This window comes from Triturus cristatus, chromosome 3_1 (assembly GCF_964204655.1).
Source record: "Triturus cristatus chromosome 3_1, aTriCri1.1, whole genome shotgun sequence".
NCBI lineage: Eukaryota > Metazoa > Chordata > Amphibia > Caudata > Salamandridae > Triturus > Triturus cristatus.
This window is the reverse complement of record NC_140583.1, coordinates 1,007,604,162-1,008,180,877: the sequence shown is the minus strand read 5'-3', so window position 1 is coordinate 1,008,180,877 and position 576,716 is coordinate 1,007,604,162.

Genomic DNA, 576,716 nt, shown 5'->3' with positions numbered 1-576,716 from the left:
ACAAAAGATCTTAAAAAGGCTAACGAAGAACACTAGGGAAAATGTCACACAAGCTCTGATCACCAGCAGACTTGACAAAGGCAACACACTCTAAGCAGGAATTCCCAAGAAGCTCCTGAACAGACATTAAACCATCTAAAATGCCGTAGCAACTCAACCACAACCTACCTTGTTGCACATATATCACCACATACCTCAGAAAACATCACTGGATCCCCATACCCAAATGCCTCCAGTTTTTGATGCTTATGATTTGCATTCATTGTTGATTAAAAGCTGGAGTTAATTTTATGTCTGTTCCATTTTCAGCCATGTTTTCTTCTTTGGACCTATATAATTGCTACCTGTGCATGCTGGGATGATTATCTGTCAATGGGGATTGGGTTTTCAGAAATGCCTTTGCAAACTAATGTGAGTGCCTGTGAGATTCAGACACCATAAATAAATGTTACCACTTAAACTCCATAAATACCTTGAAAAAAGTAACAAATTGGAGGAGACAATATTTAAAAAAATGATTTCACAATGTATTGGAGGACAGTAAACACGGAGAGAGCAAGCTATAGAAAGAAAAGAACAGTCAGAACTTTATAGTATACTTCTTAATTTTACCACATGGGACTGGTCTGAAGAGTACAAGAGAGTGACTCTGAAAGTCTGACAAACTTAGAAGAGAATAATTCATGCCATACAGGAAGTTCACTGCTTAAGACTAACATGCATGTAAATTTCATAAACAAAACATATTTCCACAAAATTCTTTCAATACTGGTATAAAAACAGATGACAGACAGACAAAGGACATTATTTAGGGTTTGGTGCACTGGGGAATCTACCATAAACTGTTTTTTCGCTCACCACACCAAACTTTATATGGAAGGAACCACCAGGTTTCAGATAGAGTAGCCTCCGCTAAGTCTTCCGTTTAGAACTCTTGACTCAGTAGTCCACTGGTAACCGAGCCACTGAGACACCTTGTTGGATGCACCCCATGTTTAGAGTGTGGCACCAACCAATGAGAGGACCCCATATGAGGTGTGGTAACCCTGTGCAAAAAAAAAGAGAAAACCAATTGTGTCAAGCAAGGATACACTGCGTCAGGGACATTGTATTTCCTTTTTATTTTCACTTTTGAGATTTATTCTATTAAATGAAAAAATAATGCTGAGCTAGGTCAAAACCACGTAGTGGCCTGTGTCGCATTCAGCATTAGCGGCAAATGCAGTTTCAGCAGATATATTCACGGATGGCTGGCACAGCCCTCAATTAGAGTGGGTGTACCTTTGATGGGGATTAAGGTGTGACCATCGACATGTACAGCCAGCTGTGGGCCACTCACTAGTTTCTACATTTATTCCAAAGCTCCTTCCATCCACAAAATCAGCTAAGTCTCTGTTATAAAAAATCCATTATGGGGGGGAAAGCTTGACTGCCAACCAAGATTGCGGCCTGGTACAGGGAGCTCCATGCACAGTCAGAGTGACTTCATGTCACAGAACCTCCTAGCCTTTAATTTGTCCTCATGAATGACTAAAACTACACCTGAAACATAGGGTGAGCTGGAAACCCCTTCTGGCTTCCATTTCTGCACCTTTAGATATCACTCTAGATGACTGCCCATTCAAGGATATTTCCTTTCCTGTTCATATCTATGTACATTTTTCGACAACTCAGAATTTACTACAACTATATCTGACTCTGCTTTGAAAGTTTCCTTGCCCCCCATCATTTGATTTGGCCATTTTTTAGTCCCTCTAGATTGCTTTCAGTATGTATCTGCATTTCTGATATAAATTGTAATAGTTACTTCTTTTACATTGATAATCTGGTATTGTTATGCAAACTGTATTAGCAGACTCAGATGCCACAGTTCTCATTAAGGCGTACAACTGCCCTGCTACACGCATTGTACCCACAACTATACCTAAGATGTCCTCTTTATTCTCACCTCCTCTCAAGACCAGTAATGCTACCTCTACTCATAAGCGGATTAACAAGACGCACCTTCTCCTGTCAAACCAACTTCACCTATCTCACTAGAACTCTTGCTGGACAAAATAGGAGCCATACACTCATTTGTGTCTCACTAGGCTTGACCATATTTTTGTCAGTTAATTGCTTTCTCAAAATATTATTAATTCTACAGTTGAATCCATTGTTATTTCTGATAATGCCCCAGTTGTTACGGATCTAAAAAAAATGTACTTGCTATTAATCCTAACTGTGATCATCTTAATTTTCTCATCCTTAAAATGACATATCCCTCTCAGAAAAGCTTAAGGCACTTCAATATCTTAAAAAGGGCAAGACTCTAGGACCTGATGGTTTTATGGTAGAACTTTTCCTTCACTTTTCTACTACATTTCTTCCTAGATTATTGCACCTTTTCCATTTTTTCTCAAAGACTGGCTCTGCTGGGGGCACCTTATAGAGGAGCTACCATTTGTCCCATTCGTAAAGATGCTAGAGATCCCACACATTGTAAGAATTACAAACCAATCTGTCTGGTAAACGTAGAACATAAAATCTTTGCCAAACTATTGACCTTGAACCTTTCTTGCCCAAACCAATAGGTAAGGCGCAGTCTGGTTTTGTCAAGGGCGGACTAGCATCAGCTAATTCTAGACTAGTTTTTAATGTGTTGAATAAATCATCATCTTTGTTGTATTCCTTAGTGGCGGTGTCTATTGATGCAGAAAAAGCATCCGAACTGATTGATTGGAACTTCTTTCCCAAATCCTTGTCCTGGTATGGTTTTGGTCCCCATATAATCTCACTTATTTCTTTACGTTATAAACCTACCATGGGTCCGTTTTAATTAATGGCAACATTTCCCAATGCTTTCCACTAAAACGAGGAGTTTGACAGGGCTGTTCATTATCTCCCATCTTATTCGTCTTAGGTCTCAAACCCTTTCTGTCCCATACCCAGAACAAGACATCAATTTCTGGATCTCAATATGGAGATAAACATTTTAAACTTGCTGTTTATGCTAATGATAATCTTCTTTGTCTTTCTAACCTGGACCATTCTGTACCAGCCTTGCTTCAAGAAATCCCTAACTTCTCTTTGGTCTTGGGCTATAAGATTAATTCAGATAAAACTGAAATTCGTACTCTTGCCAAATTTTGTTTTAAGCATTCTTTTAATTCTACAGTTTTTCATTGGAACACATGTAGGATCAAATACTTGGGCATTTGGTTGACTAGTTCTCTAATGCTTTACATATGAAAGACAGCTTAAATAGGGTTGACAAACTTCTTTCTTCTCGGAATCCATTTTATCCTCCCTGGTGGTAGGGTCACCTTGACTCCATCAAAATGATGATTGTACACAGTATCTTATATATTTTATCCATGATCCCAGTATATATGCCTATCACATATTTGAAACAATTCGATTCTGTACTCGCTAAATTTCTTTGGAATAATAAAGATTCTGGAATTTCTTTGACACATCTTTGGAAGACTAAGCAGGAGGGTGGTGTTATTTTACAGAATTTTGTGAATAATATAAAGCCTTCAGCTTAGGACAACAATCCAGATTTCTCGTTTAAATTCTTCATTTACACCCCTATGGCTTCATATTGAATGTTCCTTACTTGCATTCTTATCTCCCAAGGAGGTTCTTTCCTTGTCTTCTAAGACTAACATCACATCTTCAACGCTCTTTAAACATACTTGCATCTTGTTAAAACCCAACTATCAGCCACAAACTATGACTCAAGACTTCCTACAGTCTCCTCTTTGGTGTAATGATCTCATTGCTATTAGCAAAACATTATGATTTAATAAATCTTGGAGGCAATAACTTACATTATTGATTAGCAATTTATTTTCAGAGTATGCGCCACAATCTTTTTTTCACTTTAAACAATTATTTAATTGACCCTGCTCATTCTTACCTAAATTTCTTCTTCTTATAAACATTATCTTGGATGTCCTTTATTCATTAACGATAGCTCTGTTTCCTTCTTCATTGCAGTCTTCTTTTGATACTATTTTAACCTATACTCCGAAAGCTACTCCTATATATAATAACCTTTCTCTCCAAATATGTCTAGAACTAAACTAAGGTGGAACTTAATTGGGAACCAGATTTGGGATGTACCCAGTCCATCTGCTTCAGGAGCAAAATATGGGATACAATCCATAAGGTCTAAATATAAATGTTGGTTATGTGATCATCCTAATGATGATCGTATGTCCCTTCTCTTTCACTGTCCAACTAAAGAAATCTTTTTGGAAAAGGGTTTGGTCTCGACTCACAACATTCACAACAATCTTTCACTCACATTGCTCATTTTCACCTTTGATACTTACCTTAGGTAGTTTATCTGAGGCCATTAATTCAGATATTTATAATAATAAGTTCTTAAATCTCATGTTGTTATCAGCTTTTCAACAAGTTACACTTAATTTGAACTGTTCTTATAATATATCATGGATTAGATACCGCTTTTGCTTCATTGTCTCTTCCATGTGTCAAAAGAGAGTTATATTAATTGCCACTAACTTCTTTTCTAAGTACTGTTGTTCACAAGCAAACTAATTTAATTTCCTCTGAAACCACCATAAGATGTTCAATTCTCTGCATATGCTCTTGTTCTTGATTTCCTTATTCACTTTATTTTTTCCAAAATTTGCATTTTATACTGCATGTTACTGTTATGACCTGGTCTTCAATTTTGATGTTTTTCTTTTTCCCTTTCCCCTTTTTCCCTCTTATCCCCCTAAAGAGAGAAAAAGTTACACAGCTTCTTTTCTTATTGACAGGTTTGGGATATAATTTGTTTTTTGTATACATTTCTTGTCATTGGCATTCTCTTTTACCATTTGTAATTCTCAATAAAGCTGATTTTACTTTAGAAAAATCCATGATAAAGAAAGAATTGAACTGAAAGCTTTTGGAAGCAGATTGCATTTTTAACTTAAATCTCCCTAACACCCACAGACACACAGGCATACACAAAAAATGACACAAAGATACAAGCAAACACCAGTCACACGTGTGCACATGCACACACATGCACAAGCACCAACACATACACATTAATACAAAGTCAAAAGTCACAAATAACGGCAGACTGAATCCCACAGAAAAACATGCACGTACAGTAGTCACCCAGGCTTAAAAACACACAAAGAGATGCATACACCCATGTTGAAACAAGTGCAAACAGACAAACACAGATGCACAACAACACACATATAAACAGAGAGAAACAACACATAAACAGAGAGAAACTTGCAATAGTGCACAGATGCACACACTCAAATTAACATAAAAACCTTAAGACTGAAAACACATACAGGCCTATGCACACACACACAGTTATGGAAATACGTCTCTTGAGGTGTAGATTTAAGACCTTCTGAATTGAGGGCATGTCAGAGAATGATGACCCTCAGACTCACTAAAACTCCCAAGGTGCAGAAGCATGCTGCAATTACCTTTATTCTATGGCATAGTAAGAGTGGCACCACAGGCCAGCATTCTCTCTGCCACCCAGGCACTTCTCTTAGGAAGCAAAGAGCACGGAACAACAGTGATGAGTTTTGGCTCCTGTATATCATCACAAAAAGCTTCAAGTTCTGTGGAGTGAAACCTGCATTATCTGTTTCTGTTAATTTCATCTGAAGCTGCAAGTTCTACTGGAGGAGAACAAAGAAGCTCACCTTGTGGCAAAAAGCAATAGATCAATATGATTTCATCAATACTGTAAATAAATGAGGTGGGTTGCCCCAGGGTGCCAGACATACACCCACCTCCTTCATTGATTGTGGACTCGGAGAGCACAATTACGCGAAATCTCAGGAAAATTACATGAAATTACTCAAAATGCAAAATTGGCATTTGGTGTAATATTTTAGTATGAAATTCATCCTTGCATCCATTTTGGGTGAGAGGATGATTTTTGTGCTTATAAATAGTAAACAAGACACAAGTGCCACAACCAGCAGCTGCTCACGTTTTTGTCAAACTTTTTTTCTATCCCAAGTGCTTGTGCTAAATAATTTGCCATGAACAGCACGTATTTACACAATATGACGCAAAAGCTTATTTTTGGGATTTTTTTTAATTACAAGCATAATGCAAAATTACCAAAATTAAGTGAGATTACACCAACATACTCAGACCTAATTTAGAGGAGGCCTGTACTTTACAGCGGAAGAGCAACGATCTGTTGACATGCATTTAACTCCAAAAAGAATGCAGGCTGAAGGGGAAAACTGGGAGAACACTGGCGTGACAGGACTCCAAAACATATACTATAATTTCTCATCACAACCAACCACGTGGGGGCAGATTTACGAGGAAGTGCCACAGCACGGCAATGCAAGCCCTGTGACTGCGCCACAATGCAGCACTTCCAAAGCACAGGAATGCGATATCAGTCAGTCAATAGCTTTATTTCGATATAAATATCATTAAAGCATCACAATACAAAAAAGTTTCAAGATAAAATCACATCATAATGGTTAGGGTATAACAATGCAATTTTCCCCGATGATTAGAAATTAAAGCTATTTGCTGCATATAAGAATTCATTTTGATCAATACAATTTAAAACAATAAAAGATGGCTAAAGTTAAAATATATAGAATTCATTATCGGCGACAAGGTATGGCGTTACAGATTTCAGATGACCTGTGTTCATAGTCTATAGTAATCTGTGTCAGTTTTGGGAAGTCCTTCGTATAGCCCTATGCCTGGTTAGCCAGGCTCAGCACAGAAACTTGGCAACTCCGCAAACATATAGGGTTCTCGAGTCAGTTCTTAGTATACATAGGGTAACCCGATGGTCTAGAGTGCCTAGTTGTTTGCAGATTGGCACAAGCCAGCAGGACCTTTTTTTAATGTTACAATTATTATTTATAATTTTTTACATTTTTGAATAATTATAACTATGTTTTTATCAATTATGTTCAGTATTTAATAAATGTTATATTACATTCAAGAAATTTTTAAAAAACGATATTTTATACAACGATACTTTAAACAACAATATTTTGGTTTCGATATTTTTGTACTTACCTTTGTCAAGATAGGATGTCGATATTCTGTCCATCGATATTCTAGACTCGATAATCTTGTACGTCGATATTCGGTCCTTCGATTTTCTTTAAGGGATCCAAAAAAAAACACACAATAAATCTCTGTTTATTCAATGCTTTTTCTTTGAAAAAATAAAATAAAATCTATTACCCACACTACTAAATACTGAGGAGTCCATTACGATGTCAGCCTGCCACCGTAACGGCAAACGGCACTGGCCGCAGGTGGTGCGGCGGTCCTGCAATGGCAATTAGGATGCCACCGCCAGGGTGATGGTGGCATCCCGCATATATTGCATTGCGGCGGGGATGCTGTAAGTAACACCTGCCACAATGCAATATATGCATGTTGTGCATTGGTATGCACAACGTGACAGGCACCGCGCGGTGCCTGCCACCTTGTCAATGCCTATGTTGGGGGGTACCACAGGTACCCCCAAGTGCAGACCCCCACCCCCCTGGGGGCCCGCAACGGGCCCCCGAAGCGAAAACCACATGCCTTTCCATGGCAGAGTCTCTGCCATGGAAAGGCATTGAAAATGTCACATGCTAATATGGATGGCGGTGCCTTACAGGCACCGCCACCAAATTTTGGGCCTTTTCCGCCCAGTAGCCAATCTGGACAATTGCCTACCGGTGGAAAAGCAGCGGACGGTCTTTCCGTCTGCCACGGTACCCCCCGCCAAGCTAATGAGGTGGGGGTAAAAGGCCGTCCGGTGGGGTGTGTTGGCGGGCGGATCGCCACCGCCGGTCGGGATCCGTCCACCATACTAATGGGCCCCATTATACATATATACAGTGGGTCAAGGAAAATATCTTTGGTGACATTCTAAAATCACATATGACCCCTGATGGTTCATTATGACCCCAAAAATTGCAATACCCCTACCTATACCAGATAGAACACTCAAACACAATGAGGTATAATTTTAAAGAAAGTAGGCCTTTGTCAGGGGTTCATCATCACAATAAAATATGAGGTAAGCATATTGGCTTTGTCAAGGAGCCACCACCTATTCATCTGTTTAAATGCATCCACTATCAAGAAGCATTGCATTGTTAAGCAACAGAATTGTCAATAAAGCATTTGTATTCAAAATAACAATAAAAATGCGTTAGGATCTTTCTTTTACTATTACAGGTCATATAAAGCAGCCCTAGGACAAACACTAGAGATCCCTGCACTCCCGAGCAGAAGACTACTAAATCACAGCTCATTGAATCCTTGAAATATGCTTAAAAGTCTCCACAGGCCATGCATTCTCTAACCTGGGAAATGTAGGGTTAATTTTTAAAGTTAATGAAGGGGTGGCTTCTGCCATGCTGAAGCCCCAGAAAAAGACTTTTTGATAAACTTTATTGTTGCCCCTGCTCCTCCTTGGGGCCCTGTGAGAGAGACAAATATGCCAATGAAAAGCCTTTGCGGGCATTATGTGGCACTCCAGCAGAAGCAGTGAATATTTTATTAGTGGGTCTCCTGCTGTGCACTAGGTCCTGGGTGTCCATGCACAATGGGCACCCAGTTACTGACAGTCGGGGGGGGAGACAGTTCAGGGAGCCCACCACCACTGGCCCACCTGCTCCATGCTCATGAGCGTACTGCTCATGGGCGTACCTCGAGTGCAGTGCACGAGAACCAGCATTATGATGTTTCGCCCACACAGGAGTAGCTTGTGTGGGTGGGCCTTCTCTGATTTCCAAGAAATTCAGGTCCTGTTTTTAAGGTCCCAGCGATGGGGACCCTGGAACCAGTATTACTGCGCCAGGCTCGGGGGGAGACGTAGTTTATGGAGGCAGCCTCATGCACACTCCTTCCTTGGGCAAAATAAATAAGTAAACCTGCATTAACCCTTGGGCACTGACCCACCCCAGGGGTAAGTGTCGAGTGTCTGGCTGACCGCCCATGTCCTCCATTTCTTGAACAGGGATCGAAAGTCAAACCCTTTAAAATTGCATAACTCGGGCCCAGATAGACGGATTTCAATGATCTATGGCTCATTTTACTTCAGGCAATGAGCGCTAGCCTCCAGGGGAATTTGCATCAAGTCTCCTGGCCTTGAAAGTGTTGCACAATTCAGGGAGCTGGTTTCACTGCCCCCCTGCATCAGCTTTCTTCTCTGCCCTTCACAGACCCTATTGCCACCTGGGCATCTTGCAAGGGGGGCTGAGCAGTCCAAATCGTCCCTCAACTGGTCCTCAGGGCCTCAAGGCCAACTCTCCTGCCTTGGAGAGACCCATCAGGTGTTTTGTTCTTGCAGCTGGCCATGATTCTGGTATTGTCGCTGTCCAGGGTCTCTCTCGGTCCCTTGTGCAGGTGTTTAGAACTGTGGGTAAAAGTTTTTAGAAATCAGGCGCCCCTGGCCAACCTAGAATGCCACGTCATCCCTCCAACTTTCTTCCAACCCACCTGCACAGCATTTTGGGGCAGTCCAATATGGCTGAACCCTTCCTCCCCTGGTGAGAGCACCTGTGCGCTTGTGCTCACTCCAAATGACTTCTGGGGAAGCCCCCACCCCAAACACACACACATTGTATTTGGAGCCATGTTAAATCAATCAATCAATCAATCAATCAATCAATCAATCAATCAAGTGACTTTTAAAGCACGACTACTCACCTCTAAGGGTCTCGAGGCTCTGGGAAGGGGGAGGGGATTAAGGGGGGGGGGGCTGCTGATTAGCTGAAGTCACTGTGGTTCAATCAAAGAGCAAGGTCTTGAGGTCCTTCTGGAATTGAGGCAGTGAAGGAAGAGGGCAGGCCTGGTTTCAGTTTCATCTGGTTGTCGAAGCGGTGGCTTCTTTGAAGTGGACCTACTCCTGGAGCCCATGCTGCAAGGGAAGGCCAGCAGCTGCCCACACCCAATCCCTTTTTCCTCTGTCTGGAAGCAAAACACATCGCACCACAGGGGAGCCATCCAGCTTCCAGTTGATGGTTTACTAGCGTTAGACATAAAACTTGTAACTTTAGAAACGTACCAGTTGCTTAAGAGTTACACAACATTCTATTTCACCATTAAATTCATTTTGAATAATTATTAAAATGAGTCCTTGGAATATTTCTCTATCTGCAATCAATCCGAATTTAGCATTTAACAATGCAGCCCATTGATTTCCTTTGGAGGCAGCCAGCTTTGCTACAGTGAAAATCATTTTATAGGAAATAAAACCCAATTAAAGGTTGCCTATTCATATTTAAAAGGAAGTTTAGGCCTGACAAACATATTATTATGACGAGGCAAATTTGCAATTTAAAACTGCCACAGGCATGTGACGTGTGCAGCTACCAAGCTGTGCGTGGCAGTAGTTTCCCACATTCAGACTACATACATGTGCACTCATGCTCATGTGTAACCACCCCAGTGCCCATTACCACAGCAGCCTCACAGCTGCTTCATCCTATAAAGCTGATACTGCAGGTAAACATGGGCAGTCTAACTACCATGCAATTTGTGGGATCTGGTTGTGGGCCTCACCCTCAAGAAATGTCTAAAAAATGAGTGATCAAAAGAAAACAAATCCTGACGGACTATATGGGTGGAACCCATTGGCAACACACTATACTATTATTTGTAGTCAAAATGACCCAATATACCGCATTTTCTACATTCCTTGCCAATGACAATTCTTAGATTCCAGACGATGGAAATTACTTTATCAACTTTGACACCCTTTTGGCCCACTTTTCATTTCACTACAAATTGCATTAATTACTGCTAAATTCACAGTATTTTACTTTTTATCTGCTACTTCTACTTCACTACCTTGAAGATTGCAATGGCATCCTTTAATGTGGAATTGCTTGTCACCAGGGTCAGATTGGTAACGCGGGCACTCGGGCAATGCCCAAGAGGCCAGTGTCCAGTTCAAGCTGTGGGCTGATTTTTTAACAGTCTGGGGGGCCGATTTTGGTGGTTTCTGCATTGTTCAATTACTGCCAGCAGCCCAGTGGGTGCCGGAGTGGCCATTCTGGAGGGAGATGGGCTTCCATTACCTCCCTTTTATCAACGGGCAGAGGTGTCACTCCCTTTCTATCGCTGGGCTGGCCCATTAATATATGCAAATTGAGCGGGGCAGGGGGCCAGAGCAGAAGTGGCCTCACTTGTTTTCAGGTGTGTTTCACCATGTTAATCTAATCCGTGCATTTTTTTTACCCCCTCCCCCCCTTTTTTTTATAAAATTTCGCCGACGCACTGTTTTGCGGACATACAATATGCAAATATGGGCCACTTTTTGTTTTAGTGTGCCCGGGCCGTTTTTTATCCCAATCCAACCCTGCTTGTCACCACAACACCTCGTGCATTTTTTTATTCACACATTATTCGCTTATTGCATGCTTAACTGGTCTTTTATTTATTCAACTGCCATTGCCCCAATCTGAAACGTGATTGCAAGCTCCCGTATCCACTCATTCGCTGTATCTCTGGAGTTGGGTTCAAAATTTGTGAAATGTCACTGTAATGTTTGCTGACTTCACAAATATCATTGCCAGTTGTTGTGATATACCTGCAGTCAAACATTTATAAAGGAAGAACGTTTTATTAGTAAACACGACCCTTTGGTGGTACACTGCAGGTCAACCAACTCTGCAGCTGACACTACAGACCCTCCACAAGGAAAATAAACACAGAGGGGCTTATTTACAAGCCAATTTGATGCACCGTTTTTTTCAATGGGCTTGCCCATATTTACAAGGCCATGTAAAGTCACCCTGCGGCCACCTTCACGCATTACTCTGAATGAAAGGGGCGTTATATGGGTGTTGCTGTGGGTGTTACCACGCAACATCCATGGAGCCTGACACATTCCAAAATGTACAACATTTTGTAAAACTGGGAATTTGTCTGAATCCTAAACCTCTCCGGAGAAGGCGTAGGAATGGCGCAACAAGGAGAAATACTTTTATTTCTCCTCATTTTTTCTTCTTTATATGCATTGTGCAGCACACATAGAAAGAGGAAAATGCAAATAATTATTGATTTTGTGCAGGAAAGTGTGCCTTCCTTCTCAAAAACAATCATCCCCGCAATGCAGGTACCCTTGCAAAATAACGCAAAGGTGCCTGCACTGGTGTATGGCAGCCAATTGTGCACCAGCACATGGGAAAGCACAGGAATGCTTTGTATTGTTGTTAATACGCCGCATCCCTGTGCTTTGAAAATGATGCAATAGGGCACAGCTAAATGGCTTGCAGCGCCGCGCGGCGTCATTTTCTTGTAGATGAGGCCCAGAGTTTGAAACGACTCAGAATTCCATATTTCTTTGAAGATACTTCACATGACACGTAGCCTCATGTACAGATTTCATAGCAGCACTTATCATCGAATGGCACAACGTTCTAAATCCCAATCTGGGATTCCCCTTTAGAAGACTTTTGCTATCTACACTGCACCTCATGGACAATATAAAGAGGTCGCCAGGGGTATCAGCTGCGACCCATGGCATTGCCTTTGGGACCCCTGACCCCAGAGTTGGCCAACCAAGAGCAGAAGGTAAACAATGCCCTGATGAGCACTGTTTACTTACGGATGCTCAGACTGAGATCCAGGGCCATCATATACAAAAGTACATTTGGAAAAATAATATTCACTCTTTTGAATGAACAACGTGAATGAATAATACTATAGTTAAACACTTTATCATGTTTTCTTATTCTGAATACATGAAAGATTAGCTGAACAAAACATTCACCTTTGTAGAATGACTGCACCCACCTGAAACGCACCTGCCGCCCAGACCCATCACCAGAGGAGGACATTGCCCACTACAGGCCCAAAAGGACAACCATCCCCTGCATCCTGACCCACATCCCCCACCTGCTGATGGTACCAGCCCAGCGAACAACCAGCATCCCTCCGCAGACAAAGCTGCTGGCTGCACAGCACATGCCAGCCTCTGGTACCATCCAACCCACAACTGGCAGAGTCGGAGGAGTCACACAGCCAGCCCCATCCAAGGTCATCACACCTGTCCTGGATGCCAACATCAGCCTGGTACCCCAGCACCCCCACGTCACCCACACTGCACAGGAGCAGTTGGAGACCAAGCAAGGCCCCTACGGCGTAGCTGGATTCCCTCACGTGTCAGGGACAATCAACTGCACAAATGTACCCCTCGTGCCCCCTGCCCACACTGCACACAACTACCACAACAGAAAGCACACGCATACCATGAATGTTTAGTCAATAGTGGACCGCCCGGGACTCCTCAACAATGTCGTGGCCAACTCCCCAGGCAGAGTGCATGAAACTCACATCTCCCGACAGTCCATCATCACCCAACGCTCCCAGGATGGCACACTTGGAAATACAGTGCCGGTTGATACCTCCAAAATAAACACACCACACACCTCCAGCCCACAATCATGCAACTCGCGACACTGCCAATGGGCACGCAGCACAACTACATTCAACATGCCAACCGACCAGACACAACAACACGACTCCATTGGGAATACGGCCTTACCATGCCCACAACCCAGCCACGGCATGGCACCACAGACACACAATTGCAGGATGTGAGGAGAGGCATGGAGCAGGCCTGTGCGAGAGCGGCAAGTGACTAAGGAATGTGAACCTTCCCAATGCCAGGTGTGGAGTGGAGGTGCCGGGCAGACCACAGAGTGCAAACCATGGAAATGGCCATGTGGAGATCAACTGCTGGTGCATGGAGTGTAGTTGCCAGTGGACGCTCCCATGTCGCATGTTACGTCTGCCCCTGCATTCGTCTGCATAGTGAGTTGGACCTGTGTATGCCAGGCCTGTGTAGGGATGTGAACAAAAAGCCCGTCGCACTTGTTGTGGTTCTCATTAGGAATGGACAACGCGTCTGCCAGGGCGTTGCCTTCTCAGCCCGCCCCGAGTCCTGCACCAAGCGCGGCGGGGCCTGCGTCCCTGTGCACCTGCTGCACCCCGGGCCGCTGGTCCCCAGACCCGTCATGCCTGCCCCAGTGCCCCAACGAGGATCCACTCACCTGCCTACACCAGCGTGTGTCAAAGAGGGCCCACCACATGCCGGTGCTAGCTCCAAGCACCAGTCCTACGACCTCTGCAGCCTCCGCAGACCACCGCTGGCCCCCCCGATGCTGGCACACATTACTCCATTCTCATTGACATACTCTACCGGCGACCCCTTCGGCCCAGTAGGTCCCACATGTGGAACTGTGTCCTGAGTCCTGAATGGCAGTGGCCCCAAGTCCGTGGCAGCAGCCACAGCACCAGACCCCCTTCGATCAGTGAGACATAATTCCATATCGCAGGCCGGCAACACGTGGTGCCACTTACCCTGTTCAACGCAAGTCGGTGACATGTGGTGCCACTAACCCTGTTCAACAAAATCCAGCAACTCGTGGTGCCACTAACCCTGTTCAATGCAAGCTGGTGACATGTGGATGAGGGCTCAGGCCTACCCTGCGGACCAGTAGGTCCCACATCCAGCACATAGTCACGAATCATGAATGGCAGAGACCACACCAGTGAACCCACAGAGAAGAGTAAGAGGAATATGCAGCTCAGTCCGGACGAAAGTCGGATCAGAGTCACGGAGGTGATCCGACACTATCAACAACTGACCTGGTCCCATCAACCCTGTTCACTGCAAGTCCGCGTCCCGTGGTGCCACTGAACCTGAACTACGCAGGCCGGTGGGGCCATCCAACCGAAGCCGGCGACACTCGGTGAATGGCCCGTGCTGACCGCTGCCGTGGCCTACACTGTGGTCCAGTAGGTCACACATGTGGAACTGTGTCTTGGGTAAGATGTGGAGGAGTCCACACCATTGGACACGCCTCATCACAGGCGGCATCCCCTAACAGCACTGGTGCCACTAACTCTGTGCGCAATGAGTCATGGGCACCATCTGGTTGGACCTTGGTGGCATCTGAGTCCATGGCCTGCTGGTTCTCTCTCTGCATCTTCATCTGGCTGACCCGGACTTGGTGTCCGACATGTGTCTGTTCCATTCATCTCCACCATAGTGACTGTGTCAGTGTGGTCCTGCCCTCTGCATGATGCCCTGGGGGTACACCTTCCACTGTCCACCGAGACACTCCGCGACAAGCCCCTTTGTCAACCTGCTCTGCACTCGTGACCCTGCCCCAGTGCCCCGCAAGCCAGTGGCCCGTGGCGGTAGGCCTATGCAAGATGCTGGGCATTCGGGGCCACTAACTCTGTGCAGCACAAATCATGGGGCCTTTATGGTTGAATGGTTGTGCCCTTTATGATGTACACTGTTGTCGATTTCTGACTGCACCAGGCAACCCTTGTTGGCTGGTGTGCACACACCCCATACACATCCAACACAGGTGTCACTCGGTATGTGTGCCTGCTAATAAATGTGGCCATGTGCACATGCTCGTAGCCATTCACACCATCTGAGCAAGTGTGTCCGTGTGGTCATTGTGTCAGCATGATGGGCACGGGCCCTGCAACATCACAGCGTGCTGTCTTCAGCGGGCGTTACCATGTCACCACAGTATTGGCAGTGACCCTGGACATGCAGCCCCGCATGCACCCCCATGCATGCACAAGAGGCGCGTGCTGGTCCGGCGTATGTCAGGTCAGCGCAGGGGTGTGCTGATTCAGCAGGGGGAGCAGGGCGTGGCTCGGACCTGTCCTTGGGCAGGAAGTGCGGTAAGTGTGTCTCTGTGTTGGAGTGTTGTCGCCACCAGGGCCACAGTAGTCGGTGTTGCAATGTAGCATGCACCAGGAGGGCAGGCCCACACGTACGGGGACATGGAAGAGGGAAAGACCGCTCGGGGTCTTGGCACATGCATGCCAAGTGTTATGTGTATCAGTCCTGCGGATGTAGGGCGATCACAGCCAGCCATGGGATGTACAACGGTGTCTGCCCTGTCCGGACCATTGGCCTACACTCGTGTGACCGCACACCTTCAAATGCCAGCATCACGGTGTTGTTGGCATGCCGCTAGACATGCACGGACAGGCATTACAATGGTGTGCTGTAGGAGTGCACGTGATGCTACCGCGCAGTGCACACAAGGGTGGGGGCTCGTGGGAGGGAGGAGCAGCTGTGTGGCAACGTGACACACAGTGAGGCCGCTCATGTGCCACATGCTGGGCATATCATCCATGATTCCCAGGTTCGCAGACATCCCACCACACCCACAACTTGCCTCTGTACATCTCCTGTATGCATGCAGATGGTAAAGTTACTGTATGGATGAAAGGTCCTTTGTCTGAATTATCAGGCGGTAGCACATCTGCAACTCCGAGCAGGAACTTGCTTGCGGCCAACACCCCTTAACAGATACAATAGCATTTGCTTGTGACTCTCACACTACGCACTGCCTGACGTGAGACCAACGTGTACACATCCCACATGCAGAGGTCCTTGGTCATAGTTGGCATGCATGAAATGGCCTTCACATGTATTCCCACTGCGTGCAACGGGCGCAGGCCTGCACCCATTGCACACAGACACTGCTCAGTGCACCGAGCTGTGCCATTTCATCCACAGGACTTCAAGCAGAGCCATCCCAGACACATGCTCAACTCCAGTCATGTGGAGCTGTACCGTGCATGTCTGCTGCATGTACTGCCGTTGGCAGTGCTGCGGATCAGTTACCGGCTGAGCTTCCACCTTGCGGACATCACCTGTATTCAGCCTGTGTTGCATTGTCGCTCCTGCATATTCGAGTGGTCCATGGATGTCTGCCTCTCCAGCGTAACGGTTGCTGACCTGGATTACGACATGTGTGTGCGTCCTCTGTTGGCCCACGACCAGGAGTGTCACCGTGATGCCCGTTTTTGGCATGCATGGATGTTTGGCATGCAGGCTGAATACTGGACCTGAGAGATTGCACGAGTCGTTGTGTGCAGTGAGCACATTGAACCACTACCCGATTGGACTTTGGTGCACATTGGGTCCAGTGGTTGGAGTCGGCACATCTGTCCAGGTCAGCTTATGGTTTACGTCAAGAACATGTTGGATGTGGTGGACAACGATCGCTCATTGGAGGTGTTGGCCTACGCTGCTGCACTCGTGTAAATGGACGAGTGACAAGGTACCTGCAGCCACAACTGTATGTGACCCATTGCACTTGTCCCGACGCCTGGTTGCATGTTGGAAATCTGGTCACATGTACCAAGATGACAGTGGACATGGCTGCATTGGCCTAGACTCATGATCCAGGCGCGGGCAACCAACGAGTGTTGGCACTGACTTGTGTTGGTCATTGACTCCCCCAAGGGGGACATGGGCGCTTTCCTACGTTCCTCAATCAGACATGCTGCTGCATTGGTCTGCATATAGTGGCACTTCTCTTGGCCGTACTGACACACACTTGTTGATAAAGTTTCCACACTTTCACTTGTCTCCGACTGTGTTGTGTCTTGATTGGTATGCCAATGTGTGTGTCACAGACTCTCTGGCTCCCCGCCATATGTGCATTGCTACCCCATCAGTACTGTGGGTTTGTACTTGTGCATTATCATGTCCCTGTTTCGTGCTTTGCCAGATGCATATGGCTGTTTACCGGCCACAGGTGGGTGCACTTGTGTCCTGTGTTTTGTTGTGCAAATGTTGGTGTTTGTACCACATTGTGTTCGATGTTGGGGTGCTCTGCATCCTATGTGTGTGTGCTGCATTGTGTGTGAGATGTCCCTTCAGCTCTGATTTGGCTCACCCTTCTCCCTTTCAGGCAGTGTGGTTTTCACTTCTGTGCTTGTTCAGTGGTGTGATATTACCGGCTTGTGTGACTTGTGCTCTTGGTTGGTGTTGTTACTCTTGGGCATGGTTTGTCTGCAGTTGTACTGTGCTTAATTGTGCAAGTGTGCCAATGTGCCCATCTCCCCCGCCCCCCCAGTCCCTGCTGGTTCCTCTCCCTGTTGCTTTTGTGTCTGTTGTTTTGGGCTGTTTCCGGTCCCCGAGTCCTGCCACCATCTGCACACTGATGTGGTGGACACCATTTCCTCCATCTCATCCAGCTCCTGGTGTGGGGCTGGACTCCCACCTCCGGTGTGCATTGCTGCCTTCTTGTTGTTGGCTTGTTTCTGCTGGTTTGTGCTTTTCGCATCATTCCGGATGTTCTGGTTTTCTTGCATTATCCTCCTCCGCTCTCAGGCTGCATTCACCTTGTCCAAGATGGCCTGCCATGTACAATGTTTTGTTGCCAATGGGGCTTGTGGGGTTGTATCCTGGCTCGGGTTGCCTTCATTGAGCTTGGCTGTTGTTTTCTGTTTGGTTTGTCTTTCTTTTTCAGGCTTTTGTTGTGTTTATTCCCGTCTGCCGTGTGTGTTGCGGGCCAGGCGGTGCTTATCCCTGTTTTCCTCATCGCGAATGGGCTCAACGCACGTTTTTTTGTGTTGTAGTTTGTGTTTTTATCTCCGTCGAGGTGGTTGTATCGCGGACATTGGCCGCAGTTTCGGGAGACTATCGCATGGTGCAGCCTTGTTGTGAATTCCACGATGACACAGGGTTATTTTCCCGCGATAGGCTGCGATGTGTAAAGTTGCGTTAGCACTACTTGGTGATGTTTAGCACACGTTCTTGAGAATATACCCCTGAGTCTTGAGGGCCATTCTGAATTCCGGAAGTGAGGTGATGGTCGGAAGGTGCGTGGGCAGGCTGTTCAAGGTCTTTGCTGCAATGTGAGAGAAATGCGTGATGCTGTGCAATGTTGAACGGCACCTGCAGGCCTTTTTAATTCTAAATAAATTGATGCAATTCTTTGCGTCGCTTCTGTGCCAAATGGGCACCTGCGCAAAACGATAGTAAATACCCCCTGTGATTTGATTACCTAAGGTGCAAAGAAGCTGATTGCAAGCACAATAACTATGAGAATGACAAACAGTAACCGGCAGAAAATCTGATATGGTATGAATGCCGGCCGCCATTGTAAGGAAGGCATGATGAAAGGCAAATTAACAAATGGGCCTACATTGCTGGCAAAAGCACACCTGGGGCTAGATAACGGAGAGCAAATAGTAACTGGGCCTGCCTACGCGACACAAATCATTAATTTTTAAAATAATGGAAACAGTATCTGATGTGAGCGCGATTCATACAATAAGTGGCATAAATAATGACAAAAGTGGTGATAGTACGCGCTTACCGGATGATAGCGATGTCATATTATTGCATGCCGTTGCGTTTGATATTTCTATAGAAATGTATGGCACTACATAGTGATTTCAGAAGGGTTGAGCGACTACAGCCATTTGAGGATAACTGTTTGCAATATATGATAATTGCCTAAATAAACATAATTGGAAAAAAGAACTGAAGAGGTAAATATACTAGAAAAGATAATGACATGGCATGATTTCTGGGCATAGTGGGTAATGGATACATGGCTCCTGGGAAGAATTGATAGGATGGACAGGAGGACTGGATATAAAAGTTGAAGAAGTGTTGCAATTGGAATAGAAAATTATGCCAGCGTTGGTTACGGGAAAGTTGCTGTTGTGGCACCATTACTGTTAATGATATGTGTTGGTGAATAATTACTAGAGGCATGCAAAATTATGCAAAAGTTAAAGAAGGTGCATACTCTCCCTCCGTCACAAAATTCACTTACATAAATCATTTTCTGAAAAAGTATACTTTTTTTTGTGAAATATCGGTAACGTTTGCAGACTGGAAATAACAGGCGATGAGAGACGGGGACAGCTACTGGAAACGGTAACTGTTGGGTGGCATATATTTAGTCACCCATCTGGGTGTTACTAGACTCGATATGCAATGCGGCATTGCTATTAGAAACATCAGTTGGGTTATTACCAGCATAAAATATACATGTTAGTACATGATTGCTGATACTCATTTCTGATACCATTCAAGAAGACGTGCACGAGAGGAGGCGTAATGACGTGTGAGGCATACGGTCTACTGTGTATAACTGAAAAAAGTGCCATCCGCCCAAAGATGTTTGGAAAAAAGGTAAAGAAAAAGAACATTCTATTTTTACACAATAAATTACATCGAGGATGCCAATTTTATGGAGCCGCTGGCCAGCGATTCACTTCGAGTGCCATGGGCGGCAGACATCTTTCATCACAAAGATGATTTTAATTGATTAGGTATGAGAGAGAGGGTAAGAAATCAAGAGAGCTCGTGTGTGTTAGTGAGAGAGAGAGAGCAAGAGAGATTCCACACTCCTCAGCAGATGGGTATTGATCCACAATGGTGCTGTTAGAGATAGATCTGAAATTGACCTGACACTCCAGGGCAGACAGAGCCTGTCATGGGTCTGATGGAGTCCGATGGGAGTGCCAGACCATTTACAGCCGTGTAAGGCTTCTCATGAAATGATTGAGAACTCCATTAAAGATTGCACAGCTCAAGCTCATTCAAAGGCCCTTCATCTGAGTCACTGGGGAGGAGGGATGCAATATCGCTCTGCTAAGTCTCAAGTGCACGTGTTACAGGCTATAAAGTAATAATTACTGGTCAGGAGTCAAGTGGCCTAGGGGGAAATCAAGAAGTAGCCAAAGAGGCTGATGGCTCGGAAAGTCCAATGGAGCTGTAGCAGAGTCGGTCACACGTCACACAGTGCCTATACCCACCATGTGAATGACTCTCCCTTTGTCCTGTTGTTCTTTTAGCTGCAGTTATCATTCGGGCGATCCTCTAATTGTTGGATGACTAACATCTGTTTTATACAAGCCAAAGTACATGCAATCAGACTAGCATATCTACTGAAAGCATTTTTTGTGATTATGAGTGTCTACAAATGTGTAGTATTCTTGGGGAACATCTGTTTGCCAATTACACGCAATCAATGATTTGGCGGTTACGAGAGGAATGGGATGTACTGATATGGCAGCATCACTGTTAGCTACTGGCTGCAGACAGCGTTTTCAATCAAAACAATGGTCAGATGCATTGGTTTTACCAATGCTTGTTCAACTATATGGTTTTGGTGCTTCTTTGCACACATGCATATGTGAACACATTGTCTCATGTTCTTAAAATTGTTGTGGGCTTTGGTATGTATGAGTAATGTCTTGTCTATTTCAGAAGCATAATAGTTGGACCTGGCCCTTTATGCAAGGTTATCCCCAAACATTTTGCCTTCCTCCTCCCCTTTTTTCTGACCTTATTTTTGTTGGCTTTAGGACTCCGGGCACTTTGCCAATGCTAACCAGTGCTAAAGTGCATGTGCACTCACCCCTAAACATGGTATAATTGGTTTACACCTGTTTGTCATATTTGATTTTACTTGCAAGTACCTTCCGAGGTTGTATACCATACACCCATGCCTGTACATATAATGCTACTAGTGGGCCTGAAGCACTGATTGTGCCACCCACACAAGTAGTCTTTCAAACCTGTGTCAGGCCTGCTACTGCAGGGCCCATGTGTGCAGTTTACTGCCACTTCGATTTGACATTTAAATATACTTGCCAAGCCTTAAACTTCCCTTTTTATTACACATAGGTCACCCCTAAGATAGGCCCTAGGTAGCCCTATGGGCATGGTACTGTGTAAGTAAAAGGAAGGGCATGTATTTTTATGTTTGGCATGTCCTAGTAGTGACAAACAGCCTAATTTGTTGTTCACTACTGAGGGGCCTACTCCTCTCATAGGCTAGAATGCGAAATTCTCTTGAATACTGAGCAGAAAGGAGTAGCGTTGCCATGTTTGACATGTTTAGAATAGTAATGATAAATCCTACTTAGTAGCGATGTTGGATTTCACATTGCTATTTTAGGAATGCCACTTTTAGAACTCTATGCTTACAACTCTTTGTGCCTGACAGCCTGCCTCCAATATATGCATGCGCTGGGTGACAGCTACACTTTGAGCATTCCCTCTAGACAGCCACAACACAGGAAGGGCTGTGTGACAGGGGTTATATCTGTATTCATATTCATACTGATAGTTTTCCTGGGTAGGGAATGGGAGAGTTGGTTAACAATTACATTTGAATAGGCTGTGTCCTGCCCACCACACACAAAGGGCTGATTTGTCTGGAGCCAGGACTGGGTAGAAAGCAATCTTTGTGCACTTCAGAGAGTTCCTTTGAAGCCAACCCCTACATCAAAGGCACTTTGGGGTATAAGTACTCGGGGTCGGATTCTATCCAAGCAGTCATTGCCTGGGACTTGTAACCAGACGCTGCTGGCTCTACATCTACATATTGCCAGGAGGACTGCTGTGCTGCCAGGAGGGACCTCCATTTTTGTTACATGTTTGCTTACTGCTTTGCTGTGTTGGCCTGCTGAAGGCTGAGCTGCAGAAGGGACTGCCCCTCTGCAACTTGCCTTGATGTACTGGCCTGCTACTTGCTATCTTCTTTTGTTCTCCACAAGTGTTCTCCAAGGTCTTGTTGCCTTGCCCCTTGTTGTTGTGGAATCTCAAGGCGATAAACAATTCCACCTGCCTGTCCTGCCATGAGTCCGACAGCAGTACTCTGATATGGACCTGTGATCGCCACTCCTCGCTTCAGCTCTCACAGAGGTCCACATGTGTGGAGCACTTGGTTTTGATGCCAAGCAGCATGTGTGTGGAGCCCTTGGGTTTCACCCAGATCAGCCAGGGTTGGGCGACCTGAACTTCGCCAGCGCATGTTGAGCAATTTGTGTTTTCCCCAACGCCGCACTCTCCAAGGTTAGAGAGTGCCCCCTCGTCTTGGGATGAGCCTGCCTTGTGATGCCTGACGGTGGTTCAGGAATGAGGAGAACTTTGCCGATGTAAGCCATGGGCAGGGCACATCCACCCAAGGGAAATCGCCTCTGCTGCGACTGACTTGCACAGCCCTTTGCCACACCACTCCCTTGTCTGGCAACTCCAGTGAAGAGGCCAGAGGTCTGAGGCCATCACCCCAGCGGCGCCTGAACAAAAAGGTACTCTTGAGCCCTGGCTGCACTGCGCTTTTGTGGGTAACTAGATTTGAGAGCTCACTGTAGTGAGGGACCGAGCATGGTCTCTTGTGTGCACCTTAAGCTTGTGCCCCTTATTGTTTGTACAGAATTTAGAGGCATTGTTTTTCCTCTGCATTGTGGGACAAAACCTCTGTGGAAAGCTCAGAAAAAGGAGTGGAACTGCCACTGGAGACTGAACTGCTTAAGGTGACAAAAGTCTCTTTGGGAGCTCACAGCAATTACGTAAAGCATGTACTAGGCAAACAGTTGCTCCTGTGCCTTATGTATTTGTAATGCAACTGCTACAATATTACTGCAATATATAAGATTTTCTCAAATACTGCACCATTTGCATGTGATTCGTATTGTTTAGGTCTTGTGTTATTCCTAATATAGCAACCTATTTTCTTTTTATCCTGTATGGAGTCTCTTTTTGAGGTGTACTCATTGTGTTACTGTGTGTGTTGCAAAATCTGGATAAGTCTTCCTGTTCTGCGCCAAACTATCAGGTTAACACAAGTTATCTTCTAAAACCTGGAACGAGCTCCCAGTCAACATCAGACACTCCCCTACTCTGCACACCTTCAGGAAGAGCCTCAAGACCTGGCTCTTCGGCTGACAGGAGCTGCACCTCCCCTCCCCCCAGCTCCTTGAGACCCTCACGGGTAAGTAGCACGCTTTGAACCCCCTGATTGATTGATTGATTGATCGATCTTTGGTGTTTTATCTGACTTACCCTGACTATAGTGATGGGGTCTGCCTGGCTTAGGTGCATACCTTAGCCAACCAGAAACCCCATCTCTAACAACTGTTTGACTTTGATACTACAAAAGAGAATGTACTATTTAAGATCTGCTGTTGACCATGTTTAGATTGATTGTGTGAGAAGGATAGTGTGCTGCATGAGCGTAATCACTTTTCCACTGGATAGTTTTAGTGTTCGTATGCGTGAGGGCACAGATGCGCAGTGTACTATATTATTTTATTTTGAGCATTTATTTATTTGATATTGAAATAGCTCATCAAGACTCTGAGCCCAGGGTGGAGGAGCACTTCACAGATAATGGCATAGAAATAAAACTGATCAAGCAAACAATAGGTCATTAAAAGATGAGTTTCAGTCTTCAAACAGCATTGATGTTTTTTTAGTGCAGGTTTGGGGAGACCAAATACAATAGATGATGTGGTGCAGATTGGGGTGTAAAAATTCTCCCTACTTCCACGGATACACGCACATACACTCATCATACGCTTGGGCCCATTTCACTAACATACACTCAGATTACTCTATTAGCACTGAACCTGTGGGAAGAAAACCTTCTAAACACCCTGCATCTACACTACGGTCGATAGGACCTAATTGACACTGTCTTGAGTCATGATTTAACCAATAATAATCTACAATAATCAAGATAGAGTACTCAATAATTGACAAGAAATAATAACCAACACTGTATTTTAAAATTATGATTCTTTATCTAAAATTAGTTCAAATAGAAATCAACTCAAAGCAAATTCATTATTCTCATAATTACCTATTCTAGCTTAAATGTCATAAACGTGTCATCAGGACAGGTCCCTCAATAGAAAGTCTCTTAGGTCACCGTCCTCGCAGCATCGATCCTCACCAACGCAAGTTCGGAAAGAAGTGGCTTCAGATTCCAAAATGCAACGAACGAACCCTCTCTAAGCTAACAATATTTATAATAATTTCAACAATAGAAGGCAACATAAAATGTTTTCGATATCCGCTGAACCGCTGAGCAAAGCGAGCAGGAAAGGATGTAGCATCGCTACATTTAGAAAATCTCCGCTCAGAAAAATCACAAAAATAAAAAAACAGAAAACGGAACTAAATCTTGAAATGTTTCTTTTCCATGTTCATATTTCCTCAGAACCAGCATGGTAATCACAATATTCATTGAGGCTCCTTTGTCCTCCAAGGTTACTCAGATGTACTTGGATGTTCGCCCAGAGCTGCTGTCCTCACGGAAGATTTTCTACCAGGCGAAGACTGTGGTCAGATGACTCTCGACCATGTTCAGCAAGGCCTTCTCATCACAAAATCATTCACTCGAGTACAGGCTTTAAACGGTAGCCATTTTCCACTAGGCCAAAATGTACCATCTTAATTAAAAGAGACAAAAACAACGTTACCACAGCATAGTGATTAAACAGTGTTAACCCCACTAATACCCTTATGTGTATGTAATTATCTAGCCTTTGCAACACAAGAAAAACATTAGTACATAACATTTAAAAAGCGTTTTCGTGCTTTAAAATAAACAGCACTCAGCAACATTTATTAATAAAACATGCACATTTATTAATAAGCAACGCAAAAGCATCCCCACGTATAATTTTCTCCTGTTAGTTTGTATTGATTAGTCAAAACATTTACACAAAACAAATAATTAATAATTATGAATTAATGATTTTTAATTATTTCGACAATAGACAAACCAGAGCTTTTAAAAACCCAATAGATTTTCAACAGAATACTCTGCTCCAGCAATCCCCCCTTTGGTGATATTATCACCATATAAACAACCCAAAAAAAAAAAAAAATTAGTAAAATTGTAATCCCAATTTTTAGGAGAAACTGGAAATGTCTTTTTCTTTTACACAACACCAGACACCAGACTTCCTTTCATCATCCCTCTTTGTCTCCAAATAAACACTCTCCCTCAATTCTTCTAATTCTATTTCTTGTGGATCTCTTTTTCTTTTATTTCTCCTTTCAATGTTTCTTTTAATCAATTTCTTTTTCCCTCCCCTGTTTTTACAACACAAACACACTAATCTTAGCATCAATAGAGCAACAATTATACAAGTTAAAGGAAACAATATCTTACCTATAATAGTACTACCTATTTTTGCAATAAAATTCTTAACAGCAACTACTTTATTAGCTATTTTAGTCCAAATACTCTCAGCTTCCAGTGGTACTAATTCTTCATGCAAATCAGTAATATTTTTGATATAGACCTTCAGGTCTTTGCTTTTGTCTGGAATGTAAGTGCAACAATGTTGAACTTTCAATATTCCACAAACTCCACCCTCTTTGGCCAATAGAATATCAAGGGCAAGTCAATTTTGCATAGACATGGCACGTACGGCAATCAATTCCGTATTCACCAAAACAAACCCTCCAGCGGTATTTGTCGATAAGCGATCCACCACTGTTGACAGTTTTCGAATTCCATATGCATTCAAAGAAATTCCCACTGCTGGAATTAAAGCTCCAAAAATGTCACCCACTATTTCTGACCAAGTTTCTCTCTTAAAACGTGTTAGTAAATTAATATGTTCTACATCTTCTATTCTATCTACATGAAAAATCTTTGGAAAAACCAGGCCCACATAACACGTGCCATACCAATGTTCAGGCAACTTGTAATAAGCCTTGTTCCCACAAACATAATACACTCCTGGAAAAACTGGATCCTCTCCTCCTCTAAAACCCCATCCTGTTGCAATGAAGTATGTATCTTGACACTCACTAGTCCCAACAAAGTATGTATCATATTGGGATTTCCTTCTTGTAATGCATAGCTTACCCTTCTGTGGTGCATCTAAAGCTAAAGTTGGACTAGCTCCATTTCTCAATTCTTTTCCCATCTCAATGTCCCAAATTGTCTCACTCACTTTGTATTTCCCTGGCTTTTCATGCATGCTCAATCTCCTTTCCTCCACCATGTTTAGGAAAGCTTTCTCCTCTTCTTTCAAACTACAAGTTAAATTATTCTTAAAAATGTAATCTAATGTTAATTCTTCTTTTTCAATAAAAATCTCACCAAAAATGTTAGCTTCTTTAGCTGGATTCAGCTTTTCATTCATAGGCAATTGCCCAAAAATACTATCTTTGTTAGACATCTTATAATCTATTTTCCCTAGCAAATAAAAAACACTACTTAACACACTACAAGAAATTCCATACGTAGCTGGTAAATGGTGATAAGTAACACCCTCTGAAACGGATGCAGGTAATTGCATACAAACATAGCAATCCCTCACTTCCATTGTCTTCACATATTCGTACAACAATTTTGAAAAAACATTACTAGAAAAATCATTAATTGACCTATCTTTATGCATGTAAGTATTACTAATTCTAGTTGGAACTACTTTTTGCGAATTCTTTTCTACATTAGTCTCATTCTCAGTATGTATTTCAAATGTACCTATTGTAACTTTAAATGTAACTAATAAAGCTAAAACACCCCATAGTAGCATTAATAATGCAGTACAGCAACAGCACATTCTACACCATCTTATCAAGAAGGCACATCTACTATGATTATTCTCTATGTTAGCCATTTTACTACTTTGACCTTGTCTTTTGACTTAGCCTCTACTACTCCACTACTGTATTACTCTTTATTTCTGGATTACTTCAAACAGCTGGATTTCAGACTTTCTCCTTTCCATTCACTTTTCTCCAAGTGATTTCTTCAGTTCACTCAATTTGGATATTCCTCACTTTTCACTCCTTCTTCTTCAGCAACATCAAATTGTATCAGACCATCAACAACATCCTGTGCATCCGACTCTTCTCCAATGTCAGTCAGGATAACTTTTAAGATTCCAACAGATTTTTCCTTTTCCTCAACCACTTTTCTCAAGATCCCCTCCGGATTGTCTCGATTCACTGTTTCTTCTTCTTCTCCTCCTTCAGACAGTGCCACATAAGACCATTCCGGTGATCTGTACTTTTGGTTGCGTTTTCTAATTCTCTTTATCTCCTCAGGTTCTCTCGACTCCTTTTGCTCCTTCCTTTTTACTTCGTTTTGACTCGACACCTCATTCACTTGTTCAGCTTTCGATGTATTTGCTCTTATCAGTCTGTATCTCAGCCTCTTTACTCTGTTGTTAGGCCAAAGATCTCCTCTTACAACCTTTTTCGGTCTTGTTTCTGTATTATTTCTTTCTCCAATCCAAGTTCTCTTTCTCAGAACTCGACCTTCTGATTTTCCATTCTCACTTTCATCCGATTCTGTTTCAAATGCCTCTTCTTCTTCAGCAGTTTTCTTTCGCTCCACAGTCTTTTTCACCACTGTTTGAGACTTCCCTACTTCTTTCCCTCCTCGGGTCTCCGACACGCAATCTTCTTGCTGTCTACTTGTCCCTTCACCTAGCTTATCAGAAGTGTTCCCTACACCTCCTCGGGGGTCTTCCGCAATCTGTCCCTCTCTATCTTCTTCTGACCCTACTTCTTCTTCAGGTATAATCTCAAGTGGTTCTTCAATCTCCTCATCTGATTCAGGAGTAGCCTCTGTGGAATTACTCTTTTCTCTTCTTTTTCCTCCACTGCTTTTTGGAACTTCAGGCTCTCTTACAGAATCTGATCTCCCTTCTGAGACTCTCAATTGTTCTCTTGAAGTCTTTTCTGCTTCTTTTCCTGAACTTTGATTTTTTTCTCACTGGTTCTGGGTCTTCATCATCACTGGAATCTGACTCTTCAAAATACTCCTTGCCAGTCCCATCCTTTGGGTTTGGAACTCTCAAAGTATGACTCGCATGTACCCAGTTTTTCACACCAGCACACTTCACTGCAGTTGTCGTAGTCAAAATAACTTGTCTTGGTCTTCCCCACCTTGGAACCAAGCAATTTCTTCTTCTGTGTACTTTAATCCTCACCCAGTCCCCTGGACTCAGATCATGAGCTTGCTTCTTCTCAAGTGTGGTAGCTTCTTCTCCAACCTGGTGAAACACAGAATGAACTGCGTCAGCCAGGCCTTTACAGTAATCCAAAATCATGTCATCAGTTATTGTCATCAACTTATTGACAGGCACATATGCATGTCGCATTGCGCGTCCCATTAGGATTTCATGCGGACTCAAACCAGTAGTTCTATCTGGAGTAGATCTAATAGTCATTAGCACTAGAGGCAAGACATCAGGCCATTTCATTCCAGTGGCTAAACACATCTTACCAATCCTGTTCTTAATTGTGCCATTAATCTGCTCAACCACACCAGAAGCCTCTGGCCTGTATGCACAATGTAGCTTTTGCTGTATGCCCAATGCTTCACAAATCAAACTCATGAGCTCATTATAGAAGTGTCCACCTCTATCAGACTCAATCGTTACTGGAAACCCGTACCTAGGAATCAACTCTCTTAACAGTAACTTTGCCACTGTTATTCCATCATTTCTCCTAGTCGGATAGGCCTCCACCCATCTTGAGAACAAACAGACTACCACTAGAACATACCTCAGTCTGTTCACTTGGGGCATTTCAATGAAATCTACCTGCATTCTCGTGAAAGGACCACCTTCTCTACCTATCGTTCCCAGACTCACCACTGTCTTTTTCCCAGTGTTAAATTGCTGGCAAATCAAACACCTCTGACAGATGCTCTCTGCAATTGTCCTGAACTTTGCATTGTACCAAGTTTGTTTAAAAGACCTGATCATCGCATCCCTTCCCAAATGTCCCTGGCCATGATACATCCTTGCCATTGTCGACAGCATGGAATTTGGCATGACTGGTCTGCCATCTCTATAGACCCAAACATGGTCTGTTTCTCTTGGGGCACAACCTGCCTTGATCCAGTCTTTCTTTTCTTCCTTTCCTGCCTCATCCTGCAACTGTTTCACTTGATCCCACGTTTCTAGGACATTAGTAAACATCACAGAACAAAAAGACATTTCACCTTCTCGTTCCCTATTAATTGAGTGATTGTTCTTAGCACAATATTGTGCAATTTCGTTAGCAAATCTATTGCCAACAGTCACAAAATCATCTCCTTGTCCATGAACAGCACATTTTACAACTGCTAGTTCTTTAGGCAGCTGTATCGCCTCAAGCAATTTCCCAATCACTTCAGCATTCTTTATTGGAGTCCCACTCGACGTCAAGAAACCTCTCTGTAGCCAAAGTTGGCCAAAATCATGCACAACTCCAAATCCATACTGACTATCAGTCATCACAGTCACTCTCAGATCTTTCCCAATTTCACAAGCTTTCGTCAATGCCACCAATTCAGCAACTTGTGCAGATTTCACTCCTTTCAATGGTGATGCTTCCATCACTTCTGAAACTTTGCACACTGCATATGCTGCACTCAGCACACCATCATCATTCCTCAGGCATGATCCATCCACAAACAGCACATGATCACTCTCAAATAAGGGAAGATCCCTTATGTCTGGTCTCGGTTGTGTACAGTAATCCAGCACATCCAAACAATTGTGATCATCTTCTGTCTTCACACCCACATTTTCAATATCCGGCAACAATGTCGCTGGATTCACATTCACACATCTCTCCAGAGTCACATTTGATGCTCCCAGAATGACTTTCTCATATTTAGTCAGCCGACTATGTGACATGTATTGAGTTCTGCTTCTTGTCAAAAGAATTGCCACATTATGAGGTACGAATACCCTTACAGGATATCCCATTATAATTCCCTCACTCTGTTCCAGACTTCTGCATGTTGCAGCCACAGATTTCAGACAGCCTGGTAAACCCACAGCTACAGGGTCAAGTGTCGATGAGAAGTACGCAATAGGCCTTCTCAGTAATCCATGCTTCTGAATTAACACTGAAAGTGCACATCCATTTCTCTCACTGCAGTACAATTCAAACTCTTTCTCATAATCTGGCATACCCAAAGCAGGGGCTTCACACATTCTGCTCTTCAGCTCCTCAAAGGCTGCCATTTGTTCTCCATCTAATTCCAATGGATCTGTCATCTCACTTTTTGTCAGCTTAATCAGTGGCTTTGCTATCAGCGAGAAATTAATTATCCACTGACGACAATAACCCACCATTCCCAGGAACATTCTCACTTCCCTCTGGGTCTTTGGGGCTTTCATTTCTCTGATAATTCTAATCCTGTCATCAGTCACTTTTCTCAGACCTTTTTCAATATTGTGTCCAAGATAATGCACCTCTTTCTTGCAAAATTGCAATTTAGCTGGAGATACCTTTAACCCTCCATCTGCCAGATGATTCAGTAAAGCTATGGTATCTACTTCACAAGCTTCACGTGTCTTTGATGCCACAAGTAAATCATCAATATATTGCACTAGTACTGAGTTTTCAGGCATGATCAAACTCTCCAATGACTTTTTCAATAACTGATTGAATATCGAAGGACTCTCTGTATACCCCTGTGGGATACGACACCATGCTAAAATACGCTGGCCAAACCTAAATGCAAAAATCGGCTGGCTGTCATGATGCAATGGAATTGAAAAGAAAGCATGACACAAATCAATCACTGTGTACCACTCTGCATCATGTGGAATCTGATACAAAATCACTGACGGATTTGGTACAATAGGACAACATGCCACCACAATTTGATTAACTTTTCTCAAATCCTGTACAATCCTGAACTTCCCATTAGGTTTCTTTAGCCCCATTATCGGTGAGTTACACGGGCTACTCAATAGTTCTCTTAAAACTCCTTGCTGAATCATTTTCTCAATTATAGGAGTTATTCCTTCAATTATTTCTGGTGTCATTTTGTACTGAGGAATGTTAGGATAAGTAATTCCCTCTTTTACTGCAATTTTCACAGGATCTACATTATTCATCAATCCCACATCTTCTCCAGTAAAATCCCAAACTGTCCTTTTCACTGTGTCTCTCAACTCTTGAGGCAAATCCTCCGGATCAAACACAGCATATGCACCAATTAACTCACTCTCTCTATTTTCTAGAGTCATTCGGTACAAAACATCCTCATCTGGTGTTTCAAAAGCTATTCCATCCGGTGTACAAAAAATTGTACAATTCATCTTACAAAGTAGATCCCTACCTAACAAATTCACTGGACTAGTGTCACAGACAATAAATCTGTGCATGTCTGAAAATTTCCCTATTTGTACTCTTACTGGCTCAGTAAGACGTGTCTTGATTTGTGTATTGGCTACACCAACTACTTGGATTGCTTCATCCGAGAGAGGAAGATTTCAAATATCTGTTGACCTGACAGTTGATCTTGTCGCACCTGTGTCTACTAAAAAAGTAACACTTTCTTCATTTATTTTTCCATCCACAAATGGTCCTGCCTGGTCTATTTCTAGAGTTGCACCAAGTATGCACTCTTCCTCCTCTCTTCGGCACCGTCAATAATCACCTTCAGACTCACTCCCTTCATTCTTTAACAAGTACTGCTGTACCTGGTTAGAACGCCTTGGTTTGTTTACCTGCTCATCATTGTAGAATCCCGAATCCGGATTATACTTTTGTGACCCTCTATTCTGCGGCAAGGGCGGTTTTGGCTCTTGACTCTGCTGTTTCACAACAGAAGATTGTTGCTGCTGTCGATTATTCCCTTCGTTCTGCACCTGTTGATTTAAGTTTTTACTCTCATTATTCGCTAATGGTGGATTGGTACATTCAGATCTCCAATGTCCAAGTTGGCCACAGTTGTGACACAGGAACTTCTTTTTGGCTTCCTCAAGATTCCCCTTTCCTTTCCCTGCATATCTAGGTCTATTCCCTGAATTATTCCCTGCATTATTCGCCTGTTCCACCAATTGTGCTTCCTGTCTTTCCGCAACTTTCACTTGTGCCCACATTGCTTTCTCTTTCAGCTTTCTCTGTTTTGCTTCAATTTCATCACTAAAGTATTTTGCATGTCTCAGAATCTCATCTATTTTCTTACTCTGCCAGTCCACTGTATGCTCACGAATTCTCTCACTAATCTCAGGTCTCAGGCCATATACAAATCTGTATACAAAATGACTCAAATCCTTGTCACCCAGGTGTTCATCCCCACTGAATTGTTTAAAAGCCAGTATCAGCCTCTCATAAAAAGCATGAACCGATTCTTTTGCTTCCTGGTGTGTTCGATCTATTTTAACCCAGTCTGTCTCTTTTGGAGGTACTTTATTTTTCAGGTATACGATCACCTGCTCATACTTTCTCATTACCTCTAGATCTGGTGCTCCTGTTCTCTGATCTCTTGGATATTCCTCAGTAGGCCAACTTACAACTATTTTACACTCAGCCCACAAGTCTGCTGGAACAATTATATCAAACAGACTATTCAGGTCAATCCACAGCACTTTTGACAATTTCACAAACCTGTCTACCTGCCTATACCACTCAACGGGCTTTTCACTCAGTCGAGGGAAATCATTCGTAAATGATAAAATATCCTGTCTGGTCCATGGAACATGTACATATCCTCCTCCCGGTATTTCTCTCATAGGATAAGCAACAGTGGATGCTTTTTCTTTTTCTCTCACAGGAAATGCTGAAAAAGTCCTATCCCCTGATTCTTCTCTCTTCTTGTACCACCTATCCTTCCACTTCTCAACATCACCCCATTTTTGCAATAAAGCGATCATCTTTTTAATCTGTCCTGTTCTACCAGCACCATTCAAATTTTCAATGTCTTTATCTGTGAAATCCATCCTGTAAGACTTCTGCAAAGCTTTCACTTTATCCATATCAACTCCTTGCTCATTCGCTATTGCTCTTAACCTGTCATGTGTATTTTTAGTTCTCCAGGTGATATTTTTACACATAAATAACAATTCACCATCATGATGATTTTTTTGAATTTCTGTAGGAACTGTCCCTGCAACAAGCTCTTCTAATTCTACACGTAACCTAGCCACATCAATTGCCTGTGAATCTTTATCCCTCTTTTGAAGAACTTTCATCCATTCATTCAAATCTTCAGCTGTTATTTCAGTAGATTTTCTCGCTGGAACCACTTTCTTCTGCGGTTCTAAAATTGGCATCCCCGAACAACTAGCTTCACCAGTATTCAATCCTGAATTAGACTGTATCTCTAATCCTTCACTACATGTCTCATGTCTGGATTGTCTCAGATCACTTCTTTCTGTCCTTTTTCCTGAATCTCCTGAAGGACCAGCCAAATTTGTCAATCTATTCCCAACACATGGAATCACCAAACCATTCTCACCTGTCCTCTGCTTATCAAAAACAGGCATAATCGGACCTATGGTTACAGGCACCGTAACAGCGTCTAGATTCTTTGTCAGCTCTTTGATCTTTTCAGTCAACTCCGATGTAGTTCTGGCTAATTCTCTCGTATTTTCGCCACTACTTCTATTCTCTCTTTCCGTGAAAGGATTACCACTTCTTAACTCAGGTGTCACATTTTCTGTTTCAATGATACGCAATGTATCTCTTATCGGAGAAACAACTGGTGTGCTCTCTTCTGGTTCTGGTCTATATGGAGGTGGTCTCTTGTAAATCATGTCATTCAAGACCTCATCCTCATACTCATTAACTCCATATCTTCTCACTTCTGCCTCAGGAACCCTTTCTGTACCCTTCTCTTCAATTGTTCTCATAGGGTATAATCCCTCTGTCATACTAGCATCTCGCCATCTCGTCATTCGATCATGATGAGTTTCACGACCATGTCTCCTCCCAAACATGTACCTGTAGTTTCCCCCAGACCTCTGCTTTTCTCGCTCATGTACTTCCTCTTCCCATTCCACTAAAGCCTCAAACTGTGTCGGCCTTGGTCTTGGGTCAAGACACAACATCTTTTCCCGCAAATTTTTCAACACGGCCAAATTAAATGAACCATGTTCTGGAAATGCTAGAACACCATCTTCCTTAGTATACCTAACCCAATTCTCCAACCCTATACAGGTATGATACCCATATCTTGCAGCCATGAAGGATGCAGGCGTTTTCGATGGAGGTAACAATTCACCCTCTCTCGTTTTAACATCTTTATCCTTGTCAAACCATCTCTTTATTTTTCCGAACAAAGATTTTTTCTTTTTCTCTTCTTGGTAATACATTTCTGCGTTTACCAAAACTTTCTAATCCCTTCCGTATATGCTATACGAATTTTCATACAATAACAGCGCGACTCACACTAACGCACCAATCCTGGAGCGTCTACGTCACTAGAGTACAGAGTAACTCTTTCCAATCCTTGCGCGGCTCACACCAACGCACCAATCTCAGCGCGAGCACTGTTCTGATCTAATATCCAATCAGAGCGCTGTCTGTTTGACGTCAGCAGTCGCTGCAGTCTCTTGCTCCTGTCTCCTGTCAGTCGTCTACCCCTCTTTTACAAAAATTTTCAGTAGACTTCGTGTCAGATTCTACAAAATCTATTAGTTACAACATATAAACATCTCCATTGTCTGCTTCGCTAACCATAGAATAGTAAAGAAATCTATTTCACAAAAATCCTCTTGTTGACACAGTAGCACATCCCTCTACTCTGCCCTTCTAACATGCATTCATTAACTGTTTCCTCTAGGACTGCTCCAAAGAGTATTACAATTAACTAAATATATGAGCATTCACGCACATTCATACAAGAAAATATATAGTACATACACACAGAATCCTGCTTTTCCCGAGAACAGTGAACAATCTGCTCCACTACAGAATTATAACATACATTAACCAAGCAGTGTTTACCTCTGCCCAGTCCTTCAAACAAGCTCAGAGAATACCTATTACTTCTCCCGCAATAAGCTTTAACGGTGAACCTTACGGATCCCTTGGATTTAAGACCAGAGTTTCACAGATAACCTTCGCTACCATACACACTCCTTTTATACCAGAAATATTTCTAATAGTAACACACAACAATGTCACTAATTCCGAACACAGACAATGTGACGCGCAACCTCAATTGTTACACGTTTTTCTTTTCCTGCATACATACAGGACCAACAATCCCGTCTTTCCCGAGAGCAGCATATACTTCCCTCTGCCCTACTACGGAACTGCTACCAGCTCCCAATTCCAGAAGCACTACATAAAACTCAACATGACGACTTCAACATATAGTATTAGTACATATACCAACATCAATCGATAATCAATAAATCAAAAGCTAATATACAAGCAATCTAATCAGATCAAGACAATCATCAAAACCATCAAATTCTGCTACCAGGAAATTGGTGCAGATTGGGGTGTACAAATTCTCCCTACTTCCACGGATAGAGTAAATTCATAGATACACGCACATACACTCATCATACGCTTGGGCCCATTTCACTAACATACACTCAGATTACTCTATTAGCACTGAACCTGTGGGAAGAAAACCTTCTAAACACCCTGCATCTACACTACGGTCGATAGGACCTAATTGACACTGTCTTGAGTCATGATTTAACCAATAATAATCTACAATAATCAAGATAGAGTACTCAATAATTGACAAGAAATAATAACCAACACTGTATTTTAAAATTATGATTCTTTATCTAAAATTAGTTCAAATAGAAATCAACTCAAAGCAAATTCATTATTCTCATAATTACCTATTCTAGCTTAAATGTCATAAACGGGTCATCAGGACAGGTCCCTCAATAGAAAGTCTCTTAGGTCACCGTCCTCGCAGCATCGATCCTCACCAACGCAAGTTTGGAAAGAAGTGGCTTCAGATTCCAAAATGCAACGAACGAACCCTCTCTAAGCTAACAATATTTATAATAATTTCAACAATAGAAGGCAACATAAAATGTTTTCGATATCCGCTGAACCGCTGAGCAAAGCGAGCAGGAAAGGATGTAGCATCGCTACATTTAGAAAATCTCCGCTCAGAAAAATCACAAAAATAAAAAAACAAAAAACGGAACTAAATCTTGAAATGTTTCTTTTCCATGTTCATATTTCCTCAGAACCAGCATGGTAATCACAATATTCATTGAGGCTCCTTTGTCCTCCAAGGTTACTCAGATGTACTTGGATGTTCGCCCAGAGCTGCTGTCCTCACGGAAGATTTTCTACCAGGCGAAGACTGTGGTCAGATGACTCTCGACCATGTTCAGCAAGGCCTTCTCATCACAAAATCATTCACTCGAGTACAGGCTTTAAACGGTAGCAATTTTCCACTAGGCCAAAATGTACCATCTTAATTAAAAGAGACAAAAACAACGTTACCACAGCATAGTGATTAAACAGTGTTAACCTCACTAATACCCTTATGTGTATGTAATTATCTAGCCTTTGCAACACAAGAAAAGCATTAGTACATAACATTTAAAAAGCGTTTTCGTGCTTTAAAATAAACAGCACTCAGCAACATTTATTAATAAAACATGCACATTTATTAATAAGCAACGCAAAAGCATCCCCACGTATAATTTTCTCCTGTTAGTTTGTATTGATTAGTCAAAACATTTACACAAAACAAATAATTAATAATTATGAATTAATGATTTTTAATTATTTCGACAATAGACAAACCAGAGCTTTTAAAAACCCAATAGATTTTCAACAGAAAACTCTGCTCTAGCAGATGAGGTTATAATAGTATTTTTGGACTTGCTATTTCAAGACATTTTCAAAAAATGAGAGTGATGCCAGATATGAGTTGGTATAAAGTTCAAGACTGTTTTGGAGCATTGCCAGCCTATGTCTGCTTTAGGGTGGGAGATTTTCTGAATCTTGACGTGTTCAGCTTAAGCTAAGCTTTTATTTCTTCAGAGAATAGGATTGCACTACAAAGAAGTTTGAGAAGAAATATGGCATTCTTGTAAATCATGATGGAGAACTAGTGCAAGGTTGGTACCAAGACATCTAACTTAAGGTAATCAATTTTGGTATGAGACCTATGTCCCTAAGTTTAGTATACCAATAACTTGAAATTTCCCTGCTTTGGGGGCAGTAGGAGGAAATTAGTTATTTTAAAAGTTTAACTATAGCTTAATATTTCTTATCTAGCTTTGAATGTGCAGAAAGGAGGAGGTATGGATTCTGTCGTGGCTGCTGCATTCAAGTTTAATATGTTAATAATTACCATCAGAATACTGTAAACAAGAAATGCTGGTTTAGTTAGCACATTGTCTAGTGGTTCCACATGGAGGTAGAGCGCAGTGGGGGAAGAATAGAGCAAAGAGAACTCCACAAGGAATGTTGATAGGAATGGACAAATGGTTTCCTATTTTGATGAGGTGCGTTCTGTATCAAAGACAGGACATGAACCCTTTTAACACTGTTTCTTCAATGTCCATGCCACTTTAGGATTTTGTGCTGAGTATGGTGATCATCATTTTCAAAGGCTGGTGACAGGTTAAGGGGAATAGGAAGGTTGTAATTTCCTTTATCAAAGAGATGTAGAGCATCACCCACAATTTTGAGGAGGGAAATTTCTCTGCTGTTGGCCTGCTCAGAGCCCAGATTTAAAGTCACTGGGGATATGATTGTTTGTAGTGTATTGTAGGTGGCAAAATGCATGTCTTTTAGTGATCTTTAAGATGAAGTGGATGCCTGTGATGGAATTATAGTTTTCAAGCCTATCCAAGTCAGTGTTTGAGTTCTTTGGCCCATGGAAAGACTATGGCATCTTAAAGGGATCTAAGAGATCTTAGAGAGGGCCCTGGCTCGAGAAAGAGTCAATACTTTATAGCCAAAGGGAGGGGAGAGGGTAACAGATTTATCTTTGGCTAGGGTATGAGATCTGAAACAAATTTTGATGGCTTTGTGCTTGTGATGGCAATTTTCAGTATATCCAGGGAAATGAGGGTGAAAGCATTCCACATGGCCACAGGACTTTTGTCACAGAAACATGGGTTGTAAGGGGGGTCAATGGGCTAAATTCTCCCTAGTTTTCATGATTTTATTGGGGAAACGGGAGGGAAGTGATATTGCATTTGTATCCTGCTGCAGGAGGCCAGTGTCCTCTGTACTTTGCTATTGTATTCTCTTGAGAGGTTTGTAGCACATGCATTTTTAGATATTACGAAGGGCAATTTAACATTGTATATGATCTATTTATAACATTATCTGGCCGTCATCACTGTTCTGTATTTGAGGTTAGCGTGGACTACTTGGTTATGACAGGGCCAATTTGTCAATGAAAGCTATCTCTGTGTCATATCCCACTACTAACTATGCTTGTAGTTTGCCAAGTAGATCTGGAAGACTGGGTCCTTTTTGTAAGTAAGAGAGATGAAATGTTGGAACATGCTACGTCATTTCCACAGTGGAGGTTGAAATGTGCCAGTGTAGTGTGTTAGCGGGTGTGAGGGCTCATATTTTGGGGATCATTAATCAAGGAGGTCAGGACCCACTAAGAAGAATCCTTCTGTTCACCTTTTTTTGGTTTTAGCCTGTCTGGGCTAAAAGAAGGGTTTATGGAAGGTTTGTTTAGACTGGAATCATATGGGCTACAAGGAGAGCTGTGAATTGGGGCACTAAGCTCAATCAGAGCCGGTCTGTCTGAGTGCAATGAGAGTTGAAAACAGTTGAGGGAGTCTGAGAACGGCCAGCAACCACAGTTGTATCTTTATCATTCAGGGCGTGGGGTCATTTTAGATTTTGACTCTGGATAGTTGGTTTAGCTTTGTGATGTCCAGTACCACACTCTGAGGATCTACTAGGAGACGAGGAAGATTTGAAAGGGTGTGTTGTGATGAGCTGGCAGTATTACTGTCAGCACTATCCATGACTGACCTATTGTTGGACTATGAGAGGTGACTAGGTGATGTTGGGGAGTTTGTACGAGGTGGTGAGATGGAACTATCATAGTCAGCACAGGCCATGATTGAATTAAGAGTGAGATGGTAAATATATGATGGTCTAGGCTTGTAGAGGTATGGGGCAGTGTCTTGACAGTACCAGGCAGGTATGCCATTTGTGAACTCAGAGATAATTATTGGTCAATAGAATTTTGGGGTTTGAAGTCAAGGCTCAGAGATTGTTATATTTCATTGTGTTTGTATTTTTCCATTGCATGTTTGGAAAAGCAAAGAAGTGGAAGAGGATATCTAACATGTTGTTACCTAAATTCTGATCTGATAAGACAATCTCTTAGTTTTGGGTTTACTCACAATGACAATTGTTTGGGAGACTGGAATTTCAGATAGAGAAGCAAAATAATATGGAGCAAAGATCACATGAAGGAACAAATCCCAATGGGGAAATCAAAAGGGAGAAAATCATATGAAGCAAATTTCATGAAGCAAATCACAGTGGAGGAAAACACACAAAACAGATTCCAATGCAACAAATCACATGAGGGAGTAAACCTCAATGGAGGACAACATATAGAGCAATCATAATGGAGTAAATTACTTGTTGAAAATCATATATGGGAGTAAATCACATGGAGGAGTAAAACATAATGAGCAGAATAACAATGAGCAAGTACAGTTGATCAAATTAAAATGTAACAAATCACAATGGAGCAAAGAATATCAAAAGATCACAATGGCACAAACCAAACTGGTCATTTCATGATGGAGCAAATCAAATCAGATTGAGGAACAATTCACAGTGGTGCAAATTAAATGGTGAAAAACATATGGACGGGCAAATAACAATGGAGAGGAACACACATAGAAACAAATAAAAATGGAGACAACACATGGTAAAATTACATGGATGTTTTTTAAATTACATATATTGCCTAGTTTAACAGGACATCAGTACTGCACTCTTCCATTTATGTGCCATCCCAATGTATGCAGTGAATATAGAGGAGGGTATAAAATGGATTGTGCAGGGTGATGTCCCATCAGCTCCATTGATCTGTGCAGGCCCACACAGATAGGTTGCCCTTAGACACCTAGAGAATTATACCCTGTGAATGGTTTTTGAATTGCAGAGAAACCATGTGGGAACTGAAGCCCAATCATTTTCTGAACCTCGATATGTTATGCACCCCATTTTCTTTCTTAGGCAGTTTAGCTCAGACATCTCCTGTTGATCTAGTGGCAAGAGACTAGCCTTCCCATCGATAACTCAATAATTTAGTAGAGTAGAATCCAGAATTGAAACTGGGACTTTTTAAAAAACAAAATAAAGTTTAAAAAGATTTATTACAGATTTGTTAATATGAAGGATGCAAAAAAATGCATTGCTTGCCATGAAGACTCAAATTCAGTACACTGACTACAAAATCATAATAAAATCCTTATATAGGCAACTATATCTGTTGAGATTCTAAGTGTCAAATTCATTAGGAGTACTGACAGCATCCTAAGTGAGGAAAAGAAAGTCTCAAAATAATTGGACAGAGTCTCAGAAGGGTAATGACTATAGCCCCTGAGTCTCTACAACCAGTGGGATTTATACACAATCTATGCATAGCAAATAACAAAACTTTAAATTCAACATTGTATGATTATGGTTAGATGGCATTGGCAAATCAAATACAAATTCACATTAGTTAAAATTACTTTGTACTGACCCATTTCGTAAGTTAAAATAAATCTTCCACTTGCTTCCTCAGCAACTACACTCTGGAGATGTACAACATAATATGAAACATTAAGCTCATAGAATTATGTTTTTCTGCACGCCTGCATCTGTACTTCCTGAGGAAACCTTTAAAAATGATGCATCATGTACATGATGGATAGTTTAATCCAAGTCAAATCAAGTCAAGATATGCTTTATTCGATTAAAATATATGTAATCATAAAAGCACAAAACATATCAAAAACGACAAACATACGACAATGTAAAACTTTAAAATGCAATAAAAGCCGATTTAAAGAGTACAAACTGATCTATTGGTATAGCATAGGTTAAAATGTTACTATCAGTACCATAATCTTACATCAATATAGAACCCTAGCATAAATAAACTAGTAATCAGTTAAAATCAAGTCGGGCCTTGCATTGTTTTCCTGGTTCTGACCACCCCTTTCAGATATTTTGCGATGTGATCAGTAACAATTTCATCATCCAGAAAGGACAACTTAAGGAAAGCAGGTCGATAGAGTCTCAAGCCTTGCAGTTTCAAATGAGGCAAAATCCACCTTTTCCTGATTGAGGTGTAAAATTTGCAGAAAAATATCATGTGGATTGGAGACTATGCTGCAGTGTCATCGCAGGAGCACGGGCAAAGAGAGCGTGACCAATCATTTGATTGGAGAAAGGTAACTAGATTATGAAAATTGCCTAGGTGTAAACACGTCAATAATAGCCTATCATAATTACTGTTGGACTTGGCCCTTTTTGCAGGGTCATCCCTAAACTTTTTGCCTTCCTCCTGTATTCCATCTGACCTGTTGTTGGCTGTTTTATGACTCTGGGCACCTTACCACTGCTGATCAGTGCTAAGGTGCATATGCTCTCCCTATGGTAAAATGTATACATTGATTGGTGTCCATGTTTGGCCTATTTGGTTTACTATCAGCCCCTAGTAAAGTGCACCAGTAGTGCCAGGGCTTGTAAATACAAATGCTGGTGGTGGGCTTGCAGCACTGGTTGTGCCACCCACAAAAGCGGCCTAGTAAAATGTGTCTAAGGTTCTGCCACTGCAGAACCTGCTCGCACTGTGGTACTGTCGCGCTGACTGCGCAAGTGCACCCACTTGCCAGTCCCTAAACCTTCCCTTAACTACATATTAGTCACCCCTCTGGTAGGCCCAAGGGCAGGGTGCATTGTAGGTATAAGGTAGGACATGCCCTGATGTGTGTGGCATGTCCTAATAGTGAATTACAGCCATTTTCGTTTTTCACTATTGAAGGCTACCTGCTCTCCATAGGCCAGAATGGGCTGCTGGAATTACTACACGCTGTAATCCCAGTGGACTCATAGAGCATGGTAGTAAGTCAAGTTTAGTATGCCTGAACTCAGAATAATAAATACTTATTTTCGTAAAGTTTATTTTAATATCCTGTGTTTGTAAATACTACTTTTAGAAAGTTAGTATTTACTGACCTGGTCATTTCAGTCCGCCTCTGCTGTGTGTGTGTGTGCTGCCTAGTTTCAGTGGGGAGCAGGGCTGGGGAATTCCAGGAGACAGGCTGGCTGCCAGGTGGTGGGTACAGAGATTACACCAGGATGGGTGGGAGGAGTACACCTTGACTCTGAATAGACCTGTGCTCTGCCACCACAATGCCGCCCCCGCCCCCGTGGAGCGGCTGATGTCTCTGCCCTGCTGCTGAAAGGAAAGAGCAGAGTCACCACAACAAAGTGCTCCAAAACCGGACTGAGCCAGGCCCAGGCCCCCTGGCGACAAAGAACAAAAGAATTGCTGTATAAAAGAAGGAGCCCTGCTCCCAAGAAATTAGATCAGATTCTGCTGAAACAAGAAGAACCTCTGCCAGAAGAGAAGGAACTGGGAAAGCTGTAGGAGGAGTAACTGTCCCTGACCTGGGGGATTGGCCTGCAGTGGTTGCCTTGCTGCTGAAGGAGAGGAGAAAAGACTACAAAGACTTTTATTTCAACGTTTGCTTAAAGATCTCCAAGGGCTTGAACTGAGCTTGCCCCCTGAACGAAGTCCCAGGAGCAGTGGACTTCATCCCCAGCTCCCCAAAGTCTTTTGGAAGTGCCTGCTGCTGTTGTTGGGCCTTCTGAGGGACTGCGTGTCGCAAGGAGCTGGAAGCACGACGCAAGGGAGAGAAGCGTGCCGCCGTCGGAGCTGTTGCCATCGCATCTCACAGAGAGTGTCGCCGCTGCAGCATCGCATCGAGCAGAAGCGTCTCGCATCATTCCGGAAGTGTCTCGCAACGCCGAAGAAGCGTGTCGCCATCGCAGCCATCGTAGCTGTCGCATTGCACCGCATCGAGAGGAGAGTCTTGCATCGAGGAGGAAGCGTGTCGCCATCGCAGCCATCGTAGTTGTCGCATTGCACCGCATCCAGAAAAGCGCCTCGCATCCACGGAGAAGCGTGCCGCCGTCGGAGCCGCTGCCGTCGCATCTCGCAGAAGGGGTGTCGCCGCTGTAGCATCGCATCGAGCGGAAGCGTCTTGCAACGTCGGAGAAGAGTGCCGCTGCCAAGGCCGCTGCCGTCGCATCTTGCCAAAGGAGACGCCGCTGTAGCTGACGCATCGAGTCGAGCCTTCTCGCAACATCAGAGAATCGTAACGCATCTGGAAGATCCCGTCTTTATTTCTTTTGCACCAAGAACTTCAATGCATCTGCATCGCTGCAACACTTTCGTTGCCCTGCGTGTCGCATCTAAGGTACATTGACTTAAAGTGTCGCATTTAAGAACTTAAGAGAAACTAAGCAATCTTCTACCAACTAAGCAACCGTATTGTGTATTTTTAATCGTTTAATGGTCTTGTGATAATCCTATATAAAGATTCCTTATTTTTAATATAACTACCTGTGTGGTGTCCATTTGTAGTGTGTCCCTTGGTTACTGTATGTGTTCTCAAATGCTTAACCTATAACGCTCTGAGATAAGCCTTGTCTGCTCGCGCCTAGCTACCTAGAGGGTGAGCAAGGGGTTGTTTTAGTAGTGTAACCCCTCATCCTGACTAGAGGAAAGCTTCCCTGCTTGTCACAAGTACTTACCTGTGCCAACCAGAGAACCCGGATTCTAACAATTGCCATGGATAAATAATAAATAGGGCTGTATCCCCGCCTTAGTCAAAAGCAATTGATTGGCCCGACCGATGATTTCATAATATTAGAGGATAGCCGGATAGACTCTAAATGATTTAAACATAATGCCTTCAGGTCCCTTCTCGTGAGACAGGACAGGGTCTCAGGATTATCAAAAAATGCAGATTGATCTAGAATCTGCATAAAATATTTGCTGTAGGCAAGCCAGGGAATGCATTTTGCCTGATGAAGGTTCAGGCAGTCCTTTATACATCCCGATTGAGACCTGTGGTCGCACCTGTTCAAACCCTATGCCACAACAAGATCAGGTGGATTTTAATAAGGTCGGACAGGTACGGCGGCCCCAACTCAGCATGGCGGGTATACGTAGCCATGCCCTTTGGCACAGCTAGGAGATACCTCAGGAACCCGTTCTCAACTTGCTGAATAGACTCCACATTAACATGTCCCCAGGTACCAGCTCCATACAGAGCGACTGAGACACATTTAGCTTTATAATTACCAACAGGTCATCAATAGGGCGCTTTCCCAGTTTCCTGGTGACATTTATTAAGGCACCGATTGTTTTTGCAAAAAGCAATTTTCTAGAATTAACAGCTTTAGACCAGGAACCCCTTTTATCGAATACAATTCCCAGGTATGAGAAGTGATCAGTGAAATTAAGTTTTTCACCATTTATAAAAAATTCACGACACTTTACACTGGGCTTGCTACATTTCATAATGAATGTTTTAGAAATGTTGACTTTTAGATCACGATTTGACATATAGGAAGCAAAGCATGTCACTATTCTTTGTAGGCCAGCATATCGCAACGTACCAATTGACCAATCCTGGGTAAATCCTGGCAGTCCCTGGATAGAGTGTCACCAAGACTGTTAATGTAGAGGGTAAAGAGAAGGGGGGCCAAGACACACTCCTGTCTTACTCCCTTGCCAACAGGAAAGCTGTCACTGAGCTCACCAGTTCTGCCATAACAAACTCTTTGCCGTGCCGCTAAATAAGACTGTTTTAGAAAATTATTTAGTTGAGTTCCCACCCCCATATCCTCTAGAATATGCCAAAGTTTCTGGTGGTTGACACAGTTTAATCCACAATGCATGCTTTCCAATACAATTGCTCTTTTGTGTCATAGCACATCATTCTCCACGGAAACTGTGGAGAGAGAAAGCTCACAGTGGGTGTCTGATTGAGAGGGGGGAGTAAGCATGAGCAAGATGAGTACAATACTAGAAACAACAACCATTTTAAATAAATGGTGTCTGTCGCAAAAATGTGGCATAACTATGCTACATTATTATTTGCACTTCTAAACAGAATAATCAAATCGTTTTACATACAATTTCCTTAGTGCATCGGCTAATGAAGTTATGCATAATTAAAATCACTCATTTGCACAAATAATTTGTCACCCAAAATTGAACATTAAAAAAAGTACTACAACCTAACGGGCGAGATTCTTTTCTGACTCCTGCAAGCAGGCAATTGTTTGGGATTTGTGTTGCATTGTTTAAGAGCACCAGCTTAATAATTATATGATTGTGCTACTGTGTTGTGTAGTAAGCATTTGAAATAGTATGACTTGTGTGTTGCTTAATTATGTGTCTTCTGATTCCAAGTGTCAAACTAATTAGGAGAACTGATAGCATACTAAGGGGTTCTGCGATGGATAATTGGACGAGAAGTTGGATGTGCTGATGGAGTAATACTGCCATTGTTGTAGATGAGGAATGTTTTGAACTGATAGGAAGCCTCACTTGCCAACCATAGGGTTTTGGTGCTATGTTGAGCAGGTGAGGGGCTGTTAAGATTTGGTATTGTAGGGCAAGGCATCTTGGCATTAAGACTAATGCTTCAGTTCATCACTTAGACAAAATACATGTCCTCTCTGGATCAGATAACCAAGCATTGGTGCATACATAAACCACCCAAGCAACTAATTCAATAGTTCTTGGAGATTTCTAAAATCCCACAGTTGCTTTACTGACACTGATGAAACGAACCTCAATACTCAAAGTTAATAGGAGAGCTAGAAGACATCAAAGTGTTCTTGTCACTGTGAGACAGAATAATGCCTACTCTCAACAGGAATTTATACAGACTTTCAAATGCCCTTTGTAAAGTTCCAAATCAAGCACATTTAGATATTGAATTAAATATTGGAAACAAAGATAGAACTGCAATTTCCTCCCTCATTTTCAAGTCAGACTATTTATTTTTGGAAATACTGTAGAAAAATCAACCTTATCAAGTACAGCGGTGTGTGAAATTTGCTGAAATTGCTTCTGCGTAATTATGCACTATTTCTGAAAAATTAAATTATGCATGTGTATGCAAACTACAAAGCCAGCATTTGTCATGCTACATTTTGACATGAAATGCATCATTGCATCGCTTTGGGATGGAAGGGTGCATTTTATGCTGAACAAAATGTCACAAACACATGCACCGCAAATCACAGTCACTTGCTTTCTGGTCGTTTGCTATGTTACCATCCACTCTCACAAGATTTTTGCCATGAATGTCACATAATTACACAACATGGTGTAACACAATAATTTCAGGAACTTCATTTCACAATGCAAAATTGCACAAATTACACAAGATTACACTGGCATAACAGAAATTTGCCCCAGTCCTAATTATGTGTCTTCCTTTTTTAACATTAATAAATACTTTTACTGGCACTGAGGTTTGGAATGATAACGCTACTCTCAACCACTACTACCAAAAACAAGATGATGCAAAGAAAAAGTCCCTAACTCTCAGACTCGAAGCAAGTTCCAACAACAGCAAAGAACTTTTCACCATCGTCAAGGAGTTCTCTAATCCTGCATCTGCCAACAATGACATCATCCCATCCCAAGCACTCTGCAATGACCTCTCAAACTTCTTGAAACAGAAGATAGCCAAGATTTAGAACACATTCGACACAGTATACCAATCCGAACTCCCCGGACCATCCAGACACCTCCTTCATCATCAAATAGCATATAAGCATCTGGAACCCCCTCTGGAACAAATCAATTATTGCTCTGATGAATACTATCCACTCAGGAGCCCCTTCAGACCCATGCCCTCACTTCATATACAACCTTGGAAGAACTATCTTCGCCCCCACGCTTACCACTAACATCAATGCCTCCATACCCACTGCCATTTTCCCATGTTGACTACAACATCCTCAGCAGCGACAGACCCATCTCTCTCCTGTCTTTTCCAGCTAAACCCATTGAGAAAGACATCAATACCCAACTTGAAAACCACCTAGAACTCCATCAACTCCTACACAGCTCTAAATCAGGCTTTTGCACCAACTACTGTAGAGAGACAGCCCTCATTGCGGCCACCGATGGCATCAGAAACATCTTTTACTAAGAGGAAACAGCAACACTCATACTCCTTGACCTCTCTGCAGCTTTCAATACTGGCTCCTACAAGTCACTCATCAGAAAGATTCAGCAACTGTGTACCTGTGGACCAGCCCCCAGGTGGATATCCTCCTTCCTCACAGGAAGAACTCAAGGAGTTAGACATTCTCCCTACACCTCAAAACCCAAGAAACTCATCTGGAGAGGCCCTCAATGATCATTGCTCAGTCAAACACTCCTCAACGTCTACATGACGCCCCTCGCAGATATTGTCAGAGCCCACAACATCAACATAGTATCCTACGCCAAAGACACACAGCTTATCCTCTCCCTTACTGACTCAACCAGCAAGGCCAAAACAAACTTTGCCAACTGCATGAGAAACGTTACTGTTTGGATGAAAAACAACTGCCTCAGCTCAACACAGACAAAACCATAGCCCTAATCTTATGCAACAACCACTCCCCCTGGCACATCTCTTGGTGGCCCTCAGAACTTGCCCCCCCCGCACGGATGCCTGCAGACCATGCCAAGAATCTCTGGATCTTTCTGGATACCAACCTCTTCATGAGCAGACAGATAAATGCCATCTCATTATGATGCTTCCACATTCTTTGAATGCTGCGCAAGATTTTCAAGTTGACCCCACTGAACACCAGATGAATGGTCACCCTGGCTCTTATCACAAGTAGACTTGATTACGTTAACTCCCTCTACATCGGAATCCCGGCCCATGTCCTATGCTGACTCAGAACCACCCAGAACGCTGCCGCCAGATTCATTCTGAGCATCCTGAGAAATAGCCACATCGCTCCACACCTCAACAATCTCCACAGGCTCACAGGCCAGGAAAGATGCAAGCTCAAGCTACTCCACAACTCCAGTCCAGCTTACCTCAACCACCTCCTCAACTTCTACCAACCCAACAGATACCTTTGATAGGCATCCCAGGCAAGAGAACACCTCCCTCACATCAAGACGACCAAAAGTGGAGGGAACTTCTCCTCATACTTTGCAGCCAACACCTGGACGTCCTCCCAAAACACCTCAGAATCTCCCCCTCCCACATGGACTTCTGAAGGAACATCGAGACATGGCTCTTCCACATAAAAGATACATGATCTTCTCCTCCCCCTCAGGCCTTCCCTACTCAGCGCCTGGATACCCTCACATGTGATTAGCCAGGATCTTCAAATTCACATAGCATAATATAAAATAACAATATGGTGATTGACCAACTTTAGATCCAGCACTGGGTGGAAGTCCCCCTTGTTCTTCAGGACTAAGAACATCAGAAAGTAGTAGACCTGACCCATACCCTCCTTTGGGACTGGGATTATGGCCCATTTTTAAAGCAGGTCAAACCTTTTGAAGACCTACCTTTTGAAGACCCTGAAGTTTTTGATGATTTCGAGGAGTCGAAGTTGAAACAAAGACTTCCTGTGTGAGAGACAATATCTTGATGAGATAGACATCTATTATTAACTGAAAAACCGTTAAAGATGTCATTTTCCCAGATAGAGAATCATTCTCCCAGTCGACCTCCCACTCTCAGATAGTCATGCTTTCATGGTGGAAGCAGATGTTGCTGTAATGGTAAGTTGGTGTTAGGAGTCCTAACTTTACTACTACTAAATGCCTTCTGTGAATACTAAAAGTAATACGTTTAGGATTTTATCTCTGAATAGTTCTGTGAATCGGCCCAGAGGAAGATGATAGACAGACACCTGAAGGAATAAATCAGGCAACAGAGAGGGGTGATAAAGAGACTGGAAGATGAGAAAGAGGAAATAGAAAAGCAAGGGGTGGGAGTGGTAAGAAAGGTATGAGAGTAGATGATGCATGGGCAGATTTGAACTATACGAATAAGACAGCATTAAGATATCTGAAGATAAAAGGATAAGCAAGTGAGAGAATGCAGAGGTGAGAAAGGCAGGTATGTGAGAAGGGAGCAAATGAGAGAAAAGGGGGAGGCAGCTAAGAGAGAGGGTCGAGAAATTGTGAGCAAGAGACACCAGAGGGAGATGTGAGACAAGTGAGGATGAGGTGAGAAAGCTGAGAGAAAGAGATGCAGAGACATGTGAGAGAGGTAACAGTGACAGATGACAGAGACTGCAGAGAAAGACTGGGGAAAAGGTAAGATATTGAGAATAATAATTACAGACAGACAGATCATGAAGGCAGCTGAGATAGAGATGTTGAGGGGGACACCTGAGAGAGAAGTGATATAGAACCAGAAGAGAAAGAGCAGCTAGAGCTGGAGAGGATTATGAGACAGAGGCAATAAAGAGATGGTTGTATGTGAAAAAGAGCTGGAAGGGGAAGCAAGGTGACACAGAGACAAGTGATATAAAAATGGTGAAGGAAAAGACAGTCATGTGGGGTAGAATTAAGCGCAAGAGAGAGGAATGAGATGAGAAAAAAAGCCAAGGTAGACAACATCAGGAGAGATGTGAGCTGCATCACAAGGGCGAAGGCCCCTCCCTTTGCGGCTTAGTGTAGGCTGGAGGTGGGGACAAGGATAGCACATTAGCATCCCTTGCTTGGGGTTCCTCGTTACCTTATGTGTGTACTTATATAGCGCACAGCTACCCCATTTCAGGGTTTCCTGGCGCTATACTCATACCGCTAGGGAACCCTTCCTGCCTTTTCCCTGTGAAATGTCCACTCCTGGGCATTCCCAGGGTGAAGCTAGGCATCCCAGTGCTGTTGGGGCTGTTTGTGGAGATTAAGCAAGCTATTGCCCAGAGTTGCAGCGTGGGACCCATGATTAGAATAGGCACCGAGGTGAGAAATCAGGTCAGAGGAATTATGAGCCCAAGACCAGCCCAGGCGGGAATTGAACCCTGGTCCCGGGCCAGATCTCTGCATGAGGGTCTGCTGCTCTAACCATTGATCCACACTTCTCCAACATTTTCTATAACCATAGAAACAAAGTCCTAATCACCTTGCTCTACAGTCGCATGGTTGCCAGTACTTCTGTCTCCTGGTACTTTAGTATCCATTACTGTTACTTACAGTCAGTCACTCTCAATTAATAACTTCACTTGTAAATTAATAGAGGTCTTCGCTTCATGCCGAATTCTTCAGAAAATGAACACTTGCTAGAATTAAGAATAAATACGAGCTGTTGGGTTTGTGCGGCCTCATAACAAAGCCCTTCAACAATAGGAAAACGACTTATTTTTTCAAACACCCCTTTTGCGCGCTTTTACCTTCTGGGAGGCTATCGACAAGAGCATCTTTTTTCCTGGGCGCCATAATCACAAAGGAACAGGTGTGAGCAGCAGTGACCCGCGGTGGTTTTCGGCCCAGGCGTCTCTCCGCGGAGATCCTATCACTCAAAAAAAAAAATAGCAATGGATGAACTTTGTGCCAAGGATCAATTGTGGATCTTTCCTTTTTTCCTTCCGGAAATGCCACGTAGATCAAATGTGGATCAAGGCACTGTAACGGAAAGGTCGGGAATGATAAAAACATCCCAGGGACTGAACACTTTGTGGGAGGGTTGGCAAAATGCGTAGGAATAAATGCATAATTTCTCAAATTTCATCTTTTACAGGTATTACGCGAATTACACTTGTCGGCCATAAGTGTGAAAAACGAGTGCGAGGTTTGCATACAAAAGACTTGAGAGATATCTGCTTCCAGTTGTTTTTTTTTATATAGTTTTTAAACTCGGGAGCTGAACATTGCTCTTTTGTTAGGAGTTACTCTGTCCAGCTTCGGTCTTGTTTGTCCACCTAGGAGAGTTTTGCTGGTTTGGAATTACCTTTTTAATAGCTGCTTTTATTGTTTTTGCTTACTTTGCTTTAACTTTAAAAATGGATGAACTGTTCTCACCTGAATTACTGGATGAAATGTAATTTACCTGTACTTTTCCAGCCAAAGGGGAGATGCTGTTCTACTGTTTTTATTGTTCATACGTTTAATTGGTTTAACTATTTCTTGTCAACTACGCATACGAATCTTACGCAAATCTCACCTCACACTTCCTTAACTTCTTTCTCCTGAAGTCTCTCGGCTCATTTTGTTGCCCCTTCCCCCATCTTCTGTTTTCTAGCTGACTTGAAAACTGCACTGTGCTATTCGGAGTTTTGTGCCTGACAGAAACTGCATATTTTGTAAGGGCCACTGCGTGGATCTTTAAACTGTTTGAACCCCCCCCACCCACAGCAGGTTTTACTAGTTTGGATAGAATCATTTTTTAATACCTGCAGTTACTGTCGATTCACAGAAGTAATCTGAGACAAAGTCCTAAACTTACTACTTTTGGTGTTCACAGAAGACATTTAGTAGTAGTAAAGTTAGGATTTTGTCTTAAATTTGACTTAAAACAGACGTAAGACAAATTTAAGACAAACTTAGGACAGACTTAAGACAGGCTTAAGACAGACTTAAGACAGACTTAAGACAGACTTAAGACAAAATCCCAACTTTACTACTACTAAATGCCTTCTGTGAATACCAAAAGTAGTAAGTTTAGGATTTTGTCTCAGATTACTTCTGTGAATCGGGCCCTACATCTTCAACCTTGAAAACCAAAGCATCGGTCAGGAACTCACCACTCTACTCAACACCTCTATCACCACCACAACAATTCCCAATGCCTGGAAACACACTGAAGTCAGACCATTACTCAAAAAACCCTCCGCCAACCCCAGTGAACTCAACAACTACTGGCCAATCTCCCTGCTCCCATTCTCAGCGAAGGTACTGGAAAAGATTATCAAAAATCAAATCATGACATACCCGTAGCAGAACCAGCTACTCAACGCTTCCCAATCCAGCTTCTGCAGCAATCATAGCACCAAAACCGTCCTGATGGCAGCCACCAATGATATCCGAACCCTCCCCGACCGAGGAGAAACAGCAGCTTTGATCCTACTCGACCTCTATGCAGCCTTTAACACTGTATTCCACCACACGATGATCGAAAAACTCCACCGCATTGGTATCCAAGAGGACGTGGGCAGATGGATCACCTCCTTCCTCACCAGAAGAACCCAGGTAACCCATCTCCCACCTTGTACCTCTGAACCCAAGGAGATCACATGCGGTGTCCCCCAGGGCTCATCCCTCAGCCCCATCCTCTTCAACGCAGATATGACCTCTCTGGCCAACATCGTCAGAGCCCATAGTCTCAACATAATTTCCTACACAGATGACACCCTACTCATCCTCTCACTCACTGACGACCCCACCACCACCAGAACTAACTTCCACATATGCATGACAAACGTTGCCAACTAGATGAAGAACAACTGCCTGCAGCTGCAAAAAGACAAGACGGAAGTACTGATCTTTGGCAAAAGCAGCAACACATGGAACAACTCCTGTTGGCCATCAAACATAGGACCAGCAGCCACTTCCTTCAATCACGCAAGAAACCTCTGGATCCTCATTGACAATAAGCTCACCATGAAATCACAGATCAACGCCATCTCCTCTGCCTGCTTTCTACTCTGCGCATGCCATGTAGGATCTTCAAGTGGCTACCCTTACACAGAGATGCACTATGACACAGTCCGCCATCACTAGCCGACTGGACTACGGCAATGCCCTCTATGTAGGAATAGCAGCACACCTCCCACAGAGACTACAGACCATACAGAACGCTACAGTCAGACTCATCCACTGCCTTCCCCGATGAACCTACATCACACCCCACCTCAGGCAACTCCACTGGCACCCTGTGCAGAAGAGATGCAAATTCCAGCTGCTTCCCCACACACACAATGCTATACACAACCAAGGACCATCATACATTAACCACCGCCTGAACTTCCACCAACCGTTAAGACGGCTACGCTACACCTCCCTTTCACTTGCCCATACTCCCCCCATCTACCGAAGCAGGAGTGGAGGACACTCCTTCTCTAACATTGCGGCGAAGACCTAGAACAGCCTCCCCACGCACCTCCGGACCATCACCTCACTTCCGGATTTCAAAATGGTGTTCAAGACCTGGCTGTTCGAATAAGCCTCTGAGACCTGCAAGTGCCTGGATACCCTATTGGGTGATTAGTCACGCCTTTTAATCCCTGATTGATTGATTCATTCATTGACACCCTACTTCTTCCATGGCACACTTTTTAAATCCTTTTCCCTTAAAGTCTTTCCTCTCCTTCTGCTGTTTCCTTGATCTTAATTTTCCTGGCTGACTTGAAGAGTGTGGTCTAGTCTTCAGAGCTAAGTGCTGTACTGAAACCACCTATGTAGGGATGGTTGCCGCATAATTGGATGGCGGGTTTACCAGTGATGTGCGAAAAGCAAGCTTGGGTATGCCATTCTGCAAAATAATTGCACAAATAGGTTTTATGTACGACTCTGTTATCCTACACAACTTAAAGTGTACCTCACCTTCCCCAACCTCTTTTAACTCTGGTTCAAGTCCAAGGCCAAACTTAAATTACCCAGTTACTTTGTTTTCTAAGCCTATCTCTCAGCCAGGCTAACAATGATTTGTCATACAAGCCTAATCAATTTCCTCCTCATTCACTTGGCAGGGCTGACATGGAGATGATTAAACCACTTCTGTGCAACCATTTAACATCATCTCTGACAGTCGTATCACTTAATGTTTTCTCACTTGCAAACTATTTGTGAGAAGTTCACTCCGTCCTCTCTTACAAAAGTTGAGGCCTGATCTTTCTCACCAAAACCTGGCTTGAATTGTACTATGGGGCTATCATTGCAAAAACAAGATGGTTATTCTAACCTTCATTGTAACAGAATAGCTAGGAAGGAAGGGCGAATTTCCATTGTCAATAGATCTTACCTGAAGCTTACTTTAAATGCTTTAGTAAATAAGCCTAGTTCATGTATTAGTTGCTTCATCTCCCACTCATTGTCTTAATTTTACTTACCCTATACTTCCCTCCACCTGCCGCTAGGGCCTTACTAGATCCTTTTAGGGAAAGTCAGTATTAAAGACATCAATGCCATTATCTTGGGTGGTTTTAATATCTGGATGGACGACTCCTAGGTCAGACGAAACAACTCGTTCTTGGAGTCCTTATACCAGGAAGATGTAGATTCTATGGATGAGGCAGAACAAGTCATTGACCATATGTTTTTGCCCTCAGAAATAATAAATAAATAATATTCTCCCTCTAATGTGGACTTACTGAACAAACTGGGCTGTGTCTTGGCCAGTCACTTTTATTTCCATCTATGGGGAGGGCGGTGGTGGCTTCTGAGAAGCTTGCTCTCAATTTTAACCAAAGAATGCTATAAACATTTCACTGAATCCTCCCTATGAAGTTGAAAAATCTGAAACTCTACAGGCCTACAAGCCATCTCTAAACTAAAAAAAGAGAGGCTAAAGTGGCCTCAGGAATAATGATCCTGGTGTAATTCAGACATCGCTCGTGTGTCCTTTTGCCATTAACTCAGGAACAATAAACAGTGCATCTTTAATGCAAAAGTTAACATTTTTGGCAATTCTATCACGCAAAGCACCCTTCTCAAACTGGTGCAGGAAAGTATCACAGTGTCAGTTTTCTCCTCCATTCTGTAAGGGGTCTCACTGGTTGTTCAGGGTGCACTGTTCACATGAGAACCAGGGAGAGTAAAGACTTGTATAAGAGAGTCCCCTGTCTGGAGTGGCACATTGGGCAAACAACAATGGTTCTGAATGCTACCCAGAGGGATTGCCAGAAGTTAGACTATTTGCAAGCATTCCTCCCATTGTTTTTTGTGTGTTTGATGTAACTCCCTAAGTTGCTAAGGGTATGAACAGAAATGGGTCCCTTACTCACTGTGGCACAGGAGCCACGTTATACCTCACGGTTGAGGCCTAGGAAGGCTAAAATTGGTGAGGGGTTGCTTATGTTCTTTTCTGGAGGGGTTTTGCCTGGTAGTTCAGGATGTTACCAGGCCTCTGTCTAGAGTGACACAGTGCGTGAAAAACAATAGGTTGGAATACTGCTCAGAGAGATTGTCAGCTATTTAAAGTATTTGCAAGTATTTTGGTAATCACTTTTGAGTGTTTTTTCTTCAGACATCACTCATGCCTCATTTCATTTGTATGTATGTGTATTTTATGGAATTACTATAGCATGAATCCAGCCCAAAGGCAGTAGAACACTGTACATGGTCACAGACAAGCTTAAAGCTGGCAATTACTAAGAAGCTGAGGTGTGGACCTTTAATGCATTGTGATGTAGTGTTCTTTAAAGGGGTGAGTCTTCAACTCTTTCCTAAATTGTAGCAGTGCTGGGCAGTCCTGATGGATTGGGATATTGTTCTGGATCCTGGGTGAATTGATGGAAAAGCCTTGTTGTCTTAGTTTCTTGACTTTTCATTTTTACAGTTCTTAGACTGTGGTCAAATTATTTCCTCGCTGCAGGTGTGCCTAGAACCACCATTATGGTGAGCTTATCTGCAAGATAAGCGGGTGTGCTGGTTGTGATGGCTTTGTAACTGACATAGTTGGTTTTGCAAATGGTGTTGGCTGACTAGGAGAACCAATAGAGTTCCATTTGGGTGGGGTGATGTGATTATATTTCATAAGGCCCTGGATGAGATGGGCTCCTGCATGTAGGATGCCCCTAAGGGGGGCCAGTAGGAGTCTGGGAGGTCAAGGAATAGGACATTCCCACAAAGGAGCACACAGGCTTGAACAGCCATTCTGAAGTCACTTTCTTGACCAAAGGATTTGAAGAAACACTTTTGTCACTGATTCAGGCATTATAAACAATGTCTCTTTTATGCCAGAGTTCAATTCTTTGGTAAATCTATCACTCAAGACACCAGTTCTTCAAGCGCCTTTTTCCAAATAGTGCTTGACAGCAGTCGTTTCTCCCTTTCAAGGTTTATATGACAGATTAGCCACTTTTTTAAAAGAGAAAATTCAGGTGACTCGGTGTAGTATAGTCCAGTTGTCTAGAAAGCCAAGCTCCTGAAACTACTGATGTTCCTCTTCTGGTTATTTCCTGGGCAGATTTTCCATGTATATCTGCGGAGGAGGTGGTAACCATACTTCATTCTTTAAAGTTAGGCTTATAGGATGCCATTTGTTCAGTAACGGTTCTTAAGTATTCATTCCCCATAGTTACTCCTGCACTTACTCCTACCATCAATGCCTATTTCTCTTCTGGCATTTTTCACAAAATTTAGAAAGAGTGTATTATGACCCCACCCCCAAAAGAAGCTCATGCTATATGCTTGTGTAGAAAGCAACCAACAGGCTGATATTGTTGCTAATGCCAAAACTGAAGACAAAGATGCCACTCATTTGCTCTCTATGTAACTAGAAGACCACTAGTTCTTGGACTTCAGTCAGATGTTTTTAAACCAGAATTAGGGACTGAAGTAGTATAAGTCTTAGGTGATTTCAGACAGGGATTAGATGAGGATGTTCCCTCTTGCCTCATCCTGCCTGGTCTATCCTCCACATTTGGCACAGCTGACCATTCTATTCTTAATCAGCATATTGAGGCAGTAGGTTTGCAGAGGACTTCCACTGCTTGGTTTTTCCCCTTTCTTTTGGATGGAAGTCATTACCTTGCTCCACTAGCTTGTTGTTCAGACTCTGCAGTTACATCGGGAGTCCCCTAGTGGTTCTTGTTTCCACCCGTTTTTTTCAATATCTACTTACAATGTCTTGCCAACATCATCAAGGCCCATAAGATGAATATACTTTCTTTCTCCAATTACACCTGGCTAATTCTGAGACTCAAGGAAATTTTAATGCTATCTGTATACACCATCTTACTCTGAATGAGTGCAGATGTTTGAAGCTCAATTTTCCAAAAACAGAAGTCCTACTTTAGGTCCAGACATCCTTATTGACCTCCTCTCTTGGGTCCACTGATGTTGAGAGTAGTTCCTACCCATGTCGATAATGGGAAACTGTATTTTCTTCTTTATCAATAAAGTTCTTAGTTTTTCCAAACAGATCAAGGCAGTAATGTCTTCCTGCTGCCATCAAATTGGGAACCACAGAGCCATTGTCGTAAATGACGTTATTATCCCCATACTTCATTAAGAAAATGTTTGCTTTTAGGATATTCCTGCCCAGTCTATTTAGAAGCTTCAGGGACCACAGAATATGGCTGTATGCCTTTTCCCCTCCTTTAGTAAATCTGATATGGTGTCTGTGGCCTACAGAAATCTTCACTGACTTCTTGTATGCAGCATATTCATTTAAAAGTGCTATGTTTTTACCATAAAGCTTTTTATCAAACAAGTTCTAACTTCTTTCTTTAAATTGACCAGATATCTCGAGGCACTGTGTCTGCACCTGTTCTTTTCTTTTATTTTCTGTCCCTCAATTCTGGAGAGCTGTGTTGAGGTTTTTCCTTTTCTCTTATCACACCCTCTCTCTGGAATAAACATCCGCTCCAGCTGTCCTCATTTGATAACTATAATGCATTTAGCAGGATCCCGATCACCCATCTGTTCTGCTGAGTTATCTTTTTGGCCCCAGCACAACATCAATTCTTAGCTCATGATCCTTCTAGGACAACAGTTTCACTCTATAAGCACTACATTCACTTATCCATTCATCATAGCTACTGCAGCAGCTGCAACACAAATCCAGTTTCACAGCTCCTGTGAAACATTTTCTGCTTGAATAAGTCTCTGCAAGGCAAAAATTTGAACAAAGAATAAACAAATGAAAGCCAAACATTATATGAACTGCAAGTACATCAATGACTGTAAATTACATGAGATTTGATGATGCAAAACAAAATTGTCAGACCTACTTGGCATGAGGCATGGCTTGCTAGAAGGGTGGGCATCTTAAGGCATTGAATAGTGATGAGAGGATGTGCTCAATGTACACACAACTGTTACAAACTGTTGTACTCTGCAGTTGGAATGCTGCATTGTACATGTATTGTGTTTCTGGTAAATATTTTCACAATATTAGGAGGGTAACCTAATTTCCTTGTTCACATTGAACTTTCCAATTCAAATTACATGTATTTGTAATCACTGTTTTGTTTTCAATTAATTTCCATATCTTGTTTTTAATTAATTTCCAGGTGGTGGTGTCTTTTTCCATAAAGTTCTTTTTATTAAGTATCCAATTCTATCACACTCAAAACAGACCCAGCCAATGTGTTTCATCCATTATAGGGACTTCATCATGGCCTAAACAATTACAAACAAACAGGTAATCCATAATTTTTACTTATTAAAATCAACAACCCTAGTTCTTATTTTTACATTAAAGTTTCAAAATGTTTTGATTTTTTGTGTGTAATTTTTAATCTAACCTAAAACCTCTTCCATTTCAAGGAGTGTATCAATAAAACTGTCTGTACCAACCTCGGTCAGGTATACAGACTAATATATACACACACCATTCCCTTAAATTACATTCATCTGTGCATTCCTTAAACCAAAAGACACCAACTTTTTAAAGAGTGATGAATGAATGAATATAAGTTTTGTAGAGCGCGAACTTAGCCCAGGGGCGTCAAGGCGCTGCGGAAAGGGATCAAAGTAGGAGATGTCTAAAGAATTCAGAGCTTTAAGGTTAAGGTAGGGAAAAGATTAGGACAGGTGAAGTGATTGCAGTTACCAAGTGTGTACTGCAAAACTAACATCTCTAATACTCCTCAAATATGCACACAAGAAGATTACTACTTTACTCACAATTTGATTTATCCTCCTTCTCAAACTTTTTCTTTTCCATTAATTTCCTGTTTAAATGTCTGGGCTCCTATTGTCAAGAGAACAATTTTATGTGTCAATACTCCTATAGCTTTTCCATCACTTCCTTTTGTTTATTAAGGTATGGGTTAGACCTGGCTTGTCCACTAGGTTTATCCCTAGATGGTTAGTTTTTTGGCCTTCTGTTTCTGGCCTGGTTTTGTTGGATTTATGACTTTGGGCACTTTACCACTGCTGATCAGTGCTAAAGTGCATATGCCCCTTCTAAATTGTTGTTATGGATTGGTTATTCCATGATTGGCATATTTGATTTACTATTCGGTCCCTAGAACAGTGCACTGTGTGTGCCCAGGGCCTGTAAATCAAATGCTGCTAGTGGGCCTGAAGCACTGATTGTACCACCCACATAAGCAGCCTGTAAATGTAGCTCAGGCCTGCCATTGCAGAGCCTGTGTGCAGCCTAATACTGCCAAGTCGACCTAGCAAGTGCACCCACTTGCCAGGCCCTAACCTTCCCTTTTCTTACATGTTAGTCACCCCTAAGGTAGGCCTAAGGTACTCCTGTGGGCAAGGTACAGTGTATGTGAAAGATATGACATGCCCTGATATGTGTGGCATGTCCTAATAGTGAAATACTGCCATTTTAGTTTTTCACTATTGTAAGGCTATCTGTTCCCATTGGATAGAATGAGGAGTTTGCTTATAACATCTTATAAGCATAACTGCCCCTGGGAACCAGATAGGAAAATAAAGTTTAGTATGGCTGAACTCAGAATGTTAAAATGCACCTTTTAGTGAGGGTGATTTTCACATTCTTGGTTTGAAAATACCAGTTGTAGAAAGTAGGTATTTTCTTGCTTAGCTATCCAGTGTGCCTCTGCTAGGAAGTGTATTGACTGTCTGGCTTTGGAGTGACAAGGGCTGGGGATGTACAGTGGCTTCAGAGAGTCTGGATGAATCAACGCGAGGCTGAATAGGCCTGGTCTGCATTTGGAGTGGTGGGAGGAGTAGGACCTGCACCTGAATAGGGCTGTGCCTGCCTTTCACAATGATGGCTCTGCCCCCCTATTGTGTGTCTGGAGCCAGGGCTCACACTTACAATGGAGATTGTTGTGCACTTGCAAAGTGCCCCCCAGAAATGGTTTGGACTGGGCTCAGAGCCCTGTGACAGGGGAGAACAAAGAGATTTACTAGATAAAAAGAGAGGCCCAGAACCCAGACTTTTAGATCACTGCTGAGCTAAGGAACCTGCCAGGAAGAAGGACCGGGAAAGCTGGAGGAGGAGTAGTGTCCCTGTGCTGTGTGCTGTTGGGGTTGGCCTGCAGTGGTTGCTTCTGTCTTTGGTAGGGAAAGGACTGGGCTGTGCTTTCATTAGCCTGCTGTTAGAGTTTTCTCCAAGGGTTTGAAGTAGAGCTTGCCTCCTGTTGAAAGTCTCATGGACAGAAAAGACTTCAAAGATCACTTCTGGGAAATCAAGAGGAACCTTTGCAAGCCAAGGAGAAGAGCTCGAGAAACTGAGGAGGAATACTGCCCCTGTGCTGCTTGCTGTCTGGGGTTGGCCTGCAGAGGCTACTTTCTGCCAAGGAAGGTAAAAAGGACTTTGCAGTTTGCTGTGTCCCCTGCTTGAGGAAGATCTCCAAGGGCCTGAAGAAGAGCTTGCCACCTGTTCTGAAGTCTCAGAGACACAAAGACTTCACCCCTAGCTCCCCTGAACTTCCATGCTGGGAGTTCCTACTTGCCAAGAGGGGCCAGTAGCTGTCCTGGGCCTCTGGAGGTTGTTCTGGCTGTTGGGAGCTGGAAAGTCAATGCAACAAGAAAAAGCATGACGCATCCGCAACTGTTTCCGATGCATCGCTAAAGAAACTGTTGCAGCACTTGCCCGCAGCTCAAGAAATCGCCGCATGCCGCATCGAGTGCACCGGTCTCTGAAATCCGAGATCTCGGCACCCATTCCAATGCAAGTCCTGCTGTGCGGCTGCAAGAAGCCATGCATCATCCCGGATCGTCACATCGCATTGAGGTGTTAGCTCTGTTGCATTGTTGGGAGACGTAGTAAGAAACCGACGCATCACCTCCCCACGCAGTAAGAAACCGACAAATCATCTCCTCTCCGGTAAGGAACCGATGCATCACCGCCCCTTTGCAGCAGTAAGGAACCGACGCATTACCTCCCCCGGAGCAAGGAACTGACTCATCACCTTCCCTGAGTATAAGGAACCGACGCAGCACCTTCCCTACGACCCTTTTTGTTTGTGTGCGCGACGCATCCAATATACTTTCTGTGAAAAGTGTTGCATCTGCAATTTGCTTTAAACTGAACTATTTCTACCATTTGAAAGTCATATTTGTATTAGTGTATGTGTTCACAAATGCTTTACACACTGCCTATGAAATAAGCCTGTATGCTCGTGCCAAGCTACCAAGGAGGTGAGATGGGGTTATTTTAGAAGTGTATCCCCTTACCCTGACCAGAAGCAAGGGTCCCTATTTGAACAAAGGTACCTACCTCTGCCAAATATTAATATTATGTTACTCCCTGTTTCTTTCTGACCTGCTTGACAGAGTGTTAGAGAGCCATCCCCTGATTACCTTCCAACCCCAACAACAGAGTAAACCTATATTCCGGACATAACTTGAATTCTCCTTCTATCATAGCCTGAATAATTTCTCCAACATATCATTACATTATACAAGCATCATCATATGCAGTCCCTTCAGACCCTATATTCCTCCTTCTGGTCTTTGTCCCTTTCCACCGGGTTATCTCACATATCTCTAAGGGTCTCTCACTTTTTGAACAGCCTTTCGGCGTGTCTGTCCTAATCCTATCCGGTCGATCCGTGTTAGGTGCACTTGTCCTGCCTCTTAAATATCTTGCTAATTTCGGTAACCTGTTTCAGCTGTGCCCTGTCCGAGTCTCGACTGCCAATCCATTATTCAATGGCAGCCATCTTGAAAGTTCTTCCAACTGTATTCATTCTCCATAATCACATTCAAATATCCGGATGCTCCACCTTATTGTTCCTTTCCTTTCATAAACTGAGCATTTATCTCAAGCCTCTACTGGGCGTTTATATATTTGCTGTAGTTTATAAATGCCAGAACCCCGCTTCCGATACATATATGTGGTCGCAATCTTGCAATGGCTATCTTGATGAACTAGAGTAGCCACCATCTTATAACAGTTTTTTTTGTTGTTAACCTAAGACTATCCTGAGTCTTGACTGCCAATCCATTATTCACTGGCAGCCATCTTAAAAGTTCTTCCTAGCATATTTGTCCTCCATAATCTCATACAAGTATCATGAAGTGCTACCCTATTGCTCCCTTCCTTTCATAAACCGAGCGTTTCCCTCAGTCCGGTTATAGGCGTTAATATATTCACTGTGATTTTCTAAATGCCGGACCGCCGCGTATGATACATATAAGTGGCTGCGATCATGTAATGGCCACCATCTTATAACGGGTTTCTTGTTGTTAGCCTGAGACTATCCCCTGTCCTAATCATATGAGATATACCTTTGACCTGTACCATGTCTGTTATATTTCTAATGTCTCTTTCCGTTGGCATAATCTTTGGCCTATATATCAAGCCTGTTCCCCACCTCATATCTTTATGCTAGCACGTAATGCCCTGTAGTATCTTCTCTATCACGTTTCATAATTCAATGTAAGTCATTTAGATCCTTACCCTCCTTTACAGTTAGTGTGCAGTGCTCTCTATACACAAAACAGCGTGCTGTACCATACTGTGCATTATTAAAGGAAGTACGGTAATGAAGTTCCTTTAACATGATGAATACTTGGATAAAAAATTGTGAGAACAAGGTAATGATGCCTAAAAAACAGATAGAAAAATTGGTTAAAAGAGCAAACAGAGAAAAGCTATGTCATTTTGAATGAATTCATTAAAACAAAGTAATTGAAAACAAAAGAGTGATTACTGCACTGCTTTTTTTGTCCTGTTTGGATAAAATGCGCTATTGGAGTTGCCATTTTATGCATTATACTGGTAAGCCAGGTTTTCTAGCTTTAGCATGACCGCACACTCAGCTTCACTGGGTAGTTTGTAATATCACATTTAGTAATCTTTAGAGTTTTAGTTTCAAATAAAATCTTCCAACCTGTGTTTAGGGAGCATGGTAGCGTCATATTAATGCTCCGCTCACGTGGGAATGAGCACTATTTTCGGGTTCTTTACTTCCCCTATCACTTTTTCATTTTCTTTTTGTTTATTCTTCTCACTCTATACACTCATTGTCCTTTTGGATTTTACTTTTGGACATATCCTATTCCTTTTTGATTTTCTGATATTATAAAATCATGCCTTTTCTTCACATGTCCCTGTTTTTTAAGTGTTTTTATGTTTTATGCTACTACAGCCCTGAAGAAGCCCATGTTGGGGCAAAACGCGTTGGCTGTTTACACCTTGTGAAGCACAACAGAGAATAAAAGACATCCTAAAATTCATTTATTTGTATTTGTTCATGTCTCACATATTTAAATGTGTTTAAATATTCGTTTTTCATATATTGCCTCTCATCCAACCAAATTAAGTCTAGTTATTTTCTGTGGTCTATAAGCAGCAGATCACTTGAGGTGGGCAATACGATACATTATAGTGACTGTTCTGGTGGTGCAGTCTTATATGACCCAGCTGCTTTCTATTCTTTCCTTTTAACATGTAGGTTAATGCTTGCCCATTTATTTAATCTTTCTGAATGTTAGTGCTCATTAAAGTAAACACCACCCCAGTGTTGCTTTGACCAGGGGGCCGCATGTAAATGTCAGGTGGGCCACAAGGCGCCCCCGGGCTGCACTATGAGTATCAAAGGTCCTGTCTGTGCTTATTCTTTTGAAAAAGGAAAAGAACATTTTATTACACATACTACTATATTCTACGCAGTAATTTACAAATCTACCTAAAGTTGATGAAAAAACCTTGTGATACCTTGTGAAGACATAATCACCTCTGGGCACCCAACAGGGTCCAAACCAACTAACTACATGTCAGAATAGCATCATTTTGGGAGAAAATGCAGTAATCACAAATAATCATGCATAAATGCACTTATTACTCTTAATAAAGTATCTACTCTTTGACTAATATTCACTGTCCAGGTTATTCTTTCAATGAAGCATTTAAAAAGAAATAATAAAGCACATATCTTTTGATCAGTAATTCTTGTCAACATCATTCTTTCAATAAAGCCTTTCAACCAATTTAAATATACATTTCTGTGTACTTTTTATATACTTGCGAAGCCGAAACTGCAATTATAGACCTAGCCCCTAGAGGGCATCTGCATTTGGATCACAACCATTTGTAATCATAAACTTCATCCCTAGAGAGTGCTGTATAACATCCACGCTTTTGTTAGCCACATTCAGGCCACAAAAATTGCAGCCATAGACTTTGCCCCTAGAGGGTGTTGTACTGCCAGCTGAAGAGCACATACTCCAACCTAGGGAGGTTTTGAAAAGGCATTTTGAATCCGAAGGAGTCATTCTTTTGGAGTCCAAAACAACTTAGGATGGGGAGTCCTCAAATCCTTTTTGGATGAGGTTGCTCCCCCAACACTTTCTACTCTTGCTGGTGGTGACCTCATCATCCTGGGTCCACCACAAAGGAAGAAATGAACAATTCAGGTCCAGCTGTTCAAGACATTATGGGGCGTTGGTTCAGGAGCACGTGCATATTAGATGAGTGGCTCTCCAGCTGCCTCGGGAGAGCTGCTTCCTTTGTACTGTGGCACGCTGCATCTCAACCTGCAGCCCTTTCTTTGTTTTAGGAGTGTCTGGTCCCAGCCTGGACATCCGCACTGTCTTTCTGTTGTGGGGCAGCCTAGGGAGCCCACCCCTGGCTTACCCCACCAACTACCCGCATGGGCAGCACTCCCTTGTCTTGCCACGGAAGCCGGCCTGTCTCTTCTGCCCTTCCCGCTCCTGTGGAGTGAGCGTAGCGACTTTTGGTGGGTTCCTGCTCCCCCTGTCACAGGCACAGGGATCAGGGGGGCCCTGCCAAATTTGGAGGGAGCACAGCAGCCTCCTCTTCTCAGAGTCCTGGGCCCCTTCCTGCATTTCTTGTTTGCAGGGATGCGCAACAGCTATTCCCCGCCTTTCACCATCATCGGGGGGTCTTGCGATGGGGTCCATGCCCCTTATCATGAATCTATCCTGGTGGCTGGGGGGTCTCCAGGCCCCTTGTGAAAGCTGCAGAGGGGCCCCATGCATGCCACCTCCGAGAAGGTTTCCTTCTTGCGTCAATCCAATGTCCTTGGCCCACCTCAGGGGGGGGGGGGGGGCAATACGGCTCCGGCAGTAGAGCTCCATGTGCTCCGGGCCTCGATGAGTGGTCATAAAACTAAATTCTTTGCAGGCTAATATCTCAGCCCTGTTGGACAGTTTTGCTTGGTTCTGGTCTTGTTTTGTTCTTGGTGGTGAGCCCTAGCCACCCGGCGCACTTTCTTTAGGCCTCCTGGCCTCAAAGGTGATACATGTTACAGGGAGCTTGTTTCACTGGCTCCCTGCACCAGCCTTTCTCCTTGATTTCCTCTAGGCCTTTCTCCTCCTTGGAGCAGAAGCCCAACCTTTCCCCAACTAGTTCTCAGGGAATGCAGGGGGACCTGCTTCCCTGGTCCTGTGGAGAGCCCCACTGGTCCTGGGGTCAATTAGAGTCAGAGTCCTTAGTCCAGATGGCCATCAGGGTGTTCTTTCTTCCAATTGTCCATGGCAGATACCTCTAGTCCCAGTGTCCAACAGAAAATTACAAACAAGAGAGAGCTCTCCCCCTGCTCAAGACCTTTTAATTGGGGGGGGGGGGGGGGAGGCTCCAGCAGGGGTGCACTCCTGGCCTATCCCAGGGTGCCACAGCACCTGTCTGCCCGCCCCGCCCTGAACCAACCTTCCTGCACAGTCCTCTTGGACATTTTAAAATGACATCACCCGGAGTCACTTGCCACATCTGCTCTGGGGGTCTCAGCTCCGGCCTCGCTGACATCACGGCCAGGTCCATTCCCAGCACATCTTCAAAGAGAGCCCCTCCTGGGTTGGTTCCAGAGAACTGGGCTCCTTCCTTTTTTTTTTGGGCTTGGGCAGACTCATCCCTGGCTGATTGATGCAGAGTTTTCCGCCCCTCCCCTTACTCCTCAGGAGTCGACTTAATCACTGTTAATTGCTCCCTTTTTGTGAGGGGTCCGTTGCCCCTGCTGCTGGAGAGAAATGCAACTGACTTAGCACAGCAGGGCGACCCCTAAGCTGCACAGATATTTTTGTGGAACTTGCAGAATTAATTTAGTCATAGAGGTTACGTCCTAAGTCGCTACCAGGCACATGCATCAACCAAAAAAACCTTGCAAAATGTGCAAATCGCAAGAAAAGGCTGTTTGCGAACGCAATCCAACCCTTTCCAATGCAGGAACCCATTCTGCGAAAAACAAACTCTTTCGCAAAAATAAGGAATCGCAAAGTTTGCGAGAAGCAATAATACGAATCCCTATTAGCGAGTACCAGAACAGCAAACGCAACTAGCGATTAGCTAATAAAGAATTGCAATTCAATGCATGTAAACTCACAATTAGCGATTCGCATGAAAATCGCTATTTTACAAGTGCAGAATAAGAGGAATCACAATCAGGTGGTAGAGTTTAAAAAAAAATATCACACAGGTGCCCCCACTCAGAAACCTATTTAAACTAACTCAGAAGGCCCCTGAAGCCATTCACAATGGCAGCACTCTACGTGATGGCGAGGAGGATGAGGATCCATGCAGCAGCCCAGCGCAGAATTAGAGAATACAGGAGTGGAATTTCAGAGTGCGCATCACATTGCTGGGACAAACAGAAGATGAAATCTACGATAAGTACAGGCTCAATGGTGCAATGATCATGCACCTAATAGCAGAATTGGAACCCCTAATACAGCACCAGTCCCGTAGGACCCATGCTATCCCCGCACATGTACAGGTCCTATGTTGCATGCACCTACTTGCCTCCGGCAGTTTCCAGGGAGTAGTAGCTGTAGCTGGAGGGGTATCACAAAGCTCCCTCTCACGTTTCTTCATAACCTTCCTTGATGCCATAATGACTATGATCCACACCCACATCACGTTCCCCACAACCCAACAGGATTTGAATAAGACAAAACTGGACTTCTACCAGGTAGCACAGTTCCCTCATGTGATCGGCTGCATAGATTGTACGCATGTCCCTATTTGTCCCCCAGCAGTGAATCTTCAGGAACAGGAAAACCTATCACTCAATTACTTTGCAAGTAGTGTGCAATGCAAAACATATCATAACCGACATTGTGGCGCAATTCCCTGGAAGCACCCATGACTCCTATATATTCCATCACAGTGGCTTCCACGCGCGTCTGCTCAGGGGTGAATTTGGCGAAGGACATCTACTTGGAATACATATATCCTTATTCCCTACATTAATCTAAAGAATGTCAATGCATAACTGTGGCTAACCCTTTGCTTTCCACCCTGTAGGTGACAGCGCATACGCCGTGCATAACTACATGTTGACGCCATATCTCAACCCAGCCACACCACATGAGCAGAGGTAACATGCAGCACACATCAGCACACGGAATGTGATTGAACGCGCATTTGGACTACTGAAAAGCCGCTTTCGCATTCTACACAAAACTGGTGGAGCGTTGCAGCACCGTCCAGAGACCTGCTGCCAGATCATGGCTGCATGTGCCATGTTGCACAACATTGTCACCAGGAGAGGTATACACATCGATGTGTCTGACAGTGAGTCTGAGGGGGACAACCAACCACCCGCAAAACTCTGACAAGCGCATGAGGCCAAATCAGCAGAAGGGCAAAGGAGATGTGCAGACATCACACAACATTATTTCTGAGGTAGGTAATAATGAGAAAAGAAAAATTTATGTCGACCAGAAAAGTATTTATTAACATGAGCCCATGTAGTAATGTGTAGGCACACATAGATAATTGCTAAATAGCACCGTGATTGCATAGAAGATAAACGTAAAATGAACAGTTTCACGCCCTGGATAGCAATCACTATGATGGTTTTTACCATGGTTAAGTCACCATGGCCAAACAAAGGAGGACATGTCTGGCTAGCACTTCCTGTCACGCACCCCCAAACGCCTTTCGCCTGCATCGGCTAATCACCCTGATGTGCAACAGATGGTGTTGTTCTGTGGGAACTGCGCCTCCTGGAAGTGGTCACTGGCACCGACAAGCTGCTAAGACTGGATGCCTCCTCACTCCCCTCCTCCCCTGTTAAGTTGCTGTCACCAACAGTACCGGCCTGGATCTGTTCCACGGCAGTGGTCACTTGTCCTAGGGCCCTGGCCACATCACCCCAATAATGGCCCAAATCTATTTGCATGGCCACGGAGCGCCGTGCCAGCAGTGCAGTGGTGTTGCAGAGCTTGTTGTTGGACCTTGTATAGGCTGCCATGTGCAACATGCTCTGGCAATGCCTTCTCCTCTTTGTGCTTTGGCCCGCAAGCATCGCCCTGGTGAGCTCCTGCATGCTTGAGTTGGTCTGTTTATTCCCCTCCACAACCGCTGTGGTTAGGTCACGCACACTGTCAGTCATGAGGCTGATGTTCTTTGACAATTTGGAAATTGTTGCTGGATTGAGCCCATGTGTCTTGCTTGCAGGCGCTGCACCCGCAACATCTAGGACTCGACACCATCAAACACATTTGGAGCCTGGTCTTCCTGAGCAGCAATGTGGGCCCTTGAAATACGCCTCTGTCCACGTTGGACCTGTGCCTGGGGTGTAGGTGTTGTGTGCATACGAGGCTGGCTGGTCACTGGAGTGAGTGCAGGAGCCAGCTCTGATTCCATGGGCTGCAGTGCAGGGACTTGGGCCCTGCGTTTGGTGGATGCGGGGGGGTGTGCTCGCTGGGGCAACTGGAGTCTCCACATCAGTCTCAGCAGGAGTCTCCGAGATGTGTAGGGTATCACTATCTTCTGAGTCTATCTCAGTTGCATCTGTGATGTAAAACAGTGCAATGTTAATTTGTGTTACTCTTAATATTGTGTTACATTATGCATAATTGGCTCACATTAAATCACTGACTGTAATCACTGACTGCCATGCAGTGTTGGTGTGTTTTACTTGCCATTGTTGTGTTTGACTGCCCACTTGACTGACATGCCTACAACTCCCATAATGCATTGGGTGTATGAGGGAAAACGTGGACTGGAGTGTGACCTGCACACTGGGGTTGGCCTGGGGGGGTATGTGCACAATTGAACAGTACTTAGAAGTGTATGGTTGCATGCATCTTACCTTGTGTGGTACTAGCCACGTAGGATGTGTCCAGCTGGGTCACTTCCACCACTGCCTTAGGCTGGATTGTCGCCTCCACAAGGTTCTCCAGAGCTGTGTTGTCGGGTACTGTGCTCCTTGCCTCCTTTAGCCTTTCAGCGATTCGCTCCTTGGCACGGCTCCGCAGGTCGTACCACCTCTTCTTGAGTTCTTCAATGCTGCGGTGTGTGACACCCACAGCATTTACCTTGCTCTTTATACGCAGCCATATCCTTTGTTTTTCTGCCTCTGGCACTTTTAGTGAAAGTTTTCCGAATAGCTAGTCATGGCTCTTGGACACCTCCTCAATGAGGTTTTCAAGCTCTCGTTCACTGAACTTCAATTTTTGCTTTCTGGGAGTGACACTCTCCCCTGATGTTGTCTGATCTATTCTGGTGTACAGGAAGTCACAGCAAACAGACTTGGGTGATGTATCAGCTCAGCTCCAGCACTCTGCTTCCTCCTCTCACTTCCTATGGGCACTGAATGAAGCATTGGCTGGATGACTTCCTGGTTGTGATGTCATCAGTCTGCTTCCAATGCGACACGCTTTTTGCGAACTCTCAATTTGCGATTTTGCTAAATGCAAAATCGCTAAATGTGAAATCGCAAAAGGTGTTTTTCTGATTTTTCGCGTCTCTTTTGGGGAATCGCTATTCACGTTTGCGATTATTACCGAATCGGTAATTTAGCGCGAACGGGTTCATGCATTGCGGATAGCAATTTCTAAATTGCGATTCCTTATATTTTGCTATTTAGGATTCGCTATTTCTGATTTTGATGCATGTACCTGAGAGGCTCTGGTGTCTGTAGGCCAAGGATACGCGAAGCTGCACTCTAAGGCAGCCCTCCCCTTAGGTGTGTAATGGAGTGTCACTGCAGACAAGACAGTAAACCACATTGACTTTCCCTATGAGTGTAAACTAAGATTATGAGGCCTACCCCCGGTCAATACCCAATCCTGCAGTGTCCCCTCTATGCCAGGCTATTCGTGTGCAGAAACCAGGCTGCGCAAAACAGGAGTATTCCACGTTTAGCACTTACATGTGTGCACACACATGTGCGCCAGTGTTCATATGTAACCTGTCAAGTGCCCCTTACGCTTGCGGCATCACAGCAATCTTATCTTGAAAGGTGGCCACAGGTGGTAAACATGCGTAATCCATTTACCTTGAGGCTACTGTGGGTAAGTCACAAGTTTTGAGGGTGAACCACTGTAAAAAGACACATACCAGTTGGTCAAAAAGCAAACAATTCTGGCAGATTTGATGGACTGAACCCATTTCCTTGCAGCTACCAATGTATTTTTGGCCTAACCTGCAGCACTACCTTTTATTACTCTACTAAGATCAATGTGCAGCTCCACAAATGTTTCTATCCAGATTGAGCAAATCTTTCAGGCTCAATACCATGATCAAGAAACACCTCTTGCAACTACACCTCAGTCATGTATTAGTCCCATGTTAGTCCTTTAGTAGTTCTCACAAAGGTGCAACAATGTACCTCTGTCCAGCCTCCCCATTATTCTAGAACTTGGACCTACACACATCCCCCTAATGCACCTGAGTCTAGATTGACAACACCCTCTACTATTCCATCATCAGAATCCACATTTCTTCACCAGTGCATTTCAATCCTGTGGTGCCCTATACTATACCACTGCTACTTTTTATATATATACCTCTACAAAGACACATCTGTTCTTACCTCTGGTACATCTATCTATTCAAGTACTGAGGTAAAAATGCCACTGGTCTTTCAGGACTAAGATAAACACAAATTCGCCAATACGCCTTAGGCGTGACTTGCCGTTACTTTGCTATTCCAGTATTACGATGAACACAGATTCACTAAGCACCTCAGTCCTGTCCTGCAGCAACCCCTGGTATTCCTGCATAACATATCACCCTTTGATTCTGAGAGGCAGAGTTATCACACTTTAAAATGAACACTTTTCACCAGTTCAGATTCACAAAAAGTGATGCAAACTGACGTAAAGTGTTAATATTTAGTTTCCAATCTACTTTACAAACTTTTTCGCATAAGAAGGTAGTCCTAAAAGTAATATAAATTGCACTTTGAGCTACTTTGTATTACTTTGCAATCAGAGGGTTACCCATTGGTCATACATATGTCTTCCTATGCTACCACCTATATTTTTTGGCACAAAGCTGTGTCCACTATCAGTAGTAGACAGAGCTTTGCACCAAAAAGTAGCGCTTCCTTCAGGCAGACAATAACAAGTAGAAATATTTTTTATGTTCCCTCATTTTTCACACATTGCCAGAGGGCTGCCCTGTGCAGCACACATAATGTGGGAATAGTTTTAAGTATGTCCAAGCATAGCATTTTGTATTGGAAGCATACCCTTTCAGTACCAAATCTAGACTATAATTCTCATACACAACTTATCACTAGGCCTGGGCGGGATTCGTTGAGGTCCGCAAAGTGACCAAAAAACTCCACCACGCTACGCGGAGTTCCACAAGCAGCAGAGTGCTTTTAGTTCGCATTGATTTTCAGCGCCGGGTGTTCATCTCGCGCTGGAAAATCAACGCGAATGGCATCATGTGCAGCGCAAGAGGGCGCTACTTCTTTTCTAGCGGTCGAGTACATTTTCTACTCAAGCGCAGCTTTCTCAATGCGAACAAAAGGTTTCTCAACGTAAGTGGTCACGACCACCCGGGACCACCTGCGTTGAGAAACGCAATTGGGAGGCAGATTTTCCTCGCTCGTGCTTGCCAACTTGATATTGGAGAGTGAGAGTGAGGAAAAAAACTCTGCTATGTTACACTGTAATTTTGATGTCTCTTCAATGCGTCTTGGGCCACCCCCACAAGTGATGTACAATTTTTAATGGGAGACCTGGGGGAACGCTGGGTGGTAAGAAATTTGAGTCCGCCCAGTTTTCCCACAACTTTCCCACACAGAAATTTGAGAAAAAAGGGTTTTTTTTTTTAGCACATTTTTAGGTTTGCAGGGGATTATGGCTAGACAAACATTGGGGGGTCCACGCAGGCCATACCTCCCTGGACTCTCCCGGGTGGCTAGTTTTCAGAAATGTGTGGGTTTGGTAGGTTTCCCTAGATGGCCGCTGAGCCCGGGGCCAAAAATCCAGGTTACCCAAATTGCAAAACCAAGTTGTTTTGTGATAGGTAATTTTGATGTCTCTACAATACATTTTGGGCTCTTGCCTGTCGCAGGTACTTGTCCCACCCATGCAAATGAGGTACTATTTTCATCGGGAGACCTGGGGGAACAATGGGTGGTTGGAAATTTGTGTCAGCACAGTGATCTCACAACTTTCCCACACAGAAAAGTGATGAAAATTTGACTTTTTTCAGCTAAATTAGAGGTTTGCTGGGAATTCTGGGTAGGAAAACATTGGGTCATCAACACAAGCCACGCCTCCCTGGACTTTCACGGGTGTCTGTTTTTATTAATTTTTCCCTGGATTTCTGCAAACCTGAGACAAAAAATACAGGTGCTTACCTATATATCACAAAACAACCTGGCTTTTCGGGGGGGGTCACCTGTGTTTTCGGTCCCAGGCTCAGTTGCCACCTAGGGAAACCTACCACACCCAGACATTTCTGAAAACTAGAGACCCTGGGGGTGGGGCGTATCCAGTGGGGTATAGCTTGTGTGGATCCTACCCAGAATCTGCTGCAAACCTCAAACTTAGCTGAAAAATATCACATTTTCCTCACTTTCTATGTGGGAAAGTTGTGGGATCACCGGGCTGACACAAATTTCCTATCACCCAGCATTTCCCCACGTCTCCCAATAAAACTGAACCTCACTTGTGTGGGTACACATAGTGGCCGCAACGGGAAATGCCCCAAATCGTACTGTGGAGACTTCAAAATTACCTATCATAAAACAACTTTGTTTTGCAGGGGGGCACCTGGGTTTTTGGCCCCGGGCTCGCAGTCATCTAGGGAAACCTACCAAACCCACACATTTCTGAAAACTTGACACCCTGGGGAGTCCAGTGAGGTATGGCTTGTTGTGGATCCCTCAATTTTTTCTTACCAGAATCCCAGGCAAACCGCAAATTTAGCTGAAAAAACATTAATTTCACACAAGTTTGTGTGGAATCACTGTGCCGGCAAAAATTTCCTTCCCCCTAGCATTCCCCTTGGTCTACCAAGTAAAATGATACCTCACTTGTGTGGCTGTCCAATGCAGAATCAGCTAAAAAGGTATTTATTTTGTTAATCTAGCACTTAGAATTCGCTGTGCCATACCCTTAATATCTATGCTTTTGGCCCTTCCTAATCGCATGCCCTTGGCCCACCCACACATGAGGTATCATGTTACTTGAGAGAACAAGGGGAATGCAGGGTGGTAGGACAATTGTGCCGGCATGGTGATCCCACACAATAAGTGTGGAAAAAGTCATTTTTTCAGCTAATTTTGAGGTTTGCAGGGGATTCTGGGTAATGAACCTTGGGGGATCCACGCAAGCCATACCTCCCTGGACCCCCAGGGTGATTAGTTTTCAGAAATGTGTGGGTTTGGTAGGTTTCCCTAGATGGCCGCCGAGCACAGGGCCAAAAACCCAGATGCCCGCCTCGCAAAACCAGGTTGTTTTGTGATAGATAAATGTGATGTCTCCACAATATGTTTTAGCCCCTTCCCTGCCGCGGGCACTTGGCCCGCCCACAGAAGGGAGGTACCATTTTTATCGGGAGACTTTGGAGAATGCGAGGTGCGTGGAATTTTGTGGATCCACGCTTATTTCAGAACTTTCCATCACAGAAATGTGATAAAACTGTGTTTTTTTTTTTTTACAAACTTTGAGGTTTGCAAGGGATTCTGGGTAACAGAACCTGGTGAGAGCCACACAATTCACCCCATCCTGGATTACCCCTGGGTGTCTAGTTTTCAAAAATGTATAGGCTTGCTAGGTTTCCCTAAGGGCTGGCAGAGCTAGCGTTCAAATCTGCAACTAGGCACTTTGAAAAAAAAGTTTCAGTTTTCACTGTTTTCAATGTAAAAATGTTGCGTTTTGGCCCGTTTCCTGTTGAAGGCACTAGGCCTACCCACACAAGTGGGGTACCATTTTTATCGGAAGACGTTGGAGGATGCAGGGTGGGGGGAATTTTGTGACACAACGCAGATTCCAGAACGTTCCATTACAGAAATGTGAGGAAAATGTGTTTTTGTTTTTACAAAGTTTGGAGTTTGCCAGGGATTCTGGGTAACAGAACCTGGGGAGAGGCACACAAGTCACCCCGTTCTGGATTCCCCTTGGAGTCTAGTTTTGAAAAATGTAGAGGTTTGCTAGGTTTCCCTAGGTGCTGGCTGTGCTAAGGTCCAAAATCCACAGGTAGGCACCTGGCAGCAAAACAGTCAGTGCCTAGTGGGCTTTCTGCCACCCTGGAGGGGGGGAGGAATAGGGGGGTGCCCCAATATGCCTCCAAGGGGGCTAAAAATACTGTGGCTATTTTTTGGGGGGTTGGGGCATTACTATGCCCATTCTGGGCAGCCCCCCCACATATAAAAAAACACCATATTCGCTGGTGCCTAGTGGGCTCTCTGCCAGCCCCGGGGAGCAGATCAGGGGCTACTTCCCCTATCTGCCTCCTGGAGCGGACAGGAATACTGTGACATTTGTTTGGGGTGTGGGGGATTTGGCATGCCCATTCTGGGCAGCCCCCAACCCTAAATTAAAAATCTAAAAAATCCCTGATGCCTAGTAGGCTTTCAGCACCCCTCCCCGAGTGGCAGATAAGGGACTATTGCCCCCATCTGCCTCCCCAGGCAGAAAGACTGTGGCACTTTTTTAGGGTGGGGGCATTAGCATTCCCATTCTGGGCAGCCCCCACCCCTACATATAAAAAAAAAAATCCCTGGTGCCTAGTGGGCTTTCTTCCCCCGGGGACCGGTCAGGGGCTACTGCCGCTGGGGTAGGACAGAAAGACTGTTGCATTTTTTTGGGGGGGGGGGGTGGGGGCACTGGCCTGCACATCTTGGGCAGCCCAATCCATAAATCAACTTTATAAAAAAGTCCCTGGCTTCTAGTGGGCTTACTGTCCCCCCGGGGGGCTGATTGGGGGATACTGTCTCATCTGGCCCCTGCGGAGGTAAAAAGACTGGAATTTTGCTGAGAGGGGCATGGGGGCATTGGCCTGCCCATCTTGGGCAGCCCCCACCCCTAAATATTTTTTTTTTAAATCCCTGGCTCCTAGTGGGCTTTCTGCCCCACCGGGGTTCAGATTGGGGGCAACTGCCCCGTCTGCCCCCGGGGGGGGGGGGGCAAAAAGACTGGAATTTCTCAGGGGGAGCATAGTCATGCCCATTTTGGCCAGCCCCAACCCCTACATCAATACAAATAAACTCCCTGGTTTCTAGTTTGCTTTCTGTCCCCTGGGTCGGGCAAAAAGACTGTATTGCCCAAAAATATTTGGGGGGAGCAAAGGTCCTTGCCCAAGGGGCCGCTCCCCCTCCCTGGTGTTTAGTGGGTGGATCTCTGCCTGGAGATCACCCTCCTGGGGCAATCCCCAAGCAGGGATCCACTAGGAAGGGGTACCATTGGAAAGGGGAGATTATCCCCTTCCCAATGATACCTCTCCCATCTTTCTACGTGCTCGGGGCTGAGATAGCCCCCTAAGCACATAGAAAGTGAAATTGAAATGAGCCTAAAGGCTCATTTCAGTTTGGGTTTCTTTGAAATGACATCAGCGCGACATGCACGCTGATCTTTATTTCACAGAAACCAGGGGAGCCTCGGGAGCTGGGGAAGCTCTTCCCCAGCTCCCGAGGCTGTTGGGGAGAAAAATAAATCCCTCTGGTGCCTGCACCATAGGGATTTTCGTGCCATGTGTGAGGACGGCCGGGAGCCGTTCTGGACACAAAATCACTGTGGCTCAGGACGGCTCTCGGCCGTCCTGAGCACCGAAGGCGTTAAACCTCACCCCTGCATGTCGCAATGCTTTACATTGAGAATTTCAGCCTGGGCAGTCCTGCGGCTCTGTGTTTCTTCTCCGGCTGCCTCCTAGTGTCGATTTCCTGGCAAAAGTAGAGGATTCTGCCATTTCATCAACAGTGAAGATAAGTCACTGCGCTCGCATGGCGCCACAAAGTGGTGATAAGGGGATTCCTTTAGCTCTTGGAAATTAACATGCATTTTGGGATTGTAATTCTGAGCTATTCAGTGGTTTGTTGCCTTCCGAACAAGGACGTTTAGTGTGGTGTCAACACTGAACTACTGAAAGTCATTAAAACCTCCTGAAACCTTATTGGTCTGATGCTTGTCGTGCTTAATACATTACTTTGATTTTGGTTTGTTATGTGTTTATTCATACAGGAGTTTATGTGTGCCTGTCACTGTAATCTAAACCTCAGATATTATATAGATATTTATGTATGCCTATCACTGTAGTCTAAATTTCAGCTATTGTGCAGATGTTTAGGCATGCCTGTCGCCCTTAGTTTCTTTCAGACATAGTGCAAAGAGACAGACTTGTGGCGGCTCATGCTGAATTTCTGTGTGAGTGGCGTGGTTCCTGTGTGAAAATGCCCATTTGCTGTTGCAAAGCTCTGAAAAGCATGAATTTAAGAGCTCAAGAGCCAAACCAAGGGCCCAAGGCCTGGGAGGGTTCAGGAACTCACTTAAGATGGGTTCAGGAGCTGTTTGGGAGTCTGTTATGTCTCTGAGGCTTAGAACAGGAGGCTAGCAGGGTAGTCCTTTGAGTCACTTTGGGTCCTAGGTTCAAAATTGAGTTGCAGATCCAGTTCTTCTTCCCCAGGCAAGAGGACAGCATGCAGCAGGTCGATATAAAAATTGCCTTTATCACTGAAACCTGGACGGATGACGCATCCGGTCCAGATATAGTCAAAGCCACCCCACCAGGTTATCTTTGCGAAGTCCTCAATCGACCGAACAAGAGGGGTGGAGGCTTGGCTATCATTTATCATAACACACTTTCGGGAGCTTTTAAAGCACTTTCCTTACCAGCCTGCGAAGCTCTCGCCTTTAATATCAGACTAACTAATCATTTCTCGTTTAAAGGTATTCTCATCTACAGACCCCCTGGGGCCAAACATTTGTTTTTTTTCACGCTAGGAACCCTTGTGGAAGATGCGCTTCAGGGGAATTCACACACCATACTAGGAGATTTTAATTTCTACCAAGAGCAGGGCGACGAGCCTGACACTGCTCGGCTTTTAAACTTCATGGAAACAGCTGAGCTGGTACAGCACGTAGTTGGCCCCTCGCATCTTGCTGGACACACGCTCGACGGGGTTTTTTCTAATACACCCTAGCTATCTTTTGCAGCTTTATTACCGCTGGCCTGGTCAGACCACGCGGGAGTCTGCTTTAACCTTAGGCCAACACCCCATATAGCCAATGGGCAGCACCACACTAATCTGAAAGAAGTCAGAGCGTGGAACAGGGTAAAATCGGAGATGCTTTCAAAGGCCCTCACCACCGCTTCCATACCCACTTCCACTAATACGGAGGAGGCTGCATTGACCTACACCAAATGGCTCACGCAGGTCTGTGCTGACCTCGATACGGTCCACCACGGACTGTTGATGGACCGACTGAGGAGAGGGGGTGTTCGGCAAAAAGCATGGGAACTGCTGAACTCCTTTCTTTCCGAAAGGAGTCAAACAGTAGACTTGAGAAATTGCTCATACCGTCATTCTCTGCCTTGTGGGGTCCCGCAGGGGTCCTCACTAAGTCCCACACTATTTAACATCTATGTAGCCTCTCTCGCTCCCATCATCAGGAGCCACGGCTTGAGTGTCACCTCGTATGCGGATGACACGCAGATCGTCGTGTCTTTATACCCCGGCCGTGAATTGGGAATGGATCATAATTTCCAGGCCTGCATGTCGGAAGTGGCCCGCTGGATGGCTAGCAACTGCCTTAGGCTAAATTCTAATAAAACCGAGGTAATGCTGTTTGGGAATAACCCCAGCTTCTGGACCCCATCATGGTGGCCGCAGGAATTGGGGGCCCTTCCCAGCCCGGTCAACAAAGTAAAAAATCTCGGGATGGTGCTGGACGACAAACTCACCATGGCACTACAGGTTAAGGCAGTGGCTTCCAAAACAGGCTTCATTTTAAGAATGTTGAGAAAGATCCTGTTTCTGCTTTCTTATGAAAGCCGACAAACGGTGGTCACGGCCCTTGTAACTTCCAGGCTTGATTACTGCAATAGTCTGTATTTGAATATACAGGAAAATGTGCTGCACAGACTGCAGCTGTTACAGAACGCGGCTGCTAGACTACTAACTGGCATCCCGAAATTTTCACCCATATCCAAGGCCATCCGCAACCTACATTGGTTGCCAATTCGAAGCAGAGTCCAGTTTAAATCTCTGTGCCTAGTATTCAAGGCCCTGAAGGGAGAAGGTGCTGAATACCTCACTAAGTGACTCACCAGGTAGGTTCCTGCTCGACGCCTTCTTTCAGCGGAAGACAGTCTTGTTACGGTTCCAGTCTTAAAAAAAGTACGTTGGGGAGGCCGCAGCTTCTCCTACGGGGCAGCCAGGCTCTGGAACGAATTACCAATCCACCTGAGATGCATGGAGAACCTATTGCATTTCAGGAAGGCACTAAAAACCTGGCTGTTTCAGTAATTAATTCTGGCTTAAGGATCATGGAGTTGTGGACAGCGCCAGGACACCTACTTGGTAATCGTGCGCTTTTATAAATCACCATAACATAACACAGTGGTCAGCTGTTCTGTGTAGAGCAGCAGTCCAGCAGAGTGGCAGTCCTTGCAGCAGCACAGCAGTTCTTCTTCCTGGCAGAGTATCCACAGGTCCAGAAGTGGTGGTGTCTGAGGTCCTTCTTTTATACACTGGTCTACTGGTTTTGGAAGGTGTGAGAAGCTTCTAGACAGAGTATTTGCAATGTATAGAATTCCTTGCTTAATCTGCCCTGGCTCCAAGATGGCTGAAGTAACAATGCAATGCAGAGTCATTAAGGCCTTTGTGTGGAGACAAGACACATCCTTTTCAAGTGTACATGAGGCTAGGCCCAGCTCCTCCTTCCCATCCTGCCAATGATGGCCCATCCAATCACACCAAAGCTCCCATTGTGTGGGGCTGTCTAGGAGGAATACACAAGTCCAACTGCCAACTACACCTAGTCACTTGACCAGAGACAGGCTGCAGGCACCAAATGGCTAAGACAGAAAAATACCAATTTTCTAAAACTGGCATTTTCTAAATTGTAATTTAAATCTGACTTCACAACTACTTAGGATTTTAAATTAGGATTTCAGAGAACCAGTTATCTCTTTCCATTTGGAAATTACACTTATAAAATGTAATAAGGCAACTCCAATGTTATCTGATGAGAGAGATGGTCCTGGCAGCAGTGAAAAACAAATGTAGGAATTTTACACTAACAGGGCATGTAAAACTTAAAAGTACATGTCCAACTTTTAAATACATTGCACCCCGCATGCTGGGCTGTGCAGGGCCTCCCCTATGGGTGACGTTGATGTATTGAAAAGGAAGGTTTGGGCCTGGTAAAAGGTATATTTTGCCAGGTCAAAATGGCAGTTTAAAAATGCACACACAAGCTCTGAAATGGCAGGCCTGTGACATGTTTAAAGGGCTACTTAAGGGGGTGGGACAATCAATGCAGCAGGCCTACTAGTAGCATTTAATTTACAGGCTCTGGGTACATGTAGTACCCCTTCACTTGGGACTTATTAGTAACCTAAATCAATTGGGAATAAGCCAATATTACAACGTTTTAAGGAGTGAGCACAAGCACTTTAGCACTGTTTAGCAGTAGAAAAGTGTGCAGAGTCCTAATGCCTGCAATAAGGAGATCCGAAAGAAATAGAGAAGGAAGGCAAAAGTTGGAGAAAAAAAGAGCCTAAGGCTGACAGGTCTAACACAGAAGGTTTTGCTACTATAGCTGTTGTTTCATGATTTCAAACATGTAGATGGATAAAGCGTTTTTCCCATCAGTTACAGACAGTGGCGGCTCCTCCCCTAAGGCGGAGGAGCGAGAGCAAAAATAAATAAATAATAACTGAACGTTAGTATCATTTTATGTTTCTGTTCCTAGGTGCGGGGAGGGACAGAGCTGGCCTGAGGCAGGGGCCAGGGAGAGGAGTGGTTTTCACTCCCTAAGTGCAGATGACTGTTTGGCCAAACCTCTTGGGCCGGCCAAACAGTCATGCACACTTTCCATCTTTCACACCAGGTTGTAACGCTCAGCCTTTAGAGGAACATGCACAAGCTCCCTGTCCCCATCTGAGCACCCAACTACAGTACTCAGACCAATCACAACACTGCAGTTGAGCGTTGTGATTGGCGTAGGGGAACCAATCACAATGCTGCATTACAGCATTGTGATTGGCGTAGGGGAGCCTGGGTGCTTCCTGCTATGGAGGTGAGATGGCAGCTGCGAAGCGACCGCAGGTAAGTTTTCTTTTTCTTTCTTTTTATTTCCTACACCCCTGCCCCCTTCTCCCGTTCCCTATCAGCCACCACTGGTTACAGATTTTTTCAAGATTACTTGGACAGGGTAGAGACCTCCACAATATAATTAAGGAGCATCAGACCTTTTGGGCACAAAATCTGATATGGCATAAGGTCATCTTCTGAGCGTCCTTTAAAATATATGGCCTCAAACAAGTTATTTCATAATTCTGAGGTAAGATGAACAATTTGTCCTCAATTTTCCAAAATATTCTTGTGGAGGAGGGACCCCTTAACCCTTAAAACAACTTAAGAAGTTTCGCCCTGACGGGCAATACTTGATTTTATTGGAATGTTTTGAGTGGCTCATAAAAATGTAGCTTGTGGCCACATTCTTTAAAAAAACGTGCATTCAAAGGTATTATTTGGACCTATCTAAGAAAAACGTCTTGAGGGAAATCCCATTCCCATAAAATATTCTCAAAAGTTTCCAGCTCAGTCTCTATATTTAGTTTCAAGTGGGTGTTTTTATTTTCCCTGGTTACGCCCCTGAAAGTGTTACAACAGAATGGGGTGCTTCAGTTAAAATGAAATAACACAGGACTGGGATGGGAGTGAGGGTCAATGACTGTAAAACTTGTTGAACTTGCTCAAATACCCAATGGTGCTGGCATTAACGTTAGAACAAAGTTAGGGGCATTTGTACAAGGGGCTAATACCGCCTTAGCGGCACTCTTCCGACGGTTTTGCGGCGATATTTGTATCTATATGTACAAGCTGTCACTAACCTCTGTTAGCAGCAGTTTTCCAGCGAAAATGTCCATTCTAAAGATCGCCACTTCTGTCAGGGAGGCGTTCCTGTGCAAAAACGGCCGCTAACCCCACTTTGCGATATTTAAGGGAATTCCTGAACTTTGGAGGACCAAAAAAAACTGCCTCTAACTGCAGTTGGAGGCAGTTTTTTAAGACAAGAAAATAGCTTGTCTTAAAAATAGAGATAACACTTGGGGCCTCTTCCCAGCAGGTTTTGGGTCTGGACAGCGCTGCAAGCACTGTTGCAGCGCTGCCCTGCGACAAAACTACAGGGCAGGAATGCGCACCATTAATAAGATAGTGCGCATTCCTGGGCCTCAGTCATGAAAAGTGTTGCAGCACTGCGACAAGACAGCGTTGCAACACTTTTCACTACTCCCTTCTTGCGACACCACGGATGCGCAGTATTCACTGGACAGAGCTCCATGACGCAAGTAATGACAGATACGTCTGGAATCCTGACGTATCTGTCTGCACTAAAGTTATGCATTGCTGCAGTCATGTCACAAGCATGATGCAACCCCAGCAATTCATGGGGCCAGCCTATCCCTGTAGCACTGTGTCACCCTTACGGCTGCCATCAGGCAGGCGTAAGGTACTGACACAGTGCGGTCCTACAATTGTCGCAGTGAAATCTGAGGGATATCACTGTGCCACTCCTATGAGATCTTCTCATGTGGGAACACACACCCTGGGTACATCATACCTGATGCAGGTATGATGTGGCACAGGGCTTCACAAGATCATGCATATGCCTACATGCGTCACTTTGCAAATACAGCGCAACGTGGTGCTAGTTTTGCTTGGACCATTCTTGAGGGGTACCAGGGTGTTGGCGCAGTTGGAGATCCATCGGTGGTGGTTGCACGCTGTGATGTCATCGTCTGTAAGCGTTGGAGGAGTGGCGGTGCTGACGGAGTTGACAAGACATTCTTCAGTGGCCTTGATCCTGCTGCGAGGGGGGGCAATGATGGGGATGGTGTACGGTGGGCATGGTGAAGATGTGATGTGTAGAATGATGGTCGGTCCAGGAGAATTCGGTGGTGTGGCTGTAGTTGAAGTTGCCGCTGGCGGAGGCAACATGTTCGATCGTGTGTCCTGCTATGTGGCTTGCTGTGGTGACTAGCTGCTTGAGTCTGATATTGGGGAGCTTCCCCAGGAGGCGCTGGTGTTCTGGTCACTGGGGTTGTCCAGGTGGAACTTGTGTTCACCTAGTAGGATGTCGTCTGTAGATGGGGGAGCCTGGTGTGCAATGAGGTCTACAATGGTATCGGAGAATGGGTGTCCATGTCCCGGGGGACCTGCAGAGGAGAGTGCTGCAGAGGATGAGGTTGGGGTTGGTCCGTATCTGGAACTTGAGGTTCTCCATGGTCACTGTTGGGTCATTAGAGTGCGTGGTCAGTCAGAGTGTGCTTCTGTAGGTGATGGTAATGCATCCTCCTAGACAGTTGGGGTGGTCCTTGCAGGTGATTTAGTAGCCGTCAGTGATGGCAATGGTGATGTCTGGTCCAGAGCAGATGTTGGTCCTTGCAGGTGATGTGGCGTCCAGGGTTGATGGCGAGGAGGGTGCAGGTGCTGTACTGGTGGAGTATCCGAGGATGTGTCCTTGGTTGCTGAACACGGTCCAGGGGCAGACGGACGCAGACGGGCCTACCTACTGCTTGCCTTTGGCATGGGAGACGTCCAATTAAACACAGGCATTACATTGTAATGCCTTTACAGCGCACCTCCAACAAAGCAGGTGCCTTTACATCGTATTTCATTACAGCGCATTGTCAGTATTGGTGAATTTTTAAGTTTTAGGGAGGGTATGGGTTTTGCGTGTCGGAGATTAAATTTAGGGTGTCTCTTGGGGTAAAATTTGAAATTTGGAGTGTGTTTTGGGGTCAATCATGAAAATATGGGTGAGCATTTGGGTCAAAAATGAAAATTGGGGTTCGCATTTGGGTCACATATGATTTTTAGGGTGTGTTTTGGGGGCTCAAAGATGAATTTTAGGGTTCAGGGTTTGCTTTGTGGTGCAAGGGTTAGTTTTAGGGTTGCACTCACTGCAATGGGAATAGTAATATTTATCCAGCACCTTCCCTACTGTTGCAATATGCCTTATATTAGTGTGTATTGTAATGGAATGCAATGTAATGGTATACGTCATAACTTTGTACATACCTTTGGCACACCAATGGTACGCCTGCTGTGCATGGCTGCACAGCGGCCGCCGTTGAGAAGTGCTGTGGGGGGGCGGAAATGGACAGCTGGGAGGTGGGAAACGCGGGAAAGGACACTGGCTGGGGCGTGGACGCTGATGTGTGTGTGTAAGAGGGTGTTCGTTGCTCCTGCTCTCCTGGGTCTGATTCTAGGAACAGGAAGTAGGCAGCCAGGCTCCCTCCCCATAGCCAATCACAACGCTGCAATGCGGCGTTGGGATTGGTCATTGGCCCCGGGACAAGGCGTTCAGGCAGGGGCTGGAGGGGTGGGCATGTTCTTCATGCAGCATGTAATGCAGCCTGCATTGCGAACAGGACAGTGCGCATGACTGTTTTGGGCGGCCTGAGTGGGCCGACCAAACAGTCATTATGCACCTGAGTGGGCATGCCACTCCGCCCCTGCCCTGCTCCATGAGTGGAGCAGCCCTACCCACCCTCCGGCCCGCAAAGGAAACATAGCACAATTACATCCTGAAGTTATCATCATGGGATGATTTTTCCTCTTTTTGCGCTGCTTGAAAGCAGTGGGGCGATGCTCTTCCACTGTAGCGGATGAGACGCCACTGGGGGTGGGTCATCTACAGGTGCAAGGCCTGTTCGACTCAACCCTCGGGCCTCCTCCGCTACGCAAACCACCTTTTCCTTACCTGGACATTAACACTGTGGATCAACCCGCTGCACTCTCTCCAGATCTGTGAATCAGCCAGCAGGAGCCTCAACCTGGTGAGATTTCACAAGCCTGGGTACAGCAGTCACCGACAAGTCTGCTGGTGAACCTCCCAATGCAGTTGATGCAACAGGGCCCCCTTAGGCGTGAAGTTGCAGCGCTCCAGCCACACAAGTTCGGCGCAGGTCAGGGGCCTCACCCTCCACAGCATCCGGCCGGTGCAACATCATCCGGCCTGTGATGCAGAGAGGTGCCGCCCACTGTTGATAATCCCCTCCATGCACCCTGGTGTAGTAGTGGATCGTAGTATGCGATGCAGACCTCCCTACGTTGGTGTGCAGGAGACCCTCTACCATTCACAGCTCCAAGCAGCTCAAGGTGGTCTTCTCACACAGGTCAGCAACCTGTCTCCATGCGACCTGCCAGACTTCACAACCAGATACGGGTAATGGCTGCACCTCCAATGTCTACCGCCACGGCTCATCAACTCCACAGCTCCTCTGTATCCCACTCCAGATGCAGGTCCAGCGAGGCATCCAGGCTCCAGGCGCTTGTCCAGCGAGGTATCCAGGCTCCAGACGCCGGTCCAGCAAGGTATCCAGGCTCCACACGCAAGTCCAGTGAGGCATCCAGGGTCCAGGTGCAGGCCCTGCGAGGCATCCAGGCTCTTATCCTGGTCATCCTGGATGTTGGGTGGCTTGAGGGGGTTGTTGATGTGTGCTGCACTTGGCCCTGGCTGCTCCATTCTTCATTTCATTTTATTTTTGTGTGCCTATTTTCTATTGAAGGTCGACTGATAGGCTATTGTGTTCAATAGAGGCAAATAAACTCACATTGGGCTGACTAACATGCGTTTTTTTTACCGCTAATGGGCCTTTCATTGGTTTTCGCCCGCTAACGCTGGAATTCCTATTGCCATCACGCTGTTAGCGGCAGTTTTTACCGCTGATCCCTGAAGCTATCGCCATGTAGCGACGTCTTGTACATACGTTGCTAACAAGGCAATAGTTTTCAGCGGTAAGCAATCTGCCGCTAACAAGCGTTAGTGGTAGTTTTCTCCAGTCCTTTTACATATGTCCCTTAATGTCTTGGTACTTTACATCTCTGAGGCAAACCGTATCATTTTTTAACAAACTGATAACTTCAGATGAGGAGAAAATTGAGATCTTTGTAGAAATTAAGGAGCTTATTTACGATAGAAGTGGCGGAGCATGGCGTTAGCCTCCTTGGCTTAACGCCGACCTCCACCACTTTCTGCAATGCAGCACTGCACTGTATTTACAAGAATACGGTCGGTGCAGCCCTGCGATTCCCCCTGAGCTGACACTAGTTTAGCTGCCTAGCGCCAACGCAGGCACCCTTGCACCATAGTGCAAGGGTGTCTGCAATGCAGGGCAATTATTGTGTATGTGCAGGAAGGGGCACCTTCTTGCACATAAACAATCAATGTCCTTTTGCTGTTTCTATGTGTGCTGCACAACACAGCACACATGGAAACAGCAAAAACGAGGAGGAATAAATCATTTCTCCTCGTTTTGCCTGTTTAAGACCTGTTTTTCCCTGGCCCTTAATTTGACACTGCCTCCTATTTACGCCACTCTTGTAAATAGGGGTCAGTGCCAAAATCACTAGGTGTTGTGGTGGAACGCCCACCACAACACCCATTGCGCTTTTCCTTTCACGCTAAGTGTAGCATGAAAGGGAACCCTATTTACAAGGCACCGTTAAGCCACGTTAAGTGACTTAACACTGACGTAAATAAGGCGAAGCCCCTGTCACCACCACAACATCTCAAAAAGGGACATTGTGGTGGCGATAGGGGCCTGTAAATATGCCCCTGAGTGGCATTAACTGAGCTAAAATAGCCAGCAAGTCTGAGAGAACAATTCAACATTACAGAGTGAGTCTGTCTTTGCTTTCCTATGTTAACCTCCCCAATCAGTTTATCTAAGTTGGAACTTCTGTTAAGGATGGAAGCCATTTCCAAAGAACATGATTTTAATTATTTACTGTTGAAGAACTCCACACACTGCGTGTTTCTTGGTTTAGTTATACACTTGGGGGCAGATTTACAAGCCCCTTGCGCCTCTTTTACGCCTCCGTTGCGTCACTTTTGTGATGCAGCGGCGGCGCAAAACCAGCACCATGCTGCGGGGTATTTACAACGTGACGCATCTGGGAGATGCGTCACATTGTAAAGCCCTGCACCAGAAGTAGGCGTTCCTGCGCAGGGGGGGGCATTCCGTCGCAGGAACGCCTCCTAAAAGTCTACAAGATTTCACTCAGTCACTTTTGAGCCCATGCTGCGTCAAAACCCTGCGCCTGCTTGAAGCAGGCATAAGGATTGACGCAGCATTGTAAAGCTAGTGCACCCCAGAGCCTTGCTGGAGCTGCGTCGTGCTTGCGACGCAACTCCAGCAATGCGCTGCCTTTACGGCACAGATGCATCACGCATCTGTCCGTTTTTGCCCCATGGTGCGCTGCATGGTAAATGCGGCGCATCCATGGTGGCGCAGCCGTGACGCACAATAACTGGCGCTTCCCTGCTGATATGCAGGAATGCGCCAGTTATTGTAAATCTGCCCCGAGTTCCTTATAAACCATCCTTGCTGAAAACAGAAATGACACAGGTCATTTTAAAATTAAGAATTTTGTTAAAATTCCTTTTGTGCACACCCGGAGATAGCTAAGCATTTACATGAATAAGTATGTTTGGGTCTAGAGGGGGGCATGTAAATGTGAAATAAATAGGAAATGCTCAAATTTACATATTTTATTACACTGTATTTTTATATGTGAGGAAAGAAGGAGATTTTTAAAGCTTGTTTTCTTCAAATATAGAGTCAATTCACGCTCTGTAGTCATAACGTTTTCATTCTCAAAACTGTTTTTAGACGTTATTTGTGCTGTGGGAAAAATTTTATTGGCTATAAAGGTATGTGGAGTTGTTTATTATTTATATTTTTATGTGCTGCGGATTAATAGTATATTGATATTTCATGTTATGCGTGGTATTGTAGGTAAGTGAGCTATGGTCCTAATAAACGTTTTATTCTAAATGAACCATAGCCATCGACTACTGAGATTTACTTGGCTTGGGTCCTCACAGAACCCCTCTGCTGACGGCAAGATTACATTTATTCCATGAAAGTGCCACATGCAATGTATACCTGTATTTACTCTTTGTGGTTTAATGAGGCTGCATGACCAACAGAAATTATCAAAGAACTATTAAACGTGTATGTTCGTAAAATAAATCTTTTTACCCTATTCACAACATTTTTGGAACGTTATTGTTCTCACCTTTTGCAAAGTTTGAATTTTTCGGCTTAACCTCAGCCCTGAAACGTTTTTATTCACATCACCAGATAATTCTCATTCTCAGCTACGATAGAAAATGTATGGAGAATTTTGCTTTGGCTCCAAGTTATAACCTTTGTAGAGTTTAATTCGCATAATGCGAAATGTATGCTGATTTGTTTTTACTGCAAGTTTACCTTTTGCCACATGATCTCATATTACGCCGCGGGATTTGTTGAAAAAATCACGATTTTCGTGCAAATGTGGGAAAGAGTAGGTCACAAGCTTTGCAAAGTTTTCAACAAAACCTTGCACGGATTGCAAAACACCTTGCAGCTTTGTACACACAGACGCACACAGTCACAATTTGGGATTTATGCGCCTTCAAGAGCTAACACAAAAACTGTAGCGTTCTAGGGAGATGTGTTATTGTGGATGCGGTAAAAGGTTTTCCTCTTTTCTTGAATTTCTATACAGAAAGGTTTTTATTGTAGTAAACGATTTCCAAAATAATCTAGAGCCAGGTATAAAAGTAAAATTGCTATTACTATTACTCCCACTACGGATAACAGAAACATTATTATTTGTGTATTGCTGCAACTACGACTTTTTCTTCAACCCACTAACAATTCGATAGCTGAGAGCAATTGCTCACCTTTACCACTATACATCACTCCTAATAATACTACTACTACTGCTACCACAGTTACAGCTTTTACTATATTTACTCCTACTAAATTCTACTCACAATAATGCTACGCCAGTTACTACTACTACTACAGCACCCACTGCAATCCACTGCCACTGTGATAGATGAGATCAATTGCTCACAGGTACCACTACTACTTCTACTGCCGCTGCTACTATTACTAGTTCTGCCACAGCTTTTGGTTTTACTGCATTCAATCCTACTAATTTGACTACAAAAACATTACAACCCACTACTACTATGACAACTAAGATCACCTACTCACCTCCACTGCTACAACATCACCACTACTACCACAGCTACTGCTTTCACTACTTATGCTCCTACTAAATTCTACTCATAATACCACTATCTCTACAACCATCAGTACAGCCCACTACTACTATGATAGCTGAGATCAAATGCTCCCCCGTACCTCTACTACTTCTACGGTTGTTACTTACACACCTGCCATACATAAGACCAACTGCTCCCCTATCTCACTGCTACTTCTTCCAACACCAGTAATACTACTCTTCTTACAGTAGCTAATGCTTTTAACACATTTACTGGTATGAAATCCAACTCACAATACCAGTACCACCACCACTACTAGTACTGGTAGTACTATGATAGCTGAGAGCAACTGCTCAAGTTCACCACTACTACTTTTACCATCAGCACTACTAATACCACTTTACCACTTGATAACAATAGTAATATTACTATCAGTAAACTACTACTCCCATCACTACAAATAATGCACTACTCATGAACAACTAATAAACAGTTTGTAGGCACATTCTACACCTGTATGCCCCTTCCTGAATTCAATAATGGTTGTGATTGATCGGTTCAAGAGTATTGATTTTATGTCTTCACTTGAGGCTGACAAGGCTCATGTTAGGTTTCCAACTCTGACTGAAAGGTTGCTTACACTGCAGTGACGCTCAACTATCTGTGTTAATATTGTGCATTAAAACAACACGTCTGAGCAGAAAACTTTCTAGGGACAAGCCCTAGAGAAGAACTTTGGATAGACCCCAGTAGGCATGGTCTTAGTATAGATGCTATGGCGATCCATGTGATTGACACTAACCTCATTTTAGAAAACTTGGATCCTGGTTTTTCTTCCTTGTCTTAGTTAGAGCTCCATGCACTGCTTATTACCTCACATATTACATCACTCTTGACATGTTCTATCACATCATTGGTAACATCAATGCGACATCGGAAATTATATCTTTGATAACAACACTGTGCATGGCTGGAGCGCAAGTTACAGGAGCAGCTATAGCAGGTAAGGGCGGTGGGGCGGGGTGGGGGGAGTCGATATACAAAAACAAGGGAAAATTAATAAATCATACATTTTCCCTCATCATCCTCTGTGAAGCCCACTCCCCCACCCCGCCTCACCACTCTTACCTGCATGAGCCGCTCCTGGCAAGTTATAGTTACTTCAGTTAACAATAAATGGTAGAATTTCTGTGTTTTTTCAAAATGAAAATATAACGTTAAATTCACATTTTCACCTAAGTATAAGGTCCCTTTAACCTTGGTTTTATTAAAATGTAATAGGCATGTCATGGTTAGGTGAAATTTTCACTGGTTTTGTAACTGTAACTGTATGTTTTAACTGATATTTTCATACATTATAACATCCCTTTAACATTTGTTCTTTTCAGTGAATATATATTCATATTTTCAATGAAAAAAGCAAAGGTCAATGGGAGATTATAGTTAGGTGAAAATGTCAATTAAAACATTCTGTTTTAAACAAACAAAATTACTGACATTTTCCAGTTATAGTTTTCCCAAGTGACTATGACTTTTTTTCCCTGATACTGGAGCCATTGGCAAATTGATTCCGAAGGGATGTACTGGGGAGAGAGTTGAAGTGGGCTGAGGGACAAGAAGATAGAATATCCCTCTATGCAGATGATATCTTACTCTACCTCGCCTCTCCCGCGAAGTCACTTCACAGAATCCTAAACATCTTCATGAACTATGGGAAATACTCGGGGTACCTGATCAATTGGTCTAAATCGGTGCTCTATCACCTACATGGGTCGACCCCAAGACTCCCACCGGGTTGTGAACTAGAGGTGGCAGTGGGAGGGTTTCGTTACCTGGGAATCCATGTCACCTCGGACCCTAGCATCTTCCACACTAACAATCTAGTAGCGCCATTGAACAGGCTGCGGAGCAATGTCAAACACTGGGGGGCACTGCCCCTCTCCCTACTGGGCCAAGCTGCCCTTTTCAAAATGCTTGCTCTCCCCCGGTTTTTATATATACTCCAGAACTGCTCATACAAAATCCCGGAGTCATACTTTAGAAATGTAGAGAGCGAGGTGAGATCCCCGTTGTGGTATGGGAGGGCACCCCACATCACCTTCAATAAACTTACCAGAAGCTGGTACGATGGAGGTATTGCTCTCCCAGATGTACGCCTTTATTACTGGGCATCTCAGCTAGTGGTAGAGAACCACTGGATGTATCCCCCCCTGACTGATCCGGTTTATATTTTGGATAAATATCAAATGGGGAGAAAAGGATATCTAGGGGCTCTGTACTCTAAGTCAGGAGAGGCTGATATATTGGCCCTACTGCTCAAACCATAGACAAATGGCGGCAAGCTAACAGAAAACTGGGCTGGCAGGATGCCCTAACTCAGGCTACCCCACTGTGGTCGACCCAAAAACTTGGGACACTATGTTATGCCCTGAACGCAGCGCTTGCTGAAGTTGGGGATATACCGGAGTCGTCCCCTCTCGAGGATCAACTACTATCTGAACCCCTGCTGAGTAAAGCGATCTCACTGACATACCATAAGTTAAGTAACAATCTACCGGACCCACTTCAGGCAGGTCGCTCCCCCATGCCGCACAGCTCCACCAGTGTGACTGTGGGCCTCTGCTGCTTGACACCGCCGCTGCTGTAGGTTCGAGGCCCCTCTGCCTCGGTAGTCCGGTACTGCTGTATTCATTGTATTGCCGCCTCTTGTGTATTTTTGTCTCCCACTGACCTAACTTTGCCTTTTTTTTCCTTTTGTTATCTCTGTGCCCCCCTTGTTTTTGCCTTCTGTGCCCGATGGTACCCTTTGCCTTAATTCACCTGTTTTCCCACCACTGCGTCCCCTGCGACCTGCCCCCTTGCATGCCCATTCGTCGCCCCACTCCTGCCGCCCAGCTGTTCCTCCCTCCCACCTCCCCTTATATGGCGGCCGCTGCGCGGTGAGGAGAGCGAACCTTGACCCTGTCTTCAGGCAGGTCGCTCTACCACGCCGCACAGCTCCACCAGTGTGACTGTGTGCCTCTGCTGCTTGACACCGCCACTGCCGCACATTCGACGCCCCTCTGCCTCGGTAGTCTGGTACTGCAGTATTCATTGTACTGCTGCTCTTGTGTATTTTTGTCTCCCACTGACCTAACTTTCCCTTTTTTCCTTTTGTTATCTCTGTGCCCCCCCTTGTTTTTGCCTTCTGTGCCCCCTGGTGCCCTTTGCCTTAATTCACCCGTTTTCCCGCCGCTGCGTCCCCGCCCCCCGCACGCCCATTCGTCGCCCCACTCCCGCTGCCCAGCTGCTCCCACCTCCCCTTATATGGTGGCCGCTGCACGGCGGCACGCAGCGGGCGTTCTGCTGCCGCACCAAAGGCACGCCTAAGGTAAGCCCGTCTGCGCCCATCCGCGCCTGGACTGCACCCAGCGCCAGACACCCTGGTCCCCGCGACCGCCATGACGACGACCAACACCACTATGACGCCAGCACCCTCCACGCTCTCAACACCGGACGATCCTACGCCTTGCTTCCAGGCCACTCCAAAGCGCACCCAGGGACCCTTCTCCTGATGGAGCTGCAACTTCACCAGCCTCTGAGTTACCAACCCGCCCACCGAGACAGGATGCAACCACCTCAGATGCTTACTACTCAACACCCGCTCCGCATGCAAACATGCCGTCGAACTCCGGGACCTGCTAGACTCATCCTCACCCGGATGTCGCCTTCCTGACAGAGACCTGGATAAACGCCTCCTCGGCGCCGGACATCGCCATAGCCATCCTGGACGGCTACAAGATCACCCACAGGGACCGCGCCAATGGAGTAGGAGGAGGTATCGCCATCGTCCACAGGAACACCCTCAGGGTCTTGACCAGCACAGACGACACCCTCAGCACCACCGAACACCTGCACTTCCATATCCACACTGACCCCAACACCACCCTCAGAGGGACGCTCGTCTACAGACCCCCCGGACCCCGGCCACAGTTCAGCAACTCCATCGCCGACTTCATCAGCACGCAAGCCCTCGCCTCCACAGACTACATATTCCTCGGAGACCTGAACTTCCACCTCGAGAACAACAACGACAGCAACTCCACCACCCTCATCGATAACCTCGCCAACCTCAGACTCAGACAGCTTGTCACAACGCCCACCCAATCCGCCGGCCACACGCTGGACCCCATCTTCTCCCCAAGCACCCACGTCACCTTCAGCCACACCACCGAACTCCACTGGCCCAACCATCCCTGCATCCACTTTACCTTCCGTAAACCCACCACGCACCACCACACTCAACAGATCTCCTGCCGCAGCTGGAGCAAAGTCACTGAAGACCAGCTAAACACCGCCCGAAGCCCGCCCGCCCGCCGACCCCACCAACACCGCCGACCGCAACCTCAGGCGATGGATCGATGTCTGTGCCAACATTCTCGCCCCGATCAAGAAACCCTCCAACAGACGCACTGACAGGAAAGCCAGCTGGTTCACCGCCGACCTCCAGGCCTCCAAGCAAAACTGCCAAAAACTCGAGAAGGAATGGCACCGCGAACAAACACCGGACAGCTATGCAGCCCACAAGAACACCATCCGTAGACACCATCACCTCATCCGATCTGCCAAAAGAGCCTCCTTCAAAGGCCGCCTAGACAACAACGCACACAACAGCAAAGAGCTCTTCAACATCGTGAAAGAACTCTCCAACCTGTGCAACTCCCTAGCCAACTTCTTCCACCGCAAGATCGCAAACAACCATGACAGCTTTAACAACGAGACCGCCCTGACAGCCACCGACACCTCAGACCCTCCGGCCAACATCCACATCGACCCCCTGCTCGCCTGGACCAACGTGAACGACGACAACACCATCAAAATCATGAGCACCATCCACTCTGCCTCCCCGTCAGACCCTTGCCCGCACCACATCTTCAACAAAGCCATCGCCACCATCGCACCACATCTCCGCAAAGTCATCACCACCTCCTTTGAGACCGCAACCTTCCCAGAGAGCTGGAAGCACGCCGAGATCAACGCCCTACTCAAGAAACCCAAGGCGGATCCAAAAGACCTCAAGAAATTCCAACCCATTTCCCTGCTCCCGTTCCCAGCGAAGGTCATAAAGAAGATTGTCAACGGACAACTGACCTGCCACCTCGAGGAGAACAACATCTTGGACTCAACCCAGTCTGGGTTCCGCAGCAACCACAGTACGGAAACTGCCCTCATTGCCGCCACCGATGACTTCAGGGCCCTGCTGGACAACGGTGAAACCACGGCCCTCATCCTCCTGGACCTCTCAGCCACCTTCGACACAGTTTGCCATTGCACCCTACGCACCCGCCGCCACAACGCAGGGATCCGAAATAAGGCTCTGGAATGGACCACCTCCTTCCTCTCCGACAGAACCCAGAGTGTCCGCCTCCTGCCTTTCCGATCCAAAGCCTCCGAGATCATCTGCGGCGTACCCCAAGAATCCTCCCTCAGCCCGACACTGTTCAATGTCTACATGGCACCTCTCACCCACATAGTCCGACTGCACAACCTCAACATCATCTCCTATGCCAACGACACCCAGCTGATCTTCTCCCTCACCAAGGACCCTGTCATGGCCAAAACCAACCTCCACGAAGGAATGAAGGCCATCGCTGAATGGATGAAGAACAGCCGACTGAAGCTGAACTCTGACAAGATGGAGGTCCTCATCCTTGGCTCCACCCCCTCAGTCAGGGATGACTTCTGGTGGCCGACCTCTCTGGGAGCAGCACCGACACCCACAGACCACGCACGCAACCTGGGGTTCATCCTCGACTCCACACTCTACTAACCAAGCAAGTCAACGGCGTCTCATCCTCTTGTTTCAAGACCCTCCTCTTGCTCCGCAAGATCTACAGATGTATCCCCTTCGAAACAAGAAGAACGGTTACCCAAGCCCTCGTCAGCAGCACACTGGACTACGGAAACACCCTCTATGCAGAAACCTCAGCTACACTCCTGAAACGACTACAACGCATACAGAACGCCTTTGCACGCCTGATCCTCGACATCCCTCGCTACAGCCACATCACACCTCACCTAAGAAACCTGCACTGGCTCCCTGTCAACAAGAGGATCACCTCCAGGCTCCTCATCTACGCATACAGAACACTCCACAACACCGGAACGGCATACCTCAACAGACGACTCACCTTCTACACCCCAAACTGCCAACTCAACTCTGCCAACCTCGCACTCGCAACCATCCCCCGCATCTGAAGAGCAACCACCGGCGGCAGATCGTTCTCCCACCTCACCTCGAAGACCTGGAACACCCTCCCCATCCACCTGTGGGTAGGCTACTCAAGACCTGACTGTTCGAGCAGTAGCAGCACCCTATCCCCCTCCCCCCAGCGCCTTGAGACCCTCACGGGTGAGTAGTGCGCTTTATAAATGCTCTGATTGATTGATTGATTGACCCACTTAAGATCCTTCGAGAACAATGGAAAGCGGAATTAGGTCCAATAGAGTAGGACGATTGGCAATCTGCTCTTATGTCTCCGCGGGAGCAGCCACTCCTCTTAAATTCCGACTCATTCAATTAAAGATATTCCATAGATCATATTTCACTGGGGCAGTACTTAGGAAGATCGGGCGAAGAGAAGATGCACTTTGCTTGCTACAATGTTCCAAAGAGGCAACTCTGTACCACACTTTATGGAAATGCTCGCTCATTCAGGCTCTATGGGAGGGGTCCACATGACATATGCACAATGCCGTAGGGGAAGATATACAATTGACACCAAGATTGGGGCTCCTTAATATATGGGAGGCATCGGATCTCACAGTTGTGGAACAACAATGGGTCACCATGGGTTATACACTGGTTAAAAGTTCTATCGCAATGCACTGGGGTGCACCAGAATTGCCGAGCAAAAGGGGTTGGGCTCAGGAGATGGATAAATGTATGATTGCGGAAAAGGAAGTATTTAAATCCAGAGTCTGCCCCAAGAAGTGGGATAAAAAATGGGACAAATGGAATATTTACTGGGGGGAGATATGTATCTCTCCCACTGTGGAGATGCAAAAACAACGATTGAACGGTCATTTGAAAACAACCCTGGGCAGACAACTACGCTACATTCGCAAAGTTTGCGTAGTTTGTGCTACTTTGCGCTACGCGAATTGCACGTAGCACAGTGCAAAATCGCGTAGCGTAGTTGGCATTTTTTTCCTCGCTCGCGGTCCTCAACGTCAACTTGGCGACCGCGAGCGAGCAAAATGACATCCCGGCGAGGCTTTTTCCTCGTTCGCGGTCAGCAACATCAAGTTGCTGATCGCCAGTGTGGAAAATAAACCTCCCAGCGAGATGATTCTCAAGGCGGGGAGGTCAGGTTTCGCATTGCAAATGGTCACGTATGCTCGAGACCGCTCGCGATGAGAAACTACCAGTCCGCGTTGAGAAAGCTGCCGCTCGAGTAAAAATCTACTCGAGCGGCAAAAAATGACAGCTCACACTGTGCAAGATGCCATTTTCAATGATTGCACAGTGCGGACAAGCATCCGGCACTGTGCAATCATCGCGAACAGCACACTACGCAGTTCGCGTAGTGCTACGCGTATCTCGTATAGTGCGAAGTGCACATCGCGTAGCTACGCGTAGCGCTACTACACAAACTATGCCCAGGGTTATTTGTAAACAGAATCATGGAACTATACAATTGTATAAAATTGCATTTGAATCATGTGTAACAATGACAATGCCACTACAATAATTGTATCAACGTGATGAAGTTAATAAAAATATTGTTTAAAAAAACTATGACTTGTGCCCTTATGTAACTAAAACTTATGCACTCACCATACACAGTGTTGTCATAAATGATGCCATTTTCGATGTTGCAATGATGTTATCAATGATGTCATAAAACATGTCATGAGTGAAATAATATGCAGGGTTATTGGCAGGCTACGGTGAGGGCGTGAGTTATATCTACCAAGTTTGGCAGAAAGTTAAAACAGTACATTTTAACTGACAGTTTCACCTAACTATAATGTCCCTTCAACCTCTATTTTTTTCAGTGAATTTCTAAGTTTCTTTTATTATGAAGTAAGATATTATTGCAATTTCAAACTATAACCTCACTTTAACCTTTGTTTTTTTGCATTGAATTTCTACTTTTTTTATGCAATGTCAAGTAAGATGCCAATCAACATATGTGGCATAGGGTTGAATGTCCAATCCCATGCCGCACACGGCCTTCGGTCGTGCATGGCATGGGTTTGGGCGCAGGGTAAGATAGCAATACTGCTAAAGTAGTGGGAAACATTTAAAAACAAATCATACACTTTGGCTCCTTCCATACAGAAAAAGCAACTGAATGGAATTCCACCAAGTTTGGCAGGAAGTTAGTACTTTACTCAGAAAGGGTGCTTTTATTTGGTGTAAATCCGTTCAGTAGTTTTTGAGAAATTAGGGTTTAGAAAAGTGCTTGTTGTGCGCATGAAGGGTTTAACGACCAGAAGAAAAATGTTGTGATATCCTGAACGTTATTTTCTAGATATGCTCTGATCTGGTCAATTTAACGAGGATTTGTCAATCTTGATTGGATGGCCAGAACATGAACAATATGTTGTGGCAGCTGTTACCGGACTTAGGTACATGGTCCCTGCCAGGGTCGGACTGGCCGTAGTGGGCATCAGGCATTTTTTTGGGAGGCTGGATGCGTGGGGGCCAGTTCTGCAGTGTTGGGGGCTGGATTTGTGCCTGGGGTCCAGTTTTGCAGAGTTGCTGCAATATCGGCCCCAGTAACAAAAGCAGCAGTGCTTCACACGTTCCCTCAGGGGGCTGGTCCGACAAAATTGCCAGGGTTGCTTTGGCTTCGTAGTTCGGCCCTGGTCCCTACATCCTGAAAATGAATTTAAAAACATATAAGTGGGCATATGGGGGTGAGTCCCAGAGTGACAACCCTGTTGATTGTCTGGCCACTGTGTGGTGCTCATTAACTTCAATTCTGGGCTGTAGTACATTTGAGCCTGCTTTATGGTGACAAGTAGGTAAATAATATATATTACATCTAATTCTGAATTAAAGGGTCTAGACCATGAATTTCTTTATCATACATTATGACTGATTGATGAGTCTTCTAATGTCAAGAAACGTAGCCAAAGACATTTAAATCTATGAAGGCAGACATCACCAAAAAGGACAGGACAAAAGAGGTCGGGCCGTGCGACAGGAATATATAAAGCCATATCAGGAAAAAATAAAAATAATACTGAACTTCCCAGTCCTTTATGGCATCCCTGATGGGGTGAGTTTGATAGAAAGCAGGAATAAGTAGGTATGTGCACACTTGACATTACAAATTTTAAAATATGGTGATTCACATAAGAAACTGTCTGTGGGTAGACATGATGCGGCATATTTACAAGGGCATTGCGCCACCGGAACATCACTTTTTCCGACATTCTGGTGGCGTAATGCCCTGTTCCATATTTACAAAGCAACATTAAGTCACTTTGCATGGCTTAAAGTTGCTTTGTAAATATCGTCCACTTTCATGCAGGTATCTGCATGAATGGGGCATGCAATGGGTGTTGATGTGGACGTTCCACTGCGACACCCATCGCTTTTTGACGCTTCCCATATTTACAAGGATCTGCAAATCTGAGACAGTGGCAAAAATTAATACCTCTGAATATCAGGCGTTAGATTGGCTCAACAAGGAGAAATACTTTTATTTCACCTCATTTTTGCTCTTTCCTTTAAAAATTGTTTCTGTGGAAGAAGGTGTCACTTCCTGCAACTAAACAATAATCCCTGCAACTCAGTCACCCTTGCACCATGGTGCATGGGTGTCTGCGATGGCGCTAGGCAGCGTTTCATAGTGCCCGCACAAGGGAGAAGACAGGGGTGTGCGGTATTCTTGTACATATGGCGCATCCCTTTGTTTTCGAAATAGCACAGCGCTGCTAAATTGTGTGCAGTCCCTCACTGTGCCATTTCCTTGCAAATATCCTCCCATGTATTAACATTGAGAAAAGTACTTGGGACACAATAAATCTGCCCACTTTATATTTTGATATTTAATTCACATAAGGTCATCGTTTTTCCCAAGTGGGAATAGGATATTTGATGTTTGAATAAGGAATATCACTTGGGAGCAAATTGTTTGGATGTGAATCTTAACTGTACATATAATAAAGGGGTTAACATCTAATATCCAGTCATAGCCATCTCCACTTGCAAATGACCATCTTGCAAAAGACTTGGGCTTCAAAGCAGAGTAACCTGATTTGTCAACTGCTAGTGCCTCACTGCTTACCACTACCTCTAGCTAAAATAACAGAGGTAACCAGTGTAATTACCCCTACTTTAACAAAGGCATCTAGAGTTGCAACCTAAAGTGCTTCTGCCATCAAGGCTGTGAGGCCTCCTGCACCCTCAGCACAGAAACCCTCTGTCTCCTGAAGCCTTCTGCAGGGGCGAAAGACACTCAACACAAGGACAACCACATCAATCACACTTGCAGCCTATACATCACTGACATCTGTAGCAGACACTGCTCCAGCACCTGCAAGAGACATTACGGTGGCACCTTTAGGAGATACCAGCCTGGCACCTGCGTGTGCAAACACAGATACTGAAATAACACCAAGGGGAACATCTGTGCAGAAACACCCCATGGATATGGTGGTGAAAAGGGAACTGCTTTCTCGACAGGAACCCGAAGAGCTCATCTTCCTTGAGTTAAATTGATGGGAATGAGATTAAATCAAGATTGGTAAAACTGAACATCACATGTCAGAATGGAGCACCCTCACCTCACTATACAGAAAGAAACCACTGAGCCTTCAGAGAGGAAGGTGCAAACATCTGTTAGGATCTAGAGGTTTTGATAACTTCAGACAATATAGTTTGCTAAGCAGGCCCATAAGCAAGCTCTCATTTAAAATACAGTGAAATCACGGCTGAGACAGTGTCTGTTCTTGTAATAAGAAATACAACATGAAAGCAATTAAACTGCCTGAAGAAGGATGCCTAGACAAAACACATTTTAGTGGAACAAAACAAGTCCTAGACCAATAACAACTACTGTGCCTTCAAAGGGCCAATAGGCTCCATCCTTACCATCAGTTAATAGAATGCTGGAGGACACAAGACAATAAGTACAGCCATGAACATCATAACTAAACTGGAGCAAGAGGAAGTGACGTTGTCTCGGATGTTGCACTTTGTATCACAATCTACCACCACCAACCCATTCCCCCTCCTGGGCCTCAGGGCTATCTCGTAGTAGCCATGAAGAAGCCAGGCAGTCAGGATTTATATATCTCCCCCCAAAAATCTTTTTTTCATATTTACATTATTACCCCCTTTTTAGGGGTTTATGGATCTTGGAATTAATTTGTGCTTAATAAAACATTTTTCACACATAATCTTGTGGTGTGCATTTTCTCTTACAAGAGTGAAAAAATTATACTGAGGGTTTCCAGTTTTCAGTGTGCTGTTTTTAACCGTAACACTAGGAGTGAGCAATTAAGATTTTTTTCATTCTTAGTAGTTAGTTTTAAGTTCACGTAACTCACAGTTTGAGATTCATTTCTCTGCACTGCGCCTATTACCCAACCTTGTGTGCCTCACATCATGAGGATTTTAGGATATTCTCCATAGATTAAGAATCTGAAAACATCCCTGAGCTCCTCCCTCACAGATGATGAAGCATGCCACCTCGGTGGGTGATGAGATTCGTCCTAATTAAAGGACTCCTCTACCAACAACAAGACATCTCTTCTGTAGTTCTCTTCTCAGTGCTCTTACAGCATTTCAGACCCGAGGATCTTTTGTGTTTTGCATTAATGTCTGGGGAATTTATCCTCGCTGGTCTTTACATTTCCCTTTGACCCCCCCCCCCCGCCTCTTTTGTTTTTCTGCCATCCACAAGAACCCTGGATCCCCAGGACCTACTTTCACATCTGTTTTGGGAGCATGCCTCACCTCATCTGGCATCATCTCACTGTATGTTACTTTATAATGGTCAGCAGGTTTGCAGACAGACTCTGAGCATTGTCTATGTCCAGGGCAAGTGAGACCTCAATGAAGCATTCCTCCTTTATTGACAGCCAGATGCAGCCTACTTTCTGAAATCTAAGGTATCAGGATTGTGGCAACAAAGATCACTGTGCATATGGATGCCTCCAGAATCACTATCCTCCCATAAAGTGGTGCACCCAACACTCCTCTTCTTAGATTCACACTGATAATATCTGAAAAGCACGTTCATGGGAGATGAATCTCTTCATACAGAAGGATCAGGAACCTTATCATGAACATCTTCAATGACCACACACAATGCAAAGAGAACCATCTTTTTCTTTTGGTGTAGCTGTGCTACTTTTAGTGTACATTGAAAAGTTTGAGATGTTGCCTAAGCTGTAGACAGTACAGCTTAAAAATATGAAGAGACAACCACGGCTCTGTGTTTCATAGTATGCAATACAACTAATAAGATTTCATCAAAAACAGGTACATAAACCCTTTCTGAGCCTGTGCTCTGACATAAATTCAGCCCGGCAATCACCAATTTCATTCTTACTGCCTCCCTTCCAAATGAAGCTTGAAACTTATGGTGTCTAATCACTGCTTGATATATGGCACCATCAGCTGTATAAAATTGAATCATATAGGTCTGTGCTTGTTTTTTTCCTAAAGATAAAAATGTACTATAACAGTGCACACGGCACAGAATACAAAGGTAAAATGCCTTGTGCAACTGTCACAAATGCCCAGCAGGAACACAATCCCCACTCTGCTTTAAAAAACGCACAAAGACCAACTCACATGCAGGATAAACATCAATGTTTAGAGTTCCCATTGCTGTTTGTCAAATAAACACAAAATCCCATAGACATTGCCCATCAATATAAAATAAACTTTATTTCCATTGTGGACTGTGCATGTGAATGCCAGAAGGCATTCTGCAGGTTATGAAGTTTCTCTACAATCTCAGCAGCTCTTTCACACAGAAGCAAACTATGCTGCCACCAAAGTCCCTACAGATAGCAGTATAGATGTCAATCCCTTAGCAGGCTTCTCCCCTAAGACCAGACAGTAAAGAAATCGGCCCATATCAGACATTGAAAATACATTTAACGGCCCAATTCTTTCTTGGTGACACCTGACAAAGAATAGAAGAGAGTACAGTGACTTGCAATAATAGGGCATCGAACACCCTGTAATAAACAATGTATGTCCTAAAAAGAAAGTCTTCAATCAACAAATATTTGCAATAAGTCTTAAGAAAAGAGGACCGTGTTAATTCCCACCATTAACCTTTTATCTGATACAATAAAACCTTAATAAAGTGCAAAACAATTCTCCATTCATGCACATCCTTGACATGGAGTTGGACTGAGACCTGGAAAGGGGGATTTTGGTATTGGTAAATTCGTCAGGCAGGGGGTAAGAAAAATAATGAAAACACACTGGAATAAGAAAATTAAATGTAAGGATACACAGAAGGGAGTTACGTGCAAAGAAAAAAGGAGGAATGATTGACAATAGGAGCAAATGACTGACAAGAGTCAAAACCAATTGCAGCATAAACACTCGAAAAACACCAGCCTGTTAATTTTGTAAGAAGCACAAAAAGATTATCTACCAATCCTCCAAATCTTCAGATATTTTTACATTTCGCCTTAATTCTATGATATCGAACATGGTTCTTAGAAATATGATGCAATACACATTCTCAGGCCATATTTCAATGGACCACCACTCCCATGCAGACATCTAAACCTCCCCTACAACAATGTGAATGTGTGCTTGCGGGTGTTCCATGTGTATATGTGGACCCTGTTGTACGACTGCTTCTGCACTATCAATGTGTCCTGTAGCACAATCATAAACCATGTCTTTAGGGGGTACTTGACTTCACTTACAGGGTTGTATATTTCAAGGCTGACATTAGGAGCAAGAACCAACATGCTTATTTTCAGGCATCAACATATCTAACATGCTTTAAATCAATTAACATTGTATTTAATAATGAAGTTGTGACAGCCATGAACATGACTCTCATTCAACTTCAGAACCCCCATCGCATCCTGTATGTTGGACATTATCAGTCATCTTTCTCTACATACTAACATCATTGTAAAGTCTTTCAGGTCCCACGTGATTTTCACCACTAAACCTGGACTACAACACCCAAAAGGCATTGCATTGACACATTCACAAATTGCACTGTGGAAACTGAACATACTGACATGTCTGATCCAGAATGATGCGTTGGTATATAGTTCATACATAGGTGTATCACTTAGCTCATTGGAACATATTTTCATCTGTCAATGTAAAATATGGAGATTTCAAGTACTCATCAAGAAGTTTAAGCCCCTGCGGTTGATGAATTTCCATGGGTGGAGATATACAGCTTCCACTCAGGGTCATTAAGGTGCGCGTCAAACTAAGATTTTTGGCACAACAAGTGTGTGAACAGGGTCGGACTGGCCTATAGGACAATCAGGCAGGTCTGGTTGGGCTGGTCTTAGAGATAGATCAGTGTCTGGGACAGTTTTTTATCAGTTTGTGGTCCTGTTTCATGGCCAGGTGGGCCAGTTCTTACTGTTGATTTCTCTGAAATTTAATAAAACGTTGCATGCAGTCTACCATACCTTCCAACATATTTATACAGGGTGTCTTTACAAGTTCAAAACTTGCTTGATTTTCCAATGTGGTCCACTTTTTAGAGTCAAGCCTGTGAGTGCATGCGCTAGTGCATGCGTCTTGCTTGCGGGCACTGTAGGTTAACAAAAAGAGCTTAGAGCCCCCTGTTGCTTACCATTTGTTGGCTTGCATTGAGCTCTTTTTTACAGCCTCGTAATTGGTCACTGCAAGCCTAACATAATTTCTATTCCTCTCTGTGGAGCAGTGACCAAGCACTGATTGATTCAACGTAATCAGTGCCTGTCCGCTGCTCCCAACATGGCTGAAGTACTATTTTGTTCTGTTTAATTTTTATTGCCATTCAAAACAGAAACCGTGTGACTGCCAAAAACATGCCCAGCAGGACAAAAAAAAAATATTTTCTTTTTTTTTAAAGTTCACTTTATTTTCTTTTGCTGAGTCTTCTTTTATCACTTTGCACTCCTGTTTTCTTTTGTTTGGCTAGTGGGTGCGCAAAAGGTGAGGATATCATTTGTCTAAATATTGCAAAGTGACACTGTTTTTTTCTCATGTGTAATTTCTGAAATGATGCTTTAACACCTAATCGTGCAGTACACACCGATCCACCCCACTCCAATCCGCCTGACTTCAATCCATGCCAATCCACCCCACCTCATACCACACCAGTCCATCCCACTAAATCCAATCCACCCCAGACTGATCCAATTTACCCCATTCCAATCCAAACCAGTCAACCCAATCCAATTCACTCACAACCCACCCAACTCCAATCTGCCCTACTCCAATCAGTCCCACTTCAATTCGCCCCACTCCAATCCAAAACAATCTGCCCCACTTCAATCCAAAACAATCTGGCCCACTCCAAAACAATCTGCCTCGCTCCAAAACAATCTGCCTTGCTCCAATCTGCCCCACTCTAATCAAAAACAATCTGCCCCACTCCAAAACAATCTGCCTCGCTCTAATCTGCCCCACTCTAATCAAAAACAATCTGCCCCACTCTAATCTGCCCACTCCAATACCCCACTCTACCCCAATCCACTCCACCCCTCCCTTCCCCTGTTTAGTCCACCCCACTCAATCCAATCCATCTAGCCCACCGCACTCCAATCAACCCCATTCCAATCCAATCAACCCCACTCCAGTTCAATCCACCCCACTGCAATCCAATCCACTCTACTCCAATCCAAACCACTCCTCTCCAGTCCGATCCAATCCACCCTCCACTCTTATTCACCCCCACTCCAAATCACCCCACTCAAATTCAATCCCCCACCCCAATCCAATCCATCCCACCTCAAACCAATCCAATCCACTCAAATCCAATCCACCTCACCCCATTTCAATCCACTCCATCCAGTCCACCCACTCCAGTCCACCTGACTTCACTCAATCTAGTCCACTGTACCCCAATCCAGTCCACCCCAATCTACTCCAATCCACCCCACTACCTCAATTCACTTCAACCCACTCCACCGTATTCCAATCCACTCTATGCCACTCCACTCTATTACACTGCACTCTATGACACTCTCTGCCACCGAACCACTGAACTCTACTCTACTCCCCTCTACTCAACTCTATGACACTCTCCTCCCCATAATCCACTCTACAACACTCTACTCCAGCAAATCCAGTCTGCAAGACTCTACTCCCCCACTCCACTCTAGGACACACCGCTCTACTATCTTTTAGCCATGCTGAACAGCAGCCATATTGGTGTTCAACGTGGCAAAAACACACTTCCAAAGACAATAGCTCTTGTATAGAGGAGACCTAGTCTATTTGCCTTTGTTAGTTTAGCTATCTGATTAGCTAACGTTGTTCACTTTGTTCTGGTACCCAGGACTATTTTGTATCCTAGTTCGACCCTGTGGGTGAAACAGAAATCCACATCACACACCATCTGCACATTAATGGAGTCCTCCATTTTTCGTTTTTAGTTCACTTGGTCCCGGGCCGAGGAGGCAAGTGCAACGGAGATGCAGTCAGTAGCCACAATCACATTAAAAGTCCTGCTACCGAATACAATGGGACTTTAATGGCCGCTGCTGTCTGTCAGCCCGGTGAGAAGATAATGTGGTGATGACATTGAGCGAGGCGTCCATGAGCTGTTTGAGGATTTTAAGGAGGATGGCCTGTGCACCAGGTACACTACGTGCATAATGGAGCCAGTGCCCACAAAATTACAGCTTGACACGCATTTTCCGTTGGTAGGTTAAACGGGGCTGTATGCACATCAGAGGCCATGCATTTTCTCTGTCCTTTCTGATGGAAGTTTCTGCCGCACATTTACCGTACACTGCCACGCCGTTAGAAGCTTCCAGCAGAGTGGATTGCTACAAACGAGACAGCCGCTCCCTCTGAATACCTGACATCTCCTTACAAGTGTTCCTTTCAAAGACTGTGTGCGGGTCTCCCTCCGAGAGATATCGGTGCCATTAAACTTTAATTGCAGCAACACTGTGATAAAGGCGCGCGCGACGGCGGGCGTGAGAAGCCGTCAGTAGTTCTGACAAAGAGAAGATGACAAAACTCGCACCTGCAGGCCATCGCCTACTCAAAGCTGGGCTTGCACCTCATCTCCATTTGAGAAATATATCACACCACCTGTTAGGTTGTATTTAAATATTAATCTTAAGAAATGACAGATTTTCCTGAATACACGTAAACAGATTTTTAAGCGGACAGCAGGGCTCAGAGACGAAATTAACAATTTGCATCTATCAAGTTCAGCTTCAGTTTCTAATGTGAAGGACACCCTATTGTTCTCTTCACTGTCTTTCAAATACGCTCCCTGCTTGAACCTGCATTATTTCTTACAGTGTTTGCTTTTCTCGGATGTCGTAGACTTTACACAAAGCAGCAGAGGCAGCTAGTGGCGCTGAAGGGACGAGGTGAAGGTACAGCTCCATTTTCTTGGCTGACAACCGAGATTTAGAGCTCTCCATCCTTTTGCCTGTGTAATTGTATTCTCGCTTAATTTTGTGTTACGCTTGTTTATGAGAAATGTTCAAAATTATCCCATTATCCTACCCGTTAGAAATGGGGTTTCTTGTTGGCTAGGGTGTGCACCTACGCCAGGTAGAACTCACCACTCTAGTCAGGGTAAGGGAGTTACACACCTAAGGAAACCCCTGCTCACCCCCTTGGTAGCTCGGCACATGAAAAGTCAGGGTTTATCCCAGAGGCAATGTATAAAGCATTTGTACACACACGCATGCTTTGATAGTAGGGTGGGTTATGAAACGTCCTGAGGCAAATATGACTATACTTTTAGGGGCAGATTTACAAGCCCCTTGCGACAACTTTACGCCGCCGTTACATCACTTCTGTGATGCAGCAGCGTCGTAAACAGTGCGCCATGTTGCGACACATTCACAATGTGACGCATCTAGGGAGATGCATCACGTTGTAAAGCCCTGCGTCACATTATACCTGCATCAGGTATAATGTATGCAGGGTGGGCGTTCCAACGTAAGAAAGTCTTGTGAAAGTGATGCAGTGAAATCAACAAGATTTCACTGACTCACTTTTACGACGTCACTGCGTCAAAACCTTGCGCCTGCTTGAAGCAGCCGTAAGGAGTGACGCAGCATGATAGGAATGGGCATTCCTGACCATTGCTGGAGTTGCGTTGTGCTTCCAACATGACTCCAGCAATGCACTGCCCTTACACCAAAAGATGCGTCACGCATCTATCTATCCTTGCGCCACGGTGCGCCTCATTATAAATGTGATGCATCCATGGTGGCGCAAGGTTTTTTTAACGTGTCGCAAATTAACCGGCGCATCTCTGCTAATATGCAGAGATGCGCCAGTCCTTGTAAATCTGCCCCTTAGTTTTTTGAGGCAATCGCTTGAAAGTACCTAATCACACTACGGGGACTGATCGTCCTAACGCACCGGTACTCACAAAGGTGGAGTTTGTCTGGTTCTGTCAGGGTCACCCACACTATGAGGACCAATCTGGTCCTCACAGAGTTGGTTATAGATGCACACACACACACACACACACACAGCGAAAAAGTTACTAAAGGGCTCCATTCTGAATCAAACAAGACCAAACAACACAAATCCAACATACACAAATCAAGATATCACTTTTTAAAGGTTAAATCAAGTATAGCTCTTAGAAATCAAAAGTAGCTCAAACCCGGGATATTTGGGTTGCGGTCCACATCGACGACTCCACAAAGTCAGTCCAAACTCGATGGAGTGAGGGCCAGTTACAGAGTGAGGCAGACCCAGTACAGTACCTTGGAAGTGTCCTGAAAAACACAAAGGAGGTGAGGTGTCGCGGAGGCTGGAGCTGTGTCTGTTCCTTACTGTTGCAGAGGAGGTGATGCGTCAGTTCCTTACTGCTGCAGGGTACGTAATGCGTCAGTTCCTTACTGCTGCAGGGTAGGTGATGCTGCGGTTGCCGGTGCGGTACCTCAGTTCCTTACTGTGGAGCAGCGTCGATGAGATGTCCAGAGTCAAGCAGCAAGGCTTCGGTTTCCACAGTGTTGATAGAGGACCAAGCCACACTTGTCAAAGTCGGAGGAGTGCGCCATGGATTTTGGTGGTGCAGTGCTCAAGACTCATGTAGTGGCAGAGCTTCGAAGGTGCTGCAGCATCGTCGGAACCTGCAATGCAAGTCGCAGGTGGTGAGTTTCAGTGGGACCGCAGAATCGTTGCAAGCAGTGGCATGGCATCAGAATTGCAGACGTGCGCCGGTTCTGAAATCGATCGTCATCAATGCCTTGGGTTCTTCTTAGTAGCACCCCCCAAACACACTTCTAAGGGCCCAGGAACTAGAATTGGCAGCACTTAGCAAGTAGGACTCATCAGCAGAGGGTCCCAGGAGTCGCAGTTGATGTCTTTGATGGCCCTGGGACTTAAACAGATTGCAAGCTCAACTCAAGCCCTTAGAGAACCTTGGATGCAGGTTGTAGAAAACAAGACCCAGTCCTTCCACTCCCAGGACAGAAGCAGCAAGTAGCAGGTCAAAACAGCAAAGCAAGCAGCAAAGTGTCAGTCCCTCAAGGCAGAATGTCCTCAACCTAGAAATGTTCTGGGTGAGTATAAGATGTCAAAGGTCCAGTACTTATACTCATTTCAGCCTTTGAAGTAGGGAAACTTCAAAGAAAATTATTTGCAGTGCACAAGAGCCTGCCCTTCCTTGCCCCGGCCTGACATACACTACAATGAGTGGAGACTTCTTTGTGTTTGGACAGGCACAGCCCTATTCAGGTGTCTGTTAAACTCCTCCCACCACTCTAGCTCAGGAAGGCCCATCAGCCAGGTGATGGGCCATCAGGATATGCAGGACACACCCCAGCTCCCTTTGTGTGACTGTCAACCTCACCCAGACATGTATTCAGCGATAGACAGAGGCACAAAAGGGTTAAAGTAACAAAATGCTAACTTTCTAAAAGTGGCCTTTTCATACCTGCAATTTGAAAATCAACTTCACTAAAGTATATATTTTCAAATTGTGAGTCTAGAAACACCAAACTCCAGTTTTCTATCAGCTCCCCATTGGCAGGAACACTTGTAAGATGTTACAGGGCAGCTCCAATGCTAACCTATCGGAGTTATAGGTATTGCTGTAGTGAAAATTGAATTAGCAGTATTACTTTCACTACGGAGACATGTAAAATACAACGGTACATGTCCTACCTTTTAAATACACTGCACCCTGCCCATGTGGCTCCCTTGGGAATACCTTAGGGGTGCCTTACATGTAATAAAAGGGAAGGATTGGGCCTGGCATGTGGGTGCACTTGCCAGGTCAACATGGCAGTTTAAAACCGCACAAACAGACACTACAAGAGCAGGTCTGAGGCATGTTTGCAAGACTACTCACATGGGTGGCACAATCAGTGCTGCAGGCCCACTAGTAGCATTTGATTTACAGGCCCTGGGCACACATGGTGCACTGTACTAGGGACTTACTCATAAATCAAATATGCTAGTCATTGAGAAACCATTTACCATTACATTTTAGGGAGAGAGCATATGCACTTTAGCACTGGTTAGCAGTTGTAAAGTTCCCAGAGTCCTAAAGCCATCAAAAAAGGTCAGGAAAAAAAGGAGGAAGAAGCCGAAAAGTTGGGGAAAACCATGCAAAAAGTGTCAGATCCAACACTACTTTACATATTTGCATGACGTTTGGGGTAAAATGTTTCTCCAAGAGTATAGTAACAAATGAAAAAATCCTAGGGTCTAATCAAATGTCAATAGTATATGTGAAACAATCGTACTCCTTGATTAAGGATGTATCAATAAACAACGATGGAAATGGAAAAGTGCTCATGGGGTCACCTAAGGGCAGATCCCTTTAAGGACGTAATCCCTCACTCACCAAAGGTGACATGCTTCATCATAGGGACTCTCCTCCCAAAGGAAACACCTAGCTCCTTTGAGGGCTACAACTCTCTCACTGTGAGGGAGGAGCTCAGGGATGTTTTAATGGAGTATGTGGGTGTCCTAAACCCTCTAATGAGGAGTCTAATGTGTGAGTGAGAACGCAGCGCGAAAAAAAAATCTACAAAGTGTGGGAAAGTGGATAAGTCTTAAAACTGGCTATTAGGCTTTAAAGAACAATTTTAATAAAGATATGCCTAATGTCAGGATTAAAATAGCAGTACACCAACGGTATGGATTTAAACCGCTGTGGTGTGATGACAAGTGGTCGACATGTTTCAGCCGTATTGATCCTTAGTTGGTACTACCGACGGACAGAGCGGTGCTCCCTTCCTGAGCGGTTGCCAGGCAAAGGTGAGGTCTCACACCCAGCTATTGCGGGTCTGGTGAAATCTTCTCACTGAAATACCAAAGACTGGTTTCTGTGCATAATATCCTTTTACAATTAATTAGTTGTCTTTCACGTTTTCTCACAGCAGCAGCATATGTTTAGGTCCTGATGAAAGCCTCATCCAACTAAGGATCAATACGGCTGAAACATGTCGACCACTTGTCATCACACCACAGCGGTTTAAATCCATACCGTTGGTGTACTGCTATTTTAATCCTGACATTAGGCATATCTTTATTAAAATTGTTCTTTAAAGCCTAATAGCCAGTTTTAAGACTTATCCACTTTCCCACACTTTGTAGATTTTTTTTTCACGCTGCGTTCTCACTCACACATTAGACTCATCATTAGAGGGTTTAGGACACCCACATACTCCATTAAAACATCCCTGAGCTCCTCCCTCACAGTGAGAGAGTTGTAGCCCTCAAAGGAGCTAGGTGTTTCCTTTGGGAGGAGAGTCCCTATGATGAAGCATGTCACCTTTGGTGAGTGAGGGATTACGTCCTTAAAGGGATCTGCCCTTAGGTGACCCCATGAGCACTTTTCCATTTCCATCGTTGTTTATTGATACATCCTTAATCAAGGAGTACGATTGTTTCACATATACTATTGACATGTGATTAGACCCTAGGATTTTTTGGTATGTATCGAGTTTGTTAGGGGATATAATTCGTAGTGGTCTTTAAAATTTGTCCCTTGAACCCCCCTCCCTTGAACTGTTGTAGTTTGTGAGTATAGTAACAAATGACCAGAACACGAGCTGCTGTTGTTCCCTGCACTTGGGTTTTTACACTATTTTTGTAGCGTGAAATGCACCCTCGTGTCCAAAATGGATGCGAGGATGCATTTCGCACTAAAGTATATTGCTGAACTCCAGGTGTGCATTTTGCTCATTTGTACATTTTTTCCAACATTACACAAATTTCACAAAATTACGCAAATTATTCAATTTGCGCACATCCCTAGCTCGAAAGCTGTTAGTCTTCTGGTTCTTCCAACATCAAATGATCACTTCGACCCTTAGAATTTTCCTTCCCTTTATTAGTATTTCTTCCCTGGTGATGCATTTTGGATATTGATTGCACATTGATATACAATCTCAAATCGAGATAGTTGTCAGTAAACAAATGTTAGTTGATTGAAGTTCATGAGCATCGACCGAGCACTGCCAGGACACTATGCGCGATAGATGCAGCCTCCCAAAGGGACATTCCTGGGTATTCCTCCATATGTGGGCAATAATGGGACCAGAAGTGCTTTATCAGTCAAGTCTACCTCTGAATGGAAAGGCCAGGGCAGGTGCATGCATTCATTTATTCAAAAAGTCTGTTGCAGAAATAGGGGTGCAACAGCACTGGCGTAACGAAACTCCCTGCAAGGCACCTGGAGGGGCCCCTCTGGGCTCAATCAGGAGCTTTGCCGCCAGAGTGCTGTGTTGAGGGGGTCCCTGGAGCTTGGGGCCCCCCTGCACTGCAGGGGCTGCGGGGGCCTGTGTTTCGCCCTTGTGCAACAGCGCTGAGTATTCAAGTCTAAAGATGGGGCCCTGAAGTACCTATGTCAAGAGCAGGTAAGAGTGGAACAGCCTGGGTGTTTTCCTAAGTAATCTTTATCTGACTTTAGAAAGCTGTTTATTGGTTTCTCAAATGAAGACTAATAAAATGAAGCAATATCATCAAGATGTAAGATTAAACAGATCTGGATACTAAGAACTTCTGCAAAAAATGTTATAATGCATAGGTTGCATGAATATGTCTTGAATACATCCTCTGTTGTGTGGTTACCAGGAAGTGTACACAATCTGGAGGGCGTGAATGGAGCTGTCAAGTTTTGCCTGAGGATATGTATGTTTGGAGAATTTGAGCTAGTTCTACAGTGCTACAGAACCTCTCCTCTCAGCACTTATGAGGGCACACATCAGAGGATGTTTCTAAGTTAGATATTAAGCTAAGCCTTGATACTGTCAACCCTCTACAACAGTGCTTCCCAAACGTTTTAGAACCATGGCTCAATATTTAGAATTTCAAACTTTTGCAATCCACATAGCATATATGAATATGAGGCACAATATTTTTGTATGTAACTAAATCATCATGTGGTGCACTGTAATTTGCAGATAGCACATTTTCCATTGAACTGGCCACTAAATATGCATAAACAAACAGTTTTACTGATAAAAGTATATTGCACACAAATGATAATGTGTGGAAATCGTGTTTCAGTTAATATTTATAATTTGTGCATTACCAAGTAAAGTGTCTTGATTTGTTTTGATCCTATAAAAATATTTGTTTACAACACTCTTCAGAATTACAAACAAATGTGGTTCATTTTTGCTTTCCTAACTACTGTATGTGTACATTCCATTTACAGGTATTTACATTTTGGTATGTGATAAAAAAAAATGACATTCTACGGTCTTTACTTTCACACTCCCTGTAAAGCAGCAAGATAGTCACATAATTCACTTTGATTTTCCTTGTCTGACTGCAAAAGGAGAGGTGTTTGTAAGCACCGATCTTCATGTTAAAAGCATAAGCAGCAATTTGTCAGAAGACATAGCCTGACATTTGACCCCTGCCTTTGAAATACAGAAAAAAATCAGAATTTAAAGGAATCCTAATTTATTGCTTGAGTTTTTGCGACTCACCAAAAATTGACACGCGACACATTGTTTGACGCTGCTCTAGAGCCTTTATACTCTGCTTATTGTGCGAGATGGGTATTTCTTAGGTATAGGTAGGAAATACTTTACCTCCTAATGCTCAGATTATGATAGTGTTGCTAATCAAACTTTAGGCGCCAACTCCTGTTTCCGCCTAAAACCAGACACGAAGATTAAATAGTGTGCATGTGCTGTTTGTGCACATTGGTGAGTGGAATACCACAGCTTCTGCCCAGTATTCCCCATTCAAGGTGCTAAACTTCGAGTGCACTGAAAATTGTGCACATGATAATTAGTTCATCACGGTCTACAGCAAATTAGTGGGTGAGTAATTTGCAGTCACATTTTGCTAGTTATCATAATCTTGTCTTAAAGGTGCAACCGGTGTTACTACCTTAAGACTTTGCAGGAACTGACATTCAAATTGAACACATAAACACCAGATTTGCCCATGAATAAGATGTATACCTGCACTTGGCTAAATTACCTGAAGAGCATAAGGATAGTGTGAGAAATCTGGGCCAGAGGGTCTCATGCCAATCAAAGATTCTGGGCCGAAGTTATTACAACTGGGGTCTTTCACTTCTGATGTTCAGAGGCTCCTGTACTGGGGATCCTCAAACTAGGAGAAACATATATCTCTTAGCACTTTATTCTCAGGGTGGAAAGGACGGCCAGTGCAAGGCTCACTCAAGAACATGCAATAAATCAATGTTCAGTCAGTGCTTTTGCTTTAAAAAGAAAAAGTACCTTGATACATGCAAAGGTAAATACTAAATTCAAAGTTACAAATATACACAAAATGATAGGTGGAAATCCCAGTGAGATCACAGTGTAAAAGGGCTCTCCAACTACATAGAGTCTGTACTAAAGGAAGGTTACAGAGGTCAAGGAGTTTAAGTCTGAGGCACTAATAGTTGTTTGTGTACCAGTAAAACCTAAACTATAATGCCTCAACCCCTCTCTACATGCACTTACCAAATCATGAGGTATGAAATTATTTATAAAATGTCAAGCCTACTAGCTTTGTCACAGTGAGTTTACCATGCAAACAAAACAAACTATGAAAACTTCAATGTTTCTGGACATTTCAAGCTGTTATTACATTACATATACAAACACAGTTTAACTCCAGCTATTGCAGAACCATAAATATTGGCTTTCACATACTTTCAACAGTAGCATTCAAAGAACAGTGCACATGTTATTGATAACCATATATCTACTCTAGAGCCAGGTTGCCTAGCAACTTCTAGACCAAAATGCCCATGCATTACCAAAGTACATTGAACGTTCAATCTCAAAATCACTTGAGAGCAACCTAAACCTCTCTTGGGGTCTCTAACTCAATCTAAAAAATCCAGAGGGACTCAGTCTGGACCTGTGCTGCTTATGGAGCCCCAACACACTGTATAATACTTAAGTAATGCCTATGTCCTCCTCAGCTCATCAAGGAAACCAATATGCAAATTTTGGAGCCCCACACAAGGGATTATAGGATGCTAATTCCCAACCTGTTGATCCCTTTGGCGTGGCACGGGGAACATTGCTTTTCCATTTCTGTTTTTGTTTTCTTAGCATTTTTGGATTCACCCACTGGCCGGCATGGTTGTTCCAGCGAGTGCCCCTGCATACTACTGGGCCACCCCGGCATACTATACTGGGACCACACAGCGGTCACTAGTCCGAGTGATCATCAGGGACTCTCCTGCACCAAACACTGCACAAGGTGTGCCGGGGAAAGGCCAATACTACTGCGCTCCCTGCAGTCTGCAGGCGTGAGGAGTGTGATGAGAGTGTGGAGGTGTTCATGAGGCTTGGGCAGGGCCACACAGCACAGACACAGGAGCTCCCAGGTCAAGAAGCAGGCCATTTTTAAACAGGAGTATATTTACATACACTGCGTGGGTGATCCAGGTCCCTCGAATCGTACCCGACTCTTTAGCACGAAAACAAGTCCTTATAGGGATTTCAGCATTGCTGGGGGTGCCAGTGTAACACCCAAGCGACTGTTAATTGTTTAGAAATCTCTGTCCCAATGGCCCGAATACTCGGGATTTCCTGTTTTGGGCTCCTGGTGGTGTGCTTCCACCACTAGGAGGGCACTTGTGGTGTCTCATGACCCGCCGGATTTCGGTGCAGCTCTCTGGTTACCTTTTCACAGCCTGTAGCTCTACAGCTTCCTCCTTCGTAGCAGCACTGATCTGTAAAAGCCTGGACGTGCCCTCCTGTCCTGCCCTTAATTATCTCCTGAACTGGAGCCTTCCAGCAGCAACACTCCACTGTTATAAAGTCAGTCCTCGCTTCTGTCTCCCCCCAGACACAGAAGGCCTTCCACTAATTGAAGTGTGTCTCTATGTCCTGCAGGAGCCTGGGGCACCCATTCCAAGGGCATTGACAGCCAGGACCAATCCCCACAGACCAAGAGGACGATCTATCTCCAGGATCCCCAGCAAGCCTACCTTCCACTGTCCATGGACTCCATGGGAGGGCAGGGTCTTCGTGCCATTAGCTCTGGAGATGAGTCCGACAGAAATCCCAGAAGTACAAGTCCAGAGGCTCCTTCCATTCTAGATAGGGGTGCATCCATTCTCTTAGTCCGTAACATTGTTTCTGTTGCTCATCTTCTTCTCAAATGTTCTTCCCTGTGCAGAGGTTAAAAAATGAAGGTGGAGAGTTCCAGAAGGGTAGAGTCGCAACCCGAGCCAGAGAAGTCATATCACCCTTCCATCCCTGGCTGGATCTTCCTGGGAGCAGCCGTCTGGCCATTCAACCCATCCGCACTGCATTCTGAAAAGAAATGGCAGCTTGGAAGATCATTACAGCACGCCACTCCTCAGAGTCAAGTTGTTCCCACCCACTTCTGGTTTCTGCTTGGCCCAACTGAAATTTCATTTAAACCTGCATTATCTGACATAGTTTCTTTTATTTTGCGTTTCGCTTGTTGCTGAAAATGATCTCAATTCGATTGGGTGAACATCTCATCAGGAGAGCATCAAGAAAATGTGACTTACTGTTGTTTGCGGCATTTTTTTTTTTAGTGCAATATACGTCCTTGTATCCAAAATGAATTTGAGGATGCATAACATGCTAAGGAATAGTGAAAAATACCAGACCAGCATTTTGCATAAGAATGTTGTTGGGTTGGAAAAGACCCCAGCATGCTAATGGATGTGCCCCCCTGCACTGAGTGTCCCAGCTTCAGTGAAATCTGGATTCATTCTACAATTATTGGCGACGTTTGAAGATTCGGAGGAACCCACCGACTTGCGTTTAATAATATGCATTACAAGGATTAATTGACGATTTCACCGTGCTAGAGGAATCTCGCACCACGAACAATATTATTATAAGGATCCTATAAGGATACGGATTATAAGGATTCGTCACTAAAGAGCGGACTGAAGACGCTGTTTCAAAGACTTTTATGGATGCCAGTGATTTGTAGCGAAACGGTGAAAAAAGCAGTATTTGGTTGTGAATACTTTTAAAACCACTAGCTGTACTGAGGTTGTGGCGCTGACACGTCGGCAAAGGCTGGTAATATAATTTTACATTGAAACAAGTACCTGTCCTTTTGAATCACAACAACCCGGTCCTGGTTTCCAGTTTCGCCGTTGGAAGAAGATGTCACCATTCTTCTATGTGCGCGCACTGAAGCAATTCCGGTGATTCAAATGCGCAGTGACTGTCATCACGCACATTCATCACTACGTTGGATCACGTAGTGTCGGCCATCTTGAAAGGATTGTTTTACTTGGAAATGCTTTGAAGTACAGTCCCGTGTTTATTTTTAACGGCGATCGTCTGTTCCTGGTGGATTTTCTTCGTGATCAAGTTTTGGTTTACCATTTCACTGCACAAAGAAGCTTTAAGAGTAGTATTTGAATTTATTTTCAAGGAAGTTCTTATTTATCTTGAACTGGATGTCTGTGAATGTTAAGATTGTGTAAATCTGGGTAACATATGTATGCAGATTGATCTCTTCAGGTGTAGTTTTGGGTTGTTGTTTATTTATTTATTTATTTATTTATTTCTTCAACCTTTTAATACCAAATACACTACTGTAATACAGTATGTCTAGCTCTTCTAACAATGTAATGCAACCTCCTCCTTTTCTGCCCAATCCAGGGAAACCACTTATGCCATGGCATAGATGGTTCAGGATTTTTGACAACTATTTAGAAGTGATTGATGCTACAAAATATTCTGCAGCCAGAAAAAAAGCACTTTTGTTCAATCACTTGGGCAATGCAGGGCAGGATGTGTTCGATAATTTACCTGTAGTGTCAGCTCCGTCAGGCGAAGAGGGGTGGAATGTATATAATGAGGCCTTAGCTAGATTGGGTAGACAGTATGTAGATGAACCTTCTGTGATGGTGGAACGCCATTTATTTTTTAAACGCAAACAAACTCAGGAAGAGTCCATTGAAGATTATTTAGCTGTGTTAAGAGTTCTAGCAGCCAAATGTCAATTTGCATCTCAATTAGATACATATTTGCGTGACCAGTTGGTGTTTAACTGTCATAATAAGAAAATACAAGAACGTATTCTTACTTGTAAAAATCCTTCTTTAGACGAGGTCATGGACATTGCTAGAAGCATTGAACGTTCTTCAGTCTCGTCCAAAATTTTAACGCATAATCCCACCAATAGTGTGGAGTCGAATGTAATGCAAGTAGATTCAAATTCTGCTAACGATGATACAAGTATTTGCGCTGTGGTTACAAGAGTCAAAAATAATAGTTTAACTGAAAAAAAGGGCTCATGTTATAGATGTGGGTCAAAGTATCATATGGGAAATTATGCTAATTGTCCTGCACAAGGAAAAAGATGTAATACATGTAAGAAGGTTGGGCATTTTTACACAGTTTGCAGATTTAGGAAAAACAAGGGTAAAATCAATTCGATTGATATTGAACAAGAAGAGTTATGCAATACCATGAGCAATATGTTGTCCACCATTGAGATAAATAATTTACGGGGTGACATGCGAAAATGTAAAGGGCCTTTATGCAATGTCGCAATTGGTCCCATTGATGTAAATGTCATGGCTGATTCCGGTTCTCCCATCACAATTCTAGATGAGAAAACTTTCTGTAAATATTGGTCCAAAACTCTTCTAAAGCACACAGATGTTAATCCTAAAGCCTTTGCGGGTTTTGATATTATAATGAGAGGATGTTTTTTGGATTCTATCACATTTAAAGGGAGAGTAATTCACACAAAAATCTATGTCGCTGTGAATGGTAGGGATATTTTAGGTTGGCAAGATCAAGCAGGTCTTGGTATCATGTTAAAACCTGGACATGATGAACCGGTAACCTTGGGTGACTTACCAATATCAACTATTGTATCTGATGTGGGAAAGGAAAAGCATGGTTTAGGTGATTTGACCAGTATATTATCAAAATATTCTAAGGTATTTTCAGATAACATTGGTTTAGTTAATAATTTCCAGCACACTATCAGACTTAAAATGGATGCGTTCCCAGTTGTCCAAAAATGTAGACCTGTTCCTTTGTCTGCCAGGGAGGATTTGAAGAAAACTTTAGATAACTTATGCACACAGGACATTATAACACCTGTTGAATCATCAGAATGGGTTTCGGCAGCTGTAGTAGCCCGCAAAAGTTCAGGTGAAATCCGCTTATGCGCGGACTTGAGAGTTCTTAATCGGAATATTGTTGTGGATTGCCATCCCCTTCCCAGAATTCAAGAGATGTTAGCAAATTTAGGTGGTAGCAAATTCTTTAGCACTATTGATTTGAAATCAGCATACCATCAGATCCCACTTGCTGAAGAATCTCAACCACTTACCACCTTTGTTACACCTTTTGGTGTTTTTATGTATAAGCGCATGCCTTTTGGTTTAGCTTCGGCTGCCAGTGTTTTCCAACGTTTAATGGATAAGATGATTGCTGGTATAGAAGGTATTCAAGCCTTCCAGGATGATATATTGATTCACACATCCACAATGGAGTCGCATTTTTCACTATTAGACAAAGTGTTACACAAACTTGAAGCTATAGGTATGACTATCAACAAAAGCAAGTGTAAATTTGTGACACAAGAAGTAGACTACTTGGGGCATAATATTTCGGTTGATGGTATCAAACCAAAATTATCTCTCATCAATGCTATCAAGGATGCTCCAAGACCACTTGATAAAGACGCATTGAGAGCTTTTTTGGGACTCAGCGAATATTATGCTCGTTTTGTGCAAAATTATGCTGTCACGGTACAACCTCTAAGAGACTTGCTTAAGAAAAATGCAAAATTCATATGGTCTGAAGAAACTCAATCATCTTTTGATACGGTCAAGAGACTAATTTTAGAGGCTCCAGCTATTAGAGCTTTTTCTCATGGTCACAGTTGCATTGTCACAGTGGATGCCAGTTCAAAAGGTTTAGGTGCTGTGTTAAGCCAATTGGTTGAGGGTAAGGAGTATACTATAGCATTTGCGTCAAGGACTTTAAATAAGGCAGAGTTGAATTACAGCACCATAGAACGTGAGGCTCTGGCGTGTTGTTGGGCTGTAGAAAAATTCAAAATGTATATTTGGGGTGAGCGATTTCAACTTTTTACAGATCATAAGCCATTAATATACATGTTGGGTGATAGCAACTCGAACAAGGCCTCCTCACGGTTAATTAGATTACTTGCTAGATTACAAGAATTTCACTTTGATATTAAATATATCCCAGGTGGAAAAAACATTAGGGCAGATTGTCTGTCTAGAATTCCGTTGGAAAAGGAGATTGCGGATTTTGATAACAATAGTGATTCAAGATGTGGTTTTTACTATTAATGATGTCACACAGATTAGTAAATTATCTGAGGAAGAGTGGATTGAGTGTGCACAGAAAGATCATTGTTTGGAGCGTGTTAAAACATTTTTGGTTCAAGGATGGCCATGCGACAGAAGTTTATCTATGCAAGATAAATGTTTTTCGCAAGTTGCGGCTGAACTTTCAATTGTCAATGACATTTTGTTGAGAGATGATAAAATAGTTCCACCTGAGTGTTTAAGGAATAAAATTATTAGTATGGCCCATGAGGGACATTTAGGGATTTCCAGTACGGTAAGGAAAATCAAGGATGTGTACTGGTGGCCAGGCATTGACGGTCAGGTCAAGGGGTTTGTGGATAAATGTCCGGAATGTTTATGTTCAGATAAACATTGGCGTACATCTACTTCTCCTTTGTGTCCTGTTGAGTGGCCCAAGGGTCCATGGCAAAAGCTAGGGTTGGATTTCTCTGGTCCTTTCAATATACTAGGTAATGATGGTAGATTTTTGATTGTGATAATTGATTACTTCTCAAAATGGTTATATTTTTCATTTGTTAAGAGTTCAGATTCAAGAGCTGCTATCTCCTTTTTGCAGCGTCTATTTTTGATTGAGGGTCTCCCTTCTGAAATTGTAACTGACAATGGCACTCACTTCACTTCAAATGAGTTCAAATGTTTTTTAGATGAGGTTTCAGTTAAACACATTTTGGTACCATTATATAGTCCTGCTTCTAATGGTTTGGTAGAAAGGGCAAACAAAATGTTGAAAGAAGGTGTACAAACTGCTGTGAATAATGGGTTGGAGGTACAAAAGTATATTTGTGATAAGGTGTGGAGTTACAATGTTACACCACATTCAACCACTAACATCTCTCCTTATATGTTATTGAGGGGTAGGAAACCTGTTTCAAGGTTCAGTCCATCCTGGTTGAAGGGAAAGGTTGAACAAGGTGATTATCAGGAAATTGATTTGCGTAAAGTTAGGGAATTTGTGAAACGAAAACAGCAAGTTTGTAAGGCCAATTATGATGCTAGGAAACATGTTAAAGTCACTTCATTAGTTCCGGGTGATTGGGTTCTTATTAAGAAACCTATTAGAGTTGTGAAAGGCCACTCGAAATTTTCTAAGCCAGCCAAAGTGTTAAGAGTTTCAGAAATGGCTGTCATGTTGCAAGATAGGGGATGGTGGAGTCGCAATGCCGTGATTAAACTCAACGAAGAGCAAGCAAAGATAATTTCTGATAAGATGAGATTTCAAAGTAAATATTCAGATCATTCAGATGGGTTTGATTTGTGTGATTTGAATAGTAAGAGTGACAAAGTAGTTGTTAATTCTGGCAATTCCATTCCTTTGCAAAATAGGGGAGAAGGTGATAATAACACCAGGTCTTCTCAGATACTGTGTCCTAGTGACAGGGTTGTTCCAGATGTTGGTAGGGGAAGTGAAGGTGCTGGTGATAATGCGGTGCTCAGGCACAGTTCTAGGATTAGAGTTTCATCGTTCAGAAGTGAAGATTTTGTGTACTATTAATTTATTGTCATTTGGCAAATTGTGTGTTTTGTGTTTTGTTGTCGTGTGGAGAATTGTGTGTTTTGTTTTGTTTGTTCGTGTATGAAAGGGGGATGTGTTACATGTAGTATTCACAAGATGTATTGTATTCACTTGTTTCTTTAAGGAAGAGAATATTCATGTCTCTGTTGTTCTAGAGTTTAGAATGCAGGTTTGTAAGTAAGCATTCAGACTGGGGATCTATGCTGGAAGAGTCGTGGGTTGTTAACCTCTGAATTAAAGCTTTTACCTGAATACCAATGAAGCCTGTTTGGAGTCCATCTTTATACATTTGATTGGGGCTTTCATTCTACAATTTGGTACCGATTTTTCATAATAGGTAAAATGGATCAGGCGTGTGGGTCATGACTTAAAGCCTCACGGATTGAAGTCTTGTTAGACCAGGTGGGACACACAAAGATTTACCTTAGTAGACGTAAAGAGCTATTGCCTTTACTCAGAGTTAAGTAGCACAAGCACGGTGGTGGCAGCCTACTGTTGATTTTTTGTGGCAATGATCAGTAAAGTGAACAGGCCTTTTTACCTCTGTCACTAGAGTGAGGCCTACTGGAGCACCCATATACAGTTCCCCTGCTGTGCACCTAACTATCCCTAAGACTACACCATGTTAGTGTGCCGGGCTCTACGGCTACTAGAACATTCCGCCCCAGAGGGCAGAACGTTCTAAGAGGCCTTTGTTCACAGCAGCAGCTGTGAAAGAAAATAACATTGGAATGTTACTCTCCAGGATTCTAACGGCCTGTAGAAGCCCGAAGCACTCCACTGTCTCTTAAAATTCCAATGTTCTACTAAGACGTGCTGGGAACCCTGACAATGCACACCTTGTACCATGAGCTGCTATCCCAGTACTGAGACATCCAGAGTGCTCTGCAGTTCACCTATAACAAGCATGCATTGTTCAGCAACACATAAAATATTAGCAAACTTCTGTTTTGATCTTCAGCAGGACCCGTTCTGTTACTCCAGGTCAATCGAGGCAGAAGGTCCAGGGCAACACAATGTCTACGAGGGACACTGAGTGGAACCTGCATGTCACATTTCCTGATATTTCAAGATAGTGAACATGTTTATTGAGTGTGGTGCAATGAGTTTGATTTATAGTTCTGCTTTTGACTACAGGCTATGTGCTCCAATCCCAGGCATAAGGGGCTAATATGCTGGAAACAAAGATTTAAGACCATGCCAAGCTGATATTTGGGGATTCAATGTGTTTATTCACAAATGTCTTTATTTACCTAAATATGCAAGCAGTGGAATTTGCATAAAACAAGCGCAACTACAAAACAATGCAAACTGATGTTTGAGTGGTATAATTCATGTTAATTTGCAGGAGACTTTTTGCTGATGCCATGTAATTATATCGACTTTGACCACTATTACCGGCTCATTTTGTCACTAATTTTCCTACAAAATAGACTGTCTTATATTCTATCTATTTTTGACCAATGTAGCTGTCCTCGCGTGCTTTAAAAATACTGTGAATCTGTATATTTTATTCAGGGACAACTGTGTACACCTATTCCAAAATGGCACTTTTTGTACTGATGAAAGATTTCAAATAAACATTCCAATATATTCTTAGCTATTGTTATTATTGTTATTCCTGCATATTTATTTTTCATGGCATCAATCCATGTCCACGATTATTTTCACATTGCAAAACCTTTTGGTTCAATATTTTTATAAAGCCATATGAAGTTCATATTCTCTGTATAGCCAGAATCCGTTATCTTTCTCCAGTATCTTTCTTACAAAGATTTTAATTAATCATGAAATAAATAAATACAAAAATACAATTTACCAATGTATGTATCCAGCATCTAAATTCCTATACCCAATGCATTTGGCGACTGTTGCGCTTCCTCAGGGGTAACTCTCCCCCAAATAGTCAGTATTAGCGTTTTACACTACTTTTCCAGGTTGTCCAGTTCAGATAACTTTCTCTGTATACAGTGGTGGTGGTGTAAACAGAAGCGAAAAGGGTTTACATCCATGTTGCACATTAATACAATTAAATGAAAACTGTACTACAGGGAGGTATCTAAGAATTGCACAGCAGAACACCTAATTAAAACAACTCATCAATAATGCCATCTTCCTACCGTGTTATGCCCCACAGTAATCATTACACCAATAGTGGAATGTCATATCAATTCAACTACAGTTTACTAAGACTACAGTACCCAGAATACACCACAAGCAAAAAAGAAAAACTGATCTTGAACACTCTGTCATTCATCTCATTGAGTCATCTATCCACCAAAACACCATGCCCACACTTTTGTGTACTATTACCTACTCACAAGCAGGTGTGCATGACCCAAAGAGTATACCAACATGTTCAACATCAACACCACAAATACACCATTCGTTTAATCTACAACACTATCAGTAATCCACAAATGACTAATACTTCTCATGCAACGGCCTAGTCCAAAACACACACTCACATTGCATCTCACACGTATACACCATGGGGCAGATTTACAAGCCCCTTGCACCACTTTTGCGTCACTTATAACATGGGAAAAGTGACGCAAAAGTGACGCAAGGGGCTTGTAAATCTGCCCCCATGTGTTTTACGCATTGTCTTATGTGCCCTCATTGCTGACTGATATGAGTGAGCATGGACAGTTGTGAAGCTGGGACTAGAGCAGCTCTGCAGTGTGTCTGGCATCCATGGCTGCCAATGGTCAGCATATCCTTTTTAATTGGATGTTTTTGATGTCAATGTGTAGCTACATCATAATTAGGGCTCCTGGATTCATGGTGTTTATTTTTGGGACATTTCCATCTGTATTTATCCATAATTATTTTTTGCTAATTTCATCTGTATTTATCCATATTTATTTTGGGTTGAAGCTGAAATGAATATATTTCCACAGTTTTTTAATCAATAAATATGCACTCATGCATGAGTGCCTGTCAGGTTTCAATGCTATGAACACCCGCAGAAGATAAATCAATGCACTTTTATGAAAATTTGAGAATTTCAGTATCAGCCTTGTGCATATCTACTGCTGTTAAAGCCTCTTTACTAAAAATACTTTCTTTTTTAACTCTCTTACGTATCAATTCACACATCTATTGGCCTGGCAGACAGTATTTAGAATTACTCAAAAAGCAACCCCATTCCCATTTTTATCCAAATTTAAGAAAAAATACAGAGAAGAAAGTAAATGTTTTCTGTCTGTATTTATCTGTAAAAATCAGTAAGAATGGATAACAGGAAGCCTTAATCATAATTCTCAGAATAATTCCAGCTGATAAATCTACATTGCAAGTGAACCGGTTCTACAAAAAATAAACAGAAATTGAAAAAAAACCTTACCAATTCGAGACTATCAATACCCTCGAACAATATGAATCCAGGATGTTTCATCCATGCAATAGCGGTGAACAGGCACATACTCGTTTCCAGATGTACTTAACCAAACGTGATCAATGAAAGAAATATCCAATATAGGCACGCCGCACAATTAGTTTGCCCTGAAATACACATCCTGTTACTGACAAGATGAATGACAACTCAATCGTTTTTTCTCTTAATAGTGTGTTGTCAGTGTAGCGGGGGACACAGCTGCCTTTACGTCTGTAGACCATGGACAACAGCCCTGCAATGGCTCCGCCCATTTCAGTACTTCAGCCTCAAGTCTGCAGCCCTCAGCAGCTAGTCCTCAGGCCACGTGACCACAATTAGTAAGAGTAAGTACAAGCACAGCAACACCAAGGGCCGTCTGTGCAAAACAGCTGTTCCCCAGTACCATCAGAGTAACACCAATGGCCAGATGTATGTAAAAGCAGGGCTCCAGTGAAGTCACCATTAGAACAATAGACCCGGAGGGAGATTTACTAAGATTTTATGCCGTGTTTGCATTACAGAGTGATGCAAATCGACGCAAAATCTTTTTTTGCAATTTACTTTCCAGTGCTCAACTTGTTTATCTGTCCTCAGTGCACTCTCAGAGTCGAAAAACCAGCAGCATCAGTCCAAAACTTTTGGGATGATCACACAAAAAGATGAATTTTCTTAAACCCTTCATTAGCTATCTGCTACTGGGGTGACTGGAGTTCATAGTAAATCTTTGGGATGGGGCCGGTGGGAGCTCTGTAAACTCATGTCTCCTTAATTCACCAGCTCGCTCCCCCTATTTAGACACCCAGCTAGAGACAAAACAATTCTCACAGACCTTATGGTGTGCTATTGGATTTTGTGCATGTGTCCATTCACCTGTTTCTGCCACCCCCAGTAGTCCCGTCTCATTAGTGTCAACAATTGGTATGTCGTTAATTTTAGTTGCAAAGAACGCTTTTAGTCTTAGTTTACGGAAGAAAGTGGCAAGTTCACAGTGTAGATTGAACTTATCTAGTTTAGGTGTCGGGACAAAGCCCAGTCCCTTTTGCAAAACTTGTTTTTCTGCCGATGTGAGCTCTTTTTTCGACAGGTTTGTGACTAGGCTCTGTTGCTGCTCGTCCCTGCCTGGGGTTCCTTGGTCCTGCTCTTGACTCCTTTTATTTTCTCACCTATGACTAGCCATTCACCGGCAGAAATCGACCTGTCGCTTTAAGAATTGTCTCCTCACTCCAGGCCACGCCCACTAGTCATGTGACGTATAACCAGGAAGTGAGGAGTATTTAGTTGAAGCCTTGCTGCCCATTCAGTAACATCCGGGCGCCTGGGGGAAGCACCGCAGGTTTGTGGCAGGCAGTCGGTGAGCTGAGGTAAGAGTATGTAGGGAAGAGCTGGTGGCTACGCACACGTGAGGCACTTAGAGTTAAGTGTTCTGACCATTGCCGCCCGTGTTTTGTGTTTTTTGTCCAACAGTAATGCAGCACCGTCTGTCTCCCTTATGAGCCCATGACACGATTCAAGTAAGAATCGCGAGTGAGTCTTGAGTCGTTTCCTTTTTTCCACCGTGTTCTGTTTTTAAATAATTTCCTTAGCGCACGCATGTCACAAATAGAGTATTTTTCACGTGCGTCTTTGTCCGCTCTATAGAATCACACATCAAGTATACTCACAATTGTTGTGTAGCCGTAAGACACCCACGATTTCCACAATGATTTAGTGGGTTGATGCTAATTTCGCATAATATGGAACGAATGCTCGGTTCCAACAACCAATGGTAATTACATGGGGCGCATATCTCAGAATGAGGTGATTATATGCGCAAAAATGAGAGTTCACACGGAAATGGGCACTGTTCATTCTAATTCTAAATAGATCATTTACTGATTGCCCAGAACTGTATGTGCTTTTTTCAGGTTCATCTGTACACAGAGGACTCCCTGAACCCTTTTTACCACCTTCGCAAGTATATGTAGGTGGCACACAGACGCTCCAGGGTTGGATGCACCTTAGTGCGTGTAGACCGCCCGGTGTGTCGATAGGTCCTGACAAAAACCTGTGATTACACTCAAAGGTTGAAACATGATTTGGATAATACTTTAGGCCAAATGAAACCTACATTAGTATTACACTTCACCACTTTTTTAATCGTGACCCTGCTGCTCCATATTAAATTTGTTAGGGAGTACAGTAGGATTACTTTTAACTTTATTTCACTCACTCACACACGTCACTTACACGTACTGATATAATAACAAACCTGCTCCGCTGTAATCAGGCGGTGAAGCACACCCGAGTGGTATTCGACTGCTCGGGTGGACCCCGATGATGAAGCATGTCACCAACTAGGTTGGTGAGTGAGGGGTTTCATAAAAAAGAAATAATTTCTCTTTTTACTTCTCTGAGAACTCTCTAACAGACAGAGGGTCTTTACCTTCTCTCATTTAAGGATACCCCCTTCTTTGTTTATTTTGTATACCTCAGGGGACTGGGAGTACCCCTTACAACTTAGTTGTGAAATCCCTTTCTCTCTCTTTTGTTATATTGCATAGGTAGAGTCATGCCTTCAGTTTCTGCAGATTCAATGACTGAGTAGGCAGCTCTGATGTGTAGTCGGAAATTGTTCCAGGCTTTAGCAGCAAGGTGGGAGAAAGTGCAACCTCCTGGTCTAGCTTAGCAGTTGCGGGGGATGTGAGCAAATAGGAGGCCAGCTGAGCCTAGGTTTCTGGTAGGGGTGTGGAAAATAATGTGGAAGTTTGAAGAGGGGACATTTATGAATGAGGATCCCGTGAAGGTCTTTGAGGTGTGATGTGATGTGTGTAAGGTGTGGCTGGCTGTCATGTTTTGTATGATCAGGAGTCTTTACATCAGTTGGGCACTTGAGGGTGTGGAAAATGGGTGAAAAAAGAAGCCATAAGCAGCGACAAATTGAGGCACAAATTGGAGAGAGAGAAACGGTCAAAGAAGTGCTCATCAGTGAGAGTGCGGAAAGCGTGAGAGAAAGCAGGAAAATTAGCACAAGAGCAGAGAAACAAAACCGCAGAAGAGTAGAGGAACAGTGAGAGTGCAGAGAGTGAGAGGGAAAACTAAGCATAAAAATAGAAGAGAGCAAAACACAGAAGGTACAGGAGCTGGGAGAGAATGAGTACCCAGCAGAGGGGAGAAGTTGGAGCAAGCAGGGTCTACCGGGGCAGGCCTGGTCGAAGGACTGTCCACAGGTAAATTAGGCAGGGCTAGGCAATGCCTACTCAATCCCACGCACAGGCCTACCCCTTCAGTATCTAGAGAGTGCAGCTATCAATATTTGCCCCTATTTAAAATGAAAGGAATAACCGACAAACACAGGCGAAAAAGTTATTGCACCCAAACATGATTTCAGGGCATCATTCTCATTCCCTACTTTGTGAGAATCAAATGTTTTTTTTAATCAATTATCTAATCCTGAAACCTAGTAATGTAGTACAGTTACAGAAAATGCGTGCCAATTTTTCACAATCAAAGCCACACAGTCTGCATTGAACAGTGGTCTCCAGCCTTAGCCTTTTAGCCACAGAATCCTCTTGACCCGCAGAGAAAGAAACTTTTCCAAGAAAGTTGAGTGCAGGGAATAAAATATTTTCTTCATAAATTAGCAGTGTTGAAACCTAATTGCGTGTTTGGACTTCACGCTGAATGCTCACCATTTTTCTGCATGAGGTAACTTTAGAGGAGGTTTAATTGGTGTCTTCTGACATGATTCTGTGCACAATATTCAGCACTCGGTGCCTAGTCGTTCTGCGGTACAAATCCCTGGTTATTGCGCACCCTTGCCTCAAGCAGCTGATTCAAATGGTGTTAAAGTTGTAGCTTGGCCTTCTCTTGCATTACTTCTATAACCACCGCTCAATCACACACGAGACGGTGTTTGCGACTCCAAAACCCCCACTGACTAACAGGAACCTCACCCTACAATACAACGCAACAGGGTGCATGTGAAAGGTATTTTTCAGCCGAGAGCCAAATAGAAGCAAAAGTCGAACTTCATCTAGAGATCAATATAAAGGGGCAGATTTACAAGCCCCTTGCGTCACTTTTAACATGGGAAAAGGGACGCAAAAGTGGCGCATGGGGTTTGTAAATCTGCCCCAAAGTATCGACGGTGTGTTTCAAACGAGGGGTTCAGGATATTTTAAAGTTCACCTTCGAAGTTGGCTAAACATCTTGTTGTATTTTAAACTTTCCTCCGGATGGTTACAGCTAAATGAGTTTATATTTTGAATATTAGACAACATTAAATGATGTCGCCATAGTGGTTAAGTGTTAACAAAATATTTGCTAGAAAATTCCTTTTACGATATTTTTTCCTGGATTTGTTGCTACGGCTCCTCAAAATTGCCATAAGTCGTTTGTTTCCCTTACCCATGTTCGAGCTTTCTTCCATCCTGTGTTTTAGGTATTCAAAATATGGATAATAACTGAATGGTGGTAGGTAATGTCAGGCTCTAAAGACATTAGGGGGCATATTATCAAGCCAGGCGATAAAATTATCGCCATTTTAGCGGCAGAAAACTGCCACTAAAACGGCGATAATGGGCTTCATAATATGCTCTATGGAATTCCATTTGAAGCCCATGTTAGATGTGAAGGACATCTAACCTGAGCTTCAATTACAGTTTCCTGCCGCTAAAGCGGCGATAATTGTATATCCTGTCTTGATAATATGACCCTAGGTGACTTGCAACAGAGATCAATCAGCAGAATGTCTTCCAAATTGCTGTATCTAGAAGGAATCCAGAACAGACTTTGTATCAGTAAGGTCTAAACCCAAATCTCAGTCATTAAAATGTTTCTTTGCTGAAATTACATGCATTTTCACCGATTTAATATGCAAGTCATCTGGGGGATTATTTACAAGCCTCTTGCGCCGCCGGTGTGTCACTATTTTATGATGCTCCGGTGGCGCAGAGTGCAGACCTCTACGAGGCCATTCCAAGCCACTTTGCTTGGCTTTTCATAGCCTCGTAGATATGGTGTCAGGGAGCATTCCATGGGCATTGCAGTAGATGTCCACGCAATACCCATGGGTTTTGACGCATTCCCAGATTCAAAAGATCTGTAAACCTGGGAATTCATCAAAACTGTATGCCTCCCCAGGGCAAGGGTAACAAGGAGATATACGTTTATTTATCCTCATTTTTTCACCTTGCTATGTGTGCTTCCTTCTGCAGCACACCTAGAAAGGGGAAAACACCCCTTGGATTGTTTTTTTGTGCAGGAAGGTGACCACCTCTTGCACCAGATTGCACCAAGGCTCCAGCCAACATTTCAGCAGTGCAGCAACATCCCTCTGCAGGACAAACTACTGGCTGTCCTGTACATGTTGGCATCAGGAACTTTCCAACCCTCCACAACCAGAGTGGGAGGAGTATCCTAGGCATCCTTCTCTAAATGAATCCGCTATATCCTGGATGCCATCATAAGCCTCACACCTTAGTACCTCTTCTTCTCCAACACAACGCTGAACAAGCAAGGCTTTTATGTCATTGCAGGATTTACACATGTGTTGGGGGCAATGGACTGTACCCATGTGCAACTTGTGCCTTCAGCGGCTACATCACACCTGTACTGCAATAGGAAGCTCATGCATTCCATGAACGTGCAGACAAACATGGACCATCTGGGCCTCTTCATCAATGTCCTTGCAAAGTACCCGGGCAGTGCTCATGATGCCTTCATCTTCCTCCATTCCACCATCAATGAGCGCTTCCAGAATTGGACATAAGGGAATGGCCTACTGGTTGGTAAGTACTTATGAAGCACATGACAAACCACATGACAGCCAAATATGTTGCAATACATTGACATATTAGTTTTGGATTAAATGAACCAATGCATATCTCTTTGGTGTGGGCCTAAATACTTGTGCCATACTACATGGCATATGCACAACACAATCTTTCAAGTCACACGTCTAGACTGCCTACGTCACTGTAGGCCACATGTACAAGTGAAATGTGCTGCTGGAGCATCACTGAACATGATGCTCTGGTGGAGCAGGTCTCCAACTCATATGAATGAGGCAATGCAAATTCTGTCTGCATGCCCTTGCATGACCTCATAGATATGCAGTAAGGCAAGACAGTGCAAAGTGCAGCATTGCTGCTCCCTATGTTAAGGATGTGTTCCATGGGCCTTGTGCTGGCCTTCCCCATGCAACATCAATGAAGATCTCACACATTTCCCCATATGCAAGGATCAGGGACCCTGGTATTGTTTGCAAATAGTGTGCCTCCCAAGGAGTTGAAATGAGGATACATAATATCTGTTTGTCATGTACAATTATTATGTGTCCTGCATGCCACAGGACACATAGAATGAGGAAATTCCATATTTTGTTTGATTTTTGTTGCTGGAATGTGTCCCTAAAACCATTAAGTAATTTGAGGACACAGCACTGGCACATGTGCACCATGGTGCAAGGGGGGGTGTTGGCGCTAGTTACTAATATGTGATGGTGTGTATGCGGATGAATCATGCATGTGCTGCATGTTAGGAATATAGCACATTCCAGCTCTTCACTTTGGATGCAGGTCAGCGCAGCCAGATGACATCCAATGCTGCCCTGTGGGAACAATTGCTACATGAGGCACGGTGTGTGCATTAATGTGTTTAAAAGAACCTCACTAATGCAACACTATGTGGACTGCTGTATCCAAACACTGTGTTGAAGTAAGGGATTCCCTTTCTCTAGTCTGTGTCTGTAAACCTAGGAATAGTGGTGATGTATCCCAGACCTGCGAATCTGAGAAATGTAGTCATATTTTGACCTCACAAAATCTGGTCTACCATGCTACATTACATTTCCTGCCAGCGCAGGCACCGAGCCCTGACACAGATTCATGTGGAAAATATGTCCTACACTGTCCTCAAGCAGTGTGGCAGTTTAGTGTGGTTAGTCTACCAGCTGCACTGTACACAGAAGACTCCCACATAAGTCAAACCCCTTGTGTACTATCAAGATAGTGGACGCAGTGCAATGCCACGTGTATATTATCATGTACCACATTGATATCCACTCATTACCTTCCCTATGGCAGTACATTATTAACAATATTGACTAAAACTGCCCAATATGTGTGACTGTAGTACGTCACATCACCAGCTCCATCTACAGGTTGTAAACTCAGACATGCATCAGTTCAGAAATGGCAATATTAGTAAAAAAAGATTCAATAGATGAGTGTGAGAGATTTGTCTACTCAATGGCTAACTGACTCTCCTTACAGGTGAAATATCATCACCTTCATGGCACTGGCAGTCACGAGTGTGACAGATAGTAAATGAATCATAGAGGACAGTTCACCTGTATGTGTAGTACAGTGCCAGTCATTTCCAATTCCTACTTGTGTGTATGCCACGCAATGTCATAGCACATCTCGTACAGTAGGCAAAGTGTATGAGTCATTTAGGGCACATAACAGAATGTACATGAATGTGGGGCCATCCCTTGTCATGACTCAACTAATTGTACCCCTCCTTTCTTTACATCTGACCAAGAATATGCTCTGCAGCTGTGGGTGATGACAACAGTGTTTATTTAGAAGGCCCTAACGGCACCAGTGCGTCCCTTTTCAAATGTTAAAAAAGTGAGGCCTCAGTGGCACAAGGGAATCGTAATTAGCCACTTGGTGTGCTTAGCATACACACACACACTTTTGACCTGTGATGCACACGTGTGTGCATTTTTGACACAATTGGTATTGTACTGGAAGGGACAGGTCTCAGCACAAAGAAATGCTAGGGCAGGGTACGTGTGCATTTGAATGCACATCAATTGTGCTTTTTGATTACCACCATCATTCAAAGTTGGTGAGGTGAAGGGTTTCAAGGACCCCCACATCACCAGTGAGTTCCTTCATCAAAGCTAATTGTGTAGTGCAAAGATTGAGTGTGATGTCAGATGCTGTGTGAATAGCCAGATTCAATGTGTATCCCTATCACAACTAAACTTTTGTATGATTATTAATTGGTCATGAAAAGTGTATTGTAATTGTTGCATGTATGTCAGCCTCTCACTAATGTCAAGGATAATAAATTGCCAATCTGGGATGGATAACATAATAGGGGCTTGACAGGGAAGCCATGATCACAGTGGCAGACTGTGTGAAAATATGTGGTACTGGATACACATCTGAACATGGCAGTGGATGTGAACAATTCAGAATGCATCGCACATGCTATAATATTGGGAGCATGTAATGAGCTGTGGCATGGTCCACCATGGGCTTACAACAGTTCAGATAGGATAGGTTTCATCTGTCTCTGTGTGATGTGAGATACTTATCCAGTGTCCATTGTTACATCTAATACCTGCCAAGATTTCAACATAGTTAGCAATGTGTACTGATATGAGTCCTTGACATAGTAGTTACACTACTTTGTGAGACAAAACATGTACTTTGCAGACTTTTTACATCTTACTGTGGCGAATGGCAATGGCATAAAGGCCATTGCAGGATGCAGAAGGAGCACTAATGTTCAGTAAAGATGACATGAGTACCATACCATGGGTACAAAACAGCAAATTTACTAAGCATGCTATGTACTGACATGGCCATAGCTAGGTGTGCCAAGGTGGCACAATTGCATTGTGCAACATTTTCCAAGTCTTTGTACTTTGGCCTTAGTAAATCTGCGATGATAGATAATAGGCTCACTCTAAGCTAAAAGATGAATTTAGGCTATAGGTGCTGTTACCTTTGATGTTGTCAAAATAATATTGTTTCCTGATGCTCTGACCTGTTCCTATTCACCATTCACTGACAGTTTTCCTGAGAAGGCACTGGGGAAATGGAAGTTCTTTCCTCAGGGACCACCAACTTGGACACTAAAAGCAAAGGAAAAGATGGTCGGGCAGGCCAAGGTACATTTAAGGCACCGCTACCCAGCACCTCCACCAGCATACCATCACAACCACCTGTCCTTGCACCTCAGGCCACAGGAGGGCCTAGCTCATTTGAGGTAGGAATAATGTTGAGGGTGGTGGTGCTTGAGCACAGGATGGACCAGGCAATCGCTCTGCTCCAAGAAGAGAAGCAGGCAGTGGCAAGAGCATGTTAGCCACAGGGAGCCGCCCTGTCCTTTCACCTGTACATAGTTTTAATGCTGGTCCTAATGGTTTTATAGCTTAGTTTAGGTTAGTTTGCGTAGTTATAGTATAGGGTAGTGGTTTTAGGGGCTTTGTAGGAGTGGGAACTGAACAAGTTTAGTGGGTAGAGGTACTTTGTGTCTTTTTTGGGGTGGGGGTTGATGTGTTTTATATGTGATATGGAACAAATACAAAATTTCAAAAAATAGCAAAAAAAAGTATGATTGTTTAGGATTCTATGTGTAGTTAGTTGATGATTTTGTGAAGTTTCTGTTGTTCTTGTGTGAAGATGTGTCTTAAGGGGTGTTCAGGGGTTGGATGTGTATCATGTTGTGCTAAATGAATAGAGTAAGCTAGCTTACATTAAGGAAGTTGTAGGATAAGGTAGTGTAGGTTAGGCTAGATTAATTAGTTAATGTAGGTTAGGTAGTTTCAGTTCCTGGTGATATTAATTGTCATTGTTTACTACATACAGGTCTACATCATGATTTACTGAGTGGGAGTTAGCAGGTGTAATCAGGTAATGTTATGTACATGCATTTGTCTTTGCTAGCAGCGTTTGGCAATATGTGTTAGGAAGTGTCGTACTTTTGGATAGGGATCTGTCAGATAGGCCATGGCTTTACATTATTTGTCTACAGACATTGTTAAGCACTGCATGTGGCAATCATGATGGCAATCGTACAGAGTGAAATACATGTATTACCATACAATTTCCTTGTGTGGGTATGTCATGTGACATGCTTTGGAGGGATGCTGTAGTGTAAACATTCGCCTAAATTGAAGGTTTTTGGAATTACACACTGATGGCTGACCGTACACACTCAGACTTGCAGCGTTTACTTGTCAGCCAAATGTTGTTTGCGTGCTAGTATCCATGGGTAGACCCAGCCCTTGGGGTGTTCATTCACCATTAACATTGACTGCATGACCTCTGTTGCACTTCATGTTTGAAACCATGAGTAACCGCTTGCAAGTCATCACACAGATAGGGTTAAACAAATATGTTTCACTCTCGCTGTCTAGCATTGTCCCTGACTCTGAACGACACATGTCTCTTTTGCAAGTAGTTGGTGTCTTTGCCACAGAGAATACACAATAGTCAACTTGGTGCAGACTCCAACAGACAGACAACACACAGATAGTACTAATTGCATTTATTTACATGTGCAAATCATGGTGCTGCTCACAGGTACATTTCATAGGACAACAACCCCAAAAGATGTTTTGAGCTAGTGGGTGCCCAGAAAGAGTCCATGGGGGTAACATGCCATGGGACATGTGGAGGAGAGAAGTGCTTCAGTGAGGAGGATGATCACAATGTCCTCACGGAGGATAAGCCACATTGACAGTCCACAAATGGTTAAGATGAACAGGGTGAAAGCAAAATGAGGACAATGGCAACTGATTTTCCTTGGCATGTTCATAAGCTCAGGGCAAAGGAGAAACTGGTTATGTGGCACCGGTGAATGCTACCGACACTTTGTCTGTTGGAAAGAGGTGCAGTCCACATCTTTCCCCTCTGATGTGTGCGGTGTCTCCCATGAGGGGAGTTTCGTAGGTGTGGCAACCGAGGGAGACACACACACATCAGGGGCAGATCCTGTGCCTGCAGCAGCATTCATCTGTAACAATACATGAGGCAGCACAGCAGTGAGGGGGATCTGCGGGTTTTGCAAAACACCAGCAATGTCAAGGTGATAGGCAGCCATGGAAGCAAAGTGGGAGTCCATGGACTCCAAGATGGTTCTTATTGTCCCAGCTGGTTGGCCACCTCCCTAGTGCCACTTTGGTAGGGCATTTGTTTAGGCCTCTGCCTCATGACACCAGCAATATCAGCCCGGGACTGCCAGAATCCACAGAGCAGAGAGTATGTGCCTCTGATGATAGCAGTGTTGTCCCTATTGCGACTGAGGCACCCACAAACTTCCTCCAGGGTGGCAGCCACAGTCTCCATCCCCACCCACATCTTTTCTACCATCTCCTGCTGAACTCCTACCACAGTACTTTGGAAAGTAATCTGTGGGTTCTAGGAGTTGAGGACTGTGGAGGTGGCAGGTGGTGCCGTTAGTTGGTAGGCAGGAGATGTGGAGACCCCATGTCGGAGATGGTGTTCCGATGGAGTCCAGGAGTTATTGGAGGGTGTCCTGGTCAATGGTGTGCAGGTTGTCATCCCCATCATCGCTGAAGTTCAGGACAGTGTGCTGGCCAAGTGGTGGGGGTTCATCCTCTACAATGAGATGGAGAAATGCTATTGCTGATCTCTCCTATAGGTTGACATGAGTAATCCAGTTGACAATCAAGGTTTAACAAATTTCACTTTCAGTTCCTCATTGATTACTGTTACGCAAGGGTATGGATTGCAAATTGAACTGTATTTCCCTTTCAGGTGACTGGATCTCAGTATTGTTTTCACTTCCACTATGTGCCTACTCTGAGTGGATGGGCCCTATCATACTAGTCAGATTACGACCACCGATGTTCAACCCATTTCATCATGACCACAGTTGTTTGCCTGCAGGGTGCCATGCATTGTTTTAATCAGACCCATGCAATTTTATGTGTACATGCCTCCTCTGGATGTTCCCAATTAGGTCCTGGCAGCCGACTTACTGCCACACAGTGATGGGACCAAGATCATACATTGACTCTCATGTCCGTAAGACACTTAAATTATGAGTGACCATATCTAATGGACTGTCATGGGAAGCTGTTATGGAGTGATATGGGTCAGGCAGCTCCCCACATGGTAGTAGTGTTGGGAATGGTTTCATGTACCTACCCACTTTTCTAAGACAACTGGGCCCTTCCACCTCAGCCTTTGACCTACCCGGACTCATGTCCTTTGTGGTGAATAAGTAGGTCTCCCTATCCCTTGACAGTTCCCTGTATGACATCCTCCAACTTGTATATGTAGAACATTTAGACAATTTTAGACCAGATTCGCTCCCAGCACGTACCGCTTCCTCACCCAGGTCCACATGACATGTAGAATGTAGTACCACAATTGGCTGTTGCCTGTCATCCCTAACCAGCTGCTACACAAGTGTGACCCAGTCAGACTCAGCAGCGCTGTGTATTTATGAGGGTACCTTGCGGTACACATGTCCCTTCTCACCTTGCAATGCAAAGTTTCTGCAGTCAGACATAGTGGCAGTTTGATATGAACAGCAAGCACCTACTACACTTCACTAGCAGGAGTCCACCAGGGCCACACACATGGGGGCATATTTCCAAGGGCATTTTGCCACCAAAGTATCACTTCTTACAGCGTTCCATTTGTGCAATGGCTTGCTTCATAAGTACAAGGCGGCAACACTTTACATGTCTTAACACCACCTTATAAATGTCATCCACTTTGACACAGTTTTCTGCATCAAAGGAGCATGCAATGTGTGTTGCTGTAGGCGTTCCAATGCAACACCCATTGCTGTTTGGCTCTGCACCATATTTACAAATAATCGTAAATCTGAGGCCGCACGAAAAACTGACACCTTTCAAAAGGTGGCTGTAGAGTGGGTCAACGAACAAAAATGCTTTTTATTCTCATCATTTTTTGTTCTTTCTATGTGTGCTTCATTCTGCAGCACACATAGAAGAAGAAACACACTATTATTGATTATTTATGTGCAGGAAGGGAGGCGCTGTATTTACAGGACTATCTGCCACCCCTGTGCTCACCACTGCGCCAGTGCAAATAGAACAGCCGTGAGCCAACGGTGGAGTGGACGGCGGTTCTTTTTGCATTGGGGCATGGATGAGCACAGGGGTGGCATGTATTCTGGTAAATCTGGCGCATCTATGAAGTTTTGAAATGATGCAGCTCGGCGCCGTTGAATTGTTTGCATTAAAGTGTTGCGCCATTTCATTATATATATGTCCCATGGTCTTCTGGTGTACCTCACTTGCATTCACCACCACATTAAGTCAGATTTAGTAGATGAGAGGAGTTCAGGGGGCCCTACCATGGCAGTTGAAACATATGTGCTGTGACCTAGCATGCCAGGACAGCTGCATGCAATGTACTTTAATCTAGGCTACTATGTCCAGGGCTCTTGAAATCTTCCTATGTGTAGATATCCCTCACCCCTCAGGTGTGTTGTATCTTCTCGGAGAAACCAATCCATGCTATGGATTTGCAGGCTATGTTATTGTGCATGAGCCCAGGTGTGAGAGAGGGGCATATTTCCCAAATATATGGTGCAGCGCAGCACCACAAACCATCTTGCTGCACCAAGCTGTGTCATTAGGAAAGTATAGGGATGTTCTGTGTTTGCAATAATACAATGCATCCCTGTGCTTTCCTCTGTGGTGGTCCATAATCGTCTGACTAGCGCCAACGTAGGTACCTTGCACCATGGTGCAGGGTTGCCTGCTTTGGTGGTCGGCTGCTGTTTGTGCGCCGCAACTGGCAGAAAGGACAGGAATCCACAATATCTTGTAGATACAGTGCATTCCTGCCCTTTTCTTTTGACGTAGGGCAGCACAGCTAGAATGCTTGTGGTGCTGCCCTACGGCAAAATATAGTCAAAATGCCCATGAGTCTTCCATTTATGTTATGTTTACCCATAGATGTACCAGCATACTACCCTTTGGCCTGCAGACAGTGGCACAGCACTGGACATAGCACAACATGACCTAGTTACCCACATTGCCCCTTGTTGCAGTTTACTCTGTTGCTGTTGTAGTTCGTCATAGCTAGCACAATGCTGTCCCGCAACTCCTACCACTGACTCCTGAGAGATGACCACTGACACCTGATCCTCCAAGGGATCCAGCTGCTCCAGGGGCACTGGACCACCACCTTTTTTGGCACACCGCTGCAGCAAAACAGCAATGAGTCAGTTCTTTTAAATATACCCCAAGGTTCATAATGACCAGGAGGGCTATGGTCTCCTTAGCTGGATGCTTACTCAGGCCTCCCTTCCCCAATACTAGATCATAGTCTAAAAAGCAGCCATCTTGAAGCATAGTAGGCCTCACCATGGACTACATTTGATTCATAAAAATGTGAAACTGCTTTTCGGAAAAATAATTATATTCACATTTCTTGACAGCTAAAAGCTGTGAATTCATCAATGCATTTAAATATAAACATAATTCATGTCGAAATTTCAAAGAGAAGTTAGTATCTTTGTCCCAGTCAACAAAGGGGAGTTGGAGTCTGCGTTTTTCTGGTTTAATATGCTCTATGAAAAATGGGATGAATAATTGGCTTTCTAGGTGAAATACAAATTTTTGAGCATTGTTTTAAGAACAAAATGCAGTTGGACAGGAATTTGCTATTTTAAGCAACAGGATAAAGCAAATGAAGAGATGCTGGAATAGAAGGGACAGCTCCCCTCTGTAGCTCCCGTCTCTTTTCCCAACCAACAGTCAAGACTGGTACCTAATTTTGCAGCTGATGTTCGCTTTCTTTTGATATCCACAAAAGGCATTTACGAGTCATATTGTTGGACCCGGCCTCGTGGTGTGGTCCCGAACCCCCCACCAGACCAAACGGGGGCAACCCCAACCCTTCGGGGTCCCCCTGGATTGTACCCCGCTACCCGCGCCAGCCTTCGCGACGCGACCCGCCCCCAGCCTCGGTCCCAGCGAAGCCCCGACATCAAGGCGCCAAGATCTGACCGGAGGGGGTCGAGTGGCCACTCCACAGATCCCGGAGGGGGAGAGTTTCAATGGGGCCTCCAGCCGTCCCCCGACGCCTGGTTTCGATCACCCTCCGGCCTCCCTGGGCGCCGGCTCCCCCCCCCGCTGGGTGTCTGGACTCTCTCATCCCGGCCCCTCCGACCCCCCCAGGCGCGAGGGTCCGGACATCAAAGGGCTCCAGACCTATACCTGGGGCAGCCCAAAACCAGGACAGCAGTTGTATCCTGGAGTCAAGAGCCCTGCTGATCGGATCGCGGCTGACCCTACGGAGAGAGACTCATTGCCTGGAACTTGGAAACTCGAGCCCTGCTGACTACGTCGCGGCTCCCCCTTGCTGAGGAGAAAGATCCTCTCGGAACATCGGAGCCCTGCTGACCTCGTCGCGGCTCGACCTCGCTGACGTAACCACCGGAGCCCTGCGGACGACGTCCCGGTTCCCGGAACCCCCCCCAGCTCGAGGATTGAGAGCTGGGCACAGGGTGTCCCCGTACCGGGCTGGTACTGACACTGTCCCGCTACCCCGTCCCTAAAAGACCCTGAGACTCTTTTGGATCCCTCGATCCGCCTGTAAATATTGCCACGGAGACCTGCCTTTAATACCGATAAAGACTTGTGAGAATTGATACCCTTGTTGTGTCCCTTTGTGGTGGTGGGGTTGCTTGGCTGTTACGATCATATGAGAAGGACCTCGCCCAGGAGGCTTCTCAGCGGCGCTCGGCTACTTTCCTACGGAACGGTGGCTCGCGGGGTGGTCAGTCCGACACCATCTGACTCCCCGGAGATCGCCCTTCTAACATTGGTGGCCAGCGGTGCGATCCGAGCCCGACGCAGATCGTACAGCGAGTAACTCACCCACTACCTACCCAGACACAGAGTAACCATGAGCATTGAAGAGACCACCCCAACCGCGGAGTTCCAACAAGAACGGTTGGAAGAATATACCCATAAGGAACGAAAACAGTTTTGTAAAGACAAAGGCATCGCGACCACCGGATTAAACACAAAAGAGGACCTGCAAAAAGCCCTAAGGGCCTGGGTAGAGTCCGAAGCGGCTTCCCCCCAAACCGAAGAAAACCCAGGGCCAAACGTGCACCGGCAACCAACCGCAGCCCCAGCAGATGGGAGAAGAACCAGCATGGAGACCGGCCTCTCCCCGGAAGAGATACGAGAACGGGAGAGGGTCCGGACCCACGAGTTAGAGCTCGCCCGACTCCGCCTGGACGGCGAACTCCTACTAGAGCAACTGCGGCTGCAAGAAGAAATAGAGGAGAAAAAGCGGCACCGAGAACTGGAAGAGAGGAGGCTAACCCTCGAGCATGAGCGGGGCCTTAAGGAACTTGAAATTAAGTCCAAAAATGGAGAGACCAGTAGGGGTGGGCGGAATTTGCGAAATTAACTTTCGCAAATTATAGCGAAAATGTTTAAAATTATCGCAAACAAGCAGACATATCGCGAAGATGCGGAAGTTTTTTTCTGGCATGTTTGCGAGATTTTCTGCATGGTTGCGGGTCGCCAACTTACCCAAGTGGTTGCTTGCGGGCGCGGCCATCTTGTTTTGAGTTGTCTCGCGGTGCATGATCGCGAGAAGAAAGACGTGATCGCGCAACGCATGACGTCACTGCGGGCGCGAACTGTCGCGAGACAGCGCAAATGGCTAAAAACAATACAACATCTCATGGAGAACGCGACCGGATCAAGAAAACTTGTCGGCGAACGCAGGGATTCAGGTAAGGCGATCGCGCGCGCGCGAGAATGTATTATTTTACAGCGCGAGCAAGAAACAAATGATCGCCAAGCTGCGGAAACCGGAATTTTGACATTTTCGCGCTCTCCGCGGAACGCGAAAATGTCAAATTATCGCAATTTCCCGCCTAGAGACCAGCACCCCCGGAAACAGGGACACCCCTCCGCCGGCCGAGGCGAAAGTACATATCCCCAAGGATGTCGTCAAAGAGTACTACAAGAACGACGACATCCAACAATGGTTCAAGGCCTACGAGGTAGCCATGACCGCCCATCAGGTACCCCGAAAAGATTGGGGTGCCGGCCTATGGGGACGGTTCCTCAGCGATGGCAGAGACACCCTGCTACAGCTCCCAGATGAGGTGATGACCTCTTATGACCATATGAAGGAGGCCCTGCTCACTCGCTATGGTCTCACCTCAGAGATGTACCGCCAGCGCTTCCGGGACTGCAAGAAGCTCCCCGGTACCACCTGGGTGGAATACGTAGACTTTTTCAGCAGAGCCCTGGAAGGGTGGATCAAGGGCAGCAAAGTCACCTCCTACGAACAGCTGTTCGACCTCATTGTATGGGAGCACCTCTCCAACAACTGCTTCATTGAGCTGAGACAGCACCTCCTCGACAGCAAGCTGACTGAGCCGCGGAAGCTCGCCGCCGAGGCCGATCGATGGGTGAACACCCGGGTCCCTCGGAACTCGATGGGGGAGTACCAACGGAACACCCCGGGGCCCCCCCGCCAGCGCGGCGGAGGAGGAGGATCGAACCGGAACAGAGACTTTCCAGCAGGGCTTCCCCGGAGTCCTCCCCGGGGACCACCCCCGAACACATATCTTAACATCTGCACTCAGGGCGGAATCTCCACCTCAAGTGTGGTGATTCCACTCTGGGTGCGTAGAGTACTCTCTGCACCTGGAGTAGAATCTCAGCACTTGGGCAGAGATTCCGGCCCGATTGCGGGGATTCAGTGTCGATTTCGGACGTAGAGATACTAACCCTAAAAGCCATTTGTGAATACTGAAAGTTGTAAACTGGTCTAAGTTTACCTTGTGAATACCTAAAAGTGGTAAACTAACAAAAAAGTGTAAGTTTACCTTTGTGAATTGGGTCCACTCATTATAATGCCTATCCCAGGTCAATATCTAATCCTACAGAATTCCCTCTGCCGCACCCTACCTGTGTGTAGTTTCCAGGCTGTGCACAACATTAGTCTCATGTTCATGTGTGTCAGGAACTGAGCTGGACTATGTGGGGAACTATGTGGGGAACACGTACACAGAAAGAGGAGTACAGCGCTGCCCAGGATCACACAGGAAGTCAGAGGAGGAAAAGGGATCCAAAGGGGAAGCCTGTACAAGTGAACAAGATGCCTAAGACTCAGAAAGGAATGTCCCTCACAAGGCAATTTAGCATTCAGACTAACTAAACCCAGGACGGACGTGCAAGACATATAATACTACATTAACAATAAAGGGGAGTGAGGGGTAAAGCACTCAGGAGCTCCACAAGGTTAGACTAAAGCTCAGTAAGTTTCTCACCCACAATTGCTGTTACAGATACTGACTGCAGATACCCACATATCGGATATGCATGCAAAGGCAGGGTCTGTGGAGCTTATACCTATGGTGATGTTATAAATGTAACTCAAAGACAATACTCACAGTGATCAAGAAACACAACTGTTTCCACGGATCCTGGTGATTAAACAGGAACATGCAAGGCAGTAACAGCAAGGGGGTAGAACTAAACACAAGCACAATAGACAAGGAGCTAGCAAGGAGGAGTGCTTAACAGGAAAGGAAGGAAATCACATGGCATACTTGGCAGAAAGGAGGTAACAAACATACAAGGCAACAGAAGCAAGACAGCAGAATAGAAAGACAGCAAACTACGAACTGGAACCAAGGAAACTGGAAGAAAGGCAGGTACTGCAAAAGGATATACAGAAGGGGAGGCTGCAAGAGTATACTAGAATAGTGCAGGTTAAGGAATCAAGAAAACAAAGTAGCATAGAAGGCAGTACTGGGACAGGAACAAGAATTGAGCTAAAGCTTCAGGAGTCAAGGTAGCACTGCAGGCAGTGCTGGTTCAGGAACAGAGAATTACTAAAGCTTCAGGAGTCAAGGTAACACTGCACACAGTACTGGTTCAAGGAAACAGGAAGTAGCTACAGCTCAGGAAACAAGGAGTCAAGAGAGCACTGCAAGCAGTGCAAATCAGGAACACAAAATAGCTGAAGCCCAGGAACAGGAACAAAGAATAACTATAGCTCAGGAACTCAGGAAGCAAGGTAGCACTGCAGGCAGTGCTAATTCAGGCACAAGGAATAGCTATAGCTCAGGAATCAAGGAACAAGGGTTAACTATAGCTCAGAAATCAAGAAATATCACAAGCTCAGGAAACAAGGCTCGGTCTCACCGGACAACAGCTACAATGACCAACGCTGGGCTGAAGGGAGCTGGGGTTTAAAAGAGCTCACATTACTCATATGCATCAGGTGTGAGCAGGCCAGCCACAGCCAGCCACAGGTGAGCTGAATTACTCCACTCTTTCTTGGCCTGCATGGGTGGAGACAAAGCAGTGAGCAGGGGATTATAGGTAATGGAGTTTCTAGCATGAGTAGACTGGCTTCCACAAAACCCGGCCTGGATTGGGAATATATATCAATTCCTAAATGGTGTCCAAATGCCTGGAAGTCAGGATATGCATGCAGTGGAGTGTCTGGAAGCATATTAGAACACTGGAAAGCCCCACAATGTGGCCCCCTGGTGGTGGGAAGGAGAGCACAGGGAGTGAATCGTGAAAATATGTAACTAGTGGGTGCCCATTACCCTTGCTGCGTTGCAGCTGCCTTATCTTAAAACACACACTGGTTGAAAACATGTGCAGTCCATTTGTCATGCAAAGAACATGGGTGAAACACATGTAGTGCGTGTCACCCACAGTAAAAATTCCAAAACCAGGTGATCCAAAAAAAGCAAAAAATCCCGGCATACTAAATGCGCGGAGCCCAATTGCAACAAAAGGGTGTCCCATTTGTGTGTTACTTTTTAGCACTTACTTTTAGCAATAATAAAGTGCCCTGCCCAATACTCAAAAAGAGGGTGCTAACACACAAATCAATACAATCAAAATCAGTGTCCATTGGCAAATGAGCTGCGCAAAGGTCTCTGGTAATTGGAGGTTCACTATTTTTTCTTTCCATTTTTATGTTTCAAGATTTTGCTGCCAGTCATCAATTATGCATTTTGCTACATCACAAGAACCAAAGACCGAGGAGCCTTGAATTAGTCTACTAGCTTACATATCTAACTTGATGTAGCACTTATCAGATGAATAATTATACTTCCTGCATAAGAATGGTTGTTTAGCTGCAGTAGTGCTGGTGGACTGCAATGTGTTTCAGTTTAACTTGGTTCTGAACAGGGTATATATTTCTTGATTCCTGAATGCAGGTCAACTTCATAAGGGTCTTTCTATCTGTACATGCGTACTTATTGTGCAGGATGAGATTATCAAAGCCAGAATATTGACGGATCACAATAAAGTGACCTGAATATAAAGGGACAAAATATTGGAAGGCAAGTTTGTTTAGATTTTCTATACCTAACTCCACAAATACACACATTGGTGATACATATCTCTGTGTATATATTTATATTTATATTATATACACACATTACCTACTAGCGGTAGCCAGTAGGTGGTTATAGTTAGGACCATGTTTCTATTCAAAAAGCGTTTTTTCTTTTGTCAATATCTTTGGCACCGTTTGACGAATCTTCGTGAAATTTTCAAAACTAATGGCCCGCTCTGGTCAGCTCCTGTTTTGAAAGTTTTGGGTTGATTCGTCAAGTGGGGGCTGAGAAAAAAGGGGGGCCCCAAAACGTATTTTCCCCATGTTACATTCCATAGGAAACTTTAGACACTGCTAGTGCGCGAACTGCTAAATGGAATTGCACCAAATTTGGCAAAAAGGTAGCTCTTGGTTCAGACAGAAACCCTTTTTTTTTTAAATGGTGTAAATCCGTTCAGTAGTTTCTAAGAAATTCAAAAATGAAAAAAATAGCGATATCTGGGCGGAGCCTAACCACACATCTCATTGTGAGATCTGATTGGCTGTCAGCACTTCATCCTGGAACTGCTGGCAGCCATCTTGGGACCAATATACATGATAGCACCCCATTGAAATGCATTGTAGTGAATAGATGATTTTGAGGGTCACCAAAATGAGAACTATTAAGGGGGATAACAGACTGTAGTTACATTAGAATTCATTTGTTGATGGTACCATACTAATTTTAGGAATTGTGGTGTGTTCTAAGATGACTTTACCCTGTGAAAAACCTTCTGGTGGAATATCATGAATCATGTTTGAGAGAAAACTATTTGGTCATGCTTGTCCCATAGAGTTTTGAAAGGTGCTCCAGAAGCTAAAATGAGAGCATATTTTCTGTAAATTCACATTATTTTTCTCAGTCATGTGAGAATGAAGTTTGACATTCTCAATAAAACATGTACATCCAACAAGGGCAGAGACTGTCAGTTTATTCCTTTGCGTTCTACTGTAGCTTCCCAGAGTGTTCTAAAGAACAACTAGATCGCTAACAGCCTTACTTCTGACGAAAGTATGGCACACATGAAGCCATCTTGATTGGAATAAACTGGTAACACTTAAAACATTTAATTTAGAAAGGAACAAAATGATGGGGTTCATTTTGTCATAGAAATTATGGTTAGTGCTGTAGAAAGAAAAATTAGGACATGCTCTAAGTGAGATCTCAAATATCTTCTTGTTATATTTCATCAGGAGCAGCCTGTCAGTTGATTCCTTTGTGGTCTACTGCAGCTTCCCAGAGTGTTCTAAAGAACAACTAGAGCGCTAACAGACTTACTAATGAACAAACTATGGCACACCTGAAGCCATCTTGATTAGAATAAACTGGTAACACTTAAAACATTTAATTTAAAAAGGGACAAAATGAAGGGGTTCATTTTGCCATAGAAATTATGGTTAGTGCTGCAGAAAGAAAAATTAGGGCATGTTTTAAGTGAGATCTCAAATCCTCTTCTATTTCATTAGAAAATTCTGACATGCAGACTGAAACAATCACTTTCAATACCAGCAGTGGACTTCCAGTTAACTCCCTGTTGAGCAGTAGCTTTACTACAGTGATCTAATGAGCAACTAGAGTGCTAACATTCTGAATTTATGGCAAATGTGTGACACATCTGAATGCCTTCTTGATGAAATCAAAGTAAAAAACTGAAAGAATTTCCTACTGAGGAGACTGCAGCAAATGAGGAAATTAGGAAACTTCATAACAAATAAATCTCCCAAGATGGCCGCCAGAAAAAAAAGAGCCCAAATGTAGCACAAATATCACCCAGATATAGCCCACAAATAGCCCAATGGCAGAAGCATGCAAAACACTTTTTATTCCTTGTTTTTTTGCAGTTTTATATAGTACAGACTGGTCAGGTTGCCTCTTACTTGGACCCCTTATTGCATTTTTTGCACGAAGTACATGAGATTGATCTTGCGAAACATTGAAGTTTACTATTTTGTTATCCTGAAGTTGCTCTGATTTGGGCTTTGTAACACCTGTTTTGACCTACTGGTTTTAATAAGTTCTCACTGTATTTTATTCATAAAGAGGATTTACTGTTTTTATGGACACTTTTATGATCTATGTTTCTAAATCAGATTGAATAAAGTTTAATGAATTTAATTGAAGTCTCCCAAGATGGCCACCAGAGAAAAAGGAGCCCAAATGTAGCACACAAATCACCCAGATGTAGCCCACGTATAGCCAAATGACAGAAGTGTGGAATACACTTTTTATCCTTTGTTTTTTTGCAGTTTTATATAGTGCAGGCTGGTCAGATATTGGAGTGTCTTACATGAGCATTGGCTACATCATACAAGGACAAACTCATTTTGGTTGTAGGCATGGGGAGATTAAGTGATTTGACCAGAATCACAGAATGTTGAGCTGAAGCAGAAACTCCTACTTGGTTCCCCAGTTACAAAGTCTACAGCTCTGGAAGTAACACCACATTCTCTCCCCTAAGCGTAACTTTTAAGCAGGTGGTCAACTGGATAAAAAAACATAAAGATAACAAATAATTTAAAAGTGCTTTGTCGCTATTTGAGAACTTAGAAAATATGTCCTCATTTTAGTTTTTTAGAGCACTAACGATAATTTGTACGCAAATAAGACCCTCTTATTTCTTTAATTTCTAAAGGAAATGCTTTAGGTATTACAGTTTTGATTACATCAAGATGACGTCAGGTGTGCCACACTTTTGTAATAAATATAGAATGTTCGCCATCTAGATGTCTCTTGTCTCTTTCTGCACTTCTCTTGCCACTTTCAGCACCTGTCTTGCCCCTTTCTGCAGCTCACTCTCTTCTTTCTGCACCTCTGACTTAGAGGAAGTTTTAATTCCCCTGCCCTATTATGTACTAGGGCCTTACAGAGGAGGTCATGCTAATCACAGGGGTTCCCCAACACATAGTGTTCCCTAGTGTATGTAGGTGTTTTCACTGTATTCTAAGTGTCTTTTACCATAGCACTGCCTCTAGGCCTGGTTAGTCAGAGTCAGTTACCACCAGTATCCATCAGCAAAACATTGGGGTAACAGGAGGACTTTCTGCTCCTCTGTTGGTTCTTTCTGCACATCTCTTGCTTCTTCCTGCACTTTTCTTCGTCTTTCTGCACTTCTGTTGCCTCTTTCTGCATTTGTCTTGCTTCTTTCTGTGCCTTTGTTCCTCTTTCTTCGTATGTCCTACCTCTGTAGGAATAGTTAGAAATTAACATTTAAAAAACCTTTGAAATTCCCTGAATAAACCATAGGTTTCAGGGATCTTATAGTTAGAAATTAGCATTTAAAAAACCTTTGAAATTCACTGAAAAAACCATAGCTTTCAGCCACGTTATAGTTAGAAATTAGCATTTAAAAAACCTTAGAAATTCACTGAAAAAACAGAGGTTTCAGGGACGCTATAGTTAGTTGGACATTTCACTCGTACAAAACCAGTGAAATTCAGCCGTTATAGTTAGTTCAGCTAACTATAACTCGCGTCCCCGCAATGCACTGCTGATGACGTCACATATTACATCATTCATGACATGGTCAGTGACATCACTGATGACATCACTGATGACATCATCCATGTGATAATCTGATGCACCTCCTCACACCCTCATACAACCTTTGATACACCCACTCTAAAATACAGAGTATCATTTTCGAAACCATAGACACACCAACCCCAGTTACTACATGCTCACTCACTGATTCCTAGGTCTACACACACATCCACTCATTCACCCGTACAGTCACTCATACATGCAGTCACTCATCAATACAGTACTATCATCTGCACTCATATACCTATACAGACACTCACACACTGCCACTCACCCATACAGTTACTTACACACTTAGTCAGTCAAGCAAAGAATCAATCACACTCCCATTTACTCACCTATACAGTTATACACACACCACCTCACCTATTCATACAGATACATATTTACTCTCTTATACAATCACTGACACAAGCACACACTCATCCATACAGCCACTCTCACTATCACTCACTCTCACATATAGTCATTTATAGACTCCAACACTCACATATACTGCCTTTCACATATGTAGTTACTCACACATATACTACTGAGACATCCATTCACTCACCAACACAGCCATACGCATGATTACTCACCCATACAGCCGTTCACAGACACACTCTTGAACCCATACACCCAGTGAATCACCCACTCACACATCAATGCACAGTCACCCCCATCCACCCACACAAACACTCAGACACCCATACAGATAGTCAGACAACCAATCAATAAGCCATATAGACACTCATGTAGCTACTCACCAACCCATGCAGCAGCTTACACAACAACAGACACACTGATACAGACATTCACACAGTTTAGTCACTAACCCATGCATTCAGTAAGACACATTTGATCACTCACTTATACAGTCACACACCTACTAAATCCTCCATCAGACACTTATACACCCACTCATTCTTCAATACACCTTGGCATATATTTAAAACATACTTAAACTTTTTAGAAACACAGTCACTGGATGATGTCATCAGTGTGTCATCAGTGATGTCATTTGAGCATGTAGTAACTGGTGTTGGTGTGTCTATGGTTTCGAAAATGATACTCTGTATTTTAGAGTGGGTGTATCAAAAGTTGTATGAGGGTGTGAGGAGGTGCATCAGATTATCACACGGATGATGTCATCAGTGAAATCATCAGTGTTGTCACTGACCATGTCATGAATGATGTAATATGTGACGTCATCAGCAGTGCATTGCGAGGGCACGAGTTATAGTTAGGTGAACTAACTATAGTAGTCGAATTTCACTGGTTTTGTACCAGTGAAATGTCCAACTAACTATAACATCCCTGAAACCTCTGGGTTTTTTTTGTGAATTTCTGAGGTTTTTTAAATGCTAATTTCTAACTATAACGTGCCTGAAACCTATTGGCTTTTCTTTGTATTTATAGAGTCTAGAATAGTAAGTTCATATGTCCCTCTGTGCACTTATCCCTTCTATATTTTGTACCTTGAAATGATGGTCACGATATTGTGACCCTTTTTACTTCTGGCTGTAATATTCACTACTAGAATCATATGTGTGAGCTTTGCTGTGCAGAATACAGTGGCGTCGCTGGGGGGGAGGGCAGTCCACCCGGGTGGCACTGTTTTTGGGGGTGGCGGGAGTTGTGTCTGTCCACTACCACCACCCTCACGCCCTCAAGAACAAGTCATCCGTCGGCTCTTCCCCCAGAACAAGTCATCCATCGGCTACCACCCCTGCATCTTACCTGCACCTGGGCAGCAAAATTAGGGGCCGCCACGGGTGGCAGTACGTCTAGCTACACCACTGGCAGAATTTAACAGTGCTAGCCATAGAAGCCTCATGTAATGTCACAATTGTAATGTTGTAAAGTGGTGATGAAGTTAAGGAGAATGTGAGTAAGCTTGAAAAGAAAGAGGTGAAGTGAGCACTGAGAGAGAAGATGTGAAGACCACAACCAGCATGCATGATGTCAGTGACCCTAAGATGTCCTCTAACTGGGACTGAGTGTTATTCGTGGCTTTTCTTTAGCCATCTTGGGAAAAGGTAGAGGTTTTCTGAAACCATAAAGTGTTTCATTGCACCTTCTTCCCTTCCACACTTTGTTCGCGGCAGGTTGAGAAATGGTCCTGAGGTACCTAGTGACGACATGGACCATTAGGAACCCATAGTGTGCAGAATTGAGGTAGCAAAGGTATTTAACTTTTTTGATTGTAATAGGTGACTGTCAGAGATGACTGAGTGAAAGTGATGGATGAGTGAACTCTGTGAAAGGAGGTTAAGCGTAGGCACAGAATAATTAACCCTTATTATAATGCGCGGATAAGATGGACAATGAATCTTAAACTTAAGGCTGGTTTCTGTAAAGAGATAGGACAATAACTACAAAGTATTCACTACCATCATATAAGAAAATAATTGAATGAATTGGAGGGAGAGGCAATTATTTTGAATCAATTAAATAAAGAGATGATGATAACTAATAAAGCATTACCAGTACACAACAAATTATGTCTATTTTCCAGAAGGACTGTTAATTTGGACGCCAACTCAGTTCTCATGAACTATCAGAAAATAATTCAGATTAAGACACAGTCAATTACCAGGCTTAGAGAGAATTTCCACAGAAATGGTTAAACAGAGGCTTCCATTGCTTTCATATACTTGTTTAGAAGATAAACAAAATGAAAGATTGTTTTGCAACCATATTGGTCGGTGTTTTATTAAAGAACAAAATATGTGAAGATATACATGGATGTATTTGCCCTAATTGCAGCAGAAAAACCTGAGGTATGTTTTTTAAATGGGCAAAGTTGAGGCACACATCTAAAGTAAGTTTACCCTGTATAAGGATATACACAGCTTTCAACTATAGGTAATACTTTGAACTTAAAAGTTCAGGACGTCTTAGCCTCTCGTAGCTAATAAAGTGAGACCTAATCTCCTATTTTCACATCATAACACCAATGGGAAAAAAATAGTCTCTTTGTTTCTTGTGGTTATGTCTCACATTAGCCAATACCTTTTGATTTTACTAAAATATATATAACATGCTTACATGTGGGCCCTTGCAACCAACTCTCTTCATCCACTGGGTTGTTCTTGTGTCATTCACATTTTACTTCTGCCCACTATAGCATATAGTATGGGCAGTGGATCAGCCTACCTAAGCTATTGGTTACCTTCACTTTGAGTCACTGCCTTTTGCTCTCTCAAAAAAAGAACACCCGCGCACCCGCTAGTTCACTTCAGTGCCAATGTTTTTGTTATTACTTTATAATTACTTTAGTGTTGCCTTTCTGTTTAGAGCCTGATGTGATAAAATGAGTTGTACATTCCTTATGAAGTGTTTTTCTTGTCGGACTGCTGTTATTTCACAGCATACAAGATGATGTTAATTTGAAACTGTTTGTATTGTTATCTTCTTTCTTACTTTTTTACTTTCTCTCCTTCTTTCTTTCTTTCCTCATTTCGCTCCTAATTTATTTCCTTCATTCTTTCTTCTCTTCTTTCTTTCTTTCTTTCTTTCTTTCCTTCCTTATTCCTTCTTTCTTCAGTTCATTTGTTCATTCTTTCTCTTTCCTTCTTTCTTTCTTTCTCTTTCCTTCTGTCATTCTTCTCCTTTTCATTTTTGCCTACTTTCATTCTGATTGCTTTCTTTCTTTCCTTCTCTCTTTTTCTCTTTCATCCTCTTTTTTCTTTCTTTCTCGCTTTCATTTTTCTTTCTTTCTTTCTTTCTTTTGCTTTCTTTCTTCTCTTGCCTATTTTCATTCTTCTTTCCTCTTACCTTCTTTTCTTCTCTCTTTCCTTCTCCCTTTCTTTTCTCTTCTCTTCTTTCTTTCTTTCGGTCCTTCTTTCCTCCTCTCTTTCTTTCCTGGTATTTTCCTTCTTTCTTTCTTTCTTTCTTTCTTTCTTTCTTTCTTTCTTTCTTTCTTTCTTTCTTTCTTTCTTTCTTTCTTTCTTTCTTTCACCTCTTTCTTTCCTTCTCTTTCTTTCTTTTTTCCTTCTCTCATCCCTTCTCCCTTCCTTCCTTTTTTCTTTCTTTCTTTCTTTCTTTTTCTATCTTTCATTCTTTCTTTCTTATCTTGCCTTCTTTCATTATCTCTTTTCTTCTTTCTTCTTTCCTTCTTTCCATCTATCTTTCCTTCTCTCTTTCCTTCTCTCTTTCCTTCTCCCTTTTTTCTCTTTCTTTCTTTCTTTCTTTCTTTCTTTCTTTCTTTCTTTCTTTCTTTCTTTCTTTCTTTCTTTCTTTCTTTCTTTCCCGGTGTTTTTCATTGTTCCCTTCTTCTCCCTCTTTCTTTCCTTCTCTTTCTTTCCCTCTCTCTTACTTTCTTCTCATTCTTTCTTATTTCCTTCTCTCTTTCCTTCACCCTTCTTTCTCCCTTCCTTTTTCTTTCTTTCTTTTTCTATGTTCTTATTTCCAGCCTCTCTTTCTTTCTTAGTCTCTTTCCTTCTCTCTTTCGTCCCCCCTCTTTTTTTCATTCTCTTTCTTGCCCTCTCTATTTCTTTCCTTCTCTTTCTTTTTTCCTTCACCTTTGTTTCGTTCTCTCTTTCTCCTTCTTTCTTGGTTTTTACTTGCTTTCTTTCTTTCTTTCTTTCTTTCTTTCTTTCTTTCTTTCTTTCTTTCTTTCTTTCTTTCTTTCTTTCTTTCTTTCTTTTCTCTCCCCCTCTCTCTCTCTCTCTCTCTCACTCTCCCCCTCTCTATCTCTTTAAAAGGCAAGAGGCTTGCTGCCAATACCAAATTGACAGACTTTTTAAGTTGTTCCCTTCAGTGGCAGGGAATACTATGGTAATGTGTGTGTTTTTTAGATAAAAAAAATGTTTGCCTGTAGAAAACTCTTTATTTTAGGTTGATGAGGGACTAGTATATTACTAAACAATACAGTTTTGCAAAAATCATGACAAAACAAAATAAGAAGTGCCAGAGGCTGGCGTTCAACGCTAGACATTGGCTTTGCCAGTGCTCGTTTTTTATCTGAATCACTGGTATTGCTTCAATCTAGCATTAAGTTAACCATATTAAACTATCGGCAAAAGCACCAGGCCCAAATGCTGCATAAAAGCTGCATGGGTTGGAAGAAGTGATCTCAAGAGATAGAGTATTCTCTATCAACAAAATCCACAAAATGAAAAGGAGTCCATAAAAAGATCAGGCACTGTGAGTCAATAGAAAAGAGAGCCACAAGAATTCCCAAGTGCTGCATTGTAGTCACTCCTTTACAGACAAGCCCTCTGAACAATAGCCGTGACCGCGGCAAACATGCAACTGTATGGCTGTAGCATATTCTATGTATTATGAATTTGCTGCACTCACATGATAATTTGTCTGCTACATAATTTGCATACTTTAACAAATTGAAAACATTTCTAACTCATATATATCAAAAGTTATTACAATTTGCTGCACGTTGGGAATAATCATTTGTCAGACACTTCACTAAAGTTAACTAGCCGCCTTAGGCTGCTGGTTGCTAAATCAGCCCTTTGAAGAAGTCAGAATGTAGCCGAGAATACCTAAACATCATTGGTTAATGCACTGGGGACAGCCTTTTGTCTGTATTCCTTCTTGTCACATTTTTTGCTTTATCTTCACTAATAACATAAGTTCATAGCCACATCTGACATTGTTATGAAAGTGCCTCCTATTGAGGCACAGACATCATGGATAGGAAATGTACTATACAGTTCTGCCTGGTTTTTATGGGAATGAGGTGCTGCCTTAGTGTGGCAATATATTCCTTTCATTGCGTTATAATTTAGCCAACCCTGCCACCCTATTTGGTCCTCCATTTGCACCTAATTCCACTAGCTCAGAAAATAAGCAACCACCAATCTAGTGTACACCACTAGGAGTCACAGACCTAAAAAACATATTTACTATTTCACAGTTTTATATGGAGGGCTGTTGCTCCCAACCCTTAACATAAAATGCTTGGTAGAACTGTTATACAATCACTTTGCAGCATGCTCATTATGGTCTGGCTTGACAGCGCAGCTGGCAACAGGCAATTATGTGAGCATCACTAGAGAGGGGATTTGGCTCCATCAGCACGTTGGGAGCCAAGAGGTCATGTTTTGTTTGGGCAGAGGTTGTGTGATTCCACAAAAAGGTGCTTGTTCTCCAAGCAGCTGTGATGATTCTGTTTATCTGGCTGCCTAAGCTTGACCTTTCAGGGGCACACACATGACATTGGAATGCTATTAAAGTGGCTTAGATAACTAGATAATTTATGGGGTTTTTTTTGGGCAGCAGCGCAGATAGGAGGAGGACAGTCATTAACCTACATGGATTTTTAGGTCTAGATTCACCTGACCATGTAACCTACACCAATATTATTCTAAGTTCTTAGCTTCCATACAATTACTACATATTCCCATGCTGTTTACTTGTAATGCTTCACATTACCATGCAACATTCCTTTAAAGCAAGACCTATTGGCATTGTGGTAGATCTGACAGCCTTAGGGTGGTCTTCCTCCCAACCGTTTGCCTTCTTCTGCCACTTTTTCTGAACCTCATTTTTTGACTCTGCACACTTTACCACTGCTAGCCAGTGCTAAAGTGGTTGTGTTCTCTCCTCTAAACATGGGAATAGTGGTTCATAAAAAAATGACATATTTAGTTTACTTATAAGTTCCATGTAAAGTGGTACTCCCGGTACACATGGCCTGTAAGTTAAATGCTACTATTGAGCCTGCAGCACTGATTGTGCCACCCATCTAAGTAACCCTTTAATCATGTCTCATTCCTGCTATTGCAGAGCCTGTGTGGGCAGTTTTACACTGCCATGTTCACGTGGCGAAATACACCTTTTGCCAGGCCCAAACCTTTGCTTTTTACACATATGCCACCCCTAAGTTAGGCTCTGGATATCCCATAGGGCTGGTTGCAATGCATTTAAAAGGCAGGATGTGTACTTTTACATTTTCCATGTCCTGTTTGTGAAGCATGCTTACATTTGTTTTCTCATTACAGCAAGGCTTATATCTCCCATAAGATAACATTGGGATTGCCATATTATATTTAATTAGTGATAACTTTTGTGTTGGAGCAGGTAGGCTTTTCATGTTTGGTGTCTGAAGAATTGTAATTTAAAACCCTTTTTAATGGTAAAGACTTTTAGAATGTTGGCATTTGCTTGTACTAGCTGTTTGGTGTGTGCAGGCTGTTCCTGGGTCACATGACTAGGTGAAGTTTGCAGTTGGCATTTGTGCATTCCTCCCAGACAGCATCACAATATGGAGTGTGAGTGTTGCCAGGATGGACCATCCTGGCTTAATGGAGGGATGAGCCATCACCTACCACACTTCCACTTCAAAAGCCCTGACCTAGTTCACACAGAAAGTACTTTACCCTAGCCTATTGTGCTCACAGACAGACTGGTACCAGGTCAGGTAGGCAGTATATTCCAGACACCTCTTTAGGGGAAAATACCAGTAGCTTCTCCTTCTTCAGACCCACTCTTCAGTACACTCCTGAACCTGAGGATACTACAGAAGAATGAATCCCCGCTGTCCTGCTGCTTGAGGCCTGCCTGCTTGCTGAGAAGGAAGACAAGACCTGCAACCTTCATCCTAGGCTGAAGTGAAATCAAGGGTTAGCTGACTGACCTCCTGTTCTGCACTACAGGGACTCAACAAGCTCCAGAGGCCTCTCTGCAACTATCCAGCTGATCCTGCTACACCGGACCTGCACTTGGACCTTGCTCGAGCCCTGCTGGCCTATGTTGGAGCACGTTTCTGATCCCCAAGCTGTACCTCTCAGTTCCAGGACCCTTGGTGTGGCATCAGTTCAGCTCCTACCTTGAACAAAAGCAGAAATCCTGATGTTTTGGGGGCTTCGCAACTTCAAACAGGCCAGTTCACTCCAGGATATTGCCAACCATGCCGACCGCCAACATGAAACTCCAGTGGCCCTGACTCTTTGTGCTACAGTGACCACCAGAGATGACCAGCAATGTGAGATCTGCACTTTGTGCTACAGCATCAAGAGCCAGTGATGACCACCGATGTGAAGCTCCAGCAACGACCATCCATGATGCCTGAGGGTTCGTTGTGCTACAAAGATGACCGTTCACGGTGTTCAGCCTGCTGGTCACTCTACTGCAGAGGTCTTCAAACTTTTGGATGCCGAGACCCCCCTGTCAACATTTTGAGGTGTAAGGACCCCCTCCTGACAAAAATGTCTAAACCTGTTGACTAAATTGTGTGGGATGAAAATATAAATGAGGTTATGTGATGCAGCGTACTTTGGGATAGCATTGCTTCATTATTTTGACATTTGTTACACACAGTAACACTGTGGGGAGATTTCACCCAATCAGTACCCATTTATAACCAAAATACAGCAATTATCATCAGAAAGATTTCTAGTCAACCTTTGAGAAGGGCCTTCCACTCTGCAGGAATACGTGCTGCCACATTAGAAGCTCACCTGGCCCTGGCCGAGAGAAGCAGGGGTCCCTTAAAACCCTGGCGGTTTTGTGCAGAGTTAAACAGTTTACCCATGCAGCTTTCCTCTCACCCTCTTCCTTCCATCCCTCTCTCCTCTCCTAACCCTGGATCCCTCTCTCACTTAGCAGGCTATTTTCTTTCATCCCTTTTTACAACTTCTGAATTCTCCCCATTCAACCTCTCACTTCACCTTTAATCACCTCTTGCCATTCTGTCATTTCACTGCCCTCATCTCTAACAGTCTCTCACTTTTATCTCATGGCCTCTCTGACCCCGTCACCTCCCGTGCCCCTCAGCACTTCTCATTCACCTCGTCTCTCCATTCAAATTTTTGTCTATTTGTATCTTACACCTCTCCAGTCCCCCCCTTCCTCTTTCACATCTCCCCTTTGTTCTAAAAGAAGCCCTCACCTTTGGCTCACACTCACTTCTTGCGTGTCCACACTTCTCCTTGGCACTTCACATTTCTCCTCATCCCTGACCTCTTCAATCAAATTCTCACTCCCTTGCTGTCCTCTCTCATCCTCTCATCACCAAGCATACGGGTCGGACCCGTGTGCTCCTCTCGGCATGTGCCACTCTGCTTATTGTTCCCTAATTCAAGAAGGCATGAGTTATCTGTCTCGCTGTTTTGATGCAGGCCGCGCAGTTATGGAACGTGCACCCTCCTTTGCTTCGCTCCACCAAGAATCTATTATCCTTTAGGAAGATATAAAAACCTTTCTCTATGCTCTGTAGGTTACCCCATTTGGCTGGTTCTCCTTCTGTGTGTTTCTCATTTGCCTTCAGGCCGTAGATGGGTATTAGCCCCAGGACATCTTTTGGTAACAGTAGTGCATTGCAGATGTAAATAATAATAGGCAGAAGCAGGGGAGCCACTAGACCAGAACTTCAGGGGGGCCTAACACTCCCAGTCAGGGCTAGTCCTAACACTGGTCGCACCACCCGGTGCAACAGTCTTTTTTGATGCCCCACCCCCGTTTCCTACTTCTCCATGAATTCCTTCACTGCCACTCACCAATAATGCACTACATCTCTCTATAGCACCTTTCAGGCAAACATTTCATTTTTTATAGCACTACTCCTCATAGTTTACTCACACTCATTTCTGTGATCGGCATGGTACATATTCTTTGTAGCAGGCACATTAACCCTCTGCACTGTGTGGGTGACAAGAGTGCCCATGTGGAATGGAATGGAATGGAAATGGTATTTATAAAGCGCGACTGTCGCTCCGGAAGAAGCATCCTGGCGCTGACTGGAAGGGGTATAGAAAGATGGAATGGAGCAGGGTTAGATGGTGTTCCGTACATACTCGTCAGAAAGGCTAAAGATCCATGTTTTCAGTTGTTTCCTAAATTGGCATTCCTTGGTGAGGGATCTCAGATGCTGGGGCATAGCGTTCCATGCCTTGGAGGCAAGGTGAGTAAGAGTTTTTCCCCCTTTGGTTTTTAGGTTGAAGTTGGCTAGTGTTATTAGGTTATTGTTGGAGGATCTCAGGGTCCTCTGGGGGTTGTAGTGGGGATAGCGTTTGATCAGGTACTTGGGGCCAGTGTGGTTAAATGCTCGGAAAGCCACGGTTAGGATCTTGAATAGGATCCTTTTGTGCAGGGGTAACCAGTGGAGGGTTCTTAGGGCGGAGGAGGCTGAAGATCTTCTGAGGAGTTTAAGCACCAATCTAGCAGCCGAATGCTGAACACTCTGCAATTTTTTGAGAGTGGCTTTTTTCACACCTGCCAGGAGACCATTACAATAGTCTAAGCGTGAGAGGATTAACGCCACAGTTACCGTCTTTCTGGCTTCAATTGGTAGGAAATCCAAAAATTTTTTGAGGGATTTAATGATTCCGAAGCAGCTTCCTGCCACTATTCTGGCATGCTGGTCGAAGGATAAGTTAGTATCGAAGGTGACTCCAAGGTTTCTTGCAGTTACGACGGTCTGAGGGGGGGCTGTGGAGTCCTCTGGCCACCATAGATGAGGACAGAAGTTGACGTTTTTCCCCATGGGAAGGATCTCTGTCTTCCCTGTGTTACACTTCAGATGGTTAGTTTCCATCCATAGGAAGACATCTTTCAGGCAGTTTGTTAGATTTTGTTCGGCAATCGTGGAGTTTTCCTCAAGCGGGACTATGAGTTGGGTATCGTCTGCGTAAGATGTCACAGTGATACCGTATGATTCGATCAGAGAGATAAGAGGTATGAGGTAGACATTAAAAAGGATAGGACTTAAGATGGAGCCCTGTGGGACTCCTGATCGAATCTTTTTCTCAACTGAGCTGAAAGGTCCTAGTTTGATGGACTGTGATCTTTCGGTAAGGAAAGATGTTATCCAATCTAAAGCTAGGTCAGAGATGCCGATGTCCCTAAGTCTATCTAGGAGTATGAGGTGGGAGATTGTGTCGAACGCTGCCGTGAGGTCCAACAAGATCAATACAGCGTTTTTCCTTTGATCTTGGAGAAGTTTTATGGAGTCAGTCAACTCAATCAAGGCTGTTTCCGTTGAGTGCTGTGAGCGGAATCCTGACTGTTGGGGGTGGAGGATATTATTCATTCCAGATGGGTTTTAAGTTCCCTGTAAACTATTTGTTCTGTGATTTTACCCAAGATAGGGAGGAGGGAGATAGGGCGGAGGTTGGTTAGGTCCGACGGGGATTTATTTGGTTTTTTCATTAAAGGTTTAACAATGCCATGTTTCCATGCCCTAGGGACAGTAGCAGTGCTGAGGGAGGTGTTCACTATTCCATTTATAATGGGGTTTACAATGTCAATCAGTTGATGCAGAATACTGGGAGGGCAGGAGTCAGAGGGGGCACCTGACTTGCATGCTAGGATGACGTCCTTGGTCTGTGCCAGGGTGACTTGTGAAAAGGTCTTTAGGTAGGCCGTGGTATTATCTTCTTGTTCCTGTCTGAAGGAGGACTGGGAACGTTGGTATAGGGGGAAATCTTTCTGAATAATATTAATTTTCTCTTCAAAGAAGTCTGCTATTCTGTCGCAGAGATCTTGGGAGGGGGGTATTTCGGACTGTAAGGCTTTAGGATGAGTGAAAGATTTCACTAATGAAAACAGGGTTTTTTGCTTTTGTTTGGCCTCATTAATGGTTCTGGTGTAGAATTCTTTTTTGGCGTTTTTTATAGTAGAATGGTAGCTTTTCCTTAGTAGGACATAGGAGTTTCTGTCCGCACTATCATATGTTTTTCGCCATTTGCGTTCTCCTTTTTTGCACAGCAGGTGAGCTTTGGCTACATCTGGTGTGAACCAGGGGGCGTTAGTTTTTGTTATTGTACCTGCTTTCCTAATGCGTTTGGGTGGAGCACGGATTTTAATTTCGTGTGATATCCAATTGTGGAAAGCTTGGGAGTCTTGTTCAGCATTTCCAGTCATGCTGGGGATCTGGGTCTCAAGGGTAGGTTTGAGTTTAAAAGCTTCTTCTACCTTTTTCCAGTTGACCTGGTTCTCTGTAGGTACACACGGTTTAAAGGCGTTTATATAATGGGGGGTTCTGATAGAGAATGGGATCAAGTTGTGGTCGGTCCAGATTTGTGGGACTGTGGAGTGGGTTTCTAGGTCAGGGAGGTTGGAACAGACCCCATCTAAAGTATGTCCCGCTAAGTGAGTGGGTTGCTTGATCATTTGTTGGAGGTTGAAAATCTCCAAGGTTTGGTGGAAGTTAAGAGTCTGTGCATCCGGGGGCGTGGCTTGGCGCCTGCGGGAGATGGCGGCGCATCGGTGAGGCTCCGCGGCGGCGTTGGAAGGCATGCCGGTGTCTGCCCAGTTCTCCGGATGACGAACGGCGGGTGAAGTGTGGGAACATGCCCTGACCCTACTCGCTGTTTTCAATTACATTTTGGAGGCTCCATGACGCTACAAAATGCTTCTGTAAGTCCTGTCAGGCTGCGGCCGCCATTTTGAATTTGTAGCGCAACACGCATTATGAGGCTACGGCGGTGATACCAGTTCAGCAATCTCCATGCTTAGAACTCCAAGCCCTTAACGACTCTCAGAATGCCTGTTTTCCTGTTTTCTTATCTTGTCATGAAGCGTCAGCATTACTGGACTGCCCACTTCTTTTAAGGACGACGTTCCTCCATGAAAGGCTCTTTTCTCAGTCATGAACTTTTCACTATCCCTCTCATCTGCTTTCATTTCCAGCAGCAAATTATTTCACTACATCGCACCTGGAGGCCCTTTGTTGTCGACGCTCTTTTTGCGCTGCGGAGTTTTGTGAAGTACGTGAGAGGACTTTTCTTTTCATCTTTCCGTTTTTCTGATTGAGTCCACTTTGAATTACGAAGTGAGTTGGTGCCACCTCTCCACTTTACATTGACGCATGGATGATATTTTGATCTTTCTCCGGACGGCTTCACTCACTTTTTTATGTGCGCTCAGATGAAGGTTTTCGTTGTGGTGCTTTGAAGCTAGCTGTACTCCTTTCTGGTGATATTCAGACGTCGTCGCTCCCCTGATGTGCTCTTTCTTGTGCTGTTTTCATTTTTGCCTCCTGTGATCTCCAATGAGTTAGCCATTCCACGGATTCGCCACATGGGCCGACTTAAATCAATGTCGCGCCTGCCTCGTTCTACTACGCCCCAAATTGTGAAGAATTCTAAGGTTTTCTCCGCTCTGTCGCAATTGGAAGACTCTCTCAACTCATCTGGTTCAGATACACCAATGGAGCCATCTAAGATCCCGCAGGATACCTCTAAATCTAACACAAAGAGACTCAAGTCAAACTCTCTTTCGCCTCCAAAACATTCGGGGCCTGTATCTATGGAACTGTTGTTAGAAGAGATAAGATCCCTGCGTCCTTTTATGGAAGAGACTAATGTTAAGCTCCAGGTCCTTACTGATAACTGGTCGCAAATGGAAACGAGAGTAACTTTAGTTGAAAAATCTGTTCAGTCGTTCCAAGAAACATCTTCTGTGGTCTCCAACTTAAAATCTCAAGTCTCTGATCTTCAACAACAAGTGGAACAGTTGGAAAACAGAAACAGGCGCAACAACCTTCGTATTTATGGCCTGGCCGAGGGACTTGAGGGATCTGACCCAATCACTTTCTTCAAGTCGTTCCTTCCTAAACTCTTGCATCTGACACAGGACAGGTCCCTCAACATTCAGCGAGCTCACAGGTTGGGTCGACCACCTCCCTCAACTTCTCCATCTCAGAGACCCAGAGGGGTCATCATCTACTTTTTGGAGTACACTGACCTTTTGATGGTTTTGGCGGCGGCCAAAGCCTCTCCGAATCTTACCTGGTCTGGATCTCCCCTGTTTTTTGCGCAAGACTATGCCAAGGCTACGGCTGCCCGGCGGAAGGCTTTTCTAAATCTGAGAGCGGATTTGCGGGCGATGGGGGCTCGATACGGCCTCTATCACCCATGTTTATTTAAAGTCACCCACAATAACAAGACTACAACTTATGAGGACCCAATACGCTTGCAAAGTTTCATTAATGCACATAAATCCTCTGCTATGGATGCCTCCAGACCGTCATCCTCTGCTTTCGGATGAGTACTGTTTTTATAATTCTTATATGGCTATGCATGTTATGCTTTGTTTCTTTAGTGTTTTTCATTGTTATAGCTCGCCTGAATTTCTCTGTTCCTTTATATGGCTCCGTTAATGTTTCTTTTATTGTTTAAACATTATGGCTGTTCCCTGTTTTCCGTGTTCAGTCATGGTTTCATCCTGACTTCCCAGCACATTTTAACCCTTTGTTTTTCTTTTTTCATCTTACAGGAGTTTGTCCTCGTGTTTTGATGATGTCTCCCGACCCTAGTCTCGCTGCTCCTCGATGTGCTGCCTCACCCTTGTGGTTCCTTCCTCCCTCCACCCTTTCTCGTATCTCCCCTCTGTAGGTATGTTTTCCCCCCATTTCCTTATTCATCTTCCTGGCTTATCCGTTGGTTTTTCTTCTTTCCCTTCCCTTTTATCTCTTCTCATGTTTGTGTTCTCGTCCGCATATTTTCACGTTGATTTATTATTATTGTTCGAAACTCCTTGCACCTTTGAGGATTGCATTCTTCTTTTTTCATGCTACACTCGCTTCTCAACCTCTTTCCCCTTTCTGGCTCCTTACTCCAATGTCTTTATTTTTCTCTTATATTCTCTGCCTCCTGCTACTGCTTTTGCACTTGTCTTTTGTAAGAAATGTATTTCCTCTCCTCCTGACTCCATGTCTCTCTCTACTTCTTCCTTACCTCTAGCTTTTTGGGTTATTTCCGACGCTGTTGCATTTTATTCTCCTTTTCTTCACACGGCTCATACTTATGACCACTTGTTTTCTTTCCTTTTCTTCAATATGTCTCCACTACTTCTTCTTTTTTACTTTTGTACTCTCTACTGTTTATGGGCTTTTCTCTCATTGGATCTGTCACCTACATTTTTTATGAATAAATTGCTATTATGTCGTTGAATGTATTATCATGGAATGTGAAGGGTATTAATTCCCCAATTAAGCGTCAACGGATTCTGTCACATCTTGCCAAATTGAATGTTGATATTGCATTCCTCCAAGAAACGCATTTAACTGAGGTTGAATCTGTTAAGCTTAAGCGTGGTTGGGTGGGCGAATTGTTTTTTTCACAAGGTGATGGCAAACGCAATGGTGTGGCAGTTCTTTGTCGCAAGTCTCTTCCCCTCCAGGTTATCTCCCATGAGTCGGATACCTCTGGTCGTTGGGTTTATGCTAAGTTGTCAATTAGAGGTGTTCCAGTTTCTCTTCTCAATGTATATGAGCCTACCACAGGCGAACCTTCTTTTTGGGCTGACTTTTCTTCACTTTTAACTAAATTTATGGACCACAATTTTATCCTGGCGGGGGATTGTAATCAACCTCTTGATCCCTTTATTGACAGGGTGTCCAAAGCCCCTTATGTCCCCAACAAACCCCACAAGCTGTTTAGTCATGCTATTTCACAGCATAAACTGATAGATTCCTGGCGCCTCTCCAATCCAAAGTTGCGGGAGTACACTTTTTACTCTCCCTGTCATCGATCCCAGTCACGACTTGACTACATCTTTCTTTCACACAACCTCGCTCAGTCACTCCTACACTCTGAGATAGGCCCGATACTGCTTTCTGACCATGCTCCTGTCCTTACATGTGTCGATGTACTCCCTAAAAATGATGGCCCTAGGAGATGGCGTTTTAATAATTCCCTTCTCACAGACCCCAAATTTACAGCCACCTTTACTTCCTTTTTTGATGAATTTTTTCTCCTTAACGATGACGCTACCCTCCCTGGCCACACTATTTGGGATGCTTTTAAGACAGCAGCACGTGACTTTATTATTAGTTATGTTGCGAACAAACGTAAGAACGCCCGAAGGTTTACTAAAAATCTCCTTTCTGACATTAAAACACTGGAACATGCGTATTTTACCTCGCATTCTGCTGATAGCCTGACAGCCCTCATTGCAGCAAAAATGAAGTTTAATGAGAAGTCTACAGAAGATGCCTCCTTGTACCTGCTAAAATCTACTGCTAAATTTTATGGGGGTAGGAATAAGGCTGGGAAGCTCCTAGCTAATTATTTGAAGATTAAGCACAATAAGTTAAATATTGAATCTATTTATGACTCTGATGATAATTTAAAGCATATGGATGTTGATATTCTTGCTGAATTTTCACGTTTCTATGAAACCCTGTATACCTCTGAAACCCAGTCTACCCCCAGCTCCCTTGCCCGTTTCTTTTCCACCATTAATACACCAGCTGACTTCCCTCCAGATCTTTCCTCCCTAGAATCAGAAATCACACAACAGGAACTATTGACTGCACTGCAACGTCTCAAACCCAACAAAGCCCCCGGTCCTGATGGCTTTACTGTCGAATTCTACCTTCACTTTTCTAAACTACTGATCCCACGACTTCACTCTCTACTTCATACTTTTATTTCTTGCGGTGCCTCCTCAGGGACTTTCTCCGATGCCCATATTTGCCTCATACCTAAACCCGGAAAGAATACACAATACTGCAAAAACTACAGGCCCATATCTCTAGTCAATATTGATTACAAACTTTTCGCTAAAACATTAGCGATTCGACTGGACCACCTTCTCCCCGATCTACTAGGCGAGGAGCAATCTGGGTTTGTTAAGGGCCGGTATATTACGGACAACACTAGACTCTTATTTAATATCCTGTCAAAGTCTTCACGCTTCCAACACTCACTTGCAGCGATTGCCCTTGACGCCGAAAAGGCTTTTGATCGTGTTGAATGGCGCTATCTCTTCCACACTCTTACTTGGTTTGGTTTTGGTCCTAGATTTATCTCTTTGGTCTCCCTATTATATTCCCATCCCAGAGCGGCAGTTTTTGCTAATGGTCAAATTTCCTCTTATTTTGACCTAGGTAGAGGCGTTCGTCAGGGTTGCCCCTTATCCCCTTTTCTTTTCAACCTTGCTTTGGAGCCCTTCCTCTCCAGGTTGCGTCAAAACCCTGCCATCCATGGTTTCCAGATTGCAGATTCGCATGTTAAATTCGCTGCATATGCAGATGACATATTACTTTTTCTCTCTAAACCTGCAGAATCCATCCCTGCTTTAATTACTGAAGTAAGGAATTTTTCCTCTATCTCTGGATATAAACTTAATCATGATAAATGTGAGATCCTTCCCCTAACCAAATTTACTTTCAAGCAAGAATTTATTGAATCTCGGTTTACTTGGAGTCCGTCCCACATTAAATATCTAGGTCTATATATCACCCCCTCAATTTCAGACACTATTTCTTTATGTATGTCCAAATGCTCGCAGAAGATTGCAGATCTCACGACAAGATGGCATCCTTTATACCTCTCTTGGTGGGGTCGTCTTGACACTATTAAAATGATGTTATCTCCTATTGTTCTATACACACTCTCCAATATTCCAGTCCCCATTCCAGTAAAATTCTTTACCAAGATTAACTCAACGTTATCCTCGTTTTTATGGAACTCCAAAAAACCCAGAATGTCTCGGGCTAGGCTCATACGTTCGGCTTCTGAAGGTGGTGTCAATTTTCCTGACTTCCCTGCATACCAGAAGGCCTTTTTATTACGTCAAGCCTCCCTCTGGTTACAAGATTCCACTTCCCCTTGCCCTTTATGGCTTAAGGTTGAGCGTACTTTACTCTCCCCATTCTCCTTTGCAGAATATCTCGCTTTTTCCCGTAAGCCATCATCGATTCCCACTCCTATTCATAAGTATACTCTTAAGCTCTTATTGTCAGTTGCTCCTGGCCCTCCTATGACTGTGGCTGATTTCATTTCTTCCACTATCTGGCATAATAAATATCTCCTAATTGGCAATAAGCCCTTTTACTGGAAATCATGGAGAACCCGTGGTTTGATTTGGATTTCGCAGCTCTTTTCCGGCTTCACCTTTGTTTCTTTTCCTGACCTGTGTTCCTCCTTTGGCCTACCTCAATCCTTTTTCTCCAAGTACCTTCTCCTCAAGGCTGCTGTTCTGGAGACTTATCTACGACTTTCGGCTTCTTCTCCTTCCCCTATTTCTACCACCCCTATTGTTCGACTTCATTCTCTTCTCCGCACTGCTCCCAAGGCATCTCTTCTTTATAAATACCTTCACGCACCCGAGTCACTTAGACCCAAATCCAAGGTTGAACTTCATTGGGAGGATGACCTTGGGACAGACTGGCCGATATCCTTATGGGATAAAGTTTGGACAAAACTACGCAAGACTTCCAGAGCGGCTTCGTTAACACAATCTCTATTTTTTATTTACAATAGGCTACTTCATACTCCTTCTACACTACATAAGCGATTTCCTACCACCCCAGACAACTGTTGGTCATGTGATGCTCCCAATGCTACCTTACCACACATGCAATTTCTTTGCAAACATGTACATGATTTTTGGTTACAGGTGTGGGCCCAAATCAATGTTATTTTTCACACTTGCATTCCTTTCTCTCTTACTCACCTCTTCCTGGGTAGTTTGTCCACTAGCTGGAATAACGTAGACATGTCTACTCGCATTGTTGATTTGCTATTGGCTGTTGCTTTTCAGCAGATTACTGTCAATTGGAAAAATGCGTCCAACATTTCTTTTAAAGCGTGGTGGTATAATGTCTGTTACAACCAAAGACTTGATAATGCATTTGTCTTTCCTGTTCAACTAGCAGCTAAACGTGCAGAATTGTGGCTCCCCATTACGCTATACTTAGATAATTGTGCTGCTCGCTCTTCCCTTCCATTGCCTGCTCAACAAGAAGTTCCCAAGCCCCCATGATACCCTTTTCACGTTCTGCATATTTTATTTTATCCTGCTGTTTTATTTTTATGCTCTTTGTAATTTATTGTTTAGTCAGGATTGATACAATTTCTTTATTTCATTTCAATGCCCATGTTCATCGCTTTTCTGTGCAATTTCTCTTATACGTTTCATTTGCAATCCCCTTCCTCTCCCCTTTTCCTACCCCCCTTTTATTTCTCCCTCTCTTTCCCAATTGATATTTTGTACTGCATTTACCGGTTCATTGTTCAATAAAACTCTTTTGAACTAAAAAAAAAAAAAAAAAAAAGAGTCTGTGCATCCTCTATAGAATCGAGGTGCATGTTAAAATCACCTAGCAGGGTGACATGAGGGTATCTGATTAAGAGTTGGCCGAGGGTGTCACTGAGGGAGTCTAAAAATTTGGTGGCGGTACCTGGTGGACGGTAGATAAGTCCTCCTGAGAATGAGGTGGATTCATTGAGTTTGATACAGAATCCAAGGGATTCGGCTCCTTTTAGTGAGTCGAGGGTAAAGGTGTGGCATTTAAAGGAGTTGCGTAGTAGCAAGGCAACTCCTCCGCCACGTCCCTTTAGTCTGTCTTGCCTGAATATGGAGTATCCATGTGGAAGAGCAGTGGCTAGGTCAGGGTTACTATTGTTCGTAAGCCAAGTCTCCGTTATGAAAAGGCAGTCAAGATTTGACTCCTGAATGAGGTCTTTAATGTCCTGGTTGTGGCAGGTCATGGATCTTGCGTTGATCAACCCTCCAATGAAGGATGGTTTTTTTTCCCTCGGGTTAACCTGGGGGGCTGAGGTGTTAGCCGGGGAGGAGGTCCATCTGCAGAGCCTGCAGCTAAAAGGCCCCTTGACGGTGTTAATGTCAACTTTACAAGTGCAGTGTACGCTGCTGCGTAAGTTCTTTAGCGAATTGGCTTGGTACATTAAAGTGGGGGGACCGGGGGCAGAGTTTCCTGCGCCTGTCGCGGACTTGGCGCGGACGGGCGCAGACGGGCTTGCCTTAGGCGCGCCTTCGGCGCGCAAACGGCGCTCCCGCTGCGCCCGTCCGCTGCGCTTGCGCTGGTGGCACATTTAGGGAGAGGGATTGTGGGCGTGTCCTGCCAGGGGGCATGGCCTCGTGTCTCGAGTGTTGGCGTGGTCAGAGTAGTGCACCTAACAGCGCTATATCCGCTCAGGTGAAGTGCTTGCCTGGCGGTATTGCCCAGAGTAAGCTTCAAATCAGGAACAAAGTTTTAAAAGATGTCAAAACAAGCAAATACAATTTTAAAACAGGCGAGTATGTCCTCCGGCTTCCGCCTCAGAGGGTGTTAGTTCCAGTAAAAATGAGTGCACGGTGAGTGATGCAACAGTGTGAGAGTAGGGTAAGAGGAGTGACTGCAGGGTGAGTGAGGTGACATATGAATTTGGGTGCGGATGCAAGTTCAGAATGGGACGAATGAATGTATGATTACTGATGGGCTTGTTTGAGTGAGTTGCATATTGAGTAGTGAGGGGGGACAGGTGAGTGAAGTGTCACATGAGTGCAGGGTAAGTAGTGTGCTTGTGTGACTGCAGGGTGAGGTATAGGGTGAACAACGCAAGTGCATTGCGAGTGCAAAGTGATCACTGTGAGTGCAGGGTGAGCAGGTGAATGGTGCGAGTGCATGGTGATCAGTGCGAGTGCATTGTGATCGCTGTGAGTGCAGGGTGAGCGTGAAAGTGAAGGGCGAGAATTAGGAATGAGTTGTTTGAATGCGGGTGCATTCCCAGACACTTGAAGTAAGTCAGCATGTTATTGACGGCGGTGTAGAGTTTAAGATCTAAGTTAAACTATTGCGGCATTAATTGGGGCTCGAGGGTGAAGGAAATAAATAATGTGCTGATCCTGCAACATACTTCCAGCCCTATGTTTAGGGTTGCCAGCAGATTATTTTGATGGCCCAGTCGGTACAAAAAAAGCAGTCACTTAAAGCGGTATTTTCAGTACTTATCTGTGCATACTTCGAACAGCAAATATAAATAGAAAGCACTTTTAATTGTGTTCTAGGGCTGCCTCAATGATCCATGACTGATAATTAAAGAGAACAAAGACAGAAAAGTCATATAACGAATGCATACATACTTTTTTATTTCTAAGTTTATTTAGTACCAAGAGGAGGTCTTTGCAGGCTCTTTAAACACATGGCAGGCATTTTTCTTTTGGCAAGCCTACTTTGTATTCCTTTCCATGAAATGCATTCTCACACTACAGCAGGAAATGTAAAAGACAAAGTAAGGAATAGGCTGAGTGGGGACCCAGGGGTTACTGGAACCAGGGATAAAACCTAAGCCTCTGTAACCAGTTTGCAAAGGCATGTAAACATGCAAATGGTCTTTAAAGACCTGTGAAAAACAGGGGGGTGCCGGAGATAAGACTCCAGACACTGCCCAGCTGAGCCCCCAGCAGCTCGAGTTTCACTGCAGCAGCCCGGACTGAGACACAGGAAGGGGAAAGACGGAGGGTGGGGGGGGGGCTGAAGCCCTTGGGCCTGGGCAGAAGTGTGACTGGGAAGGCGCGACCCCCTTTGCATCACTCCACGGCCCCCCTGGGGGTCGCGCCCCACAGTTTGAAGACCCCTGCTCTACTGTGATGACTGTCCATGACGCTGATCCCCTTCACCGCAAACTGTACTCTTCGCACTGGATTTTAGAAGGTCACATTTTCAGCTGGACTAACCTGGTCTCTGCATCTAGCACGTGCTCCATCGTGGTCGGCCTTAACTCTTTTCACCAGTCTCGCACAACCAGAAATCCTTGAGTGGCACTGTGTACTTTTAAGTGCTATACTTACCTTTAATATTTGAAATTGCTTCTCTCAGGTTCTGCTGACTCGATTTTTGTTGTTTTGGTCTCAAATAATGTATTAAATCTTACTCTATTTTTCTCAATTGGTGTGAGATTTTTCTTGTGATGTGTTTTAACTTGCTTATTATGTGAGTGCTGCATAAATACTGTTCACACTGCGGTTAACTTAAGGCTGATTGCGTTGTGCCAAGCTAAGAGCGGTTTGAGCACAGTTTAATTTAGTGACTATTTGTGGTTCACACTGACAAGGATTGTGGTTGTTGCTTGAGTGGGGTTAACAGCCCCCTCAACCAATAACCCAATTTCTCACATACTTGTCAATGACCTCGTTGTCCTCTACAAGGTTTTGTATGAGGGACTTTAGTGCTGAATCCATCATAACTGGCTCCTATGGAATATGCCTGTAGATAAGGAAGAGCAGTCAAACAGGTGAAAGACGATGGGGGTAGTGTAGGTGTAGTGAGGGGGGTGGAGGCAGAGGAACTGCTTAATAACAGTAACCAGGAGATGTGTATCTTATCAATAAATCTATCCTTGCTGAGCCTTTTCGGTGTGTGAGATACGTGTGCAATACCACTGCAAATTGTGCTCTGTAAACAGTTGGACACACTTCACATTTAACATAGAGTGGGCTGAGGTGTTGCACTGAATATCATATTTCATCTGCTATCTTTGAGATTAGACCCCAATCACCACTAACAAGCTCTGTTGGCAGTAGTTGCTATTAAATATTGTAACTGGTTATATGACTAGAGCCTAGGCAATTTGGATTCTTTTACTCAAGTAGGGCTCGACGAAAAAAAAGTATGACTAATGTTTTAGTTTCTCTTTTTATCTATGCTGTCATTGCCAGTAGTCTATTCACATTGTCTCTCTGACTATTTGGCCAGCTAATTTCGTATAGCCTTTGCTTTGTTGAAACATCCAGAGTAAAACATTACACAAAAGGTAATTAGACAAACCCCTTACCTAAGTGTTCCAAGAAAGCACAGAAAAGAGCATCAAGCGGGGGTGGGAGGCTGAGTCAAATTACGAAGTGCAGAACTGCTATTATGAGAACCATAACCCTCATCATGTAGTACATTATTAGGTGCATGCTTGCACATACAAATACATTTGGAAAGTAGAACGTGTGGCGTTTTATGGCATAGGTGTTATGGTGCACAGTATTAAAACATTTGATTGTGCATCTTTACCTGTCAAGTCCAAATTTTGGTCGATCAGCAACAGGGAGCACCTGTGTGGCGCTGTCTTCCTCCTGCTCTTGCCCTGTGAGCAGCTGGCAATTCAGTCTCTGCTGCCAGGGGGAGCGGTCTTTTGCTCGCCGGACAGGCGCTGAAAATCCGAAGGGAGCGGTGGAAAGAGAGCGGCTATAGCAGGGGCGAGAAATAAGAACGGAGCCAGAGGAGCCCACGAAAGAGGCGCGTGCATCACCTCAACCACGCCGGGGTCGTCTCCCATCCATCGGCGGATCTGTTCCTCCAGGCGCATTCTCTCCTCGGGGAAAGCAGGGGAGACAAGGAGCACATGGCAATGCTGGAAGCAGCTGCCCAGCACTAGATCCAGTAGCACGTCCAGCCCGCTACCCCGTGGTGGCCCGTCCAGGACTAGCACAGCTTGGGATTGTCCAGGGTCTCCCACCGGTCCGGTGAGCCCCCGTGCAGCAAGTGCACCCGCCCGCAGCAGAGTCCCCATGCCGCCGATGCTCCAGTGCAGCACTTGCAGTGTCCAGAACCACAAAGGAACCTCGAAAGCAGGGCAGCATGCGCTCCCATGCCTGGGCAGAGCTGAAGGGTGAGGACATTGCCAAGTGCACCGGGAGCAGCGACAATCAAAAGTCCAGGTGACAGCAAAAACACGACGTGTAAACTACAGTACGGTGCGGCACCATGACGTCACTGTCGCTGATTTGTCTCTTTGTACAAGACCAACTATCCTTAAAAGTGGCAAAAGTGAAAGCGCCGTGTTTAAAGTGCACCAGGGCCAGTGCGACCGCCATCTGTTTCCAATTACCGAGCTCGATAATTGGAAACAGATGGTGCGGATGCTCGCTTCCGAGCACCCTAGGCCAGAGAACAGAGAAGGCGGGACATGCAACCGCCTTGGGCCAATTGCGTGCTGTCTTTCTTAGGAAGACGCATGCAAAGCCCAATAGCAAGTGATAAAAAAAGGGCACGCGCACAAGCGTGTGTTTGGAGTTTAAAAGCCCCTACTAAATGCCTCACAGGGCAGCACATGCGCGCTGGCTCAGGCGAGACCTAAAAAGGTGGCATTTCTGTTCAGAATCAGAATACATGTATAGCCATGCCACTGCCTGAGACGTCTCACAGACGAGCCATTGAATACAGAGAAAGTGAATGGAAGAATAACAAGCATTGGCAAAGCCAATAGATCTTGCCTTTGGGGAGGTTTTTTCTCTATTGTACTGTAGTTATGTGTTAGTTATGTAGTTACTGTAGTAACTTTTGGAAAGCCTTCATATAAAACTGATGGGCCACACGTGCGCCTCAGTGTCAACTTTAATTGGGACTAGATTTCTCTAGACTTTGTGATGGCAGATTGCACTACTCTGCACCGTTTGTGGCATCTCAGAGGGTAGGCAAGCGAGCTAGCCTCTGTGCTGGCTCGCCACCGCTGTGAACAAAAGTGCCTTTATGAAGGGGCTTCACGATTTATAATATTCCAATCACACTGGCCGCCATTTTCAGTGACTTTTAGAATGATTTAATGCAGTCCTGAAACGTGAATATTTTATTTTCGCAGCATAAATCATAGCGGGATATCACCGCACTTCCGATATATTATTTTTAGGTCTCGCGTGGCGTTGCAGGGCCGAGCCCTGCTCCACCTCCGTGAGAGATTTTGTAAGAGAGGACTTTCAGAAGAGGGCTTTAAGCCCCGCCCTTCATTTCCATTGGCTGGCGTCACAGTTTATGCTAAACGGTGGCCTGCCTTTGGAAATGAGGGTTTTCTGTTCACGCCCTTTCTCTCCGAGCCGGACTGGCTCGTCTGGTTTGCGTCTGTCGTGAAGACATTTCTTATCACCTTGTTTATTTAACAAGCTGATAAGAAATGTCTTCAGGAGAGCCGTGAAGGAGCATGCACCAGGCGTCCTGCAACCACGCTGGCTTCATGCCTGGTGTATGCGCCAGTCAGCTCTCTCATTGGTCTGTCGGACACTTGTAATTAGTGCATTTATGGCGACCGGGGAAAAGATTAAGTGATTTGTCCATAATCAGCAGGATGTGCCGACACCGAGGCTCGAACATGGATCCCCTGCTCTCAAGTTGTCAGCTTTAACTGCTGCGCATAGACCGCTTCATTGCAGTGAGATGGAGTGATTTCCTACCCTCTACCTCCTGCTTACGGAGGGATCTACCCACGAGCAGATGACGTGCTCTCAGCCGCGGTCGGTAGTAGGAGTAACTGCAGGGCGGTGACGTGGGGAGGGGGAGGGGCAGGGTGGTGGGTAGTAAACTATGGATTACGGAGGTTTACAGGTAAGTTAACATATAAATTAATAAAACGAATTTCGTTGCGTGCACTGCATCCCCAAATGCGATGCTGTGCACGCAACGAAATTCGTTTTATTAACGTATATGTTAACTTACCTGTAAACCTCCGTAATCCATAGTTTACTACCCCCCACCCTGCCCATCCTACTACTGACCGCGGCTGGCTGTACTGCCTGTGCCCTCAGATGAGCATAGGCTTGAATGAGCTGCGTGGCCTGTGCACGATCTTCGAGGAGCCTCAGTGGCCTGGGCTATTCCTGCAGCACCGGCTTGAAGAAGCTGCGTGGTATTCGTCCACTAGGAAGCAAGAGCTTCAAGGAGCTTTAGCGGCGTGTTCTCCCTGCTTGGCGCTAGCCACAGCCGGCCTTTGCTTAGATAGGGAGGGCCGTGGATGAAAGAAATATGTCGATCTCATGACAGCTGGCGAATAAAACGAGGCAGAAGGCGGTTCATTGTGTGTTCACAGGTCAGTCACACATCTCGGCAGTGACTGGCCTCTAAGCACAAACATCTCGGCACCTCCCACAAATATCCGTATTGGTTCACAGCATAGGTCAGCCGCGGTCGGTAGCAAGAGTAACTGCAGGGCGGTGACGTGGGGAGGGGGAGGGGCAGGGTGGGGGGTAGTAAACTATGGATTACGGAGGTTTACAGGTAAGTTAACATATAAATGAATAAAGCAAATTTCGTTGCGTGCACTGCATTCCCAAATGCGATGCTGTGCACGCAACGAAATTTGTTTTATTAATGTATATGTTAACTTACCTGTAAACCTCCGTAATCCATAGTTTACTACCCCCCACCCTGCCCCTCCCCACGTAACCGCCCTGCAGTTACTCCAACTATCGACCGCGGCTGGCATAGGTCGCTCACACTAGGGCCAAGTTGGTGGTGTGACTGGCCGGTGCTGGTGTGTGTGGCCAGAGGGATGAAAAGGAGATGAGCGTGGTGGAAGGGAGGTAATCGGGTATAACACGGCACCTGCTGCAAGTAACAAGCATTTGCAATGCAATAGGTCTCGCATTTACCCGAGTTTAAGCTATTGGCATTGTAAATACCAATGCTATTTATTTATGTTTTAAAACAAAATAAAAGGCATTGTTATTTGCAATGTCAATAGCTGAACCTCGCGTAAATGCGATAGCTATTGCATTGCAAATGCTTGTTTTCCAAATACAATCGAACAAATATTGCCTTTTTTGCCCTTTTCCAGTGTAAAACCTGTCTGCAGAGTCGTGCAAAGCCAGTGAGTGAGAAACAAAGCAGGGCCTAGGCTTCTTAGGGTGTCACTTAGTTAGACCATGTATTCGCATTTTCTATACAAAAACACAAGAGTGTGCAGCTCTTAGTGATGAAAGGTGAGACAGCCAGGATTTATTCTATACTTTTTAGGACAAATGTACAGAAGAGAAAGAAAAATGCGCAACGACCTCCTAAGAAAGATAGCATTCTTGGAAACCGGACCGCTTCAATAGTTTGTTGAGCGCCTAATTTGGTTTCCAGACAAACAAGCATTGGCATAGCCAATAGGTCTCGCCTTTGGGACCTTATAAGTGTTTAGCCATGCAACAGTTGATGTTGTTGCACCCAGGATATTGTGCTGGATAACTAAACACTAAGAAGGTCCCAAAGGCGAGACCTATTGGCTATGCCAAAGCTTGTTTTTTAAGCTTACAGTTTCCACTTAAAAAATGTTTGCGTGTAAGTGGAAGGTATGAATAAAATAAACAGTGAGAATGCCTTATCTCGGTGTAACTACAACATTTTTTTTTTAAATATTCAAATAAATTACTTCAAAACGATAGGCTCACACTCGTGTTCAAAACAACAAAATCGATAGTCAGCGCGAATTAAAGCAAAAAACAAGGATTACAAAAATTACAAAGAACCAACATTTCCCCCCAAAAAATATATAAGCCCTGTAAAGGTGACCTCAGGGGTACTTCAAATGCATGTGAATACAGAGGGACAGAAAGACTCTGTTAGGTAAAGCCGGAAGATTCTGAAAGAGACAGGCTTCATAAACTAGAAATGATTTTAAAAAGGGTGACAACAGGGCTAGCGCGCAAACAAAAACAGATCAGCGGTTCACCCACGTGCGGCCTCTTCCCGAAACTTCAACAAGGAAGAAGAAAAAGTAAAATAAAACAGTAGATGGCAGTCACACAAAAGTAACTAGGATTTGGAACGTACAGGCATAGATTACATATATCCTAAAGCCGAATACATCTGTAAACTACCGTAGTCTCAGAGGCCCCTCGCCATATTCTGCAGCGGGACCCTGTGGTTACGCTTTTGCCATTGACTCAGCGGGTGAGCTGTGAGGCAGTGGCGTAGAGCCTGGGGAATAGGGAGCAAGGAAACGGAGAGAGAGCTAGAATGGAAGGCGGAGAGGCCTGGGGTGGGTGCTGTGGCTGGAGGAGTAGGGCTATGAGGTGCAGCCCCGGAGACTGTGGCTATGGTAGTGACTGTGAGAGGCAGGTAGAGAGATGAATAGGAAAGGGGTGTGGCCTGGGGCAAATGGTGCAGCTGACCGAGGGGGGAGCTGTGAGGTGGAGGCCTCCATCATAGAAAGAGATATTGAGAAGGGAGTGTAGAGTGAGTGGCGGGTGGGTTAAAGGCTCCTGGTGAGGGTGCTATGAGAGAGACAGATGGAGATAAAAATTACCAGCAGGGAGGTGTAAAGCGGGGATCCCGCTTAGATTCATGAGGGAGGGACCCCATTCACAATTGGCTGCATACAGTACCCTCACTTGCCACCAGTCATATTTACTTTCATAAAATAAACACTGACTTAAGCAACAGTCTGACAAGCCCCAAGAAACACAGACCCACTGCGTAGTTTCCACCCCCGCGCAGGAGGTTTCGTCCACAGTAGGGAACCCCAACACGTGCCAGTGACTTCAAAAAGCCCAGTATGCACGTGAACGCGAATGGGAGTTGTGTGCGTGCGCACGAAAGTAGAATGCGAAAGTGAAACTGATCGCTGTCCAGATTGCACCTCGGACGGTGAAAGCTGGAGGGTGCGAAAGTGAAAATGATCGCGATCAAACACGGCGAGCGATGCGCTTAATGAGCATGACGAGGAAAGCCATATGGCGCCTCTGCTCGTAAGCGCGCGCACGTGCACGCAAGCTGTAGGCCAGCCACGGTAGCATTTTTTGAAGCCCTTACTAAAAGTCTCGCCAGATCAGCGCATGCGCTGGGTCAGGTGAGACCTAAAAATTGAACCTTTTTATCCCATGCAGTGTAGATTCTCTACAGTGGACGGAAGTGTGAAGGCAGCGGGGAACCTCTGCCCGGGGAACTTGTTAGAGCATAAAGCTTAGCTTGAAAGTATTTACAGGACAATATAGACCAAAGGCAAACGCTGAAAAGCGCCCCCTTTGCTCCAAATGTGCGCATATTTCTGCTTTTACTCTCTGCTGTCTGTGAGCGCCTGTTCTTTATCTGGGAATGTGTGCTCATCTGTCAGTGGTGGTCGGTTGTTTGTGTCTGTACGTGTTTCACAATGAACTACATAAGTGGCATAAATGGCCCATCTTACTGAACGGGACCAATCTGGTTTTATCGTGATTTTTGATCTTATAAAAACGCCAAACAGAGCAATTGCACACAAACGCACACACATAGATGCACACATGCACAAGTGCACATATACACACTCATGTACACACAGGTGCATGCATGCACACACAAGTACACAAACACACATTCACACATGCACACACGCACACACACGTGCACACACACACACACAGGTACACACAGATGCATGCACACAAAGGTACACACACAAACACTCATGTACACACATGTACAAGTACACACATATGAACATACATACATGCACATACATGCACGTGCACACAACTATATGCACACACTCATACGCAAGCACACACAGTGTGAGTTAATTTGTAATAATTGGTACATCTGAAGGAGCCCTGGTAGTGCACTGCAGCCATGTGTGATGTGGCTGCTGTAATTGGCCGGTGTTGCATGACTGCAGCCACAAGGTAATGAACACTCTGGAGGAGAAGTCCGTGCCCTTGAAGGCTGGCAGAAGCCCTTACCACCAACCAGTTCCACCAAGGCCTGCTCACACTTAGAAAAAAATCTTGCACCTGTGGGGCACAGCGTGTACCACAGATCACGCCATGGCAGTAGGATGCTATGTTGCCAGTCATTCCAATTATCAAGTGTGTTGATCAGTTTGGTTCAAATGACGCAGCTGCACTCTCCAGCTCCCAGAATGCACACTGCTGTTGAATACAAGTCCAGAACTGGCAACCTGGCACACTCCCTGCAGAGCGTGATCTGCCATTACATAGCTTTGTATAACTTCTCTTCAGCATTACTAGATTTTAGCTTTCAGCAGTACCCTCAAGGCAGGAGCTGCTGGAATAGTGCTGAGACTCTGAATTACTAATGTAACCCTGTTTCATAATATTTGTGAAGATATAAATTATCTAAAAATATTCCAGGATGGGGAGTAAATAGGCCACCGTGAAGATACACTTTCGTAAATATTCTAATGTTGGATTTAGTCTAGCAAATATGCCTCCCAAGCATCCACAAACTCTCTGCTCTAAGACAGCAACTGAAAACAGCCCTATTTTGTCAGTCAACAGCACTAAGCATGCTGGGACTTGTAATTTCAATGTTCAGCAAGAACTGGCTCCCTAGTACTCTTGCCTGAAAAACTCAGGATCATCTAAAAGGGACTCTCATGGTTGGGGCAGGTGGGATCTGTGGCTAACCTATCAGCCGAGAAACGCAACCCAGGCCCTCACTTTGAGCCATTTCGCTATTGCAAAGACGTGATGTATTCCATGGCTTAAAGTCTGGCAAGATTAATCAGTGGGTTGATGCAATGTGCAGAAATCTTCATGGATCCTGCAAGTGACGTGTCTTGATAACTGCACAAGTAAATCAGCTTTTCTACTGCTCCAGATTGATGAACAGTGTATTATTGAATTGGTTAATAATAGCACTTGTTTATTTCAGATGTAGGAAGTGAGATCAGTGGTGTGCCCTATATCAAAGGCCAACAAAATTATATTAACGGCTTTAAAGTGCACTTGATTCGCCGCTTTGTACATTGAAAGCGCATATAAATAGAATTTCCTCTGATGAAAGTTTGTGGTACCCACATTGGCAGGCAGCTTGCCATTTTAAGAGTTGGGGAGATGCGGGGTAGCAGGCAGAGACAATTGGATGAAGGGAAGTGATAAGGCTCTCCTAAGGTATCCCCTCCTGAGACTAGTTACAACAAAGCTCGAGCATATCACCCTCGCTGACATCCTTGCTTGGCTTTTTCTTGGAGATGGGCAGTTAGGGACTCTGTAGTCTGTATTTCAGCTTCCCTAAAACTCAGTGTATATTCATTAACATTTAAAAGGGTCAACACTTTTACTGCCCGTAAATAGAGTGGGGACGTGCTGGAGATAATTTGCTCATGCATGAGCCAGTTTAAGAAAAGTTGTCATTTCAATTTCAACTCCAATGCCATTATCTATTGTTCAAACTTTCTGCTACGATCCATTACCGGGGTGGCACATGATGTGGAATTATAAGCCAGCAATTCCGTGCCCCTCAGCGCCAATGTTCTCATCAGCCAGCGCTCTCAGCTGAAGAGGAGACAAGAGCAGTCAGACATGGAGGCAACAAAGGAACAATTGGACGAGGAGGCAGCAGGACGTGTGTGTGCCTCAGAAGCCATGTAAACTGACACATCCCATAGAAAGCAAGAGGATTTTCATGGTTTCTGTAAACACTGGAAATGCCACTGCTAGCTTCTATTGCAGAACAGTAGCAGGTAATGGCACGGAGCCTCTATGTATTCCTGTTGGAATGCTGCATTAAAATGCAAGCAGCTACCCGTGCTAAAGCTGAACACAAGCAAACAGTAACACAAGCAGGAAACCAAGAAAAAAATGGTCCCCCAAATGACAGACTAACAAACAAAGTATAAAGATACAGAACTTGGTCCCTGCTCCGTGGTAGGAAATGGAAGGCAAAAGGGAGGGACAATGAGGAAAGATTCACAACTAGCAAGTAAGCATTTATGACTGACAATACATGTAACAAATTCAAAGCAATAGTTGGGATGAAAGCCCACAAACTGTATGCAACAGGTTTCAAAGGCTCAACCTAAAAATAGATATTTGGAAGCACAAAAAATAGGAGCACACATGGAGAGATGGGTTTTTGGGGAAGGGAAGCAGCCCATGTGGCAGAGAGCTAGAAAACACATGCACTCTAATTTTGTGCGGAAAGGAATAGAAAGAACGTAGTTCTCTAAATGTGAGCAGTGGTAGTATATAAGCAATCCAATCAGAATGATGGTAAACAGACTATACTCCAAGAGATGGACAACAAGAAGAAAGAGAATGCAAGTCATTAAATAAGAATCCAGCAAATGAGAGTAACAATAAAGCCAACCAATGGTAAGCTATGGATGGACTATAAGTCCATTGTAAACTTTTGGTAAGGCCACAAAAGGTTTTCAGTAACCAGATGACTTTAACTCTCTGGTTTGCAGGACCTAAAAATAACCTCTCACACACATTTGGAGCCATGGATTTACGGCCTGGGCAGAGAAAGCCTATGAACAATCTGTGGCACAGTTTTAGATAGTTGATGAGAAACAGGGAGATGAGGGAGCAATAAATTGAACATTAAAATGCAGACACTAATGGAAATCCATAGCAGTAATAAAAATTATGGAGTACAAAACAAGGGTCAGAGAGGACTACACACGCAGGAAAATCAACAACGGCTGTAATGCCTCAAACATACCATTTACCGCGTCCCCAGAGAACACAGGTGGTGAGTCCAGTGAAGAGCTGGGTAAGTAGGTGGTCACCGGGTCTAGTTTGTATTATCCTTGTAAAGTTATCCTAGACTTGTAGTTGTTATTATTAGTGATAGCAGTAATACCAGTAGTACTAGAAGTTGTCATTACAGTGGTAGTATTAGTCATGTCTAGTAGTAGTTTAGTATGTAGTAGTAGCATTATTAGGTAGTAGTAGAATTACTAGCAGTGACATAGAAGTAGTAATAGCAGTTGCTGTAGTGTAAACCGCAGTAGCAGTTATAGTAGTAGTAGTAATAGTAGTGGTAGGAGTAGTCAAATTAGCAGTAATATTACTCAAAAGAGTATTAATAGTGGTAGTGGTAGTAGTAGTGTTAGTAGTGGTACTGATGGTTGTGTTGGTAATAGTAGTAATAGTCGAAGAAGTAGTGTTCATGTCAATCATGGTACTAATAATAGAAGTAGTACAGGTAGTGCCAATAGTGGTAGTAGCAGTAGTGGTCGCGGTGGTAGTAGTAATCGTACCAGTGGTTTTAGCAGTATCGCTAAGTCTTGTCAACTGGGCAGTGTGTTTCTGAATCGAACCAGCAGGATTTCTGCTTTTACACATTGTCGTTACACTCACAGTGTCAAAGTTCTGAAGGAAACTGTGATTGCCACACACGGAAGGGGCAGATATGCATGCCCCTTGCGTCACTTTTACGCTGCTGTTACGTCACTTTTGTGATGCAATTGCGGCGTAAAAAATGCAGCAAATTTACAATGTGACGCATCTAGGGAGATGCGTCACATTGTAAAGCCCTGCGTGAAATTATACCTGCGTCAGGTATAATGTATGCAGGATAGGCGTTTCCACGCAGGAAAGCCTTCTAAAAGTGATGCAGTGAAATCTACAAGAATTCACTGCAGGACTTTTTGGACGCCACTGCGTTAAAACCTTACGCCTGCTTGAAGCATGAGGCACAGGGTCAGACTGATTTGCATATGGCCATGTCTGAACTGGGGTGGCAGAGTGGGCTAAAGAACGGTGATGGATCAAACCCAGATCTGTTGACTGGGTGTGAGTGTTTGATTGGTTCTGATGCTCCGTCCATCACCACCCCTTTTGTACCGCTTTGTTAGCCTAAAGTTGGCAGGGTATGCTCAGACGTGAGTCCCTAGCTCACTTTGCCACTGGATTCAAGCAAGCCTGGCTGAAGACGGCTGAACTGCCAGAAACCGGTCCTAGGAAGCTTGTTTACGGTCCAGGGAAGGCATGGCTTGGCAGTTCGGGCTGGACTGTTCCCATGAGGCACAGGGTCAGACTGATTTGTACATGGCCATGTCTGAACTGGGGTGGCAGAGTGGGCTAAAGAACGGTGATGGATCAAACCCAGATCTGTTGACTGGGTGTGAGTGTTTGATTGGTTCTGATGCTCCGTCCGTCACCACCCCCTTTTGTACCGCTTTGTTCGCCATAAGTTGGCAGGGTATGCTCAGACGTGAGTCCCTTGCTCACTTTGCCACTGGATTCAAGCAAGCCTGGCTGAAGACGGCTGAAATGCCAGAAACCGGTCCTAGGAAGCTTGTTTCCGGTCCAGGGAAGGCATGGCTTGGCAGTTCGGGCTGGACTGTTCCCATGAGGCACAGGGTCAGACTGATTTGCATATGGCCATGTCTGAACTGGGGTGGCAGAGTGGGCTAAAGAACGGTGATGGATCAAACCCAGATCTGTTGACTGGGTGTGAGTGTTTGATTGGTTCTGATGCTCCGTCCATCACCACCCCTTTTGTACCGCTTTGTTCGCCATAAGTTGGCAGGGTATGTTCAGACGTGGGTCCCTTGCTCACTTTGCGACTGGATTCAAGATAGCCTGGCTGATGAGGGTTATGAACCCGAAACCATTCCTAGGATGCTTGTTTCCGGTCCAGGGAAGGCATGGCTTGGCAGTTCGGGCTGGACTGTTCCCATGAGGCACAGGGCCAGACTGATTTGCATATGGCCATGTCTGAACTGGGGTGGCAGAGTGGGCTAAAGAACGGTGATGGATCAAACCCAGATCTGTTGACTGGGTGTGAGTGTTTGATTGGTTCTGATGCTCCGTCCATCACCACCCCCCTTTGTACCGCTTTGTTTGCCATAAGTTGGCAGGGTATGCTCAGACGTGAGTCCCTTGCTCACTTTGCCACTGGATTCAAGCAAGCCTGGCTGAAGACGGCTGAAATGCCAGAAACCGGTCCTAGGAAGCTTGTTTCCGGTCCAGGGAAGGCATGGCTTGGCAGTTCGGGCTGGACTGTTGCCATGAGGCACAGGGTCAGACTGATTTGCATATGGCCATGTCTGAACTGGGGTGGCAGAGTGGGCTAAAGAACGGTGATGGATCAAACCCAGATCTGTTGACTGGGTGTGAGTGTTTGATTGGTTCTAATGCTCCGTCCATCACCACCCCTTTTGTACCGCTTTGTTCGCCATAAGTTGGCAGGGTATACTCATACGTGGGTCCCTTGCTCACTTTGCGACTGGATTCAAGATAGCCTGGCTGATGAGGGATATGAACCCGAAACCGTTCCTAGGATGCTTGTTTCCGGTCCAGGGAATGCATGGCTTGGCAGTTCGGGCTGGACTGTTCCCATGAGGCACAGGGCCATACTGATTTGCATATGGCCATGTCTGAACTGGGGTGGCAGAGTGGGCTAAAGAACGGTGATGGATCAAACCCAGATCTGTTGACTGGGTGTGAGTGTTTGATTGGTTCTGATGCTCCGTCCATCACCACCCCCTTTTGTACCGCTTTGTTCGCCATAAGTTGGCAGGGTATGCTCAGACGTGAGTCCCTTGCTCACTTTGCCACTGGATTCAAGCAAGCCTGGCTGAAGACGGCTGAAATGCCAGAAACCGGTCCTAGGAAGCTTATTTCCGGTCCAGGGAAGGCATGGCTTGGCAGTTCGGGCTGGACTGTTCCCATGAGGCACAGGGTCAGACTGATTTGCATATGGCCATATCTGAACTGGGGTGGCAGAGTGGGCTAAAGAACTGTGATGGATCAAACCCAGATCTGTTGACTGAGTGTGAGTGTTTGATTGGTTCTGATGCTCCGTCCATCACCACCCCCTTTTGTACCGCTTTGTTCGCCATAAGTTGGCAGGGTATGCTCAGACGTGAGTCCCTTGCTCACTTTGCCACTGGATTCAAGCAAGCCTGGCTGAAGAGAGCTGAAATGCCAGAAACCGGTCCTAGGAAGCTTGTTTCCGGTCCAGGGAAGGCATGGCTTGGCAGTTCAGGCTGGACTGTTCCCATGAGGCACAGGGTCAGACTGATTTGCATATGGCCATGTCTGAACTGGGGTGGCAGAGTGGGCTAAAGAACGGTGATGGATCAAACCCCGATCTGTTGACTATGTGTGAGTGTGTGATTGGTTCTGATGCTCCGTCCATCACCACCCCCGTTTGTACCGTATTGTAAATACAGAGCATCTATGGTGGCGCAAGGGTTTTTCACTCAGGCGCAGGGAAACTGACGCATCTAAATAGATGCGTCAGTTTTTTGTAAATCTGCCTGCCCCGGAAGAGTACAATGGACACGCTTAGAGGGATGGATCAGCTATCGTGAAGTTGCGGAAGTGGCATAGGAGGGTTGTATTCTTGGTATAGTGTCTTGTACACAGTTCTTGTATTATCCCCAATGGAATGTGGATTACCTCTTTGAAATGTAGCTCATTCCATCATCCTCACAAGTGTAGTTGTCCTGTGGTCCGTGAAGTAATGCGTTTTAATGCAGTTGGACATTTTTCCAGATCAGAATAATAAAGCGAATTGAATAACAAAGCAGTGCAGTCCGTGGAGCTTCCCTCACTCCCGCAGGCTCCATGGACTGTGACAGAGCCTTATATTTCGGACCTTTTGTGATTCATGTGCATGTTTAGTAGTAGAGCCTCCCTCAGGGGCTTATTTATGGGCCCTTACGTCACTTTTGCACCGCTGGTGCGTTACTTTTTGTGACGCACAAGCGGTGTAAAAAGTGAGCCATGTTGCTCCATATTTACAAAGTGACGCATCCAGGTAGATTATACCTGCCCCAGTTATATTGTATGCAGGGGGGCGTTCCGACGCAGGAAAGGGTCGTAGCAGTGACGCAGTGAAATCTATGAGATTTTACTGCACCACTTCTAGGATGCAAATGCGTCAATATCTTACGCCTGCCTCATGGCAGGCGTAAGACTGACGCAGGCACATTTACCATGGGACTTGCCCATGTGTAAATGACCCATTGCTGGAGTTGCATCACTATTGTGACACACTCAATGCGTCATTTTTGCCCCTTCAGATACGTCAGAGACACTGACGTATCTGTAACTCCTTGCAACATGATATGTCATACTGTAAATATGACACATCATTGGTGTCGCATGGAGGACGCAATGAAAAGTGACGCATGTCTGTTTTCTCGCAGCGAGCGTCACTTTTCATAAATGAGGGCCTCAGTTTTCTATCACAGGCCTCATGTGCGTCAATAAACCCTCATATAATCGTATAGTGCTGGCCTCGAGAGAATCGATCCCTAACGCCTCACTCGTTTGTATATCACTTGCCTTGTGCGTGTCAACACTCCCTTCCACGTCATTGGTCGCGTTGTGTCAGTAGAGCCTGACTCATTTCTACTTCACTGGCCTCAAATGCATGTGCGGCGTCCCACTCTTTGGCTTAACACTGGCACCACTTGCGTGCATCCTTGGACTCCAAGTGGGACACAATCCCTCAAGCCCTTGTACCCCCTGTAGTTCAGGGGAGAATGCATCCTCAGGACTATTAAAATGTGTGACATATGGGAGTCCCTGGGCCCCTTAACACATCCTGTCGTGCGGGGGTGGGGGGCAGGTCATTTTGCGTACGCCTCTGCCTTGTGTCGATCGTTATTAAATGCAGTGCCCTCATGTACATTAATCTGAGCATCACTCACTTCTGTGGCACTGGCCTCGAGTGTGTCAGTAGAGTTTCACTCATTTGTAGTAATGCCAGTGGGTTTCCTCGGAGCTTAAATATGTCATCACTGTCTCAGGTGCATTAATTAGAGCTTCATTCGCTTCTACGTCACTGACCTGGTGTTTGTCAGTAGAGCCACACTCAGCGCTACGTCACTAGCCCCGTCGGTGACGTAACCCAAAATGATGTACCACTCCCTGCAGAATGTAAAGAGGGTCCCCTGGATCTAACATATCTCACAGGTATTCAATGACCTTGGCCTGTATGCCCCCCTCCCTCCCCGAAGGATTGCAGGGGCTGCAGGGGCTTGTGTGACGCCCCGAGCCCGTGATTGTCAACAGAGCCGCACTCACTGCTGTGCCATCGGCTCTTTTGTGTCAGTAGCCTCACTAATTTTGTCAGTGGTCTTCAACGAGTTCGCGCGCTGCACTGGAGTCTTTTCCGATCCTCGCATCACTGGTATATTCAGCAGCGTCAGTCACGCTTTGGAGCTGAAATGTCTGCCTGCTTGGAGATCTGGGAGGAGTGACACAGCAAGGAACCAAAGCAGTTTTATAGAATGCTAATACATATTAACCACACACTCTGATATTTAAAAGGCATTAAATTGCTGCTTGTGTCGCCACGGCTAGGCAGCAGGAAACCTGATGAGGTAATTCCAAGGAGGCAACGCTCGGTATTGACAAAACTTGTGGGCCGGAGACCCAGAGTGTGCAATGACATTGTTGCGGTACCAGCGTGCCCCTGATAATGGGATGGCAAACTGTGGGGTGCCGGTACCCACTGCTGAGTTTATCATGGCAAGCCATCAACAACGGTGGAGGCGGGGATGGGCGAGGGTTCTGTGAAATAGTCTCAATCACTCTGAAACTAAGCGGATGGCTCCTCTGCGGCCCCCCCGCGCAGACGAGGCAATGTTCCAGGTTGATTTTTAATCATTTTAACTTTGTTGCGTGTCTGTGTTTGACTGTGTATGTGTACGTGTGTTCACAGGTGTGTGCCTTTATGTATATGAACTTTTGTATCGATATACATTAGGCGTGTGCGTTTTTCTGCAGCAATGTGTATGTTTACGTTTATTGATATGTGCATGTTTTTGTATTGATGTGTGACTTTCTGATTTTGTCTATGAGCGTGTGGTTATTTGTGTATAGCAATATGTGTGTATGAGTGTGTGTTTGTGTGTGTGTGCGTGCGTGTGAGTACCATTGAGCTGGGTAACAATAAACATCTGTTATTCAGCACCGAGATACCCTTCTGGGTGACCGTGCGTTTTAAAAATTCACTTTTTTAAAACATTTCTTTATTGTCCAATATAACAAGTGCAATATACATGTTACAGCATTTATACATTGTATTTCAACATGTATCTATTCATATAATATTGAGAAGACTTATGTCTACAGTTTTCCTTTTGTTGTTTTTTTTGTTTTTTGTTTTGTCCTTAGTGATACCAGTTTTCGAATAGAATACAGTGTTTAATGAACTTAAGAACTCTTTTAACCGCCCCCCCCCCCTAATTAACCGGTGCCGCTAAATCTAAATCCCCAAATCTAACGCAATATGTTACGTGTCTATTACCTCTTTTTCTGACTATGACTAACTGTTGCAGTATGGTGTTCTTCCTCCCCCAGGACAGTTAGAGCCTGAGAAGTCGACTCTCCTAAATCTTCAATCTCATGTATCATTGCCCCCCACACTAGCAACACATCTGGGAGCTTAGGATCACTTCTGGTCTTTCTCATCTGATTTTCTTCAACCATTGCCCATTCTTTGAGATCTTTCTTCCATTTGTCCACCTGCGGGGCCTGTGGGGAGAACCAGTGGATCGCTATTCTTCTCTTGGCTATCGTAAGACCCAATACCAGGAATCGTCTAGTAGTTTTACATTTGGGATTTTTAGGGATCAAGCCAAGAAGGCATGTTTGTATCTCTGAGGCTATTGTCCAACCTGTGATTCTGTTCAATTGTTCCAGAATCTCGGCCCAAAATCTTTGTATTATGTGGCAATGCCTAACCACATGGATAAAATCGGCTTGGGTGTACTGCCAACGGGGGCATTTGGGGTCTCTGGATGGATTGATAGCGTGCAGCCTCTTGGGCGAAAGATAGGTCATATGTACTATATTGTATTGTATTTGTTTAAATCTATTACAGATCAAAACTTTGTGGACGTTTTCATGGATCTTCCCACAGTCTTTTGTCGATATCATGTGTTCACTGAGCTCTTGTTATTTTTCCTCGATTTTCAGGGGCTTAGACGTTTTATCTTCTCTAAGTGCCCCGTATAAGTGGGAAACACGTTTTCGCCCACCCTCCATCACAATTATAGTGACCAATGTTCGTGTAGGCTCAGGGGCATCCGGGAACATCCGCCAGAGGTGGCGAGTTGTAGCTGCTATTTTACCATATTGTAAAAATTGACCCGTCCCTAATTCAAACATGGTGGTAGGTAACAAACCTATTCCCTGGGTAAAGGTCAGAAAACATCAGACATCCCACCTCCTTCCACTTTTCAACAGACATATCATGCTCTATTTGAGAAAACTGAGGCATGACCCAGATATCCGCCTCTGGTGCATATGGTACCCTTGTGATTAGTCATTTGATTGTTCTATCCCAAATGGTGCCCATGAGTTTGTCCTAGCTGTCCAGAGTAGCACCCCCAGCTGTCCTCATCCACAGGAACCCTGTAATAGGACACCCTCCTAGGAGGGATCTGTATCCAACTATTCTATTGCATGCTGCAATTGGGATGCAAGATAATAAAGCTCTAGGTCTGGAATTTCAAGACCCCCTTTGCCCCATTGTCTTTTCATCACATCCAAACTTACCCTGCACCTCTTTCCATTCCATAACAGCTGCATGAGAAGCCTGTCGAAGTCCCAGAATACCCTATGTGGCATTTCATATAAAGATCCCTGCATTGTGTGCAAACCCCTGGGTAGCACCGCCATTTTAATCAAGGCAATTTCTCCCATCAGGGATAATTTAAGGTGTTCCAGAACTTTATACTCCCCTGGAGGCCCATTAATATCCTGCCCATATTGTGGTTATAAAAGGTATCTTTTTCTCTGGTCACTCGTATCCCAAGATATCTCACGGGATACAGTTCCCGTGGGAGTTGTAGCTCCAAGGACCGGGAATCTACCCCCGCCTGTCCTATCGGATACAGTTGCGATTTTTTTTATTAATACGTTAACCAGATGCCTCTCCAAACCTCCCTAATGTATTGAGCAGTAGTGGAACCGATCGGGACAGGCAGCGCAGATAGACCAAGGCGTCGGTTGCATACAGTGACACTATGTGTTCAGTTTGACCTATCCTGATGCAATGGTCCTGCAGTTCCATCCAGAGACAACATGCCAGTGGCCCCATTGCGAGAGCAAACAAAAGGGAGGACAGCGGACACCCTGTCTTGTGCCGCTATGGAGTGATATTGCCTCTGATACAAACCGTCCTGTTCGGACTCTTGCCTTGGGCTTCATATAGAGTAGTCTGACCCAGGCTACAAATTCCAATCCCAGACCCATTTTTAGGAGGACTTGCAAGTGGTATTCCCAGCAGACCGAATCCAATGCTTGTTCGATATCCAACAGCGCTAATGCGCTCTCGTCCGTGTTGTCAAATGGGATATTGCCGCTTTTATTTCCTTTTCCCTAATGGGGCATCCCAGTAGTTCCTGGGCCTCAGAGTCTAGGCTGGGCAGCTCTACTTCGGTTAGGAATGCTAATATGGTGTGAGTGGGGTTTTGGGTTTCAGTGTAGATTTTAGTTAGATGGACAGCAAACGTTTGGTTGATTTCATGTTGGGTATAGACCATTTGCTGCTAGTCAGTTCAGATTGCAAGGATCGATTGGGGTTGAGTTTCCATATTGATTAGCCGGGCCATTAATCGACCAGCTTTATCACACTCTGCATACCATCTACTCTTACTTCTATTTCTGTTGTATTTGTCTAGTGTGTCACATAGATCCCCTATATTCTGTCTTTGTGCTGACCATTTAGTAGGTCCCTCCAGATCAGTAGGGAGTGCATTTTCCAAGACAGCCCATTGCTGCTCCTGGTTTTGTAGATCCCGCTCCAGCACCTTTTTAACCCCGGTTTCAGTAGACATATATGCTCCCCCATAGGAACACTTTCATGGCATCCCATTCAATACCTTTAGTGCTAGCGGTGTTCCAATTGACTTCGAAATACCCCTGTAGCTCCCTCCCAATTGCGTCCTTATAAACTGGGTCAGTGAGTGCTTCGATATTTATTCTCCAAAGCAGGATGCTAGATCTTGGCCTACCCAAAGTGTACACTATAAGTAATGGGGAATGATCCGATAAGTATCGGGCCAGATATTGTGCCTTCTCAATTCTATTCGCTATTCCTACCTGTACGAAAAAATAGTCCAATTTGCTATAAGTATTCATCGCAGGTATGTGACAGGAGTATACTTTTTGGTAGGGATTGTGATGCCATCATATATCTACTAGGTTATAATTGATTAACATCTGACGCATAGCCTCTCTGGTTCTAGGTTTGGCCTCGGGTCTCGGGTGTTGCCTATACAGGGTAACCTCCGGGGCACAGTTGTAGTCCCCTGCTATAATCAGTTCTACGTCTGGAGCAAATCCATCAGGCCCAGAACCGACTCCAGGAACACGCCGTCATCACTATTTGCAGCATATACATTTACCAGACTGAACCTTTCGCCCATCTAGTGTCCCCTCCACCATCACATATCGACCTGATGGATCGAAGTTAGACTTCCCCACTATAAATGGGACTCCCGGCGCCACCCGTATCATCATGCCCCAGGCAAATCCTGAGTAGGACGTCGCGAAAAACTGACCCCTCCATCTCCGTTGGACATATTTAAGGCAGTCCCCCACAAATGTGTTTCTTGAAAGAAAGATATGTCCACTTTATATCACCTAAGGTATGCAGCGACCCAAATCCGTTTGATCATATTATTTAGTCCCCTAACATTCCATGTTATGAACTTATATTTCTGCCCATTGTCTGTCTTGGTTCAATCAATCAATCAATCAGTGCATTTGTAAAGCGCGCTACTCACCCGGGAGGGTCTCAAGGCGCTGGGGGAGAGGGTTACGTCACTGCTCGAACAGCCAGGTCTTGAGTTGCTTCCTGAAGGATAGGTGGTCCTGGGTCAGCCGAAGGTGGATGGGGAGGGAGTTCCAAGTTTTGGCTGCAAGGTAGGAGAAGGATCTTCCTCCAGCGGTGGCTCGGCGGATGCGCGGTAAGGAGGCGAGGGCGTGGCTGGTTGATCGTAGCTGGCGGGTGGGCGTGTAGAAGGTCAGGCGGTCGTTGAGGTACTTTGGGCCCAGGTCGTGGAGAGCCTTGTGTGCGTGGGCGTGGAGCCTGAACGTGATTCTCTTGCTGATGGGGAGCCAGTGCAGTTCTCTCAGGTGGCCAGAGATGTGGCTGTGTCGTGGGATGTCCAGGATGAGTCGTGCGGAGGCGTTCTGGATGCGTTGGAGTCTTTTTTGAAGGTTGGCTGTGGTTCCGGCGTAGAGGGAGTTCCCATAGTCCAGTCGGCTGGTGACGAGTGCCTGGGTGACGGTCTTCCTGGTTTCGGTGGGGATCCATCGGAAGATCTTGCGGAGCATGCGCAGGGTGTTGAAGCAAGATGAGGAGACGGCGTTGACTTGTCTGGTCATCGAGAGGGAGGAGTCCAGGATGAAGCCGAGGTTGCGTGCATGGTCCGTAGGTATGGGGGTGGTGCCCAGGGCAGGGGGCCACCAGGAGTCGTCCCAGGCGTAGGGCGATGATCCCAGGATTAGGATTTCCGTCTTGTCTGAGTTCAGTTTCAGGCGGCTGTTCTTCATCCACTCAGCGCCGTCTTTCATCCCCTCGTGTAGGCTAGCTATGGCGGTGGCGGGGTCGTGGTTACAGTAAGTAATAGTAGTTCATCCCCTCATCTCTGTGAGGGAGACCATTCTATATGCTCCGGCGAATGCCCCAGTTAAGCTGATAAGATTCGCGGGATACCCTCTCTGTGGACTTCCGGTTTTAAACTTTGTAACAAACCTGTGCAAACTCAGATTACCCCCCACCCCTTCCCCCAGGCAGTAGTAACGAATCCCCAAGTCGCAACCTTTTTCCAAGGAGACAGGACTCTGCCGCACATTTAATTCCCCCTCCACCCTACAGCCCATTCCCCAACTTTACAATCAACCAATACAATAAATGAGTTCAAAGAAAAATCGGTTGTCTGATGTTCGGCCAGACTGTCGGGCTACAGGCTGCCCCGTCCCACTCGAGGCGTAGCGAGGCATCTCCAGTGCACCACAGCTGGGACATTCAAAACTGGATTGCGGCTGCTCCGTACACCAACCCCGGTAGTGCAGTCTTTGTCTCATAGTCGAACAATAATATCCCCCCTATTTAGCCATTATCGGAGTCTACTCACTTATGCTACTAAATCCTATACTTACAACTTCAGAGTCCATTGCATTCCATATCAGCACCCCCTTTTTTCTTTTTTGCAAGTCTGTTAGTCCTCCAAGGTTTTTGTTGTGTTTTCCCAGTTCAGCTAGGATGTCCCTCCTCTTGTGATTGGGTCTCCTGTACCAGGCAGAGTGGGGAGAACGAGTTGTGTATTGATATGCCCTCCAAGTCTGTCTGCAGGGTGCCGTCCAGGCCCAACAGTATCCGTCTCATCTCAGGTGCCTTCTGGGGCGCGTGTGCTTGTTCTCCAATGTTACGGCATTGACTTTTCTGTTTTACAGATCTTCTTCATTGTTCTCGCCAGCGTCTATTTTGGTCTTGCCTGACCTATCGAGTCCATCCAGTCCATGGCCTCTTGTGGTGTGGAGTAGAAATGGACCCTGCCATCGTACTGCACACGAAGCTGGGCCAGAAACATCAGGCTGTATTTAATATTGAGGTCTCTGAGTCGCCGTTTGACCTCTAGGAAATCATTTCGACGGTCCTGTACCTTCTTAGTGTAATCAGGGTAAATCTGAACATCTCGATCCTCAAATCGGGGAGGGCCATGAGTGCGCACATAATGCAATATAACATCTCTGTCTCGAAAATTGAATAAACAAGCAATTATTGCTCTAGGCGGTGCTCCCGGTCTTGGAGGGGGTCCCAAGGATTGATGGACCCTTTCTATAGTGATCATTTTAAAGAGTCTGATGTTTGTGAGAGCCGACCCTATCCATTGTTCAAGGAACAGGTCCGCCGCCGGGACCTCCGCTTTTTCCGGGAAACCAAGAAAGTGGAGGTTATTTCTTCTCTTCTCCAGCTTCCCTCCGTGTCTTCGGCTCTCTCTTCCAGGTGGGTAGATTGCTCCTGGAGCGAGGCCACCATCGTGGGCAGCCTCTGGACCGCCTCTCGCATCGTGCCCAAATCCCCTTTCGTAGTTGTGACTCGATCCACTACTTTTCGCAGGTCTAGGCGCAGGTGGTTAATATCCATTGCCATAGTATCCATTTTTGCTTCAATTACTACTCGAGAGTCTCTAATGGCATCTAAGATGTCAGCTTTATCTTGCGCCATATTTCCATGATGCTGTGCCTGGCCAGGATCTCGTAGAGAGGGGTTGGATGCCGTCAGGCCCAGTACAGTATACTGCATTATCTTGTTGGCTTGGGATCCCCTCGTCGGTTTGTCTTAGCACATCGTCCGGCTGTATCTGACAGTCTAAAAACCGTCCAGTGCCACTCTCTCCTCTTGGGAGCCCGGGGACCAGAGTAAACATGACCCCTTAGTCTGGGAACCTCTACTACCGCATCGGAATGGTCCGTCTCACCAGGCTCGGAGTCTCCAGCAGATCTATAGCAGCCCTCTTAGGCCCAGTGCACACCCGGCCCATCCACCAGGCTCTCTAATAAGAGAGCAACTCTCCACGAGGTCACACCTCCTGCTGTCCAAATTCAGGCTGATGTGTCGCCTTTCTCTCTGTTGTTTTGGGGGACCTCTGTGCTACAGGGTCTTCCCCTGGCTTGAAGCCTCAAAGTGTTGCACAGATTTCAGGACAGCAGAAATATGCAGTCTCTATCAGGGGGCCCCCATTCACAGCTGTCTCCTACACTTTTAGCCAGCTCTGTAGATTCTGCCACACATAAGAGGAATCACACCCCATGCAGCCTCCACTCACAGTATCTCAAATCACAGGGCCCTCCCTTCACACCTGTAGGTCACTTGCTGCTGCGAATCCAGTAGGGCAGCTGGAACTCATGAGATGAAACCCCTTGCACTGCGACCATGACTAGAGCCGCGCTCGTGTTTCTCGAGGGAGACTATGCCAGCCGGGGCCCAGGATGTGCCGCCTGCAGCCCTACCAGGCGTGCAAGCTCAGTGGCACTCTGCGCGAGCGACAGGCACCGCCATATTGTTAATGTTAATGTTAATGTTAATGTTAATGTTAATGTTAAGGGAAATTTGTTGAGGGCACTGTCACCATAAGTTTCCTGGCGCTGATAGACCACCGCGATTGTGCAAGAGGGACTTAGCGGGGGTGTGAAGAGAGCAGAGTTTTCAAGGATTTCCTAAAGGACAGAAGAGAGGGCTCAGTCTTGAGGGAGAGTGGGAGAGAATTCCACAGCTTGGGAGCCAGGTGGATGAAGCTGCGGCCGCCTAGTCTGGAGAGTTTGAAACGAGGGATGACCAGAAGCTGGAGGTTAGTGGACCTCAGAGTACGGGAGGGACAGTAGGGGGTGACCAAGGACTTCACAAAAGCCGGGGAGGGGCCAGTCCGGGCTTTAAAGACCAGGCAGCAGACCTTGAAGGCTATTCTTTCACTGATGGGCAGCCAGTGTAATTGTTGGAGTAGGGGTCTGGCCGACTGCCATCTTGGAATTTTAAAGGCAAGTCTTGCGGCCTGGTTTTGAATGATCTGTAGCCTGGATAGCAGGGATTTTGGGAGGCCATGGTACAGGGAATTGGAGAAGTCCAAACGGGACATCACCAATGCTATTATGACCTGTAGCAAGGCTTCCGGGGTCAGAAGGTGGGCGACTTTCCGTATCCTGTAAAGCTGGAACATACAGGCGGATGTTACAGCGCTCACCTGGGCCTTGAGATTGAGCTCAGAGTCAATAATGACCCCGAGACTCTTTACACAACCAGCTGGGAGAGGCGGAGGGCTGAGCTCAGAGGGCAAATACTGGGGGCCCCAGTGGGAAGCGCTCCTCCCGGGAAGGAGGAGCTCAGTTTTCCCGGAATTGAGCTTCAGTTGGTTTTGATTCATCCAGTGCTGGATGTGTATCATGACCGCCTGGAAGTTGGTGATGGCTTCAGGGGAAGTGAGAGGAAAAATAATTTGTAGGTCATCCGCGTAGTTGAACACGGTGACGTCCCATCTACCCAAGGAATGAATAAGGGGTTGGAGATACAAATTAAAAAGAAGGGGGGACAAAGATGATCCTTGGGGGACGCCACAGAGCAACGGGGCGCTGGTAGCTCTGAAAGGGCCCAGGCTGACTGCTTGGGATCTTCCCTCGAGAAAAGACCTAACCCAGGTCAGAGTGAGCCTACGGATTCCGGCTGACTCGACACGGTGGAGTAAGATGGCATGATCCACCGTGTCGAATGCTGCCGACAAATCCAGTAGGACCAGTGCCTGGGAGAGTCCTCTGTCAGCATTGCTTCTGAGGTTGACCAGCACGGCAAGGATCACAGCCTCGGTGGAATGGGCTGGTCTAAAGCCGGCTTGATTTAGTTCTAAGAAGTTGGATTCCTCAATGAATTGCGAGAGGCAAGCAGTGACATGTGCCTCTAAGATTTTAGACAGGTAAGGTAGGAGGGAGATGGGCCGGTAATTGGCGAGGACCGCAGGGTCCGTGCCAGGCTTTTTCAGCAAAGGCACCAGGATGGCCTCCTTGAACGACCTGGGGACTGTTCCAGAGCTGAGAGAGGCGTTAAGTAGAGGTAGAACACTGTGCGGGAAAGTATGGCAGATCTCACGAAACACTGAAGGAGGGCAACAATCTTTGGGGGAGCCAGATTTCACTCGCGTAGCCAATTTGGCTAGGGAGTCAGAGTCAAGGGTCAGGAAGCAAGTCAAGGTAGAGGTGTTAATAGAAGGAGCTGCAGCAGTAGCCAGAGGGGGAAAATGAGGAATAGAATTTTTAATTACCGAAATCTTATCGATGAAGAAAGAGTTCAAGGCATTACATGACTCGGCGGAGGGGGCCTGGTTGGGGAGAGTCCTAGCGTCTGATGTTAATTCAGCAAGAACCTTAAATATCTCTTTGGATTTATTAGGGGCAGTTAGTATTCTCTTGGAGACAAAGGCGGCCTTAGTGGTGGTAATGGCTTTTTTGTATTCTTTGCGTGCAAGGACGTACGCCTCCCTGTCGGAGCTAAGGTAATTACGCCTCCACCTGCGCTCCACTTGGCGTAGCTCAAGATGTTGGGATTTCAAGGCTGAGTTAAACCATTTATGAGATTTGCTGTGTCGGGAGCGAGGGAACCGGGATAGGGGGGCGAATTGGTCGCTAGCCGTCGTGAGTCAATGGGTGATATTTGCATCCAAAGCATTAACGCCTGAGCTGTTGCTGGGTGGGGGTTGGGTCTCTGCGAGAAAAGAGAGGAAGGCAGGGAGATCAAGAGCATTCCATTTCCTAGCGGCCCCACCCTCCAAAGGCGGGAGTCTAACCAGGCCCTTCACAAAGATGGAGGACTCGATCAACGAGTGATCTGACCAGACGCATGGGGAAATGATCGGACAGGAGAGCGATACCCCATGCGTCCAGATGTGATCCAGGATGTGGCCCCCGGTATGAGTGGGGGTGGTGACGTGCTGAGTCAAATTTAAGCTGAGAAGTGCCTCGAACAATTCAGTAGCATGGGGGCCGGCATCAGCCTGATTGTAACAGTAATTAAAGTCGCCAAACATGGCGGTGCGAGCAGAGGCAGTCATCAGGGCGGCAAGCTGTTCGCTGAGAGCAGCGGGGAACAGAGGCATAGGAGTGGGAGAACGGTACAGGACAATGAGAGTCAGGGCTCCAGCTTCGGAAGCTAGGCTAATGACAAGGTTCTCAACCTCGTGGAGACAAAGCGAAGAAGACGCAATGAATTTGAGATCCTTGCGTATGATTGCTGCCACGCCTCCACCGCGACGGGCTGTAGGCCGATTGGCATTCAGCATATAGTAGTTGGGTGGCAAAGCTGCCAGGATATCAGGAAGGGAGAGGTCAGACAGCCAGGTCTCGGTGAGCAGCAAGACATCGGGGTTCTCGGCTGTCAGAAGAAGGAATATATCAGAGTGATGTTGAGGGAGGGAGCGTGTGTTAAGGTAAAGTATGCGGATACAGGACTCAGGCTGGGTCCGGGCAGACAGAGACTGATGTGAGAGTCGGGGTGAGGGTATATCAGCCGAGATGCCAAGAGACACTAGGCGATCCCAGATTGTAGACGAGAGAGCACAGGGAGGGTGCTGTAGTGCTCTAAGTGTGGCAGCTGAATGAGTGATAAAAGGAGCAGCATCCCAAGGCCCTGGGCCCGTCAGGCCGCGGACGGGCGCAGACGGGCTTAACCCAGGCGCAACTCCGGCGCGCCTGCGTCGCGCCCGCTGCGCTCGTCCGCTACGCTTCCGAGGGGGGGAGGCCATTTTGTAGGGCTGAGGGCGGGAGGGGCCGAGCGCTAGTCCGCTCGCCTCGGCTCCACTCCAAGCTCCTCACCGAAGATGGCGGCCAAAGTCGGGTCCCGGGAAGCGCTACGATCGCCTGCCAGGAGACAAATCAGGGGCAAATGCACAAATAAAGCCCAAGTAAGCAAATGCGATCAACCTACACCATTAAAAAGGGGGTAAGCAGACAAAGTGCGAGTGCAATATAAAATATACAGTTCCAATTTTTAAAATAGCTTTGTGGGCTCTAAAAGTAATCAAGGGGCCCGGTAGAGCCTCTGGCAACCGTGAGCGTCTATCCGTGAGCGATCAAGATAGTGGTTACACAGTTTAGGAAGTAAAACGTAAGTAAACAGCAATTTAAAACTGTCCTGACTTGTAACCATGCCCATATACCAACACGAAATATTCCACGAGATGTGGTTTGATGTGTCCCACCTGAAATTGAGAATAACGTGGCCCAGCCCAGTCTTTGTCTGTCTTGGACGGGCTCAGATGGGTCTGCCCTTGGCCCGCATGCAGCCCCCACTTCCTATGCCACGAGGGTCGAGGCAGAGCTCCACAGCACGATGGTCATGCCTCCCCCCCACAGCAGCTGCAGCGAACCCAGCGAAGTAATGCGCCCCGGGACACCGAGTCCAACCAGGACGATGAGGCTGCAGGATCCCGTCCACCAGCAACGCGGGAGGTCGGCGGCAACAAAGAACCGGTCCGTGACCCCCACAGGGACGATCCCGGCGACAGCAGGCGAGCAGAAAGCGAAAAAAAGTCTCCAGCGCGTCCCACGCCAGGGGGGTCGAGGCAGCGCCCTATAGCGCGATGGTCATGCCTCCCCCCTACAGCAACCGTGGCGAATCCAGCGAAGCGATGCACCCCGGGACACCGAGTCCAACCAGGACGACGAGGCCTCAGGACCCCGTCCACCAGCAATGCGGGAGGTCGGTGGCAACAAAGAACCAGTCCGTGACCCTCACAGGAATGATCCCGGCGATAGCAGGTGAGCAGAAAGTTGAAAAAAGTCTCCAGTCTCCAGTCTTAATAGGTGAGTAGGCACAATTATGGCACTTTTGTTCAGCAAACTTCACAAATTTGTTAGAAAAACTTTTGAAGCTTTGTAAACTTCTAATAATTTGCAACTGCAACAAAAATGTCTGGAACAAATCAGCAAATATATGTTATGCCTTCCGGAAACTCCGAACAAAAACCGAACTCCGAGCTCTAGACCAGTCCCTCGCCACAACTCTCCGTCTCCTTGCTCAACGTACAGCGTTGCGCAAGGAGCGGTGCCCCCTGCGGCTGGTGGTTTAAGTTCCCAAGGACCTTTACAGGTTTTTTTCTCTCTCTTCATCTACGGACTGCTCCTCGGTATTTCCAGTATCATGAACAGGCAGCGGGTATGGAAATTCCCGCGTGATCAAGCGCATGTGATACGCATGCGCCCGTGAGGTCAGTTAGGCTGCCTCACCGCAATACCCACATTCATGTTTCTGGCTTATTTCTGCACCGGGGCCCCCCGGCTCGGAGTCCGCCAGCTGGATCTCAGGGTCCTCCTCCCACAGCTCCACCGGGCTCCACAATGTTGGTAAATACTGAGTCGCTGACTTTCCGAGTGGGCTCCGGCATCTCCTCTGCCACTCTGTCAGTATGCAGCTTATGGGTCGAGGGATTAGGACCTCAATCAGAGGGGCTCCGCTTGTCACAATGTCCCTGGGTGCGGCTCCCCCACCATCGAATCTCTTGCAGGCTTGTCGTTACAGCATGGGAGGGCCAGGCACCGCCATTTTGAAGGTAGGCAGGCCGCCTCGCCATCATTTCTGCAGTCGTTTCTTCTATCCGCTCCGGCGCCAGTGGCCCCCGAGATTTACTCTGCTCACTCGGGGGACATTCTGCTGCCGTTATCGCCAAGAGTTGGTGTCCGGAACGCCAGGATGCAGGCAGGATTAATGCGTCTGGAGCAGGAGTTCCGAGGAAACACAACTAACCGGTCATGATGTTAGGCCACGCCCCCTACAAATACATATGCTATGTGTGTGTGGGCCTACCCATTGGCCCTAGGACATTCACAGATTAGGAAGGAAAGCAGATATGCTCCCACAATAGAGCCCTAGTCTGACCTTCATCTCCCCAGTTGCCCTACTGCCTGACTTTTCCCCACAAACCTCTTCACAGTCCCTGCACCTATTTACAACCTGGGGTGAATCCTCTGACTACCTCAACAAGATATGGTCTATATATGCTCAAAATGGTACCCCTTGGGGATATACCTTGCTGTGACCTGTCGGACTAGGATGACGGAACAAATGACCCTTATACGTAGGCCTGCTGTCCTGCTGTGATTCCAATAATCCTCATGCATAATGAATGAGGCTTAAGGTTTTCGGAGAAAACCCCATGTTATCTTTGGACATTACCGTGACTAGGTAAAATGTCAGTACTAAGAACCATTATGTAGTATAATGGTAGTGGAGAATATAGGTGAAAGGTTAGGTGACTACCTGAGCCTATATTGGGGTACCTATATCGAACATAACAGTATAAAATGTTGAGTTGTTTATAAATATTTATTAAAAATGTCTCACACCAAATCTCAGCATTCTGTACTGATAATGAGGAAAGTGAATCTTTCAGAAAAGTTTTAATTTTTTTAATTCAGTCATTAGTCAGGCAATCTGTAATTTCTACTATGAAGGATTTTTCTGAACATATTGAGTTTTCTATTAGTTCTATGCTGTGCACATGGTGTTCTTTGGCCCATCTTGAGGCAGAAATCAGGAAACACAAGCCAACACATGCCAGATCTAACACATATTCTCCTTCAAAGAATCTTTTGTTGAATTCTTTTGAAGATATGATGCTTAGGTCACGAAATGCAACTATTTCTAGCAGACTGCCTCAAAGAGGTTCTTATCCTTTCAAAGATGATAGACAGAGGTCTGAGATGTTGATTACTGAAGAAATACCTTCTTCTTTTGGACCGCTCAGGTTTAGCATACCACAGTGAAAGAGCATACACAATTTATGGTTGACCAATTATATGATACTGATGATGATTGTTGTTTGTTCAATTCAAATGATGACAAAAATGATCCAGATGTTTTGTTCCCGCCTCCTCCTAAAAAAAATAAATATTTCAGTGGTTTGATGATCAAGTTCACAAAAACAACCTGATAATTTTGGATGCTGCAGTATCTCCATGTTTCATCCCAAATCCATCTTTAACCTTTATTCACCCAAGTGGTTTCCTGCAGAATATGTAGAGCAATATCTTTCCATCTCTATAGTAATGCAACAGCAGCTGCATCCATCAACCCTAATATGCAGGTATTCCTTGGCAAATCTGGCAGGGATCCTTGAAAGGGACTAGATAGCGCATGATCAATGTTCAGAGGTTGGTTCTCTTATGAGAATATTGTATATTGCTAAAGAAACCAGGCAGTAGAACAAACAAGTGGGTCCAGAAGACTTGCCGAATTGGATTCAAAAGGCAAAATGTTTGTTAGGAAATGTCAAAGCTACAGTTTTTCATGAGAGACGTAAGGGTCTTTTGATGAAAACTGATCCCAAACAAGGAGCCATTACAAGTTCTGAGGCTGGTTCGCAGGCTTTAGGTTTATTTCTTGACACTTTTTTAAAGACCTCAGCAAATATGTCACCACCTTTGCATCAATGGACCAGGTGCAATCTTCTCGAACAAAAGTTTTTGGATAAAATGTTTTTGCCAGGCCTAATAGAAGCAGAAACCATTCTACTGGCCATTGCAATTCTAGATTCAATTCCTACAGCGGTTCCTACATCCCAGTTCAGGAATACGTTTTCAATTCTACTCTCATTGGAGCAGAGGCTTGAAGCGCTGCCAAAGCTAAAAGATCAGCTACTGTTACTGCTAAGTGTTCATTCTGGCCATCTTCTTTTGGATGGCCAAAGTAAAAAATTCTGAATGTATGGAAATACATAACAAAAACTCCATTGGCTTTATTGTCAGATTAAGGTTATGTCTTATAATTGTATGCTCTTGCATTTTAACCCTTCTCACCACAACCACTTCATGTCTCTCAAGACCTAAACCTCCTCCAGTCTCAGGAATTTAAAAACGTTATTTGCGAAGGAGCTATTGAAACAACAGTTCCAAATCCTACCGCTTCCTTAAGCAATTTGTTTTTAGTCCAAAAGAAAAACAAAAACAAGCATCCTGTAATAAACCTCTAACAGTTCAACCAATTTGTGGTTTACCATCATTTCATAATGAAAACAATGTTTTGTTTAAGAGATGCACTCCTTCTGGGAGACTATTTGCTTAGAATTACCAGATGCATGTCTGACAATTTCCATTTACAAAACCTACAGGAAATACCTACACTTTCAGTGGGAAGGTCAAACTTATTAGTTCACTTGTCTTTCCTTTTGGCTAACTTCAGCGCGTTGGTGCTTTATGAAGTAATTATAACTGGTGGCTACTCCAGGGTATCATGTTAATAATTTACTTAGACTACATTTTGATCATGGCTCAAAGCACAACTACGCCTCATTACCACCTTTAATGAACAATCTCCCTACATCAATCTCTAGGATTCATAACCAACTGGGAAAAGTCTTCTCTAATGCCATCCATGACTACAGAATTCTTAATGTTTCTAGTAGATTCTCCAAAACAATCTTATAACTGCCTCAGTTGAAGGTAAAAGCTATTCAGAGTGAAAGCAATTGGGTTCTGGAAAACCCTGAAATCTCTCTGAGAGTACTAGCATAGATAGAGGGCCTTCTGTAATCCTAAATTCATGCGATCTTTTCAGGTCCCCTCCATTATCAAGCCATACAAAGACTAAATATCTGACTCCCCAAAAAGGCCTATTCCAGACAAATGTAATTTCTTTGAATCAGAATTACATCTTTAATGAAATCTAGACTTTGCTTTACAACTGGCTAGGAAATTATGCATTTGATAAAAGCCTTGGCAGGCAAAGAACTGAGACTTAAAACACAACACCGCTTCCCCTGATCTCACACAAGACACCTCTCTTCCATCCCTTTTATGTATCTTTTAAAGATATCGATTTGTAAAAACATCACACTAGAACTGATTTATCTCTCAGGTGTGTGGGTCATCTCTCTACAAGCATATCTTCATCCACTTCCTCGTCTGAGTCCTTACTAATATGTGGTCTGTGCACATCCAGACATGCATCCGACTGCTCACCTAAAAGTAATAAACTATGTAGCATTCTAGGTGTAGTAGGTTGTGCCACACTGCTTGAGGCATTAGTGCTCACTCAATCATAATTCCTGTTTTGTATTTGTCTGAGACAGACTCCATGGTTATTGGGGTACTCATCATTTGTTTTCTACAGGTCTGCTACTCGATAAGGGCCTAGAGGATGGATTTGTAAGGCTCAGCAGGCTCTGCCTGGACAATAGGATGTGGCCCTAGATTGCTACTGTCTGGTATGATATACCTTATTGTAGATGTGGACTTCCTCCTGTTTTTTTAATCTCTTCATCGACATGGCTTGACCAGTGGATTGGTTGTGTCTGGACCCCAGTGCTAATCCTGCATGGGTTCTAAGGGTGGGTATGCTGATGCTGGGACTCGTCTGCCACTCATGTTACCTCTTATTTTTGGTCAATAACCAATTGGAGGCACAGAGCAGTGATGTACATCATGTTCATTTTGTGTGGCTAGCTCCCACTTTGGTTTGAACCGTGGCTTGAACGCTTGGCAAGGGGTTTGGTAACATCTCCTCTCTACTGTCCTTTTGATTATGTTTCCTTTACACATGTGGGCTAGCCCATTTCTTCAGTGTCGGTGTTCTCCAGGCTGTCTTGTCCTAGCCTTGAAGGCTTCCTTTCCAAGGGGTATAAGAGGGCTCTTATGTTTTCATCCCTGTCTGGTAATGTAAAGGCATGGGCTTCTGCTGAAAGGGTCCAGCTGCGAGCACACACTTGCTGACCCTTCTTCAAGATCAGGCTCCACGTCGTATCTTCTATCTTCATCCAAGTGGACTGGTGTAAAGACTCTTCTGGTGAGTGCTCATTGCTCACATTTGTTTGGTCATTAGCTCAACTCCCAGTATGGGCCTCAAAGACTTCTGCTCATCTCAAGTCTGTAAATTGAGGACTATACTTCGTGCACTAGCAACATCTACTGTTTTATTCAATTCTTCTGCGATTGGAATAGAAGGGAAATCATTGAATGCTCAAAATGCTGCGGCTGCTGAGGGGTATTTTCTGACATATGGAAGTCTCCCTTCATTCCTTTTTTGATTAAGAGGAAATTCTGGAGCACACCTCCTGGGGGTTTGCTGCATCCATACCAGCAAATACGGGTGGCTCTCTGCTGATCTTTGGTGTTGCTGATTATGCTTTTCTCTCTCCTTTTTCCCCATACTCCTGGCTGGAGGTGAGCCTTAGCATGGGAGGAAACTTGAATTCTCGTGTATTGTCATCCATGCTATTTTTGTGCCTCAGTTGTTCCACTTTTCCTTTACATTGTGTATACATTGGTTTCTCCGTGTGGTGTTTTTCTCTGGACAGCACATTAGTCTCTTTAGGTATCTCCCCATATTATTAACGACTGGGACAAGGAAGTGGATGAGGAACTAATGCTTCAATTACATAACAGTAATCCCATTACTTTGATTCCATTTTATAGCATAGGCTGCCAATCCTCCTGTGATGATTTTATGGCCATTTTGGGCTGTTCCTCTGGAATTATATAGAGGAACTATGACTGTAAAGTGGCTTGAGACTGCTTTCATACAGAAAAGAGAAGGAGAAAGTGGGGAACCCAATTGGCCCTTGGAGGCTTGAGAAAAGTATCTATTGATAGATAACTGTACCTGCAAGGGATTTCATTTAATAAACTAAGTAAAACAATTTAAAACATCTAACAATGTTAGTAAGTCCCATCCGGTGACTTACAATTGAACAATCAATACATCAATCCATTAATTTAAATCATGATGAATCTATCACAGATATTCTCAGAACTGGTGTGAGTTTTACAAAGTACAAACTTATTTAATGTGAACAAAAAAGGGGGTACAAAAGACTGTAACAAAACACAATGACCGAGGTTAATAAACGATATACAGAGATTGATGCCTCAGGGTCATTAGTGTGAGCATCTATTCCAAAATACATCAATGGAAAATGAATCTGATGAGTACAGAAAACAATTCCTTAAGAAGATAAATTACTGGGGAAATAGATGGGAGTGTTGATGTTTAGTTCTTTTTGGTGTATACATCCTTTAGACTGTCTTCAGGACGAAAAGTTGAGAGTGTTGTATGACCCTTATGTCTAATCAAAGTGGAAATTCCAATCCTGGCAAATTCAAGAATGGTTAAAAACTTCCTGGTCACAGACGCCAGATAGAAAGCTATTCAAAAGCTTAATATGTGTCCAAATCAAATGGGGCACTTTAACCAAAGCAATCCCCAAGGATTTACTTGTGGTGACGCTCGAATCCGTCAAGTGAAAAGTGGGGCAAGGCTCCTTCAGCGTACCGCTGTCTGGACCCACTTTGGTTCCCCTACGTTTTTAATTTCATAAATTTCTAGGTTCCCTACTTTGGGAACACACACAAGTGAGGTATCATTTTTTTCAGGAGACCGAGAGAAACACTGGGTGGTGGGGGATATGTGCCGGTGCTGTGATCCGGCAAAATTTCCACACCGAAATGTGAGGAAAGTGTAAATTGTTAGCTAAATTTGAGGTTTGCGGGGGATTCTTGGTAATAAAACGCTGAAGGATCCACACAAGCCACACCGCCAGCGAAGCACCCTCCATGCATACCTCCAGCCAAGCATGAGCCATGCATACCACCATACAAGCGCCATCCACGCACACCGTTAGCCAAGCACCATCCAAGCACATCGCCAACTAGCAACAGTCCACGCACACCGCCAGACATATTACATCCACGCAGACCACTAGCCAGTCCACGCACACTGCCTGCTAAGCACAAGCCCTCACACACCATCAGCAATTTGTAGGTTCACACACAGCCAGCCAAATGCCAGTAAACGGAGGGGCATATTCTCAAGAACATGTGATAATCATCGCAAAAGTTACTTAACGTAACCTACAACATCGCAGTCGATCGCGGGAATTTTACGCCGTGTTAACCAGGCATTCAAAACCCAGCTGTAGCATGCGATAGTCACCAGATAACGCGTCAACTGACCGCGATAAAATCAACGCCATGCCACAAAAATGTGAAACGCGAACGCAAAAAAAGCTGCGATGAGGCCAAGCGCGATACAAAAAGCTGTGCAAACCAGCAGCAGGCCTGCAAATCTCACGCGTACAGTGGGAAAATGCACTATAAAATCCGAACAAGAAAAACACACCAGAAACAAACCCAAGTGCGCAGCAACATGGATACATCCTGACCGAGCGCAGAGGCCAACGCGAACACCACAACCCCCACAGACCACCAGCTAGGTACAACGGGTCGGGGAAGGCCAGGGAGAAGAGGGAGATGAAGACGGGGTGCAGTCCACAGGAAAACTAGACAATCGGCACGGAAGTAACAGAACACTACCATCAACTGACCCACAATCAGACTACCTGGAATGCAGCTGGAGTGTCGAGGAGGCCGATGGAGGAGGGCAATAGGTGCTGGCATGACCTGAAAACCTAAACCAGGCACAAACCCGCTGCCAACAGGAAGGCAGCAACACCGACAGGAGGTGGGAGTCCTGCACCACAGGAGGAGCCTGAGGAAATTGAGGCCAGTCATCAGTGTGGAGACGTTGCAAGGAGGTGGGAGTACGGACACAGCTTGAGAGGACCCGGCACAACAACAGGGTGAGTAACGACCAGGGACTGTAGGGATGGGGGAGATGGGCACAATGGCACACATGCACAAGTAAGTAGAGCACACTGCACACCCACAATGACCCAGGATCATGTCCCTCATCCCTGTGGCACACTGCAGCACACACTCATAGCAAGAACAGCACATCCCATGACAATGTGGCACAAAGTGCAACACTAACAATGCAAAACAGGGGACACAACTGGGTCCGCACATGCGCAGAAACAGGCCACTCACATTGAACAGAGCAGGAAACCGTCACATAGCCCAAATGTCCACTGTCCGCCCTCAAATTGCCAGCACCGACCAAACAGTCACAATGTACATTGTCACACAGTCTGCATGTCAACAAGAACAATGGGTGAACATACATGTCAACATGCATCTCCCCTTCACATTCCAGTGGGACAAAAAACACCTCCAGCAGGTCAGACCAGACAACCCATCAGTGATGCCGGAGACCACCACCACAACTTCGACACCGATGCCCTACAGCAGCTCATGGACATCACAGGCAAACCACCCCTAGGAGCAGGGCAGCCAAGCTAAATAGAGAAGACCCCAGCCCCTGCACAGACCACACAGCTGGAAGCACCTGCCACTACGGCTGGCTCCCAACACTCAACCTAGGCACACATGGCATTCCAATACTAGGTGTCAGAATGCCAACAGGAGCTGGCCGAACAGGTGCAGGTGAGGTCAGAGCTCATGGAAGATGAACTGGACCACATATGTGGATGTCCAAGTCCCATCAGGGACCACCTACACCCCACAAAGGAGACCCACACTTCGACAGAGACAAATGCAGATGGACATTCCCAGTACAGAACCACGGCAAGGGGCACGCACATATCAGTCACGCACCCACATTGGCTCTGCTTACGACAGCCCAGGACACTCCCCTTATGAATTGAGTTGTGACAACAAAGCTACATGTCCAAGCTCTAACCCGCTGCCTGCCGTGACATGTCTGCATCCGCTCTACACAGCACAATGCAATGTCTTAGGGCCCAGGGCCCTCATTCATACAACAAGACCACAGTGACACACGCAGATATCATGTTGAACTGGCTACGGGCACGTGCGCCTGGCCCCTTTATTGGCAGGGCCACATGTACAGTGAGGCCTGTGCTGGATGGGTGTGGGGTGAGTTTAAGCCAGCCCTCACGGAATGCTTGTGCTGGCAACCACTTGAACATTAGACACCAGTGTAACGGAAACTGAAATCACCTGCATAACAGAGTCAAATGCTGAGCAACATGGAGGGAGCCAGAGCAAGTACAGAGGTCACCCAACATGCAAACAGAAGTGTCTGTGAGTTGCAGTGCACTGGGTTTGGGGCACTAGAGATGAGCGCGCTCATGTGAAGAAAAAGTCTCAGATTGTGTCACTTCTAGATATTCCTGATGCAGATGCAGTGGGGTGTGTTAGACCTGCATCATCTTCCTCATCAACGTCCCAGGTCTCCACACTGCTTGAGGTGACATTAACGCGCAACTTCTCCACAGCACAAAACGCAATCAGTAGCAGACGATGGCTTGCGGTGCGCTGAGTTAGTGGCACCTGAAGTGCTGAGCAGGGTATCAGGCTGATGATGACATCCACGACAGGTGTGAGCAACTCCGTAAGTCTTTCAGGACCACCGTTTCGACTGGCAGATGGCAGTTGGAGGTAGTCCTAGCGGTGGTGGTGTGTGCCTCCTGCGGTGATGCGACGTCCAGGCTGGTCAGGATTAGATTTGATGTGTGAGCCCTGGTGGGCCGCAGTTGAGTATGGAGGAAGCTGACAGCGCAGGGCCACAGACATATGGTGTTGATGACCCCAAGACCATCGCCTCAGAGGCAATCCAATATCCCAAAAGAAGGGGTCACGGACCTGACCAGCACAGAGTTAGTGGCCCCGGATGCACAGCGGACTGCACAGGCCCCCCACCACGGGATGGTGACTTGCGGTGCACTGAGGTAGGGCCTGGTGCAGTGAGCGGGTCCTCATCAATGTCGAAGGTGAATGTGACAGAGGCGGGGGACAGAGGAAGGTGTCCTCTGGGGCATGATGCGGAAGGTCTGATGTTATCCGGAGGCAGCAAATGATGGAGTGGAAAGCGACAGGATCGTTTTTACCACAAATTCGGTATCAGCTACATGAGGATGAAAACTACCTCCTAGTCCATAGGCTCAGACGCCAACAATGTATGACGAGAGAGTGTCCATGTCTGTCGGGGAACAGACTTAGTGGCACCAGGGCTGAGAGGGGATGCAGTCTGTGATGATGCCGGTACACTGATATGAACTCCGCCATTGCTAAATCAAGACTCTGTGACCTACTGGACCGCAGTGTAGGCCGGAGGCAGTGGTCAGCATTGGCCCACAGCCACATGTCATTGGCTCACGATACACAGAGTTACTGACACCAGGGCTGTTGTCGGTAGTGTTCGATCACCTCCGTAACGATTATACTTTTCGCTACGGACTGCAACGCGTCATCCTCTTACACCTCTCCTTGTGTGCAATGATATGTTTTCTGCCTTTGCATAATCGATGTTTAATTCCAAATCTGTGGCCTACTCGTGTGCCGCGTAGGCCGAGGGTAGTAGTCCGCGTGGGCTCACAGACACGTTTGGTTGTAATGCTATGCACTTGGCACCACATCGAAGGGAGTACACTGATATAAAATCTGCAATGAATGTATGTACTCTGCAATCGTGTAATCAAGACTCAGTTCCAAATGTGTGACCTACTTGACAGTAGCGTAGGCCGGAGGCAGCAGTAGAGTACGTCAATGAAAAAGGAGTAAAGCGGGCCTGTGTCGTGGAGACCGTGATGGTCTGAGGAGGCTGCCAAGGTCGCGGGCCTCAGGCTTGGAGATTGTGCCGGCACGTGGTGGGTCCTCCGTGACACACGCCAGTGTCGGCAGGTGATCAGTGTGGCCTGGCTGCGCAGGGGTGGGCCTGAAGGGTTTGGGGTCCAGCGGGCCGGGGTACGGCAGGCGCACAGGATCGCAGGCAACTCCACTCACGAGGGTGGCATCGGCCTCATGGCAGGGTGAGAGGCACCGCCCTGACAGAGACGTTTGGCATTCCGGAAGAGGACCAGGCCCAGGACTACGTGCTTTTTATTCACACCACTACGTTGGCCATCCCACTCCGCTCAAGCTTGCGGAAGGGACGTAACAGGCAACATTTCCGCAAACTCCCCTACTGGCTGGGGTGACATGGTTGCGTCCACTGTCCACTACACTCCATACGCCAGCTGTGTATGTCGCCATGGATATGGGTGTGTCATGCGTACTGGGCAGGGGCGGCTGGTGACATTTGAAAGTGGTGGGACGTAAAATGATTGGTATACTGCACCGTTACGAGCGAGCGTAGCGAGCGAGCCCGAAACACCATAAGGGGGTTGTTCATTGCGATTATCTTCCCGTGAACATTTTGAAAAAAGAGAAGAAAAATGGTGCATTTTCAAGCATATTTGAGAAAGCAGGAAGGTTAATAAAGCAATTGTGAAAGTGCCTCTGTGAACTGTCACTTTTCTCTTTACCTATCTCTCTCCCAGAATTCACCACCTTCACCTGTAAGTGGCTGCAAGCTGCTCTATCGGCGTCACTCTCTCCCACTCACTTTCCCATCATCTAAGTATCCCTTCCTACCTTATCTCTTTCGCTATCTCAGCATCTCCCCTCCTCTGTCACTGGCTGGGTGCTGCTGACACTGCCCGGTGACTGTCTCTTGCTGCCCCTTCCATTGTCTCACAACCCCCCATGCTCTCCTCTCTCCCTATCTTGCTTCCTCTTTCTATCTTGCTATCTCTTCCTATCTTGTTGCTGTCACATCCATCTTGCTTGCTATCCCTCCCTACATCTCAGTATCCCTTCCTCCCTCATCTCTTTCTCTGTCTTCGCACCTCCATTCCCCTGTCATAGCAAATGACAAGTAGTTACGACAGAGCACATCTCACACAAGAATCGGATGAACTATCTCTAGACTCTACTATAGCGCCTAATATGTACCGGTGATTGCAGGTGGTGGGCACTTAGCGCTGCCACTCTTAAGGTCCGGCGTCTGATCCGGGGCGCATTTCTCATCATCGGCCTTCACCCCCAGAGCAAGAGAGAAAAGTCAGTCAACCAGGGAATAGAAAGAGAAGGAAACAGTGACATAAGGGAACGAGGGTGCAGAAAGGAACGTGTGAGAGTAACAGAGCTGACCTAATGCCCATTGCTTTTATCATTACAAAACGAAAGCAGAATGGTTTCAAAAGACCACGTTTCTGAATACAGAGCCGCAGTATGCATTTTGTTTTCCAATGCACGCACCCAACAAGCAGGTATTTCAGTACCCCCAGGAATAGTGTGCTTTCCCACCCAGGGAAAACATGGTTGTTCAAAGAGCGAGGAGGCAACAAATGTAGGGCTTCACTGGCAAACACTGTAATGTGGCGCTAATGTGTTTAGGTGTGAATAAATCAATATGGCCACCTTGCTTTAGTTAGTTAGTTATTTTTCATATTTTGAATGTTTTATTTCTCTCCACCCTGAGGCTGCACTTAGAAATTGAAAAATGTCAGCAAAAGACTACGTTTCCACTCCAGAACGCCTGCCTCCTAAGTGGAAATCGTTGTGCTTACCTCCTTGGCCTTCCGGGGTTGCCGTCCTTGCTGCTGCCGATTGCCTCTCCCTCCCGCCGTCGCATTGGTGAATTCCGCGACCGCTGTGCGGAGGGAGCTGCAGACTACACATCCCAGGCTCCTCTGCTGCAGTCCGCCGGAAGTAGACACATTGCATTTCGCGCCTGAAGGCGCTTCAAAAACAACTCCACCACCGGCAGAGCGGGTGCTGCCAGAACGCCTGCGTCCTAAGTGGAAATCATTGTGCTTACCTCCTTGGCCTTCCGGGGTTGCCGTCCTTGCTGCTGCCGATTGCCTCTCCCTCCCGCCGTCGCATTGGTGAATTCCGCGACCGCTGTGCGGAGGGAGCTGCAGACTACACGTCCCAGGCTCCTCTGCTGCAGGCCGCCGGAAGTAGACACATTGCATTTCGCGCCTGAAGGCGCTTCAAAAACAACTCCACCCCCCGCGTCGCGGGACCGCGCGCGGGCCTCGCCGGGCTAAGCCCGGGCAAAGGGCGGGCCGTCTACGGCCGTCCAAGGCCGACTGAGGCTGGGCCGGGCCACCACCCTTGATTGCTGGCTGCTGAGAACTTGTAAGACCTCCGTGTTCCTCAGTTAATTGTTGATTGACTGTTTGCACTGCATTGCTTAGAGGGTTGATAGCGCTTAATTGTTTACTGCCATACCATGACTACCTGTTCCAGTAAAACCAGGAAATCCTTAGTGGGAGGCTCAGCCAGGGGGACATTAGACCATTTTATCACCAGGGCCGCCACTGTCCTAGAGCAGGAAATAGCCATAACAGAGCGCCGCCTATCTTTGGACCCTCTGTTTCACAAACGTTCGTCCTTAGGCCATATTGAGAATGCTCTTTCACCGACGATTCCCAATATCGACATGGACCCTGCTTCTGATGTGGATCCCACTCTGCAGCCTCATGACGTAACAGACACACCGGTTGCGCATAAGGCTATTGTTACGAATATCTCAAATACCCAACTTATAACGGATACCTCCTCTGAGGACCAGACTCCAATAAAAAATCCATGAAAAAATAAGAAAAAGGTTACCAGAAGTAAACCCCCTGCCCTTAAATCCTCAGTGAAGACCACATCGCAAAAAACAAAAGGGAGGAAAAATCTCCGTCCAGAGTCCCTCAAATCCACCCTTTCAACCCAGTTGATTCCAACACTTGCAGAACCTCCACAAGATTGTATTCAGATGCCCATGTCTTATCCTTCTAATTTACTACATGACATAGAGCATCTAGTAAAATCTTTACTTTCTCCCTTGGCGGAGAGGAATAAAAATATTGCTCTACAGTTATCGTCCCTGGAAACATCAATTGCATCACTTACTGTAACCAATAGGGATTTGAACACCTGTCTATCAAAGAATCCTATTGTTACTTCTAATATTGGCCCCCCCCCACTTGATCATAGAGCTAGTCAGTCAATTCCATCAACCAGAAAGCCGAATACACCCATTGTTATACCTATATTGGAGAAAAGTGCTCCCGGCGAAAAATATAGCAGACCAATGCAAACGCACAAACCTGTTGAATCTCACTGTGATAACGCAAACATGCAGCCACCCAAGAATAGCAGGGAGGGATCGACTTACCACATCGATCTGCCTCCAGAATCAGCCCCATATGTGGTGATACTTTCAGGCATCCCGGAGCTGGCTGTGGGTAAAGCAGAGGGCTACCAAGAACTTAAAAACAAGGTAGTTTACTGGTTGAGTAAAAATCGGCCACTTCCCAACGACATCAATGGGGAAATACTTCACGTAAGGAGACTAGGATGGGTGGGTTACAGACCAAAGGATATCCAGGGAGACGTGATCATCATAAACTTCAGAGATCGCAGGGTATTGCATCATATTGCAGATTGGTACATTCCGACTAGTGGCGCAGGCATTAAGACACACACCCTAAGCTATTTTTACCCCCGTTCTCTATTATTAAATCCACCGAAACTATATTCATTATCCGCGGCTAATACAGAAGCTCACTATTTTCCCCTTCCAACCTCAAATAGATATGCTATCCTTTCTGGCCTGGACGATTTAGATTGACTTTTAAACCCTGAGAATGAGACTGGTAATACTGTCATTGTGAGTCCTTTTCAAACCACCTCAGATCTTGATCCTTTTAACCATAAGATCAACTCTATGAACTCTGGTATGGTCGAGATAAAGTCAAAAAAATCTTTTGATTCCTACCCTTTAAACTTTGAGTTAACCCATTAAGTAAAAGTTTATAATATCCAATTCTCTTCCGACTCACCATTTGATGAGCGATACCCTACGCCCACCAATTCCTTGCAAGGTACAGGGAATTATTGAGATCCCAAACGGTGCTACGAACGGTAACACTGGCATTAATAACATCACACTGGGTGATGGTCTATTGTCTTGGAACGTGGCAGGTCTCCTCGACAAATTGACAAACCTCCTATGGGTCCAAATTGTTTCCACCTATAGCATCATTTGCTTGCAGGAAACTTGGACTATCAATGAACTTCATCTTGTGGGATATAAGACCTTACATACCCCAGCTCTTCCTAGCCAATTTGGCAGAAATAAGGGTGGTCTCGTGACTTATATATCCGTAGAATCTGGATTATTACACACAAATTGTATCGGGACTGAAAACTACCAGATTATCTCTTTGATAGGGGGCCGCTTTAAAAACATCACCCTGATTAACTTCTATAATAACATCTCTAGTTCCCGTTATGAACTGGTCCTTAATGGCTTAAAGGCCGACTTAATAAAAACTGAGACTCACCTTAAAACCGACATGTTGCTTATCTGGGTCGGGGACTTTAACTGTTCATTGTGCTCACTGAGTAATGGAGGTACCTGTGGTTTGGACTCTATTAGTAGCGACACCTCTCCCCATTTCTCGCACACCAAACTAGGAGACCTTTTAAACGGCTTAATATCCCATTTTAATTTATCTTACATGAATGAGCTGTGCTACCCACCGAAGTGCTTTAAACCTACTTATAATGGGAGAGGTTGCCACTCTATAATTGATTACACCTTGTTATCCTCCAGGTATTCAGAGATCATACTAAACTGGGAGACACTTGATTGCGTCATCAGCGATCACTATCCAATTCCGGTGATATTAAAATTAATCTCACCTTTCGACATTGATGTAAGGGCGAAACGGCTCCACACCCCGCCAATTAACCTGGGAACTAACACGGGGCTCTACTTAAAATGGGATAAAGTAGTCCCCCCAGTTTTTCTTAGTTCCTTGATCAATAATACATATGAGCACATTCAGATATGTCTGTCCATTACAGAAAGTCCTCAAGCCATTAGGCACTCTTTCTCCGTCATCTCATCGGAAATTAAAAAATTATTCTCAAGAGCTCCAAGGAAAATCTCACAAGGCAGCACAGGTTGGTTTAACAGGACTTGTTCTAAAGCCCTGAAACATTTAAAAATTACTTTAAAAACTAACCCAAGAAACCAGTCAGAAATACAGCAGGCCAGACAAAAATATCGTGCAGCCCGGCTAACCAGAAAAAATCAGCTGAAAGCAGAGGCCTGGCTAGCCTTACAGGAAGCTTCTAGTAACAGGGATAACACCGCTTTCTGGAAAGCAGTTAACGCACCTTTCCTGCAGTGTACCCAGTCACCAATAATTGATATGGCTATAACCGCTGAAACCTGGGTTAACCATTTTGGCACTTTATACGATCTATCGGATCCCACAGTGCAAGCGGGTACGCTGGATACTTATCATAACCCTCATAAAGAGCCAAACGTTTCTAGTCTTTTTCCTCTGGACCTTACTTTCGATTGTGCTGAGGTATTAGTGGCATTAACAGAAAGCCCTTCTGTGAAGGCCCCTGGTCCTGACTGTGTACCAATTGATGTTTTTAAATCACAGTTGGACTTATGGGCTCCCCTGCTTACTAATGTCTTAAACTCCTTGAATACTACAGGCTTTATCGATACATGGCCCGAGGCGGTTGTAGTGCCGATTTTTTAAAAAGGCGACAGGAACAACCCTTTTAGTTATCGCCCTATTTCTTTGTTGGACTCTCTAATGAAAGTTGCAGGGCGAATTATCCTAAATAGAATCCACGATTGGCTGGGTGAGCAAGATATAATTTCCAACTTACAATATGGCTTCAGACAGGGTAGAGGTACCATCGAGCAAGGCCTGAACCTGACCCTCATAATTGCCAAGTACATCCAGGCAAAAAAGGGGAAACTCTTTGTGACTTTCGTAGACCTTAGCTCCGCATTTGACTGCGTCGACCATGAGCTTCTCTGGGAATCCCTTGCTGAGATTGGTATTTAGCCCCCTATTCTTGCATTTATTAAAGAGCTTTATAGGGGAGCATCAGCACGCGTTAGATATGGTAGACGGGGAGAGTGCTCCGACAGGTTTTATATTAGGAGAGGTGTAAGGCAGGGTTGCATTTTAGCCCCTCTGCTTTTTACCCTTTATATAAACGCTGTCGACCACTACCTGAACAGAAACTATTATGATTATCCTACCATAAATGGGAAACCCATACCTATACTCCTGCATGCGGACGACGCAGCAATAATGTCACAGACTCGTATGGGCCTCCAAAGGGCAGTAAAAGAATTCACCGAGTTTATGTCACAAAGAGATTTAAAAATCAATGCCTCTAAAACCTTCACCATGTCTTGTGGGCTAGGAATTGGAAAGAAACAATGTTCCATTTTCATAAACGGTAGTAAGCTGGAAAATGTTGATAGGTTTCTTTACCTTGGCATCACCTTTGACAAGAAGGGCACTTGGCGGGCTGCCGTCCAAGCTAGAGGAGCTGCCTTCTCCAAAGCTTTAGGCGCATTAACTAACTTCTCAAATAAACTGGGGGGACGCCCGATTAATCCCTTATTACAGATCTATAGGGCCAAGTGCGTTTCGACTGGCACATATGGATCTGGGATTTGGGGAATCGAGCAGGCTGATTACATCCAGCGCTCTGAGATTCTATTTCTGCGCTATCTTTTGGCTACCCCACGTGGCACTTCAACATATGCAATGCACAATGAACTGGGCCTGACGTACATCATGGACATCATAAAATCTTCTCCTATCATTTTATGGCATAAAGTCTGGACAACCCATGAAACACACTTCAACAGGGAAATTATTAGCGATTGTCTCAGCCTGAATGAGGCTGACAATATTAAATGGTTGAACTACGTAAGAAACCTGTCACTTGATATAGGGCATCCAGAATTTTTTACTGATCCTTCTACTTTAATCAAAATATCTAGAGTTTCATTAAAACGATTAGTCGCTACCCACCTGGCCAATCGCCGCTGGTCCCTTGAAAAATCTAAGTGCACGGTTGTGGAGTATCAACATTCTACTATCGTTGAAGGGATGCAGCAGTATTTATCTTTAATTTCATCCCCTTTCATCCGCATGCTTGTGACTCGTTTCCGTACTGATACCTTTCTCAGATTGTTAACATTTCCCACTCAGAATTGTTGGTCCAGAAATCTGGAGAAATGTCCATGTGATGGCCTGTCATTGCAATCCAACATCCATTGCATTTTATTTTGTAAATTTTATCAATTGCCAAGGGTCACTTACCTGAAACCATTGCTTAAATCTTGGGGATTACGTTCCTGCAGGACAGCTTATCATAAATTGAAGACATTGGATAGTCCACTAGCCATAGCTGTGGTTTCTTTTTATTTGAAAGTGATTGTTAGATTAAGGGTTTCTATGCAACCTTAGATGATAAAATTTCCTATGTAAGTTATGTACTTTTCTCTCTGAAATGATTTTGACAAGGGCTGCTAAAATATTGAAATTACGCTTACTGCAATCTTTTATCTTAAAGTTTTATGCTATTTTATGACATTTTAATCATGATTTTTACTGTGCTTTTTATGATAATGTCTTTACTTATCGAATAAACTTGATTGATTGAAGTGTTTTTCTTTTTTGGATCCATTTCACAAGGAAGCAAATAAACGAAAGCAGGAAAGAGAAGGTAATACCTGTTTCTTGAAGTCTCCGACCGGTTTTTACTACATGAGGAGGAGCGAGACAGAGAGGGAAGAGGGGGAACAAAGGAGGGGGGAGGCAGCTGCCAACAGCGGGAGAACTGGACTCAAGCAGTGACTTACGACAGAGCACATCTCACAATCGGTTGGAACATCATGAACTATCTATATCGCCTAGTGAGACCCAATGCCCATTGCTTATATCATTAAAAACGAAAGCAGGATGGTTTAAAAAGACCACGTTTGTGAATACAGAGCCACGCGCGCAGTATGCATTTTATTTACCAATGCACGCAAAAACATTCTTCAAAGAGCAAGGAGGCAGTCGCGATGGGGGATGTGAGGGGGGGGGTCGCGCGGGGGTGGGGGCCGCCGGAAAATAAAATTAAAACGAAAACTTACCTGACCGCCTCTGCTCCTGGTCCGTGTTGGCGCCTCTGCCCTCTTCAAACAGGAACAGCACGTCAGCACTGGAGTGGCAACCCCTCAGCCAATCCTGGCGCTGCTGCAGCGCTAGGATTGGCTGAGGGCACAGCTTACGCTTCGCCCGCCACCTGCCCATTAGGAGACCGAGGGGTTCCTAATGGGCATGCGCAAGGCAGTGAAAACACAAGTGCGCATGACTGGGCACAGGCTAAACATTAGCTCACCTTGCCCACTCATGCGCACTTGTGCTGCAGTGCTGCCTGTCCCTGGCTTGTCTGACAATGCATGTCAGTCAACATGATGCCGGACCGCCCACGGTCCGATGTCATGCTGACTGAGAGGCATTGTCAGTTCTCCCCACCCTCGGTGTCTCTGAACTTAAGTAAACTAAGTTCAGAGACGCCGAGGGAGCTGCGGGCATGGGCGTGGGTGGCGGGGCAACGCCCCAATGCCCCCAATGGACGCACCGCCACTGATACTGGGGTCTGTTCAGCACATCGCCGCCACTCTTGGCATTGGGTACTTTGCCAATGATGGTTTACTTGCCTCCTTCACACATGCCTGGTTCTCAACTCCTCCCACAATCTGCTATTGTGTGGCTAAGGTGCCATGCCGTTGATGGCTCATGTCCAGGGCTTGCCCAGGTTTCCATTGTAAGTTGTTCAGTCGTGTCTGGTGGGTGGGCATGTGGTTTTGCATGTTGTATGTGATTTTGTGACATGTGCATTGCCAGAGTTGTGAGTTGCAAGGTTGTGGAGTTGAGGTGTGTGGGCTGTTCCTTTGGTACTTGACAACGGGCAGTGCATTCCCATTGGTGCCATCCTGGAAGCGCTGGCTGAGGATGGACTGTCAGAGGATGAAGGAATCATGCACACTGGCTGGGTATTTGGGGACAACGTTGGTGGAGATTCCACGGTGTTCAGATGTTGCCTGCACATTGATGTGAGACGTGTGCTGTCTGTTGTGTTGATTGTATGCTGTGTCACTAGGGGGCACAAGTAGTAATGTGAGCTGTGGATTGCCCCCAACACGTGCGTGCATCCAGCTATGGTGTATGGTCCTTGCTTGGTCTCCAGCGGAATCTGCGCATTGTGGTGGACGTATAGATACTGGGGTACCAGGCTGATTATGGCATCCAGGACAGGTGTGAGGGATTGGATGAGGCTGGCTGTGAGACTCCTCCGACTCTGGAGGGTGTTGGCTGGGGGGTACCAGAGGCCAACAGGTGCAGCACAGCCAGCAGCTTGGTGTGGGATGCTGGTTGTCTGCTGTGTTGGTGCTGTCGGCCTGTTGGGCGTTGATGGTCAGGATGCGTGGGAAGGTTGTCCTTTTGAGCCTGTGGTGGGCAATGACATTCCCAGGTGTTGGGTCTGTGAGGTTGGTGAGTTTTCAGCAGGTCGCTGTCTTTGTCTGGGCTGCCTTAGTGTTGGTGCGGGCAGGGGTCGAGGAGTTCCTGGGGGTGGTGTCAGTGGGTGTTGTTGCCCTATTGGGGCTCCGGGCTGCATGTTCAGTTGCCCAGGTGCATCTGTTGTTATTCATGTTTGGCTCGGGCTGTGATCCCTTGGCTGCTGCCGGTTGTCGTCGGACTTTACCCCAGGTCAGAGCAGGTGTTAGTTTCCTGTAACTAACGCGCCTTATCACATGTTACATGGTCTTTTCGCAGATCTGTCTGGTGGTTGAGAATGCTGAGGAGTGGTGTTGTCGCGGCTTTTTGCTCGGGGACGCCTACTCTGCATCTCATTAGCGATAGTTGCCGGGGTCATCTATGGCAATGTTTTTTGCGGATGCTATCGCTGAAAAAGTGGTGCTAGGGGCTATTAGCACCAGCTTGTGAATGGGGATATACATTTATCGCAAGCTTGGCTGCGCTAAAGTGCTGTTAACTTGGCGATAGCTCCTTGAGAATATGGCCTAGAGACTGTCAACCTAACTCCATTTCTCACACACTCACACAGAAACGTTCGCTAATGTCTAGTGGTTTTCTACCCTATATAGGAGCAGGTGTGCCTAAAAATATTTCTAATCTGCCCCGGAGGGGCAGAAAGACTGTGTTAATTTTTGGGAGGGGTGGAGGCATTATAATGTCCTTTTAGGGCAGGCCCCGCCCCTACATTTTCACAATAAAATAATCCCTGGGGTCTAGCATGCTTTCTAATACCCCTGGGGGGCAGAAAGACTATCCCTTTTGTGTTGGGGGTGGGAAATTGGCATGCCCATTGTGGGCAGCCCCACCCCTCTTTTAATAAAGAAAACAACCATCCCTGGAGACTAGTGGGCTTTCTGCTCACCCCGTGGGGGCAGATCTGAGGTATTGCCCCCATCTGCAACCTCGGGGAGCAGAAATACAGTGGCAATTGTTTTGGGGAGCTTGGGATTATAGTGTCCTTTTAGGGCAGTGCCACCCCTAAGTATAAAAAAAATAGTCCCTGGTGTCTAGTGGGCTTTCTGCCTCCCTGGGGGGAAGAAAGACTGTCCCTTTGGTGTTGTTTGGGCAGGCCCCACCCCTCTTTTATAAAAAAGTTTTTAAATGTTCTGGTGCCCTGTGGGCTTTCTGCTCCCCTGGGGAGCAGTTCGGGGGTGATCCCCAAGCAGGAATTCACTAGGAAGGGATACCATTGGAAAAGAGAGATTCTCCCCTTTCCAATGGTTCCTCTCATGTGTGTTTTGGTTCTCGTGGGATTTGATAGCCCCACGAGTACCAACACAATGAAACTGAAATGAGCCAGTCCCAGGATGCTTGTTTCCGCTCCAGGGAAGACATGGCTTGGCAGTTCGGGCGGGACTGTTTTCCGTGAGGCACAGGTTCAAGACTGATTTGCATATAGCTGTGTCTGTACTGGGGTGGCAAAGTGAGCTAAAGAACGATGATGGATTCAACCCCGATCTGTGACTGAGGGTGAGTGTCTGAAAAGTTTCAGAACTCCGTCCCTCATCTCCCTGTGTTTGCTTTGTTCACCATAAGTTGTCAGGGTATGCCCGGACGTGGGTCGCTTGCTCACTTTGCCACTGGATTTGAGCTAGCCTGGTTGATGTGTGCTGTTAGCCCGAAACCGGTCCCAGGATGCTTGTTTCTGGTCCAGGGAAGACATGGCTTGGTAGTTCGGGCTGGGCTGTTCCCATGAGGCACAGGGACAAGACTGATTTGCATATAGCTGTGTCTGAACTGGGATGGCGAAGTGGGCTAAAGAACGATGATGGATTCAACCCAGATCTGTGACTGGGGGTGAGTGTCTGAAAAGTTTCAGCACTCCGTCCATCATCTCCTTGTTTTTGCTTTGCTCGCCTAAGTTGGCAGGGTATGCCCAGACGTGGGTACCTTGCTCACTTTGCCACTGGATTCAAGCTAGCCTGGCTGATGAGGGCTGTAAGCCCGAAACCGATCCCAGGATGCTTGTTTCCAGTCCAGGGAAGACATGGCTTGGCAGTTCGGGCTGCATTGTTCCCATGAGGCACAGGGTCAAGACTGATTGACATATAGCTGTGTCTGAACTAGGGTGGCGAAGTGAGCTAAAGAACGATGTTGGATTCAACCCAGATCTGTGACTGGGTGTGAGTTTCTGAAAAATTTCAGCGCTCCGTCCATCATCTCCTTGTGTTTGCGTAAGTGAGTCTGGGCCCAGCTCCTCCCTCCAATCCTAGCAGTATTGTTCATCCAGTCACACCTAAGCTCCTATCGTGTGTGGCTGTCTAGAATACACAAATCCCATTGCTGTTTACACCAAGTCATGTCACCAGAGACTAGGCGGTTGTCCGTGGAGCCACTGCCTGCTCTCAAAAATATTTTTTAAAACCCTCACAAAGCGAAAGGGGTCCCTTGTGGGCCCCTCCCATTTGCGAATGGGTTACCACCAACCTGAAGTTGGTGGTAAATCGCAAATGTTTTACCCCTGCATTTCGTTTGCAAAACATTCAGACATGCCTTTGCTATTCATTATTAGAAGGGATGCCCTAAACACACCCCTTCCTAATATTGAAATGCAAACCCAAATTGCGAACTGGTAATAGGTTACCAAATCGAAATTGGGCCTTTGTACATTTAAAAATGCCTTTTTGCGTTTGCAAACGAAATAGGTTTGCACATCTGGCCCCAGGTGTTCTAGGCAGAGGCTTTGGGCACAATTAGAGCGTGGACCCAGCCCTCACCTACACCACAGGGAAGCAGGCCATGCCACCCTAACCAAGCTCAAGCATGTCATGGCAATGGATGCCCTGCTCAGAGCGGACAGCAAAAGTCACCGGAATATTCTATGTTCCCCAGAATCAGGAAAAATGTGTATTTTTATCAAGCTTTCCCAAGACTGCTTAGTTATTATACCTATTCAGGGAAATATAATATGTGATGGCATTCCCCACCTGAATTCAGCCAGCTCGTAATGTGCATCTAAGTGGCAATTGGTTATTTGTCAATCGAACGTAAAAAAAAAAGTGCTGCTTTTGGCTGTTGCTGTAACAATATTTGTCAAATATGTAAGGTAATTAAAGAGGACAACAGAACAATGCACAATAAAATAGCACTAAGGAACAAATACAAAACAAGGTGCAGAGAACAAAATAGTTGAGAAGACTGAAAGGGATGGGCGCAGAAATCTGGCCCTACTCTAGAATCACAATCTGATGGTTCTTTTTAGAAGCATATGAGCGTAGCGGGGAGAAAATTCATTATTATTGCCAAACCAGTTCAAGAGGAAATTCTTCAGACACATAGTAACCACAGAAAAATACGTAAGGTTAGTTAGTTTAATACAAAGCCAAAAATAACTGGACATAAAGAAGCCTGAAAGGTGAGAGTGTAAAAATACATCGGAATTAGCATGAAGTCAAACCTACGCATCAAGTTCGAGTTGATGCAACATAAACAAAACAATGAATTCAAGAAATAGAATGCAGAGGATCAGAATGCATGAGTCTAAATTTTCTTGCATCGAGGGATGATGAATATAAAGCATTAATCTGTCCCTACACTAACACTAAGATGAAATCCCTATGTAAACATCTTCAGGCAAAGGATGAAATGTGTCAGCATGTGGAGTCTTCCTAAGAAGTCTCTCCTCCATTGATGGGTCAGATGGATAAACCTATTGAGACAGAGCTTATTCTGAGGCTCTCTCTCTCCAAAGTCAGGGAGAGAAGTGGGCACTTTCTCTTCTCCCAACTATCCAATATCGAGGCGAAATTTCTAAGAATCCCTTTCAGATCACGCCATTCACTCTGGGTACCATCCTAAAGGTAGTTTTCCATGGGACAACAGTGTTCTTTTCCTCCAATACATTTGTCCTTGTTTCTCCAGCCTTCTCCAGTGAGAAACGCAACGTCCTTCCTTTATCGATTCAACCCGTACAATGTAACTTTTTCTCTCCTTACCGGACTAGTAAAACAAGGACATTATTCTACCTAACAAGAGCGCTTCTTTCACCTGCAACATAAAATGTGAGAATCAGATCCACGCAACACATGAAATTCAAACTGTTAGTTCTAAGGCAAGAGCTTCCAAGGAAAATGCATTTCGGGCCTAGAAATTCAGCTAACATAAGAAAATGACATGTGAGCTTTACGGAATTGCATACGGGAATAAGGCATGTTCAGTTAATATTTCTACCTACATGTAAACAACGTATTTAATTAACACATTTCTTCATTTTAATATTTTCTGCTAGTTGCAATCACTTTCTACATTAATTCTCCATGTTATTCTTCAATGGCCTAAACACATCAATCTTCATGTTACATTTCAAGATTCTAACACTTCACATTAATATAACTAAGGATTATATGTGGGTGCGCTCTACACGTGTGATTATAATGCACCCCTACAATTAAGATTCAATTTCCGCTACATCGAGGCTATAATAAGCATAGTACAATAACACCTAAATTCAGTAATGCGGCACAACCAAGCTACACAACACATCACCACCACAACAAAATCAAGCAATTAATATGTTCACATTTTATGGTCCCACGTTATCTCTTTTCGTGATATGGCGGTAAACGCTTTTCCATCAGGAACTGCCTTATTTAATACCAAGGACGTGTAATAGCGCCAGCCAAGAGTGTCTTGTGATCGGATTGCTGAAATCTGGTGTGTATTTAATAAAAAATGCGCACAGGGGAGCGACATGATAAATTGAGAGTAAAAACCCGCCACTGGCCATTTTACAGAACACTGCAATGACAACAGGCGAATTACAGCTTCAAGACAATCCGAGCACATTTCTGGCCTTTCACCTCTGAGCTTCTCCGGTGTTTACAGACTCCAAGGTCTGCGAACTAAGGAGGCCCTGTCTGCAGGATGAAGACAGATGTCTTGTTAAACACTGTGTAGCTTGTGGAAAAACAAGAGCTTCACTGTTTACCACAAGCTTCTTCAGCCGCAAGGTCAAGGCGGCAGAGAGGCGCGCGCTCATCTCAATGAAAACCTTCAGAGGATGCGCGCGCTGCATCCCAGGAGGCGTCTCAGAATAGAACTCGAAGCACGAGGCGAGACAGACACTCCCTGCTGGTGACGTGAAGAGGGATCCGGTGCACTCCATATAGTTGGCAACTCTTACTGTTACCCAGGGACTTTTAAGAGCTACAGGCCTTGTTGGGAAGAGCGTAGGCAGCTTCTTGGGCCCACTCTCTCAGTTCACGCTGCTGTAATTCCAGATGCGTATACTATTAGAAATTCAAGCATATGCAAAAGCTTTGAGACACCAAATAGTCAATAAGGATGAAGATGCCATCGCCTTTCTCTTGCATTAAATTATCTGTACCCTACATTTGTAATACTGACATGCTATCCTAACAGGGGGGGAAGCACCTTAAGTAAATCACACCCAATTTCAGCTGACAACCAAATGGCAGCCAGCCCCGAGGGTGGCCTGGAGAGTTTTCTTTCCTTGTTGCTATACTTGCCCCTTTGCCTGAACTGGGGTTCACCCACACATCTCCTCAGTCTTCCTTCTAGCTCACTGCAAGTAGCTAAAGCCATCGCACAAAAGCTAAAAGACCTGATCACTGGTATTTATAATTTAATGTTCCGGCTCCTCCATGGTCCAACACCTTCCGGACTAGTTGGTGCAACAAGGCGGCACCTTGGTATCGCCACTGCCAAGTAGACATAAATTGGGTACCGATTCCCCAGCTCTGAGGCACTTCATCCAGTAATCCTGCTCCCACGTCAGATGTTTTTGCACATAAACACACCATCCCGTCTCCTGGCAAGCTTTAATCACTAACTCACTAACTGCCTGTCCCTTTCCTGTCACTAATCTGACCCCACTACAGAGCATGTGGGCGAGGAGTGAGGCAGGTGTTACTTATTGTACACCTGGCCAAAAATTCCTCTCCCTCTGGGGGCTTGGGGAAAATGTTTCTGTGTGCGCCTTATTGCATCCTTATGCCCATCCTTCACGTCTGCTAATACCGGTTGCTGATACACTGAGAGCAAACTTGCCATTGACAAAAACGCATGACAACTAGTATATCCTAACCTCAAACCCATAAGCACCCGCAACCAGTGGTGGGCATGCTCACTTGTGATGCATTCCTTGGTAAACAGACATATTATCGAATAAAAAATATCGACAGGACAGAATATCGAGTTTTTAATATTGAATGGACAGAATATCGAATTGCCAAAATATAGTGGTGAAGAATATCGAAAATCAGGTAAGAAATGAGCGGCGCCACCCGCACCTAGGGGCGTGGCGCCCTTAGTGGCATCCCGAGCGGGAGCCAGCATAGATGTCCTCGAGGTAGAAAGGGGACATGGGGGTAGAAGGTGAGGCGTGCCCATGCGTGCACAACGTCATCAGAGAGGCAGGGCCGTCCTCCCCTCCTCCTGGGGTATAAAAGCTTTGGGAGCAGCAGAATTAATCCTCTTTGTCCTCTCCAAGCAGCTCTGGCGGCAGCGGACCAGCGATGAGTTACGAGAGAAGCTGGATCGCTGCACGTGGCAGCAAGGAGAGGGCCGCACAGCGTAGTCTCTGGAAATGCTTTGCTAAACAGTCACGGAGAGAAGTTCCTGATCCGCCACCACGCTCGGAGGGCGGCAGCTGAGCCCGGTAATGGCGAGAGAATCTCGGAAGATCGTCGCAGTGCCGGCTGTAATGGCGGAGGACTCATGGCTTGATTGGTACATAACGGCGAGTGGCCTTTCTGCCATAGGTTGAATACGGATCGCTACAGTTAAAATCACGTTGTGGTTTACAGGCAGGCTCTAAAGAGGCAGGTCCCCTTACTAGGAAGCCTGCATAGATTTAACTTAAGAAGATGCTTAGCCCCGTTTTTGGTCCAGACTCGGAATAGAGAGCGCATGAAGGCGCAGGAAGGAGGCATATTAGGCCCACTAAATGCTGATGTCTCTTGTGAGGGACTGGCCGGACGGGCAACACGATTTGGGAGGGAACTGGCTCAGGGGGTCGTCTTTGTCCCCTTGGACCTCCGGCAAGCAGCAGGGGCGCATCGTCGACAGGAGGATGGGAGATTCCTGAGAGCGCGCTCGCCTGGAAGCGAGATGCACAGCAGGTTGGGGGGGCTTTGGCGTAGTTAAGGGATATTAGTTGGGTTCGGAAGAATAATGGGAAAGGGGGTTCGAGGCGCGAGCACGAGTTAAATGGTTAGGGGTTAACGTTCCCGGTATTGAGTCTCCGCCGGGGTGTATGCTGGGCCGGCGGTAATGGCTGGTCTTGAAGCAAGTCTGTTGAACACTTTCATGGATGTTTTGCGGGTAACGGTGGCAGTAGGGGCTGTTAGCGGCACGAATATAGCTAGTTGAGGCATTATTTGCTGTGTGTGAGGGCGGTGGCTATTTACTCCGCTTGAAGCTCGAGCACAAGTTAAAGCGTATGTGCTAGGAGGCTGCATCAGAGCTATAGGTAGGCGGGGGCGGCGGCGATTTGCGTAGATACAGTTACGTGTGGTCCATATAATTAACAAGATCGACGTCACAGTGGCTTTGTTGTGAAGGTATTTGCGATGGTTTAGAGCAACATACATGTGGGGGGGCATCAAAGCGCAGGATGGGAGCAGTAGCCTGCTGCTCCACTGGAGGCGCGAGCGTGCGTTAAGTATATGGGTTAGGAGGCCGCACGGGATCTACGGGCGTAAAGCCCAGCATGCAGTGTGTTCCATATAGCTAACAAACTGGCCTTAGTGCGAAGGTAATTGCAATGGTATACGTGTTGGGATGCGTCTGAGCGCGAAGTGGGATCAGCAGCCTGCTGCTCCACTCGAGGCGCGAGCACGCGTTAGAAGTTTATTGGTTAGGAGGCCCCAGCGGACCTACGGGCATACCACCCAGCATGCGCCCGATCATTTCAGCTAAGCAGGGTCGGGCCTGGTTAGTACGTGGATGGGAGGCCTCCTCGGAAACCCAGGTGCTGTGAGCATTTTCCCGCTCGCGGGCATCTGGGGGTTCTAAATAAATAAAAAAATAAAATAAATAAATACATAAATAAATAAATACAATACTTGGTTTATCGCGCCGCGATTAGGTCACTCTTGTTTGTGGGGGAGTAACAAATGTAGGGGAGTCACGGATGTAGTGCTGATGATAGAGCAGGAATGGCGTTGCTGTCCACGGTAACAGTTATTGTTGCTTTTCCCTTTGTTTTCATGTGGTTCTCCCTGAGATGTCGTGGTATGATCCTGGGAAGTCGACCGGCGTTTCCGGAGGGGGGACGTTGAAGAGCCGGCAGCAGAAGACGCGGCAACGGCTACGAAGACCAAGCATCAAGTACACCAGCTCTAGTGTAAGGGTCCTGGGTCACCCCTGGTATCGGTTGGTATCAAGCTAGTACGTACACAGCGGGTTATACGCTGACTTTATATCCGTTTAGCTTGCAGTTACAAGTCCAGGCCAATCTACTGGTAATGGCAACATAGTAGTACACATCTCCGGTACAGGCCATAGCCCTACAAAGTAGCTGTAATTTGATGTTACGGTAGCAGTAGCAAGGAGTAGAGGGGGGAAGCAGGCAGACGACCCCACGGCAATATCCCGACGAACCCAGCTGAGAAACCCGTAGGCTTGAGGGTTCGAGGCGAAGGAGGAAAGTGATGTAGCTTAAGTGGTAGAGCGCATGCTTTCCATGTATGAGGCCTAGGGTCCAATCCCCGGCATCGCCGCATGCATCTTTGTGCAGGTTGCTAACACGGTCATTATGGCCAGGCGGTATGGTGAAGTGATCGGTGTGCGTAGCTCTGCGCCTGTTCCATGCTACCTTTTATAACAACACCGCTGTTGAAATCTCAGGTTAGCGGAGCAATCGGAGGAGGTGGCATAACGGCCCGAGCTGCTGACTTGAATGCTAGTGGTATTAATGTTCCAGTCGGGGCATCAATGCCTGGGGATTCATGGGGGGGGGGGGGGGGGGGCACGTGATCTCCCTGCCTTGGCTATTCGGCGACTTAAGTACCTCATGGACAATTTTGGCGCTATGCAAATCCTGGGTAATGTACTGTAATGGTATTCACGCTGGTATGTGGATTGTGGATGCAAAAGTGGGATGCCTAGCGGGCAGGCTCTGACTCATGAGGGGGACACAGGGCGGTAGTCCAGGGTACTGGACGGCAGCCCCAAGCCTACAGTGTAGGTCTACGTAGCCTTTGCTCTTTCCAACGCTGTATAAAAATCCTGCCAATTTAGTTGAGCAATAACCACAGTACTTGCAGGTGTGCTTAGAAAAACGAAGACTAGGGTACAGCACAGTCGCAAAGGAGGCATTGCAGTCATTAGGTAACTACAGCTCAAATAGAATTGTGGTAACTGTTACATCGCAAGGTTAAAGGGCGAGAGAATTGGTAGATTGCAGTTCTGTAGAAATTAATAAAATAGGGGGACGCTTCTTTCTTGTCGCAGTAGTACTGCCTGGTAACGTAAATGCTAAACTGGATGTGTTCCAAACACCCGACCCAATGGAAACAATAGTGTTAGGGGGGGAATAGTTTAACAAGGCGACACAATGAATTTTGCGCTTTACATGAGAACAATACGTTAATCAAGGGCTCCAAACGTGTGGGGAAGACAGCTCTTGTCCGAGTCTCAGCCTTCTTAAGGTCCAGCGAGATAGCGTGTTAAACCACATGTTCGGATGTTCTGGGTACATGGTCAGGTGCATTGGCGGTAATATCATGAGTGCGGCGGCACTTCGGTTCAGGACCAGTTGCATCCCGCCATCTCTAGTTTAAATGGTTGGTCACTTACCTCACAGTCTGGCATTTACTGCCTCTTACTCTGCGTATTAAGGGGCTGGATTCTGAGGTCGGGATCGACACTTCGGGCAGGGGCAACAGAGGTGCAACGAGCCAAATGATTTGGTTGCAAGCCTTGTGGCTCCGGTAAGAGGTTTAGTAATTTGTGTCATTGCCGCTATATTTTATTACCTTTTCTTGGTTGGCGATTGGCCGTGATTTATACATGGGCTTACACTATTGCGCCATGGGGGAACTTCCTCCATCACAATTATTATAATTGAGGACCGGCCATCATAAAGATACACCCTTAACTTCTCTGGCAAGGTTGCGCTGGTAGCTACCGGTTTCACTGGTGTGGCAGGAAGACAAACCCCCTCACTAGGGGGGGCGCTGTATGGGTAGCGTATAACTAGATAATTTCCCCAGGGTACCAAAGACTCCCGTGCGGTGCAATACCTCGGAGAGGTAGTAGGGGTGTTGCAGTATATGGCTATATGTTATGCTGCTCTGCTGGAGCACATTATTACCCAGGAAGGTGTTCTGGTGTGGCTGTAAGGAGCGTGCCTTCTTAAGGAACATCCATCTGGTGTAAGAGTCGGCTCTGCTTCTGTTAGCAGGCTCCATGTGTGCGGCGGCAGGCTTATCAATGGAATTAAAGAAATTTATTTGAAAGCTCATCACAATAACATGTAGATATTGATTAGTGATATGGTTCACAGGCAATGTTAATAAGTGATGATAATAAGCATGAGAAGACGGTTTAAAAATCATTCTCAAGGCATTTGTTGTAGGAGGATCCCTCCCAAACCCAAGTTTACCACCACTAGTTTGTGCCCATAGGGAACAGTATTTATTCCTTTCACATAGGGTTTTTTTAAGGGGGGCATAATAACCATCAGGGTATTAGTCCGTTTGGGGCTGAGCGGTGAGTATTGTTGCATGGGTTACCAGGTCTGGCTAGTTACCAGGCAATATTAAATCATCCAGCCTCGGTTTCCCTTGACCAAGAGTACGTCATCTTCGTAGTGTTGGCCATGCGGGGGTGGGAGAATGAATAAGCTTAAGAGATACATAGCAGGGGATACGGTGACTTGAGGCTCCCTGGTAAAGGTGGTGATGGAGTACAATTTACAAACTTCACCTCGGGTACGGGGTATCTACGGGGCACGCGTTATACTATCACGGTAAAACCAGCCATGTTTACCCCTGTGGCGGCCTATAACCACAGGTCTTAACAGTAAGGGGCAAAACAAAACCAGCCTTTTATACCCCTGTGGCGGCCTATATCGACAGGTCTTAACAGTAAGAAGTTAAGCTACACCTCTCACAGAGGGAGCAGCTTTTTTCAGTGGGCGGAGCAATAGCTCAGAGGGCGGTTGTGCAGGAGTTTATGTCAGTACAAGTCCTGCACAAGAGGGTCCTTTGATGGACACAAAATATGCAGCATAGCTGAGTGGTGTCTAGGCACAAGGAGGTGCCCGGTTGATAAGTTGACTATGGCTGATGTGTGAAGGTAAGGGTGGTGGGCAGCAGTTCTTCTTTGGGATTGGAGCTGCTGGGAGATGGATCACAACACAGGCATCCACACACGCTGTGTGTCATGAGTATTCCCAGAGGTTCTGGTCAAGCTGCCTATGGTGGTCATCAGCCTGGACTTAGCTTCTGGGGCATCTGGCTTGTGACAGAAGGGACTGACCTGCTGGTGGTCCCAGACGTCACCTGGCTGGAGATAGAGAGGTCGGACCTGCTGGTGGTTCCGGACTGCGGTGGGCCATAGGTGGGCGATCCGATACCAGAACAGAGGCATGATTGAGGGCACCGGTGGGGGGTCCAGTTGGAGGAGTCGAAGACCGACTGGCTGGGGGTCGTAGTCTTGGCAGCACTACCTGTGTTACCCTGGAGTTCCCTGGTAGGATGGAAGCTGTCTTGGGTTTGGCCACAGCATAAGCACCATGACGGACGGTGTGTTAAACGGCTCCTAGGATGCGCCGGTTGGGTGCCGAGTAGTCACCATCAGCCGGTAGGTAGCTGGTGGTTGGTAAGAGTGGAGGTTGACCCGCAGGCAGCATGGGTTTCTCGGTCATACCGGAACAGGTGAGTGCTGTAGAGGTGGCACCCAAGCAGTTAGGCACGATATAAGCTGGGGGAGGGCGAGGCCGCCTGTAAGCTCCTCGCCCTGTGGTGGGGGCCCAGGCAAAAAAAGGGTGTGGACTTCCTTTTTGGCATGGACTGGCTGACCCTGGACAGGGCAAGCATTCATTGTGGGGCTCTGGGCTGGCGGGAGAGGGGACTGACCTGATGGTGGTCCTGGACTCTCCTGCCCTACCCAGGATGCCGGTGTGTAAGTCTAAGAACATTGGAGGGGAGTATACCCCAGTACGGTGGGGCCAAGGCGGAAGCAGTGCCCCGGTGGTAGTGCCTCTCTCTGGGAGGAGGACTAGCACAGAAAGTCACAACTGAAACAGTGCAAGTTGGGGCCTGCTGGCACAACATGCACAGGGGGCCATGACGAAGAGGTATGGCCATGATTGGATGGTAAATAATATTGTGTATACCTTTGCCTTGCAGAAAATGGTCAAGTACCTTAATCAAAATGAATAAACGATTAATTACACTGCTTTAAGATTTAATAAAAGACTACGCAGTGAGCGACAACAACCTGCTTCATGTCTTTATGTGGCCACATGTTGTGGGGAGGGTAGGGGCGACTCGCTCAGTGTATGCACACTATATTGATTTAAATAATATCGAAGTAAGTAATATCAACAGTAATAATATAGTTGTTAAAAATATCGATTTTTTTTATAGTGTTTTAAGTGTTAGTATATGTGTTAAAAGTATGTATTATTTTTGGAATGTATGTTTGAATATTTTTAAAGCAATGAATGTTATGTTATTTAATTTTAGTGTAATTTAATTCCGTAGCGGATTGTGGGTTAATAGGGGAATAGGGTGGGAAGTAATTTAATTATAGTACATAAAATACAAATTTTTAGGAATTATTAATTAAATTAAATTAATTTGGTGTTTTACTTCTGTAGCGGGTTGTGGGTTTATAGGGGAATAGAGTGGGAAGTAATGTAATTATTATGAGGTAATTATGAATTGGTATAGAAAATTAATTGGTTGTTGATTAATTATTAATTGTTAATTAATTTGTATTAATTGGTAATTAATTTGTATTAATTGTTTAATTGATAATTATGTTAATTTCATAAATTTATTATTTGTAGTGGGTTGTGGGTTTATAGGGGAATATGGTGGGAAGTAATTTAATTGTAAATAATTAATTATATAAATAATTTTTGTTATATTGATAATTAATTTATTATTAATTAATTATTAATTGGTATTAATTGTATTTATTAATTTTTGGTATTGAAATTTAATTGGTTGTTAATTAATTATCAATAGGTAATTAATACAAAAAATATTTGTATTTATAGTAAATTAATTATTAAATATTGTGTAATTGGTAATTAATTTTAATACCTTTTTTGGTATTAATAATTAATTTATTATTAATAAAATATTAAATTATTATTTTCCCTACTATTGCACTCACTGGAGTGGGAATAGTAATTTTTACCCCTACGCTATCCAACGCTTTCCCTACTATTGCACTCACTGGAGTGGGAATAATCATTTTTAACCCTACGCTATCCAACGCTTTACCTACTGTTGCACTCTTTGGAGTGGGAATAGTCATTTTTACCCCTACGCCATCCAACGCTTTCCCTACTGTTGCACTCTTTGGAGTGGGAATAGTAATTTTTACCCCTACGATATCTAACGCTTTCCCTACTATTGCACTCACTGGAGTTGGAATAGTAAATTTAATTCCTCCGCTATCCAACACTTACCCTACTTTCGCACTTACTGGAGTGGGAATAGTTATTTTTACCCCTACGCTATCCAACGCTTTCCCTACTGTTGCGCTCTTTGGAGTGGGAATAGTAATTTTTACCCCTATGCTATCCAACGCTTTCCCTACAGTTGCACTCACGGGAGTGGGAATAGTAAATTTTACCCTCCTGCTATCCAACGCTTTCCCTACTGTTGCACTCTCTGGAGTGGGAATAGTAATTTTTAGCCCTACGCTATCCAACGCGTTCCCTACTGTTGCACTCTTTGGAGTGGGAATAGTAATTTTTACCCCTATGCTATCCAACGCTTTCCCTACTGTTTCACTCACTGGAGTGGGAATAGTAAATTTTACCCTCCTGCTATCCAATGCTTTCCCTACTGTTGCACTCTCAGGAGTGGGAATAGTAATTTTTACCCTTACGCTATCCAATGCTTTCCCTATTATTGCACTCTCTGGAGTGGAATTAGTAATTTTTACCCTCCCGCTATCCAACGCTTTCCCTACTGTTGCACTCTCTGGAATGGGAATAGTAATTTTTACCCTCCCGCTATCCAACGCTTTCCCTACTATTGCACTTACTGGAGTGATAATAGAAAATTTAACCCGCCCGCTATCCTACGCAAAAAATATTGAATATTTTTAATTAATATTACGTTAATATATCGATTAATTTTGTTTTTTTACTTACATTAATTATTTATTAATGTTAAAGTTATTTAAGTATTTTTAAGTATGTTTGAGTTAATTATATGTATTATTTCATTAATTTTACATTACTTTTAAGACATTTTAAAAATTCGATATTTTGACTAACTATATTTTTTACAACGATATTTTGGATTCGATATTTTTGTACTTACCTGTTTGGAGATAGGCATTCGATATTTTGGCATTCTATGTTTTTCCTTCTATATTTTGGTAGTTCGATATTCTCCTTCTCGATATTTTGTCAGTGATCCGCATTCCTTATCTGACACCCTCTCCTACAATTCTGGACCGCCTTTTTAGCTCATTTTTGTTTTTTTTGTGGCAGACATAGTGATTGAAACAGTTGATCCTCCAACGTCCCAGCTTATTGATGCTGTCCTCCAACAACCAAGCCAGTTCTGTCTCTGATGCTGCACTCCGGATTAATGGATACCTAAGCTCTTCTCAACAAAGTCACAATGCCCCTGCACTGCAACCCTTGAATTCTTTTCTGAATTAGTTCTAGGCCAAAGGCTTCCTATTCTCATGCATGTGGTGCTGCTGTCGAGGTAACATTGCCTAATTTTATGTCAATGCTGACAATAGACACACTCTCCGCTCTTTGTTTTCATCCAACATCACTCAGCCCCTCTGCCCAATTCGGTCAATCTTCCATACTGGCGTACTTCTCAACCTTTTGGAGCAGCTTGGCACAAGAGATTCAATTATAGTAGCAGACTGCAGTTTTAGATTTTTTTTTCTTCTTTTAAATGAATGACATTGATCCAGCATTTACTGGCCTACAATTTCATTTATCTCTTCTTCTCTCTCTAATTATTTTCTCTCGTAAGGCATTTAAAATAATCAGATTTGGTTATCCGATGGATCTTGCTCATCGCATTGAGGGGAGGGGAAACTAGGGTGTCGAATGTTGGCTATCCGATGAGGACCAGGAATTAGTAGCCAGCTTACAAATTAGTAATCAAGTTAAGATATGCAACCCTCAGGACCATGTTGTAAAGATATAGTTTAACAACGGGAAATCCATACCTCCTGAAGAAATTTAGGGGTCGATTCCGATCCTGGAGAAATATTCCCCATATGAATCGTATCCGGATTTTTTTACGTACGAATCGTACAAGTCCCGTACAAACTGGCAAGTACGATTCGTATGTAAAAAACACCATACGAATCGCATTGGGAATATACCCCGACACGTCCTCGGGTCGGAAAAAGTGTCCGACACATCCCTGGATGTTTTTACGTACGACTCGGCAAACCGACGTCCGAACGCGCAAGTACGATCCGTCCCGTCCATCCGAATCCACAACCGTATGGTAAAAACACCGTACGGAGCGGACCTCCACAGTAACCATGGAGATGTCCAAACATGTGCCCGCATATGCGCCGAACACCCCCCACCATGTCTGCGCCGCCCCCCCAGCCCCCCCGTATGTCCGCGACGTCCCCCCAACCCCCGTATGTCTGCGACGTCCCCCCAGCCCCCCGTATGTCCACGATGTCCCCCCAGCCCCCCGTATGTCCGCGACGTCCCCACAGCCCCCGTATGTCTGCGACGTCCCCCCAGCCCCCGTATGTCCGCGGCGTCCCCCTAGCCTCCCCCGTATGTCCGCGTCGTCCCCCCAGCCCCCCGTATGTCCGCAACATCCCCCCAGCCCCCCGTATGTCCGCGCCGTCCCCCCAGCACCCCCCATATGTACGGTGCGGACCCCCACCCCACCCCCGTATGTACGGTGCGAACCCCCAACCCCGTATGTATGGTGCGGACCCCCACCCCCGTATGTACGGTGCAGACCCCCACCCCAACCCCGTATGTACGGTGCAGACCCCCACCCCTGTATGTACGGTGCGGACCCCCACCCCCGTATGTATTGTGCGGACCCCCACCCCACCCCCGTATGTACTGTGCGGACCCCCACCCCACCCCCGTATGTACGGTGCGGACTCCCACCCCCGTATGTACGGGGATGGGGTGGGGGTCCGCACCGTACATACAGGGGGGCTGGGGGGGTGTCCGGCACGTACCGGGCCCCCTTTTCCTCACGCTTAGCGGCGTACTTAGCTTTACCGGCACTTTTTGTGTGCCGTAAAAATATAGCCGTCGTGCTGTCGGTACGAATCGTACTTGCTGGTACGTAAAAAGCTGCCTAACTCCGTCCGCATGTCGCGTACGCGCCGTCCCGGATCACATTTGTATGTGTTTTTGTGTCGGTCGGTGTTTTGTACGAATCGTACGGAAATGGTGTTTCCGTTCGAATCGTAGTTGCATGTTTGTATGGTGTTTTTACCGGGTACGAGTCGGACGGAGAAAACGCTCCGACCGACGGTTCGTACCCGGTTTCTCCAGGATCGGAATCGACCCCTTAGATGGGCCAGAATCACAAAGACCAATAACTCCCTCATTGCAATGCAGAACAACAGTATGAGAACCTGATGTTCTGTAAATACTTTATGACTATCTCTCTTATAAATCAAAAACCCAGGTATGGTATGAGCAGTCCCTGTAAAAAGAACATTCATCAAACTCAAGAGACCCAGACATTTAAGATTTTCAATTAGAGGTTATCAAATAAGTCAGATCTCAAATAAATCTGAAACAGGTGTACTATGAAACAACACATTAAACAGAAGCAAAGGATTAAAGATCTTAAAGTACATGGAGGGATGCTCATGGAAGGGCGGAGTCTATAAAGAAATTGGGCAAATAGGGGAATCTCAGCAGGGCATTGCCAAGCTACGGGTCAGCAAAGCAGTCCAAGGAAAATTCCACTAAGCAAGTGGTTCCTGCCATTCACATGGGCAGGGGAAAGGTCCGCAAAAGTCTCTCAGCATCCGCAAGTGTCTCTCTTTCTGAAATAATAGGGCAAAAGGGGGCTGCTTTCCCTCCAGGGGAAATCGATAATATAGTTCATCAATCTGGAAGTAACATATCCTGTGTCACCCTATCTTCGTTCAGTTCTTTGTGTGGTCATCATCCGCTCACAAGGTGCAAAAGTAGTAACATTAGCATTCTTTCCCACACCAATCATGGGAATCAATTGTCCGTTTCGGGCACACAGGTTAGTCCACAATATGCGTTTTCGTTACTAACGCTTCCCATGTGCCAATAGCAAAAGTCCAAGTCACACAGTAGTATCGATATACAGATTGCAATGTGTATCGACTCAATCCGGAATGTCATGGGAAAGTACAGAAATGTAACATGAGTGTGCTAAAGTGAAATTCCTTCTGCTAGAGAATGTACAGACTTAAAGAATAGAGGGGCATTTTATCAAGAAACTGCGTTAAAATTACCGCCGCTGTAGCGGCGAAAATGGGCTTGATAATATGCCCTTGAGAATTCCCATAGAAGCCCATGTTCTGGTGTCAACATGGGCTACTATTGGAATTCTCTGCGGCATATTATCAAGCCCATTATCGCCGCTTTAACGGCAGTATTCTGCCGCTAAAGCGGCGGTAATTTTAACGCCGTGCTTGATAATATGCTCCTGAGTGAAGTTTAGTTATGGCATTAAAGTCAGCATATCATAATTAATATTCAAGGTTCATAATTAGATTCAAACAGGAATAATTCAATTAAGGCATTAGTCATAGCAGTCAAGTTTAATAGATTGTTTGATGAAATTGTACATGAGTAGGTATGGTCTCCTACCACATTTGCAAAGTGTGTAAGTGTAACGTGAGAATATTTCATTTTATAATTTTCGTTTTAGGAAATCTAAGACTCTTCACATATAAAGATTCAGTATGAAAAGTTTCAGCTTTGTAACTAATTGCACACAGATTTTGCACCAACTTTTCAATGTCATTTGTGCATGACAATGAGACTAAAGGAAAATGGTTTCTCATACATTATACATTCATATTCAGCATATAAATTCGCACAGTAGTAAATGAACCTCATTAATGCATCTATATTCAGTTGCCATATATTAATTTCTAGTTAATTGCGTTATTGTTGAAAATGCATTTTGTGAGTTTTCTTCAACATGATTTAAAATCTTTATATGAAAATTTACTGTTAAGCAGGTAAGACACATAATATATGAGATTCTTTAATTTCTACAAATCTAAGCACTGTTTTACGGTGCTTGCCCTATATTTTTCTCATAATCATTTTCATTTTCTGCAACTTGTGCATGGTGCACATTCATCTTTATTTGTGGTTTCTTTCTCATGTTTGGTTTTTGTGTCATGTAAAGAAAAAACCGCTTCTAAGATGGATCAACATTATTTTACCCGTCAGCCTGCTATTTCAATCCACGTATTTTAAAGACACTGGATAAATAAAGATTTTATAAATTAGTGATTTTTAACGTGGGCTCTGTCGTGCTTGACCATTCTCCATGCTTTCATACCACGCTGGGCACACTGGAGAAAAAGCTCAATAGGTTCACTGAAAGGAATTCAAGCAGCAGACCATGAGTTCGAATCCTGGCATAGCACATTTAGCCTTCTGTTCTCCCGAAGGTAAATACACTGAGTACAATAAATAGGGAAATAGTGACATTTGTTATTTACAGAGATTGAGGTGCCAATTGCACACAACACTAAGGGCTCTATTACGATGGTGGGCGGACAAAGTCCCGCCATTCAAATTAGGATGCACCCGCCACACAAGCGGGCGCATCATGCATTTTTTACATTGCGGAGGGCGGTGCTGTAAGCAGCACCCGCCGCAATGTAAAAAATGCATTTATTGCTTTTGCATGCACAACGTGACAGGCACCTCGCAGTGCCTGCCATCTTCTGCATGAAAATGCAGGGGTACCTGTAACCCCATGTGCACCCCCACCCCACCAACATCCTGGGGACCCGCTACGGGCCCCCAACAGCGAAAACTGCATGCCTTTCCATGGTGGCAACGCCGTCATGGAAAGGCTGCTCTCCGCCGGCATCCTGATATATTGTGGTCCGCCGCGGACTCTCAGCCATCCTAATGTGGCGGGGGGGTCAATCATGGTAGGATAGCGGGCAGATCGCCCCCGCCGGGCCAGCGGTGGCCACCGACGGCCCGACGGGGGCGATCCGCCCGCCATCCTAATAGGCCCCTTAGGCGGGTGAGTGGCTGCAAGAACACCCAGAGCAGGGGTTATCTGCTAAAACTGGATGAGAGGAGTGGTATGCATTGGAATCCTGAAAGCAATCTTTCTCTCCTCTGTCCAACACTGAACTTCCCTCCCAGCTTCTGTGTCTCTGATCTCCATCTACCGCTCACGTATACAAGTTGTTCCATAAATAGTTATCAAGAACACACATCTGAACAGAAGGACATGCACTACACTTGCTGAACATAATCTGAATCAGCATTTCCATTGTCCATGGTTTCATTTTTGTCTCTGTCCAGGGTGACAATATCCTGAAAGCCTTCCTTTTAAAATGAGAAAGAGGATGAGCATTGTCATGCTTGTACTTTCCTACAAACTTTGTTGTGATCATAATATTCTTTCTTTAGCATGCAATGATCAAAACACAGTACCAAGAGGAGATTAGGGGGGCATCTAAATGAATGTTGTTGACTACTTGTACTATCGACCAGCAGTTGGACCACAATAAATGCTTTCATTCTCCCAAAACAACCACTGACACTCAACTGAGATTATCAAGAGGAATAGCTCTTGGAAGTTGATTTTCTTCTTTATATCTTTGTCTCTCCATTCCACTGTCCAGTGCACCATATGATGCCCAAAAAGGTGCCAAAGCTCAAACTGCCTGCCTGCCACCTCGAATTAAAGCTCCAAGTTATCATGGCAAACTATCTGACCTCCTCAGAACAACACCTAGTTAGAATTCTCCAGGAATTCATTACCCGACATCCAGGTTGTATTTTACACCCTTGACGAGCCTGGTGAAATAGTGTTGATGCTTAAGTCCCAAGCTAGCTCTGCCTAGCCATCTGGAAAACAGACACCCCGGGGTATAACCCGTATTGCAAAGTTGGCCCAGTAGGGATGACAGCTGCCATGGGATAACTTTGCAGCTCAGCAAACATCACTTGACCATGTCTTAAAAAGCTTCCACTTTCTACCTAGTTAACTGGCATTCTTGTCTCACTCTCTGCAGTGCATTCTCTGCGAAGGAGATATAGCGACACAGGCGCGTGTCCTTCTCTGTTGCTAGCATTACTTACTCCCAGCCTGTGTGTCAACTCATCATTATCAATTAATATCAATATAAACGTTATCAGCTTATGAAAAACAAAACATAAAAGTGCAGCAAATCATTATTTAAACATCAGTTAAAAAGCCATCAAATTGGTACAATAAATAAAAAAGAGAAAAAAAGAACAGTTTAAAAAACCACTGATACAGCTAAAGAAATAGTTCCTAAAAGGAGTCTTTACAGAAACAAGGATGAATCTATCCACCATTAGTCTGCCCCAGGCCTTCCTGCAAACAAGTAACCACCCAAGTAGTGGGTGACTCACTGCAAGGAACTTTCATGTTTGCATCTCTATTCAAAAGCAAGCTGAAGTGCTCAAAGTAGGGGCAAGAGATTGTGCACCCTATGAAATCATTTGTCAAAGAATTGACAATGTACCAAAAACCCAAAGAACTGGCAGCAATCTAAACACTGACTTAAAATTTGCCCAACAAAGCCATCATGCCCATCTCTCGCACTGTGCCCTCAGCATTGTTGAATGAAGCATATGAAACCCAGCATTCCTCTATGTCCAAATAGTGGTTCACTGATTTCCCCATGCCAACACAAAGATATTGTCTTTGGGGGTCCTCTTCCACCCCAGTCTCAATCATGACAATATATCCAATTCCTGCCAGTCCTGCAATGCCAGAATTCGTACTGCCAGTAAACCTTCCCTTTCCTTGTAAACTCCAATGCCTTCTTGTGCCAAGACCCTCCATCTGAGGAACCCGAATCAAACGACTGTTGAACAGCTCTATTCCTGACATCACTCTTAATATCAACGTTCACCTTGCCCCAGAGTTTTACAAGATTCTCCTCCTTATGCAATCCACATTTTTTGACCACCAGCTCCCCACTTTTTGCCTGTCATATAACTTCTGAATACCTTGATATCAGAATATACTGTCTGTTAAATACAGCATTTCTTCCGGCTAAACAGTTGCCATGATACCATGCCCTACCTGCCAATTCTCTAACAATGATAATAATAGTCATAAAAATAATAATATTAAAAATAATATTAAACAAGATTCTGCAAACCCTGTCTAAAAACCTGTCTCTTATTTCTTTATAATAGACTTGTGATGCACCAAGTAGCCTATTATAAGAAATATTACATCAAAACTCAGCTGTAATAGCTTATCACAGTGGAGTTCAGAAGTCAAAATGGCTGCTGACTGAACCAGCAGCTGAGAGGGAAGGCAGGGCAGTAGACAGAGCGTAAGCAAAGCAGCTGTTCAAGGAAAAACAAAATGTTGTTTTCCCTTCTTCTCTATGATGGTTTTCTAGCTTACAGTGCAGAAAGGAGATATTAATGGCAACATGTTTAGTTTTTGCACTCCTTAGGTGGCTATAGAAGAGTTTGAATCTTTCTGCATGTTTCTACACATTCCGAACTACTATGGATTTTGTTCCTAAAAAATTGACATATATTATACTGATTTTACCGACCTTTTTGCTACAAATTTCTAACAGCTTTTCTGATGTGTTTAAATTTGCCCTTGAGATTCTATTTTTATTCTTCATATTTGCAAAGACACTCTCTCCTTCGTGTGAAAACGCTGTGCAACACATATTTAAATGGTTTATGGAACAGGTGATGGTGTGACCATGCATTATATGGGCAAAAGTACCCCTTGCTGTGCATGATAAGGATATTGCTTGGAGTTCCATAATTTTATCAAGGAACTCAGGCTTCGGCCTCATTCCTCTATATGGCCAGGGAAATCTTTGGTGACTTGCAATATCCTTATAATCTATAGCAGGGTGTATTTTATCACATATATTATACTACTACTAATCATAATCATACTATTACTACTACTAATACTATTATTATTACTATTGTTATTATGTGTATTGTTCTTATTATTAGTAGTAGTAGTTGCATTAGTATTACTACTACTAATTTTAATAATCATGTATAATATTATTAGTAGTAGTTATACTAGCAGTAGTGCCAGTTGTATTAGTCATAGAAGTAGTATTGATGGTATTAGTATTATTAATTTTCTTATTCGTATTAGTCTCATAAGCATGACTATAATGTTAGTGCCATTAAAATATAGAACGATGGCAAGACATATACACTTTTAGTACTATTCACAATACCACTACTACCACTACTAATTAATACAGTTTTATTACATTTAATACTACCATATTCATAGTATTATTAGTAGTGGTAGAATTACTAGTAGTAGTTGGCATAGTAATAGTAGTAGTAGAAGTAGTAGTGATTGTAGTATCATAGTAATACAAAAATAATGACAATTAAAAAAAAACAGCAGTGACAAAAACGAAGAAAGAACATTATTATCATTACATTAATATGACAAAAAATGTTATCAACTTGTAATATTCATGGACAGCTAAATATAACACTAATTACAGCCACAGATGACATTCTGCACTGTACTGGATCTTGGAGAAACTGCTGCCCTCATCCTCCTCAACCTCTCCACAGTCTTCCGTACTGTTTACCACTACACCTTCCTGAGAAGACTGCACAACATAGGTGCTCCAGCGGAAAGGGCAAATTTACATATCCTCCCTGCGTCACGGACCCGTCATCACACTTTACTCATTTATACATGCATTCATTGGTGGGGCTCATAACATCAACACTCATTCGTCTCACTCAAATCTGCACACAGGAGGAATGAAGCGCTGGACATGTGGGGAACCTTGTTACCTATAGGAGGAAAATTCTTTACATTATATTCATTATATACATTAGTACCTATAGAATCCTAACTTTAACATCAAGGCACTCCACCACTTGGTCGATGGACCAATTAGTTGGACTGGTTGATGGTGATTTAGAACCAGCTAAAACACATTAAAGCTTCGGAACCTTTGACTAATCAAGACCTTATTAAAGAATCACAAACTCATTTTATTAATCAATGTTTAGTTTATCTAATTAATTCACTTTCATTGGCATATTCAGAATTTTAATCATCTCAGCATTTTCAATGAATATCTATGGCCCCAATTTAGATACAGTTATATTTACCTAAAATTTTGATACCGGTGACCATTTTCCAGAAACCCGTCAGCCCTGCATAAATCAAATCCCTTCTGGTGAAATCGTCCAATCAACCTCAGGCTAAGACCCAAATAAGTCAGAGAAAAGTTCTTTCGCTCGGCACGACACAGTCCCAAAGGTGTCCAAAGGACCAGGCAATCGTGCTAGCAAATCGACCCTCCTCGCCATCAGTCGCCGACGGTAATTTGAAACGCACTTCTACCCACCCTCTACTAAAGTTCCCCTTATATAGTAAATTCTAGGATAATATGCAACATTTTCTAGCAATAGAAGTGTCCTGATTGGCTAAGCTCCTAAATTTTGAAATATTGAACTCTGTTCCCAGGTTTTCTTGGTTCTCAGGGAATCGAACATGTCATCTATTAGTTTGTACAGTTCTCATGCGAAAAGTTCTGAAGTAACAACATGTAGACCTCTACATACAGGTCATCATTGTCTTTTCTGTCATTCACATTAGCTGAGTCCTGGCAATCCTCCATGTTCCTATCCTTGACAAGGAACACGTAGTTTAAGGTCGCCTGGAGATCTTCAGAGCCATCCAAGTCTGCCCAGTAGACATCGCGCTCACACGACGGTGGCCACTTCTGAACTCCATTTTGAATATCGCGGCCTAGTAGGCCCGAATGCAAAAACAAACATAAAAGTAATTACTATACGGAAATGAAGATTCTAATGTTTAAACCCACACTAATCCCAATATATATTAGTACTTTCCTAGCTTATAGCAACATTTAAAGCAATAATACTAACCATTCCGCAATACCAGGAGCACAAACCATTACAAAAGCAACATAAATCATGCAATTTCCATTACAACACCTCCTACGGTTAGTATGCGTATCACAATTAATCATTATAATTATTAGCCAGGCAATTAGCATTGTAGTCCCACATGTAATTTGTGTTTATTAAGGTGCATATATAGATTAATAGTAACACTCCAAACAAGTAATACAGGTTAATATTTAGAATAATTACGTAATTAGTATTTTGTCAAGCAAAATAGAGAAGGTATACACATTTTTGCTTTACCTGCTCCACTAATCCCCCCTTTGGTGATTTTTAACATCACCACTAATCCCACTAAATTTCATACATTTTTGTTTTATGGAAATTATTTTCAGTTCCCTTACATTTGGTTATGTCATATCATGGTTTCTCCAATCTCATCCTCTCTTGTTTTCTTATACATACTTTCTTTCCATTCTTCTAATTCTATATCTCCCCTTTCTCTTTCCCTCGTTTCTTTCTCTTTTCTCTTCACAACTTCTCTATTTTATTTTGTAATTTTCTTCTTTTTACACATACACATCCTAGTCTTAGAATCAATATTAGTATCACCACACAGGTCAATGGCATGAGAATCTTACCTACAAATGAACTACCTAATTTTGTTAATAAACTCTTTATAGTAGAAAACCCTTTATCAAGCCTTTCCCAAACACTTTCAACCTCCAGTGGAACAATTTCCTCATGCAAATCAGTCATATTCTTAATATATTTCTTAAAATGTTTACTCTCGTCAGGAATGTAAGTACAACAGTGTTGCACCTTCAGCATTCCACAGACTCCTCCCTCTTTTGCTAAAATAATATCAAGGGCAAGTCGATTTTGCATGATCATGGCCCTCATAGCAACCATTTCAGTATTTACCAGTAAGAACCCTCCAGCAGTGCTTGTCGATAAGCGATCCAATACTGTCGACAATTTTCTAATTTTATGTGCATTCAGAGATATTCCAACGGCTGGTATCAGTGCTCCAAAAATATCCCCTACAATTTCTGACCAACTTTCCCTCCTTCTACGTGTTAGTTGTCTACCTATTTCGTGCAAACCGTCCTCTCCCCTTCCCACATGAAATATTTTTGGGAAGACCAGGCCTAGGTAGCATGTCCCATACCAATGGTCTGGTAACCGATAATAAGCCCTGTTGCACAGATGAAATATAGTCCAGGGAATACCGGATCTTTTCCTCCTTTAAATCCCCATTCTCCCATGATTCTATATACATCATGGCATTCACTTGCACATGCAAAGTAATTATCATAAACAGTTTTATTTCTTCTAATACATAATTTCCCTCTCTGAGGCCAATCTAAAGCCATTGCTGGACTCATTTCTCCCTTTAAATGGTTTTCTTTTTCCACATCCCAAACTGCCGCCTCTCTTTGTCCCTCAGGTACCTACCTTTGCATCTTAATTCTTCTCTCTTCTACTATGTCCAAGAAGGTCTTCTCTTCCTTTCCCAAACTACAAGTAAGATTGTTTCTAAACAGAAATATTCACTTAAAATTTTACCAGGTTTTATCTTATTTAGTTCAGGAACTACAGGTACTTGTGAAAAAACATTGTCTACATCAGAGTAATGATATTCTAATTTCCCTGTCTTATAGAACAAACTTGCTAATACACTACATGTTATTCCATATGTCACAGGAAGGTGGTGATAGGTAACACCCTCTGACACTGATGCAGGTAACTGCATACAAACATAACAATCTCTAACATCCATAGTCTCTACATATTCATACAATAACTTTGAAAACACATTAGAAAAATCAGTTATGGACCTATCCTTATGTAGATTAGTTCCATCTACCAGTTTAGTCGAAACTTCTTCTCTATGAGTGTTATTCTCAAGATGATTTTCTACTCTTTCAAATGTTACTCTAAACGAAACTATTATAGCTAATATGGTACACAGAAACATTAGTAATCCTGTACAACAACAACACACCGTGCACCATCTTCGGAGAAACCCACAAGTAGGTTTGCTACCTTCTGTGTTTGCCATCTCAAAATGATCAGTGTCTTTTGACTTAGCCTCTTTTATTCACAACTAAACTTCTGTCTAAACCCAAGGCTCTAAGCGCCTACTTGGTTCTTTCGATTATGAGTGTCATCCGGTATTTCAATCTCTCTGTATTTTTCTTTGCCACTTCAGTCTGGCATTTGATCGTCTTTGTCTTTGTTTCCACAGTCTTGGTTCAGAACTTCCTGATCATCCGTCTCTTCTCTGATATCAGATAAGATAACCCTCAGGATTTCCGAATCTTCTTCTTCCTCAACCACTTCCGGTACAGTCACTCCTAGACTTTCTTGGCTGTCTGCTTCCTCTCGTGTATCAGGAAGTGCCACATACGTCCATTCCGGTGACTTATACTTCTGGTTGGGTTTCTTGATTCTTTTGTCCTTCTTTAAGTGTGTCTGATAAGTGTCTTCTGATTTCTCTTGACTAGACACTTCGTTCACTTGCTCCACTTTAGATGGTCTTACACTCGTCAATCGGTACCTTAATCTTTTTATCTTTTTCGGTCAAATTTCCTCTTTTGACGGTCGTTTCAACTTGTTTCCCTTCTCACCTCACTCGGTTCTCCAAGCTCTCTTCCTCAAAACTCATCCTTCTTGGAATTCTCCTTCACTTTCTTCTGATTCTGTATTGGTGTGACTTTTACCTTCTTTTGATTTTTCATTCACAACATCAGTTTCCCTATCTATAATAGTCCCTCCTCGTGTTTCATCCACGCAATCTTCCTGCTGACTAACTGTCCCTTCTTCTACCTGGATGTGTGTTTTCCCTAGGCCTCCTCGGGGATCTTCCGCAACAGTCTTACCCTCACTCTCTGTATCTAGTTCCTCACCTTCTACTTCTATGACCTCAGGTGGAATTTCTCTCGTACTTGCATGCGGGGCTTCTTTATCAAGAGATTCTTTGTCAGTTTCCTCAATCTTTTCTTTTACCTTTTCTTGTATTCCCACCTGTTCTGTATCCGATTCGGAGCTAGTATCGGAAATTTCCAGTCGTCTCCTTATTGGTAAATTCTCTGGCTCCGCAACTTGACTCGGCTCCAACTCTCCCCTCCTTGGAGTCTGTCTCGTTCTTGTTTCTACCGATTCTGACTCAGAGCTGGTATCAGACTCTCCCAAATATTCTTCCTCAGGTCTATTTACGGGACTGGGGATTTGGAGAGTATGACTCGCATGAATCCAATTCTTTACTCTGGCACATTTCATAGCCGTCGTCGTGGTCAGAATCACTTGACGTGGTTTTCCCCAACGTGGGACCAGCCAATTTCTCCTTCTATGCACCTTGATCCTTACCCAGTCTCCTGGACTCAAATCATGAGCTGGCTTCTTTTCAAGGGTGGTTGCATCCGATCCAACCTTATGAAACACAGAATGAACAGAATCAGCCAACCCCTTGCAATAATCCAACACAAAGTCATCAGATATAGGCAGTAGTTTGTTGACTGGAATGAAAACATGTCTCATCGCTCTACTCATAACAATTTCATGGGGACTCAATCCAGTATTCCTATCAGGAATCGATCTAATAGTCATGAGTACTAGAGGCAAGACATCAGGCCATTTTAAACCTGTGGCCAAACACATTTTTCCCACTCGGTTTTTAATGGTGCCATTCATCTGTTCCACTACTCCAGAAGCCTCTGGATGATAGGCACAATGTAGTTTCTGTTGTACATTCAATGCTTCACAAATTAATTTTATGATTTCGTTCTGAAAATGCTTTCCTCTATCTGATTCAATCGTCACTGGAAAACCAAACATAGGAATGAATTCTCTCAATAGGAGTTTCGCTACTGTAACCCCATCACTCCTTCTGGTTGGGTATGCTTCCACCCAGTATGAAAGCAGACAAACAACTACTAGAACATATCTCAGCCGATTACATGGGGGCATTTCAATGAAATCAAACTCACTACTGTTTTTCTACCTCGATTGTATTGCTGACAAATAAGGCATCTTTGGCAAAGGCTCTCAGCCACAAGCCGAAACTTGGCATTATACCAGGTCTGTTTGAAAAGTCTGATCATAGCGTCCCTGCCTATGTGTGCCTGTCCATGGTACATCCGTGCCATGGTAGAGATCATGCTATCAGGCATTACTGGTCTTCCATCACGATAAACCCAAACTCTGTCTGCCTCTCATGGTGCACATCCTGATTTTATCCATTGTTTCTTTTCCTCTTCTACTGCCTCTTCCTGTAACTGCCTCACCTCTTCCCAAGTATTCACAGTGTTAGTAAAAAGTAAGGGACATGAGTTCATTTCCTTTTCCCGGTTCCGATTTACTGAATTTTGGTTTCGCGCACAGTACTGCTCCATGTCATTCGCAAACTCATTCCCAGCCGACACATAGTCAGTACCCTTTGAGTGGGTTGCGCATTTTACGACAGCAATCTGCTTAGGCAGCTGTATTGCCTCAAGCAATTTGCCAACCACTTCCGCATTCCTTATAGGAGTTCCACTCGATGTCAAGAACCCTCTTTGGGACCAGATTTGCCCAAAGTCATGCAGCACTCCAAATCCATACTGACTATCAGTAATCACAGTTACTCTCAGATTCTTTTCCAAATTGCACGCTCTGGTCAATGCAAACAATTCAGCAACCTGGGCTGATATCACTCCTTTCAGACAAGAGGCTTCCAATACAGCCTCTACAGTACATACTGCGTACCCTGCACTCAAAATTCCTTCTTCAGTTCTTAGACATGACCTATCCACAAACATCACATAGTCACTTTCTTTCAGGGGCACATCTTTTATGTCCGGACGTGGTTTGGTGCAAAAATCAAGCACTTCCAAACAATCATGGTCCACGTCATCCCTCACTTCCACATTTTTGGCATCAGGTAATAATGTTGAGGAGTTTACATTGAGACATCTCACCAGGCTCACATTCATAACACCCAGAATGACTTTCTCATATTTAGTTAGACGACTATGCGTCATGAACTGAGTGCGGCTCCTTGTCAAAAGGATCGCAACGTCATGGGGTACAAACACTCTTACACGGTATCCCATCACAATTCCTTCACTCTCTTCCAAACTCTTACAGGTAGCAGCCACTGCTTTCAAATACCAAGGTAAGGCTACAGCTACAGGATCCAATACAGCTGAAAAATATGCAATTGGTCGTCTCAGTTTTCCATGCTTCTGTACTAACACAGAAACTGCACACCCATCTCTCTCACTGCAATAGAGCTCAAACTCTTTCTCATAGTCAGGCATTCCAAGAGCCGGGACTTCACACAAACTGTCTCTTAATTGTTTAAAAGCCTTCATTTCCTCTTTGTTCAATTCAAGGGGGTCTTTCACATCACTCTTCGTCAAGCGTACCATAGGTTTTGCAATCAGTGAAAAGTTGCTGATCCACTGACGACAGTATCCAACCATTCCAAGAAACATTCTCACCTCTCTTTGAGTCATTGGTGCTCTCATTCCCTTTATTATTCTGATCCTGTCTGCAGTCACCTTTCTCAGACCTTTCTCAATTTTATGACCTAAATATTGTACTTCCTTTTTGCAAAATTGTAATTTCAATGGGGACACTTTAAGTTCTCCATCCGCCAAATGATTAAGTAAAGCAACTGTATCTACCACACAGGCTTCTTGTGTTCTCGATGCCACCAATTGGTCATCGATGTACTGCACTAGTACTGAACTTTCGGGCATTTTTAAATCTTCCAGGGATTTCTTTGGAATCTGATTAAATATTGATGGACTTTCTGTATACCTCTGTGGGATTCGGCACCACGCCAAAGTACGTTCGTCGAACCAGAATGCAAAAATCTGTTGGCTGTCAGGGTGCAACGGGATAGAAAAGAAAGCGTGACACAAGTCAATGACCGTGTACCATTCTGCATCATGGAGAATCTGATATAAGATCACTGAAGGATTTGGTACAATGGGACAGCAAGGTACAACAATTTTATTCACTTTTCTCAAATCTTGCACTATCCTAAAAGTTCCGTTAGGCTTCTTCAAGCCCATGATTGATGAATTTCATGGACTACTCATTATCTCTCTCAGAATTCCTTGTTCAATCATTTTGTCTATTACAGGAGTCACTCCTGCAAATATTTACGGTGTCAATTTATACTGGGGGATATTTGTGTAACTTATTCCCTCTTTTACAGTTATCTTCACAGGGTCTACTTTTTTCATCAATCCCATATCTTCTCCCGTGAAATCCCATACCACGGGTTTCACTGTTTTCTTCAACTCCTGAGGCAATTCCTCTGGGCCAAATACAACAAATGCCTCAGTAATTTCGGGTTCCAGATTGGCCATTGTCATTCTCTACAGTACATCCTCATCTGGAGTTTCAAAAGCTATGCCATCCGGCGTACAGAAAATTGTGCAGTTCATTTTACACAACAAATCCCTCCCTAACAAATTTACAGGGCTAGTATCACACACGACAAATCGATGCATGTCGGTAAATTTCCCTATTTTAACTTTAACAGGTTCAGTAAGATAAGTTTTTATCTGTCTATTTGAAACTCCAACCACTTGGATTTTTGACGTCAGCTGATCTAACAGTTGAACGAGTAGCACCAGTATCTACTAGGAAAGTAATATTTTCGTCATTTACCTTTCCATCCACAAAGGGTCCTGTCTGGTCTACCTCTAGAGTTGTGCCAAGTACGCACTCCTCCTCCTCTCCTCGGCACCATCAATAACTCTCTTCTGACTCACTCTCATCGCGCTGCAGCCAATACTGCGAAACAGCACTAGTGTGCAATATCTTTGTTACCTATTCCTCCATGTAGAATCCTGTCTCATTACTGTATCTCTGAAAGTTTACGCTCTGTGGAAAAGGTTGCTTTGGCACCTGACACTGTTGGGCAACAACCTTCTGCTGTCGCAGCAGTTGACAACTCACCTCATTCTTCATCTGTGGATTTAATGATGCATTATCGCCATTAGCACCCGGAGGCAATTTACACTCGGATTTCCAATGCCCTAACTTTCCGCAATTATGACATGACCATTTCTTTTTTGCTTCGTCTAAGCTAATTTGTCCTTTTCCCTTTCCAATATTAGGTTTTGATCTCACTTGGCCCATGCCATTTGCTTGTTCAATCAGCTGAGCTTCTTGTCTCTCTGCCACTTTAACCTGTGCCCACATGGCCTTCTCTTTCAGCCTGCGTTGTTTTGCTTCGATTTCATCGCTAAAATATTTTGCGTGTCTCAACACTTCATCTATCTTTTTATTTTGCCAATCCACTGTATGCTGTTTAATCATTTCGCTTACTTCGGGTCTCAAACCATAAACAAATCAATATACAAAATGGCTTAAATCCTTTTCACTCAATTTCTCATCTCCACTGTATTGCTTAAAAGCTAACAGCAACCTTTCATGATAGGCATGCACAGATTCTTTAACTTCCTGGTGAGTTCTATGAATTTTTACCCAATCAGTCTCTTTTGGCGGCACGTTATTCTTCAAAAAAGTAATTACCTGTTCATACTTTCTCATTACCTCTGGATAAGGGGCACCCATCTTAGGATCCCTAGGGTACTCTTCAGTGGGCCAACCTACTGTAATTTTAAATTCTGCCCATAGATCTGCCGGCACAATTATATCGAACAGACCATTCAAATCTATCCACAGCCCCTTTGATAATTTAACAAACCTTTCCACCTGCCGATACCACTCTAGAGGCTTATCTCTGAGCATGGGGAAATCATTTGTAAATGATAAAATACCCTGTCTAGTCCAGGGACGATGGACATAACCCCCTCCTGGGATCTCCCTCATGGGACACTCTGTTACCACCGTCTCCTTTTCTCTTACCGGGAACGCTGAAAAGGTCTTATCTGTCGTATCATCTCTCTTTCGAAACCACCTGCTTTTCCATCTATCCACATCACCCCATTTCCTCAGCAAGGCAATCAGTTCTTTAATTTGAGTTAATCTCCCTGCAGTATTAAAATTTTCAATATCTTTTTCAGAGAAATCTCCTCTATATGGCTTCTGTAACAATCTTATTTTCTCAAAATTAATGCCCATTTCGCTCGCTGTTTCCTCAAGTTTCTCATGCAAACTCCTTGCTCTCCAAGTTATACTTTTACAAAGAAACATTAACTCTTCATCCTGATATGCTTTTAATTTTTCAGTTGGGATAGTCCCTACTATTAATTCCTCCAATGTTATTTTTAATTTTGCCTCATCTAACGGTTGAGGTTCTGTATCTTTTCGCTGTAAACTCCTTAGCCAATCGCTTAATTCATCAGAAGTAGGACCTACAGGGATTGTTTCATCTCTTATTCGCTCCATACTTCTTTCTGGGGTCTCTGATGCCGATTCTGTGGTCATCAGCGTCTTACTTGCTGGACTTTGATTCATCGTCAGATTTTTAGGAGTACTTAATCCTGATGTTCCTACCATTTTTCCCCATGGATTTCCTCCCGAAACACTTTTCCCCATCTCAAATGGTTTATTACTATGGTAAGGAACTGTTAAACAATCATCACTCTCTTTTTGTTTATCAAAAACAGGCATCACCGGCCCTATAGTTACAGGTACGGTTATAGCTTCCATGTTTTTTGTTAATTCCCTAATTTTCTCAGTTAATTCCAGAGTAGTTCTGGACAGTTCAGCGGAGCTTTCATTTCCAGTCCTGACAGGTTGTGCTATTTCAGAGTCTCTAAATAGATTACTTCTCCCTAAATCAGGTGGCGTTTGTTCAATAATTTTGTTTCGCATTGTTTCCTTTACTGGTGCACTCGGTGTCAGCACCGTAGAGTTTGGCAGATACGGGGGAGGATTTTTATAAAACATGTCCTCTAGCACATCATCCTCCAATTCATTCACACCATACGTATAACCCTCTGACCCTGTATTGTTTCTCTTTTCTGTACACTTTCTGCCACTTGTTTCTTCAGTGTTTCTTAATGGAAACATCCCATCAGTCATATTTGCACTCCGCCATCTTCTCATTCTGTCATCATGACTTTCCTGCCCACACGGTCTACCAAACATGTAATTATACCTTCTTCTTCTCCGATGCAGTTCCCTTTCATACATTCCTTCTTCCCATTCCGTTAAGGCTTCAAACTGAGTAGGTCTAGGTATCGGTTCTAACCTCATCATTCTTTCTCTTAATTTCCTTAATACAGCTAAACTGAACGAACCACTTTCTGGAAATGCTAAAACTCCATCTTCTTTAGTATATTTTGCCCAATTATCCAGCCAAATACATGTATGGTACCCATATTTCGCTACCATAAAAGATGCAGGCGATTTTAGTGGAGGAAGTATCTGTCCTTCCCTAGTCACAATTGCCTTATCCTTCTTAAATAGGCTTTTGATTTTCCCAAAGCATGATTTTTTCTCCTTCTCAGGTGGATCGTAATACATCATTTTCCTTATGATTATTTCCAACTCACTAGTTTTAGCAAGTCACTTCTCTTACGACTATTCCGTTTGCTGTCCAATCCCAGCGCGACTCACAATAACGCACCAATCCCGTGCATCTACGTTACTCCTGAAGTCCTCCAATCCCAGCGCGACTCACACTAAAGCACCAATCCTGTGCGTCTACGTCACACTGGCAATTCTCCACTCCTAGCGCGTCTCACACTAACGCACCAATCCGTGAAAACTTTGTCTCTCTAAAGCTGGCCAATCCCAGCGCGGTCTCTCTGACGTCAGCTTGTCTCGCTACTCCTGCTTCTGCTGACCCCTCCTTACAAAATTTTATCGGCAAACTTTTCTTACGTTTTCCTTAATCAAAATCTGTTAGTAACAACATAAAAACACCACCAATGCCTGTTTCACTAAACCAAAGAGATAGTTTTATTCATTTACACAAGAATTCTGTATTTCTAGTAGGCAGCGCTTACCTCTACCCTACCACAGAATTATTCAGTTTCGCCGATAAAGCAGCACTTCCCTCTACCTTACCCTTCTAACAAGCAAAAAGGCTAACCGTTTCTCTGGGGATAAAACACATGTGGAGACTACACTGCTCCTGAGAATTAAGGCCAGAGTTTCACAAGAGAACCTGTTGCTATTACTCTCACGCACTTTCACACAGAAATGTCCCTAACAATAACACACGACGATGTTACCAACTCGAAACCAGACAATGCGTTGTGCGACTTCACTTGCCACATGTTTTTCCCGTGTACCTACAGGGCAACCAGACAATACACCATGCGACTTCACTTACCACACGTTTTCCCCGTGTAACTACAGGGCATCCAACTTCGTACGTCCCGGAAGTCTTCAAAAACAACATAAAACGCGACACGACTCAACGTAGAATGTTAGTACATAAATCAAAAAATCAATAATCAATAATCAAAATCAATAATCAATAATCACCAAACCAATGCAATAAAACCATCAATCTTCTACCAGAAAAACTGGTCCAGCGGAAAGGGCAAATTTACATATCCTCCCTGCGTCACAGACCCGTCATCACACTTTACTCATTTATACATGCATTCATTGGTGGGGCCCATAACACCAACACTCATTTGTCTCACTCAAATCTGCACACAGGAGCAATGAAGCGCTGGACATGTGGGGTACCTTGTTACCTATAGGAGGAAAATTCTTTACATTATATTAATTATATACATTAGTACCTATAGAATCCTAACTTTAACATCAAGGCACTCCACCACTTGGTCGATGGACCAATTAGTTGGACTGGTTGATGGTGATTTAGAACCAGCTAAAACACATTAAAGCTTCGGAACCTTTGATTAATCAAGACCTTATTAAAGAATCACAAACTCATTTTATTAATCAATGTTTAGTTTATCTAATTAATTCACTTTCATTGGCATATTCAGAATTTTAATCAACTCAGCATTTTCAATGAATATCTTTGACCCCAATTTAGATACAGTTATATTTACCTAAAATTTCCGGTGACCATTTCCAGAAACCCGTCAGCCCTGCATAAATCAAATCCCTTCTGGTGAAATCGTCCAATCAACTTCAGGCTAAGACCCAAATAAGTCCGAGAAAAGTTCCTTCACTCGGCACAAAACAGTCCCAAAGGTGTCCAAAGGACCAGGCAATCGCGCTAGCAAATCGACCCTCCTCACCATCAGTCGCCGACGGAAATTTGGAACGCACTTCTACCCACCCTCTACTAAAGTTCCCCTTATATAGTACATTCTAGGATAATATGCAACATTTTCTAGCAATAGAAGTGTCCTGATTGGCTAAGCTCCTACATTTTGAAATATTGAACTCTGTTGCCAGGTTTTCTTGGCTCTCAGGGAATTGAACATGTCATCTTTTAGTTTGTACAGTTCTCATGAAAAACGTTCCGAAGTAACAACATGTAGACCTCTGCATACAGGTCACCATTGTCTTTTCTGTCATTCACACTAGCTGAGTCCTGGCAATCCTCCATGTTCCTATCCTTGACAAGGAACACGTAGTCCGATTTAAAGGTCGCCTGGAGATCTTTAGAGCCATCCGAGACTGCGCAGTAGACATCGTGCTCACACGACGGTGGCCACTTCCGAACTCCATTTTGAATATCGTGGCCTAGTAGGCCCACATGCCAACTTAAGCAAAAACAAACATAAAAGTAATTTCTATACGGAAATGAAGATTTTAATGTTTAAACCTACACTAATCCCAATATATATTAGTACTTTCCTAGCTTATAGCAAAATTTAAAGCAATAATACTCACCATTCTGCAATACCAGGAGCACAAACCATTACAAAACCAACATAAATCATGCAATTTCTCTTACAACACCTCCTACGGTTAGTATGCGTATCACAGTTAATTATTAGGATTATTAGCCATGCAATTAGCATTTTAGTCCCACGTGTAATTTGTGTTTATTAAGGTGCATATATTGATTAATAGTAACACTCCAAACAATTAATACAGGTTAATATTTAGAATAGTTACGTAATTAGTATTTTGTCATGCAAAATAGAGAAGGTATACACATTTTTGCTTTACCTGCTCCACCATAGGCATCCAAGAACCAGCCCCCAACTGGATAGGCTCCTTCCTTGCAGGCAGAACACGGCAAGTCAGACTACCAGCCTACACATCAGAATCTAAGAATCTGATCTACAAAGACATAGGTATCCAAGAACCGGCCCTCAACTGGATAGACTCCTTCCTCACAGGAAGAACACAGCGAGTGAGACTACCACCCTACGCATTGAAATTTAAGAATCTGATCATTGAATTACCTTATGGTTCTTCTCTCAGTACCACCCTGGTCAACATTTACATGACTTCGTTAGACAACATCATCACATCCCAAGGCATCACTAAAATAAACTACAGCGATGATGACCAACTCCTCCTTTTTCTGGTTGACAAGTCCATCACCACCAGAACCAACTTCTCCAGGTGCATGATCAACATTGAAAACTGAATGAGATAAAATTGCCTGAAACTCAACTTCGGCAAGACGGAATTGCTGATCTTCATGAACAAGAACTCTCCTTGGGACTCCACCTGGTAGCCATCAGACCTTGGACCGCCTACCATTTCAGTAACCTAGGAATCATCCTGTAGGGCAAACTTAACATGACTGCGCCAGTCAATATATTCAGCATTTTCTGCTACCATATTCTTTGCATGCTCCACAAGATACTCAAATGACTCCCATGAACACCAGACACACCATCACCGAAGCCCTCATCACAAGCAGACTAGATTACAACAACACACTCTACATCGGGATCACCAACCATCTCCTATATCGACTCCAGATCATCCAGAACGCTTTAGCAAGACTCACCCATAACCACCCACATCTCACTGCATCTCAGAGAGCTCCACTGGCTCCTCACCCAGAAACACATCCAAATTAAACTCTTCACGCACGCTTACAAGGCACTGCACAACATCGGACAAACATACCTGAACAACACCTAGAGTTTACCAATCCTCAAGACACCTTTGCTCAGCCACACTATCACTCGGACACACCTACACCATCCACAAGAGCAGAACGGGCACTTGAGCACTCTCCTACATTGCATCCAAGACTTGGAATGACTTCCCTCAGCACATCAGGGCCTTCAACTCACTTCTTGAATTATGCAATTAATTAAAGTAAAGTAAAGTAACTAAAGACCTGGCTCTTCAAATAATTCTGCAGGGTCTGATGTCCAACATCCTTTATCTTACACCTACAGGCCTGATCCAGCTCCTGGATACCCTCACAGGTGACTAGTTGTGCCATACACATCTCCATAACATAATATAACAACATAACATAAAGAAAATGATACGCATTTCATTAATCCCAAAATTAGTAATAATATTAATTGTGGGAATGAACTTTGTAATAATATTATCTACTGGCGGTCGCCAGTAGATAGTTATAGTTAGGACCTATTTTCCATAGGAAATCCGCAACATTCTATTGGGAATTTCTTTGGCGCTGATTGACGAATTTTCGCGAAATTCTCAAAACTTTTGGCTAGCTCCGCTCCGCTCCTACCCTGAAAGTTTCGTGGTGATTCGTCAAGCGGGGGCCGAGAAAAAAGGGGGGTCCCAAAACGCGTTTTCCCCATGCAATTTCCCATAGGATCTGTTGTCGCAGCTACAGCCCGAACCGCTGAACGGAATGACACCAAATTTGGCAAAGAGGTAGTCCTCAGGTTGGACTCATGCCTTTTGCATATTTGGTGTGAATCTGTTCAGTAGTTCCTGAGAAAATTAGTGATATCTATGGCCGCGGAGGATCAGCGAACCGTACCCGCACCGTACGCGAACCCACCCCGAACCGAGCGCGCACCCTCCCGATCGCGCGCTGAATGCTAATTGGCTGTCGAGCGTCTCTCTACATTAGAAACCAGGAACTGTTGGCGGCCATTTTCTGCCTCGGGAGAAGCGAGGCTAAAGAAGCAAGGGGAATAAGTGTGTAAAACATATAAAGGGGGCAGAGTGGGAATACTCTGACCCTCTAGAGGTGCTTAGGGGGTCCCAGAAGGACCCCTTGGGCCCCCCTTTTAAAAAAAAAAAGCGGTAAAATGCGCGCATGGTGCGCACATCCTATCGCGTTGGATGCACAGATTCTCTCGCGGCGGGTGCGCGGATCCACGGCAACGTTTTTGGAAAAACGACAAGAAATCATTGGTTGTATAACAACTTTCTACACTGAAAGGTAGGGTGTATATTTTTGTTTTTTAAAGGTATGATTGTTATTGGTTAACAAAAACAGATTGTAAGGAACATTATATATGATAAGCTGATATGTTGAAAAGTCAAGCACACTTCCTGTCTTGTGTAGGAACATTGTGTGCTGAACGTGTGACCTGTGAGCTCAGTGCAGTGTTCAATGACCTGTTTCTATGGTAACAGGCAGAAGGCAGATTGGGGGAAGGGTTGAAATGTATTTCAGTTGGAAAGGGTTGAAATGTTTAACCAATAGAAATGTGTTTTTGCTTTTAAGTTTATGTGCGAAGGATTGTGATTTGATGTTTACATGTATATGTGTGGAAAATGAAAGGGAAACTTTTCCATTCTTTGCTTTTGCGGAGAGGTGCACAGTGCAGAGATTCTGTAAAAGAAAATATGGTGAGTGATTGATATACTCCTTAATCTACAAAAGAACTTGAAAGATGAGTTATTTAATTGTGAGGGGATGTATGTGGACTATTTTGATTTTAATCAGACTAATGTATTTTTCCTGCTAAAGTGTAGGGAGTACTTTTTTTCTCTACAATGTGTGTGCATGTAGAAACCATTCTGTGATTGGCATTTGTGTTTTTCATGTGTTTGTAGAGAGATAACTGTGCAGTTTTTATATTTTGGTAGAATTAGAAAACAGTCATTGTTTATGAATTTGTGAAATGAGTTATGTTATGTTTCTATACTAAAATGTAGTACTACTTCTAGATGAAGAAATGTGTATTCATATAGTGCAAGGGATAGTGTTGTTTGTCTAGAATCACACAGTGAGTCTGTGTGCATTTGGGAACCACTGTGAGAGAAGCGTTTGGTAATATTGTGTATTTGCTGACAGACAAGTGTTTTAAAACCAGTCAGGTTGTCAAGTTTTAGTAGCATTAGAAGCCAGTCTTTGCTTATGTGTTGATTAAATGAGTCAGGCATTGACACTAAAGTGCAGTCGTGAAATATGTAGATTGTGTGCAGTTCCCTTATCACTTCCAGTGTAGTGAATGAGTTTTGGTAAACTCCTAGGAATACTGGTGCTTGTCTAGAATCACACTGTGAGTCTTTGTGCATTTGGGAACCACTGCGAAAGAAGCGTTTGGTAACATTATGTATTTGCTGACAGAAAACTGTTTTAAAACTTGTCATGTTGTCAAGTTTTAGTAGCATTAGAAGCCAGTCATTGCTTATGCGTTGATTATGTGTTGATTAAATGAGTCAGGCATTGACACTAAAGTGCAGTCGTGAAATATGTAGATTGTGCGCAGTTCCCTTATCACTTCCAGTGTAGTGAATGAGTTTTGGTAAACTCCTAGGAATACTGGTGCTTGTCTAGAATCAAAATGTGAGTCTTTGTGCATTTGGGAACCACTGTGAGAGTAGCTTTTGGTAACATTGTGTATTTGCTGAGAGAAAACTGTTTTAAAACCTGTCATGTTGTCAAGTTTTAGTAGCATTAAAGCCAGTCTTTGCTTATGTGTTGATTAAATGAGTCAGGCATTGACACTAAAGAGCAGCCGTGAAATATGTAGATTGTGTGCAGTTCCCTTATCACTTCCAGTGTTGTGAATGAGTTTTGGTAAACTCCTAGGTATACTGGTGCTAGTCTAGAATCACACTGTGAGTCTTTGTGCATTTGGGAACCACTGTGAAAGAAGCGTTTGGTAGCATTGTGTATTTGCTGACAGAAAACTGTTTTAAAACTTGTCATGTTGTCAAGTTTTAGTAGCATTAGAAGCCAGTCATTGCTTATGCGTTGATTAAATGAGTCAGGCATTGACACTAAAGTGCAGTCGTGAAATATGTAGATTGTGTGCAGTTCCCTTACCACTTCCACTGTAGTGAATGAGTTTTGGTAAGCTGCTAGGGATAGTGTTGTTTGTCTAGAATCCCACTGTGAGTCTGTGTGTATTTGGGAACCACTGTGAGAGAAGTGTTTGGTAACATTGTGTATTTGCTGACAGATAAGTGTTGTAAAACATGTCATGTTGGCAAGTTTTAGTAGCATTAGAAGACAGTTATGGCTTATGCTTTCATTATATGAGTCAGGCATTGACAGTAAATTGCAGTTGTGAAATATGTAGATTGTGTGCAGTTCCCTTACCACTTGCACTGTAGTGAATGAGTTTTGGTAAGCTCATAGGGATAGTGGTGCTTGTCTAGAATCATACTGTGAGTTAGTGTGTATTTGGGATCACTGTGAGAGAATCATTTGGTAACATCATGTATTTGCTGACAGATAACTGTTTTAAAATCTGTCATGTTGAGAAGTTTTAGTAGCATTATAATCCAGTCTTTGCTTATATGTTGATTAAATGAGTCATGCTTTGACACTGATGTGCTGTACTTAAATATGTAGATTGTGTGCAGTACCATTAACTCTTCTAGACTAGTGAATGAGTTTTGGTAAACTCCTAGGATAGTGTTGCTTGTCTAAAATCACACTTTGAGTCTGTGTGCATTTGGGTAAGGATTGTGAGAGAAGCATTTGGTAACATCGTGTATTTGCTGACAGATCACTGTTTTAAAATCTGTCATGTTGTCAAGTTTTAATAGCATTAAAAGACAGTTATGGCTTATGCTTTCATTATATGAGTCAGGCACTGACACAAAAGTGCAGTCATGAAATATGAAGATTGTGTGCAGTTCGCTTACCACTTCCACAGTAGTGAATGATTTTTGTTAAACTCCTAGGTATAGTGGTTGTTGTCTAGAATTACACTGTGAGTCTGTGTGCATTTGAGAACCACTGTGAGAGAAGCATTTGGTAACATCATGTATTTGCTGACAGATAACTAATTTAAAACCTCTAATTTTGTCAACTTTTAGTAGCATTAGAAGCTAGTCTTTGCTTATGCATTGATAACATGAGTCAGGGGTTGACACTAAGGTCCAGTACCATGTACTATTCTGTTCACTGTGGCATAACTGAAAATGTAAAAGTTTTACCTAAGCACTGTCCTAGAAGTAGTCTGATTATTTAGTCAGTTTCTAAGTACCAAATAGTTTGCTTCAAATAAAAGTGTTCTGATATACTATACACTTGTCTTTTACACCTTCAATTCCCTAGTCAGTATCCATACACTTCCAGGAAACATCCTGTCACTTCCTTTGCAGTCCTCTAGAGACCCATTCAACAGCATGTACTAATCCATTGACTGTGCCAAATCTCAAACACTTCTAAATTCACCTAGACACTCTCTTTCCAGTACTCTAATGATTCAGTCACTGCCTAAGTGTTCATGCACTGAGCCAGTTCTTAGCACATGGACTACGTCAAACCCATATCCACTATGCATGCAGTCCTCTAACCACCTACACACTTGTCTTTCACACCTTCAATTCCCCAGTCAGTATCCGTTCACTTCCAGCAAACACCCTGTCACTGCCGTTGCACTCCTCTAGTGACCCATTCAGCATCATGTACTAATCCATTCACAGCGCCAAATCCTAATAAATTCACCCATGCACTCTCCTTGCAGTACTCTAATCATTCAGGCAGTACCCAAGTACTCATCCAGTGACCCAGGCCTTAGTATATGGACTGCTTCAAACCCTTATCCTCTATGTATGCAGTCCTCTAACCACCTACACAATTGTCTTTCACACCTTCAATTCCCTAGTCAGTATCCATACACTTCCAGGAAATACCCTGTGACCCTCTTTGCAGTCCTCTAGTGACCCATTCAGCACCATGTACTAATCCATGCACTGTGCTAAAACCCAAACACGTATAAATTCACCAAGATACTATCTTTGCAGTACTCTAATCATTCAGTCAGTGCCTAAGTATTCATACACTGAGCCAGGCCTTAGCACCTGGACTGCTTCAAACCCCTATGCACTATGCATGCAGTCTTCTAACCACCTAGACACTTGTCTTTCAGACTTTCAATTTCCTAGTCAGTATCCATACAGTCCAGCACTTGTCACTGCCTTTGCACTCCTCTAGTGACCCATTCAGTACCAAGTACTAATCTATTCCCTGTGCGAAAATCCTAGCACTTATAAATTCACCTAGGCACTCTCCTTGCTGTACGATAATCATTCAGTCAGTACCCAAGTAGTCATGCAGTGAGCCAGGCCTTAGCACATGGACTGCTTTAAATGCCTATGCAGTATGGATGCAGTCCTCTAATCACCTACACAGTTGTGTTTCACACTTTCTATTCCCTAGTTAGTATTCATACTCTTCTAGCAAACACCCTGGGAGTCACCCAGTGTGTCTCCTTATAGTACTGTAATCATTTAGTCAGTTAGCATGTAGTGTTTTAGTGAGGTAGGCTTTAGGGCATGAACTGCTTCAAAGTAGTATGCACTATGCATGTAGTGTTTTAATGATCGTCACACTTGTGGTTCAGGGCTATAGTTTCATAGTCAGTTTTTATACAAAATGTGTTTGTACAGTAATGGAATAGTATAAATTTGAAAGTTATTAATATACATTTATTTGTGATTCTTTTTTACAGATACAGAACAGGAGTGTTTCTCATCTGTTTGCACTCTTCTCGTGCAAGATTGTTTGGATGAAGAGTCCTTAGGTGTTTCATCATACTTGCTGTGCCGCGCGAGTATTTTTTGTTAGGATCTCCTCGTAACAGAACTCTTTGGCAAATCTTGTGAGTGACGAAAGTGGCATTGGTCTTTGTTTGCTCCTTGGAAAAAGTAAAAAATGTCCTCACCACTGAAGAAAAACGTTGTTTGTGTGGTGCCTTCTGCAAAACATTTTCTTCAGAGTCGGTAAATATTTTAAAGCGGCAACATTTACAGTTTTTGTAAGTTAAACTTATAAAACGTTGTTAGCTGTATGCATTTTATATATCTGTGATTTGTTTCTTGTGGTATTTTGTTGAGAATACCATGTTGTTGTTTTTTTAACAATCTTTCCTATTTTCCAGGTCTGTCGTCGACATCCATTGTCCCCACAGTAGTATTCCGCCTTGTGGTTTTTTATTATTGTTGTTACATTTTGTTTATTAGTTTATTGTTCATATATATGTTAATAAAAAAATAAAGTTTGAAAATAGTTTTTCGTTTATATATTTATTATTATAAAAATAAAGTTTGAAAAAAAATTAATAACGTTTTTGGTTGTTCTCTTAACTGCTGTGTGACTCTTTCTTGTTCTTATTACTGTTATTTGATGGAGTCCACCATGGTGTTAAATTTTGGGGGACTTATCGCTGGAATACTGGTGATATCTGCAGTTTGCACTAACTTCTGAATAGTGTGTTAGATTTATCTCAACTTTACTTCCGTTAAAGTGCTGATAATGAAATGGAGAGTAGTCGTTCCCGTGCAAAAAGACACGAGGTGCACCTTTCCGATTTATTCTAAATACTAAAATCCTGTATTGAATTGCACTGAGGTATTGGCTGCAGTTACAGTGTACACACAAAATCTATTAAGAAATCTCATTGTATTTATATTGATTGGGAATTGTGCGTCAGGTGCTGGATCTTGATGAGATACACTGCTCAGTTCGTATATTGTTCTGCACACGAAAAAAATCACATCACAACTTTCACACCAATTGCAATGCGAAACAAATTCCGGCGATAAGACACGTTAGCACCAGGGATTTTACACCTGCTTTCTGCTGGTGTTAAGCAGGACAACTACCTGCACCATGAAAGGGAACACAGTCAAGAGCCACACCAGAACACCCACAGGTACCATAAAGTCAATGAGCATGATACAGGGATACCCATGAGGGACAGAAGACTCATCTCAACAACTCCAGGACCGCCAATGCCCCCCAAACCCACATCTTAGTAAGTGTGTCCCTGTGGTCATTGTCTTAGCATGATAGCCACGAGCCCTGCAACATCACAGTGTGCTGTCACCTCAGCATCGGTAGTGAGCCTGGATGTGTAGCTACGCACGCATCGTCCTGCATGCACAACTGGCGTGTGCTGGTCTGGGGTTCACAGGTCAGTGCAGGGGTGTGCCTGTCCGGCAAGGGGAACGGGTGTCTTAGACATGTCCGTGTACAGGAAGTGCGGTAAGTAAGTGTGTCTCTGTGTTCTGGTGTGGCCTGCTACAAGAGCCGCAGCAGTTGATGTTGTAAACTGGCATGCACCACCTCCAAACGGCACTGTGATGTTGTAGTTGGAATGTAGCAGGACATGCGCAAATAGGCATTACAATGGTGTGCTGTACGAGTGCACGAGATACAACAGCGCACTGTACAAAAGTGTGGGGGCCCGTGGGAGGGAGGTGCAGCCGTTTGGCAACATAACACACAGTGAACTCGACCATGTGCCACATGCTGGGCATCTCATCCATGATGACCACGGTCACAGACATCCCACAACACCAACGACTGGCCTTTGTACACATCCTGTATGAGTGCAGCGTGGTTTTCACTTCTATGCTCGTTCAGTGGTGTGATGTTGGCGGGTTGTGTGATTTGTGCTGCTTGTTGGTGTGTTTCATTTTGGCCATTGTTAGTCTATATGTGTGTTGTACTTAATTGAGCATGTGTGCCATTCTGCCCATCTCCCCCCTCCCCCCACTCCCTGCTTCTTCCTCTTCCTACTGCTGTTGTGTCTATAATTTTGTTGCTGCACACATAAATCCATGTAAAGTATAAATTAGAATAGTTCCTTGATTCTTTTAGGTTTCAAAACTTCTCTATTGGTTTCTTTTTAATTTTCCATATGAACCGTTTTTTAAATATTCAACAACACATAGAAGTCAGAAGTGCAACGTATTCTATCAGCACACTTTCTAGAACATTCTACAACACGTGCAGGTTAAAAGTTCATCAATTTTTTAAAACTTAACGATATTTTTTTGTAACATTTTCTTGAATATTTAACGACACGTGCAGGTTAAAAGTTGACGATTGTTTCAAGTTCGAACAGTGCCTTCCAAATGCAAGTAGCAGGTGTGGTTGATCTGAGCAAATTTTATCCTTTGATATGTACTCCACGTTGAAACAGCCTTTTCTTAACCAATCAAAAGATGCTTTTCCATAAAACTAATGTGCACCCTACTTTTAAAAAAGAATGCTTTTCATGATATCTTCAGAGATACATTATAGATAGGAATTAGCATTTAAAAAACCTTTGAAATTCACAGAAAAAACCATAGGTTTCAGGGGCGTTATAGTTAGGAATTGGCATTTAAAAAACCTTAGAAATTCACTGAAAAAAACCAAAGGTTTCAGGGGCGTTATAGTTAGCTGGACATTTCCCTCATACAAAACCCTAGAAATTCACCTGTTATAGTTAGTTCAGCTAACTATAACTCGCGCCCCCGCAATGCACTGCTGATGACGACACATATTACATCACTCATGACATGGTCAGTGACATCACTGATGACATCTCAAATGACATCACTCATGACATCACTGATGACATCATCCATGTGATAAATTAGTGCATCTTCTCACACCCTAATATAACCTTTGATACACCGACTCAAAATTTCAGACAGCCATTTTGAAAATCATAGATACTCCAATACCAATAACTACATACGCACTCATTAACTCTTAGGTCTACATACACCTCCACTCACTCACCTGTACAGTCACTCATACTTACAGTCACTCCGTACAAGACTATCATATGCATTTATACACCTATATAGACACTCACACACCGCCAATCATCCATTGAGGTACTGACACACCTAGTCGTTCGTGCAAGTAATTAAACACAGTCCAATTTACTCACCTATACAGTTAAACACACTCAAGTTCACTTACTCATAAAAATAGTACCACATTCTTACGCTCTAATAGAATCATTGATACAAGCACACACTCATCCATACAGCCACTCTCACAATCACACACTCTCACATATACCCACTTATATACTCTTACACACATATATACTGCCTTTCACATATGTAGTTAGTCACACATGTACCACTGAGATATACATTCAATCCCTAACACACCCATACATACACTCACCCAACCATACAGTCCATCACAGATGCACTCTTAAAACCATGCACCCATAGAATCACCCACTCACACATCTATGCATAGAGTCACACACACCGTACCCACACAAACACTCAGGCACCCATACAGATACTCAGACAACCAATCAATAACCCATATAGACACTCATATAGCTATTCACAAAACCATGCAGCCACTTATACACCTACACACAGACACATACAGACATTCACACAGTTTAGTCACTAGTCTGCAGTAAGATACATTTAATGACTCACTTAAAGAGTCAGTTACGCACCTACAAAATCATCCATTCACACTTGTACACCCACTCATTCTTCAACAGACCTTTCCCTATATATATTAAACATTTTAAAACTGTACAGAAACACATACCTACTGGATGATGTCATCAGTGATGTCATGAGTGATGTCATTTGAGATGTCATCAGTGATGTCATCAGTGATGTCACTGACCTTGTCATGAGTGATGTAATATGTGACGTCATCAGCAGTGCATTGCGGGGGCGCGAGTTATAGTGAGCTGAACTAACTATAACAGGAGAATTTCTAGGGTTTTGTATGTGGGAATTGTCCAGCTATCTATAACGCCCCTGAAACCTTTGTTTTTTTCAGTGAATTTCTAAGGTTTTTTAAATGCCAATTCCTAACTATAACGCCCCTGAAACCTATGTTTTTTTCAGTGAATTATGTAATAATATTAATAACAATACTAACGTGGTGCAAACTATGAATAATTTTAATATTTGTAACATATAGTCATACTATTGCCTTTTGGTGCTTAATCTTTGACTTTTACTGTTAATCAATGGTTCTCGTTTAAGGGATTAAAAAAAGAAAGCACAAGTAAATTCAAATCTATACACTAGAGACATGACCCCAAGCAGGGCATTAAGTCAAAGAGTTGTCTTGAATTAACTGCTCTCGCCACATTAGCCTTCTCCTCCAAGAAGAGTTAAACATTCCTGGAATATTACTGAAACTTCCATTTAGTCCCGCCCACTGATCGTTTGCTAGGGGTGGGTGGAATAGTGAGTAGTTTGTTTCATAGAATGGCAGGAAAATTTTGCAAGCTTCAATGAAATTTGGCAAAATGCACTTGCCTGTATCTGGAGTGAAAAATGAACATAAGGGAATATCTCATGATATGCTATCAAGAGACTGATTTACTAAGTAAATGTCTGTCGCATCCGGTTTTACTGTTCTCGCAAGACATTTTTTGTTTAATCCTGTCTCCTGTGGATGAAAATTTCATGAGATTTTGTTTCTCTGAAATCTCACAAAATTTCTTGAAATTCATGTTATGAAAACATTTTCAAATGTAATAAATCCTACCTAGGTAAAAAAAACTATATATACCCTGTCCTAGCCATGGCCCAGCACTTGATTCTGGTCTGAGGAGGATTTCTACTGAAACGAAATTAGCATATTTTTTGTAAGATGCCCCTTTCCTGCTCAGCACAGAGAACACCCTTGTCCAGGTTTGGCTACAATCCAATGACAGCTAACTTTCACACCTCAAACATGGTTGCTGTAGTTTTCATTGTGTTCCTGCTTGATCATGAATAATCTCCAGAGAACAAGTGAGTTGTGTGAGTGATTGAAATTCTCACGCTCTGAAACATGTCAAAGATCACCTAAGGCGCCAAGCTGCAGAAAGACATCCATCCCTCAGAGAGGCAGGTGTCTGTAATTGAGGTGGGCAAGCAGAAGTGTCAGCAGCAATTGTGAATAGATGAAAAGGTCTATTTATGACCTCTATTCAACCCTCCTTTGATTGATTATAACCCCCATTTTCATTTTTCTGAATGCAAAGATATACTGCAAAAAAGGTGAAATCGTGCATTGTTCAGGCAGAGTCAGCATTGAAAGAAAACCCCCTTCACCAGCAAGAATCCGAGGGAGCTTGTGATAGAATCACACTTTGAATTTTTCAGGAAGGCGAGAGGACAGTTTTCAAAGGGAACGGGTCGATCCATGGGCTACTTTTTAATAGCAGAAATATGATTAAACATTTTGTCTGACTAAAGGGTCACTGAATTGAGACCTCTATTGTTAATGGTCTATATGTCACTGCTGCTTGTCATGTGGTGCCTCTAATGCCTATGTAGGAAACTTGTGCTGCTCCTGGCCATGTTGTAACCAATTCCTATGTGTGAAGAAAGCGTGGACTAAGGCTATCTGCGCTATATATGTGCTTTGTATCTTAGAGAAGCTTGCACCGTGATTTCTTTAACTGTAAAAAATTTCTTTGTGCAAGAAAAGCCTGCCCTGATGTTGCCAGTGTTTTCCATACTTTCATTACAGTGGTAAATATTGCAAGTGCACTGCTGCTCGTTTTCTGTAGATGCTCTGTGTCTTATTGAAGCTTCCCCTTCTGAAGATGTCCCTGTTGTAAACATTTTCTGTGCATAAAGATTGCAGTTATGTTGCCTGTGCTGAATTCTGTGATGTGCATGTTTAGGAACCTTATCAGTGGGGGGACCCCCCTGTAAAGTGCATGAAGTGGGCCCCCATGTTCCAGACCCAGCCAGGAACTCTCAGCCACCACCTATGCACAGTGCCTGGACCTCCCCCTCCCCCGCCACGCGAGGGCTCCGGAGGCTGCTGTTATGATACTGAAACATACCAAACTATTGGTCATGATGTAGGTTGCACAATTTTTGCTCATGATGTACCCATTCTCTGTACATTAGAGAATGTTATGCGCTAACTCCTGCCTGTGCTGCTCCTTTTCTGTGTGTGGTGCAATCCCTTGCTGCTGCTCAAGCTGTACCTGTTCTATGTGAATAAAGTTTAAGTAAGAAATTGGGTTATTGGCTGTGCAGGATGTGAGTTCTGAAAAAGTGAAAGGTCCACAATGATCTCCTTTACCGGCAGCCAAGTATCCCATTGTAGCACTTGAATGTCTCAGGGTAGTGAAGCAGATCTGTCTAAAGCCAACTCAGGGGAGGTGGTGTGGGCAAGTAATCTCTATTCGCTGGCACGCAACAACAACACTCAATAAATGATTGTCCAGTCAGTGATTTTTCTTAGAAAAAGAAAAAGTATATCCATTACACACACACTACTAAATACTACATATTAAATTACAAATATGTAGATCAGGTAGGAGGAAATACCTTAGGTGACTTTCTGAAATCACATTTGATTCCTCGTGGGTCATGACCCTCATAATCATAACATCCTCACCTACACCAGCTACAGCATCATAATATAAGGGAGTGTCATTTTAATTAAAGCAGGCCTACTGGCTTTTGCAAGGGGTCACTACATCAAAATACAAGGCATGCAACAAAACAGTTAATGGCATATTATATAAAACTTTTTTTAAATATATCAGATTGCTTCTTATACAACATCAGACACATACAATACAGTCACAGAACTAGCCACTAGAGGCCCCTGCACTCTCTCGCTATAAAGCATCAAGTTCAAGAGTAATTTAAATTGTTGTAAAATCTCACAAGGTCATGCATTATGTGACCTGGAAGACATAGGGATCCATTTGGTAAATCTATCCTGAGGACACTGCTGCCTTCCCTGCAGCCCCCAAAAGCACTTAAAATTTTCTAGGGACTGCCTAGGGGCGATACAAACATGAAAACCCTTTCCAAATGAAACACCACATCATGGCGTTATAGGGCTCTCCAGGCCGAGAAGTGTGAATATTTTATTTGCGGGTCTCTCACTCTTTATTGTGGAAGTGCCACTGTATTTTCCTTTTTCCTTTCTTCATTGTGGATTTCCTGCCCCCATTCAGGACACTCACATTCTGTAGAGCATTAGTGGGGGCTTGCAGAGGGAGACTAAGGCCCCTGTGGCCCCACCAGCTGCCTGCACATGCCACACTCCTGTGTTGCATATTGGAGAGGGTATCCAGCTACTGGGCTCCTCCTTCAAGTTGGGAGCATTTGTTTTTCTCTGTTTCCAGATGGGGGACCAGTTCTCCACTGGTATTCCTGCCCATTTCGGACTCTTGCAGACAGGGAGAGTATGATATTTTAAAATGTTTTCTGGGAACCAGTGATGAAGTCTCTGGATCCATTGTTGCTCCGCTGAGCATGGAGGATGGGGTCTCCGGGCCAAGGATAAGTCTGGGTAGGGTGCCCAGCACATATACGCCCCCTCCCTGGACAGATTAATAGATAAATGTCCAAAGCTTTGCATCATTCCCAGTGGGTTTGGCCCACATCTGGAGAAATTGAAGGAATCTTCGCTGGGTGCCATATCTTCTAGTGGCCTGCTTAAATAGGCATCTTCAAAGTTGAATAACTCGGGCCCCTTGAGCTTTTGTTCTTGATCTTGGACGCATTTGCTCCTGGTGGCATCCCTTAGCCACCTGGAGCATTTTAATAGGCCTCCTTTCCTCTCAAAGGCGGACTTTGTGTGGAGCTGGTTGTGCTGTGCTAGTCTTCTCCTCTCCTAGTGCTCCACTCGTGCTGGTGGGAAAGTTTTGTGCAGCTACTCCAATATCAGCCATCAGAGATCCCCCCTGTGTGGGCACTCCCAAGTCTCAGAGCCTCCTGGCTGTCCTTCAGATCACTAAGGGTGGCAGTGCAGTACAGCTCCTACCCCAAGTGGTCTTAAGTGGGCACAAGTCTTCCAGCGAAACTGGCCCAGCCAGAGACCCATCTAGTCCTAGGGGTCAGCTGCAGATAGAATCCTTAGTTCATCAGGGGCATTAGATGGCTTGTTCAGTTTCTTGCTCTCTAATTTGTTCATTGGTTTGCAAGTATGGGTGGAAAATTCTATAGGCCAGGAACCCCTGGCCAACCTCAGGATGCCACATCATCCCTTCACTCATGTATCAACCCTCCTGTGCATCATTCTTGGACAATCCAATGTAGCATTGTCAAGTTTTATATATGAAGAGCTCCTCTGAAGGCTTTAGCTCCACCCCAGATGACACCCCCGCCAGATACCTTCCCAACAAAACTTTAAAAGGTAGTCCCTCCTATCTGGGCTTCCTCCTTTGCTCAGTGGGCCTGGGCTGTCCCAACTCAGATGCAGAGTGACAGCTAATTATCAGATGCAGATTTTCCTCACCATCCCTTCCTGCTCAGGAACTGCGTTCAACATTGATAATTGCTTCTTTTGTAGGGAGTGGTCCTTGTTCCCTCTCTTGGGAGCAGAATCATTAAATTGACCCAGCAGGGGGACCAACATCTTGGAATTTGATTATAAGCTGAGCCAGACAAATATGACAATTCATAATGAACAATGTGATGGACACTTACGTTATTGGAAGCTGTATGTTCAAACTTGGTGTGAATTTTTCACTCAACGCTGGACTGTGCAGGCCTAAGTGGAGCAAAACTGCCTTTTAAGGCAGATTACACCTGCGTGTATAGTACAGTGACATTACAGATTTTCCAGCAAATTCTACTGACCTATCAATGAATGCCCACTAATAATATATGGCCTACCTCAAGGTCTGCACCTACCTTAGCTGGGTCCCTTCTGCACCAGAATACCTGAGCACAATTACCAGGCTGTACACGACGGCAGTCTCACATTTCACAGCCCACACACGTGCACACACGCTTGTGAACATAGGTTTACAAGTAACAGGCCCAATTCCCTTTACCCTAGGTGCACTGCAGGGCCTTATCTTGAAATGGACACTGCTGGTGAACATGCTCAGTCCAATTACCAGGGAATTGCTGTGGGTGAGTCAGGTAGGGAGACTCTCCAATAGTAAAGGCCCAAAAAACAGGTGATCCAAGCTAATCTTCTGGGTGGACTAAAATGGGTGGATCCGATTTTGCCACAGTTTAGAGCTTGCTACTCTTGAATGCTCTTGTTTATTGCTATTCTTTGACTGTGAAAGAAGACCGCGGGCCGCTACTGTCCTGTCCTTTTTCTGGGTGAGACAGGACATTGCACTCTTTTGCATGCAGTGTATCAGTTAGTGATACAAGAAAAATTTGAACTTTCCTGCATGTTCAGTTCCTGTGTATGTACGGGAAAAACATACCTGCTGTACACGTTTGCATTTTTCGTGAAGCCTTGCATGGGAGTTTATGGCCCATAGACCGCTTTCTTCTGTTTCATAGACCACTGCATGAGAAGGTGGCATATGTAACCTTTTGTGTATACTACAACGGGATTTAAGGCCTAGAATGTGCATGTAAAAAAAGCAGAGTAGAACAAGCACATACTTACTCATACCCAACGCTGAGCATGGGTTGCGCACTTCATGGCAGGCTAGTTTTCAGACTAATCTCGTTACTATTTAGTAAACATACTGTTTACTTCAAACATAGTAAATAGATTGCCCAACTTACTTGCAGCGAGTGGAGCACAAGGGCTGATCATGACAGCTGCAACACAGCCTATTGCCCATCTCCAATCCACTCCAAATAACATTGAAAACAAAAACGAAAATCGCCTGTCCGCCTCCCAATCATTAGACACTTACTTAAAAAAAATATTTCTCCCTTCCGGAACAATGCATCCAACAGGAAACAGATACTTGAGTTCATGGTGAAGCATTTTTAGAGAGGTTGAATAGTTGCTGAGGTTATACGTTTCTGAAGACAAGCATGGAATGCAGTAGATGAAGCCACCAAGCAGTGCAATCTGTGAAAGTGCCCCGCCCCTTTGTAATTTACTACCTCCTCAAGCAGCTAATATACACAACTTTGTGCTCCACTGCCAAACTGCTGCAGGCATGGCACATTCATCCACATCTCATTGCCCCCATGAGGTGGGGGTGATATGCTCATCTAGATTCTACGTTTGCAGGTGTGGCATACTCCTCCAAATACTACCACCCAACCCCCCTGTGGAAGGTGTAGCACATTCCTTCCTGTTGCACTGTCACCTAGCAGCAGGCATACTGCACTCCTCTATTCCTGTATCACATATGACCACCCTGTATTTCTGTATTTACCTTGGCCAACCCATGGTAGGCATACTGTACTAATATCTATACTCCAGTGACCCTTTGTCAAGCATGCTATGCATCGAGCATGGACTCTTTCTTCCTGGCCCCTATCCGCGGTCTGTGCAGGTAACTTCAGTGGGGCGGTGGGGCCGTCTAAGGAGGGATTCCGAGGGACGGTGCAGATGGAAAATTATTTATTTATTTAATTTTCCCTCTGGATCGTCCCTCAGAATTCCCCCTTACATGGCCCCACCACAGTTACCTGCATTGACCGCGGCTGCTGGCACCCCTGCAATGGAAAGTTCTAAGTGCCTGAGGAATAAAAGGAGTCAATATCTACTACAAGTTATTAATTACAGTGTAACCTATTTGGTCACACAGTAAAGCTCAGAGTCAATTAAGTATGGATTTAGTATGGATTAAGTGTGGCTTTATTGCAAATTCAATGCCAAGCTGATATAAATCAGTCACAGAAATATAGTATAAAAATACAGAATCAATAAAGGATAGCCAACATGGCCTATACAATTAATACTCAATAACAGAATGCAAATGAGGAATTCGGCAGTGGCTATACAACAAATACGAAATAAAGCCTGATGATTATATTGAAAGTTTAGATCCTCTTGCCTGTACATAAGATTGTCTAAAAAGATCTACTAAACCCTATTCTATCTGAAATTCTGGAAAACCCTAATAGTTCAGGAAACAGAGAAAGGTTTCAGCATAGCAGAACTTCTGTAGCAGTTCGCAAAGTAAAGGATATTATATAGCATGAAGCCACACAACAGAGGTCTGTACCTCCAGAGTCTAAAGGGGAATCTGAATAAAACTAAAGTGCAATGCCCAATTATACATACCAAAAGAACCTTGGAGAATCCCATGACACATATCCAATTATTTCTCTTCTTCAAACGATCAAACTTGGTAGCTACACTCAAGAATTTCTTTTCTTTGGTATACACATTAGAATGCTTTCTCCTGTCTCTTTATTCCGCTTTGACAGTAGTCCTCCCCTCCACGTAAAATCTTCTCATCCTTGCCAAAAGATTCTCCTTTCAAGTCTCACTATCTCTCTCATACAATGTGCCTTTCTTTAACCATGAGCTAATGCATCTGCACCTGCAGAGGGGAAAAAAACATTGCATCCAAAGCAAGCATTCACGTTAAAATGAAACATTGTGAAATCCAAAAGCTTGAGGCATTTGCTCAACTTTAGTTCAACACTCATTTCAATACTCGTTTAAATGTATGATTACAGATAATATTGAAATAGATACAATTTCAGTTATAAAATAAGTAGAGGGTATGATTTAAAGAAATGCGTGATCATATAAGAAATACAATGTCATTTTAAACACACAAATGCAAATGTAAGCAAGTTGTTACTGTAAAGAAAACATTAATATACACACTCGTATGAATGTCAAGATTACACAGTAGGTGCACTTTCTGTAACTGTTCAAGTGCGCTACGGATGTATGATATTACAACACAGGTTTTTACCACGCGTGCAGTTACATCGCATGCGTTACAACGCATGCGATGTTACTTACAATGCTATGCCATTAGAACGCAAGTCTTTACATCGACTTGCGCTAGATGGCGTGCTGACATTAAAAAAGTGTAATTTACTATTCCAACTCCAGTCCACTTAACAGTAAGAAAGGTGTTGGGATAGTAAACTACACTATTTGTAATGTTAGCACGCCATCTAGCGCAAGTCGATGTACAGACTTGCGTTCTAATGGCATAGCGTTGTAACATCGCATGCGTTGTAACGCATGCGATGTAACTGCACAGCGTGGTAATAACCGCGTTGTAATGGCTGTTCCCCATACTATACTCCTATATTTACCTCAGCCACCCTGTGTCAAGCAGCCTGTGCTCCTGTATTTACCTCAGTCAACCTGCGACAGTCATACTGTAGCCAGCGGCACTCATGTATTTGCCTCAGTCACCCTGCAGCAGGTATACTGTACTCCTATATTTACCTCAGCCACCCTATCCCTAAGTAAAGCATGCTGCACTCCTGTATTTACCTCTGTCACCCTGTGTGAAGCATGCTGTACTCCTGTATTTGCCTCTGTCACCCTGCGGCAGGCATACTGTACTCCTGTGTTTACCTCAGCCACCCTGTGTCAAGCATGCTGTACTTTTTTCTTTACCTGCGCACAGGGGAAACGAGAAAGGTCCCTCCGATACTGCGCGTCGGTCCCAAAGCACCCGCTGTCCCGTAATGGATGTCTGCCAAGATGTGCAGACGACAAATGGCAGCCGTGGCAGGAGCAGGAGCGAGAATGCTCACAGCTTCAGATTAATGGAAACCAATGCTCTGTGAGAAGCTTTTACCCAGCTGGAAGTGCATTTAACCCGGAGAGTTAATGGCTTGAATGCTAGGAAAGCGCATTGTTAGTTAGGATTCATTTGTTCTACGATCCCTACCCGTCATGACAGTGCCAGGCTCTGATGAGGGCATTAAAAGTCCCCCAATGAGCCACACACGTCTACGGAGAATGGCATCAGAAGGTAGCTGAGTCAGTGGCAGGCTAATCAGGCAGATAATGAGGAGATTTTGAAATTATCCTTGCTTGCTAAAAGCCGATGGAGTTGGGAAGATATCAGTGGCATGCCATGAATGCCCTGAAAGGCTGTAAGGACTGTACACAACCAGTGACTTGTATAGCTTCTAATATTTGCATTACTGTTCTTATTATTGTTATGAGTAGTAGTGTCGGTAGGGATATTAGTAGTCGTAGTTCAACAAAAATAACAATAGATGTAAATTGTTTTATTTATTTATTTATTTACTTCACTCCGTACCTCTGTAGGCCGGAGTTTACTACCCTCCCACCCTGCCCCCTCCCTCGCCCCGCCTCACCACCCTGCAGCACTCCCTCGGCGAGCCGCCACTGATCCTTGGTGTACTCCTGATAAGAAGAGAGATCTGGGGTCACCCACAGGCGATGTTTGTTGACTATGTGTTGAGCCGTGCTCTTGACCAAGGTTAAAGGCAAACATATGGGCCTCATCAAATAGAGGCAAACCACAGAGTCAGTCTTAGTGAGAGTTATGATAGATAGAAAATTCTTGTCATGGAGCACACACATATATGTAATTTGAAAACAAGTGAGCAAGGCCTAATTTTTGTAAATAAAAGATTTGTGATTTCATCCATTTGTGTAATAGGTCAGCTGACTTGGTTTTCATGTCAAACAGCAAAAGCGCACTACATCATGTGATTGTGCATTAGTCAAAGATGACGAGAATAAGGTGCTCCTCTCTATACCTCTTTAAGGAAGTGAGAAGTAAGGTTAGATGGTGAACATGGGCTCTCTCACGCATAACTTTCTAAGAAAAAAAGAAAGTGGATGGCCTGCTAGGGCCGTGTTCAGAGCTGTTTTTTTGTTGCCATATGATGACAATGTGGTGTACGTTGATATTAACACAGATTCGTATCTGCAAGTCAACTGCAAGATTGTCGCCCCTGCCTAAGAGGTTCTGATATTGGTGTTCAACAAGGTGCAAAAGTATCTGTTATTGAGTCACCACCTAACCCATGGATTGGCCCAATGGTTCTATTCTGAAACAGGAAATAAAAGATTGCTGCTTGTATGTTGATTATAGAGAAGTCAGTGCAGCTACTTAGATGATGCACCACTTTGAGGTAACTCATTTTAGCAGCCTCTGGCTGACCAGGGGGTACCACCTCAATGGATTTATGTATAGTGCAAAGAGATAGCAAGGTCAAATAAATATGTTGTCAGAGCACAGCAGGGCATATTGGGATACATCAGTATAAAAGTGTTGCTGATGTGAGCATTAAATATCGTAGTACCAATATGGCTTCCAGCAAGGAATTTCAACCATAGATCGGGGTTTAAATCTTTTTACAGTCACTAGCAAATATACTATTGCCCATTACGAAGCAGAACACCTGGCCTCATGGACCTTATGGCCACATTCGATAGGGTTAATTGTTGCAAACTGTGGAAACGCCATCTAAGTTTAAGTTTGGACCCTGCTCTAGTTTACTTTTTACAGGACCTTCATGATGAAACCACCTCCTCAGTAAGATTCTCAAATGATTTAGCATGTACGGATAGCTTTAACATAAGCTGTGGTGTGTGACAGGGGTGTATTCTCACCCCTTATCTTGTTCTCTCTGTACGTAAATGGGTTGGAACAGGCCTTAGTTGCTGCCAAAGTGGTATGTCCATCAATTGGCTCGCATCTGTTACTAGTGTCACTTTACGCAGACAGAGCAGTTTTGATGGCACGAAGGGCCAACCGTCTTCCAACCCTGAATGCCTTTGATTGATTTATGAGAGACGTAGACCTGTCTGTTAACCTTTCAGATTCTTATGTTATGGTGGTGGGAACATGTCAAGAAGAACTAAGACTTTTACTCTGAATCAGCATACTCTGGTACAGGTTGCGAGTTTTCCCTAATTGGGGATTTTGTTTGATTCAAAATTAAGCTGGAAACCCCTGGTTGAGGCCAAGAAGCAGGAGCATAAGAAGTGTGCAGGAACTGTTTTTAGCTTCACATCAAGGATGAGGAGTGGACCTCTTAGAGCCTTAGTTAAAATCTATGAGTCTAATTGTAGATCAATAGTACTGTATGTGGGTGATATTTTGTGGTACCTCCCAGCAAACGAGCTCCAGATAGAGAAAACAAATTTTGTAAGTGACTACTCTGTGTTCCTCAGAGCACATCAACTTATTATGTGCAAGAGGAGTTAGGGGTTTGTTACCTAGGTGACCAGATATCCTCACGCACACGACAGATTTGGATTCGGAAATGGACATGGGAGGAATTGGGTTTGAATCGTTTAGTCATGGAAGATTGCGTGTCGCTTGATTAAGCTTTAAAAAAAACTGTCTAAGTTATATAAAGGACTGCTTGGTTAATCTTGGAAGGAAATACATATTTTTCAAACCAGAAGGTATTTACAGAAGAAACCACAAATGGGTTAAAGAAAGAATTAGGGAAAGGGTGGTCATACTCAGGGAAGACTCTGAGTTAACATAAAACACAGTCCAAACATATGTTTTGACGACTACCACTCTGGAGATGGAGCCCTATCTAACTCTGGTGAAGTGCAATAGAGATAGATGCCTGTTAACATGATTTAGATTCAACTTGTTACATTTGATTTTAGCCTCGCTATGTAGTTGTTATGAATTCACAGGCCTGGGCCCCTGTGCTGTGATAATAAATCTCTGCAGGAGTCCTTGCATTTTAACATACTCTGTGAATACTGCAAGGAACCTAGGAGATCCTTTATAGTTCCTCTATTTAAAGGAAGAGGTTTTAAACAAGTTCACCCTGCCCTAGTGTTAGGTTGAGCCTAGAGCCAGCGTGCATGAGCTGCTCTGCGAGAGTTGTTGTAGTGGAGTAGGGAATAGAAGTGCCGCCCACTCTCCGCCCATATTTGCCATTGGCTTGTGTCATTGCCGTCATAAATTCTTGCTTCTGATTCGTAAATAGGCTTGTTAGTCTCTCCTTAGTACCGCCTCCTCTTCATTTGTCACCTCCCATGGTGATTGGCCCTTTTACTTTGGTTGTTACAGGGTACATGTTATTTAGGGCCAGATGTACTAACGTTTTTTGCAGGTGCAAATTGGTTTTATACCCGTTTGCGTCTTCAAAGAACGTGTTGTCCATGTACTAATCCTATTTTGCGACTCGCAAAATAGGATTAGCAACTTGCTAATAGGAAGGGGCGCTCCAAGAGCGTCCCTTCCTAATAGCGACTCCTGAAGCTATGTATGACTGTTTTGCGACCGCAATTGCGGTTGCAAAACAGTCACAGTTTACAACCCTTCACAAAAGGGTGGTAAACCACCCGCAAACAGGAAGGAGTCCCCAGGAGACCCTTTCCCCTTTGTGAGTGGCTTTAAAAATATTTTTTAAGGGCAGGCAGTGGTCCCAGGGAACACTGCCTGCCCTAAAAAATGAAACTGAAAAGTTAAATTTTTATTTTTTGAATGCATCCCGTTTTCCTTCAAGTGCCAGTCATTCCCACTGGGGTCACAAATTGCGACAGCCTCATTATTATGCATGAGGCATGCAATTTGCGACCCCATTGGAAATCGCAAACTGTCTCAGACACTGTTCTCAATCCCAATATGCGTGTCGCAAATTGCCAGTCGCAAATGCAATGCAATTTGCGACTCGCAAATTGGTGGGTCGTACATCTACCCCATGTCTTTAAGCACTATTTTCTTTATCCAGTTTCTCTTACTGCAGGCACAACATGCTTTTGTGCCTTCTTTACAAGCCCTCCCTCCCTCCTGTTGTCTGTGCCTTCTTTACCCCCACCCGCCCTCCCTCCTGTTGCTGTGCCTTCTTTACCCCCCCACTCTCCCTCCTGTTGTCTGTGCCTCCCCTCTGCCCACATACCCCATCTCGTTGTCCGTGATGCCTACCATTTGCAATGCAGTAGGTCTCACATTTACGAGAGTTTGAGCTATTGGCATTGTAAATGGCAATGCCTTTTATTTATCTTTTAGGTATTAAAACATAAATAAAACCCATTGTCATTTACAATGTCAATAGCTTAAACTTGCGTAAATGCGAGACCTATTGCATTGCAAATGCTTGTTTTTACAGATACTGTCAAATAAATTTGTGGTTCCGAATCTTATTTGTTTTATAAATGCTGCTGTTTTCATACGGTGTATTCAGGATGATTAATTATGCTTGTCCAGATTTGAGTCACTTGTTTTTACATGTATCGTAGTTTTTAGTATGGTTTGTACGGTGCATTTATACTGCTGTTGTCTTTTATGGTTTTAATATATAAACCAAATAAAGAAAAAATGGATGGATTTAAATAACCTGGTACCAGCACAGCAATGTGCTGCTTTGGATGCTGTCTGGTACCAAGGAGGTGTTTTAGGTCTTGATGTACCTCTCTCCTCCTGTTTGACAAGTAAAGAGATCTAAATGAAATTATGTTTTAGTGTTTTCTTTATGCAAAGTTTCGAAGCTTGACTGCTGCAGAAGGAGCACAAACTGGACCTACAGTCCATGGATATGTATCTAGTCTCCCATGACAATATTGCAGCTTAATTCCAAGGGGCCTACCTCATTTAGGTTTGCAATGCTGTACCTCTCAGTGAGCACTGTGTGAGTTCATCACAGCAGGTGTTCTGTCCCTATGCGGGGCCCATGGGGTGCATGGCTTTAGCCGGTCTTCCCCCTGGGCAACTTCGCGCAAATGGAACAGGCCGCAGGATAAGTAGGCTGATCCACAGAAGCGGGACTTAGCAGTAGTTTTTGAAAGGGGGCTCTTTGGGCGGGAAAATCACTTGTGATGCAGTGCGGAGGGCAGTTAGCAGAGAAGGGAAAATGTTGCTGTAGCCAATTTCTGTCAGGTAAGGGACATTTCCTAAGTCTGGTGTCTGGTCTGGCATTACATGTTCAGATTATTTAGGTCATGGGGGATAGTGAAGAATTTCGGAAGGCGGTAAGAATTTTGTGCAAAGCTGGCAGGGCAGACCTTTTGAAACCGGGCATGCCTGGGGAGGCTTGGGTCTGTTTGGAGAGGCTAAAAAGAAGGGCGGCGCGCAGAGTAGCAGCGGCCGTGGCTGCTTGTTTGCCAGCTTGGAATAAGTTGAAATGAAAAGCAGAGTGTGAGCCTTTGCTTACAACCTCACCTCAGACCTCAGGCATTTCAGGGGCTTCAGGCTCAGTTCAAACGGTTGTGCAGGAGGAGTTTAGGTCGCAAATGGAAACTAAGGCTGCATTGAGAGCTAAGCGAGTGAGATGTGCGCCGACTTCACAGTTGGTTAAGCGGTCCGTGGGGGGAGTGTCTAAGCAAAAGGAAGGAGTGGACAGGGTGATGGAGGTGACATTTGAGGTTATGTAGCTGGCTGAGCAAGATCTGGGCGTGTCGCTTAAGGGAACTAGTGTGCTCCCCTCTGGACCACACAGATATTTGATCTCAGCCCCTGCTTTGCCTGTCTTAGTGGGAGTTGGCGGTCATCATATGGTTTCTAATGCGGCCCTAATGACTGATAGCGATGAGCCTCACATTAAGATCAGAAGGCTATCATCTAAAGAGAAGGTCCAATGCGATGATTATGTGCAAGAAAGTCCCAGAGTGCTACGGAGGGAGCCGGTATTCATTGTAAATCCTTCAGGAAGGGTGCTTGGAAAGGTGAATGTTTGTCAAGATAATTTAGCAGCGGCCAGTCCTCCACTCACACAACTAAGCGCTAATACCCCAGTTTCAGGGTCAATTTAACGCTCGCTATGGGTGGAGGAGGATGAGGATAATTTGGCAAGTCCTCCGAATACAAAGTTTGTCGATTCCCCAAAAATTATGACAAGAAAAGATTTTGGTTTTGACCAGCATTGGAGGAAGGTGGATTCAGAAGATTATTCAGAGGTAGTGGGTAAGGGGAAAGGCTTTAGCACCAGTAACATCATTTATTTGGATGACCTAGGTCAGGATTATTCACAAGTTGTATGTGAAGGCAACAGGGCTAGGTCAGAACAGTGGATGTGGATGGAGCATCCTGGTAAGGTTAAGTTATGAAGTAACCAAGGTACCCCCTTTAAGGAAGCCGGTACTGTGGAAGTTGCAGGTTAGCGCGGCCTGGTGAATTTCACGCGGAGGCTGCCGTCTAGTCGAATCTTCATCAGCGAAAAGGCCAATGGAGCAGGTTGCGGATCTATCACGTTGGCCTGAAGATCAAGGACGATCAATAGCGGATTTTTCTTTGACAGCGGACCAACATAAACCTTCTTTGTCATCTCAATGGAGTTTGTATGATGGTGGGGTTGGGGAGAAACCGGGTGTCAGCAGTATAATTTGTCTGAGCAAGGGTGAGGAGGTTTTGGATTATGATGAGGAGAGTGAGGAACTGGAAGAGGGTGAATTGTGAGTTGGTGAATGTGGTGAACGTTTGAAGGAGATGTCTGATAATGTAATTGCTCAGGGGGGGTATTCCGTGTCAACCAAGTGTTTTTAGTGCATTGCAGAAGTCTGGAGCAGACAACGCAATCAATCAGCAGGGAAAGAAATGAAATCTAAAGTCATGTGAAGTGAATGAAGTTCACAAGAAGGTGTCTCAGTTTCTAAAAGGTAGAGTATCATGGTGGTCTGCTTGGGATAACATAGGTAATGTTGCTTTAGATCACAAAAGTTCAATCAGGGGTGGGGAGAGAACACTGGTTAAGAATTGTGATACTGATACACACAAGGCAGAATCTATTTCGGATAAAAAGCAACAGAAGGTAAATGACAAGAATTCAGAAAAGTTAATGTGTGATAAACAGATACAAAGTGATAAAGAGGACAAAAAGGAAAATAATGATAATCAAGATTAGATTAATCAAGAAAATACAAAGATACATAAAGATTACCTTACATGGGTATTGCTATGCCGTCTGAGAAATCAAAAAACAAAATCTGGAACCACGAGTTCATTGATGTTCTTAAATTGTTACATAGGGTCTTACAAGCAAAGGAAGGTTCAAAAGAGGAAGAGTGGGAGTTAGCTAGGAGACCAAGAGTCCCAAAATCAATTGATAATTGGACATCTGCATTGTTAATCTATACAAGTGTTTATTGTGAGAAAGAGCGGTGTAAATTTCAGCTCAAATGCATTTTGGTGGATATGCTTGGCTAAATTATGATGAGGAGTTTCGGGCCAGGGTCAGTTTAAATAATGACACACCATTGGGGGACATAGATTCTGAATTATGGCTTCAGTGGATGTCATCTACACATCCCCCAGTTACCACACATATGGTCAATGGTTTGCCGATTACTTACTGGTCTTTTCAGTACCATCCCATCCAAGCTGGGGCGGGGTGGTATGGGAGTGGCAGGCAGTGGTTTCACCCTCATGTTGGAACTTTAAGGAATTTGCAGCAGACAATGTTGCCGCTATAAACACGAATGTTCACAATGTAGAGAAAAGAGTCTCATCACACAATGTTTCTCAGCATTTAAACTTGGGGATCAAAATAAATTCCATAGGAGAAGGGGTCAGCAATTCCAGTCTTTTCAAAAGGGCTCACACTCCTATTAGAATTGAAATTTTATCTGCATGGTTAAAAAATTTATCCAGATGGAGAAGCGGCTTCCAGACTATTTTGGGGATTTACACATGGTTTCAGAATTGGTTATCAAGGGCAGAGACAGAAAAGATGGTCTGACAATCTAAGGTCCACTAAGGAGCTGCCTAATATAGTGCAGGAAAAATTGAACTCAGAGTTAAAGGCAGGCAGAATTGCAGGACCATTCCTTCAGTGCCCCTTACCGAATTTGATAATCTCACCCTTGGGAGAAGTGCCAAAAATGACCATGGGTGAAAATAGGCTGATCCATCATCTATCCTGGCCAGAAGGTCAATTAGTGAATGATTTTATTTCTCCAAAAGACTCTAGTGTTTTTTACTCGTCAGTTGATGGTGCTCTTAAATTGGTACGTGCAGCAGGTAGGGCTGCCAAACTTGCTAAAAGCGGCATAGAATCAGCATTCTATTACCTATTCACCAGGATGATTTTGAGCTGCTGGGTATGCATTTTGGGGGTTTCATTTATATTGATAAAGTTCTCCCTATGGGTTTTTCGATCTCTCCTGCATTGTTCTAACTATATAGCACATTTCTACAGTGGCTCTTCATGAAGAGGAGTGGTCATAAGCTGGTTTGTCATTACTTGGATGACTTTATGTTCATCAGTCCCAAAAATTCAGGAGAGTTTTTGAAGGCTTTGCAGGAGCTTCAAGCTTTGGTTGATGAGCTTTGCTTACCTTTGGCTCCTGAGAAAACTGAAGGTCCCACTACAAGACTGACATTCTTAGGAATTGAAATTGATACTTTGGAAATGACAGCCAGTCTTCCCGCTGTAAAGGTGCAAGCGATAAGGTTATTTTTGATGTCAGTGATTGGGAAAGAGAAGATAGAGCTGAAGAAGGTGCAAACGTTACTGGGTTACCTAAACTTTGCGTGTAGAGTGGTTAGAGCTGGCAAGACATTTTGCAGATGTTTAGGCTTGGCTATGTCCAGGACTTTTCTACCTCATCATTGGATAAGAATCACCAAGGCCATTAGGGAGGACCTAGCTATATTGTTAAAGTTCCTTGAAGATTTCAATGGTGTTTCACTATACTTCATAGAAGAAGACATGATATGGCAAATTCACATTTTCTCTGATGCTTCAGGATCAAAGGGCCTCAGCATATTTTGGGACTGCCATTTGTGTGCTCAGAGTTGGCCGCAGCAGTGGTTGTTGCAGGGTCGCAGTATAGCCATTTTAGAACAATTTCCGTTAGTAGTGGCTGTATACATTTGGGGCGAAGAATTCAAGAACAGATCAGTTTTATTCAATGTTGACAATATGGCTATAGTTGAACTTGGGAACAAGTAAAAATCAAATGTTTTGAGCCTGTTGAGAGCATTTATGCTGAAATCTCTGCAACTCAATATTATTTTCAAGGCAAGGCATGTACCAGGTGTCACCAATAATATAGCAGATCCTGCAGAGCGTTTGGGCCTGGGGGAGATTGAGGATAGTGGAGCTGGTAGAAAAATAATTAGCCCCATCCACTCGAAAAAATTTACCAGAATGCCTGGACCGATTTCATAGTTTATGGTAACACTATTTTTCCGTTTGGAAACAAGGAGCCTAATAAGGAGCAAGTTATTTGGGTTTTGTTTTGGATTTGATTAAAAAAGGTTTATCGCATTTAACCATTTCGAGGAAATTAGCAGGTATTTAATTTTATGGACAATTCTGGTGGGATCATGACCCTGTACAAAGTGTATTAGCTAAAAAAAAGTCCTGAAAGGTTGGAGTAAAGAAAAGCAGAACAAGAAGTCACTTAGGGCCAGATGTACGACCATTGGATTTAGCGCCTCGCAATTTGCGACAAATTGCGATTCGGAAATTGTGAGGAGCTAAAACCAATGTACAACAGTGTGTTTAACGCTGTTTGCGATTCCCAATAGGGACGCATATTGTGAGGTTCATGAATATTAATGAGCCTCTCACAATTTGGGAGCCCATTGGGAATGACAGGGATGGTGGCCTGCTGGGCTCAGCAGACCACCATGTCTGGGACTGCTTTTAAATAAACCAGTTTTTTTTTATTGCAACACGTTTTCCTTAAAGGGAAATGGGACGCATTTAAAAAAAAAAACTTGAAATGTTTTCGTTACATTTTTTAAGGGTAGGTAGTGGTCCCTGGGACCACTGCCTGCCCTTAAAAAATATTTTCAGAGCCTGTCACAAAGGGGAAGGGGTCCCTTTGGGACCTCTTCCCCTTTGCGACTCCATTACCACCCTCTTGAAGAGGGTGGTAATTTGTGACTGTTTTGCAACCGCATTTGCGGTCACAAAACATTCGTACATGGGTTAGAGAGTCGCTATTTGAAAGGGAACATCCCTTCCAAAGAGCGAGTCTCTAATCACTTTTTGAATTACAACTCGCAAAATTGTGTTAGTACATGGCCATTCCAATTTTAGCATGTGGAAACGGGTCGCTATCTCATTTGCGCATGCTAAAATTGGTCATACATCTGGCCCCTGGAGAACCTTTAACTTTTGAATTATTGTAACAATTACTATTGCATCTCAATTTCTGCTGCTATGAAAAGATTGAGGAGCTATTGTTTAGGCTATGTATGTTATGGTTATTTTTTGGAATGTTTAGAGCATCTGAGTTACTGGGTTTGAGAAGACAGGAAGGGTTAAAAAGTGACGAGATATTTTTAGAAAAGGATAGACTACGGATTTGGTTGACGGCATCGAAAACTGATCAATTGGGCAGAGGTAAGTGGCTTTTTTTTAACAGGAGTGGGGTGTCTGGTTGCAGATGGTAGCAGAGTGACTATTTCAAATCCACTGGCCGTATTAAGGAAAACATTAATCCTTTTAGGGAAAGATCCTCTGCTTTATGGCACTCATTCTTTTCGAATTGGGGCTGCAACTGAGGCCACAAGACTGGGCTGGTCATGGCACAAAATTAAAAGAATACGTAGATGGAAATCTAACTGTTGTGAAAGATAAATATCAATGGCATTTTGGTTGCTAGACATTGTTTCTTTCAATCTTAGGTTGCGTTCATGGTCCTCTATCTTTAAAAATGATTACTTGGATAGTGGGACATTCCTTCATAAAGTGGACAGCATTATACGCTGAACAACAAATTTATGGCCATTCTCTTGGACTTCCAAGTACCAGACACGAGGTGATATGGAGGGGTAAAAGCGGTATGAGATGGGGAAGTTTGTTACAAGTTTTAACTGAACTCTGCTATTCGAGAGGATTCCCTGACATGTTATTAATCCATTTATGTTAAAATGACTTAGTTAATCTATCTGGTTTAACGTTAATAAAACAAATGAAATTGGATTTATCTGTAATAAAATATAACTGGAGAGGCACTTGTTTAATTTTGACTGAATTATTTTCCAGAAAATTTTGGAGAGATGCAAAAAGTCATACACTAACCGATAAAGCAAGAAGGAAGCTGAATAGGGCAATGAAAGTATTTTGTGAAAATGCCGGTATTCAATGATGAGTGATGCTGCAAATCTTTGTTCTGACGGGGTAAATTTCGCTTGGATGGGAAAAGCTTATTATTTGCTGGAAATGAGCGAATTGCTTTCAAAATTGTGGAAGGAAACTCTCTGGTGCTCGGCTCCATCTCTTTGAAAAAGTTCACTTGCAGCAATACACTAGTGCGGCAGGTCAACTCTTTGGTTTTCCTGGGTGGCGGTTTTTGGGGGCATTGGACAGTCTGGAGCGGGCTTATCCATCCCTGGGGCGGGAGGGGGAGAGATCAAAGGGGAGCTGAAGAGGAAGCAATGGGCACATCGCTTGGGGATGCTTGATGGAGGGGAGATCATGAGATTGGGGTATGCAGGGCAAGGTGGTGCTTATTGGGGAATTAAAGGGCTGAGGAAAGTTCAGATTTTGTATGTTTTAATTAAATGGAATTCAATTGTATTGTTTGGTATTCTTTATTATTATGCTAAATACCTGCCCTAATAAAGTGGCCTTTTTTGCTAATCAAGCAATAGTGGTATGTGATTTCTTGTGCAATGCACGTTCCAGTGGCATAGCTAGAGCTTTTGCCGCCCAGGGCGATCCCTGAGTTTGGTGCACTGTGATGGCGTGCAGATAAGGGTGGGTAGTAAGTGACAACAGTGACGAGCGGGGGGGGGGTTACAGATGACTACAAGGGAGAGAAAACTTACCTTGCACTCGCCGCCGTCCCCCCAAAAATGTATGCTGCTCGGAGAGGACTGCCCCCCCTGCTTCCCACCCCCCCAGCTACACCACTGCCACATTCCTATTTGCATTAATCACTTTATGGTTTTCCTTTCTCTCAATTAGAGGTTTTTACTACGGTCACTTCAATGGTGGAAAAGGCATAAAAAGCTTGATTTAAAGTTCGGTGGACGGCTTCCTCCATCACGAACGTGACGGATATCCTCTCCGCCAACTCTAAATCAGGCCCTAAATTTGTATTGTGTGAGGAGTCCCTTATAAACACATTTTGCACTTGTAAAGATTTGTCACCATCGAGAAGACAACTTTTAAAAGCAGCATTTCTATATCTAAGCACAAGAAAATATAGGGAAGGGGTAGTAGCTTTGTTAAGTGGTATTGGTCCCCAAGAAACTGGTCGTTTTTAAAAATGTTGGATATTGTTTTTTAAGAAGATTAGGCTTAACAAAGTCTGAACTTAAACTTTGGTCTGACCTTAGGTATAACAAATTACAATGATTTTAATTAATTGTTCTATGAAATATACATAAACATCCCCTTTTCAATTACGACTCAGTGCGTCAGATTTAAACTGTGCTCCAAATCCCTTTTCCCATCTCAAATGCAAATTATTTTCATACTATCTATGTAAAAGAAGTAGCTTTTCCTGACAAGGTGCTTATTTATTAGGCATCAGCTGCATAATCAATTTAAATGAAATCTGTAAATTAATCGGAGAGTTTTCATTTGTAACTAAGATGGAAAGAAAAAAAACCTAGGCTTGTAGAGTTTATGTCTAATTAACTGTTCTCCACAGCTTATTTAACAAAGAGAATAGAGGCATTAAACTTGTAGAGTCTAATATTAAAGTATTAGGGCAGCTCGGTAGTTTATATTTTACACCTGCAGTTTCTGAATAAGCTTATGCAAATGTAGAGGTATTATTATTTGCACATTTTTATGCCGAAACTTCGGTCGAGAGCATCAGAACAGTCTCCCAGAGAATCAGATGTGCAGTTAGCTCTTATCTCCTTCTTATGATGAGGGCCACTGGAATTCTGTGGCAGAGGAGGAACAAATTATGTGGCAGGGCTGATTAAAATATACAGCAGGAAAAGGGAAATTGTGCGGTGAAATGCAGCACATTGTATGCTAGTATTACCTCATTATTTTGAAATTTTACACCTTAGCACTATCTGAACAAAGGTTTCACCTCATTAGTACCAGTGTTTGACACTAAAAAGCAGAAATAAGCAACATATTGACCAGTCAACCTTTGTAAAGGGCCTTGCAGTGTTGGCAACTTGTGTCACTGTGTTTTTAGTAAATAGAACTAGAAATATTGGGACATGTTGATCAAGGTTTTGCATCACCCTAACGCCACGCAAGAGGGTGCAAGGGGGACGCAATTCCTAAGTGACATTTATCAAGCAAGGAATAGAGTAACGCGGGGCAGTGCAAATCGCTGCCTTGCATTACTTTGTGACATGGAGGTGTTCCATGGGTGGTGCATGGGTGTTCCCATCTATCCACTCATGGATTTTGCTGCATTCCCAAATTTACCATTAGTAGGAGATCTGGAAATGCGTCAAAATGCTATGCTTCCCCAGGTGAGGCGTAAGGAGGATAAACATATTTATTTCTCCTTGTTTTGTGCTATTTCTATGTGTGCACATACAAAGAGAAAAAAGCCTCAAAGGACTGTTTTTGTGCAGGAAGGTGTCCCTTGACACATGACGGAAGGGTGCCTGCACTGATGCTAAGCAACCAAAAATGCGCCAGTGCTAGGAAAGGACAGAATTGTGCAGTATAATGCTAAATACGGTTCATTCCTTCCTTTCACGCAGCACAGCAAGGTAGCTTGCTACATTGCACTGCATTAAAGATTTATAAAAGTTCCCCATTCTTTTTTGTTAAAATATGCAGTTGTTCCACTTATATAGCGGGAGGTCACCAGGAGAGAAATATCAGTCACAGCGGTTCCACCGGGCCTTCGGTCATGCATGGTGGAACACTGATCAGCAATGTGGATATTGGAAATGTGTTACATATGTGGGTAGTACACACATGAGAAGTATCCCTGACATGTTACAGATCATCCTGTTTTACATACTGGACTGTCATTGAAGAGGTACCACTGAAAGTGATGGTGAACCGGCAACCCTTATCGGCCATCAGTGGACCCTCCGCCACAGAGATGGCATTCTCAATGCCAGAGATGCCAACAGTTCCTGCATCAGAAAGGCAGATTCCCCTACCCTCTATAATACACAGTGATGCAAGTGGACAGACTTCCTTTGTATTATTGGTGCTGTAAATATCTAAATCATGCCATAATTCCGAATATTAATTTGAGACTGCTACTTTTATTAGTTAACAGGCGTCTTAGAACAGCGAAGCTCCACTTACTTACAAAGATAAACAACCACACCAGCCCACTAGTGAGTAGACCAATATTGTCAGGCACTGATAAATTAACAGAGAACACTGATTTTTTTAATCCTTTGCTTAGAACCAGACATCATTAGTGCAAGACACTAAGGGGTCTATTAGGATGGCGGGCGATCTGCCCTCCATTTCCATCCGCCCGCCTGACATTTCCCCCGCCAAATTACGATGGAGGTCAGGACCCAGGCGGACGGAAAGACCGTCTGCCAGTTTTCCGCCAGTGGGCAATCCGCCCGATTGCCTACCGGGCGGAAAAGACCTGCAATATGGTGGCGGTGACTTCCAGGCACCGCCATCCATATTACGATGATGGCAGTCTCATGCCTTTCCCTGGCATGTGGAGAATGCCTTTGGGGGCCCGTTGCTGGCCCCCAGGAGGTTGGGGGTGTGGGTGGCTGCACTTGGGGGGTACCCCCCCGACATTTGCATGCACAAAGTGACAGGAACCACACGGTGCCTGTCACGTTCTGTATGCAAATGCACAACATACCCTTTTAACATTGTGGCGGGTGCTGAATACAGCACCGCCAGCCACAAAGTTAAATATACAGTATGCGACCGCCATGGTGGTGGTCACATCCTAATTGGCACAGCGGGACCACCGCACCACTGGCAGCTGGTCTCAGCACCACTAGGGTGGCGGGCGGACTGGAGTCCGCCCGCCATCCTAATAGACCCCTAAGGGTGTTCATAAACATTTACAGGATATCAATTGTGATGTCAGCATGTAGTTAGTTACTCTAGAAGTTATTTGTAAACAGACCTGAATTATTTATTTTGTCAGACAGAAATCTGCACTTTCTTCAGTACATGACACAATACATTGGCTAATTTTGTGGAATTTGTTTTTCTTATATGTTCTTCACATTTTACTGGGTCTTGTTGCACTAAAAACATAGGGAATGGCGATAGGATGCACATTTCTACCATCCTATGCCAAATTATGCATGGTCTGTTGGGAGGAAGAAGTGGCTCTTATCATCTGTAGAAAACACACAGCTGTTTATTCAATACTGCATGATGACTCCTACCATCGACCCCAATTAAAGAGGACCATCCCTTTTGGAGAACTAATATGGGTTTACCGAAATTGTAGTACAGACGTTTTATTTGACCAAGTTAGTAGGAAAGCTATTGCACTAAGGGCCATATCATCAACAACCGGCGATAATTATCGCTAAGCGCACTTAGCGCTAGGATAATTATCGCTTGTTTTTATCGCAGAGATAGCGCGCTATCAGCGACGCTTATCTCCAGAGCGATAAAAATATCCGAGTTAGCTGCCAAATGTGCAATTATAACTGGGATTCCAGCGATAATCGCACAACGTTTGGCGCTACGTTGTTGATAGGGCAGGGCATACTTAACCATGACATCTACCTTCCTTTGGATATCATGGCTAAGTCAAACTAAAAGCAGGCGTAAGGAAAGTAGCGATAACCGCGGTTAGCTCTACTTTTCTTATCGCTATGCTTGTTAGCGTGCCCATTGATAATTGGAGATATGTCGGTTAGCGACATTTCTCCAGTTATTTTGGGAAGGAACGCCCACTTTGCATCTCATTAGAGATGCAAAGGCAGGCGGAGGGAAAAAGGGTGCTAACATGCGATTATGCATGTTAGCACTCTCTTGTTAATAGGGCGTAAACATTATCTCTGCTTTTCTGGCTGTTAAAGTAAAAAAAGCGGAGATAAGGCCCTTGATGTTATGCTCCGTGGTTACTCAAAAACACACTTAACCAAGTACATAGGATGAACAGGTTTCAGTTAATAAATACTCTAATTCTTTGTATAAAGTAGAAGGTAACTTCAATCAGGGCTCTACTAGCTGTTATTTTATCATGAAATACTATAATCACCATCAATAGGTTTATGAGGTAGTCAATAAATGTTAGTGCATGATTACTTATGATCTGGATTCACACTTAAATGGATCACTTTCACACAACCAGACAACATAGGCAATATTGTTTGCCGAATTTGCTTCCACCACATAAAAGTATCCAACAATTTGCTTCCCCTATTGTCCCTTTTAACCCTGTAGGCTCTGTAAGACATGCATCTTTGTGAAAAATTAAATCAAGGTGTTTGATAAAGAGGGACTACTGATAATAATATTTAGCATTTCTGCTTTTTTATTGCTTATCGTCTTACGCTATGTTATTAAATGCTGTTGTCCCAAAATCTATGTTGATAGCACTATTTATGCTTTAAATGTTAGAATTTTAGAACACATTCTTAAAGTCATTATGCAAAAATATCTGAAATATATTAATTTAATGAAGAACATCAACAGAGCACAGAAAGCTTTTTTTTTTTTTTAAGCTGATCAGATTCCCAAATATTATCGTAGTGGGGGTGAGCACTTCTGGGTGGATCTTAATCTTTTCATCCTTTTATTCAATAGGTCTTAATTCAGATCCTGAACTTGCCTAATTTTTCGAAATAGACCTTGTTGGAGCTAGAGCCTGTTCCGTTTGAATTTGTCTATTTGAGACTGTGAGGTAAATTCTATGTCAGGACCAGAGTCTCCCATTATGCTTCTCTTTTCTTTACTGTAAACTCAACAGCCAATCACTTTTAAATAAACCTAAAACTACATTACCCATGTAAACATATAGGCAACATACCACATGCCCCACTCACTATAGAGTCACACATTTAAGTACAGTCAACTCCATTTTGTGTCCTCTTTCTTTGCTGCTTTCCGCCAGTTAATATGTTTATATGGGTCGTTGATGTCAAAAATGTGCGCTAATGTGATTGACTGTTATATGCTTGCTATTGCTGAACGTTGTGTTGCTCCAGCTCTTTGTAGCTGCTTGTAATCTTCACGTTATTTTGGCATCACTGTGTTGTACACTGTATCTTTTTATATTGTACCTTATTATTTGTCATAATTAGGTGCACAGCTGCGCGGTCCTTGAATAAGCGCCGGCTGTTTCCGACACTGGCTTTAGCCTCCATGGACTGGAAGAGGACTATGTCTGTCTATGTGACGGGCATAGTCCTCTTTCCATTGCCGTACTCAGTGCTGCAACACACATGTGCAGGTTTCCCCAAGACTCTGTAAAAAGCATAAAAGAGCGTTTGCATATGTTCTGCATGCAGCGTTATCCCTTCTGGTTGTGTGGTGGCCCAACATTGCTCCCCTTATGCCTTGTTGGCTGAAAATAGTGCAGGGTTGTTAACAATTGATGCAAGCTTGGCTTAGAGTGTTTACAGACTGCTCCCTCTACATTTTAATTGAGCAATGTCATTGCCTGGCTGGGGTCCACACTACCCCTCTCTCTCTTGAAATACTATTGGACTAAAGAAGATATCAAGAGAATGGCACAACGGGAGCCTTATGACCGTTAGATGGATGTTTTCCATGATGAGAATAATGGCCAGTTAGAGCTGGATTTGGAGGATGCACTGGACTGCAATGTACTGCAATCAGTTCATAAGGCCCTAGTCCAGGCTTTAGTTCCCTTTACTCACCATTTACTTTATATTTTATTATGCGTGTCAACAAGGCTGACATCCCTTGATTCCCTGCAGCTGTAAGCGATGCTGCCCATTCAAAAAAGCAAGAACATGGGAGATAGTCAGGTTGAGGTACATGCTGAAGCATTTGAGAAAGCGTGAAGCAAAAGGGACAATGAGCATGACTATAGTGCCTCCCCTCAGGGAGAGATCTCACATTCACGAATCTCTTCTTTCACCAAACCCCATGAGTCAGACTCTGAAATCCTCTCGTTTTGAGGACAGCGAAGAGGAAGATAGAACTCAACCTAGCAAGAAAAAATGCTCTTCTTCCTCCAAGATCCCTTGAGTACTTACCTATGAGCCTACATAGACTATGCATTCCAGAGCTTCGAATTGGGCTCCTCCTCAAGAGGTTACAGAATATGTGCAATTGCACCTACGACAGGGCTCCAATAAAGAAGTCCATTCTCACTTTAGAGCAAAATGTCCAAATGCAGACCTGGTAGGCAAGGTAGCAGATACCCCCGAGGTGGACTCTGCCATGGTCACCTTTATGAGAAAGTACGCAAAGGACCCCAAAAAGGGACTAGACCAGGCATGGAATTATTGCCAGGACAACCTACTGGACATGTCTGGCCCATTGACAAAGATATTAGAGTTAGCCAATGTATTGCCCTGCCTTACAGATAATACAGAATCTCCCACACGGTGGCTCAAACACGGCGAAGCAAAATATAAAACACAACAATACCTAGAAAAGGGGTTTATTTTACAAAATGCAAAGACGCTCTTTTTAGAATAAGGCTTGGGGTTTTATTTATGCAATGCTCTCTAACAGAAAGGCTATCCCAGATGTCAAATGAATCACATTCAAATATATCTAGAGATATATATTTATATGTAAGCAATAATAACACACTTGGTAAATGCAACAGTTAAGTGCATGAATACAAAATACAAGCAGCAAATAATATGAGATAAAACTCTAGCAAATATACTGGAAGTCCTGCAAGAGATCATAAAGATATATACACTAAATACATCAAATGATTACTTTGGATGTGCACCTCTCTCATTCACACATCACAAAGAAAACACCTCAAATGACCACAGCCACTGGAACTACACATCACAATGGCACTAGTCAGAAATAAATCACCTCACCTGATCATTCACTCAACATCCTTGCCAACTCAAGCTGGGGGAGCCTGTTACAGCCAGACAATGGACTCTCGATCAGGACTTAAAACACACTAGAAGGTTAGAGAGTCTTCCCCTCTGCACCAAGGAAACTTACTGGAACTAGCCAGCTTCCAGGCAAGCATTGCACGGCAGGAAGGAGTTCCCACGTTTGCTCTACATTCTCACATGTTCCAGCCTTTATCTTGACAAAGCTTACGAAAGCCTTCCAGGGTACATTAAACAATCTCTCACAAAACAATCCTTGAATGTGATTAACCCAAACCCTGAGTTATGATGGAAACCTATAGTAATCAACTGCAAATGTACAAGTTTTTCATGCTCGCCTAAAGGTCGGGTACCAAATAGGCCTGGGCGAAGCACTACGCCACGCTCGCGTAGTTTGCGAAGTTTGCGCTACTTCGCACTACGCGAACTGCACGTAGCACAGTGCGAACACGCGTAGCGTAGTGTTGCGTAGTGCTGCGGTCATTTTTTGCTTGCTCGCGGTCCTCAACGTCAAGTTGGCGACCGCGAGCAAGCAAAATGACATCCTGGCAAGACTTTTTCCTTGTTCGCGATCGCGAGCATGGAAAATAAACCTCCCGGCGAGATTCACAACGCGAGAAGGTCAGGTTTCTCATTGCGAGGGGTCGCGTATGCTCGCGACCGCTCGCGATGAGAAACTACCAGTTCGCGTTGAGAAAGCTGCAGCTCGAGGAAAAATCTACTCGAGCAGCAGAAAACTACAGCTCGCACTGTGCAAGATGCCATTTTCAATGATTGCACAGTGCCGGTTGCTTGTCCGCACTGTGCAATCATTGAAAACAACATCTTGCACAGTGCGAACATGTTACTTCGCAGTTCGTGAAGTGCTACGCGTAGCTCGCGTAGTGCGAACTTCACTTTGCGTAGCTTCGCGAAGTGCTACTTCGCGAACTACGCCCACCCTTAGTACCAAATAGTAATTTTAACATATGTGATATTTTAAATTGAGAATATTTGTATGGGTTTTAGACCGATTTTAGCTTTAGCGACGGTTGCAATATGAATTTAATCTTAGTCTTAAAAATTTTAGATAATTTATATTTTTTCTGTGTTATGATTGTAATGTGCTTTTATGACTCAACTGTCGAATAAAGCTTTATTGATTGATTGATTAACCCAAACAGCTTGCAAGCCTGTCTGTGCATGCAGAAAAGCCCAAGCAAGGCAGAGTCAGAATTTAGGATGACATGAGGCAATGTCAAAGCCATTAGTAAGAAATTCATAATACTTGCCAATGTCAACACAATGCACATTTGTGCACCACTGTCTATAGCATCACATACTTCATCTCTCAATGTACAACACAGTGCACATTTGTGCACTACTGCTCATAACACTGCACTTCAAGACCAAAAAGTACATTCCACACCTCTCTCTCTCTCTCATGCTTTCAAATGCACATCCCACATGTTCTGTTCTTGGCAAGCTGGTCTACTGTGACAGCTTCCACTGTAAGACTGCAAGATTACAAGAAGTAAACATTTAAGAGAAACAAGGCATACATCGTACTTTCAGGCAAGGATAAAATAACACACCAAAGTCAATTAAAATGATGGCAGTCAAAGGTCATCACGTGGTGTCAGACCACAAGAGTGCCTATAGCACTAGAGTATCCCATGCCGAAGAATTTGACTCCTCAGTAGATTCAAACATCCTAGCCTATTGGGTGCAGAGAGCCATTTGTCAGCTAGGAAACACCAACTGCCCTATTCCCGCAGAACGACTGGGATCTATTCTCATGGAAATAAAACCGAAGCTTAATAATTTAGCCTCCTCTGAAGCTGGCCCAGTGGCTGCAGGACTGTTGTTTGGGGGTCCATTTGATAAAGAGCTCACCAGTGTTTTCTCTACGTGTTCCACAATGGTTAAAGTTCAAATGTCACTTAAAAAAGTGGATAGGAGAAGCCTTTTTGGCTGGGCAAGGCACTTTGGGTTGCGTGCGTCAGGCAGCGGATCCTTTCTAGACTCTCAACAAGGATACTATTCTCAAGGCAGAAGTGGTTGGAATGGGAAACCAGCTGAGCCCACCTTCTACCGCACACACTCACGTGAAGGACGTCCCCGCTACCACTGATTCAATCACAGAGGAGCACAAGGAGTGATTCAAGGCACTGTATCTAATGAAGAGACTTCTCCCTCTTTCCAAAGGTACCTTGGGGGGAAGAGTGGGATGGTTACCAGACAATTGGAGGTAGATTACCCAGGAACTGTGGGTCCTAGAGACCATTCTATCTTCAACCTATAGTTTTACGACATGCCTGCCCAAACATGTCCTCCAAAACAATTTCTTTTCCAGAAAAAAAAGTATTTTATAGACCGAGAGATTCAACTGTTGTTGGACAAAGGCACAATATATTTTTCAGTACCTCATCCAAAGGATTTCATAGGTCCAATTTTCCTGCTCGAAAAGAGGGAAGGTGGCTACTGTTTGGTTCTAAATCTGAAAGATTTCAATGACTGGATATTATGCAGACATTTCAAAATAAAGGGCATTCATTTGTTAAGAGATGTTCTTCAGGAAGGTGACCTGAAGGATGCCTGCCTTCTGATTCCCATATACCCAGCTCACAGGTGATTTCTACGATTCTGGTGGCAAGGGAACTGGACTGGAATTCAAGTCCCTTCCTTTTCATTTGGTGGAGTCATTGAGAGCTCAGGGATTCCATCTAATAGTGTATCTAGATGACTTTCTCTTTATGGTACAGGATCCTCAGATGCACTGGACCCATCTTTCATGGAGCATTCAGCTTCTGCAGAGTTTATGCTTCATAATCAAAGCACAGAAGTCAGTGTGGTGTCCTGCACAGCAGATATAATTTTTGGGTTTCCAGATAGATTCAGTTCGGACCCAACTGATCCTTCCCTCCCAGAAGATTTGAAACATTAAGAAAGAATTGAGATTGGCATTCTGCAGGCAGACTGTATGTATGAGGGTGATTGCCAGGTTTGTGGCCTCTATCCAAAGCCATCTTTACGGGTGCTCTCCATTATAGAGCCCTTCAATGATTGAAAATTTGCCATTTGGGGAAGGGTCTCTCTTATTCAGAGCAGGGCCCCCTATTGGATGAAGCTGGGACAGAGATGATATGGTGATTGGAACACATGGAATCCTGGAATAATAGAGCCATTTTGGGCACCTCCCCAGAAGTGGTGATAGAGTCGGGTGCCAGTTGTTGGGGCTGGGGAGTGAGGAGCAGATCCCTGTCATCAGGGTGGTCGTTGGTCAAAAGCGGAACTGAGTCTCCATATAAAATGTCTGAAACTCCTGGTGGGATCATTCGCCATCAGGAGTCTTCCCCCCTTCAAATAGACTGTTCTATCTTCTTGAGGGTGGATAACATCTCAGCCATTTGATATGCCAACAAACTTGGGGGGATTTAAGTCCTGTCTTCTAGCAGAGATTGCCAAGGATTTTTTGCATTTCTGCCTCAGTCATCGAATTTCGATCACAGTGGAGTACCCAGGCAAGAGAAGCACATAGCCAAATGGAATTCCTATCACCTAAGGAATTTCTGTGACTGGAAGCTGCATCCCACTATGTTTCAGGGCCTCCACAACCTGCGGGGTCCATGCAGAGGAGACTTGTTTGCCTTTTGGATCAAACGTCAGCATTGAAGTTCTTCAGCTGGTGCCCAGATTTGGAAGCACAGGCTACGGATGTGTTTCTCCAGGACTGGTCACAGTTTTGGGATTATGCTTTTCCTTATTCCCTTGTGATAACCATAGTACGGGCGCAAATCGTACATCAGAAGTCATGACTTCTTCTGGAGGGCTAAATCTTGGTTCCCAGTAGCCCAAGCATTAGCGAGTGCTCCTCCGTTCAACCCCCGTCCTGTCCGGATCTGTCATTAGATCCAGAGGGTTATCCTCATCCCTTAGTCTTGTCCGGGCAAACTCAGGTTGATGGCTTGAATAGTTTCAGGGAAAGATTGTATACCCCAGGCATTTCGCAAGAAGCTACTGTGTTCATCAGGTAGGCGTGGGCAGATAGCTCTCACAAACAATATGCCTCCACTTGTAGGAAATGGTGTGCTTGGTGCAATGAGTGTCTTGTTGATCCAGTGAGGACAGAGTGTTGCATGGTAGTAAGTTTCCTTTCTGACCTAGCATCTTCTGGTTTGGCTTACAGAACAGTTAATAATTTCTGGTCTGCTATTTCCATAGGACATCTTCCTTTCGAAGGTAAAGCAGCGGTGGGTGAACATCCCTTTATTTTTATGTTTTTTGTATTTCGATAGTGCAACATCCTAGATGATATCACAGCGCTAAGTACTTTTCTATTTAGACTTCTGAGATATCATACATAGCAACAGATATAGTAGCCACCACTAGCCCGGAAACAGCCAGGTTTTCAGTTCCTTCCTAAACCTGGTGTGGTTGTCGATGAGACAATTATTCAAAGGAAGGGAATTCCATTGAGTCACAGCTAAATAGGAGAAGGCTAGGCCCGCTCTAACTTTCCTTATCTTTTTAACTTTAGCGAAGGCCTAGTTACAAAATCTCAGCTCTTGTGTGGGTTTATAAAATTCCACTCTAGTTTGCAGGAGCTGTGGACCCTCTTTATGTAATGCTTTATGAGCATATCACAAAAGTTTAAAATTGGCTTGTTTACGCATAGGCAGTCAGTGTAGAATAACTAGACAGGCAGATGCAGATCCAAACCTATCTATATTACAAATTAGCTTGATCACTGCATTTTCAATTATCTGCAATCTATTTTAAAGGTAATCAGCCACACCTGCATATAGTACATATTCTTGTGCCAAGCAATAGGGATCCATGTAAACATTCTTATTAGTTTTAGAATGCCAAAACATTTACAGACGTGGTCTTAACATGCTTCTTCATGGAAAGTTGATCATCGATGATGACCCCTAGGTGTTTACCTACTTTCTTCGGAATGGGCATCTCTCCCAATGTTTCTGACCACCAAGAGCCATCCCAAATTAGATGCGCTCCTCCAAACAATAGAATCTCTGTCTTCTCTGCATTGAGCTTCAAGCAATGCTTTGTCATCCATCCTGCAACTTCAGTGAGGCAACCACGTAAGTTACTTTGTATCTTATTATGATCCTCCCCCAGAGATATCTTCACCTAAGTATTTTCTGTGTAAAACGCAATCTGGACTCCCCAATTTATGATGATTTTTGCCAGTGAGGTTGCATAAATCTTAAAAAGAATGGGGTTCAACAAAGAGCCTTGTGGTACCTCGTATTTGGATGTAAAAAAGCTGGAGTTGTACGATCCGAATTATTGACCTAATATCATATAATGCTGCTAGCAGCGTGGACTCCGTGCTTTTATTAGCTCAGAAAAAGCCCATCCGGGAGGAATCCAGAAAATCATTAGTCTCCAGAAAATCAGTCAATTGTTTGTTCACACATTTTTTAGGATTTTAGACATAAAGGGCCACATGTATGAAACAATTTTGTGTTCACAAATGCAAAAAAAGCTTTTCCTGTGTATCAAATCATATTTTGTGAATCCGCAACCTATTCTCAAAATGGGTTTGTGATTCGGCATTTAGAAGGGGCGTGATACCGAATCACAGTGGTATGTATGAATGTTTATTGACCTTGAATTTATTTGCAAAACATTCACATTTTACCACCAACTTCAAATTGGTGGTAACCCATTTGCATACCTGTACCCTTTGAGAATGGTGGCAAAAACGTTTTTTAAGAGCAGATGACCCCATACCTGCTCTTACAAAATGAAAGGAAAACTTTTCATTTTTTTCTTTTAAACGCAAACCATTTTCCTTAAAAAAAAAAGCTGCATTTAATACAAAATCTTTGCAATATTGAAAAGCAAACAAGGACATGGTGGTCTGCTGATCCCAGCAGGCCACCATCCCCGTGATTTTAGCAATTCCTAGGACGTTACAAATTGTGAGCTACCTCATTAATATTAATGAGGTAGGTCGATTAGTGACCCCCGAGGAATCGCTAAATGAAACTCTTGGAGTGTCACATATTAGGAATAGCTATTACCTAATTGCGATTTGCAGAATATCGCAATCAGGTAATCGCTCTTCCTAATGTTGACACATGTAGCCCAAATGGTAGAACGGATTTTGGTCGGTAATTGGAAAGGATTGACACATCCATGCACACTTTTTTTTCCCAAAGGTAATACTTTCCCTTCTTTACAGATCTCATGGATCATCCATCCAGCCAAAGATAGATTAAAAGCTTGAATAAAATATGGACCTAGGATCATAGCTAGTTGCAAATAAATAAAATGGGTCAGGGATCGAACGGCGAACCAAATTTCACCTCCCTCATCCTCTGTATTACCTGTGTTTCAGGGTGTGCTTCAAAAACTCCCATGTTCGCCTTAGCATTTGGGTGAGGATCCAAGAGAATCTGAACCATATCAATAAAAGAGGATTTCTTCTCAAAGGACATATCAATCTTTGCCATTTTGTCCAAGAAACAATTACCAATTTCCGAGCAAAAGGCTTCAGTGTGGGGAATCGACGGGGACAAGCATGTAGGCTGAGCAAGCTCCTTCGTGATTTTAAATAATTCTTTTGAAGAGCTTCTATTTTCCTCCATGTGCTGTATAAAATCGTCCTTCGTTGCTCTTTTCAAGGCCTTACAGTATAATATTTGCTCCTTTTTAAATTTTATTTGATCTTTTTTATCTTTGGAGGGCCTCTTTTTTTGTTCAAAGTTTTTACATTTCTTTTCATTTCTCTCAGTTCCCTTTAGTACCAATTTTCTGATGCGGAGTTCCTAGTTACAGTATTGGCCTTCAGCGGTGTGGACATATCCAAAGATTTAATAATAGTAGCACTGAGTATTTCAATCTGATTTGAAAGGGGCAATATATTGTCTTTGAATGAAAAAAGTGAAATGCCCGGCAAAGGTTTGCTCTGTGAAGGTCCTCCAAGATCTCTTGATTCTTAGAGGACTGTCAATCAACTCTGTATTACCGTCAGGGTGCAAAACCGAAAACATGCTCAAATAATGATCTGTCCCTTGATTTGCAAGCTAATGAGTGGCATCCATAAGTCCAACCCTCCAGTGCCCATGTTTCTCATTTTTATGGGATGAGAACCTGTTCTCAGGTTCCTGGAGCGATGGCCGTCAAACAGATATTTGTTGCGAAAGTAGCTTTCACCTAAGCTAATTAGGCTGTTATGTCTAATTTCATGTCAAAGGGTCTCTGATGTTTGGGCATTAGTTTTGGCAGTCAGGGATTATTTTTCCCAGAGAGAGTTACGTTCAAAACCACTCATCACATTAAAACAAATTCCAGGTTGGTATCCTATCCGGCCTTTCTGGATAATTCTCACTTGTGTTTTGTCCAATGTTTGAAGGAGTACAAGGCTTCCACTAGTGTAGTGAGGCAGGAATCTAGTGGCCAACTACTCATTGTTTTATAAAAAACCTTTTAGACCGGTGACCTCGGTTGCGTTAGCCAGGTGGATGAGATGGTTGTTGGCAGAAGCAGGGATTGACATCTCCACTTTTGGAACACCTTCTTCTATGGGAACTGTGGCATAAAAGTCAAATGCTATAGGTTCCGGCATATAGTACGTTATGTGGGCAGCAGATTGGTCTACCGAGTCTACTTTTCCAACATTTTATTATAAACCCTTTGTGGATGTTGCGTCTGTAGTTGTAACACAGCTTTGAACAAGCATAATCGCAGCTCAGGTCCTGACATAGAATGAAAAATGTTCTAGCTTACATGTCAAGAATTTTCAATTCTATTAAGGACACTGGGGTGAGGATTATCCCATGCACTTCATGTTTTCATATGTATTTTCATACCAAAGTTTAATGTAAAAAATGTGGCTATTTCTTCCCCCACCCTGTTACATTTGAAGTATTTTGGATTGAAGTTATCCACATACAGGTTTTACAGTTACTATTTTGCATTCCAGGAAATGAACAGAAGAATTGTGGTGAATGTGATTCTGGCTTTGATCGCTGTTCACGCATGAGAAGGGGGGTAGAGTATTGCTTCTTACCTTCTACGCTCCTGGGGGTCCAATTTGAAAGTTTTCATCTGGCCCAGTTTCGGTTCTTTGAAGTCCCTGTTGAATCACCCGGAACCTGTTGGATCCAATTTTGGTTTGATTTGGACTGTTGGTGAGTAATATTATGTTTCCCGTTGGAGTATTCAGTATTTATGATGTTATCCTACAAAGAAAGAGGACAAAAAATGGAGTCGTCTTTACTTATATGGGCTACTCTATAGTGATTGAGGCATGCGCTATGTGATGTGTATAGTCATAGGGGTGATATAGTTGTTTTTTTATTTAAAAATGATTGACTGCTGAAATTATACAGTAAAGAAAAGAGAAGCATAATCCTTGCCTCTGTGTCCTTAATAGAATTGAAAATTCTTGACGAGTAAGCTAAAAACATTTTCACTCTGCAACTAAAGGAAATAGGGTTGGTTACAGGGGAGGTTTCTCTTTTAGGGTGCAAGCATTCACCCTCTGCCTCCAAGTTAGTTGCCACATCAGATTAAACTTGGCTACTGTGCCCGCAGCGTGCTCTCCGTTGTGCCGGGATGGGTGGCATAAAGGGTGTGGCCCATCCCGTTTATTGGCAGGGCTGTGAGAGTAATACACTACTTGGTCCTTCTCAAGTGTAGTGCGCATGTCATGTTGGACAGGTGTCTTGTTTTGTCCAGCCTAAAGTGCCACTTGAAGCCTCTTGAACTCATGCTTAATTAGGGAGCTGGGGCAACACAGGCACAGCCTCCCAGTCTCCCGTGGAGCATTAGATTCACCTGTCGGCTACAATCCTGGTGCTGCTGTTATGCTCTTTATTGTCATAAACAGTATGAGAGAGTTGCTTGGATTGGTTCTGCGCGTTGGCACATGAGGAAGCGAAGGTGCAGGATAATTACAGAGCATGGCCATTTTACTGTGCCTCTTTATTTTGAAGCTACACAGTTATTTATTGGCCATGCGTCTTTGACTGTCTGGCAGTATGCTCTTTGCTTCCCTGCAGCAAACCTGATGACACTGTGTGGGGAGGTCTAAAGGTGAACTTACTGTGTAAAAGAGCATGGCTTGGAGGCAGGAGGGTGACTGATTGCACACAACTGCTAAAGGCCGAGTGAGGAAATTGTCATGACGGGATGTTTCACAACGTCCCACTCCTTAAAGGCAGCTCAGCAAAAACAGGCACTGGAATGCACAGAGCTAGGTGAGCGATGGAAGCCCAGTGGCATAGCTAGATTAGCGCTGCCCGTGGCGATCACTGCGTTTGCCGCCTGGCGGCCGCATGTACATCTGCCTGCTGGCGATTTCTGTGACGGCCGCCCAGCAGGTAAGAGCAGGGGGGAGGCCACCGCCCCCAAAACTCGTGCTTACCGGAGCGGATAGCAACCCCCCCCCCCCTACCCCCTGCCGATACCCCCTCTCGCTTCACCACTGTGGTAGCCTTATCTGCCTTGTGCCGGAGAGTGCATGTAGTCAGTGCTTCGATGCTTGCTAGATTAGGTCTGGAAGATTATGCTTTGTTTTTCAAAAATGTAATGGAGCACCATGCTCCTGGAAAGAATTGGGAATCGCTCACTCCTCTCTCTCAAAGAGGTTCTTGATGGTTGCTTCTGCCTCACCACCACCTTAAAATGTCACCAGCCTCCACTGCGTTAGTGCAAGACTTCATGTGTACATTCAGCACCGTGGAACATATGCTGCTATTTGTGTTTTGATCCTGCATAGGTTTTACTACATGTCCTAATTCGGAAGAGATCAGAGAGGGTTATCTGGCTTTGCCTTTCTTCATTCTCCTACTCTGTTGTGTTGCTCTCCTCCTCTACACCCCTTCTCCCCCGGCTAGTCTTCGTATTGGCACTGGTTGGTGTGGAAGTGGTCTTCAAGAATCTGTGCTGTGTCCAGGTTCAGAGGTGCATCCCGTTCTGCCTCAACCTGCTGCCCTTTTTCTCAACTCTCTCTTCTCTGATGGCGCCAGCTCGTCTTGTCTGTCACACTTGTTCCCTTTTCATTGGCTTGCCCCATTCTGACTTACCTCATCTTCAGGTCTCTCTCCCTTTTAGTCCTCCTTCCCTATACTGTATTCTCTATCTCTCATTCATTCAGTTCACCTCACCCCTCCTCTCTCTCTCTTTACTCCGCTCTCTCTTTCCTTCTCTCTTGCTTTTCATCTCTCACTTTCTCTGCCCCGCCACCCCTGGCTGCTCTGATCGGCCCTGCGTAATCTTACTGTATATATATGCTGTACCCGCCCCCAAACAGCCTAGGTACAAGGTTTTGTGCTCTACATATCTCCTAAATTAGTACAGAGGCTAGTTCTCAATGGTTGTTTATCATCTTTACCGGGACTTATTTAGTCTCCATCGGCCCACAAAGGGTTTTATAATGCCAAGATCTAGCCATATCTGAATAGCGTTGTAATCTGATACATTATTGGGTTTCTGCTTGTTGGGTGAACAGAGTGATTGAGAACTTGGTTCAAATACAGGCAAGCAAATCTGCCTTTATCAAGATGGATGGATGGATGGATGGGTACATGGTGAGATGGATGGGAGTTTGTCTGGGAATGCTGGATGCTCTGGTGATTCCCCAGGGGTGAAGGATACATATATGAATGGGTAGGCGGAAGAGTTACAGGAGAGTGTGTCCAGAAGGATGAGTGGATGTCTTCACAAATAAATGGATGAATGATTCATATGATGGCAAGTGAATGGATGATTTTCTAGTGAATGTAAGCATGGATGGATGGGTGGGTGGATGAGTGAAAGGGAGAGTCTCTAGATGGATGGATGGATGGATGCATGGACAGATGAATGCAGTGGATAATGGAAACATGGATGAATTAATGAGGGATGATTGGGTGAATGATGCATGGGCTGAACACCCTTATGTTGGCAGGGCTCACTCGCTACGTAAATTTCATTCACAACATGTATGACTCGCCACTTTGAAATGTCACCAGCTGCCACTGTGGGGTGGTCCGGGCTTTCAGATGTCTGAGATGTTTTCAGACATCTAAAGGATTCCTAAAGAAATTTGCCTTTTGGCAAGTTGCTTTCACCTTTGGAGACCACTTGGAAAAGTAACTGGTCTCCAATTAAACGGTGTTTGGCGTCTCCTCCTCAAAAAAACTACTGGATTTCATGTGGCACCATTACATACGCACTTTCAGAACAGTTCTTTGGCAGACTAATCTATGGATGAGAATCCTATTTCACAGTTGGATGCTGGATTTTGGATTGTTGAAAATATGCTGTGCTATTTTATTCTTGAGCAAATTCATAGATATCAGTTCGCAAAAAAGCCAATTTATTTTTATTCTCCCTGACACTCATGTCTGCTGAAAAACTAAGAGAAAAGGAAGACATTTATCAAATTTAATATATTGTATTGTATATTGTAATATTAGTAACCCTACATCCTCTTCCAGTTGGTAGGGACTTTGTGCAGCGCTTCTTTTGAACTGGAGCATGCAGGTGGGGCCCACGGGCACTCTTTTTAGGGACTTATTTTTAATCATCTGACTTTGACACAGAGCATGAGAGAGAAAAGCAGCAAAGAGGGAAAGATAGAGGAAGACAAAAATGAAAAGACACTGATAAAAGCCGAACGCAACAAGAGGGTTGTACGGTCACTGAGAGTATTTTGGTGGATGAAAGAGGTATGAGGTAAAATAGAGACTAGACATCATTGACATTTGACAACTCTATCATTCAGCAGTGGTGCCAGCTGACATTCTAAGAAAAATTTGGACATGACACTTATACTTTTGCAAATATACCGGGCTGTAAGCAAAGCAGTAGAAAGAAAACTGAGACCTAAATATTTCTGAGGACTGAGGATGGGTAACCGTTCGCCGTAAGCTCTTTGAAGTTGCTTAGGTGTCCTAGTTTGGCCTCAGATCAAAGTTGGGCCCTCATTTATGAGGCCGCTTGCGACACTTTTGAACTGCCGAAGCGTCACTTTTTTGACGTTCCGGTGGTGCAATGTGACGCAGCATATTTACAAGGCCACATAAAGCCACTTTATGTGGCTTTTCATGGCGTTGTAAATATGTGCCCACTACATTAAAGGGGTGTTCCAAGGGTGTTGCTGTGGGTGCTCCCATGGAACGTGAAGTATTCCCAGATTTGCGAGAAATCGTAAACCTGGGAATGCGTCAGGATCTAATGCCACCCCAGGGGTGGCGTTAAGGAGGTGCAACGAGGAGAAATTGTTCATTTATCCTTTTTTCCCCCTTTTTTAGGTCTCGCCTAGCGTTGCAGCGCATCCGCTGCTCGCTCTACAAGATCTATTGTTGTGGAGTTGATTTCGGAAGTGGAGTGAAAGCTCCGCCCATCCTTTCTATTGGCCAGCGTCATCCTTTATGGTAAACGCTGGCCTCCGATTCAAAGTGAGGCTTTTTGGTGACGCCCTGTCTCCTTTAGGCCCCACCCACCCGGACTGGATCTTTTGCTTGTGGCGTGATGCCGTCTCCGTCAATTACTCTGTGAGCACTTTTTTACCCTCATTTGCGCAATGGCGACAGCTTGTCCTACAATGGCTCTCTGCACTGCTGGGACTTAAAACCACACATATTTCTCCCGGCCTGCTTAGCGAAGTTAAAATATCGGTTTTGATGGGGGAGCTTAGAAGGTGGGGGGAAAGGGCGCTATTGTAAAAACGAGTCACCAGATGAAAGGAGAGGAGTCAGAGGGTATCTACCCAGTCAACGTACTGGACTCTATGGACGTTCTCTACCGGGCTCGGGCCTTAGTGCCCCACCTAACCCCTGCTCGTTAACTTGAAAATTTAACACGTGCTTCATCTCTAGCCCTCGGGCCGTGCGTCGGGCGCTTCTAGAGGCCAAGAATCCCCGGAACTGCCAGTGTCTATGGCAGGGCAGCGCTGTGAGCCATACATGAGAGGCGTGGCCAGGGTCTTCCTGCGCTCACCGCCCCGCTCCACTTCCCGCACTCACTCACTTTCGGTCTATGGCAAGCCTCGCAGGATACGCCACGGCGAGTAGGCAGACACAGTTGGGTCATGTTACGGCAGGAGCACAAGACTCACCGGCTGGGACTCGTTCTGCCTTATGCTGGAAGTCAACTGACCGGACGTTCCCTGGCCCTTGCATCAGTGGTGGACATTTTAAGAAGATAGATAACTAATGTATGGCACTTGAAATAAATACTAAAGGAAAGTACAAAAAACTTTTATTTAATTACAAACTGAAGGTTGGCAATTTCCCAGGTAATCTTGTTTACCCATATTAATTTCAGAAATGTTTTTTTCACAACAACATAGTATTAGTTAACATATGCTATTTTTTTGTTAATTTGTCTCAGAATCTTTCATTTGGTGGCTTAGTCCTGCAAGCTTCTTATTCATTTCATCACACAAGGATGATGACTTCACAATCATGGCCCTTTGTCTCCGAGGAACCCAAATCGAGGCTGTAGAAAACCTCTCGTTCCGGGCAGATGAAGGTCTCCAGGAGTGTTTCCGGCCATCGACGAATGACGTTTTTTCACTCAAGTGCGAACGGCTCTCTACAGAAGCCTCTCGAACAATTTAGAGCAAACGCTATTTGTTTCAATAAAAGTAAATTCAGAAGGCTTGTGCATTTATTCAAGCTTATCGTCTAGCATCATTTTTCATGCTTATATGTTATCCATCTTTTTATGTCATTTTTAAATAGTAAAACATAGCTGTTACCAGTGCTTTGCAGGAAAATTCGCTTCCTTTTGTACGTGAAAATAATATTTAACTTTTTTCCACCAGAACCTTGTTTGTTCTCAAACTGGTGATGCGTATCTGCTCCATTCTAATTTGGCTGCCGCCTTTTGCCGGGCGAGGGGGATTTACTCCAATGTATTGCACCTTTTTTAGGTCTCACATTGTCATTTACAACGCATTTACATAGTGAATAGCTCTGAATTAAGCAATTGCGAGACCTATTGGGGCATATTATCAAGCCAGGCGATAAAATTATCGCCGCTTTAGCGGAAGAAAACTGCCGCTAAAACGGCGATAATGGGCTTGATAATATGCTCTATGGAATTCCAATTGAAGCTCAGGTTAGATGTCCTTCACATCTAACATGGGCTTCAATTGGAATTCCATAGAGCATATTATCAAGCCCATTATCGCCGTTTTAGTGGCAGTTTTCTGCCGCTAAAGCGGCGATAATTGTATCGCCTGGCTTGATAATATGCCCATTGTATTTCCAATGCTTTTCTATATGTGCTGCAGAATGCAGCATACATAGAAAGAGGAAATTGCCTAAATTGATTCATTTTGTGCAGGAAGGCATCCCTTCCTGCACAAAATCAATCAGCCCTGCAACGCAGGCACCCTTGCACCGTCGTGCAAGGGTGCCTGCCTTGGCGCATGGCAGCCCATTGTGCACAGGGGAAAAGGACAGGAATGCTCCGCATCTGATAGATACAGCACATTCATGCCCTTTTGTGTTGACATGGGGCAGCGCAGCAAGATTGCTTGCGGCATTGCCCTGCGGGAAAACCTCATAAATGACCCTAAACTTTTATGGTTTGTCTGATTATTCACAATATCAACTGCTCTATATTTAATTTTGAAAACGGAGACATCCCAAATTTCAAGAGGCAGCAAACTCTCAACCAAACGTTTTTTTTCTGGGAGTTTGCCACAGGTTTGGAATTTTCTTCCGCCACATGAGCATTCAAAGAAACTGACAACAATACATAGTGCATGTCATGTGGTTGCACTTTATTTGTAGCGGGTCACTATGTTAACATACTCCATGATCTACCTTCTGACTCAGGCCAAACCTCCACGAATGCATACTTTTAAGTTAATGTTATCTTCCCCCCTTATCCTGCTGCCTACTCCATTTCCAAAGGCTTGAGAATGCTAATTGTTTAACTGAAAATGTGAGGTATTGTCGCCTCTATTTATACACACTCCCTTACTAATCCCCGTTTTATACTGACCCTCTGACACCACGCACTCCACCACATTAATTGTGTCTCTCGGAGGCTCCCTAGCATTCCCTTCAGTCAACCTCGATGCATTCTTCACAGACTAGCTCGGGTCATTACCCATTAAGGCATGTTTGAGCACATTGTTCCAACCTTGATCGAATGGTCTTGGAGCCATCTCCCTACCAGAATCCACTCCAGAGTCTCTTGTGTGTGACCTTTAACACAGCTCATCAGGGGAATAGCTTCAGGGGGGTGTTTTGGGTGTTACACCCCCCCCCAATAAATGTATGTTCTGACAAATAGTTGGGTATTGGTACTTTCAGTCGGGTATCAAGAGGTGTCTGTCGGATTTCACCAGGAATATTTCATCCACAAAGATAAAAATGCACAATACACCCTTTCTCTGCCTCAACATATTGAAAGTACTGCAGGTGCTAGATAGATATCCAGACAATGGTACTAGGACACTCTCCCGATCTAATAGCAACCTCCCTGCAAAAAAAGCATATATATATATATATATATATATATCACTTAAAAAACCATAGGTTTCACACATGTTATAGTTAGCTGTACATTTCACTCATAAAAAAACAATGAAATTCCACGTTATAGTTAGATCAGGTAACTATAACTTGCGCGCCCACAATAAACTGCTGATGACGTCACATATTACATCACTCATGACATGGTCAGTGACATCACTCTTCACATCAATGATGACATCTGAAATGACACATTGTGGATTGCGGTCGCGCAAGTTATAGTTACCTGATCTAACTATAACGTGGAATTTCATTGGTTTTTTACGAGTGAAATGTACAGCTAACTATAACATGTGTGAAACCTATGGTTTTTTAAGTGAATATGCAAGGTTTTTTAAATGCTAATTCCTAACTATAACGTGTGTGAAACCTATGGTTTTTTCAGTGAATTTGTACGGTTTTTTAAATGCTAAGTTATGTATTTATTTTTTAATTTTTTTTCTGGTTTTTCACCGTGCGCACACCCTGCGCTCACGGTGCGCTTCTCGCACCGTGCGCGCGCTGTGGGCGCTCGGTGAGCTTCGCGCACCGAGCGCCCACGTTGCGCAGTTCATACCGTGCGTGCCTCGCCTTTTTTTACACAGTAACAATTTTTTTTTCTCCCTTGCGGGTACTTCTATTTATTTAATAAATGTGATTGTTATTTCGTTTTTTTTTTTATTATTTTTTTTTGCCGTGCGCGTACGGTAAGCTTACCGTATGCGCACTCAGCGATTTTTAAAAAAAATTATTAAATGTATTTTTCGTACTTTTTGGTCCTTCGTGGACCCCCTGACAAAGGCTAGGGGGTCTGCAACTCTCTTCGTTGCCCCCTTTTCACGTTATCCACCTTTGTTTTTCAGTGCGAGAGACATAAAATGGCGGCCGACACTTTCTGATTTCAACCGATTCGAATGTTTACAGTCATGTAACCACCAATCAGAATTGAGCTCGCGCACGGCACCGTACGCGTACGGTAAGCTTACCGTAAGCGCACGGAGCGCGCTTACAGATATTTATATTGATTTAAATGCTATTTTCTCAGGACCTACTGAACAGATTTACACCAGACCTGCAAAAGGCACATCTCTGACCTGAGGACTACCTCTCTGCCAAATTTCAAGTAATTCTGTTCAGCCGTTCGGGCTGTAGCTCGGACTAAAGGTCCTATGGGAAAATGCATGGGGAAAACGCGTTTTGGGACCCCCCTATTTTCTCAGCCCCCGCTTGACGAATTCCCCCGAGACTTTCAGGGTAGGAGCGGAGCGGAGCGCCCCACCTATTTTGAAAATTTCGCGAGGATTCGTCAACCGGCGCCAAAGTTATTCCAAATAGAATGTTGCGGATTTCCTATGGAAACACGGTCCTAACTATAACTATCTACTAGCGACCGCCAGTAGATTATATATATATATATATATCACCAGATTCCGTAGAACTGCCTCGAAGCAAATATGGACACGGACAGTGGGGCGGGAACACTACTTGAAACCATCTGTTATAAATCAGCAAAGCTGCTCCTTTCCCCCGTATACGCCAGCCAGTGAACAAGGAACATATCCGAAACGCGTATGGCAGACATGGTGTTACTCGATGCTGTGAGGATGTGTCTTAGCCTGCTGCTGCCTCCCAGACAATAAAAGGTGAAAGCCAACGTTGTGTGTGGTGTCTTCAACTGGGAGCAGTTTCATATGGAATATTTGTGGTCCGCTCTGACCACGAGGACACCCCACTGTGTGCAAAGCAGGTCCGTGTGCTCACAGCACAGACAACGGAACAACGTACCTGTTTGGAGTAGGCGTCACTAAAGCAGCGAGCGGGATGCTTCCGCACAACGACCCAACGGGATCATATTTGGGGAGGTGAAGGTAAAGCGACAGCCACTATGGACAGCACAATGCCAAGGACTACGTCACCCAGAGTGCCTAGCAAGCACACGCCCAGTGGGGCGGGAACACTACTTGAAACCATCTGTTATAAATCAGCAAAGCTGCTCCTTTCCCCCGTATACGCCAGCCAGTGAACAAGGAACATATCCGAAACGCGTATGGCAGACATGGTGTTACTCAATGCTGTGAGGATGTGTCTTAGCCTGCTGCTGCCTCCCAGACAATAAAAGGTGAAAGCCAACGTTGTGTGTGGTGTCTTCAACTGGGAGCAGTTTCATATGGAATATTTGTGGTCCGCTCTGACCACGAGGACACCCCACTGTGTGCAAAGCAGGTCCGTGTGCTCACAGCACAGACAACGGAACAACGTACCTGTTTGGAGTAGGCGTCACTAAAGCAGCGAGCGGGATGCTTCCGCACAACGACCCAACGGGATCATATTTGGGGAGGTGAAGGTAAAGCGACAGCCACTATGGACAGCACAATGCCAAGGACTACGTCACCCAGAGTGCCTAGCAAGCACACGCCCAGTGGGGCGGGAACACTACTTGAAACCATCTGTTATAAATCAGCAAAGCTGCTCCTTTCCCCCGTATACGCCAGCCAGTGAACAAGGAACATATCCGAAACGCGTATGGCAGACATGGTGTTACTCGATGCTGTGAGGATGTGTCTTAGCCTGCTGCTGCCTCCCAGACAATAAAAGGTGAAAGCCAACGTTGTGTGTGTTTTCTTCAACTGGGAGCAGTTTCATATGGAATATTTGTGGTCCGCTCTGACCACGAGGACACCCCACTGTGTGCAAAGCAGGTCCGTGTGCTCACAGCACAGACAACGGAACAACGTACCTGTTTGGAGTAGGCGTCACTAAAGCAGCGAGCGGGATGCTTCCGCACAACGACCCAACGGGATCATATTTGGGGAGGTGAAGGTAAAGCGACAGCCACTATGGACAGCACAATGCCAAGGACTACGTCACCCAGAATGCCTAGCAAGCACACGCCCAGTGGGGCGGGAACACTACTTGAAACCATCTGTTATAAATCAGCAAAGCTGCTCCTTTCCCCCGTATACGCCAGCCAGTGAACAAGGAACATATCCGAAACGCGTATGGCAGACATGGTGTTACTCGATGCTGTGAGGATGTGTCTTAGCCTGCTGCTGCCTCCCAGACAATAAAAGGTGAAAGCCAACGTTGTGTGTGGTGTCTTCAACTGGGAGCAGTTTCATATGGAATATATATATATATATATATATATATATATATATATATATATATATATATATATATATATATATCACCAGATTCCGTAGAACTGCCTCGAAGCAAATACGGACACGGACCAGGTAATTCGTGCAGAAATTTATTCGGTGCAGTATGTCGCCATAACGTTTCGGCTCGTCCGAGCCTTGATCACATGACAATGTGACTGAGCTAGACCACATTATTTAAAGTGACAGTGCTGATTAGTAAGAGTTCAAAGTTCAAGCATGTGATAGGTTTATGGGAATAGAGGTAGAAGAAACACACAATCATATGATAGTATGTAAACAGTGCATTCACAAATGTTTCACATTATATCTTAAAAACGGAAATGACTTGCATACAATGGTTATAATACAATTGTTTAAAAATCAAACTATTTTAAATAATTAAAAAACAATTGCGCAAATTAGCAAATAGGGCAAATTTGGATACCGGTTAAATAGCACAAAATATTAATTGTGAAAAGCGGTCAAATGCCACCTATTATAATAATGACTGCTTAAGTATGTATTTATTGGTTAAATCCAATTATAAATCATGTCTATTCCGTTCAATGTGCGTTTATGGGTTAAATCCCAAGTCGATATTGTGTCTCAGTACACCTCGTTTACATACTAATTGTCCTCACACGTGCAAATAAAATGTTAGATGCACTAATTTGTATCATCCATTTAATATTAAATGGCATATCTACTCCCTACGGCTATTTATTGGGTATTTTATTACCATGACAAAGATGGCATTTCTCTTATATTTTATGTTTGCTTGTAAATAAATAGAACCCTTGTATTACGTGAAAAAATTGTCTAAAAGTTTCGTGAGATCTTTTTCTCTTTAGTGGATAGGGGGACTGACTAACCCAGCAATACTGAGATAGTTCTACATCAACAATAGTCTATACAGATAGATACTTGAAAATATATAAAAAACAGTGTTATTCAAAATGTGTTCATAAATAAACACAGACCCAATAAATCATTGTCAGAGTAGAAGATAATTGTCAAGCGGGATGCTTTGACAAAAGTGTTGTATACATGTTAAAAAATAGATATATGGTCCAATCCTGGACTCAATATAAATAATGATATAGGTGGTAAAAAGAAGCGTATGTCGAAGGAATGGACAAACGCAAACGTGTATAGTTAGTAAAAACACATAAAAAATATTTTCTATAGATATACTCAATAAGATTTATTGAATATAAATAAAACAATAAATATTTAAGAAAGTTAAAAGATCCCCGAAGGGATCCACTATCAAAATTGAAAAAACCACCACTGAGTTAAAGTAAACATGTATGTAAATCCTCTGTGATATTAAGGCCTCCTGGGTGCTTGGAGTCCAGTTGTAATATGTATCTGGTTTCTAATTTACGTAACTTGGACTCACGGTCACCCCCTCTTCTGCTGGCATTCACCGCATCTATGACATAATACTTGAGACTCTGATTGTCACTGTTATGATATTCTTTAAAATGCCTAGCGACGGGGTATGTTTTATCCGGATTTGCTATTGCCCGGAGATGTTGCAATATGCGCTTATGTACTGCATGTTTCGTGCTTCCCACATAATGTAGCCCACAGGGACATTGTAAAACGTATATCGCAAATTCAGTCTTACAAGTAAGAACCTTGCTGATTTGATGCTTTTTATCACTAAAAGCATCCCTATATTCCTTCATGTTAATACCATGAGTACAGGATTTGCACGTTTTACATTTGAAAAAACCCCAATTGGTTTGTAACCATGTGGTCTTTTCAATAATCTCCGGGTTGGTATCGACTAGTCTGTCTCTCATCGATGGGGCCTTACTAAAAGTTAGAGATGCTTTACGAGGTAGACTAGGGCCAATCAATGGATCGCTCAGGACAATGGGCCAGTTGCTATTAATGATTTTGTATAACTCACTATGCTGTTTACTGTATCCAGTGATTATTCTAAATGAGTTTTCAGGGGACTTGGTTGAATCTAGATTTGTCGATTCAATGGCTTTGTTTGAAGGGTCGGCCTGTTTATAGGCATTGAGAAATTCCTGTCTGTTTGCTTTCATGGACCTGCTTATTGATGAATCAATAGTGTGCTCAGAGTATCCCCGTTCTAAAAATCTGTTTTTGCTGGCCTGTTGGGCAATCCTTAATTCGTATTCATTGCTACATACCAGTCTAATGCGCAGCATTTCCCCATAGGGGATACTGGCTATGAGATGCGCTGGGTGAGCACTGCCTGCATGGAGGATAGTATTCCCTGCAGTGCTCTTCCTGAATAATCACGATTCAATCATATATATATTGGTTCTGGTGGCCCTGTCGCTGATTCTTCAAAGGTAGAGGCCGAAGGCATCCCAACTTTTCCACAGCTCCTCAGTAAACTAGATAGGATTAAGGAGTGTGAAAGAAAATATGTTCTAAAATCGGGCTCCTATAGGACGTTTAGGACGTTATGGGAGAATACAAGTTAAAACACCATAAGTGGCTGCTACGTTCCTAGATTAGATAAATATATTTAAATAATATTCATGATTGTAAATCAGATTGGACGACTGCTGCTCTGGAATGGTGTACTATACAAATCTCGTTGATTTTACTGTATGCGGTTTTAATATTTGCTTAATCATATGGATAAGTAGGATGTTGTATTCATTTATTAGTGTATTATTGTGTTAAGCATTGACAAACTATCTCTAAAGAATTTTTTTTTTTAAATACACACTTTCTCTCCCTGTTTTGAAATTCCTCGAAAATGTTGGTTATTTTACTAACTATTGTGTTTTCTCTAACTTAGTACTCTTATCAATCTGTATTCCTCTCCCTTTCTACTGCCTCTTAGGTGCCTGGCGTGCACCATGCTTCCTATAATGTACAATAACATTATATGCCAGGGTGATTGTTCGGAACATTTGAAGCTCACACTCCCCAATCTTACTCACCAAGGTACGCTCCTGCAGCTCACAGGAGCAAACCCAACAACTTTGCTTCTAAACTCAATTTGTCTGCAGGTGCTGCACTACTCCAAATGTTCCCACGAATGCACCTGTCGATGGAGTTCTCTCATATAAATAGAGATGCTGGAACAGCCTCCTTTTACACTAGAGACTTTCTCCTTTACCGGTAGGATTCAAACAAGGTCCCAAGTGCCACCTCTTCACTTTCTTTTCATCCAAGTGTGTATCCCGGATGCCCTGCCTGACCCACTGCACTGTACTGTTTTTATTGCCATTTTCATATTTCACACATTGTACATCATACAACGCTTTTGAATAGTTATGTCAGATCGTACAGCCAATGGTGTTACATATAATCTTTATACACTGGTGATACGTCAACGGGGAGCATAAACAACGTATGGATATATCGTGATGTGTATACCCTGTTGTCTCAGATACCTGATCTGGCACATGAACTGGGGTGTAACGCAGGTATAAACTAGGGGATGGGCATGGGAGATCATATCATAGCTTACGCTAGCGAGTGCATGAAACGTCGTATGGGAAAGGCACCTCTATGACTCATGATTGCCTATCCTCTTAGGTTCAACCTAAAACTGCGATAGCATACACGGTGCTGGGGCCTGTTATGAGATCATGTGGTCGGGATTTCGAGAGAATGATTAGGCAGGGTCCGTGCCTGCGTGTGCAGGGCTGACAATGTGGGTGGGCCGTCTGTTGGATCTGCTCCCGGGGTTAGCTGCTTGAACTGACATTGGCTACATATGGTGTTGCTGTGTACAGTGTACCTACAACCAGTGTTTGCAATAGGTTAACACTTAGGAAATTCTTCACATAAATAGAAAACTGACCCTTTAGTTTTATTTTATCTTGTCACCTTCTCTCTGAATGTATTTAAGGATTAGTTGCTTGTTCTGACTCAGTTATATGCCTGATAAGTTAACTGCTAACATGCACTTGGTTTACTTCTCTCGCACACTTTTTTACCCCTCAGGCTGATGACATGCTTGCCAGCTCAATGCCATCTCCACCCGCAGCAAAAGATACTTCCTGGCTTAGAGATATGCTCATGGAAAAGGCTTACTTGGACAGAATAAGATACCCTCCGGGTAACTCCACCTCTTATGGCCCTTTAAAAAATGTATTTCTTAATTAGTAGCTTATTTCTAAGTTGCCTCCCCCTGATCCATTCCCGCCTTCAACTACTGTGCTTTAACTAGTAACTTGAGATGACTGGTATCTACTGGGGTTTGGATTCTACTCTCAGCTGTCCCTTCCCTGCGCCTTGACGTTATGATGCTCTTCAGTACCTCAATTAGCCAACCCAGAAGCAGGGCAGGACAGTTTATTAGGGCATTGGGCCATCCCTGAGGCCTCTGTCACTCTCCCCAGCTCCCCAAGGTTAATTGCGGCAGCAAGAGAGAGAGAGGGAGAGAGGGGGAGTGAAGGAGAAGGTTGAGAGAAAGCGACCAGAGAGGGAGAAAAGAGAGAGAAGAGAGTGAGGCTGAATGGATGGAACGAGAGAGATTGCATGAGGGAGCGGGGCTAGTTTAAGCATGTTTGCCAAGACTGCTTTTGGTTACCCAGTCCAGCCCTGCCCAGAAGTCAGCCCCGAATGAGCTGCTTGTTGATGATTCAACTGCTGGTATATCAACCTCCCTCACATGAATTGAATGCATGCCACAGTCAGGAGCTGTGCATGACTCTCTCTCTCTATTTTTTAAATACCATTTATGTATTGGGTTTCAATGAAAAACAGTGCCACATTATTACATCCATGGATACTGTTCACAACAAAAAGACCTTATGCATATTATTTACATAATAACAGTCTAAGAAGCTGACATGAAATGAAATCCCTCCATCCCCTCCTTACTCACGTGAAGAAACTCTGCGGTCCTCCAACCCTCTATTCCTCCACTCCCTCCCCCACCGCGCATACCTCAAGGGGACAGAAGGCCACCCCACGTCTCCCGGAATTTTTGCATATTATCGCTAAGTCTGTTATTATCTTGCTGGACAGACACTGGGAGGATTCTTATGTAGAATTGCTTGTAAATTGGAACTGTTTTACTGTGTGTCGTGAACTGCAAAACTGCAAATAAAGAAATTTATAAAAAAATAAAAAATAAAGTCTGTTATTATCTATTCATACTGCGCCTGTTCATACGTCTTCGGACCATTTCCTATAGGATGTCATCTTTACACTCTTCCAAAGTCTCAGTATTCCTAATTTTGCCAACGCCGTCGATGACCAACCCTTCACGTGAGAGGTCAGGGAAGGCAACACCGAAAGATCATGCAGAAGAGTCATCTACGCATGAAATGGCAGAGGCCCTCCAAGTTCTGCCTTGAGATGCATGACTCACAGACACATAGAACAGACTCAGTACAGGCAGCAGCAGTGGTTAATTTTAGCCAATGGGGCCTATTGACATTCATTGTAGGCAACTTGTACGCTTTTGATCCTTCCCAGGGGCGGAAGTCCAGAGGAAAAATGTCCTCTGCTGCCAGAAGTGCTGGACATAGTGATCTGCTGCTGGACATGTATTAGTGTTCCAGCATATGCCCTGTGCAACCAACCTCCCAGAGGGCTGGACTCTACACTCAGCCCATACCCATCCATCATAGGTGTCACCTGTCAGATGACCTTGCCAATAAAAGGGGCCAGGTGCACCTGCCCTGGGCCAGATCCAGCACTATAATCTTAGGGGCATATGTACAAAGGAAGTGGCGGAGAGAGGCGTAAGCCTTCCTGGCTTAACGCCTCTCTCCGCCACTTTGGGCTGCAGGGCTGCACCCTATTTATAAGAATAGGGTGCAGCCCTTCATTTCCCCCTGCGCTGGCGCTACCCTTAGCAGCCTAGCACCAACCCAGGCACTCTTTCACTATAGTGCAAGTGTGTCTGCGTGCAGGGGAAGATTGTCTATGTTCAAGAAGGTCCCCCTTCCTGCACATAAACAATCTTTAAATGCCGTTTTGTAACTTCTGTGTATGGCTTAATGCAGCACACACCGAAGTTGCAAAACAGCTTTTAAAAAAAAATATTGTTTATGTGCAGAAAGGGATACCTTCCTGTACATAAACAATCATTGGCCTTGTGCTGTATTCATGTGTGCTGCACAACGCAGCACACATGAAAACAGCAAAAACGAGGCGGAATGTTTCTACTCGTTGCGCCAGGGTAAGGCCAGGTTATCCGTGGTCTTAATTCTGGCGCTGCCTCCTATTCACGCCACCTTTGTAAATAGGAAGCAGTGTCAGATTCAATGGGTGTTGCGGTGGAACGCCCACAGCAACACCTATTGCCCTCCCCTTGAACGCTAAGCATAGTGTGAAAGGGTGTCTTATTTACAATGCAGCGTTAAGCCACATTAAGTGGCTTAACACTGCCTTATAAATAGGTTGAAGCCTCAATCGCCAAAAGAATGTTGCAAAATGTAACGTTCTCGTGGTGACAGGAGCTTGTACATATGCCCATTAGTGTCTGTGTGGTCATTCGTCCTGCATGAGGGCCTAGGGCCATAACACCTACACTGCTGTCTTAATGGGCCGCCCAGTTTTTCATGGTGGGCATGCAAGACTCTCCCTGTTCTTGTCTCACAGGCTGCAACTGAGCTGCACATTCTAAAGGACCTATCGCCGAGTCAACAGCACTTTAGCGCAGCCAAAGTCGTGATAAATTTATCGCCCCATTCACAAGCTGGTGCAAACAGCCGATAACACCAGTTTACCTGCGATAGCAGCCACAAAGGACACCACCACAGATGACCCTGGCAACTAAAGCTAATGAGATGCAGAGTAGGCGTTCCCATGGAAAAAGCCACGACAACACCACGTCAAATCATTCTCAACGACTAGCCAGATCTGCGAAAAGATCACAAAACATGCAATAAGGCGCATTAACAGCAGGAAATTTACACCTGCTCTGACCAGGTGCAAAGTCAGACGACAACCTGTAGCATAAAGGGAGCCCAGCCCACAGTCACACTTGAAGAACAACATATGCCATGGAGCTACTCAACATGCAGATCGGGGCCCCAACAGGGCGACAACACCCACAGCCAACCCCCCCCCCCAGGACCACCACCCCCCTGGTCTTAACCCCCGCCCCCCAAACCCCCGGACCACCACAGAGGCAGCACAGACAAGGACAGCGGACCTTCAGGAAACGCACCAGCCTCACAGACTTAACACCAGAGCATGTCATCGCCACCAACAGGCTCAAAAGGACAACCATCCTCCGCATCCTAACCATCATTGCCCACAGGCTAATGGTACCAACACAGCAGATTACCAACATCCCTCCACAGACAAAGCTGCTGGCTGTGTTGCACCTGTTGGCCTCTGGGACATTCCAACCAACAACCGCCAGAGTCGGAGGAGTCTCACAGCCAGCCCTATCCAAGTTCCTCAAACCTGTCCTGGATGCCATCATCAGATTGGTACCCCAGTACCTATACTTCACACACACTGCGCAGAAACAGCTGAGACCAAGGAAGACTTCTACGCCATAGCTGGCTTTCCGCACGTGTTGGGGGCAATTGACTGCACACATGTCCTATTTGTGCCCCCTGCCGACACTGCACACAATTACCGCAACAGAAAGCACACGCATTCCATCAATGTGCAGGCAATACCCCCACCGGGGACTTTTCACCAATGTCGTCGCCAACTACCCAGGCAGTGTGCATGATTCAGACATCTTCCGACAGTCCATCATCAACCGTCGCTTCCAGGATGGCACCTACGGAAATGCAGTGCTCGTTGGTAAGTACCAAATGAACACACCACACACCTCCAATCCACAATCATGCAACTCACAACTCTGGCAATGCACACATTACAAACCCACATACAACATGCCAAACAACATGCCCACCCACCAGACATGACAGCACAACTTACTGTGGCAACCTGGGCTATCCATGTACATGAGCCACCAATATCATGGCACATCAGCCACACACCAGCGGCATGTGGAGCTAGGTTGCAACCAGGCATGTGGAAAGGGGGTAAGTGACCCATCAATGAGAATGCACACATTGCCAAGTGTGGCGTGGATGTGCTGGACAGACCGCAGTATGCAGACCACAGACATATCCAAGTCGACATATGATGCTGGTGTTGGTAGTGTTGTGGACAGTGGACGCAACCATGTCACCCCAGCCAGTGGGGAAGATCACGGAAATGTAGCTTGTTACACCCCCTGTAAGCGTGTGCAGAGTGGACTTACCCGGCGTATGCAAGGCTCGCGTAAAGATGTGAATAAAAAGCACGTAGCCCTGGGCATGGTTCTCTTCCGAAATCGTCACAAGGCCGACGACGTGTGAGGCGGTGCCTGGGATCTTGTCCGCTTGTCGCAGCCCAGGCCGCTGCTCCCCGAGCCAGTCTCGTCCGCTCCTGTGTATCCAGGCCTTACTGCTCATCTACCGACACCGGCGTGTCTCCAAGAGTGCCCAGCACGTACCTGTGCTAGCTCCAAGACAGAGGCCCGCGACCTTGGCAGCCTCCTCAGGTCATGGCGGCCTCAGCGAGCAGGGCCCATAGTACTCCTTTCCCGTTGCTGCACTCCACCGGCATACACAGGGGACAAGTAGGTTACACATTTGGAACTGAGTATTGATTACAAGATGACGGAGTACATATTCATGGCATCGTTTGAATAGCATAGCATAGCAATCTGACCACACATGTCTGTGGGCTGTTGCAGACTTCTGCCTTAGGCCTACACATCGGTCCAGCAGGCCTCAGATATATCCAATCCAGTCCATCCCCGGCAGGACACGGCATAGTCGCAGGGTGCACCCCTGTTCAGCTCTGGTGCCTCCACCTCCGTCAACCAGAAATCTTCTCCACATGCCATTTCAACGCCGTGTGTTAGAGATCCAGGAGGAGATGGCTGCACAGTGGGTGCCCCACGCTGACCGCTGCCTCCGGCACACGCTGCGGTCGAGTAGGACACACAATTGGAACTGGGTATTGATTTGTCCATTGCAGAGTTCATATCATTGTACAGGCTCATCGCGGACTGCATCCCCTCCAGCTCTGGTGCCACTGACTCTGTGCCACGGGAGTCATGGGCACTCTCCCGTTGAACTTTGTTGGCATCTGGGGCTATGGCCTGGGGGTTGTAGCTGATACTGACATGATGAGAAAAAAGGGACTGTAGCATTCAACTCCTCCATAATGCCTGTTTCTGCTTGCGTCTGCCCTCTGCATCATACTCTGGATGGACACCTTCCACTGTTCCCTGTAACACTCCGCAACATTCTCCTTGGCCATGAACTAGGACCCGCTCAGCTCTCGTGGCCCTATCTCAGTGCACCACAGCTCACCGTCCCTTGCGGGTGTGCCTGTGCCCGCCGCTGTGCATCCGGGGCCACTAACTCTGTGCAACTCAAGTCATGGACCCTTGCTCTTTGTACTTTGAACTTCTGATTATCTGATCACTGTTGTAGTTGTTGCCAGCACCAACCAACCTCTAAGGGGTTGCTTACACCACCCAACACCCATCCAGCACAGGTGTCACAGGACGTGTGACCCTGGCAATAAAAGGTGCCAGTCACACGTGCCCGTATCCAGTTCCACAAATCATCTCAGTGTGTCCGTGTGATCATTATATATGCATGAGTGCCCTGGGCCATACCACATCACATTGTGCTGTGTGCAGCGTGCGCAAACTTGTCACCTCAGCCAGTGGAGTAGACCTGGGACATGTGGCTGTGTCGGATCCCCTGTGAGCATAAGTGACTGGATCGGCGTACAGCAGTATGGCGTAGGGGTGTGGCAATTTGATATGTGGCTCTGAGCGTTGTTGAGATTAGGCCTTGACAAAGAGGTAACTGATGCGTGTGTCTCTGGTGTGGTGTCTGCACCACCCGTCACTCAATATGCAATGTTGCTATGTGTCTGCGCCACCCGTCATGCAATATGCAATGTTGCTATGTAGCATGCCCACGGAGTGCGGCCAAGGCCGAGAGGTACATGTGGGTGAGCAAGCCCGCCCGGGGTCTGGGATCAGACATGCCAATTGTTGTGTGTGTCGCTATCTCTGCAGCATAAGCCAAAGGTCTACCCTCAACCGCAGGGCAAGTTCAGCCAGGCAGGAACTCTACATCTGTGTCAGCCTTGTCCTTACAATAGGCCTACACACACGTGGCCGCACACCTTCAGCGCACAACATCACTGTGTCGTAGTCAGGCTTGTGGACATGCGCTGACGGGCATGACAATGGTGTGCCGTTGGTGGGCAAGTAATGCAACCGCGCTGCGCACACTAGTGAATCGGCTTGGGGGGAGGGAGGAACAGCAGTGAGGCTACGTAATACACATTGATGCCGCTCATTTGCAACAAGCAGTACATGCCATACAGAAATCACAGAGTCACACATATCACACATCAATGAACCAGTGAGCCTGGCAACACATCATGCAGAACCAACTCTTGACGCATGTCTCTCTGCACTGTCTCAGGTGACCAGGGATATGCACTCTGCGCTTGGATGATGACACCCCTCCGAGCCCCGAACACAGCCCCAGAGGCAGTACAATGCGGCCCACAAACGCACCAGGGGAATTGTGGAATGCACATTTGGCATGTTGAAGTCACGTTTCAGGTGCCTGGGCGTCACAGGTGGAAGGCTCCTGTACAGCCCAGATATCGTGTGCAAGATGATCGTTGCATGTTGTGTGTTGCACAACATATGTGTATGCAGCAAGGCACCATGGATACCAGTTCCAGAGGCATCGGACGATGATGATGTAGATGAGGCAGGTGGACCACACCCCACTGCAGCCGCAGCAGAAATAACCCGGAGGGACATCATCATTGCAAATTTCTTCAGATGAGCATGTCACATTGTGACAGTCCTTGGCAATCATAGGACAGTACAGCGTAACTACAGGCACAGCATGTGCAAATAAATAGAATCCAAAATTACATTCCCTAAGTGCATGTCACTCATCTGTACAGGCACATCACTCAGACAAGTGTGAGTGCGACATGTGTTGATTACGATTTTATGATGTGTTCATGGATGGTGGGTGTGTCACCTCTGTGCTGAGAGGCTGTTTGGGGTGTCACATATTCAGACTGCCAGTTCTGTGTGTCACAGTTAGTAGGGTATCCCACTCTTCGGCGATTCATATGTGTCCAGGATCATTCCATTTTAGATGCCATTTGTGACCCACAGGTGACAACAGGGCTCCTTTTGGGGTCAGTTAACATTGGCAACATGTACGTAAGCGGGAGTCACTGCCCCTACATTCGTCCATGCTGTCATAATTTATTGATCATGGCCATGACATGTCTGTGTGCAGGAGGGGTTGCTTGTCCCTCTGCGATGTGAAGGGGAGTTGCGGTTTCACTGTGAGTTCCATGCATGTGTCTGCATTGGCGCAGTTTACATGCAGACTGGATGTCAATGTACATTGTGTCTGTGAGGAGATGCCTATGTAATGCGTGACAATGGTCATTGGTTCTACGTCACGGATGTGGGGTTGTGCTCATACATTGTAATCTCGCTGTTTTTGTACTCTGCTTTTATAGTGCATTTTCCCACATGACTCGTAGGAATTGCAGGCTTGTCGCTGTTTTTTGCATCGCTGTTGACCTCATCGCAGCTTTTTTTGCATTCGTGTTTCGCATTTTTGCGGCGTCTCGTTGCCTTTATCACGGTCATTTGACACGTTATCGTGAGCCTATCGCACGGTACCGCCGGCTTGAGAATGCCACGTTACCACTGAGTTATTTTCCAGCAATAGACTACGATGTGTAAAGTTTCATTAAGCTAATTTTGCAACGATTATCACAGAATCAACAGAATATCCCCCTGAGTGCACAGAGCTGAAGGTGTATTCTACCAACAGAAGAAATTGAGTCCAGCATTTCTACACACGCCCTCCCTGCTGCCCCCTTCCAGGATCAGACCGTGGTCATGTGCTTCTACATTTACGTGGGATTGCACTGATGTGAGGTCAAATGCTTCTTTTTATGATGCCTTTTCCATTTAATGATGTCAGTCCTATTGATCCAGGAAGGGCTGCTGTAAGCGAACGTCCTCGCAGTATTCAGAGACTTAAGCACCAGCATTTTAAACATACGACAGTCAAGTTGCTGCTCATGATTTCAAATCTTGACAAGGCTGACTTCGCCTTCCATCTTTCTGAAGGTTGCCAATTGATTTTCATTAAATTAGGTAGTACACTACAGACTTGCTGTACCTAAGATATAACTCAGGCATGAGCACAACTTGCCTTGATGGAATATTTGGTGAAACAGGGTTTTGCAGAGCTGATGAAAGGGTTCAGCGCTGCAGAGTGTTTGTGATTTGCAGTTACAGCAGTGACTCCCAGGAGATAGTTTTTGTGAGTGGTTTGGATAAAGGGGGGCAGATTTACAAGCCCCTTGCACCTCCTTGCACTGCCATCCCGTCACTTTTTTTGACACAACTTCGGCGCAAACAATGCGGCCAATTTGCAACATGACACATTTAGGGAGATGCAACATGTTGTAAAGCCCTTCCGTCACATTATACCTGCACTAGGTATAATGTATGCAGGGTGGACGTTCCCATGTAAAAAGCCAAGTAGGACTGACGCAGTGAAATTTACAACATTTCACTGCATCCCTCTACGCCTTCACTGTGTCAAAATACCTATGCCTGCTCAGACCAGGCGTAAGGAATGACGCAGGGCTTTTTGTATGGGACTCAGCTATCTGTTGTGGCACATTGCTGGAGTTGCGTCACTTTCATGAGCAACTCCAGCAATGCGTATCTTTTGTGCCATGGAGCACTGGATTGTAAATACAGCGTATCCATGGTGGCACAAAGACATTTCGGCACTGGTGCAAGGAAACTGACGCATCTATGCAGATGCGTCAGTTCCTTGTAAATCTGTCCCATGGTGTTTATTGGCCAGCTTACAGAAAGTTTACACCAACATTCGCATCAACTGATCAAAGCAAAGACATTACTCCGATTAACGTACACAGAAAAACAATTTTGCAGTTTTCATTTGGTATAAATTTTGTCTTCGCGTTGTCAATGCAAATTTTGGAGTAAAATAAATTAAAGTGGCCCTATGGTTCTCTATAAGGGTGGGCGTAGTGGGGCTACGTGAAGCAGCACGTAGTGTGCCCAAATCTACGCACACTACGTGCTTCGCGTAGCCCCACTACGTGCCACCCACCTCCCGCCCGCCCTCCTTTTAAATAATATCAGCAATGTAAAATAAATTAAAGTAAAGCGACTTACCGTAAGCGCGGCGTCTCCGGGGCTCCCTCTTCTTCGTTTCTAATTTCTTCTGACAAATGCGCATGCGCGGACGCCCGCGCATGCGCATTTCTCGCAAGAAATGCGCATGCGCGGGTGTCCGCGCATGCGCATTTGCCAGAAGAAATTAGAAACGAGAAAGAGGGAGCCCCGGAGACGCCGCGCTTACGGTAAGTCGCTTTACTTTAATTTATTTTTCATTGCTGATATTATTAAAAGGAGGGCAGGCGGGAGGTGGGTGGCGGGTGGCAAGCAGCTACGCTTCGCCCTCGGCGTGTGCGTAGCGCTGCCCTGCTTCGCCTACTTCGGAAAGTGCGAAGCAGGCAGCGCTACGTACACTACGTGGGCGAAGCGTAGTGCTACGCCCGGGGTTAGTTCTCTACCACCATAAAATACGCAGGTTCTAAGAGCAGATGCATACCTGAGACACAGAATCAGTGAAAGTGAGAGAGGAGAGAGTAGGAGTGGAGACAAAGTACAGCAAAAGAGAGACCAAAGAGAGTAAAGTGAAAGGGAGGGAGAAGATGTTAGAAAAGGGGGTCTCTAGTTGGCAGAGGTAGGTACCTATATCCAAATAGGGACCCTTGCTTCTAGTCAGGGTAATGGTGATACACTCCTAAAATAACCCCTGCTCACCTCCTTGGAAGCTTGGCACGAGCAGACAGGCTTATGTCAGAGGCAGTGTGTTAAGCATTGGTGAACACATACAGTAATACAGTGAAAACACTTCACATGGACACCACACCAGTTTCGAAAAATAGTAAATCTTTATTTTAAACCAACAAGACCAAATACGACAAAAGATCCAACATACAATACTGTTGAAAAATATTACTTGTACAAAATAACCTATAAATTACAGGAAAATCAATGAAACACAGTTCTTCCGACTAGGTACCTCCTCCTGGGGCTACCGCGATATTAAAGAGTCTAACAATCCCAGCCGACACGATACGGACCAGCTAAAGCGTTGACATACTCAAACACAGTACCTTTCTTGTTGTGACCAACATGTCGGTGCGAGTCGGTCAGGGCAAACGTCGCGGTGAAGCAGAGTATTGCGGCGGACGATGTCCTCACGATGCAGTGCAGGCAGCGGCTCGTTGACAGAGACAGTGAGACCAGGGCTTGTGTTGGTGGGTGAGACGGTGCTCGCTTCAGGGCTGGCAGGTCACAGTGCGGCAACAGAACCGGTCAATGTTCCGGTCGAGCAGCGACAGAGTCGGTGGGACCAGGGTTGCGTTGCGAAGCAAGTTGTTGATCTCGGCGGTGCTTTCAAGACACGGAATACTGCTACGGACTCGATGACAGAGTCGGTTACCCTTTTCTTCTGCGGCGACGATCAGAGATGGTGCACACAGACATGCTGAGGTCTTTGCTGTTCCTGAGACCTCTAGAACAGGGGGCAAGCTCATTTCAAGCCCTTGGAGAACTTCTTCTTCAAGCAGGGGACAAAGCAAGCAGCAAAGTCCTTTTCTCCTTTCCCTGGCAGCAAGTAACCACTGCAGGCCAACCCCAGACAGCAAACAGCACAGGGGCAGTTTTCCTCCTCAGCTTCTCCTGCTCTTCTCCTTGGCAAAGGTTCCTCTTGATTTCGCAGAAGTGATCTAAATGTATGGGGTCCGGGCCCCTCTTTTTATACACAAAAAAATCCTTTGTTCTCTGAAGGCAGAGAGTGTCTGTACCCACCTAAAACCAGTTCTGTCCTCACTGGTACAGCTTCCTGGCAGGAGGTGGAGACAGCATTGTTGAAGGCAGACCAGGCCCATTCAGGTGAAAAGGAAACCTCCTCCCCCTACTCTAAATGCAGCCCAGGTATATTCAGCCCAGCCCTGACTCATAAGACTTCTAGAGCCACTGTCCCTCGTCAGATCCTGTCATCCAAAAGCCAGACATGCAATACACAAACCTAGCAGAGGCACACTGGATGGTTAGGCTACAAAATACCTACTTTCTAAACGTTGTATTTACAAACCCAGAATGTAAAAGTCACCCCACTAAAAGATGCATTTTAACATTCTGAGTTCAGGAATACTAAACCTTATTTTTCTACCTCATTCCCAGGGCAGAGTTATGTTTATAAGATGTTATAAACAAACACCCCATTCTCTCCTATTGGAACAGGTAGCCTTGCAATAGTGAAAAACGAAATTGGCAGTATTTTACTATCAGGACATGCCACACACATCAGGGCATGTCCTACCTTTCACATACAATGCACCCTGCCCACAGCGGTACCTTGGGCCTACCTTAGGGGTGGTTAATTTGTAGAAAAGGAAGGCTTAGGGACTTGCAAGTGTGTGCACTTGCCAAGTCGACATGGCAGCCCCAGACTGCACACAGGCTCTGCAATGGCAGGCCAGAGTTACATTTTACAGGCTGCTTCTGTGGGTAGCACAATCAGTGCTGCAGCCCACTAGCAGCATTTGATTTGCAGGCCCTGGACATACACAGTGCACTATACGAGGGTCTGACAAGTAAATCAAATATGCCAATCATGGAATCACTAATCCATAACAACAATTTAAAAAGGGAGCACTTGCACTTTGGCACTGTACAGCAGTGGCAAACTGTCCAAAGCATCTAGGCCAGCACAACAAAGTCCCACACACAGCAAAAACACAGGAGGCAACAGAAAAAAATGGAAGGGAGACCCATGCCAATGGTGCCAGGTCTAACAGTAGAAAAAAATGGGGACAAAGGGCAGAGAAGACAGGGATGTAGAGAAAACAGTTGTAGTCTGGAATATCGAGTAGGGACTGTGGTTATACCTTAATAGCATAGCCAAAATATCAACAAAATAAAATATTGAAAGATAAGTGTATATGGAGGAAGCATAGTTTTACTATTCCTAACACCATATCTACGTACCTTACGGGTATCTGTATAAATATCATTAAGGTACATTACTTTAGGTATAGAAACTCTATACAGAGCTGCCGAAAAAGTTGTCCTTGTTATCTTGGCTACATCATTAAGGTATAAGAATATTAAATACTCAGAGGCTTATTTATGAGAGCCCTGCATCACTTTTACACCACCTAAAGTGGTACATGCATAACGCAGGACTCGCATAAAGATTTACGAAGCCACTCAAAGCCACCCTGCATAACTTTGAATAGTCTCATGCATCATGAGTAAGGTGATGGAGCACAAATCGATGCGTCGCCTTACTATGCTCCTGGGATACGTTCCATCGGCATTGCAATGTGTTTTCCCACGCAGCACACATGCAATTTGACGCTGCCCCAGATTTACAAAAACATGTAAACATGGGGAAGCAAAAAATCTGTACGCCTCCTGATAACTTTATTTCTTCTCATTTTTCCTCTTTCCATGTGTGCAGCACACAGAGAAGGAGGCAAACACCACCTAGAATTATTTTTGTGCAGGAAGGTGCCCCTTCCTGTATAAAAACAATCCTTCCTACAACTGAGGCTTGGCACACAGAAATGTACCCAAAGAGCCTTGGACTAGACAGTAAACAAAAAATTGAGCAAGCAAGGGTCAAGCTCAAGACCATACACTATCAGTGTCTACTCTATACTTAAAGCCTGAAATTAAATCTGCTAATGCACTGCAACTTTGAGCTTATACTGAGCTCTCCCTAAACTAGCTCCATGGTCCTTCAAAGGTTGGCCAATGCCCCCCTCTCCTGTGCACGGCAGAGCTCACTCAAATTAGTTCCTTCCAAACATGGGCAATGCTCTGTAAATGGAGTTTCATCCTGTTTCCTGTACAATTCCGGCAATGCAACTCCAACCCGAGCTCTTCAGAACTCTGTCCATCCACCTCTGATCCGAGCCCCTGTAGAGTTCAACCAGTGGACATGTCTCTCTAGCCACTGCATAGCGCTCCCAGTGTAATTCCATCCACAGCTATCCCTGCCTTTGTCCATCTATCCCCACTCTGGGCTCCTTTGGAGCTCAGCCAATACAAGTCTATCTTGAGCCACCAAAATGCTCTGCACTGTAACTGTCTTGATTCCTGCAGAGCTTTGCCTATCCACCCACACTCTGAACTCCTTCAGAGTTCATCCAATGCATATCCATCCTAAGCACCAGCAGAGGTCTGGCAACACACTTCCACTCTAAGAAGTTAACAAGTTTGCCCATCCACCTCTACTCAGCCATGGTGATCAACTAATGCACACCATTGTCTTCAAAAAGGTCCGAGCTCCTGCTGTGCTGGAAGGGGAGGGAAGATATCAGAGGACAGAACATGCCTGCTCTTCCCCCACCTCAACTGCCACTACCTAGGTGGTCGCCATCAGTGAGGCCTCCTCAACTCCTGCTGCCTTGCTATTCCTCTGCTTGGCCTCCACAACAACACTTCCTCCCCAACACACAGCAGGAGGAGGAGTCCCATTGGTCTTTGCTTGAGTAGGTGGGGAGCAGGAAAGAATTAGTGCTGTTGCCGCCTTGAGTCTGTGTGTGCCTGCAAGGTGGCAGGTGATTATGAGTGTTGTGACTGAATGAGTACAGTGTGAGAGGTGAACATGTATGAGTGCAGGGTCAGTTATGAAAGTCCACTGGGTGAATGATAAGACTGGGAGAGCAGGCTGAAGAGTGTGTCTGTGTGAGTGTTGCCAATGATCTACCTGTGTGAGCGCACAGTGAGTTGTATGACTGTAGGAGTACATTGGTTTAGCAGCATGCCTTCATGAGTGTGGAACAAGTGTGAATGTGCTGGTTGAGGAGTGTGCCCTGGTGAGTGCATCTGTGAGTAGTGCAGAGTGAGCAAGCAAAGTGTCAGTGCAGCTTGAGTGATGTGTATTATGCGTGCAAGGAAAGTGGTGAGTCTTTGGGACATATTATCCAAAAATCTTTTGCCGCTTTATCAGCACATACCGCTGAAAAAGCGGCAATTTTTTTATCGCACTATCAACAAGAACACGCTAACATGCTTTAGCGCTTGTTTTCTTGAGATAGGTGCGGTTTTTTTTTTTGCTTTGCATGTCAGCGATATTTATCGCTAATGACATGCAAAGTAGGCGTTCCTCACCAATACTACATGAAAGCAGTCTCAAACACAACTTTGCACTATTAACAATGCGGCACCGGACCCGCCAAGCGACTAAAAAAGCCTGAGTTAACCGCAGTTATCGCATGAATTTGACACCTGTTTAAAAGTTGACTTAACAATCTTTTGTATTGGAGGTGGATTGTGTGGTTAAGTTCACACTTGCTATTAGAAAACTTTTCATTAGGGCTTACTATTCATCACTTGATTTCTCACGCTATTGGTGCTTATCGCCGTCTATCGCTGGATTTGACATCGCCTCTGATCAAAGCATTGCTAATTCGCCGCTAATACGGCGATGTCAACCAGCGATAGACGGCGATAAAAGAAAATTATCGCATTCCGTTGATAATATGCCTCTTTGTTAGCCAATGTGCACCCATTTTCTCACACATTTCCTTGCGGGTTGGAATCCCTTGACCCTGCTCCATCCTATTACTTGACTAAATCGTGTTTGCGCTTCATATTGAACTCAACGCTTTGTGCTTCACTCCTTTAAAAGGCACCAGCCGCCACTGCTGTCATACACTTCTTTCCAGTACTTTGTGTCAAGGGGGTGTACCATAGATGATGCATGGGCATTCCCATGCAGCCACCCATGGTTTTTTACATCAATTCCTATCTACGAACAATGTTAGACAGTGATTTGACCCAAAAACCTACACCTCCTCAAGAAAGGAATAAGGGAGGAGAAATGTTTTAATTTTTACATTATTTTCAAGCTTTGCACATGTGCTGCAGTGTACAACATGAATACAAAGTATGATAAATATCAAAGCATAGCTTCTGCACCGGAAAGGATCCCTTCTAGAACAAAAACTATGCTTGACAGAACACACACCTCCTTGCTCTATTGTGCAAGAATGTGTGTGTTAGTGCATGGCAGCCTAAAGTGTGCCAGCTCTGGGGCAGAAAAAACAGCACCATATCTTAATAAATATGATGCTGTCTTTCACTCTCCCATTGAAGCAACGTAGCACAACACATTTAGAGCTTTTCTGCTTTTGACGCTTTAATAAACACATTTGAAACACAGAGTGGTGTATGGTGTAAATTTGTTTTTGCAGACTTCACCTCACATACTTCATGTTTCAAGACATTTATACATTCAGGAAGTGGCATATGGTGTCCTCCATCAGAAGAGCGTCTTGACCAAAAAATAATTAGAGACCGCCTTTCACATTCAGTCCTCCTTCAGTCCACTTGCAAGTGTAGTGCATAGCCAGTCTGCTCTATTTGCCCAGATGTTATCAATTTGTATGAAGAAAGCTTGCTTAGTGTCTGCCCATATGCAGATTTAGCACTGCCTGCGAGGGTTGTTGTCCGTAATGTATCTCCTCTATGTGTGAGTGAGGGATTGCCTGTTTTGTGTGGAGGATGCTTGACCTCTTGGTGTATCTGCGTTTGTGAGGAACGATTGCTTGCACTATGCCTCTTATGTTTGTCCAGGAAGATTACAAAGCTGTTGCCTTAGTGTTTCTCCATGGTAAAAGAGATTATATCCAGTATTCCTCTAACGCTAAACCTCTGATGGGCAGATGTACATACCACTTCGCTGCATTGCCTGAATGGGAGACAGCATAACTGCTCCATATCTACGAAGAAGTGGTGACCATCTGCTTGCTCCCTGGAATGGAGCACACTTGGCAGCCACGCGCCAATGCAGGCACTCTTGCAAGGATGTCTGCTTTGTGGTCAGCATAGATTTTATGCAGGAAGGAGTCCCTTCCTGTACTAAATCTATTGCATTAGGCTGTTCCCTCTTTGTCTGTATGCTGTAGAATGTAGCAGAAGTTGTGACAATCTGCTCGCTCCCTGCAATGGAGCAAACTTGGCAGCCATGCGCCAATGCATGCACTCTTGCATAATTAGTGCAGGGATGTCTGCATTGTGGTCAGCATAGTTTTTGTGCAGGAAGGGGTCCCTTCCTGTACTAAAACTATTGCATTAGGCTGTTCCCTCTTTGTATATATGTTGTAGAATGTAGCACACAGACAAAGAGTATAAAAAGGAGGAGAAATGAAAACATTTCTCCTCGTTGCATCGGCCGTGGGGAGGTGACAGATATTGTTGCAAATCCCTGTCTACAACTATTTGTAGATATAGATTTGCCTCGAAACCCATGGGTGGTTGCATGAGAATGCCCACTCACCTCCCCTGGATGCAAGTTGATGCAAAATAACCCAAGGCCTTGCGTTGCCCTGCGCTATGGTTATTTGGGTTACAATCCAACACATATCACAATTTCTAATTTATAAATCCCAGCAGTAGGCTTTGCTTTGGGTTTTCATTGATGGAAAGTCTTTGTAAATGCCTGAAGTCTGAGCGAATATGTGACGTTACAACGCGATGATTTACATCGCTGTACGTTACATCGCAGTTATTACAACACAAGTCCTTACAACCCCTTGCGCTGGAGGGCACTCGACTTAGGAGTAGTATGATTTACTATTCCAACTCCAGCCTATGTAACAGTAGGGAAGGTGTTGGAATAGTAAATCATACCATTTGTTAGTGTATAGCACCATCCAGCGCAAGTCGTTGTAACTGATGCAGCAGAGTTTACCAGCTCTACACATTCATACACACAACACTCATTTGGGCCCATATACATTCATACACACAATGAGCTGGCAAATATCCACTGGTCATCAATTTTATTTTACCCTAGGAAACCTTTACACCAGTATTCTTATCATTCCTGTCTCCTGAGTAAATGGACATTCGATAAGATCTAGTAATAGATTAGAATAGGGAGGAAAGACAATAATGCAATTAACTTTATTTTAAAGAACCACATACTCAGAGGGAGTTTTAAAAGTTTATCTGAATTAATAGTTTTGTGTGTCAAATCAAAATACATAAGAATACACCAGAAATCTCCATCAGGAAAATAGTACAATTAGCTTATAATCAGTTTGCCTTAATAAATTCTTGCAATGACAGCACCTGAGGAGAGAACGAACAGAGAGCAAGAACGGAGCATTTACCCTACAGATCTATTTACCTAGAAGAGTGCGAGGACTCCAACATCATAGATTCAAGGACTCAGGACAGGTTCGGGACAGGGAAAGGTGGCCAGCGTTACACCCCTCTCTGGTGCTACTCTGTCCGGCTCAGAAAAGTCCGGACCTCTTCCTAGATGTGCCTCCTCGGTTGTTCGGCAAATTTTCCCTAGTGTTGGATTCTTCAGTCAGATTGCAGCAAAATCGGGCAGCATCTCAGCATCAAGTGTGTCTAACTATCTAGAACTTGCCTCTGTTATACCAATTCAAATGTATGATCCACCCCCAAATGTTTTAATTCCATGTTCACCCGCAATTTTGATTGGGCCAAACAGTGGGGTGAGGACATCACACCATACCAAGTGCAATATTTTTCTTTAGTCTATTGTCTAATTCCCCGCCCCTTAATTTTAATACCCACAAGCTTTATTCCCACAGATATTTCATATGTGGAATGGTAAGTCTAATTAACAATGTTGCATCTCTTTCCTCTTGTAGGGTCAAAAAGTTGGGTTCCCATGTCCTTGCTGGGCTTGAGTTTGGCAGTCATTCAATTCAGTTCACATGTTCAGAGCAAGTAGGTATTCTGCGCATGTGTAGAAGTCACATGTAAGCAGAGATGCGATCCCCCTCTAAGGCCCAAATGGGAACTACTAATAAAGTCAAAGAACAACACGTTAGAATACAAACTTAAATGAATTCACTGTATACCACTTACTTCTACTCTAACCCCATTTACTTATTACATCTTTTGCATTAATAGCTTAGTAGAACTTGCATGGGTTAGTTTCGGCTCGGCATCTGCGTTGGTGCATTATTTTAAAGCTGCCATTTTAGAAGCTATTGCGCAGCTGCAAAGTTTTCCCCCCAAGCGACAGAAAACGTCATACTACGTAGATGTGGAAGCATGCGCAGAAGAATTCCCACGTTTTCGGTGGCCATTTTGGGACACTCGGTTTACTTATTAAGACAGCGCATAGAAAAGCTTCCCCTAGATACGATTATGTAAAATGTGGTGCAAAATTAGTATTTACGGACAGGTTGATTATAGTATTACAGGTTATTCGAGAGGATTGAATACGAGCAAGTCTCTTTTATACGAAACCTTGCTCCATCGTAACGACTTGCATTGTAATTTCAACGATGTAAATGTATCGCGGTGTAATGACCGCATTGTAACGACCGCGTTGTAGAGGTCGTTCGCCGTCTGAGCATGTAACATTTCTATAATATGTGTTAAATGATAGAGCCTGTAAGATCTAGGTATTCTGAGGGACAAATTATAATTTTGCTTTTAGGTGCATTAGTACTCGACATTTCCTGAGAGTGCCACTGCTGTTAGAGGGTTGAGTGTAAGTAAGATCTGTGTAATTTGAGGAAAGCTGACCGTCAGATATCTAAACTTGAAAGATAGTTGCATCCTAAAGGATTGAATTGATGTTGAAGCGCGAGCGTGGTAGATCCGTGTAACATATGTAGTAAGTTTGCTGTTTGAGGTCTGATTTGTAAAAAAGAGAGTTTCTCTTGGGTGTATCGGACCACCTAAACTACAACCATATCAAGTTCACTCCAACCAATTCTGACCAACTACGCTAGAGGTCTAAAATACACACATTCATAGCCGCATATATCTCAAAGACAACAAACCAAATGAAGTAAAAATTAATATTGTGATTTATTAATAACACTTTGTTCACATATCAATGATTGTGCACTTAAATTCATACAAATAATCAAGAAAGCATATAAACATTAGAGAGCAAAAATACAGTGTGAACTCTATTCATTCATCACAGAATGGTATAATTCCAGCTTACAATCATATATACATGTATATGTATCACAGGTCTATTTTTGATATAGTAGATCCAAATGTGAAACAATTTCTGGATTTTAGACCAATTCTGGGTAATGTAGGCGTCGACGCGTTTCGGTGGTGAGTTCTAATTAATATCCACCTTCTTCAGGACAAAACAATATAAAAGCTCTCCAATATTTTTGAGCAATTTAAAAACCCCTATTTCGGGTGCAATCCGATCTGAAGGACAGATATAGATATCATCTGTACCATGAAAAGATGTATTTCTTAAAGAGTCCCAATATGTTCGAATAATGGATCTCGATAATTTAAAGTTACTGCGGAAAATGGTATTTTTTCACTAGAATCCAATTGGTGCGTGCATCAAAAATACTGCATCAATATAGCACGTATTCCACTATCAAACATAGGCTCCTGATTGGGGCGTTAGTTCCATTTGTGCACCTTCGTGAATAAGTGGTGTCTGCGCGTCGTGGCGGCGTCCTTCGGTTCTATTTAGATATCCTGCCGTCTTCACGTGTTGTTCCTCCCCTGGTCAGAAACCGGAGACGTACCCTCCCATGTTTTTCATACACGATTGAGGTCTGATTTGGCAAAACTTTGTTGTAACCAGAGGGATGGCTGAGAGGCTTGAGTTTAGAAGATCTTTGCAAACTGAATTATTACCAAGGCCTTCGAAGAATATGAAAACTTGCAGAATGTAGTCTTGTACAACACCTGAGCCTGTATTAAGATCTGTATTAAGATCTGTGTAACTGGAGATATTGTTTTTCTTACAAAAACTAGAATGATTATGATCTTTGTTATATAAACCAAGCTCAGTTTCCTAAATTCAGAATCTGTGAGATCTGTGCTGACCCCTACTAGGAACATCCTAAAATGTTGTAGAATATTTGGAAGTTTAAAAAACATGTGCAGTTAGCGTGAAATGTATCTGGAATACTGCAGTGCACCCCACATCCATCTTAAACAAATCTTTCAAAATATCCTTAACACCTTTCTTGTTTTCAAGTTCAGAGATTTTTACGTCTGTCTCCTATGCTTCATGAACTGTAATTGTAGTTCCTGTGAGTCAATGACTTTTGCAAATCGTAGTCCTCCTTCCTTAACCAGGAATCAGTGTGAGGAAGTGCATCTTGGAAATTTGTAATTTTTGCCCCATACTAATTGTAAATTGTTGAACTAAGGATCCCAAATTATGTTTTGCCCAGGGCCCCAATAATTCTTAAGATGAAACTGTCTGTGAACTATCATAAGAGGGCGTGAGTGAGATGAAAATGATGATAATTTTAAACTTCTTCTAAACAGAGTCTCACAAAAATATGTGTGGACCAGGGCCGCCAAAATTCCTAAAATGTACCTGGCCTGAGTGCTATATGAGAGGCAGGAAGAAAGCATAATGGTTCAAGTAAGAGCTGTAGGGCAGGTATGGCTCAGCCATGGGGGGGAGCCGACAGATGACGATAAGGGAAAATGACATTTAAAAAAACGAAAACTACTTAACTTGCGCTCATCAATGCGGCAAGCTCAAGGTAAGTGGTTTTCTTTTTTCAAATTTATTTTTCCCTCGTCGTCATCTGTTGACTCCCACCCACCCTACCGCTCTTACTTGCAGGGGCTGCTCTTGCCAGAAAGAGAGTGAAAAGATGATATGCCAGAGGTTACAAAGAAATTAGAAACAGGGGAGTGAAATTAGGATAGGATAGAACAGGGACAGATAACTGAGGTGAAGTGGCACCTATGGCGGAGGTGGAGGCTAGGTTCTTGTAAAAAAAAAATGGGCACCAGCTCCTATTTTATTTACAAATTAACTGCTGGGTAGCTGTGGTGCAAGCTCTTGATCAGCCACAGAAAAGGAGCAATGCAGACACCAACAGTGCAAGCAACCTCCAAATACAGATCATGCCAAGTAATGATAGAAGGAACATCTACTTCCCTCTCACTCCTCCATCGTATGAGATGTTGGAGTCTTTATTCCTCAGATAAAAATCACCAACTGAACCGATGGCTGCCTAATTTTTTAAGATTTAGCGGTATTGTAATTTAAAACTCCTTTACCGCAATATACACCTTATCAGAATGTGTTGATGTTCTGTCACCTTCAAATCTTGCGTGTGGAGTATGCTGACGTAACAGGCTTTAATTTGCATACAGATAATGACGTTAATGCCATCTAAAATAATTATGACCTCTGTTCAATCCTTCCAGATACAGGCAATTCCCTTAGTCTAGAGGAAAGGTCAGATTCCAAAATAAAGGCTGAGGAAATAATATCCTACCTCCGAGACAAATAAATCTAGGGCCTCATTTACAAGAGCATTACGCCGCCGGTGCTTCACTTATTTTAATGCACCGGCGGTGCAATGGGATTGCCCTTATTTACAAAGCCACATAAGTCACCCTGCGTGACTTTTCATGGCCTTTTTCAAATATGGTCCCCTTTCATGAATTACTCTGTATGTGAGGGGCGTTCCATGGGTGTTGCTGTGGGTGTTCCCACGCAACATCCATGGAACCTGACACATTCCCAGATTTATAACGTTTTGTAAAGCTAGGAATGCATCAGAATCCTGGTGCAACGAGGAGAAACACTTTTTTTTCTCCAAATCTTTTCCTCTTTTTATGCGTGCTGTATTCTGCTGCATGAATAGAAAGAGAAAAATGTCATTAATGTTTGTTTTTGTGCTGGAAGGTGTCCCTTCCTGCACCAAAACAATCATCCCTGCAAAGCAGGCATCTTCGCAACATGATGTAAGGGTACCTGCACTGGCGCATGGCAGCCAACTGTGCGCTAGAACTGGGGAAAGCACGTGGATGCATCGTATTGTTGTTTAAAATGAAGTACCTCAGCACAGCAAAATGGCTTGTGGCGCCGTGCTGCGTCATTTTGTAGTGAATGACACCCCAAGTTTTTCTTGAGAGGGGTTCAGAGCCCTTGTCCTATGAGGAGATAAATTCAGCCATTTGCAACTAAATTACCAATGAAATTCCATTCTTTCCTACATTCTCAAAATTGCTAGAGAAAAATTCTCCTACCTAGCATTATAACAATATAATTTTGCATATGTCTCAAATAATCTAATTTTGAGAGAATGCGTATTCCCATTTTATATGCCAAACCTTTTGTTGTATTAAGGCCCAGGATGTCAGCCACGTTAATGTTATGGTGAGCAACATTGCCTATGTCACAAACATTTTGACATTATAAACTGGCAACATCGAAACACACACTGGACAGTCTTAATCAAGAAATATTTTAAAGATAAAAATAATAGAAATGGATATTACTGTTAAGGTGTGTTTTAGGATAGACATATCATGATTACAAGGAATGTAGTATAGATACTGTGGGCCTCATTCCGAGTGTTGAGTTACTAAGAATGCTAATACCAAAGCCTCCAAATTCAGATATCACTGGGTGAGATATGTACTGGATGCAATATTTACTTCCCATTTCAAGTTCCGAACCTCAACATGGGCAATAAAGTGTAAAGGAATATATTTTTGTTCTCGTCATGCAAAGTAGCGTACAATCGTACCTTGCCTTATTTTAGGGCTAATTTCTTGCACTAGAAAGTAAAGCCATATTAAACACTTTGCATCAGTTTGTGCCACTGTTGGGCAGCAAAACTGGGATAAAGTGTCAGAAAATATGAGGTGGACGGGACACACGTCTGAGCATACCCTTCCCATTTAGTTCAGACCGGGGACTGTGGAGAATGTTTGATTTTGTTCATCATTCTGTACACCATTTCTTGTTTTTGCTTTTGTCGCCCTAAGTGGGAACGGTATGCTGAGACGTGGGTCCCATGCTCACTGCGCCACAGGATTCAAGCTGATGTCACTGACCTTGATATGAATGATGTAGTACGTGAGGTCATAAGCAGTGCATTGCAGGGGCATAAGTTATAGTTTGCTCAGGTAACTATAACTGCCGCCCGAATTTCACTAGTTTTGTACGAGTGAAATCTGACCCTAACTATTACGTCCCTGTAACCTTTGTCTTTTTCATTGAAAAAAAATATATATACATATATATATATATATATATATATATATATATATATATATATATATATATATATATATATATATATATATATATATCAAACAAGTCCTGAACTCCCAATCCAAGCTGGGGAGTCTAGAAAACAGGTACGGACCTCGAACCATACACGTTGCTGTTGTCCAAAGAAAATATACCAAGCGGTTTAAAGTTTCATTTCCGACTTTATTCCATTTAGTCAGACAAGTGTCCGCCTCAGACGCGTTTCGATCGCCTTCGCGATCTTGATCACATGACGCGCTGAGACCGGACCTTCCTTTAAAAAGATAGTAACACCCAATCAATTCTCTTGTGCTCAATAAACATAAACAAAATACTAGAGAACTGAGAAATCACCATGAAACTTTCGTGAATTCATTTCAAAGAATTCAACACTCCAACAAATCACAAAGAATAGTACAAATCATAATACTGAGCATACATTAGCTGTACAAAAAATGTCTGCAAGTGCCCCAGAATTAATTGAATGCAGTAATAAATCTCAATCAAGATTAAAATGTACTAAATCACAAGATCCATGGTTCATTGATTAATAATAACATAGTTTCATGCTCATATTCTCTGAATAAAAAATTAAGCAAACAATAATTTCTTTGAATCAAAAAATATAAAGATTTTAAAGAGTAAAAGAGAGTCAAAGTAATAAAAAGCGGTGAAAAGAAAGGAAAAAAGAAAATGAGGTAAAGCAAAAGACAGAAAAGAAAAATATTCCTGAAAAATAGAATTGATATTAAGACTGCCAGAGAAGCATAAAACAACTAGATGTGTAAGTGACTAATCAAAAAGTTTTTTTTGCACATCAGCATAGAAAAACATCCAAAGGATCAGATACAGATTTTATAAAGTATTTACAAAAAGTTATGCAGGTCCTCACTCGTATTCATCCCATTTGGCATTTTAGTGTCAAGTAATAGGATGAAGGAGGATTCTAGCTGACGAAGTTGTTTCTCTCTGTTACCCCCACGGATTGAAGGGGGCACTGCCCCAATGACAAAATATTTCAAGTCACTGATTTTGTTGGAATGGATGGCTTTAACATGTCGGGCAACAGGATATGTGGAATCCGAGTTAACAATCCCACGAAGATGTTGCAAAATGCGATTGAAAACCGGTAATTTGGTACTGCCCACATACTTAAGATGACAGGTGCATTCAAGCACATAAACTGCATAGTCCGTACGACAAGTGTAATGATGTTTTATTTGTACTGGAATGTTACTGAACGCTGTGGTGTATTCAGAAACATTTGTTCCAAATTTACAGGCACGGCATGAAGTGCATTTGAAAAAGCCAGAACGTGATAACCAAGTGACTGTTTCCGTGACTTCAGGGTTAGATTTAACTAAGGCATCCCTCATAGAGGGTGCTCTCTTGAATGTGATATTAGGTAAATCAGGCAACAAAAATTTGAGGGTCATGTCAGTCAGAACAATGGGCCAATGATATATATACATTACCTACTGGCCATAGACAATGGCAATGAAGGGCTGTAGAACAGTAAGCCCTGCGTTAGCGTCACAGTTCAGAAAGTTGAATTACTGCTTAGCTTCCATCTTCTGCTTCAGAGCGAGGCAGGGCAGGCAGCCTGGGACTGACAGCCCAGACTTAAATACATAGATTTGTTTAGAGATACAATTGTATCGCTAAGGAAATCGATCTATTTCATATTTGTACAGGAATGTGTAGGAATTTTCAGGGGGGCGCAGCCCCAGAGCACTATTGGATATTGTTTTGACTGTGCTAAATTCAACTGAGTATTCTTCAGGTGCAAATAAACTATGGCTGAGGTGTTCAGTGCTAACGCAAGTTCCTCCAACCTTAAGGCTGTAACGTACTAGTGATGTAGGCTGTATTTTAATGGCTGATCCTGTTAAATTTGAGTCAATGGAAAATCACTCAGATATACCTCAAAATCTATTGGCTGTGAGTGATCCGTGCATCACTGCTGCTGTTCAAAAAATAGGTTTGGATTACCGCTGTTCGCATTAGCAGTATGCTCATTTTGTCCATCAAAATCCTGTTAGAGAAATGTACCATTTTGTGTGAGATGTAAATAGCTTTTAATGCTGTTCTGTTGTTGAACCCTGCTACTATTCGGTCAATTGTTGTTGATATATCAATCAATCAAACTGCATTTGTAAAGTACAACACTGTCTGGGCGCTGTGTCTCTGTTGAAGAGCCTGCTCTTGAGTCTCTTTCTGAAGTCTGCCAGCGATGATCTGTGCAGAGCTGGAGGGGGAGGTAGTATGTTCTGTTTATTTTTTCGCTATTCCTGTACACTCAGAAAGTCAGCTTCTTTTCGTGTGCTCTCTTGGTAGGTGTGGGTCCAAAATAATGCAGAAGGAGTAGTGAATGGTCACAGTATCATGACTAGAATATAAAGGACTAAAATATAAACAGGTAAGTATGTATAGGTTTTGTATACCTAATTCCTCATCTATGTACCTTGAAGATATATATTTCTTCAAGGTACATAGAAGTGGAGTTAAGAATAGCACATCTATATCTCCCTCTGTGCACTTGTCTCCTTGATAGTTTGGTTTTTAATATTTTGGTCACAATACTGTGATCACTCAATGTTTCTTCTCTGATATTCCAGTCTACAACATTTTGGTAGCTTTCAAACCATGTGTACTCAGTTTCCATGTGACATGCTGAGCCACCTTCTATTTTTTCACAAGCACTTCCTAATGATTTAGACCCTTTTGGATTTCCACATGTTTCTACCTTGGTTCAGTATGTTGGTGATTTGTTGGTCTCCCATTTTATAGACCAACACAAAAGGGATTATCTCTATGTGCTTTTCGCCCTAACTAAGCAAGGAGGTGCAGCCTCTGGAGAAAGACTCAACTTTGTTTATCCAGTGTTTAATATCTCGGTCACAGCATCTCCTCCGGGGAGAGGCACCCATCTGCTGATCACATCCAAGCTATCCTTAATTTACCTCATCCAGCTATTTTGTCTTTAATATACACGCTTAAGAATGGAATATTACGGTTCACAATGTATTTTAGGTTATCCTAAACTAATATATTGTCTGTGGGATGTAGCAATCAAAGACATCCCTTAACCTTTTCCCTGGTAGAGCTTTGGGGGATATTTACAATGAAATGGTGCAGCACAGCAAACAATTTTGCTGAACAAGCTGCGTCATTTAATTAAATGCAGGGATGAGCAGCATTTACAGGAATACGGCGCACCCCTGTGCTCACCCCCTGTGCCAGCACTAAAACAGCAGCCTTGCGCCATAGCAGGGCACCCTTACACCATGATGCAAGGGTGCCTGTGTTGCAGGGAAGATTGTGTTTGTGCAGGAAGGGGCACCCTCCTGAACAAAAACAATCACTAATGGTGTTTTGCTCCTTCATTGTGTGCTGCAAAATGCAGCACACATAAAAAGAGCAAAAAATAAGGGCAAATATAAAAGTATTCCTCCTCGTTGCACTACTTTAACACCTCCCCTTGAAAGGCATTAGTTTTTATCGCTGCCTCAGATTTACCAATCCTTCTAAATCTGGGACAGTGTCAAAAAGCCATGGGTGTTGCGTGGGAACACCCACAGCAACACCCATGATACGCCCCTTTAACACAGAATCCTACATGAAAGAAGGTCATATCTACAAGGCCTTGTAAAGCAACACAAAGTGGCTTTGCGTGGCCTTGTAAACATGGGCCAGCACACAGCGCCACCGGATCGTCAAACAAAGTGGTGCTCCGGTGGTGCCAGGGGCTTGCAAATATGCCCCTAAGTTTCAGATTCTACTTTTGGTTTGCGTAATTACACAAAACCTTTTACGTGTACTGTCATGAGCGAGAGAACTTTTCCTTCGAGTCCTGACCCAGGGCAATGGTGACTCAATGAACCCAATTGCTTATTAGTTCTTTGTTCTTAATGGTGTGCTGGTAGGGTTGCCTATATGCTTGTTCACTGTAGCATTGGTTGCCAATCTTGTTACAGTTTCTGAAAATAATGCATTGGGTTCGCCCTCACCATTACTGTCTCTCATGCTGTAGTTTCACTATTACTCACAACCTAAATGTAACTTCTGTAACCTTACAGACTGTTGGGATAAAAACTATTTTTGGTTTCTGCCCACTTCATTGATTAGATGTGGTGTGCTAAACCAGATCTCATTGTTTTCCAAATCCTCTTAGTGGAATCTTCATGAGTGTAAACTCTCCTGTCGCCACAATGCCTCACAGAAAAATTGCATATTAAGTTGATGGTTCTTGCCTTAGAAATTACGAAGGCAAAGTCATTGTTTAAAATGTTATTTGAATTTCAGACATTTCCAGCCTCCTATTTTGCTAAGGGTTTTTTTCACTTCTGCAGGTACTCCTGTGAGATATGTTTCTCATGAGAAGGGGTGACTTGTTGTTCTTCGACTCTCAAGGGAGCTAGTGATTGTTATGTCTTGTCCACTAATGTATTCGAGGTAAAGTGTCTATGGGGAATGCTATTGCTGCTAGTGCTGCTGGAAGACGGCCATATCTCCAAGTCTGGTGACCCTCCATGTGTTCCATTCTCCTGAACCCCTCATGGCCACACTAATGGATCATTCAGACTTACAGAAGCAGATCTGGCGAGGGTACACGTGTCTCATTCAGATGGATTGCCATGTGACAGTAAAGTTAAAATGATGTTACCTATGAGAGATCATTTATATTGTGGTATTGCATATGTTAGTTCAGATGGTTTGAGCCCAATGGTTTGAAAAAAATGTTGGGGCACATGCATCAAGGTAGGCTTTTGCGATTCCTTAATTGCGATAAATAAGGAATCGCAAAAGCCTATGCATGTAGAAATCGCAAAAAAATAGCGATTTCTAAACATTCCTTAATTGCAACTCGCAAATTGTGAGTCGCAATTAAGGAATGCCTTCCCATTCATTCCTATTGGCTGAGAGGTCCATAGGAATGAATGGGAATTGCATTAGCAATTTGCGAGTACCTAATAGGTACTCGCAAATTGCGAATGCAATTTCAAAGGTGCAAGGGTTCCAAAAGGATATCCTGTTGCACCCCTGAAATCTGTATATGAGTACGTGTTGCACACACACATGCCTCAAGGCCATGTGTGTGTAAAATGGAACTTTGAAAAATGCACTTTAGTGCATTTTTCAAAGTTTTGGCAAATTACCATCCAGTACAAATTGATGGTAATTTGCGACTCCTATTAGCGAAATCGCTACATTTTTTACTTTAATGCATTGCATTTAAGGAATCTCAATTTGCGATTCCTTCAATGCAATCGCAATTTAAGTAATCACAATTAAGAGATTCCTTAACTAGCGATTTTTGCATTTGGGATGATGCATCCCAAATGTAACAGTACCGGTCGCAAAGGGGCAGATTCTGAGAATCTGCCCGTTTGCGACCGCTTTTTCTTTTGATGCATGTGGCCCTTAGCACCCAAACCTCATTATCCTTTTATTTCTTTTAATTGCGTGTTGTGTAGGGTTCAGATGTCACCTTGTGGGAATGATTAGCACATATTATTAAGCTCGTTAAGGAATTAGATGTTTTCTGTTTTCCATAAGTTATTACTAAACAATGTCAGACCTTTGTTTCCCTAGTCTTGAACCAGACATACTGAGAATCTGAGTTTCGCTGGGCTGATCTAGGGCGGTACACGCCTGCCTCATGTCCTAGCCATGAAAGACGAAGAATACCCAGGAACACCCACGTCCAGCATGGAGATTGGCTGCAGACAAGTATGGGCCCTACTGGTTGAGAGTAGCTTGAGGATGTGTGTCTTTTGATTGCCAAAACTTGAGCCTAAGATCATGTGCAGCTTTAGAATTCTACTGAAGAGCCTAATTTGGTGCTACATCGTGGAGATATTCACCTCAGGTTGAGTTAAGCACCTATGGACATATTTAAATGGCACAGACCTATTTGCAATCATTTTATTCTCATGCAGTTTCTCTGTAGCTTTACAAAAAGGCAGGAGTAAGACCTCAAGGTCACAGAGAGACTTGTAATTTGTGTGCTGACACACTTCTTAGTTATACTGTTGTTTGCTGGGCCCACCAGGTGTGGACTGCTGCAAGTGAGTGACTGTGTAAATGAGTGTGTAAGTGAGTGAGTGAGTATTGAGCAATTACTGACATGGGTTTGTGGTGAATAGGATCATGACAATAGTGCCAAACCATAGAAGTAGGGTGAGTGATTGAGTGAGTGTGTAATCTGCTTCTGCGCGCAGACATGAGAGAAGTGAGGTTTGCAAAATTGCACGTAATTTCACATACATTTTGCTACAGTTTATGAAAAAAATCACTATTTCAGATACACTATATATGTCCCTTATAATGTGAGAATTCATCACAAACAATTCAACCCAGACACAACTATCGGCATCTCCTATAAGAAGACACATTTTAGATGAATAAATCTAATTTGAATAAGGTTTACTTTGTAGGTGCTTGCAACCTCATGAATCATGAACAATGTGCACCCATGCAAAAAGTGGCTAACAGAATTCAGTTTTCACAACTTCACCAGTGTTTCTGTGATCTGGGCATCTTATAATCAGTTTTCACACACCCTCTGGTGAGATTAGTCCCGCTGGTCATATGTCTTTTAAAAAAAAATAGTGCACGTCATGATGCTATTCATAACTAGAAATGTGGCAAAAAATAACATATCTTGTCTTTTTTACCACATTTTCTGTTAGGAACAACTTTCTAATGTGCACTTACTGATGACAAAGTCTACACATTGCCTTATTTGCAGCAGAGGGCAGGCAATTAGGTGAATAAATCGCACTAGTGTAGAAGCCTACTCAAGAAATACCAGCCTGTCAGCACATATGATAAAATAGAGAATTTATTATAAGACAAGATACAAAACAATAGCACGTGCAGCACAGAGACAGACAGCAAAGTGGCTGAATGTCCAACGAGGAGAAGTCTTCAAAAGCCTTTTCTTGGTACCAACCACAAAGGAAAAATGTCATTATTCATGCAATATATGTTCAGAAGAATTACAGGATAAAGTAATTTCTTCAGATTTTGAGCAAGGGGGCGGCTTCTGTCCATCAGTAGCCTCAACAAGTTACACAATTAAAGTGCACTGGGCCAATCAGAAGAGGCTAACACCGGTGATATCTGCATGGTCTGAGGTGGTGTGGCTGTTGCTACCCACGTGTTCTCTGCTTGTGAACTTTTCGGACTTTCCAAGCTAATGCAATGTTCTAGTAATGGAAATTTCTAAAGAAATGATTTGCAACACCAGTTCCAGTGAAGGACACGTAGGGCACGATTCATGGAAGTAATCTGAGACAAAATTCTAAACTTACTACTTTTGGTATTCACAGAAGGCATTTAGTAGTAGTAAAGTTAGGATTTTGTCTTACGTCTGTCTTAAGTCTGTCCTAAGTCTGTCCTAAGTTTGTCTTAAGTCTGTCTTAAGTCTGTGTCAAGTCTGTCTTAAATCAAACTTAGGTCAAAGTTAAGACAAAATCCTAACTTTACAACTACTAAATGCCTTCTGTGAATACCAAAAGTAGTACGTTTAGGATTTCGTTTCAGATTAGTTCTGTGAATCGGCCCCGTAGACTGTGCCACTTCTAAATATGGTGTGCCCAAGCGCCTGTGGTTAAGCTAGGATCATGTACTGTCTGAATGTGGCTCTTGAGCAAGCCTTCCATTATGAGAGCAGCTTATTTTTAGCAACTGCAGCTAGCATCTGTTTAATTATTTTGTGTCAATGTTCTACAGGCCTTTTCAGTAGATATTTGGTATCAAAAAGTGGGTAGCCTAATTCGGTCAGAAATATAATTATAAAACCAGCTTCCACACTTGCACCTATTAAAACAGAGGAGTGCTAACCAATTTTTGCACTGCCACACATTCTTCTTGATACTGTCTGAGGACCTGTTGTATCTTAATACATTCTCCCAAGCGTGAGGGGCATATGCTTATCCAAAGGTTCCATCTTTCCTAAGGGGTTAAGGTTGTCGGGGAATTTGTTGAGCCCGGTGGGTAGATATCACCTTTTAGATGTGGGATGATGGGTAGTTTAGCTTCCCATATGTAGTAGAGGGTAGGTGAAACCCTTGGGGCCAGATGTACGACCCCCCAATTTGCAACTCGCAAATTGCGTCACAATTGCAAATCGCAAATATGGAGTACAACAGTATCAGAGACACTATTAGCGATTCCCAATGGGGTCGCCAAATGCGAGGCTCATGAATATTAATGAGCCACTCACAATTTGCGACCCCATTGGGAATGGCAGGCCCTCCCAGGTATTGTGGCCTGCTGAACTCAGCAGACCACCATGTCTGGGACTACTGTTAAATAAAGTAGTTTTTTTTTTTAATGCAGCCAGGTTTCCCGAAAGGAAACCGGGAAGCATTTAAAAAAAAAAAATTAATTGGATTTTTTTTTAATTGTATCCAATGTCATGGGACGGTTTCATCATTTACCATCTTACTTCCTATCATATTTTCTATAGTAATGTTTATTGTTTATATATAAAGATGGGAGATGTGTTGTACCTTAATACCTCCTCCCCAGTGTCCCAGGTCCCTACTGCTCAGCCAGTGTGTGAGGTCTTCTAGAATATAGAGAATGTTAGTGGGATTGGAGTGTCAGTTGGAGATATGGGCTGAGTATCAGGATGCTGCTCCTGGTAACAGTAGCAGCCGGCATGACTCGTGCATGGGGGGGGTAGGTACGGGATCACGTGGGGTCAATAATGAATCTTTCCACCACGCCTGTATCGTGTCTTCACAGCTCCCGCTCTCCTGCCTCCGACAGGGACAGGAAGCAGGCAGTCTCCCTCCCTTCCCCTAAGCCAATCACAATGCACCAGTGGGGCTGTAGGAGATGGCATGTTCTCCATGTAGGCTGCAATGCAGCGTGCATAGAGAAGTGCAGAGTGCGCATGACTGGGCGGCCCAAGAGGGCAGACCAAATAGTCTTTGCGCACACAGGAGTGGGCAAACCACTCCAGCCCTGCCCGGGCAGCTCCGCCCACCCGCCCGCAATGCGCAAAGAAACATAAAATGGTAATAACCAAAAGATATTACCATTTTATGTTTTGGCATTCTCGCACTGTGAGAAGGCAGTGGGGCGACGCTCCTCCGCCCTAATGGAGGAGCCACCCCTGCCTGGTAGGGCTTGGCTTAGCTTTCTACTTGTCCACTTGAAACTAAGTTCTAGTAAACCTACTTATGAATCTACACCACAGCTTCTGAACTTTGATTACAACAGGACCCTATTATATAAGTGCCAAAATGGTGCAGCAGTGTGGATTCCTCAAGCATAGACCAGGGTGTGGAGACACATTATTGAAACATAATACATTGGATTCTGAAATCCCTGTATAAAAGCCCATCCCTAATTTCTTCATAATCGTCAACTTGTGGTGCACCTAGGCGCCGATTATATGATGTCACAATGCCTGCTGTCAGAGACAACAGCCAAGGGGAAAGGAGGGTCAGGTCAGGCAGAAGCTGTTTAAAGCAACAAAAACTGAAACACTGGTCAGTTACTGCAGCTTATTTTTTTATAAACTGGTTCATATTGAACTGATTTTAAAATGTTTTTCACAACAAATATCTAACAGGTTTTTGATGTGTTCAATTTTGCACTAGAGATTCTATTTGTATTCTTCATGGTAGCAAGCATGCTCTCTCGTTTATATGAAACCGCTACTCAACAAGGATTTAAGTGGTTTGTGGGAAACCATGTATAGGATATTGTAGGTCACCTCCAAGTTCTATAATCTTATAAATGGACTCAGCCTTCGGCCTTGTCCCCTATGTGGTTATGAAACTCCTCTGTGACTTGCAATATATCTTATAATGTAGGGTAGGGGGAACTTTAGCTCTTATATGTCCCTGGAACTTTCTCAAATACCTTTGTGGAATGTGGGATTAAGTCATTAACTTTACCACCTATGTGACAAATCCATCTCATTCGCTGTCCAGCCTTGGCTGCTTTTGTGTACATCTCTTTTGCCGGGTATTCAGACAAGTCATGTCAAGGTAAAAATATCAAGTTACAGAAAAATTGAGTTTCTATCATTTGGAAAAATATTGTTGACAAAACTATTGTTTTTTGAGTTAGGAAATATAACTTTATAAGTTTATGTGTTTAAACAATATTTTAATTCTATATATTTTATATTGTTTGTGTAATTTTTGTTAATGTTTTTAAATATAGTTTGTGATTTTAAGTGATCTATATTATTAATGTAATTGTTAAATAGCAATTTATAGTGTCATAGCGTGTTTTGAGTTTTGCAGATTCATAATTTTTATATTTATACTATTAAATATTTATTTGACTATTAAGTATGTAAATTGTTTAAAGCAATATCTTTTTGATGTAAATTTTAGGTGCAGGTTGTTGGGTTTGTAGGGGTATAGAGGGGGGAAGCTAATTAAATAATAAGTGATCAATTATTGATACATTATATATTGATTGCTCATTATTATGTACCTGGTGTAATTATTATAATTTTTTATTTAAATTTTGGGTGTGGGTTGTTGGGTTTGTAGGTGTATAGGGTGGGAAGTTAATTAATTAATAATAGAATAATTATAAATTATGTATTTATTATTATTTGATTAATTATTAATCAATTATTTTTCAAATTATTATAATATATTATTTAGATATATGTTAAATGTGTGTTGCTAGGTATGTATGAAAATAGTGTGAGAATTTAATGAAATAATTACTAAAAGAAATTCTTCTTAATTTGCTTATTTAAAAATGTAATTGTTTGATGTTATTTTAATGTATATATTTAATTTTGAGTTAATAGTTTTATAATTTTATGTAATTAATACTTGTATTAAAATAAGGTATGTGTTTGAAGTCAAGAACTTTCCCTACAGTTGCACAGACTGGAGTGGCAATAGTACATTTTACCAATCCTGAGTACAATGCTTTCTCTACTGTTGCACCGACTGGAGTAGTAATAGTAAACTTTACCCCTTCATGAGTCCAATGCTTTCCCTACTGTTGCACTGAGTGGAGTGGGAATAGTAAACTTTACCCCTCCTGAGTCCAACGCTTTCCCTAGTGTTGCATCGACTGGAGTGGGATTAGTAAATGTTACCCCTCCTGATTCCAACACTTACCCTACTGTTGCACCACCTGGAGGGGAAAATAGTAAATGTTACCCCTCCTGGCTCCAACGCTTTCCCTACTGTTGCACAGACTGGAGGAAGAATAGTACATTTTACCTCTAGTGAGTCCAACACTTTGCCTACAGTTGCACTGATGTGAGTGGGAATAGTAAATTGTACCCCTCCTGAGTCCAAGACTTTCCCTACTGTTGCACAGACTGGAGTAGGAATGATAAATGTTACCACTCCTGAGTCTAATGCTTTCTCTACTATTGCACTGACTGGAGTGGGAATAGTAAATGTTACCCTTCCTGATTCCAACTCTTTTCCTACTGTTGCACAGACTAGAGTGGGAATAAAACATTTAACTCTCCTGAATTCAACTCTTTCCCTACTGTTGCACTTACTGGAGTGGTAACAGTAAACTTCACCCCTTCCTGAGTCCAACACTTTCCCTACTGTTGCACCAACTGGATTGGCAATAGTAAATTATACCCCACCTGAGTCCAACTCTTTCCCTAATATTGCACAGCCTGGAGTGAGATTAGTGAATTTTACCCCTCCTGATTCCAACACTTTCCCTAATTTTGCACTGACTCGAATGAAAATTGTAAATGTTACCCTTCCTGGGTCCAACGCTTTCCCTACTGTTGCACAGACTGGAGTGGGAATAGTAAATTTTACCTCTCCGGAGTCCAACATTTTGCCTACTTTGCACCGACTGGAGTGGGAATAGTAAATTGTACCACTTCTGAGACAAACCCTTTCCCTACTGTTCCACGGACAGGAGTGGGAATAGTAAATTTAATCCCTCATGAGTCCAACGCTTTCCCTACTGTTACACAAACTTGACAGGGAATAGTAAATTTTACCACTCCTGAGTCCAATGATTTCTCTACTGTTGCACCGACTGGAGTGGTAATAGTAAAGTTTACCCCTTCCTGAGTCCAATGCTTTCCCTACTGTTGCACTGAGTGGAGTGGGAATAGTAAATTTTACCCCTCCTGAGTCCAACGCTTTCCCTAGTGTTGCATCGACTGCAGTGGGAATAGTACATTTAACCCCTCCTGGGTCCAACGCTTTCCTTAGTAGTGCAGTGTTGCACCACCAACTGGCCTGGGGATAATAAATTTTACCCCTTCTGAGTCAAACGCTTTCCCTACTGTTGCACCAACTGTTGTGGGAATAGTGCATTTTACCCTTCCTGAGTCCAACGCTTTCCCTAGTGTTGCACAGACTGGAGTGGAAATATAAAATTTTACCCCTTCTGAATCCAAAACTTTCCCTACTGTTGCACAGACGACTGGGGTGGGAATAGTAAATTTTACCTCTCCTGAGTCCAATGCTGTCGCCAGTAAGTAGTTAGAGTAAAGACCTAGTTTCCATAAGAAAAACAGTTTTGACTTGTCTATTTCTTTGGCACTATTTGACAAATCTTCACGAAATGTTCCCAAAAAAGTGCCCAGTCATTCTTCTTGTGCATGTAAAGGTTTGGGGTGATCAGTCATGTGGGAGCCAAGAAACAGAGGGGATCAAAAAAAGTGTGTTTCTGATCTTAATTCCCATAGGGATTTTAGATACAACTACTGCTTGATCCACTGAACGGAATTGCACAAAATTTGGTAAAACGATAGATCTTGGTCCACAAAGCAACCTTTTGTGATTTGGTGTAATTCTGTTAAGTAGTTTTTGAGATATTAACTAAAATTCAAATTTGCATACATAGGGATTTTGACTCTCTGTGAATCCTTCTTGGATTCATGAATCCATGCAACAAAAACAATGCTTTGATGGGTTGGGTGCAACCTGAGAGGAAAGTTGCAACCACCATTTTGTTAATCGAGACTCGGTTCCCAGCGGGTGGATTCTGGTAGATTCTGGTGGAACCGCAGCTACAGACCCCAATTTAAAATCCACACACTCACACACCCACTTATACAGCCACACAACCACTCACATACCCACTCACAGACCCTCAGAAACACTTACATACCCACTTACAGACCCACACAGCTTTTACACACCCACTCACACACCCACTTGCACACATACACAACCACTGACACACCTATATAGCCACTTACACACCCAAACACCCACTCCCACACCCACTCAATGACCCACATAACCAGTCACACATGCACTCACACACCCACTACACACTCACACACCCGCTTAAACACCCACACAACAACTTATACACCCATGTTGCAGGCACATTATAGTTAGGAAATAGCATTAAAAAACCTTAGAAATTCACTGAAAAAAGCAAAGGTTACAGGGATGTTATAGTTAGGAAATAGAATTAAAGAAAACCTTATAGCTTCACTGAACAAAATCATAGGCTACAGGGATGTTATATTTAGGTTCAGATTTTACACACACAGAACCATACACCTTCTGTTATTGTTCTCTCTAGTAACTATAACACATGCCCTAGGGTACCTACAACTCATGCCCTCACCTTGCACTGCTAATTACCCCACATATTGCATCACTACTGGCACCATTTATGACATCATTGGTAATATCACTGCAACATTTTCAGTGAAGTTATTGATGAGAAAACTGTGCATGGTGAAGGCAGGAGTTTTATTTACCTTAAGGCACAAGTCATAGTTACTTGAGATTCCCATAACTATAATTGCTGAATTTCGATGGTTTTGTGCGTGTAAAATCCCTGTACCCTTTGGTTCTACACAGCCTACTCAAGGTATTTAAAGGACAATGCATTATTTGTGAAAGAACACTCGACCTTACTGAAAGGGAATATTTAATTTGCACCACATCGGACCACAAGTCCCAGCAAACCATGTCTGACGATGCACTCAGCACACGCCCACAGGGGGGCTTGTTTTAATAAAAGGTTGAAATGTTAATGGTGCAACATCGAGTGTCTTTTTACAGCAGCCCATGAGGAAGGGGGTAGTTCCCTGAAACGCGTCAGGCGTTTTAATGTTTTGTGATGTGGAAAGGCATGCTGACCTGGAAGCCCGGAGGGCAGAGATCTGTTGAGTGCTTCTCAAATGCTTCGGGCACTTTTGTTTATTTAGATTGCTACACGGCGGCCCGGCTGTGGAGAAGGCACAATCGCCTGCTGATATGAGGATGTCTTTATCAGCAGCACGAGGCTTTAAGTTCCAAACAGTTTGGGACTTTTGGAGCACAGGACTCTATATCAAATACAGCGTGCCTGCCTGCTACACAGCCTACTCAAGGTATTTAAAGGACAATGCATTATTTGTGAAAGAACACTCGACCTTACTGAAAGGGAATATTTAATTTGCACCAAATCGAACCACAAGTCCCAGCAAACCATGTCTGACGATGCACTCAGCACACGCCCACAGGGGGGCTTGTTTTAATAAAACGTTGAAATGTTAATGGTGCAACATCGAGTGTCTTTTTACAGCAGCCCATGAGGAAGGGGGTGGTTCCCTGAAACGCGTCGGGCGTTTTAATGTTTTGTGATGTGGAAAGGCATGCTGACCTGGAAGACCAGAGGGCAGAGGTCTGTTGAGTGCTTCTCAAATGCTTCGGGCACTTTTGTTTATGCAGATTGCTACACGGCAGCCCGGCCATGGAGAAGGCACCATCGCCTGCTGATATGAGGATGTCTTTATCAGCAGCACGAGGCTTTAAGTTCCAAACAGTTTGGGACTATTGGAGCACAGGACTCTAGATCAAATACAGCGTGCCTTCCTGCTACACAGCCTATTCAAGGTATTTAAAGGACAATGCATTATTTGTGAAAGAACACTCGACCTTACTGAAAGGGAATATTTAATTTGCACCACATCAGACCACAAGTCCCAGCAAACCATGTCTGACGATGCACTCAGCACACGCCCACAGGGGGGCTTGTTTTAATAAAAGGTCGAAATGTTAACGGTGCAACATCGAGTGTCTTTTTACAGAAGCCCATGAGGAAGGGGGTGGTTCCCTGAAACGCGTCGGGCGTTTTAATGTTTTGTGATGTGGAAAGGCATGCTGACCTGGAAGCCCGGAGGGCAGAGATCTATTGAGTGCTTCTCAAATGCTTCGGGCACTTTTGTTTATTCATATATGCATACATATATAAACATATATATAATCTTCATATCTATATAAATACAAATATAAATGCATGCATACATATATATATATATACATAGATGCATGCATATGCATGTTATGTACATGAAAGTTTGAAAAACACTAATAAAAGCAAAGCTAAAAATCCACCTAATTACAAACAGAATTGCTTTAACTTAAACGAGGGCAAGACCTATTGCATTTTCAATGCTTGTTTGCTTTGGTTCCATCAAGAAGGCATTCAGATGTTTCACACATTTGCCATAAATTCTGAATGGTAGCGCTCTAGTTGCTCATTAGATCACTGTAGTAAAGGTACTGCTCACCAGGGAAGTCTGCTGCTGATATTGAAAGTGCATGTTTCAGTCTGCATGTCAGAATTTGTTAATGAAATAGAAGAGGTTTGAGAAGTCAAAATGTGCCCTAATTTTTCTTTCTGCAGAACTAATCAAAATTTCTATGGCAATATGAACCCCCTCATTTTGTTCCTTTGCACATTAAATGTTTTAAGTGTTACCACTTTATTCTAATCAAGATGACTTCAGGTGTGCCATACTTTTGTCATAAGTAAGACTGTTGGCGCTCTAGTTGTTCTCTAGAACACTCTGGGACATTCTGTCATTGGGCTATACTTGGGCTACATCTGGGTGATATTTGTGCTACATTTGGGCTCTTTTGTCTCTGGTGGCCATCTTGGGAGACTTCTTTGTTATGAAGTTTCCTAATTTCCTCATTTACTACAGTCTCCTCAGTAGGAATACTTTCAGTTTTTTACTTTGATTCCATCAAGAAGGCATTCAGATGTGTCACACATTTGCCATAAATTCAGAATGTTAGCACTCTAGTTGCTTATTAGATCAGTGTAGTAAAGCTACTGCTCACCAAGGAAGTCTGCTGCTGGTATTGAAAGGGCATGTTTCAGTCTGCATGTCAGAATTTTTTAATGAAATAGAAGAGGATTTGAGAAGTCACTCAAAATGTGCCCTCATTTTTCTTTCTGCAACACTAATCATACTTTCTGTGGCAAAATGAACCCCCTCATTTTGTTCCTTTTTAAATTAAATATTTTAAGAGTTACCACTTTCTTCCAATCAAGATGGCTTCAGGTGTGCCATACATTTGTCATAAGTAGGACTGTTAGCGTTCTAGTTGTTATTTGGAACACTCTGGGAAGCTGCAGTAGAACACAAAGGAATCAACTGACAGTCTCTGACCTTGTTGGATGTACATGTTTTACTGAGAATGTCAGACTTCATTCTCATACGACTGAGAAAGATAATGTGAATTTACAGAAAATATGGTCTTAGTTTAGCTTATAGATCACCTTCCAAACCTCTGTGTGAAAAGCATGAGAAAATAGTTTTCTCTCAAACATGATTCATGATATCCCAGCAGAAGGCTTTTTCACATGGTAAAATCACCTTAGAACATACCACAATTCCTAAAATGAGTATGGTACCATCAACAAATGATTTATAATGTAACTAAAGTCTTAAAACCTTCTATTAACTGCAATGCTTTTTAATGAGGTGCTATCATGTATATTGGTCCCAAGATGGCTGCCAACACTTCTTGGATGAAGTGCTGACAGCCAATCAGATCTCACGATGAGATGTGTGGTTAGGCTCCGCCCAGATACATATGTGATTTTACGTTTGATTTTCTCAGGAACTACTGAACGGATTTACACCATTTAAGCAAAAGACATGACTCTGAGCCAAGGTCTACCTTTCTGCCAAATTTGGTGTAATTCCGTTCAGCAGTTCGGGCTGTAGCAGTGACTAAAGGTCCCTATGGAAAATTGCCAGGGGAGAACATGTTTTAGGACGCCCCTTTTTTCTCGGCCCCCGCTTGACGAATCACCCCAAGACTTTCAGGATAGGAGCGGACTGGAGCGGACCACGAGTTTTGAAAATTTCGCAAAGATTCATCAACCGGCGCCAAAGGTATTCTAAATATAATGTTTCGGATTTCCTATGGATAATAGGTCCTAACTATAACTACCTACTGGCGACCGCCAGTAGGTAATATATATATATTTACAATATATATATATATATAGATTCACTGAAAAAACCATAGGTTTCAGGCCTGATATAGTTAGGAATTAGGATTTAAAAAACCTTTGAAATTCACTGAAAAAACCATAGGTTTCAGGCCTGATATAGTTAGGAATTTGCATTTAAAAAACATTAGAAGTTCACTGAAAAAACAATAGGTTTTAGGGGTGTTATAGCTAGCTGGACATTTCACTAGAACAAAACCATTGAAATTCCTCTGATATAGTTAGTTGTACTAACTACATCTTGCGCGCCCGCAATCCACTGCTGATGATGTCACATATTACATCATGCATGACATGGTCAGTGACATCACTGATGACATCTCAAATCGACATCACTGATAAGTAGTGTTATTGTTACTTTTTCTTACTCAGTGGTGGATACTGAATCCAGCACTGGCCAATCTCCTGTAAACAGTTGAAAGAATGGGTTTAAGTCATACAGACGATTTTTTAGGAATATTTTTAGTTTGTGAAAATAGACACTTAGAAACTTTTCTGGTGAAAACCACACAATGGATTCCTATGGAAGGAAATACAAGTTACTGATAAGTACGCTTAGAATTACTTTTCAGGGTCAGTGCTGGTCTAAAAGATGCAGCACTGGGTTCTCTCCTGATAACAGGTGAGTAAATTGAAATTAGTAGTTCAGCTGATTTTAGAGGAATATTTGTACGTTTCAAAAATGGACACTTAGAAACTTTTCTGGTGAAAACCACACAATGGATTCCTATGGAAGGAAATACAAGTTACTGGTAAGTACGCTTAGAATGACTTTTTAGAGTCAGTGCTGGGCTAAAAGATGCAGCCCTGGGTTCTCTCGTGATAACAGGTGAGTAAATCGGAATTCGTAGTTCGGCTGATTTTAGAGGAATATTTGTACAATGGTGAAGGAAGGGGGCGGGGCCTGAGGTGACGTGTGCAAACACGCCCTGCGGCGCGTTTTAAGTTGGGGAATTAATTCCTCTTCAATCCAGAGGTCCCCTGGGGGCCAACTATCCCACCAGGTACCTCCAGTATGCGCCAGGGAGCTGCGTTGCTGAGAGGTGTTCAGAGGCCATGCCCCTTTTTACAACACTCTGCAAAGCAGCTCCGTGGCGCTTACTGGAGGTACCTGGTGGGCTAGTTGCCCCTAGTGGACCTCTGGATTGAAGCGGGATGAATTCCCCAACTTAAAATGCGCCACAGGGCGTGTTTGCACAGTATCACCTCAGGCCCCACCCCCTACATTCACCACTGTGCAAACGCGCCCCGTGGCGCGTTTTAAGTTGGGGGATTAAGTCCCCTTGAATCCTGAGGTCCCCTGGCGGCCAACTAGGCCACCAGGTACCTCCAGTAAGCGCCACGGAGCGGCGTTGCAGAGAGGTGTGAAAAGAGGCGTGGCCTCATTACACCTCTCTGCAACGCAGCACCCTGGTGCATACTGGAGGTTCCTGGTGGGCTAGTTGGCCCCCAGGGACCCCCAGTATTCAAGGGGAATTAGTTCCCCCTCTGCAAACGCACCAGGGGGCGCGTTTGCAGAGTGGTGTAAGGAGGGGGCGTGGCCTCCGGCCCGATCCCGGTCTTTTTTTTTTTCTTCTTTTTTTTTAGAATTTCTTTTTCCATTTTTTTGGCCCTGGGGACCCCTTCCCCCAGGGCCTACCCCCAATTTTTGTTTATAAAAAAAAAGAAATCGGGAAGGGGGCTGTGTGGCCCCCCTCCCGTGGCCATAATTTGCACCGGGGACCCCATCCCCCGGGGCATGGCCCTTTTTTTTTATGGAGGGGGGCTGCATAGCCCCCCTCCTCTGGCCACTTTAAGGCCCCGGGGACCACTGTTCCCGTTAAGGTGCGTGCACGCGCACCTCTATTAACGTGAGCGCACACTGCGCGATGTGCAGCGCGCACACACCCACGACATCCCGGGAGTGAATGACACTGCTCGCTTTTTTAAAGCAGCGGCGCGATTCGGGAGTGAAGGTAAGGCGGACTTTGGGGTTTGGGGGCTTGCGGCTGTCGGCACCTGCGAGGCAGATTGTGGGCTTTTAAGTATTCATGTTAATCACAGCCCCTTCACGAGCTGTGATTACCATAAATACTTAAACAAAAGCCCACACTCTTCCCCACCAGGCACGGTTCCAGCCAAACAGGAGCCTTGGCCCTCGCAGTGAGGGCTTGAAGGCATGCGCGCAACACCATGGGGCTCAAAGTGCTGCAACCCCCCCTTGTGTGTGTCAGCCCGGGACGAGACAGCTTCCCGGGCGCACACAGACAGTTTTAGAGATTATTGTAGCCGCACCCGAGTACTTCACAGGTCTTTAAAAGACCATTTACAAGGTAACAAGGCTTTGTTTATTTTTTCACCCCTTCATCTCCACACGGCGAAAGGCGATAAATCCTTTCTTTGGCACTGGTAACCTTTGCCTACTGTTCTGCTGCGTGGATTTTTCTTTTTCTATGCAGCTCATGAGAGAAGAAGCTTATTTATTCCTATTTACCTTTCCTGACCCCTGCAGCGGCTTATCACATCAGGCTGTGACACAAAGTTTGACTAATGGAGTAGGTACGAGAAGGTGTTACTACATTTTGTTTCTTTTTAAAATCTGCACAGTGTGTACTTCATTTAAACAGTTTTTATCATTATCATGGCCGATGCAGGACAACAATAAGACAGTACAAAATGCCAAGATAACACTGGTGATCCCGCTGGAGAGCAATCATTTGTCTGTCAGATGAACTGTATTTTATATGGATAGCTCAGTGGGTTACTGCGTTTGTCACGGAGATCCTTGTGTTACTTGCAGTTCAGAAGTTACAATCCTAACATAGGACAGTGACCAATGAACTGTCATCAAAGAGCTGCAGACAAACATGAATGGTATACTTAGAACTTGGCTTTTTTTTGTGTTGTGATATAGCTAGAACTTCCCCAGTCTTTCATTATTCTAATGTTGCTAAAATGTGTATGTTTGGGCAGATATACATTTTTATCAGTAAAGCTGACCCCCATGGAATTCTCTTGAAATCCTAAGGTTGTGTTTCCCCAGACCAAACCCTCTTAAAATATACTACCCACCAGTATGGATGACATGTGATTCCTACACCTTGTAATCCTCATTGGCTTATGTGACATTCCATATAGACTGATTTACATACTTGTATGATTCATTGTCTCTGTATAATGTGTGCGTGGTGTAAATTACTGACACACACTACACTGATATGAGTAGCGCTATATAACAAATGAAATGCATATGAGAGAGGGGCTACGTAAAGATGAGGGGCACTGTTGGATAGTGGCAGTGAGGGAATCTGAGGAAGAGGTCATAGGATTCTAGCTAGTCACTTTGTGGTTTGAGACGTATAGAGGTTGGCTGTTAATTAGGCATCTATTTTAGTATTTGAGGAAATCCCTTGAATCGGCTGCCCTACTGTGCCTTGTTCTGTGTTTTGTTTAAACTTATCTGAAAGTAAAACATGATTGAAGGTTGTTCCTCTTGATGCCGATTTTTAAATGTCAGGCTGAATTTTTCTATTTACTGTTCAAAAACACCCTTTCGTTCTTACAATCAAAAGCTATATTACTCTTCCGCTCGGGTGGTCTGTCGCAGGTTTTCTGCCATTGCAATGAATGGAAATGCAGCTCTTCGATAGTTAATAGCTTACTGTTCTATATTAGGATTTAAACTTATAAACTGAAAGTAACAAAAGGGGCAACATTTCCCCACCCAATGAACAGTGCTCCAGTTAAGAATCTTTAGTAAAATCTTATGATGGTACCACCGTTGAGGGCATATTATCAAGAATGACGTTAAAATTATCGCCGCTTTAGCAGCAGGAAACTGCCGCTAAAGCGGCGATAATGGGCTTGATATTATGCCCTTGAGCAATAGAAGCCCATGTTCTGGTGTGAACCTGGGCTTCTATTGGAATTCTCAAGGGCATATTATCAAGCCCATTATCGCCGCTTTAGCGGCAGTTTCCTGCCGCTAAAGGGGCAATAATTTTAATGGCGTTCTTGATAATATGCCCCTTGGAGTCTTGTGCTTTTCTAAACCTGAAGTGTACTTGCCTGTGTAAACAATTCATGTCATGGAGTGTTTATCCAATTTGCAAACCGACCTTAAGACCCTGGCGCTGTATGTGTAACAATGCACCATCTTTTCACTTTTTTAAAGTAAACGTTTGGAGTGACATTTGGCGCTGCACACGCATGCGGTCTGGTTCCTGGCGCACATAGCCATGGTTGCAGCGCACAGAGACCATCCACTGCCGCACACAGAGGAAAAAAATTAGAGGGAACATTGCCGGGGACCCCATCCCCCGGGCCGGCCATGTTTTATTTTTTTTTATCTGGAGGGGGGCCTGGCCCCCCTCCTAGGCCACTTATGGCCCCGGGGACCCCATCCCCCGGGGCCTGGCCTCTGTTGGGGGCTGTGAGGGGGTCAAAAATCCCCCCACGGTCCCAGCCGGCTCCCCACATCCTGCGGGAGCCAGCATTGCTTTTCCACATGGGGTACAGCTAACATGCTGCTCCCCATGTGGGAACGCAATCAGCTTTGCTTCATTGAAGCGAGAGCAGGTTTCCCTGCTCTCCCTTCAATGAAGCAAAGCAGTTTGCAATGACAGGGCGGGAGCCACGAGGCTCCTGCCCTGTCATTGCAAACTACAGTGTCCCGGGGGTGGGCACCCCGGGACACTGCAGGAGGGGTGGCGGTCCCCAGGGCCTATTCAAGGCTCCAGGAGGGGGGGCCGCATGGCCCCCCTCCCACATTGACAAGTTGCCCCAGGGGTGGTGGTCCCCGGGGCTGGGGGGCCTGAGAGCCCCCCATCCCAAATTACTTCCAGCCCCGGGGGGTGGCGGTCCCCGGGGCTGGGGGTGCTGCAAGCCCCTGACCCATTTTCAAGAAGCCCCGGGGGCAGGCGGTCCCCGGGGCTGCGGGAGGGCTGTGAGCCCCCCCGCATATACTATCTTTGAGCCCCGGGTGGTGGCGGTCCCCAGGGCAGTGTGGGTGGATTGGGACCCCCCCACACTTATTTTAATTCTGCCCCGGGATTTGGCTCCCCGGGGCCCAATTACCATAGAAGCGCGGGAGCCCCACGCTTCTTTTTTTTTATTTTTAGCCGAAATTCGCGCTGGGTGCGTGAATCTCACCGTTTTTTTTAAATGCTTTTTTGGGCCCTGGGGGTCCTTGTGGGACCCCCTGAGCAGGCCTAGGGGGGTCAGGGTGTTTCTACCCTGCCCCCTTTTTGCATTTTTCGCGTTTGTTTTATAGGTTTCTTGTGCCTCAGTTCTACCGAGGCACAAGATGGCTGCCATCACTTCCTGATCTGGAGTGTTGACAGCCAATTAGAATACAGCTCGTGCACGGCAGGGTGCGCGCTGGGTGTGGGGAGAGTGCGCGGATCCTCATGGGCCATAGATATATCTATGATTTAACTTTTGATTTTCTCAGGAACTACTAAACAGATTTACATCATTTAAGCAAAAGGCACGAGTCTGAACTGAGGACTACCTCTTTGCCAAATTTGGTGTAATTCCGTTCAGCAGTTCGGGCTGTAGCTGCGTCAAAAGGTCCTACGGGAAAATGCATGGGAAAAACGTGTTTTGGGACCCCCTTTTTTCTCGGCCCCCGCTTGACGAATCACCGTGAAATATTCAGGATAGGAGCGGACCGGAGCTGGCCAAAAGTTTGGAAAATTTCGCGAAGATTCATCATTCGGCGCCAACGTTATTCCAAATAGAATGTTGCAAATTTCCTATGGAAAATAGGTCCTAACTATATCTACCTACTGGCGACCGCCAGTAGGTAATATGTGTGTGTGTGTGTATATATATATATATATTCACTGAAAAAACCATAGGTTTCAGACATGTTATAGTTAGCAGAAATTTTACTGATAAAAAACCAATGAAATTCCCCTGTTATAGTTAGTGCAGGCAACTATAACTCACGCGACCGCAATCCTCTGCTGATGCTAATACTGTATTTAGACACTTATTTGCCCATGTCTTCTTCCATAAATTTTTAGCTATACATATATTACAAATATTTTTTTTTCATAAAGACACATATGTCATCAGCAGAAGATTGCGGTCCCGTGAGTTATAGTTGCCTGCACTAACTATAACGGGGGAATTTCATTGGTTTTTTATCAGTAAAATTTCCGCTAACTATAACATGTCTGAAACCTATGGTTTTTTCAGTGAATTTGCAAGGTTTTTTAAATGCTAATTCCTAACTATAACGTGTGTGAAACCTATGGTTTTTTCAGTGAATTTGTACGGTTTTTTAAATGCTAAGTTACTTTACGCCATTCGTGGCGTGCACGCCCACTTAACGCAGTTCGTTTCGTGCGCGCACGGTGCGCTTCGCGCACCGTGCGCGCACAGTGAGCACGCGGTGCGCTTCGCGCACCGCGCACCCACTTTACGCAGTTAGTGCCATACACGCAAGGTGGGCACGCAGTGCACTACGCGCACCGTGTGCCCACGTTATGCACCGTGCGCACATGGAGGACATATTATGCGCTTCCTTGCACAGAGAGTGTTTTTTTTTTTTTATTAAAATTTTTAGCGTAAGCGCACCGTACGCGTACGGTAAGCGTAATCGGCGAAATTTTCAAAAAATAAAAATTTACCGTTTTTGGCCTTGGGGGATCTTTGAGGACTCAACTAACATGGCTATGTGCATGGGCGCTGTCTAAACAGCCCCTTTATATGTTTTTTGCCTTTGTTTACAGCCCCCCCCCTCAGAGTGCGAGAGAGAAAATGGCGGCCGCCGCTTCCTGGTTTCGACCGATTCGAATGTTTACTTAGATGTAACAGCCCATCAGAATCGCGCTCGCGCACGCCACCGTACGCGTACGGTAAGCTTACGGTAAGCGTACCGTAAGCTGGCTCAGATATATATATTGATTTAAAGGCTATTTTCTCAGAATCTACTGAACAGATTTACACCAAACCTACAAAAGGCACTTCCTTGACCTGAGGACCACCTCTCTGCCAAATTTCTAGTAATTCTGTTCAGCCGTTCGGGCTGTAGCCCTGTCTAAAGGTCCTATGGAAAAATGCATGGGAAAAACGCGTTTTGGGACCCCCCTTTTATCTCAGCCCCCGCTTGACGAATCCCCCCGAGACTTTCAGGGTAGGAGCGGAGCGGAGCGCCCCACCTATTTTGAGAAATTCGCGAGGATTCGTCGACCGGCGCCAAAGTTATTCAAAATAGAATGTTGCGGATTTCCTATGGAAACAGGGTCCTAACTATAACTACCTACTGGCGACCGCCAGTAGGTAATATACATATACGCGCTCACTTCCAATCCCTTAAAGACCTTGGAAAAGCACTCAGCGGGAGACTCCTGCAATCGTTAAATCCTTTATTGCATAGCGAGTATGGATAACATGACGCGTTTCGGCTATGCCTTAATCGAATGTTTCTCATTGATCGTGCCAAAAAGCAGCATATTTCAAAAGTGCGTTACGTGAATCACATGACCAGGTAAGGCATGGAAATCAAAAGAGGACAATCCTCTTGCAATACATGGCGCCATATTGGAATGATGTTTTGAAATGCATAAATGCGAATTCCGAGTCGTTAACCATATCGCCGTGTATCGGCTTTCAAGGTACCACAATATTGACCATTATAATGCCGTAAATCAGCTACCATCTCCACATGATATATGTCATGACAACAGACTGTTGATCCAATTGTACCTACAATATCAAGGCAGCATATCAATGAACGATTCCATATAACATTTATACCAATTATCTCATGTCAGACAATTATCGAAATGTTGCCGTATATCGGCTTTCTTAATGCTGCGTTGAATTTACTATCATTACACCGTATATCGGCTTCAACTGTGTTATCGTTGGTATTGTTACAACAGTCTGGTGATCCACAAAAAACTCAACCAAAATAAAACTATATGGAATGATCAAAAATAAAGCACATAACTGACATCACTTATTACTAAAAATTATTATCATCAACACAATTTGCATCGGCATATTCCTCCTTCACAACTACAAAGTATATATCACATTTAATCCCCGAGATGAACTGCCAATTCCTCCCCTACATTCATACCGAAGGGATTCTTAGTTCCCAGATCTATAATATATCGTGACTCTAGCCTACGAAGTTGTTTAATTCTGTCACCCCCTCTGAAGCTTACTGGGACATAATCCAACCCATAGTAGCGTAGCAGTTCCCTGTTACTGTTATCCTTCTCAGAATAGTGTCTCGCAACAGGATAAGTGATGTCCCTCTTCGCTATTGCACGCATATGCTCCAAAATGCGTATCTTAACGCAGTGGATGGTGCTACCAATGTAGCGTAAGCCACAGGGGCACTCCAAACAGTATACCACATAGTTGGTGTTACATGTGATGAACTTTTTAATAGGCCAAGGTTTCTTTAGGCCAGTTACCAAATAGGTGGATGTCCTCTTACTGCCCACACAGGCTTTACATTTTCCACAAGGGAAAAAGCCCCTAAGATCCCTTAGGGTTCCAGCCGCCTTAGGTCTAGTAGGTAAGTGACTCTGTACCAGACTATCCCTTAACGATCTGGCTTTTCTAAAAGTTCCCAAGGGGACAGAGGGAATGTCTGTGCCAATAATCTGATCCGTTTTTAAAATGTGCCAGTTCTTTCTCAAAATTTTCTTCAATTGTTTGGCATCATTGGAGAAAGTAGTAACCATCCTGAATTTATTTTCACCTGACTCATTTATCTTATTTTTCTTCCTTCCCTCTTTCTTTTTGTTTTTATTTTCATTTATGTTTTGGTCATTTTTTAATAGAGTAGCCCTGGGTATGTTCCTGACTCTTTGTAGGGTTGTCTCAAGATATTCTTTGTTATACCCTCTCACTACAAATCTACTGATACTCTCTTCAGCCGCATTTTCAAAATCATCTACCCTGGTGCTATTGCGCTTCAAACGCAGAAATTCACCATAAGGGATATTTCTTACTAGCCCAGGGAGATGATTACTAGCGGCGTGCAAGGTCGAGTTGCCAGCCGTCGGTTTCCGGTATAAGGAAACAGACAATTGATTATTCTCCACTCTGATTTTCAAATCAAGGAAATTAACAGTTTCAGAACTAACTTCCCCACTGAATTCCAAATTCACAGCATTCCTGTTCAGGTTATTAATAAAAACAGATGCCGATTCAAAAGACCCATTCCAGATTATACAGAGGTCATCGATATATCTATACCAACTAATCACCTTAGTCATGTCAATTTCACCGGGCATTCTGGACACCTGCTCCTTCCACCAGCCCACGAACAAGTTTGCGTAACTGGGGGCGAAGCAGGTGCCCATCGCAGTGCCTGACCTCTGGTGATAAAAATCCTCACCGAAGACAAAAATTTTGTTATTTAAACAAAACTCAGTGAATTGGACACTCAGTGCATCGTGTTCAGTAAATTTCAATGGCTTTTTTTTTCAAAAAATGAGCTACAGCTTCCAAACCATGTTCATGCCTTATCCTGGTATATAGACTAGTGATGTCTAACACAATAAGTTTATATCCAGGATCCCATTGTTGGTTCTCAATATGCATCAAAAATCCTGTGAGTCCTTGATATACGCAGGTAAGGTCTTCACTAATGGAAAGAGAAAAGAATCAATAAAAATGGATAAATGTTCTGTTAAACGACCCTGGGAAGAAACAATAGGTCTACCCGGAGGGTGATCCTTGTTCTTGTGCACCTTGGGGATATGATAAAATGTAGGAGCCACAGGATTCAGGCATCGAAGGAACAGATACTCCTCCATGCTCAGCATGGATTTGTCAAGCCACGATTTGATCATGTCATGGTATCTCCTAAAACTATCCAAATGCATTTCTTTAGAGATTTTTCGATAGTTCTCATCATCCGACAATTGTCTGATAGCTTCTATCTCATAATTCTCCCTAGTTTGAAGGACCACGTTTCCTCCTTTATCCGATGGTTTACAAATTACCGTGTAGTCATTCCCCAAACTTGCAATCGCTGCACGTTACTCTTTGGTTACATTCTGCTTGATATTGGAGTGTTTGAGTTTCTCTCTTAGGGCTAAAAGATCTTTATTTACAGCCTCAGCAAACACATCAAATGCATCCATGGGTAATTGCGGTAGGAACTGTGAAGTTGGTTTAAAGACGCTCACATCTCTCACTTGGTCAAATCCCAATCGCGTTGCTCTTTGTATTTGGTCGCCTTTCAGGGTGCTCTCGTCCTGACCTTGCATTTGATTGTCCGTCCAAAGTGATTCCATTGTTTCAAGAGCAGCCAGATCTTCACCTGTTAAGGTGTCAGTCGCTGCAGATTGATTTAAAAGTCTCTTAGATTTTGAGGCATTAGGCTTCATTTTGAAATATTTATGAAGCTTGAATTTCCGTGTTAATTTAAAGAGATCGAAACGTGTCTGTGTGTATTCCATTTTGTTAGAAGGGCAAAAAGTTAGACCCAATCTCAATACTTGCTGTTCAACTGGTGTGAGAAATTTGGGTGTTAAATTGATGATGGTGAGATTGTCTAGTTCCATTTCTTCCCCTTCCTGTTGCGTGAAGCTCTGGTAGGGGCTTTTGATCCTCCGTTTCCAGCCGCCCCGCCTTGTTTTTCTTTTTCTTTTTCCCCCTCGGGCGGTCTGCTTTTGCCACCTCTCAGCCACGTTTGTCTCATTATACGGAACTCCTCCTGAAAAGGAGTCTGGATAGATCTTAACTGGCCTGTCGTGTCATCTGAAGATTCACCACCAGTGAGATTCGATTCTGAGGTCTCAATTCTGATTGTATCAGGCTCGTTTTGCCTTGCCCTTAATTCCTTACGTGGACCCTCAAATCTCTTAGCAAACGTTAAAACTCTGCCCAAGGCATAATCACGCTCGTCGCGTTCGAACTTTTCTTGTTTCCTCAATTTGATTTTTGCCTCGTACTTCACAAGTCTTTTTTTCATTTGTTCCTTCAGTTCTTCTATTTTCTTTTTATCCTCCTCTTTATCAATCTCTGCCTCCATTTTCTCTATCTCAAGCAAGGCCTTATCCCTGTCACTCCAGGCAAATTTTACTAATATGGTTAGCATACCCTTACTTGACTCAGCTGTATGCGCATATTGTATTCATCCAACAATTTAGGGTCCGGATTTTCATAGGCCGGGATGGTGTAATACGTAGACCCCTTGGAATGCGGTCCACGTCGATATAACTCTGCAGAGAGGTGGCTTCCCACCACTTCCGTTGCTCATGTTCGTATAATCTTTCCAATGCAGTAAATTTCGTTGTCAAATTAGTAGTTGCAGGAAGCGATTTGTTGCCTCGTTGCGTGGTATCAGTTAATGTGCTTCTTTTAAACATATCCTGAGCCGCTTCACGGCTAGGATATGTATTTGGCGGGGTGTAAGGGTATTAGAACATTCCGTCACCGGAGGGCAGAATGTTCTAACTTGTAAAACAAAGGCCTACCGGAGCCTGAGGGGGTTCAAATCCACTCGGGCCCTGTGAGGCCTTTGTTCATGGAAACAGCTGTTAACAAACATTGGAATGTTGATGCTCCAGGCTTCTACCAGCCATTAGAAGCCCGGTGCACTCCATTGTCTTCAATGCCGTGCTCAGCATTCCAATGTTCTAATTCTGGTTGATGCACACTGGATGATGAAACAAAGGGGCAAAGGAATTGATTGCAGTCTGTCCTTAGATGAAGGTGACTATTTCATCTTAAATCAACTACATGAACAACACAGAATTGATTTGGTGATGATTTCAGCTTCCCATCCGTCTCTGGGACAGCCCCCTAGCAGGAAGCACAGTCAGTCCTTCAGGAATAGAATATATGATCTAAGATAGCTCCAGGATTAGAAAATATGCAGCTACTTGAATCTGTGCACAGATCCAAGGAAAGGGAGCTAGCAGATGAAAAAAATGTTTAATGAACGTGATGATTTATTTAGTCTTCTGTCCACGTGGCTTCTTACAATGAAGTAAGGATGAAAAATTCATTAAGGATTCAAGCACAACATATAGGCAAGCTATGAATCAGGCCTGTAAATTCTACATTAATCATACTCCAGTAAATTGGGTGCTTGAGAACAGGGTGTGCGGACCTGTCAGATACGAAGCAGAAACATAACGTGCTAAGTTATAAACAAAAAGCGCCTTTGCAAGAACTGTTCTGCACACCTCCATTTACAAATATGCTATGGTTCACTGGCAAAATATCAAAATCCTAAATATCATGGTAAAAGATATTGTGTCAAAAATATCTAGCATAAAAATATTGTTTTCCTATACCTTTAATGTAATTTACAATAGTATCGGAAAAAAATAGTCTTACACGAATATTGAAAAAATATATAAAAAAATATCATTTTTTAACATATATACTATTAAACATAGTAACCATTACATTTATTATAATATATAATATATTAACTAATAAAAAAAGTATACAAATATATACTTATACACACACACATATATATGTATGCTTGTATGTTTATTTACACATTTAAAATGTAAAACTATTGTTGAAAATAGTTTTAATTTATATTAGAATGTAAAAAATGTTTTTTAAATGTATTTATATAAGAAGTATATATATATATATATCTCTATATATATTATCTACTGGCGGTCGCCAGTAGATAGTTATAGTTAGGACCGTGTTTCCATAGGAAATCCGCAACATTCTATTTGGAATAACTTTGGCGCCGGTTGACGAATCCTCGCGAATTTTTCAAAACGAATGGGGCGCTACACTCCGCTCCTACCCTGAAAGTCTCGGGGGGATTCGTCAAGCGGGGGCTGAGAAAAAAGGGGGGTCCCAAAACGCGTTTTCCCCATGCATTTTCCCATAGGACCTTTAGTCCGAGCTACAGCCCGAACGGCTGAACAGAATTACTTGAAATTGGGCAGAGAGGTAGTCCTCAGGTCAGGGATGTGCCTTTTGCAGGTCTGGTGTAAATCTGTTCAGTAGGTCCTGAGAAAAAAACATTTAAATCAATATATATATCTATAGGCGCGCTCCGTGCGCTTACGGTAAGCTTACCGTACGCGTACGGTGCCGTGCGCGAGCTCAATTCTGATTGGTGGTTACATGACTGTAAACATTCGAATCGGTCGAAATCAGAAAGTATCGGCCGCCATTTTCTGTCTCTCGCACTGAAAAACAAAGGTTGATAACATGAAAGGAGGGCAACGAAGAGAGTTGCAGACCCCCTAGCGTTCGTCAGGGGGTTCACGAAGGACCAAAATGTATGAAAAATAAATTTAATAATTTTTAAAAAAAATCGTGGAGTGCGCGTACGGTAAGCTTACCGTACGCGTACGGTAAAAAAAAAAAAAAAAAAAAAAAGAATTAACAGTCACATTTAATATATAAATCTAAGGACCCCCAAGGGAGAAAAAAACAATTGATATTTTGTAAAAAACTGCGAGGTGTGCACGGTACGAAATGCGCAACGTGGGCGCTCATAACTACATAACTTAGCATTTAAAAAACCGTACAAATTCACTGAAAAAACCATAGGTTTCACACACGTTATAGTTAGGAATTAGCATTTAAAAAACCTTGCAAATTCACTTAAAAAACCATAGGTTTCACACAAGTTATAGTTAGCTGTACATTTCACTCGTAAAAAACCAATGAAATTCCACGTTATAGTTAGATCAGGTAACTATAACTTGCGCGACCGCAATGCACAATGTGTAATTTCAGATGTCATCATTGATGTCATCAGTGATGTCACTGACCATGTCATAAGTGATGTAATATGTGACGTCATCAGCAGTTTATTGTGGGCGCGCAAGTTATAGTTACCTGATCTAACTATAACGTGGAATTTCATTGGTTTTTTACGAGTGAAATGTACAGCTAACTATAACTTGTGTGAAACCTATGGTTTTTTAAGTGAATATATATATATATATATACATATATATGTATTCATATGTATAGTTATACATACATATACATATGTCCAAAAAAGCTCGTTGTGAGCAGCCACTCACCCTCCTATCGACGTTGGTGCCAGAAGCGGTCACAACTCCGTTAAATGTATTTTCCAAGAGGAAGCGCCATCCGGGACCTCCCCAGTAACTTTCAGCGGCACACCAAAGGACGAGCACAATACGGATTTTATTGTGTCATAAAACAGAACAACGCGTTTCGGTGTAGCCTTTGTCAAGTTAGTGACCTGTGCCCAACTGCCCGTAGAAATACAGGTCAGCGCTAGTAAACAGTGACAAACATTACAACTTAGATTACATTGGAAAGAATTGTGTGAACACATATGATAGCACAAATACTTTGCAGTGTTAGAATACATTTCCTATTGAATCCAACTCATAATCAACATGATAATTGATTTAAAATAGGGCACATGATCTACGAGTGATCTCTGACTTGAGAGTACGTCGGATACGGCATGTTCAGTAATAAGAGTCAGTCAAAGCACAGCATATGTCGGTAATGTATCTAATGTAATGTACCTAATTAATGTACATTAGATGGATTTCATCAATGGCATGGATACTGTGCAGCGTTATTTTGCATTTTATATTCAAACCAACTCATTTTATTTTAAAATAATGATTCATGTAAAACATATACGAGATCTACCAATGATCCCTGACTGAGAGTAGTTTTGTCAAAGAGCAAAAAATCATGACAGAAAGATTCAGACAACGAGGCTACAAGCATATGGTCATTTCAGCTGCCGGTAAGAAAGCCAAAGACATCACACGAAATGAAGCACTCTTTTCAGCCAGAAAGAAAATTAAAAGTGACACTGAGGCACCAAGATTAATTACAACTTTCAACACAAGGTCGAATAAACTTAAATGCATTTATGAGCCGACATTGGGGGCTTCTGGAATCTGACTCTTTAATTGGGTCATGTGTAGGGAAAACACCGTCCATAACCTACAGAAAATCAAAGTAATTAAAAGATCATTAAGTTCATAGATATCATAATACGCCCACTACGACTACGTTATTAGGAACTGCCAAGGGATTCAGGAAATGTAATTCCTGTAAAGCTTGTAGATACAGCAGCAGTCGTGATAGTTACTTTGTAGGACAGAATAAAAAGAGGAAAAAGGAGATCAACAAATTTATAACATGTACAAGTGACTTTACTATCTATGTTTTGGAATGTCCATGAGGGTTAAACTATGTGGGCAGCACAAAGTTACAGCTAAAAACTCCAATATTGCAACATACGAGAGCAGTGACTAATGCAGACCACAACTATCCAGTTGCCAGACATTATCAAGAAAAGCATCAGAGCAATGCAAATTTGATCACATTTTTTGGCATTGACAGAATCTTGCCGCATCCGAGGGGAGGAGATCGAGAAAAACGTCTACGATTCACAGAATCCAAATATATCATTGAGCTTAATACGAAAATCCCGAATGGGATGAATTATGGTGAGGAGCTGGCCACTCACATAGGTTATAAATGATATGGCTGATAAATATCATACCTCTGAGTCTCCAAAACTATTGTTGTTCAGCATAGCTGTTTTAAATTATTCACTTTTTATTAGATGGTGGGGTAAGGTGTCTGACATTGCCATCTAGGTATGGTCCTGGGAAGTGGGAGTATTTAAACAGTATATTTGCACTTGCAATCTGCTCATGCTCCCTCCATACTGCTAGGCTTAGCGTATTGCATAAGATACTCCCAGACAGGGTATCAATATTATATAACTGACCCACCCCCACCCTTTTCTGTATCTCTTTTTCTTTATTCACTATATTCATTAGAATCACAAACAGCCAGGGACCTGTATCAATTTTTGGGATTGATTTAGGAAGAACATTCAGTTTAACCCCTTCTGTGGCCATGACGTGCTGGACTCGTCATGGAGCACAGTCGCGCTGTGCCCATGACGAGTCCATTATGTCATGAGGCATTCCCTGGGGAATCCCTCTGGTGCGGGCACCAGAGGGATTCCCTTTAATTAAAAATAGCCTCGGGAGCTGGGGAAGAGCTTCCCCAGCTCCCGAGGCCCCCCCCCCCTTTCAGTGTAATGACGATCGGCGCGCACGTCGCGCCAACGTCATTACACTGAAAGGGGGATCGCTGGGTGGTAGGAAATTTGTGTCAGCCTGGTGATGCCACAACTTTCCCACACAAAAATGTGTGAAACAGGTGATTTTTTTCAGCTAAAATTGAGGTTTGCAGGGCAATCTGGGTAAGGAAACGTTGGGGGATCCACGCAAGCCATACCTCCCTGGAATCCCCAGTGTGTCTAGTTTTCATAAATGTGTGGGTTTAGTAGGTTTCCCTACGTGCCGGCAGAGCTAGGTTCCAAAAGCTACAGCTAGGCACTTTGCCAAAAAACATTCATTTTTCACTGCGAAATTGAGGTGTGTCCACGATGCGTTTTGCGCCGTGACCTGTCGCGGGCACTAGGCCGACCCACACAAGTGAGGTACCATTTTTCTCGGAAGACTTTGGGGAACACTTGGTGGGTGGAAATTTGGGGATCCAAGTAGATTCCAGAACTTTCCACCACAGAAATATGGGGAAAATGTGTTTTTTTTGGCAATTTTTGAGGTTTGCAAGGGATTCTGGGTAACAGAACCTGGTGGGACACAATCAAGTCACCCCATCCTGGATTCCCCTGGGTGTCTAGGTTTCAAAAATGTATAGGCTTGCTAGGTTTCCTAAAGTGCCGGTAGAGCTATGGTTCAAAAACTACAGCTAGGCACTTTGCCAAAAAAGGGTAATTTTTCACAGCGAAATTGAGGTGTGTCCAGGTTGCGTTTTGCGCCGTTTCCTGTCGCGGGCACTAGGCCGACCCACACAAGTAAGGTACCATTTGTCTCGGAAGACTTTGGGGAATGCAGGGGGGGTTGGAAATTTGTGGATCCACGCAGATTCCAGAACTTTCCACCAGAGAAATGTGGGGAAAATGTGTTTTTTTGGGCAATTTTTTAGCTTTGCAAGGGATTCTGGGTAACAGAACCTGGTGGGACGCAGTCAAGTCACCCCATCCTGGATTCCCCTGGGTGTCTAGTTTTAAAAAATGTATAGGTTTGCTAGGTTTCCCTAGGTGCCGGAGGGGCTATGGTTCAAAAACTACAGCTAGGCACTTTGCCAAAAAAGGGTCATTTTTCACAGCGAAATTGAGGAGTGTCCACGTTGCGTTTTGCGCCGTTTCCTGTCGCGGGCACTAGGCCGACCCACACAAGTGAGGTACCATTTTTCTCGGAAGACTTTGGGGAACACTGGGTGGGTGGAAATTTGGGGATCCTAGTAGATTCCAGAACTTTCCACCACAGCAATATGGGGAAAATGTGTTTTTTTGGCAATGTTTGAGGTTTGCAAGGGATTCTGGGTAACAGAACCTGGTGGGACGCAGTCAAGTCACCCCATCCTGGATTTCCCTGGGTATCTAGTTTTCAAAAATGTATAGATTTTCTAGGTTTCCCTAGGTGCCGGCAGAGCTATGGTTAAAAAACTACAGCTAGACACTTTGCCAAAAAAGGGTCATTTTTCGCTACGAAATTGAGGTGTGTCCAAGTTACGTTTTGCACCGTTTCCTGTTGCGGGCACTAGGCTGACCCACACAAGTGAGGTACCATTTTTCTCGGAAGACTTTGGGGAATGCAGGGTGGGTGGAAATTTGTGGATCCACGCAGATTCCAGAACTTTCCACCAGATAAATGTGGGGAAAAAGTGTTTTTTTGGCAATTTTTTAGGTTTGCAAGGGATTCTGGGTAACAGAACCTGGTGGGAGGCAGTCAAGTCACCCCATCCTGGATTTCCCTGGGTGTCTAGTTTTCAAAAATGTATAGGTTTGTTAGGTTTCCCTAGGTGCCGGCAGAGCTAGGGTTAAAAAACTACAGCTAGGCACTTTGCTAAAAAAGGGTAATTTTGCATTGTGAAAATGTGGTGTGTTCACATTGGGTTTTGAACCATTTCCTGTCGTGGGCACTATGCCTACCCCTACAAGTGAGGTACCATTTTTATCGGTAGACTTAGGGTAATTCAGATTTGTAAAGGAACTGTTATTACCTATTGACTTTCGATGCATGTCTGCCTTCCAAATGAAAGACATTGTGTAAAAAAGAAGTCATTCTAAAAAATGACTGATAATTCTCATGCTAGTATGAGTATTCCCAAATTCGGAAATGTGCAAATATCTACTGTTTCTAAACTCTATATTTTGTTCCCATTTCAGAAATACATAGGTGTCTTTCATACCGATTTTTCCATGTACACATTTTTACAGAACAATTACTATATACCCGGTACATCATAAAAAACCATTGCAAGTTGCTGCTCAGTTTTTGGCTCTGGGTTCATCGGGTTCTTGGTGAACCTACAAGTCCTATATATCCCCACAACCAGTAATGTCCAGCGGATGTAATGGTATATTGCTTTCAAAGAGCTGTCATAATTAGAAGAAGTTACAGGTGAAAACGTTGCCACAAAAGGCGCTTTTTTCAACAAATTTTCAATTTATCCTATATTTAACTGTTAGTTTCTATAAAGAAACCTTGATGGATCTACACAAATGACCCCTTGCTGAATTCAGAATTTTGTCTACTTTTCTAAAATGTATAGCTTTCCAGGATCCATTATTGCTTTCGTACCCATTTCTACCATTAACTGGAAGGAGGTCGAAAGCACAAAAAATAGCAAAAATAGGCTATGTCCCAGAAAAATGCCAAAACTGTGTAAAAAATGTTGGGTTTCTGACAAAAGTCTGGTATCCCCTAAAAGCTGGGAAAATTGTGATTTCAGCCCCAAAAACCCTTTTTTGATAACACTTGCAGGGAAAACCCAGATGCTTTCATTTGCAGCCCGTTTTTCCCATTTTCCCCCCAAAAAACCAAATTTTGCTGTATTTTGGCTCATTTCTGTGACCCCTCCAGGGGAATCCACAACCCTGAGTACCTTCAGAATCCCCATGATGTTGGAAGAAAAGGACGCAAATACCTTATGTGGTCAAAAAGTTACAGGGGCCTCAGCTCGCACTACCCCAAATAGCCAAAAAAGGTCGTGGCACAGGAGGGGGAAAAGGCCTGGCAGCGAAGGGGTTAAGTGAATTACATGATAGTTAGCATACGTAGTAACACATGAAATTGTTTACACTTTATGTGATGTTGAACCAGATGTGTGACAGACAGTTCTTTTAGAGTGTATTGTGCCTATAGTACAGTTATAGAATTAGCCATGAAATAGACAGATATTGGATCAAAAATGATATCGTATTTTTGATTGGGCATTTGCCGTGATTGATCAAGATCATGTGCTGATCAATGGGGAACATCACATGGGGTACATTACCCACCATTTTTCAAGTAGTGCCAGCATGTACACTGTATTGACTAGGCACACGTTATTCTCATACTCTACGCTTCCAAAGGTTCCATTATTGAATATTGTTTCAATCCGACTTTAATTTGAGTCAGGGATGATTGGCAGATCTTGTATATGTTTTGCATGAATCATTATTTTAAAATAAAATGAGTTGGTTTGAATATAAAATGCAAAATAACGCTGCACAGTATACATGCCATTGAGGAAATCAATCTAATGTACATTAATTAGGTACATTACCTTAGATACATTACCGACATATGCTGTGCTATGACTGACTCTTATTACCGAACATGCCGTATCCGACGTACTCTCGAGTCAGAGATCACTCATAGATCATGTTCCCGATTTTAAATCAATTATCATGTTGATTATGAGTTGGATTCAATAGGAAATGTATTCTAACACTACAAAGTATTTGTGCTTTCGTATGTGTTCACACAACTCTTTCCAATGTAATCTAAGTTGTAATGTTTCTTCACTGTTTACTAACGCTGACCTGTATTTCTACGGCAGTTGGGCACAGGTCACTAACTTGACAAAGGCTAGGCCAAAACATGTTGTTCTGTTTTGTGACACAATAAAATCCTTATTGTGCTCGTCCTTTGGTGTGCCGCTGGAAGTTACTTGGGAGGTCCCGGATGGCGCTTCCTCTTGAAAAATACATTTAGCAGAGTTGTGTCCAATGCTGGCACCGGCGTCGATAGGAGGGTGAATATATATATATATACTTCTTATATAATTACATTTAAAAAATATTTTTACATTCTAATATAAATTAAAACTATTATTTTAATAATAGTTTTACATTTTAAATGTGCAAATAAACATACTAGCATATATATATATATGTGTGTGTGTATAAGTATATATTTGTATACTTTTTTATTATTTCATTTATTATATATTATGATATATTTAATGGTTACTATATTTAACAGTATATCTTAAAAAAATATATTTTTGTATATATTTTTTCAATATTCGTGTAAGACTATTTTTTTTCGATACTATTGTAATTTACATTACAGGTTTAGGAAAACAATATTTTTATGCTAGATATTTTTGACACAATATCTCTTACCATGATATTTAGGATTTTGATATTTTGCCAGTGAACCTTAGCATATTTGTAAATGGAGGTGTGCAGAACAGTTCTTGCAAAGGCGCTTTTTGTTTATAATTTAGCACGTTATTTTTCTGACTCGTATCTGACAGATCCTCGCACCCTGTTCTCAAGCACCCAATTTACTGGAGTATGATTAATGTAGATTTCCAGGCCTGATTCATAGCTTGCCTATATGTTGTGCTTGAATCCTTAATGAATTTTTCATCCTTACTTCATTGTAAGAAGCAACGTGGAAGGAAGACTACATAAATCATGAAGTTCATTAAACATTTGTGTCATCTGCTAGCTCCCTTTCTTTAGATCTGTGCACAGATTCAATTAGCTGAATATTTTCTAGCCCTGGAGCTATCTTAGATCATATATTCTATTCCTGAAGGACTGACTGTGCTTCCTGCTGCGGGGCTGTCCCAGAGACTGATGGGAAGCTGAAATCATCACCAAATCAATTCTGTGTTCTTCATGTAGTTGATTTAAGATGAAATAGTCACCTTCATCTAAGGACAGACTGCAATCAATTCCTCTGCCTCTTTGTTTCATCATCCAGTGTGCATCAACCAGTATTAGAACATTGGAATGCTGAGCGTGGCATTGAAGACAATGGAGTGCACAGGGCTTCTAATGGCTGGTAGAAGCCTGGAGCATCAACATTCCAATGTTTGTTCACAGCTGTTTCCGTGAACAAAGGCCTCAGAGGGCCCGAGTGGATTTCAACCCCCTCAGATACCGTTAGGCCTTTGTTTTACAAGTTAGAACATTCTTCCCTCTGGTGGCGGAATGTTCTAATAGCCTTAGACCCTGCCATAGTGAGTCTACCGGCCATTAACGGCCCTCCACTCGTTAAAGGCTAGAGCGGGCCTTTAATGACCGGTAGTGCCTGCTATGGCAGGCTCTAAGGATATAATAAAGTAATAAGGAGCATGAGCAACTGGGAAGTCATTGGTAACAAAGCAAGAGCTTACAACAACTTATTAACGTCTTTGTCAGTGGCAAACCATGTATAGAGCATTGGCTTTTCCAGAATTATTGGTTATAACTGAGAAGCAAGATGGCTCAGTGAATAAATGTGTCTAGCACAGAAATTCATGTTTAATCACGTGTCACTGCATGAAATCCGACCAGGAAGCCACCTATCTTCCTTCTGTGCATCAGTACAGTGAGTACCATTGACATAAGGCGAAAGGTTTTGGTGATGAGGAAATGCAAGAGCTGTTGGTTCATTGTTTTGTCTCATCAAATCCGAGATTTTAGCAACATTGGAAGCTCCTGCATCGCCATTACAAACAAGAGAACAGTGACCGAAGCCCCTAGGTTATGGCCAAGTAGAAAGTGAGGAGGAATAAGGATATAGCAAGGGTTAGCACGCAAAAGAGCCAAGGGAGCCGCAGGAGCTTAGGTAAAGGGCCAGAGGGCACCACAGGGAGAGACAATGGATGAAGAGGAAATTGAAAACACCGGGAAGGCAGACGGGAGCTGACAGTAAATGGCCAAGAGAACACACAGTACACGGCGAATGATCTACACAAGGAAATGCGAAGGAAAAACACAGGAAAAGACCAGGAAGTGCACAAGGAAGAATGGAGGGAGCTTAAGATGACACCATTTTGTCAGTGATAAGGACCACTGCCATGAACCCGAATGGTACATTCCACCTCGAATTCCCACTGAAAGTGAGGAAGCTCACAATATTGTGGAGGACTTGAGTACCCATGGCTGTCTGTCCAGTTTTATTTAATTTTGGAGGAAACATCTTGAGGAAATATGTGTTGGAGAAATGTCCTCCGAGGGCACGTTTTCTCAACCTTTTTCCACATGAATAGAATTCCTAATATGTCACGTTTATGCTGGTGAATGATTTTCATGTCTATGAAATTTATTGCCAAGTACCTCGAGTTGATTCAGTTATCAGTGCACTGTGTCATTAAACTTGCTGCTTTGTTACTCGTTTCTGTATAATAATCCTAGAGCAGAAATCATCCACGCGAACATACCACAGCAACAATACCCGAAAGGTACAACGTCAGAAATTATGGGAAAACCTGACTATGTGATACACTGGGGTCAGTATAAATTATCAGGAATGGAAAATATCAGACTTAAAACTCCCGACTTTCTTACTTAATCATAGTGTACGAAGCTGATATAAATCACTTCATCTCTCTGTGACTTAGATCTTTTATCTGCCAAAATGTGCATCCCTTGGAAGCAGAAAAATGCAGTTTTGTAATTGTATATTTGAATTTGCATCACCCTGTCTGTTCCGCGGATGCCTCCCAAGCCATTTGTAGGGTACAAGCTCCATCCTGCATACAGTCAGTGGCAGGAAACTGAAAAAGTAAATTGAGGCCAGAATTAAGTGGAATTATGCGAGGCCAGTGGCTGCAGGAGGTTCCTGGGCCACATGCCAGATTAATTCAAATCAGAAACAGTTTCCTAATATATTTATGCTTTTTGCTGTATTGGAGATTAATGTTACTTTACCTCATGTGTTGTTTAGTGCTGTTGTAATAATTTGAACAAACCGGATCAATTTCTTATGCTGTGCATCCTAGAACTGACAGCACCAAGGGACATATCAGCAAGCAGGCGATAAAAACTTATCGCCGATTTTGCGTCCGTTTTCGAAAAGCAGCGATAATTTTATTGCCTGATCAGCAAGGTCACGCTATCGCGTGAAACCTTGCCTGATCGCCATTTCCCTTAACGCCCATCTTTGCATCTCTAATGAGATGCAAAGTGGGCGTTCCTCCCCAGGATAACGGGAGAAATGTCGCTAAGCGACATTTCTCCTATTATCAAGCCTCACGCAAAGTAGCATAGCGACAAGAATAGTAGTGATAACCTCTGTTATCGCTACTTTCCTTACGCATGCTTTGAAACTGACTTAGCCATGATATCCTATGGAAGGTGGATATCATGGCTAATTATGTGAGGCCCTATCAGCAAGCTATCGCTAAAAGTTGTGTGATTATCGCTGGATTTCCAGCAATAATCGCAGATTTGGCAGCTTGCACTCTGAATTTTATCGCTTTGGAGATAAGCGTTGCTAATAGCACGCTATCTCCGCGATAAAATTCAGAGTTGGCCGGCGATAATTATCCTCACGCTAAGAGCGCTGAGCGATAATTATCGCTGGCCCTTGCTGATATGCCCCTAAGAACCTTCAGCGTATATGGCAAATGAGGGCCAGTGAGTGCAGTGCTGGCTCCACAGCCCCGAGAATGGTTGTGAGGCCCTTCAGTGGATCAGAAACGTGGACAAGAAGGGGCATAAAGCAGGCCCCAGTCTGGATGCGGGGTCCCCAATTCTTTAAGGGACCTTATTACATCAGGGGCTCCCATTCATTCCAAGGCCAATGAATATCTGTGAGATATGGGATACTCAGGGACCGTTGTCACATTCTGCAAGTGGGCCCCATCCTTTGCGTTGTACCACTGGCACTAGGGATTAGGAGAAGGTTGCAGGTTGCAAATGGAGCTCACAGAGAAAGATAATAGCAGAGAAGAAGAGGAAAAGGCTGCTAAATAGGGTAACGGTACAGTTGCGCTTCGCGCTGCGGTGATTGCTGTGTATTTTAACTCTCCCGTTTGTATTTATTTTCATTTCATTTCATTACCCCTGGTTTTATTGTGGGATTAGGTTGGGGCTCCCCTCCCTCTTACCGCACATAATTTGTAGAAAGCACCGCCGTTTGGTGGGTCCTGGGTCACGGGTGGGTTCATAGCTCGGTTTGGGCGCCATCTTTGGTTGGACTGGTTTCTTTCTCCCCCGGCGGGCGCCATTTGGAGCGCTATTGCACCTGGACAGCCTCGTGGGACACCTATTTAAGGTGGTCCTCTTTTCACCGGTAACCACGACAAGGTAACGGTACAGTTGCGCTTCGCGCTGCGGTGATTGCTGTGTATTTTAACTCTCCCGTTTGTATTTATTTTCATTTCATTTCATTACCCCTGTTTTTATTGTGGGATTAGGTTGGGGCTCCCCTCCCTCTTACTGCACATAATTTGTAGAAAGCACCGCCGTTTGGTGGGTCCTGGGTCACGGGTGGGTTCATAGCTCGGTTTGGGCGCCATCTTTGGTTGGGCTGGTTTCTTTCTCCCCCGGCGGGCGCCATTTGGAGCGCTATTGCACCTGGACAGCCTTGTGGGACACCTATTTAAGGTGGTCCTCTTTTCACCGGTAACCTCGACAAGGTAACGGTACAGTTGCGTTTCGCGCTGCGGTGATTGCTGTGTATTTTAACTTTCCCGTTTGTATTTATTTTCATTACATTTCATTACCCCTGGTTTTATTGTGGGATTAGGTTGGGGCTCCCCTCCCTCTTACCGCACATAATTTGTAGAAAGCACCGCCGTTTGGTGGGTCCTGGGTCACGGGTGGGTTCATAGCTCGGTTTGGGCGCCATCTTTGGTTGGGCTGGTTTCTTTCTCCCCCGGCGGGCGCCATTTGGAGCGCTATTGCACCTGGACAGCCTCGTGGGACACCTATTTAAGGTGGTCCTCTTTTCACCGGTAACCTCGACAAGGTAACGGTACAGTTGCGCTTGCGCTGCGGTGATTGCTGTGTATTTTAACTCTCCCGTTTGTATTTATTTTCATTTCATTTCATTACCCCTGGTTTTATTGTGGGATTAGGTTGGGGCTCCCCTCCCTCTTACCGCACATAATTTGTAGAAAGCACCGCCGTTTGGTGGGTCCTGGGTCACGGGTGGGTTCATAGCTCGGTTTGGGCGCCATCTTTGGTTGGGCTGGTTTCTTTCTCCCCTGGCGGGCGCCATTTGGAGCGCTATTGCACCTGGACAACCTCGTGGGACACCTATTTAAAGACGTCCCTCCCCGCGCAGCGGGGTCGCGCAGTAGGACGCCGTCGCTTAGCCGGAGTCGTGCCAGAGTCGTGCCAGAGTCGTGCCCGTCTGCGCCCGTCTGCGCCCGTCTGCGCCCGTCTGCGCCCGTCTGCGCCCGTCTGCGCCCGTCTGCGCCCGTCCGCGCTGAGGACGCACTGGGCGCAACGGGTTGGTCTGGGGTACTTGTGTGTTAAGTGCCGGAATGATTACCTATTCAAATCTCACCCTGCGATCTATTGGCCACTCTATTCCGAAGTGTGATCAGTCTCAGATTTATCCGCTAAGTGGCCCCTATCGATGTGCCTGCAGAAGATGGGCACTTGGCTCCCCTGTGGGCATCCGTAAGGGAACTTTTGCTACTGCTTCTCGAGGTGAGGGCGTATTGCCTTCACTTCGTATATTTAGTTTAAATGTTAGGTCTCTAGTCCAACATCACATAGCCGTTTTTGACCTCATACAGGAGGAATCTCCTGATATATTTGCGATCACGGAAACGTGGCTGCAGGAACACGATGCAGCCATTATCAACTTGGCTTTCCCCCCGGAGTATTCCATCTTTACATTAAATCGATCAACTAGAGGCGGGGGTATCGCCTTGGCTGTCAAATCTAGTTTTTCCTGCAGCTGGAAGGTCTTAAACATTGCTGGTTGTGAAAGTGCCTTTTTTAAGATCTCGATCAGCCCCCAGTTTACGATCTCGGGGATGGTGGTTTATCGACCTCCAGGCAGTGATGTTGCTTTTAGAGAAGCCTTTCCTGATGCTGTTAGCTCTTTGGCAATTGGCTGTGCCAATTTTTCAATTTTGGGAGACCTTAATCTCCACTTTGATAATAAGAGCATATCGGCAGTTAACAATATCTTAGCTGACCTTGAGGCCCTCCAATTGGATCAAAAGGTAGCTCAACCCACCCATGTAGGAGGCCATACGCTAGATCCCTTTTTTACTAATCTTTCAGAAGCTTCAATCTCTTCCATAACACCTCTGGGGTGGACGGACCATTTTTTAGTGGCCATTCGAGCTCCTTTGCCTGAGACTCCCCCTATCCTTCCTTCTAGATTAGTTTTTAGAAGGCACTGGAATAAACTTAGATTAGAGGATTTACACAAGGTCTTGGCTGTAAATCCGTTGGGACATCTGGAGAATGCCGATCTGGGTTATGACCAGTTTGTTCAGTGGATCACTAGGGCGCTTGATTCACTGATTCCTATGACGGCCTGCAAATCTCGATAGAGATTTGAGCCCTTGGTATGATGACACCCTACGCGCTTTGAAGGGTACTTGTAGGCGGGCTGAGAGAGAGTGGCGGAGGCACTATGATGCGGCCAAGAAAGTGCTGTATCTGACCTCCGTCAAGGTTTACCATCGTGCCATATGTAGAGGTCGCGCGACATTCTACTCGGAAGAATTCCGCAACAGCCCCAATCCATCTAAATCCATATTTAAGGCCCTTGAAGATCTTTTGGCTAAAAGAATCTCTTCTCCTGTATTGGCTTCTACCTCTCACTGTTTGGAGAAAGTGCAAACTATTTACCGGGCGTTCTCTTCTACGGGGCCACCTTCGAAGACTTTGGTGGCTGCTCCGGGTCTCCTCACATTGGAGTCTTTTCCTCTGCTTTTACCGGAGGAATTCGACGGTCTAGCCCTAAAGATCAAGTCTGGATCACCTCTGGATCCATTAAGGCCTGTCTCCTTTAGAGATCAGTTCTTTGTGGGACGCCCGATAGTGCATTCTCTCATTAACAGCTCGCTGGTGACGGGCAGGGTCCCAGCTAAATGGAAACAGGCCGTGGTTTCCCCTATTTTGAAGAAGCCTTCATTGGACCCTTCGAAACCGGAGAATTACCGGCCAATTTCGCTACTCCCCTGGCCGGCAAAAGTCATGGAGGCTCATGTTAACCAGGTTCTTTCCGACCAGCTTATTCGAGCTAACATCCTGGATGACACTCAGCACGGGTTTCGTGCTGGGCATAGTACGGAGACTGCCCTTCTCGCCATGGTGGAACATCTGCGTAGGGTGTTGGATGAGGGTCAGACGGCGGCGCTAATATTATTAGATCTGAGTGCCGCCTTCGACACCGTCTCGCACCACATCCTTCTGCGTCGCCTGGAGGTGATTGGCATTGGTGGCTCCGCCTTACAGTGGTTCCGCTCCTTTCTTGATGACCGTTCCTTCTGCGTTGCCATACCGCCTTACCAGTCCAAATTCCATCCTCTGGGCCTGGGGGTGCCGCAAGGATCCTCGCTGAGTCCTACACTCTTCAATCTTTATGTGAGACCGCTGGCTGATGTCGTCAAGAAGTGGGGCATGACGATGGTCTCTTATGCCGACGACACTCAGCTAGCGGTCACTATCAGCGGGGATACTAAGCTTGATGCCCTCAGGTTCAAGAGTGGACTGAGGGCGGTGGTGAGTTGGATGAATGTAAACTGTCTCCAGCTCAACGCTAAAAAGACCGAGGTTATGGTCGTCGGGAAGGGGCAGGAACTGTGGGGAGACAGTTGGTGGCCACCGGAGCTTGGGCCGGTCCCAACTCCGGTTGCGGAGTTGAGAAATTTGGGAGTATGGCTGGAGCCTGCCCTCAGTTTCGTGGGGCATTCTAAGAAAATTGCGGCCTGCTGCTATGGGGTTCTTCGCGGTTTGAGATCCGTCCTGAAGTTTTTTGACCCTCCAACGAGGCAGCTGGTGGTTCAGGCGACTGTAATCTCACGCTTGGACTATGCCAGCTCCCTCCTGATAGGTGCTAATCAGGCGGAAATCAGCCGCCTCCAACACGTTCAGAACGCAGCAGCCAGAGCCATAGTTTGCTTGCCCAGGTCTTGCTCTGTTGCCAGGACTCTCCGCTCCTTGCATTGGCTGCCGGTGAAAACTAGAAATAATTTTAAAGTTTTATGCCTGGCTTTTAAGATCCTGAAGGGCTCAGCCCCCCGGATTCTTCATAATCTCTTGTCGTTTTATGTACCAACCCGCTCTCTGAGATCAGTGGGCCAAGCACTCGTGGTGGTCCTGAGGTTTAAGCTTTGTCATATGGGAGGTTGGTCCTTTCGGGTGAAAGCAGCAGTGCTGTGGAATTCTCTCCCGTTGGAGATTCGCCTGATGGACGACCTTCTGGCATTTCGTAGAGCTTTAAAAACCGCATTATTTTAACTTTTCCTTCAGTGTTCCCCGTTTTTTCCCTCTGCTGTGTGTTAGGTGTGGCTATGATTACCTTGTCATGCGCCAGGACGCCCCTTAGCTGGGGCAGCTGTGCGCAATATAAATGCCCCTAACATAACATAACATAACATAACATAACATGTAAACAGGGGAGACCAGATGACAGACAGTGGCACTTGTGACTAACTGCAGTACGGGGGTTTGAGAACACTGACTGGGGAAGGAAAGGCTGCAGGAAGCCAAAAGTGATACCATTGTGGAGACCCCGCACTGTGAGGGACCTGATCCTAGAATACACACCTAAACAATGTCTATTTAGTATAATCTCTGAGCCAAAAATATATGAAATAAGATATACATTTGTGATATTCGGGGTAGTGTTAGCAAACCTCTGCATACCATGCATCAGCCTAACTATAAGTGTCCACCAGAGAGAGTGTGGGAAAGTGGTATGATTGAGTGGACTGCGATTGATGAACTACGCATTAAAGGGATTATTTACGAGGCCTGTGCTGCTGGAGCATCATTTTCTATGACGCTCCAGTGGCGCAGAGTGCAGACCTATATCTACGAGGCTATGCAAAGCCACTTTGCGTGGATTTCCATGGCCTCATAGAAATGGTGTATGGCAACCCAGCGCAAGTCGCTGCATTCCCTTACACCGTGTCAGGGAGGCGATGTGGTGGAGATTACCATGCAACATCCAGGGGTTTTGACACATTCCCAGATTTACAAGGATCTGTAAGCCTGGGAAAGCATCAAAACAGCATGTCGTCCCAGGACAGGTGTAACGAGGAGAAATATGTTTATTTCTCCTCCTTTTTTTCTCTATTTGTGCTGCATTCTCCATTCATAGAAGGAGGAAAACGCTCCATGGATTGTTTTTGTGAGGGAAGGAGCACCTTTCTGCACAAAAACAACCCTGCCAACAACTCAGACACATTTGCACTATGGTGCAAGGGTGTCTGCTTTGGTACTAGGCATTAAATTGTGCACCGGCGCTGGCTGAAAGAACAGGAATGTATCATATCTTGAAAATATGATGCATTCCTGGCCTTTCGAACTGGCACAGGGCAGCACAGCAAAAAGACTTGCGGCGCTGACCTACACCAACTCATTGTAAATGGGGCCCTAAAGTTCCAACAGAGAAAGTGTGGGAAAGTGGTATGATTGAGTGGGCTTCCGCTGATGAACTACTCATTAAGGGGCTCATTTACAAGAAGCCTGCGCCGCCGCAGAATTACATTTTTTGAACACTCCAGTGGTGCAGGTCTCTCAATCATATCTATGAGGCCATGCAATGCCACCCTGCATGGCTGGCTTTTGCATGGCCTCATGGATATGGAGTAAGTAGAGGCAGCGCAAAGTACTGTGTTGCCTTACTCTGTGTCAAGGAGGCATTGAGGTAGGTGTTCCCACACAACACCCATGGATTTTAACACTTCGCCAGATTTACCAAATCAAGTAATCCTGGGGCAGGTCAAAACCTTACGCTTTCCCAGAGCAGGCGTAACGAGGAGAAATGTTTTCATTTCTCCTGGTTTTTCACTCTCTCCATGTGTGCTGCATTCTTCAGCACACATAGAATGAGGAACACGCTGCTCTGGATTGGTTTTGTGCAGGAAGGTGCCACTTTCTGGGCAAAGACAATCCTGCCAACAACACATACACCCAGGCACCATGATGCAAGGGTGACTGCGTTGGCACTAGGCATGAAATTGTGCGGCGGCTGAAAGGACAGGAACACTCCATATCTCGAAAATATGGTGCATCACAGTCCCTTCAAATTGACGTAGGGCAGCGCCGCAGAAAGCTTTGCAGTGATGCCGTACGCCAGTTTTTTGTCATTGAGGCCCTAAACCTGATGAAAGGACATAAAAGCACCAGAAGCTATAAGTGTCTGGCGCAATATGAAAGACGAGTTGGTAATAAATCCAGAAAATGAACCATCACAGAAATTAAGATACTTAGACCTCGATGATAATACAACACACAGAAAATATGCACTGTGTAAAGCATTTGCCTAGCCCAGTCACTCACAAGAAATACGTGATTATTTGATATGATGACCTGCTTAAAATATGATCGTAACATGGTTTAGTGATAGCAAAATTCATGTGATGCTGGATTCATGTCTCGATTTCTAAATTTGTTTTGTTTATTAACAAATTACAAATACAAAAGTTGAGAAAAAATAGCCACAAATTGCAAATAAAGATGCTAAGAATTAGCCCAGTAACATGACTTGCACCTTCTCCCAGTCTTGGGTTTCCTCCTATAGGTGCACTGCATTCTGGGTCTTGTAGTTTTGTATTGCGACATCATTTTAATTTTTTATATGTAAACATCATGTCATTTCTTGTGATATGATTTTGCAAGTTTGTGTGTTTAAAACCTGATAAATTCACACCTGCCAAACTGTAAAAAATGTTTTTTACTATATGCGAAGTGGGGGAGGGTGGGGCATCTTAGTGTCAAGCCCTCCTACCGTACCCAACCGAACTCCGGGACATATTATCAAGGACGGCGTTAAAATTATCGCCGGTTTAGTGGCAGAAAACTGCCACGAAAGCGGCGATAATGGGTTTGATAATATGCCCTTGTGAATTCCCATGGAAGCCCATGTTCACACCAGAACATGGGCTTCTATGGGAATTCACAAGGGCATATTATCAAGCCCATTATCGCCGCTTTAGCAGCAGGTTGCTCAGCCGCAGTCGGTAGTAGGAGTAACTGCAGGGCGGTGACGTGGGGAGGGGGAGGTGCAGGTTGGGGGGTAGTAAACTATGGATTACGGAGGTTTACAGGTAAATTAACATATAAATTAATAAAACGAATTTCGTTGCGTGCACTGCATCGCATTTGGGGATGCAGTGCACGCAACGAAAATGGTTTTATTAATTTATATGTTAACTTACCTGAAAACCTCCGTCATCCATAGTTTACTACCCCCCTCCCCCTCCCCACGTCACCGCCCTGAAGTTACTCCTACTACCGACCGCGGCTGAGGTTGCTGCTGCTAAAGCATCGATAATTTTAAAGCTGATCTTGATAATATGGCCCACAATCTTGCAAGGCTGCCACCGGCGTCCAGGGGATGTTTCACAACCTGCAATGGACATCGGCTATGCAGGACCCCAAAAGAAAACCCAAGATGCAAGTCCACTCTGTAAAGGGGATTCCGGCTCATCATTTGTTCCACCGTTTGGTAGCGACTCTTCATCAGGAGACCGTGGGGCTTATTTACAAGCCCCTTGCGCCAGCCACCCTTAAGTTCCTTTTTCCATGTTAAAAATGACGCAAACGTGGCGCAATTACCTTGCAAATAAGCCCCTACCTGTTTTAAGTAATGAATCGTTTTCAAGTATGCCTAACCTTGCCTGGGTCAGCAATGTTCCCATCGCACACTCTCCATGGGCAGGCATAACAGCCACGGTCCTTCAACCTACATTGCCCAAATACACAGGCCTGAGCGCGCACCAAGCAGACATGAGGCATAGACCTCGACCTGGGCTGTGAGAGGCTTTCATCCAGCTCATGCTGGTCAGAGTCAATGCGCTAGGACCATGACTTGCACCAGTCAATCGTTTTCGGCACTCCTGAAAATGTAATTGCAAACTCTTGGCCGGTGATGATCATCCCAATATAAAAAATGTAAACTGCATTGAGATTAATACATTTAGTTGTGCACCTGTGCCCTCTGCTGGCCGACAACATACAGCATCTACCTTCTATTTATTACCACAGAGAAATTTCACACCGATGTTAAAGCTGAACGGGTCCTGACACTTCTCGGATGCTTCCCTAATTAAAATCTAACTTTGAAACGGGTCCCCTCCCAGCAGGTCCTATATTCTCGGCCTTCACTTTACAAACAAAATCACTGGTGGATTCCTTAACAATATATGTAATAATCCTTAAAGTAGTCTGTGTCAACGATGCAGTTCATGTCTAGAGTTCACATCTTTTACCTGTTCTTCCATTCCATAAGAGTACTCGCCTTCTCCAAATGTCCTTCTGTATTTTTTCGTGTAACTGATGGCTCTGTTTTTCATAATATGTAATGTGAACTGAGCCACCTCTTGGTGTCTGGATGAGTTCAGGTTGTTGTAGGGTGTTTTTAATGGGCATTTAATGGGTTCAGTAAGCACAAGCAAAATTTCATTTGTGGCAACAAAAGTACTTTCTGGCATTTCATGTTATGCATGTCACACAAAATGCCAGAGATTACACAATTATGTCACGTTGGAAAACTGAAATGTCCTTCTGGTAAAAAGGTTCTTGAAGTAGCATGGAAACAATAAGAAGAAAATAATGTAAAAGGCTGTTCAGCTCATGTATGAATTTGCACTACATTTTTGCACATACTGCATCCGCACGTTAAAAATGGGTGCGCGGAAGTATTTTGTGTTAAAAAACTAGTGCAAGGATGTATTTTGTGCTAAAAAAAGAGTATTGTCCTACATGCCAGAGTGACACATCGCATAAGATTGCACATTTTTGGAGGCATTTTGTAAACTTTCCACAAATTAAATTATGTATGGCAGGAATTTTGGCTAATGACAGTGTAAGGTTCTCACAGAACCCTTTTGTGGACCATACAGTTGTACAGACTACGTGCATATCAAACCCTTGGCTTTTCTGCAGAGAGCACTAAGCACTAGTCACATATCTGGCAATTGTAATTACCTTTTTATGTGAAAGTGTCTGAACAGTGGCGGCTCCTCCACTAAGGCGGAGGAGAACCACCTCACTGCTAATTCAGCTGTGCACAGAAGAAATATAAAATGATAATAACACAACGTTATTATCATTTTCATTTTCTTTGCGGAGCTCGGAGCCAGGTGGGGGCGGGGCTTGGCTCTGTGACGCCAAACAGAGTGAGGAGTGGTTTGCACTCCTTTAAGTGCACATTACAGTTTTGCTGTCCCTTTTGGGGCCAGCCAAACCATCATGCACACTTGGCATTTTCACTATTGGGCTGTGTTGCACAGCCCTGTGGAGTACATGCCCAGCCTCCCAGCAGAGCCACAGCATCCAAACAGAATACTCGTACCATCAAGACGTTGCTCCTGCAGTGTTGTGATTGTCTGGGAGAGCCGGGAATCCTGGGTGATTCTGGTAGATAATGAGGAAGAGGACGGAGGGGAGACGTGCGGCAGCATGGCAGCAAAGAAAAAGGTAAGCTGTGTTTATTATTATTATTTGTTTATTGCTATACCCCCCGCCCACCACCCTCGTTCCAAGGTGGCTGCCACTGTGAGTGAAGGAGGCTCACAGCTTCCTAAATATTGACAGAGAGAAGAGAAAAGAAAATGCTGGGGCATATTTACAAGCCCTTTGCGCTGCATCACCTTTTCTGAAGCATCGGTGGCGCAGTGAGGTGCTCCATATTTACAAGGAAACGTGAAGCCACCCTGTGTGGCTTTTTCATGTCCTTGTAAATACGTCCCATTTTCAAGTAGCATGTTACATGATAGGGGCATTCCATGGGTGTTGCTGTGGGTGATCCCACACAAAACCCATGGTTCTGCTGCATTAACGGATTTTGCAAAAAATTGCAAACCTGGGAATGTGTCAGAATCCTACTTCTACCCAGGGGAGGCATAAGGAGGTGCAACGAGGAGAAATACTTTTATTTCTCCTCGTTTTTCCTCTTTCAATGCATGCTGCATTCTGCAGCACACATAGAAAGAGGAAACAGCTCTTGTGACGGTGGCCCTTCCTGCACAAAAACAACCATCCTGCAATGCAGGCTCCCCTGCACCATGCAGGGGTGCCTGTGTTGGCGCATGGCAACCACTGGTGCGCCAGCGCAGGGGAGAGCTCAGGGATACATCATATTGTTGCAAATATGGTGCATCCGTTTGCTTAGAAAGTAACGTAGCATGGCACAGTCAAATGGCTTGAGGCACCATGCTGCACTACTTCCTTGTAAATATGGCTCACCGCATTCACAGGTGAGGAAAGAGAATGTGTTTCTGTGTGTGAGAGTGAAAATGAGGGCATGGAAATGGGGAGAAGACACCAGTAAGGTTAAGTTGAAGGAAAGAGTGAAAAGAGATTGAAGAAGTGGAAGGAGATGAAGTGAGATATGCAGATAAAGGATTTCAGATACATATGGGGAGAAGAGGGAGCAAGTATCTAACGTAGGGGCATATTATCAAGCCAGGCGATAAAATTATCGCCGCTTTAGCGGCAGAAAACTGCCGCTAAAACGGCGATAATGGGCTTGATAATATGCCGCAGAAAATTCCAGTTGAAGCCCATGGTAGACGTCCTTCACATTTAACACGGGCTTCAATTGGAATTCCATAGAGCATATTATCAAGCCCATTATCGCCGTTTTAGCGGCAGTTTTCTGCCGCTAAAGCAGCGATAATTTTATCGCCTGACTTGATAATATGCCCCAAAGTGAGAGATTGCAGAAGAAAGTGCTGTGAGGGTGAGAATGGGAGTGACTGAGGCACTGCAAAGATCGCTCACTACCCCTTCCGCAGACCTTCGTCATGTTCAATTCACAATCTCATGTTGCCAGAACTGAAACATTTTCAACTCGAAATATTCACACAAAAATCATTGTTGCTGCAAATGTTTTGTTGATACAGCTAACAAGCTTTGGCAAAGCCAACAGTTCTGATTTGTTTGGACATATTTGTTGTTGGGTGATGTGTCTGGATGGAATAGTTAACATGCATCTTCACTCAGCCCCCTTTTAGAGACACCCTTCTTCATCCCTCTTAAATTGCTGCTTCATAAAGTTGATTTTTGTTGCCTCACTTGGTGCAACCGAGAAATTCCTTTTTGACAGAGCAGGAAAGGCGACCCTAGACAGATCTGTACTGGAGCACACCTCCTGGAAGACATTTGTTGACTTTTCGCCAATACTTCTGAATAGATGCACTTTATTTTCTTTGAAGTCTCCTGTTATAAGCAAACCCAAAACAACTTCTTATGTGGGCAGGACCTGTGTAAAGCTGCTGCCAGATCTCTCAATGGTGCTGAACGGTAGACTTTCCTTTTGTTTCTTCTTTAACTTGTTTGTTCTTGAGGTTCCTTGTTGCACTCTACAGGGTCCAGTTTTAAGCCAATTTGTCACCAGAGTTAAATCAGGTAACATCCACACAGAAGTTGTTGTGTGAGATTGATTTATTCAGTGAGTTTCAGATTGATTGCGGAAAGGAATTCCAATGAAGCACCCACTAGTCGTTGTTGTTCCTGTATCACCCCTTTATCATCTGAAGCTCCTGCAATCTCCAGCAGCAGAAGTCCCAAACAGAAGCATTCCAGCTTGCATCACACATTAAGGAGATGGACAAGAAGAATAAAGAACATTACGCAGGGCCACAGAAAGCAAAATATAGTAGGAATCGATCACTTCTAACCCTGGTGGGATATAGAGGAAGGGATTTCTCCATGTTGGAAAATGAAGTAAAAGACAGAAGACAAAATAATGTGCATTACTCTGGGCCACATCCCAATCCATCATTATTTTACTCACCACATCACCTCAGATTAGAACCAGTTAAATGTAAATCCGCCTTGGTCCTGCTCCAATAAGTACAGTCCAGCCATAACTGACAGGCCCTAGCTGAACTCAAACAGAAGCAACCCAAGACCAGTTGATAGCCTTAGTGTGACGGGTATGGTCAAAAGTGACTCCCATACTCACTGTACCATGGGACTCAAGCTACATGCTACTGAAGAGCCTCAGGTAAGGCAAAACAGGACTGGGCTTGATTGTGTCCCTTCTGAAGGGGGCCTTGCCTAGCAGTTTGGAACAGACTGTTCCCATGTGGATCAGGGTCAGCTCAGATTTGCATAAGGTGGGCCTTTGTCTAAAATGGCCTGGTGGCAGAAAACTATAGCCTGGAATACGGCCTGAGCAATTGCAGTAGTTCAGATTAATTCACGTTTTCCATCTTTTATCTTGTTGTTATTGCATATGCTTTGATTAGTTCAATGGGCACGCCCAGACTTGGGTACTAGGCTCCCTGATGTTCAGACAAAATGTCATTTTTTTTTAGATAAGTCATATATTTTGAAATATTATTGATATTTTTAATATCATTTTCAATAATATACTGGTGAAAAGTATTGTTATTTAATTATTTGAATGAGTTTTAGTTGAACTAGTATAGTATGTATAGTATGTGTAACTATTGTTTAAATAAAGGTTATGTTTTTGTAAAATATAGCTTGTAATTCTAGGTGGTTTAGATTTTTTTATTTATTTTTTATAGTAATGTTCAGTGTCATAGCAGGTTGCTGGGTTTATAGGGGGATTGGGTGGGAAGTTAATTCATCAATAATCATTATGAATTATTTAATACATTTTACTTCATTATATGATTGATATTTAATATGTTAATATGTAATATTAGTATAAGGGCATAGGGTAGGAAGTAGATTAAGTAATAATAAAGGAACAATTTATTCTTCGATTTTAATGTATTATTTATTTGGTTTTAATAATGTAATTTATGGAATCATTATTTATTTTATTTATATTTTAGTTGCTGGATGCTAGATTTGTAGGGGTCTGAGGTGGAAAGTTAAATAATTGTATTCATTATTTATTTAATTTCTAATTATTTAAAATATAGAATACTGACTCATTGTACTGATAATTAAGTTGGCGGATGCTAGGATTGTAGGGATATATGATGGGATGTTTTTGATGAATAATCAATTTATTATTAATTATTATTTACAAATTAATTACCTAATTACATTTTAAAAATCTAACTTATGTAATAATTAATTATTTTAATTATATTATGGTTGCGAGCTGCAAGGTTAGTAGAGGTCTAGGCTGGGAAGTTAATTATGAATAATGAATGAACAATTAATTATTAATTGCTAATTAATTATTTAATTGTAAATTACGGAATAACTATTTTTAAGTTCGATTCTAGGTGCGGGCTCCTAGGTTTGTAGTGGGGATAGGGTGGGAAGTTAATTAATTAATAATTACATAACAAATATTTACTGATTGATAATTATTTATTTTAATAAATAATAATTATGTACATTTCTAATTTTGTATTACATATGTGTGTGTGTGTATGGATATATATATATGTTTATTTTTAACTGAAGAAAACTAAAGGTTACAGGCACGGTATAGTTAGGCCCAGAATTCACTCGTACAAAACCATTGAAATTCACCAATTATAGTTACATGAGCTAACTATAACTTACAACCTCGCAATGCGCTGCTTAGGACCTCAAACATTACATAACTCATGACTTGGTCAGTGACATCACTGATGATATCAGTGATGACATCTCAAATTACATTACTGTTCACATCATCAAGTGAGTGTAAGTGATTTTAAGAGTTTATGGGAACCTACCATATATATTAACCTACTACAAAAGTTAGATTAGTATACTAGTTGTACTACTAATTATTGATACTGTGTCTAACATCTGTGATCTGAGTAGGTGTGTGACTGTCTGTATCAGTGTGTGAGTGGGTGTGTGAGTAGCTGTACCGTTGTGTGAGTGCATGCATGCATGACTGGGTGAGTGAGTGGATGTCTGACTAGGTGTGTAGGTTTGTGAGTGGTTAGGTCAGTGGTTGTATGGTTGTGTGAGTGGGTATCTGAGTTGTTGAATGGGTTTGTGAGTGAGTGCGTGAGGGGTTTTGCTGGTGTGTGAGTGGCTGTATGGTATATGAGTGGCTGTATGGGTGTATAAGAAAGGATATGAATAGCTGTGTAAGTGAGTGGGTGAATATGTTGGTGAGTGAGTGGGTGTGTCAGTGTCTGTATGGGTGAGTGTTCGGCTGTGTGAGTGAGTGTTTGGTTAAGTGAGTTGGTGTGCGAAGGGTTGTATTGGAGGGTGAGTGCCTTTGTGAATAACTGTATGGGTAAGTGAGCCGATAGGGGAGTGCTTGGATGGATGTGTGAATGGGTATGTATGTGTGGCTGTGTGAGTGAGTGTGTGAATGCTTGTAGGGGTGAGTGAGTGGCTGTGTTGAGATGCTGTATTGGTGTGTGAGTGGGTTTAGGAGTGGCTGTATAGGTGAATAAGTCTGTGTGTGAGTAGCAGCATGTATGAGTGTATGGCTGTGTGAGTAACTGTGTGGGTAAGTGACTTGTATGAGTGGCCATATGGGAGAGTGAATGGGTCTGTGAGTGGCTGCATGAGTGAGTGAGTGGGTGTGTGAGTTAGTAGCTCTCCGGAGGAGTGAGTAGGAGTGTGATTACTGGTATGGGTGAGGGAATGGTTATGTGAGTTGTTGTGTGGGTGTGTGAGTGGGCATATGAGAGGTAGTATAAGGGTGTGGGTGGGTGTATGAGTGGTTCTGTGGATGATGTCATTTGAGGTGACATCAGTGATGCCATCATTGATTTCGCTACCATGTCATGAGTGATGTACTATGTAAGGTCATTAGCAGTGCATTGTGGGGGTGTAAGTTATAGATAGCTCAGGTAACTACAACAGCTGAATTTAAATGCTTTTGTGTGAGTGAAATATGAGCCTAACTATAACTATCCCTATAACCTTTGTTTTTTTCAGTGAATTTCTATGGTTTTTATAATTCTATTTCCCAACGATAACGTCCCTGAAACCTTTGTTTTTTTCAGTGAATTTTGATGGTTTTTGAAATCTATTCCCTAACTATAATGTCCCTGTAACCTTTGGGTTCTTTCTATGTTTTTTTAACTGCTAGGCACATTTGCAGAGTGGTGGAGAAAGGGAACAGGGCCTCCAACCTGTTTTCATCAATCCTCCTGTGTAGGAATTACTTCTGGTAACAGGTGGGCTACTTGGCCCCCAAGGACCCGCAGCATCAAAAGGAACTTCATCCCTCAACAAGTAGTGTGCCAGGAAGCACATTTCCAGAGTGGTGGAGAAAGGGTACAGGCCTCCAACGATCTCTCAGCAATCCCACTGTATGGGACTTAAAGGAGGTAACAAGAGAGGTTGTTTGCCCCAAAAGACTCTCAGCATCTAGGTAGACTTTATCTCCCAACCAGTAGTGCTCCAGGAGGCGCATTTGCAGAGTGGTGGAGAAAGGGGGTGGGCCTCAGATGACCTCTCAGCAATCCTACTGTGTGGGACTTACTGGAGGGTTGTTGGCCCCCAAGGACCCTCAGAAGCCAAGGGGACTTCATCCCCCATCCAGTAGTGCACCAGGAGGCACGCTTGCAGAGTGGTGGAAAAGGGGGACGGGCCTCCCACCAGCTCTAAGCAATTCCACTGTGTGGGACTTACTGGAGGTAACAGGAGGGGCTGTTGGCCCCCAAGGACCCTCACCACCCAAGGGGACTTAATCCCCTAACAAATTGTTCACCAGGAGGCCCCTTTGCAGATTGGGTAAGAAAGGAGGCGGGCCTCTGGCACCTTCCCTTGGGGTCGGCCTTTAAAAAAAGAATTATATGGGGAAGGGGCCGCATGCCCCCCCTCCATGGGCCGATTTCAACCCCTGGGACCCCATCTCCCAGGGCCTAGCCTTTTTTAATACATTTGTTGTAATGGGGAGGGGGACTCCGTGGTCCACCTCGCACGGCCAATTTCAGCCCGGGGACCCCATTCCCAAGGCCCAGTCTATTTGCAATAGGGTAGGGAGGCTGCACAGCCACCCTCTTCAGGACAATTTTGACCCAGGAATCCCATCCACCGGGACCTGGCTCTTAGCTGTGGGTTCCCCCAGGGCACCCTGTTTGCATTGGGTCCAAGGGGGACCCTTGCTCCCTGCCAGTTCCCTCCCTTCTGGGGGATCCGGCATTGCTTTCAGACACAGGGAGCTGCTAAACATGTAGTTTGCAGTGTCTGAAAGTAATTAATCTGTTTCCCTGCTCTCTTGAAAGTGGGCAGGGAAGCAGACGAATGCTCCACTTCCAGCAAGTGAGAGCATTTTGACTGCTCTCGCATGCCGGAAGAGGAGTATTTGCTGTGGCTTGGAGGGTGCGATAAAAGCTCCCACCAAGCCACAGCAATCATCTTTGTCCAAGGGGTGGTCAACCCGGGACATAGCAGGAGCTGTCACTGGGGGGGTTGGTCCCCAGGGCCATATGCCCCCTCCTTTCATTTAGTAGTGCCTGCCCCAGGGAGGTGGTGGTTCCACACAGCCCTCCATTGCGTTTAATTTTGCCCCAGTGAAGTTGGGCTCCCCGGGGCTGAGGAGGTTACTTTGGCCCCGTAATTAATTTTTGCTATTTGGCCTCAAGGAGGTGGTGGTCCCCGGGGCCTGGGGGTTCTGAGCATCCCATCTTCATTTTCACATAAGTCCAGGTGAGGTGGTTGTCCCTGTGGCATTTATAAGCCCCAGGAGGGGGATCCCTTGCGCCCCCCTCTTTTAAGTCCCACATGCCCCCGGTACCCGGTCTACCCAGTGGCCTACTATAAAAGTAGTGTGGGAGCCATCGCTCTCACGCGTCATGGTTCCAGCGTGGCTTCTGTCATGCTTTTTTTGCCCTGGGACCCCACCCTCAAGAGGCCTAGAAGGTCAGGGTATTCCTACCCTGCCCCCTTCTCTTTATTTTTATATTTTTTTGTGGGGCTCAGCTCAAGGTTAGTCACAAGATGGCTGCCAACACTTCCTGGTTTGAAGTGTTGGCAGCCAATAAGATCTCAGCATTAGATCGGGATAGTTCACAAAGTCTTCACGTCCCTATATATAAAAATTTGATATTCATTTAATAACTCCGCAACTACTGAATGGGTTTAAAGTAACCAAATCAGAAAAGTCATTTCCCTGGACCAATATCTACCTTTTTTTCAAATTTGGTGTAATTCCATTCAGCAGTTTGGGCAGTGGCTGTGTCTAAAGTTCCTATGGGAATTAACATGAGGAAAACGCATTTTGGGGCCCCCTATTTTCTCAGCTGCTGCTTGATGGATCACCACGAAACATTCAAGGCAGCAGCTGAAGTGCTATATATATGAATATCACCTAATGGCAGTTGCCAATAGGCAGTTATAGCTAGGACTTAGTTTCCATAAAAAAAGCTTTTTTTGACTTACCTATATCTTTGGTGCCATTTGATAAATCTTCACAAATGTTTCCCAAAAAGTGTCAATATCTGTCTAGTTGTGCATGGTAAGTTTTGATCTGTCAAGCGGGAGTTTAGAAAAAGGGGGAGGGGAAAGTGCAGTTCCCATGGGGGACTTTAGGCACAACTACAGCCTGAACTGCAGGACGGAATGCCATTAAATTTTGTAGAAAGGTAGAGAGGTAGCCACAAAGGGACCCCTCTAGGGCAAAAAAGCATTTTTTTTACATTTTTGCTGTGAAAATTGTGACTGACTTGTGAATTCGTAGTAAAATATTTTTTTAAAACCCAATTGTGGGCTCCCGCACTTGTTTTAAAAAATCCTTGGATTGGGCCAGGTCCCGGGGGCATGCACATACATTTACAAAATTTAGGAGTGGTGCACGGCCCCCCCTTCTGATCACTATCTCCCCGGGGCTTCAATTAAAATAAAGGAGGGGGCCAAGTGGAACCCCCTCCTGGTGCTTACATATGCCCCAGGGGGTACCACATTCCCGGGGATAAATAAATAGTAATGGGGTCCACATGGAACCCCTGGGCTGTGGGCAACCACCCCTCTGAGGCCAAATCCATAATAAAGAAGGAGGGGGGACGCACGGCTCCACTCCCAGGCCACATACGGCCCCTGGGGCACCACTTCACTGGGGCAGGTCTATGCCAATTAAAGGAGAGGGGCATGCAGCTCACTTTGTGCAATGACTAACGGCCCTGGCGTCCACCACTCCCCAGTGCTGGCTCCTGCTATGTCCCAAGGTTCCCAACCTCAAAGCAGTTTGCTTTGGCTTGGCGGGAGCAAGCCAGAGATGACATAATTTTGTTTTCAGCAAGCTGGAGCTGTCAAACTGCTACCGCTTGCTGAAAGCGGCGTTTTCATCTGTTTTCCTGCCCGCTGCCATGCAGGCAGGGAAACAGATGAAATGACTGCCCCTGCCTTGCACTCGGGGAGCTACATTTTCAGCAGCTTCCTGCATGTGGGAGCAATGCCAGCTACCACAGCAACTTTTTCTTTCATTCTCTCTGTATTTTTCTCTCCTTCTCTTCCTCTCCTCTCTTTATTTATTTCTCTCTGTGTGTCACTCTCTCTTTAGCTATCTTTATTTCTCTGTCAGTTTCTCTCTCATACATGACAAAGCTGGCGTTCTCTCTATTCGACACTTGGGATGGCATACGAGTTCTCAACAGTAGGTGCAGACATTACATAGTAATAGTTCTCTATTACTGGCCTTAAAATAAAATAAAAGACAAGCTGCATGTGTCATAGTTAGGCACCCACTATTATCGCAGGCGTGACCAAAGTCAAATGTAATGAGAAGGTTGTGAAGTGTGTATTTAGCATCAAAAGCTCCAATAACTTAATTAGAGCCCCCTTGGCACTAGATGGCCTGTCACAGCAGTGGTGAGAAGTGGAAAGCACGCCTCAGCCACTGCTCCACGGAAGAGAGGGCTCTCCATCTGAACTCTGCTAATTATCTGCAATTAATTGAATGTGCCAATGTTAGCTTAGCAGCTCAAGTCTGGGTCCCTTGTGCCCGATGTAATCTTAATTGATGCAAGATTTCTAGAGAAATATAAGCAGGATGTCACCTGGGAGACAGGACATGTAATCAGCGCCTCAGGCTAACATGTCTCTGAAAGCAACATTGGTGTATGTCTAATGCAACCGCACAAACAGCTTACAGCAAACAAAGCAGGGATTAAGTGTAGGAGATGCAGGTGTGACAGGAGGAGATTTCAGACTGCGGCGGACGTTTTAACCCCGAAGAAAAATACATCAGCCGTTTTCAACAAAATACTAAACAGTTGTTTGTAAATAAAGTTAATTCGATGTGTGGTGAAAGCAAAAAGCCTTTTATTCTTGGGACAGTAATAACTTATAAATGGCATTTGTCCTTTGCAAATCTAGTGCAGCTGAAACTCACATACCTCTAAAAATGTCCCTGGTAAATCTAGGGGCCCCATTTGTGGCATTTTGGCGTAGGGCAGCGCAGCAAAACAGCTTGCTGTACTGCCCTACCCCAAAGTGAAAGGGCAGGATTGCACCATGTTTAAGTAATACAGTGCATTCCTGTCCTTTCTCTCTTTCGTGGGCCATTTTGGCAGCCTAGCACCAACGTAGGCACCCTTGCTCCCTGGTGCAAGGGTGCCTCTATTGCAGGCAGGATTGTTTTTGTGAAGGAAGGAGCACCTTCTTGCAGCAAAAAACAATCCTACATGGGGTTTTTCTCTCTGCCACCATTACAGCCTTTCTGCCTCCCAGGGGGCAGAAAGCCCACATGACGCCAGGGATTTTTTTATTGGCATATGTAATTAGGGTGGGGGCTGCCCAAAATTGGCACGCCAATGCCCCCATCCCCTGCCACAATTACAGTCTTTCTGCGCCCCCCGGAAGGGCAGATGGGGCAGTAGCCCCCAATCTGCCCCTCCAGGGGGGCAGAAAGCCCACTTGACGCCAGGGATTTTTTGTTCCCATATGTAATTAGGGTGAGGGCTGCCCAAAACGGGCATGCCAATGCCCCCACCCTGCCACCATTCCAGCCTTTCTGCCCCCCTGGGAGGCAGATGGGGGCAGTAGCCCCCAATCTGCCCCCCCCGGGGCAGAAAGCCCGCTTGATGCCTGGGATTTTTTTATTGGCATATGTAATTAGGGTGGGGGCTGACCAAAACGGGCACCCCAATGCCCCCACCCCCTGCCAAAATTACAGCCTTTTGGGGCAGTAGCCTCAATCTGCCTCCCCGGGGGGGGAGAAAGCCCACTTGACGCCAGGGATTTTTTTGTTGCCATATGTAATTAGGGTGGGGGCTGTCCAAAACAGGCATGCCAATGCCCCCACCCCTGCCACAATTGCAGCCTTTCTGCCCCCCCCAGGGGGCATATGGGGTAGTAGCCCTCAATCTGCCCCCCCCAGGGGGCAGAAAGCCCACTAGACGGCAGGGATTTTTTTGGGGCAATTTTTCTTAGGGTAGGGGCTGCCCAAAATGGCCATGACAATGCCCCCACCCCCGGCCAAATAACATGGGGCAGTAGCCCTCAATCTGCCCCCCGGGGGGGGCAAAAAGCCCACAAGATGCCCAGGTTTTTTCTTTGGGCAAATTGAATTAGGATGGGGGCTGCCCAAAATGAGCAAGCCAGTGCCCCCACCCCCCCACAAAAATGACAGTCTTTCTGCCCCCCTGGGAGGCAGATGGGAGCTGTAGCCCCCAATCTGCCCCACGGGGGCAGAAAGCCAACTAGAAACCAGGTATTTTCTTTTTTTATTCGTGTAGGGGTAGGGGCTACCCGAAAGGGCCATGACAATAACGCCACCCCCAGTGAAATTCCAGTCTTTTCACCCCCCTGGAAGGCAGATGGGGCAGTGGCCCCTGATCTACCCCCCATGGGGGGCGGAAAGCCCACTAGGTGCCGGCGATTCCGCTGTCTTTTTTTATGCATGGGGGCTGCCCAAAATGTGCACACAAATGCCCCCACCCCCACAAAAAATAGCCACAGTCTATCTGCCCCCCTTGGGGGCATTTTGGGATGAACCCCCCTCGCCCGATTCACCCCAGGGTGGCAGGAAGTCCATTAGGCACCGATTGCTTTTTAGCAATGTGCCTACCTGTGGATTTTGGGCTCTAGCACAGCTGGCACATAGGGAAATCTAGCAAACCTGTACATTTTTTTAAACTAGACACCAAGGGGAATCCAGGATGGGGGGACTGGTCTGGTTATCACCAGGTTCTGTTACCCAGAATCCCTTGCAAACCTGACACTTCCCATTTTTCTCACAATTCTGTTGTGGGAAAGTTCTGGAATCTGCGTGGATCCACAAATTTCCTTCTACACAGCATTCCCCCAGGTCTCACGATAAAAATGGTACCTCACTCATGTTGGTGGGTCAAGTACCCGCGCCAGGCAAGGCCTAAAACCTAGTGAGGCGACATCAAAATACCCTATCACAAACCAACCTGGTTTTGCAAGGGGGGTGACCTGGGTTTTTGGCCCGTGTTCGGCGGCCAGCTAGGGAAACCTACCAAACCCACACATTCCTGAAAACTAGACACCCGGGGGATTATAGGGAGGTATGGCTTGCGTGGATCCTCCCGGGGATTCTGGGTAAGAAAACGTTGGGGGATCCATGCAAGCCATACCTCCCCGGAATCCCCGGGTGTCTAGTTTTCAGAAATGTGTGTGTTTGGTAGGTTTCCCTAGCTGGCCACCGAGCACGGGGCCAAAAACCCAAGTGAACCCACTTGCAAAACCAGGTCGTATTGTGATAGGCAACTTTGAAGTCGCCTCAATACGTTTTGGGCCCTTGCCTGTTGCGGGTACCTGGGCCTCCCACACGAGTGAGGCGCCATTGTAATCGAGAGACCTGGGGTAACGCTGGGTGGTAGGAAATTTGTGTCAGCCCGGTAATGCCACAACTTTCCCACACAAAAATGTGTGGAAAAAGTGATTTTTCAACTAAATTTGAGGTTTGCAGGGTATTCTGGGTAAGAAAACGTTGAGGGATCCTCGTAAGCCATACCTCCCTGGAATCCCCAGGGTGTCTAGTTTTCAGAAATGTGTGGGTTTGGTAGGTTTCCCTAGCTGGCGGCTGAGCACGGGGCCAAAAACCCAGGTGACCCCTCTTGCAAAACCAGGGCGTTTTGTAATAGGCAACTTCGAAGTCGCCTCAATACGTTTTGGGCCCTTGCCTGTCGTGGGTACTTGGGCCTCCCACACGAGTGAGGTACCATTTTTATCGGGAGACCTGGGGAACGCTGGGTGGTAGGAAATTTGTGTCAGCCCGCCAATACCACAACTTTACCACACAAAAATGTGTGAAAAAAGTGATTTTTTCAACTAAATTTGAGGTTTGCAGGGGATTCTGGGTAAGAAAACGTTGGGAGATCCACTCAAACCATACCTCCCTGAAATCCCTCGGCTGCCTAGATTTAAAAAATGTATAGGTTTGCTTGGTTTCCCTAGATGCCGGCAGAGCTAGGGTTCAAAATCTACAGCTATGCACTTTGCAAAAAAAGGGTCAGTTTTCACTGTGAAAATGTGGTGTGTCCACGTTGCGTTTTGCGCCGTTTCCTGTCTTGGGCACCAGACCTACCCACACAAGTGAGGTATCATTTTTCTCAAAAGACTTTGGGGAACTTGGGGTGTGTGGAATTTTGTGGATGCACGCAGATTCCAGAACTTTTCACCACAGAAATGTGAGGAAAATATGTTGTTTTTTTGCAACAAATGTAGAGGTTTTCAAGGGGTCTGGGTAACAGAACCTGGTGAGAGCCAGTCAAGTCACCCCATCATGGACTTCCCTGGGTGTCTAGTTTTCCAAAATGTATAGGTTTGCTAGGTTTCCCTAGGTGCCGGCAGTGCTAGCGTTCAAAATCTACGGCTAGGCACTTTGCAAAAAAAGGGTCAGTTTTCACTATGAAAATGTGGTGTGTCTACGTTGCATTTTGGGCTGTTTACTGTCGCGGGCACTAGGCCTACTTACACAAGTGAGGTACCATTTTCCTCGAAAGACTGTGGGTAATGCGGGGTTGGTGGAATTTTGTGGATCCACGCAGATTCCTGAACTTTCCACCACAGAAATATGTGAAAAATTTGTTTTTTTGGACAAATATTTAGGTTTGCAAGGGATTCTGGGTAACAGAACCTGGTGACAGCCAGTCAAGTAACCCCATCCTGGGTTCTTCTGGGTGTCTAGTTTTCTAAAATATATAGGTTTGCTATGTTTCCTTAGTTGCTGGCAGAGTTAGGGTTCAAAATCTAGAGCTAGGCACTTTGCAAAAAAAGGGTCAGTTTTCCCTGTGAAAATGTGGTGTGTCCACGTTGCGTTTTGGGCCGTTTCCTGTCACGGGCCCTAGGCCTACCCACACAAGTGAGGTACCATTTTTCTCTGAAGACTTTGGGGAACGCAGTGTGGGTAGAATTTTGTGGATCCTCACAGATTCCAGAGCTTGCCACCACAAAAATGTGAGGAAAATGTGGGGTTTTTGACAAATTCTGAGGTTTGCAAGGGATTCTGGGTAACAGAACCTGGTGAGAGCCACATATTTCACCCCATCCTGGATTCCCCTGGGAGTCTAGTTTTCAAAAATATATAGGTATGCTGGGGTTCAAAATCTACAGCTAGGCAAAAATAGGGTCAGTTTTCATTGTAAAAGTAAAGTGTTTCCACATTGCGTTTTGCACCGTTTCCTGTCGTGGGCGCTAGGCCTACCCACACAAGTGAGGTACCATTTGTATCGGGAGACTCAGGGTAACACAGAATTGTAGAGCAACTGGTATTACCTATTGACTTTCGATGCATTTCTGCCTTCCAAATGAAAGACAATGTGTAAAAAAGAAGTCATTTTGAAAAATGACCTATAAGTCTCATGCTAGTATGGGCACTCACAATTTTGGAAATGTGTAAATATCTAATGTTTCTAAACTCTATATTTAGTTTTGATGAAGCTGCATCAGGAAAAACAGATGCTGAAGGTCGATTTATGGATTTTCTTTCTTCTTTGCATTAAAGCCACCTCCAAGGCCCTAAACTGGAATTGCTCCCTGCCCTTGGCAGGTCAGAACACCCTGCAGAGGAGTTCCAGGCTGCAGATGAAGTCTTTGATGGCCTGAGACTTCGTAACAGCAGGCAAGCACACAGAAGCCCTTGGGGCACCTTGACAAGCAGGATGCAAAAAGCAAAGTCCATTCGTTTTACTGTCCAACACTGAAGCAGCAAGGAGCAGGCCAGCACAACACAGCAACCAGCAGAGTAGCACTTCCTATCCTACAGCTTCTCCTGCTCTTCTTCTTGGCAAAATCTCCTCTTGTTCCAAAAGTGTTATAAAAATGTGGGGTCACAGCTACTTTACTTATACCAGTTTCTGCCTTTGAAGTAGACAAACTTCAAAAGATTGCCTTTGTAGTGCACAAGATTTTGCCTTGCCCTGACCTGGCTCCAGACACACAACAGGAGGGTGGAGACAGCTTTGGATGATAACAGGCACATCCCTATTCAGGTGTCAGTGACAACTCCTTCCACCACTCTAGCTCAGGAAGACCCATCAGTCTAGTTATGTGCCATCAGGATATGCAGGGCACACCTCAGCTCCCTTTGTGTGACTGTCTAGAGTGAATGAAAAAACAGCAAACTGTCAGCCTAAACCAGAAATCGATTTCTCAGGCAGGCAGAGACACGGAATGGCAAAGCAAGAAAATGACCACTTTCTAAACAAAAACCTGAAAGATGTATTTTTAAATTCTGAGTTCAGGGAAACTAAACTCCAAATCCTTATCTCTTCCCAATGTAAAGTTACACTTGTGATGAATATAGGCCCCAGCTAGGCCCGCAGGACACAAGGGTTCGCTCTCCTGCAAATGGAATCTACAAGGAAGTTGGCACGGAAACTGTAAAGTACAAAGACAAAGTTTATTAACCCTTAAGGGTGGTCCTACAATCCATACAACACTCTTCAGTATTGCATAGAGTAGCACACCGAACTTGCATACACGGTCCCCTTTTATACACAACAGAGGGGTTCATAAGTGGGTGGATACAACATGAGGCAAAGAATATTACCTTTTATGGTCATTTTCGATACAGAATCAATATATGGGCGGAGCTAACACACTCCTTGAGCCCGCGAAAACATGGTCAAGCAAGGACTAACTGATAACAGATGTGGTCAAGTCTGGGCATGCGCCAGACGGACAAAGGAGCTATTTATAGACTGTTACTAGGCAGATTACAAACGCAACTAACACGAAGATAGGACTCTTCTCGTGCTACGCACGTGGAGGCATGACAATACAAAATGGAGTCCAGACTTTAGTCAACACAACGGAAGAAACTCGGTCTTAAAGGAGAATTCATGTCTTTAGTGAATGCTTACTCACATCGTTATTTCAATTTTCAACAGACGACCCTTTCAGCATTTACTGAAGACATCCGGTTTATTAGAATAATCATCGTATATATCAATTTTCATCATTTCTTCTATTTCTTTAGTCAGATGTTTCTGGTAAGTGACATTGGCAATAGCTTTCTTATCAGGAATGCAGAGTGACACACATAGGGAACAGAGTAAAGGACCACATTGGATACAAATGCAACAGGAAAACAGAATTGCTACAATGATACAGAGACCAGTTAGAACCTTCCATCCCCATGCGGTGATCAATGCCCAAAACCATCCAGAAAAGGTCCAAGCGCCATTTTCTGTATGGATTTGAGCTGCAATTTTATGTAATCTATTAATGGCATTATAAAGTGATGGCGTGTGGTCAGGAATAAACACACAACAACTACTTCCGATAATTTTACAAGCTCCACCTCGGTCAGCTAACATAACATCTAACACCATACGATTCTGCAATGCAACAATTCTAGTAATTTGCAATTCTTCCGTAAGATTCCCAAGAGCAGCAGCGGTTTGGTTTGTCACAGCCTCTACAACTCTTGTTAACCTTCGAACTTTCCTACTATTTAGGGCAGCTCCAACAAAGAAGAACAATCCTAAATTAAAATCAATATACTGCTGCAGGCTAGTATCGGTTTGGTCCACGTCATTCAATCGATAGAGTACGTTTATACTTATTTACAGTCACATTATTCAACAACTTCAAATCTTTATGATAAGATGCAGGTGCCAAAAATACAGGAGGTAATAAAAATGCTACATAACATACTCCAGACCAACCGGCTGGCAAGCGGTAATAACCTTTATTTCCACATACGAAGTATGTATTATGGGATGCTAAGAAGGTACTATTGTTCAACCCATCAATGTTTAGGATAGTGATGCAATCACTAACACCAACAGGAATATAACCCACACTCTGGACACACAGGTCCGCTTGAGCTTGTGCCACTTGAATCACGAATCGGTCTTTCCCCACAGTGTCTCTGGTGTTCGTGAAAATATAGGGAATCGATTCATTGTCCGGTCGATACTCTTCCCATTCCCAAATTGTCCCATTCGCTTGCGGATATCCATCTTTATCTTGATGACATTCCCTATTAAGTCTGAAGAGTAACCGTCCCACTGTAGGTTTCCGGGTGGCAAAAAGCAAAGTGTACCATGCTCTACAGGACCCATTGTCAGAAAAAGGAAGGGGTATAAACGGAGTTCCTCCCTTCTTCTGGTGAGCTGGCATCATGCCACATATCCAACAATTCGTAGCATTGGTGGCAACATGAGTATGATGCAACATCTGGATGAAAGTGTTATTCAAATAAGACTGGCGATGCTTCAACTCTTGATACGGTAGTGTATAAAAGTAGTGCTCCTCAGGCACTGGAGTAGTCAAAACAAGCAACTTTCGAGCAGGAGTCACATCCTCCACAAACCATGTGGTTATCCCAACAATAGCTACTGTAAACATAAAACCTGTTGCACAAAGGATTTTCTTTTTCTCCATGTCAAAAATAAAAAATCAATATCTTCCTGAAACTAAAAGGTTGTCAGAACTCTTCCCCTTAGGCAGTGGTTGATTTCTTCACCAGCGGGCCAAGACGGGTGTCGCTACACTAATGCAGGGCTGATCCCCCCCCCCTTGCCTCATTGGCTCTCCGTTTCACTAACCCAAGGGCCGTTCTGACAACGTGTCCTGATACTGAAGAATTCACTTCCTTGATCTGAGATGATATCGCCTTCCTCCAGGAATCACGTGGTCCGGAAAGAGCTCCTCAGCGTCGTTCGGTTCCACAGCACGGCCTTTCTCGGCAGTCAGAATCTCTCGATGATCGGTCAATACAGCAGGCTCCACCAATCCGGGCGGCACTTTGCGACAGTGCAGGGAATGGATCCAATTCTTTCGGTTGGAAACCCGCACAGCCGTCCTCGTTGCAAGTAGGACTTGCTCAGGACCAACCCATCTCAGCTCCAAGCTGTTCGTCCTTTCAAAAATCTTCACCATAACATAGTCTCCAGGTCGGAGACTGTGACCTTCGCCGGTGGACCGATCAGGGAGCGCCTCCCGGACCTGTTGATGAATAGAAACCAAGTTATCCGTTAACTGTACCAGATAATCATTCATCATTACACAAGGTACATCATACACAGCCTTAGGCCGTGGTGGACCCCAAATATTCATTGGGCGTCCAAAAACAATCTCGTACGGCGTAAGACCGGTTCGAGAATGCGGTATCGATCTAATTGACAATAATGCCAGCGGTAAAGCATCTGGCCAAGTCAAAGAAGTCGAAGCTTGGATCTTTGCGATCTTGAGCTTCAGTGTACCATTATACTTCTCGACCAGTCCTGCAGACTGAGGGTGAAACACTGCGTGGAACTTCTGGGTGATGCCCAGACCCTTCAGAACATACTTTATAACATCCGCTATAAAGTGGGGTCCGTTATCACTCCACAGCAGTCTACAAACGCCATATCGAGGGAAGAACTCCTTCAATAGCATTTTGGCTGTAGTCATTGCAGTATTATCTTTCGTAGGATATGCCTCAACCCATTTACTAAAGGCACACACCACTACTAGAACATACTTCAAATTGTTACAGCGCTCAAGCTGAATGTAATCCATCTGTAAAACCTCAAAGGGAGCAGTAGGTGTCGCAAATCCTCCTACTGGAGTTCGAGTACCCTTTCCTGGGTTGTACCTCAGGCAAATCATGCAGGTTTGCACTACCCTCTTTGCCGTGCTAGCAATCTCTGGATGCTCCCAGACTTGAGTAAGCAATTTTACAATTGCGGAAGCTCCAACATGTGCTAGCCCATGTGCCATCTGAACCATAGGTTGTACAAAAGCTGTGGGTAACTTCCATCTATCCATCTGCTTATTTCTCCAACAACTAGGGGTGGGCGGAATTTGCGGAATTAACCTTCGCAAATTATCGCGAGAATGTTTAAAATTATCGCAAACAAGCAGAAATATCGCGAAGATGCGGAAGTTTTTTTCCGGCACGTTCGCGAGATTTTCTGCATGGTTGCGGGTCGCCAACTTACCCATGTGGTTGCTTGCGGGCGCGGCCATCTTGTTTTGAGTTGTTCTCGCGGTGCATGATCGCGAGAAGAAAGACGTGATCGCGCGACGCATGACGTCACTGCGGGCGCGAACTGTCGCGAGACAGCGCAAATGGCTAAAAACAATACAACATCTCATGGAGAACGCGACCGGATCAAGAAAACTTGTCAGCGAACGCAGGGATTCAGGTAAGGCGATCGCGCGCGCGCGAGAATGTATCATTTTACAGCGCGAGCAAGAAACAAATTATCGCCAAGCTGCGGAAACCGGAATTTTTGACATTTTCGCGCTCTCCGCGGAACGCAAAAATGTCAAATTATCGCAATTTCCGCGAACGGAACGAAATTTTTGCCCAGGCCTACCAACAACCCTCATCATCCAATTCTCCATCACTGGACCATTGCTCCCGTTCTTTATCAGAAGCGGTCCTCTGTATTTCCAGCACTTCTCTTTTCGCATCGTGCCATCTTTCTACCTGCGACTTCACCACATACATGGCAGTGGCACCGGGCTGCATTGCAGTCTCCCGTGCCACCCGGTCTGCCAACGCATTCCCTTCTCCGACTTTATCAACCACTTTCTTATGGGCACTACATTTAATGATAGCAATTTTCCTCGGATATGTCAATGCGGTCAAAAGGTTGTGAACTAACTCTCCATGCATTATCTGTACTCCATGCGACGTTAGAAACCCTCTCTCCTTCCAGAGTAGGCCGAAATCGTGCGCTACTCCGAAGGCATAACGGCTATCTGTATAAACATTCACACACAATCCTGTACTGAGCTCACATGCTCGTGTTAATGCTATCAGTTCCGCTGCTTGAGCTGATTTCTGTGGTATGCGTGCTGTCTCCACTATTGTTTGCAGTGTGGTAATTGCATACGCTGCTGAAGTCGTACCATCTGGTAGCTTCAGGCATGATCCATCCACCCACAATTCTCCATCTACATCTGGAAAGGGCGTATCTTGGAGATCAATACGACCCTTTGTCTGTTCCTCAGTCACAAGAATGCAATCATGTGCTTTCCGTGCCTCAGACTGAGCTTCCGGGAACGGCAACAATGTAGCCGGATTTAACGTTACACACCTCTTTAACGTAATATGAGGAGCCAAAAGCGTCAGCTCATATCCCGTTAAACGGGCACTGGTCAAATGCTGCGTCTTTGTCTGATTAAGCAGGGCATCAACAGCATGGGGGACTAATACCAACAGCTTATGAGATAACACAATTCCCTCGCTTTGGCGTATTGACACAGCTGTCGCCGCAACCGAGCGAAAACAACCAGGCAATGCTCGGGCAACAGGATCAAGTACAGCCGAAAAATATGCACAAGGGCGCTGCTTGTTGCCATGCATCTGCACTAAAACTGATAATGCACATCCATCTTTCTCATGCACATACAGCGAACAGGGTTTTGTATAATCAGGGGTCCCTAACACTGGTGCTGAACAAAGGGCCTGTCGCAATTGCTGGAAGGCAGTGTCACACTCATTTGACCAAGGAAGCGGAATAGGTGTGTCTTTTGTCAAAAGGGCTAATAATGGCTTGGCTATGTGCGAAAACCCTAATATCCATTGCCTACAAAAAGAAACAAGACCCAAAAATGCACGCACGTCCTTCTGCGTGGAAGGCACTGGCGTGTCCAAAATTACTTGAATACGATCTGGTGTGAGTGCACGCCCCTCCTTAGACAAAAGGTGACCCAGATAAGTCACCTTTGGTCTACAGAACTGCAATTTCTTCCTCGACACTTTGTGATTGTGAGATGCCAAAAAGGAAAGCAAGGATAACGTACTTTTCTCACACAGCTCCGGGGTGTCAGCCGCCAACAAGATGTCATCGACATATTGTATGAGGGCGACACCCTCGGGCAGAACAAAGGAGTCCAATTGTCTTTTCAAAGCTTGACTGTAAATGCTAGGGCTTTCTGTGTAGCCCTGAGGAACTCTACAAAATCGATAAGACCTGTTATTCAGAGTGAAACCAAAAAGGTATCGGCTATCGGGATGAATAGGAATCGAAAAGAAAGCATTTTTCAAATCAATAACCGAAAACGTGGTCGCCGTTGGCGGGACCAAAGTGAGCAACGTCGTGATATCAGAAACCACTGGAAACTGAGGTATCACGATCTTGTTCACCTCCCTCAAATCAATTATAAACCGATAAACTTTGGCATCCGTATCCTTCTTCAAGATGGGTAAAATTGGACTGTTACAGACGTTGTAGGGAACTTCCTCCACTACTCCCACCTTAATCAAATCCTGCACAATCTGTATAAGAGCCTCCTCTCCTTCCTGGGAAATACGATACTGCGGGAGGCGTGGTAACACCGCCCCCTCCTGGACACTAATATGGACAGGCTGAATCACCATCTGTCCCACATCGGTATCCGAAATGGCCCACAAAGTACGAGGGAGAGTCGCTAACACAGCATCCTCTGCAACCACACACATCCGTTCAGACAGAGGGTGATTATCATTTAATATCACACGCACTCCAGCAGGGGAGCAGCGGATCGTAGCTCTGAAGTGCTTGAGCATATCAAGACCCATAATGTTGTCCGGCGTGTTCGGGGCAAGCAAAAACGGACAGGGTGCAGAAAAGGAATCAACCTGGAATGTAAGGGGTCGAGAAAGAGGGCTTCGGGAGAGTGTATCGTCAAACCCTACCGATGTAACCATTAAGCCAGATGGGGGAGCCCTCGGAACCAATTGTTTAGACAGCGCTCTACGAGTCGCTCCTGTATCCACTAGGAACTGATCAGTAGAACCCAAAACCTTCGCTGATACATAAGGACCCGTCTGATCAACCGGCACCTCAACTGATTCTAACCCCCATCCAACGCATTCCTATGCATGCTGTGAATCATGGTACCCAGAGCGGTCAGTCCCTGACACTTGATACTGGTTTTGTCGATCAAAGACATTAGGTCTATCTCGTTGCTGCCCGGTAGGTTCAAAACGAGCGTGATCATTAGAATTCCCTCTAAAATTCGAGGAACCCCCTCTACCTCTCGGTCCACCCTGATTATGCCCCTGACGCGATGCATACAACGCCGGGCAATCTCTGGCCCAGTGTCCCGATTGTTTACAATACGCACATTGATTCCTATTCAAATCAGATCGGCCCGAAGGAGGACCATAGAATCCTCCCCTACCTCTATTGACACCCCGACGGGGCGGACCATACACTTGCGCTAACATCACCTCCGTTTTTAAATCTTTCGATTTCTTCTCCTCCTGCCCCTTCGCTTCTTGCTCCTGATGCTCATAATACTGAGCTATAGTCAGGAGGGCTGTCGGGGACGCGGTGGACCAAGAACTTTCACTCGCTTTTAGGCGGGCTGCTATTGCCGGTAATAAATTCGCCACATATTTATCAGCAAAGAGGTGTCGACCCGTATCATCCGTAAGTGACTGACCACTAAAATCATGAAATGTTTCCTCAAAGCGCGTAAAGAAATCTGCAACTGATTCATCAACTTTCTGTTTACACGAAGCTAACATATTCCAATCAATCTTTTTAGGGGGAATGATTGTTTTTAACTTGGTCAAAATAGCAGCGGGGAGATCTAAGATAATCTGAGATGGTTTCTGCGCGGGCTTCCTCTCCCTATCCTCATCCTCAAGCTCAGACCACCGAGCCTTAAAAGCGGCTTGATCATCCACCTTCCGTACGGATCGCCACATATCCGGTGGTAAAATAAGCCCAAAGAACAGATCTATATCTGCTAAGGTCATAGTACAAGAATTCAAGGCCCCCTTGACTTCTTCGTAAAAGGCCGCTGGATTCTTGCGGGGATCAGGCAATGCATTCTTTAATGCCATAACATCAGCCCTATGCCAGGGAGTATAAACCCAATTGTACACAAAATATCCCTTAGCATCGGCGGAGGTAATATCCGCACTAGTTCCCGCTCCTTTAGGAGGAACATACAAAGGTGCCGCCTCTCGCATTGGTTTAGCATGCACTAGTTCGCTCTTATCTGAGTGGTAGGTAGATGATTGGTCGCCGCCGAGACGTGAATCCGACTGCTCCTCCTCCCCTGTCTTTAGGCGCGCTCTCTCTTTAAGTTCAAACGCCGCGTCCCGTAATGCAAACAGCCGTCGAGCCGCATCAGGCGCCTTAGAGGGAGAAAATACACCGTTACGCAATGCTTTAGCATCTAATACTACATCATCAGGCTCAAAAACTTCCGAATATTTCCGAAAGGCAGAAATCACTTCATCAGAAAAGTGTCCCAAAAAATACAACTTCTCTCTATCCTGCCACTTTTCCCAAGAGTCCAACAATTCAGCGAGGGATAACTTGCCCTTAAGTGCACGAAAAGAAACTTTCCGAAGCTCACCCATTCGGTCAACCGATAACATGGACCGCGTGTCTACCTTATCCGAAGCCGATCCAGAATCCTGTGACCTCGGGGCAGACGCGCCAACATAAGGGGGCGGAGAGCGATCTAATAAATTAAAATCACCGTCAAGATTAGTAAGAACAGGATAAAGTGGCTGACGAACAGCATATTGACCCGAGACTTGCAACCTATGCTCTTTCTCTTGTCTCTCCGTCTGTTCTCTTTCCTCCCGACGCTTCGCTTCCTGTGCTCGCACATGATCATTCTTCCGTTGCTCTTTTTCAAACAGCGCTTTCTCACGTTTCTCTCGCTCACGCACTTCCTTCACCCATAACCGGACACACTCAAACATATCTTGACGAGCACGCCGTTTGCACATACACTGTTCCACATACTCAATCTTACGCATATCAAACGATCCATACAAAGGCCATCGTAACTCAGGATCCTTTTTGGTGTATTTCCTCCATACCGTGCTGTACATTATGGAAGAAAGACCATGCTTCACATACATATCCCTATTAGGCTTCCCCTCTGGGGGGGCTGGAGCAGAATCCTCGAGGTCTAACCGGTTTCCAAAGCAGCAGCACCACTTACGGAGTGCGCTAAAAGCAGGCATGCTCAAAAATATTGCAAAATATGCAGTATTATCAAAAATGGCACTTAAACGTTGTGCCGTTCAAATTTACACAGCTCCGGAGAAATATCTCCACATTACCTGCCTATATGTGTTGCAACGCATATATTCTCACAGTAATCAATACAAGATATGACCGGTCATCACAAATCAAACTCAAATAGCCAACCCAGGCTTCAAAAACTCGGAGCAAGTACCGTACAACGGTTCTTACTAATCAAGAGTGTCCAGATTCCAACTGCCAAGCTCCAAAATTCGCCCAAACGGCTGTCACGGCAGGACCGACAGAAGAGGTCTCAGTCGAGGACCGGCGCCACCCAGATGGTCAGCTCGGAAGGGAAGGAAGAAAACCTCGGGATGCCAGGACTAAAGTGCCTCTGGCAGTGATCACATCCCCGGCCAAATTCCTCACCTTCGTCACGACCAGTCCTTCGAGCATCCGAGTCGCCGATGAGCCCCACGTGACGGGCGCCAATTGATGAATATAGGCCCCAGCTAGGCCCGCAGGACACAAGGGTTCGCTCTCCTGCAAATGGAATCTACAAGGAAGTTGGCACGGAAACTGTAAAGTACAAAGACAAAGTTTATTAACCCTTAAGGGTGGTCCTACAATCCATACAACACTCTTCAGTATTGCATAGAGTAGCACACCGAACTTGCATACACGGTCCCCTTTTATACACAACAGAGGGGTTCATAAGTGGGTGGATACAACATGAGGCAAAGAATATTACCTTTTATGGTCATTTTTGATACAGAATCAATATATGGGCGGAGCTAACACACTCCTTGAGCCCGCGAAAACATGGTCAAGCAAGGACTAACTGATAACAGATGTGGTCAAGTCTGGGCATGCGCCAGACGGACAAAGGAGCTATTTATAGACTGTTACTAGGCAGATTACAAACGCAACTAACACGAAGATAGGACTCTTCTCGTGCTACGCACGTGGAGGCATGACAATACAAAATGGAGTCCAGACTTTAGTCAACACAACGGAAGAAACTCGGTCTTAAAGGAGAATTAATGTCTTTAGTGAATGCTTACTCACATCGTTATTTCAATTTTCAACACTTGTAAGATGTTATAAGGCAGCTCCAATGATAATCTATGAGAGAGATAGTCCTTGCAATAGTGAAAAACCAAATTGCCATTATTTCACTTTTCAGGACATGTAAAACACACCAGTACATGTCCTACCTTTCACGTACACTGCACTCTGCCCATGGGGCTACCTTAGGCCTACCCTAGGGATGGCCTACATGTAGAAAAAGAGAATGTTTAGGTCTGGAAAGTGGGTGAACTTGCCACTTTGATATGGCAGTTTACAACTGCACACACAGACACTGCCAGCGGCAGGTCTGAGACATGGTTACAGGGCTATCCATGTGGGTGGCACAATCAGTTCTGCAGGCCCAGTAGTAGCATTGGATTTACACAGGCCCTGGGCACACCCAGTGCACTTTACTAGGGACTTACCAGTAGATCAAATATGCCAACCATGGATAACCAATCACAATCTCAATTTACACATGAAGTATTTGTACTTTAGCACTAATTAGCAGTGGTAAAGTGCCCATAGTTTCAACACCAGCAAAAATGAAAATGCAGCACAGTCAAAAACAGGAGGTCAGAAGCAAAAAAGACAGGTGAAAAACTCGCCAAAGATGCCAGGTCTAACATGAGTGCATTCAGTCTCAGAACCCTTGAAACCTGTTTACCTGTGTTGCAGTGAGTGTAGGGGCAAATTAATTGCACAGATGTTAAAATACAGGAAGACACTAAAAATTAGTAAATTCAGAAATTAGACTAATGTTTGTTGAGAGCTCGATGTGTAACAGTGGAGCCATGAGGCATGGATGCCTTGGAATTATTGTATTTGCTTGTTTCTACAGAAACATAAAAATGGTTTTCGACTGCATTAATTAGGCATGTGCGGAATTTGTATAAAATGCTTTTTAATAATTGTGTACCACTTTGCTAAAATAATATAGAATTGAGTGAAATGGAAATCCAGTATTTGACGCTATATTTTAGTGTGACATGCATCCTTGCGTCCATTTTGGACACAAGGTCACATTTTGCGCTAAAAAATAGCATTAATTTAAAAGAACAGCGAACAACAGTAGCTCGTATTCTGGTAGTTCACATGGACTTGAGCAAAAAAATTCCAGAAATCATGTGAGATTTTGCCAGTGTAATCTAGGCCTACTTGCTATACTTTTTTTTTTCATGATATTGGATTATTTTTTATTGGCTGTTTTCTTAAGAATTTAGGGTCAGATGTATCAAGCCTTTTTAAGCTCGCAAATGGGCCTATTCGCAGAATCTGCCCGCTTACGACCGGAAAAAGGCCTTTCCTTTCCTTTGCATTCGCAATTTAGGTAATCACAATTTTTTGCGATTACCTAAATTACTAATGCAAATAGGGAATCGCAATTTGCGAATCCCTAATGCACATGTAAGGAGCCTTTCCTAAATACAAACTATGCATTTAGGAAACGCTAATTACCATCTACTTCAAGTTGATGGTAACCATGTGTGAATGCTGAAAATGCAAAAAAAAAAATATTTTTCAAATTGTCATGTTGCGCACACATTCCAGTAGGACACTTTCAATGAGCACTATTTAAATTTTGGGGTGCTTCAGGGGAGCCTTATGCCACTGGGCACCCTCGGCTTTGCATTAGCTAATTTGCAATTATCAATTTGGTAGTCGCAAATTAGCAAATGCAATACCATTCACTCCAATTGGCCTGTAGGCCCATTGGATTGAATGGAGTCACATTACATATATATTACCTAATAGCGATTCGCTATTTACAGAATTGCTATTAAGTAGTATTAAGCAATCACAAAATATTTTGCGATTCCTACATACCTAACATTTTGAGATTCCAAAATAGCGATTCGGTGAAAATTGATATTTCAAAAACGCAATTTGCTACGTGCATACATCTGGCCCTTAGCTCACGAATGTCCTAACAATGCCTGTCAAGTAACACAAAGTTCTAGCACAATGGTTCAAACTTCTTAATATGCCATTTTCAAAAGAGGTACCGCCCAAAAAGAAAAAGAGAAGAGATGCAGAGCGGCCCTAATATGTAATAACAATTATATCACAGTGGCAATATATACGAATGAAGAAAGCGAAAAGGGGGAGCACTTTTGCCCATGAAATTTAAAATGAAAATGCCAACAATAGAACATACGAAAGAGAACAAAGGGCTATTTTTAAAACTTAAGTCACTACTGAATCCAATAACTGCAAGAATAAAACTGTATACAATTTCTAGAATGGCAATCGTACCTAGACGAGTGCGCAAGTAAGATCAGATCATACGCTATAACGGAGGCATTATTAATAGACCATAATGCAAGAAATCTAGGGAAATGATGCTACTGTGTGTTTGCTCAGAAGGAAGGCATTGGTGGCTCTTTACGATCGTAAGTTGGTTGATCTATTGAGCCATTTTGCGAGGGGCCCTTTTTGTCATTTCCTTTTTTCATTTTTATCTATATATTTTTTTATTTTCATTTACAATTTTTATGTTTATTCTTATGTTCAATGTACACAAGATACATTGTAATTGCTTTATATTATCCGTGCAGGTATCGAGCAGTGACTTATATTAATCGTAAACCATATTATATTAATCGCAAGCCATGTAATAACTTTACCAACATCTTACCAGGATGGATTACTATTTTTGGGACGGACCCTTAATTTCTAGATACGCAATATATGAATGCACTTGCATGATATTACTTTAAGGTGGGATATTTATGTAATATATGAGACTATTTATAGTAGGGAAATATATATGATCATTAAAATAATGCTTCGGTGCTCGAATAAGATATAAGAAATTTATTAGGACGCATTTGGACGTTTACTAAGAATCTACAGTAAATAGGGTATAAACCTTTTTTATGTATTAAGATCTACTCATCATGTGTTTATTTGATTTATGTTGTATTCTAGTCCTGCATTTCCCCTCTCCCCTTTTCCCCCCTCCTTGTCCTCGCCTTATGGGCTGTCCCACCTTTAGAATGTTGGAGCGGAGCTCCTCTTAGAATGTTGGCATTCTCGTGTGAGAGGCCGTAGGATCTACAGGAATAAACAGTCACCTCTACTTTTGCTGTTTCCTGAGCGTTATTTACTACAGATATTTTGGCGACGAGTCACCTTACCGTGCTGGGGACGGTTGGATCCTACCCCCAGTGTTTTCTGCCTCTCATCTATCCTTCCTGGCGGTGGATCATTCAAGGAAGATTGGTTCCTGCACAGCTACTGACTTTACACGACCCGTCTAGCATCCTTGGCTGCTGAAGAGTGGTTCCTGTCATTTTCGCTGGGACTCTCTTTGGTGATTATTCCTGCGGGGCTTGCCAACCTTGATGACCGGCGGTTCCTGCTGTCGTGAAGCTGTTACGCGACCTGTGCCATTTCCCAAACGGAGCGTGGTGAGTTCTAGAGTGATGGGATAAGAGCGTATGAAGAGATCGGCGTTGTGCAAGCTGTGGCGGAGCCGAAGGCATTGCCAGTTGCTCCGGTGGCAGTAGCGTTAATCCCGCTTGGATTCACTTGGTCAGCGTTGTGGATGAGTGTAGCGCCGTGCTGCCTGTCATTTTAGACTCTGTTCCCGGCCGCTCGCTCCCACAGGACTTCCCATCTGCCTCAGGAGTCTTGAGCGTCGTCACAGGCTTGCCCGCTGTGCATCATTTCCTCGATGGTATGCCGGTTCAGAAGGTGTGCGTCTAAGGGAACGTTGTGCTGCTTCTCACGAGGGTGGTTCCTGAGAGAAAAGTTTTCGTTTCCTGTCAGAGCTGGGACGACGTAGTTCCTCATCAAGGACTGCCGGTTTCCGGGCGTTCCCGTGGTCCCGCTGACTGAACTCCAGTGAGGCTACTCAGTAGACAGACACTGCTCTCTGGCTTCCTTAACACTGCTCCCCCTGCAGGAAAATTTTATAGCACACATTAATTTTTGTAATCCTCACAGTTCATTCTGCCTGTGGGGAAGCTTTCGCTGACAGGCTTTGCTCACGAAATTGGGTTACCTTCATTCTGTACCTTGCCACCTGCTGTTCATTACGTCATTACGCTGGGTTAAGGTCATTTCATGTTGTGCAGCCATAATTACTTCAAGTTTATTTTCCAGCTTTTAGTATGCCTTTGGTGAAGTTTCGCTGACAAGCTCAGCTCATGAAATTTTCAGTACTTTCATTCTGTACTCTGCCTCCTGCCTGTTTCATTGCGTAGGTGGTTCCACGGGGTGCGGCCACATATTCTTCTATTTGATTCTCCATCCTTAGCTCTCCCACTCGTTTCTTTTCTTCCCTAAATTCATCCTACGTCTTTTTATTTTCTTTTCTGTTGTTTTCTTCTCTACGTTTTCCTTCCTTATCTCCGCTATGTCTGCATTCGCAATGTCTCAACCCCCTCCATTTCTGGATGAGAGTGGAGATCCTGTGATCCCATGGAAAAAATGGGTAAATCTGTTTGAATCGTACCTAATTGCAATTGGGGGTGACAGGTTTTCTGCTATGCGTAAACAACATGTCCTTTTGCATAACCTAGGGAAGCAAGGGAGAGATATTTTTGATGACCTGCCTGATTCAATTGTTGAAGGTGCAAATGTAGGTGCTGGGGGTGAGGGGGAGGCTCAATTTGACGTGTATCAGTTAACATTGTTGAAACTAGAAGCCCAATTTGGTGATAAAATCAATATTGTATTAGAACGCCACAAGTTCTTTTTGCGCATTCAAGGGAAAAATGAGAAAGTGATAAATTACATTGCCATTCTGAGAGGTTTAGCCTCGACGTGTGAGTTTGGAGTGTTGACCGAGTCACTAATTAGGGATCAGCTGGTAAGATGTACCTGCAACAAGAAGATCCAAGAAAGACTTCTCGCAGAAGCCCCTGACTTAAAACATGCCATTGACATTGCCAAGAGCATAGAACACACAGCGTACTGTATGAACGAAATGAAAGAAGCCGTGGAGGTGAAACAAGTAATGGAAAACAACATACACAAGATATCCAGTAGAGATTACAAACATAAACCTTCGCCTTCCAGTCCTGAAGTACAGACCGCATCAGGAAATAAGCCAAAATGCTACAGGTGCGGAAATCCCAATCATCTGGCCAACAACGCAAGCTGTCCAGCAAAGGGAGTTTTATGCAGCAAGTGCAAGAAAAGAGGCCATTTTTCAAAATTCTGCCACAGTGCAAAAAACAGTGTCACCCACATGATAAGCAGTGAGTTGGACCATCAACAACCAAGCGAGGATATAGTTTTTCAGGTATCCAATTATTCAGAATGCAGCAACACTGCCTACCCCAAGTGCGAGATATTTTTGGACAACGTTAAGTATGAGGTATACGCTGACTCTTGTTCTCCATATACCCTCGTCAATGAAGCCACATTCCTGGCCAATTCAGGAACTAGTGCGTCCAGCCTCTTACCTCCAGACATCAAACCTGGGGGTTATAATCAGGATCCTATACCACTAGTAGGAATGAGACTCATGAACATTAACTTCAAAGACAGATCAACCGTGGGAAAGGTCTACATCACAAGGAATGGGTCCAACCTTCTAGGGTGGAAACACCAAAAGGATCTGGGAATCAAACTGGACCCCAATGCACCGGAACCCGTGTACTTGATCGACAGGGTCAATGTCGGAATGGAAATCTGCAGTCGTTTCCCAGAGGTGTTTACAGACAAACTCGGACTCCTAAAAGGCTTTCTCCACAAAATCAAACTGAAGGCCAATGCCAGACCGATCATCCACAGGCCCAGGTCTATCCCCCTGCTGACGAGGGAACCGCTTAAGAGGGAACTGGACAGATTGGAAGAGTGCAAGATCATTGAGAGGATCGAGAGTTCTGAATGGTTGGCGCCCATTGTAGTAGCTGCAAAAGGGGGTAACAAAGGGATTCGTCTGTGTGTGGACCTCAGGGACTTGAACTCTAACATTTGGGTCGACCGACATCCCCTCCCCAACATCAACGAAATGCTATCAGCCATCCATGGGGCCAAAGTCTTCACGGTCCTAGACTTATCCTCGGCGTACCACCAAGTCGCTCTCCACCCAGATTCTAAGCCCCTCACCTCCTTCATAACCCCGCACGGAGCTTATCAGTTTTCAAGATTGCCTTTTGGCCTGGCATCTGCGGCAGCAGTGTTTCAACGCGTCATGCAACACATACTACAAGGCCTACAAAACGTTCTTTGCTTCCAGGACGACATCCTGATTCATGGTTCATCAGCGGAGGAGCACAATAGAATTCTGGAAGCAGTGTTGACCAGACTGAGTAAGGCAGGTTTCACCACTCAGAAAGACAAATGTAAAATAGGGGTGGAATCAGTAGTCTATCTAGGCCACACCATCTCAAGCGAGGGAATCAAACCTAAATCCAGTTTGGTGGACTCCGTCAAACTAGCCCCTGCACCCACAAACAAGGATGAACTCAAATCATTCCTGGGGTTGGCGGAGTACATGTCTAAGTTCATCAAAAACTTTGCGGACCATGTGCATCCCCTCAGAGAGTTGCTGAAGAAGGGGTCGGAATTTGTTTGGAAACAAGATCACCAATCAGCTTTCCAACTCATTAAAGAAGCCATCGTTGATGCACCAATTCTGACGGCTTTCAACCCCAATGCTAAAACTACTCTCACCACAGATGCCAGCGCGAAGGGCTTGGGAGCTTCCCTGACGCAGAGAACTAATGGCCAAGAATCGGTGATCGCCTTTGCTTCTAGAACTCTGAGAGATGCCGAACTGAACTACTCGACAATAGAAAAAGAAGCTTTGGCATGCTACTGGGCCATAAACCATTTCAAGTATTTCCTATGGGGCATTCCGTTTGTACTGAGGACGGACCACAAACCCTTACTACCGTTATTCTCCACTAAACGTTTGGAAAATACCACTCCTCGTATATCTAAATGGGTACTGAGTCTACAAGGGTTCAACTACACCATGGTATATGTCCCTGGAAGTGAAAATAGAGTAGCGGACTGTCTCTCCAGATTACCAAGGACCAATGGGGACCTGATACAAAACCCACCAGACGAGACTATCCTTTTAGTCGAAATTCCAGCCATCAATCGAGAGGAGTGGGAGAAAGCCATGAGAGATGACATCGATTTCGCAACTCTGAGGAATCTGATAAGCAAGGGTTGGCCTGTTAACAAGCAGGAGGTGCCAGTGCCCATGCGCCATTTTTGGACGGTGCGGGATGAATTATCCATGTTTGAGAACCAAATTTGCAGAGGAAATAAAATCATCCCTCCAAAAGACATGTATGAAAGGGTAATACAGATTGCCCATGAAGGCCACCCAGGGAGGAGCATGACGAAGAGCAAAATTAGGCAACACTATTGGTTCCCCGGGATGGATTCGCTGGTGGAGGATCAAGTAAAGAATTGCACAGCCTGTAGTAGTTGTGACAAAACCAAGAGTGTCCGCAAAGCACCTTTGTTTCCCGTGGAAGTACCCTCCGTACCGTGGGAAAAACTAGGATTGGACATAATTGGGCCTTTGAATCTATTGCACCAAGCCCATAGATTCATGTTTGTTCTCATAGATTACCACTCTCATTGGATTGTAACAAGACTGGTATCGTCTATCACTACTGCGTCGCTGTTGAACTTCCTAAGAGACGCCTTTTCTAAGGAGGGTATACCAGGTGTCATAATTACAGACAATGGAGTTCAATTCGCTTCAGAGGAAATGAAGCAGTTCATGTCCACACTGTCCATTTCACACATCAAGACCCCGCTCTACTGTCCCAAAGCCAATGGACTTGTGGAAAGGGCAAACAGAATGTTAAAGGATACCATCCAGCTTGCCTTGAGCTCCCAGATTCCGGTAGAGGAAGCCATCAGGAAAATGCTGTGGTCATATCATACATCACCCAATGCAGTCTCGGGAGTGTCACCGTTTATATCTCTCAAAGGGAGAAACCCGGGTTCCAAACTCACTCCCAACTGGCTAAATGGAGGAACTCCCGTGTGGGTGGACAGAGACGCTGTGTCGGAAGATACTCACAAGCATCAACAAAAGTACAAGCACAGGTACGACCAGCGTTGGGGAGTGTCACAAAAAAAATGGAGTGAAGGCCAGTGGGTGGTCGTTAAGAAGCCATCCCTGTCTAAGGCCAAGATCTCCTCATATTCTAAACCACTGAGGATAACGCGGGTCAACAACAATTCGGTGGTGCTGGAAGATGGAGGCACGTGGAGTATGGACAACATAGCGAAGTGTCCTAGCACTACTGGATCCAAACCTACCTGTGAAAAAGGTCACAGTCCTGAAACGCCTATGGGGGGGAAACTCAGAGAGGCTAGGGAATGTAAACCTCCGAGTTGGCATTCTGACTACGAAATGGGACCATAGCCTTTTTGGGTCTCCCTCGCTCTCCCTTTCATTAAGGTTTGTTTGGCCTCCAGGTATGGGCATTGAGCTGTGGGGGGATTGCGATGATGCATTTTTTCTTCTGACTATGTTTGGAAAGTTCAGCACTGTTGCGCTTTCCTCCTGTTTGGCCAGTGACATTTCAAACTGTACAATTTTGAGTCTTGTGAAAATTTCTGCCTCGCAGGGAGATGTGTTGTATTCTAGTCCTGCATTTCCCCTCTCCCCTTTTCCCCCCTCCTTGTCCTCGCCTTATGGGCTGTCCCACCTTTAGAATGTTGGAGCGGAGCTCCTCTTAGAATGTTGGCATTCTCGTGTGAGAGGCCGTAGGATCTACAGGAATAAACAGTCACCTCTACTTTTGCTGTTTCCTGAGCGTTATTTACTACAATTTAACTCACGCTGAATGTCTTCCTTGCCCCACGTGTTCTGTTATCTTTGGTAATTATATTGTGTGTTTTTTCTTTTATTTATAGATTAATTTTTATGATCAATGGGCGATGACACTTAAGGGCAGTGTTGCCTTATATGCTATGATGTAGGGATTGTTTCATATTTTATGATTCATGTCAAATGTGCATTCTGAGAAATATTGTGTGTCTTATGTCAGGTCATGTGTTTATTTACTCATATTATCTAATGTTCATTCTACATATATCAATGTGACATGTATTAGTGTTTCTTGTTTGAATTGTATTTTTATATGTCTGTATATAACTTTCAGCCAGAAGAATCACAATAAAGAGCATATTTGGAATACATATATTAAAAATGTATTGGACTTCTACTATTTGCTGGTGCATCTTCTATGTGCTATATACTCGATGGGTGGGTTCCTAGTGACCATTTTATTGTATTCCAGTATTTCCTCCATTCCTTGTCTGATAGGCCCATACTAATCGTTTGCTCCCACTTGAGTTTCAAAGGTTCCAGGGACTTTAGAAAGGAGGGGGCAAGGGCTCAGTGCATACATGTCACCACCTTTCATTGTATCCCATGGGTCAATATTACAGACAGCAATTCTGATTGTGGTGGTTCCCCCAATCATCCCCTCAAATGTCTCAAAGTGTTTTACGCAGTACTGCGTAGGACAGAGACTGCCCTCTATGTAAGCCAAAGTTGTTAAACAATTCTTCAAATGGGAGCAGGATACCATCTGTATAAACATCATCCAATGTGTTTTGATACCCGCCAGTGTCCCCAACTGTACCACGTGGTGACCTAGCATTGCCAAAAATTTCAGCACCTCCTCCATTGGTATATGGAGGGAGTAAGGCGAGGTCCCTCCCATTCTTCTAATGTACTTGTCCCCGCAGGATCTAATGGCCCATATTGTTCTCAGGTAGGCGTGTTGTGGCTTAGTCTGTTCACAGAGTGAATGTAAGAGCTTTAGGTTCGAGTGCGTTAGGGTCACCAGGCCTGATGCTTTGAGTCGGTGTCTGAAGCTAACCACCTTGACATCCATACTAGTTGAGTTGTGATAAAGTAGACTTTTGGATTTGGGGCTCCCATTCACTCACCATTCAAAGTATGCATGGCCTTGCCAACCTTCTACTTTTTGTCCCTATATCAGTTCTGAGAAGAAGGATCTCAACTTCCAGAGGAAAACTTGTGCTAAGGTTAGGGGTATGGCTATAAAGAATTATAGTAGATTGGGTGTACTGTCATTTTATCATTCCCCACTGGGTAAAGTAGGAGCCAGTGTCAGAACTGGAGGGTGCGTTAGTGGAGAGCAAGTCCATGTATAGTCCCTTCTATGCAAGCCTGCCAATCAAGAGTGAGGTTTCAGAGGAGAGGCTAGTCTCTCTATTCACACACTAGTACACATTCTTGTCATCTTGTTGAAGGGTGTTAGCAGAGAGGCCAGTTCCTCTGCATACTGTACTACGCCCATCTGATGCACTGGGGATAGGTATCAGCAGAGAGGGTAGTACCTCTAAACATCCTACTGTACATCCTACTGTACACCATTATCCAAGGGAGAGGTCTCAGCAGAGAGCCCAGTCTCTTGCAACACCCTGCTTCACACACTTTTCATCCAACAGAAAAGTTTCAGCAGAGAGGTCATTACCTCCCTATACCCAGTATGCATACCCTTATGCAAGAGAGAGGTCTCATCTATGAGGCTAGTCCCTCCTAAACCCTACTATGCACACCCATCATTTAAGATAGGGGTGTCAGCAGAGATGCCTGTCCCTCACTACACCATGCTATACACAACTATCATCTAGGAGAGAGCTCTTAGTGGAGAGGCCAGCCCTCAACCACACTGTATTATGCACACTTGTAAACCAAGAGAGAGGCCTCAGCACAGAGGTCACTTTCTTCCACACCCTGTTACATAAGCTTGACGTTAAAGTGACAGTTCTCAGCAAAGAAGTTAGTCATTCTTCACACACATGTTTGTTGCCCTGTGGTGGTGCATTAGCAGAGAGCAGTCCATCTGTACTGGCTTCTATGCAAGCCTGGTAATGAAAAGAGAGGTCTCAGAGGAGAGGCTAGTCCCTCCCAAAACCTACTATGCTTATCTGTCCTATGCCCTTTTATGAATACATGTAACCCAAGAGAAAGGACTCAATAGACTACAACCCACCGTGCACACTTGTCACTATGGAGAGAGGTGTGAATGTAGAGGACAGTGTCTCCCCACTCCCTGTTTTGCACATTTGTTTTCCTGGGCGAGAGCTTAGTAAAGAGCTCACTCCCTCCTCACACCCTAGTTTGAACACTTGTTGTTCTGAGGACTCATGTTAGAAGACAACCTAGTCTTCCTTCACAGCACTACTCATAGACGTCGCCCAGAGGAGAGGTCTTGGTGGAGAGATCAGTTTCTTCATACACCTTAATATACATGCCTGTCTTCCTGGGGATAGGTGCCAGTGGAGAGGCTACATTCTATGACAGACACCTGTTATCCAAGAGTGGGGTGTCAATGGAGATGCGAGTGCCTGCCCTCACTCCAGTGTGTATGTATTGGAATTGGGTAGAGGTATCAGAAGAGAGGCTCCTCTTTTCACTTATCCTAGTACACAAGGCAGCCTCATTGTTTGGAGGTCTGAGTGGAGAATCTTGTGTCTTCAGTTTGTAGCCTTTTTTATATATTAGGTTTATTAGTTAGCGGGACTCTTGCTTGAAGTGAACAAATATATGGGTGCAAGCTGCTGTTTTGGTGCTCCCATTCTCTTGTGAGTCTAGTGAGAGACAATATCCCCCAAAAAAGGGAATTATAACATGAAAGAATTATTGGCTAAAGAGTGTGAGTTTTGTAAATGGTTAGGATACTGGATGAGTTTAAAATTCTGTTGCAATACTGCGAGGGTCTCGCAAGAATACTACGCAAACTTCAGCAAGTGAAGGTTACCCTGTGAGGCTCTTTGATCAAGCGAAACTCTCACGAGATCCTCATGTAAAGAGTGACCCTGCCATTAGGTGTTTTATGATCTCGTATGAGTCTTGCGAGATCGTTTAGGTAGAAGTAGAAAAAAAGGACTCAGGTTATATTAAGGTCAATTGTGGGTCAAAAAATGATGTGATATGTTTGACTGCATAACCACAGATCTCTGAGATTGTGCTTGGTGGTTTGGAGGTGAAGGGAGAGTAATATCTTTGACTTGTGCTCAGCAGGTGTGATTTTATTTGGAACTAAAAGATAGTGGTGTGTTCAGCTGCTTTTAGGAAACAGTTCTATTTTCACTTAATAAAAAATATATTTGAATTAATTTATGTTATGTTATGTGTGATTAGAGAGTTTAATAATGTTCTATTTTTAAATACATAATAAAATCGTACTTTTTAGGGATTGGTGATTATGTGTCATATTTAAATTGTGACTACTGAAGAAACCAGTAACGAAGAATTTGAAAATATTATAGATCCTACTGTTTCTCTGTGATCTTGAACACAGCCCTTTACTCTGTTCAGACATGTCAGTAGACAGCCCATTGTTTATAAACCTATTCATACACCATGTTCACTGAGAGAAAAGGTGTTTTTAGCGGGGTAGATTCTCCCTGAAGCCTTTTACATCTAAAAATTACAATGTATAGAGATGTCAGCCGGGATGGCATGTTGTGTCATAAAAGCAAGTGCGGGGGTGTGGCTTTACGCGCAGCAAGATGGCTGTAATATCGTGGGCCTTGAAGGGGGGGGCCTACATGCACATACAAAGCACACGGGACACTCGGTATAGTGCTAGGGTGATCCTGCAGTGAATCCCCGCCCAGAGCCCTGGGCACTTTATTTGATACATCACGTGGTCTCCGCAGGGGCGAGACCATTCGGCCTATCCCCCGTGACGGGGGTCTCGGTTATTAAACACTCCCCTGTTTACAGCGATAGGTGTGGGCTAGCCCACGTCCTATCGCGACATTACATTCCTCCCCAACCCAATAACAACAAAACGCATAACTGAATAACTTTTCCCAACAGTCACTTCTAGTCCTCCGTGACCAGCCCTCTCGGCAGTCTCTCATGGCCCGGGTCACTAGCTCCAAACCCCATGTTCAATAAACTGAAACAGTCTTACTTGTTCTGCGGCTCCTGGCCACCCGTCCGGGCTGCGACTCGACCTCCAGTCGCCGACTAGCCACTGGTGACGTAGTCTCTGTACTTCTGGGATGGCTGGGGGCACGGGCGGAGATGGTACCTGCTCTGGCTGCCCCTTGGCTCTTGGGTCGGTGGCGGCGGCTCCTGCAGGCAGGGTGACAGGAGGCCGGGGCCTGGTGACTCTTGGCCTGTCGCGCTGGTTCCGGGGTCGGCTGGCAGGCTGTCGGGTGTAGCTCTCTGGACTGGCGTGCTGGAAGGCGTGGCCTGTTCCGTGGGGAGAATCTTCTTGAACAGCGACACATTCCTGGTGACGATCTCCGAACCCTTCCGGGCAGTGACCATGGTACCTTTGACCGCTGTGACAGTCCATGAGTCCTTTTCAAAAGGTGTCTGGAACTTGCTGGAGGGGTGTCGGTCCTGAACCAGGACTTGGTCGCCCACTGCGATGGTCGGTTCTCGGGCACCTCTCCTCTGAGATGCTGCAGCATTGGTCCGGGTTCGCCGCAGATCTGACGAGTTCGCTGGGTTTTCCTCCCGTTCCCACAGGGCGTGGTGGGGAATGGTGTCTGTCACAGTCCGGCCGAAACACAGGCGGCTTGGTGATACCCCTGTGGTGCAGTGAGGGGTGAGCCGGTACTCTCGCAGAAATTGATAGATCGACTGCTCTACGCTGCGTGACTCTGACACTGCAATTTGAATAGTCTTCTTGAGGGTCCGCATTATGCGTTCTACTTCGCCGTTGGCTTGCGGCCAGCGCGGGGTAATCTTGCGGTGCTTGGTCCCCTGGGACACGAGATAGGCTGCGAATTCTGAGCTGGTGAATGGGGGCCCATTGTCCGTCCGTAGCTCTCCGAATAGCCCGTGGGTGGCTATCATCTTCTCAAGCTTTGGGATGACTTCCACCGCTGATGTAGACTGGACAAACTCCACCTCTGGATACCTGGAGTAGTCGTCGACTACTACTAGCATGTAGCGTCCATCTGGGAGGCTGCCAAAATCCGCACTTGCTCTCTCCCATGGCCGCCGAGGCCCTTCTTCCGTAATCACCGGCGCCGGTCTGCTCGGAAGACTGGTGGCTAGGCACGCAGGGCACCGTTGTACTAGAGTTTCTATCAGGTTGTCTAGACCAGGGAACCACACTTTGCTTCGAAGGCGACTTTTGGATTTGACGATCCCTTGGTGGGCTCCGTGGGCGAGGATCGCGGCCTGTTGGGTGAGGGCGGCTGGCAGGACTAGGCGCGGGCCTCGCAGGAGACAGCCTTCTTCCGACACCGACAGTTCATGTCGCACCAGGTAGAGTGCTTTCAGTGTGGTCTGGGCAGTCGTCGTCCGCAGGGGTGAAGGGCACTGAAGAGGCTGCCAGTCTCCTGACCGGACCGCCTGTATCGCTAGCTGTAAACAGTCATCCTCTCGTGTGGCTGCGACCACCTCCTGTAGCGACATAGGGAGTGGGCGGGAACGCTCGACCACCATTCTGACATAGTCTTCCGTTGCCGCGGCTTCTGCCGCTTCCGGTGGCGTGACTGGTCTGGCATGCCGTGAGAGGAAGTCCGCGGGGTTCTTCGAGCCTGGTCGGTACTCCACGGTCAGTTGAAACTCTTGCAACTGCAAAATCCATTTTTCGATCCGTGGAGGGGGCTGAGACGAGGAGCCTTGGAAGAGTGGTACCAGCGGCTTGTGGTCCGTGATGACCGTGAATGGGTGCCCATACAGGTAGATATGGAAATGGCGGCACCCCCACAGAATAGCGATCGCTTCCCGCTCTATTTGTGAGTATCTTTGTTCGGTGGGCGTCAGGGTCCTGCTGGCATACGCTACTGGCGCCCACTCGCCGCAGCTCTGCCGTTGTGACAACACTGCTCCTAGGCCCGTGGGGCTGGCATCGACGACCAACTGGGACTCCTGGCGTGGGTCGAAGTACACCAACGTGGTGTCTGCTGACAGAGCGGCTTTGGTTTGCTGGAAAGACTGCTCCTGCACCGGGCCCCAGGTCCACATCGCCGTCGACTTGGTGAGGTCTCTTAGCGGTCCCGTCAGGTCTGCTAGGTTTTGGATGAATCGGCCACAGTAGGTGACCATCCCCAGAAAACTCCGCACACCGGTCACTGACGTTGGGGCAGGTGCTTCCTGGATGTCCTTGACCTTGGCGGGATCCGGTCCCATCCCCTTGTCGGAGAATCGGTATCCGAAGAAACTGATGTCCCTCCGCAGGAACTCGCACTTTTCACGGTGTAGCGTTAGCCCGCGGTCTTGCAGGCGGGCGAACACCGCGTGGAGGCGGGTGATGTGCTCTTCGAGAGAGGGGGCGTGGACCAGAATGTCGTCACTCACATTGAGCACCCCTTCCAGTCCTTGGAGTACCGTCTTGATGATGTTCTGGAACACCTCCGCCGCACTGGAGATCCCAAAGTTGAGGCGCTTATACCGCCACAGGCCAGCATGTGTAGAGAACGTTGTTATCGGGCGCGATTCAGGGTGGAGCGGGATTTGGTGGTATCCGGAGCGAAGGTCCATCTTGGAGAACCACCTGGAGCCGGCTAGTTCGCCTATGATGTCGTCCACTGTGGGCGTCAGGTGGCGCTCTCGTTTGATCGCCAAGTTCGGGATGCGCATATCAATGCATATGCGAACGGCGTCCGGCTGTTTTGGCTTCTTAGCGACCACGATGGGGGATACCCACGGCGTGGGCCCTGTCACCCGCTCGATGATCCCTGCCGCCTCCAACATGCGGAGCTCCGCCTCCACCTTCGGCCGAAGGTGAAACGCAATCCTTCTGTGCCTGAGGGCCACTGGGGCTATTGTCCTGTCAATGTGCAGTCGCACTGCTGGGCCCTGAAGGCATCCGATGCCATTGAAAAGAGGTGCGAAATCAGCTACCAGCTGGTCGAGGCCTGGTGATTGGAGGGCGCACGCGAACTGAATGAGGCGCAGGTCAACTGCTGTACGGCAGCCAAGCAGGAATCCGGACCCTTCCCTGGACACATACACTTTGGCTGTGAGGCAGGCTTCGCCATGGGACAGCTCTGGTTGAAATACTCCGCATATCCTGAGAGGGGTGCGGGTCCCAAAAGCGTACACCTGGACATTGGTGCGGTGGAGGGCCGGCTGATCGGGCAGCTGTCTGTACGCGCTGAGCGCCATGAGATTGATCGTGGCTCCGGTGTCGATTAGCGCTGCCACTGGGTGCCCTTTGACTTTTACTGTGCACATGGGTGCGGATTGTGGATCGTCCGACAGGGCATGCAACATGTGCACTACGTGTACCGTTGCGGCTTCATCGTCATCCATGTCGCTGCTCGACAACTCCTCGACGGGTCCTGCTTCTAGAGTGCGTACCGGTTTTGCTGGACCGTGCCCTCGCCGGGCTGGCTTCGAGCGGCACACCTTGGAGAAATGGTTGACTTTGCCGCAGGCACTGCACGTCTTCCCTTGCGCTGGACACGCTCCGTCATGTGGGAGTGAGCCACCGCACCACCCACAGAGGCGAGGTTTCGGACTCTGCCCGGACTCCTGAGCTGGTGTTTTCCTGAGCTTTGGCCGTTGGCTGCGGGCGTTGGACTGGACGGCGCACACTGGCTCTTCCTTGACCGTCGTCGGGCCTTTCAGTTCCATGTGAGCGGCTCTCGCCTTCGAAAGTTCCTTCGAGCGCCCCAAGGTCAAGATATCACGCATCGGCATGTTGTGTTCTTCTAGCACCCGCTCACGCAGCTTGGACGAAGCGCACCCTTGGATAAACTGCGCGCGCACTTCATCCTCTTCGTCGGGGAGGGTGCACGTGCTGGCTAACTCTCGCAGCCTGGCGTAGAACACATCAACAGATTCTTCTGGGAGTTGCTTTGCTTGCCGAAGGAGGAAGCGTTCGTAATCCGGGTTCGCATAAGGCTCAAAGTGCGCCGTGATGGCATCCCGCAGCGTAGCGTAGGTCTTCTGGGGTCCAACTTCGTGGACCGTCTTTGCGATCTTGTGGATACCTTTACCGCCCAAATGAAGCAGCATGGACCGTTGGCGCCGTTCTTTGATCTCCGCGGCTTCGAAGAAGGTTTCCAGGCGCTCAATCCACTCCTTCCACCTCACCGACTGAGACGGCGGCGGGCCAGACACTTCAAAAGGCTCCACGGGAGGGACAGTGGTCATCGCGGCCCTGGAGTGCAGCAACTACTTCGCAGGATGGCAGCAGCGCGGAGCCAGCAACGGCGAGTCCTTGCAGGAGGCTGGCGTGGTGGCGACTGGGGCCACCGCGGTGCACCGTGGCAAGGTAGGGGCACCCACAACGGGCACAGGGGCTCTCCACGACGAGCGTGCGTGAGGGCACGAAAAGGCCGCAGCGGGCTGGAGCTGGCCGTCCCCAGGCGAGGTTGGACCTGTAGCAGGCGTGCTGAGGCGCGAGGGCCGGTGCGCGAGGTGCGCAGACGCTGCACGTGGTGCAGGTGCCAGGTCCTAGGCAGGCGAGGCAGGCAGAGAGGGCGGGTGCGGTACCGCAGGCGGCCACCAGGGGGCAGCAGGGGGCACGCGCACACTCACCGCGACTCCCGGGTCCTCACGGGACAACGAAGCACAGTCCCGGTCCAGGCGGCAGCAGAGAAGGCCAGGCAGGTGACGAGGGCGTAGCGGGGCCGCCACGCGACGCTCCGGCAGCAGGGCGGAGCGGGGAAACACCCAGAGCAGCAGGCGAGGTCCCGGGCGAAGGCCGGCACTGCGATGGAGGCAGCGCACGGACAGAGGGTGCACGGCAGGTGAGAGTCACCACCGTCGTCGCCAGTGTAATATCGTGGGCCTTGAAGGGGGGGGCCTACATGCACATACAAAGCACACGGGACACTCGGTATAGTGCTAGGGTGATCCTGCAGTGAATCCCCGCCCAGAGCCCTGGGCACTTTATTTGATACATCACGTGGTCTCCGCAGGGGCGAGACCATTCGGCCTATCCCCCGTGACGGGGGTCTCGGTTATTAAACACTCCCCTGTTTACAGCGATAGGTGTGGGCTAGCCCACGTCCTATCGCGACATTACAATGGCCTCGTCTCGGTGAAGCTCGGTGCCACGACCGAGACCTTCGTTTCCCTGGAGCAGCAGTTTTGCTCTGTCCTCGTCATGCTGGGGAGCACTTAAACGCGCGGACGCAGGCTCTGTACTGTACTTTTTTGCCTCAACTAAGCCTTATTTTGAGCCTTTTTCCCCCGCGTCGCACTCGCCTCACAACTGCGGACGCCATTTTGAGTTTTATAAATGTGGTGAACTCCTTTGAATGGCACGAGCGCGCCCTACTATTTTCTGGCATTAATACTCTTTTTTTTTTTTTAAATAGTGGACTCTTATAAAAGGACTCTCATAAAAGGGAAAAGTCACCTAGGCTCAATTAACCCCTGCATTGCCTACTATTCTTGCTACCTGTGTCTCCGTTGGGGGTGCTCTCCTCATAGGCTATGCTTGTCTTTGAATTCCCCCTGCTGCAGGGTGTTTTCCACTGCATTATCTCTCTTCTGGAGTTTCTGGATTGGTTTCTAGTTGCTTTCTCCGTGGATCCTTGATATTTATTGGTTCTGTGACACGCACAGGCAATCTGGTTTTCCTCTGTGACTGGGACTATGTATTTTACCCATCACACCCTCTGTTAATTATAGATGGAGTCTCCCCCCATCCCCACTCAAAAGGGAACCGCTTCGACCATGTCTTCCCTTTGCAAAGACTCCACTATTACTGCCTTCAAAAGACAAAAGAAGGAGCCTTGCTCCCCCACTAAGTCTCCTTTACCTTTAACGTTAGAAGACTTAATGGAGGAAATAAAACTCTTGAAACCTTTTGTCATTGACGCTAATGCCACTCTTCAGAGACCTTGATGTTTCCAACCTCCCTGCGCCTCCCTTCCTGGCCCTAGTGTTCATAGTTCCTCTACATATATTGGTAAGTGTTATTCCCTTTATTAAATGTGCCTATCTCTCTTTGTTTGTCTTTTGTGCTATTTACTTATACAATTGAACTCCGCTATTTATTTCTTCTTAATTGTCACTCCATATTCTATTCTAATCACATTTTTCTTTTTTTTCTCAAAGTGGTCTCTGTTATGTTTCCTTGACTTCGCTGTTCCTGTCATCTGTCTTCCTTTCTGCGCATCCCTGCCTCTTCATGCTGTCACTTATCTACTGTTATGTTATCTCTTCTACTTTAACTGAGGTCTTTTGGCTTCCAGTCAACTTATTTTCTTCTATCACTTTCACTTCCTTTTCTCTCTTTCCTTCCCGTTTTCATCTTTTTTTTATTTCCTATATTTTTTTATTATTATTTTTTGAGTTGTAATCTCTCTTTCTTATCCTTTTTTCCTATTTTAATCTTCTTTTTCTTTTCTCTCCCTGTTTCTTCCCCTAATATATCATTTTTTATCATCTTCATCTACTTCTCTATTCTGTTTTTTTACTATTTTAACATCCTTTCGCTTCATTTGTTCGTACTGCACTTTTTCCTACTTGTTGGCTCTAAATTTCCTCATGTTGAATTCTCAGTTTTACCAATTTTAGAATGCTCAGGGTGTTGCATATTGTTTTTCTGTTCTAATTATGACTGATAATGTTCGCATAATATCCTGGAATGTGAAGGGTTTGCGCAATCCTTTCAAGAAACAAAGGGTACTTACCCATTTATCTAGATTTCACTGTAAAACTGCGATGCTACAAGAAACACATCTTAATGAAAACAATATTAGCTCTCTTAAAAAGCAATGGGTGGGTCATGTGTATTGTTCCCCATCTAAAGACAGGACAAATGGAGTGGTGATACTATTTCATAAGTCCCTTTCCCTTACTATAGAAAATAGGAAAAGGATGCCGATGGCAGATGGCTCCTTCTTCATCTAGTTATAAATGGTTCCCCTATTTCTCTCCTCAACATTTATGGCCCCACTGGTATCGATTCACAGTTTTTGCAGTCCATGTCACATATCTTCCACTCCTGTTCCAATTCCAACCTCTTAGTGGGTGGTGACTGCAATCAGGTTATGGGTCCCTTTCCTGAAAGGAAATCCTCCTTCAAATATATCCCTAATAAAATGCAAAAAACCTTTACGAGTACTATTCATTTGAGAGGTTTGGTTGATGCTTGGAGGATATTTAATCCGGACTGTTTGAAATTCACTTTTTACTCTCCTACACATAATTCTACTTCTAGAATTGATTACATTTTTCAGAGTCCTCACCTTCTCCCTAATCTAACTCATGCTGAAATTAGATCCATACTTATTTCAGATCGCGCTCCTGTCTTTATTAATTTAGATCTCCCTTTTGAACCCTCCAAACCCAGTAGGTGGCACTTTAATAATGATCTATTCAAGGACTCCACTTTCATTGGGCATTTTAAGGATTTTTTGTCAGAATTTTTTTCTTTAATGCTGGTCTGGACATACCCTTTCACACCATTTGGGACCCTTTTAAAGTGACAGCCAGAGGATTTATCATTGGTTAAGTGGCTGTTAAGAAGAAACAAAATCTAAAACAATCAGCTTCCTATTATCTTCCATCAAGCAATTTGAGCATACCTTCTAGCGATAATGACACTTTTGAGAAATGAGTCCAAGCAAAATTCCTTTTTAATAGGAAGTCGATGGAGGAAGCCTCCAGGACGCTACTAAAAATCCATTCCAAATTTTAAGTTGGTCGTATAAGAGCCAGTAAATTGCTAGTGAACAATTTGAAAATCAAATCTCAAAGATCCAAAATAGTTATCATTGATGATAACAGTGTTATTCACTTCAAGGATGAGGAGATATTAAAATGTTTTACAGATTTCTAAAAGACCCTATACACTTCTAAATCTTCTCCTTCTGACGCTGCTTTGGAGGCATTTTTTGAGTCTTTGCCTCCTCGCTCCTCCTGCTCCCCGGATTGCTCTTTATTAGACAAAGACCTATCCCTCTCAGAAATTAAGTTAGCATTAACGCAATTACCTAAAAATAAAGTCCTTGGCCCAGAAGGTTTTACCGCTAAATTCCATTCATGCTTCTCACAAACTCTTCTCCCTTATCTTTTATCTCTTTTTCAGCACTTTATTTCTAATAATGAGGCTCGTGGCTCTTTCCTTGAATCCATGATTTGTTTAATCCCAAAGAAAGAAAAGATCCCTCATCCTATGCCAAATATCGGCCTATTTCTTTAATCAATTTAGATTGCAACATTTTTGCTAAGATGTTGGCCCTTTGTATCAATCAGGCAATTCCTGATTTGATTTGCACTGAACAGACAGGGTTTGTTAAAGGAAGAGCGCTGGCTGATAATACAAGAACTTTTTTAAACATCATTTATCTTGCGTCTAAGAGTCCCTCACCTGTTGCAGCCATCACCCTCGATGCTGAGAAAGCTTTTGATTGCATTCATTGGCTTTTTATAATGCGTGCACTTAAGTGGCATGGTTTTGGTCCTGGTATCTTATCTCTTATAAGTTTAATATATTTCTCCCCAACCACATCAGTTTTTGTTAATGGATTCCGATCTCCTTATTTTACCATCCAAGAGGGTACTCGTCAAGGCTGCCCTCTTTCACCTTTGCTTTTTATCCTCTCCCTTGAACCTTTTCTTCATTCTCTACAACATTCCTCCACATTTAGGGGTATTTCAGACAAATCAGTTGAAATCAAGTTCACTGCTTACGTAGATGACACTGTGTCATATATTTCCGATCCTCTTATCTCTTTGCCTGCTTTTACGGATCTTCTGTTTCATATGCCGCTCTGTCAGGATATAAATTACATTTTTCTAAATCTGAAGTGCTTCCATTGAACAGATATTGCTTAAAAAGTATGTTTGAAGGAACAGATTTCAAATGGAACACTAATTACATTACATGCCTGGGGATCAAATACTCTTCTTTAATTGCTAGAATGGTTCAGCTTAATTTGGAGGATATTTTATCAAAAGTATCCGGCATGGCTGAGAAATGGTCTCCCCTATTTTTGTCATGGTGGGGCAGATTGGACACAATCAAAATGATGATGCTCCCTGTTATTAGTTTTTATCTGTCCATGTTACCAGTGAGGCTTCCACTAACATTTTCTAACACTCTTAATGGTGTTTTAAGTAAATTCCACTGGAATAACCGCAAGCTCGTATATCCTTGTCTTCTTTGTCTGCCCCTAAGGATCGGGGAGGTGTCAACTTTCCTATTTTTAGCCAGTACTATTCCTCCTTTTTAATCCGACAAGTATTACCTTATCTGTCTCCTTCGGATAAACCCCCCTATCGGTTTGGCACAGGTTGGAGGAATCCGTGATTCATCTGTTTCCCTTCTCTTCGTTAGCCAATTTTATGCATCTTCCTTGCACATTTAATACCCCAACCATCTAAAAATGTATATTGACCTTTAACCCTGTCCAAAACAAATCTCTTTCATCGCTGCAAATGTTCCTGGATTCCCCATATGGCATAACACATCTATTAAACTTTCCAATCATACCATTCTTTGGAGGGATTGGGCGGCCAAAGGAATCATCCAGGTTAAAGATTAAGTACATGTTAAGCGATTTTTATTTTCTCAGGAATTACATTCTAAATGTTGCCTTCCGGCCACTACCCTTCTTAAGTGTGACTCTTTAAGATTGCTTTTAACTCAACAGTTTTCTTTTCTTCCTGGCTCACCTTCCTCCTCATCAGACCCCCCATTAGAACCATTATCTACTTCCCTTTCCGTCCGGGCCTCTCATATCTATGAATATCTTCATTTTTCTCTTCCTAATCGCCCCAAGAGTAAAATTGAGCTTTTATGGGAAGTAGATTTGAAGCATACCCTCTCCGTACACACATGCAATTTCTTCTGGACAAGAATACACCATACTTCCTGTACTGCTAGCAACACCCAAACTCTTTTTTATTTTTATCAGAGGTTGTTTTTCACCCCATTATCTATCTCCAAATTTAGTTCAGACTTATCCCCCAATTGTTGGACCTGTAAGAACACTCCAGGCACATACCTACACTCCTTTTTCCTTTGTCCTAGCATTTCTTTTTTTTGGACAAAGGTATGTAAATTAATCACTTCCATCTGTTCCATAATTTTTCCTTTTGATAACTACTCCATATTTTTGGGCAGTAACTCTGTAAACTGGTCTGGTGCTCACAAGATGGGCACTTTTATGGATCTGTTACTTGCTATTGCCTTTCAGGTTATTACCTCCAACTGGAAGGATGCCAGCATGGTCACTTTTTCTGCTTGGTGGAGAATCTTCTCTGTTACCATCATAGGTTAGATAGATCTTCTGCCATTACTTCTCAGCAACTTCTTTGAAAAGAATCCTTTTGGTCTCCACTCACCAACTACTTATCCTCTTCTCCATTACGCAGCAAGGACAGTGCATTTGTCTTCCAGCCGCCATAAGTACTGTGATCAATTTTTCTTATACTGTTTATATAAGATACTGTATTGTTAGTATTTTGTTATCTGAAATTGTATAGTGCCCGCTATCCGATATACCTACTTAGTATATTTGGTAAGGATGTTGAATCTCTATTAATTCCCTTTTTCTTTCTACTTCTTTCTCTTCTCTTCCCTTCTTTCTTTCCCTATAAATCTTAAAATGCTAAATTGTTATGGTACATATCTCTTCAATAGTGCTCTTAGCCTTTGGTTTCAATTTTTGACAAAGGTTGTTGTATCAAGTTTTCATTTTACCATGCTTCTATACATTATTTGATATCTTATGCAATTATTTTACAATTGTTGATATAATACTGTACCTTCGTTTTAGTTTGCTTCAATAAACCTCTTTAAACTAAAAAAAAGCAAGTGCTCACCATGTATATAGGTCTAATAAAATGAGGCAGTGTTTCACCAAATTATAAAACACAGATTCTGCAGTGTGTTAATGCAAGGACCAGTGTTTACCTGAAGCCTACTTTACAGATCCTTTACCTTTTTAGAGGTTTCAGAGAAGAGATTGCTGTTTTTAAACTGGAATATCCTGCTCACTCTCAGCAATGTTCTCTGAAAAGGTATGCGTTACTCCCTAGCGCTTTATACCAAAAGCTTTTACCATGTACGGAGGTGTCAGTACTTACATTGTAGGTTCAAGTCAGGTCAAGTCAAGAATAACTTTATTTCGGTTCCACGAACCATAAAAGTTTGACAAATAAAAACATTACAGTTTAAAAATATGTGACACCTTTGTAAAACGACACAGGAAATAGAATAAAAAAGAAAAAGAAAATTCTGAAAACTCTGTAGTTTAAAATTTCAGTACATAAGGTGAAACATTTTGGGGTGGCATAGTATTACACAAATCATAAAAAAAAATCCAACATTGTAAATATGGACAATTAGCAATTCCCACGTTCTTGTTCAGTCTTTAAAGCTCATAACACCTTCTGATAGCCATAGTAACTTTAATACATTTGGATACCGCAGTGCAAATAACAGAGGTGGCCAAAGTGTACAGAAAGTTAAAACCATCAATATATGTACAGAGAAGGATTCCCCTTAAAATTGGATCAAAATTTGTTTTTCTCTCATCTTTATATAGGGGGCAGAATAAGATAAAGTGCATAGTGCTCAGGTTTGCCAAATTATCACAAGGGCAAGGCATCAGCTTATCAGCCCACCCTATTTGACGCAGGAATGCTCCTAGAAAGAGCAAAGTGCAGAAATGAAAACTGGTTAAAATAAATCTGATTTGACATTGGTTGGGAAGGTTAGATAAAATTGCTGCGGGCTGGGAGGCAAACATGAGAGGCCCATCTCCTCGTTGTGAGTAGCGCATAATGGCCTAAGAGTGAAGTGCCCCTTTGATGATAGCTTTCACGTTCGTGGGAATACTTTCAGGGTTGTAGAAGTGCCCCATTCCTATCTCTTGGAATTTGTCTCGGAGCCATGGGATAGTTACGGCGCTATCCAGATCAATACAATCTTTAATTTCTTCCCTGAGAACATTAATTTGTCATTAAGACACATTTTTGCCCATAAGAGCAAAGGGGCACTACCTATATGCTTCTCTATGAACTCTAAACCCAGTTCTTGATGACAAAAGAGTGTAGGGGCACTATTCGGTGTCATCAATAACCTTTTTATAAACACAGTCTCCAAAACTTGTAATTGGCGGCTTTTGTGGTGGCCCCATACCCCTGTCCCGTAAGTTGCCACAGACAAACATTTAGCTTTGTAAATGGTAACTAGCTCTATCATGGGCTGGTGACCTAGTTATCATGCTTGATTTGTCGGCGGCCTTCGACACCGTCCCCCACGACCTCCTCCTAATTAGACTCTGGGAGATTGGGCTGCGGGGTACGGTGTTCGCATGGTTTCAGTCTTTTTTGGCCGATCGGACACAAACGATCTGGGCCCCCCCTTTCTCCGCCCGGATGCCGCAGCTTAAGGTAGGGGTCCCGCAGGGCTCCATACTGAGTCCTTCCCTCTTTAATATCTTCCTTACACCTCTTGCGGCACGGGTGGAGGAGCTAGGGGCCCAGATCATATCCTATGCGGATGACACACAGCTCCTGTTCACTTGTGACAGGGGCTGTGACTTCGATGGAGCAGCCATTCGGAAGTGTTTGGAGTTTGTGTTTGACTGGTTTGGGAAAAATGGCCTCAAATGCAACTCCGACAAATCCGAGATATTGTTCTTTGGCTGTCCTGCAGACCCACGTTGGAAGCTATGGTGGCCTTCGGCCATGTCTCCCCCTGCCAGCGATTCGGTTACAGCGAAGAACCTGGGTATGATGGTCGATAACACTCTTTCCTTTAAAACCCAGGTTGCCGGCTTGACTGGGAAGTGCTTTGCCATCTTAAGGATGTTGCGCAAGTTTCTGCCCTATTTATCTTTGGAGCATAAGAAAATTACGGTGCAAGCATTAATTGGCTCGCGCCTAGACTACGCCAACATCCTTTACTTAGGTCTTCCTGAGTATCTGCTGACTCGTCTGCAGATAGTTCAAAATTCTGCAGCCAGGGCAATCTTCGGTTTAACTAGAAGATCTAGGGCCAGCAATCTCCTTGTCTCTCTGCATTGGTTGCCGATTCGTAAGCGTATTTTCTTCAAGACCCTAACTACAGCTTTTAGGGCGCTTCATAATTTCGGCGCTGAATATCTGCAGAGAAGGGTCAATTTCTATCTTCCATCTAGACCTCTGAGATCTGCTGCCCAGGCCAAGGCTATTGTTCCAACAGTGAAGCGTGCTCGCTGTGGAGGTCGCTCCTTTAGTTACCTTGCACCCCGCCTCTGGAACACATTGCCCTTGACGTTGCGGGTGTGCACCAATCTCTCGGTTTTTAGGAAAGGACTTAAAACCTATCTGTCTGCTTTGTAATGCTGTTATGGTTAATTCTGGTTATGTTTTCTGTTATGGCTGTTTGTTTGCTGCTGGTATTTGGTGTGATGATCTTTAGCGCCGGGACGCTCTTTGGAGCAGCTGAGCGCTCTACAAAACAAACAGTAACATAACATAACATAACATGCGAAGCGAAATATTCCCTCCATGGCCCTACTTGTGTGTTGCACCCTTAATGTTATAAGAGGTTCCCAATTCAACTGGTTATTGAATAGGTTCCATAAGTAAGTGAAGATATTCAGCTTATCAATTCTTTTGCCTCTTACAGCAAAATGTCTGTTTTCAGTCTATTTGGGGCCATACACCATGGTATAAGATTTAATAAAATGTACTTTTAAGTCAAGCGACGCCATAGGATCGGTAAAAGCATTACGCGATATTTCGAGGCTATTTGCTGTCACTGCCATTAACACTGTGTCATCTGCATATCATAGAAGGGGGACAGGTTTTCCACCAATTTGAAGGACATCAATCTCCTTATCCAATAAAAAAGCTTCTAGGCCATTTGTGTAGATTAAAAAGAGAAAGGGGGCTAAGATGCACCCTTGCTGAACACTTTTTGTGGAGATGATCAGCTTGGTCTTTTCCCTTTGGATGCCATATCTTATAACAACTGTGGTGTTAGCATGTAACCTGCGAAAGAGGAAAATGAGTGCCTCCTCTACGCCCATTCTTCCTATCAGGGCCCACAATGTGTCCCGCTTAAAGGTGTCAAAGGCACTGGACAAGACCATGAAGGCCAAGTGGATAGAAGCCTTCCTGGTCTTCATGTACTTGCCAATGATCAGGGACAAATTGAGACATTGCTCAGTGGTACCCAACCCTCTCCTAAATCCATATTAACCCCTGTGGTGGGCGCCCAGGCCCAGGCCGTTAGCCGGGCAAGGATGACCCTCCCCAATACCTTTACTGTAGCATCAATGAGAGAAATTGGCCTATAACATGCCGGGTCACTCCTATTGTCCTTTTTTTAAATGGAAACCACAATGGCCTGTTTTCAAGTAACGGGCACAGGCAGATGACTACTACTTTAAATACATTTTTCAATAGAGGTGCCCCCAGGTTGGGTTTTCTTTTAAATAAATCAAGTGGGACCCCATCAGGGCCTGGGGCTTTCGAAAAAAATCCCCTTTGCTAAAGCCTCCTCAATCTCAAATACTGAGATGGATGAACTTAGTTCTGAAGCTGCAATTAAGTCTACCGGGAGATCCATAATATTCTCCTGCAACTGCTTAAGTTGCAGGTTAAATATAGCAGTAAAGTGTGATTCCCAGGCATCCCAAGATCAATGATTCCATCTTTCTCACTTCTTCTGTGAATAGACGGTGGTTACTGATGTCCCAAAAGCTTTTAGTATCTTTGAGGGAGATGCCTCTCTTCAGTTCTTCCCATGCTAGTCTCCTCAATTCTTTGTTTCTTTTCCAAATAATGATCTTATAAGTTTGCCTTGCACTTTTGATTAGATTTCTGTCGCGAGGGGTAGTGTGAAGGGCCCTTTTAAGGTTCATTTGAGCCATTGTACATTAGGTGTCAATCCACCTTACCTCTTGGGGTTCCCTTTGATGGGCGGGTCTAGCCCTTTAGCTAGATTCGAGTTGAGCAACTCAAACTCCCGGACAAACTCCTATGGGGAGGAATCTTGCTGTAAACACCTCATAATTAGATGATAATTTGCTATAATGGTGTCGTCCTGAAATTGAGGAAAATTTATCTTGGCCCAGTTTAGCCTTACCCCTGTCTTTGAGTTATAGTGAATTAGGCGATCGTCCCCTTCTCCCGCCTGGACCATTATATTGAGAGGATTGTGGTTGCCAGCGCAGCTAGGTTCCACCATAAATTGCTAACAAATGGGGTACATTTCCTAGATATTAACATAAAGCCATTAAAAGTTTCCCTGCCTCAAGCCAACATAAGTAGGACACTTAGGTAGAGGACCACAGACCAGGTTATTAATAAAACCTAAATCATTCCCAACGACAATAGTATTCAAAGCTTCGTCTTGGGGCGAGTGAATAAAATGTGGCTGGGGCTGACCCTTGGTATCCGATAGCCCACAAACACTTTGGGAGCTATACTTACAAGTTGTGCAGTTAAAGTCCCCTGCCCAAAGAATACATAATGGCTGCCACTTCCCAGTAATTTGGGTGATTTCTGCCTGTAGGGATTCAATAATGTGTCGGCTGTTTTGGTCAAAGATGTTGTAATACCACTCACAGTGAGCTTTTATGGATCCATATTTTACCTAAATTAGCAGCATGACCCCTCCTTTAGCCCTTCCTGCTGGGGACGGTATTGCTGGGACAGTAAAAGAATTGTAACCATCTAGCACAGTGTCATCCAGGGACCAGGTTTCCTGAAGGCAGATGATATCAAAGCCTCTGATATACTCTAGCCATACCTAATTTGTGAGTTTGGTGCAAATTCCTGCAATGTTCCAGGAAACAATTTTAAAGGGAAGGATAGTATGTCCCGGATTTGCTGGAATCTCAAATATGCTATTAGAAGGGGGCACAGTGACTTGAGCTAATGGTCCGGATCCATCACCTACAGGATCACCTTTGGAGATGATGTTAGAGGAAGGGGAAGTGTTTGAGGTTGTCTGCCTTAATTGGGATGGTGGGTATGTGCAGTGTTACACCAGCTGGGTGCATGAGCCTATTAGTGAGTCTCTCCCTATGTTAATACATTGCAGACCAAGCCAACCCTTCTCAGCTGCATATCTGGATTCAGTATGTAGTCAATCAATGTCAATGAGGCCTGAAAGAGCATCATAGCAGTTTGGGTGGGTGAATGAGGGAGGATGTATTAAAGAGTGTGATTTCAAGCCTATGCAGAAGGACCCTTGCCTCAAGCTTGATCCCGGAGGGGGGGATAAAAAAGCCCAGGGGGTAAGCCCTTATCAGTTCATTCTCACGAGGTGAGTTTTAAGGTGCCTCATAACAAAATGGAGACACCTGGTGTCCCTAAAATTAAGGACCACACAATCCCCTTCAACAAATTTGACAGTATGACCCAACCAGTTCACCTACCTTGCCATGATGATGTAATCAAACCAGTTTATCTAGGACAAAATTTTACTAAAACACCTGTGGGCTGAGTTGTTAATAAGGCTTTGACAGCTTTCTTGGTGGCCATGGGAGGGATGGGGAACTCCCGTCAGGATCAATGTGTAAGGTGTACAATCTGGTGGTAAGGTTAATGTGTCATTTGGCGCCTCCCCCTGCTTAAACTGTGTGTTAGGCATTTGAGTTTCTTTGTTGTGAACCAACCCCATTTAACGGGTTGGGTCTCAATTGATTTGAGACCCCGTATCCCAGCTTTTGGTTATTCCTATGCGACACAAGTCCCCAAGTGGTCTGGACCAGGAATTGGATGTGGGGGGGGGGGGCTCTCAGAGAGATTCACCCTTATGTGGATCGATATTGTACTTATAGGGGCCATGAGAGAAACACTTGGAGGAACATTTACAACGCAGCTATCTGTACTACTCAATTGGGTCACCTTGGCACTCTGTGCGTTGATTGCTGGGTTCTTATTTAGTATTTACAAGGAACAGTGGTCCCATTCAAGATAAATCAAGAAAATAAACACAATTACTATAATAAGAATTGGTATTAAAAGGAATGAACAATGCATGTGATGTAAAAGGATTTAATGTTGATTAGAAGAAGATAAATAAAGAGCAAAAAATGAGTGAGCTAGCCGTGAGAAGGTGCCAGAGGTGAGGGGATGGAAGGGTGAGGGAGGAAGTGAGGGTAAAAACAGGAATCCGAGGGGACTCAGTGGAGGAGTGATAGTAGTGAATTAATTAAAACCGGAGTACAGAACAGTGGCCGAATAACAGAGTGCAAGAGGCTCGCAGCAGGTATAGAGTAGGACTTACCAAGTGGCCACAAGTAGGAGGAATGAGTAGCCAGGGGGCCTCAGGTGCTGGGGGAATGCACGATTGGAGGCGGAGGAGGAGCGTCCGTAATCCGCACCTCTGAGTGCCGAAGCGCTGGTGCTAATGGCAAGGGTGGCGATCCGAGAAGGAGACGCGCTCACGGGAGCTGAAAATAAAGAGGAAGAAGGGTGGTAGTACCGGAGTAGCTGCGGGACAAAAGAGCGCTGAAGGGGAGGATTGTGGAAAGGCTGCCTGGAATACGCGCCGGTTGCCGTAGAAAGCAGCGAGGGGGTCCGGAGCGGTAACCGGGTAAAAATCGCTGTGTTAATCGGGAGCTGGAGAGCCAGGTGCGGCAATGAAAAAAGTCGGAGCCTCAATGAGCTCGGGACTTCCTGGACCAAGGGTGGGCAGGTCACATGGTGCGATCTCGCAATAGAGAGTGGAGGAGATGGCAAGCGGGGGGGTGGGTCTATTTGACGAGGCCCGAGAAAGGAGAAAAGAGAAAGGGTGACAAGTATGGGTCCGGCCATGATGGATTGGGAAAGTAGAGGGGAGCCGAATATAAGCGTGTGCAGGCTACCCGGAGGGGGGGAGGGAGGGGGAGAAAAGGGAAAGGGGAGATTGAGGAAAAATGAAAGGAGGAACGAGAAGGGCTCACAATGGGGAAGGCAAAAATAGATGAAAAAAGGTAGGGAGGAGGGGAGAAAAATAGAGAGAGGGTAAGGGGGAATAAAGGAGGAGCTGAGAGGAGGGGAAAGGTGGATAAGGAGGAATAAGGAAGAGCTAAGGAGAGGTGAAAGGTCGATGTTAGAGGGGCAGAAAGGTCAGGGTAAAATGAGTAAAAATGAAAATGAGTGGAGTGTAGAAATGGAGGAGATAGTGGTAAAAATGAGTTGAATTGAAAATAGAGTGGAGTGTGGAAATGGAGGAGATGGTGGGAAGGGGATGGAGGAAAACAGGGGGGGAAAGGAAAAGGTGGAAAGGGGATGAGAAGGGGGAGAGAATAAAGGAACAGCAGAAAATGGTTGCATGAAGAACAAGGAGCATGACAAGTAATACAGGTTAAATAATTCTCCGCATGGGAAGTCGTCCGCATAGGGAAGTTAAAGCAGGTTTGACCAATCCTCAAGGCGGTTCAGCCCTGTGTGCAGGCTGTCAGTACGAATTATCCACTTGAGTTCTTCTTTGTTCAAAATGGTGGCAATGTTAGTATTTCTCACAGGTTGTTGGATCACGCTGATAACTTGCCACCTTAAGTCGTTTTCAGTGTGGTTCAAAGCAGAAAAATGTTCGACAAGAGGGGCATTGGCAGTTTTGCAGCGGATCCTGCTTCTGTGCTGGCAGATCCTGATACGGACCTTTTGTGTAGTCTGCCCCACATAGATCAAGTTACAGGGACACATAATAGCATTTATAACTTTGGAGGTGTTACAATTGGAGAAGTGACAGAGGGTGATGTCAATATTACCATGCACAAATTTGTTAGTGTCTATGGTGAGACTACAAACACTACATGCGGCACATTTAAAATGACCAACAAGAGGAGGGAGATTCCAAAGCGTCCTAATGGTAGCTACCGGTTTGTTATCTGGGAGAGAGGCCCTGACCAAATGGTCTTTAACACTTTTGCTTTTTTTGAAGGCAAAGAGGGGGCGTTCCAGCTTGAGGTAGCCAGCATTAAGAGTGGGCCAATGTTTCAAGATGCTTTTCCTCACTGTATTAGATACAGGCGAAAACGTGGTGACACACACTATTTTTTCGTCATTTGCTTTAGTTTTAGGACTGAGTAAGGTCTCCCTAGGGCAATACCATGCTCTCTTCAGTGCTTTTTTAACAAGTTTGCGTGGATAGTCCCTGCTTATGAGTTTCTTGGAAAGAGTATTAGCGTCCGAAAAGTAGTCTTTTTTGAGGAAGCAATTTCGCCGTAAGCGGAGAAATTGGGAGTATGGTAGTGAGTCACGTAGGGCCCTTGGGTGGTGACTGTGGTATGATAGTAAAGTATTTTTATCAGTGGGTGTACGGTACAGGGTGGTGTAGAGTCCACCGTTATGGGCAATGATATAGAGATCCAAAAAGGCTATCTTGTGATTACTGCTATTAACAGTAAAGTTGAGGCCAAGGCTGTGTGTGTATAGCCAGTGTTGGAATTATAGGAGAGTATCTTCGGTGCTATTCCATATGAGGAAAATATCATCAATATAGCGTTTCCATTGAAGGATGTGGTTTCTGAAAGGGTTCTCATGGGATAGTATGATGCTAGTCTCCAGCCAATCCATGTAGAGTATGGCGAAATTTGGGGCGAAAACTGCGCCCATGCTGGTACCTTGTTGATATTAATGGCCATCAAAAAGAAAAAAGTTTCTTGTGAGGCAGATTCTGAGAAGGTGAAGAATGAAGGAAGTGGGAACCGCATGGGGCTGTGGTCTTGAATTAAGTGCCAAGCCTATGACATCAATACCCTCGTCCTGGGGAATATTTGTGTAGAGGGCCTCAACGTCAAGTGTGCAAAGGAGGCTAGTGAGGGGGTCAAATGGGAGTGACTCTTTGAGGTTATCCATGTCCATGGTATCCTTGATGTAACATAGTGTATTGGGGACAAATTCTTTGATAAAGTAATCAATATATCTACCAAGGGGTTCAAGAATGGACCCACAACCCGAGACAATGGGGCGTCCAGGTGGAGTAGTGATATTTTTGTGTATTTTGGGTAGGGTATAGATCACTGGGGTATGCGGTGACTTGGTGTTGAGGTACTGGAATTCGTGTTTGCTGAGAAAACCCTGTGAGAGGCCTTCCTCTGTGATATCTAGAATGAGTTTCTGAATCTCTTAGGTGGGGTCAGCGGGGAGTCTCAAGTAGTGTTCAGGTTCAGATTCTTCTTTAGATCATGCAACATACAGGAGAGCTGCTCTTCCATATGGGCTAATCAAGCTGAAATAGGGGCTAGCGCTTCTGAAACTAGTCTCCCAATGTTTTGCATGAAGATGTCTGTATCCTCGGTTGTGCCCCCTCTCCCTGGCCCCATGCGTATTCTACCTACATTAACTAATAAGTGGTTTTGTTTGGTTCTCTTAACCCTCATTGATTGATCCTTCAGTTTGTGATCAACCCCTGCCATTTCAATTTGTTTCCTCTTTCCCCCTGTTTTTGGCAGAGGTCCATTCTTCTCCAAGTTTGGGTTGGGGGATGCTTAGTTGCATCATGTGTGCTGCATGGTCCAACCTAGTTCACAATTGTAACAGTGGGTGAAAGTGGTGCTTGAGTTCAAGCTCGTTGTCCGTCTTGACCATGTCTGTACGAGGGAGAGCAATGGTGGTGTTGTGTAAATCAGAGAGGGGAGCTAGCGAGAGTCTGCACTCTGCCAACTCTATTTCTTTATTAATGGCTCCCACTGCTTTTTTAAGGAAACCGTCCAAAGTGGTATTGGTGGGTTTTAGGGCACGCATAGTTCCGTTTCCCCATAGTGTTTAATTATTTTGCAGCAGAAAAGTAAACGTTTTACCTTCAGGTAATTTCCCAAAGCTGGGGCATGACTCTTAGAAAAAAAACAGAAAAAACAAGAGGACACGCCCAGCTCAGCCTCCTCCGGACTCCGCGCTTGGTCAGGGGCACCCGCGCGCGTCTCGCGCTGTGGGAAACAAAGCGCACCTTTGAAGGTGCAGAGAGGCTCATCCCAACAGCATCAGGCGAATGGTGTTAGCTGGGGGACCGAGTCCCACCCCAGCACAGGGCAGCAGTTTAAAGCGACAGCCAGAGAGCAAAGCAAATGTGTCCCATGTTTGTTACGCAATGTAGGTGCATCTGCCTGGTTTGTCACTTTGAGCTGTGTAGAGCATGCGTGGGATGATCTTCATGAATATCTCAGGCTAGCTAATGCAAACATAGCAAGTATTAATTATAAAACTCCTGGTTAATTATGTTCCATTGAGCATGCACGTGTGTATACGTACTTCAAGGGCAGATTTGAATCCATACTCCACTTTAGATCCAAGGGGTGAGGTTCTCATATTTTTCTGGAGAAAGGCATATCAAGTTAGTGGTGCACTACATACATGTATGTTATTTTGGTGACCGATGCACAAAAAGTTGGACAACATAGTGATGAATCAGTATTATAATTCATTGATAAGTACGTAACTTTTAATTTATTTTTTATTTTTACTTTTTATAGGAGGAAAATGGAAAACAGAGATCTTCTATAACAAAAATGCCACGTAACATAATGTATACAAGTAAAACACAAAAATGTTCATTTTTGAAGAATCAGGGAACAATAACTTTGAGGGAAATCATAAAATGAACTATTGCCTGGGGGGGTATTTATGTTCCTGTGAAGCTTATCCCGGGCAGCTCTACTTGTTTCATAAGAAAAAAAGACTTTCTTACATAAACAGCAAAAAAGAGCCTTAAATAGGCTGGATTGGTGTCAGCCTGACTGAACAGCACTTGCGATGGTACTGCATCCCCAGGTGTAAAAGAAGAGTGACCCATCTGAGCATGGGCATGTGTCTCTGGATGCTTAGGTCTTAAATGTCTCTACATGCCAGTAGTGCTCATGCTGTACTGCTTTTTTGTATCTACTGAATTCTTTATTACAAAGTTTGCAAGTCACAAACTTGGCAGAAACTTTTTTCCTCCTGCTCTCATATTAAAAAAACTGCCAGACAAGAGACTCTTTTTCAGGTTGAGCAGTTTGATGTGCTGAAACTGCTGGTGTGTGCTCATTAGAGTCAGAAGAAGAAATCATTATTTATTAGCAAAAAATTTCTAAGGTGGAGAGAAGATGATTTTGGCAGGGCTCCCACACCAAAAGCCAAAATAAAGATTTGTCTAAAAAAGGGTGGATTATTCCTTCTGCACCGAATGACAGTGATATAAACCAATGATCATATATTTTGATGGGTGTGTCTCCACTTTAAAAACCAAATGCAAAATGAGTGACTTTGGTTGTATTGGTTGTTTTACAAATGATAATACAGTTCATTGATATAGTTATTGTAGGTTTGCAATGTTGTTGAATTATTTTATTGTAATAAAAATAAGTTTAACATTAGTAGTATTTTTTTAACTTAGTAGTTATTTTAGATTTCAATATTATTGCAGCATTGGGATGTTGACTGAAACTGACATTTTCACCACCTTGGACTGCACCTTTGGCAGAGAAGCCAGTCCGTCCCCATACTCCATAATGCACAGCTGTCACCTGGTAGAGATTTGCTAGTGGAGAGGCCACTCACTTCGTACATCTTACTACATATGGCTGTCACCCTCGGGAGAAGTTTCATCAGAGTGTCCTCTCCCTCTGCACACCCTGCTACACATGCCTGTCACCATGAGGAGAGATCTGAGGGAGAGGTGAGGTTCTCCCCATATTCAACTATCCACACTGGTAATTCAAGACACAATTCTCAGCAGAGAGGCCACTCTTTTCCCATATCCTACTACGCACATCTGTCACCATGAGGAGAGATATCAGCGGAGAGGCCACTCTCCTACCAAAGTCTACTAGGCACTCTTGTTACCCTTGGGAGAGCTCTCAACTGACAGCATAGTCTATATCCATAGCCTAGTGTCAGTGCTAGTAACCCTGGGAAGATGTGACAGTGGAGAGGTTTCTTATCCTTGAGACCCTACCACATGCATCCACATACATTAGGCATTATGCATCCTATCATGCATGCGTGTCACCATAGGGAGAGATCTCAACAGAGAGGCGACTACCTTCTCTTACTCTACAATGCAAAATTGTGGTCCAAGAGGGAGGTATAAGAGGCGAGGCAGTCTCTCCCCACAGACTACAATGCAGTTGTCAAGCTGGGAAGAGGTTTTAGCAGAGAGGCTAGTGTTTGCAAACACCCTATTCTATACACTTGTAGTTCGGGGAAGATGTCTCTGAGGAGAGGCTCCTCTTTCACCACATCCTAGGACATACATCTGTCTGCATGAAGAGAGGTGTTATTGTAGAGGAAAGCATCTTATCTCACACTATTATGCACACCAGTTGTCCTGGGGGAGGTCTCAGCAGTAGGGGGTAGTGTCTTCCCATACCCTACTATGCACACTGATCTCATTGAGGAAAGTTCTCAACATAGGGGATAGTGTGTCTCCAGACCCTACTTCTCATGGCTGTCACCCTGGTGGGAATTCTTAGTGGAGAGGCAGTCTTTCACCACACCCTACTGGCCACGCTTGTCACTCTGGGGAAGGCTTGCAGAGTCGAGGTTCTTCTCTACACTCCACACTCTTCAACACACATCTGTCCTCATGTGGAGAGGTCTCAATGGAGAGTAAAGTGTCTCCTTTCACTCTGCTAAGCACAACTATTATTCTGGAATGAGGTTACAGTAGACAGGCCGCTTCAATCCCACACATACTACACACACTTGTCACCCTGGGTCGAGCTGTCACTTGAGTGGCCAGTCTCTTCCCAAATTGTAGGTTGTATGCACATCACTCTGGCAAGAGCTCTCTCTGAAAATATCCATCTCTATTTACACCCTACTACACATGCCTGATACTCTGGGGAGAGGTCTTAGTAGAGAAAATAGTCTTTCACAACAACCTACTGCTCATGGCTGTAATCCTGGAGAGAGATACCACTTCCTCTGCACACCATACTATGTATACCCATCACCCTGGGGAGAGGTGTCAGAGAACAGATCTTTCTCTTCCCAAACTCTACTACTTATAGATGGGAGCTTGGGGAGAGATGTTAGCAGAGATGCAGTCCTTCAAACACAATGTCCTACAAATGCACGTCAACCTGTGGAGAAGCCTGAGCGGAGACGACAACCTCTCCTTGAACTCTATTACCCACACCTGTTACTCTGGAAAGAGAGGACAGTTTTTGTCTTCACCTTACTATGTATAACTTTCACTCTGATGAGAGCTCTCAGAAGAGAGGCTAGTCCCTCCCTACACGCTGCTATACATAGCCATCACTGTGGAGACAAGTATTTGTGGCGAAGCAAATTTCTTAGTATACTCTGGTACACACAAACATACCAGTACAATTTTTAGATTGTTGTTCTAGATTAGTTGTTTGAGCTCACAAGACTATTGTGGGAGCTGGACAAATGTAAAGGTGGCGAGGCTGCTGTTTGGGTGCATCCACTCCAGTGAGAGTCTCGCAGGTATGAATTTTCTTCAAAAAGAAGGATCTATAACAGGAAATAATCACACAACATAGAAGTAGGGTGGCTATGACAAGAGCTTTTATATTGATAGTCTTCAGTTAAACATAGAACTGGATGCATTCCTTCATGTTATCAAGGAAGCATTGAATTGCACCCCATCTCGCCTGTAGTCACCTGGCATATCAACATGGAAATTGTTATGATTTGTAGAGCCCATGCCATGGCCATGGAGAGATGCAGAAATTATTTTATCAACAAACTTCTGGGACTTTTCAATCTTAGGACAAAACTCTTTTGACCGTTGCCTTTTCAAATTTGACATCTATTAGAATATACAATGGCTGTGTTAGGAAAGAAAGACGTCTGTTGTGAAAAGGTCTCTTTTATTTGGATATCAAGAGCAACCCCTGTGATCTGGGTTCTCACAATCTAAAATGGTTTCAACCATTGGGAACAATTGTTGCCTTGTTATACCTCTGTGGCGAATACAGATAATGTCTTAGTTTGGAAATAAACAGCCTCATGCATCAACCCAAAATCCAGTCGGTAAAATACCGATTCGGTAATAGCTCCCGGTATTAAGTAAAAAATACCCAATCCCAATGCATCAACCCAAAAGCAGAAATCGCTATTTAAGGAATCCTTAAATAGCGATTCTTTAAATAGGGATTCCTTAAATACCGATTCCTTAAATAGCGATTGCATTTAAGGAATCCCAAAGTGAGATTCCTTAAATGCAATGCATCAAAGTTAAAAAATTAGCGATTTCGCTAATAGGGGGAGCAAATTACCATGAAGATGAACTGCATGGTAATTTGCAAAAACTTTGAAAAATGCACTTTTGTGCATTTTTCAAAGTTTCATGTTGCGCACACACATGCCCTTAGAGCATGTGTGTGTGCAACATATGTGCACATATCATTTTCAAGGGTGCAACAGGGTGTCCTTTTGACACCCTGGCACCCTTGAAAGTGCTCCCGCTATTAGCGATTCGGTAATACCGAATCGCTAATACAGACTGGCTTTACATTCATTCCTATGGGCCTCCAAGCCCATAGGAATGAATGGGTAGGTATTCCTTATTACCGATTCGGTATTACCGATTCGGTAATAAGGAATATTAAGGAATCGCTATTTGAATAGCGATTCCTACATGCATAGCCTTTTGCTATTCCTTATTAGCGATTCCTTATTTTTCGCTAATAAGGAATCGCAAATGGCATTGTTGATGCATAGGCCCCAAAATGTTTTGTCAATACCATGACATTTTCTCTAGTCCAGTGAATCAAGCTGTTTCCCAAAATCCAGAGGCACACCATGATGCAGTATGGACATGTCAGTCACAAGAGTTGTGCTTAGCAGAATGACAAAAATTCAGGGAGAATATGGAGTTACATGAGAGGCCAAAAAATAGTAGGGATGCAAAAGTGCACATGATTTTTGGACAGTTAGAAAAGTAGGTTAGGTTGTGAGCAACTGCTGTTTTTATAGTGCCCAGTTATTGGTTCAACTGTATGAGTTTTACTATTGGTTGAGTTGAAAACTGTGCTATGATCCCACAAGGGTTTTGTGAGAGTCATTTGCAAACTCTGCAGGAGTAGCTTGCTGTGTGGGCTTGTAAAATCCCGCAAGACTCTTGCCAGAGTCGCATGAAAATTTACTCAGTGACCCTGCAATGAGGTCTTTTCACGTTGCTCAAGAGTTGTGCGAGCTGGTGTGGAGATGGAGAGAAAAAAATCTTAAACACACAAGATGATGGACGGAATGTTGCACATTGGCAAAACATTCACCCCCAGTCACAGATCTGGGTTTAATCCATCGTTATTTTGCTCACCACGCCACCCCAGTTCAGACATGGCCATATGCAAATCAGTCTTGACCCTGTGCCTCATGGGAACAGTCCAGCCCGAACTGCCAAGCCATGCCTTCCCTGGACTGGAATCAAGCATCCTAGGACCGGTTTCGGGGTTTCAGCCCTCTTCAGCCAGGATAGCTTGACTCCAGTGGCGTAGTGAGCACGGGACCCACGTCTGGGCATACCTTTCCCACATAGGGCGAACAGCAAAACACACAAGATGATGGACGGAATGTTGCACATTGGCAAAACATTCACCCCTAGTCACAGATCTGGGTTTAATCCATCGTTATTTTTCTCACCAAGCATGTTAACAAGCACAGTACAGGTGTCATTAACTGCATAAAACAACCACAAAGCAATAGAAGTAAACCACAGGTTTTCCATGTTAAGGATTGTTAGACTTGGCATCTTTTGGCGTGTTTCCCCTGAGTCTTTGCTTTCTGACCTCCCGGTTTTTACTGTTTTTGCTGGTGTAATGATTCTGCGCACTTTTCTCACTGCTGATCAGTGGTAGAGTACAAGTGCTCCTGTAGTAAAATGTGTTATGGATTGGTGTTTCCAGGATTGGCCTATTTGATTTATGTGTCAGTCCCTAGTAAAGTGCACTGCGAGTGCCAGGGCCCATAAATCAAAAGCTGTTGGTGGGCTGCAGCACTGGATTGTGCCACCCACGCAAACAGCCCATAAAGTGTAACTCTGGCCTGCCATTGCCAAGCCTATGTGCAGCCTGGGGCTGCCATGTCGACTTGGCAAGTGAACACACTTGCCAGTCCCTAAAACCTTCACTTTTCTACATGTTAGTCACCCCTAAGGTAGGCCCAAGGTACCCCTGTGGGCAGAGTGCATTGTATGTGAAAGGTAGGACATGATATACACAAATGGGGCCGCTCCTATTAGAATGACCTAGAAACAACTGAGTTCCCGTGTGGGAATTGCGTAGCATGCCCACAAACATACACAACGAAAGAAGTGGATATTGGGACTGGGAACCCCTGGAGGCTAAAGAATTTTAGCAACTGCAACACCGAGGGGGTGGACTATCTGTTGACATTCCCATGTAACCTTAGATATGTGGGTATGACTACTAGGAAAATAAAAACTAGAGTCAACGAACACCGTAGTACTATCCGGTGCGGCAGATCCAATACCAAACTGACTAAACACTTCCATGAGGCAAACCACAAAGACACTGATATCAGATGGGTGGTTCTGGAGGTTATGCAAAAAAGAAAGACTGACATAACCCAAGTCCTTTTTCAGAGGGAACAACGCTGGGTGTTCCGCTTACGCACATGGGACGTTGGCTTGAACGACGAAATCCCTTGGCTTCAAGTGGGAAGGTAATAACCTGACACAGTAAGATGGGAACAAATAGTAATTAGGACACCCGCTCCCCTTTTTCCTACCCAACATGAATAAGATACCCCGCAGTGATTTTTTTCCGACTGATGTATGGTCTACATACCCTTATTATCAGGGTGGCTTCTCTATATCAAGATTGTAGTAGCCTCACATGGACATAGAGTGTCTCCTCAGCTAATGTAAGCAATTTACACGTAGACATTGAAAAAAACTTTTTTACCTTATTCTATGTGTATTTCAAAGTATGGTATACACGGTTTCTCCGTATTTATTGTTCACCTGAGATCAACACAGTGTTTACATCACCGATCTCCCCCTGATAGATGAGCATATACTCATCACAAGGCTCACTTCGGGCATTTTGCCTGACTTCCGCCCCCTCCGACGTTTGGGAAGGAGTCTTCCGGCTTTGGCCCCTCCCCGGTGGTAACGGTAGTGTCTTTAAGCACACACGGAGCGTTGGTGCCGTTCTCTTCTGAAACGTGCATCTAGCCATCTCTGATTCCAGAAATCAGGTATCATTTCTGGGATTATATGCACAGTCTGGACAACGAGACTTCAGTGATTTTTGCACACTGCTCCGCATTGATACCTGTCATGACGTATTTCCCGGAAGGCAGGCTAAGCCAGGCAGTATTAACACTGGGAGCGACTGGGACACCGGAATACACAGTTGGGTCCCGCAGTCACGTTACAACCGGGCCCCTCCCATCAATTTACCAATTAAGGCTGCAATTTAACAAAGATTTCTTCCCTCACTTACTTGTCACCGGGGAGAGTGCGGTACACAGCTAGGTGATCCCGTGGAGAACGCACCTTGATGAAGTAAGACGCTGTGGTCTGGATGAATGACAGTGGGATGCGTGTGTAGTAGGATATGGTTTATACTATCATGCCCCCTCCCCAATTTCACGCACTTTGGCTATAATATACTGCCTAAATAAGTTCTTCTTTATCTGCTTGCCTCTTCAGAGTTTGACTACAGGGATTCTCTTTTACTCCCCCTCCCATGGAGTATATGGAGTTTAGGCTGTAGGTAAGAAATGGGGAGTAATTTTTCCTCGTGTTTTTTCTCACTTGTGTATTCACGTATGCCAGTCACGTGTTTTACACTTGCACTATGCGCACATAAGATAGTATATAGTTGCGCCTGTTTGATTCTTCATGAATGACCCCTTGACCTATTGGTTGCTGAGTTTGTGTTATATTATATTTCCTTCTTTTTTCCTACAGGGTACTTTTCTGACCCATATATATACAGCAGAGAGTGACCACGGTCTCTCCACCTCTGATTCTATTTAACCATAGTTTTGGTAAGAGTGGAGCCCGTTTCTTGGTAAAAAACTAAGGTGCTGATGAATGCCGAGTACCTCTGTTGACATTAGGCAGAAACATGTCGACCCATTTTCAGACCAATGATTACACGGCGAGGGGATAATAATTTTCCCAATCGCGCCGTACACTTGTTTTTATAAACCATATAGTTTCCTTAACCATTAAATACAGAATGAGGTTACTATAATGGCTTTTAATTTCACTTATTCACTTTGGGCACCACTTAGTTAGAAGTGCATCCCTGTCGTCAGGTGTATGCCCGCCCTCTATCAAACCAAGTTTTTAGAGGGCGAGGACTGGCCGATGATGAAGCATGACACCAGGTGGTGTGTGAGGCCAGTCCGTAATTTTTATTGAGATGTCCACAGTCACATAACACTACTCAGTTGTTTCTAGGTCATTCTAATAGGAGTGGCCCCATTTTTGTATATCAAGTTGTGTTGAAAGCAGGCCGTCTCCTATTACCCTAACAAGCCTCTAGTTCCCTTCCCCAGTGAACCTGGGGTTAGTGTGCATTGAAAGGTAGGACATGCCCTGGTGTGTGTGGCATGTCTTGATAGTGAATTACAGCCAATTTTGTTTTTCACTATTGCAAAGCTACCTATTCCCATAGGCCAGAATGGGCAGTTTGATTATAACATCCTATAATCCAACTGACCCAGGGAACATGGTAGAAATTCGAGTTTAGTATGCCTGAACTCAGAATGATAAAATACATCTTTTAGTGCAGTTGGTTTTAACATTGTGTGTTTGAAAATACCACTTTTAGAAAGTAGGTATTTTCTTGCCTAACCATCCAGCCTGCCTCTGCTAGGTTGCGTATTGTCTATCTGGTTTGTGAGTGACAGGGGCTAGGGGAGACTCCAGGAGACAGAGTGAGTCAGCACAGGGCTAAATAGACCTATCTGCATGTAGATGGGTGGGAGGAGTAGCGCCTGGGTCGGAATAGGGCTGTGCCTGCCTTCCACAATGTTGACTCCACCTCCTGTGGTGCTTCTGAGGACCCTGGCCCACACTGACAATGGAAGAAGGTGCACACTGGCAGAATGCACCCAGAACTGGTTTGAACTAGGTACAGGACCCTCTGCCTGCAGAGGACAAAGGATTTGCTAGTATAAATATTGGGCCCAGACCCCAAGATTTTAGAACTCTTTTGGATCAAGAAGACTGCCAAGAAGAAGAGCTGGAGAAGCTGTGAGGAGGAACTACCACTTTGCTGTGTGCTTTGCTGTGTTGGCCTGCAGTGGCTGCTTCTGTCTTGGGCAGTGAAAGGACTGGACTGAACTTTCTGCAATCTGCTTTTGTGAGTTTCTCCAAGGGCTTGAGGTAGAGCTTGCCCCCTGTTCAAGAAGTATCAGGAACAGCAAAGTCTTCCAGCTCGAGGCTGTCTACGACACCACTGCCGACTCCATATCCTGAAGACACCACAGAGGGCACTGCCGCACATCGCACCACGACCCTGGTCTCACCAACGACAGCTGCTGATGCCGCCACCGAGCCGCTGCTCGCACCGCGCCCTGTGGGCACTGCACTCTGCACCACCTCACTTCACGACGCCGCCTTGGTATCCCCGATGACGACGCTCCACGCCAGAATCGACACCGCTGCTTGCACCGTGGTTGGAGGACATTGCTCGTAAAGTTACACAACGCAACCCCCTCATCCCGCACCGTGGGCCTTGGCCTACCGATGCCTGTGCCATCGACTCCAGTTCATCAGCCGACGATAGCGCTCCAGTCACGACGACGCCACTGCTTGCACCATGACCTGCCAGCACAGTGACGAGCACCGCCTTCATCGCACACCACGACCCTGGTCTCACCGATGACGCCATCTGACACCGCCACCAAGCAGCTGCTCGCACCGCACACTGCACCGCTGCACTTCGCACCGCAGCACCCGACGCCGCCAGCACTCCTGACTTCAATAAAGAGGAGTTCGATCTGCAACACGTGTGACTTCAAACGCCCCGACGACTCCTGCACCGACTTCCGAAACCGACGCCTGCGGACACCGTGTGTTCGGAAGCTCAACGAGAGGTCATCGACACCCTGCATTTCTGAAAGGTACTGTTTGCGGGTCTTCTCGACGCCGTAGCTGGCCCGCAACACCGCGGTCTGCCAGAACTGTTTGGATTTGTTTGCTCACGACGCCGTGATAGCCCCGGACGGAGCTATCGACATCAAGGAACTGTTTTACAAGGTTATTTTGATAACTGAAGATTTTTAAGTACTGTATGATGGATGTTTATTGTTTTGGTCTTGTCTTAAGTATATAAAAATATTGGATTTTTTTTTTTCTAAACTGGTGTGGTGACCCTTTGTAGTGCTTACACTGTATTACTGTTGGTTAAGTGCAAATGCTTTACACACTGCCTCTAAGATAATCCTGACTGCTCATGCCAAGCTACCAAGGGGGTGAGGAGGGGTTATTTTAGGAGTGTAACTCCCTTACCCTGACTAGAACAAAGGGTCCCTATTTGGACAAAGGTGCAAGCCCGTGCCGCCAACTAGAGACCCTCATTTCTAACAATGATTAAATTAAAATATAAGCTTGCAAGGAGCATTAAAGGGGATTAGAGTACATGTAGTGCATGTACTGTGGATTAGATACATTTGCTGTGGGAAGAAAGCAAGACTATAAGGTTCAATCAATAGTTGACCTTCCTTCTTAAAAAAAAAACCCTGATGTGAGTGGATGAAAGGCTTGAAGGTTCAGATACTCATATATGTTGCTCAACCTCGGACAGCTGAGCCTGCCTTTGATGGTTTGAAGGTGAAGCAAGTGTAATCTCTTTCACTTGTGCTTAGCAGAGGGCATTTGATTTTTGAATAAAGGAGATTGGTTTATTCAGCTACCTCCAAAATACAACTTGATTTGAAGGTTCTTAAAAATATAGAGTCATTAAAGTCTGTAGCCTGTAACTAAATACTTAAATATTATGATACTTTTAGAAATCAGTTTCAAAATCTTCGTTCATTATGGTGATGATGACGATGATGAAGACAAATGTATAGATTGCACAGATGCTCCTGTCCCAGTGCTAGTCTAGCAGCAAGTAGAAACTTACAGAGTGAATAGCCAGGTTTTAAGCTTTTTTTCAAAGCAAGTTCTGAACTTTCCTGCCTAAAATGTAGACAGAGAGTGTTCTATACAGAGCGGTCTAGAAAGGGCACCCACCAGTCCTTGACCGCCTCACTCTCGCCATTCTAGCTAAGGCCAAATGCAAGGCCCCTATGTTCCTGGCAGGGCTGTAAAAATGAACACAGGAGGCCAGGTAACTTGGACCAGTGTTGTATAGGGCAAGAAAAATCAACAACAATGTTTTAAACAACATTCTCTTCCTTACTGGAATCCAGTACAAGGCGACTACTCATACTCTGAATAGCTCAGATGTAATTGCCAACATGTTTACTATTGAAACATTTTAAAGAACTGATAAGAAATGAGTAGCAAAAATGTTAGAGAAATATTGTTGTTCTGGCGGTAATTGGACTTTTATTACTGAGTTAATTGATCTTGAAATGTCATAATGCTTATGAAATAAGGTGCCATATATCAATTAGTAGTGCTTCTTACTGAACCTTAGATGAGTCCATCTGTGATATGCTGTTGTGTTCATAGGTGGCTATTGAGATATGTTGTTTTAGTTCTAGGTGTGTCTCAGGAGTGTTTGATGTATATTGGAAACATTTTAATTATTATATATAATTTTGGATGGTGGATGGTGGATAGTGGATGTACCAAACACAATCATAAAATCTGTTTGCAGGTTTTTTGAAAGGTAGTCAATGAAGCTTATACTATGCAGGTATCACTCAGTAGAGAGGTGTCAGCTAAGAAGATACAGTGTCATAAAACTGAAGTATTCACCCTATATGGAGCACTAAGATAAGGAGCGTATGTATGAAAGTGTACTGTAGAGCTGGTATTCCCTGTTTTAATGTGAAAAAAGAGGGCATAGTGATTCTGTTATTACTTTGTAGTGAAGTGCTAGTGTAGAGGCTGTCTTAATGTGATAAAAGAAGGCCTAGTGTTTCCAAGGACCTTTTTACACAGATTCTTTATCCTTTTCAGAGTTTTCAGTAGACAGATCGTGTTTTGTAAACTGAGTCTAACATCATGTTCACTTTAAAAACAAATCTGTAGAGAGATATGGTTTCATTACTAAAGTCCTTCACAACCATCATTTTTATCAAACTATACCGCACACAATGTATAGCATGTTAAAATGATCTAGCAGGGCATATTTTCATAATACTTCTACACAGACAGTCTATTCCGCTCAGAGGAGTCACTAGAGAGAGTGGTCTTACTGTAGTAATTTAAACACCTTGGGGCATATGTATGAAAAGATTTTGTAGTCGCAAACGCTGCGAATCGCAAAAAAACTGCGTTTGTGAATACAAAATCGCTAAACGCGATGTATGAGACATTTTCGGATCGCAATATTAAGGAATCACTGCGATTTCTTAATTTGCGAAGCAACAATCCTGCAAACTTCTGTGCGAATTCTCAAACAGCGACTTTTCAGCTTGCGAAAATCGCTATTTGAGAACTCGCAGTTAAAGAAATCACAATGACATGTATGAAAAAAATCGCAAATTGTGAAAAATGAAAATTCGCATTTTTGTAAATCGCAATTAACACCAAGTACATGCAGGTGGTAACCAGGTGCAAGCTACTTAAACCAGTCCACAATGCTTCAGGTTCTTCCACAATGGCAGCACTATATGTTAAAGCCAGGAGGCTGCGAATTCGGGCAGTAGCACAGAGGAGAATGCAACAAGAACGGATCTTCAGACTGCGCGTCACTCTGTACCAGCAGACTGAAGAGGAGATCCATGAGAAGTACAGGCTGGACCCAAAGACCATTTTAGACCTGATTAAGGAGCTGAAACCCTATCTGGAACACCCAACACACTGGACCCAAACAATTCCCATCCATGTGCAGGTCCTGTGCTCCCTGCACCTCCTGGCCTCAGGGAGTTTTCAAGGGTTGATAGCAGTGGCAGGTGGGGTCTCCCAGAGTGCCCTGTCGCGCTTCTTCCATGCCTTCTTAAATGCAATGCTACAGAGGCTACCACATCATATACACTTCCCCAGCACACAACAGGCATTACAGCTAACAAAACTGGACTTCTACACGTTTCCCCCACGTTATTGGCTGCATAAATGGGACCCATGTGGCCCTCACCCCCCCATCCACAAATGAATATGTCTTCAGAAACCGTAAATCCTACTATTTCCTGAATATACAGGTCGTGAGCAATGCCAAACATATAATCAATGACATTGTAGCTAAATACCCAGGCAGTACTCACGACTTTCATCTTTAGACATAGTGGGATAGACAGATGTCTGAATGCTGGCGAGTTTGGTGAGGGCTACCTGCTAGGTAAATGCATGGCACACATCCATCCATACAGTACATCTTGTGAGGGGGTGGGGGCAGTGACTCACTTATTGTTTCTATCCCTGCAGGTGACAGTGCCTATGCAGTGCGGGACTTCATCCTGACCCCGTATCTGAATCCAGCCAATGCAAGGGAGAGGAGATTCAACAGGGCACACAGATCTACGCACTGTGTCATAGAGCGTATGTTTGGGATCCTGAAGAGCCATTTCCGGTGCCTGCATAAAAACAGAGGAGCACTCCAATATAGCCCTGAGACCTGCTGCAAAATCGTGGCTAGCTGTGCAATGCTTCACAACATAGCAATGATAAAAGGCATCCCAATTGAAGTTACTGATACAGATACGTTGGACGATGATGGCCCAGGTCCCCGTGGCAGACCAGCATCTCGAGTTGGGGCAGCTGCCGTACGTCAGAGATGGGCTGAGATCACACTGAACTACTTCCAGATGAGTAAGGATGTCATGAGGCAACATAATTATTTTAATCCGTTCTTTGTTTATTCATACCTTAAACAGCAGGATGAAAATGTGTCACACAGTCTGACAAACACAATGACTGTTGCTGTCCACAGCACATGTTGTGTCCACAGTGCAGGTAGTCCTTAAATTCAGTGGACTTTGTATGAATGGGTTACATCACCCATTGGCGTGACTCTTTTAGTGTGCAGTTCACCTCCTTCGGTGACGGACTGCTGCTGGCCGTTCTTCTGGCTGAGTGCCCTCCGTTGGGTACCTAGGTGCTGCACTCTGTCTGCCACTGCGCCTTCTTGTATCTGGCAATGTTGGTGTGTAGCTACTCCTGCTCGATGTCTCCTCACTCTCCCCTGAGACCATGAGTGCTGTGCCACCTGTGTTTGCCGTCTGCATCTGTTCTACAGCACTGGTGACCTGCGCCAGGCCTCTTGTGATGTTGTGGCAGCAGTGTGACATTTCTACTTGCATGCTTATGCTGAGACGGGTCAAGTTGCTTGTGGTGGTGCACAGGTGGTTCACCGCCTTGGTGTAGCTGTTCAGACGGGCGTTAGCACATTGGGCAGCCCTGTCCCTGGCTTCTTGGTCCCGGTTCAATGTCACTCACAGTTCACGTATGGCACCTGCCATGGCCATGATGCCCTCCCCCATGTAGCGCAGATTTTTGTTTAATTTTCAGAGCTGCCTATTTATTGACTGTAATGATTTTTGTTGCAGGCGCTGTACCTGCAGCATGCTGTTCTCCAGACCTGCGAAGACTGTGGGGTCTTCTACTGTGGCAGTGCTGGTCCTGGCCCTTGACCTGCGTGTTTCAGTTCCTGGCTCCCTCAGTTGGGGTGTGTGCTGTCCACGCATGTGTGCGACACCCTGCCTTGGCTCTGCTTGTTCATTCTCCTCCCCGTGGCCTCTGTGTCATCCTCCAATGGGGGCAGTGGGGGCACAATTGTGCGCTTCCTGCGTGTGATTGGTGTGGGCTCTGTGTCGTCGCATGAGTCCCCATCATTAGCCTGGTCCTCAGGATTTATAAAATCCTCGCCCTCTGCACTGTCTTCCAGTGTCCTGGATTGTGCTGCGGATGTAAAGGGGAATTCATGAGTTTGGGACAATGTCTGCATTTTGCACTCAATAAAGTTTTTACAATTTGTATTGGCTAACTTCTGACAGTCTCTTTTCCCCTTTTCACTGATTCACATGTTGCGTTTAATTTGCTATGTCTCATGGACACACTACCGTGCATCTGACTACGTCTCCCATGATGCATTGCTGGGTGTGCTGTAAGAAGTGGACCGGAGTGTCATGTGTAGTTTGGGTTTAATGCATTCCTGACTGTGTGCATGGGATGGGGATGTGTGCGGCTATATTTTGCATGCATCTTACCTTGGCTGCTGGTTGCAGGGTCGGAGCTGTCTATGTCAGCCACACCACTGACGCTCTCAGGCCGGAGGGTTGACTCCACAAGCATTTCATGGGGTGTTGGGTCTGTTGCTATGGATGCTCCTCCTCCGGTCTTGTTGGCCTCCTGCAGCCTGGCTGCCACCCTCTCCTTCGACCTTTGGCACATGTCGTACCATCGTTTTTCTTAATTCTTCCACCGTGCAATGGGTCACACCGACAGCATTTACTTTTTGCTGGATGTCCAGCCAGATCTTCCTTTTCCTGGACTCAGGGACCCAGAGTGCCTTCTTTCCAAAGAGGCGCTCATGGCTGCACACCATCTCCTCAATGAGCACCTCCTGCTCCTTGTTACAAAATTTGTGCTTCCTCTTCCTTTTTTCTCCCTCCTTGCCCTCTTGTTGTTTCTGGGACTCCATTGTGGATGTTCCTCTGCTGTGCTCACTCCTCTTACTCTCCAAACAGCCTCTGACTGAGGCTCAGGCAATCAGGTGCAGCAAATCACTCCCACTTCCTGGGTGTGATGTCATCAGGCTGCACCTGTATTGCATATTCCCGATCTTTGCGATTTCCTAATTTGCGAATTTCGCAATTAAGGAATCGCAAAACGAGTTTTGGAGAATTTTTAGCAGTTTTTAAGAAATCGCAATTCATTAGCGAATTTTTATTTACATCGCCATTTGCGAATCTCAAAATGAGAATCGCAAAAATTAGCATTTTTAGATTCGCAACTTGTGATTTTGATAAATATGCCCCCCTATTCTTTCCCAGGTAAACACCTTTACAGAGTCATGACTTGCTAAGTAAAGCCTTTGACACCCAGAGTTCACCTTGAAGAGAGGTCTCACGAGACAAGCCATGCTTTCATAAAAAAGAAGCATTTCCCTGTAAACAGTTATACAAAAAGGAGCCAGTCTTTCATCAAACTGTATCATACAGGATCTGCAACCTCTTAAAACGTGACAATACAAGCCACAATGTTTCTCTTGCTTATTCTACACAAACCCTTCAGTCTTTTTAAATGTGTCACTAAAAAGGATGTTCTGAACCATGCAAGAATCTGAGTTTTTAGTGATAACTGTGAGAAGCAGATATGAATATCATATGCCATTTATTGTCTGTGCAGGGCTTAGATACGATTAAAGATGCCAACAAAAGAGCAGAAAAAGAAACACCCAGCCTTTAAAAAAATATTATCCTGCAAACCTTTTCTCTAGGTGGAAGTAGTAATGAGGAAGATCTGTCAACATCTAAGAAAAATCCCATTTTGAAGTAAAAAAAACATACTACTGTTCTGCTTGGGTTTTCGGATCAGATAGAACCCGCTCATCAGAGCCTCACTAACCCAGCCAGAACGTTACCCCCTCCCTAGGGCCTATTTACAATAGTGCAACCACATATATCTACCACCTAAGGACAGGGAATTCCTACTATACATACCAAGACCTCTCATAATCGGCGGCCTCGCGATCCCATACGGATCCAGACCTCTCTGCCCATACGACAGTATCACAAGTGGCGGCCTCGCGATCCCATACGAATCCAGACCTCTCTGCCCATACGACAGTATCACAAGTGGCGGCCTCGCGATCCCATACGAATCCAGACCTCTCTGCCCATACGACAGTATCACAAGTGGCGGCCTCGCGATCCCATACGAATCCAGACCTCTCAACCCAGACGGCAGTCTCAGCACAATCGGCGGCCTCGCGATCCCATACGAATCCAGACCTCTCAGCCCATACGACAGTATCACAAGTGGCGGCCTCGCGATCCCATACGAATCCAGACCTCTCTACCCAGACGGCAGTCTCAGATCACAAGTGGCGGCCTCACGATCCCATACGAATCCAGACCTCTCTACCCAGACGGCAGTCTCAGCACAATCGGCGGCCTCGCGATCCCATACGAATCCAGACCTCTCTGCCCATACGACAGTATCACAAGTGGCGGCCTCGCGATCCCATACGAATCCAGACCTCTCTACCCAGACGGCAGTCTCATACGAAGTTCATCCTATGATCACCATAACATACAAAAAGGGAATCAGTCTCACTATTCATCAGATCACACAAGGACTGCCAGTTCAAGCATAGCCTGTTCTCCGGTTCGAGGGGCTCCTCTTTCCCTTATTCAGTTACCACTTACCTGATCAGGGTTAACATCTGTTCATGTAGCCGCAGCTGACTAGAAGAATAGGCTACCCTCTCATACAAGAACACGCAGCACATGTTGGTTCACTACAAACTGGGTACTTTATTACTCATTACATACGCAATCACATAACATTACAATATAACACATAACCTGCAAAGAAAAGTGAAAGATTAAGTTGTACACTCTAATAAGAAAGGGTCGACATCAGCTTAGTAGTGTGTAGCCTGCACTCAGTGGTCATCTAGGTTCCCTTCTCGTCTGTGCCTCTGCTCGCCTGGAAGTCACACCTCCGCAGTCACGGATACATGTCTGCACCACTATGCGCTGTTCTCTTCACCCTTCTCCGAGTCACTGGGACCTCTTCCTTATCGGCTACTCTCTCCTCTCTGGTTATTCTGCTAGGAGAGTATCTGTCTCTCGGTCCTTCAAGATGGCGTCTGTCTTCCCTGGAATAAGTAGTAGCTTTACTGCTAACGGCTAGATGCCGCCTACGGACTGAACATGTAACTGCCTCAGACTTTCACTAATATAGAGGTGCGTTTCCTCATGGAAAATTCCGGCCCGTAACCTGCCGCCCACCAAATTCTTGTACCTCCCCGTACCAAGGACACGTTCCCAGCCGGCCGGCCTGATGTAGTGTCTTCGGCATGAAGAAAAATACAATCCTTCGATAAGGGCCGGCCTGAACCGGTTCTCTCCAAGCGAATAACACCTCATAACTAAAACATTACATTTGACCTAGAAGCATCCCAAGCTGCCGGAGCAGAAAGAAAGATGGAGTCTCTCCCGTTTGAGGCCTACCAGGCCTGAATTCAGCACGGCTCCATGAAATACCCTCACTACAGGACAGGTTATCCCTAATACTAACGAATCTATCCCCTAGGCTATGTGTGCAAGCCCTGATCTATGGGGAAGAGCACAGAATCATGTCGAAGTGCCTAGTAAATAGGCTCCATTCACTACTCTAACCCTTAGACTTGAATGATAAGAGACTGAAGTCACATTCCATCATTGTTCCTCACAAGAAGGCCGGGAAAATCGAGCAGAACATTTCACCCTTGACTTCAGTCTATTATACATTCATTAAACAGAACTAATATCTGTGGAAGAATAATATGAAACAAGACTAACTGATCTATGTCTAGTACCAGGTGTGCAGAATTGAAGTAGTGAAGGAATACACTGAATAAAGCAACAGATAGAAATCAAAATGCCGATAGTAATCAGAATACCTCCTAATATCTGACGTAACATATGCAAATCAGGTAACCAATTAAAGAGCCAGTCAAACCAGCCCTGGTCAATGTGTTTTCTAACTTCTTCTGTCAAGTCATGTAGTTTATCAATGTGAGCTTGAATGGATTTTGTATGATCCGACAAGTTAAAACAACAAAGACCCTCAAAATCAGAACAATCGTGTCCATGTTTAAGCAAAAGATAATCAATGGCCGCTCGATTTTGCAAGATAGCCCTACGTTCACCCTGGGCGTCTAATAACATGTCAGACAGGACTGTAGAAGTATGATTGATGGATTTTACCATCCAGCAGGCCATTTTCCCAATAGATTTGGCATTATAAACTGCCAAAGCAGGAACACCAACAATTGAAATAGCCAGGCTAAGGTATTCAGACTTGGAATATAAATGCAAAGATGAGTCACAATCCTCCTGTAACCTCACTGTATCTCGAATCACACGAGAGTTGGCATTCGGATGTGATGAAAACATTAACAAGCTCAGTCTAGTAATGGCACAAGGGCCTCCAGAAATATTTGCGGGAATATATGGCCAGGAAGTATTACCACATGAGAAAAGCCGTCCGGCAGGTAGTAACATCGTGCGATAATGACTGGGGGTAACTACCAAACTCTTGCAAGTCATGTTATTCTGAACAGAAGTGAATGTTTTCGGTGTCCTTTGAAGGCACAAAGTTCGTTCATGAGCGGTGAATGAAGTGGCACCTTTTAATCTTAAACGCATACATTCAGAAATCGGACTAGGATCACAAGTAAGGAAAAAACACAAATCACCCTGTGTGATATTATAGGTAACTATTTGGGACTGGATGGGGGGTATCGGGTCTGACAGTACAGTACACAAGGGGCAATACTCATGGGCAGCAAAATCGCCCAGAAGAACATTGGGGCGAGCATTCGATATATTAAAAATATGAGTCAAAGTCTCCAATGAAGCAGGGACAGCAACTAAACAAGTCGCTAGAATGTCCGTCACTGATCTCATCGGTGTCAAGCAGAAATGAGGGGCTTTAGTCACTTGTTTGGCTAATGTAATCCAAAAGTTCGACGACGAATCCCACGCAGCGAAGGAACGCGACACTCGGGTTCTCAACTCAGCCCGGGTTGATGGGATCCCTCCTCTCTCGTCGTACCAGCCCAAAAGGAGTCCAACGCCGACACATCCTGCAGCAACAGTCCAAAGAATGATCTGAAAGAGAATCAAATACAGGCATTATTCATTCTCGTAAGTAACATTTGTCAGCCGGGACTGCTTCCCAGCTATCTTTCCCTGGTCTCATAACTAAAATGGTGTTGTCTTGACCGGTTGCAATGACTTCTGCTTGTTCAGGGGGATTCTTAGGCGACTGCACCCAAACTCTGGCCCCAGGATTATCTGTGGAGCCAAAACCTTTCTGGCCTCGTACAGTTAGCAACGTTGGGGCAGTGCCTTTTGTGATCTCACCACTGAAAACAGGCATTATTAGCAATTGAGCCACTCGGTCAGTTTGATGAATCAGTAAGTCAACCTCACTGCTATTCAGCAGGAGCACCTTAATCTCTCCCTGATAATCACTATCAATGATTCCTCCAAGCACCTGAATGCCTTTTACAGCCAGCCCCGATCTAGGGGCGATTAATCCGAAATTTCCAGTTGGTATATGAACACCAACACCAGTTTCAATGATGACTCGATCCTTACTTTTTATAACGGTGTTATCCATGGCATGCAAGTCTAAACCTGCCGACCCTGGGGTCGCTCTACATGGAGCCAAAGCTCCGGGAGTAATCTCCCAGTACATCACGGTCTCTCTGATTTCATTGGGCTTATCATCAACATTCGGAGGAAACAAACGCATAAGTGGGGATTCAGCATTTAGAAAAGGACGGTTATTCAAAATCAATAGCGCTTGAGGCAAAAAGTCTCGCCAATTCTTATACTTGTCATCTGTTAATTTACGTAACTGATCTTTCAGCAGTCCATTCAACCTCTCCACAAGACCCGAGGCCTGTGTATAATATGGTATATGAAACACCCATTCAATATTGTTTTCCACACAGAATTCCTGTACCAATCTTCCACGAAAATGGGATGCATTATCAGATTGAATTTGGAATGGCACACCATAATACATCATAATCAATTCCACTGTTTTAATAGTATTCAATTGGGTAGCTTGCTTACAGGGAAGGGCCACCAACAGGCCACTGTATGTATCAACAATAGTGCAAACATATTGACAATTCCTACTCATAAGAAGTGGACCAATGTAATCAATCTGCCAAATTTGAGCGGGTAATTTCCCGCGATGTAAATGACCTTTAACAGTTTGGGGCACTTTGCGCTGCCTGATATGCTGACAAATGGGACAATGTAGAATAACATTTTTGATTAAATCTAGGGGAATATAAATTCCTCGATCAGCAGCCCACCTGCTAGTGGCTTTCTCTCCAAAGTGTCCTGCTTTCTGGTGGGCCCATTTCGCCAATCCCGCAATATCAGAATCTTGCCTGTCCACCACTGCCTCAGCAATTTTAGATTTCTCATCTGCAATATTATGAAAGAATTTGTCAAGAGAGTCTATCGGGGTATGAGCATCCACATGGAAGATTGTAACAGTACTCTGTGGGAGCATTTCCCAAATCTCCTGCCATAATTCTTTTCCCCACAGTTCTTTTGAATGGATTTTCCAACTATGGGAATGCCAAGTCGGTAACCAAACTGCCAGTCCATTGGCAGTAGACCAAGAATCGGTGAAAATATGACATGTGCCAGGTAACTCTTGTTTCAGAACTTGATAAACAGCATAGAGTTCAGCACATTGACTGCTCTTACCCTCACCAGTTGTACTCAGCAATTTTTGTGTGATCGGATTATAGGACACCGCCTTCCAATGCCGTTTCGTCCCTATGAACCTTGCTGAACCATCCGTAAACCAGACATGGTTTCTGTCCTCCGCCGACAAATCATCAAAAGGTCTACCCCACTTAACAGGAGACTCCTGTACTAAAGGTACGGAACATTCACTCTCAGTCTCAGTCGATGGCGCCCGTGCCACCTGCTCATGCAAAGATGCAACTCCTTTTTGTCCCACACGTGCCCTGTCTTGTATATACCATTTCCATTTAATCACACTCGCCTCTTGAGCGTGTCCAATTCGGTGAGTTTTCGGCGAACTCATAACCCACTGCATGATAGGAATTTCAGGTCGCAAAACTATATCATGTCCCAAAGTCAATTGCTCGGTATCCACCAGAGCCCAATAACATGCAAGTAACTGTTTCTCAAAAGGTGTATAACGCTCACCAGCATCAGGTAACTTTTTGGTCCAGAAACCTAACGGTACTCTACTCTTGCCTTGTTTCTGCCACAAACTCCAATTCGCATAAAGGCCTTGTACAGACACATTCAAATCCACATCACCATCACATACAGGCCATAAATCCAGAGCATGCTGAATTGCTTCTTTTGCCAGACTGAACGCATCTTGCTGTGGTTTATCCCATTCAAATGCATTCTTTTTACGAGTGACATGGTACAAAGGGGCCAATATTTGACTCAAATGAGGAATATCCTGGCGCCAAAAACCAAACAAACCAATGAAGCTTTGGGCTTCTTTCCTATTCCTCGGAACTGCAAAATCAAGAATTTTCTGTTTAACCTGAGGGATCACTTCTCGGTGCCCCTCATGCCAATTAATACCCAAAAATTTCACAGCCTGGGACGGACCTTGTAATTTATCCGGGTTGATTTCCCAACCTTTCTCACGCAGGCACTCAATGACTCTGTCCAATTGGGTCTGAACTTCCTCTTGTGTTTCACCTTGGATCAAAATATCATCAATATAGTGACATATCTGAATTCGCGGATGAACCGGTACCTCAGCCAAATGCTCTGCCACCAGCCGGTTACATATCGTAGGACTATGCACATAGCCCTGGGGAAGACTTCTAAACGTCATCTGACGCCCGTTCCACGTAAAACTGAATTGTTCCTGACACTCAGGGGCAATCGGAATCGAAAAGAAAGCATTAGCAATATCAATGGACGCATACCATGTACCTGGATGTTTTTGGATTCTTTCAATTAGGGTAATAACATCCGGTACTGCAACAGTCAAAGGGGGTGTGTGTCTATTCAATTCTCGATAATCAACAGTCATGCGCCAAGAATTATCACTCTTACGTACAGGCCAAACAGGATTATTCCAAGCAGAAGTAACTGGGGTTATAACTCCTGCATCCACCAATTCCTGAATAGTGGTACTAATCTCTTCATGACCACCTGGAATACTATACTGCTTCTGACGAACCACTTTTGTCGCCTGGGGAACTTTTATGGGGGGCATTCTTAAACGACCAACCCGTACAGGCCTGGACGATATATAATGTTTAGTTCCAAATTGGTAACATCCATCATCTAAGTGCAAAGTCATTCCTTTCAAAATATCAATTCCAATTATGAATTCTAAGAGTGGTACCACTAATACAGAATATTCTTTTCTAGGAATTCTACCTATTCTCATTTCAAGTAAAGTTTGAACTGCGGGAGTTTCCTTTCCACCTAATCCGGTAATTGTAAAAGGCTGACCTTTAAACTTCTTTGATTTTCCATGAATAGGAGTGGCCTCCGCTCCTGTATCTACCAATGCTCGGGCCCTTTGGACATTACGATGTCTCCAATAAATATCAATATCTACATAGGGTCTATTATCTCTGTGAGCCCATCTGTGTACTGGAGCTTGACCTATTTCCTAGTCATTTTTACTGCGTTCTGTGTACCAGGATAAATCAGGATAAAGACTCTCACGTTTCCCAGGTATCGATACCTCCTGTTCATATCCATCTCCATTACGAAATGGATTCCTGTCCTCTGCATTGTACTGCAGGTTTCGATCGGTCAATCTGTGTCGATCCTCTCTCCTTCTCAACTCAGGGGATTGATCCCTATCATCTCTACGTCTGCTGTTAACATAATCATCTCTCCCCCTCTCTCTTTCCCCCTCTCTCTCCCTGTCTCTCTCACGACGGGGGGACAAATCACGTACATAACGTCGATCATCACGACGATCAGAGCGCCCACGGCGGTCGTCATCACCGCTACCGTCAGAAAAACCACGATCACACTCAGTCGTCCGAACACGCCGGGCACCCTCCTTTCGATCCAAGCCACGTTTGCGAAACATTTCCCACAAACGAGAAGTAGTCTCACCGTCAATGTCCTCCTTCCGCACACCATCGGCCATAAGACCAAAAAACATATCACGTCTAGTAAGTTTATTGTCACCAGGAGTACGAGCGTCAGGTCGGGATTGCCGTTCAGGTTTAAACCACTCACCCAACTCACCGAGTTGGCGTACCGATTCCAGCACCATAGACAATATGTTACCAGTCTGATTAATCAATAAAGTCATCATGACCTGCTTATAAGCAACAGGGGAAGAAAGAATAATACGATTTCGCACAGAAGATGTCAACAAACCATCAAGCAACCTGTCAGCAGTATTCAGAAAAATTGCCGTTTTCATCACCTCCTCTTTGAGACGTTGTGCAGCATCGCGCAAAGTATACCACGGTTTGTCATTCACAGGCCAGTCAGATTCAGTAGGATATTTTTGATTACAACCCTCAGTCGCCAATTGAAGCAAAGAAATTTGACCACCAACATTAAAGTTACGAAAATGATCCTGTACAGTAGAATCCGAACTTAAGGAACAAAACTTCAAACAATCGCCAGCATCCAACATAATGCCAGCAGCGCCCAGTTCATAAAGGCGCACCATCCATGTGAGTAAGGTCTCACCAGCTCGCTGCCGAAATCGCTGCAAAATATCACTAATTTCTTGTTGAGTAAAATCCTCCAAAGAGTCTAAAGCAATACCATTCGGAGCACCGGGAGCCTGCTGCAACTTCCGCCGAAAAACCGGATGCACCGAGACCGCGGGACGAGCATCACAAGGAGCTCGACCAGTACACGTAGAGGAACAATCAGTGTAAGAAGCATCGACCCCGCTCGGAGGACGAGCGCAATCACGGGGTGCACCATCAGAGGCGCAAGAAGCAGACTTGCAATCACGGCCGGAGCGAGAGGACTCGCGCTTGGCAGACTCCTCACCCGAGGAAGGAGAATCACTCGAGTTCCAGATATTACCATCCCATTCATCAGGATTCCAATCCAGTCCGGCTTTCGCCACGACCAGACGCACCTTTCGCGTCGAAACCCGACCACGCCGATTTTTGTATTTATAACGAGCAATTCGCACAGCCGCCCTCTCGGCAATAGTTTGGTCCGTCTCAAGTTTGTCAGCAAGCAACTTATTTTGACACCGCAACAAAGTATGAGCATTCTGAATCTCAACAAAGTTCGCTTCCACATCCTTATGCAATATCTGCAACTTCAACAACCTCTCATGCAGAATCCTGTACGCAGACAGAACAATCCAACCTCTGCGCCCCAAAACGGGAAGCTCATCACCCTTAGATACCGGCGCCTTCTGTAAACAAGTAATCACATTAGCCGGCTCCGCCAGCTCCAAAAAAGAATTCCAATTCTCACTCAAACCAGTAGAATCAGCCCACTCACGGGCTAAGGCTTCATAAGGCGTTGAATCCCAACCGGGAATATCAACGGGCAACTTAAAAGTAGATTTCGACTTTCTAGAAAACATCTCGGAAAAGAAAGATAAAGAGAAAAAGAGAAAGAAGAAAGAAGAAAGAAGAAAGAAAAAAAAAAAAACTACACTCACAATTATATAGAAATAATATACAAACGAAACCACGCACGCGCCGAAAGCAAACACGATACAACCACAACGCACACAGGTTTCGTAAACGGTTCGTGACGCCAAATGTTCTGCTTGGGTTTTCGGATCAGATAGAACCCGCTCATCAGAGCCTCACTAACCCAGCCAGAACGTTACCCCCTCCCTAGGGCCTATTTAAAATAGTGCAACCACATATATCTACCACCTAAGGACAGGGAATTCCTACTATACATACCAAGACCTCTCATAATCGGCGGCCTCGCGATCCCATACGGATCCAGACCTCTCTGCCCATACGACAGTATCACAAGTGGCGGCCTCGCGATCCCATACGAATCCAGACCTCTCTGCCCATACGACAGTATCACAAGTGGCGGCCTCGCGATCCCATACGAATCCAGACCTCTATGCCCATACGACAGTATCACAAGTGGCGGCCTCGCGATCCCATACGAATCCAGACCTCTCTACCCAGACGGCAGTCTCAGCACAATCGGCGGCCTCGCGATCCCATACGAATCCAGACCTCTCTGCCCATATGACAGTATCACAAGTGGCGGCCTCGCGATCCCATACGAATCCAGACCTCTCTACCCAGACGGCAGTCTCAGATCACAAGTGGCGGCCTCGCGATCCCATACGAATCCAGACCTCTCTACCCAGACGGCAGTCTCAGCACAATCGGCGGCCTCGCGATCCCATACGAATCCAGACCTCTCTGCCCATACGACAGTATCACAAGTGGCGGCCTCGCGATCCCATACGAATCCAGACCTCTCTACCCAGACGGCAGTCTCAGCACAATCGGCGGCCTCGCGATCCCATATGAATCCAGACCTCTCTGCCCATACGACAGTATCACAAGTGGCGGCCTCGCGATCCCATACGAATCCAGACCTCTCTACCCAGACGGCAGTCTCATACGAAGTTCATCCTATGATCACCATAACATACAAAAAGGGAATCAGTCTCACTATTCATCAGATCACACAAGGACTGCCAGTTCAAGCATAGCCTGTTCTCCGGTTCGAGGGGCTCCTCTTTCCCTTATTCAGTTACCACTTACCTGATCAGGGTTAACATCTGTTCATGTAGCCGCAGCTGACTAGAAGAATAGGCTACCCTCTCATACAAGAACACGCAGCACATGTTGGTTCACTACAAACTGGGTACTTTATTACTCATTACATACGCAATCACATAACATTACAATATAACACATAACCTGCAAAGAAAAGTGAAAGATTAAGTTGTACACTCTAATAAGAAAGGGTCGACATCACCTTAGTAGTGTGTAGCCTGCACTCAGTGGTCATCTAGGTTCCCTTCTCGTCTGTGCCTCGGCTCGCCTGGAAGTCACACCTCCGCAGTCACGGATACATGTCTGCACCACTATGCGCTGTTCTCTTCACCCTTCTCCGAGTCACTGGGACCTCTTCCTTATCGGCTACTCTCTCCTCTCTGGTTATTCTGCTAGGAGAGTATCTGTCTCTCGGTTCTTCTCCGCCTTCAAGATGGCGTCTGTCTTCCCTGGAATAAGTAGTAGCTTTACTGCTAACGGCTAGATGCCGCCTACGGACTGAACATGTAACTGCCTCAGACTTTCACTAATATAGAGGTGCGTTTCCTCATGGAAAATTCCGGCCCGTAACCTGCTGCCCACCAAATTCTTGTACCTCCCCGTACCAAGGACACGTTCCCAGCCGGCCGGCCTGATGTAGTGTCTTCGGCATGAAGAAAAACACAATCCTTCGATAAGGGCCGGCCTGAACCGGTTCTCTCCAAGCGAATAACACCTCATAACTAAAACATTACATTTGACCTAGAAGCATCCCAAGCTGCCGGAGCAGAAAGAAAGATGGAGTCTCTCCCGTTTGAGTCCTACCAGGCCTGAATTCAGCACGGCTCCATGAAATACCCTCACTACAGGACAGGTTATCCCTAATACTAACTAATCTATCCCCTAGGCTATGTGTGCAAGCCCTGATCTATGGGGAAGAGCACAGAATCATGTCGAAGTGCCTAGTAAATAGGCTCCATTCACTACTCTAACCCTTAGACTTGAATGATAAGAGACTGAAGTCACATTCCATCATTGTTCCTCACAAGAAGGCCGGGAAAATCGAGCAGAACAACTACCAAAAGAGGAATAGAGCAAGCAGACAGAAGAAGAAATTCAAAGAACTTCAGCAGAAGTTCTTTGAAAAAGAGTGCTGCCAAATAGTATGAGGAGCATGAAGATAGTGAAAACTAGAAAAGCACTGCAACATCGGCGTATGTTCAGTGTATAGTAGATATGGCCTTTGTGTTAAAGAGAAAGCTATTTATTCTTAGTTTTTTTTTTTGTTTTTTTTTTGTGTGTCCTCATATAAGCCGCCAGTCTATACTCTAGATGGAAATCCCATATGCCTTTCACATTGTCTATTGATACCGCCCTGGACTCAATGCGTGGCAATAGGGGTCGCCCAGAGGTAGGCAGTTTCCTTGTCCCACTCCCCTGGCCTATGATGAAATACCTGAGGGCTGGGGAGGACCGGATCAAAACAAACCTCTGGCATAATCATCGGACCATTATGTCGACAGCCAGGCCACCAATTCCGACCACACATTACCCGTATTCTCTGCTTGGCACGCCATATCCATCTTGCTGACTTCTATAATATTTCGTAAGCAGTCAGTAAACCTGGGGGCGGCCGTTGACTTCCATTCTTTGCATATCTCTCTCCTAGCTATAACCATCACATAGAATATAAATTGTGTGGAATAATTATTAACGTTATAACCGGGTGGTAGGCCAAAAAAAACTAACCTCGGAGAGCATATAATGGTAGTTGTTAAAACTTTCCCCAGGAAGTCAAAAATCTCTTGACAATATTCGAGAATCTTTGGACATTCTAAAAATATATGAGTGTCATCAGCTGACAGGAGTTTACAGCGCGGGCAACAGTAGCTCACTCGTGTGACCCTGGTCAATCTAGCAGGGGTCCAATACACCCGATAAGCCGTGAACAGATGGTTTCTCCTTAGATTAGCTGGTTTTATAAGGCTCTGAGACAAAGAAAAAGAATCTGTCCAGATCTTATTTGTGGCTTCGGGACTATCTGATATCAAATTACCCCAGATACTGGCCAACTCACTGTTTAACATTTCTGTTGCCCCCAATAAAGCCCTGTACCAAAATGAAACCTCACGTTTCCACCCGCCTCCCCTGGTGACAGATTCAAGTATCTCAAGGTCCCTCGGTTGCTGTACCATCTGTCTTGACCACCAGGCGGAGAGTTGGTAAAACTTAAATCTTGTTAAAGATCCATTTGTTAATAAAGCTAATGAATCCCAGTCCAACAGGCCCGAGTTGCCCCAAAGATCTCCCCATGTCCTCACGCCAGCTGTTTTTAAAGGTTGGGACAACTGGTCCTGAAGGCACTCCGGAGTGCCCGGGGAATCCCAGATTGGGGCATATGCATGATAATATGGGATTCCCAGAGCCCTCCGAACATATACCCAGTTCCTAAGGGCCGCCTGCAGGATCTTCAAACTGACTTTATTATAGAATTTCTGGTCGCCGAATTTAAATAAAAAAGACTCCTGTCCCTGTGGTAGGTCGTGAAGCAAAGCCTGAAATAGGCGGCCCTGTGAGTTTGAATCCAGTTTATTGGTCAGTAGTCTAAAAGTTTTGAAGTGAAAGGCATGACAATATATGAGTAAATCTGGTAAGCCTAAGCCCCCAATCCTTAACCCTCTCCTTAGCTTTTTCCAGGCTATCCTGGGAGATTTACATGCCCAAATAAAAGAGCCGATCTTACCCTGAAGGCACTTAATCTCTTTCTGTGGAAATGATAGGGGGATGGAATTATACAAAAAGGTTAATTTGGGAAGTATGGACATTTTAATGAGGTTGACGCGTCCATAGATATTTAATGGCAGATTACCCCATCTAGTTAACGTTTTTGTAATTTCTTTTACTACTATCTGCCAGCTAATTTTTGAAATATTTTTCAATTCTTGAGTTAAATTAATTCCCAAATATCTCATTCTATGTTTTACATTTTGTATAGGTGTAGTGTTATTCCATCCCATTATTTCAGTCTTTTCTCTATTTATTTGATATCCCGAGAGCCTTCCAAATTCTTCAGCTAAATAAAACAGCCTGGGTATGGCTTCCACATGATTAGAGGTATATAAAAGAAGGCCGTCTGCATAAAGAGCGACCTTTAGCTCTAAATCCGCTATCTTAAAAGGTTGAATTACATAGTCAGCCCTAATACCACAGACAAAAGGCTCAAAATAAATGTCAAACAAAAGGGGGGACAGAGGGCAACCTTGTCTCGTACCGCGAGATATCTGAAACCAGTCAGACAAGCCGTTGTTGACCAATACTTTAGCTCTAGGGCCCTGATAGAGAGATTTAATTCCCTCTATAAAAATTGAAGGGAACCCAAACCCAACCATAGTGGCCCACAGATATTTCCAGTTTACTTGGTCAAAGGCCTTGGCTGCGTCTATTGCAATTAAGGATAATGGGAGCCCTCTGTCCTCCGCGTAATCAATGGCTCCAATCGCCTGGAAGGTCAACTCATTCAACTGCCTCCCCGGAATAAACCCTCTTGGATCCGGATGTATTATAGATTTTATAATTTTGGCAAGCCTGGTTGCTAGGATCCCCGAGTAGAGTTTCAGATCCGAATTTAAGAGAGATATGGGCCTGTAGGACTCGATTTTTTTGGGGTCCTTATTGGGTTTTACAATTAAAGTGATTGTCGCTTCAGCCCAGGTAGGGGGGATGCTCTGGCCAGAAATCAATAAATGGTTAAAGAGTAAAGTAAGGACAGGTACCAATTGCTCTGAGCAATCTGTGTATATTTTGCTTGGTAACCCGTCTGGGCCCGCCGCTTTCCCCCGCTTTGTTCTCTTAAGTTGAGCAATTACTTCCCCTTCCTTGATCTCACTCTCCAAATAATTTCTATCGGTTTCTGAGATTTGGGGTAAATTTTTCTGGCTTAACCAAGATTGAACTTTCTCTAACTCAACACTCTTATCTTCCTTATATAGGTCTTGCATGAACCCTCTCACTTCCTCCCTAATGTCCCTATCCTCCAAAATTGATATACCTGTCTCCCTTTGAGTTAAAACTTTAATGTTGTTCCTGGATCTTTCCTCTCTTGCTTTCCAGGCGAGAAGGGCCCCACATTTCTCCCCGTATTCAAAATTCTTCAGCTTACTAGATTCCCATTTTTTCCTAATAATCTTTTCTTCACTGGCTTTAAGAGATAGTTGTAGTTCTAAAAGCTCCTTTTCTAGTTTAGAAATCTTCTCTCTATCTGAAACAGTGGCCGCTTGTAATTCCATGTCTTTATCAATAATCGCTTTCAACTCATCCTGCTTTTTTCTTTTAAGAATCTTTCTGTTGTGGGCCATAAGGGAACTCAACATGCCACGTAAAAAAGCCTTGTAGGATTCCCACACAGTCTGAATGGTAGAGGAGCCAATATTAGTATTTAGGAATTCAGTTGTTATTTATTCTTAGTTTGACGAGAATGTAAAGTTTAGATAAACTGGTTAATTCACTAAAACAATATCACCAAAAGGTGCAAGTTAGTAAAACAAACCTTTGCACTATTTTCTAGGGAGAGTGGAAACACACTTCCAGTAGTGAGGCATTTTTTAATGAGGGAAACTATTGACAGGGAAAGAAGTTATTGTTTTCAGTTGACAGAGATACCTGTGCATATGAAATGAATGAAATTAATTAAGGCACACACATTGAAAAAGAAAAAGAAATGCATAGAAATGTAGAAGAAGAAGCAACTGATGAAGTATCAGGTCAATGTCCTCAACAACCAGCTTTTTGTGGAAGTGTCGAAAACTATGCAACATAAGGCGACAGTCTATGGAAAAACGTAGACTCTTCTTAAACAAATACAGCAGAGGAACTGTGAAACAGAGACTCAAACTAGTGCAATGCCTTGGTCCTTTTCAAGTTAGGAGACTGACAAACCTTCAAGGACATTCATTGGCTTGTGTATCACATTAGGTCTGTGACAGTACTTTACATCACACGCGAATGCTGTCTGTGCACAACACTAAAATGTGTAATCTAGAAGAAGATTGCATTTCTTCAAAGGTCCAGCTCTACAGCTTCAAAAACTAAATATGTTACTACGAGATAGTCATTATGAAGGGAGTTTTGGTATAGATGATATTCTGATGACATTCTTTGGGCCTGACAGGCCAACTGAAAAGAATGAGATGATTATGGAGACCAACATTGACGTTTTTAATACAAATACAGTTTTAGAAAATCTTAAAAAGGAAATTGATACATTTGCAACAACACCTGAAGAACCACCTGACAAAGTCTCTGTGTGTTGTAGGTGAGCCCACCACAGATCACAAACTAAAGAAATTGATGTTTATGAAAAAAGAAGAAAGTGATCTAAAATATAGTGGTATAAAGTGGCACTTTACTTAATAGCTGAAGATCAGTTTGACTTGTATGTCAGCCAGATTGTCTGTAAATATTGTATTGACAAACTGGATGACAATATAATGCCTACAAGAGGTGTTCTTAATAAATTGGAAGTTGTTTCCAATTCCTCCAGAGCTTCATGACCTCAATGTCTTTAAGAGTATTCTCATTCAGACAGTGCATCCCTCCCAAGCAATTGATAGAACTGAGACCAAATATAGGAAACTGCCTCCTGCTAAATTATTAAATGGTCTAAAAGGTAAAGTTGTGTATTTGCCTTTGAATATGAAGGAGAATATTAAAACTATAGGTGTAGATCGAGTAGAAGATCCACTAGTGGTTCTAGTAAATGAAATGCCTACTAAATATAACAAAAATTGCCAGTAACCCATTAGCATTGATAGGGTTAAGAAAGCTTTGCAATATCTTAAAATAGAAAATGTCTTTTACAAAGATGTTGATTAAGAGGGACGTTACCTGTGTCAGAATAGACAGTTCCACCTCAACTCCTTCTGCTCATCTTAAAAAAGATGGATTAGGTATAGCAGAAGAAATATATGAGCATTCATCCTCTACATTCAAGAGACATGATAGGTGATGCTTTAGAATTGTGCCAAATGAAGCAAGTAAAAGGAGAACCAGTTAGTGTTGTTGTTCCTAATGGGAGAAGGTAATTATGATGAACATTCAGTACGAATTCCTACATCAGAATATAGATCTAAGTAGATTATATTCTGAAGATCCCCAGTTTTGGCAAAATATTCTATACATTTTCCACCTTTTGTTTGAAAGTGATCTATCAGTGTTTATGCAGCAGGTCATGTTATGAGAACAAGGAAATGGTTTAAAAAAAACTGTATGAGAGATGAAGTGGAAAAAGTACATGGTGAAGATGAGGTTCTAGAGAGTAATCTGATGAATATCATGGCTTGACAACGTGGTACCAATGAATATTGATTCTGTAGCCATGGTTAGCTAAAGTGTATGTTACGCAATCTTGGTGCATCTACCTCGTTTGTCAGAGTATGCTTGGCATGATCTTTATGACTTTCTCAGGCAAGCTAAAGCAAACATTGCAGATATTTATTTTAAAAACCCCTGATGAATTGTGTTCCATTGATCCTGCAAATGTTTGTAGATACTTTAAGTACAGTTTTAAAGCCATACTCCTTTTTATCTTTAACAAAAAGAACCCACCACTGAGTGAGGTTGTGGACTATTTATGTAGCAAGGAATATCATGCTAGAGGTGCACCACATATACATATGTTATTGTGGGTGAGACAAACGAAAGTTTGGTCAAGATACTGAAGACTCAGAGGAATATTTCCAACCCCTATTGCCACAGGAAAGTCACTTTTTATGATGTTTCTGTGGTGATGAACCCTTTGCCTTATTTACAAGGCTGCATTAAGCCACTTCACACAGCATGCAATCTGCGATTCTAATATCAGATTTTTATTGACACGGGCAGAGTATTACTTTCTATCTGTCGCATCAACCTTGACACTCGTGCATGCACAACTTAACCCCATGCATGCTTGCACGCCACAATATTGCATGTCCGCACACTCCATTGTCCTTCCTTGCGTTCTGTCGTTCCACCCTGTACTCACCACATAAATCACTTTTGACCACTCATCTCCGGCGGCTACTAACCCCGCTTGGCAATAAACGCTACAACACCTCAAACTTTTATATTGCATCATTTTACGGTACAATATATATCGTCTTTTATATTTTTACATTTAGGTGCCGATTCCGATCCTGGAAAAATTTCCCCCCGTACGAATCGTATCCGGATTTTTTTCCGTACGAATCGTACACGTAGCGTACAAACTGCCAAGTTCGATTCGCATGGGAAAAACTCCATACGAATCACATCGGGAACATTTCCCCACACGTCCTCGGGTCAGAAAATGTGTCCGACACATCCCCGGACGATTTACCGTACGAATCAGAAAAATGAAGTCCGACCGCGCAAGTACGATCACTTCCGTCCTATCGATTTTACAACCGTATGGAAAAAACACCATACGGACCGAACTCCTATAGCAACCATGGAGACATGTGCCCGCATACACGCCGAACAGCCCACCCCAGACCCCGTATGTATGCGCAGAACATCCCCCCAGCCCTCGTATGTATGCGCCGAACCCCCCCAGCCCCCGCATGTACGCGCCAAATGCCCCCCAGCCGCGGATGTACGCGCCGAACCCCCACCAGTGTATGTATGGAGCATACCCCCACCCCACCAGTGTATGTACGGAGCGTACCCCCACCCGTGTATGTACGGACCGTACCCCCACCCGTGTATGAATGGAGCGTACCCACACCCCACCAGTGTATGTACGGAGCGTACCCCCACCCGTGTATGTACGGAGCGTACCCCCACCAGTGTATGTACGGACCGTACCCCCACCCGTGTATGAATGGAGCGTACCGACACCCCACCAGTGTATGTACGGACCGTACCCCCACCCGTGTATGAATGGAGCGTACCAACACCCCACCAGTGTATGTACGGAGCGTACCCCCACCCGTGTATATACGGAGCGTACCCCCACCCGTGTATGTATGGACCATACCCCCACCCGTGTATGCATGGAGTGTACCAACTCCCCACCCGTGTATGTATGGAGCGTACCCCCACCCGTGTATGTATGGAGCGTACCCACACCCCACCAGTGTATGGACAGAGCGTACCCCCACCTGTGTATGTATGGACCGTACCCCCACCCGTGTATGAATGGAGCGTACCAACACCCCACCAGTGTATGTACAGACCGTACCCCCACCCGTGTATGAATGGAGCATACCAACACCCCACCAGTGTATGTACGGAGCGTACACCCAGCCCCCCATCTATGTACAGTGCGAAACACCACCACCGATGGACGTGCGGACCAACACCCTGCCCGAGTCTGTACGCACCCTACCCCAGGCCCCTACACCAGCACCCTCACCCAACATCGCGCATGTACGAGTCGTACTAAGCCATAACAAAGGACAGCACTGTACAACAACATGGCCCATGTACGCACCGTACAGACGCAAAATACACTCGTACTGAACCAAAACCAAAAAAATACAAGGAGAGTCAATTCGATGCACACAACACCACAAAACATGTCCAACAAGCCCAAATACATCCTATACACTGACCTGCAACTGACAAAAAGCTAAACAGAGGCCCAAAACACAACCACTCCTTATAACTCACCCACCCAAAGTTCAAACACAGCCACACCCACAAATGGACCAATAAAAAGGCCCAGCACACACGAACCATAATCCTTTGCAACAGATCCACTACTGCCAGACCACAGAGACAACGCACTGCACCATACTACATACATCAATACACCTTACACTTGCACTCCTTCACACAACCACCATCACAAACACACCCTCATCACATTCACACACACACACCTGCACAACCACACTCACACCCCCACAACCATCCACACCCCACACCCCCACAACCATCCACACCCACACCCCACACCATGCCCACTAACAAGAATCCAAAGTTCACAAAGGAGGAGCTGGAGGTCCTTGTCGAAAAAATCGTCAGAGTCGAGCCACAGCTCTTTGGAACATTGGTCAGACGGACCAGCATATCCGAAAAATCAGCCATGTGGGAGAGGATTGTCAATTCTGTGAATGCTGTTGGGTCCACCAGAAGGACCAGGCATGAGTGCCAAGCCAGGTGGTACGATCTGCGGAGGACGGTCCGCCGCAAAATGACAGACGATCACAACCAGGGGAACATCACTGGAGGAGGGCCGCCCCACAGACTGGTACACTACCATCCCTGGGAGGAGAAGGTGATGGCCACGCTGCCGCTGGTGGGAGTAGACTGAGTAGAAGGAGTACGAGAGCCTGGTGAGTACACAAACAACTCACCAGACATGGGGGGAACGCCATACACAACCAAAATACCAATCATGCACGCAACCCCCCCAAAGCCAGCACCATACACAACCACACTCCAAAAACACACACATGCCACTAGCGCCTCCATGCCCCATGCCCCAAGCAAGGCCATGCCAAGTCACAGGCCACACAAAACACCAACACAAGACAGGATGTCCCCGATGCCGGGAGGGTGAGCCTCAAAACTAACATAGAGCAACTCTGAAGCACACAACAATGCCCTCAGCCCATATGGCCTAGGGCACAGCCATACAAACAGTGTGTCCCCACACAGTACTGTGTTGCCTGCTAATGGTGGCCGCGTTGCAGGATGACATGGGTATGAAGGCACAATTTGCACATAACAGCAGCTAATGAAGACGCATCACTCTGAAAGAGTGTCAGCACACACCGCCACAGCAGCAGTGCAGACTCAGACACTCCGCCCAATGGATGCCGGGAGATAAGAAACAAACCCACATGAACAAGCCAATGGCCTTTGAAAGACCTGCAAACTGTGTGTGCCCAGGAAGCTGGGCTGAGGTGACAGAGGGTGACACACAGAGGGAGGGAGAGGGGGAGAGAGAGGGACGGAGACAGGGGTGGACACAGGGAGACAGACAGAGGGAGGGAGGAGGCTGACAGAGGGAGGGAGGGAGAAAGGGAGACAGAGGGAGACGGACAGTGGGAGGAGGGTGACAGAGGGAGGGAGAAAGGGAGACGGACAGAGGGAGGAGGCTGACAGAGGGAGGGAGAAAGGGAGACAGAGGGAGACGGGACAGTGGGAGGAGGGTGACAGAGGGAGGGAGAAAGGGAGACAGAGGGAGACGGACAGAGGGAGGAGGCTGACAGAGGGAGGGAGAAAGGAAGACAGAGGGAGATGGACAGTGGGAGGAGGCTGACAGAGGGAGGGAGAAAGGGAGACAGAGGGAGACGGACAGAGGGAGGAGGCTGACAGAGGGAGGGAGAAAGGGAGACGGAGGGAGACGGACAGTGGGAGGAGGCTGACAGAGGGAGGGAGAAAGGGAGACAGAGGGAGACGGACAGAGGGAGGAGGCTGACAGAGGGAGGGAGAAAGGAAGACAGAGGGAGATGGACAGTGGGAGGAGGCTGACAGAGGGAGGGAGAAAGGGAGACAGAGGGAGACGGACAGAGGGAGGAGGCTGACAGAGGGAGGGAGAAAGGGAGACGGAGGGAGACGGACAGTGGGAGGAGGGTGACAGAGGGAGGGAGAAAGGGAGACGGACAGAGGGAGGAGGCTGACAGAGGAAGGGAGAAAGGGAGACATAGGGAGACGGACAGTGGGAGGAGGGTGACAGAGGGAGGGCGAAAGGGAGACAGAGGGAGACAGACAGAGGGAGCAGGCTGACAGAGGGAGGGAGAAAGGGAGACAGAGGGAGACGGACAGAGGGAGGAGTCTGACAGAGGGAGGGAGAAAGGGAGACAGAGGGAGATGGACAGTGGGAGGAGGGTGACAGAGGGAGGGAGAAAGGGAGACAGAGGGAGACGAACAGAGGGAGGAGGGTGACAGAGGGAGGGAGAAAGGGAGACAGAGGGAGACCAAATCACCCTTGGGTGGTGTGGCCATGTCCGCTCGTCAGCAGGTGGACTGTGTGAATGTAGACAAGGTTTGGCAGTGCGTGAACCCCCCCTTCAACCTTTGATAAACACTGGGCCATGTGTCAATCTGTGCACGAGTACATCCGTGCTGCAGGCACAAACCTAACCTTACACCCAGTATACCCACCCACTGTGTTTGTCAGAACCCTGTCACAAATGGATAATTTACCTACCGGCATTCTCAAATAGCATGGAAAAAACACCATTTGGCCACGTACAGTGCAACACGTAAGGCGGCTCTGCATGGCTTGCTACGCCCGCTCACTACACTGCTGACTGCGTTCCCAAAAGATGCATCAACTAAGATTATGTCACACATAGGTAAAGTGTCGAAAGCTGTGGCTAAGGGACATACCCATGCACAAGTGCACTGTGAGAGGAATGCTAGCCAAATCCAACCACCCAGAGGAACTGTGCCAACTCAAAAATGAATGAAACATGGATGTCGCATGTAACACAATTAACACTGTCTCTCTCACACACAGGTCAACGTCGTCGATCTCCCCCCAACACTGGGGGGGAAGACCCACAGGACCAGGCTCGGCGTGAAGAGGACCCCACCGGCAGCGACGACTCTCACCACTCCGTGGATGACCCAGACCAACCTGGCCCCTCTGGTGTCCAACCACCTGCAGCACCTGCGTCAGGTACAACTGTGCCAAACACCACCCCCATTCCTGCCACATCCCAGGAGACACCCAGGAGCCCTGCCCGTACACAACAACACAGCCAGTCTGTCCAGGAGGGACAAGGTTCTCCGGGCACCCAGGAGGAGGCAGGCGACACCGCAAATGCCATCCCTCAGGGGTCCTGGAGACCCGATGTGCCCACAACGGCAGGCCAGGTGCAAGTGGGCAGGGGTGGTGGGAGTGGAGGACGGCGGAGGCGCGAACCTGACCAGTTGGCTCAGGAACCGGTAATATCGCACGTCAGCAACATCCTCGACTCATACCGGCGTGACACCAGGGGCATCAGCCAGGTTGTGTCCACCCTCGAGGAGATGAAGACCCTGCAGGCCGAGCAACATGCCAGTCAACAGCGACACCAAGGACGGATGGAGGAAAGACTGGCTGAGCTCGTGGCGGTGCAAACAGACATGACCCGTGTACTCCGTCGGATTGCCGAAAACATGGGCAACCCTCCCTGTGCCACCAGGCGAAGAACATCACCACCCACAGGGAGGGATAAGGAGGAGGAGGATTCATCCGACAGAGCATCACAAGCATCGTCACGGCCTGCTTCTGAGGGTCCCCGCAGGAGGGTGGGTCGTCCACGCAAAAGACCGTGGGAGTCAGCGGAACATCACCATCTCCCAGGTCACCTGGCCCTCTGGCCCAACAGCAGCACATCAGCAAATGACATTCTCTGCCACATGGCCTTGCTGGTCACTGTCTGACCAATGTTGACAAAGACTGTGGCATAGACTCTGATGACTTTCAATGGCAAGGATACCAACTCCCCCTGTGAACTTTGGATTCTACAATCCCGCCAAGCACCTCTTGTCATCCCCCGAAACATGTGCCCCACCACAAATAAAAATCATCACAATCACGAGATGATGCCGTCATTTTGCATTATTCCACTACATGTGTGTGTTGTAAAGTCAAACCATGCCTGATTTCAGAAGTAACTCCAACCATCCATACCCTGGGGTCTGAGTCTGGCACAGGACACACATGGGTCACAATGTATCATCCAATACAGACATGGAGCATCATACTCAACTGTGATGGGCCCAACCAGCTGAGGGGGTGCCCGCACAACTGTGCCTACAGACCTATTTAGAAGAGCAACAGTCATGCGCAGAGGTCAGGGATCATGTGGAGTGTCCTGGGGTGCTACTCCCAGGTATGTGTAGACACGTGGCAGAACCATGTCCTGCATGCTTGAGTCAGGTGGATGTGGAGAATGGTGGGCCGGCCAAGGTTGGATGCATGGAGATGGCACAATAGGGTGTTGGATCACAGTGCCACAAGGTTGTGTTGTGGTTGTGGGCTGCATCCTGAGTGTGTGCGTGGATTGAGAAGGTCATCCTGCAGCTGGCAGTGATCCATTCCCCCCATCTCTGTTGGACGTTGATGTGGCCTGGTCGCCGGATGTAGAAGCAGAGCTGTGCAGATGCACCCTGGATGTGGACAAGTATCATGGGAGTTGTAACGCACATGTCCGTAGAGTGCAGGGTAGGATTAGACACGGATGTCGTAGTTGACCTGGGGATGGTCTCTCTCTTGCCTTGAGGTGGATGGAACTGGGGATCTTGTGCATAATGCAGAGTGTGCTGCAGCATGAGGTACAGATGCTGCTGATCAGCATAGCACATGTCAGCAAGCAATCCATGATGAACACCAGCTCGTTTGCGTGGACACTGGGTGCCCTTGCTGCAGGGCGTGCAGCAGCATGCGCCATGTCAAGAAAACAATGCCACAAGTAGCACACAAAGACAAGGATCTCAGGAAGGAACTATGCAAAAGGTGTATGTCAAGGAAGGAATGTCTGGTTCAACATGGCACACACACACACAATGGATGCACATGCAGCACAGTGGCCGTCGTGGAGATTGACATGCCACAATACCTACATAGCCATGGACATCATGCACAATACAGATTCTAATCCCTGCCAAACAGCTTGCATCTTGCTACTCTACACATAGACTCATATGCACCATCTCTGAGAACAATGCCAGACATGCCGCATGCACAGTGGCAACAGACCACCATTGACAGAGATGAGGCACCTTGGAGGCAGAGGGACACCTTTATTAGTCATGTGTGTCGGAATGCTAATGCAACTCTGTCAACACATACACAGGTCATGTGGATGAACATGTGGGACCAACACTGGCACCCCCCTTTGCACCACAGATGCTGGAAATCCATAGAACTGGCACACAAGTGACGGGTTACAGCTAAACACCCCCTGCTGCTCACGGAGAGGCTGCTATACACCATTGAGCCCCTAATGGGGAATTCACACACCATGTCAACCCGGTGCAACCCGTATGTTTCCGAGGGCAGTGTTACACACATTGATGGCTTCATCACAATTCACAATCCCATTACAGATGACTGTCACCAAGTCTGACCATCAATTCAGGTGAATTCAGCTCCATGTCATGTGCCCCATGGTGATTCTACATGTATGTAAAGTATCCAAACATGAACAGGAGCAGTGCACACACATTCAAAACAAATACAACTCCTGAAAAGCCGTGCTGCATCCCTTACCCTAAGGAGATTTTCAAACTTGTCCGTGCATGTAACGCTGATTCAGCACATGTTGCTGTGTTCATGAGGAATAGCAGGAGCACAACAATGCCACCAGCAGACAGCATGCGCAAGTACCTGTGGATGAGAGACACACCAGAAGTCAGTCAAAAGAAGCACATCCGCATGCATGTGCATGTACTCGACACGTATAAGGTTGTCAACATGCTAGGTGACAATGATGACTCTGGAAAAACATTCTTCCATTGCACCATCACTCGAGTGACACATCCAAACACACCTCTGACTCACTTGGCAGACATGCAGATGGACACACACATTGCAACACATGCCACACACGGCCTAATGCGTGCACACTCAGACACTGGAACTCACCACTAAGCAAAGAAGTTGCGTATGAGCCGACTCCGGATGTCCTCTACCGCCTCCTCCTCCTCCACATCACTTGCCTCGTGACCAAGCCCTTCATCCTCCACGGGTGGATGGTCTTGCTCATCTGGATCCAGGATGAGTGGCACAGCTTTCTCCACTGCCATGTTGTGCAGCATGCAGCACACGAGGAAGATCTTGCAGACCTTCACCGGTGCATATGGGAGTGCGCCACCGGTCTTGTGGAGGCAACGGAATCGGCTCTTCAGGAGGCCAAACGTCCTCTCTATCACTCGCCTGGTCCGCCCATGGGCGTTGTTGTAGCGGTGATCAGCAGCCGTGCTGGGGTTGCGGAGAGGCGTGATCAGCCATGGCATGTTGGGATAGCCAGCGTCCCCTACATGGAAACATCATGGACAACAGTGGGTCAGGAGCAGCAGTAAGACAGGAAGATGACGTTAAATACAGGACTGCCAGAGTATACCCACCAACAATACATGCTCGTTCGTTGCGCAGCTGCAGCATCATTTTAGGCACCCTGCTATGCCTCATGATGTAGGCATCGTGTGCTGATCCTGGAAAACGAGCACAGACATGTGAAATCACCATGTTGGCAAGACACACCACAAGGGCATTAATGGAGTGGTAATGCTTGCGGTTCCGATACGCTACCTCCTGTGCCTGTGGTGGTACCAAAGCCACATGTGTTCAATCTATGGACCCAATGACATGGGGCATCCCTCCCAGGGCATAGAACTCACGCTTGACACCTGTCAACTGCTCAGGAGTTGGGAATTTTATGAACTCATCCAGGTGATCCAACATGGCCTCTAAAAAATCATGCAGAACACGGCTGAACATGGTTTGGGACATGCCACCAACATGAGCAATGGTATGTTGAAAGGTACCCGTGGCAAAGAAATGTAGGGCTGCCATCACCTTCATCTTGGGTGTCAGTGCAGTAGGATACCTGTGTAGCGGTTGGAGGTGTGGTGCCAGCCGTGTCGTCAAGTCCTCAATCAAATGTTGGGGGAAGCGGTAGCGGCGTATACAGTCATGTTCCCTCAGGTCAGCCAAGTCCGGAATTGGTCGAGGGAGAGGCGGAGCCCTGCAGTGAATTTGAAGGGACAACGAAGAGTGAGTACAGTACACCACCAATGTCAATGTACTGAGCACATGTTCAACAGGCAATACACATATGCTACATACAGAGTCAGGTCTGTGCAATATGCCCTAGACACGTATGCCAGGCAGGTGACACTCCTACCAAGAGCCAGCTACAAACGTTGATTCTCAACCTCAATATGCCATGCCATGAAACTAGCTGTGGGCCAGTGTAAGTGAACAGGCAGACGCATTGCAGGAGTTACAGACATCCACATATGTGCAGAAGAAGGATGTTTATTGTACAGACAGGTTGCGGAACACTAGAGGCACAGGTCACATGTCATAGAAAAAGGACAGACCACACACCTTGCCATGAAGGAGTACATGTCAAGACTGATCACACATACATTGAGAGTATGCAGATATGTCCTTGTTTTGAAACTCCGTGTCGATGCATACATACACACCTTACGTCGGATTACACATGTGTGCTGTTGTGCGTAACAGTGTGCCATGGCCATCTACACACAGACACATGTTGGTTGCAGCAACTGCAGATGCATTTGACCAAACACCTACAGCAAACCTATGGGAACACATGACACACACATGACATAGTTACAGCGTGCAACACGGGCATTCACATGTCAGGGGTAATATTCTGTGTACCTGGCATCAGGGGACAGTTGCGGGTGTCGGTGACTGTGCCATGCCAGTGACGCATGGCTCAACAAGTCTGTACTACATGCACACATGTCAAAGGAGTGAAGGGGATGTGTGGCACATAGGGCACCATCACACATGACATGTGTACACAGCTCATCATACTTTTATTAGCTTCACATCTCAGGAGTATAGTGCCACATCACAGCCTGACCCACCTGTGCCCGACACATGTAGTACTGCACAGACAATGCCTTGATGTCCAGCCTTGGCCAAGTATGACAGCTCTATTCCTGTCTGTGTGCCGCCTGTCACCACTGTCAGGTGTGAAACGCACCGTACACACGCTCTGAGGGTGTGTGTAGGGTCCCAATCACTATGGGAGTGCTGGCGTATGCGTACGCCATAGTGATACGGACCGTACATGTGTGTGTAGGGTCCCTATCACTATGGGAGTGCTGGTGTATGCGTACGCCATAGTGATACGGACTGTACACGCGTGTGTAGGGTCCCTATCACTATGGGAGTGCTGGCGTATGCGTACGCCACAGTGATACGGACCGTGCACGCGTGTGTAGGGTCCCTATCACTATGGGAGTGCTGGCGTATGCGTACGCCACAGTGATACGGACCGTACACGCGTGTGTATGATCCCTATCACTATGGGAGTGCTGGCGTATGCGTACGCCATAGTGATACGGACCGACCCTACACACGCGTGTACGGTCCGTAGTACTATGGCGTACGCATACGCCAGCACTCCCATAGTGATAGGGACCCTACACACGCGTGTACGGTCCGTATCACTGTGGCGTACGCATACGCCAGCACTCCCATAGTGATAGGGACCCTACACACGTGTGTACGGTCCATATCACTGCATTTGGGGTGCCCTAGGGCCATGGAACGGACCGTACCTGTGTGTAAATATTGAAATAACATAGGGGACACATGAGGGACAAGTACAAGGGCCTAAATGCATGCTGGTTGTCATGGAGACCGAGTTTAAAGTTTGAATTATTGCATCAGGTGGACAGCAGAAGTCGGTTGGAAACAATATACTTTGTTGCAAAGTGGTTGTTGACTTGACATCATGCTCAATTTTTAAACCATGCAAAGCCACTCACTGGGGTAGGTTTAAAGGGATTGGAGGAAACGTAGGATGCTAATGTGACTGACCAATCACTCTGTACTCCTGTAAATGAAACAGGCCAGCAAGGCAGATATAAGGCAGCCAGGTCTCATGAGAGAGCACTTGCCTGCACATCCTTTCATTCCACAACGCTGCTCGTGATTCCTCTCGCACCATGTCCAGGTCTGTGGAGAGGGCCCAGCCATTCACCATGGAGGAGTATATGGCGTTGGTGGATGTGATCCTCCCACAGTACACCATGCTGTATGGTCGACCAGGGGAGCAGGTGAGTGCAGACTCCACTAGCTTAGACTGTGCCCCTTTTTTGTGACTGTGACCTCTGGCATTGTGTCCCTGTGTGGCAGACATGCAATGTTGTTTAGAGTGGGTCCCAGGGTGGGGAAGGCCTCATGTCTCCCATGCAGAGCATGCTGTGGTTCCTGTGTGCACTCCTCACTTGCATTGTGCTTACTGTGACAATCAATGCATGGTGCATGCCACATTCTGCCTGGCTACTCCTCCTGGGAATGTTGTTGCTATAGTCCTGATGTGAATCTGTGGTCCCCCCAGTGTGACAGGTGACAGTACCCATAGATGTGTGTTTGTTTAGTGTACCTCTGCTGTGAGTGTCCAAATGATGTGTTCGTCCCCTGGACATTGGTGTGTGTGTGTAAGTCCCCTGTCATGTGGGTGAGTGCATATGGGGAGTGTTGCACACCAGCTGCATGAGGGATGGATATACCCTGCCCATGTGATGTGAGCAGGGAGCAGTGCTGTGTGACTGCCGTGCTGAGCCAGCCCCACACCTGTGACACCCCCCAGTCTAGTGGCACATGGGCAGAGTGAGGTTTGTACCCTCAGTTGGCAATGGCAGGTGATTGTCCTGTGCCTGTGTGTGTCTGTGTACTCTGCTGAGGTAGCGTCAGTGGGCTGGGGCATGTGACTGCTTTGAGGTGCTGTACATAATCCTTGTGTAGCTTGTGATGCACAGTGTGATCCAGGATCATTGATTGTGTGGCACCCCTCATGTCACCTGTGTACTTTCAATGCCACGTAGTGCATTTTGCCTTCCACAGTGGATTATGTCCCAGTTGCCTGCATACCATGACCTGTTCAAACAAGACAAATTGTTAATATGTGTGTCTCTGTGTGTTAGACCTGGCACCTTGGCGTGAGTTTCCCTTCCACTTTTTTGATGGTGTGCCTCGATGTTTTGCTGGTGTTGTCCGCTCAGGGCACTGCGCCACGGCTAATCCGTGCCGCAGTGCAAGTGCTCCCTAGGTAAAGTGTACCTGTAATTGATGTTCATGATTGGTTTATTGGATTTACTGTCAGTCCCCAGTAAAGTGCACCAGGGGTGCCAGGGCTTGTGAATGCCAATGCTGCTGGTGGGCTTGCAGCGCTGGTTGCGCCACCCACAGAAAGAAGCCTTGTAAAATGTGGCTAGGGTCTGCCAACGCAGATCCTGTGTGCAGTCTGGGACTGTCGCGCTGACTGCGCAAGTGCCCCCACTTGCCAGTCCCTCAACCTTCCCTTACTTACATATTAGCCACCCCTCTGGTAGGCCCAAGGGCAGGGTGCATTGTAGGCATAAGGTAGGACATGCCCTGATGTGTGTGGCATGTCTTAGTAGTGAATTACAGCCATTTTCGTTTTTCACTATTGAAGGCTACCTGCTCTCCATAGGCCAGAATGGGCTGCTAGAGTCACTACACGCTGTGACCCCAGTGGACTCAGAGAGCATGGTAGAATGTCAAGTTTAGTATGCCTGAACTCAGAATAATAAAATACTTCTTGTAGTCAAGTTTATTTTAATATCCTGGGTTTGTAAATACTACTTTTAGAAAGTTAGTATTTACTGACCTGACCATTTCAGTCCGCCTCTGCTGTGTGTGTGTGTGTTCTGCCTAGCAACAGTAAGGAGCAGGGTTGGGGAATCCCCAGAGACAGGTTGGCTGCCAGGTGGTGGGTAGAGAGATGACACCAGGATGGGTGCGAAGAGTACACCTTGACTCTTGAATAGACCTGTGCTCTGCCACCACAAAGCCGGCGCCGCCCCCTGTGGAGCGGCTGATGTCTCTGCCCTGCTGCTGAAAGGAAAGAGCAGAGTCACCATAACAAAGTGCTCCAGAACTGGACTGGGCCAGGCCCAGGCCCCCTGGCGCTAAAGAACAAAAGAATCACTGTATAAAAGTAGGAGCCTGGCTCCTAAGAAATCAGAATCCTGTTTTACCACAAAGAACCTCTGCCCGACTAGAAGGAGAAGAAGACGCTGGAAGGCCTGGCCTGCTGCTTGCCTTGCTGAGAAAGGAGAGGAAGAGACTTGCTGAAAAGACTTTGCTGCTTTGTGCTTTAAACATTCTCCAAGGGCTTGATCTGAGCTCGCCCCCTGAACAGAACCCCAGGACCAGTGGGTTCTTTGTGCCTTTGCTCGTCCTGAAACTCGAGCCGTGTGTGTATCCCGCTTGAGGAAGACTGCGCCCCTCATCGCCCCTCCTAGGGCTGTGACACTCGGGAGCCTGCCTGCCTTTGCCCCCCTTGAGAGCCTCGCTCCGACCGGAGTCGCTCTCTACCCCGGGCTAGGCCGCCGGCACCTCTGCCACCGCCTGCTATTGGAGCGCACTGAAGCGCTATCGCCCCTCCCGCTGGAATTCTTGTCCGACGACCGTGATCCCCGCCGGGTCCCCAGCTGCACGGACCGTGCCCTGTGACCCCGCTTCGCGATCTCGACCTGAGATCAGGCCGCGCCGCCCCCGCTGAGGAGACCCCCCGCACTGCCATGCTGAGCGTCGTGGGCCGCGCCTGCCTGACTACACGCACCTGCTCAAGAGGATCCAAAGGTGCCCCATCACTGCTGAGTCGCACCCTCCCGTGCCGAATCCCAAAAGCAACTACACGTTCTTAAGAATTCCAGTATGGGCTCGGGGCCCGCAACGCCTTATTTCCCCGTTCGCAGGAGCCGATTTCTGTAAGTACTGGAACCACAAGTAACATTTGCGAGACAAAGTATCCATTTGAACCTACGAACAAAGAACATTTGCCTGCTTTACAACCTGGTGGCATAGCGAAAACGTTATTGGTCTTGTGATAAGTCTGCTGAGATATATATACCTATTTTTACATAAAGAAGCGTATTTTTCTACATATCCAAGTCTGGTGTCCGTTTCTGGGGGGATAGATGTATTTACTGTGTGTGCGATTGTAAGTGCTTAACCAACAACGCCTGAGGAATCGCCTTGGCTGCTCACGCCACGCACCTAGAGGGTGAGCAAGGGTCATTCACAAAAGGTTATCCTGCGCCCTGACATAGAGGAGAGGGTTCCTGCTTGACACAAGGACAACCTTGCGCCAACCGGAGACCCCCAAGTCTAACACTGTGTCATTGCTCAGGTGAATTAAAGTATTCTCACTTTTGCATCCTCACAGGTAGGCGTCCATGCCAAGGGGGAGATATGGAAGCAAGCTGTCAGTGCCGTGAGGATGACGGAGGGTCGGAAACGGCACCTAGCCCAGGTGAGAAAACGCTGGCAGGATATCCGGTGCTGGACGAGGAGGTTTGCACGGGTCCGGCTGGGGGACTCACCTGAGAGCCGGAAGAACCGTGGGCGCCGGCGTCTGACCCACATCCATAAGCGTGTGCTGGCGGTGGTCTTCCCCGACTTGGATAGGCGCTTACAGGAGAAGCAGCAGCAGGAAGGGGGTAGGTACATGTGTGTTTGTTGTGTGTCACCAGCTTTTGGAAGTGCGCAGTTGCATGGATACACTGCCAGGGTTTACATGTGCAGTGCATAACCAGTTCCCCAAAGTAAACCGGTGCTGTTCTTCCTCCCTTCCCCTCCTTGCCATGTGTTCCCTGGTCTGTGTGTAGTCACTCTTGCACAAGGTAATTTAGGCTGGCAGTTAATCCAAGTGCCCAATGGTTGCAGCATCATGTGTGGGGGTGGAGTGTAACCGGTTTTGGGACCTTGGCTGTGCCCTGGCCAGTTCAGTCATTGTGGGGGTCCATGTCAGTTGGCACTGATGCTGAGTCCCAACATAGGAGTGTGTCTTTAAAGTATACTGCCTTCCAGCATGCATGTCCAATGTTGTGCCCTCTGACATGATGTGCATGAGTGGGAGTAATGCATAGTGCAGGGACGGTTGCTTCAGTTGCAGTCATATCCATCCAGGACCATGGAGGTGTGTGGCCACTACCGTGCCCTGGGGCACCTTTTCCTAGGTATCATGTGTGTCATCCAACAATGTGGACATTCTCTGTGTCTTCGGCATAGGTTGGGCTCTGTGGCATTGTACCCTGGCCTCATCTGTATTGACGTAAACTGTGCTACATGTGTCCACTGTACAGTGTGACCCAATTTTGCTTGTGCATACTCACAGTGGGCAGTGCCTGTGTGTCTTGGAACGACAATCTGATGATGGTTGATTGTCAATGATATATGTGGACAGGCGCACCAGGGGTAGTTTGTGTGCAATCAGGATTTAGTGCAGGCCATGTGTTTTTATCCCAGAGTAAGAGGTGTAAGTACTTCCTCTGTCTCAATCACATTGTCTCAGGTAGGGGGTGCTTTGTGCGGGCAAGGCCTACATGTCCAAATCTGAAGTCTCCCTGCTAGGTCTGGCCTGCGTGTGATGTTTGTCTGGACATACACTCAAGGTGCAGTGACCCAGTCATGTTGGGCATGTTTTAATGTATTAGCTTTGCAGCATGTGCTAAAAGTTAATAGACATGGTTCATGCTCATCCCTTTTTTGTCAACGCTGTGTGGTACAGATGCTGTGCACGATTGTCCCCAGAGCCTGGCTCCTCTGTCCTATTTGATATCAAGTAATTTGCTGTTGGGTCATGCTCTCCATTGTTTCTCAGTGGCATGGTGGGTCAACCAGCTGTGTGTTGCAGGGCCTACATATGTACCTTGTGTTGTAGATGTTACTCATGTTGCTTTTCAGGCTATGCACTGTGACCTATGTAGATTTGACTGATGTGACATATGTATACAGGTGTCTGATTATTTCCTGTCTCTTTACCTTGCCCACAGCATCGTCGGGGGACTCCGAGGGAGACACTGGCACGGACCGTGAGGAGGGAGCAGGCACCAGTGACAGCAGTGCTGTCTTGTCTGACTTATCGAGTGGCACGGAGGCCGAGGGGAGTGAGGCGGAGGACCTGTCCAGTACCACCACCGACTATGATGCTGACGGGTCCGAGGCTGATCTCCCAGAGGGGGCGGAGGCTGCTCCCACAGCTGACAGCAGCACTCGATCTCTACCCGCCCCCTCGATTCCCATCACCGGCCTCCCACTTGCTCTGGTCCCTTCCCGCCGTGCTAGGTCACCACGTGTCTCCTTCTTGCTAGGAACCGCACCCCCTGCCCCTGTCTCCACTGCTGCCGCGAATGCCGAGTCTGTGGACATCCTGCGCCAGTTGCAGGTTGGTCAGACTGCGATGGTTAATGTCCTCCATGGCCACACACGAGTGCTCACCCAGATGGAGGGCATCTCAGCTGCGCAGTCTGACCAACGCCAATTGCTGAGGTCCATTGACTCGACACTGACTGCAGCAGTGGGTCTCCTGCAGCGCTACATCCCCCCCCTACCCCTGCACCATCCATACTTCCCACTCCCATGCCTGTCCGAAGCACACCCAGAAGTACCCATGCACGCACCCCACCAGACACAGGCACCACACCACCAGGAAAGGCCAAGCGCACACCTCCTGTCACGCACACACAGGGTGAAGTAGGCACACCCACTGGGTCGGGGGGCAAACGGAAGACACTCAGCCACAGTGGGAGTCCACATTCATCACAACCCACTACCTCCAAATCCACTCCCCTCAGCTCTCCTGGCCAGGATTCCAGGATTACACCAAAGAATCCTTCATGGCCGCTCTGTCCCTGAGCCCCAGTGTGACACCACCCCGCAAGCGGTCGAAGGAGTCCCCGGTCAGGGTAGTTGAGTCCCCCCCCTGTCCACACCCTCCCCCAGTAGCGCTGCGACCCATCCCTCCGACACCCCCCCTCCTTGGGGCCTGTGGTTCCTTCGGGTGCGGGGGAGACGCTGGAGGACCTTGCAACCGTGTGCAGCGCCATTCTCACCTCCACCTTTGGCGCTGCCCCACCCTCTGTGGTGGAGTCCTCCGTCCCTGCACCCACAACACCTACCCTTGCCCTTCCTGTCCCTGCGGTGCCTGGTCCTTCGCCCCCACATGATGCCCCCCCCCCGTGGAAGCGAAGGAGGTATGAACTGTGCAGGCAAGCTAGGGGACACGCGTCCCTATGTGTCCCCACCAGGAATTGGACTATGGACTGCCCTATGGGCCTTGTACATATTCAACTTTTAATAACAAATCTTTTTTTAATGCTGAATAAAGCTATGTTTTTTTCCCTTTGCACACTACTGCTTTTCTGGTATTGCTGTTGGTGGTGCTGCTCCATGATTTGGGGTGCGGATAATGTGTTAGGTGTCTGGGAAATGTAGTAGTGTGCTGCTCATGGGGTGGACCCTGGTATCTGTATGCCATCACAAGGTATTTGCGAAATAACTTTGTCCATGTATGCTCTTACTGCATGGTGACATTGTCCCAAGGTGTGTTTCTTCCCCTGTGGACCCTGACATCTTCCCTGCAGGGTGTTTCCTAAATGTTGTGCTGAGCTGTGTCTACATATCCTTGGTGTGTGACGGATCCGTTCAACTTTGGCCATGCATGCTGGGCAATGTCTCCACCTGCATCATTTGTGGCATCCTTGGTGGTCACTGTACTTGTGTGTGGAGTATATTGAAGTTACTTCATGTGGACATGTTCCCTTTTACACACTATGCATGTGTGTACTCCCAGCCTCGCACACATGTTACGTGTTCTGCAGGGTCTTTGAGCACCTGACTGACAATTGTGGGCATTGTATCTGTGGGTACTGCACCCTTTTCTTTCCATGGGCACTGCTGGGAGGACTCTGCACCCACCCCTCCTGTGTCTGGGCACTGCTGGGAGTGATAGGCACCCAACCCTCCTGTGTCTGGGCACTGCTGGGAGGATTCTGCACCCACCCCTCCTGTGTCTGGGCACTGCTGGGAGTGATAGGCACCCACCCCTCCTATGTCAGGGCACTGCTGGGAGTGATAGGCACCCACCCCTCCTATGTCTGGGCACTGCTGGGAGGACTCTGCACCCACCCCTCCTGTGTCTGGGCACTGCTGGGAGTGATAGGCACCCACCACTCCTATGTCTGGGCACTGCTGGGAGTGATAGGTACCCACCCCTCCTATGTCTGGGCACTGCTGGGAGGACTCTGCACCCACCCCTCCTGTGTCTGGGCACTGCTGGGAGGACTCTGCACCCACCCCTCCTGTGTCTGGGCACTGCTGGGAGTGATAGGCACCCACCCCTCCTATGTCTGGGCACTGCTGGGAGTGATAGGCACCCACCCCTCCTATGTCTGGGCACTGCTGGGAGGACTCTGCACCCACCCCTCCTGTGTCTGGGAACTGCTGGGAGGACTCTGCACCCACCCCTCCTGTGTCTGGGAACTGCTGGGAGGACTCTGCACCCACCCCTTCTGTGTCTGGGCACTGCTGGGAGGACTCTGCACCCACCCCTCCTATGTCTGGGTACTGCTGGACAGACTCTGCACCCACCCCTCCTGTGTCTGGGCACTGCTGGGAGTGACAGGCACCCACCCCTCCTATGTCTGGGCACTGCTGGGAGGACTCTGCACCCACCCCTCCTGTGTCTGGGAACTGCTGGGAGGACTCTGCACCCGCCCCTCCTGTGTCTGGGAACTGCTGGGAGGACTCTGCACCCACCCCTTCTGTGTCTGGGCACTTCTGGGAGGACTCTGCACCCACCCCTCCTATGTCTGGGTACTGCTGGACGGACTCTGCACCCACCCCTCCTGTGTCTGGGCACTGCTGGGAGTGATAGGCACCCACCCCTCCTATGTCTGGGCACTGCTGGGAGGACTCTGCACCCACCCCTCCTGTGTCTGGGAACTGCTGGGAGGACTCTGCACCCACCCCTTCTGTGTCTGGGCACTGCTGGGAGGACTCTGCACCCACCCCTCCTGTGTCTGGGCACTGCTGGGAGTGATAGGCACCCACCCCTCCTGTGTCTGGGCACTGCTGGGAGTGATAGGCACCCACCCCTCCTATGTCTGGGCACTGCTGGTAGGACTCTGCACCCACCCCTCCTGTGTCTGGGCACTGCTGGGAGTGAATGGCACCCACCCCTCCTATGTCTGGGCACTGCTGGGAGGACTCTACACCCACCCCTCCTGTGTCTGGGCACTGCTGGGAGTGATAGGCACCCACCCCTCCTGTGTCTGGGCACTGCTGTGAGTGATAGGCACCCACCCCTCCTATGTCTGGGCACTGCTGGGAGTGATAGGCACCCACCCCTCCTGTGTCTGGGCATGTACGCTCGGGACATACACGGGTGTGGGTACGCTCCATTCATACACGGGTGGGGGTACGCTCCGTACATACACTGGTGGGGTGTGGGTACGCTCCATTCATACACGGGTGGGGGTACGCTCCGTACATACACTGGTGGGGTGTGGGTACGCTCCATTCATACACGGGTGTGGGTACGCTCCATTCATACACGGGTGGGGGTACGCTCTGTACATACACTGGTGGGGTGTGGGTATGCTCCATTCATACACGGGTGTCGGTACGCTCCATTCATACACAGGTGGGGGTACGCTCTGTACATACACTGGTGGGGTGTCGGTAGGCTCCATTCATACACGGGTGGGGGTACGCTCCGTACATACACTGGTGGGGTGTGGGTAGGCTCCATTCATACACGGGTGTGGGTACGCTCCATTCATACACGGTTGGGGGAACGCTCGGTACATACACTGGTGGGGTGTGAGTACGCTCCATTCATACACGGGTGGGGGTACGCTCCGTACATACACTGGTAGGGTGTGGGTACGCTCCATTCATACACGGGTGGGGTACGCTCCGTACATTCCTGTACCCACGATCTGCAGGCCTGGGTACGTACCGTACCCACGCCTTAGGAGCGTGGGTACGGGTCGTACCAAGCCCACCCCTACGTCACCCCAACAATGGCGGTACGGCCCATACCCACATTCTAAAGGCCTGGGTACGGGCCGTACCAGCATTGTTGGGGTGATGTAGGGGTACGCGTGGTACGACCCGTACCCACGCTCTGAAGGGCTGGGTACGGTGCGTACCCCTACGGCACCCCATTGGGGGTCTGCACCGTACCCAGGCCTTCAGAGCGTGAGTACGGGTCGTACCACGTGTACCCCTACATCATCCCAACAATGCTGGTACGGCCCGTACCCAGGCCTTTAGAACGTGGGTACGGGCCGTACCGCCATTGTTGGGGTGAAGTAGGGGTGGGCGTGGTACGACCCGTACCCACGCTCTTAAGGCATGGGTACGGTACGTACCGGTATTGTTGTTTTGCCGGTTCGCGTCAACATCCACTTCCATTGTGGCGGACGCTTGCGTTGCTGGACACGCCCCCACCCCCTCGAGGTGACCAGGTCCTGCAGGTCAGGTATGTCCAGGGCATGTGTGATTTGTGACTTGGGTGGGGATTATGTGTCCTGGCCCTGCCCCCCCCCCCCTTTGCCCCTGGGTGTTGTTCTGACCTTCTGTGGTGTCTGCGTCGGTTCCTGTAGAGCAGGTGGACTGCTATGAGTGCTGGGATGACACGTAGGTTCGGGTCCATGGCTGTCTGTCGCGTACAGGTGCTCCTTGTGCGCTTCGTCCTGATTTCCCGTCAGTTTTTGGCAGCCGGAGAATTTAATCCATGCGGGGTGACGTCGGTGCGGATCGTACTTCCTGGTTCGTGAAACGCAGCCTGAAGGCGTCCCGACGTCACGTCGGAGCATTCCCGGATCACATTTGTATGTATATTTTCGTCGGTCGTGTTTTGTACGATTCGTACGGAAATGGTGTTTCCATGCGAATCGTACTTGCATTTTTGTAATGTTTTTTCACCGGGTACGAGCCGGACGGAGAAAATGCTCCGTCCGACGGTTCGTACCCGGTTTCCCAAGGATCGGAATCGGCCCCTTAGTGTCTTTTTTATGCTATCACTGTTGCAAAATATTTTAAGTAATCATACAATAAAGGTCAAGCTACTGAAGACTATTTCCAACCCCTATTACCACAGGAACATCACTTTTTATGACATTCCTGTGGCGATAAACCCTTTGCCTTATTTACAAGGCTGCTTTAAGCCACTTAACGTGGCTTAAAACCCATGGTAAATAAGGCCCCCTCTCACACTAAACTTAACGTGAAAGGGGTGTGCAATGGGTTTTGCAGTAGGCGTTCTGCTGCAACATCCATTGCTTTTGATGCTGACCACCATTTTATAATGATGGCATAAATATGTGGCAGCGCCAAAATTGAGATCAGGGAAAACCTGGTCTTAACATGGCAAAAAGAGGAGAAATGCTCAATTCTCCTACTTTTTGCTCTTCCTATGTGTGCTGCATTGTGCAGCACACATAGAAATAGCAAATCACCATGAACGATTGCTCATGTGCAGGAAGGTGTCCCTTCCTGCACATAAACAACCATTTAAAAAATGATGATTCGCAACTTCTATGTTCTGCACAATGGAGCACACATAGAAGTTACAATTCACCATTCTGGATTGTTTATGTGCAGGAAGGGACACCTTTCTGTACTAGAGCTAGAGAAATCGTAGGGATGCGCTGCATTCTTGTGACCAAGGCGCATTCCAGCATTTTCATAATGGTGGAGCATGGTGTTAGCAATGTTTGCTTAATGCCATACTCCCCTATTGTAAATATGCCCCTTAGTGTTATCATTTATCAAGCAATATGTACTTTGTGACATTCTAGAAGAGTCTCAGAATAGAACATTTAGGCAACAAGTCTTCCGGTTTCAGACCCATAAATGTGGGAAATGTTTTTGATGGAGATACAGAGCAATTGCTAAATACTACAGTAAGGTTTGTTTTGGAATCCCTAGGCATTTACAGGCACATGCATCAAAGAAAAACCGGTCGCAAACGGGCAGATTCTCAGAATCTGATCCTTTGCGACCGGTATTTTTGCATTTGGGATACATCATCCCAAATGCAAAAATCGCAACTTAAGTAATCTCTAAATTGCGATTACTTAAATTGCGATTGCATTTAAGGAATCCCAAATTGAGATTCCTTAAATGCTATGCATGAAAGTAAATAAATTAGTGATTTAGCTAATAGGGTGCGCAAATTTCCATAATTTGCGAAACCTTTGAAGAAAACACTTTTGTGCATTTTTCAAAGTTTCATGTTGCGCACACACATGCCCTTAGGGCATGTGTGTGCGCAAAATATGTGCACAGGTCAATTCCAAAGGTGCAACAGGGTGTCCTTTTGACACCCTTGCACCCTGAAATTGCATGCGCAATTTGCGAGTACCTATTGGTACTCGCGAATTGCGCTTGCAAATTCCCATTCATTCCTATGGGTCTGTAGGCCCATAGGAATTAATGGAAAGCTATTCCTTATTTGCGAGTCTCAAATAATGAATGTGTAGGAGTCGTTATTATTATAGCGATTCCTACATGCATGGAGATTGGACCGTAGGAAACCTGCAACAAACTCAGTTCTTGTAGCTTATACGGAAAGTCTAAATCAATAATTTGATCAAGTTTAGATCTGGCATCAATAAGAAAACGTGTGTTGAAACCATGTCCTGAAATTGAGTATCTTGCTCTGTTTGATACAGAAAGCACTGACCTACTTAAAATTAATAAAATGGACATTTATTACCCTAATCTGAGTGTCCATTTTGAAAAGCTTTGTCTGTATGAAGTACTATACATGCAGAAATAACACAGATGAAAATATGGAGCAAAGAATGTTTGGAGTGACTGGCTGTAATGGATGTTTAGAGAGATATTCAAATCGAAGTCTCATTAAATGTTGTAAACAGAGCTGTCAAACAGATGCAAAAAGAGAATTCTTTTACTTGGCTCTTTTGCAACCTTTTAAACCTTTGCGTTCAGAGACTGAATTGCCATTTGACTATGACTGTTATGAAGACACTTTCAATGTAGTGGAAGATACTATTCAATTTAAAGTGTTCCCCATGTATCAGCAAATGATAAATGATAATTTAAATAAAAGGAAACAATTGCACAAGAGGTTGCAAAGGTAGTTCACAAGAGAGGCAGAGCTCTTGTCTATAGGCCATATCCCTTTGGCACATCTATCAGGGAAAATGAGGCATTCAAATCTATGAATGAAGTGGAAAATGCTATGGACCAAGTGAAGAGTTAGACTATTGATTTAGAAAATTGAATTTCTCAGCTGAATGAAGAAGGGCTAGGCAATTTTTAAACAATAAGTAGATCTGTTGAGCATAGACTCTTATATGATAATTCTGAATGTTCATGTACATCATTCAAGCCTCCACTTCTTTATATTAGTGCTCAGGCAGGTACAGGGAAATGTTTTCTAATTGAAGGGGTAACTGCATTTGCTCACAGGGAGAGGAGTTGTGATCTGTCATGTGTTGTGACTGTTTCTACTGGAGTAGCTGCACACATCATTTAAGGAATAACATTTCACAGACTACGTATGTTGCCTGTGGAAAATGACAACAACGGCGTTAAAATTATCGCCGCTTTAGCGGCAGAAAACAGCCGCTAAAGGGGCGATAATGGGCTTGATAATATGCCACAGAGAATTCCAATAGAAGCCCATGTTGACACCAGAACATGGGCTTCTATGGGAATTCTCAAGGGCATATTATCAAGCCCATTATCGCCGCTTTAGCGGCAGTTTTCTGCCGCTAGAGCGGCGATAATTTTAACGCCGTTTCTTGATAATATGTCCCTTAGAGTTATCTAGCGATGCTATTCATGAAATCTCCAGGGTTAGGAAAAAGGGAAGGGCCATATTCTCAAGGAGCTATCGCCGAGTTATCGGCACATTAACGCAGCCAAATTTGCAATAAACTTACCACCCCATTCACAGCCCATATCGCCAGTTTTCCGGCGATAGCAGCCACAAAAAACATCTCCAAGGATGACCCCGGCAACTATCGCTAATGAGATGCAGAGTAGGCGTTCCCGAGCAAAAAGCTGCAACAACACCACATCACAACATTCTCAATGACCAGTCTGATCTGCGATAAGAACACAAAACATGCGATAAGGCGCGTTAGCACCAGGAGACTAACACCTGCACTGACCTGGTGCAAAGTCGGACTACAACCGGCACCACAAAAGAGAGCCCAGCCCAGAGCCACACCTGAAGAACAACAGATGCCATTGTGCCACTGAACATGCATCCCGAAGCCCCAAGAGGGCAACAACACCCACCGCCATCACCCCCAGGCCCAGACCCCACCCCCGGGCCACACTCCAGGCACCCCCCCACCCACCCCTGGACAAAGATATATCACATCAACCACACAGAATCACATACCAAATAACCAGCATGATGTCGCACAATCACAACTGGTGACATGCATGTGTCGTCACAAAAATGAGCATCACACATTCACCTTCGAAGCAACAAATGAAAATGTATTAAAATAAACACAGAACAGAAATGAAGACTCATGTCGGCTCCCCTCGGGACAATCCGTAGGTCACAGCCTGCAAGACAAAAATCATGATCAGAAGATGTGTCCTGCACACATCAAGGGACAGAGAGAGAGCGAAGGAGAGAGAGAGCGAAGGAGAGAGAGAGTGAAGGGAAGACGGACAGAGAGGGGGAGTGAGAGAAAGATGGACAGAGAGGGATAAACGAACAGATAGGGGGAGAGGGAGCTAGAGAAAAGAAGAGAGGGACAGGGAGAAGGAGTGCCGACACTGCGCACCCAGGCCACATTGCCCACCTGCTGCCACCGGTGTGTCTCCAACCACATGCCGGTATGTAGTGCTGTTCACCAGGTCCCACATCTGAGACAGACCCGTCATCTGAAACAGAGTATAGATACATGAATGGCACAGTACATACAATTGCACAAGACATCATCACCTGACTGCCCCTGCGCACCCAGGCAGATGCACCCCAGCCCCTCCCGGCACCCAGCGGTGCATGCCCGCCCGTGTGCACTCAGGCATCAATGCTCACCTTCCTCTGCCGGTGTGTAGAAAAGAGGTCTCACCACGTGCCGCTGCAAGCCACAAGCCCGGGGCCAGCAGACATGGCACCCTCCACATCATGCTGCCCCGCTCCGCAGGCCACCAGGTCTCACATTCGGTGCTAGGTCATACCAGTGCACCCGGCCTCATCGCAGGCTGCACACCCGCTCAGCCTCATAGGTGCCACTAACTCTGTGATCCAGGAGATGACACCACGTGGCTTTAGGCCAGCGCTGCCCCCTGGCTCAGGCCTACCCTGCGGTCCAGCAGGGCACACAAAACATGAGCCGTCCGGACCTCCGGGACGGGTCATCATCGCAGGCTGCACACCCTCTCAGCACTAAAGGTGCCCCTACCTCAGTGCACCCAAAGTCACTGTCCCGTAGCAGTGTGCCTGTGCCGGCCACAGTGTATCCGGTGCCACCAAGTCTGTGCCCCCACAGTCATGGACCCTCTATGATTGGGTATCGTAGTGCGGACGCCATCATGTCCCCTCCGAGCCTGCGGAATGTGATGTCGCAGGCCCCTGGGCCTCCATGCCTACATGCACACCACACGGATACACCCCAAGAGAGGTTGGAAATGGGGTCGTACATGGGTGTGGTGTGGGTGTAAATCAGCCGTGAGGGAGTGGCCATGGCATGCTGACAACTAGACCTGTGAGCAGCAGATCACTACAGGGGAGTCCTGGCACATGTGGCATTGTTGTCCCCCCTGGAGCATAAATGTAGTGGGCTGGCCTGGTGTATGCCACTCCAGCATAAGGGTTTGAACAATGACCCTGGGGCTCTGGGCATGGTTCCGTACAGGGCTGCACAAGGAAGTAACAAATGTGTGTGTCGCTGTTGCGTCTGCGCCACCCAGATGACAATCGACAATGTGTCACCCTGTGACCCAAGTTCAATGAAATGAGCAAAATGGACGTAAGAGGAATTCACTGACCCGACATTCATCAATGCTACCACACTTGAAAGACCATAGAGATGACACATCTGTGTGATTCGGAATGTTTAATGCACATTCAGTGGAATGTTGTATCTGGAGCAGTAAAGGGCCATGCAAACCCCACTTTCAAATGCTGGCCCATGGAGGGCCAGCCAGAGTAATTCAGGGAATGACCAGCCGAAAGAAATTGGAAGAGTTCAGTCCGCAGTCTGATAGCAATGTAATTGGCGATCAAACACATTATGGCAGTCCATGTCGAGGGCCAAGGTGAGTGTCTCAGAGTGTATGGGGGGACAGTGGAAGGTGATGATGCAGAGGGCAGGACCAAGCTGAAACCGGCCGTGATTCGGAGATGGATGCTTCCGCTTCCTTCTGACCACGAGGGCAGATTCATCCACATCTTCCTCCTCTGCTGTGTCATGTGCCTCATGTGTGGGTGGTGCTAGCCTTTCTCCAGCACTGTGTGGCAGTGACACCTCAAGGACCGGAGGTGGAATGTCTGCCGCACTGTGTGGAACTGACACTTCAGGGGGCGGAGGTGTGAATGTAGTGGTAGCAGCAGCATGCATCTGCGTCAGGCCATGTGGCAGTAATGCCATAAGGATGGTTTTGAGGTCATTGTGGAACCCAGCTACCTCTTGCTGGTGTGCAGCCGTGACAGCCGCTCTTTCTGCATTGGCCCACTCCTTCTTTGGATCCCCTTAACCCAGGGAACTACCGGCCTATCTCCTCCCTCCTTCCGGCTATCGCCAAGGTATGTGAGAAGGTGGTCAATAAACAGCTTACAGAGTATGTGGAGAGTGAGGCACTTCTACATCCAGCTCAATCAGGGTTTCGAGCCTCTCACAGCATTGAGACTGTTTTAGTAGAGGTGGCAGAGGCCATTCGGGAGTGCCTTGATGCCAGCGGGAGAGCGGCATTAATCTTGCTGGATCTCTCGGCGGCATTTGACATGGTCTCACATGCACTTCTTTTAGCCCGACTAACAGGGATTAGTGTGTCGGGAGCCGTTTGGGGTTGGCTGAGGTCTTTCTTGGAGGAGCGTGTTGAGCAGATATGGCTCCCTCTTTCCTCCTCCTCCCCTCAGTTGGTCACTACTGGAGTCCCGCAGGGTGTCTCCCTTAGCCCTCTCCTCTTCAACATCTATGTCACGCCATTGATATATCTGGCAGAGGAGCTTGGGTCTAAGGTGATGGCCTATGTGGACGATACCCAGTTGCTCTTTACCTGGGCAGACTCTGTTTCAGTGGCACAACAGTGCCTAGCCTCCATTTTTAAATGGTTGGCGGATGCACAGCTTAAGTGCAAGAAACAGAAGTCTGAGATCCTGCTATTTGGCAGGTTTCCCTCTGACTTCCGAGAGCAGCTGTGGCCACCTGACTCTCCACTGCCCGCATCCACGGGTCAGCCCACCAAAAACCTGGGTGTTTGGTTCGATGCGAGTCTTTCCTTTTCGACACACATTAAGAAACTGGCCGGCTGCTGCTTCAGCCTTCTTAAGACACTCAGGAACTTTTTCCCACTTCTTCCGCAGGCGGCAAGAGAAACTGTTACGTGCGCCTTGATTCTGTCACATCTGGATTAGGCCAATGCCCTTTATGCTGGTGCCCCTGGCTACCTGCTCAAAAGGTTACAGGTGGTTCGGAATATGGCGGCCAGATTGCTATTGGGCATTTCGGCGAGGAACAGTGTGTTTCACCAACTGCGCTCTCTTCATTGGCTCCCCGTGGTGGACAGGGTTAAGTTTAAATCTGTGGTTCTGGCCCATCGTGCTCTCCACAGGTGTGGCCCACTTTATCTTCAGAGGCGCTTCTCTTTTTATGTTCCTTCGCGAGCTCTTCGATCTATGTCCCTTCGTTTTGTCCGGGTCCCGTGTTTCAAGTTTCAGAGGCTAGGGGGTAGCTATTTTGTGGTGTGGCCTGGAATGCCCTCCCCCTTGCCATGCGGTCTATCGAGGACCCAGTTGTGTTCAAAAGGAAACTTAAGACCCATTTCTTTTCTTGATAGCCTCTTTTAGCACCCCTTTGGCATCGCGCCGGGACACTCACGAGTATCCGAGCACGTTATAAATGGATATACCATAACATAACATAACATGTTCTCCATAAGCCTCCGCATAAGTCCCAACTCCCGGGCGCGCTCGCTGGAGCCACTCTGACTTGACAGTCATTCTTGTCTCACAGTCAGGACTCTAGTGATGTCAGCCATGGTTTGTTGGAGGGCTTGGAGGACTGTCGATGTCCGTTAGTGACCGTGAGTGATCCCTCATGAGACTTAGACACACACGTATGGCATCTAGTTTGTCTGCCATGCGATCGAAGCCCACCCGCACCTGTTCAGCCAGCTGCTCCTGGCATCCCAACACACGGCGTTGGAAGGCCATGCGTTCTTTGTGGGGGTCCTGGGAGGCAGCCGTGGTGGTGGGTGCTGCCTGCATGTGGTCTGTGCCGGGGGGTGGGTTCTCCTCATTGCAGTTGGGCTGCCCTGCTCCTGGAGGTGTGCTGCTGAGCCTGTCAATGAACTCTCGGAGGGTGTCGGAGTCAAAGGTGCCGTGGTCCTCTTCGTTATCAGAGAAGAGAGATTGGGACTGCTCTGCAGGAGGTGGTGATTGTCCCTCTGCAATGTGAACTGGAGATGAAGTTTAGCAATGTGTTCACATGTGTGTTGTCGGATTGTACTTGTTCACATACAGACTGCATGACTGTGTACATCGTGGCTGTTTTGGAGGGGCTGCCCATTTGCTGCGGGACTATGGACATCACGGCTGTGTGTTTGTACTCGTACACTATCAAATCACAATTCCCTGCAATGCCACTTGTGATTGGCCAGTGTCTACACCCAGTTGTGTCCTGTGTTCTGGTGTGGATGTGTTGCAGTTTGTGCAACATTGCTGTAAGTGTTGATGTGCTCTGCATGTGATGTGTATGTGCTGCATTTTGGAGCAGTCACCCCTGCAGCTCTGATTTGGCTGCCCCTTATCCCTTACAAGTGGTGTGACTCTGGCTTCTGTGCTTATAGAGTGCTGAGATGTTGCATACTTGGGTACATTGTTCTCTTGGTGTGAGTTGGGGTCTGGGGCATGTTTTGTCCGCAGATGTGCTCAGCTTAATTGTGCATGTGTGCCATTGTGCCCATCTCTCCATGTGCCCCCAGTTCCTGGTCCTTACTCACCCTCTTGCTATTGTGTCCAGTCCTGTTGAGCAGTGTCCGGTCCCCCAACTCTAGCCGCCATCTCCCCACTGATGACTGTGGACACCATTTACTCCATGTTGTCGAGCTCCTCCTGTGGCGCAGGACTGCCCCCTCCAGTCTGCATTGCTGTCTTCCGGTTGATGGCGAGTTTCAGCTTGGTTTTTCGCTTGACGTCATTCCAGCATTCCGACTGCATTCACCTTGTCCACGATGGCCTGCCATTGTCCATTTTTTGTCGCCAATGACAGAGTGGAGGTGACGAACAGTTGTTGATGGTGTTCCACCACCTCCGTTATCAGGATCCTGTTCTCCTGCGGACTGAAGTGCTTCTTCCTACTCTTCTTCTCCTTGCCCTTCCCTGACCCAGGCAGGTCCACCGGGGGGCTTGTGGGGTTCAGGTTCCCCTCCATACCTGCTCCGGCAACATCCATGGTTCTTCGCAGTAGTTTGGCATTTTTTTTTTGCGTTATTGTTTCGCATTTTTGTGCTGTGTCGTTGATTTTAAGGCAGCCATTTGACACGTTATCTGGTGACTATCACATGGTACCGCCGTGTTGTGAATACTTGGTTAACGAGGCGTATGTTTCCCGCTATAGACTGCAATGTTGGAGATTGCGTTAAGTAACTTTTGCGATGGTAATCACACGTTCTTGAGATTATGCCCGAAGGTTCTTATTATTGATGAGGATAACATGGTATAAAACCTAAAGCTAGCTGCCATTCCTCTGAGGATGCATGAAGTCCTCAGAACTGACTATAATGTTCTCTTTGGTCGAGGGAACGTCCTAGTTTGGATGACTCTCTACAGTTGACTCCTGTGAAAAGTCAACCAGTTTTTATGAAACTGCATCATGAAAAAAACAAAAAGTCATTAGGAAGTATTGTAAATGTTAACATATGTTACATTTGCAGTTGAGTTGACTCAAAATATGAGTGTAGGAATAGCAAAAGCAGACTCCCCACTCCTTTAGGGAAGGAGCTAGCATGCTACCATCTCCTTACACCTACCTCGGCAAACACCAATCTACTCACCAACTAATGCCTAAGCCCCACACATAGTGACGCTTCTTGTCTTGTATCTCATCTCATCAACAGCTGAAGATAGTGTCTTGGAATGTGGCAGGCCTAGCAGCAAACTCCCGCTCCCCCATTGGAACCAATTAGTGGAAGGCTTCGATGTCTGTATTTTTCAGGAGACATGGAGTCTGGTTCCACTACACAAACCCGGTTACACCTGCTTCCACTCATCTGCAACTTCCATAGGGAGAGGGAGCCCGTCTGGGGGCCTGGTTGTTTGGACAAAAACTGCCCTAGACTGCCGAATTACTCTCCAAATGAGCTCAAGCCCTGACATCCTATGGCTAAGCATTAGGGGGCAAGGGCCAAGCATGCCACTCTAAAGATTTCAACTTGTTTTGGAAATTGGCCACTTGGGGAAGTGAATCAGGTTCTACTTTAAAAGGATCTATTCAACGGTAGAGGCCGGATCAAATCTATCTGCGGTTGAATCAGAGCGTTTCAACCTGCTTGAGATAGATACAGCAATAAATAAAATTGTTCCATCTTAAAGCGGCAGATCCAGGCGGCCTACCAGGCGACCTCTTCTTGGCTGACCCCCCTCATTGGGCACAATATATTTTAGTGTTAGCTAATGCGATAGCCAGGGGTGCCCCGGTGCCAGAGTCATGGAGGGCTGCCGAAGTTGTTCCCATATACAAAAAGGGTGCTAGGGTTGAACCCTCCAACTATAGGCCCATCAGCCTGATCGACGCAATGCAGAAAGTCTTCGGACAGGTGCTTTTACATAGGATCTAGTCATGGGCATAGGATGAATCTATCCTGTCTCAGTTCCACGCTGGTTTTAGGCCAAGAACTGGGACAATGTGTTCAGACTTATCCTTATTTGTTGGAAAGTAGTGATGTTAGGCAAGGGCAGTCTTTATCTTCCTTTTATAGATCAGAAGACTGCCTTTGACCTGGTCCCTAGATCTAAGCTGTGTGCAACACTCGACAGGATGGGCATCCCCCGTTTTATCCTAAAATTATTAATTTGGCTCCACAAGGGAAACTTCGCCCAGGTCAGGTTGGGGGAGCAGGGTGTCGTACTTTAATATTCGGGACCGCGTAGGGGACAGGGCCCTACCCCTGTCTATCTTGGTATTAGCGAACCGCAAATGGTAAATGCGGCATGTACGAGTGCTTTATATATCGTTCTAGCTATGAATGCACTGTGTACACGTTATTCTGCTTCACTACGCGGGTTCCATTTTGGAAGCAGTGGCCATCTTGTCATTGCCCTCACATAGGCTATAATGGAGTAAATACGGGCCTCACAGTACATGGGCTTTCCCTCTGACTTCTCTGTGACCTGGGCAGCTGGCTCTGCTGCCCCAGGTCAAACCGGTCTCACGAGCTCCCCTTCCTCCGTCCACCTGTGATTAGCATCAGGGCTTGACCCGTCATAAAACCCTTTCATTCTACACAATCCCCCGGCTAATCTCTTCCACACCTGCTTGTTCCTGCTTTATGACTTGTTTCCCAAAACAGGAGATGCTCATGTTTATTGGGGGGTCTATTTACATCAAACGTGGGATCTGAACCTTACTGTGTAAATCATTGTGGGCTGGCCGAACTGGAATGTGGGATGGTCATCATGACTTTGCTTTTTCGTTTGTAATGTATACCTTTATATGGCCATATCGTAAACCAAGGAATGTGTGCCTGGAGCATGATATTTTGTACTTAAGGAGAAGCCCGTTCCTATGATTTTCAGCAGTCTCCTGAGAACATACACGCTGTTGTACTTCTAGGATACCTGCCATTGGTCTGCAGCCAATAAACGAATCTTTGACTTCACCCAGAAGACTCTGTGTTTCTGTAGGTCTGGAACAGGGTGAACCCAGAAGTCATAGGGTGTGTGCCCCTGCACCGCTGGGTCTAAAATACCCAGTACTTCAGTTTGGCGCCCAACTCGGGACGATTTCAGCGGTACCAGTCCAAGCCAGAGGTTCGTGAGGAGCTTCGTGTGGAAATTCCGGAGGAAGGCCGCCACTTCATCGACCCCTGCATGTCGACGTGGTCCGAAAGTCTTTTCTGCGAGGTTCTCCGCGTCCCGACGGCTACGAAGGACTGCTGCCCTGATTAATCGACCTGTTTTGGACCCTTGACGAGTTTTGAGAGAGCGAAACAATTGAGAGAGTCTTCTGGTGACGCCATCGATCAGCAATATTCAGTTAAGTATAAGTGGAGCGTCTCCCATTTGTTTTGGTATCCTTCGGGATTGTTTGAATTGGTAATTTGGAGTTTGCAAACGCCAAAACCAGAGGACTCGTGTATTCACGAGAATATCGTAATCGATAATCCTTTGACGTTTGGATCTAGACTAGTGAGCAAAGATGCCTGGTTCTGGACTATTTGGTAGAATATTCTGTTTGGGTTGTGGAAAAGATTTCCAGCTAGAGGAATCATGTCCGGTTCCTCCGGTTGGAACTCCAACTTATGAGCTCTATGTAAAACATGGCGTAGGCCCCATTGCATATAACGAAGTGTGGATCCACTACACCAGGAAAGATGGTGTTTTAAAATGGCCCCAAAATGGTAGTTTTGATACCGATATTTTAGATAATTTGGAAATTAAATTGTTTAAGAAGAAAGCCCGGCCGGCGATGTTTGACTCTTTCCGCTTATGGCGAAAGGAAGCCAAACAGAAGGAAATTAAGTCAGCGAAAAAGAATAAGAGAGAGAGAGGTATGTCAGTAATGCAAGCAGCTGTACAATTTAAAGACAATGAAGAGGAGCAAATAAGTGAGCAATTGCACAGGCAGCATAAGTTAGGGATTGACAAATGTTACCCAGCTTTACCACATTCTAAGCAGAATGAGTCCGAAGAAAAGGAGAAAGATCCCCTGATGTCACATTTGTTGAGTTCGCCACCCCCGTATGCTCAAACTGCCACGGCGCCTCCCCAGCTTGTGAATATGCCACCTCCAGTGCATATACTGCAAGCCTTGCCGCAACCGCCAGTTGCTTTGCAGCCAGTTCCTATTCCTGTAGCGCAGCCCTCTCAAGCGCCGCCAGTTGTGCTTCCCACTGCCCCCGCACTTCCTGCGACTTTGCCTAATCCAGTAACTGCCTCCCCTAACACTCTTCCTTCCACCACTCCAGTACCTGTCTCTACATCCTCTTTTCTTCCCTCTGTTTTTCCCCCTGTTCTCGCCTCAGCTTCTCCTTCAGCGCGACAGCGCTTAGCTAATGTGGTTACTACATTAATGTCTCCTCTCTTTGAATCATCTGGTGCGACTCCTGGTTTACAGCGTAAGCAGTTGCGCAGTCAATTGCCTAACCCCGATGAGAAAAAGGTAATAGATAACATGGCGCGTAGATGGATTGTTTTTCCTTCACTGTATAATGTGGAATCAGTTGTCAACGTTTTCCATCAATGGGATGCCCCTAAACAGAGATATGTGTTTGAGAAAATGTGCGAAATTCTCTGTGAAGAATTGGAGGATAGTGGTAAAAATCCGAACCCGCAGGAGTTGTGTAGAGTGAGGTTCGATTTTGGAACTGGTATAATTGTGGACCGCGAAGTAGATAAAGCAGTTGCGGTTGTATTGTCCTTTAGGAATGACGATTGCCAACAGTCATTGTTTGAACAAGAGGTCCTTGTGGGGAAAAAGGCAAAAGCGCGACAATACCCTATGAGAGAAGTTCCCCCGGTATGGAAGGAAGCGGTTGCAGCTGTCGGTGGTAACCCCGCTGTGGCAGCGCATTTCCAGCGTGTTTGGGTGCATGTTCCATGGAAGCGCTCTGAGGTGTTAGCGCTTAAGCAGTCCTTGCCTGATCCCCGTAAAAACCCAGCAGGTTATTATAAAGAGTTGTCACAGATGGCAGGGTCATGTATTATGAATCTGGCCGACATAGACATGTTGTTTGGTAATGTTGTTCCACAGCCTTTATGGGGATCAATTCGTAATGTAGATCACAATGCAGAACTAGGGGATACATGGGCTAACATTGTTGCTGCTGATGCTAGACAAACTGGTGGTGCGAAACCAGAACCTTTAGTAGCTGAATTGCCTGGTAGAATCATCACGTATATGAAGACAATAATGCCTGCGATGCGCGTAAATTGGGACAAGTTATCTGCATGCAAGCAGAAGAAAGATGAGACAGTGTCAGACTTCTTTACTAGGTTTGAAGAAACGTTTATTGATCACAGTGGGCAAGATATGAGTACTGAGGGTGGCCAACGGCTGTTTGTGGATAAGTTCGTGCAGAATTTACTTCCTGACTTGTGTAAAAAGTTAAAAGATTCAGAAAGTTCCTGGGCTGTTTCTTCTTCAGCGCAAATACTGGCTACTGCACAGTATTATGAAAATCGGGATAAAGACGAGAAAGATAGAACAGAAAAGAAAACAAAGGAACTAAAGACAAAGGTCCTTTTACAGCAGGCCTATCCGCCACGTGGAGGTCAGAATAATTATAGGCAACCCCAAGGTGTCTATCACCAACCCCAACAGTTTCAGAACAATCAGCAAATGAATGGGTATTATCAACCACGTGTCCCTGTAGGTCCCAACCAATGCTCATACTGTAAAGAGGAAGGTCATTTTAAATATAGTTGCCCTAAATTAATGCAGTGGAACGGTAATACATATGGCGCAAGAGGAAGGGGTGGTCAGCAAGCTCCTAGAGGCAGAGGGCGTGGAAGTGTTCCCCAGAACGCGCGTCCTCTGCCGCCTCAAAATACCATCAATAGCTTTGATCAGCAAGCTAACGCGATTAGTAATACGGCCCAGTATTACAATAATGATTATTATGCAGAGGACGGTGATGCAGAGAATAATGATTACTAGGACAGCCGTAGACAGAGAGAGGGAGTTGTTTCAGTGCCAGTGGATCAGAGTGGACCGTATGTTGAAGTGACTACAGCAAATGTAACGGAGCCTTTTCTGCTCGACACTGGTGCTGCAAAGAGTTCAATCATGCATTCAAAACTCCCTGGCGCACCTTTGTCTGGCGATATAAATGTTTCAGTAGGTTTTTCTGGCGCCCCAGTTAGGAACCCGATTTCTAGTCCCATGTCACTTTCTGTTGGACCTTGCGAGCTGAAAGCACCCCTGATCCTGACAACAGGTTGTGGTGAGAATTTGCTGGGATTAGATTTGTTGAAAAGATTGCACGCTACACTGTATTGTTCTCCTTCAGGAGTACAACTTACATTAGGCAAGAAAGTGGTTTCCCCAATGTATTTGTCTAAAAACACGATGCCACCTGAATTGTCATCCCTTCCGGATGCCCTTTGGGCTACTGGTCCCAATGACGTGGGCCTCTTGGAGATACCGCCATATGTGGTGACTCTAAAGGCTAATGTCAGACTGCCACGTATTCCCCAGTACAAGATCTCTAATGAAGGGCAGAAAGCATTGTTAGACATTGTCAGCGACTTGATTAATAAGGGTGTGATTGAAGAGACAAGAGGCAACGTTTGCAATAGCCCGATTTTACCTGTCTTAAAACGAACGGACCCTTCACAGCCACCTGTTTACAGATTTGTGATTGATCTTAGAGAGGTTAATAAGATTGTTGTGCCACAGTTTCCGGTTGTCCCCGATATAACTGCCTTGTTAACAATGATTCCAGCCTCTGCGGCATGGTTTTCGGTGATCGATTTAAAGAATGCTTTCTTTAGTATCCCAATTGCAGAAGAGAGCAGAGATATTTTTGGTTTTAGTCTGGGAGGCCGAAGCTTCCGCTTCAAACGCGCTCCCCAGGGCTACTGTGAGAGTCCATCCATATACAGTCAAGCTTTGAAAGCGCAGCTTGATGCACTTGTTTTACCTAGTGGCGCTATCCTGATTCAGTACGTGGACGATTTACTAATTGCCGCGGATACTGAGAAGATTTGTAAAGAAGCCACATTGTCACTGTTGCGCCATTTATCCGCTTTCCATCACAAAGTGTCTCTCTCTAAGCTGCAATATTGTCGACAAGAAGTGACCTACTTAGGTCATCTCTTATCGAAGGAGGGAAGGAAACTGACCCCAGAAAGAATTCAAGCCATTGCACAGTTGAGTGTGCCAAGAACACAGAGAGAAGTACGTGCTTTCTTGGGCATCACTTCATACTGTAGGCATTGGATCCCTAGTTTTTCTTTGTTGGCAAAACCTTTAGTAGCCTTAACATGCAAAGACACACCGAATCCTGTCCCATGGTCTGAAGAGTGCCAGAAAGGTTTTGTGGAATTGCGTAATGCATTATGTTCAGCACCTGTGTTGGGTACCCCCGACTACAGTAAGCCTTTTACATTGTATGTTCACGAGAAAGATGGATGTGCGTTGTCAGTGTTAACACAGCCTTTTGGCGACAGACCGCGCCCATGCGCATATTTTTCATCTACCTTGGACCCTGTAGTGAGGGCATTGCCAAGCTGTCTGAGAGCGACAGCTGCTGCAGCGATGTCTATCCGACAATCTGCTGGTTTGGTAATGGACAACACATTGATTGTTATGGTTCCACACGCTGTAGACACATTATTAAATAGGACCAAGACACAACACTTGACTAGTGCGCGGCTATCAGGTTATGAACTTACACTGTTAGCTAATCACATACACATAAAAAGATGCAATACGCTGAATCCAGCCACATTGTTGCCAATTCCAGCAGACTCAGATGAGATTGAGCAACATGACTGTCTGTTCAGGACAGAAGAAGAGACGAAAGGGAGAGTAGATCTAAAAGATACTCCCCTGACTGAGTGTGATGGCACTTTATGGGTAGATGGGTCATGTTTCAAGCTCCCTAATGGTGACACGACTGCTGCATATGCTATCACGACTTTGCACACGGTCGTGGAAACTGCACGAGTGCCACATAATTCGGCCCAAGCAGCAGAATTAATCGCCCTCACGAGAGCATGTGTGTTGTCCGAAGGAATGAGAGTAAACATATACACAGATAGCCAGTACGCCTTTGGCGTGGCTCATAATTTTGGGCGTTTGTGGAAAGAGCGTGGGTTCCTGACGTCGCATGCAGCTAAAATTCAGAATGGCAAGTTGGTGAATGATCTCCTTGAGTCACTGACCCTACCGTTGCAAGTTGCGATTATGAAATGCAGTGCGCACAGGAAAGTCACAGATGATGTTGGACGTGGGAATGCGTTTGCTGATGAGACCGCGAAAGAAACGGCACAGAATGTGAAGACTAGAATGTATGTTGCAGGTCCCGCAAGATGGGTCAATGATGTGGGAATGTGTGAGAACACAATAGAGAGTGTGAAGTCGCTTCAAGCTGAAGCCACAGAGGAAGAGTTAAGCAAGTGGAGAGAAAGTATGGGTAAGTTGGATGAGAATGGTTGTTGGATTGATCTGACAGAACATAGGCGATGGTTGTTGCCTGACGCATATGTGCTTCCAGTGGTTACTATGGCACATGGAATGGCACACATCAGTACGAAAGGTATATGCAAGTTGTTGGCTCCAGTATGGCAGAATGCTGGGATTCCCAAGTGTGCAGAGAATGTGGTCAAGAATTGCATAGTATGCTTGAAGTACAACCCTGGTAGGGGAACCCCAACTCCAGCTGGTCACTTTGCACCCCCATCATGTCCATTCGAAGTTTTGCAGCTGGACTTTATTCACATGGAAAGATGCAACAACCTGAAATATGTACTGGTGGTTGTTTGTGCTTTCTCGAAATGGATAGAGGCTTATCCTCTGAAAGATAACACTGCCCTATCCACAGCCAAAGCCCTTGTGAAGGAGTTTTTCCCTAGGTTTGGGATGCCAAGAATGGTGTGGTGTGATAACGGAAGTGAGTTTGTGGGTAAAGTGATGAAGAATGTATGTGAAGGGCTAGGGATAAAGCAGAAGTTCCACGCTGCAAATCACCCCCAATCAGCTGGATTAGTAGAACGCTACAATGGAGCCTTAAAGCTCAAGCTGGCCAAAATCCAGGCGAGCACCGGTCTTAAATGGCCTGACGCTCTGCCTCTAGCACTCCTGTCCACCAGAATGACCATACACTCACGAGTGGGACTTAGTCCTTATGAGGTCGTCTTTGGCCGCCCGGCTAATGTATGGGGCGTGCCAAGACCGGCGAAATATAGTGAAATAGAACATCCAGTACTGCTCGATTACCTGTATGATTTGACTATTAAACTGCGTGTTTTGCACCAACAGGTACATGATACTCTTCCCCAAGCCTCTGAACCTCCTGGACACCCTATCAACCCTGGTACGTGGGTGCTAGTCCGAAATTTCCAGCGCAAGAGCAACGACGAGCCTCGCTGGATCGGCCCTCATCTTGTTCTTCTTTCGACAAGATCAGCAGTGCGAGTGAAAGGGAAGAAACACTGGATTCATGGTACCCACTGCAAAGTAGTCCCCTTGCCTCTGCCATATGACCAGTGGGTCAAGGAGGGTATTGCCGACTCAGAGACAGACACTATACCTCGTTTTGTACCATTCAGTGACGCACGCATAAAAGGCACAGTTTCAGACCAAGAGAGTGACAATATTCTGCAGGAAGCTGTGCCACCATCAAGTCGACTGGACACCACTGAGCCTGAACTTTTGTTTCAAGACCAAACAGCACCTGGCCGTCTACGCTATAATTTGAGACCTAGGCCCATGGACAAATAAAGATTTCCTCACTATTTTCCCTTTTGACATTTTTTGCTCTCCCATCTGAAGGACTTTCCTGATTTTTGTTTTTCGAACCACCATCCGGGTTCTGCCGCAGGGTCGCGGTGCCAAGACTTTGGGGTACAGGCCGAAGACGCTAGGTCGACGGTTCTGGTTGGTCTAGGGCGTTTCCCTGGACTGACAGGCGTACCCCGTAGCAGAAGAAACTCATCCACCGCGAGCGGCCCGAGTAGAGGATGGAGTTTTTTAAGATGGAGAGACCAATTGAGGAAATGAACTTTAAAGCAAGGATGTGTAGAATTGTAAAAAGTAAATGTTTTGTCTTTTTGTGCCTTTTTACACTGTGTAGTATCATAATGTTTATTGTAGGATTTGTGTTTTTCTCCGCTCAAAAGCCCATTGCACCCACTGAACAGCCTATATCTCCTTCTACTGCCTCCTCTCACTCTTTTCACCCTTTGCCTGAGCACAAACAGACCAGACGATCAGAGTTTGTAAATAACTCGTTTATCCAGCTCTTGCACCAGCACCAACTGGTAATGAATACGACCAATTGCTGGGTGTGTGGGTTAATGCCCCATACCATTAACAAGGGTATTCCCTACCTGGTGCTGCCGTATAGTTACAATGGATCGTCATGGGCATTCCAAATCATGTTTCTCTATGCTCTAGATACATATTCCCCTCGCCAACCGCGTTCCATCAGACCTATCACCAATAATAAGGCTTTGATGAGAGGAGTTGCCGATATGAGTAGGGATATCAATGCATACTCATCCATTCCCAAATAAGAGTTGAGACCTTATGTAGGATGGAACGCGACGGGGTATAGTATTAGTCTGGGTGAAAGACAGCGAAAAATCTCATCTCCAATCTGGGTCGTACCCCACATGGGTCGGTTCTGCTTACAGGGTAATGGTCAGAATCCTAGAGCTCAACTGGGAAGAAGTGACTGTACTGAAACGTACACCTTCCCGTCACAGTTTTCCCCTGCGTTTTTGGCTGCCAAGGGCACATATTTCATCTGTCATAACCGAGCATATACATGGCTGCCCCCTGATTTCTCGGGCACATGTTATATTGCGAACTTGCTACCGCCGACATTTACTGCTGCCTCTGACTATCACAAGACCAGAGTTGTGAGAGGTGTGATTAGTAAGGAGGATACTGCCGGTCAGAAAGCGGGAGACTTCTTCTTGGGTTTCCTGCCGTTTTGGGGACCTATGGTCAATAGTAGGAACCTGAGACAACTGACTCGTGTGGTTGAATCCACTGTCAATGTAACGGCTGGTGCCCTTAGTAATCTGACAGCTGAGCTCCAAGCGGATCGCCTTATGACTCTGCAGAACCGCATGGTTCTAGACGTTATTCTTGCAGACCGCGGTGGGGTATGCAAGGTCATCCAATCCAGTTGCTGCATTTTCATACCAGATAATGCTCCAACAGTGTATCAAGCCATCTCGAAACTCCATAAAATATCTGAATCCATACACGTGGATAAGGGAGATTGGTCACTGGTGGGGTGGTTCTGGGAATTGATATCTGCCTGGGGTTGGAAAGTTCTGATGGTCATTGGAATGATCTTAGCCATTATTTTCCTGTTCTGTCTGTGCATACAGTGTGCTCCTGCGATATGTGGTCTCTGTGCTACCTTATGTGTAAGGAAACCTGTATCGAGGGACGAACTAAGTAATAGGATGATGCTACAGCAACATCTCCATGACTTCGTGAACATTGACCTAGACTCGGATTAAGATGAGTATAGTGATTGCCTATGTAAGGGCAAAAGGAGGGTCTGTCGTACTTTAATATTCGGGACCGCGTAGGGGACAGGGCCCTACCCCTGTCTATCTTGGTATTAGCGAACCGCAAATGGTAAATGCGGCATGTACGAGTGCTTTATATATCGTTCTAGCTATGAATGCACTGTGTACACGTTATTCTGCTTCACTACGCGGGTTCCATTTTGGAAGCAGTGGCCATCTTGTCATTGCCCTCACATAGGCTATAATGGAGTAAATACGGGCCTCACAGTACATGGGCTTTCCCTCTGACTTCTCTGTGACCTGGGCAGCTGGCTCTGCTGCCCCAGGTCAAACCGGTCTCACGAGCTCCCCTTCCTCCGTCCACCTGTGATTAGCATCAGGGCTTGACCCGTCATAAAACCCTTTCATTCTACACAATCCCCCGGCTAATCTCTTCCACACCTGCTTGTTCCTGCTTTATGACTTGTTTCCCAAAACAGGAGATGCTCATGTTTATTGGGGGGTCTATTTACATCAAACGTGGGATCTGAACCTTACTGTGTAAATCATTGTGGGCTGGCCGAACTGGAATGTGGGATGGTCATCATGGCTCTGCTTTTTCGTTTGTAATGTATACCTTTATATGGCCATATCGTAAACCAAGGAATGTGTGCCTGGAGCATGATATTTTGTACTTAAGGAGAAGCCCGTTCCTATGATTTTCAGCAGTCTCCTGAGAACATACACGCTGTTGTACTTCTAGGATACCTGTCATTGGTCTGCAGCCAATAAACGAATCTTTGACTTCACCCAGAAGACTCTGTGTTTCTGTAGGTCTGGAACAGGGTGAACCCAGAAGTCATAGGGTGTGTGCCCCTGCACCGCTGGGTCTAAAATACCCAGTACTTCAAGGGGCAACTAACAGAGCGCATCCCTGTCAACAAAGGGGTTCGACAGGGCTGCGTTCTGGTGCCAACCCTGTTCTCCTTGTATGTGAACGGGGTTGACAATCTCCAGGAGGTGCCTACAGACGCGCCCACATTGGGGGGCACCAAGATACCAACTCTATTGTTTGCAGACGACACCCTGTTGATATCTAAAACCCCAGCGGGGTTGCAATGCCTCATTGACAGATTCCAACACTTCTGTGACAATCGAGGATTGGTCATAAACAGCTCAAAAACTAGATTTTTAGCCTTTAATGGTCACAAGTCCCTTAGGAACCGTCCATCGCTGGGTGGGGAACCCCTGGAAAGGGCGGACACCTTTGACTACCTGGGTGTAAGATTGTCTGACAAAATGTCCTGGAGACCACACCTAGCTAAGATGCTTCTGTGTAATAAGTGTGTGACTGGAGTAATAGGGAAAGAACACCGCCTTTCACACACTAGGCCGGTAGCGCCTGCCCTCCAGCTTTATGATGCAAAGGCAGTCAGCTCTGCTCTCTACGGAGCAGGAGTCTGGGGCTTCGACAAGCTTGATGACCTCTGTAGATTGGAACATAAATTCTTAAGAGATCTGGTCACAGAACCCAATTATCTTCCTCTCACCCCTCTATTGCTGGACATGGGCAAACGGTCGATTGGTGATGTAGCCAGGTTACATCCATTACTCTTCTGGGCTCACATTAGGCGGACCCCCGAGCTTCTCCCCTATGTTGAAGCCCTCACTAAAATTATTCGATCAGAAACAGGCTTCAAAATAGGCTGGATCTCCAACATCAATAAAATGCTAATAGCTATTGGGCTCCGAGACTGTTGGGATAGCCAAGAAGCCCCTAGGAGAGAGGAGCTCAAACGCTTATTCTGGGAATGGGTTGAACTACGAGAGATTCGCAAACCCAATACGGGTAAACTCACAATAGAATTCCACCTTCACAAACAAACCAGACAGCTTGAGCCCTTTCTCGATATAATTCAGGTACCTAGGGACAGAATGTTGTATTTACACTTCAGGTTTGGCACCATCCCTGTTTGCGAGACTACATCGAAATGGAGTACAAGTAATGGCAAAGCTTGCCCATATTGTAAAGCCCCGATAGAAAGTGTGCCCATGTAATGTTCCCTGCCCGGCTTATAAATCACCACGTGCTAAATGGCTAAAATCGGTCTGCCAACAACTGGGAACACGGGAACACGCTACAGCATTGCAAATTTTTAAAACCGTTTCTAGGCCACTTTTTGCCTGCTGTGTAGCAAAGTTCTTGGGCCAAGCATGGCTCATAAGGTGGAAAGATTTGTCAAGAATGGCATAATTTTAATCTGACAAGGGCAGTGAGAAAAACAAGCCACAGTGTTAAAATGTGTCTTAATCCTTACGCACAAGCACCTTACTTATTAACCTGTTATTCCTGCTAGGATTGGGAAAATTGGAAAAAATGTATCGCCCTTTTTTTTTTAATTATAATGAAGAGGTATTAACTGTGTTATTATATTTGTTTTTAGCTTAGATTTGTAGCTGCTATATTGATTGCCTATTTGTCATTACTGTATTGTGTTTAATTATCTTTGTATTACCACCCCATGGGCCTAACCAGCGATTTGGGCGAACTGATTGTTTACACAAGCCCAAAATGCTATACGCTTGTACTTTCTTTTATGAAACCACTGTATTTGTTTTAACTTATAACTTTTATGACATTTTCTGTTGAATAAAGCTTAAACAAACAAACAAACAAAATATGAGACAGGCTGCAGATGTGAAGTATGGCAATATATTAAAGGATATGAGTATAGGAACTATTAGGAAAGAAGCAAAGAAAGCTCTTGTTTCTCACAAGGCAGCTTCCATTTTCACACAATGACCCACCCGCGTCTATAATGCAAGATCCTATAAAAAGTCACAAACAGATTGCATGCCTCATGTCTTTATTGGATGGGTGCAGTCAATTTAACTTAGAAACTCTTCATTTGGAAAAACACTAGATTGTGTGTCTTAATGGTAAAGATAAAATGGAAAATCAAGGTTTAAACTTACAATTATATTCATCAGTAGTAAGGACATTGGAATCAAAAGATAAAACAGTTTTACACTCTGCTGGTTTAGAAAAGACTCTAGAACTGTGTAGAAATTGCACAATAATCTCACCATCGAGGAGGGATTCATTAATGGTGCAATGGGGAATGTGGTAGACTTCATTACATATCCCAAAATATGAGAACCAATATAATTTAATGAAATTTTATTTCATTGAAAGGGGGGAAACATTTGTAAATTTACTGCTGAATTTCTTTTGGTAAAATATCTCAAAGCGAGAAGACAGCAGTTTAATGAAAATTCATGTTCACTGTCGTTATATGGCCTATCAAGGTAATGACTATATATTAGAACACTGGACTGCTGGAAGTTCCATTGAAAACAATGGAGCGCTCCGGGCTTATAATGGCTGGTATAAACCTGGAGCACCAACATTCCAATGTTACTTTGTTCACAGCTCTGGCTGTGAACAAAGGCTTCAGGGAGCCTGAGGGGATTTGAATTCCTTCGCGCTCCCTGAAGACCTTGTTTTATTTGTTAGAACATTCTGCCCTCCAGTGGCAGAATGTTCTAATAGCCTTATAGCCCTTCGTAGCAGGGCTATACCGGCTATTATAGTCCCGCTGCTTTGTTAAAGTCCCTAGCCTTCGGCTCGGGCATTTAACGATGCAGCGGGCCTTTAATAGCCGGTATAGCCCGCTATGGCGGGCTATAAAGCTATAATAATGAACTCACTTTTTTTATAGTAAAAAAAGAAATTCTCATAAAATAACTTAGGGCCTGATTATGACTTTAAGGGTCTCGCAGCAAGCTGCCACGCGAGCACCCTGCTGCGAGACCACCAAAGCCCACTGCTGCCCATCCATACCGTGCTGGAATCGGGGGTGCATTCATACAGTGCTCCCTTGTATGCATCCCCTGGCCCTGAGGCAACCTTTGTTTCCTTAACGCCACACTTTTCAAGGCGGGCTTACTGCCATGAAAACTGTGGTTGTGAGGAACCTCGTAGTGTGCTTGGGTGTTCCACAGCAGCACTGCCAAGCATATTGCCGGCCTGAGTCCTCTTGACTCTGCGGTTGCAGCGGTCCTTTGGTGGTCCAACCACCAAACTCATAATAGCGGCCACCACGACAATCCCCCTTAATAAGTATCAAATTGTATTTCACAAACATCTTACATCAGTTTACTATTAATGCTCTTTGCAAATTAAAATTACAATTTTCAGTGTCTGCCTCTGATGTCAAGAAACTGATAGTTAATATGATATTTTAATACATTATAAATATGTTGTTCTTTTGTGTGCAAATATTAATGATTCATTTTTCCCCACAGTACAATGATGTATTGCATTATAACTAATTATTCAGTCTATACACACAGTTAGTATTCTGGTATAGCTATATATCATATATTGAATCAGGATATATTCAGTGTGAAATATGAATGCAATTTCTTAGAATAACAAAAAACGTTTTTGGGAATAATAATGAATACATGTAGTAACAACATTATGCCAGTAAGATACACAGAGTAAAAATAAGTTAAAATGTTCTGCTATTTTCTATAAGGATAACAAATGTCACAGAAAATGTCAGTCTCTTCCCACACCCTACCGCAAACCATCAATACCCTGAGAAGAAGTCTAAGCAGAGAAGCCACTCTTTCTGTACCCTGTGTAACTCACATGCATGAACAAAACAATGGTGTAACTATATAATGCACTCTTTATAACACTCTAGTACATACAATGTTCATCAAAACACTTTAAATCCCAGACAACATTAGTCACTAATATTCTACTATCACTCTTAATACTACTGTATAAAGCATTTGTTTAAGATTGGAGCGAGGTCTTAGTGCAGAGATTACTCCCTCTTCAGATACTACTATGCACACCCATCACTTTTGAAGAAGGTCTCACTGAGAGTAGAGTCTTACTCCATAACCTACTACGTCCATCCGTTATACTTGGGACAGCTCACAACAGAGAGGCTAGTGTTTATCTGCATACTTCTATGTACATTCATAATCGAACAGTTTTCAGCAGAAACTGAAGTTGCTAACTAAACTCTACTATGTACAATCATCACACAGGGAAAGGTATTAGTGGAGATGTTCCTACCTCTTCATACTATTCTTCATACATTCTCGATTGTACTGGAGAATAGTATGTCTGTAGTGACACTTTTACTAAAAAATGTAACTTTTTCCATAGAGTCTGATGCAAATAGCCATCACTTTGAGAAGAGGTGACTGGGCATAGTTGTGTATTTTTGTACACCATACTAAATACACATAGTTGATATTCTTAGATAGGGTAGTTGCCTACAACACACTACTTACACCTCTTAGGGGCTCATTATGACTATGGCCATAGCCACGGTGGCAGTACATGCACAGCCACACCGGTGGTCCGACCACCCTAATAGGAGTTTGACAGTTGGACTGCCAAAGGACAGTGAGATAGCCAAATGGAAAAAAGATCCCTGGGTCAAACAAAACGCTCTATTTTTTAAAATTGTGTTTGAAGGACTCTCGCGAGAATCCCTCAAATCTACCCGTCCAGATACACAAATATTTTCAAACTTGAATTTCTCATAAGCCACTGAAAAGATTTACACCAAATCACAAAAAGCACAATTTGCCCACCAAGATCTAGCATTCTGCAACATTTGGTGTCATTCTGTTGAGCAGTTTTTGCTGTAGCCCTGTCTAAAGAAGTCTTTGGGAAATGCATGGGGATTTTGTGTTTTAAAATCACACTTTTTTCTCTCCCTCCTCTTGACAGATCACTGCAAATATTTCCATTTACTAAGTAGTCCAAAAAGTGGCCTTTTTTGGAACGTTTTGGGGAGATTTGTCAAATGGTATTAAAGTTATTTGCAGTGCATAATTCTGATTTCCTATGGAAACACTGTCCTAACTATGACTAACCAGTGGCACCCGCCACTGGGTAGTATACATAACCCCCTTTCAGGCTTAGAGTACTGCATAAATTATGCAAAAAAAGGAAGCCTGGAACCCTGGAAATGTGGGAATAGCTAATCTCAGCATTGAAGGCACTTCCCAATCCTGTGCCTATAGACTTTGTTCTAAAAATCGCAAAAGGCTTTGTCACTTTCTAGCTCGGTGTGGACTTTCCTGCGTTGATCCTATGCTTAAAATCTCCGCTACAAAAACAGACACCTGAGATGTGCAGATTTATAGTGTCAGTGTTGTTGTAGAGTGTTCCATATTTCTATATCAAGGAACTGCTCTCCACATAAACATGCCATGAGTGATGTAATATGTGAGGCCATAAGCAGTGCGTGGCAGAGGCATAAGTTATAGTTAGCTTGCTGAACTATAACTGGTAAATGTTGATTTTTCTGGTTCTAAACATTACTTTATCACGGACATTGTTGCCTAACTATAACGTCCATTTAGCCTTTTTTTGTCAGTGAATGTCTAGAGATTCTTTTATGTGAAATAACATATTACTACCATCCCTATCTGTACGTTGGCTATCTAAGGAAATGTGGATAAATGGAGGGAAGGGAACCAGTTAATAAATGAAACTACGTAACTTGCAAACCACACTCTTGATGGAATATTTACAAACCACCAGGATCTAACAGTAGAGAAGGTTCTGCCAGGAGTATGGTCGAATTACAAGGACATCTTTTTCTCAGTCAGGATTCCCTCATATAATTACACAGATAGTGATAAATTTAGAAGTATTAATTATTGGTCCTGGAAAAATCTTAATGTTGAGAAACTGAGGGACATTCTCTCCAAGACTTGTCCCGCTCTAATAAGTGACTTGAACAATGCTGCAATCGGCTTCACACATTGGTTAAACTCAGCGTCACTAAAGGTGGTGCTGAAAAACAGTAAAAAGTTATAGGAAAAATCCATCAGCTCCATGGTTCTCACAAGAACTAAAAGTTTTTCAAAGAAAATGCAGGCATCAAGAGCGCTTATGGAGAAAGGAATACTGTCCGAACGAAAAGGCAAAATATAAAGAACTACTTGTACAGAATAAGGCCCTAATAAAAAAAGTTCCGCGACAAATTCTAACAGAGCACTTTTTAAAACAGTTTAATCCTTGTTGAAATGGAATAATCAGAGCTTTTTAATCCAGACTAATCATTTTGTAACACGTTGGCAATGTTTTTTCAGTCGAAAGTTAATTCAAGTACAGGTGACGTCTTAACCTATGCTAAGAATCTGAATGTACAGCAAACCTCCTGCTCCTTAACTAATCCACTATTCATAGGCTTTTCTCCTTTTACTATGGTTGGAATAATCAGTCTTATCAAACTTATCAAATCAGGGGCTAATATGCACCCCTGCACACCACAGATTATTAAGCAGGTAGACTGTGAATTGGTGATCCGCTTAGGGAACTATTAAATGAAATATTGAGTACAGGGCATTATCCAAATATATAGAAGAAGGCATCTATCCTACCATTGATGAAAAAACCCACTCTGGATCCAACAATGGTGGAAAACTATAGACCCATATCTCACCTACCTTTACCTGCAAAAATACTGGACAAAGCAATGAACAAGGAGATGCTAGCCTTTTTGGATGGTAACTTGCTGCTTGATTCTTCACAGTATGGCTTCAGAGCAAATCATTGCACTTAATTGGCCTTGGTAGCGGCCTCAGAGGATGTCAGAATGGCAGTCAGCAAGGGTAGAAAAATGGAACTGATTCTATTGGATCTATCTGCCCCTTTTGATACGGTTCACCACTCACTGCTCATAAAGAGACTCCACTTGCTAGGTTTTAGAGACTCTGATTTGGCCCTGTTGAGTTCATTTTTGAGTAACAGACAACAGCGGGTGGAGATGGGGTTTGCAAGCTCCATGCCATTCTCTTTACCCTGTGGTGTTCCAAAGGGGTTCTCTTTCAGCCCCACGCTGTATAATATCTATGTTAGCCCCCTTGTTAATCTGATTCGTAGCTTTGGCTTGTCTGTATTTTCCTACGCCAATGATACTCAGATAGTGGTATGTATTAATGGAAATAAGACACTGGGACAACCTATTAGAGTTTGAAATTCACCCTAGGCAAGACAGTGACCATAATGCCCTTGTTTTAACCCTGAAACCGGGCAGTTTCGGTCTAACAAACCCTCCTCCCAACTCAAATAGTTCAACGCCCCCAGTACTCCTTTCTAACAATAGGAGGAGGATAAAATGGCCCTATTTTCTGAAATCCCCTGCTAAACTTGCGGAAATATATCAGATAGCCTTGCCATCTCTTTCCGCAATGGGGGATGTAAGTGTAGAAAACTTGAGTAATCCCATCAAGATTCATATCCACCTAGTTGACAACTTGAGGGGCCTATTTAATCCAGTGGGAAACAAACAACAACAGCCCAGGACTCACCCCTGGTATAAGGAACCCTGCAGAAAAGCAAAAAAGGACTTGCTTTTGGCAATAAAAGGCAACGACAGGGCTAACATAAGGAAACTTTGCCTAGACTACAAGAAGGCTATCACCAGGGGGAAGAGGGATTGGGAGGACCAAAGATGGGAGGAGTTAAGACTAACCCTCTCATGTAGAGACCCTAAGGCGTTCTGGGCCATTGTGAACTCGGACGAGAGTAGGGCAGCTTTGCCCCCCACTGCAAACATAGCTCCACAAGTGTGGGAAACCCATTTTGGGGAACTGTACGGGGGCTTGGACGACCTCCTTCCTGCTGACACACCTCTCGAGTGCAGACCGATGAGAGGAAGTGACCCTACTATATGTGATATTGAGACTCGTCCCCCCCTCTCTATTCCGGTGCCCCTACATGTGCGCCAGTGGTGTCCTTCTTTGGTGGGTGCGGCCACTCCTATGCCAGAACTCCCTGTGGCTATCACTCTCAAAGAAGTAGAGACCGCAATATTAAGGCTCCTGTCAAACAAAGCCCCTGGTCTAGATAAAATGCCACCGGACTTATTCCGCTCTCAACCAAAAATTTGGGCCCCGTACTTGGTGGTATTATTCAACTCTATTCTCAAGGGGGCTGTCTTGCCAGACACTTGGTTGGGCGCGGAGATAGTCCCCATATTTAAGAAAGGCTGTCCGCTAAAGCCGGCTAATTACAGACCAATCAGCCTTATTGACACCACTCAGAAATTAATGGGCAGAATTATCTTAGACAGAATTCAGGGATGGATGGATGAAAACAAAATTCTGACTACATTACAGGCAGGGTTTAGATCTGGGATCTCAACCATAGACCAGATCTTCCGGTTACAGGTCCTATACTGGAAAACGGTAAGAGTAGAGGGTGGCAGCCTCTACCTCATCTTCGTTGACCTGCGCGCTGCCTTCGATCTTGTCCCAAGAGGAAAATTATGGAAAGTTCTGGCAGATGTGGGCCTCCCCCCCTACCTGCTGAATATTCTAATCAGATTTCATAACTGCAATTATGCCCAGGTTAGGTGTGGGAGACATGGCGACCTCTCTTCACGCTTTCCCGTTAGGAAGGGCGTGCGCCAAGGGTGTGTCTTGGCTCCAACGTTGTTCAGTCTCTACATCAATGGCCTTGCCACCCATTTGGCTGACGTAGCTAACAATTATGCCCCTAGGTTGGCTACTGGTAGAGTGCCCGCTCTGATGTTTGCTGAAGACACTCTGCTGATATCTAAAACATCATCGGGCATCCAGCGCATTTTGGATGGTTTCCTGGCATTTTGCATTGCCAGAGGCTTGGAGATTAACTTGGAGAAGACTAAGTTCATGATCTTCAATCCTCCTAAACAGACCCGCCCAAATCCTACCCTAAATGGCTCCCCCCCTCGAGAGAGTCAGGACTTTCGTTTATCTTGGAATCACATTGACCGAGAACTTTGATTGGGGATCAAAAATCGCAAAATCATGGCTGAGGTTGTCCCAAATAGTAGGGGGCCTCTGTAAGGTCCAGCGAGCCGCGGTCTACAAACCAGCAGCCCCGCCAGTTGAAATATACCGGCTGCAAGCCAGAACAGCTTCATTGTACGGGGTCGAATTATGGGGTCATAAAATCATCGCCAAATTAACCCTGGTTGAGCAGGGCTTCATGAGAAGTCTTGTGAGGTTGCCTGTAAGTACACCGCACATCCCCCTCCGTCTCGACCTGGGGATAGAACCTATTGAAGACTTGGCAATCCTTCGGCCCTTACTTTATTGGAAAAGGCTCTGGACGGTGCATGAACTGGCACCTTATAGAGAGGAATTCATGGAGGTTTGGACACTAATTAAAAGTAAGAACATCCCATGGTTATCCCATATTAAGGATCTTAGCACAAAGATCGGTAGGACCGATCTCTGGGAATTTCCGGAGGTAGCCTGTAAAAGGACTTCCAAATCTAATTTAAGAGGCCATATAAGGCCGCTGAGATTAGTTACTCTACATGGTTCAAGCTCCTTGGGGAAACTCACTAAAGAGTTTCTCCTAATAAAATCAGAAATAAGAGCAGAGGTCTTCCTCGATGTAATTTATCCATCTCTTGCTAGGAAGCTTTATCTGCAGTTAAGGCATGGTACTCTACCGCTCAGAGTATTCACTCACAAATGGGCAAGATCAGAAAATGCAGCCTGTCCGGCTTGCAATTATAACCTTGAAGATTTATACCATGTCCTGTTTTTCTGCCCCGCATACCACTCAATAAGGAAAAAGTGGCTTATTCCCTTATGCAAGAACCTAGGGTTTAGACACTGCATGCACGCATGCAGGGTCTTAATATATGACACTCACCCTACAATTGTCTTTGCTATGTCCCGCTTTTTACATGGTTTTTGGCGTAGAAGGAAAAGCTTTCTTTAAAATGTTTTGTTCTTTTACCCAATTAGCCTTCTTGATAACACAAGTTTAATTCATTTTTAATCATTGTATTAACTTGACTCTATTTATTGTTTTAATGAAATGTGCAACTTTTCTTGTAATTTATTCTGTGCTTTTATGGTCTCCGACCGAAATAAAGTTATCAAATGATAGTGGTATCTATTTCATCAGACAGAAACAAAGAATCAAGACATTTCTGTAACTGTATGTCTCAAGTTTGACTATGGATGCAAAACATTTGTCTGAAACAGAACTCGGATAAAACCGAGATGATGCTTTTCGGTAAAGAGACCACCTTCTGGAATTACTCATGGTGGCCATCGAGCCTAGGCATGTTACCTGTTCCGGTCCAGGAAATAAGAAATATCAGAGTTATTTTTGACTCAAAATTATCCTTTTCTGAGCAAACAAATTCAATCACCTCTTCAAGTTTTTTTGGGCTGAAGGTCCTGAAAAAAATCTTTCCATTTATTCCCGTTGACCTGCAAAGAAAAGTGATAATAGCACTTGTGTTCTTAAAGCTGTATTATTGCAATGCTCTGTATTTGGGTGCTCATAAATGTGTGATAAAGATACTGCAGGTAGTACAAAACGCAGCGGCGAGATTGCTCCTCAAAATCCCTAAATTTAACTCTGTAAATCAATCACTGCAGGGTCTTCATTGGCTTCCTGTGAAAAAAGGATCATTTTCAAGGATATGTGCATAGTCTATAAGGCTTTACATCAGACTGGCACTAAGTACTTTCAGGATCGGTTCTCCTGGTATAGGACAAGCAAGAATCACAGATACAGCTCCTCATGATCTGTCATTATTCTCATATCAAATAAAACAAGATGGGGAGGTAGGACTTTTTCCATTGGGGCAGGAAAAGGTTGGAACTCATTTCCTTTCAAGCTGTGTTGTCAACCTTCTCTGATGCAATTTAGGAAGCAGCTGAAGTATTGGCTACTTACCGAAGCTATTGATTAACTTAACTGTTACAATCTATTGCAATTTTAGTATTGCTCTATTTCTGATGTTCTGCCTATAGCGCTAAGACACTGTACGGTAATCATGGGCTTTATAAAATCTTTTCAATCATTCAATGGTTCACCATGAAGAGATGTGCAGAGAGTGCAGGCTGTGTGCATTAGGGTTTTCCCACTAAATTAGGGTTAGATATGTGAAGCAAAGGGGTCATGCACAAAATTGGTCATACGCACACTCTGTACACAGAGTGCAGATAGTGCAAATAATGTGCTTGCCCACCTAATGGGGCTTGGTATCTGAAGGGAGTGAGCTATTCGCACAGTCTGACCAGAGAGCGCAGACTGAGAGTAGTAGAGGCTTGCCCACCTAATGAGGTTTGTGTTTCTTAAGGGAGTGCATTTCTGTTTACGATAAATGCAGTGCATAATAGCAGCTTGCTCATACACTTCAACTTAAATACAGTGAGATAATGTCCATTTTGTGTACATTTCTATACAGGATGTTCACTGTCTGTAGCGGGGCTTGGAGAGGAAATGGCCTCTCCATGAGCTCCTCTGTTTAGGGTGGAGGCTCCATGTAGGATGGTTTGGCGAGGGAATGGTCTCTTCCCACCAAGACTTCTGTACTGCATGAAGGATCTGCATAGTAGGGTTTGGTGAGACAGTTGCCTCTCCTTGAAGACCTCTGTACAGGGAAAAAGATGTGTGTACTAGTATTTGCTAAGGGAGTGTCTGCTACACAAAAACCTGTGTACAGCGCAAAAAGCAGTCCGTATAAGGGTTTGATGAGGGAGTGACCTCTCCAGGAAGACCTTTGTAAAAGGCAAAGGCTATGTATTGTATGGTTTGGTGAGGTATAGGCCTGTCCACAAAGACCTCTCTATAGGACAAAGGTCATGTGTACCAGAGTTTGGTGAGGGAGTGGTATCTCCACAAAGACCTCTGTATTGGGTGAAGGGAGTGCATGGGTGAAGGGAGTGCATAATAGGGTTTGATGAGGGAGTGGCCTCTCCACAAAGGCCTATGCACAGGCAAAAGGCCTAGTAGGGCTTGATGAGGGGCTGGACTGTCTGCGAAGACCTCTGTGTAGGGCAAAGGCTGTGCGTGGTAGGGTTTGGTAAGGGAGTGGTCTCTCCACAAGGACCTCTGTACTGGTCGAAGACTGTGATTACTAGGGTTTGGTGAGGGAGTTGCCTCTTAGATAAGACCTCTATATAGGGCAAAAGCTTTGCATAGTAGGGTTTGGTGAGGAATTGACCTATCCTTGACTGATGGATGTGCATAGTAGGGTTTAGTGAAGGACTGACCCCTCCACAAAGACCTCTTTACAGGACGAAGGCTGCTCGTAGTAGAGTTTGGAGAGGAAGTGGTGTCTCAGCGAACACATCAGTACATGTCAAAGGCTGTGTGTTGTACAGTTTGGTGAAGGAGTGGCCTCTTCAAGAAGACTCTGTATACAGCAAAGGCTGTGTGTAGTAGGGTTTGCTGAGAGAATGGTCTGTCCAAGAAGACCTCTGCACTGCGTAAAGATTGTGCACATTAGGGTTTGGTTCGGGGATGGCTCTTGGCAAAGACTTCTGTACAGGGCAATAGCATAGTAGGGTTTGATGAGGGACTAGCCTGTCCACAAAGACCTCTGAGGTAAAGCGATGGCTGTACGTAGTAGGCTTTGGTGATGGACTGACCTGTCAGGAAAGACCTGCACAAGGCGAAGGCTGTGCATATTAGAGTTTGGTGAGAAACTGACTTGTCCGCTGAGACATCAGTAATGGGTTAAGGCTATGTGTAATATAGTTTGGTTAGTGATTTGCTTGTCCGCAAAGACTTCTGGACAGGGCAAATGCTGTTTGTAAGAGAGTTTGTGGAGGGAGTGGTTTCCCCACTAAGACATTTGTATTGGGTGATGGTTGTGCATAGAAGCGTTTGGTGAGGGACTGGACTGTCCGCAAAGACCTCTGTACAGAGAGAAAGCTGTGCAAAGTAGGATTTGATGAGGAACTGGCCTCTCCGGGAAGACCTCTCAACAGAGGGAAGTTGACATAGTAGGGTTTGGTAAGGGGCTGCCCTCTCTATGAATACCTTGTAACTGGGGGAAGGCTGTGCGTAGGAAGGTTTGGTGAGAGACTGGCCTCTCAGTAAAGACCTATCTACAGGGTAAAGGCTGTGTTTAGTTGTTTTTTTTTTCGCATTCCGCTGGATGCCCACGGGAGCTCACAGGACGATAGAGGGGGTCAGTGCTGGCTCCAATTTGACTTCGGCTGGATCGCAGTGCCTCGTAAAGAAACGTTATTTTTTATTTCAGCACATGGGGTCTCTCTGCGACGCTCACCACCAAGGTCCAGGGGGCAGGGTACCCCTACCCTTCTACCTCATTTTTTAATATTTAGGGCAGGGGGACCAGGTCTCCGCATCCTATAATGGCAGCTACAACATCAGAAGAAGTAAGCTGAAAGATGGCCCGTATATAGAAAACAAGTTCATACTACCAGTATAGATACATTAGTATCGACACAGTTTAATAATTGTTCTAAATGTGCTCATATATTTTACATTCACTACATAAAATACCCATGTATTTATTGAGTAATAAAATAATTTTAAATCTCCTATTTATGTATGAAAGCCATATGTTTTAGCACCACCTTCTTCATGAAATGCTTATGTGTGCGTTACCAACAAGGGAAGATATGCGGATTTCCTAACACCAAAACTGCACACATGCATGTGAACATAAAACATTGCCTAGTAGCCTATAGATCAAATACATCTCTTTGTGAATTCCCCGCACGTGCCTAATATCCAATTAATTATCTTACAAGGAAAAATACTGCACCTGGTGCAACCTAAAATGATCACTCCAGTGAAGAAAAATAAGGTTTCTGGTTCAGTGAACAACCCCCTCCTCCCTCTCACCCACATCCCATTGTTCGCTGTTTCAGCAGCAGCTTCAAACTGCTCTGAGAAAAAGGCAGGTCAGATTCCACCGGAGGAATACGGCCTATTCATAGAGCTCTGCCTTCTAACAGTTCAATTCCCTACAACCTATTTGAGAGAAATGAATGACCTGTCTCTGCTCTCTTGGAATTAGAAAAAGGACCATGAATCGCTGAGCAAGCCATCTCACGAGGCGCGTGCTGCAGCAGCCAATCACAGGCAGGAGAGAGATACAGACAGAGAGGGAGGGAGAGAGGGTGCTTTAACTGGGGCTATTGATTACTACATTAAGTGTCCCCTCCATTCACAGACACAATGCTGATCTTTCAGTTATCATCAAAGGAGCTGAAGGCAAGGAAATTGGTCTTGGATGTGGTAAATAGAGTGTACCAATACTACTGAGGCATACAAACCTGCCCCCATGGGACCCGGGGCTCTGGGCTCTGCGGAGCAGCGTTTATTCAGCAACCTGATTGAAAAGACAAAGCTTGTCCAGGCTTTTCCTGCTTCTTTTTCTGACAAAAAATCCATCTTCTATTGTAAAGCACCCCTAAAATATTTTTTGAGGCCAGGAACTGCACTAGAAAGTCAACGTTCCACATCACCTCCAGAAACTCAGGGGCTTATTTACAAGCCCCTTGCGCCACCAGTGCGTCACGTTTTGGCACGTACCGGCAGCGCAACTTGATGCGTGGCTTTACGTGTGCTTCTAAATATCGTCCCTTTTCATGCAACAGTTTGAGTGGCTTGACATCGGTTTTGCTGTGGGTTTTCCCTGGCAACACCCATGTCTACGGATTCAGTTCCAGATTTACGAGCAATGGTAAAGCTGGAAATGCGCCACAATGCTACGCCCAAGGGGCAACGAGGAGAAATGTTTTATTTTCTCCTTAGGTTTTTGCACTTTCAAAACATGCTGCATTCTACAGCACGCATTGGAAGAGGAAATAACCTCAATTGACTGTTTTTGTACAGGAAGGTGCCCTTACTGCACAAAAACAATCTCCCCACATCGCAGGCATCCTTTCATCATGGTGCAAGGGTGCCTGTGCCGGTGCATGGCAGCAGTTTGTGCACCAGAGCAGGGAAAAGCACAGAGATGCGACATATTGTAAATATTGCGCATTCCTGTGATTTGAAACTTACACAGCGTGGCACAGCAAAATGACTTGCAGCACCGGGCTGCGTTAGTTTCTCGTAAATAGGGCCCTCAAGGTCCCAAAATCCAAAATTTGCAGGAGATTTCCAGGTGGCTTGATCTTTATGGGATAATTTCAAGTTGTCCTTTATCATTTATGATTATTGGATACATTCCTCATATACTCCTTGCATTTAGTTAAGTGCACAGTTTTTGTTTTTAATATTTAAATTCAAAATGATAAATACTCATTTGTAAAGGAAAAGCAAGGAATGGATGAGATACCCACAAACGACATAGTACAGACGAATACCCACGTTCCTTCATCAGCTCCCTAAAGTTCTTTGTGATAAAGATCAGCCATTTTTTAAGGATGGCATTGAGAGTTTTTTTTACCAAAATACATCTTTAGCTGCCTCAAAGGTTTTGCATACAAAGTCAAATTATCACCCTTCCTGGGCTTGGATGTCTGGCAATGTGAAGTCATTTTCTATTTTTTAAAGTTTTTTTTCATAAGCTTAACAGCAATAAAGGCAGGGTACATTTCAATAAATCTATGGCGTGTAACAGTCAACAGTACATACCTTTTGAGTTCTGTGACAGTAAGCAACGCAAGTATGAGTTGTGGTTGCATTTCAGTTACATATATCAGCACTCATCTTAGCGGTCACAAGCCGAATACTGGGCGTAGATTTGGTACACACATACAACACAGTTGAGATGGGATAGTGCCTAGACACGGTCTCGGGTTAGTTCAGCACCAGTCTTCGCCGCCTCACAGTAGGCAGCATCCTTGAAATAGTCTTTAGTGCCGTGGCATGGAAGGGGGGCCTTCATCCAAGTGAACAGCCGTCGTGGCTTAACTAGTGACAGTAGCAAAGCAGTTATACTCTCATCAAAACTCAACAGCATGAGTTCAGGGGCATAGCTTCGGGGGAGGAGGGGTGTTTGGGGTGTTACATCCATCCTTAATAAATGTATTATTTAATGAATAGTTGGGTACATGAGCTTTCAGTTGGGTGTGGTAAGATTTCACATGGGATTTTTAAATACTCACTGAGACAAAAACACACAGGCACTCACTCGTCTCTGTTTTAAAGGTCTTAAAACATGGGTATTTTGCAAAATGATGTTTTAAGTACCCTCACAATCAGTGTTGAATTTGTAAAAAATGAAGTGCTAGGGCCCTTCTCGGAAGGCCACTGCAGAATGCACCACCCATACCCTGCCAGCGCTGCCAATGGCTGTACCAACATAAAACCTAACCATCGCACTCCTACAAATGTGACAATTCAGACTATTTCAGGACACACACAGCTATAATAATGGCATGAGAGGCTGGTACATATCCAATGTATTGACTTAATAAACATGGTTGTGGTGCTCATCTCAAACTTTTAAAAAAGACAGCGCCACCATGTGGTGTACTGTCACTAGAGCCAGTGCTGACAATTAAGTGCCAGTGCTGAGCACCAGAATCCACCGGCACAAATTAAGCATTGCTCACAGTCCGCACTTCTTTCCCTTTCCACTGGCCCTTTAGCCCCCTCATGCGCTCCTTCTCATATAATGATGAGCATGATATGCCATCATGATTGTCAGAAAATCTGAAGCTCACCGCCCCCCCAGTCTTACTGACCAAGCTACGCCCCTTTATGAGTTTAGAGAAGCATACAACCAGTGCCTCAGTGATCATAATGGTGGTCCTGGCCATCTCTGTCCAATATAATCTTACTGGTGGGCATTTTCAGGCGAGGTGAACGAAGCCTGCCTGCTCCGTGGAGTGTTGGGGTCAATGGTGCTGAGGAATTTAGGAGTGCAGTACATTCTATTTTTAAACTTAAAATGTAACAGTTTGCGTCTATGATTTCTGGATATAATTTAGTTTGTGTACAGCAGTACATTACACCCAGAGTCACTGATGCCCTCGCACATATCGCACGAACATTTCACTAATGTTTTGCCATTGGTTTTAGGGAGGATGTCTGTTTATAATCTACATAATTTGGAGACCCAACCTGTGTGTCTGGCAATGTGATTAGGTGGGTTAGAGGAGAATGTTTAGAGGGCTCATCAGGTATGTGAAGATGTAAAGGGCATTTCCTTGCCTGTCTGCTTTACACTGTTCCAGTGATGTAAATGGCCCCTCTGTATGCAGATGCTCGAACCGTGTGACTCTCGCTTTGTTCACATTGTCTACGACCCTAGGTACAGGCATAAGCTTGATAGAAGAGTTGTTGGCCAGCATTACTGCAGGTGATTAGCATAATTCCGCCCTTCAGGGCATGATCAGATTGACCAGCATGTAGAATATAAAGCGTGTGCAGGCTGCTGGACTTCAACCAATCAATCAGTATTTGTAGTGCGGCCTAATCACCCGGGGGAAATGTTGGCGCTGTGTGGGGTGGGGATATTCGAACATCCAGGTCTTGAGGCCACTCCTGAATTCAGTGAGGGAGGTAGAAGTACAGAGGTGGATGGGGAGGTCATTTCAGTGAATTATTTCAAGGTCTGGTACTGAAACCTCCTCCTTTTCATATGGCATGGTGATACTGTGCCATTTTAGTTCTGGGAATTACCCTCCCCATGTTAATTTTATGAGCAGCGAGCGTAGGGCGGCAAACAAATTCTTGTTAAGCAGAATGGGGAGATTGCTAAGCACAAATAAAAACTTGGGGAAGACAATCATTTTAATTAACACTAACCTGCCGCCCATTGTCAATGGGAGGCGGCCTATCCGTCATCTTGGTCTGTAAGCTTGGGCACCGCGTGTCCGTCATTGTCATAGACTAGGGTTTGTGTATTGGTTGATATCAGTGCACCTAGGTATTTGATTGTCCCCTCCTTGCATTTAAGTGGATGTTCCAGGGTGACTTATTTGGTGGTGCTTTTAAGTGGCGTTGTTTCTGATTTTCCCCAGTTAATATGTATCCCTGAGAGGACTCCATATTGTATCACCTCCCTAAGAATGGGAAAGAGGTTAACACCTTGTTCTTTGACAAATAGCATATTATCATCCGTGTACAATGACAGCAGTATACGCTTCAAAGCTATGGTGATGCCTTGGTGAGACAGCTCAGACCTCAATCTAGGTGCGACAGGTTTGATCCACAAGGTGAATAGCAGTGGGGAGAACAAGTAGCCTTGTCTGGTGCCTCTTTGAATCAGCAAAGGGTCAGATGTGTAGCCTAGACTGTGGACATGGGTGGAGTGGTAATTATAGCCTTAGAGCCCACAGTAGCGGGCTCTACCTCCTATTAAAGGCCCGCTCCAGTGTTAAAGGCCCTAGCCGAAAGGGAAGGTCTTTAACAAGGTAGTGGGGTTTTAATAGCCGCTAGAGTCATTAAAAACCCACTACCTTGACTCTCTTAGCTCTACGGCTATTAGAACATTACACCCCTAGAGGGCAGGACGTTCTAATTTGTAAAACAAAGGCTTCAGAGAGCCCGAGGGCATTGAAATTCCTTCGGTTCCATGAGGCGTTTGTTTACAGCAGCACCTGTGAACAAACATTGGAATGTTGGGTTTAAGGGCTTCTACCAGCCATTAGAAGCCTGGAGCACACCATTGTTTTCAATGGAGAGCCCAATATTCTAATGTTCTAATATACAGTAAACAAATTAGATTCAATACGGATGCTCACTCATCGCAACACCGCAAATAGGAATGACCATTCCAAGGAGCAAAATGCATGCTCTGCGTCTAGTAAAATCATGATAGTCTATTTGTGGTCTCTTTTGGTGAACCAGAGCAAGACTATCCAAATTTATCAGCATATTCATACTGTTCTGCCCAATACAGCTCAAGGAAGTGCAGCACAGGAGCACCAAATGGCTTGTTCCATAGCATTTAATGTGGGTAAACCAGAATTGTATTCCTAGAGCTCAGAGGGCATCGTCTCTGTGATTAACTGAAAAATTACAGTAGAGCCAGAGACTGTTTCCACTACACCTATGTCTGTAGTTTTATAGAAGGTCAATTCTTTTATTTTTTTATTGTTTTCAAATTGTGCCACCAATCACAGTCATAATCCATGTAACTGATTCCTAAAACTGGTATTCCTTCATTTTGTATCATTCAATTCACTGATTGGCCACATACTCAATTTTGCCTCAGTGATAACAAATATCCCCGCCCTTGATATCTATCAATTTCGTGAATGGATGTCTTTCTTGCTCCGTTGCTCTTCTTCTCTTACTCTCGCTAGGTCATCGAACTGTGAGTTACCAAGAGATCCTAGTAACACCGTCAAACTATAAGATCTGTTTATAACTAGTATGAAAATGGGATTAGAGGGCTTATGTTTAGTACTGACAAACTTTTATTTAATAGGATTTTCTTCCACAAATATGCAGATATGCAGTTAAGAATTTGGAAACTACCAAATACATTCCCCGTATTTACGGTGCTATCTGAGGTGTTTGTATTGTTGTAATGTTTATATTGTTGGTTGTGTTTATTATAGTGGCATTTCTTATTTATATAATATATTGCACTGTTTGTGTATTAATTGTTATATACTTTATCTGGCTCAACCTTCACAACATTTCCCATTAGCAAGGGTTTGTCTCCTCGCCAAAGATACCTCAATGTGTCAAGGAAACACTGGAAGCACAAAGGAACATGTTATTCCCAACACCCAGCATGCTGCTCAGTCAGAGACACATTCAGTCTCACAAATGGTACTACTGGTGGTTCCTTCCACTTTAGAGTCTGGAAATGAGTGATCCCTGCAGTTCCGGATTACCAAATAGACAAAGTAGGCACTGGCCTATGGGCCCCACTCCTTTTAGGGGCCCATGACAACGGATTAAAATAATATTGATTTGATCTTCAAAGAAAATTACAATTAGGGCTCCCAGTTTTATGGTTTTTATTTTTCGGACATTTCCATCTGTATTTATCCATATTTAGTTTTTGCTAATTTTACCTGTGTTTATCCGTATTTATTTTGGTCTTTGTGAAAAAATGAAGCTCAAATTAGTATATTTCCACATTTTGTAACCGATAAATATGCACTCATGCATGAATGCCTGCCAAGTTTCAGTGCTAGGAACACCCGCTGAAGTTAAACCAATTAACTTATATGTATATTTGCAAATTACAGTGTCAGCCTTGTGTATATCTACTGCTGTTAAAGCCTCTTTACTAAAATCCCTTTCTTTTTTAACCGTATTTCCCATCAACCTACAGAGCTATTGGCTTGGCAGTCATGGGAGACAGAATTTAGAATTACTCAAAAATCAACTCAATATCCGTTTTATCCACATTTAAAAATAAATACAGACACAAAAACAAATATTTTCTGTCTGTATTTATCTGTAAAAATTAGTAAAAACGGAAAACAGGGAGCCCTAATTATAATCAACCTTTCTTAAAAGTCAAAGAAGCGAAAACTTTACAATAAAAGCTCTAGAGAAAATACAGTATTAATGTAATGTATTCATTAACAGCTTAAAGTACATTCACTTGAGACATCATATTCACATAACAATTTGTCTCTTAAAAGCCTGTCTTCTGGCAGCTGTCAGTTTGTAAAAAAATCCAACGCTATGGGTATTGGGAGATAATTTGCAAGGGGGGAGATGACATTTCTACTGTCTAGGGGACACGACGGGATTTAATCTGGCACTGGAACCCTGTGCACAACCAGAACAGCAAACTGCACTTCATGCACTCAAGGGATAAAGGGGCAGGCTGGACATTGTTGGTGACAGACAGCACGTGGTTCACTTCTCCTTGCTTCCTTTATTACTTTGTGAGCATTTTATAAATATTATATGAGTGATCTTGATAAGAGCTAAATTGATGTTGCTTGTGCTTGCTGTGAAGCAGAAGAAAATGAAAGCAAAGTGATACAATAATGAAGACAAAGAATCATAGGTCTGTTCCAGCTGCTCATGGTTGCCTGGTTGTCGATGCACTCCACCGCTCTCCACACGCCTCCTGCATGAAATCGCTGAGGCTGAGACAAGATTCAATAGTGTTTACTATATTCAAATCAAATAAGCTTTATTCGGTTTGCCAAGAACCATCAAAGCGTACAGATACAAAAGCATGTATAACATTAAAAATCTAAAATACCTTTCACTATATTAAATATATTCATATATAGCATGCAGCAGAAAGTAACTGTCTCTTCGAGGATAGCAACAGATGGAATCATCATCTATTACAATGGCGCTCAGTATAAGAACCTCAAGGCGCTTGCTGCTGTTGCTGCTGTGCTGTGGTCTCAAGGCGCGTGCTGTTGTTGCTGCTGTGCTGTGGTCTCAAGGAGCGTACTGCTGTCTGGAAGATCCTGGAGAGGTGAGTTGTGACTGTTTTCTTAAACGCTCAGCATCTCAAATTTAAGATAATGATTCTCAGGCCCTACCAAAAGGTAAATAATCGTTGACATATAACAAAAAAAACATTTGAGGTGGTGTGAGGAACTATGCCTCCAGCCTACAATAGACTACATTACCACTTTTCACTTATGTTGAGTCTGTTGGTTTCCATCTTTGAACATGACATTGACTTGGAGTGCCAGATTCATGAATTATTCTGGTGTGGCAACTGGTACAACTGTTCTTTTGACAAAGTTAAGAACCACTTCACAAAAGTGCTGAACCCCATCTTCTCCAGCTTCACTCATGCCTTCTGAAAAGTCAAGGGAGATTAAATCTGGGCCAGGTTTGAGCCTGCAAAGGTGACTCACTATACCGACAAACTACACATCCATCAGTTCCAGAAAGAGCGAACGGGAAGGAGACTCAGAAACATAGGGGTATATTTCAAGGGGATATCGCCACCAGAACGTCAATTTCAGCGAAGTTCTGCTGGTGCTATGCTCTTCTCCATATTTACAAAGCGGCGCTAAGCCACATTTTCTGGCTTAACGTTGCCTTGTAGATAAGTCCCCTTTACACGCATCACTTAGCGTGAAAGGGGCATGCAATGGGTGTTGCTGTGGGCTTACACGGCAACACCCATTGCTTTTTGTCACTGCCCCAGATTTACAAGGAGGTGTAAATATGAGGCAGTGCCAAAAACTAAGCAGGAGTTAGAATGGCAAAACGGGAGAAATACTTTTGTTTGTCCTTGTTTTTACTTTTTCTATGTAGAAAGAGCATAACGCCATCAATGATTGTTTATGTGCAGGAAGGTGTCACTTCCTGCACATAAACAATCATTAAATAATGACGATTTGCTACTTTTATGTGTGCTGCAGAATGCAGCACACATAGAAGTAACCAATCGCCATTATGGATTGTGCTGGAATGGACACCTTCCTGCACATAAACAATCATTCCCTACAACGAAGCGTGCTTGCACTATAGTGCAAGGATGCCTTTGTTGGCACTAGGCAGCTTATTTTAGCCCCAGCACTAGGAAAATCACAAGGGTGCACTATATTGTTGTTGTAAATGCGGGGTATCCCTGTGTTTTGGAAATGTCAGAGCACGGCGCTGTCAAATTTAGCACCGCTCCGACATTTTGTTGTAAATATGCCCAACAGAGTACAATACATAATGAATAACGTCGCAGGCCAAAACATGAACATATATTGGCAGAACGTACAAAGGTGTGTTTTCACTGCTCTTTTAAACAACATATAATGAGGGTTCCACTGGATCAGAGTCAGACAGAAGTCCCTTAGTTTGAAGTGTTGGTATGCCATGCTCTTGTCAGCATACCATGTGTCCCTAGTTTTACATCAGCGGAAGAGGAACAAGCAGGACAGCAATAGACACCTGAAGTGCTAGAACTGCAGAAAGATTCTAGTACGATAGCTTTAGGGTAGGCCAGGGAGTGCTTCATGTGTGGTGCTTTGAGGTTTGCATGGTCTTTGATTGGCCTCCAATGCATGGACTTCCATGCTACAGGTAAATAGTGAAGCTGCTTGGGTGTGAGATGGAAGTGAACAGCGAAGGATTGATCTCCAAGCAGTTTTACAATAGTTTATGCTTGGATATCATATTAATGTATTTGCAGTAATCAAGGAACAAAATTGCCAGTGAATAGACCAGTGCTGGCATTTGCAGTGGCATAAGGTGGACACAACGCAAGAAACACAGAACAGAGCAGGCGCTTGTTGCTTAAGCCTTTGCACCCTGCTAGGAGGATATATTTGCTACGTAGAAGTTTCCTATTCCATGCACAATGAGCCAGCTTTAAGTGGGGGGGTTTGAAGCGCCACAGCATGGAGTGCCGCTGAACAACAGTGAAGTGGAACCACCAGTGGTGGCTACTGTAAATAAAAAATGATGGGGAGCGAAGGTGCGCGACTCACCATAAATTTGGGAGCACGACAGCTGTGACACTCCTCCTAGCTTTTCACGAGCAGGAAAAGGAAGGACTTCCTTTCTGTTTGTGGAACGCATCTCGAACCAGTCATGGAGCTGCTCTCATGCTGTGAAAGCGCCTCCAGGATTTGGTGGGAGCAAGCTCACCCAGCGCTCATTATGAGGGCGGGGGGCCTGTGCAAGCAATCCCCAGGCTGTTTCACAACCTTTGATTTACTGGGTCTACATTGCGTATCTCGGTCTGGCCGTGGCAAAACAGACGGCCAATTCGATATGCGCACTGTAGACCAGTGCTGCCATCTTGAATTCTACAAATTCAGCCCGCCCCCACACTCACGCTGTACAAAGTGCGAGCCGGTGCGGCCGCAAATAAATAAAATGGGATTGGCATGCCATTTTATTTATTTGTGTTTGCCTGCTGCACTCGCAGCAGGCAGGGTGACTCTAGTCCACGTAGCAGCCGCCCCTCGGAACCATAGGGAGGAAGCATAGCCAATTTCACTGCATCAGGCAGTGAATATGCAGAAGACGTCACTTGAGTAGTTGATGATCCTCACCCCCAGTGCTAACTCAGTGCGGTGCATTTCAGCTCTATCATTCTGGAAGCAGAGCTGCTTTATAGAGTGGAGAGTGGCTGTGGTACCATGTACAAGATTAATTTTTAGAAGGCAGGATCAATTCATTTTATATGGTTTACTGATTTTTAAGGCATCTGCCATTTAAGAATACACGTCAATGCTAACATGAATTAATTAAATAAAGTAATTTACTAAAATCACTCGCTGATCCTTGCTTGCCGACTTATCCTGAATAAACGCTCTTTCAAATTTCATTTTCATGCATATTTTTATCTCTCATTTGAGGGCTGCAGAAAGGCCCAGATGATCTTCAGATGCACTTTTTCCTTCGTCTCACCCGCTTGTGAACTCAATGCACATGAATGTCTGACATGTAAAAGCGCCAGTCACAGGTGGTCAAATTAGTGTTTCCTCCATCTCTCAACCACGTTTGTACTTTGCAGGGAAGTAAATACCCTTCATCTCCTAGCAGCTGTCAGTTACACTCTCAAATATGTTAAGAGATCTGTTTAATAGCAGAAGCTGTGTCTCGTTGGCAGCCTGGGTACTTTGCTGGAATTCAGCATTCACTCTCCCTGCCGGTAAATATTGCACTTTTAACCTCTAATGATATCTCACTCAGCACGCCAACTTGTCTGTTTCCCTTTGTCTTTGTGAGTATATACGTCACATCCTCTCTGAGTATACTTCTGGGGGTTCTTATCCTTTTGTCTCTCTGCAGCGACATGACGCACAACGACAGGGCCGCCCTGCAGAATATGAAGAGGGGCCCGTAAATCTCCCACGTCTCCCAGATACTCATTGATGTTGGCCTGAATGGGGCCCACTGAAAGGCTAGGGACCCCTGAACAGTTTGGGGTCCCCTCTTCACAAAGGCTGTAGAGGCCTGTGTTACGACCTCTGTACCCTGCCACTTCCTGAGCTCTTTACGTCTCTGAATACATCTACCTCAAAATTAGACTCATGTCTATCTCACAGACCTCTTTCTGTCTCTCTGAGCACTTCATCCTCAACCGGACCCATCTCTATCCGACGCCACATATGCCTTCACCCTCCACATCCTTCTCTGCCTCCCTCAGCTTCTCCCACATCGCTCTGATCTCTATGTTTTTCTCAGTATCCCTAATACAGCCTCATATTTTCCTTTGTCTCTTTCAGTACCCCAACACCTCTCTTTCCACTTTTCTCACTACGTGTATCCTTCAAGCCTCAACTTCTCCTTCTATCTCTCACGTGTATCTCTCTGAAGCCGAGACTCCCCACTGCGGCCGAGCTCATTTCGTGGTCTCGCTTCATTCTTCTCAGCCATACGGTGTGGCATGAAGTAGCCAATGGCATAGAGTTTTGCCTTATGGCAGTGGATATGACGTCATTAGTGAACTACCATCAGAGGACCTGACCTTTCCATGATTCTTACCAATAGATTAACGCAGAAGAGACGGGCAAGGGCTGAAGGCGGGCCAACTGGGGAACACACGGATACTATTGGTAAGGGCTAGCTAGGCATAGATGGCAGATCTTTGTGAGGCATAAAGGGAAACATTATACAATCCACCCCTAAACCCTGCCACAGCCATGGATGGCTGCCATAGACCTGGTGCTACAGACTGTTTTTGTGTTACTCATTTAACAGTTTCCTTTTATGTGGAGGCAAATTTGATCCCAGCTAGCCCATGCCTGTACTGCCTAGACAACTTTTCGAACCTTTTAAGTTAAATATGACTATGTCTTTCACTCTCTGCCAATAATATATATATTTTTTGGGGTATATTACAAAAAAAGTTTGCAGTTACTCAGGCCATATTCTGAACACAGGAAGAAGAGCAGAGCCCGAAAAAAGTGGTTTGTGACGGTGGCGCAGAGAGGCCAAAGCACAGAGGTCAACAAATATCCAATATAAAAAATGTTATTGATCAAAAGGCTAGATTTAAAATTAATTTCCTTTGCTGTCATGGTTATTCCATTTGTGCTCTCCCAAAGCTCCTAACACCCCACATTTTTAATCTTAACTCACCACTTCCCATGTTTTACCTTGCTCGCAGTTTTCACTTTCTCAATAATGCCTTTTTTCCTCTGTCTCATTAATCCCTCCTTTCACTCTTCAACTCTTTACTTTGCAAACATTTCCCAGTGTTGGAACCCTGTTTTAAGGGCAGCACTGTACAGAATATCTTCTTGTACATTCTGCTACAATACCAAACTGTTAGACCTGGCACCTTGGCGTGAGTCTCCCTTCCACTTTTTTGTCGCTGTGCCTCATGTGTTTTGCTGGTGTTAGCTGCTCAGAGCACTGTGCCACTGCCAACCAGCGCCACAGTGCAAGTGCTCCCTATTTAAAATGTATATGTTGGTTGGATTCCATGATTGGCTTATTTGGTTTACTGTCAGACCCCAGTAAAGTGCACCAGGAGTGCCCGGGCTTGTAAATACAAATGCTGCTGGTGGGCTTGCAGCACTGGTTGTGCCACCCACAGAAGCGGCCTGGTAAAATGTATCTAATGTCTGCCATTGCAGAACCTGCGTGCAGTCTGGTACTGTCATGCTGACTGGGTAAGTGCACACACTTGCCAGTCCCTAAACCTTCCCTTAACTTCATATCAGTCACCCCTATGGTAGGCCCACGGGCAGGGTGCATTGTAAGCATAAGGTAGGACAAACCCTGATGTGTGTGGCATGTCCTAATAGTGAATTACAGCCATTTTCGTTTTTCACTATTGTAAGGCTACCTGTTCTCCATAGACCAGAATGGGCTGTTGGAATTGTTACATTCTATGATCCTAACAGACCCAGGGAACATGGTAGAAATTCGAGTTTAGTATGCCTGAACTCAGAATAATAAAATACATCTTTTAGTAAAGTTTATTTTAATATTCTGTGTTTGCAAATACCACTTTTAGAAAGTTGGAATTTGCTTGCTTGACCATTTCAGCCCGCTTCTGCTATGATGTGTATCTGCCTGCCTGGTTGTGTGAGTGACAGGGCTAGGGAAACCCAGAGGGGCAGGACTAGGTAGCCTGGTGGTGAATAGGAAGATTGGCAGTCAGATGGGTGGGAGGAGTACACATGGGCTCTGAATAGGGTTGTGCTCTGCTACCACAATGCTGGCTCCACCTCCTGCGGAGCGGCTGATGTCTCTGCCCTGCACCCTGAATAGAAAGGCAGAGTCATGTCAACAGAGTGCTCAAGAACTGGTTTGGACTGGGCAAAGGCCCCTCAACCCCAGAGGAACAAAGGAATTAGGGGTATAAGTATTGGGACCCTGCTCAATAGATCCTGCTGAAACAAGAAGAACCTCTGCCAGAGGAGAAGGAACTTGGAAAGCTGTAGGAGGAGTAACTGTCGCTGACCTGAGGGATTGGCCTGCAGTGGTTGCCTTGCTACTGAAGGAGAGGAGAAAGACTGCTAAAGACTTTGCTTCAACTTGTGCTTTGAAAAGATCTCCAGGGGCTTGAACTGAGCTTGCCCCCTGAACGAAGTCCCAGGACCAGTGGACTTCACCCCCAGCTCCCCAGAGTCTTTTGGAAGTGCCTGCTGCTGTTGTTGGGCCTTCTGAGGGACTGCGTGTCGTAAGGAGCTGGAAGCGCGACTCAAGGAAGAGAAGCGTGCCGCCGTCGGAGCCGCTGCCGTCGCATCTCGCAGAGAGTGTCGCCGTTGTAGCATCGCATCGAGCGGAAGCGTCTCGCATCATTCTGGAAGTGTCTCGCAACGCCGAAGAAGCGTGTCGCCATCGCAGCCATCGTAGTTGTCGCATTGCACCGCATCCAGAAAAGCGCCTCGCATCCGCGGAGAAGCGTGCCGCCGTCGGAGCCGCTGTCATCGCATCTCGCAGAAGGGGTTTCGCCGCTGCAGCATCGCATCGAGTGGAAGCGTCTCGCAACGTCGGAGAAGAGTGCCGCTGCCAAGGCTGCTATCGTCGCATCTCGTCAAGGGTGACGCCGCTGTAGCTGACGCATCGAGTCGAGCCTCTCGCAACATCGGAGAAGCGTAACGCATCTGGAAGATCCCGTCTTTATTTCTTTTGCACCAAGAACTTCAACGCTTCTGCATCGCTGCAACACTTTCGTTGCCCTGCGTGTCGCATCAAAGGTACATTGACTTAAAGTGTCGCATTTAGGAACTTAAGAGAAACTAAGCAATCTTCTACCAACTAAGCAACCGTATTGTGTATTTTTAATCGTTTAATGGTCTTGTGATAATCCTATATAAAGAATCCTTATTTTTAATATAAATACCTGTGTGGTGTCCGTTTGTAGTATTGTCACCTGGTTACTGTATGAGTTCACAAATGCTTAACCTATAACGCTCTGAGATAAGCCTTGTCTGCTCGCGCCAAGCTACCTAGAGGGTGAGCAAGGGGTTGTTTTAGTAGTGTAACCCCTCATCCTGACTAGAGGAAATGTTCCCTGCTTGTCACAAGTACCTACCCGTGCCAACCAGAGAACCCGGATTCTAACACTAACATAATCATGTATCTTAGAAGGACCAGTGGAATATTTAATATCAATGACAATAAAGCACTTTTACCAGATCTTGACGGTTTAATTTGACGTCATGGAGTAATTTATTATGTCATAGCATCTCTGCCTCTGAGTCTTTCTCGAGCACCCTTGCACACAGTATGAAATATATTAAAGGGCAACCAGAGATATTGCATGATCCTGGCCATCACTCAACTTCACTGTGTGATTTTACATTATTCCAGCCCTGCATGGAGGATATAAGGGATCTCGTAGGATTAGGGTCTTGCTTGCGAAGCTTATAGGTGAGTAAAGGCTTTGTGGCCACAGTTCTGTGCCCAAGACTCTTAAGGTCCAAGGGGCATATTATCAAGGAAACGCGATATATATCGCATTTCCTGCTTTGCACAATTCTGTTTAATGCCGCGTATCACAGGATTTAATCGCCGAGATATCGCGTTATTATCAATGCATACCTCAACGGCGATTAAATCCTGCGATAGCGGCGTGAAACAGAATCTCGCAAATAATAAGTATGGCTAAGTCAGTTACAAACCAGGCATTACAAACCCGCGATAACCACGGTTAGCACGGTTTATTTAATCGCATCGCGGGTTTGCACAAGGCTTTATAATATAGGGCTGCCGTTCAGCGCGGATCTCCATTGAGAAATGGAAAGGAACGCCTACTTTGCATGTCATTAGCGACATTCATTTTAAAGTGGAGTTAAAAGGGCTGCTTACTCAAGGAAACACGCGTTAGCGTGTCCTTGATAATTGTGCGTTAAAAAAATCGCCGCTTTTTGGCCAAAAAGGTCCTCTAAAGCGGCGCTTATCGGCTTGATAATATGCCCCCAAATCTTACATAAATTCCCATGTTGTGGACATTTTCCCCTTTAGCTGTCTCTACACCTTTACTCTTTTTTGTCTCTAAGTAAAATGATATATAAAACACACAAAAGGTGATGAGTGGAATGCTTGCAAATAGTATAACATCTGGCAATTTCTCGGGTAGCATTCCAACGCACTCTAGACAAAGGCATGCCTTATGCACATAAGAGCAAAGTAAACCATGGTGCATCACTGCACTGGTAGCATTTGGGCCCAATGTTTATATGTAAAACGCACTGATCTGTTGCCGTTTTAACCCCTTCCCTGCAGGGGTACTTTCCCCGCGGAGCGGTGGGGGGGCCGCGGCGCAGCTGTGCTTGTGATGAGCTCAGCATGTCATGACTCACAGTGTAGCTGTGCTCATGACGAGCTGAGCTCATCACGACCCCGCCCACTGATTAATTCTCGCGCACAGGCGGGGAATTAATCGCACGTGGGCGGGCCGCGGCCGTTATGACGAGCTCAGCTCGTCATGAGCACAGCTCCACTGTGACTCATGACGAGCTGAGCTCATCATGAGCACTTAACAGGTTAACACAAAAAACAAAGGGGCATATCATCAAGCCCCGGAGATAAAATTATCGCCGCTTTAACGTCCGTTTTCAGACAGAAAGCGGCGATAATTTTATCGCCTAATCAGAAAGGTCACGCTATCGCGTGAATCATTGCATTATCGCCCTTTCCCCCAACGCCCATCTTTGCATCTCTAATGAGATGCAAAGTGGGCATTCCTGCCCTGAAATAACTGGAGAAATGTCGCTAAGTGACATTTATCCAATTATCAATGGACATGCTAACCTGCAGAGCGACAAGCAAAGTAGCGATAACCTCTGTTATCGCTACTTTCCTTACGCCTGCTTCAAGACTCACTTAGCCATGATGTCCTATGTAAGGTGGATATCATGGCTAAGTATGCCTTGCCCTATCAGCAAGCTTTCGCCAAACCTTGTGCGATTATCGCTGTATTTCCAGCGATAATCGCACAATTGGCAGCTTGCGCTCGGAATTTTATCACTTTGGAGATAAGCGTTGCTGATGGCACGCTATATCCGCGATAAAATCCAGAGTTGGCCGGCGATAATTATCCTCGCGCTAAGAGCACTGAACGATAATTATCGCATGGCCTTGATGATATGCCCCAATGTGCCTCATCACAACGTGGATATCTAGGTTGCCAGTTTTTGTGCGCTAAAAGTACATACATATCTGAGTAATACACTAATATTACTTTGTCACCCTTCAGCATATACAACACACATTTTTTAGGAAATGGGTCAGACCATGGCATTCTATAACTTGACAAACCTTTTAAGTTTTACTGCAAAGAACAGACTAGCCATGTTCAGATATCCTTTTTAAATGCTTGACTCTAAAGTGTGTCGAGTTGCCTAATGTATAAAGAGAACCAGTGGTCGAAGTGGGCGGGAACAGAGGGGCACAATGTGCCCATACTTTTTTAATTTAAGGAAAATAGTTACCCTACTTTTTGTGAAAGGATAACCATCGGAGAATGGTAAATTCCGAGAGCTGAAATGCTTACGCTGGTGCATAAGTCAGTGAGTCTCCTGTGCTGTGAAACTGAAGGCGAGAAGACAGCTAAGCAAGCCTACTTGCCAGGGGGCCTGCTTACCTGAAAGAAATGTAAATGTGCACAACGGGTCAATCTGCAAAGTAAAGGAAGCTGGGAAGCCGGTATTGGCTTTAATTGATAGAATCACTTGGCACATCCTGATGACACAAATGTATTCTTTTTGAGTGGTGTGGGAAAGGAGTTACCAGCTAAGCTTGGAAGTATGCCCCTAACTATTCTTTACTGCTCCAACTAGGATTCAACTCCATGGCTCTCTGGTTGCACACACAGACCTCTGCAGTGCATTAACTAATTGAGGTTGCATAAAGTACGATAGTGCCTTTGCCACTGATTAACCTAACGTGCGTCTGTTTATTTTATATTTTAGCTGCGTGTTATTTTATGTGTCCATACCTGAAGGTGAAAGATCAAAAAATGTTGCAGAATATCTCCATGCTTACTCGCCTCTCCCCGCCCCCATTGTGCATCACAGTACCCTTACTTCACAATTGCACTCTCCGTTATCGGACTGTACTTCAGAATAAAGATTCAAAAATATTGTGCTACCAAAATATCATATCTAGAATATTGACTGCCATACTATGGTGAAGGTAAGTACGTAGATAAGTGTAGGCTTACTATATATATATATATATATATATATATATATTTATATATATATGTATTACCTACTCGCAGTCGCCAGTAGGTAGTTATAGTTAGGACCTATTTTCCATAGGAAATCCGCAACATTCTATTTGGAATAACGTTGGCGTCGATTGATGAAGCTTCGCAAAATTTTCCAGTCTTTTGGCCAGCTCCGGTCCGCTTCTATCCTGAAAATTTCACGGTGATTCGTCAAGCGGGGGCCGAGAAAAAAGGGGGGTCCCAAAACGTGTTTTCCCCATGCATTTTCTCATAGGACCTGTTGACGCAGCTACAGCCCGAAGTGCTGAACGGAATTACACCAAATTTGGCAAAGAGGTAGTCCTCAGTTCAGACTCGTGCCTTGTGCTTCAATGGTGGAAATCCGTTCAGTAGTTCCTGAGAAAATCAAAAGTAAAATCACATATATATCTGGGCGGAGCCTAACCACACATCTCATCGTGAGATCTGATTGGCTGTCAGCACTTCATCCAAGAAGTGTTGGCAGCCATCTTGGGACCAATATACATGATAGCACCTCATTAAAAAGTATTGCCGTTAATAGAAGGTTTTAAGACTTTAGTCACATTATAAATCATTTGTTGATGGTACCATACTCATTTTAGGAATTGTGGTGTGTTCTAAGGTGATTTTACCATGTGAATAAGCTTTCTGCTGTGATATCATGAATCATGTTTGAGAGAAAACTATTTTCTCATGCTTTTCCCACAGAGGTTTGGAAGGTGAACTAAAAGCTAAACTGAGAGCATATTTTCTGTAAATTCACATTATCTTTCTCAGTCATGTGAGAATGAAGTCTGACATTCTCAGTAAAACATGTACATCCAATAAGGGCAGAGACTGTCAGTTGATTCCTTTGTGTTCTACTGCAGCTTCCCAGAGTGTTCTAAAGAACAACTAGAGCGCTAACAGTCCTACTTATGACAAACGTATGGCACACCTGAAGCCATCTTGGTTGGAATAAAGTGGCAACTCTTAAAACATTTAATTTAAAAAGGAACAAAATGAGTGCGCTCATTTTGCCATAGAAAGTATGATTAGTGCTGCAGAAAGAAAAATTAGGGCACATTTTGAGTGACTTCTCAAATCCTCTTCTATTTCATTAAAAAATTCTGACATGCAGACTGAAACATGCACTTTCAATACCAGCAGCAGACTTTCCTGGTGAGCAGTAGCTTTACTACAGTGATCTAATAAGCAACTAGAGTGCTAACATTCTGAATTTATGGCACATTTGTGACACATCTGAATGCCCTCTTGATGGAATCAAAGTAAAAAACTGAAAGTATTTCCTACTGAGGAGATTGTATTAAATGAGGAAATTAAAAATTTGCGAACATACGTGACAAGAATTTTCAATTCTATTAAGGACAACGGAGGCGAGGATTATGCTTCTCATTTCTTTGCTTTATTAGAACAGCACCCAATAAAAAAAAACATATTTTTTATTACAAACTACAAATCCCATGAATCTCTTGTACTACAGTACCATAGAGACTGTGCTATATAGAGTCTGGCTGAGGCAAGCACCTCCTCTTTCTTTGTGTGACCGTTAGCAGATAAGTCCAACATTTCAACTCCAAACACTCCGTTGTGAACTGAGATCTCGAACAACTGTCCAAGTAAAACCAACATCCGAGGGCCAAACGGCGAACTTCAGTTCTGAAGAGTAAATTCTTGACGTCCAACGCCGACAAACGAGCCTCACAGCGTGAAGGATAAAACCATTCTCAACGATATCCAGGAACGAAGGCACTTCTCACTTGCCACTGGAATCTGAAAACAAAGATAAAAGCCCGTAATAACGGCAAAACCCCACATATCGTTTCAACTTCCAAGTAATCATCACAAAAGGGGGAGGGAAAAGAAACAACAGAAAGCATATACAATGCAAAAAAAATGCAATAGTAAAATGATTTACATATATATTCCTGTAATCACATAAGAACTGGGTGGGATAATCCTCGCCTCCGTTGTCCTTAATAGAATTGAAAATTCTTGTCACGTATGTTCGCAAATTTTTAATTCTATGTCAGGACCGGAGGCTCCGATTATGCTTGTTTAAAGCTTAGCCACCACTACAGATGCAACGTCTATTATAGGCTTGTAATAGAACGATTTGAAAGTAGATTCATTTGACCAATCCGCCGTATTCATGATGTCGGCTAGGCTCACCCCTAAGGAAAAAGACTTAGACGCCATTGCGCCCCGAACAGAATGAGCACCAATCTGAGACACATCAATGCCTGCCTCGCTCATAAGCCAACGCACCCACCTCGCCAAAGTAGCCGAAGATACTGGGCGAAAGGGTTTTTGCAATGCAATAAACAGCTGACCTTGCATGTCAGGGCGGAAACTAGCTGTACTCACCTCGTACGCTTTGACACAATGCACCACACACAGATTTGGATTATCCAGAAAAGCCGGGTAAGACACCGAAGTGGAATTGCTTTGGTACATCTGGATATAGTAAAAGTCACCCCTTCTGGGGAAAACCGACGACCTGCGAGATCCAAAGCTCGAATATCCGAAACTCTCTTACAAGAGACGAGGCATAATAACATTGCTAGTTTGGCTGAAAGCTGTTTCCGTGACAGCTGGACGTTAGGTGGCCAAGAATCCAAAAAGCGAAGGACCACTGAAACGTCCCACAAAAAGGAGTATCTTGGACACGGGGGTCTGACCATCCGAATGCCCCTAAGTAATTTACACACCAGAGGGTGTTCCCCCATTGGCTTGCCTTCAAACGGGGCATGTCCAGCCGAAATAGCAGACCTGAAATTGTTTACTGTCCTATACGCAAAACCTGGTGAAGCCAACGAAGCCAGGAAATTCATGACCATGGAGACATTAGCTGTAGTGGGATCGATGTCCCGTTGAACACACCAGCTACACCACTTGCTCAATGCCGATGAATACCACTTATGGGAATTATCTGACCATGCTTGTTTGACAAAAGCGGAAGCGTCTGTCGAAAGGCCTGGGACCTGCCACCTGTCCCTGAAACTCGCTACCCTACCAAAGGCAGCTGACCTGCAACTACTAATGGATGAGGGGTCTTGAGAGGGTCCAGCAACAGGTTCCACCTCTGTGGAAGGAGAATCGGTACCGCACAAGACATTTCCAGGGTTATCGGGAACCAAGCTTGGGCTCTCCACAACGGTGTAACCAACACCATCTCTGTCTGTTGGCGTCCGGCTTGAGCCAGGACCCTGGGTATCATGACAAAAGGCGGGAAGGCATAACAAAGGACTGGTGGCCAGGTCTGAAGAAACGCATCTGAGGCCAGAGCCTCCGGGTCCGGACGCCAGCTGTAAAAGTCCGGAAGTTGCTTGTTCAGCCGAGACGCGAACAAGTCCAGCTGGCACGGTCCCCATAAGAGGTTCAGCATTCGGAAGACCCGAGGGTGCAACCGCCAATCGCTGTAATCCCGCAGGTAGCGGAAGTGCCAATCGGCCACATCGTTCTTCCGGCCCGGAAGGTACTCCGCACTACTGCAATAGTGCCAAAAGTCCTTTGCAATTTCCCCCAAGAGGCGAGAGCGTGTACCTCTCAGTTTGTTCACATACCGGACCGCTGATATATTGTCCATCCTTAGAAGAATGCAACAATTCGTCTTCTGCGGGGAGAGGCTGCGAATTGCGAACGATCCCGCCAACAACTCTAGGCAATTGATATGTAGGGAAAGCTCCTCCGGGGACCAACGTCCCCCCGTCGAAATCTGACCGCATCGGGCTCCCCAGCCCCAGCGACTGGCGTCCGATTCGATCACTACCTCCGGTTTGGACCCGAAAATGGCTCTGCCATTCCACGACTCCATGTGTTCGAGCCACCACAACATTTCCCACCTCGCCTCCTCTGACAGCGGAACCTGTTCGGCATAGCTGAGGCCTTTGCGGAGATGCTGAATCTTGAGGCGTTGGAGAGCACGGTAGTGAAGCGGGCCTGGGAAGATGGCCTGAATTGAGGAGGCTAACAGGCCCACTATCCGGGCCACTGATCTCAAGGACACAGTATGCTTGTTCATAATCGATCTCAATTCTTTCTTGATCGTTCTGATCTTGATCGCGGGCAGTAGGAACTGGCAGCTGCGGGAATCCACCTGAAAACCCAGAAACTCTATAGCCTGAGTGGGTACCAGAACGGACTTCTGAGGATTCACAATGAAACCCAGTGATTGAAGCAAGTGAATGGACCTCTCCAGATGGGTCGTCACTAGACGCGGACACTGCGCCATGATAATGACATCGTCCAGATAAACGATCGGCCTCACCCCACGCGAGCGTAACGGCTCCATCACTGGCCAAAGGAGTTTCATGAACCACCATGGTGCTGATGAAAGTCCGAAGGGAAGAACCGCGTATTCATAACAGACGTCCTGCCAGAGAAACTGAAGAAAACGGCGGTGAGGAGCGTAAATGGGCACGGACAAGTAGGCGTCCTTCAGGTCCAGACGGACCATCCAATCTCCCTCTTGCAACAGATCTCGCAATAGGTGGACGCCTTCCATTTTGAAATGGCGGTAAACAACCCAGCAATTGAATTCCTTGAGGTTCAGCACCAACCTGGACCCGCTCCCTTTCTTTTCGATCAAGAACACATTGCTGAGAAAACCTCGAGGATGAAATTGAGACTCGACTATTGCCCCTTTCTGTAAGAGGGACTGAATTTCGTCCGAGATAAAACTCTGATCGAGAAGGGAAAAATGGATGGGAGGGGGATGAGCTTGCTGAATGGGGGTGTTGTACAGTTCCAATTTGTAACCCTGTACCGTTTCCAGGACCCAGGGATCCTGCGAAAGCATTTGCCAAGCATGCAGAAAGGATTGAATGCGACCCCCCAATTTCACCTCTGAACAAAGGATAAGCCTCACCTGCTGATCCGGAATCCTAGTGGTTTCCCTGGTTACCACCGAATCTGCCTCTGCGGAAACGGTTTCGTGCTCGTCTGGAGGGGTAGAAATTAGAGTTTCCGGAAGCGTTATCTTGATATCCTCCTCTGTGGTGCTGCTGACCACGTGGGGCACCTTGGGAGTGACCTCGGCCGAAGACCGCCCTCGATTTCGTCCGGCCCTGGCGAAAACCAGACAGAAGGCTCGTCATAACTATTCTTGCGCCTTATCCAGGCCGCTGAAAGTAGCTACGAATTTGGTAAGCACTTTCAGAAAGGGTTGCCCGAAAAGGAGGCCCTGGGCTACCGATCCTGCTTCTAAAGGAAATACTCTAGGTATTACAGTTTTGATTACATCAAGATGACGTCAGGCGTTCCACACTTTTGTAATAAATATAGAATGTTTTGCAATCTAGTTGTTCATTGGGAGATTGTTGAGAGGCAGAGGCCAGGGGCACGGACTCTGAAAATTGAAGGCAGGTAGGAGAGTGCAGAGGCAACAATTTGACCACACTGGGCAGGCAGGAAGGGCAGTGGCAGCACAACAGACTATGGAGGGCAGTGGAAAGGGTGGCAGGGGCAACAAACCAACAATACAGGACTGGCAAGAGAGGCTGTGGCAATATAATAGACCATTGTGGGCAGAAGGAAGAGGCAGTGGTAGTACAACCATACAGGCCAACAGACCCGTTTCAAACAGGAAACGTCCAATGTTTTTAAGCCCAAATGGCCTTTATTTGATCTGTCTCCTGTCTACAATCTCTTCTTTTTCAATGTAACTCAAAGGGAGAAATCAATACCCCAGTTTTTTTTCAAAATCTCCCTCTTACCAAGTTCAAAATGTTCGCAAGTATGGTACATTGGATCATGGTAGGCAGGAGGAATTGGGGTAGGGACATGGACTCGGATAACAGAGGACAGGGGGGACATGGAGAGGTGCACCAAAGTGACCCTACAGGGCAGGCATCAGGGTTTGCAGCAGCACAATACACCACACAGAGCATGCGGGACGGGAGTGCAGCACAACAGTCCATAGAAAGCAATAGGGAGGGGACAGGACCATACACATGGACAACAGAGAACAGAGGGGAAAGAGGCAATGGTAACTAGCTGACCATAATGGACAGACAGGAGAGAAAGCTGCAGCATAACAGATCATAAAGGGCAGGAGGGACGGATCAGGGGAATTACAATGTAACAGACAAGCCAGGAGGGAGGGAATAGGGGTCTGCACATGGAAACAGAGGGCTGGGGGCAAGGGGGCTGGGCAGGAGCAGCAAGATGACCGTGGAGGTATGGCAGGATGGGCACTAGAAACAAGACACACCATGGAGAGCAACAATGAGACTATGGTGACATACACATAGACCATGGGTGGAAGGTGGGAGGGGGTCAGGGGCAGCTAGCTGACCACACAGGGAAGGTGGGAGGGGCCATGGCAGCACAGAAGACCATGCATGGCAAGCGGGAGGGTTAGTGGCAGCACAATGGCTATGATGGGCAAGAAGGAGGGTGCAGGGGCATGCACACAGGACCATGGAGGATAGAAGGGAGGGTCAGGACCTAGGCACAGACAAGAGAGTTCAGGGGAAGGGGCCTTACAACAGACCGTGTGGGGCAGGCAGGAGGAGCAGTTGCAACACAACAGACCAGGGAGGGCAGAAGGGTGTGGCAGTAAAATGGACCATGGAGGACAGGAGGAAGGGGATAGGGGCATGGCATGTGGACAGGAAGGGTGGAGGTGGCAGGGACAGGTTACAGTCATCTGACAATGCTAGGCAGGTGTGAGGGGAGTGGCAGCTCAACAGAAAACTCAGAGTAGATAGGAGTGGCAGGTCCATGGAACATGGTGGGCAAAAAGTATGGAGCAGGGGCATGCACAATGTCATCGGAGGGCAGGGGGAAGGAGAATAGGGGCAGCAAGCTAAGCACAGAGGCTAAGCACGAGGTCAATGATGGGCCATAGAATTGGGCAATGGAGGGCAGGAGAAGTGGACTGGTACATCAGGCTAAATGGAGGGCAGTGGCAGCACATCAGACCATGCATGGCAGGAGGGAGGAGGCTAGTCCATGGATTCAGACAACAGAGGATAGGGAGGAGGTGGATGGGGCAGCAAGCTAACTGTTCAGAGAAGGTGGGTATTAGGAACTTTATTGTTTTTAAAATGTGTGTCGGTGCGAACTACTTAAAATGTGAACAAGTATGCAGCATAATCTCACTTTTATTCAGAAAGAAGAGGACGTTTGTGACTGTGACTCCGGGCTCACTTGGCAGAAACACCCCCTGACCCTCCACCCCCATCGCAAAATGTAATGCCCTTGAAAAGGGTAGGTGGACGCAGTGTTATATAGAACATAGTCCTGAGAGCACGATTGAAAATGAAAACTAGATATAGTATATGGTATAAACTATGCACCAAAAAGTGTGATATAAGATGAACCGGGCGTGAAATATAATATGCAATACATTGTGCGCAATGACAGATTCATTGGAGAGCGCGAGATAGCACAGGCACTAGCGCGCTATGCGATATGCGCCTTGGAGTGTAATATGCACAGGGCAGTGTTGTGTAATCTAACTAGTCTCTAAAGTTGTATTATAAAATATGTGCTGGGGAGTGTAACGTTGCATATGCACTGTGACAAAGATATGGATCCCAGATTGTAATATGTATGGCATAGCGCTGTGAGTTATAACATATGCATCGAGGAAGGCACGTTAGATGGGGCAATATAACCCGCGCGAAGGCAAGTGTGGCATGACATATTCACGGGGTGGTGTTACAGTGCACATGGGCTAGATAGTGTCATAGCATACGCACTAGCTGGTGGAATACAACACAAAGGTGTGAGGCACTCGGCGGGCACTGGTGGGTGTAACACAGCATTGGGCTGAGCCAGGAGCACGCTGTGATTCTCAAGTGAGGTTTGTCTCCTTTCCAGAGATTAAAATAAAAAGTATTAAACATCTGGCGGTGGATGTGTGTTTTATTAACCGTGAGGGGGGTTTCTTGCATAGTTTGGTCGAATTTTTGTCGAATCCCCTTTGAATGGTTTGGTGTGCATGTATATTAAATGTGCCCGTCAATAGCTACCCATGTTTGTATAAATAAACGACAAGGGTGTCTACTTGGAGAGTACCCACTGGCGGGGGCGCCGGGATTAGGCACGGTAGGGCGTCAGACACGTCAGTGCTTCACTAGCGGTGTAAATACATTCCATGTAGGTTCATTCTATGCATAGTCGCCTTTTAAAGAATATCACGCAAATCGTCATGGTGATAGGTACATACGGTTTGTCCAGCATGTCCTAGGTGTTTCTATAAATGTATATTTTTTTAAAATAATAAAAAACAAAGGCCGGCCCCGGGGATGGGGTCCCCGGGGCCATAAGTGGCCTGAGAAGGGGGGCAACGCAGCCCCCTCCTAAAGAATAAAAAAAATAAATGCCATGACACGGGGGTTGGGTCCCCGGGGCCGATTAAGGACTTGGGAGGGCAACATTTTTTTTTCAACAAAAAAAATTAGGGTGCAGGCCCTGGGGGATGGGGTCCCCAGGGCCAGTAAATTAGAAAAAGAAGGGGGGCCACACTGCCCTCCTTCTTAAAAAATAAAATAAATAAAAGACCGGCATCGCACTGGAGGCCACGCCCCCTCCTTGCAGCACTCTGCAAACGCGCCCCCTGGCCAGTTGTAAGTTGGGGAATTAATTCCCCTTCAATACTGAGGGTCCCTGAGGGCCAACTAGCCCAACAGGTATCTCCAGTATGCGCCAGGGAGCTGCGTTGCAGACAGGTGTTCTGAGGCCACGCCCCTTTTTACACCTCTATGCAACGCAGCTCTGTGGTGCCTACTGGAGGTACCTAGTGGGCTAGTTTGACCCTGGGACCCTTAGGATTCAAGGGGACTTAATCTCTCAACTTAGAACAGCCACAGGGCGCCTTTACACAGTGGTGAAGGGAGGGGACGGGGCCTGAGGTGACGTGTGCAAACACGCCCTGTGGCGCGTTTTAAGTTGGGGAAATAATTCCCTTTCAATCCTGAGAGACCCTGGGGACCAACTAGCCCACCTGGTGCTTCCAGTAAGCGCCACTGCTCTGCGTTGCAGAGAGGTGGTGCAGGCCGTGCCCCTTTTTACACCTCTCTGCAATGGTGCTTACTGGACGTTCCTAGTGGGCTATTTTTCCCCTACGGATCCTCAGGATTCAAGGGGACTTAATCTCCCAACTTAAAAAACAGCCACAGGGCGTGTTTACACAGTGGGGAAGGGAGGGGACGGGGCCTGAGGTGACGTGTGCAAACACGCCCTATGGCGCGTTTTAAGTTGGGGAAATAATTCCCCTTCAATCCTGAGGGCCCCTGGGGGCTAACTAGCCCACCAGGTGCTTCCAGTAAGCGCCACTGAGCTGTGTTGCAGAGAGGTGGTCCAGGCCGTCCCACTTTTTACACCTCTCTGCAACGCAGCTCTGTGGCGCTTACTGGAGGTACCTAGTGGGCTAGTTGAACCCTAGGGACCCTCAGGATTCAAATGAACTTATTCTCCCAACTAAAAACAGCCACAGGGCGTGTTTACACAGCGGTGAAGGGAGGGGAAGTGATTTCATGAGTGATGTCACTGACCATGTCATGAGTGATGTAATATGTGACGTCATGAGTGATGTAATATGTGACGTCATCAGCAGTGCATTGCGGGCGCGCGAGTTATAGTTTGCTGAAGTAACTATAACGGGGGAATTTCAATGGTTTTGTACGAGTGAAAAGTCCAGCTAACTATAACGCCCCTGAAACCTATGTTTTTTTCAGTGAATTTCTAAGGTTTTTTAAATGCTAATTCCTAACTATAACGTGCCTGAAACCTACGTTTTTTTCAGTGAATATATATATATGTATATATTACCTACTGGCGGTCGCCAGTAGGTAGTTATAGTTAGGACCCTGTTTCCATAGGAAAACCGCAACATTCTATGTGGAATAACTTTGGCGCCGGTCGACGAATCCTCGCGATATTTTCAAAACTAATGGGGCTCTACGCTCCGCTCCTACCCTGAAAGTCTCGGGGGGATTCGTCAAGCGGGGGCTGAGAAAAAAGGGGGGTCCCAAAACGCGTTTTTCCCATGCATTTTTCCATAGGACCTTTAGACACAGCTACAGCCCGAATGGCTGAACAGAGTTACTTGAAATTTGGCAGAGAGGTAGTGTACAGGTCAAGGAAGTGCCTTTTGTAGGTTTGGTGTAAATCTGTTCAGTAGTTCCTGAGAAAATAGCATTTAAATCAATATATATATCTGTGGCAGCTTACGGTGCGCTTACCGTGCGCTTACGGTAAGCTTACCGTACGCGTACGGTGCCGTGCGCGAGCGCGATTCTGATTGGCTGTTAGATCTTAGTAAACATTCGAATCGGTCGAAACCAGGAAGCGGTGGTCGCCATTTTCTCTCTCGCACTCTGAGGGGGGGAGGAAAAACAAAGGGTGAAAACATGCAAAGGGTCAGGTTAAACAGCTCCCAACCACCTAGTCTTGATCATGGTGTCCAAAAAGAACCCCCCAAGCAAAAAATTCCATTTTTTTTCGAAAAAACGCCGATTACGCTTACCGTACGCGTACGGTAAAAAATAATTAAAAAAAAAACAATATCCAGACTTTCCCACCCCCATGTGCAAATGGTGCCCGCATGGCACCAATTGTGCATGGCATATTCCACAATTGAACATTTATTAGATTACATTTCATAACGAAGGGCATAATATGTTCTCCGTGAGCGGACGGTGCGCGAAGCGCATCGTGCGTACATTGCCCATCCAGCGTAACGTGGGCACGCGGTGCGCTACGCGCACCGCGTGCCCACCATGCGTGCACGGCACTAACTGCGTAAAGTGGGCGCATGGTGCGCGAAGCGCACCGCGTGCTCACTGTGCGCGCACGGTGCGTGAAGCGCACCGTGCGCGCATGGAACGAACTGCGTTAAGTGGGCGCGCACGCCACAAACGGCGTAAAGTAACTTAGCATTTAAAAAAACGTACAAATTCACTGAAAAAACCATAGGTTTCACACACGTTATAGTTAGGAATTAGCATTTAAAAAACCTTGCAAATTCACTGAAAAAACCATAGGTTTCACACATGTTATACTTAGCTGGAGATTTTACTCATAAAAAACCAATGAAATTCCCCCGTTATAGTTAGTGCAGGCAACTAGAACTCACGCGACCGCAATCCTCTGCTGATGACATATGTGTCTTTATGAAAAAAAAATATTTGTAATATATGTATAGCTAAAATTTAATGGAAGAAGACATGGGCAAATAAGTGTCTAAATACAGTATTAGCATCAGCAGAGGATTGCGGTCGCGTGAGTTATAGTTGCCTGCACTAACTATAACGGGGGAATTTCATTGGTTTTTTATGAGTAAAATCTCCAGCTAAGTATAACATGTGTGAAACCTATGGTTTTTTCAGTGAATTTGCAAGGTTTTTAAATGCTAATTCCTAACTATAACGTGTGTGAAACCTATGGTTTTTTCAGTGAATATATATATATATATATATATATTCACTGAAAAAACCATAGGTTTCACACATGTTATAGTTAGCTGGACATTTTACTGATAAAAAACCAATGAAATTCCCCCGTTATAGTTACTGTAGGCAACTATAACTCACGCGACCGTAATCCTCTGCTGATGCTAATACTGTATTTAGACACTTATTTGCCCATGTCTTCTTCCATTAAATTTTAGCTATACATATATTACAAATATTTTTTTTTCATAAAGGCACATATGTCATCAGCAGAGGATTACGGTCGCGTGAGTTATAGTTGCCTACAGTAACTATAACGGGGGAATTTCATTGTTTTTTTATCAGTAAAATGTCCAGCTAACTATAACATGTGTGAAACCTATGGTTTTTTCAGTAAATTTGCAAGGTTTTTTAAATGCTAATTCCTAACTATAACGTGTGTGAAACCTATGGTTTTTTCAGTGAATTTGTACGGTTTTTTAAATGCTAACTTACTTTACGCCATTTGTGGCGTGCGCGCCCACTTAACGCAGTTCGTTCCGTGCGCGCACTGTGCGCTGCGCGCACAGTGAGCACGCGGTGCGCTTCGCGCACCGCGTGCCCACGTTACGCTAGATGGGCCATGAACGCACGATGCGCTTCGCGCACCGTGCGCACATGGAGGACATATGATGAGCATCGTTGTGAGAGGTAAAATATATGTTTTGTTTAGCTCTATTAGGCCATGCGCAAAAGGTGCCCTTCGGGCACCTTTTGCACACGGGGTGGGGAGAATGTGGATATTTTTTTATTTTTTTATTATTTCTTAGCGTACGCGTACGGTAAGCGTAATCGGCGAAATTTTCGAAAAAATTAAAATTGCCTTTTTTCACTTGGGGGATCGTTGGGGACTCCCTCGACATGGCTAGGTGCTTGGGAGCTGTGTAAACAGCCCCTTTACATGTTTTTGCACTTGGTTTTTCAACCCCCTGTCAGAGTGCGAGAGAGAAAATGGCGGCCGCCGCTTCCTGATTTCGACCGATTCGAATGTTTACTAAGATCTAAGGGCCAATCAGAATCGCGCTCGCGCACGCCACCGTACGCGTACGGTAAGCGCACCGTAAGCGCACCGTAAGCTGGCTCAGATATATATATTGATTTAAAGGCTATTTTCTCAGAATCTACTGAACAGATTTACACCAAACCTACAAAAGGCACTTCCTTGACCTGAGGACTACCTCTCTGCCAAATTTCAAGTAATTCTGTTCAGCCGTTCGGGCTGTAGCTGTGTCTAAAGGTCCTATGGAAAAATGCATGGGAAAAACGCGTTTTGGGACCCCCCTTTTATCTCAGCCCCCGCTTGACGAATCCCCCCGAGACTTTCAGGGTAGGAGCGGAGCATAGCGCCCCACCTATTTTGAAAAATTCGCGAGGATTCGTCAACCGGCGCCAAAGTTATTCAAAATAGAATGTTGCGGATTTCCTATGGAAACGTGGTCCTAACTATAACTACCTACTGGCGACCGCCAGTAGGTAATATATATATATATATATATATATATATATATATATATATATATATATATATATATATATATATATATATATATATATATATATATATATATATATATATATATATATATATCATCACTGATATATATCCTCACTATATTTTGTAGTTGATATTCTGGCTATGATAGGTTGGTATATTATCCTAAGACTAACCCGCCTGGCCAAGGAACCTGGGTAAGTCATGCAGATAATATCAATGGCACCTTGGATTTAATTCAGAAACAACAATTTCATCAATGTTTATTCAGTTGTTGTGTCAAGTTAACCAATTCAATGTGAAGGCAAAGAGGGAAAAACAGGAGAGGTAATCAATAAAGGGATCCAATATTGAATAAAGACGTACATCTTAAATCCTCCCCGGTCCATTTATCATCAAGTAAAACTAGATCACACGTGTAAATGGCTCAGTGCGCTGTGACCAGTGATGCAAAATAATTAGATACACGAGAAAGCTGAAGGAAAGGATTGAACTAGCTAGTATTTTGTTTCATCGAAAGCACTGGAGAGCCGGACTGGGAACCAAAACCAGCCTTGGGAGAGTGCTCGGCCGCCAACCCCTCCCCCCCCGGGGTTTGGGGGTGCCGCCGAGCTCTTTACCAGGGCCGGTTTTCGGCCGATTTTGTTACAGGGTCAATTTTGCTGCAAAAACAGCCCTGTAACAAAACCAGCCCCCTGGGGCCCAAAACCGGCCCCCACCCGTGCGGCCCACCGGGGGATTGCCAGGTGCCCGCTACGGCCAGTCCGGCCCTGAGTGTCTGAATAAGTACTCAAGCACTTCCGTCTAGACTATTTCACTCCAGTGTCATCGATGTTTTGTCCCTTTCAGATGTAGTCAATGGGTCTCATCTGTAAGACATGTTAGCGTCAGGTTCATTTCTGTAATATTGTAGGTAAAAGAGCTTAGAAGTGGTTTAAGCAACAGCCAAATGCTTTGCAATTATCTTTTTTCTTTTAATAGTGTGAATAACAGCTGTGCTCACTTCGCTTGCCTGAAGAAACAAAACAACAGCACAGCTGGCATGAACACCACTAGTTAAAACTCAATATTCTAATAGTATACAGTGTTGCCTAAACTATTACAATGCACAAACTAATGAATAATTAAATATGTGGATGGAGCCCATGTTTCAAGTTATTTGTGGCACGTATAGATGTTCATGTGACAGGTGGCGGCTGGCATGTCCTGGGGGTAGTAGGGTGGATAGGGAAAACATAATATTAGTACAATAAATAAAATAAAACTCTTACCTTCCTGAAATGAGGCAAAGTCCTCTCTCATCTTCTCTCCTCGAGGCAGGCTTCCAAGCCAATCCTGGTGCTGCTCTCATGCTCATTATAGCAATGTCCTGGTTGGAGGAAGCAGCCTCTGTCTGTGCCCCTGAGGGGACCGGATGCCTGCACTTACTCTCAATCCAGCTGCTTTAAGACAGCTGGGTTGAGAGGTTTAAAATTCACATGTCTGGCTGGTCATCGCAAGACAGCCAGCCAAAGAGACATGTGCACTTTGAGCAGGCCCGCCCTATTCTGACACTCTGTTCGGGACGGGTCGACAAAAAAAATGGTAAGCTTCATTACCATTTTATTTTTTGTCTCTGGGGTCATTTCAGTGGGGCGACGCCTCTCGGCTATAAAAGAAGAACCGCCCCTGCCTGTGACCTACAGAAAAGGACTGCCCAACCAAGTTGCAAAGCCACGCATCGGCATGCAGTGGTAAAAGGGAAGGTGTGGGCTGCCCACAAAGTCATTCTGCAAAGAAAGGTAGAAGTCCAAAGATGGCTATTGAAGTACAGCTTGCATCCTAAGTACACCTTACATTATTGAGACAAGTGGTGGGAACCCTTTCAGAAAACAAAGCCTGAGAATGACAGTGTTTGTGTAAGAACTCTTGAACCAGATTACTTGCTGATTGGAAAGATCTCAGAATTAAAATACTGTCAGTACTAAATTGCTGAACTCCCTCTCTTGCAGTTAGCATGTCATTTGTAAAGTTTTCTCTGGTAGATCCTTGCTTTATCATGACGAAAATAAATTAATTAATAAATACCTTCTGCATGGGACAACATACCGACTGCAACCATTCTGCAATGTAGCTTGTTCATTCCACCTAGTCTCTGTGTGATACCATTTCCTGTTTGTAGGCTCTGTCTTTGGAGCATGTGTGACTTTACTTCTGCATCTCTTTACATATTTTAGAGCCCTCTCATTATCCGTTTCCTCCCGAAGGATCACCACCTTGAAGTGCTCGAGGGGCTTGCGTTTCTCAGTTACCTGAAAAGCTAATTTGGCAGGAGCTTAGTCTCCTGGCATGGTCGCCCAAGCCATACAAGTCAAAGGGTAGAGACTAGATGAACCGCGATCTACTGGTTTTAAAGGATGGGCGTTGGGCAAAAGACTTAGGGCCAGATTTATGACACTAGTAAATTGCGACTCACAATTTGCACTTGATTGCAAGTCGCAGATTGCGAGTCGCAATTTACTATGTACAACAGTGTCAGAGACACTGATTGCTATTCCCAATGGGGTCGCAAAATGCGATTAATATTAATGAGCCACCCGCATTCTGCGACCCCATTGGGAATGGCTGGCCCTCCCAGGGATGGTGGTCAGCTGGGCTCAGCAGACCATCATGTCTGGGACTGTTTTTAAATAAAGCAGCTTTTTTTTTTTTTAAATGCAGCCCGTTTTCCTTAAAGGAAAACAGGCTGCATTGAAAAAAATAAAAATGAAACTTTTTTGTTTCATTTTGTAAGGGCAGGCAGTGGTCCCTGGGAATGCAAAATTGTGTTAGTACATGGCCATACCAATTTTAGCATGTGTAAACGGGTCTGTAACCGGTTAGCGCATGCTAAAATTGGTCATCCATCTGGCCCTTACAATCTTGTCTAATAAAAAGCATTTGTTATGGAAACAGCAGCAAAAGCAACTTGTGAACCCAGAGCATTTTCTCTGATGGTGGAATGTAGCAACATTTAACCACTATCCAAGGAGTGCACTTGTGGCAGGAATCAAAGATGGCTGCATCATAAACCCTGCTGAAATGTATCTCCATTTTATTCTGGTTCCATAGCACGGAGGAGCTTATTTGCAACTGTTTGTACATGTTTTATGGAGCCTGGTGGACCAATGGCAAGGAAAATAATTGAACATAAAGTGCCGTACTAACTTTATGTAGCTACTTGTGTTATCCCAAAAAACAAATTGATTTAACAAAAGAAATGTTTCAATGGTCAGAGCTACTACTGCAGAATATGGCCAATCCACAGGGTTAATATAGGACATCGACTAATGTTTGACAAGCAGTAAATACTATAATAGAATGCTCCAATACAGGGAGTAAAGCCTACTGTGCAACACTAACTTGGTTGTGTGTATCCTGTTGTGCCAAAGTGAGTATATTATTATAGGAATAGTGGCTCATATTGTCCCAAATCAATTTCACTGCCAGATATTTTTCAATACAATATCTGCACACATGCAATATTTATTCAGTAACAGTGCTGTATCTTTACAAACCATGTACCAGTGTAGACACATGTGGGAATCTAGAGCAAAAGCAAAACAATATTTATTATATGGGATAAAGTACAGTCTGCATCTGCATTTCACTGAGAAGTCCTGTGACACTATAAAGGGACAAGGCTGCAGGACAAGGGCCACATGTACAAACCTTTTTGCTGGTCACAAACGTGCTGATACGCAGATTCACTAATTTCAAATATGTAGTAGCCCAATCGCAAATGGGACGGGGTCCCTTCCCCTTCGGCAATGTTTGTAATTGCATTTTTAAGAGCAGGCAGTGGTCCCTGTGATTTTAGCGATTCCCATTGGGTCATAAACTGAGACCTACCTCATCAATATGATTTGGTCTATTTGCAATCCACTGGGAATCGCAAAAGAAACAGAAATGAGTTTCGTACATTTGAATTGGTGATTTTCAGGAAATCGCAATTAGGAACTCGCTATTTCAAAGTTGTGTACTTATGGCCCTAAGTTCCTTTATAAGATCATGGAACCCCTGCCATACATTATAAGGATATTGAAAGTCACAAGGAGTTTGGTGTCTATATGGATAAGCAAGGCCGAAGGCCAATTTCCTTTGTAAGTTCATGGAACACTGAGGTGACTTGAAATATCCTTTATAATGTACACAATGGAGTGCCAGGGAACTTATATAAAGCAGAGCCACTAGTTTGGATTACTTATGGAAACTTATTGTCAAATGCAATAGAAGCAGGGGGTGAGATACCAGAATCATGGAGAGGATTTTAAATAATTTCTATTTATAAGAAAGGTGATGCATGTGTCCCCTCAAATTACAGGCCGATCAGACTGAACGACAATCTGCAAAAGATCTTTGCACGACAGGTGCTGGATAGATTGCTAGACTGGGCTGACTCCAACAATATCTGGACCCACCTCCTGGCTCGATTCCGCCCAAAGACCTGCGATCAAATTTTTAGATTTGCCACGCTATATTGGAAATATGTCACTATACTTAAACATAAGCTATACGTGACTTTTGTAGACCTTAGAGCCGCCTTTGACCTCATTCCACGTAACACATTGTGGTGGGTTTTGTCACATATGGGGGTTCCTAGTACTCTTATCTAGCTTATGATCAAACTTCATACCAAGAACTTTGCTCGAGTCTGATTTGGCAGGAAGGGGTTAACCAAACTCATCCCTGTTGAGCGTGGTGTTCACCAGGACTGTGTTTCTGCTCCTACATTATTCACCCAATATATGAAAAATGTAGTGGATGTATTGTTAAACTGTAAAAATGATTCTCCTGCCCTGAGTAAGAGAAAGGTTCCTATTCTCTTGTTAGTGGATGACGCTCTACTTATTTCCAACACCCATATGGGGCTCCAACTCCTAATTGATAAGTTCTAAGGGTTTTGCAAGTCAAGGGGCATAGAGCGCAATGCAAACAAGACGAAATATATGGTGTTTGGAACAGGCATGTTTAAAAAGTCTGTCATTCATGCTGGCGGATAAGCTCTAGAGAGGCTACATAGTTTCGATCATTTTGGGATTAAGTTAATGGAGAGCGTCAAATGATCAGGACAAACTACCAGGAGTGCTATTCTAATAGAGCATACATCAAATGCTATCAATAGATTACATAAGCGAACAAGCTCATGCCCTGTTTCACCAGTCCTAGAGGCATATTGCGTGAAAGCACTGGGTGTTGCGCTTTATGGCGCTGAGATCTAGTGCTATATAGATGTCCACCCATTATCTATTGCTGAAAATACATTTGCAAGAAAGCTAGTTTCTGTTCCAAATAGCACCCTGTAAGCTCCACATTTTTTTAAAATTAGGATGGAAGCAAATTCATGACCTGGCAGCAGTTAAACCCCTAATGTGCTGGGTTCGTCTCTGGTCTACACCAGTGTTAAGTAATTACAGAGATGCACTCACAGTTGCATTGATTATAATGGGTGCAAATGCAGTTCTCTGGCTTAAATTTGTTTCAAACTGGTTCAAGAGGCTGGGTCTTAACAGTTTATGGGATGCACCAAATGCAATATCTTGAGCTGACATTATTTACTTGAAAACTTACTACTGGGCACATATACATGAATGTTATATAAGAAATGGATACAAATGAATCATTGACTAAAATGCACTTTGATTTTAAACTGGTCCCGTGCTTTGAGATATTTTTAGACTCGATATCTCCGTCTTTAGCCAAAATCCCTTATGACCCTTTCCGTATAGGTATTATACTATTGAGATCTTTTAACAACAAATGAAAAAAGGATCTGGTTACAAGCCTTTGACCAGCCTGTGATTTGGACTGCGAGACCGAGACGCATATAATGTTTTTCTGTTTAGAGTACCTTGGGTCTCGCCGTAAAATAATTCATCCAATATGTCGGTCTAGTATAGATATCTAGTAGCCCACAGAAATCTAAGAAGTGACACATATCAGGTTATTGTCTTGACTTTCAGCAAATTCTTACAGGCTGTTTGGCACAGGTGCAGTAAAAGTTTAAAAGAAATAGTATGCTAATATATGTTTTGTGCCAAATACAAATATAACTTTTGGACTACAAATGAATGTACAATTACAATGTTCTTAAAATTTTCTGAGGTTTTAATCCTTTGATTAACTGCTCACTTGTACTCAGTTTTAAGCTGTTATTGTATTAATTGATTATTCATAGGAATGACATGAGTATTTATTGAGATTTTATAGTTGCACAGATATATTTAAAAATATAAACTGATTTGAGCATGTGCCATTTTCTTTTACTTATTTATTAAGATGCATATTATTGTACTATTGTATGTACTCTTTGATGGTTCATGGCAACCAAAATAAAGTATTTTTACTACAGCATGGAGTATTTTAATACTCATAATGCTTGGTAATGCCGTCACCCTTCCCACAAATGTCTTAAATCCTTAGTGTGCTCCTCGTTCATATGAAAGCAATAAGATGTTTGCAAAAATGAAAAATAAAAGTAGTCTTTAGTGTAAAATTAAACACACCAAAAAGCAGCTACATATGTTTAGAAAAAAGGGATTACACTCAGTTTAATACAAGTCAGATTTTAAAAAATGAACAGTGTAGCTCACAATATGTTGAAACACACAGAGAGTTTCTATCTTTATTATAATTGCCTAAAGCAAGAAAAAAGAAATTTGCTGCCATGAAAATCTCATTTCTGCTTATCACTGCTTATCTAGAAAAATGGAGCAGAAGAAGGAAAAGCCAGGTTAGATTATCTTTTTTTAAAGCGCAGCAGTGAGGATTTTGGTGTGCTATATGTTATGGTTGCAGGGATTTACAGTGTAATACACATGCAAAAACTGTCTTGGGCCCAGTCACGCTTGTTCACAAAACCTCTAGCAAAACCCTGTGTAGCCGTGGTTTCCAGCAGCAAAGCTTAAACAAAGGAAGTAGGGTAAATCATTTAACAGCACCAAATAATGAGACAAGATATCACACTATACAAAAGAAATCCTACACCAATTTATATAAATAGAGTACATTCTATGAATTTTAGAGCCTAAGATGAGCGGAATCCAAGAGAGGGTTATGGAGATATAGTTGTTTTAAAAGATAACGTAAATCTAAGTTCCACTGCAAATAAGCATATATAACTGTAAAGTTTGAAAACATGTGAAAAGTGTATTGGAGTTGAGGTTCATTACTCCGGCCTGACTGGGGCAACCCAATCTGACAGAGTGAAGGTCAGTGTGGGCACTAAGAGTATTTGGACAGATATTGGACCACCAAAGTCTTCTCCAATCCAGTTCTGAACTTTACAGCACAACTGCATAGACTTCAATAGAGTGGTTCTGATGCTGCGGATGCAGGAGATGGAAGACGCTCAAGGATGCTATGGCTGCTGTGCAGTCGACGGGATGTCTTTGAGGTTACTCCACTATCCACTGGTCAGGTGGGGTGACTTTGACTATAGAGGCCGGGGTCCCCTGAATGCTCTTTAAGCCAGTAGAAGACCAGCTGCTGCTGGGCTACCGGTCTCAGTTCACAGCAGTCCCAGCGCTATCCTTTGGTGAAGGCTGGTGTTCCTCTTGGGTGATCAATCTGGACTCAGATAAAACTTCCAGGTCTAGCAGGCTCCGGTGCAACTTTTAGCCATCGAGAATCTCCCTTTTAAGACACCCAGTGGTGGTCAGTGGCGATTCTGGTGAATTGCCTACTGACTTGCTGAATTGGGCTTCTTCAGCTTTAAAAGCCTGGTGCTGGTTCCAGGGGGTCAGCAGATAGACCCTTGGAGTCAATTCTTTAGTCTGGGGCTCGGGAATGACATTTTCTCAATCTAAGAACTACATGCACAGTCCTTTCTTCTGTAGCCCAAGATGTGGCAGGTGCAGTCCAGCAGACAGTGCAATCTCTCTTTGCCAAGTTAAGGTGTCAGGAGCGCAGTCTTTCTTCAGTCCTTTCTCCAGTTCCATTGTGATCTGAGGTTCAGGGAGCCAGGATGCCATATTTATGCTTGGAAAGTTCCCTGGGGGATGATGCGGTCACTAGCCAATGGGCTACCAGGGTCTCTGTGATAACTTCTGGCTATGTGTGGCATCTGCCAACCCCTGAGTGCACTATTCTGCCCACTCGCAAGATGTCTAAACCTGTCATTGAATGTCAGGAGCTTAATAGCCCAGCCTAGCAGTGTGGCTACCTTTCGGCGGCACTTTCACAGGAAAACCAGTTAGGGTACTTGTCTCTCCACTCTGTTCCCGCCACCAGCATGTCTACCTGAACAAAGGGGCAACTCTTCAGGAGTGTGATTGCCATTGACCCACCAAAGGCGGCCTCTCTTTGGAAGATCGCTTTTTCGGCCAACACCCTAAGTGGTTTCCTGCAAGGGGGAGGTAACATCTCTACCTGTAGCAGGCTGCTATTGTTCCTGAGCCTGGGAGTCATTCACCCTTCTCCCCAGGAGGCAAAAAAACTGTCTGATGGCCAGTGGCCTCGTAAGGCCACTGGACAAACTGGGTCAACTTTCTAAAAGTTGTGTTTCCATAAAAGTGACATTAAATTAGATTTTGGCATTGTTAGACCTGTCAGCCCTTTGGGTGGTCCCTCCTCATCATTATTTATTTTGTCCCACTTCTGCCTCAAACCCTGTTATATTTTTTTCCTTTTTGGGAACCACCAGACTTGTTAGTGTTGATGCAGGGTCAGGGAGCCATTTTCCCTACCCCTGGAACTTCTGTCCGAGGGCCTGAGACACAAAATGGTGGCCACCCCTTGTCACCTGTGACATCACTAGAACCTCCTGGAACATTCTAGAATCCTGTGATAGTGAGAGGTAGTTTAGAATGTTGGGAGGCCATCTCAGAGTGGCAGTTGGCATCTGACTGGAGAGGAGAGAGGACCAGAGATAGAAGGAGGTCGGAGTAAGGCAGCAGGGGTGGAAACCAGTGCTTGGAGTGGGGTCCAGAAACCCACCCTTGATGCTAGTCCCTACTGACCAAGCCCAGCCTAAAGCCCTGTGTGGGACCAAGACCAGAAGAACCATCTTAAGGATCTGAACATTTGGAACAGGCCTTAAAGAGGAAGAACAACAAGCTCCTGACCTGTTCAGCGGTGTCCTCCTGAAGTCCTGACGTCGAGAAGCCTGGAGACCTGGGGCCTGAGGTAGAGAAGCGGCGCTGACAAAAAGCAGACGTCGCACCCAGAGCCGTCGAGTAGAGAGTCACCCGAGGTCGAGGTGAGGCGTCGACAGGGGAGTGAAGTCCGCCCACCGGAGTCGCCGGAAACTGAGGTGAAGCGCGCCGGAGGTCGGGAGTGGAGATCGCACTCCGGAGACACCCGGAAGCGGGGAGACCGTGTCCCTGCGACGCCGGAAGGCGACATCGAGTCGAGACCGCCCAGCGACATCGAGTCGAGACCGCCCAGCGACATCGAGTCGAGGCCGCCCCGCGACATCGAGTCGAGACCGCCCAGCGACATCGAGTCGAGGCCGCCCAGCGACATCGATCTGGAGCCGCCTCACGGCGTCGACACGGCGCCTAGCGGAGCCGATCATCAAGGAAGGGACAGTAAGTGGTAGAGGGGGCGTCTGAGGCCCCGTGGAGCCCTAAAGACCATCCTAGGGGTTAGAGGGGTGTTAGGACCAGCCTGAGAGTGCCAGGGGTGAATTGAGACTGGTACAGTGACCTCCGTAAAGGGCTGTGTAGTTTGGAGGGCCAGATCTTTAGGTTACCCTTGTTCTGCCTCAGCTTAAGCCCCAGCCTTGACCAATCTAGGTGGGACACCCCCATGCCATCCAAATGACCACAAGCTGTGTATGGGCAAAGTAAGACCAAGTTACCTCATGAAAGTGATCTGATCTGTAATTGTCATTGATTGCTTTACCTTAATTATTGAAGGTGCTGTACTTATTGTCTTTCACTAATTTATTCCTGCACTGTATTTATTGTCTGACTGTATTTATTTGCCATCTGTATTTATTGCACCTCTATTTATTCTTTGCTTAATGATGACCTGAACCTATTTGTTGAAATTCCGAAGTAGCATTGTTTATTTGACCTGCTCTTTTGAAGGAAAATCCTATTGTATTGTATTTATGATGTGAA